General features: G+C 31.8%; 68 protein-coding genes and 7 long non-coding RNA genes across 98 annotated transcripts; 41 read left to right on the plus strand and 34 right to left on the minus strand.

Annotated features, from left to right (window-relative positions):
• Positions 1-745: 745 nt before the first annotated feature.
• LOC128386000 (uncharacterized) lies at positions 746-1,910 on the plus strand. The gene is made up of 2 exons (XM_053344952.1): positions 746-1,661; positions 1,724-1,910. Exons 1-2 carry the CDS (start codon positions 753-755, stop codon positions 1,868-1,870), a joined length of 1,056 nt encoding a protein of 351 aa, XP_053200927.1. The 5' UTR covers positions 746-752; the 3' UTR covers positions 1,871-1,910.
• A 21,457-nt stretch (positions 1,911-23,367) lies between these two features.
• LOC128386019 (uncharacterized) lies at positions 23,368-24,445 on the plus strand. The gene is made up of 2 exons (XM_053344971.1): positions 23,368-23,708; positions 23,821-24,445. The coding sequence occupies exons 1-2, from the start codon at positions 23,577-23,579 to the stop codon at positions 24,118-24,120; spliced, it is 432 nt and encodes a 143-aa protein (XP_053200946.1). The 5' UTR covers positions 23,368-23,576; the 3' UTR covers positions 24,121-24,445.
• A 543-nt stretch (positions 24,446-24,988) lies between these two features.
• LOC128386075 (eukaryotic translation initiation factor 5A-2-like) lies at positions 24,989-25,872 on the plus strand. The gene is made up of 2 exons (XM_053345038.1): positions 24,989-25,210; positions 25,365-25,872. Exons 1-2 carry the CDS (start codon positions 25,052-25,054, stop codon positions 25,698-25,700), a joined length of 495 nt encoding a protein of 164 aa, XP_053201013.1. The 5' UTR covers positions 24,989-25,051; the 3' UTR covers positions 25,701-25,872.
• A 1,423-nt stretch (positions 25,873-27,295) lies between these two features.
• Positions 27,296-28,482, plus strand: LOC128386077 (eukaryotic translation initiation factor 5A-2-like). Its single transcript, XM_053345040.1, has 2 exons — positions 27,296-27,860; positions 28,015-28,482. Exons 1-2 carry the CDS (start codon positions 27,702-27,704, stop codon positions 28,198-28,200), a joined length of 345 nt encoding a protein of 114 aa, XP_053201015.1. The 5' UTR covers positions 27,296-27,701; the 3' UTR covers positions 28,201-28,482.
• Positions 28,483-30,159: 1,677 nt separating this feature from the next.
• Positions 30,160-34,087, plus strand: LOC128386072 (tyrosine-protein kinase transmembrane receptor Ror2-like). 3 transcript variants are annotated; one of them, XM_053345034.1, is made up of 4 exons: positions 30,160-30,296; positions 31,120-32,069; positions 32,442-32,794; positions 32,874-34,087. In XM_053345034.1, the coding sequence occupies exons 2-4, from the start codon at positions 31,265-31,267 to the stop codon at positions 33,750-33,752; spliced, it is 2,037 nt and encodes a 678-aa protein (XP_053201009.1). In that variant the 5' UTR covers positions 30,160-30,296; positions 31,120-31,264; the 3' UTR covers positions 33,753-34,087. The 3 variants fall into 3 exon arrangements, with proteins under 3 accessions (XP_053201009.1, XP_053201011.1, XP_053201010.1); XM_053345036.1 differs by lacking the exon at positions 30,160-30,296 and adding an exon at positions 30,387-30,669; XM_053345035.1 differs by lacking the exon at positions 30,160-30,296 and having other exon boundaries at positions 30,721-32,069.
• Positions 33,904-35,072, plus strand: LOC128386076 (eukaryotic translation initiation factor 5A-1-like). The gene is made up of 2 exons (XM_053345039.1): positions 33,904-34,313; positions 34,605-35,072. Exons 1-2 carry the CDS (start codon positions 34,146-34,148, stop codon positions 34,908-34,910), a joined length of 474 nt encoding a protein of 157 aa, XP_053201014.1. The 5' UTR covers positions 33,904-34,145; the 3' UTR covers positions 34,911-35,072.
• LOC128386073 (E-selectin-like) lies at positions 35,058-36,717 on the minus strand. The gene is made up of 3 exons (XM_053345037.1): positions 36,293-36,717; positions 35,542-36,219; positions 35,058-35,465 (listed from the first exon to the last, which is right to left on the minus strand). Exons 1-3 carry the CDS (start codon positions 36,510-36,512, stop codon positions 35,428-35,430), a joined length of 936 nt encoding a protein of 311 aa, XP_053201012.1. The 5' UTR covers positions 36,513-36,717; the 3' UTR covers positions 35,058-35,427.
• Positions 36,718-37,081: 364 nt separating this feature from the next.
• LOC128386071 (arf-GAP with coiled-coil, ANK repeat and PH domain-containing protein 2-like) lies at positions 37,082-43,525 on the minus strand. 2 transcript variants are annotated; one of them, XM_053345033.1, is made up of 11 exons: positions 43,292-43,525; positions 42,460-42,520; positions 42,066-42,155; positions 41,944-42,001; positions 41,697-41,755; positions 40,790-41,192; positions 40,546-40,635; positions 40,016-40,338; positions 38,759-39,823; positions 38,576-38,686; positions 37,082-38,216 (listed from the first exon to the last, which is right to left on the minus strand). In XM_053345033.1, exons 3-11 carry the CDS (start codon positions 42,116-42,118, stop codon positions 38,075-38,077), a joined length of 2,304 nt encoding a protein of 767 aa, XP_053201008.1. In that variant the 5' UTR covers positions 42,119-42,155; positions 42,460-42,520; positions 43,292-43,525; the 3' UTR covers positions 37,082-38,074. The 2 variants fall into 2 exon arrangements, with proteins under 2 accessions (XP_053201008.1, XP_053201007.1); XM_053345032.1 differs by having other exon boundaries at positions 42,272-42,520.
• A 162-nt stretch (positions 43,526-43,687) lies between these two features.
• On the plus strand, positions 43,688-54,830 carry LOC128386069 (triple functional domain protein-like). The gene is given in 5 exon segments (XM_053345030.1): positions 43,688-43,902; positions 44,435-46,361; positions 46,563-46,907; positions 51,210-52,600; positions 52,891-54,830. Coding segments are annotated over 4 exon segments (4,476 nt in total). The 5' UTR covers positions 43,688-43,902; positions 44,435-44,762; the 3' UTR covers positions 54,032-54,830.
• LOC128386070 (structural maintenance of chromosomes protein 4-like) lies at positions 54,804-59,256 on the minus strand. Its single transcript, XM_053345031.1, has 4 exons — positions 59,067-59,256; positions 58,701-58,846; positions 58,384-58,575; positions 54,804-58,304 (listed from the first exon to the last, which is right to left on the minus strand). The coding sequence occupies exons 1-4, from the start codon at positions 59,131-59,133 to the stop codon at positions 54,954-54,956; spliced, it is 3,756 nt and encodes a 1,251-aa protein (XP_053201006.1). The 5' UTR covers positions 59,134-59,256; the 3' UTR covers positions 54,804-54,953.
• Positions 59,257-59,400: 144 nt separating this feature from the next.
• LOC128386167 (transmembrane protein 47-like) lies at positions 59,401-64,240 on the plus strand. Its single transcript, XM_053345158.1, has 5 exons — positions 59,401-59,624; positions 60,979-61,084; positions 61,421-61,607; positions 62,673-62,822; positions 63,221-64,240. The coding sequence occupies exons 2-5, from the start codon at positions 61,013-61,015 to the stop codon at positions 63,457-63,459; spliced, it is 648 nt and encodes a 215-aa protein (XP_053201133.1). The 5' UTR covers positions 59,401-59,624; positions 60,979-61,012; the 3' UTR covers positions 63,460-64,240.
• Positions 64,241-65,269: 1,029 nt separating this feature from the next.
• Positions 65,270-75,390, plus strand: LOC128386166 (lateral signaling target protein 2-like). The gene is made up of 5 exons (XM_053345157.1): positions 65,270-65,701; positions 66,094-66,390; positions 66,744-67,094; positions 73,493-74,070; positions 74,169-75,390. Exons 1-5 carry the CDS (start codon positions 65,424-65,426, stop codon positions 74,810-74,812), a joined length of 2,148 nt encoding a protein of 715 aa, XP_053201132.1. The 5' UTR covers positions 65,270-65,423; the 3' UTR covers positions 74,813-75,390.
• Positions 75,391-75,394: 4 nt separating this feature from the next.
• On the minus strand, positions 75,395-76,451 carry LOC128386169 (uncharacterized). Its single transcript, XM_053345163.1, has 2 exons — positions 76,129-76,451; positions 75,395-75,916 (listed from the first exon to the last, which is right to left on the minus strand). Exons 1-2 carry the CDS (start codon positions 76,214-76,216, stop codon positions 75,474-75,476), a joined length of 531 nt encoding a protein of 176 aa, XP_053201138.1. The 5' UTR covers positions 76,217-76,451; the 3' UTR covers positions 75,395-75,473.
• A 632-nt stretch (positions 76,452-77,083) lies between these two features.
• On the minus strand, positions 77,084-78,332 carry LOC128386168 (apolipoprotein D-like). Of its 3 annotated transcripts, none has more exons than XM_053345161.1 (5): positions 78,224-78,332; positions 77,849-78,057; positions 77,698-77,780; positions 77,526-77,621; positions 77,084-77,319 (listed from the first exon to the last, which is right to left on the minus strand). In XM_053345161.1, exons 2-5 carry the CDS (start codon positions 78,010-78,012, stop codon positions 77,198-77,200), a joined length of 465 nt encoding a protein of 154 aa, XP_053201136.1. In that variant the 5' UTR covers positions 78,013-78,057; positions 78,224-78,332; the 3' UTR covers positions 77,084-77,197. The 3 variants fall into 3 exon arrangements, with proteins under 3 accessions (XP_053201136.1, XP_053201137.1, XP_053201135.1); XM_053345162.1 differs by having other exon boundaries at positions 78,233-78,311; XM_053345160.1 differs by lacking the exon at positions 78,224-78,332 and having other exon boundaries at positions 77,849-78,216.
• Positions 78,333-78,787: 455 nt separating this feature from the next.
• LOC128386170 (uncharacterized) lies at positions 78,788-83,023 on the plus strand. Its single transcript, XM_053345164.1, has 15 exons — positions 78,788-79,000; positions 79,076-79,155; positions 79,246-79,387; positions 79,456-79,595; positions 79,655-79,748; positions 79,816-79,955; positions 80,031-80,147; positions 80,236-80,493; positions 80,559-80,660; positions 80,747-80,818; positions 80,897-81,053; positions 81,148-81,333; positions 81,398-81,512; positions 81,580-82,364; positions 82,446-83,023. Exons 1-15 carry the CDS (start codon positions 78,937-78,939, stop codon positions 82,916-82,918), a joined length of 2,925 nt encoding a protein of 974 aa, XP_053201139.1. The 5' UTR covers positions 78,788-78,936; the 3' UTR covers positions 82,919-83,023.
• Positions 83,024-83,104: 81 nt separating this feature from the next.
• LOC128386191 (uncharacterized) lies at positions 83,105-87,304 on the plus strand. The gene is made up of 15 exons (XM_053345186.1): positions 83,105-83,236; positions 83,292-83,362; positions 83,428-83,569; positions 83,639-83,778; positions 83,842-83,935; positions 84,013-84,158; positions 84,242-84,376; positions 84,442-84,690; positions 84,759-84,860; positions 84,947-85,018; positions 85,097-85,253; positions 85,354-85,539; positions 85,604-85,721; positions 85,788-86,578; positions 86,656-87,304. Exons 1-15 carry the CDS (start codon positions 83,176-83,178, stop codon positions 87,138-87,140), a joined length of 2,949 nt encoding a protein of 982 aa, XP_053201161.1. The 5' UTR covers positions 83,105-83,175; the 3' UTR covers positions 87,141-87,304.
• A 105-nt stretch (positions 87,305-87,409) lies between these two features.
• On the minus strand, positions 87,410-89,558 carry LOC128386172 (putative glucosylceramidase 4). The gene is made up of 4 exons (XM_053345165.1): positions 88,936-89,558; positions 88,701-88,870; positions 88,227-88,642; positions 87,410-87,999 (listed from the first exon to the last, which is right to left on the minus strand). Exons 1-4 carry the CDS (start codon positions 89,473-89,475, stop codon positions 87,545-87,547), a joined length of 1,581 nt encoding a protein of 526 aa, XP_053201140.1. The 5' UTR covers positions 89,476-89,558; the 3' UTR covers positions 87,410-87,544.
• Positions 89,559-90,053: 495 nt separating this feature from the next.
• Positions 90,054-90,999, minus strand: LOC128386173 (apolipoprotein D-like). The gene is made up of 4 exons (XM_053345166.1): positions 90,649-90,999; positions 90,464-90,546; positions 90,297-90,392; positions 90,054-90,232 (listed from the first exon to the last, which is right to left on the minus strand). The coding sequence occupies exons 1-4, from the start codon at positions 90,903-90,905 to the stop codon at positions 90,105-90,107; spliced, it is 564 nt and encodes a 187-aa protein (XP_053201141.1). The 5' UTR covers positions 90,906-90,999; the 3' UTR covers positions 90,054-90,104.
• A 1,446-nt stretch (positions 91,000-92,445) lies between these two features.
• Positions 92,446-95,562, minus strand: LOC128386092 (protein NDRG3-like). Its single transcript, XM_053345061.1, has one exon. The coding sequence runs from the start codon at positions 94,029-94,031 to the stop codon at positions 92,682-92,684; it is 1,350 nt and encodes a 449-aa protein (XP_053201036.1). The 5' UTR covers positions 94,032-95,562; the 3' UTR covers positions 92,446-92,681.
• Positions 95,563-97,699: 2,137 nt separating this feature from the next.
• Positions 97,700-101,934, minus strand: LOC128386192 (uncharacterized). The gene is made up of 16 exons (XM_053345187.1): positions 101,886-101,934; positions 101,711-101,784; positions 101,506-101,647; positions 101,091-101,233; positions 100,906-101,008; positions 100,701-100,849; positions 100,491-100,634; positions 100,309-100,421; positions 100,181-100,205; positions 99,993-100,103; positions 99,862-99,930; positions 99,625-99,778; positions 99,377-99,553; positions 99,182-99,302; positions 98,320-99,113; positions 97,700-98,256 (listed from the first exon to the last, which is right to left on the minus strand). The coding sequence occupies exons 1-16, from the start codon at positions 101,932-101,934 to the stop codon at positions 98,120-98,122; spliced, it is 2,505 nt and encodes an 834-aa protein (XP_053201162.1). The 3' UTR covers positions 97,700-98,119.
• Positions 101,935-102,033: 99 nt separating this feature from the next.
• On the minus strand, positions 102,034-117,208 carry LOC128386097 (uncharacterized). Of its 2 annotated transcripts, none has more exons than XM_053345068.1 (2): positions 117,131-117,208; positions 102,034-103,043 (listed from the first exon to the last, which is right to left on the minus strand). In XM_053345068.1, exons 1-2 carry the CDS (start codon positions 117,159-117,161, stop codon positions 102,385-102,387), a joined length of 690 nt encoding a protein of 229 aa, XP_053201043.1. In that variant the 5' UTR covers positions 117,162-117,208; the 3' UTR covers positions 102,034-102,384. The 2 variants fall into 2 exon arrangements, with proteins under 2 accessions (XP_053201043.1, XP_053201042.1); XM_053345067.1 differs by lacking the exon at positions 117,131-117,208 and adding an exon at positions 103,114-103,273.
• Positions 103,825-111,821, plus strand: LOC128386093 (fatty acid synthase-like). The gene is made up of 5 exons (XM_053345063.1): positions 103,825-103,982; positions 104,058-104,210; positions 104,275-109,332; positions 109,427-111,492; positions 111,574-111,821. The coding sequence occupies exons 1-5, from the start codon at positions 103,841-103,843 to the stop codon at positions 111,694-111,696; spliced, it is 7,542 nt and encodes a 2,513-aa protein (XP_053201038.1). The 5' UTR covers positions 103,825-103,840; the 3' UTR covers positions 111,697-111,821.
• LOC128386098 (uncharacterized) lies at positions 115,467-116,286 on the plus strand. The gene is made up of 2 exons (XR_008324865.1): positions 115,467-115,844; positions 115,926-116,286. It is a non-coding gene; the product is annotated as an uncharacterized LOC128386098 (long non-coding RNA).
• Positions 117,209-117,835: 627 nt separating the features above from the next.
• On the plus strand, positions 117,836-126,070 carry LOC128386193 (fatty acid synthase-like). Its single transcript, XM_053345189.1, is given in 6 exon segments — positions 117,836-118,000; positions 118,062-118,214; positions 118,279-121,957; positions 121,960-123,341; positions 123,421-125,484; positions 125,574-126,070. Coding segments are annotated over 5 exon segments (7,317 nt in total). The 5' UTR covers positions 117,836-117,858; the 3' UTR covers positions 125,382-125,484; positions 125,574-126,070.
• Positions 126,071-126,365: 295 nt separating this feature from the next.
• Positions 126,366-132,304, minus strand: LOC128386094 (multidrug resistance-associated protein 1-like). The gene is made up of 10 exons (XM_053345064.1): positions 131,969-132,304; positions 131,725-131,910; positions 131,518-131,643; positions 131,047-131,184; positions 130,835-130,963; positions 130,288-130,767; positions 129,767-130,225; positions 129,544-129,690; positions 127,444-129,423; positions 126,366-127,373 (listed from the first exon to the last, which is right to left on the minus strand). Exons 1-10 carry the CDS (start codon positions 132,002-132,004, stop codon positions 126,594-126,596), a joined length of 4,461 nt encoding a protein of 1,486 aa, XP_053201039.1. The 5' UTR covers positions 132,005-132,304; the 3' UTR covers positions 126,366-126,593.
• Positions 132,305-132,979: 675 nt separating this feature from the next.
• LOC128386096 (uncharacterized) lies at positions 132,980-135,511 on the minus strand. 2 transcript variants are annotated; one of them, XR_008324864.1, is made up of 3 exons: positions 135,311-135,511; positions 133,849-135,237; positions 132,980-133,764 (listed from the first exon to the last, which is right to left on the minus strand). XR_008324864.1 is itself a non-coding variant. In XM_053345066.1 (2 exons), the coding sequence occupies exons 1-2, from the start codon at positions 133,855-133,857 to the stop codon at positions 133,099-133,101; spliced, it is 675 nt and encodes a 224-aa protein (XP_053201041.1). In that variant the 5' UTR covers positions 133,858-134,112; the 3' UTR covers positions 132,980-133,098. The 2 variants fall into 2 exon arrangements, 1 of the variants encoding a protein (XP_053201041.1); XM_053345066.1 differs by lacking the exon at positions 135,311-135,511 and having other exon boundaries at positions 133,849-134,112.
• A 164-nt stretch (positions 135,512-135,675) lies between these two features.
• Positions 135,676-141,701, plus strand: LOC128386194 (fatty acid synthase-like). The gene is made up of 3 exons (XM_053345190.1): positions 135,676-136,329; positions 136,405-136,557; positions 136,621-141,701. The coding sequence occupies exons 1-3, from the start codon at positions 136,188-136,190 to the stop codon at positions 141,699-141,701; spliced, it is 5,376 nt and encodes a 1,791-aa protein (XP_053201165.1). The 5' UTR covers positions 135,676-136,187.
• Positions 141,702-141,770: 69 nt separating this feature from the next.
• On the plus strand, positions 141,771-144,236 carry LOC128386095 (fatty acid synthase-like). The gene is made up of 2 exons (XM_053345065.1): positions 141,771-143,801; positions 143,872-144,236. Exons 1-2 carry the CDS (start codon positions 141,813-141,815, stop codon positions 143,992-143,994), a joined length of 2,112 nt encoding a protein of 703 aa, XP_053201040.1. The 5' UTR covers positions 141,771-141,812; the 3' UTR covers positions 143,995-144,236.
• A 4,181-nt stretch (positions 144,237-148,417) lies between these two features.
• Positions 148,418-149,783, minus strand: LOC128386195 (uncharacterized). Its single transcript, XM_053345191.1, has 3 exons — positions 149,672-149,783; positions 148,866-149,602; positions 148,418-148,833 (listed from the first exon to the last, which is right to left on the minus strand). Exons 2-3 carry the CDS (start codon positions 149,334-149,336, stop codon positions 148,435-148,437), a joined length of 870 nt encoding a protein of 289 aa, XP_053201166.1. The 5' UTR covers positions 149,337-149,602; positions 149,672-149,783; the 3' UTR covers positions 148,418-148,434.
• A 2,778-nt stretch (positions 149,784-152,561) lies between these two features.
• On the plus strand, positions 152,562-160,704 carry LOC128386196 (fatty acid synthase-like). Its single transcript, XM_053345192.1, is given in 6 exon segments — positions 152,562-152,735; positions 152,814-152,966; positions 153,031-158,088; positions 158,171-158,772; positions 158,775-160,247; positions 160,320-160,704. Coding segments are annotated over 6 exon segments (7,551 nt in total). The 5' UTR covers positions 152,562-152,593; the 3' UTR covers positions 160,443-160,704.
• A 1,543-nt stretch (positions 160,705-162,247) lies between these two features.
• On the minus strand, positions 162,248-163,344 carry LOC128385947 (uncharacterized). Its single transcript, XM_053344882.1, has 2 exons — positions 163,078-163,344; positions 162,248-163,018 (listed from the first exon to the last, which is right to left on the minus strand). Exons 1-2 carry the CDS (start codon positions 163,103-163,105, stop codon positions 162,327-162,329), a joined length of 720 nt encoding a protein of 239 aa, XP_053200857.1. The 5' UTR covers positions 163,106-163,344; the 3' UTR covers positions 162,248-162,326.
• A 1,680-nt stretch (positions 163,345-165,024) lies between these two features.
• On the minus strand, positions 165,025-178,344 carry LOC128386212 (otoferlin-like). Its single transcript, XM_053345209.1, is given in 8 exon segments — positions 165,025-169,663; positions 169,750-169,850; positions 170,173-172,241; positions 172,244-173,426; positions 173,501-174,258; positions 174,261-175,212; positions 177,173-177,835; positions 177,906-178,344. Coding segments are annotated over 6 exon segments (5,238 nt in total). The 5' UTR covers positions 175,207-175,212; positions 177,173-177,835; positions 177,906-178,344; the 3' UTR covers positions 165,025-169,482.
• Positions 178,345-179,178: 834 nt separating this feature from the next.
• LOC128386042 (E3 ubiquitin-protein ligase RNF146-A-like) lies at positions 179,179-180,760 on the plus strand. The gene is made up of 3 exons (XM_053345003.1): positions 179,179-179,426; positions 179,608-179,792; positions 179,861-180,760. Exons 1-3 carry the CDS (start codon positions 179,289-179,291, stop codon positions 180,294-180,296), a joined length of 759 nt encoding a protein of 252 aa, XP_053200978.1. The 5' UTR covers positions 179,179-179,288; the 3' UTR covers positions 180,297-180,760.
• Positions 180,761-181,512: 752 nt separating this feature from the next.
• Positions 181,513-189,199, plus strand: LOC128386197 (pneumococcal serine-rich repeat protein-like). Its single transcript, XM_053345193.1, has 6 exons — positions 181,513-181,590; positions 181,666-181,964; positions 182,156-186,596; positions 186,652-187,586; positions 187,697-187,905; positions 187,972-189,199. Exons 1-6 carry the CDS (start codon positions 181,513-181,515, stop codon positions 188,736-188,738), a joined length of 6,729 nt encoding a protein of 2,242 aa, XP_053201168.1. The 3' UTR covers positions 188,739-189,199.
• A 4,141-nt stretch (positions 189,200-193,340) lies between these two features.
• On the minus strand, positions 193,341-195,870 carry LOC128386041 (GATA zinc finger domain-containing protein 10-like). 4 transcript variants are annotated; one of them, XM_053345002.1, is made up of 4 exons: positions 195,568-195,870; positions 195,118-195,201; positions 194,302-194,952; positions 193,341-194,102 (listed from the first exon to the last, which is right to left on the minus strand). In XM_053345002.1, the coding sequence occupies exons 2-4, from the start codon at positions 195,191-195,193 to the stop codon at positions 193,681-193,683; spliced, it is 1,149 nt and encodes a 382-aa protein (XP_053200977.1). In that variant the 5' UTR covers positions 195,194-195,201; positions 195,568-195,870; the 3' UTR covers positions 193,341-193,680. The 4 variants fall into 4 exon arrangements, with proteins under 4 accessions (XP_053200977.1, XP_053200975.1, XP_053200976.1 ...); XM_053345000.1 differs by having other exon boundaries at positions 194,302-194,955; XM_053345001.1 differs by having other exon boundaries at positions 195,118-195,245.
• A 721-nt stretch (positions 195,871-196,591) lies between these two features.
• LOC128386198 (uncharacterized protein DDB_G0271670-like) lies at positions 196,592-198,582 on the minus strand. The gene is made up of 4 exons (XM_053345194.1): positions 198,561-198,582; positions 197,715-198,107; positions 197,046-197,582; positions 196,592-196,641 (listed from the first exon to the last, which is right to left on the minus strand). The coding sequence occupies exons 1-4, from the start codon at positions 198,580-198,582 to the stop codon at positions 196,592-196,594; spliced, it is 1,002 nt and encodes a 333-aa protein (XP_053201169.1).
• A 185-nt stretch (positions 198,583-198,767) lies between these two features.
• On the minus strand, positions 198,768-204,536 carry LOC128386199 (probable cyclin-dependent serine/threonine-protein kinase DDB_G0292550). The gene is given in 3 exon segments (XM_053345195.1): positions 198,768-199,214; positions 199,217-203,189; positions 204,396-204,536. Coding segments are annotated over 3 exon segments (4,395 nt in total). The 3' UTR covers positions 198,768-198,933.
• A 1,821-nt stretch (positions 204,537-206,357) lies between these two features.
• On the minus strand, positions 206,358-207,253 carry LOC128386043 (uncharacterized). Its single transcript, XR_008324859.1, has 3 exons — positions 207,025-207,253; positions 206,792-206,849; positions 206,358-206,498 (listed from the first exon to the last, which is right to left on the minus strand). It is a non-coding gene; the product is annotated as an uncharacterized LOC128386043 (long non-coding RNA).
• A 2,267-nt stretch (positions 207,254-209,520) lies between these two features.
• Positions 209,521-212,329, plus strand: LOC128386174 (exonuclease 1-like). Its single transcript, XM_053345167.1, has 2 exons — positions 209,521-210,371; positions 210,647-212,329. Exons 1-2 carry the CDS (start codon positions 210,091-210,093, stop codon positions 212,106-212,108), a joined length of 1,743 nt encoding a protein of 580 aa, XP_053201142.1. The 5' UTR covers positions 209,521-210,090; the 3' UTR covers positions 212,109-212,329.
• Positions 212,330-214,816: 2,487 nt separating this feature from the next.
• LOC128386177 (BTB/POZ domain-containing protein KCTD5-like) lies at positions 214,817-216,065 on the plus strand. The gene has a single exon (XM_053345172.1). The coding sequence runs from the start codon at positions 215,173-215,175 to the stop codon at positions 215,839-215,841; it is 669 nt and encodes a 222-aa protein (XP_053201147.1). The 5' UTR covers positions 214,817-215,172; the 3' UTR covers positions 215,842-216,065.
• Positions 216,066-216,824: 759 nt separating this feature from the next.
• LOC128386178 (AP-1 complex subunit sigma-2-like) lies at positions 216,825-218,264 on the minus strand. The gene is made up of 2 exons (XM_053345173.1): positions 217,682-218,264; positions 216,825-217,588 (listed from the first exon to the last, which is right to left on the minus strand). Exons 1-2 carry the CDS (start codon positions 218,105-218,107, stop codon positions 217,541-217,543), a joined length of 474 nt encoding a protein of 157 aa, XP_053201148.1. The 5' UTR covers positions 218,108-218,264; the 3' UTR covers positions 216,825-217,540.
• A 105-nt stretch (positions 218,265-218,369) lies between these two features.
• Positions 218,370-220,055, plus strand: LOC128386176 (uncharacterized). The gene is made up of 5 exons (XM_053345171.1): positions 218,370-218,567; positions 218,659-218,733; positions 218,850-219,240; positions 219,316-219,474; positions 219,562-220,055. The coding sequence occupies exons 1-5, from the start codon at positions 218,479-218,481 to the stop codon at positions 219,745-219,747; spliced, it is 900 nt and encodes a 299-aa protein (XP_053201146.1). The 5' UTR covers positions 218,370-218,478; the 3' UTR covers positions 219,748-220,055.
• LOC128386179 (uncharacterized) lies at positions 219,935-220,788 on the minus strand. Its single transcript, XM_053345174.1, has 2 exons — positions 220,628-220,788; positions 219,935-220,506 (listed from the first exon to the last, which is right to left on the minus strand). The coding sequence occupies exons 1-2, from the start codon at positions 220,648-220,650 to the stop codon at positions 220,230-220,232; spliced, it is 300 nt and encodes a 99-aa protein (XP_053201149.1). The 5' UTR covers positions 220,651-220,788; the 3' UTR covers positions 219,935-220,229.
• Positions 220,789-220,913: 125 nt separating this feature from the next.
• Positions 220,914-222,296, plus strand: LOC128386180 (uncharacterized). Its single transcript, XR_008324879.1, has 4 exons — positions 220,914-221,277; positions 221,340-221,508; positions 221,638-222,061; positions 222,157-222,296. It is a non-coding gene; the product is annotated as an uncharacterized LOC128386180 (long non-coding RNA).
• Positions 221,606-230,032, minus strand: LOC128386175 (brain-specific serine protease 4-like). 2 transcript variants are annotated; one of them, XM_053345170.1, is made up of 4 exons: positions 229,347-230,032; positions 225,100-225,759; positions 223,057-223,214; positions 221,606-222,685 (listed from the first exon to the last, which is right to left on the minus strand). In XM_053345170.1, the coding sequence occupies exons 1-4, from the start codon at positions 229,489-229,491 to the stop codon at positions 222,518-222,520; spliced, it is 1,131 nt and encodes a 376-aa protein (XP_053201145.1). In that variant the 5' UTR covers positions 229,492-230,032; the 3' UTR covers positions 221,606-222,517. The 2 variants fall into 2 exon arrangements, with proteins under 2 accessions (XP_053201145.1, XP_053201144.1); XM_053345169.1 differs by having other exon boundaries at positions 225,100-225,777.
• A 1,294-nt stretch (positions 230,033-231,326) lies between these two features.
• Positions 231,327-232,005, minus strand: LOC128385951 (uncharacterized). The gene is made up of 2 exons (XM_053344889.1): positions 231,799-232,005; positions 231,327-231,732 (listed from the first exon to the last, which is right to left on the minus strand). The coding sequence occupies exons 1-2, from the start codon at positions 231,830-231,832 to the stop codon at positions 231,425-231,427; spliced, it is 342 nt and encodes a 113-aa protein (XP_053200864.1). The 5' UTR covers positions 231,833-232,005; the 3' UTR covers positions 231,327-231,424.
• A 1,568-nt stretch (positions 232,006-233,573) lies between these two features.
• LOC128386080 (uncharacterized) lies at positions 233,574-244,200 on the plus strand. Its single transcript, XM_053345044.1, has 6 exons — positions 233,574-235,578; positions 235,681-236,212; positions 236,660-236,969; positions 241,756-241,926; positions 242,223-242,318; positions 243,909-244,200. Exons 1-6 carry the CDS (start codon positions 235,443-235,445, stop codon positions 244,194-244,196), a joined length of 1,533 nt encoding a protein of 510 aa, XP_053201019.1. The 5' UTR covers positions 233,574-235,442; the 3' UTR covers positions 244,197-244,200.
• A 19-nt stretch (positions 244,201-244,219) lies between these two features.
• On the plus strand, positions 244,220-247,494 carry LOC128386079 (uncharacterized). Its single transcript, XM_053345043.1, has 5 exons — positions 244,220-245,233; positions 245,305-245,566; positions 245,652-246,359; positions 246,436-246,692; positions 246,756-247,494. The coding sequence occupies exons 1-5, from the start codon at positions 244,505-244,507 to the stop codon at positions 246,888-246,890; spliced, it is 2,091 nt and encodes a 696-aa protein (XP_053201018.1). The 5' UTR covers positions 244,220-244,504; the 3' UTR covers positions 246,891-247,494.
• Positions 247,096-262,151, minus strand: LOC128386078 (fatty acid synthase-like). Its single transcript, XM_053345042.1, is given in 6 exon segments — positions 247,096-247,576; positions 247,674-251,925; positions 251,927-253,001; positions 253,004-254,959; positions 255,024-255,219; positions 261,530-262,151. Coding segments are annotated over 5 exon segments (7,563 nt in total). The 5' UTR covers positions 255,199-255,219; positions 261,530-262,151; the 3' UTR covers positions 247,096-247,471.
• Positions 262,152-265,767: 3,616 nt separating this feature from the next.
• Positions 265,768-267,432, plus strand: LOC128386081 (uncharacterized). Its single transcript, XM_053345046.1, has 2 exons — positions 265,768-266,045; positions 266,144-267,432. Exons 1-2 carry the CDS (start codon positions 266,012-266,014, stop codon positions 267,316-267,318), a joined length of 1,209 nt encoding a protein of 402 aa, XP_053201021.1. The 5' UTR covers positions 265,768-266,011; the 3' UTR covers positions 267,319-267,432.
• Positions 267,433-272,254: 4,822 nt separating this feature from the next.
• On the minus strand, positions 272,255-282,229 carry LOC128385952 (coiled-coil domain-containing protein AGAP005037-like). Of its 2 annotated transcripts, XM_053344890.1 has the most exons (9): positions 281,076-282,229; positions 279,414-280,046; positions 278,213-278,786; positions 278,046-278,129; positions 277,697-277,820; positions 277,241-277,293; positions 275,903-275,939; positions 274,433-274,652; positions 272,255-274,342 (listed from the first exon to the last, which is right to left on the minus strand). In XM_053344890.1, the coding sequence occupies exons 1-9, from the start codon at positions 281,716-281,718 to the stop codon at positions 273,564-273,566; spliced, it is 3,147 nt and encodes a 1,048-aa protein (XP_053200865.1). In that variant the 5' UTR covers positions 281,719-282,229; the 3' UTR covers positions 272,255-273,563. The 2 variants fall into 2 exon arrangements, with proteins under 2 accessions (XP_053200865.1, XP_053200866.1); XM_053344891.1 differs by lacking the exons at positions 275,903-275,939; positions 277,241-277,293 and having other exon boundaries at positions 281,076-282,228.
• Positions 282,230-282,403: 174 nt separating this feature from the next.
• On the plus strand, positions 282,404-285,718 carry LOC128385955 (lamin Dm0-like). Its single transcript, XM_053344897.1, is given in 5 exon segments — positions 282,404-283,048; positions 283,466-284,211; positions 284,214-284,722; positions 284,893-284,982; positions 285,173-285,718. Coding segments are annotated over 5 exon segments (1,761 nt in total). The 5' UTR covers positions 282,404-282,674; the 3' UTR covers positions 285,215-285,718.
• On the minus strand, positions 285,719-287,950 carry LOC128385965 (GATA zinc finger domain-containing protein 14-like). Of its 3 annotated transcripts, none has more exons than XR_008324846.1 (3): positions 287,629-287,950; positions 286,990-287,059; positions 285,719-286,868 (listed from the first exon to the last, which is right to left on the minus strand). XR_008324846.1 is itself a non-coding variant. In XM_053344909.1 (3 exons), exons 1-3 carry the CDS (start codon positions 287,488-287,490, stop codon positions 286,531-286,533), a joined length of 435 nt encoding a protein of 144 aa, XP_053200884.1. In that variant the 5' UTR covers positions 287,491-287,604; the 3' UTR covers positions 285,719-286,530. The 3 variants fall into 3 exon arrangements, 1 of the variants encoding a protein (XP_053200884.1); XR_008324847.1 differs by lacking the exon at positions 287,629-287,950 and adding an exon at positions 287,322-287,464; XM_053344909.1 differs by lacking the exon at positions 287,629-287,950 and adding an exon at positions 287,464-287,604.
• Positions 287,951-288,086: 136 nt separating this feature from the next.
• Positions 288,087-409,856, plus strand: LOC128385954 (semaphorin-2A-like). Of its 3 annotated transcripts, none has more exons than XM_053344895.1 (11): positions 288,087-288,407; positions 288,481-289,583; positions 309,197-309,308; positions 327,577-327,702; positions 350,725-351,953; positions 384,286-384,873; positions 385,615-385,736; positions 397,472-397,580; positions 398,207-398,909; positions 409,009-409,346; positions 409,454-409,856. In XM_053344895.1, exons 5-11 carry the CDS (start codon positions 351,725-351,727, stop codon positions 409,630-409,632), a joined length of 2,268 nt encoding a protein of 755 aa, XP_053200870.1. In that variant the 5' UTR covers positions 288,087-288,407; positions 288,481-289,583; positions 309,197-309,308; positions 327,577-327,702; positions 350,725-351,724; the 3' UTR covers positions 409,633-409,856. The 3 variants fall into 3 exon arrangements, with proteins under 3 accessions (XP_053200870.1, XP_053200869.1, XP_053200871.1); XM_053344894.1 differs by having other exon boundaries at positions 309,197-309,297; XM_053344896.1 differs by lacking the exons at positions 288,087-288,407; positions 288,481-289,583; positions 309,197-309,308; positions 327,577-327,702; positions 350,725-351,953 and adding an exon at positions 382,992-383,628.
• On the minus strand, positions 322,557-329,111 carry LOC128385961 (transmembrane protein 165-like). Of its 2 annotated transcripts, none has more exons than XM_053344904.1 (5): positions 327,836-329,111; positions 326,737-326,835; positions 325,720-326,018; positions 325,392-325,497; positions 322,557-322,776 (listed from the first exon to the last, which is right to left on the minus strand). In XM_053344904.1, exons 1-5 carry the CDS (start codon positions 328,056-328,058, stop codon positions 322,763-322,765), a joined length of 741 nt encoding a protein of 246 aa, XP_053200879.1. In that variant the 5' UTR covers positions 328,059-329,111; the 3' UTR covers positions 322,557-322,762. The 2 variants fall into 2 exon arrangements, with proteins under 2 accessions (XP_053200879.1, XP_053200878.1); XM_053344903.1 differs by lacking the exon at positions 322,557-322,776 and adding an exon at positions 325,017-325,308.
• A 692-nt stretch (positions 409,857-410,548) lies between the features above and the next one.
• LOC128385956 (uncharacterized protein DDB_G0288805-like) lies at positions 410,549-415,383 on the plus strand. Its single transcript, XM_053344898.1, has 3 exons — positions 410,549-411,986; positions 412,337-412,510; positions 412,929-415,383. The coding sequence occupies exons 1-3, from the start codon at positions 411,095-411,097 to the stop codon at positions 413,606-413,608; spliced, it is 1,746 nt and encodes a 581-aa protein (XP_053200873.1). The 5' UTR covers positions 410,549-411,094; the 3' UTR covers positions 413,609-415,383.
• A 1,232-nt stretch (positions 415,384-416,615) lies between these two features.
• Positions 416,616-418,444, plus strand: LOC128385962 (FMRFamide receptor-like; the record flags this gene model as incomplete). Its single annotated transcript, XM_053344906.1, is given in 3 exon segments — positions 416,616-416,853; positions 416,856-417,036; positions 417,038-418,444. Coding segments are annotated over 3 exon segments (1,203 nt in total), but the record flags the coding sequence as incomplete, so codon positions are not given.
• A 280-nt stretch (positions 418,445-418,724) lies between these two features.
• LOC128385963 (RNA-binding protein 8A-like) lies at positions 418,725-419,865 on the plus strand. The gene is made up of 4 exons (XM_053344907.1): positions 418,725-418,892; positions 419,010-419,069; positions 419,158-419,235; positions 419,332-419,865. Exons 1-4 carry the CDS (start codon positions 418,808-418,810, stop codon positions 419,622-419,624), a joined length of 516 nt encoding a protein of 171 aa, XP_053200882.1. The 5' UTR covers positions 418,725-418,807; the 3' UTR covers positions 419,625-419,865.
• Positions 419,846-421,747, minus strand: LOC128385960 (homogentisate 1,2-dioxygenase-like). The gene is made up of 6 exons (XM_053344902.1): positions 421,598-421,747; positions 421,456-421,527; positions 421,304-421,392; positions 420,547-421,240; positions 420,161-420,469; positions 419,846-420,095 (listed from the first exon to the last, which is right to left on the minus strand). The coding sequence occupies exons 1-6, from the start codon at positions 421,625-421,627 to the stop codon at positions 419,964-419,966; spliced, it is 1,326 nt and encodes a 441-aa protein (XP_053200877.1). The 5' UTR covers positions 421,628-421,747; the 3' UTR covers positions 419,846-419,963.
• A 219-nt stretch (positions 421,748-421,966) lies between these two features.
• On the minus strand, positions 421,967-424,968 carry LOC128385958 (BSD domain-containing protein 1-like). Of its 2 annotated transcripts, none has more exons than XM_053344901.1 (3): positions 424,785-424,968; positions 424,270-424,405; positions 421,967-423,719 (listed from the first exon to the last, which is right to left on the minus strand). In XM_053344901.1, exons 1-3 carry the CDS (start codon positions 424,808-424,810, stop codon positions 422,490-422,492), a joined length of 1,392 nt encoding a protein of 463 aa, XP_053200876.1. In that variant the 5' UTR covers positions 424,811-424,968; the 3' UTR covers positions 421,967-422,489. The 2 variants fall into 2 exon arrangements, with proteins under 2 accessions (XP_053200876.1, XP_053200875.1); XM_053344900.1 differs by lacking the exon at positions 424,785-424,968 and adding an exon at positions 424,516-424,672.
• Positions 424,969-426,380: 1,412 nt separating this feature from the next.
• LOC128386200 (ABC transporter G family member 23-like) lies at positions 426,381-429,085 on the plus strand. The gene is made up of 2 exons (XM_053345197.1): positions 426,381-426,412; positions 426,971-429,085. The coding sequence occupies exons 1-2, from the start codon at positions 426,381-426,383 to the stop codon at positions 429,063-429,065; spliced, it is 2,127 nt and encodes a 708-aa protein (XP_053201172.1). The 3' UTR covers positions 429,066-429,085.
• Positions 429,086-430,020: 935 nt separating this feature from the next.
• Positions 430,021-432,563, plus strand: LOC128385957 (phosphoglucomutase-1-like). Its single transcript, XM_053344899.1, has 3 exons — positions 430,021-430,264; positions 430,461-430,911; positions 431,160-432,563. The coding sequence occupies exons 2-3, from the start codon at positions 430,470-430,472 to the stop codon at positions 432,401-432,403; spliced, it is 1,686 nt and encodes a 561-aa protein (XP_053200874.1). The 5' UTR covers positions 430,021-430,264; positions 430,461-430,469; the 3' UTR covers positions 432,404-432,563.
• LOC128385964 (uncharacterized) lies at positions 432,564-433,758 on the minus strand. Its single transcript, XM_053344908.1, has 6 exons — positions 433,601-433,758; positions 433,440-433,523; positions 433,298-433,357; positions 433,108-433,212; positions 432,959-433,018; positions 432,564-432,875 (listed from the first exon to the last, which is right to left on the minus strand). Exons 1-6 carry the CDS (start codon positions 433,638-433,640, stop codon positions 432,748-432,750), a joined length of 477 nt encoding a protein of 158 aa, XP_053200883.1. The 5' UTR covers positions 433,641-433,758; the 3' UTR covers positions 432,564-432,747.
• Positions 433,759-436,484: 2,726 nt separating this feature from the next.
• Positions 436,485-442,245, minus strand: LOC128385953 (uncharacterized transmembrane protein DDB_G0289901-like). Its single transcript, XM_053344892.1, has 7 exons — positions 442,109-442,245; positions 441,551-441,696; positions 440,313-440,442; positions 439,589-440,074; positions 439,294-439,506; positions 438,555-439,211; positions 436,485-438,494 (listed from the first exon to the last, which is right to left on the minus strand). Exons 1-7 carry the CDS (start codon positions 442,143-442,145, stop codon positions 437,233-437,235), a joined length of 2,931 nt encoding a protein of 976 aa, XP_053200867.1. The 5' UTR covers positions 442,146-442,245; the 3' UTR covers positions 436,485-437,232.
• Positions 440,628-443,675, plus strand: LOC128385966 (uncharacterized). Its single transcript, XR_008324848.1, has 4 exons — positions 440,628-441,417; positions 441,539-441,791; positions 441,971-442,265; positions 442,927-443,675. It is a non-coding gene; the product is annotated as an uncharacterized LOC128385966 (long non-coding RNA).
• A 3,062-nt stretch (positions 443,676-446,737) lies between these two features.
• On the minus strand, positions 446,738-449,185 carry LOC128386046 (uncharacterized). The gene is made up of 4 exons (XR_008324861.1): positions 448,958-449,185; positions 448,726-448,869; positions 448,536-448,653; positions 446,738-448,371 (listed from the first exon to the last, which is right to left on the minus strand). It is a non-coding gene; the product is annotated as an uncharacterized LOC128386046 (long non-coding RNA).
• Positions 449,186-449,276: 91 nt separating this feature from the next.
• LOC128386044 (uncharacterized) lies at positions 449,277-451,771 on the plus strand. Its single transcript, XR_008324860.1, has 3 exons — positions 449,277-449,651; positions 449,974-450,958; positions 451,331-451,771. It is a non-coding gene; the product is annotated as an uncharacterized LOC128386044 (long non-coding RNA).
• A 4,410-nt stretch (positions 451,772-456,181) lies between these two features.
• Positions 456,182-457,344, plus strand: LOC128386052 (p21-activated protein kinase-interacting protein 1-like). Its single transcript, XM_053345011.1, has 2 exons — positions 456,182-456,891; positions 456,969-457,344. The coding sequence occupies exons 1-2, from the start codon at positions 456,244-456,246 to the stop codon at positions 457,251-457,253; spliced, it is 933 nt and encodes a 310-aa protein (XP_053200986.1). The 5' UTR covers positions 456,182-456,243; the 3' UTR covers positions 457,254-457,344.
• A 145-nt stretch (positions 457,345-457,489) lies between these two features.
• Positions 457,490-460,867, plus strand: LOC128386054 (protein quiver-like). 2 transcript variants are annotated; one of them, XM_053345015.1, is made up of 4 exons: positions 457,490-458,182; positions 458,829-458,891; positions 459,183-459,335; positions 459,744-460,867. In XM_053345015.1, exons 1-4 carry the CDS (start codon positions 458,116-458,118, stop codon positions 459,968-459,970), a joined length of 510 nt encoding a protein of 169 aa, XP_053200990.1. In that variant the 5' UTR covers positions 457,490-458,115; the 3' UTR covers positions 459,971-460,867. The 2 variants fall into 2 exon arrangements, with proteins under 2 accessions (XP_053200990.1, XP_053200991.1); XM_053345016.1 differs by lacking the exon at positions 458,829-458,891.
• A 224-nt stretch (positions 460,868-461,091) lies between these two features.
• Positions 461,092-463,051, plus strand: LOC128386053 (uncharacterized). Of its 3 annotated transcripts, none has more exons than XM_053345013.1 (4): positions 461,092-461,397; positions 461,531-461,794; positions 461,990-462,276; positions 462,353-463,051. In XM_053345013.1, the coding sequence occupies exons 2-4, from the start codon at positions 461,621-461,623 to the stop codon at positions 462,756-462,758; spliced, it is 867 nt and encodes a 288-aa protein (XP_053200988.1). In that variant the 5' UTR covers positions 461,092-461,397; positions 461,531-461,620; the 3' UTR covers positions 462,759-463,051. The 3 variants fall into 3 exon arrangements, with proteins under 3 accessions (XP_053200988.1, XP_053200987.1, XP_053200989.1); XM_053345014.1 differs by having other exon boundaries at positions 461,095-461,201; XM_053345012.1 differs by having other exon boundaries at positions 461,092-461,794.
• LOC128386056 (uncharacterized) lies at positions 462,774-464,530 on the minus strand. Its single transcript, XR_008324862.1, has 4 exons — positions 464,183-464,530; positions 463,877-464,055; positions 463,669-463,759; positions 462,774-463,361 (listed from the first exon to the last, which is right to left on the minus strand). It is a non-coding gene; the product is annotated as an uncharacterized LOC128386056 (long non-coding RNA).
• A 114-nt stretch (positions 464,531-464,644) lies between these two features.
• Positions 464,645-467,361, plus strand: LOC128386050 (fizzy-related protein homolog). The gene is made up of 6 exons (XM_053345009.1): positions 464,645-465,016; positions 465,458-465,559; positions 465,679-465,867; positions 465,956-466,279; positions 466,388-467,014; positions 467,087-467,361. The coding sequence occupies exons 1-6, from the start codon at positions 464,930-464,932 to the stop codon at positions 467,219-467,221; spliced, it is 1,464 nt and encodes a 487-aa protein (XP_053200984.1). The 5' UTR covers positions 464,645-464,929; the 3' UTR covers positions 467,222-467,361.
• A 341-nt stretch (positions 467,362-467,702) lies between these two features.
• Positions 467,703-469,241, minus strand: LOC128386051 (uncharacterized). The gene is made up of 2 exons (XM_053345010.1): positions 467,917-469,241; positions 467,703-467,852 (listed from the first exon to the last, which is right to left on the minus strand). Exons 1-2 carry the CDS (start codon positions 468,907-468,909, stop codon positions 467,703-467,705), a joined length of 1,143 nt encoding a protein of 380 aa, XP_053200985.1. The 5' UTR covers positions 468,910-469,241.
• Positions 469,242-469,375: 134 nt separating this feature from the next.
• On the plus strand, positions 469,376-471,793 carry LOC128386048 (DNA replication licensing factor mcm5-B-like). Its single transcript, XM_053345008.1, has 2 exons — positions 469,376-469,658; positions 469,735-471,793. The coding sequence occupies exons 1-2, from the start codon at positions 469,504-469,506 to the stop codon at positions 471,767-471,769; spliced, it is 2,190 nt and encodes a 729-aa protein (XP_053200983.1). The 5' UTR covers positions 469,376-469,503; the 3' UTR covers positions 471,770-471,793.
• A 339-nt stretch (positions 471,794-472,132) lies between these two features.
• Positions 472,133-480,681, plus strand: LOC128386047 (fasciclin-2-like). Of its 3 annotated transcripts, XM_053345004.1 has the most exons (5): positions 472,133-474,678; positions 476,917-477,139; positions 477,349-477,414; positions 477,920-477,985; positions 478,881-480,681. In XM_053345004.1, exons 1-5 carry the CDS (start codon positions 472,506-472,508, stop codon positions 478,969-478,971), a joined length of 2,619 nt encoding a protein of 872 aa, XP_053200979.1. In that variant the 5' UTR covers positions 472,133-472,505; the 3' UTR covers positions 478,972-480,681. The 3 variants fall into 3 exon arrangements, with proteins under 3 accessions (XP_053200979.1, XP_053200980.1, XP_053200981.1); XM_053345005.1 differs by lacking the exon at positions 477,920-477,985; XM_053345006.1 differs by lacking the exons at positions 477,349-477,414; positions 477,920-477,985.
• The last annotated feature ends 2,874 nt before the right edge of the window (positions 480,682-483,555 follow it).

The raw sequence follows: 483,555 nt of genomic DNA on the forward strand, positions 1-483,555 counted from the left end.
TCTTAATCAATCAAATCAAATCAAATCAAATCATTGTCTCTGAACTGGTGGAAATTAATCATAACCTATTCGGAGAAAAAGGCTTTTACTGACTTAATTGAGCTTTGATCTCTCTCGAATCCCGTTTGGTTAATTGAAGCTATCGGCATATTATTTGAATTGGTCCCTTAGAACTATTTAGAAATCGTTATTCTTAATTAACTAATTAAATCACTCATCAACTTATTAACAATTTTAAGTGGGATATAAAGTTAAATAGTTAATTGCTTATTGCGAAATTATTATCATTTGATTACAAAGCCAATATCAAATTCTGTTAATTTTGCTCACTAACTAAACTATTGATGAAAAAAAATAAAAAGTTAACTAATCAATTAAATCCTGTCTTAGACTGTACTTACCTTGGGAAGGTGTCATAAATTAATTGATTTGATCAGAAAAAAAAGTTGTCGGCTATTTTTTGCTTTTGAATTTTCGTTTTTTAAAAAACAAATTAATCAATAACTTTAAGCAATCAAAATAAGGAAACGAAACTTCTGGTATACATGATTTTCAATTCTATTAGTATCATGCTGGTTGATTGTTCATAAGAACGACGCAATTGATGATTTATTTGTGATTAACTCCAAACTCTATGGAAACGATAATCATTCTTACTAGTTGGTCTGAAGGACAACTGGAGTTCCAGGAAATTCAAAAGAGGCCAAGTAAGACTATAATTCCGCAATCGAAAGCAATAGTTCACTGAAAAAATGGACGCTAATAGATTCACTGTTATAAATTGTTGGTTAATTCAACGGGAAATTTTGAATAAACCGATCATCCATTGGGTGTTAATTATCGATATATTATTTTGTGGTCTGTACCTTGAAATACATCAAATGGGTCACTATTTTCGATTTCCATTTCCTTCATCGAGGTTTGAAATGATTTTATTTTTCTCATTTATAATTGGACTAATTCGAACATTTCTCCAAATTCTACTAATCTTTCGACTTGACTGGTCACAATTTTGGAGCTATGTTCGTTACATTGATTTAATCAATATTCCAGAGGAGATATCGAGGGAAAAGAAACTACAAAGAAAGAGGAGCAATCGAGTTCTAATACAGTTCACTCTGACATTAGCTTTTCATTTATTAGGAGCTTCTTCTTATATGATATTGAAAAAGTTTAACATTGGAATGTTTCTACTCTTCACATTTTTGATATTCGGTCATTGCTGTTTACTGGTCATTCTAAATGATTCTACTGCTTGTCTATCATTTACATTTCAAACAATAAATTCGTCAATCGAAAGGTTCAACTTTATTGACGATGAACGGATTCAACTTGATCGCTTGAAAACTTATCAGAAAAACTATTTCTATGCGGTTCAGTCAACATTGTCAGCTGAATGTTTCTTCAAAGATTTGGTTACTTTTCATTATTCACGAAATTCATTGGATATTATTATGTTATTTTTTTCGATTGCCTTTCGAGTGGAAGATTCGGTTCATCTAATCATTCATGTTATCTGGTCATTCATAATTTTGATAAACATACTTGCGATCACTTTTCTCACCACAAACTTGAACAGTGTCCATGTAAACTCAGAAGGAGCGCTTGAAGATTTGTATGAGCTTTCATTTGAAACTGATTCCGTTCCAATGATAGATCAGGTAAGTATTATCATTTTTTTTAATGCAAACATGATTAATTGATTGATTTGATTTCCATACAGATAAAAAGTTTTCTTAATCGAATAACAAAAGCTAATGTTGGTTTTACTTTCGCTGATCTCGTGTTAATCTCACCCAATTTCATCACGTCACTTTTAACACTTTCATTCACTATTCTACTTGGATTAATCAATTTTGTCAACCATTGAAGCATTTAATCAAAATTAACACAAATATCATATGGATTAGTATTTATGAATTATTGTGAAGATTGTGTTAATCTAAAGATGGCACAACTCAATTCTAACAAATCTACTCATCAATTATGTTCACTTTGCACAATAAAAATAACTTGAGAATCAATAACTCACTTAATCAACTAATTTACTGAGCTTTCAACCAAATTCTCAACCATTACCCATTTCAGATACAGTCAAGTACCTAAAATTGTCCACTTTTTGTACGGGTTATTCGTAGAGCGGGTGATTTGAAAGGGGTGTAAATTAATCGATTATTTTTATCAAAAAAATATTTTACCTGAACTCATCCTCTAAACAATCAGAAATTGTCATGAAAACTATGAATAATTTTAATCTTATTAAGTTATTTTGATATTGATGAGATTTAATTAAGAAAAAAATATTTGCTCTAATTAATTCAATGGGGTTAGTTCCAATTAGAAAGATGGAGCAACTACCGATGGACAGTTTTGCGTTAAAAACACGATTTTTATCGCTCCTGATAAACTTTAATTTAATTAACTTTATCTGTGAATTTAATATTTAATTTTGTGTTATTATTGTTTATCTTATCACACGGATCAAGTCGGTACCAAAATTATGATAGTTAAACAGTTACTTTGGTTGTTTTTTGTTACCCTTAAAACTGAGCTATTATTGCGTTGTAATAATTTAAACCATTTTTGTTTTCTTGGTAAGTTTTGATGGTAATTTAATACAACTTTCTTTTCTAACTCAAACTCATACTTTAAATTTTATACTTTAAATACAATTATTAAACAAATTGATTGAAAATTACTTCACATCTATAATTAAAATAATTGTTTTCACATTTTAAAAGATTGAAATTCTAATTTTCTTTTCTTTTCTTCATATCATACCTAATGAGTTAAACTATTTTTCGGACCTCATCTTCTCTTTCATCTCAACCCTTGGTACTTATTTACAATCATCAAATTGGATCTTTGGACAATCAAATTAACCCTCAGCCAATTAATATAATTTGTAAATTTAACTTTTTGTTTTTACCTAATAATTTGTAAACCAAATCTATTGTATTTCCCCTACCCTGAGTTGTCTGGCACAACTTTCCTTCACTCGGAGGAGCTACAGATTTCCTCTGTAGTTTTAAATGTTAAATCATTACACTTCGGTGTTCCAATAAAGTTTTGGGTACGGACAATTTCAGGTACTTGACTATAGTTGAGTATTAGGGTAATCACCCTATTATTATAATAAATAATTGATTTTCTTCATGAACTTTGAATTAAAGTCCAATTAAAGCTTATTATTGAATTAAAGGAAAACTTTCGCATTACTCTACATTCTGTTTTCGTCATTAAGCGCTGAATAAGTTAGCTCAAAACGAGGATCAGTTGGACTCACAGGAGGACGATGAGAATGCTTATTAAATGAAGTGAGAATTTAATGATTTTAATGAAGATGATGGCCTAGATGTTGTTGCTGTTGATACTTAGGATGCTGATGCTTGCATTTCTGTTGATGATTAAAACACAACGTTGATCCTAATTTTGACCAAACCTTTTAATCAAAGCTTTTATCTGCAAGAAAAGACAACTTTACAAGAAAACTCATAATTCCTCATTAAATATACAGGTAAGTAAATATTGACTAATTTCTCGTTAATTAGGAAGTTTTTTAATTTCTAAGGTAAAACTAAAATTTGAGGTATAATAATATCGAGACAGTTTTATAAATATTAATCATTCAGACATCAAATCATCCTAATTTACATGAGCATGATAGAATTAACTATAGCGCAGTAGAAAGTTAGAAGGTAAAGTTATTCTGAATATATGACAAGTAACAGTTATATTTTTGAATGATCACAAAAATTATATAAAAATGGTGTTCGAACAAAAAAAAGCCATTTTATTCTTAACATGTGTTTCAGTATTATATTTACCTCATGTTTACTTTTCAACAAAGAACCTTTTTTATGGCAAAATAATTATGCCCATTTCAGCTAAAAAGATAGACCTAAGAGATCCATTTCCTGATATTTACATGAGTGTTCCGATCGACAATGAAAGTCTTGACTTACCATTTAATATTCCGGAGAATGATCGAGATAATCAAGATTATATCGATTTTATTACAAATTTAACCATTGGAGAGATTGGTAATACTCTTCGACCTGAACTCAAACACTTCTCCATGTACATCAGGAAGCCAAATTTGCGAGCTCGAGAAATCAGTCATCAATGTCCAGTGACCTATTTCACCAATGGTTTCGAGATATTTTTTAAAATCTCATGTGTTAAGCTGCCTCCTTGTCGTAGCTCAATATTCAGAATTTACCATAACTTATCAATCTATTCATTGATATTAACGGAACAAGGATCGATTGATAGTTTTCATGTTTCGAATCGTAATGACATCACTTCAATAATCAATGGTAAAGAGCATATGCTGATCAATGTTGGTAAGCATACTAAACACACTCATCCTTTTCCCGATGGCCCTGGATGTCAGAATCGGACACAACACAGTTATCATGATTGTGTCATCGCTGAATCGAAAAGGTTGTTGAAAAGTTCATTTGAACTCTTTACAGTTGTACCTCTTTCCAATTCGACTTTTGATAACTATCGATATTTAAATCTAAATGGTAAAATGAATACATCATCAATCTTTTCTAATTGCTATACGCCACTAGCAGCTTGTGAATACACTACTTATCATACGACCGCTACAATGTTTAATATCCATTCGAATCGATCTTCTCTTGTTTTCTCACTTGATGATTTGATTGAGATAATAGCTGATATCCAATATGATTATAGTTTCAGAGATTACCTAGAACAAGTTTTTGACGCTATCTTAGTTTTATTAGGAGCCTTAGGGTTATCTTGCGAAGCTATACTCAGACACTTTGGAACTTCTTTGTTTAGATACTTTAAATCTTTTATACGCAAATCAGTTAAAAATAAAGTGATAAAAGCTAATCAGAATTTATAAGATGTTAACAATTTCACGTTGATATTATCTTTATCCGAAAGAACTATTTGGATGGTTTTAGTTTTCATTTATAATTGGGCAAATGCCCACTTTTTTCCAACTAGGATTTATGTTTCGACTTGACTGGCCTCAATTTCGGAGCTATGTTTATTACATCGACCTGATCAATATTCCGGGGGAAATATCTTCGGAAAAGAAACTACAAAGAAAGAGGAGCAATAGAGTTCTAATACAGTTCGCTTTGGCATTAGCTTTACATCTATTAGGCACTTCTTCTTATATAATATTGAAAAAGTTTCACATTGGAATATTTCTATTCTTCATGTTTTTGGTATTCGGTTATAGCTGTTTACTGGTCATTCTAAATGATTCTACAGTTTGTCTATCATTCACATTTCAAACGATCAATTCGTCGATCGAAAGGTTCAACTTTACTGACGATGAAAGGATTCAACTTGATCGTTTGAAAACTTATCAGAAAAACTATTTCTATGCTGTTCAGTCAACATTGTCAGCTGAATCTTTCTTCAAAGATTTGGTTACTTTTCATTATTCACGAGATTCATTGGATATTATTATTTTATTTTTTTCGATTGCCTTTCGAGCAGAAGATCTAATCATTTATTGTATCCGGTTTTTTGGTAAAAATACTTGTGATCAGTTTAAAGTATTCAATAAACTCGAACCCTGGTAATACTTCACTTTCACATTTAATCATTTAATGAAAATTAACAAACCTCAATTCAGAAAAATCAAAATTATCGAAACTCATTTTCACAAAACAATAATCACTAATAACCTTAAGATAACCATGAGTTTTTTTATTAATGAATTGATTTCGTCGATTAATTGATGAGGATCAGTTTGGAAGCTAACCACAAGACATGCCTTCATCCATCAACTAAGACCTTACTGAAATTATAATTAAATTTAAATAGACTAAAATCTAAGAGAGAAAGGTGGAGAGAGACGTCGATGTAGATCGTAATTATAATAACCACATACCACTAGTTATTCAGAGATAATTTATCTAAAGTGAGGTGATATTGAAATTATGTTATGAATATTAATCAATCAGATCTCAAATTATACATGTAGATGAGAGAATCAATTGCGGAAAGTTACAATGTAAAGTTTTGCTCAATAGATGGTTAGTAACAGTTATACTTACTTGAATGATAACGAAAATTAATTATATAGATGGCTTTTAAACATAAAATAGCCATTTTATTCTTAGTCTGTGCTACAATTATAAGTTTACCTTATGTTCAATTTGCAACTAAGCAATTTATGCAAGGGGCAACCCAAATGAGTGCAAATTTAAGGGAAATAGACCTGAGAGATCCATTTCCTGATATTTACATGAGTGTTCCGATCGACAATGAAAGTCTTGACTTACCATTTAATATTCCGGAAAATGATCGAGACAATCAAGATTATATCGATTTTATTACAAATTTAACCATTGGAGAGATTGGTAATACTCTTCGACCTGAACTCAAACACTTCTCCATGTACATCAGGAAGCCAAATTTGCGAACGCGAGAAATCAGTCATCAATGTCCAGTGACCTATTTCACCAATGGTTTCGAGATATTTTTAAAATCTCATGTGTTAAGCTGCCCTTGTCGTAGCTCAATATTCAGAATTTACCACAACTTATCAATCTATTCATTGATATTAACGGAACAAGAGTCGATTGACAGTCTCTATGTTTCGAATCGTAATGACTTAACATCAATAACCAATGGTCAAGATCATATGCTAGTTAGTATTATTAAGTATATCACCGACACGGCTCTATACCCGGTTGGTCCTGTGTGTGATAATCGTTCACAACATAGTTATCATGATTGTGTCATCGATGAATCGAAAAGTTCGTTGGCAAGTTCATTTGAACTCTTTACAGTTGTACCTCTTTTCAATTCGACTTTTGATAACTATCGATATTTAAATCTAAATGGTAAAATGAATACATCATCAATCTTTTCTAATTGCTATAAGCCACTAGCAGCTTGTGAATACACTACTTATCATACGACCGCTACAATGTTTAATATTCATTCGAATCACTCTTCTCTTAGTTTCTCACTTGATCATTCAACGGAGATCGAAAATTATATTGAGTATTCATATAATATATTCGCCTATTATTTCACTATTATAAATATTGTCACATTTTGGTTTGGTGTCAGGCCTATCCATTTATACTTTGCTTGACTGCTTCACGTCTTCAATATTCAGCTTTTAAAATTGACCATAATCTCTAAGTGCGCACGAATTTTCCCAGCTTCATACAATAGCAAAACTTGATTTTTCATGACGGGATAGATCAGGTAAAGTTATAATTATTTTTTACGCGCAACCATTCAATTGATTCAATTGATTCATGTGATTTCTATTTATTAATATATTCACATACAGATGAAAATTTTCTATATTGAATAACAAAATGTTAATAGTAATGTTGGTTTCACTTTCTTTGATCTCGTGTTAATCTCACCCAATTTCATCACGTCACTTTTAACACTTTCATTCACTATTTTACTTGGATTGATCAATTTTGTCAACCATTGAAACATTTAATCAAAATGAACATAAATATCATATGGATTCGTATTCATGAATTACTGTAAAGATTATGCTAATCCATAGATGGCACACCTCAATCCAAACAAATCTACTTCAAGAATCAATAATTCACCTAATCAACTAATTTACTGAACCAAATTATCAACTACTACCCATTTGAGATGATTAATATTAATAATTAATAATTGATTTTCTTCATGAACTTTGAATTAAAGTCTAAATGAAGGCTAATTATTGAATGCAACATAATATTAAACATGATTTTACCCTGTAAATGATAATATAATAACCACTGTTCTAATGGTCCAAAATAATGACCAAACGATTATCATCAACTGACAACAAGATGATAATTGTAATACACCTGATGAACACTTAGATAATTGTAGTGATATTGAAATCCTGAAAAGAATATCAATTGATATAACAAATGACCTTGAAAAGATGATACGTCATCAAGAGGATTTGGTTAATTATGATTAAAGGTTTGAGTTTAAATCTGATCAGAATTCAATGAGTTCACATGAGTCAATTATCATGATTGGATAAAATTTTATGACTCTCAGAACTCATATTAGATGAGTTTGATTAAATTTCTTTTGTTTTTCTTTTCAATTGTGTCCAAGTGAAAATCTTCTGAACTAATATTTCAATGATTTCGTAATAATATCACTCCCTTGGAATCATTTGGTTCAATTATCGTATAGATGAAAATGATTCAGTTCATAATTATAAGTTTAATAAACTTCTGAAAAAAATCCCATGTGAGTTGATCAAATGTTATCACCAAAGTTACCGTTAGTTTAAGTTCCTACTTACAAAGACAAGATTGGTTGATCAATGATCGTAAACAATTAGCTAATTGTCTGAAATGTACCTTAAACACAGAATCGCGATTTTTTTCTGTTTGGCTTGTTCATTTTTCTGGATTCCTCATGTTTATCAGATCACAGAGCGATACCTTCAGAAGAAAGTTAATCTCAACAGTCGTGTTAACTTCACTGCGATTCGAGATGTTTTCCCCGACATTTACATGATTGTATTCATTGATAATCGAAGTTTAGATTTGCCGTTTACCATTCCGAAGAATGACCGTGAAAATCCAGCTTATATCGATTTCATTACGAACTTGACCATTGGAGAGATTGGAAATAGTCTTCGAGATGAGCTGAAATCTTTTTCCATGTACATAAGTAACCCGAATCTATGTATTGGTGACTCTGTAAACGAGTGTCCAGTTACTTATTATACCGATGGATTCGAGATTTTCATCAAAATCTCGTGTATTCAGATTCCGTACCATAATCGTCGATCGTTGTTCAAAATTTCTCATAACATATCGACCTATTCATTGATATTGACGGAACATGGATCGATGGACAGTCTTTACTTTTCACATCGTAACGATATAACTTCAATGACTCGTGGTCAGGAGGAAATGTTGATCAGCGTCGGTAAGCATACGAAGTTTATTTACCCGCCACCCGATGGTCCAATTTGCGAGAATCGGACACAACACAGCTTTCATGATTGTAAGACTGAAGAATCGGAAAGACTATTGCAAAGTTCATTCGAGCTTGCAACGGTTGTACCTCTTTTCGACGAGACTTTTGATAGTTTTCGAATGTTGTATCTCAACAGTTCAACGAAAACGGCACTTAACTTTTCGGGCTGCAAAACGAGAGTCGCTGCGTGTCGATATGTCAGTTACGATACAACACCGACAATTCTTGGAACTCACTTGAACGAATCTTCTCTCACCTTTGTTTTGGATCGATCAATGGACGTTCAATGTCATGTCACTTACGATTTCACTTGGCCTGAGTACGTTTTTGAAGTTATTGAGATCGTCTCGATTTGGCTTGGATTCTCAGTTCTATCTATTCTCACCCTGATGGCGGAAACTTGTTTAATGATAGTTTCTTATATCAAATCAACTGCAATCTCCAAGTTCAATCGAGTTTTCCCAAATTTCTCAGTCATATTAAAACAATAAAATTTCACCCATCAAGACAATCAACTAACTATCTCTCGAAAAGGTCTTAATTCATCAGAGATTCTGAAATAGTGATTATCTTTTTAATTATTGATAACTTGTTATCCATATATGATTGCTATTAACTCATAAGTGGCTGATAACAACTGATACATTTATGAGAAATGAATTGTATTAATAATTAAGAAAACACTTTGAATTTGATAAAAAAATAAAATTGATCAACTTTGAACTATTAATAATTAATTGCTGCAATTATCATACTTTATTCAATTTTAATTCTGTTAATCGATCAGTTTATAAAAACTAATCAGATATGGATGCTGATTCTTCATGAAACCAATAATAACATGATATTAGAATTACTTTGGAAATGATTTCAATTATAATTGATGTAGAATTTAATTGCACTGGTCAAACAGTTATAATTAATTTCTGTAAAATAATTACCATTGTAAAATATGATTAGGATTCAGCTAATTGTTGTAATGACATTGAAATACTGACCAGAATACCAATTAACTAGGTGACCTTGAAAAAAATGTTCATTTACAAAATTCATTCAAATTAAATGATGAGCTTGAAATTTTGACCTTTTATATTAATGAACTTAGTTAATTGATTAAGTAAAACAATTACTATGATTAGCTAATTGAGCTAAAGTGACACTCAGAATTTGGATTGAATTTTTTGTTTTGTTTCGTTTCAATTTAGAAAAGGGAATCGTAGTAACGATTTCGTAATCATTTCGACTTTTGAAAATCTTCTGGTTCAGTTATCATATTGATCGTTTCGTAAGTGTGAACATCCCTTCCTGATTCTTTGACCATTAAGTGAGTAGTTCCAAGTTAATCTTCATTTAGATTTTGTGAGGAAAATTTAATAAGAAAACTTATTAAAAGGAAATCTTAAGTAATAAGAATGAGAAACAAAGGTAATTGTGTTGAATTAGATCTAAAGATCACAGAGTAAGAAATGATTATTGATTATCCGAAAGGATTAAAGATTAATCTAATGATTAATATTGAAAATTCCAAATGAATTTACTTAAGTAACGTTCACAACAATCAAGAGATTCCAATCTGTCCCACACAACACAGATTATAATTAAGATTCGAATTCAGGATTCTGACAATGTGAGTAAACATGTAATTAAGTTTATTGAAAATTGAAATTGGTTAACTGAAACTTTAGTTGAATAAAATAATCAAATTACAATTGTAATTAAAACTGATAAAAACAAAATTAAGAGAATTGAATCTAATTAAACTTAGAGAGTAAAGTACAAATATAATAATTAATTTCACTAGAGTGATCTTAACATTTTCATTGTAAAACTTCATCTCTGCCGTTAATTCAATTAACATGAATTTTTAAAGACAAAAAGAAAGAGAAGATAATGAAAAAGACAGAGAAGATAAAATTGGTTTTTCGAAGAGAAAAGAAAGGAAGATTTTGTCTTACTTTTAACTTCAGTTTACAAAAGAAATTATTAATTGAGTCAAAGGCACAAGTCTTATCTCATTAGTGATAAGCTCACATTTTGAACCCTTGGGAAAATGGTAACTTTAGTTATACAAAAACAACTTCCATAAATGGTAAACCCATAAGGTTATGTCGCGACGATAGTCTAGTTAACCATTTACTTAGAAAATGACAATAGTCAAAAAACGGTTGAAGTCAACACATTGAACTTGTGATTAAACACAACCCATAATCAACTAATTGTCGTTAAATTGTGATTAAACTAAAGTTAATTAAAGTTAATTAAGAAAATAATTAAATTGTTTCAGTTAATTGTGATTAAGAAAATAAGAAAATAATTGAATCAGATGAGCCAAAAGGCTACCCTTCAGTGCCCCAGTTTTTGATTAGGATTACTCTTCTGTTCAATTTATTGAGTATTTGATTGACCACCATGGTTACGATTATATGGAATAATTTGATTGTTTGTTTGATTCCATTCATCTGTTCCTGGATCTACTTCACTAACATGAATTCCGAAATCTTCTGGAAGTGGAAGTGGATTTTCCTCCGTTGGTACAGCACATTTATCATAATCGTAAAAAGGTTCACCTTTAGGTCCATAGTGAGTAAAATAATTCCAATTTTTAGGCCATTCGGCTTTCTTTTCTTTAACTCTTGTTGAGTAAATATCGAAAACTCTAGCGACTCGTCGATTATTACATGTTGAATCTTGATTCTTATTATGAATACCATCACCAATGAATCCACATTTTCTTTCAATCTCTTGCCAAAAGGCATATAAAGTTGACATGAAACTATTTTCAACAGCGGGTGAATGGTCCACTTTTAATGGTGAACCTTGAAAACAAGGAAGGCTATTAAGCTCAATGAGCATGGGGTTTCATAATAAGGTGAAAAGAATTGTAATTTCATCTTAGGTCTGAGAAGATCGATTTCATCCTTTTGGAGACCAAGAGCTGTTAGTTGCATGATTAGATTAGTACCAACTAATTGTTCACATATCACTAGATAAGGAATCACTGGTCACGAATTGATTGAAGATTCTTAGCATGTTTTAAGTCGCTATAACGAACACCATGATGATGAGTTTCTAAATGAATATTAGATGAATATCTAACGAAACTTTCATAGATGATTTGTTGATGATTAACAATTACAATCCAAATTGGTCGTTGTCTAGTCTTTTCTCTTAGTCCTTGTTGAACTTGATATTGTTCATAGACACCAGCATAAGCCATATTAATAGAAAAGACCAAATCAGGATTTTCATGTTTTTCGGTGTTGATCTTAATCTTCTCAGCATAATCATCAGGAAGAGTTGGAATTTGAATATGAGTTAATTTATTAAATACTTCAATTGATTCCTTGTATTTAATTGCCTGTAAATGAGCGAAACCTGAGTTGCTCGTTGATGATGATGTTGATGATGATGACAATCTTCTTTCCCGATAATTGTTATTAGTTGTTCTTTGAATTTCTCTCATTGATGGAAATCTTTTAGGAATGACTCTCATGAGAGTTTCAGCTGTATCATTTTCTACCAAGGAAAAAACATCAATACGGATAAATGGTAATCCTGGATCGTAATATTTTCTTGGTATCTCTTGATAAGTTCGTGATGGTCTAGGTGTTCCATAAGCACGAGTAGCCCATTCAGCCGATGCTCTGATGAGATAATCAGGAACTGAATAACTAAAAATGGTTCGGGGTTTGATAAAATCGTCTGGTTTCGGTTTTTTACCATAAATTGGATCGAAGCCCAAGCTTTCAACCCATTCTTCTCCTTCATAAATTGGCTCTTCTGGATCTTTCCATCTACTATAAGTAAGATTGGTCAAACTCGTTCCAAGATTAGGAATGAAATTTCTAATATAATTAGGAGCAAGAAGAGGATCATCAGGATTATTATCCCGTTCAATCAAAACGTAAGCATAACGTTTAAACTTTTCCTCATATCGCTCTGGATGAGTTTGACTTTTGGAAGAGCATGATGAAGCTATAGCTTTTTCAAATGAGGAGGTAAAATGATGAAATTGATTTTGTAAATTGTTAAACTCTTTGATTGTTTCTCCATATTTGAATTTATCTTTGAGATTGAACTCGTATTCTTCATCGATTAATCCTCGTCTACAACTTGACTCATGTTTGAGAAACTCGGTAGTTTTCAATTGTTCACCACAACAATTACGACGACAGATTAGTAAAGCTGAATTGTATCGTTCCAATGAAGATGATGAAGGCACTTTAGTGAATTTTGGATAATCATTTTTTGGAACAAATTTTACAATACAATTGATTGTAATGCAAGAAGCTTTAGTTTGATGATCAGGAGGAGAAAAACCAAGAGCAACAATAGTTTGTCTTAACCAGAAAACACATTGAGAACAATACCATTGATTACATGATGAACAAATTATTGGTTCGATTGATATATGCTCACAAAGGTTACAACTTATAGTTGGTAAAAGTTCATGAATCTCTTCAAGAATGACCTTTGATAAAGGTAATCCTTTAGGAATATTATCAGTTTTTATCTTGTAAACTTCAGGTGAAGAAATGAGATTATGATAAATCTTTTCTAAGATTAGTCGACAATATTTAATCTTTTCTCTTTAACTTGAGAGCTTTTTTCTGCTTCAGCTCGAACCTCAAAAACTTTTCCTTAGACATATAATCTGGTCTCACATCAGTGGAATAGGAGCTGGAAACATGTTCGGAGGCCATGGATAATCTTTCGGTCCAGGGTAAGGACAAGGTCTTTCATGACGAAAAGTATTCGACATAGATGGAGGAGGTGGATATCGATATTTATTACCTTTAGGTTGATTTTTACTTTCTTGGTCATAACCACGATGGTGATTAGGTGAAGAAGTGGTCATTTTCAATTCAACTTGTAGTTGTTGAACTTCATTGTTCATTGATGACCGATAAGTTTGTGCAGTTACAAGATTATCCATCGACTTATTTTTGTCATTAGATCGATTACTCGAAACTGGTTTCGATTGATATCTTGGTACGTAAATTCCAGATGAAGTTGAAGGTGCATATGGATCGAAATCCAAAGGAACAGGATTAATAGGATGTTGAGTTTGTCTATCGACTCGACTCTGAGATGAAAACTGTTCTTTTGTTTGAGTAGAAGTTGATGATGAAGTAGATGATCTTCTTTTTCCATACCTTTCGGTTGGTGGTGAACTTTGTCTTTTTCGATTCTCATAAGCCAAATATTCATCTTCTAATCTAAAAGATTCAAGCGATTGTTTTGGAGCCGAAGGAAAAAATCGACGTTTATTTGTCGGAGGCTCAACATAACTTGGATCAATCGAAATATCGATTTCATCTGAAGATGATGATTGAGAAGAATCCAAAGTAAAGTCTTTGAAGACAGAATCAAGAGAAGAAGTTGGAGATCGTTGAGATGATTTAATCTCAGCTTCCATTGGTTCACTTGTTGGAACAGATTTTCTTGGAACAACAATTGGAACTAATTTATAACCAATAGGTGCAAAATCTTTCCATGATTCATTAGGAATTAAGATAACATCATTATCTTCACTTGGATTTTCACCACGATTATCAGAAGCTTCAGTTAATTGAGTAACTGGATCAGGAACAGGAACTTCATTACCATCTTCATCAATACGAAAAATCAAAGTTGTTAACTTTTTCGTAACAGAATCAGTTGAATTTGGAGATTTTGTTGGTTCCATAATTTTAGTTGAATCAATCACTTTTCACCTTTACAAAAGTAAAACTTTACGAGTAAAATGAATTCACTGAAATATGAATAATTTTGGTGATGAGATTTGAACAAATAAATTGGTGAGATTTGATGAAGATAATTGAAAAATTGAGCAAAAGTTGAAACAATTGAAACACTTGAGTGATGTTAAGTTGACCAAAGATGACTTTGAACTGGTTAAGTAAAGAAGATAATTGGAAGATAAAAGTGAGATCTCCTTTTCTCTGTTTTCTCAAGAAAGATGATGACTTATGAAAACAATTTGCAATCACTTTAGTGGTGAGAAAATTTCTGCGATCATTTGAATGATTAACAAGAGTTAAATCAACTTTGGTTATCAATTTACTTTTGTGATCATTTGCTTCTGAAGTAAATGTGATCGGGTTAACATAACAAAAATTAACAAAAGTTAAATTACTTGATTGATTTTGTTTATATTTCGCTCTAGTGAGTCTTTGATTGTTATTTGATGAATCGATAACTTGTTGTTGACTAATTAGTCGATCAGCGGTGTTATATGTTTTCCTCTTGTTTAAATGAAAATCATCAGATTGATTTGTTTGTGTATTATCGTCAATTTGTTCATTAATTGGAATGGAATCAACAGATTCATTGGACTCAATTGACTCATTATGAAGACTATTATCATTTCCAATGACATTGGGTAAGTTGGAAGAAACCATTTGATCCGAATTATTTTGATTATCGTTATTAGTTAATTTAACATGATCCAAATTTTCTGGTTCTAACCAATGATTTGATTCAATGTTGAAATAATGATCTCTCAATCTTTTCATGCTTTCACTCAACTCTCCTCTGAACAATTTTGAATTCATGACATTAGCAGTAAACAAATCAAATTCTTCTGAATTCGGATTCAATAACAATAATGATCCTTTTTTCATACCATAAATCATATACGGTCCATGGTAACGTGGTAGAAGTTTCTTTGAAATGTCTTTCGATTTTGATTCATTTTTTAACCAAATGAACTCACCAATTCGATAAGGAGGTCGTTGATGTAATCTTCTTATTCTGTCAATCTGATAATTTTGTTGAGCTTTCAATCGAGCGTATGCGATTTTCTTAGCTTTAGCTTGAGATAAAATTGATTTTCTATCCAATTCCAAGTGATTATCAAGTGAATCTCTTGGTTGTTGTCCAAAGACAAGAAAGTAAGGAGAAAATCTCGTAATTTTATGTACAGATGTATTGATAGCATAAAGCGAACGTTCCAAACTTTTATCGAAATTATTAGTTCCATGTTCAGTAACTAATGTTCTTAACCGTTCAGCTATCGTTCGATTAGCTCGTTCAACAATTCCTTGTGACTGCGGATGATATGGAGTAGAAATTTCATGTTTGATATTTAAATTCATTAAATATTGATGACACTTTTCCGATAGGAAATTTGTACCACGATCAGTTTGAATGACTTTCGGTTGACCAAATAAGTTGAAGAATTGATCAAGAAACTTGATAACAGTTGTAGCGGTTTGATCTCGATAAGATTTAGCATAAACAAATCTAGATAATGTATCTACCAATACTAAGATTATTCGTTTAGTGTTTCCAATAGTAATTGGTCCTTGTGCATCTAATTCCAATCGCTCAAAGTTATTCTCAGGAATAGGTTTGGAACTTGGTTCAACATAAATAATTGATGTTGGTTTTGAAACCGAACAAGTTTCACAATTATTACAAAGTTGAACTATCGCATGAAACAAATTTTTCATATAATATCGTATAGATATTGCAAGAAAAGTTTTCTCGGGGCCGAAATGTCCACCAGTTTGCGACGAATGATAGAATTCAAAAAGTTGCTTAAGTATCTCATGATTGATTATTACTTTTGTTGGAGCATCATCATCAATAGATTTTCGATGAAGCAAGTGATTTTTTAAAATGTATTTCTTCATAATCGATTGATTACCATTCTTAAGCTGATCGATAATTGTTTGACAATCAATATCTTTGCTTTGAAAATTCAAAATCTTTTCACGTAAAGTATCAGTTTCAACAGTAAAAAGTAGAATCGGTGGAGATCCAATATCCAAAGATGGATTTTCCAAAGCAAAATTTACCACGTTCAGACCAAAATCGTAAATTTCTCTATCGACATTCAACAAATTTGTTATTGAATAAACTTTTTCAAGATATTCTTCTTCAGGGTCAATTATCTTTCTATGTTCCCATTCTGTTTGCACTCTAGAGAGACAATCGGGAGCATGTAATGAGCCTTTTTTGTATATCACTTTGAACTTATATTGTGATAACATAATAGACCAGCGTTGTAATCGTGCGTTTTTAAAATTTACTTTTGTTATCGTACAAAGCGCATGATGATCAGTTTCAACTATAAACTCTTCACCTTCCAGGTAATGTTTATATTTTTCAACACCAACAAGAACAGCATATAACTCTTTTTCAGAGACTGAATAATTAATTTGATGTTTTTGTAATTTTTGGCTGAAGAACGAAATCGGAAGCCAATCTTTAACGTTCTCAATCGGAGTCTCTTTAGAGTAATCAGGTGAATTTCGATCTTCCTGTAACAGAATTCCACCAACAGCGAAATTTGATGCGTCAACAGAAATCTTCCTTCTCATCTCGGGATCGAAATGTACCAACATTGTTGTTGTAATCAATGAATTTTTCAAGGTGTCTAAAGCCTTTTTATCTTCAGGAAGTAATTGAAACTTTCTCTGTTTAGATATTATTCGATATAATGGAGCAGCGAGAGTCGAATAATTTTTAATGTATCGAGAAAAATAATTGTAACATCCAAGTATGGATTGTAGTTGTTTCGTCGTTTTAGGATAAGGCAATCGTTTAAGAGCTTCGACCTTCTTTGGATCAGGTCTAATCCCTTCGCCATTGACCAAATGACCAAGTAACGGGATTTCAGTGTAACCAAATTTGCATTTTTCTAACTTTACCTTTAGGTTGTATTTAGAAAATCTCTCAAGAACAATTTCGGTTTGCTTGAGTAATTCTTCCCAAGTTTGTCCAAGTACCGGAACATCGTCAAAATAACCAATACAATTCTTTAATTGTAAACCATCCAAAACTTTGTTGATCATATTTTGAAATATGAATGGAGCACCAGCTAAGCCCATTGGAAGTCGTTTATATTGATATTTAGCATCAGGTGTAACGAAAACAGTTTTTTCTCTTTCACCTTTGGGCAATTCAATTTGATGGTAACCTTGAGCCAAATCAAACATATTGAAGTATTTGGTACCACGAACTGCTTCCATAATATCATCGATTCGAGGCATTGGTTGGGCTGCAAATCTAGTGATTCGATTAACTTGACGAAAGTCAATTACCAATCGCGGAGTACCGTTAGGTCTCGGAACCAAAAGAGCGGGTGAACCTCCATCAGCTTCTGAAGGCTCAATTATATCAGCAGATAAAAGTTCATCCATCACTTGCTTAAAAGCCAATCTTCGTTCTTTATTAGCTGGATAAGGTTTTTGATAAGGTATCACATTATCACCAATATCGATTTTTACTGGACAAACATCATTAGGTACAAATCCAAGATCACGTTTTCCTTTACTAAAAACATGTTCATATTTAGTGAACAGATTAACCAAATCTTTCTTTTTATCTTTGGATAAATCACTATTAATTTGCAACAAAACTTTCTCTTGAAAAGTTAAATTGTTTTCCGAAATTGTTAGAACTGGTTGATAAGATTTTAACTGTAATCCACCAATTTTCATAAGAAATGAATTTTCGTGTTCCTTAAGAATTTTACATGGTCGTTCTGAATGAGAATCTTTATCTAGATCCAATGGTATACGAAGAGAGGGATGTAAAATTGAATTCGTCTCTTCAATTGTACAAAAGCGAAAGCGAAAATTAGCATCGAAACAATCACCATGAGGTGTTTCATGAGCGTAAACGTAATGTTCATATCCATTTGAATCAATTTTCATATAAAACAAATGAATGAAAGTATTTCCCAAAAGGAAAATTGGTTGAAATTCATCAACAATAGTAATTTTAATTACTCGAAATCCTTCGATTCCTGGATGTTTAACTGCTGCATAAGCAAATCCAAGAGATTGAGTTGTTCCTGAAATTCCGTAAATCGGAGTTGATTGTGGAACAATATTGACTCCAAATTTTCGTGCAAGATTATGATCAAGCACAGAAGCAGTAGCTCCAGTATCAACTAGAACTCTATAAGTATTAATCGGTCGACGAAGTGGAGATTCAATATTAAGGGTACAAAGAGACATATACTCAAGTAAAGGATCGCCTTTATTAGTAAGAATCGGTGCATTAACATCTTGTCTTATAACGTAACTAAAGGAAGTTGGAATACTTATTCCCTCAGGGGCAGAGATTTGAGGATCACCAATAGGTTGAACAGCAGTATTAACTGTCTTTGCCTCAGAAGCTTTGGCTGGAGCTGAGGAAGTTGATGATTCTTTTCTTCCCATCCCTTTCTTACGTTGTGGACAATTAGGAGCAATATGACCTTTCTCTTGACAAATATGACAAGTCAAATCCTTGTAACTTGTTCGATAACGTGGATTCGGTTTCTGGTCATGTTCATTATTTCCACCATTTCCAACTTTTCGGGTGGAGTTGGAAGTTGATAAAGCTCTAGCTTTTTCTTCGCGATTCTTTTCTTCTTTGTCTCATGTTCATGAAAATGAAGGAACAAAGTGTTCATTATCTTTGCTCATCATCATTGTGTCCATTACGATAAATCTCTTTAGTAACTTCTTCAGGAAGATGATTCAAAGATCGAACAGAAAAGCTTTGTTATTCATTTTCCTTTCACTTTCTCCATTGTTTCTCTTGCGATATTCATAAAAACTTGAGGTGGAACGGAAAAATCGTATTTAAGATTTCGTAATTTAAAAGCATCATTTGCATTTAAAGCGGGAATATTAAGTTTCTCACGAAGAGCGGTAATGTATTCATGATAATTTCAGAATCAATTCGATTAGCGATATGTAGAAGTTCATGTGCTAAACCTTTCTTGAAACAACGTAATCGTGTCTCATCGTCTTTTCAAGACTCAATTTATTGATAGTCTTGTTAATCCATTCTCTCATCTTCGTTTTCGAAAATTCAGTAACTTTTGGGTCTTTAGTCATAGCTAAAGCGACAGCATCAATTAATGTTTTAAATTGATTAACATCGTTTGAAGGTTGAACTGGGGAATTGGGTCGAGTTGGACCTTGATCAACTAGAGTTGATTGTTCGCCAACATGATCAATTGCTTGAGCAATTTTATGAATAGTACCGATAGGTAAACCAATACTTTTCAATTCATCTTCAGTAGCATTACAGATTACTGACTCATCTCGCCTACGATTAATTACAGCTTGTATTTCACTTTCCAAAATGTTTAAGTTTCGAAAAATAATAACCCAATCGGGAGCAATAACTTCTTTTACTTCATCGACCGGAAGTGTATCAATTAAATCATTTGTTAATGACTCACCAAGTATCAGATAATTAGTTCTAATTACCTCATAACATCGCTTTTTAACGAAACTGTTTGTTGGAATTGTTCGCAATCCAAAATGAGTGAGTAATTCCTTATAACCTTGAATGTCCAATTCAGTTATTGTAGCCATGTTATTAACTCGAGGATTTACTGACGGTAAATTGGATGATGAATGTCGATGAAAAGGTGAACTTGAGTTCTCAACACTTTGATCTAAAGATGAAGTTGTTTCAATTGGAATTATTGGCAACGAAGAGCGTCTATGATGATTAGTTAAAGATCGAGAAATTGTCAATTCAATTCCAGCACCAGAACGAGTTATTACCATTAGGTAAGAAGAGAAATGTTAATCAAAAACTTTTACACTTTCACTGTAAACACACAAAGACAGAATCCTGGTAACCTCGCCAAGTGTGAGGAAAATTTAATAAGGAAACTTATTAAATGGAAATCTTAAGTAATAAGAACGAGAAACAAAGGTAATTCGTGTTGAATTAGATCTAAAGATCACAGAGTAAGAAATGATTATTGATTATCCGAAAGGATTAAAGATTAATCTAATGATTAATATTGAAAATTCCAAATGAATTTACTTAAGTAACGTTCACAACAATCAAGAGATTCCAATCTGTCCCACACACAGATTATAATTAAGATTCAATTCAGGATTCTGACAATGTGAGTAAGCATGTAATTAAGTTTATTGAAAATTGAAATTGGTTAACTGAAACTTTAGTTGAATGATATAATCAAATTACAATTGTAATTAAAACTGATAAAAACAAAATCAAGAAAATTGAATCTAATTAAACTTAGAGAGTAAAGTACAATTATAATTATTAATTTCACTAGAGTGATCTTAACGTTTTCATTGTAAAACTTTATCTCTGCCGTTAATTCAATTAACATGAATTTTTAAAGACAAAAAGAAAGAGAAGATAATGAAAAAGACAGAGAAGATAAAATTGGTTTTTCGAAGAGAAAAAGAAAGAGGAAGATTTTTGTCTTACTTTTTAACTTCAGTTTACAAAAGGAAATTATTAATTGAGTCAAAGGCACAAGTCTTATCTCATTAGTGATAAGCTCACATTTTGAACCCTTGGGAAAATGGTAACTTTAGTTATACAAAAACAACTTCCATAAATGGTAAACCCATAAGGTTATGTCGCGACGATAGTCTAGTTAACCATTTACTTAGAAAATGACAATAGTCAAAAAACGGTTGAAGTCAACACATTGAACTTGTGATTAAACACAACCCATAATCAACTAATTGTCGTTAAATTGTGATTAAACTAAAGTTAATTAAAGTTAATTAAGAAAATAATTAAATTGTTTCAGTTAATTGTGATTAAGAAAATAAGAAAATAATTGAATCAGATGAGCCAAAAGGCTACCCTTCAATTTACCGTTACTTCGAGTTTCTAATCACGACAGATTAGCTGACCTTCTTAACTTAAATGTTATTCGAAACTTTCGGACAATCGATACATCATAGAAATGTACATTAAACAAAGAGTCGCTATTTTCTTCTGTTTAGGTTGTTCGTTTTTCTGGATTCCTTATGTATACAAATTGACCCAACGATACCTTTTGAAAAAGGTCCACATGAACAGTCGAGTCAATTTCACTGATATTCGAGATGATTTTCCTGATATTTACATGAGTGTTTACATCAACAATCAAAGCTTAGATTTACCGTTTATCATTCCTCAGAATGACCCTCTAAATCCTGCTTACATCAATTTCATTACCAACTTGACCATTGGACAGATACGGAATAGCCTTCGAGATGTAGTGAAATCTTATTCCATGTTCATCCGAACTCCTAATTTGTGTATTGGTGAAATCTCTCACGAATGTCCAGTCACATATTACACCAATGGATTTGAGATATTTGTTAAATCTCATGCAATCAAATTCCTCACTATGGACGATCATTCTTTAAATCTCTCATAACTTATCGACCTATTCGTTATTACTAACGGAACTTGGATCGATGGACAGTCTGTATGTTTCACATCGTAACGACATCACTTCGATCACTGATGGACAAGAGCATATGCTGGTTAGTGTTGGTAAGCACACGAAACACTTTTATCCTCCACCTGATGGTCCGGCCTGTCAAAATCGATCACAACATTCCCTTCATGATTGTAAGTTCAAGGAATCGATGAGCTTGCTGAATAGATCATTTGAATTGGAAACAATTGTACCTCTTTTCGATAAAAGTTTTGATAATTATCGATTTATCAAGCTTGACGGTTCAACGAAAAAATCAATCGGTTACTCTGACTGTTCAATGCCGCTTACCCCTTGTCGATATGTCAACTATGATACGACAACCACAATCTTGGGAACCCAATTAAACCGATCCGCTCTTTCATTTATACTTGACCGATGTACCGACGTTCAATGTCACATTACTTATGAATACAATTGGCCTGAATATGTTTTTGAAGTCATTGAAATCGTCTCGATTTGGCTTGGATTCTCAGTTCTATCAGTTCTCACCCTGATGGCTGAAACCTTTTTCATGATAATTTCTTACGCTAAATCATCCGCAGTCTCAAAATGCAAAAAAATATTTCCTTACATTTGATGATCTCACTATGATTCAATTGATAAATACAATGTATTAACTCATAATCACTCTTAATCTTTAAACAACAATTTATCTCAATAATTAATCTTATCATTTAACTGGTTTGTTATTATTAATAATAAATTGAAGGACAGAGATCAAATAAATAGACTAAGTTAACAACGATTTCGTTTGTTGCGATATTTGCAAATACTAAATTCGTAGTCAATTGTTTAGGTTTGACAAATTAACAATCCATCAAGCTCATATTCACTCAATATTATTGATTAATTATCACTTTAATGGAATTAATAAAATGCAAATAAAGATTGTCTTGAATTGACGAAAGAAAAGACTAAATAAATATTCTATTGAAGCAAATGATGTAAAGACTGGACGATGGGCACTAACGTGACTCTACTCGAATAGCTTGTCAGATGATAACCGAAAGTTACATGTGATAACATGTGACAGAATAGAGAGAGAGAGAGAGAGAGAGAGAGAGAGAGAGAGAGAGAGAGAAAGAGCTGGAAGGAAATGGAAGGGGAAATATGAGAGGCGAAAATTCTGATTCGAGGAGATTATTTTGTTGCCATGAAGAAAACACGATTTTCTACCCAAAAGTGATGCGAGGGCTCTCCATTTCTCTCTCTACCTTTTTCGATTTTGTTCTTATAATATTTTCTCATTTATTGAATATTGTTTTCGATTGTGCGTCTTCTTTGCTCGAAGCTACTTTTTAATTTTCTCTGTCATTTCTCATCTTTTGTTATCAATCAAGCGCTTCTTTTCGTTCTAACTTGCTTTTCTCAAATGAAAGGTGATCATCGTGCTCCAAGTACTTTTCCGGTTCAATGTTCTACTCTCCAGATCAACGGTTATGCTATGATTAAAAAACGACCATGTAAACTCTCGGAAGTGAGTGCATCCGAGACTGACGGAAAGGTGAGGAAATGTTTTCTATTTTAAACTCTTTTCTCGAGGAATTAATCAAACTGGGATACTCTAATCATGCGTGTTTATTGTGATCATTAACTTTTCTTTTTCCTATTCTCAGGTTCATCTTGTCGGAACGGATATTTTCACGAACAAAAAGTATGAAGATTCCCTTCAACCCTCTGATAACATTGAAGTTCCAATGGTTAAACTTAACGATTATCAACTGCTTGATATCGAGGATAACTTGTGTTCGATGATAAGTCAGATGAGAAGTGTGAAAAGCAATTTACGATTACCCGAAGGGGAACTTGGTACCAAAATCGCAACGGAGTTCGAAAAATCTAAAAAAATCATTGTCACTGTTATAAGCGCTGCTGGTGAAGAAGCGATTAGTGATTTCAAGATAATCGACGGTTAATTAGAACTTTTTATAAAAATGATCGAATAGTTTTCCCGAAGACAACCTCTACTTTAGATGCTTGGAACGGTCGTTGTGCGATTCAATGTCTCATAACTTATGAATACAATTGGCCTGAATATGTTTTCGAAATAATATATCGAAATTGTTTCGATTCGATTTAGATTCTTGGTTCTATCTATTCTTACCCTGATGGCAGAAACTTTTTTCATGACAATTTCTTACGCTGAATCATTCACAGTCTCAAAACACAGAAAAAATATCTCCTCATTATACATTTTCTTTGATTAAACTGATAAAAATAAATTACTTATCTTTACTTTAATCAATTGTTTATCTAAATAATCAATGAAATCATTTGCTTGGTATCTTATTAATAAATTGAAGGACGACGATCAATCAAAATCAACAGAAAAGTAAACAACAAATTCATTGACAATACACATAACGATATGAACATAATCTCAACAATAATAAAATACATTTCATTTAAATAGATTAATCTATCTAATTAAAAATTTCTCGTTTCATCGCATTTTCCTATTCTCATTCTTCTGTTTCCGCTTCCTTTTTCTCTAACTCTTGACTTCGAAACACTACTGTAGTTATTGTTAATATTTTCAATAGAAGCTCTGATGATCTCACTATGATGCAATTGATTCACTTCTTTAACCTTCAGGAAACAATTTATCTAATTATTTGATCACTTACATTGAACAAGAGATATCTGATTAAGGCAGGAAAAGAAAAGGATGAAAGTGTCGTTATTTTTACCTGGAAAAATTTACTCTCTCTCTCTCTCTCTCTCTCTCTCTCTCTCTGTTGCTCCCTTTTACTCTCATTCTTTAAATGTATCAATAAATTGAAAGTTTTTTCGTTTTCAATTCTACTCTGTTAAGAATAAGTGATTGATTGCTTTGTTTTATACGAAATGGATAATCAACAAGAGAACCCTGATGATAGTTCGTCAAAATACATGTATCCGATTCAATGTTCTGCTCTTAAACAGTCCGATGTTGCGGTAATTAATGATCGACCATGTAAAGTCATGGAAATAAGTACCGAAACTGTGAAAAACGGAAAGGAAAAGGTGAGAATAATTTTTTAAGTTTAATTCAATTGTTCAATTAATCGATTTTTTTCCTCTCTTTTCATCTAATCAAAAATATCTTTTATTACAAATCAGTAACAAATATTAGTATTGACACAATTATTTATATTTTGACGCTTTTTTTAATTCTCAGTTCCATATTAAAGGACAGGATATTTTCAATGGCAATAATCATGATATTTTCTGCCCTCTCAATAGCATGATTAATATTGCTGTAGTTTCAGAAAAAAATTACGCAGTAATTGATATTCTAGATAATGGTTGGTGTTCGCTTATGGGTGAAAAGGGAGAAGTTCGAGATGATTTACGATTGCCTGAGGGTGAACTTGGTACCAATTTGTGGAAGTCTTTTGAAGAAGGTGAGAATATTTCAGTTACTGTTTTATCCGCTTTGAACATACACGAAATCATTCGTTGTGCACAAGATGCCGTAGACGGTACTCCTAGTCGAAAGATTGTTACAGATTAATTGTCGTTAATGGCAAAAGAAAAAAAAATACAAACGTTTAAATTGGCAAACTACAGTTCGAAGTGCAATGCGTTTCCATTACATGAAATATGTTCAAAATGAATTCTATTAATAAATAATCGGGCTGTAAAGCTCATTGCGAGAATTACAAATAAACAATATTCATTATTTACCCAATACTTTGGGTCAAATCACTTCACTGTTTTCACTTTCGGTTTCAATTGATTCGACTTATTTGACAGGTTAGGTGACAATCAATTGGTTATAGCTTCTTTGATTAAGATTCAGTAACTTAACCAAAGATCTCATCTCACGTGTTGATCATATTGTTCAATCGAAACCATTTTTCACGATCATGAAAAATTGTATCTCTGTTAACATACATGATGGAAGTTCAATCTTAATAAGATCGTCAAAGTCCCGAATATCAGTATAATGATTTACCGAAAGTTTCCGCATCCATTTGGTAGAAATGTGATTACCTGCATGGTGACAGTAACGACTTTATTGTTGACATCAAAAGATACGTTCTATTTGTTTTATTTCTTTTCTTTCACATGTGAAATAATTGAAAGGGTAATGCAATAATAGTGAAGGAGACAGAGAAGGTGATCAAAATTGATACTCAAAGATTTGGAAAAGAATTTGAGTTTTGAAAAGAACACCAATTTTCAATCGAACATTTTTCACTCACGTGCCTGTCCTGATTTCTTTGTCTGGCCGAGGTGCTTAATTAATGAAGCTCATTAGTAAATGAGAGAGTAAAAGACATAGAAGGATGAAAGTTAATACCACTCGAGTCTCAAGATTAGATTCTCTTAGGTTGATATGATCAAAGTGCTTAATCAATCAGTTCTGATTGTGAAAGTGTTTCTAAGGTCATAAATGAGGTCTGATAGTATTAATACTTACAATTAGATTGTTGTAATGGGAATATTGATTTAAATTGAGTTTGTTTTACCGTTTAGCCTTCAATTTAACACAAATAATCATCACCATTAGGGGGTTTTTAACGATACAGTTTCAATTAGTCAGAATCAATGAGTTCTGATGAAAAAGACGCAAAGTACATAGTAGTGTATTCAAATTAAATAAAAGTTCAGTCTTCGAACGCACAATAACGGAATCAATCGTATTGCTTTAATGAATTACAAGTTAATATATTGATAGATTTTCTTATCCAAAGAATTTCTATATAGTGTTTCGAATTTGTGAAAAGTTCTAGTTGGATGATGGTAAATGAAAACTAATCGAACATGCTAATAGTTACAAATGTCAAGATCGAAATGAAAACAAACTTTTAGCTGGGAAATTAATTCAGTCGATAATTAATAAGATAAATTCACGATTACACAATTGCAAAACTGTTGACCATTGTCCATAATTGAATAGTAGCCATAAGAATGTGCTAATGAACAAGGTGACCAATCACCACGAAGTAATTACCTTATATCATTAAAATTTTCTCGCGTCAATAGTAAATTCATTCATAAAATCAGATCATTGTAATAATTGTCATTTTGTTGTCAATTGAAAGATTACGAGTTTTCTTTTCTCTCTCTCTCTTTCTCTCTTTGTCATACGTTAATCCATCTAATTAAAAGTTTCTCGTTTCATCTCATTTTCCTATTCTCATTCTTCTGTTTCCGCTTCCTTTTTCTCTAACTCTTGACTTCGAAACACTACTGTAGTTATTGTTAATATTTTCAATAGAAGCTCTGATGATCTCACTATGATGCAATTGATTCACTTCTTTAATCTTCAGGAAACAATTTATCTAATTATTTGATCACTTACATTGAACAAGAGATATCTGATTAAGGCAGGAAAAGAAAAGGATGAAAGTGTCGTTATTTTTACCTGGAAAAATTTACCTCTCTCTCTCCCTCTGTTGCTCCCTTTTACTCTCATTCTTCAAATGTATCAATAAATTGAAAGTTTTTTCGTTTTCAATTCTACTCTGTTATGAATAAGTGATTGAACTGCTTTGTTTTATACGAAATGGATTTTGAACAAGATGATAGTTCATTTACGACTCGTGAGTTAACATATCCGATTGGATGTTCTGCTGTTAAACAGTCCGATATTGTGATTATTGATGGTCGACCATGTAAAGTCATGGAAATAAGTACCGAAACTGGGGAAGACGGAGAGGAAAAGGTGAGAATAATTTTCAAATTTAATTCAGTTGTCAAATTAATCGATTTTTTCTTCTTTTCACCTAATCAAAAATATCTTTTATTACGAATCAGTAAAAATATTAATATTAACACAATTATTCATATTAATACTTTGACTCTTTTTTAATTCTCAGATTCATATTAAAGGAGAGGATATTTTCAATGGCGATAATCATGATGATTTCTGCTCTCTAACTGAAATGATTACTATTGCTGTAGTTTCAGACAAAGAGTACGAACTAGTTAGCATTGAAGAAGGTTATTGTGTGTTAATGGATGACAAGGAGAAACTGAGTGGATATACGATTGCCTGCGGGTGAACTTGGTACCAATTTGCAAAAGTTTTTGGACGAACTTAAAACAATTTCAGTTACTGTTTTATCCGCTTTGGGCGAAGAAGAAATCGTTCGTTGTAAAACATACAGTTGAAACTTATAATCAAAATGATATGATTAATTTTCGTCAATGGACAGTTCGAAGTGCACTGAGTTTCCATTACATGAAGTATTAATATGTTTTAAATGAATTCTATTGATAAATAATCGGGTTTTAAAGCTCATTGCGAGAATTACAAATAAACAACATTCATTATTTACCCAATACTTTGGCTTAAGTGACAATCAATTGATTGTAACTTCTTTGATTAAGATACAGTAACTTAGACTCAAAGATTTCATCTCACATGTTTATCATATTGTTCAATCGGTTTGGTCCATCGGTAAGCGGACTGATATCGTCAGGATATGAAAAATAAAACTATTCTAAGATAATTGAAAAGGTAATGCAATAATAGTGAGAGAGACAGAGAAGGTGATCAAAATTGATACTCAAAGATTTGGAAGAGAGAACCAATTTTTCAATCGAACATTTTTCACTCACGTGCCTATCCTGATTTCTTTGTCTGGTCGAGGTGCTTAATTAATGAAGCTCATTAGTAAATGAGAGAGTAAAAGACATAGAAGGATGAAAGTTAATACCACTCGAGTCTCAAGATTAGATTCTCTTAGGTTGATATGATCAAAGTGATTAATCAATCAGTTCTGATTGTGAAAGTGTTTCTAAGGTCATAAATGAGGTCTGATAGTATTAATACTTACAATTAGATTGTTGTAATGGGAATATTGATTTAAATTGAGTTTGTTTTACCGTTTAGCCTTCAATTTAACACAAATAATCATCACCATTAGGGGGTTTTTAACGATACAATTTCAATTAGTCAGAATCAATGAGTGAATCAATTTCATCAGAAATCTAATAGATTTACATTAATCTCTATTGACAGAAAATTTGAAACTAGTTCATTCTGGACAAACAAATGAGAAGTTGGCATGAGTATTGGTCATAATATTTAATTGGTAATTGTGACTCGATTAATTGTCAAATAACATGATTAACTGATAAACACGTTGCAAGTACATTTGCATTTGATCATTTAAAATTTTGATTGACAAGTAAAAGTTAACTCTAATTACAACCGATAGATGGAATTGGAGCTCGCAAATTTATTGATACAAACTTTGGATTTAATTGTGATCATTAATTAGTACAATCTACATTTGTTTTCTACATCTGCACTACTCTGTTTAATTGATTAACTATTGATCAATAAATTGGACTTATTCTCGAACTGTAAGTTCTAAGTGAAAAAGACGCAAAGTACATAGTAGTGTATTCAAATTAAATAAAAGTTCAATCTTCGAACGCACAATAACGGAATCAATCGTATTGCTTTAATGAATTACAAGTTAATATATTGATAGATTTTCTTAACGATCGAAAGAATTTCTATAGTGTTTCGAATTTGTGAAAAGTTCTAGTTGGATGATAGTAAATGAAAACTAATCGAACATGCTAATAGTTACAAATGTCAAGATCGAAATGAAAAACAAACTTTTAGCTGGGGAAATTAATTCAATCGATAATTAATAAGTAAAATTCACGATTACACAATTGCAAAACTGTTGACCATTGTCCATAATTGAATAGTAGCCATAAGAATATGCTAATGAACAAGTAATTACCTTATATCATTAAAATTTTCTTCTGATCTAATTTTCGATTGGTTTTCTAATTAAAAGTTAATTTAACTCTCATAGTAAAAGAAAATCGCATCAATAGTAAATTCATTCATAAAATCAGATCATTTAATCCATTGATAAATTTTTTTCTCTCTCATCTATAAACATCTTCCTCTCTCTCTCTCTTTCTCTTTCTCTCCCAGTTAACAGTTGCTCTTTATTGATGTAACTCCGCCATCTTTGTCCATTGGCCATTCACAAGTAAATCTAAATACAATTTCCAGTACTATTTGTTTTCTACTTCGCCCAACAATCAACTAATTGTTCATTTTAATGGGAATAAACTTTCTAATTAAATACTTCCGTCTACAAATGGAATCACTAGAATAGAAAAAAAGGTAAATTCGATTTTCTTTTTTTTTCTGGTTTTTCTTCATCTTCTCTTTTTACTTCTCATGCTAATGTTTACCATTTACGATCATTTACAGTTACTTTTTCTTCTTCTGGTTAATTAATTGTTCTACCGTTTTAATTGTTTTCGTTTTCTCGATTTCCCTGTTAATTTGTGCTCTTCAAGTGATAATCAATACTCTTTAGTGATTTACTTTGTTATACTATTTGAGATTTGGGAACAACAATATCAATAGAAATTTGGACCAATTGTTTTGTGTCTCTTTCCTTTGTGCTTACAGGGCGTAGACCTTTGGGTTAATCTTGTTGGTTAATCTTAATTGTGATCAGTTTGATTTGGTCAATTTGATAATTTCGATGGTTTGTTTACAGTTCCAATTACCTCTGTTGCTTTTGCAGTTTTTTCCTCTCTCACTTGGCCATATGATTTACTGTTATTGTCATTTTGTTGTCAATTGAAAGATTACGAGTTTTCTTTTCTCGCTCTCTCTCTCTTTCTCTTTCTCTCTTTGTCAGAGGAGAAAAACTTTCCACCGGGGGCAAGCATACTGTTCCACTCTTGATGCGCACAGAAGACTTTCCATAGAACAATTGATAAACTGATATTCTCTTGTGATATTAATCTGACCTCCGAGCCGATTAATTTCATCTCTTATTCCCTCTTTCTCTGTGTTTGTGTCTATTTGTCTCAATTGTTGCTCTTTCGGCTGATTCCCTAAATTCATTTGGTGACATTTTCTGTGAAAAAGAAAAATGAATCTCAATCAACACCAGTTAATTTGTTTATTCTTCATTCATTATCTTATCCAGGTTACCCCATAAATCTTAGGATGGAATGAGAAAACCAAGAGACGATTAATGGTTGTGTTCATGATGCTTTCTTCATCTCTCTCACTCTCTGTGTAGTAAATTAAGTTAATTTAGAATCAGAACATTTTGTTTTTCTCGAAACAAAATGTCGACTCAATCATCTTCAAGTAAGAATAGTGGTCTAGATGATTCCCTTTATTATCCATCTCCTTCTTTGGTGACCATGGCGATGAACGATGAACCCATGAAAAGCTTTTGTGCCCCTTATTCTGGTAAAATTTGCGAAAAATATTTAAAAGGTCGTTTTGTTTACTCAAATTACACTACCGATGAAAGCGGATCTCTAATTTATCTGAATGAACAAATCACCACAAGCCTTTGGTCTGAAATGGTTTCGCCGCTGATGGAACCATGTAAAGGTGCGGCTGAGGTATTACTTTGTAATTATGCTTTCCCTTCATGTGATTATGGTGTTTTACCTGTGATACCTAAGCCACTTTGCCGTGAAGATTGTGTGGCCGTTAAGGAGCTTTTCTGTTATAATCAATGGGCACTTATTGAAGATAATAAACAACGTGGAGTTTATTTTAAGGCTCGAGGACATTTTCGATTACCTGATTGTGATCTATTACCAAGCCATGAGAACAAAACTAATCCTGATTGCTCAATTTCCCATCTTACCCAAATTAAACCGGAAGAGGTTACATATGATTGTATTAAGGGTCGAGGTCGATTTTATCAGGGTAATGTGGATAGGACCAAAACGGGTATTCCATGTCAACGGTGGGACTCACAGGAACCTCATAATCACAATCGACCTCCGCCCATTTTTCCCGAGATTTTGAACTCGGAAAATCATTGTCGCAACGCCGGCGGGGAAGAACCTCAACCCTGGTGTTACACCATCGATCCAAGGGTACGGTGGGAACATTGTAACATACCTGTTTGCAGTAAGTTGACTAATTGTAATCGCTTTAATTGTTCAGTTGTAAATCAATTAACAGTTAACACCATTGATTCTCAAGAGAAAAATTCATTTCGCTTGACAATTAACTCAAATTTACACCAATTAACATGTCAGTCTGTGATGTTTGTTGCATTGTGTTTGCAACTGAACAAACAATTAGTAATAACAATCAATTTAAATTAATCCAGTTGATTGAAAGCTAAGCACAGACTATTAGTTTATGGGGAATTTTGTAAATTTGGGTAATTGTTGCAATTAGAAGTGAATTGTCTTGTTAATTTCGTTTTTTCCTCCTTAATTCTTCTCGAGATTATCAAACTAATTGCTTGTTAATTTTTCTTCTTTTTTAATACAGAAAATACGACTAATTTTCAATTGATCAATTCCAATCCATATTCGAACACTTCTTTCCAAAATTTTGCCAATTCAACATTTCTATTATTAGTTAGCTCTGCCGCCTTAATTGCACTCATTTTGTTAATGGTAATTGCTGCTATTTGCTACCGAATAGTTAAATATCGTCGTCGTGGATACAATTCAAATCTAACCGATAATGTAGAGATCGATTTATACAAATTACCGTCAAATTTTGCTTACCATTGTACGACAGTTAAGTTAAACCCGAAATTAGAAGCTCTTGAATATCCAAGAAATGATATAATCTACATAAAAGATATTGGCCAAGGAGCTTTCGGTCGAGTCTTCCAAGTGAGTTTTATTCCCCTCAGGTCATTTTGAACGTGGAAAATCATTGGATTAACTTTTGTTCTTTTCTTTTCGTTCTTAGGCTAAAGTTCCAGGGATAATCAAAGGTGAAGAGTTTACTATGGTCGCTGTGAAGATGTTGAAAGAAGACGCATCGGAAGATGTCCAAAGTGACTTCGAACGTGAAGCCTGTGTAATGGCTGAATTTGATCATCCAAATATCGTCAAACTCTTGGGTGTTTGTGCCATAGGTAAACCAATGTGTCTACTATTCGAGTATCTTGGTAAAGGTGATCTGAACAAATTTCTACGATCACATTCACCATCAAATTATATTATTCGTGGACCCGAAATCGGTTCATATCAAGATCCATTACGTTTATCACCTCTTGATTTGGTAAACATAAGTGCCCAAATTGCCTGTGGAATGGTTTACCTTTCAGATCGTAAATTTGTCCATCGTGATCTGGCCACTCGAAATTGTCTAGTCAATGAGAATATGATTGTTAAAATTGCCGATTTTGGTTTATCACAGAAAATTCACTCAAACAATTATTATAAAGGAAACGATGAAGATGCAATGCCAATCAGATGGATGCCAATCGAATCAATAATGTTCAACAAATTTACCATTGAATCGGATGTTTGGGCTTTCGGAATAGTTTTATGGGAAATTTTCTCCTTCGCCTTACAACCATATTATGGAATGAACCATGAAGAAGTGGTCACATTTATCATGGATGGAAATATACTCTCACCACCGGAAAACATTCCAACTTCAGTTTATTCACTGATGAAAATCTGTTGGAACAAGAAACCAAATCATCGGCCAACATTTAAAATAATCTACCGGACACTTTGTGCGATCTCAGAAGAGATAATTCGAAACAATAATTTCGATAAATTGACAAAAGCGAATCAAATTTCCCACCAAAAGTTTATTCCACCTCCCATAACATAAGAATCTCATCCAATAAGAATGAACCTTGATGACGATGCACAAGTAACTTCCGTTTCCATGGCGATGAAAACGGAAATCGTTTTCTGGTTTTCTCATCTTTTGCTAAACATTTTGTTCCTTTGTCAGTAGCTTTTCTGCTCTTTACTTTCTTCTTATCTTCCTCTTTTTCTCTTCTTCTTCTTCCTTCTATCTCCATCTCTGTGCCATTCCTCTTTTATTTCTTCTCCCTTTTCGGTGACTCTCTCTCACTCACTCTCTCTATCGGTGTCTCTCTCTCACTCGTTTTGGGCCTTTTTCACTGTGTCTTTTCTCCATCTTCTCCTTTTTTTTTTAAATCAATTCTTTTTTCATTAAGTGTTTCTATCCGAACTACTTTATATTTCTTTATTTCAAATGGAAGGTGATGACCATGAGTTCGTTGGTGCCTCAGCTGGTGCTTCTGCTACCTATCCGGTTCAATGTTCTTCTCTTCGAAAAAATGGTTTTGTTATGATTAAAGCTCGACCCTGTAAAGTCATGGAGATGAGTACATCCAAGACTGGAAAACACGGACATGCAAAGGTAAAGCACATGTTCTCTATTCTATTCTATTAGTCATTCATTTTTTTCTAGCGTCACCTTTTCCCCGACCATTTGTATAGTGTTTAGATATCTTTGAGTAATTGTGTTGTCTCCATCCGCCTACATACATACGCTGATACATCTTAGTATCTTTGACTATTTTATCTCGAGGAGAAAAATCCATCCTATTGATACGTGTTAATCTTGATTCTAAATGGTTTTTCTCTTTCTCTCTTTCTCTCTCTCTCTCTCTCTCTCTGACTCTTTTTTTTTCTTCCATTATTTTCACAGGTTCATCTTGTCGGGATCGATATCTTCACTGGTAAGAAGTATGAAGATCTTTGCCCATCCACTCACAATATTGACGTTCCCAATGTTTCACGTAACGATTATACACTACTTGATATTAGTGATGACGGTTTTTGTTCATTAATGACTGAAAAGGGAGACACCCGAGATGATTTACGATTGCCTGAGGGTGAACTTGGTACCAAGATCAGTGAAGAGTTTGGCAAAGAAGATACAACTGTCATTGTCACTGTTATGTCTGCTGTTAATGAAGAAGCAATCATTGCTTGCAAGAATGCAAACAATTAATTCAATTAATAAATTGTAATCATCCAAAAATAGATTACATGAGTTTGATTTTGATAAACAAAGAAACAAAACAACAAAACACACTCGTTTAAATTGGAAAAACCATTTAAAAGTTTAAACCACAATTAAAGGTCAAATAAATACCTATAATAATACAGAAAATTTTGTCAACTTTATTAGCAAATCTCACACAACAACAACAACAATTACCCTTTGACCTGACTCTCCATTATTGTTGTGTTGAGATATTTTTGAATTTCCATTTGAATGGGTAGACACAAATTAGTTTCATTTTCGATCAATAGATGGCACTGGTTCTCGAAAAACAATCAACACCGAAAAACTTTACATTCTAATTGACAATTTAATCCTCAAGTGATCAACTATTTCTCTGAAGTTTATTGGTTATACAAATTTTTCATTCGACTAGATCGAACTATCGAAATCATTGAGTTTAATCTTTTCGATTCGAAAGTTTTTTTGGTCAATCAGCTGAAATAAATTGATTGGAATTCATTTACCAATACCAAGTACGAACTAGAAGATATTTTACACCTGAATGAGAAAAAGTGGTTCACTCAATTAATGATCAATCGGAGAAATCGATTCGATTAAATCTAAGTGTACTTACGATTGCAAATTCCTAAATTTGCTGACCATTGTCCATTGTTTAGACATGTAACTGTACTCGAACCATTTGTTAGGTAATATCCATAAGAACATGTAACTGAACAAGATGAGCCAATGACTCCCGGTTGACAGTTACCACGAAGTTTACCTTTATTAACATCCTGAACCGCTCTGCATGAGGTCGGTTTCTTGTCACCAGGTTTCGGTCTAGGTGTTGTTAGTATTGGTTTTATCGAGACGGAATTAGTTGAACTTGGCCTTGGTCTTGGGGTCGTTGGTTTAATGCACGAAGGAGGGTCTGAACTCCATTTACCGCTTGCCAAGCAAATAGTTGACGATGAACCATTGATCGTAGCACCAGTTGAACAGCCGAAATAACAAATGGACCCAACGGGTGCTCCTTGGTAGCAAGCACCTTCCATGAAACCATCAGGATTTGAACGCAAGGCTTGGCATTTCAATGATGAACTATTTTTATTAGTGTCAGAACTTTTCTCGCAACTTGGCTCTTTCGAGGACCAAACTGATCCTAAGCAGTAAACTTGAGCCGCGCCGATCAACTTGTAATCGGGATTACACTTGAAATTACAAACCGATCCGACTGTGTTGCTACATTCACCGATAATCAGGCCATTAGTTGGAACTTTAAGATTCGTCCTGCACAAATCTTCACTCGAATCTGCAAAATAAACAAAAAAGATTAAAAAACAGATCAAAATGTTCATCGAATCGACAATAATCTTTGACCAAACCTTGACAAACGAATTCATCGCCGACCCAATTTCCATTATCGGTACACTTCTTTTGCAGAACTTTATCACTTGTTCGACATCGAACTTGACAAACTGCCCCAGGAATAGTTCCACAGGTAAGAAAAAATCCTCCTTCGGGAATCGAAGGTGTCAAACAAGTCGAACCGATAAACGAAATTAAAAGAAAAGTTAATCCAATGTTCAATAAAATCGAAAACATAATTCCAATTCCAAGTCACAAATAGTCAATATTTACAATCAACTTAACAATCGTAATACTTGTTAACTGTTACAAACAATTCAATCTCTACAATTAAGGAATAAAAAAAATCAGACTCAAGTTTCCTAATCATGTTTTCTGATGAACATGAGTCAAAATGAATTCCTGGAAATAATTTAGATACAAATTCGTCTATGTTGACAAATTAGTCTCTTACCTTTGGGGAAAAAAGTTAATTGTTCACAATGTAACTGTGACCAATTAAAACCTTCAATTTGATTGTTAATCTGCAAACAATGTAGTTTATTTAAACCTACGTAAGGTTAACAATGTTTGCAAATGATTGATGATCTTGACGATGGTAATTAATTGTTATGCTTACCTGTTTGATAATTTCATCATAATCACTTTGATGACGATCAAAATTAATCATTCAAACATTCAAATCATTGTAATTTGAATTGAAGTTTTTTTTTGATTTTTCCAAAGAAAAACCTTGAAAATAATTTAATCCCTAGAAAATTAATTTTGTACCAACAATTAAACTAATTGTGATTTCTCAGCATGTATTTTCAGCTTTATAAATCTATTAATATATTTGCAATTAAAAAATAATAATACATTTCTAGTGATAAAATTACAAACAGGGATAATTAGATTAAATATATTCTTGTTTAGTATAAAAAATTACAGTTAATTAAAAAGGTGATTGATTTTTTACACAATTATGGGTTGATTGTTGAATTTAGAAACAAAAATCAAAGTCAAACAGATCAAAAATATTAATTAATTAAAAAAAAGGATCAAGGATTTGGGTTTGGATTCGGGTTTAGGAGTTGGTTAATCATGTCCAGTGATTAACAATTAGATGAGAAAAGGCAAGTAATTGTTGATTTGATTTGGTTCATTTGATTTTTCCATGTCAATTAGATGAGGTTAACCATTAAAAACGTTAATCTAATACTTGATTCTTGTAATTAACTTTTTGCAATGAGTATGTTTTATATTTATAAAATCTGATTCAATTAGAACCAAATAATTATCTCCTCTCTCGCTCTCTACCTCGATTAATTGATTGATTGATTAGTTGAGGTGTAGATCTATTAATTCCTAGAAACAAATGATTAAGGCAATTAGTTAATTTCATTTGTGTTTCATTTGTCTCTTTTTCTAAGGCAGATCTAAATTAGATTCCGGAAAAGGTAAACATCAGGTAACTTGTTGAGGTGAGAGGTTAAGTCAGGTGAGTGTTAACAATTAGTAGAGACTTAATTGTTAGGATATTAATTATGTTCTACCAATGAGATGATGAGTGTATATAATAATAAAAGTAGATTGATCTGGTTCAATAGATGAGATATGATTATAGTTGATTTAAAAAAATATTGATCACAGTTAATTGATTGTGAAGATTTTAAGATTCCTTTGTTTTTGATTAAAACGTGTCTTGAAGTTGATTCTTGTAATTAACTATTTACACAGTTAATCAATTCCATTCCGCCAAAAGAAAAGGTTTATTGATCAAACTGGAAATCGATTAATCGTTAATTAATGGACGTTAATCAATCATTAGGTCGTTTAAGTTTCTCGTAATCATTTGATGCTTTATGGGAAAAATCTCGAACCACTTCATTGAAAATGTCCTCACTTGCCGGACTGTATTCATCATTCCTCATCTCTTCATTTAATTTAGCTAATCGTAATCTATTAGAAATGAGAAAAAAAAATAAACAATTAGTAAATAAAAGTTACGATTAAAGAATCAATTTGATCGTAATTTGGCAAAAAATCAATGATAGTCACTGTTTTAGTTTACAGTTAATGCTCAATCCTTGTGATAGTTTTAATTGACAAGATCAACAATCATTCAGGGTGTAATCAGTTAATTGTTATTATGCTGGGATGGCCTTACACACAATGATTAACAAATTCAATTGAGGCGTTAATTGAGTTACAACAACAAAACTTGAATTGATTAAATTGTCAAGTGAATGATGTTGATGATGATGATGATGAATAAATTGAATAAATAAAATTAAACTTGATTGTTAATTGCTACTTACAATGTAACAATATCAGCATTCGCATTATTAACTGCAATGGATAAAGCATCTCGACCTTCCTGATCAATTAACGTTTGATCAGCTCCACGTTTTAATAAAAGACAAACAATACTGAAGAGAGAGAGAGAGAAACAAAATTAAGAATTAGAAACAACCAGACAACTAATTAAATTAATTACTAACCCAGTATCACTTTTCTCGGTTGCAAGGTGAAGAGGAGATCGCCCTAATGAATCTTGACTGTTACATTTGGCTCCATTGAGTAAAAGGTATTCACAACAGGGAACTGAACCAGTTAAGACTAATTGATGAAGAGGTGTCATCCCTTCATCATCATAATTAGACCAATTAACTTGGGCTCCTTTACAAATTGCTTTACACATTAATTGAGCATTTGCATCTTTGGCTGCAGAGTAAAGCATCAGGTTGAAATAGTTTTTGTATTGAAGTGATAAATTGGACGCCATGGACACTGAATTACCATCGATTCCAGCAGCATGAGTTAACTCTTCTTCTGCCTCTTTAATCACAGCATATAATTGATTCAATTCATCATATTCAATGGAAAGACGATTATCAAATGATCCAATATTAGTATTATTTTCACAATTTTCGCTCAAATTATTGGTGAAATCGTTTGATGTAAGAGTTGAGTGTTTATCTTTAGATTCAAGAGATTTAAGAACAAAATCTTTCTTCACATATTTGGCTTTAATCCAAAGTTCACGTTCACTTGGATTAGATGAGGAATTTGGTCTAACGGCAATAGTTTCATCAACTTTTTCCTCATAGAACGAGTTAACCACCGTATTACCCAAGGCTAACATTAACTTAATTTGCTCCGAGTCCCATGCATCTAAAATTAATGATTTAACTTTGGATATATGAACACCAAGAGATCGATGTACACCCGAACACTCAATACACAGGGTGATACCTAAATTAATTGATGCCCATTTGGGATCATTTGATTGACAATCGGCACAAAACTCATTACCGGGAAGACCAGTGATAATTGGATGGACTCGAGGAGGTTTAGGTGGACCACCTCCTGAAGTACTTTGAGATAAATTTCCTGCTGATCGTAATGAATTTGAACTTAAACTGGTATCACTTGAATCAATTGAATCGCTCGTTTCAAAATTATCACCGATACAGTGGCCATTGTAAGCAGCGTCAATTCCAGCCTGAAGGGAGGCAACCCAATGTCTACATGCTTCCTCTGAATCAGCTTGTAAAATATGATATCTGAAAGAAACAGTAAAGTGAAAAAAATATTAGAACGAGATGCAAAATATGATATGTTCAAATTCATCAGCCAACTTATTAAGAAATTTGCATATTCATAATGTAAATTACAAGGTAACTGGAAAATCTTTCAAATGCTGACAAAGTTAAAAATGTAATTAAAATGAAAGTTGATCTTGACAATTCTCTAACCTTGTAGGTGAAACTATTTCGAAGCAAAAACGTCGTTCACTGTCGATTACTGGCTTAACATTACATAGACGAAGATCTTCCTCCATTGTTGAATATTCTTTCTCACTTTTCTTCTTATATTTTAACTTATTGTCTTCGATAATGAACCATCGACGATTCCATGTTTTGAAAGCATTGGTTGTCCTCTTAAAAAGGTAACCCTGAGATCTAATTAGTGAATCTCCATCAGAAAGAGTTGCAGTTAAATCCATTTTGTTTACAATCGAATGATTTTGTTCCAATTCTCTTTGTAGTGTGTGAGTTTCTTCCTTCATCTTTTCAATCTAAAAGCCAAAAAAAAGAGGAGAAAGAATAAAGTTTCGATTGGAAAGATTTAGAGAGCGAAATGAAAATTCGATAATTCTAATTATAAATGGAATCTATTCAATCAATTGTGACAGATTAAGAATCTTAATTTTGTTCATCAAGGGTAAAAGAATCGATCTAATTACACAATCATGTTGGAAATGAGAACAGAATATAATTCTTACCGAAGTGACAACGCTTTTGACATCGAAATCTTTGAGTAGGTCAGCACCTTGTTGAAAATATGTTCCACAGGCTTGAACCAATAGAATTAACTAACGATAGAGAGAAAGAAGAAAAAAAATAGATGACAAATGATTATAATGATAATTTACGAAAAAAAAAGATGGGAAAAGATGTAAATAAGTTCTGGGAGATGAGGTCACGTAAATTCCCAGCACGTTTTCCCCATTTAAAATAATTACTAACCGAATCGAGGACTTCATAACGTTTCTGTGATTGAAGGCAGCTTATTTGTCGTATATAATCAAGTGCAGTGTGCTGAAAGCAACCACGAGTTGCCGTTAAAAGGTTACGAACATCTTCACATTCGGCTGGTTTACTTTTGGGTGTTTGCGAGTTTTTGATCAAAGCTTCATCATAAGATTCGGAGATTTTATCAAAATGACGTTTAGTCTTTTTACATTCGTTTATCTTTCTATCAACAAATTCGGATAGTTTTTTAGATACAGCTCGATCCATTTGCTCGACTAGTATACTTTGGTAATGAAGTAATTTTTTCATGGTATCATTGATCTCAGTCAGAGTGTTAAAAACGGGCAAGTCCTCCTTAAAATGTAACGTCAGGTCAAAAATACCATTTATGAAAGCGCTAAGAAACAATTGAGTAGAAAAAAGAAATCATATTAATGAGAATTTGTTGTAGAAAATAAAGAAAAAAAATAAATCAAAATGTTCAACAACAAAGTAACCGGATGGATATAAGCAAAAAGGGAAATCAGGGAGAGAGATTGTAGAAAGGAAATTAACTGAAACAATCAATGAATGAGCCCCTGATTCTTGATTGTTAACTAAATTAGTCATCGAGTTAGCAACTAAGAGAAATGAAAAGTGTTGAGAAAGTCAAAATTCTGGATGTCTCATCAATCCTGAAGGTGATGGTAATACACAACAATTAAGCAGAAAACTATTGTTGTTAAGGAGAGAGAGACACAAATGAACACAGGATGTTGATAATGGTGATGGAAATTATGTTTCCAATTAGATAAAATGATTCTTGGTGATATAATCGCCTGAGTTTATAAGATTCAATGGTCATCCCATGATTGTAATTATCTTGATTGTATTTAGAAAGATATTGTAATTGTTTATCTACCCTTTGGATCGTTTGAATGAATCAGCCGAATCTATCATATCATGACACAACTTGATGACCTAAACAGGGAAAGATGATAGAAAAAGGGAAGATAAAGAAACAGAGGGAAGATTAATTAAAAGATCAACAAATATGGTTTCAATTGGATGAGATAAATTATCATGATATATGAATAAAATCAGGAGATCATGAAACCAAACAAGATGAGAAAATGTGAGAAACAAAAAGACAAGAGAAAAAATCTCACCTTTACAAGCTTATCCTCCAATTTTCGGATATCATCTTCATTTTTGCTTAGCGTTGATCTACAATTAACATGATAAGACAATTAATATCAAGGTAGATTGTATTGATCTGATTAATTCTTACCTGAAATTAGGTGAATCTTTGAGACATTCATCGAGAGTAACAATGGATTTCATGGTAAATCAGAAATGAGAGATTTGGGTGTTTAGTTGCCTGTTGATGGAGAAATAGAGATGAAAAAAGAAAAGAATATGAGATTAAAGAGAATAGAAAAATAATTAGAAAAGGATAAATGATGGGGAGAAGATTAAATAATCAATTAGACAAACCGAACAATCAATAAATTAACCAAAGAAACAAAATAGAAAATTAAAAACATAAACAAGAGAAATTGTTGAGCAAACAGAAGATGAGAAAAAAATGAATGAGCGACACAGAGAGAGAAAGTGAGATGAATTAAAATGAGAGAATGAAGATAAAGATGGAAGATTCTGATAATTTATAAACAGTTAATCACCAAATAATCAGGAAACGAATGAAATTAATTTCAATGGTGAACATTAAGCCAACAGTCAACACTGAAGAGAGAAAAAAAAATAAACATTAGAATCTATAAAAAGAGAGAAAGAGAAATTTTTTTTCTTTTTGTAGAGCTTTTCACCGGAGGGTTTAACCTCTGGAAGAAGATGATAGATGTGAAGATGGAAGAGATGATGAGAGAGGGAGAAAAATTTTCAACAAGGTTATCACTTTGAAAATTTAATCCCCCAAATTGAGTTAATTGTTAATCCAAACACTTTGATTGTTGTTAAATTTGACAGCAAATAACAAGAGTTGTCACTTAAATGGTAACTGTTCACATCTAAATGGTTAAGTTAAATTTGTGTTCGTTGATCAGTTTTACTCTTTTTTTTTCTTGACTTGATTGTGATCATTAACAATTAGCTGAGTGTAAATTGTTAATTTAAACCAAATGACAATCAAAAAGAAATAGAATGAAAATTAAGGGAGAAAGAGAGAGAGAGAGAGAGAGATGATAATGATGATGATCAAGACGAAAAGTAAACTTGATTTAAACCTTGAGAATAGAAAATGAAGTTTTTTCTTCAACAATTTAAGATTAAATTGTTTTCTTCCACATGGCAACAATTTAATTACATGAATCAATTGATTGATCCCATTGAACTTTCAATAGATATTGTTAATCAAATTGTTGTCTAATTTTAGTTTTACTTTGATAGTTGTAATCAATGTATTTGATTAACTTTCTCATTTCACTTAACCATTTAACTTGTTGTTAACAATTAAGGTAACATTTATCAATCTGCTGGTTACAATTAATTGATTACCTTTGGTTTCCAATGTGATAAACAAAATGATCTAATTGTTACAAGGATAATGTTAAACTGTTGTTGAATTAAATGTTGTCATTGTTTTCACTTTCACCAATCAAACTTGTTTAGTATGACGAGTACCAATTTAAACATGGAAACTAAACTACAACAAGTAATCCGATAAAATTAATCAATCAATCGAAGTTAAGATAAAAACCAAATTAAGACACAATCAAAGAAAAGAAATTAACAAAATTGTAAACAATTAAAAATCTTCAAATGGAAAAATTATTGATAGAAATTCAAATTAAATCGAAGGCGCGGTAATCGAAAAAGTGGTGACATCTATTGGAACTTTTGTTCAACTTGTTCTGCGAAAAATTTTATTTTCCTTTTGGGAAAATCATTTCATCTTTGACAGGATTTCAATTCTGATCGTTAGTTTGTTTGTTGTTTCTCATTTATAATTAATTAAACATTTTAAATGTTTTTAATTAAACACTCGAAAAGTGAGCAAACCATTGGATTAAATTACTGGTTAACCTGAGATTTCCTATTGATCATCTTTACTTCATTTTCTTCATCTTCTTCTCATTTAGAATTTCTTGTTGAGGCAAAAAAAAAAGGTAAGAGAAAAATAAAATTCTTATTCCATTATATGTGATTACTATTCTTCTCTCTTTTGATTGTTTAATCTCTCAACTGTATCATCATTAACTGGTCAGATTATAATTGGTCCATTTTCTTCCACTTCCTTATTTCAATCAAATTGTTTATATAATCGAAATTTTCTTCTCGCCTAATTTTGAATGGACTTTTTTTCCTCATCTTCAGCCATTGTTATTACATAGGTTTGGTTACTATTCTATTGTGTTCGTATATACGGTTACATCTATTTTTTGCTCTTCTCTTTTTTTTTCAGATGGATTAGGTTTGTTTTTTTTCTTCTTTTTTGGTTTTGTCAAGATTTAGGTGAACAGATTATGATTCTCTTCTGGTCTCAATTGACTCCCTTATTTACATTGATTTTTGTCTTTCGATTGTGTTGAGCAAGAAACAACATTTCCCCCAATCTTAAGATGAATGGATAATATTTTTCTTTTATTAATACACTAATTTAACTTTCTATTTTTCTCTTCTTCTCATTTCAATTTCTAGTTAACTGCAGAACAATTAATAATTGATACATTTGCCAGTAAATTGAGACAAAGGAATAAATTAAATTTTCATCACTTAATCAACCATATACACCTACTTGTCCATGTCAAGAATGATTCTAGACTCATCCTAGAAGTTGAATAATCACCAATGGTGCCAGTTATTATGTTAATGTTGTTATGCCATTACAATTATCATCTTCTGCTCTCTGGCTAATATATTTTTTTGGTATTCTACCAATACAACTACCACAACCACTACCATTACCATCATCACCATCAACAGTACTACTAAACCACCCAAAGAAAAAGATTTGTGATCCATCAACATGCAAATGGAAAAGGTAAATGATACTCGTGATTTAGAGCAAGTGGGAGCTCGTCTCATCGAGAATGGAGCTTATGCTCAGGATAAGATCGCCTCCATGACCGCTCAATTGAGTAGATTAGCCTCTGATTTTACCACCAGTTGGGAAGAGCGAACCACCATACTCAATTTAACTGCTACCTTTTATCAACACGCTGAACATTATTTTAGAAATGGTGAAACTTGGTCTCGACAATGTGAAGGTCCTTGTTTTATACCAAATGAACTTAGGGAATTGGAGGAAAAAGTTCATCAATCAAAGAAACTGCTTGATGCAATTAACCGAGCATATAATGATGTGATCACCAGTAGTAATAAACTATGTTATCAACTTAACCATTTCATTAGTTTCTGCTATCAATGTAAATTTAATCCTTCATCATCTTCATCAACAACAACAGCAGCAACGGATAACAATTTTATTTCATCTTCATCTTCATCTTCATCTACATCAACCCCATCACCTCCTTCATCATCCAGTAGACTTAGAAATCCGAAAGCTGATTACAATGAGGCAACTAAACATATTCTCGCAGTAACTCATCGTATCACCTCACATTATCGTCGAATAGAATCTCTTTTAGAGTCTAAACGTCAAAGGTTACACCTTCGTTTCTCTTTGGCACTTTTTAATGATGATGTGCGACAAGTAATGGATTGGATTAGTACTTGTGGTGAGAGTATGTTGACCAAAAATTTTGGTATTGGTAAAATTTGAAACAGCTCAAGAATTACAAAGAATCACCAACAATTGGAAAATTATGCTCAAAATACTTATAATAATGTGGAAAAATTGAGAAGAGCTGCCGTTGAATTTGCTCGAACCGGTGAATGTGATCGTGATGAAATCTATCGAATACGTGAAGAGATGGTTGAACATTCAGAAAGATTTAAACAGCGAATTGAAAGACGTCGACGACATTTAGAACTTGGAATACGATTTTTTGAGAAAGAAAAAGATCTCAACCTTTACTTTGAGGAATTGCAAAATTATTATCGAGCAACAGATAAACCAATCGAAGCACCAAAAACCATCGAAGCCTGTGAAAGTAATTTAGACCAAATTTTAGAGCAACGTGACATTGTGGTGGCCACAGTTTTACCCGCCATCAATGAAGGAGAAACACTTTTACAAGAGTTACGAGTTCTACTCAATTCTCCAGCAAGTGATGGAGATTCAGCTTATGAAGGAAGCTCATCCAATTCATCATCTTCTTCAAATTGTCAGAATTCACCTTCTTCTCTTAAATCATCTATCCAAGCAATTGAAACTTCATTAGAAAATTTTAAACGTATGGCCAATACAATTGAAGAATTGTGGAATAATAGGAAATTTAAGATGGAATTGTGTCTACAATTAAGATTATTCGAAAAGGATGTAGCCAATGTAATTAATGAGATACAAATTTACAAAGAGGAAGTTCGAAGAAAATACTCAGCTGATATTCTTTTCGAGGATCTTCATTGTGCCGAACGTGCTCTCCAAGAACATAATGATCTATTCAGTCGAGTTCAAAGGCTATGTTATGATGCATTTAGTAGAGGAGAAAATCTAATCCAGGTAAATCTTTAATTCACAATCAACTAATTGATTAATTAACTTTGGAAACATTCAACTGTCAACCAGTTTTTCTGATCCACTCAAGTTTAACATTGAGACAACAACAACAACAACATATCAAATTAACGTTCTATTAATTTATTTTTTCTTTTCTTTTTAATTATAAATCTTTTTTTGTTCTTTTTCTATTTGTTCTATCAGGTTTTTGAATCATGTTCCTCTTCAATAATGATTCTTGCCGATTGCGGTTTTGATTTAGTTCCATCAACTCAAAATTCTCGTCGTATCACCGCATTACAAATAACCCAATTACTTTTAGAATTGCTGAGAGATAAAGAGATGGACATTGAAGATGTCGCTGAAACAACTCGAGGTCATCTCGAACAGCGTGTTCACCTTTGCCAATTTGAATCAGAAGCGAAACAAGTACTTAGCTGGATAAAAAACGCTGAATCAATGTTATCAGCCTCTTTCACGATACCTCAGTCACTTACGGAAGCTGAAAATCTCAGAACTGAACATGAACATTTTCAAGTAGCAATTGAGGTAAGAAAAACAAAACAAAAATTATCATTCCATTTACCTGAATCTCTACCAATTATTTAATAATCACAATTAACATCCGCTCAATATAAACACCTCGCCCTGTTCACCTCTTTTTATCATCATCATCATCATGACATTTTTACATCTTCACTCTAAAGCTTGAATTTATATTTATATATATCTGATTACTATTTGTCATGATTCTTACACCACCCCCACCCCACCCACTTCTCACCATCATTCTTGAATTACTTTACCATTTTTCTGAATTCTATCATCTATTTTTGATACTTGCAATATCCCTCATAAACCATGAACATCAAGTATATCAAATTTCAATTCTAATCCCATTGCGATCAGAAAACAAGATTCAATTACAAACCAATCAGAATCAATAAGAAAACATCTCATTATCTGATTTAATTCAGTTTCATTTGTTACTTCAACTTTAACCTGTCACTTGTTAAGAGTTTGTATCCTTATCCATATCAGTAGCAGTTTAATTGTATATATTTGAAATTAAGTGTCTTAATTGCTTTATTATCAAATGAAATCATTTTTCTTTTCCTTAACCGCTAATCAGTTACTATTACAAGTTTAATCTTAATTTTCAACAATCAATGAACAAAAACCGATTTCCAATTAACATTACCAATTTAGGATAAATTTATCTACTGTCATAATCAAGATAAATCATTAATCAATTAAATCATGAGATTAATTGTTGTTGGGTGGTGGTTCTCATCAATTAATTTCTCAGAATCTTTTTCCTTCCTCTGTTTTTGAATGATGATGATGATTAAAAATGATTATGAACAATTTTTTTCATTTCATAATCAACAATAACAATTAACTAAGTGAAAATTTCATATTTTCCATCTAATTGTTGTTCTTGATTATATTATTACTCTCATTGTTATGAGAGAGAGAGAGGTAACAATTTAGGTAGGTCATTCAAATGATCAGATTTTTCATTCATTTTGGAAAACATTTTTACAACAATAATCGTTAGTTTTAAGGTAAACCCTAATCATTACAACTCTTACCTGACAATCATGATTTTATTATCTCTTTTCTGTTCAGTTCTCATTGTATTATGCAAGAAAACCCATACTTCCCACCCTCCTCTTCCTCTCTCTCACTCACTCACTCACTCTCTCCCTCTTTTATCCTCTCTATCATCACCATCTCTCCCACTCATTTGTAACTTGCACGGTTTTCATTTCATTCAGTACATCAACTACTACAACTTAGATATTATATCAACATTAAAAATCATTCACTTGGAATCTTAATTAATTTGATGTTTAGATTGATTAGTTGAAAGATTAATTCAATTGATTAATTGCCAGTTATCATTATGATGATCATGATTTACCCAATCATTTTAATGCAACATTTTGATTCTTAATTTTTTTAACCCATTGATTGTTATTGTTGTAATGATTATATTACTCAATTATTACAAGATATTCAATTTACACCAGACATTAATTATTATCGTCATGATAATTATTATTATCTTAATTTAACCATAACCAAACTATCTTGATTGTAACCTTCCTTTTTTCAATCACAATTGAAAACAAAGCTTCGCATTGAGTGATTAAGAAAAAAAATCAAATTGAGAAGCAGAAACAAAATGAATCTTTCATTGAAAAAATCTTAATCTTTTATTATGTTATCATCAATTGAACTTGTTTTTTATTAATCTGATGACAATTACAATTATATTCATAATAATAATCATTTATATGTTTGTATTATAATTCACTCTTATGAATTGAACTAACTTACTTACTGACTTACCCATCATGAACCATGAAATTGGCCTTTCAACAATCAAGAATCTGTTTTTTTACATGCTTTTCATTATAATAAAAATAATAGTGATGTTGATGATATTTGATGATAACATCAATGAAATTACAATGATAAGTTTGATTGTTGACAAGGATGAAAATAATGTAAATGGTTACCGATTCATGATCTCCTCTTTCAGAACTTTTTTTCTATCAAATTAAGCTCAATACTTCCTTGTTCATCCATGTCCATCATGTTGATAAATCTCTCCCTTTCTTTTTCATCTTAAGTTATCATCTGATCATCAGAAACTTTTGTTCATTCATCAACTAATTGCATATATTACACATCTCAGATGAAGGGTTATCTTCATGGTGATCAGATGACTCTCTCTCTCTCTCTCTCTCTCTCTCTCTCTCTCTCAATCCTAATTCTGTGTCATGATTCTCGTTCATTTCGGATAATGAACATTCAATCCATTTCCTAATCATCTTTCTACTCTTTTTTTGATACTAAATTGAAAAAAAGATCCTGGTAATGAAGATAAAAATGATCAGTAGTCTTGATAATTTGATTAGTTCAGCTTGATGATTATCCATCAACAACTCACTCTTAGGAACCAAACCCTTTTTTCATTAGCTATTAATTATAATTCAACATTTGAAATAAGTTCTGTTAATCCTTAGGAAGAGAGAGCTGAAGTTAACAGAAAAATCATCAGCAGGAAAATCTTTTCACGCTTTCGTGGTTAACCCTTGACCAGATGATCCTTATGATGAGCATGATGAAGATCATGATGATTGATTGAGAGAGAGAGAGAGAAAAATCTTTACAGATACGCAATTCCATCAAATTGAACTCAAGTGATTTGCTTCATCTTCTTTCTAATTCTTACTGATTAACTTTTTGATTGTATCAGTTTTAAGAAGAAAAAAAGATTTATCAAAAAGAGAAGAGAATAAAAAATAATCGGAAACCTTTGGAAAGCATCAACTTTTTTGTCAGTTTACCTAACACACTTTTCTACAATTAAAGTTCTGAAACCGGTTAGAACTTTTTTTGGAAGTTTTTTTTTCTTTTTGCTTCTGTTGATTATAATCATTAAGATGATGATGTTGTTGATAAACACAAAAGTTGAGAGTCAAAAATCAAGGTTAACTAATTTTTCTCTCTTGCTTACACTCAGGAAGAGAAGCTACTTCTGGTCACCTTCTCATCTTGATTTCTCTCTCTCATCATCATCATTAGCATCTGGAGTTTCCATTTTTCACTCTTTATTTATCTCTGTCTCTGTCTCTCTTTCTCTCTCTATCATCTTCATTCCCTTAGGCTATTCAAAGAACCAACAACCGAGGAGAGAGCAACTCTAACAGTACATAAGCTTAGGTTAACTCTCAGTATTCACCTCATGTCCTTTTTTCTTTGTACCTCTTCCATCTTCATCATCTCTTGTCTCGAATATCTTTTCTTTTTCTCTTACATAGTCCTCTTCATCATCACTAGAATACACATAATCTTCTTGAAGAAACCTAAATTTGACAAGCGTAACTTTCCAACCACTTTTTTTGTCTACAAACATAATTATCATCATTTTCAATAAACATCAGTTTAGAGACTCACTCATCTTCATCAGCATCATATTATCAAATTGCTAATATGCATTTATATTATCTCTCTCTCTCTCTCTTTCTCTCTACCTTTTTAACATTTACTCTCACTCACAAGTCAATGAATAATCAACTTAAATCACTTCTTAAAACTTTAACAATCCTCTGTGGTCAATCACTTTTATAACAACAGACTCAAAAACTAATCTTAAAGTCTATTTCTTGGCAAGATGATCTATCTTACAATAACAACAAGCGATACTTAATTACAATGATATATACTCACCATTAACAAGGATAAATCATTTGTAAACTTTTCCTATTTGGCTCTGAAAAGCAATCAACTTGAGTGAAATATTTTCACTTAAATTAGCATCATTATTAATCAATAATGGTCAATATATCTTGATAATTAGTAGCATCGTTATCTTCTCACCTCTTACAATGCATGTTGATGGTCAGTTTTTTTTAATGGCCATTAAATTGTTTCTGTTTTTCACTCTGGACACTGGCTAATTAATTACTTGGACTAATGGGAAACTACAGAAAGTTCAGTTTTTTCTTGTTCATGTTTTGTTTTCTTCTGAGAATCAAGAAAAGAGGACGAAATTATATTATGATGATGATGATGATAACCTTAAGCTTTTTCTCTTCACATTTATCATCTCCCATTTTCTTTTCTTCTTTTCCTTCACCTCTTTCATGAATATAATCAAGCAAAGGAATAAAAAAAGTCGACTCATGATTTTCTCATTCTTTTCATATTCTTCCATCCTATTTACCTGTATTCTTATGAATTCTAATCTTTCTTTATCTCTAATTTTTATTCTTCTCTATTTATTTTTATGAATTTTCACTTGGAATTGTCATGGTAATTGGCTTATTCATATAGAAAACACATACATCAGTTTATCACCTTCAACAGAGAGCAGAAAGTGCGATACAAAATGATAACGTTAACCCGGAAAGGATTCACTTGATTCTTGCTGATGTTAGTAAAATGTGGCAAACGCTTATGGCTCAAGCTGAGGCTCGCAACAAGTTGGTACAAGCTAGTCTTAATTTCTACAAGACCGCTGACCAGGTCAGATCTGTACTCGAAAGCCTTGAGAAACAATATCGATCTGAGGAAGATTTTTGTGGAGCCTGTAACATTGAAGGTCATCTTAATAGTCCAGTAACAATATCACTCAATGATTCTGAAAGTGAAACTGGTGATAAAAAGATTGCTCAGATAATCTCTAAACATCAAGAACAAAAGGAAGCATTTCACAAGGCGACAACTTTAGCTCGTCGAAATATGGAATCTTTTATTCGCTATGCACTTTTCTCAATGTCCATTTATCATCATAATAATCAAACTGGACCCAAGTATCGAAATGCTGAAAATAAAGTTAACAATATTATGGATTTTATAACAGTACAAGAAGAAAGGACAATTGATTCATGGACCGAAAGGAAAAAGAGACTTGACCATTGTCAGCAATACGTTTTGGTTGAACATTCTGGTCGACAGGCTATCAAATGGATAAGGGAAACGGGTGAAGTTTGGCTTAATAAACAATTGGCTCGTAATTTATCAACAGCGGGAAAAGATGAACTTGAAGAGGCTCATAAGTCTCTTACTGAATTTAGGATACAGGTGAAAGAAACCAAGGAAAAAGTTAGACTGTTAATTCAGCTGTCGGAAAATTTAATCGAGCGAGGTCACATTCACTGTCACGCTATCAAATATTGGTGTAACCTGGTTGAGAAAACGTTTAAAGAATTTAGTAAATCACTTGATCAATATAAGCGTCGATTAGAGGATCAATTGGGTTTAGGAAAATCAAGCGTTTCTGGTGAAAGTGTCAAAGAAGAGTCTGGAGTTGGTGGTATCTCAGTGGGCGGAAGCTCAGCCGGTGATCGTAGTTCCGATTCCTCATTGGAAAGTAAATTAAGTCGAGACAAGGCTTCCATTTATACCAATTCAAGTGGATCAAGTTCATCAACCAGTGGCGTAAATTCTGGTGGTAAAAGTGGATTGATTAACCATAAATCATCAGATGAATTTCAACATTTAACTGCTGATCAACTTGAAGTGAAACGTAAAATAGTCAGTAAACGGGAATTGACCATGAGTGAACTACTTCAAACGGAGAAAAGTTATGTTAACGATCTTCGAACCTGTTTGAACACTTATCTAGCAGAATTCAGAACAAAATCAGCTGATGATCAGTTTTTCAAAGAAAAAGAAAGTATCATTTTCGGTAATATTGAACAAATCTACAATTTCCACAATGAGTAAGTAGTTTATTAATTAACTAGTTCATTTTAATCATTTAAAATGATGATTGAATTGCCTTTCAATGAAATATAAACAATGCAGATAAACATCAATAATTATCATAAATGAAGATGATAAATATTATTTCATAATGCTACGTGATGAGTTATCATTAAGATTCATATTCTAATAATGATGTAACTGTTATCATTATCTAAATTGTTTTTTTTATTTGATTGTTTGTTTTTCTTTAATTGTTTTCATTGTTTGTCTAATTTTCTTTTCAACCTGTTTCACTTTTCAACAGCATTTTTCTTAAAGAATTGGAAAAATATGAAACTATGCCCGAAGATATCGGCCACTGTTTCGTTACTCGAGCTCGTTCATTTGACGTCTATGTAAATTATTGTAAAAACAAACCCGATTCTAATGCAGCTCTAATGATTCCAAAGATTTTCTCATTCTTCGAGGATGTTCAACGTAAACACGGTGTCCTACATCCAATCGCTGCTTACCTGATCAAACCCGTTCAACGGATAACAAAATATCAGCTACTATTGGACAAGTTGCTCTCTTACTGTGAGGAGGGTCTACAGGGTGAGATTAAGGATGGCCTGGAAGTGATGCTTTTGGTGCCTAAGAAAGCCAATGATGCTTTACACTTGAGCATGTTGGAAGGATGTGATATTTCAATTAACCAATTGGGAGAGGTGATAATGCAAGATTCTTTCCAAATATTTGACCCTAAATCACTTATACCCTCACGGAAACGACGTGAAAGACGAGTCTTCCTTTTTGAACTGTACATAGTATTTGCCAAAGAAGCCAAACCTGATCTCAATCAAATGAACTCCAATTCAAGTAACAATAACTCAAAAAACAGTAACACCTCAAGGGACAATTGTAACCGAGGTCGTTATATGTTTAAAAGCCGCTACATGACCGCTGAAATTGGCCTTGCAGAAACGGTTGACTCGGACGAGTGTAAATTTGCCATTTGGACAAATGGAGCATCAACTCGAGGTCCCAATTTTCAAGAAAATAAGATTATCCTTAAAGCGCCAACAATTGAGGTTAAAAGTTTATGGATAAAAAAGATGAGGGAGGTTATTCAAGGAAGTTACTTTACTACCAGAATATCAACACTTAACCTAACCAAACCCATTGGTGATTCCCGATCAAATGGTAAACAAACCACCTCTTCATCAACAACCACAACAACAACAACAACAGGCAACACCAGTACCACCGCCATGACTACCAACAGTGGAAACAATAACCTCGATCAACCATCAACAAAATCGTCAAATATCAACAATCCACCGGCGGTAACAGCAACTCCACTCTCCAATAACAATAACAGCAAAGATAATAACAATGTCATCACTTCTGGATTAACAATTTCATCAGACGTTTTAACAACAAAATCATCATCGTCCTCAAATTAAATTCTCACAATTTAAGCAATTAAATGCAGATTCTCATGGATGTGTTGCTAAGTCATCCATTCTCATCCACCCGCCCTCCTCCTACTCATCCTCACATACACAAATACACACACACAAACACCATGTCTTTAACCCTCTTACCCACCCACCCGATTAAACTCAACAAATTTCTCTCTCTCTCTCTCTCTCTCTTGAATTTTTAAAAAAACTCTAGTCCTGTGAACAAAGAAACAAGTAATTAACTCGCCGAGCATAATTTTATCTTTGTGGATCAAAATTGACCTTTTTCCCGACTCTCCGCTCTCATCATCTTACTCTCATTGTCCCATCTCTTTGCGAGTGAACATTTTAATTCAAAAAAGTTGAACCAAAACTATTTTTCCCTCTTTAATCATCCTCATCATTTATCATCACTCTTTCATCATCCATTGTATTTAAATATTTCCTTGCAAATTGATTGGTTTTAACGAAAAAAAAGTTAACAATTGATAACAATTAACCAGAGACAAAGGGAAAAGGAAAACAAGTCAATTTAAAAACAATTATGTGTTATATTATTATTATTATTAATTATTAACTATTATTACTATTATTATAAATAAGTATAAATGTAATTCTTGCATAATTAAGGAAAACTAATTGTAATGAAAGGAAAAAAAAGAAAACACCAAATTAAAATAATTGTAATGAGAATGTGATTTTCTTGCTTGTGTTAACCGAATCGAGTCCGATATTTTAATTCGGATCATTTTGTATGAACGAAGAAATAAAATTCTGTTTTCAGTGAATTGATGATAAATTTAATTTGTTTCAATTGTTTTTCTTTCTCGATAATTAAATGAACATGAACATGATTAAGGTAAAAAAAAGATGAGAAATTTAAAATAAGAAGAAATAAGAAGAGATAAGTAAATAGATGATCTTAAAGAGTTAAAACTGATTCGATTTTGTCTGGATTAATGGTCACTGATTTGGTTGCGTTGTGAGTTTTGTAGATTCCCACTAATCGGTCAGCAAGTTCGTACATATTGTAACGCAGGGAGATGATTAGGAATTGAGTGTTTCGAGTACGTTGTTTGACAAAGTTACCCACGAGTGAGACATTTTTAAAATCTAAAGCGGCATCGATTTCATCCATAACGTATAAAGGTGAAGGTTTAAAGTGATGCACGGCAAAGATGAGCGCCAATGAGGAAAGTGTTTTCTCTCCACCCGATAGGTTGGCCATTCTTTTCCAGGTTTTCTTGTTCGGTCGAACGGTGAAATTAATTCCTTCCGAGAATGGATCTAGTGAGTCCATCCATTCAAGACCAGCATCACCACCCGAAGTTAATGCTCGATAAATTTCCTTCAATTTACGAGCGATAATCACAAATCCATCTTTAAACTCTTCGAAACGTTTAGCCTTCAATTGGTCCATTTTATCACGAATTTCATTTCGCTGCATGGTTACTTCTTCCAATTCTTTTACTCGCTCCACCCAAATTGCTTCTTTCTTTTTAAATTCCGTTATGGCCGCCATATTGGGCTTCATTCCAGCAAGAGTTTTCTTAATTGATTCAATTTCTTTCTCGATACTTTTTACATTCAAATCTGCCAAATCCTCTTCACTTAAAACAGGTAATTCAGCAGTTTCCTCGCCTTCAATTTCATTGATTTTTAATTCATTTATCTTAGCCTGCCAGTGGTCAACGGCTGATTGTTTTTCCTTAACGGCTTTTTCGTGGATTTCGAGCTCATTTTTGGCATCTAGATTTTCAGATTTTAATTTCCCTTCCTTGGCTCTTATTGCTGAAACTTTTTCCGTTTGTTCCTTATATTTTACTTCACATTGTTCCTTGGTGTCAAGAGCTGCTTTATACTTTTCAACGGCTTCAGTTGCTTCAGCTTCCAGTTCAGCCATTTGTTTCTTTGACTCTTCTATTAGCAACTTTGCATCTTCAATTTCTTGTTCGAGACTTTTAATCTTTTCTGTACATTTTTCAACATTTCGAGAGTTCATCTTTAAAGAGACATTGGCCTTTGTTATCGAGGTGGTTAGATCGGAGATTTTTTTATCTAAAGTTTCGACTTTCTTTCTCGCTGTACCAACTTTTTCATCGATTAATTTTTTCATAGCCTTATCGATTTCAACAACTTTTTCCTTGATAACCGCACATTGTTTATCCTTTTCATCGAAAATTTTGGACAGTTTATTCACTTTGGCCTCCATCTTTTGTACCTCTTTAGGATCAGAAGCAACTGATTTGACGACACCTTCAAGCTCTTTGATAACTTTTGCCAGTTCTTTCTGTGTATTAGCTGCTGATTGTAGATCCATCTCATACTTAGGTCGATTTCTTTTAATACTCTCTAATTGCTCTTTAGATTTATTGAAATCTGCCTGTATAAGGTCTCTCTGATTTCTCAACTGATGATACTGTTCCTCGAGAGATCGAACCTCCTCTTCCATGGCTGATACATCATCTTCACTGTATTCAGAAACGGCGATTGAGCTTCCCATTCTACCTTTTAATGGACGACCTCCACCAGTCATTGCTCCTGATGCTTCAACAAGCTCACCATTAAGAGTGACTACTCTCCATCTCTGTGAACCTCGAAGACCAATTCTAGTTGCTTGAGTCAAATCATCAGCAACCAGCGTATCCCTAATGGCATAGTAGAAAGCGGGTAAAACGGCTTCATCGTTCACCTGGATTAGGTCAAAAAGTCTTGGCACATTTTCTGGTGTATCAATTTCATAGAAATCACTGAATCGATTCATCTTATCAAGAGCAATAAATGTCGCTGTACCAATATTGTTTGCCTTTAAATACTCTGAACATTTAATAGCATTTTCCATTGTATCGGTGACGATATTATCCAAAGGACCACAAGCAGTTGAAATGGCGACATCATATTTCTTATCAATCGCACCAAGATCACCAAGTCGACCATAAACACCTCTTAATGTCCCATTTCTTTTTTGCTCCATAAGCGTATTTAAAACACGATTTCTAGATGAAGACGAGTTTAAATTGTGCCGAACTTCTTCCAATTTTTGTGTCTTTCTCTGTAAATTTTCTTCAATTTTAGTTCGATCAGTTTCAATTTTGGATAGCTCTTTTTCCAGTGATGATAATTTCTTTTCTAAATCAGGAACTTGACTTTCGAAATCTTTTAAAGCTTTTTCTTTCTCTTTAAAATCATTCTCGTTTCTCTCATATTTCATCTGCAATTGTTCCAACTTTGCCTTCTCGGTTTTCTCTCGACTCAAGTAAAGATCCAATTCAGATTGAGCCAACTCAAGGTTCGATCGAGCCTCATTAACACCAGCTTGAAGATCAAGTAAATCTTTTTCATATTTATCTTTCGACTCTTGTGATGCTTTGGTTTCAGATTTAATGAGTTCCATGGCCGATGAAAGTTGCTCATCTGCTTTAACTTTCTGCATCTCATAGTCACTTTTGTCTTCTTCAAATTGTCCAATCTCCTTTTCAAGCTTCTCGGGAAGAGCAGTTAAATCTTCAAGATTTTTCTTCTCCTTTTCAATATCAGTAACTAAACGTTTACTTTTAGTCTTTGTGTGTTTTATTTTATCTCGAATTTGAACATCTTTACGTTCAATCGTTTTGTAGGCTTCGTTATATTCTTCAGCTTGTTTGGTTGCCGAACTTAATTCTTCACTTAATTTCTTCATTCCATCTTCCAATTCGGTTCGTTGTTTCTTGAATTGTTCTGCTTTATCTTGAATCTCTTGGAAGATACTTTTTGCTCTTTCATATTCTTCCAGTACATCACTCATATTACCAACGGCATCGGCTTTACACAGTTGAAATTGTTTATTCCTTTCGCATGTTAAACTGTTCTCGATTTTCAAATACGAAACTGCTTCATTTTTGGCCTTTTCTAAACTGTCCTTCTCCTTTTGGATGGTTCTAACTCGGTTCATCTTTTCAGCACGAATCTCATTTTTAGCCTCTAATTTGGTTTGTAGTTGAGCGATAGGAGTTTTCAATCGATTACTTCCTATGATATCTTCAAGAAATTCTAACATGCCAGTGTCATTTTCACTTTCAGCTTTAGGTTTCATCAAAGCGATTTGTTCAACTTCTCCTTGTAAGATTAAAAATCTATTATATCTCAGGTCAATTCCAAACGATTGAAGTCTTTGGGATACATCTTTGAACTGGACAACTCGATCATCAATTTTGTAATATGAGTTATTATTTTTATGAACTGTCCTGCTTACGGTGAATTGTGATCCTTCAATTACAGTAAAATCATCACCTTCCTGAAACAAGAGAAACAAAAATAAATTAAATCATTTGAGATAAAAATGGAAATAAAAATTGTTTTAAATGTTAACTCACTTTATCTTCAATTAGAGTAAAGTGAACAATAACTGAGCAATAATCGAAATCAGGATAAGTGTCACTTTTATGGATAAGTGAGCTTAATTTTCTTAAACGTAATTTGGTAGCTCTGAAACCGAAAACAAACAGCATAGAATCAATTACATTTGATTTTCCACTACCATTAGGTCCAACAATTGCAGTAAAACTCTAATTAGATGATGAAGAAAAAAAATAATTGAACCATTAAGAGATTATATTAAATGATTGTTATGATGAAACAAAAGATCTCAAATTACTAAATGATTGGTTTGATCAATTAGAAAATCACTTACTTTATGAAATGGTCCTAATACTTGAAGACCAGCATAAGATTTAAAGTTAACATTTTCAATATTGGTGATAATTAATCTGGTTCCAGTTTCATCGCCTCTGTAATTAGGAAGAGGCGGCGGTGGGGGAATATAAATATCATCTAAATCTGTGAATAAAAAAAAGTAAGAAGGAAAAACAAAAATCAATTAGAAAAAAAGAGTTAACCAACATTGGATTCAACACCCAAGTACCAAACAATTAAAACCAAATAAGAGATGAAAAAGATTCTAATCAATTGAATCTGAGAATATTAAACATAATTAACAAATGAGAAAAAAAAACAAAAGTGAAAACCAATGTAACCAAAATGTAACAAAGTAACTCACAATATCCACCGGGCTCATTGTATAGATCCTCGTCCTGATCCATTTGGTCATCATTTCTCTCAGGCATGATGATGATGATTATTCGAATAGAGAAGAAACAAAAATGAAATAACAATTAAAAAAAAGAAAAGACAATTAACAATAAAGAAAATTAATCAAGTAAATTAGCGCGTAAATAAAAAGATGGAAACATAAACAAAAAAGAATAAATTTCAAATTCCAAAAGAAGCGCGACAAGAATTCGAAAAAGTGCTGCCATCTGTTGTTCTTTTCTCAACTATTTTGATAGAACAAAAAATTTGTTCTTCTCTTTTTTCTCTCTTCTTCCCCTTTTACTTGTCATTAGGTTGACAACAAATAGAAGTTCAATTTAAATGATTTACTTTTGTTTATTTTCACTTTTACTCTTAAATGTTTTGTGATTAAAGGCGAAAATTTAGTTAATTAAGATTAACCAAGTGTATCTATTAACATTTACATTGTCTTCTTTTTAATTTTCTATTTAATGTTTTACTCTATAAAATTGACTCTCTTCATTTCATTCACTCTATTTGCAAGGTAAGAGAAAAACCTATTTTTATACTTAGTCTCTTGTGTTGAAAGAGAAAATTGTTATTCTTTTTTGTTTTTTTTTTTTTCTCTTTCTCTCAAAATGAAACGAAAGTCAAAAGGAAAAAGTCAAAACAAATTAACTCTGTAAAAGAATTAATTACCTTGGTTATCAATTGATTTTAAATTAATTCCATTTCATTTATAGTCTTTCAATTTCTTACATTAATATTGTTGAAATAATTCACTCGCTATCATTAATTATTGAAGTAAATTCTTTTCTCTTTTTCTCTCTTTCTTTCTCTCTTTCTTTTTCTTACCTTCTTTCTTTATTCTTCTTCTCTCTTTCAATATCATCATATTAACTATTAAGCTTTTCACTCAATTTCTTCATTACCTTTTCGTATTGTTATATTGATACATTCAGGTAGAATTTGATTATTATTCCATCTTTTTTTCCACTATTATGTTTCAATCAATTTATTCTTCAATTATTCAGTTAGAAGTGTTTATTTTTCTCATTAACTAATTGACCAATTCATCTTTTTATTTGTTAAAGTTATTATTATTTTATTTTTCCATCTCTCGAACTTTTCCTTCTTGAAAAAATAATATCTCTACAGACTCCTAGTGATCTAAACTTCAGAAATATATATTAAGGTCGATCAAAGGGTTTGCACTTAATGTAATTTAAGAACATACATTTTGAAAACTAATTGAGCTTTAAGCTGAGAATTGACATAATTAGATTTATCATTTAATTTCCGTTATTTGTATGGACTTTATTGGTCTTTAGATCTAAACCCGTCAGCACTATGATTGTCCAAACTTTTCCTTCTAATTGCTGAGCATCTCTCTCTCTCTCTCTCTCTCTCTCTCTCTCTCTCTCTCTCTCTCTCTCACTCACTCACTCACTCACTCACTCTTTTCTTCTTTCTTTTCTTCCTTTCTATCAATTTTGATTATATTATCTTCTGTCTATTTATCTGTCTATACTCCTCAGTTAGATCTTCCTTCCTCTCTCTCCCTCTCCATCCTCATCTCTTTTTGGCTTCAAAATACAAACATCATTTATTTCCAGTAATTGCTCTTTTTCCTTAGAATGTTAAATATCATTAGAGCAATTACATTAGCCAATTCCATTCAAGTTTTTATTTGTATCTCTTAGCGATCATCATCATCAATGAGAAAATCTTATTTATACAAGTAAACAGCTAATATAATGATACAGTTTGACAATAACACATCACAACAGCAAGAACGATTAATTCCAATGATTTCTAATCAACTCCAATACTTGTTTTGTTAAATTTTCTAATTTAATTACATTTTCCCCCCGTTAATTGATTTCAATCAACTCCAGGATTGCGCTTGGTTAACAATTACATCGATCATATATGTCATTTGCTTTCAAAATGATTGCTCCAACAACAACCATTGAAACGGTCACTATTGTTAGACCTTTAAAGGTAAGACCATTTGTTTCTTATCCTTTCCCTTCAAATTAAAATCCCTTGACCATTGACAGACGGTATTGACCATAAACTACATCCCAATTCATTCTGTTCATTTTCTTCATATTGTTGTTATTATTATTTTGCGGTCGATAATCTTAGTTTCCTATTACTCAAAAGTCTAAACAATTACCTGATCCATGCACTAACTGTACTTCCTCATTCTCATCTATGCCTATTTTTTACTCTCTTCCTATTTTTATTCTGCTGTGTCCTCATTTATTAATATACGACTTCCTCATACATTTATTGACACTTTCTCTCTCCATCTCTCTCTCTCTCTTTATCCAGGTGATCGCATTCATATGTGGTATCATTGTGTTATTTTTAATGACATTATGCATCGGATCATCAAATTGGTTAACCTCAGAAAAGTATCGTCAAGGTTTATGGGAATATTGTATTGAAGAAGATGCTATTCAACCGTTGCCTTTCAATCTTAAAAATGGCCCTGGATGTTTTCCGGGCAGAGATGCCGGTGAGTTTTACTCATCTTCTTTACTCAGCATCAGATAATTTCTATTCCAATATATATCATATTATTTTTCTCTCCTCTGTGTTTGTGTTTCTTTGAATTGAACCTCCTTCTTCCTATGGCTATTTATCTAATATTTACATTACCCATTTAACTTTTCGAAAATCGTTTCAGATTAAAAGTTATTCCATAAAGATAATAATAATAATATTATTTTTCGAAAACAATAACACAAACAAAATCTATGTAATAATAATCCAAAAATAGATTAACAACAGAAGCTTAAAATTCCAGATGGTAAAATTTTCTCTTTATGATGTTGATGATCGAAAACATTGGAACATTTTTTGTTTTGTTCTTTTTCCAAATATTCACATCATAAATCATCATTTACTCTTTTCTCAGCCAGAATATAATAGTTACTACAAATTCTGATATATTTGTTTCATTTGGATGAAAAATTTTCTCTTCTTTTCAATGTCCTTCTCAATGATAGCCAAAAACTCTTCAGAAAAAAAGTTCCATAAGCTCTGGAAAAAGAGGAAAAAAATACATAAGCAATAATCGAATATACAAATTGTTTTTCCATTACCCTATCATCTTCATCCCCATTATTTGCTTTTTATCATCAACTAACTTTTAACTTTCTCTTTTTTTCATATTCTGATGATTATGATAATATTTTGAAATTCTTGTTTCGTATGTACCATTAGACAAATATAAGAGTCAAATATATTTTATATACACTTGGAAATTTTATTCATACACTTAAAAGAAACTATTCTTTTCATGATCATCTTCATAATCATGAACATAATCACCATTATTATGAACTTCATCCTTTTCTCTCTCTCTCTCTCTCTCTCTCTCTACATAACTTTCCCAATTTACAAGAATAAATTTTTTTCTCTTTTTTCCATCCTAATTCTCTATTCTATTTTACCTGATATTCTGTCATAGCCTTTATTCATCCTTGACACGATGTTTTATTCTCATGGCTGAATTTCATTCATCTGGTTCATTGTTTAAATTTTTTTTTCTCTCTCTCTTCATTGTAAAATCTTTCAGGTTACATCAAATTAGCTGGAATACTTTGCTGCTTCGGTTTGGGATTTGATTTTTTTGCAACCATCATGACTGGATTTGGCCTTAGCAGTAAAGACCCAAGGAAAAAATATACTCTCTATCGATTTGCTTTATATATCATGGTTGCTGCATGTGAGTGTTTCCATCTTATCACCATTTTCCATCATCAACTTCATCTCCCTCACCCATAACAATAGCAAGTTTAAAAAAAATAATTTGATCTTCAAGAAGAAAAAACTGAACAAAGAAGTGAATTGTTTTTCAGGGTGAAAAATAAGAAAGATAAAAGAAAGGGTAGAAAGAAAGAGTTTTCTTTTAAATGTATGATTACAATTACGTAGTCCAAATCAAGTCCATTCTCCTCAAAAAACCGGTCTTAACTCAATATTCTCATGTACAGATCGTTTGAACGTTTTTCGATTCTTGATTAGAATCAGAATTGATTATAAAGAATGAATGTTTTTATTCAAGTTACTTGTGAATTTCGTTTTGAATTGTAATTGTAATTTTTTCTTTCATTTTTCTTACAGTTGTTGTTATACTAATTGCCTTGGTGGTTTACCCTGCTTACTTTGCGGCTGAATTTAACGAGAGTAATCGTCAAGTATGGGAACTTGGCTGGGCCTATGGTGTAGGCTGGGGAGCAGCCATATTTTTACTTGGAGCCATATTGTTATTACTCTGTGACAAAGAGACGGAAGAAATTTACTATAAAGAAAGGACGATTGTACATACACAGACAAACGGAGGGGGTGACCTGAAAGCCTAACATCAAAAATCAAACGAAATATCAATTGACGTAGCTTAAAAGCCCTGAAAAAAGGAAACTATATACTGTATTATATGCATGAATGATGAGTGATGAGCCAATTTCAATAATCAATTACAAATTTTTAACTGTTAGAAATTAATTTTTGTTGATAATGTGATCAGAATGTTTGGTTTTCACTTCAATCTTCACCTTATTCTGAAACTATTACGATAATAGAGTTAGCATTTTCTAACAGAGACAAAATTTTCAAAGTTATCGAAACATAAAATATTTGTTTTAATCAATATCAAAATCATTAAGGATCATATTAATCGATTTAATGATCTAAACTATACCAAACAATTGACAAAAATAATTTCTAACCATTTAAGTTATAATCATTTATAATTGAAATTGACTCTAACTTAGCTCTCATTCATTGTATATAATTAAATTGTAAAGATAATACTAAACTCCTACAGTAGACACTCAACAAACGAATCAAAAACCAAAAAGACAATTACTATTTACTATTAATTGATTTCTTCCTAAAATCTTAATTTCTCATTCAGATTTACACCGTGATCAAGAATACAAGTCCAACTATTTTTCCAAATTTTTTCATTATCAAAGGAAAATTCATCATAACAGCTAAGACAATGGAGATTTTGGAACTTTGGACGAATTTCTCAAAGTCTCTCTTCTTTCATCTTATATCGTCGAAACATTTCGACGATGATGCAAAAATTTGAAAAAAAGTTCGTCCCGTACTTAAGATCACGGTGTAGATCAGCTGATATCTTTCTCTCCCTGTCAATCTCATTCTCACTAATCTCATAATCTTTTGGTCTATTTATTGACTTTTAAATCAAATACTTAAACAAAAAATCATCTTCACAATCCATATCCATGACATATACGACAATGATAAGATCTATGAGAAACTGAGTACAATTAATTAATTGATTGTGATCATAATCGAATGTTTTCTTCTCTCTCTCTCTCTTTCACTTTCTCCCTAAATTTGTGTTCCTTTTTTATCAAAATAATTAATTTTTTTAAAACAATTCAATGCATTTTGAAAGCTTTTAATTCTTGCCTAACAATTCAAAATACACGAAAAACAATTAAAAAAAAGATGAAAACAAAAAAGTAAATAAACTTTTTTCTCCAATTAATCTAACAATAAGAATTATAATTCTTAATCTTAATCTGATTGTAATAATAATATCATGAAATCAATGAACTCAACAAAGGAAAAGTAATTAATTTTTTAACCAGATTAATTGATGAACACTTCTAATCGCCTTAATTGTGTAACTCACATACTAATTGTGATTACATGACTGATCATTTACAAGGTTAATCTTAATCTTTAATTCACTGCTAGGGTGTAACTTACAATCGTCATCAGAAATCAAACTTTTGATCATCTTACAATTAAACAAATGGCATTGGAATTATGATAATTAATACTAATCATTAAGAAACTAAATCAACATTTAGTCATCAAAGTGAAAACAAATTAGTGATCAACATTTAAATCCATCACAAAAATGTCCACCCTTTTATCCTTCTATCCTATTGAATTCCAAATAAATATAAATTGCAACAGTTAAATAGAGAAAATCAATTAATTGTGATTATCTGGTCATGGAAAAATGTTCACAATTATAACAATTAAAAAGAGAAAAAAAAGTGAAATTTAAATTTGGCGCTTTTCGATTTTGGAATTAGTAGCGACATCTAAGGGCAAATGTTTGCTCTTCTTCATTTGGTTTGTTTATTGTTCTTATAGATTTTCATTCATTGAGTTGTTTTTGTTTTTCTCTTTAATTTCTGTTTGATTTAAAGTGAATTTATTTGGCTTATTGAGACTGTTTATCTTTTCTTTTCTGCTAATTGAATAATTGAATTATATTCTATTCTCATCAATAAATTAATGATCAATTGGATAATTATTTCTATTACATGGGGTCAAGATGTTTTCCCTGCGGAAATGGTTCGCTGCTAAAATGTTTGCTCAACAAGCTGTTCTAAACAGTGATAATAACAATCAACGTAATGGTAACTTTAGACGACTATTTGGTAACCATTTTAATCAGGCCAATGGAAACAATCAATCTTTTCTTCCACCACAAGATACCTTATTACGATTTTATTTTGCTGATGAAGAATTAAATCTGGTTGCCTCGGAATTGGACTCTTTTGATGGTCGTAGAGATCCTGTTCGATGTACCAATCTAGTTAATCGATTGAGGTCAGTTTTTCTTTAGCCACCACCACAATTTAGTGTTTCAATTTACCGTTTTATTCAAAATTCAGTTGTTCTTTTCTCTCTCTAATCTTGACCATCTTTCAATTCTCATTCTCATCATTAATAATTTCGACTTTTCTTTGACATCAAATTTTCTCTACCGCCATTATAATCATTTCTTTATCATTCACCATTTCTTAATTTTCCTGATTTTTCTTTCTCTTTCTTTCTTTCTCTTCTCTTTACTTACCTTGTTTACACCTTAATTATCTAGAATAACTATGTATATATCCCCTGATTACTAATTTTATTCAGTATTTTCTCATCCACCTTGTCTTACCTTTTCTTGTATCTCTCTTTCTCTCTCTCTCTTTCTCATTCTTTCAACATCACAGATCATCTCAAGATAAAGTGATAACCATATTATTCCGTCTAATGGATGAATGGAATTGTGAAAGAGCATCCAGAGATTATCGTATGAAATTTCCAGATGATTTATTAGCTGGTAACGAGAATGGTGAATCATTAAATGGTCAAATATGGTTCGGTGCTGAGTGTTTGGCTGCTGGTTCCAATATAATGAATCACGAACCTGAATCAGACGCTTTAAGGCCAATCGCTAAAATGTTAACAGTTAAAATTGACCAACTTCGATTAGAGCTTAGGCATTGCTGTTCAGATATCGATGACAAGTAAATTTTTAACTCAATTAATTTCTTACCCTTTTCCTTTTCTCATCAATTTTCATAGTCACACAATCAGCTAACTTATCCCAAAAAAGGCAAACCAAACCCTATCTAATTAGCTATCTCTTTTGTTGATTTGTCCTTTACAAATTAACTTGTAATGTTTCAATTTTCTGTCGATTCATTTATTGTTTTAATTGGATTTATTATCCACACCAATAATTTATTATCTCTTCAGTTTTTCTAATCACAATTAACCTTTTTCTTTCTCCTTTCCTTTTCCCTTTCTCTTTCCATATCAATATCTTCAATTACAATCAACTAAAACAAAACAACAAAAAACTGGTAATTGTTTATAGTTTTATGATACACAAGGATCGCATTGGTTTGGATTTAATGTTTAAATTGCAACAATTAGACAGGATATTCGCCAATTTTGAATATGAATATGTAAAGGCCATGATACCGATAAAAACCGTTAAGGAAATTGAACAACAACAAGATCTAATGGTGCTGTTTAGTGAAAGTGTACAAATTGCTCTTAAAAGAGGATTGATATCTCAAGATGAATTCGATGAATGTGAACCAACTGTGATTATCAACATACCCCGACTGGCCATAATTCATGGTCTATTACGTTGTGGTCAGGAGAGTCCGATTCTTAAGAGAGACAAAATTCAATTATCTCCCGTTTTTAAGCCTTTTCACTCGTAAGTGTTGACCCTCATTTCTTACTCCACATTTTACTGGACATCAACACATTAGCTAATTGAATTAACGGCAACAATTACTAATCAAATAAGAGTTTTAATCACTTAATTGACCGTAATCATCATGATTAGTGTGTCAATGTAACCCTTTCACTTTCATCATGATGACGGAACAAAAAAAAATATAAATTTATATCAACAATTTAGTCTGAAAAGTTGATCAGAAAATCAATTTCTGAGTTTAATCTTTTTTTGAGTCTTTATTACTTTTATTTTTTCTCATTCTCTCTCTCTCACTCTTCATCTAATGAGTATCTTCATCCGAAAGTAATCTTAATTCAATTTCAATCGTGTATTTCTGAAGGGAAATCCCGATTCAATCTTAATTTTTTTCTCTATTCTCTTGTTGTCTCAACCGTTAAACTTGCCACGCTAAAGAGTGAATCAATTTGTCGATATATAAAAAACTGAATCGACGATGAAAAATCTTGAAAGAGAAAAAGAGAGATGATGATAAGAAATTCATTGTACTGAATTGCGATCAAGTTAATTGTTGATGTTTTCAGTTCCAGGATTACCTCAGGTTTCGAGTATGACGATCGAGAGGAGGGAGTTAAAGGTGTAACAAAATGTGATACAAATACAATTCTCTCTCTCTCTCTCATCTAGTCTTTCGTTTTCTCTTTCTAATCATTCATCTATCATCATAACCCTCTTTCTTTTCATCATTTAATTTTTTCTTCACTAAATTTCATCTAATATAACAGTTATTTCAATTATATTCTTGCATCATTTTTTCTTCTCTTCACCAACCATTGATTCAGTTTTATATTTATACAATTATCATCACAACTATTATTATATTTGATATATTTTTTTTCTCATTTTAAAATAGTTTCTTAATCGAATAAGGAAAGCATGGCTTTTTTTTGTTCTTTTCTAACACTTCGTACCATCACATGTCAATGAAACAACATTCAGGAATCGAATCTTTTTTTTTTACTTTTCAGGTACTAATAATATGTTCGTTGTGTGTTTCTCAATTTTCACGGTGATTCAATATTCGCAATCATTATCAGTTGATAGAATTTCAGATCAATGCATATCCTTAAATGTTTTACGATTATTTGGAAATACTCATTATTATTATTGTTAATTCTTGCAATTCATTCATATATACAGACACTCACACATAAAATGTACCAACAGAAAAAAACAGGTAAATTCGACAGGTTTATATGCGTGCTGGTTTCTCAGGGACGATTGTATCAAGTTTATCCATGCTTTTCCAACCATTTCCTCCTACCTTTTAATTACGATTGGTTTAACGGAAGAGAAGGTCAACTTGATTCTCTTAACGATCTCTCTCTCTCTCTCTCTCTCTCTCTCTCTGCTTTAACCACGATCTTGTTAGTCCTAAACTGTGAAGATGAGGATAAAGATGATGAAGTTTAAAACAGTAAAGAGTAATGGGCGTTGTAATAGCCACTCATTTCAATCTCTCTTTTTGAAGAAAATCAAATTGTTCTAATTTATTTGTTTATTTTTGTCCATTCAATTCAATCTATTGAATAATTTTCTTTACTCTTTCTATTCACTCTAATTGCCACTGAATTTCAGACTTAATCATAAAGTTGATTGAATAATATCAAGACCTTTTGAATCAACCTACCTGCACAAACACTAAATTGTAACCGTTTGCTTGATTGCTTTACTTTTCTTTTGATTTCTTTGTAAATGTAATTATCATTAACCATTACAACTAGTATCTTGATTTATTCATCATCATCATGCAATAATATCATGTGATGTGTATTACATTTAATTGAACTTGAAAGTTTACCTGGATTTACGTTGCACATGATGAACATTTTTGCTCAGTTCTGTTGCAATATTGTTTAGTATCGGGTTTCATTTTTTTTCTTGTTAATTGTTACTCATTTACTTTTCTCTCATATCTATTCATCCTGACGGTGTCATGAAGTTTTCAGACCAATAAGAACTTGGAGAGAGAAACAAAACTTTGCCTGAGAAATGATTAAATCTCAGAACACAAAAACGGAACCGTTATCACAATTAACATCCGTTTGTAATTTTATTGTCACATTGTTTCTGTAGTAACTGATTGCCTTTTTTTGTAATGTATTTGAATAGGTAAAGGAAATGAATGAAAATTTCATCTCAATCTGAATCTTGAATTGAATTTGATTCAGGTTAACAATAATTGTTACTACTAATTGTTGACAATTTACTTACATGATGCATATTCAACAAACGGAAAGACATGGTCTGTGATTTGTTGTTTATTGTTATTTACTCTTGAGTTAATTTATTGATAGTTTTTTTTCACATTATTATTAATTAATTGATTTCTATCTGGGCAAAGTTTTTGTTGTAAATCAATTTTTTTACTATCATTAACTTGATTAATGTTCACTATTATATTTATAAATACAATATCTTTCCGTTTCTCTTGTCATGTGCTCAGATAATTCAATGTCAACAACTGTTGATATGTTTCATGATAATTTGTATATAAAGAGTAATAGTTGATTGTGAACATTAGCATTTAACTAAATCATTGATATACCTTTAATTTAGTTTTAATCTGTAATCATAATTAGTTATCAATATTAATTATCTTTTGATTATTATTTTTGAGGTTTATGTTTTTTTTATTATACTTCGTTACTATTGGTTTCTTGATTGTAATGTTGCAATAATTAGCATGTTTTAATTGTTAATTGTTAAAAGATAGTTTTAACTGATTAAATCTACATTTGATGATCTAAATTGATTAAATTTCCAATCATTCATTTCTAGTAATCATATTAAATGATACTGAATGTCATGTGTTGATTGATGCATCATTGTCAGTCTACTAATTAGTTTGTTTAAATTTTGTGTTACAATTATCTCTCTATCTATTAATTAATTGAATGGTAATGATAAAATTCATAATCAAATATGAAATAATCTTCAGGTTATTGTTTCGTTACTGTGAACATTTCATATGATGAATGGGAAATAAAGTTTGCAAACTCAAAAATAAAACCTACGTAAATGTTGATTGTTTCAAGTTGATTAACCTCTGGTAACTTAATTTCTGAGACTCACCCTATTCCTGATTAGTTGATTTCCTCTTTGTCACTATTTCCATCATCATGATGCAACTAAATGCTTCCATCAGCTTATTTAGTATCTCTCTCTCTCTCTCTCTCTCTCTCTGCTCTTCCATTCACTCATGAACATCCCTTTGAAATCAGGAAGAGAAAGACTGATTTGCATGAAAGGTAAAGTTGACATTGTCTCTATGATAGTAATTTTATTATTATTATATTTAAAATTTAAGATGATGATGAAAATACACATATGATGATCAGTCAATGCACTCAAAAAGTCATCATTCATTATTTTTCTCAATTTATTATTGTATGAATGATTTTTTTTACCTCTTCCTCCTCCAACTCATTCATCTGATTGTATTGCCATCATTTCAATATAAACAATAATAATTTTCCCCTTTTACTTGATAATATCTCAACTATGTAAACATTAACACTTAACCTTCATCCTGAACATTTGAATGAACACTTAAAACTACCTGGAAATTAAATTCTTTCTCTTGATAGTTGAAGGATTTTCTTTCATGATTGGTAAGATTAAATATCATACCCTTGAACCCGTAACGCTATTTACTGTTAGATCTCAATCATTATTAAATTTTGCTCTTTTCCTAAATAATAATAATGATAATATGATAATAATAATGGTTTTCATATAAGATTATAATGATAGTTTTGTATTAGGCTGATTGAAATCCTTTCCTTTTGACTGGATTAACAAGAAACCGTTACTTTTTCATTTGATGTCATCATGATTGTCATTGAAAATGGATAAAGGATTAACATTGGAAAGTTAAAAGTTTTTAATTTTTCCAAAGTAGTATTGATCTGATTTATTGATTTTCCAAGTAAATTACCAATTTTTGTTTTCTTCTCATTTTAATCACTTTATAATCAAACTAAACACTGTATTAGTTGGGAACCATCATCATTATCAATTGTATCTTTGATTGTTGATTATTTTCACTAATCAGTTTGATGACCTCTTGTTTTATTTTTACTATTTAATGATTAGTTAATTTTTTTTTCTCTTCGTTGCTTCATCTTTCATTCATTCAAATGATTCCAATTTATATTTACAATCCAATCATCATCTTATTTAATCAACAGCCTAAAACTTATCAACTAGTTTACAATCATCAAGCTGAACAATTTACTCTTAATTTGACACATTTGATTAACCTTTTGAGAGAGAGAGAGAGAGAGGTCATTAACAATTAAGATTATTGTTTCAACCTATTCTCAGGCTTATATATTAATAGTAACATGATTGTTACAATATCAGCATAAATATTAACCATGATTAAATACCACTAATTACAATCAATTTACTCATGTATATATCTAAGATATTAACCAATTTCTTTTCTTAAAGCTTAATTGTTAATCAACATTAACCACAAATAATCATAAGAATCATCTAATAGTACACCAATGTTGCTATAATTAATTTGCATCATCTCAAGTTAGATTTGTAATCGTCATAGACTCACTCTAATTGCACTGTATCCAATAATCAATACAATCGTCATGTACGTCAGCAGTTAGTAAATTGTTTGTATGATAAAGGCAAGAATTAACAAGAGAAACAAACTTATCTTAACATTAAACTAATAATTGAATATATAATCCAAACTCTTTGACGTTTTCTCGCTCTCCACTATGTTAAACTTAATCATAATCCTTACAGAATATCAATGGATAAAAAATTCACGAATTAACAATTCTTACCTTGAACCTTAATCACAATTATCTTGGTCAATATAATTTCAACCAATTTAAATTACAAGTATTACATGATTACATCTCTTTCTTGTCCATCAGACAATTTTGATAACTAATCATATTGTTAGTAATCAATTGATTGGAATTATATTTAAAAATCATGATTTTCAATTTCTCACCAATTTGATGATTTATATTTAGTCTCGTTCATGATCATTCAAAAAGCCTATGACAAGAAACTCTTATGTATCTTTAATCGTTTCAATGGTAGTTGATTAAATTGTCGATGGTACTTGACATTATTCTTGATTATTATTATTATTATGATGAATTAAATATAATAAGTGAATGTAATTTAAAAACTAGATCCAGTTAATTGCATTAATCATAAATCAACCTTGTACCCATATTTACAGGGTAAACTTTTCGATATATATTTAGATTATATCAAGATGTATATTTATAATTTTCACCATGAAATCCATTATTCATTTATTACCCTGATTTTGTATACTGGATAAATAATCATGTATCATGAATTTTACCTTTTACTTTTCAGTAAATTATTTATATACAATGTATTAGAAATAAGCTTCAAATAAGCTAATGTTTATCTCTGTATTTGGTAATTACTCTCAACATGATGATGATCCAAATGCTGAGTTGAAACAGATACTATATGGTAGATGACTTGTTAGTTTACACTTTTCCTTGTTTCATAAATAGATGATGATGATGATGATGAATAAGCTGATGATGAGGATGAAGATGATAATCAGAATCAGTTAATTTGTTTTCATCAACTTTTTTTTTCTCACCTTCCACCTTATATATTTACCATGTTAATCCCAATAACCAACTGGTTGTTAATCAACTGAAGTCTTAATTCCCAATATTTTTCAACTCTTATTCTTGATAATCATCTTAATAATCAAGTTTACAGCTTTTGATTACTATTTCAATCATAACCGGATTAGTGATTTATGATTACCTGTATTTAGTTTGATCACGTTTTTTTTTCTCAATCAATTGTTATTTGTACATTTTACCATCACGAATGTTTGTAGATTTTACGACCAACACAAAATTGATCGAAATTGGTTCGATCTGTTTCGAATAATCATCTGATTATTTGACATCTAAATCAAAGTAAATTGTCACAAAACAATTACGATTGAAATTGTCTTCCTAATGAGACATTTGTAAATCACTTGAAAAACACGATAATTGGTCTAATAACCACTTACAAACTGGTAACCTCTTTATTCAGTTAATACCGGTAACAGTTAATTGGAACACTAATCACAATCAACAGTTTTTTTTTTCAACGCCTTACCTAACGATAGATCAGCTTTTGTAGACTTCAATGTTAACATAATTTGATTGTAAATAGCTGTAAATGACTATCCTTTCAAATCGTTGATTGGTAATTGTTGCTGTGATTGATTTGATTTCCATAATATTGATTTTATTTGTTGTTGTTGTTGTTGTCTAACATAACCAACTAATCGTTATTGTTTTCCATTAAATTTGATTATATTCATTCAGGAGACTTTATCGGATTCATTCACTTCTTCAATCGCTGCGACCTGTTGAGATTGAATTACTTGAGAAACTTTTGATTAACAAAGATAGTGAAATATCTGCTATGGAATCACTTGCCTGGTTCAAAGGATTGGAATTGATTGGTGATCATCATCTATCCCAACGGCGCTATTCTGATCCTGGAATTGTTGATCAAGCATCAGGCTGGGTAGCGGGTGATGAAGATGATGATGATGATGATTATCAAGGTAACGGTGGTGATAACAGTAATTATATAAATAACGTCAGTTGTAGCAGTAGTAAAAACCATTCTGGTAATAGGCCACCATTGAAAAAATGTTTTTCCTCGATATCATTAATGTATGTTCTCACTAAACCCGATTCGAAAGAATGTGAAAACTATTCTACAAATGAACGACCTTTCTGTGACGATAATGATAGCCTTGCATCGAATGCTACAACAACAACTAACTCAACTGTCGACTCATTTGAGATTGCATTGGCTATCGGTGCCAAACATTCCAAATACGTTTCTCCAGGTTCGAAAGAACTTCTTCATAATCTTTTTGTATCTATCGCCGGTAAGAATAAGTGTCCAAAGTTTCGAGAGAAAATGAAACTTTCGCTCTCCATTTAGATTATTATTAATAATATTGTTGTCTTTTTCCCTTTCTCTCAGGTATTGCTGATCAATTGCAGACAAATTATGCCAGTGAACTACGAACTATCCTTCAAAATGTATATAATCTTCACTGTTCCAATTCAGATGACAATGATGAGGATTCAGGTAGCGTTGAGGAAGCTTTGGAAGCTCAAGAAGACTCAGAAGATATAACGTCCGCTTCATCATCAAACGCAACCTCACCCTCAGAGGCAGCCAGTATAAGCTTCCCAGGAAGCTTAATTGTTAATAATAATAGTAATCCAACCAATGACTTTGTTATAAATGGTGATGGTGGTGGAAGTGCAAGTCACTCTACTTCTAATGTTAATACTAATCAACAACAACAACAAAATCATCATCACCATCACCATCATCATAATAACCATAATTCATCATCAACCTCAACCGAATCAACAACAAATAATGCAAGTCAACAGTCTACACAAGTTTTGATTCCACCCATATGGGTACCCGATGAAATGGTCTCCGAATGTACTTCATGTTGCTCCCAATTTACTTTAATACGTCGTCGGCACCATTGTCGCAACTGTGGTGGTATATACTGTAATAACTGCTGTAGTAATTTTGTCCCATTAGTTCACTATGGTTTCGATAAACCAGTTCGAGTCTGTAATATTTGTTTCGTCTCCTTGCAATAATACATAATAACCTTTTCCACTGTCCACCCTCTCTATCAACTGCTGCCTTGTATCATACAAAACCACCACCAACAACAAAACAACAACAACTAATCATCAAGAATGATAATCATTATCTGTTCTATACGATTAACAAGCCAAGGATAAACCCGATTAAGATGGAGAACCAGAATAATCAGAAAAAAAAACACCAAGAAAGAAAAACGATTCTGATCTTAGTCCATTCTCTCTCCACCTTGGAAACAAAATGAAAATCCTTGTCCTCCTCTGTCAATCCTCCTCATGGATAAAAAAAAAATAATTAATTTTCCAATCACTTGTTGTAAAATTGTTGATTGTTGATTATACATATTGAAAATACTGTTGTTAACAATTGAACAGCAACAAAATTTGATTAATCAACTTTCATCCTAAATTGTGAAACAATCCTTATCCTAAACAACAACAACAACAAAGTCCAGTTAATCAATCACTCTGATTATGATGAAAACTCAAACTAACTAACCAGTTTATCATTGTAATGACAATTATGTTTTCACCAGATATATATATATATAAAAATTAAGATACAATCAAAATCACTTAAATTGTTTTAAAGTTTGAATCTTTAATTGTAATGAAATGAGAATACAATATCTCTTTCAGGGGATGATCAACCAATCTAATGATTAGCGTTTGTTTCATTGACCACTGAGTTAATTACTGCCATACATGATTCCCAATAAGTGTCCAATAGATTTGCAATTATCCAATTCATTGGTGCATCTTTGCTCACTATCGGCGGAAGTGTGTCACAAATTGACTCGTCCAATGGACACGGAGAATTGACCTGTTTCACCTTGATGAAAACATGAGAGAAGATGATTGTTTGATTATCACTTGAATAAAGGAAATAGGGTTCAGATAAATCCAATGATTGTTCATCATTCAGGATTGATGAGGTTAAATTGTTTTCCACTGAGAACGATTTATGACAAGAATCAACTAGACGATTAACACTCGGCGGATTAACAACATTGTCGCTCAGTCCATTGGTTAAAGATGAGAAAAAGTTTTTAATTCTGTCAACAGTAATCAACGGAATTGATAAAACAAATGGTTTACCTAGAAAAGAAAATGAAATCACAATTAAAGTTAATTGTTTGAAAAAATTAACGTTGACATTTAAAAATGGTTTTCCGTTGGTTCAATGAACATCTAATTAGACCAATAAGGTTGATTAATTGTATTTAATCAACTTTATTGTGGTTTTATTTTCATTATAATGATTAACCCAAATTTGTATTGATTTAAAAAGTTAACTTGTATTTATTTACCTTGAACAATTTGGATCTGATTGTTTGTGATGAGAATGATTGATAAAAATAAAATGGAACAATTAATTGCTGATAAAATCTTAATCATTGCTGTTTTAATTGTTGGTTTACTTTTCCCACTGGTGGTAATGTTGATTGCGATCACTTTCAGTTCAAAATTAACTGTTAGTTAATTATAGCATTGTTATTGTTTAAATAAATGGGATCTGTTTGAATTCAACATTTGGTTAACTTAATTGTCAACTGTTAACTTTTTTTCTGCCACTTGTTGATTTTTTTAGTACTAATTTATGCTGATTAACTAATTAATTATCACTAATTGTTTGCTAACATACATTGGATAATATTTGAACGATCGACACTGAAGAAGATGATGATTCAATTTTAGACTAATCAACGTGGAAAATCATAAAGGTAATCAATTAATCAATGGTTAGTTAATATCTTCCTTCCTGGAATTGTTGTAAAAACAATTTGAAAACTCAATGGGAAAACAAATCAACTGATGATCACAGTTGATTTTAACACAGCAATAATCAACTAATTAACGATTCGATATAATGATCAGTTGGTGATTGAGGTTGAGGATTTGGGTTAATTGTTAACTCCATGGGAAATTAACACTCGACTAAAACAATCATTTTCTCCAGGTTTTAAATAAGATCTTAATTTCCTGACAACTTATAATTAGAATATTAAATTGAAATCTTTAACTTCATCACAATCAAGTAAATGAGTTATTGGTGACAATGATTATATCTAATTGTAATATCGTTTAAGTTTCATGACCGGGATCATTTTACTGACAATATTATTGTTTCAGTGATCATATATTAATAATCACGAGTGATTATCTTTTAATTCAATAATCAATCAATTTCCATGTTTAAATGGTTGTTCATATACTCACTTTCTTACGTTTCTTAAACAGAGAAATAAGTTTATCACATTATATCACTTTACTATTATTTATTTCATAATTTTCTACACACCCTGTAGGCAAACTTTCAAGGTACAATAGACACTTAATTAAGTTAGTAATAATTAGCAAGGTTTGGAAATTGTTATTTTAACCACAGTCTTGAGTTACGTTCGCGAGATAGGTCACTCCGTTGGTCGCAAGTAGACTGGTCAGCCTACTAACTGTTTTGCCATCTAAAGTACTTTCTCTTGATAAAATGAATCCAGAAACTGCCAAAAAAAATGTACCAAAGTTGAGGAAATTAATGATACCGTTTTCAGAATTTTTTATTTGAGAATCGGAATATTCAATAATTATGAAAAATTATGAATAGAGAGCTGAAAGTCTCAAATATTATTAAAAAATAATAGATGATAAGATAATTTTTTCGTATTTCATTAATTCTGATCATTTCCATAAAACGTCATTTTCTTACTTGAGTGAAAGAGGCGGAGGATATCTGTACATGAAACTACCACGGAATAAGTTTCATAATCAGAATCAAGAACCAAATAGGGTATGGCTGGACCTCCTAATGAATAAATGTATTAAAGAGGATAGTTAATTACAATTAAATTCAACGTTCACACAAAACATGAGAGTCTTACCAGGGAATCGTTTTACAAGCCAGATATCGGGTCTGTTGTTGTCAGGCACGGTAGCAGTTTGGTCAGTAGAAATTACTTCACCACTTTATCAAAGTAAAGTAATCAGATGAATTATAATGATTAATTTCGTCGTAGACTACAATTGGCTCACCTTGCGTTGTCGATAGCACGATTTTGTATGCTGATATAACTTCCACGATCTTCGTAAGTTTGGGTAGAGCATCTTGTATTCCTTTGGAATATATCATCACTTCTTCTGATTTCGAACCATTTTCCAACGTACCTTGAAATATCCAGATCAGATTTTCCATTCATAACTGGACAACCACCAAATACAAAGTACAAACTGGACTCCAAGCACTTGATAAGAAACAGAATGATTAGAGTCAACGTAATGGACAATTTCATTGTTATTATTTATAGCATAGATAACTTTATAAACAATTCTACTCGAAATTATTACAATTGGATGTTAATTCTTAGTCTTTAACTCAAATGTTTAAATTGTTTAGAAATTTACTTTCACCTTTATTACCTGGATATATTTTTCTAAAGCGAAGGTGCTTTAGATATCCAATCAAATGTCAAATGTTCATCCAATTTAACATTCATTACTGAATCAATTTGAAAGCTTCCATGTTATCTGACTTGATTGGAAACTTGTTCAGCTGTAGTAAATTTGTTTACCTATTAAAGGTTAACAAAAGCTCCATCGTCAATCTTAACACTTTTATACAATCTCTTCAATTAACTTGAAGTCTATGTATAAAAAAACTAATCCAAATAGCGATGAAATTTCAATGGACTCAGATTAGCCTTTGAAGTTATTGATACAAATAATTAGTTAATTAACTATCTAAAAGGTATAAGCAAGTGATAGCCCAAAGATATTGACCAAAGACCTATTTGGAATTAAACTTAATTGTGATTATCTTTTGATTATCAATTTGTTTACCTTAAATAAGTAAACAAATCATCAGTAGATTTTATCAATAATTCATTGATATTGAATAATCAATGATGGGAAAAAGTGATTAGTTGAATAGTCGAGTCAATTGTTAAAATGGTAGCAGGCGTTAATTAATCAGTTGATTTAATTAACAAATCAAATGTTCCAACGTTTTTGTTTGGTTTTATTGAGACGTTAATTATGAATCTCAATAAAAAAAAGGCTTAATCATTAAGTGTAAAAATTGGTTAACTTTATTGTTTCTGTGCAATTTCAAGTAATAGCCAACGATGTTATCACTAATTGTGCCAATTGTTTTGCTCCTAAATATTGATAGTAACAATTTAATTCAAGGTAAACATAATCAATAGTTAATTCTAGAAATTTGATTGCCCAGTGCAAATTATTAATACTTTTGATTATCAACAGGTTATTTACTTGACTTTCCAATGGACTCAATTCAACCAATCAACGAAAATGTTTCAATCTTATCAACCTTATCTGATCTGGTAATTAAGATTATATTTAATTTAACAAACAACATTAATATTTACATGATTAACTGTAAGATTGCTGATTTGTTTGTTAATTTGTTACAGTCAACACAAGAAACGTGGACAATCAAGGAGACCTTAATTGTTAAGCCGAAAGTTCATGGAAAGATTGAAATTACTCATAAAAACTACCAAATTCAAGTTTTTTATCATGAAAATGATGATCAGATCAGATTAGTTTTCCATGGTAAGAGAAGTAAATCTTTAAGATCAAGATAATTAACTAATTAACTGTTTACTTTTCTCTGTGTAAAGATAATGAATGTTACGAACTGAAATATACACCAAATGGATGGAGCTCAATGATTCCAACGGTAACAAACCCGCTTCTCAATATGGCCTTACTTATGGGTCCATCTTTTTACTATCGTATTGTGGGTCGGACCAATGAGTATGTAAGCTATTAAAATACTTTTTAAAAGTAAATCTTTAATATTCATCATGGAAATTGCAGCGATCTGAATCAAATGTTTATCTTCGAGGAAAAGAGATGAAGAGTATTCAGCTAAAGGCTCACGAAGATTTTCAAGTTTCGTTTATTTTTCCAGGTAAAGAAAAGAAATCAAAGTTAATTATTAGTTAGCAGTTTCCATTTTTTTCTTAATTTAAAATTAGTCGAAATGGATTCATTGGTTGGTATAAGAGAACCTATGAGACTTAAACTTGTTTCATCTCCTCATGATTCTGAGACATTATTTTACGATATTTTTGATACGAAAAGATTGTCATCCAATTTTGATGAATCCTTAGTAACTGTGAGTATTTCAAGAAAGACCAATGGTCACTTTTAGCTTTTATCTTTACTGTATCATTACTTTCATTAACTAAAGCCAACTCTTGGTATTGGATGTCCAAGGTATCTTGAACTAAATCAGCCGTTTCCCAAACTTGACACCGATCGATTTCATGTTAATCTAGTTGAGACGATTAAAAGCTCAAATTCAAACGTAACCTCGACTTTTTTGAAGTAACTAAATTCCAAAATTAATTCACTCATTGTGGAAACTAATTGTTTGTCATTCTCGTGTATGACAGTATTTTGTTGATCCTGCGAATGGAATATCTCGTATATCTAGTAACGGGCAAGTTCTTATGAAACAAGATAATTCTCAATCGAAAATCATAGCTGATTATAATCTCGGTGTTAAATATAATCTGAAGGCCGGTAAATGTACAATGTTGCCGATAGAAAATTCTATTACAGCGATAAACGATTGTGATGATGATATACTCACTCTTAATCCGATCACGATGGATATTGATGATTTTAAATATGTTGGAAAAATTAATTACGTATGTAAAATTGAATCTAAGAAGAAACTTTTAAAAACTTTTTCTCTTCAATGGAAATTAATTAGGAACATCGCTTCGAACTAGTTGATGTTTGGGAATCAACGAAATTATACAATAATGATACGAAATATAATAAGATTGTCACCACTCAGTTCATGGCGAAAAACGTAAGTTTAATTAAATGAACATGAAATAATTTAAAAATCGAGATTAATCATTTTCTAGAGATTAATAATCTTATATACTCCTTTAGTCCAATAACAGTGATTTAGATTGGGATTATTTACCAATCGCTGCAGAGAGAAAGTTTTACAAATATCATTTGGTGAGTTAATAATTTATTATATTGATTGTTAACAATTAACCTCGAGGTTAATAATTTAATTTCTCTTGTTCAAAAAAGTCTAAATATATTCTGAGTGAATCAAGGAGACGTGATTTCTTTGACTATGATAAAGTTAATCATGATGAGACTGATTATCGTGAATCATTTCAAATCACTGATTGTTATGATAGTCCTGATGATAAAATGTATTTAAAGTTACATATTGAAAGTTCAGGTAAGTTTTGTTATTTTATTCTGATTGTGAAATAATCCAAATAATCCAAATAACTATTAATATTAATTAACTTTGATTGTATTTGTATTAATAGATTTAAATTACACGGAAAGTCTTAATTACGCTGCTGGAAACATATACTTGGTTCGAGAAACAATTAAGCTTTTGATTTCTTCCAGTTTAAAATTGTCTTACATTAGGATAACAAATGTCGATATTGAACTCGAATCAAGTTACATTGTCGCTCATGTCGAGATAATCGAAGCGCCTGACTTAATAAGTAAAATTTAAACCTAATTAATTTCTTCAGCAACTACTAAGTTATTTTCGTTTTCTTATATTAGGGGCATTAGTTCAATTCGATAAGAAATTTACAATCGAATCATTCGAAAGTTATGATAAAATCCTTGCTAAGGATCCATATGAATGCTTGAAAGTGCTGGGAACTAGAAAATCATCGTGAGTAATATGAGTAGAAAATTTTGTTGTATTTTATCATCACTAATGAGTAACAAATTATTTCCAGTTATGTAATCAATTGTATGGGCTACGACAATTTATGTGTATCTGTAGCCGTTGATCAACAGTTACCCATTTCGGATATAAACTCTGGTTCTTATTGTCAAGTTTACGTAAATGGAAAGGACAAATTACGAAAATTGGTACAAGAATTGTCACTGGAACAATTACCTACTCGGTTAACCCAATTAATTGGAATAAATTTCGAGATTCCTTGTGACGATTGTTTTATTCAATTTGGGTTCAAGATCACTAATGTTGTCCAAGATTCTCCTCCTCTCGACACTCAAGAGACTCGAGTTTTATTCAAGGATGTGGAAAATGGAGCTAAGATTGATCCTTCTATCGGAGAGTCGATTGTAGGCATTAGAAACTTTGGTGATTGTTATCGAGTTTGTCTTACCTCATCGAAAGGTTCGACTTGTGAAACATTCTCGTTTTGTGCTTCACTTAATAATCAAGATAGTAAACAATTGGTAGAATGTCGAGTATCTGAGAAAACTTATGGATCATTGGCGAATAGTGGTACAGTTCGCGATAACTCTTGTAATATTTATGGAAAAAATAATTTACTCGATTATCATAAATTACCATCGGTAAAGTTTATTAGTTCTGGAGGAGAGAAGGACCAAAGATTGAGTGTTCGAACAGTAGATGAATGTGCTCAAGCTTGTGTAGAATCAAATGAAAACTGTTATTCATTTGAGATTTGTGATTCTCGATATTGTTCATTTGGTGGACATTATACAACATCCAAGACAATATCAGATAAATTCTGTGATATTTATATTCGTAAGTTTCATTTTCACTCTTTCATCTTCTATTAATACGAATAAATAATCTAATCGTTTGTTTTTCTTGTTTTATTTTTAGCAAAAAAGATTCATCATTTTGTAAGAAACAATTATAAAACTGTTACATCAATAATTCATTCCGAAGTTGATTTAACTCTTGACCAATGTGCTTCTTTGTGTTTTTCAATGAGACAAAACGATGAACATAACAATAAGAAAGATGGATGTAATTCATTTAATTACTGTCCAAAAGGTGAATCTATCAGTAAATGTGAATTATCAATTGAAACAATTTCTGCATCAAATGTAAATCAAGTCTTATTATCAGATGATTGTTCAAATTATCAATTGATGGAAACAATTAAGCAGCAATCAACATCAACATCATCACCAAAACTGCCTAAAAAATCCATTTCTGGTATCGGTATTATTATTTTTTTCGTCATCATTGGCTTGACCATGGGACTGGTCAGTACCTTGGCTCACAATTACCTCCAGAAGAAACGAAATCAAATCAATGAAAATCAACAAAATGTGATTGACGCAACTTAATTTCCTTTACATCACTTAACTCTCTCCTCTTTTATAATAATCATTTGATTGCCACTACTATTTATTATTAGATAATAAACTTTGATCAATTCTAAGTCTTGTTAATCGTGTTGGTATTGTTGATTGTAGATTAAAAAAATATTCATAAAAATCAGAAGCTAAGGCGTTTTTATGATAAATGATCATCAGACAATTAACTTAATTGTTACTAATACATTTTAATTGTGCATTGAATTCCTGTTCACTAGTTTGACAAAATGTCTTCATCAATTTTTTTGTTCATTTTTGTACTATTGACATGCTACCATTCAAGTAAAGGTAATTAAAAGACTTTAAATTGTTACCATTATGTTTATAATTATTTAATTGTCAGGTTATTTATTGGATTATCCAATTAAATCACCAATGGGAAGCCTGTCAATACTTTCATCACTGACCGATAAGGTAAATAACAGAGATTATGAATTTAATTACTGAACGAGTTAATTGTGGTTGTTAATTTGTTACAGTCAACACAAGAAACCTGGACAATCAAGGAGACCTTAATTGTTAAGCCAAAAGTTCATGGAAAGATTGAAATTACTCATAAAAACTACCAAATTCAAGTTTTTTATCATGAAAATGATGATCAGATCAGATTAGTTTTCCATGGTAAGAGAAGTAAATCTTTAAGATCAAGATAATTAACTAATTAACTGTTTACTTTTTCTCTGTGTAAAGATAATGAATGTTACGAACTGAAATATACACCAAATGGATGGAGCTCAATGATTCCAACGGTAACAAACCCGCTTCTCAATATGGCCTTACTTATGGGTCCATCTTTTTACTACCGAATCGTGCCTCAATCAAATAGATTTGTAAGTTAATTGTTAGTAATAATCAAAAGTCACAATCTTAATTATCAATGTTTTTGTTCATAGTTTGCAGATGATAATGTCTACTTAAGGGGCGAAGAAATGAAAAATCTTGTTCTGAATATTAACAAAAACCTCAGGTTATCATTTCTGTATCCAGGTAAACAAAATAACTTCTCAATTGAATTCGAGTCTAACTAACTTGGGATTTCTAATGATATTTAATTGTGGCTTCAGTTACCTTGAACTCGTTTATTGGGGTCAGACAGCCCAAAAGGCTGATTCTCACAGGTCAGGTTCCAGGTTCGTCCAAAGGTCAAGTTGAGACATTATTTTACGATATTTTGATACGAAAAGATTGTCATCCGATTTTGATGAATCCTTAGTAACTGTGAGTATTTCAAGAGAAGACCAATGGTCAGTAGTAGCTTTTATCTTTACTGTATCATTACTTTCATGACTGAAGCCAACTCTTGGTACTGGATGTCCAAGGTATCTTGAGCTGAATCAGCCGTTTCCCAAACTTGACACCGATCGATATCATGTTAATGTAATCGAGACAATTAAAGAATCGTCTTCAAGCAGATCAATCTACAGTGAGGTGATTATCAAATCAAACTGAAAATTTAAATCTTTATGATCATAACCATTACTTTTTATATTTAGTTTTCCGTCGACGAAAAAAATTTGATTACTCGAATTACAAAAGTAGAGCAATTTGGTTCTACAAAATTAGAACAATCAATTATCGTTCACGATCTTGGGGTCAAGTATATCCTTTCAAGTTCAGACGGTAAATGTTACGTAGTTCCGATCGACATTAAAGAATCTCAGATCAATGATGACAATTTGATAACAATTAACCCAATTACTTTGGACATAAAAGATTTCAAATACGTTGGTCAAGTTAAACTTGTAAGTATTGGTAATTCATCTGTGAGTGTCATATGATTTGAATGATAATTTTTGTCAATAAATAAAAGGAACATCGATCGGAATTAGTTGATGTTTGGGAATCAACGGAACTTTACAATAATGATACGAAATATAATAAGATTGTCACCACTCAGTTCATGGCGAAAAACGTAAGTTTAATTGAATTAACTCGAGATGATTTAACAACCGAAATTAATCATTTTCTAGAGATTAATAATCTTTTATACTCCTTTAGTCCAATAACAGCGATTTAGATTGGGATTATTTACCAATCGCTGCAGAGAGAAAGTTTTACAAATATCATTTAGTGAGTTAATAATTTATTATATTGATTGTTAACAATTAACCTCGAGGTTAATAATTTAATTTCTCTTGTTCAAAAAAGTCTAAATATATTTTGAGTGAATCAAGGAGACGTGATTTCTTTGACTATGATAAAGTTAATCATGATGAGAATGATTATCGTGAATCATTTCAAATCACTGATTGTTATGATAGTCCTGATGATAAAATGTATTTGAAGTTACATATTGAAAGTTCAGGTAAGTTTTGTTATTTTATTCTGATTGTGAAATAATCAAAATAATCCAAATAACTATTATTAATAATATTAACTAACTTTGATTGTTTTTCTATTGCTAGATTTAAATTACACGGAAGGTCTTAATTACGCTGCTGAAAACATATACTTGGTTCGAGAAACAATTAAGCTTTTGGTTTCTACTAATTTAAAATTGTCTTACATTAGGATAACAAATGTCGATATTGAACTCGAATCAAATTACATTGTCGCTCATGTCGAAATAGTTAAAGCTCCAAATATCATTGGTAATAACTCCAGTTTGGATTCTTTATTTATTGTTTATTGATTCGAGTTTTAATGTTTATTTAGAATCCATGGACAAAACAGAATACAAGTTTGATCGTCAATCTTTTGATAACTATTTTAAAGTCTCAATTAGAAGCCCGACTGATTGTTTGCGGTCACAATCAACCAGAGGAGATATCGAGTAAGTTTCATACGATATTAATACAATATATTACATGTATGATTGATTTCGTAACTTTGTTGATAGATATGTTATCAGCTGTATGGATTTGGATCATCTGTGTGTTGGTGTCAAACGAAATCAAGAATTTCCTGTTTCTATTAATAACACATTACACGGCACGGGCTCTATTTGTCAAGTTTACGTAAATGGAAACGACAAATTACGAAAATTGGTACAAGAATTGTCACTGGAACAATTACCTACTCGGTTTTCCCAATTAATTGGAATAAATTTCGAGATTCCTTGTGACGATTGTTTCATTCAATTTGGGTTCAAGATCACTAATGTTGTCCAAGATTCTCCTCCTCTCGACACTCAAGAGACTCGAGTTTTATTCAAGGATGTGGAAAATGGAGCTAAGATTGATCCTTCTATCGGAGAGTCGATTGTAGGGATTAGAAACTTTGGTGATTGTTATCGAGCTTGTCTTACCTCATCGAAAGGTTCGACTTGTGAAACATTCTCGTTTTGTGCTTCACTTGATGATAGTAAACAATTGGTAGAATGTCGAGTATCTGAGAAAACTTATGGATCATTGGCGAATAGTGGTACAGTTCGAGATAACTCTTGTAATATTTATGGAAAAAATAATTTACTCGATTATCATAAATTACCATCGGTAAAGTTTATTAGTTCTGGAGGAGAGAAGGACCAAAGATTGAGTGTTCGAACAGTAGATGAATGTGCTCAAGCTTGTGTAGAATCAAATGAAAACTGTTATTCATTTGAGATTTGTGATTCTCGATATTGTTCATTTGGTGGACATTATACAACATCGAAAACAATATCAGATAAATTCTGTGATATTTACATTCGTAAGTTTCATTAATACTTTCACTATTTCATCTACTAATGATGAGTAATCGTTTGTTTTTCTTGTTTTATTTTCTAGCAAAAAAGATTCATCATTTTGTAAAGAACAATCATAAAACTGTCAAATCAATAATTCATTCAGAAGTCGATTTAACAGTTGACCAATGTGCTTCTTTGTGCTTTTCAATGAGACAAAACGATGATCATTACAATAAGAAAGATGGATGTAATTCATTTAATTACTGTCCAAAAGGTGAATCTATCAGTAAATGTGAATTATCAATTGAAACAATTTCCGCATCAAATGTAAATCAAGTCTTATTATCAGATGATTGTTCAAATTATCAACTGATGGAAACAATTAAGCAGCAATCAACATCAACATCATCACCAAAATTGCCTAAAAAATCCAGGTCTGGTATCGGTATTATTATTTTTTTCGTCATCATTGGCTTGACCATGGGACTGGTCAGTCCAATGTTAGTTAAATACATCAGAATTGGTTTCACTCGCTATATCTACAATGGTGGTTCCGAACCCTATCAAAACCTTATCAACGACTGAAACTTTTCTTCCTCAAAATTATCCAATAGAATCCACAAAAATTTCAATATAACCTCCAATTGTTTCGAGATTATTTCTTCCAATATCAGGTGTACATTACCGTTAATCATTTTTACTGTTTGAAATAAAATCATTCATCTAAACAAATGTATTCATATTTATCAATAACGAATTGATAAATCGAAATCAAATTCACTGAAACTCCCTATCAGTTTGATTCAAGTCTCATTAGAATCGCAAGTCTTGAATTTTGAATTTTTCATTTGCTATTAATTTTTAGTACCTTTTATTGTATCTGCATGATTTGAATATCGAATCGAAATAATTGATACAATTAGGACAAACAATTAACTGGTGCTAATTGATTGTTTAAGGATTGATTATTATCTTGGTAGTTTTTATATTCACAAAGGTTTGATTATTGTTTGCATTGAACGTCCACCGATTCCAAGAGTAAATTTCCTTGAATCATCAACACCTTGGAAAGATATTTTGATTGGAGATTCATTTGCATTTACAATGATTGAAACAAATTCATTAGATGGATTAACAAAAGTAGTTAATCTAACTTTATCCAGGATTGATTTGTCTTTACTATCGACTGAGTGAAAAACTCTCCTTGACTCTGGCTGCAAGAATTTACTGAAATGAGCCAACGAGTAAAACATTGGTTGTTTATAATATTCACTTCCATCAGCTGAGACAATTATCGGAGCATCAACTGGATTTTTGGCCCAATTAGGTAAACCGTTTGGATCGAGAACAAGATTCCAATCAACCCAACCAGTCGACCATCGGTTTAAGCCGTCGATTATATCGAAAGCATAAGTTTCAGCTCGAGTCCAATTACCAAGAGTAACTAAAGAGAAAGTAAATAATTGAGATTATCAGATTAATCTTTTGTACAACGATAAGCTTATGAAACATTATCATGGTTGTTTACTAAGTTTGCATCAATCTAACGGGACTCCCCATTGTAATGCATTTTTGATTACGATAAGCTGGTTAATCAACATAACTGTTGATAATCGTTCATTATGATTCCCTTTGTTTTAATACCAACCATAAGTTGATTAGATTACTAACCTTTATTATCTTCACGACCTCGAACCCATCCTTCACAGGCCTCAGTCGAAATTAGGAAATAATCTGGCCAATTTTCGTGAACTTTATTCAATTCATCATGATAGTCAGTTAAAGTGTACCAATGATAGGCTATTCCGGCAACATAACTCGCCGCTTCTTTATCTGAAAGGACACCTCGGACAAAATTCAATATCTCATCGTTATTGTGGTCATAAATCATGACTTTAATTACATCTGGACCATAGCCAGCGGCTTTCAGAGCTGGGCCAAGATCTTTTTTAATAAAATCTCTCATCATCGCTGATGAAAATCCTAATGTATTCCAAGCGTAATTAGGACTGAGCCCAGTTAGCGGCTCGTTTTGTGGAGTTAACCCCCAAAATTCAACACCATTTTCTTTATAAGCTTCAAAAAATCTAAGATCACCATTAGAATTTATCAATTGGAACCACCATTTGAGACTACGATACTTACTTGACAAAATAATTAGCCCATGTTTTCCAGTGTAAACTTCCTGGTTCACCAATTAAGATGCCCAGTCCTTCTGAAGCATTATTGGTCTTGAGCCATTTAGGAGGAGCCCAAGGTGATCCGAATAGTTTAAGGTTCCCATTCAATGATTTAGCTTTCTTGATGTAAGGAATCTGTTGATTACATTGAGATAGATTTGATTAACTAGACATGATCAGCGTTAGATCAATTAGATTACCTTGTAATTGAAATCATCAGAGGCAAGAGCGAAATGTTCCAGCTCGAAATCATCGACAACATCATCGTATGAATATGGACGATCTGAGAAATCAGAACCACCAATCGGAACTCTACCAAGGTTATACTGAGCACCATTAGCACCAAAGTAATCGGTAATCAACTGATCCCGAAGGTCAGAACTGAGTTTATTTATATTGATACCAGTAGAATCAGTAAAAGCACCACCAAAACCGGTGATTGATTGTAACTTATGAGTTACATTGATTGTAACATAAAGATCGGCAGTTGATTGAACGTCTTCATTATCATTGAAAAGATCGGAATCTGGAATAACTGATTTGGTGAAACGAGCATATGATGAATCAGATTTAAAGATAGTCAACGCCTCAGGGGATGAATAAGGTCCCGTTGGTAGTTTGTCACAATATTGATCGTTACAAACGCAAACGAAACTGTTTGTATTGTCAAAAGTTTTCACTAAACAAGTGAGCGAATTTGTTATTAAACAAAATAAGCTAATTAACTGTATTAACTTCATCACAATTAAGTAAACAAGTTGTGAGTGACAATAAATAACTAATTGTTATGTCAGTGGAAATTTTTCCTCGTCTCCTTTTTATTGTCAACTTGATTGAATGAAGATAATCATTTGTGATTAAATTGTCAAACAATTATATTAATAAAAACAACTTCAACCAAATTCAATATTGATATTTAAATGATTGATAATCATTTTATTGGCACGATAACAGTTTAAACAAAACTTTCAATTTGATCAATTTCTTGATGATTAGATATTTATTTACATCTCATAACAAACTGCCAATAATAAGCAATCATTATGATTGAAAAATTAGCTAATTGTTGATATCAGGTAAGAGTGTATATCAAACTTGGGTTAAACAATTATCAATAAAGCATTTCTATTAATCTATTATTGATTAGTTGATAAAGGTTTTTAATGTTCAATTATATTCTTGTGTGTTGTTTGCTTATTTATTTTTAAACAAAGAAATGAGTTAATCAGATTAGATTTGATTGTTTTATTAATCAAAGTTTCAGGGTTCAATCAATTGTTACACTTAATTGTAATCATTGTGGCTTCGGTTTGGTGACTTTTTGCCACGATTTACAAAAATCTCTATGGAAATTTTCGTGTTTTTTGATTTAGTTGGTACATCCAGCTCGATCTGGGGTCAAGAGCTCGGTCACTCCTTTGGTTTCAAGTAGTTTGGTCAACTCTTCAACTACTTCGCCACTTAAAGTTGGAGTTCTTGACAAAATCCACCCAGAAACTGTCACAAAAGTCGTAAAAGAATAGATTAATTTCCATCTACAATATCATCATCATTTCATTACCTGAGTACATGTCCGCTGTGATTTGGACACATGAAACTACAGTTGAATAAGTCTGATAATCAGTCTTGATAACCCAGTAGCTTGCAGTTGGAGCTCCTAATGAATATTAATAACATTGGAAAGTTAGTAGATTTCAAGGTCAATTAATGATAATGTGAAAGTCTTACCTGGAAATAGTTCAACATTCAAGAAGTTGGGTTTACTTTCATCAACTATTGTCGCTGTTAAATAAGCAACAACATCATCACCTCTTAATAGTTAAATGGGAAAAAATCAGTTGAACAAAATGTTAGCAAATAGACAGTTACTATTAGTATTTATCCCAAAGATTTTGTTAATCTACTGTACTTACTCTGAATTGACTCCTGAATTGGTTACATTAACTTTACCATCGGATCGGAGACTGTAATTTGCAGTTGAACATTTGACACCTTTTTCGTTTGGACTATCAGTTCGTCTAATTTCATACCAACGTCCAAGGTACTTTGAAACATCAAAGCCGATATCATCTTCAGCTCCAGGAGTTGGACATTTGCCAACTTTAGGTGCTGACTGACAACATCCAACCAAAGCTAAAACAGTTACAGTTAAGAAAAAAGATGAATTCATATTTGTTAGAATAGATAATTGTGTCAACAATTAGTAATTTCACTTGTAAAATAAAATATCAATTAGATGATTTATATTAATAGAAATAGACTGAATACAATTATTTATTTTTACCTTTTTATATTACAAAGATTCTGATTTTCCGTTCATTGATATTGAAACAATTAAGATTATGTATAATCGATAACATTGTTAACAATGGTTATCATTTTCAACCAGAATCGAACGCTAAATGGACTAATTAATCTAAATAGATTTACATTTGTATTGATTATAATCGTTCACCTAAATTCATATTAATCACCCAAAACTTGATTCCGAGAAAATCTGATTCCATAGTTTCGTACATGCTGAGGTATTATTATCGAATAGGAAAAACTTTTATTACTTAGACAAAGTTTTAAAATGGAAATTTATTAAAATTCAAACATAAAGAAAAAGTTGATAGCGAAAATTGATCTTATTGTCGTTTTCGCCGTAAAATTTTTCTACATTTTCGCTGATTGGCTCGTGGCTTGTAGGGAACAGAGCGAGCACAAGCTCTTGCACAGTTTTGGTACATTTATGGCCAGGACCACCAGGAAATTTACATGAGTATCTTTCATGGTGTTTCACAGAACCTCGTTCAGAATAGGGTTTTCCACAATACTGGCAACAATGTTTCGAAATTCTCTTGGAAAAAATTGCCTCTGGATCAGAATTCAATATCAGATTATAAGAGTTTGATGATAATCCATAAGGTAAACTTTTCGATAAGGGGCCATTAGAACGATTGGTGAAGGTCAAAGTGTTTTCCCATTTGGTTTCAATCACATTGATCCATTTTCCTTGGTAATTAATCCTCTCTTGAGCAATATGCTTGAATAAATGGTCTTTTCCATTGTTGAATATCTTTCCAAATTTTACTGGAACAGAATTTGGATTCACCGATCCTGAGGTTACCTCTGGGTCTTGGCATCTTTCATCTTCATCCACAAAGTCTTCCTCTTCCTCATGATCAGTTTCATCGTCACAAATTTCACCAGAAGAAGAGGAAACGGGTTCAATTGGTGGTTTTCGTTTATCACAATTGTTCCGAATCAGATCTTTCTCTGTTAATCGCGCAATGGAAATCGAAAACTCTTTACAAGGGAAACGTTTAAGTGACATTTCGTCAGCTGAAATTTGGTCAGTTGTCATCTCAGATTTTCGAACGGCTTGTTTGGGTCTTAACATTTCACGAAAGAAACAACTTTAGGAACTATTATTAACACTGATAAATAGAAGGACAAACAATTGTACTTTAAGATAGACTTTAAGATCAATACTGACATTAGAATAAGAAAATGATAAGATAATCTTGTATTACTAATCTCAAAAAGCTAAAGCCCATTTTCGGATATAATGGGATATCTTTTCAATCAAAATCGAAACTTTGTCATCTGAATTGATAACTTTAGGATATTTAATATCAAGTTTGTCAAGATTTTAACCTTCTTCGTCCTCATCTACTCGAATAATTTTAAGAATATTTGTTGATAAATTAACTGTTACACTCATATAGTGGATAGAAAAATGGTTAACTTTTTATTCAAATGCCTTTGGGATACAAAATGTATCCAAAAATCGCGCTGTTTATGTTGATCAACTTGAGAGCTGATCAAACAGAGCCAGTTGATTGTCTTCACGAACTAATTTACAATTATCATAGCTGAAAGTTGTTCGACTCCCACTGATGGGAATAGATTCAAGTTTTTCATCCTTTGGCATCTCATTGTCTTGGGTGGATTGTTATTATTAGCACGGGAAAAATACTTGATTAGCACTTATTGGTGAGACTGGTGTCGAGGGTACTGAAGATATGGAAGGAATTGAAAGTATTGAAGTACCCATAGTAATGGAGGGTAAACTTAAACCCGAAAGACGAGCTCTTTTTAAGACCATCTCTTTAAGCGGGTAACCAAGACCTTGAAGGAAAAGGTGAAGTGCTTGTGACACTTTATGAGGTTTTTCCTCTAAAACCATCGACGATTCATCAATCTTTAACCAGGTCGTTGTTTTTGGATCTAATCTTGAATTCATAATAATGGTTGATTCGAGATGAGGTGATGCTGATCCGGTAATCAAAAGTACTTGGCATGAAAGTTTAGCACGTTTGTTTGAAAATGAATTTGTATTTCGAGAGAAACGAAGTGGACTCCGTTTAAAATAGGATTCAAGCAGTAAACCCAAATTTGTGGGGTGAACGGTTATACCATTAAAATAAGATCGATAAATGTCAATTATATCGGCTGAAGGTGAATTACGAGATCGTAGATTAGAACCAAAATGATACCATAAAAGATAATCGGTTACATTGTTTGGAAGATAATTTGATGAAATGGGTGTCGTTGTATCGTAATCAATTGGTGCTTGTGGTGTTGGTAAATTGTTGTTGACAGATGAAGAGTTTACTAATGATTTAATGTTTCGCTTAGCCCAAAACCAATCTCGCCAAGAGGCTTGTGAACAATTAGCGTTAACCAGAATTAATCCTTCAACTGGTTTAGGATTAGTGAGTGTAAATCGTGTTAATATGTTAGCACCAACTCCTGTTCCCAATCCAATGAAAGTCTTTATCTGGTAATGGTCAAGAACATCATTCAATTGGCTTGCAAGTGTGTCCATTGAGGGAAACTTGTAGGTTGGGTCAAGTTTGGTTGACTCTTGACCAGGGGCGTTAACGTGATATATTGTAAATGATGCAAGAAGTGAACAATTTTCACTTAGAGAAAAAAATGATTCATAATTTGAGATATAATTTAGTCCTAAATCGTGATAGGTTAAGATAACCGGTGTTCGTGGGCCTGGTTTAGCACCTTGACGGGCAACTAGTAAGGTACCATGTCGAGTTGATATCCGCTCCTCGGTACAATTAAAGTTGTGACCGTAGCGTTTGTGTAAAGATAAAGGTGACTTCGAGTCGTATGTTGAAATGTTCATATTATCCTGTTCATAGTAAAATTGGCCTATTTTTTGGCCTCGTTTTCCTCGTCGAGCTGCTTTAATGGCCTTGATCTTTGATCCAAGGGAGAATCGTTTTGTTTTCTGAGTCAAGATGAGAGGATCATCAGTATCGTCGGTATCTCGTCGCTTGTAGATCGGCATTTTGGCACTAAATTAACTTGGGTCACTTGAGAATCGATAAAAGTTATAACTTAATTTGGAAGTAATTTATTGATTGGCTTCGAGTCTTTTTTCCCCTCTAATTGTTGTCACCTTGAAATCTTTGGTTGTGCTGTTGTTTTGATAATGAAGATGATTACTAGTAGCAATTAAATTACCATCATATATATGTTGACACAATTAAGTTGATTTAGATTACAACCAATTTACCTGAACTTGGTATTTATTGTTACAATTTTGTTGATCAGCATGAATGATTTTTGATGAATTTAATTGTTGTAATTTTGTTGATCATCAAAAAAAATTGAGGTAAAAATGACTTGCATAATCAAATTTATATTCACAATTTAGTTTAATTGTAATAACAGGAAGTTTTATTTTCACTTTGATTGTTATTATTACGTCAATCAAAATTGATTGAGATTAACTTTGGTTGGTTAACACCACAAGAAAAAGGTGTAAAGTTATTGGTTAATTATTAACTCATAACAATCAATTAACAGTTAATCAACATAAGACAGATCACATTTGATTAACATTGAAGATGAGGATCAAGTTATATTAGTGTTGATTGTTGTGTAATTTGTTGATATTTATAGCACTTGATCATAAAGCCGATATGAGATTGATTGGTTTTTTCAAAGGTAGAGTTGTTGATAAGGTTGTTATTGATGATGATAATTAAGATGATGAAACAGTGAGATTAGTAAATCCCAGGTAAATGGATGAATAAAACAAAAAAATCAATCAATTAGTTTCAATTGTTTAACTTTTCCTCGTCAATAGCAAACAAAACAACAAACAGACAACAAAATCCAATGAAATTGAAACGATAAAAACAACAAGGTAACAAAATGAATTGAATCAGCATCAAGAAGTGATAATAAGTGATAATATTACCATTGCAATGAGAAAGGAAACCTTCAAAGTTACAATGATGGGAAACAAGAAGCAAGGTAAGGTTAAGAGTGACAGGTAAATGGAGGCAGGTAGTTTGGTGGGTGGATGAGTAGAGGAAGAGGTAAAGTTACCAGACAATAGTAACCTGGTTAATTGAGTTTAGTTTGAATTTGTGATTGGAAAGTGGAAAGAGAAAAAGACTCTCGCCATCTTGTTTGATCAGTCTTGTGGAAAAAGAAAGGAAAGAAAGAGAAGATGATGAAATAAAGAAGAGGGAGTGAGAGAGAGAGAGAGAGAGAGAGAAAAAAAAAGAGAGAGTTGGAGGAGGTAGATATTGGGAACTCACTCACACAGGTAAAGAAAACATGATGTAAAAAATGAATGGGAGGTGGAGGTTGATGATGATGATGAACTCACCCAAATCCACCTTGGTATTCAGGTTTTCATTCAGGTTTCAGGCTATGTGAAAGAGACTCTCATTTGTATGATGATAATAATGATCATTTTCAGCCTTATATCAATCAATAACTATGGTAACAATGAGAGAGAGTCTCATAAACATAATATAAAATTCAAGAAAATTAATAGATTACAACTGAATTTGAAACTGACCAACAATATATTCGTCACCATATTCATTGATAAGTTCAATTCATTTTTCTCATTCATTTTTTTTCCTTTTCTTAATGATGTTAATATATCACGATGAATAAATTACATGAGTTACTATTTTTATAACAATGAAAGTGAATCGTAATGATAGTTATGATTAAAGATGATGATGATGATTTGAATAGTTTTTCTTAACATGATTATTATCAATTGTTTGATTTACCAACACATTGAGGTTCATTGAAACTAATTGTTATCTATCATCATTATTAATTTGCTGATGTTGCTGTTGATCAATTAAGGCTGGTAAAGTCTATGGACTATAATGATTGTAAACAATTAACTAATCAACTAAATGAATTTTTTTTTCTTACTTTAACTAAATCACTTGATTAAATGGTTAACTTAAATGGCTTTTTTTATTATGCTACCAGGAAGTTGGTTTATCATGATGACATGATTAACTTAACCAGATTAGTTTATGATCAACTCGAGTTAACAATTTAACATTTGACATTGATTGTTGTGATCTTTATACAAGATGAATTTTCATTTTAACAATCAATTGTTTCTAATCTATTGTTGATTACATTAAATTGTTTATCATTTTAATTTTTTTCCTTCATATTGCTAATTGTTTGGTAACCAGAACAGTATCAATATTTAATTCCTGGGAATTAATAACAGTTGATTAATGTAGCAATTTAAGAGTAATTAACTTTGGAAAACACTTTAAGTTAATGATCAAGTGATGATTACTTTTACAGAAATAATAATTAAGTATCACAATTAATCGTAACAATCAACAATTCTGGGCTTGTAAGGAAGATTAATAAGAAAATCAATTGCTTTTTTTTAATTGTTTCAGTTTGAAAATAATCAACAATGATAATGAAAAAAAAACCCAGAAAAAAAGTCAACAATCAATATCGAACCCTGTTAATTGTGAAGATTATCGACAACAATTAAGATTATAAATAAATTTTCAGGATCCTTGATGAGATTATGATAGTTAGTCTTGCAAACTTTGCAATTGGTTTAATATTTTACTTGATTGCAATTGGTAAAAAGAGCAATAATTTGATTATCATGAAGATATCACCATGTATTAATAATAGATCAAGAAGGATGAATAATCTAAGATGAATTTCTCTGTAATAACCACTGAGCTTGATTTCGTTTCCTCGAATATTATTCTCATTGGATCTCTAAGACCCTCTTCCAAATTGAGATCAGCTGAAAGTAATGATTAGTCATTTATTCATTTGATATCATGATAACTATGAACTTACATCTAAAGTAATAATTAGCTTCAAGGTTGTTCCAATTAGGGTTGAATAGCTAATGACTTTTACTCCTCTGACTTCTTCCTCGGCTTTAACAGTTTCCTGTTTCTAGTAATCAATTTTTCCAATTGAAACAATTAGAATGAAACTTCACAATTATGTAAATTTAGTTTGATCGTTAGTCATTCCTTTCTCTCTGGGTTTTATGTCACTGCAAGTGTGAATTTACGCTGATTAAAATTCAAATCCAATTAAATATTCTCATATTTAATATCCTCACCTTTGAGGCAGATGAACCAAAGGGTTTGAGCCTTAAGTTTTTCTCAATATCGAAACTGTCAAAATCTATAAATAATCCACAATTCTTCAACAATATAATCTATTATTCCTCTTAAGGACAGCATTCTCTTCCCTAAAGACGAAAAAATTATCGCCAGACTAATTCGTATATAAAAGTAAATCAGTGAGTTCAAATTTCGCAGAATAAAACCAACAGAAGTGTTGGATATTCACAGAAAAGTAAACATGGCTTGGAGAAAGAAATTGGCGCGAGTTTTAATCGAACCATAGAACAGAAATTCTTGTCGAAAAGAAGTGAGACTTTGATAGGAACCGAAGCTAATTAATTGAATCGAAATCGATAGAATATAGTCAACTTTAACGATTTAATTAGTGTCACATCATCTTAAGGGATATTTCCAAGAGTTTCACAAGATTTACCAAGTTGGTTCTCACCTTGAATCGAACTTTTTTCTGCATTTCCAACGAACTGCAAATCAGTAATTCATGAGGCTCAGTTTGAATTCTATCAGAATATGCGAAAAATTTTAGTTTGACTCTTTTAGAACAGAATTGGAGTATTTTCTCAGTTTTAATTGTTATTAATATGAATTACAATTGCAATTGAAAAATCAAATAAGAACGATTATTATTATAAATAGGATAAAGTTGAAAAATTAGGATAATCTTTCCATTGGTAATTCATTAGTCATATATCTTGATTTTATCTTTTTATAAATAAACGGTGAAACTGTACCAAAACCTAATCCAATCGCGATATAGACAATTAACATTACAATGGATCCACCACCGAACTCAGAGACTTTTGGTTTGTTATTTGATTTTTCCAGGTCAACTTTAGGTGATATCATTTCGTAATTGATACATGTTGTTGAATCGGTCAGTTGAACATTCGCATCATGAACTGTTACCCTGCTAAGTTGACAAAGATTAGATTGACCTTTGGCACAGAAATTGAATGATCGGCACTCGTTAGATGATGATTTTGAATTTGGTGACCTCCACTTGAAACACGATGCAGCATTGGTCAAGATCTAGATGAGTTTCGGTTTGGATAACATCAGTAACTAATTTGCTTCCGGTGATTCGAAAATTATTTGAAGCTTTCACTGTAAATATTTAAGAAATGAGACAATTAATCATCAAAATTTTAAATTGAAGTTTCAACTTACACAGATAAACGTTACAATTGGTTAAATTGTTTGTTTGATGATCCAATTTATTGATTCGATTACTTTTATCATGAAGGAAACAAAGTGATTCCGAATTACAATATTCAAACAAATGACAATCAGCTGATTGCGAACATTTTGATGCACAATCCTCAACACTTGATGAATATCGAACAGAATAATCAATCAAATCATTGAGACCTTTTGAAGGTAATTTCTTGTAATCAAGCAACAAATTACGTTTATAAACTGTACAACCAGATTCTACGATGAAATTATCACCTTTATCTTGACCATTAGTAACACTTGATTCTGATGCTACTAAACATTCAAAAGAATCACTAGTTGAATTGTAGCAATAGGAGAAGACGGAACAATCCATTTCCTTTGATTCTTCACAGTATCGATAACAATGACCAAAGTTGTAATCAAAAGACTTGACCAAACCTTTGGATTGATTGATATTCAATTTAGCACCTAATTTGGATACGCTGAATGCTTGCCTACTCAGGGCACTTTTAGAATCCTCCGAAGTATCAAGAATCTCATTTATTATCAGCTCATGTTTAACTGTATTGTTATCAAAAAGTTCAATGGTCGATCCAACCAGAACTTTTTTGAAGGTCTCATCAATATCTTTCAGGGCTATTTGTTCATTTAGGTGGTTTAGATTGCCGAAAGTTATCACGAAAATTTTGCAGTTATCTGTAGCACCCTTGGTTGTAGCCTTTGATACCGTTTTGATGTCCTTAATACCAAGACATCTCTCTGTTGAGCCACAATAAGCAACAGCTCTGAAACGAAAAGTTTTAGTACATACCCAAAGTTATAAGGTCACATTTGACCGCGAAAGTTTACTCACTTGAGTCCAGTATTGGAGGCCAAAAATTTTAAACACTCTTCAACATTGTTCAAATGAAAACTGAAGCCATTTTCGTTCAATAAATTGGCATCAACTCTGAGATCCCAAGTTTCAAATGATTCTAACAAATAATGAATGCTTAAGAAATTAATATTTCAAGGATTGAATTCAATACGAAATTGGTGTTAAACTTACCTTCGAGTCTTGGCTTCTCTATGATACTAAGTTCCGCTTGAACTTTATCACTCGTAAACGATATATCAATGTCAACAATACGTAAAGGCGAAAGTCTCATACTGCTTGTTATTAAATTTCTTATTGAATTTCGTAATTTAAACACATTTTGTACACCAATCTTAAGGCCATTCGAATCTAATAACCATCGTTTGAAAGTTCAGAGTAAATCAATTGTTGCTGATTTTCCAATGAAATAAATAAATTACCTCGTGAACCAATCAATAGGGTAATTGATTTTCTGCGGCCCCAATCATTGTTACAACTGTTTACTTGAAAAGCACTTTCGTATTGAAAGTCCTCAATAAAGTCCTGAAATTCATGAATATCTCGTCTTCGGTAAAAGTTGTTGATATATTTACTCTAATAATTAGATAGAATTTTAATATCCAAGTTGAATAGATGATTTAAAACATTAATTAATGATTGATTTTCTTAATACAAACCTGTGCAGTGCCCTTGGAAATAATCGAAGTTGGAACTAAATGTTTTCCATAGTGACCATTTTCATCGCTCTAAAGTTGAAACGAATCAAAGTTAATCATCAGAACAATTTAAAAAAAGTTATCAATCTCACCTCAGTTGCATAATAGAAAGTTGTAACTATTTTGCTGTAATCAAGTCCACCAATTGTTTGTGAGCGTCTGGTTGATTCCCAATAATCAACGGCAAACGGCCATTCATTGGGCTGTGATATGAAATTGATACAATCACGATTCAGTTTTAACTTAGAGCAAAGTTGATTAAAGTTGATCAATATCTTACCAGGTAAATATTTCCACATATCGAGCTGTTCCTTGGATTAGAAACAATGTATTCAAATCGAAAATGCCTCTTTCATTGATCCGGGCGTTGATGAGGTTAAAGGCTTTATTTTACAGGAGCCATCTTGCTGATTAAAGGAATATCCAATTCCTAGATCAGTATCGTAAACAGTTTCAACGGAAGATGAGCCAGAAAAAGCTTGATTAACACGCAAGTAGTTGGTTTCAATATCGGCGAAAATCTTGTTACCAGGTGATACGAAAAAATTGTTAATTAGCTTGTTAATTGTTGTAACTTTTGGTCAAATTACCTCAACTTTTTCAGTTTGTAATATGGCCTGGTTTTCACCGGTCGAATAAGTTTCAATAAATGTCAAATGAACTTGTGGACTTGATACCATGGGGATATTCCGACCTGGCTGAAAGTAGAGGACACATCCATAGCCTGGAGTTACCTTGATTAATGTGAATGAATAATCTTGATTAAAATTTCATCTATTGTTTTCGATTCCGTTACTCACTTCCACCAATTTATCAAGATTAATGTTTGTAGGCTTGAAAGAATAGTAATCCAAAATGAATTTCTCTGTAATAACAACTGAGCTTGATTTCGTTTCCTCGAATATTATTCTCATTGGATCTCTAAGACCCTCTAAGAAATTGAGATCAGCTGAAAGTAATGATTAGTCATTTATTCATTTGATATCATGATGACTATGAACTTACATCTAAAGCTAATAATTAGCTTGAAGGTTGTTCCAATTAGGGTTGAATAGCTGGTGACTTTTACTCCTCTGACTTCTTCCTCGGCTTTAATAGTTTCCTGTTTCTAGTAATCAATTTTTCCAATTGAAACAATTAGAATGAAACTTCTTAATTATCTGCAAAGTTAATTGATTAGTATTATTTACCCAGGTGAATTCACCATTGTTATTAAGGCGAAATATGAGTGAAGGGCCAAGCATAATAATCATGTTGACCAATGGTTTGTCCACTCCCGGTAACATGTTACTCCAACTAGAACCGAGATACGAGTTCATTGTACACGAACCATCTAAAGATAATTTAATTTAGAGATTTTTCTCAATTCAATTAATCAAAATGTAAGTAAATTGTAATAATAAGATCAATGTTTCCGATATTATGTTTAATTTTCTGAAATTCAGTAGCAACTAATCAATAGCACCGATTGATTAAGTTGAAGGCGTTTTTTCCCTCACTATTATTAAGATTTATAATGATAATTGGTGAACAATAAGGATATTTGATTGTTAATCATACGAAAAATTAGTAATTACTTGATCAAATTATCTAGAGTTAATTTACCTGAGAGTAATAGTCTATTTTCATCTCGATCTTTATGATAAAACACCTCAAACTTATGAGTGTTTCCTGAAACTTGAATTTTTCCACGAATTGTTGTCTTACCAGCCACTGATTCACTCAGATGCCACTGTTCAGATGTTGACTTGATTAAAGAAATAAATTGACATGTCAATTAATTAATTACTATTAATTCAATCAAACTTACCGCATCAGTTAGTACTGAATGAATGATGAAATTGTCATTTGGCTTTTCCATTGAAAAGTCCAGCAGTGTGACCGCTGATCGGTAAAATTAACGAATCATTAAAACGAGAGAAGAGAAAAAAGTTTAATCATATTGATCGTTAATCAACTTGTTCACAAACTAATCAACTTATTACCTTGAATTGCGATGAAAAGTGTGGGTATGATTAAAAACGATGACCACATGGTGATGACCAGTATAATTCAATGAACACTGATTAATTTACAGTTATTATTTAAACAACTCTAATTCCAGTTGAATGAAAAATGATCAATCATAATGGATTAATTTTCAGCTACCGTTTTAATTGTGATTAGATTATCATGAATGATTATTTACATTTACATTTACCAGATAGAAAGTGAGTCAAATTTTTCCAACATTAGAATTGAACAGAAAGATAATTAAACATCTATTGTCAAGTTAATTACTGGTAGAAATTGTCTAACATTATAAGTCCAAATTGATTAGATCAAATTGATTTTAATCATATAAAATGATAAAAAGATTTCGAGTGCTTCCATCTACCATTTAGAATATCAAATAAACACATTTCTGTTTCGGTTGTTTTAACCATTTAATTACCTCGAAATTGACAATCATCTTGACCATTACATTTGTTTGATCTCCTTATTTTAAGGTCCACTTGAAATAATTTTAAGAATCAATTCGAAACGATGTAATAAAGTAACCAAAGTTTGTACTGACCATGTTTCCGAAAACGGGACATTTTCAATCTCGTCGTAAAGTGAATCCAAACCATCCAGACAATATTTCGCTATTCTAGCCTTGAATGAAAGAGGATTTGAGTGTTTACCTGTTAGAAATTCGAGTTCCCCTTTATAAGCCTCGATCAAAAGTAGAGCTTTCCTTTTGGTGAGTAGAAAAACTTGTGATGTAATTTTGGATTGTAATAGTTGATTGGACAACTTTTCGGGTGTAAGTTCATCAATATTGAGAGGAATTCTATTTGTAATCTGTTGATTGAATCGGTTGACTACAGTCTCATATTCCTGTGAGAGATCATCATACATTTTTCTATTCAGACTGCTTAGTAATGGTGAACTTGTATTCATAAGATCAGATAACATTCTCAATGATTGTACCGTTACGTTTGTGAATAGTCTCTCTTCATCTGTTAATTGTAGTTTATCTGTAATTCCGACGAGAAAATCAATTCGACGTTGAACTTGATAGGATCGTAATTGATAAGTGAAAGGTGGAGGATAAAACCCTGAAATGCTATCACGAAAATCCTGTTCTCTTAAGGATGACATTGAATTGAAGATGAACACTAATTGAAAGAAACAATTAATAAATAATTAAAAGGATAACGTTTGATACAATTATTGAGGTTAACTTACCAAAGAAAATGAGATGGGATAATTTAAACATTTTGATTATGATGATTTAACAAACTTGATCAATGAAATGGATTAACAATCATAAACTAGTGATTATTAGTAGCTACGTTATGTATTTAGATGTTAACGATTCGTTTATCACAATTGAGATTAGAAAACACTTCTCATTAATAATCTTGGATCTTTATCTTACTTTTTATTCAATAATGAGTGACACATAAATTATTGTGTTTTCGATTAAGATCGATAATATTATCACGATGATAGCGATAGATCAATCGATCACGAACCATTGAAATTCTTGTATTGTATTCAAGTCCAATAGATGGTATGATTACAAGAATACTTAATAGCCTTGTTTCCGGAGAGAATTATTATATTTCCATCTATTAATTGTTAGTAACTTTAAACGATAATTAATAAAATATGGTAAGAGAAAATTGAGATAAATTCTTACGAAAAGAAGACGTAATATCTTTTAATGAGATGATGTGAGTTTCCAAATAACAATAACAAAATGGTTGGTTCAGACGCTATTTACAATATAATTAACTATTCAATTGTAGCTTGGTACCTCTTACTTTTCCAAGTCAAATATTAGGTTCTGAACAATTTGAATCACTTGCTTTGAATATGAATAAGTTGCCCTTTTTTACGGATATAAATATAAATAATCTTGCTAATTAAGTTTAGTTGATAAAAAATTTCTTCTGTGAGTTGTATCGCCATGGCGTCAATACCTTACAACTTATTAGTAATTTCTGGTATATCTGGACGGTATCCTGAGGCTCAATCTTTGGAAGAGTTTTGGTTCAACCTATTGAACGGTGTTGATGGTGGTACTATCGATAATAGAAGATGGCCAACTAGTGAGTATATGAATTTGGTTTTCGAAACAGTTAATTCTACCAAAAAACTTACATTTGTGTCTCTCTTTCTATCAGCTTTGCTAAATATACCTAAAAGGTTGGGTAAAGTTCCTAATATTGGCTTTTTTGATGCAGAATTTTTCAAAATACCTACAAAATCTGTATCAACAATTTTTCCATTAATTCGTGTTATGCATGAGGCCATATACGAAATGTTCATTGATGCTGGTAAGTTTACAATCGTAAAATATCTTGAGAAAAGTTATTGATCTGTTTTTGGATCAAATGGAAGGTTTCACCCCCGATAGCTGGCGTGGTACGAACACAGGTCTTTTTTCTGGTGTTAGTGAGAGTCATAGACTACAATTCGACGGAGTTCTTTTTGGTCTGAATCACCCCGAAAGCATAAATTGGTTACATTATGTGTTTGACCTGAAAGGCCCAGTCCTCAGTGTGGACACTGCATGTGCTGCCGCTGCTTCAGCTTTCGATGTTGCAGCGAGAAGCATATTGATGGGTGATTGCGATCAAGCGATTGTTCTTGCTCATAACCATTGTGTTGTTCCATTCGTCTCTCGTTGTTTCAGATCATTTGGAATGACAAGTATTGATGGTAAGTCCAAATGTTTAGATGCTAATGCTAATGGTTATCTCAGATCTGAAAGTATTGTTGCGATTTTAATTCAACGTAAATCTGATGCCAAGAGAGTTTACGGCTCTTTAATGAATATCGTTGTGAATAACGATGGATTCACCAAAGAAGGAATTACTTTTCCACGACTCGAAGGTCAGATAGATGTTCTTAGACGAGTGTTTAAAGATGTGCATTTAGACCCAATGGATATCGACTATGTTGAAGCACATATAACGGGAACTTCAGCTGGAGATCCAGTTGAATGTAAGGCATTGATGGAAACAATGAGACCTGATTCAGAAAAACCTCTTCTTGTTGGTTGCCTCAAATCAAATATTGGTCATTCTGAAGGTTCTTCTGTTTTAAATGCGATCTCAAAAGTCGTTAAGATTTTCCAAACTGGAGTAATTCCTGCTAATTTACATTTCAACGAACCAAATCCAAATATCGATGGACTGATTAAAGGTGTTATTAGACCAATTCTTGAAAATACAAGATTCGATGGAGATCATATTTTGGTAAATGCATTCGGATTTGGCGGTGTTAATCATACTTGCATTTTGCAAGCAAATTCTAAAAGAATTGAAAAGACTGATCTAATTTTGAGTTCCAATAAAATACCACGTTTAGTCAATTTTTGCAATCGAACTTATGAAGGCTTGGAAACTATTGTTAATTTTATTGAGGAGCAAAAAGGATCGCTAACAAAATACACGTTGGCACTTTTGGATAACATGAGTAAGATCAAACCATCAACAGGGTTTGATCATCGTGGATATTTATTGTTGGACGATGAACAAACAATCATTCATCAAACATTAAAACAAAATGTATCAACTGATGAAGTTTTTCCTTGGTTGGTATTCACTCCAATGTTTAATATCTCATCACAATCATTTGTTCAACTGTTGGAAGTTCCTCTAATTTATTCAAGAATAAGATCAATGCAAACTGATCGTTTGAGCTCATTAGGAATTGATGTTATCAAGATTATCGAATCGAATCAACAAGATTTAATTTCCTTCTTAATTTCATCTATTGCGATTCAAATAGCTCTTTGTGACCTACTAACTAAACATTTGGAAATTAAACCCAAAGGTATTATTGGTCATTCGATTGGTTCAATTGCTGCTTCTTATGCCGTTGGATGTATAACCGATGAAGATGCTCTGTTAATCGGTTATCATATTGGTGTCGCTTGTAAACAATTCAAAGGAAAAGGAGCAATGGCTTACGTTAATTTACCATGGAGACAAATCGAAGAGAAGAAATTTGGTGATATTGAAATAGCTTCAAAAGAGTCGGAAGATTGGACGTTGATCACTGGCACTGAAGATACAATTAAAAAGTTCATATCAAAAATTAGGTCTAATATCAAGACAAATATTATTGACACTAAAGGGATTCCTTTCAACTCTTCTCTGCTTAGTGAAATATCAAAACCACTTGAACTTGAAATCAACCAATTTCTCAGACCATTGAAAACGAATTCCGGATTAGAGACTAATCTTTGTAGAAACTTTATCAATTCTGATCAAGAGCATATCATTGATGGACATTTTTTCGTTTCCTGTATCACAGAATCATTTAATTACAATGGTATAATAGAAAAGATCGATTCTAACTCTCTGTTACTAGAGATTGGTTTAGATGTTGAGATGAGACAATTATCAATCTTCTTAATTAACAATCGAGAAACGCTGACAAACATTTGCAGCTATAATCAATCGACTTTGCATCTTTATAAAATGATTGGTCAAATTTATCTTCATGGTCTTAATCCAATGGTTACGAATCTTTATGATAAAATTGAATATCCAGTCCCAAGAGAAACACAATCTGTTGGTCATCTGATTAAATGGAAGCATGAAAAGGAATGGTTCGATTTGAAAGTCGACAAGTATTCTAATCAACAAACTGTATTTTCCAAAATAATTGATCTTCACGATCCTTTATGGTCGTTTCTTACTGGTCATGAGATAGATGGAAGAATTTTGTTTCCAGCAACAGGTTATCTTTATGTTGCTTGGCAAATGGTCTGTAGAATTCTTGATCTCGAACCTGAAGAAAATCCAATTGAATTCTATCAAGTTCAAATTCTGCGAGCAACACAATTCACATCAACTGCAAGTCAAATGAAATTTGTTACTAAAATTAACGAAGATCTTGAAACTTTTCTCATCTACGTTAATGAGAGTAAAAATGTTTGTATTACTGGAAAATATCGTCTCGTTGATAGACCGACACTTAACTTGCCACCTATTGATAATAATATCACAGAGGTTATACTTCAAAAGAAGGATATTTATAAGGAGCTTAAAACTCGTGGTTATGATCATTCTGGATCATTCCAAGGTGTAGAAGAAGCTTCTTCTAATGGAAAGTGGGGTGCAGTCAAAGACACTGGACATTGGATTAGCTTTTCTGATGCTTGTTTACAGGTTTCGTTATTGACTTCGAAATCTCGTAAGCTGATTGTTCCTGTTTACATTGATTATGTTTACATGTTTCCCCCAGAAACATTAAGTGCCTTTAGCGATGAGACTGTCAGGTCAGTTTCTGATTCTACTAAAATGCTTAGTGTTCATTTCAATCAAGAAACGCGAATGGGACTAACAAACGGGCTCATTGTTAAAGGAATAGAAGGCGAAGAGATCAGGAGGAAGATTAACACAGCAAACCATCAAATACGAAACCATAATCTAATCCCATTTAATTCGTATCATACTTTAACCAATAGAAAAGCAATGAGACAGCAAGAGTACAGTTTTCAATGCATGAAATTGATTGAAAATATTGAGAGATTGAAATCAAGAAAACTTGATACAATAGATTGTAATGATCATATGCTAGAGATAATTGGAAGTGATAATCTTGATGAATCTTTTAGACAAATTTTGAATGAGATTTTAGAATCAGAAATACAACAATGCAAAAGTTCAATGAATGGTGTAGATTTTAACTCAAATTTAGATAATGTTCTCAACCAATATCATGATGCTCTGTATCGAGATTTTTTCTTTTATGAGCCAGAAAAAATTTTACTTGAACATATTCTTAGCATTGTTAGATACAATTTAGTCAAAAAAAAAATCTCAATTGCATTTTGTAATTTCAGTCAAAAACTATTTGAAAACGAGATTGAAAATATTTTTGATGATTATGGATTCACAGCAATGAATCATTTTATAAAAAGTGATTCTACTTCTAATGTAATTTATATTCAAAATCAAAACATCCAAAATGGTTCAGAATATGAAAAATGTTCAGAATCAAAACTATACGATTTTGTTTTTATTCGTGACAAGTCAACTCTTCTCATGTACAAAGATGCCGAACCTGAAGTTAAATGCAATCAATACAATCCGTTGTTGAAGAATCTATTTGATACACTGAAAGAAGGTGGATTTTGTCAAATTACGACAAGAACTAAATTAAGACCAGTCGAACAAGAATGGCAACAATTGATTGGAAATAATCAACATATCAACTTTGATTTATCAACACTAAAAAGTATCGCAACCGATGCTGGATTCACTTGGATATGTCACAAGGAGATGGTCGATGAAGGATATTGTTCAGTTCTACTGAGACGTCCATTCGCTCCTAATCCACATCAACAGGTAACATTTATCAGAGTGAAACTTGATAGTAATTATGATTGGGTTGATAAGATAAAAGAATTGTCTAAAGATAAGAACCATAAAATCTGGTTAACTGGAGGTGGTTATGATAACGGGATAGTTGGATTCATCACGTGTCTTTCTAAAGATCCTCAATATAATATAAGGTGTTATTATGATCCGAAAATAGGAGATGATGAAGAGATAATTGTCCCTGATGAAGTAATGGAAAGAGATTTGATAGTAAATGAAGTTGATGATAACGGAGAAAGTGGATTGTATAAAAGTGAACTTGCCAATCTTGATGATTTACAAATCGAAACAATGTCATGTTATGCTGATATTAAAACCAAAGGTGATCTTTCAAGTTTGCGATGGTTCCAATCACATCATAGTAATTGGACTCATATTCCTAAGGATAAGCTCATCGGAGATCCTGAAAATATAATAATCTATTATGGATCTTTGAATTTTAGAGATGTTCTAATTGTCACAGGAAGAATTACTTTACAATCTTACAACGACGAGCTACAAGCTCCACTAATTGGAACTGAGTTTTCTGGGATAGATTCATTGGGTAATCGAATCATGGGAATGTGTGCAGCAGGAGGAATCGGAACATCTCTTTGCACCAAAACTCATTTAACAAAGATTCAATTTCCTGAAAACTGGACATTAGCCGAAGCTGCAACAGTTCCTGTTGTCTATCTAACAGCTTATTATGGTTTAATTTCTCGAGGAAATTTACAATCTGGTGAAAGTGTTTTAATTCATGCAGGTTCAGGAGGAGTTGGTCAAGCAGCTATTTCGATCTGTCTATCAAGAGGTTGTCAAGTATTTACTACAGTTGGAACACAAGAGAAAAGGGATTTCATTAAGAAACGTTTCCCTTCAATCGATGATGATCATATTGGTGATTCTCGATCGACATCATTTGAAGATATGATTATGAAGATGACCGATGGTCGAGGTGTTGATCTGGTTTTAAACTCACTTTCTGATGATAAACTAAAAGCTTCAATCAGATGCTTATCAGATTTCGGTCGCTTCATCGAAATTGGCAAATATGATATGATCCAAAATACTAAAATTGGTAAGTCACAAATATTACATTAATACATTAATCTGTATTTTCGCATTCAATTTTGCCAATAAATGTACAAAATAATAATTTAATACCCAAATAGATTCACAATTCATAGATTTCAACAAAACTTTTCAAGCTTGCTGCTTGATGTTTCTACAAGATGATGTGTTCATCAAGATGATTCCTGGTCGGATAAAGATTTGGAATGGTATTAATGAGATGTTAAAAGAAGGAATCAAATCAGGTGAAGTTGTGCCTCTTCCAACAACGATATTCCAAATGAATCAGCTTGAAGAGTCGTTTCGGTTTATGGCAACAGGGAATCATATTGGTAAAGTTTTGATTCAAATGAGAGATGAAAATGAAGATCCGAATAAAGTCAAACTTTATCGGTCAATTGGTCAAACATTTTTCGACCTTGAAAAAACCTACATAATAACCGGTGGACTCGGAGGATTAGGACTCGAAGTTGCCTATTGGATGGTATCAAGAGGAGCAACTAATCTGATTCTTACCTCACGTTCTGGAATCAAAACAAAATACCAAGAGTATATTTTAGAAAGGATGAGAAACAATAGTTACTCTCGAGTGAATATTATCATCTCTAATGAAGATTGTTCAACTTCAGAATCAGCTGAGAGGTTAATTAATCAAGCACGAGAATTGGGCCAAATCGGTGGAGTATTTCATCTTTGTATGATTCTAAAAGACGGACTTTTCGAGAATCAAACAGCTGAAACATTTGATGAAGCTGTCAAACCAAAAGCGATCGCTTGTCGTTATTTAGATCAACTAATTCGATCATTACCCTACGATATTGATTATTTCGTATGCTTTTCTTCAATAGCTATTGAGGTCGGAAATATTGTCCAGACCAATTATTGTTTTGGTAATATGGCGATGGAAAATATTTGTAGGAAAAGAAGATTAGATGGCCTACATGGTTTGGCTATTCGATGGGGAGTAGTTGGTGATGTTGGTGCAATTACAGAGATGAATTTTCCATCTAATGAGATAGTGAGATCCTTTGCCCCAATGCGTTTGAACTTAGTATTGGATTCGCTTGAGAAAACTTTATTTTCACTTGATAATAATCATCTTAGCACCATCGTTTCCTTTCCTGATAAAAAAAGCGCATCATCATTAGGAAATAATTACTCATTGAAACAGAAAATCTTTCATATCCTAAGTTTTAAACATGAAACTAAAGTTGATCCACAATCAACTTTATCTGAACTTGGTCTTGATTCATTGATGGCAGTTGAAATTAAACAAGCTCTGGATACTGATTATGATTATTCAATGACAACCAATGAAATCCAAGAATTGAAAGTTGATGAATTAGATGAACTCGAAAAGAAATTGAAAAAATCAGAGAAGAAAAAAATCAACTCTGCTTTTTCAATAACTGAACACAGAAATATTTTCCAAATTTATACGCAATTGTTTATCCCATTGAATCAAAGTGAATCTGGATTACCATATTTTTACTTCCCTGATCGATCAGGTAACTTCCATATCGTTATTCCAGTATTTGAATCATTCTCAAAACCAGTGATCGGCATCAGTTGGACCAAAGACTGTCAGAATCTTGAATCATTGGATGAAGTTGTTAACTTTTATGTGGACTCACTTATCACCAAATATCCAAATGATAAAACATTTAATCTCATTGGTTACTCACTTGGTGGAGTGATCGCCTTGAAAGTGGCCATTGGTTTACAAAAGAAATTGGGTCAAAATTCTGTTCGAAATCTCATCATGATGGATTCATCACCTGAGATATTAAACCATCAAACGAGCACCGCTAAAAAGGCATATGAAGGAGAAGATGAAAGCACATTATTTACATATTTAGCTTTGAATTATCTTTCACAGTATATGAAAAGTGATGAAAAGATCGCGGCGAGAACAGCACTGATAGAGCTCAAAACGAAACAAGAAAAATTAGAATATGCAACTTCAATTATCAACAGAATAGGATCGTTTGAATATGATGTTAACCAGATAAGTGATGCTATCGATCTTTCTACAGATAAAATGCGAAAAACTGTGGCTATAAATGTAAACGAAATTTTCTACGGCGAAATTGTTTTGATTCGAGCAACAGAATCAGATGACAATAATTCCGATGGTCATCATTTGGATGATTATGGATTATCCAAAGTAAGTTGGATCAATTTTATTTTTTATCAATTGGTTATAAATCCAAGTGTAAATTCAAATTCTACTCTTCTTATATTACAGCATACAAATGGAGCTGTCGAGGTCTTAAAAGTGCCTGGAAATCACGATAACTTCATTATAAATGGTTTGGAAAAAATTATTGACACTCTTGAGGTGCTCGCAATGAAAACTTCTACTGGATAAATAAAAAGTTTGTGCTGATCGATTGAAAGAGCCAAATTGTCAGTTCCTATCGGAATTTAGCAATATCAATAAATATTTTAATAATACTTTAGAATAAATCTAAAAAGAACTGTTTCAAATTCAATATTTTTCACTAAGTAAATTCTGCAAAAAATTGACTTTTTAGTTAAGAGTTGAGTCTTTGTGTATATTTATGACAAAAAACATCAAGTCTAAATACATGTATGTTTATCTTTTCTTGTCTGATAAAAGGTTTTCGAGAAAATTGAGTTCGAAATTAGTAGTAATAAAACTGCCCGCCCTGGGACAAAAAGACCGCAAAAATCACCAGACCGGGAATAATTAATGGACAATTCATTCGATTGATTGGAACTATTAATCAATAATGATTAATTTTTAATTGAACACAATTATGCCTTCACATAAAAACACAAATCACTGAAGTGTAATGGTGTTGGTCCCAACTGATATTTTGGATTTCGATCTCCTCTTTAGTAAGAATATTCTTTCCATGAGAGTTTGATGAGAGAAGCAATAATTAGATATTATAAAACAAACGGCTATTCTTTACTACAGCCCCCTACTCAGATTGTCTTGAATTTTTTTCTGGGGGTAGGCCTTATGCAGATCTATATACGTGTTGATGGTTTTTTAGCGGAAACTTCTGTGGGCGGAGTTATTAGCATTTAAAAACATAAAATCCTTAAGAGGTCTATGGGCAGTTTAAACTTTTCGAAAATTGATTTTTTATGGGAGTGGGAGGTACCTAGCTCATGAAATTTTTTGGCATATAGAATGGACTATGGGCATGTTATACAGGGCATTTCACCAAGTTTCCAACAAGTTTTTCGCGAATAACTTTTTTGTCTTTGGGTATTTAGGCTCCAGACTCGAGTTATGGGAGTTTGAGCGATACTCAATTGTCATATTTTAAGGTCAAGGTCATAAAGGTTATTCATGAAAGAAGGCACTTGAAGGTCATTGGTCAAGGTCGTGAAAAACTTGTTGGAAACTTGGTGAAATGCCCTGTATATGAGCTTTCAGGCATATCTCGTTTTTCGAACGGCATTTATAAGGGGTTGCAAATAGCAAAAATTTAATTCTGCATATATTCACAGATTGGATGCTCACATTTGATTCAAAATTAGTCAGAATTTTTTTCAAGGTCGAAAAATGAGTAAAAATCATTTTGGTCAACTTTAAGCAAAGGTCAATTTTTCGTTGAAAATAGATTGCCAGAGCCCTGTTAGCTTTATCCAGCCAGCACCACGAGGAGGTAGGGTTGGACTTTGATGACCAATAGGTTAGGTTATGAGTTTGCGAATGTTAGGTCAGGAATTACTCCAGCAAATAGGATTTCACCCCAGCTCGAACACAAGCTCATAGTGGCCAAGCCTCCCGAACCCCTTTGACCAGGGCCTCAAATGGCTGGAGACCAATTTCTGAGGACCAACGTCTCCATTGGTACTCAATTAAGTGATCTGCAAAGTCTTCTTCCTCCTTCTATTCCCGAATCCTTCTATTCCTGAACAATACTCTCGCCGGACGCCAACAGGACTCATTCGGAACGAAATTCTAATACGAACACAGTAGAGATGTTCGATCTCAGATTTTCAGTTGATCGATCGATCCGATCAATTTTCGCTAATAAATCGATCAATTTCGATTTTCTAATTCAAATTTGGTGGTTGAAACAGGCTGAAAATTTTCTCTTTCTTTTGCATACTGTCTACTTTCACTGTCTAATTTCTTAATTAAGTAAAATTTATTAATAAGTTTTTTGAGTTTAGAATTTTTATCGAAAATCATGTGGTTTTTCAGGTGATCAATTTTCTGAAAGTTGAGATCGATCAATTTTTCTTTCTCAAAGATCGAGCTGATCGATCAATTTTTCAGATCGGGACAACTCTAGAACACAGAATAAAATTCACTCAAGTGAGAAAACGAATCTAGATTGAAAGTGTTAACTAGACTGAAGATACATTTGTTGATTAGATTTGTATTTATACTTAATCCAATCAATTGAATATTTTTTATCTGTTGGTAAATCTTGTTAATTGGTAACAGACAATTAAGTCAGAGATCAAAGATATGTTAACTTAAGTTTTCAACATAATCATTGTTGACTAATTGTTGTTAAAACAAAATCTTACTGCGGGAAAAATAGCAATGTAATCAGAGTTAACAAAAGTTAAAGAAGATAAGAAGAAAGAGAAAATATTTGTAGAAAGAGAAAAGTAAGTAAAGAAAGAGAAAACCAAATTGACGCCAATGATTAAAACCAGAAGGTTATTTTCATAAGAATTGACAAGACTATTGTCTCTTCATCATTAACTGTTAATTTATTTTTCTAAAGAAAATGATTAGTTGTTGATTAAGTGAAAATGTGATTAATTAACTAAAGTTAAATTTAAATGAATAAAATTAATAAGTAAAGTGAAGGGTTAAATCTCTACCCTACAATCGTAAATTCTAATTAATCTTGTTACAAGATTCTTGTCTGTTTACTTCCGTATTTCAGGATTTCAACTGCACTTAAGTAATTATGCATTTTGGTCACTACTTTTTTCATCGATAATTAAATTAAGGTAGTGCAACTGAAAATTGACACATAAATGAAATTGTTGATTATTCGTCAACCAGAGAGTTTTAATTATTGAAATAGACACCAATGGTAGATCAGATTTTGAGGATTCTAATAACACTAAAAAAATATTAATTAAAAAAAGACTTAAAATTATTAGCATTTAAATCAGTTTATCAAACTTAAATTATCAAATTCATATTGAAAATTTGGTTTTTTCTAAATTTAAATACAAAAGTTTTTTCTTTGAAAATTTCACGATTTTTTTATATAAAATTAAAATTCATTTTCTAATCTACAAGATGGTATGAAAAAATATTGGTTAACATGATTAGTTTTCTAATTACAGTAAGTCACTTTTATTTGAAGCTTTAACAGCGGCCTCAGGGGAGGCTTCGATGAATTAAAATTCATCGTTTCCGGTAATGACGGCCGTACCAGGGAAAGGGGAAAGAGGGACAAGGAAGGGAATAATTGATGAGGAAAAGAAAACAATACAATAATTAACAATTTTTCTCCCCTGAGGCCGAATACAAATTTGAGATAAAATTTAAAAATAAAATTTAGTCACAATAGACAAAATGTTCTTTCAAAACAAATGGACAAAATGTTCTTTCAAAACAAATGGACTAGAGTCCTTTCAACACAAATCCCATTAGGGCTTTTATAAATATTATTAATTGAGTGGTTAGTTTGATTGTCCAAAGTCCAAAAAACGGTTAACTCATTAAGTATGAAACGAAAAAAAAAGAAATAATAATAAGCAAATAAAATTAGAATTTCAATCTAATCAAAGAAATAGAGAAAAGAAAATTGAATCTGATTATCAACAAAACTTCCCAAGAAAAAGAAAATGGTTCAAGTTATTACGACGCAATAATAGCTCAGTTTTTAGAGTAACAAAAATAACTAAAGTAACTGTTGAATTATCATAATTTTGGTATCAACTTGATCCGTATGATAAGATAAATAATAATAACATAAAATTGAATTTTAAATTCACAGGTAAAGTTAATTAAATTAAAGCTTATCAGGAGCCATAAAAATCATCAGTCACCTTTTCAGTCACACACTTATTTTGTGAAGAAAATCACTACCGCCATCTATTGACTTTATCAGAGTCACAAATTATTTTCATTAATGACCTTTTTTAGTCATTAAAACCGATTCTTTCGATTTCGGAGACTTTTTCATGAATTATTTGTTCCAATAGCTTCTTTCTATCAATTATTGATAGAAAGAAAGTCTAATCAAAAAAATTTAATTAATGTTTTTTTGAATAATAATTTTCAACGTTGTTTTTCTGCTTCAAATGGTCAATAGATGGCGACTTAGGTCGAAAATACAAAATAAGTGAATACAAAAACTTAATGAATCTGACCTGATAAATTTTAATTTAATTAAATTTAACTGTGAATTTAAAAATAAATTTTGTTTTAATATTGTTCAACTAATCACACGGATCAAGTTGATACCTAAATTATGACATTTCAACTGCTACTTAAATTGTTCTAGATATTCTTAAAACTGAGACGTTATTAATTCGCAGCCATGTGTTTTCTTGGTAAGTTTTGTTAATAATTATTTTAAAAAATTGAATTTCTAATTTTATTTTCTTTTTCTTTTTCGTGTCATACCTAATGAGCCAACCATTTTGGACCTTTGGACAATCGCCATAATTTTGAAAAGGACTCTGGTCCATGGAAAACATTTTGAGGAGAAAAATTTATAGAGAATAGCCCTTTATTGGGATTAGGCGAACAGAATTTTGTGAATTAATTAATATCTCATATGTAATTCGACCTCAGGGGAGAAAAATTTATTACTTATTATTTATTATTTTCTTCTCTTTTCTTCGTCCCTTATTCCCTTCCTTGTCTCTTATTTCCTTTTCCCTGGTACGGTTGTATTTGCCGGAAACGATGAATTTTCATTCATCGAAGCCTCCCCTGAGGTCGCTGTTAAAGCTTAAAAATAAATACAAAATAAGTGTGTGACTTACTGTATTTAATTTAAAGAAACAATTAGTTAATGATAAATCCGTCGATAATGTTTCTGTTAAGTGCTTAACATTTTTTATCCCATAGAGGGAGCTATAAAAGTTAATTTATTTTCAACAATTAGTTACAAAATAGTTGATTAATTTTTTGTTAATTATAGTATTTTCTATAATTTGATGTCATTAGAATCCGCAAAATCTGATCTACCATTGGTGTTGATTTCAATAATTAAAACTCTCTGGTTGACGAATAATCAACAATTTAATTTATGTGTCAATTTTCAGTTGCACTACCTTATATATTAAATAATTGATTAAATTGTTTGGCACTTTGAATAAGCAGAAATTGCTTGCACCAATTTGTTTTCTTTGTTTTTTTTGGTTTAATTGTAACTATCAAGTGATGTTAATGATTACGATAAAGATGATTGCTGAATGTCTTTGACACTCAACTGTGTCAATATAACTCAATCTTAGACTAGTAGATGACAAGTTTATCATAATCAGAGGATATCATGTACATGATATTTCAACGGTATAAGTACCATTGAATTTTAATCTTACAATTTTAGATTGTGACTCAAATTTTTATATTATCTTTGCGTCTTTTGCCATTGAATGAAAGAGCGATTCTTGATCTGAAATCAGTGCATTAGGAGAATCATGTTCAACAATTTGTCCTTTATCCATGACAATGATTTTATCATAATCCATGATTGTATTTAGTCGATGTGCAATTGTTACTATTGTACAATTTGCAAACTCTTTTCTTATTGTTTCTTGGATCAGTTCATCGGTTTCAACATCAACTGCGGCCGTTGCCTCATCCAATATAAGAACTTTCGACTTACCAAGGAAAATGAGATGGGATAATTTAAACATTTTGATTAAGATGATTTAACAAACTTGATCAATGAAATGGATTAACAATCATAAACTAGTGATTATTATTAATAGTAACTACATTATGTATTTAGATGTTAAAGATTCATTTATCGTAAATGAGATTAGAAAACACTTAATCTTGGATCTTTATCTTACTTTTTATTCAATAATGAGTGACACATAAATTATTGTGTTTTCGATTAAGATCGATAATATTATCACGATGATAGCGATAGATCAATCGATCACGAACCATTGAAATTCTTGTATTGTATTCAAGTCCAATAGATGGTATGATTACAAGAATACTTAATAGCCTTGTTTCCGGAGAGAATTATTATATTTCCATCTATTAATTGTTAGTAACTTTAAACGATAATTAATAAAATATGGTAAGAGAAAATTGAGATAAATTCTTACGAAAAGAAGACGTAATAGCTTTTAATGAGATGATGTGAGTTTCCAAATAACAATAACAAAATAGTTTGTTCAGACGCTATTTACAATATAATTAACTATTCAATTGTAGCTTGGTACCTCTTACTTTTCCAAGTCAAATATTAGGTTCTGATCAATTGTTCAAATCACTTGTTTTGAATATAAATAAGTTGCCCTTTTTTTACAGATAAAAATATAAATGATCTTGCCAATTACATTTAGTTGATAAAAAATTTCTTCTGTGAGTTATATCGCCATGGCGTCAATACCTTACAACTTATTAGTTATTTCTGGTATATCTGGACGGTATCCTGAGGCTCAATCTTTGGAAGAATTTTGGTTCAACCTGTTGAACGGTGTTGATGGTGGAACTATCGATGATAGAAGATGGCCAACTAGTGAGTATATCAATTTGGCTTTCGAAACAGTTGATTCTATAGTTGTCTCTCTTTTTACCAGCTTTGCCAAATATACCTAAAAGGTTGGCCAAAGTTCCTAATATTGGCTTTTTTGATGCAGAATTTTTCAAAATACCTGCAGAATCTGTATCAACCATTATTCCATCAATTCGTGTTTTGCATGAGGTTATATACGAAATGTTTATTGATGCTGGTAAGTTTACAATCGTAAAATATCTTGAGAAAAGTTATTTATTCATTTCTGGATCAAATGGAAGGTTTCACCCACGATGGTTGGCGTGGTACAAACACAGGTCTTTTTGCTGGTGTAAGTGCGAGTCATAGACCACAATTAGATGGAGATCCTCTTGGTATTAATCATCCCGAAAGTATAAATTGGTTACATTATATGTTTGACCTGAAAGGTCCAGTCATCAGCGTGGACACTGCATGTGCTGCCGCTGCTTCAGCTTTCGATGTTGCAGTGAGAAGTTTATTGATTGGTGATTGTGATCAAGCGATTGTTCTTGCTAGTAATCATTGTGTTGTTCCATACGTCGCTCATTGTTTCAGATCATTTGGAATGACAAGTATTGATGGTAAGTCCAAATGTTTAGATGCTAATGCTAATGGTTATCTCAGATCTGAAAGTATTGTTGCGATTTTAATTCAACGTAAATCTGATGCCAAGAGAGTTTACGGTTCTCTAATAAATATCGCTGTGAATAATGATGGATTCACCAAAGAAGGAATTACTTTTCCACGACTCGAAGGTCAGATAGATATTCTTAGACGATTATTTAAAGATGTGCCTTTAGATCCAGTGGGTATCGATTATGTCGAAGCGCATGTAACGGGAACTGCAGCTGGAGATCCAATTGAATGTAAGGCATTGATGGAAACAATGAGACCCGATTCAGATAAACCTCTTCTTGTTGGTTGTCTCAAATCAAATATTGGCCATTCTGAAGGTTCTTCCGTCTTAAATGCGATCTCAAAAGTTGTTAAGATTTTCCAAACTGGAGTAATTCCTGCTAATTTACATTTTAACGAACCAAATCCAAATATCGATGGACTGATTAAAGGTGTTATTATACCAATTCTTGAAAATACAAGATTCGATGGAGATCATATTTTGGTAAATGCATTTGGATTTGGTGGTGTTAATACTACCTTCATTTTGCAAGCCAATTCTAAAAGAATCGAGAAGACTGATCTAATTTTAAGCTCCAATAAAGTACCACGTTTAGTCAATTTTTGCAATCGAACTTATGAAGGATTGGAAACTATCGTTAATTTTATTGAGGAGCAAAAAGGATCGCTAACAAAATACACGTTGGCACTTTTGGATAACATGAGTAAGATCAAACCATCAACAGGGTTTGATCATCGTGGATATTTACTGTTGGATGATGAACAAACAATCATTCATCAAACATTAAAACGAAATGTATCAACTGATGAAGTGTTCCCTTGGTTAATGTTCACTCCAATGTTTAATGTCTCATCACAATCATTTGTTCAACTGTTGGAAGTTCCTCTAATTTATTCAAGAATAAGATCTATGCAAACTGATCGCTTGAGCTCATTAGGGATTTATGTTATCAAGATTATTGAATCAAATCAACAGGATTTAATTTCCTTCTTAATTTCGTCAATTGCGATTCAAATTTCTCTTTGTGACCTACTAACTAAGCATTTGAAAATTAAACCGAAAGGTATTATTGGTCATTCGATTGGTTCAATTGCTGCTTCTTATGCTGATGGATGTATAACCGATGAAGATGCTCTGTTAATCGGTTATCATATTGGTGTCGCTTGTAAACAATTCAAAGGAAAAGGAGCAATGGCTTATGTTAATTTACCATGGAGACAAATTGAAAAGACGAATTTTGGTTGTATCGAATTAGCTTCACACCAGTCGGAAGATTGGACGTTGATCACTGGTACTGAAGATGCAATTAAAAAGTTCATCTCATCAATTGGACGCAATGTCAAGACGAATATTATTGATACTAAAGGGATTCCTTTTAATTCATCTTTGCTTGAAGAAGTATCAAAACCACTTGAACTTGAAATCAACAAATTTCTCAGACCATTGAAAACAAATTCCGGACTAAAGACAAATCTTTGTGAAAACTTTATCAATTCTGATCAAGAGCATATCATTGATGGACATTTTTTCGTTTCCTGTATCACAGAATCATTCAATTTTAATGAAATAATAGAAAAGATTGATTCCAACTCTGTGTTATTAGAGATTGGTTCAAATGTTGAGACGAGACGATCATCAATCTTCTTAATTAACAATCGAGAAACGCTGACAAACATTTGCAGCTATAACCAATCGATTGTGCATCTTTATAAAATGATTGGTCAAATTTATCTTCATGGTCTTAATCCAATGGTTACAAATCTTTATGATCAAATTGGATATCCAGTTCCAAGAGAAACTCAACCTGTTGGTCATCTGATTAAATGGAAGCATGAAAAGAAATGGTTTGATGCTAAATATGACAAGTATTCTAATCAACAAACTGTATTTTCCAAAATAGTTGATCTTCACGACCCTTCCTGGTCATTTCTTACTGGTCATCAGATAGATGGAAGAGTTTTGTTTCCAGCAACAGGTTATCTTTATATTGCTTGGCAAATGGTCTGTAAGGCTCTGAATCTCGAACCTAACGAAAATCCAATTGAATTCTATCAAGTTCAAATTCTTCGAGCAACACAATTCACATCAACTGCAAGTCAAATGAAATTTGTTACCAAAATTAACGAAGATCTTGAAACTTTTCTCATCTACGTTAATGAGAGTAAAAATGTTTGTATAACTGGAAAATATCGACCTGTTGATAAACCGACAGTAAACTTGCTACCTGTTGATTTCAAGAATATCAAAGAAAACACAGAGATTATACTTCAAAAGAAGGATATTTACAAGGAACTTAGAATTCGTGGTTATGATTATTCGGGATCATTCCAAGGTGTAGAAGAAGCTTTTTCTAATGGAAGTTGGGGTATGGTCAAAGACACTGGACATTGGATTAGCTTTTCTGATGCTTGTCTGCAGTTTTCATTATTGGCTTCGAAATCCCGTAAGCTGATTGTTCCTGTTTACATTGATTATGTTTACATGTTTCCCCCAGAAACATTAAGTGCCTTTAGCGATGAAACTGTCAGATCAGATTCTGATTCTACTAAAAAACTTAGTGTTTATTTCAATCAAGAAACGAGAATGGGACTCACTTGCGGTTTTATTCTTAAAGGATTAGAAGGCGAAGAGATCAGAAGAAAGATCAACACAGTAAACCACCAAATACGAAACCATAATCTAATCCCATTTAATTCGCACCATAAGTTTAGCAATGAAAAAGCAATGAGACAACAAGAGTACAGTTTTCAATGCATGAAATTGATTGAAAATATTGAGAGATTGAAATCAAGAAAACTTGATACAATAGATTGTAATGATCATATGCTAGAGATAATTGGAAGTGATAATCTTGATGAATCTTTTAGACAAATTTTGAATGAGATTTTAGAATCAGAAATACAACAATGCAAAAGTCCAATCGATGATGTAGATTTCAGCTCGAATTTAGATAATGTTCTCAACCAATATCATGATGCTCTGTATCGAGATTTTTTCTTTTATGAGCCAGAAAACATTTTACTTGAACAAATTCTGAGCATTGCAAGATACAATTTAATCAAGAAAAAAATCTCCATTGCATTTTGTAATTTCAGCCAAAAACTATTCGCAAACGAGATTGAAAATATTTTCAATGATTATGGATTCAATACAATGAATCATTTTATAAAGAGTGATTCTGATTTTAATGTAATTTATATTCAGCCCAAAACACCGAAAATGGTTCAGAATCAAAGTTATACGATTTTATTTTTATTCGTGACAAGTCAACTCTTCTCATGTACAAAGATACCGAACCTGAAGTCAAGTGCAATCAATACGATCCATTGTTGAAGAATCTATTTGATTCACTAAAAGAAGGTGGATTTTGTCAAATTATGACGAGAACTAAATTAAGACCAGTCGAACAAGAATGGCAACAATTGATTGGAAATAATCAACATATCAACTTTGATTTATCAACACTAAAAAGTATCGCAACCGATGCTGGATTCACGTGGATTTGTCACAAGGAGATGATCGATGAAGGATATTGTTCAGTTCTACTGAGACGACCATTCACACCTAATCCAGATCAACAGGTGACATTTATCAGAGTGAAACTTGATAGTAATTATGATTGGATTGATGAGATAAAAGAATTGTCTAAAGATAAGAATAATAAAATCTGGTTAACTGGAGGTGGTTACGATAACGGGATAGTTGGACTCACTATGTCTCTGGTTAAAGATCCACATGGTTATAATTTAAGATGTTATTATGATCCAAGGAAAGGAGATGATGAAGAGATAACTGTTCCTGATGAAGTGATGCAAAGAGATTTGATAGTAAATGAAGTTGATGATAACGGAGAAATTGGATTGTATAAAAGTGAACTTGCCAATCTTGATGATATAGAAATCGAAACAATGTCATGTTATGCTGATATTAAAACCAAAGGTGATCTTTCAAGTTTGCGATGGTTCCAATCACATCATAGTAATTGGACTCATATTTCTAACGATAAGCTCATCGAAGATCATGAAGAGATAAAAATCTATTATGGATCTTTGAATTTTCGTGATATTCTCGTCGCAACTGGACGAGTTCCTCTTCGTTCATATCCTCTTTATGATAGTGTTCATTACATGCCATCAATTGGTATTGAGTTTTCGGGTATCAATTCGTCTGGTGAAAGAGTTATGGGTATTTGTAGTTCTAGTGGATTAGCAACTTCATCAATAATCCAATCAAATTCATCTCGTGTCCTTGTTCCTGAAAACTGGACATTAGCCGAAGCTGCTACAGTTCCAATTGTCTATCTAACAGCTTATTATGGTTTAATTTCTCGAGGAAATTTACAATCTGGCGAAAGTGTTTTAATTCATGCAGGTTCAGGAGGAGTTGGTCAAGCAGCTATTTCGATCTGTCTATCAAGAGGCTGTCAAGTATTTATTACAGTTGGAACACAAGAGAAAAGGGATTTCATTAAAAAACGTTTTCCTTCAATCGATGATGATCATATTGGTGATTCTCGATCGACATCATTTGAAGATATGATTATGAAGATGACCGATGGTCGAGGTGTTGATTTGGTTTTAAACTCACTTTCTGATGATAAACTAAAAGCTTCAATCAGATGCTTATCAGATTTCGGTCGCTTCATCGAAATTGGCAAATATGATATGATCCAAAATACTAAAATTGGTAAGTTGGAAATATTTTCAATCTTCAATTTAGACAATGAATGTACAAATTACATTGTATTAATACAATACCCAAATAGATTCGCAATTCATAGATTTCAACAAAACGTTTCATGCTTGTTGCTTGGCTTTTCTACAAGATGATGTGTTCATCAAGATGATTCCTGATCGGATAAAGGTTTGGAATAACCTCATTGAGATGTTAAAACAAGGAATCAAATCAGGTGAAATCGTACCTCTTCCAACAACGATATTCCAAATGAATCAGCTTGAAGAGTCGTTTCGGTTTATGGCAACAGGGAAACATATTGGTAAAGTTTTGATTCAAATGAGAGATGAAAATGAAGATCCGAATAAAACTAAACTTTATCGGTCAATTGGTCAAACATTTTTCGATCTTGAAAGAAGTTACATAATAACTGGTGGACTTGGAGGATTAGGACTCGAAGTTGCCTATTGGATGGTATCAAGAGGAGCAACTAATCTGATTCTTACCTCACGTTCTGGAATCAAAACAAAATACCAAGAGTATATTTTAGAAAGAATGAGAAACAATGGTTACACTCGAGTGAATATTATCATCTCTAATGAAGATTGTTCCAATTTGGAATCGACTGAGAGGTTAATTAATCAAGCACAAGAATTGGGCCAAATTGGTGGAGTATTTCATCTTTCTATGGTTCTAAAAGATGGACTTTTCGAAAATCAAACAGCTGAAACATTTGATGAAGCTGTCAAACCAAAAGCAATCGCTTGTCGTTATTTGGATCAATTAATTCGATCTCTACCCTACGATATTGATTATTTCGTATGCTTTTCTTCAATAGCTGTTGAGGTCGGAAATATTGCCCAGGCAAATTATTGTTTCGGTAATACAGCGATGGAAAATATTTGTAGGAAAAGAAGATTAGATGGTCTACATGGTTTGGCTATTCGATGGGGAGCAGTTGGAGATGTTGGTGTAATTACAGAGATGAATTTGCCATCCAATGAGATATTGAGATCCTTTGCCCCAATTCGTTTGAACTTAGCATTGGATTCGCTTGAGAAAACTTTATTTTCACTTGATAATAATCATCTTATCACCATCGTTTCCTTTCCTGATAAAAAAAGTGCATCATCAATAGGGAATAATTACTCATTGAAACAGAAAATCTTTCATATCCTTAGTGTTAAAGATGCAACTAAAGTTGATCCACAATCAACTTTATCTGAACTTGGTCTTGATTCATTGATGGCAGTTGAAATCAAACAAGCTCTGGATACTGATTACGATTATTCAATGACAACCAATGAAATTCGAGAATTGAAAATTGGTGAATTAGATGAACTTGAAAAGAAATTGAAAAAATCAGAGAAGAAAAAAATCAACTCTCCTCATTCATTAACTGGACTCAGAAATATTTTCATTACTCCTTCGCAATTATTTATCCCATTGAATCAAAGTGAATCTGGATTACCATATTTTTACTTCCCTGATCAATCAGGTCAATTCCATATCGTTATTCCAGTATTTGAATCATTCTCAAAACCAGTGATCGGCATCAGTTGGACCAAAGACTGTCAGAATCTTGAATCATTGGATGAAGTTGTTAACTTTTATGTGGACTCACTTATCACCAAATATCCAAATGATAAAACATTTAATCTCATTGGTTACTCACTTGGTGGAGTGATCGCCTTGAAAGTGGCCATTGGTTTACAAAAGAAATTAGGTCAAAATTCTGTTAGAAATCTCATCATGATGGATTCATCGCCTGAGATAGTAAGCAACAGAAAGAGAATCGTTAAAAAAGCATATGAAGAAAAAGATGAAAGCACAGTATTTACATACTTTACTTTGGATTATCTTTCACCGTTCATGAAAAGTGATGAAAAAAACGAAGTGAGAACAAAACTGTTCGAGCTCAAAACAAAACAAGAAAAATTAGAATATGCAACTTTAACTATCAACAGGATAGGATCGTTTGAATATGATGTTAACCAGATAAGTGATGCTATCGACATTTTGCAGATAAAATGCGAAAAACTTTCGCTATAAACGTGGACAAAATTTTCACGGTGAAATTTTTTTGATTCGAGCAACAGAACCAGATGAAAACAATTCCGATTTCCATCATTTGGATGATTATGGATTATCCAAAGTAAGTTGGATCAATTTTATTTTTATCAATTGGTTATAAAGTTTATAAGCACAATTTCAAATTCAAAATCTACTCTTCTTATTTTACAGTATACAAATGGAGCTGTCGAGGTTTTAAAAGTGCCTGGGAATCACGATAACTTCATTATAAATGATTTGGGAAAAATTATTGACACTCTTGAGGTGCTTGCAATGAAAACTTCTACTGGATAAATAAAAAGTTTGTGCTGATAATAATACCTCAGGGTGAATCTAAAAAGAACTGTTTCAAATTCAATTTTTTCACTAAGGAAATTCTGCAAAAAATTAGACTTTTAAGTTAAGAGTTGAGACTTTGTGGATTTGTAGGGCCAAAAATAATAAGTCTAAATATGTTTATCTTTTTTAATCTGATGAATAGTTTTCGAGAAAATCGAGTTCGAAGTTGAAACTTAAGGTCACTTTTTCTCAGCAACGATAAGTTTTTAGATCATGAAATTTTTATTATTGGTGGTCACAAACAAAAATAAGCAATGTCTTTTGTCAAACCAAATGAATTAATAATAATGTTGATAACAATTAAATTGTGTCCTACTAACTTCAACCATTTTTTTCTTTCTAAGTTCTTTAGTGGTAAGTTGCCGATACAGTTTTCTCTTGATTCTTGCAATTTTCTCAATTTCGGACTCATTCTTTGAATAGATTGAAATTCTAATATTATTTTATCATTTTCTTCATGACAAACCTAATGAGTCCAACTATCTTTGGACCTGATTTTCACCTTCGCCTCAAACAATTGGCACTTATTTCAAATTAAGACTTTTTCATCGATAATTAAATTATATATTAAATAATTGATTAAATTGTTTGGCACTTTGAATAAGCAGAAATTGCTTGCACTAATTTGTTTTCTTTGTTGTTTTGGTTTAATTGTAACTATCAAGTGATGTTAATGATTACGATAAAGATGATTGCTGAATGTCTTTGACACTCAACTATGTCAAAATAACTCAATCTTAGACTAGTAGATGACAAGTTTATCATAATCAGAGGATATCATGTACATGATATTTCAACGGTATAAGTACCATTGAATTTTAATCTTACAATTTTAGATTGTGACTCAAATTTTTATATTATCTTTGCGTCTTTTGCCATTGAATGAAAGAGCGATTCTTGATCTGAAATCAGTGCATTAGGAGAATCATGTTCAACAATTTGTCCTTTATCCATGACAATGATTTTATCATAATCCATGATTGTATTTAGTCGATGTGCAATTGTTACTATTGTACAGTTTGCAAACTCTTTTCTTATTGTTTCTTGGATCAGTTCATCGGTTTCAACATCAACTGCGGCCGTTGCCTCATCCAATATAAGAACTTTCGACTTACGTAGTAAAGCTCGAGTTAAACAAACTAATTGTCTTTGGCCTAAGGAAAGGTTTTCACCTCCCTCAGTAATTTCGTAACTTAAACCAGAATCTAGACTATCAACAAACTCTTTCAAATGAGCTTGTTCAAGAGCGGAAAAAATTTCTTGGTCAGTTTTGTGATCGAACGGATCCAAATTTCTTCTTAATGAGCCAGTAAATAGAACTGGATCTTGTGGGATTACAGTTAATCGTGATCGAAGGTCATGAAGTCCAAGTTTAGTCAAGTCTTTACCATCTATGACTATGGTTCCACTGGCAGGTTCAATTAGCCGAAACAAGGCCAAAGTAAGTGATGATTTACCTGCTCCCGTTCGTCCAACAATCCCGACCTTTTCGTTTGGACTGATTGTACAAACGATATCTTTTAGAACAAGCTCAAGACCAGGTCGATATCTTGTTGAATATTTGTTGAATGTTATTTTTCCTTCTTTAGGCCAATCCTTTGTCGGGTGATATAATGGATTAATCCAAGGGGCCTACAGATAAGTGCGAATTCAAAAGTAAATTAGATAAGATTGCAAACATAATCGTTTCATATTCATTTACCTCGGTATCGACTCTAGTGTATTCGAGACATCTCTCAATGCAAACAATGTTAGTTTCAACATCGGACACACTGCGAACTAAAAAGCTAAGAATCATTGTTATTTGTAGTGCATAAGTTATTGCGAGGCCCGTTTTACCAGGACTCACGTCTCCCTTAGTCAACACAGCAAAAACTGTCGCCAGTGTTACAATCATATTGCCCAGAAATTCAAGACGAATTGCTAGCCAACGATCAGCAGTAAGGTTTGCAAAATACGAAGCATGATTTGTGTCAACCAAATGATAGATTCTATTGGTAAACCGATCAACTGCCCCATAAGTTTTGATCGAAGTTGAACCGGCTACTGTTTCAGAGAAATGTGAATAAATGGGTGACCTTGTAATTGATTCAATTCGCCTCAGTTGTCGCGAACTAGCGATATAAAATTTCTGAACCATAACATAGACAATTCCAACTACCAATATAACAATAATCAAATATGATGTTTGTAAACAGATAATGATAACGGCGACGATTGCTCGGAAAATTTGAGAGATGAGAAAACTGAATGAGAAACCCATCAGAGTATCGGCAGTGTTCATGTCGGCAGTAAAACGATTCAGAATCCTACCAATAGGTGTTGTATCAAAAAACGACATCGGTGCACGAACAAGTCTTGCCAGCATCTTTTCGTGTATCAAACGGGCTCCGTTCACTGTGGCAACATTTATTGTGGCCGAAATTATGAAAACAATTAGAGATTCAGAGATTCCCAAAGTTGTGTAAACCCAGAGTCGTTTGTTTCTAAGTCTCGTATTATTATACGTTGTTGGGTCAAGAGAATCATCTGACCAATCGGTTAGCCAAAAGCTTGACCTTAAATTTAATCCACTTCCAAGGCAGTAAAGTGCCAATAAAACAACACACGGGACAATACCAATGGCGGTGAAATATTCCAAATAAACTTTCCATTCAACTGAACCTTTTTCAGCCGTTTCTGTTTCGACAAGTTTGAACTTGGACTCAATGTTCTCGGAATTTTTTTTCTTTCCTGATCGTTTCTTATTCGTTTCATCAGTTATAATACTTGAACGTTTCCGTATCTCGGAAATTTTGCCATTAGACACTGTAGATTCAGATCGGCTTAGAACTTTTTTCTCGACTTCAGGATCCAGTACTTGGATAAACTCTCGATCTTCCGGATCTAACTCATCTTTCTGTTCAGCTAAATAATGACAGATGAAATCATTGAATTCGCCCTGTCTTCCCATCAGCTCAGCAAAAGTGCCCGACTCTCTGACTTGACCATCTTTCATAACGATTATTTGGTCAGCCTGTGGTAAAAATGTTATTCTGTGTGTCACTAAAAGTCGAGTTTTACCCTTCAATAAGCCTTGAGGACCAATGACTTTTTCAAATAAATGTTTGGCTACATGAGAATCAACCGCTGATAAAGGATCATCGAAAAAGTAAATGTCGGAATTTGCATAAACAGCTCTTGCAAGGCTTATTCTTTGCTTTTGTCCACCCGATAAATTGATTCCCTTCTCACCAATTTCAGTGGCATCGCCTCCAGTTAGCATCTTTAAATCGGGAGTGAGAGCACATGAATCGATTACATTATCATATTTACTTTGGTTAAAACTCGAGCCAAATAATATATTCTCCCGAACTGTAGCATTTAAAATCCACGCACTTTGAGGCACATAGGCCACTTTTCCGTACACATTAACATAACCCTGTTTCTTGTGTAAATCTCCTAAAAGTGCAGATAAAAGAGACGATTTACCAGAACCAACAGTTCCAACAACAGCGACCAACTTTTGTTTTTCTACTTTTATGTTGATATCTTTCAATGTCGCTTCTTCTTCAGGAGACCAGGAAAAAGTTGCATCTCGAACTACTATCGGTGTAATTGAATCAGGTTTATGGTCAATTGAATCGTTCACGAGCTCATCTCCATCAAGGTATTTGTTGATTCTTTTGATGGAAACGTAAAACTGAGCATTCAGAAACATAACAGACACAAATATCAGAATCATTAGAAATAGAAAATTACTAACAACTATGCAAATATTATGAGCAAATTTCAAGGAGAAAACTAGTCAACTGAAACTTACACTTGTACCATGAGAAATAACAATCGGTAAAAAGCCCAAAGGTCCGCCAAGAATACTGATCAGTGAAATCGATACGAATGCTTTGTTTGCATCAAGAACATGTTTTCTGTCTATCAAGACATAAGTCACAAAGTTCGTAGCCGTTATCTGTCACAGAAAATGGAGTTTCGTTGGTTAATCCAATACAAATATGGCGGGTTTGAGGTCAGGGTATGTCACTTACAAAGAATGGTGCACATGTAAAGGTAAATATAAACCAAGCTGCCCAAAGGGCTTGAGACTTCAGAGCCTTGATTTCGTTTTTTCTTATCGAAGAGACAATATCACCAAAAGCCGATTCCCATGCATAAAGTTTAAGAACTTTCATTCCGTTGAGAATATCAGAAAGTAATTTGGAACGTGAGTCTTTCTCTTTCATAAGGCGAGTTTGAAGTTTTTGATATTGAGTGAATACAAATCCATTCAAAGGCATTACAACCGCCATTAAAACTAGTCCAGCGATGGATGATACACCCAATTGACGCCATAAAAGGTAAATGGTTAAAGCAAATTGAATCGGTGCTGTCCAAGCGTAATTGAATACGTTGACATATTCAATGATACGCTGAGTGTCGACCGACATTAGATTGACAATCTCACCGGTGGTGAAGTCTCGGCGACCTAAACTTGATAATCGTAAGCTCTGTGAATAATAAAAATGTTATTAAACTCTATTGAAACTGGTAATTAGATAGATGGACTTACCTTTCGATAAATTGCTGTGATTAACGCTGATCTGATTCTCATTGCAGTGATATTGGTCCAGAATTCATATTGGGACTCAAATATTGTCGAAGCAATTGAAGCAGTGAAAATACTCAGAGCAATAATGTAACCTCTCCAATTTGGTTGATTGGAAATGATGAAGGTCAAGAGTTGATCCATTAGCTGGGGACTTGCGAACACAAGTAAACTTGAAATTAGCTTACAAATGGCACTTAAAAGTAATGGAAGCCAAAAATTTCTAATTAATACACCAAGAAGATTAATATGATTCGATGGAGAAGATGATGAACGTATATAATTGTCGAAACGTTTCCTGATTGTGATCGATTGATTGTCTTCCGCCAGTTTCCACATATCAGATTGGTCAAGCGATTTACGGAAACCTTTTAATGCCATTGAATCGAACCAAAAGAAGAGTATTCTACTGATAAACGAAGCTCTTTCATATGGACATTCGTTCTGTAAATGTATCAATGTGTTCAAATTAGTAATTGATTAATTGTTTTGCTTCTCGTTCTTCTCTTACTTCTTTAATCAGTGAACTTGGAATCCTCGAATCTGGAAAACACTGTAATAACAGCATACAAATTGATCCAACAAGATGAAAAGTCTTGGCGATTTTATCGGATAAACTGAATGACCACTCATAATAATTCTAAATATTAATAAATTCAGAGAATGGAAAACATTTCCAAAGGATTAATGAAGATTGAAACAATTGAAATTATCATGACTTACTGGATCTTTCGAAGTTTGGATTAGAGATAAATAGTTGATTGATTCATAGATGAACATAAAAAACCAGTAAATGAATAATAATGCCGACGTATGAACACCATTGAATCGATACCAAAGAGACAAACCTACTGCCAAAGTCTATCATCAGATTAATATTAATATTGAATTACAAGGCCAATGGATCTTAGGTGGATTAAGACTTGAGATTTTATCTTCTTACATGTATTTAAAGTTCAAAGTTTAATAGAGACGATGTTCTAAGAGTGATACTAATTAGATGGAAATTTGAGTTTCGCAGAATAGAATCTACAGTTACTGTTGTTGGGCGTTGATAGAAAATTCGAAAATATATCAAATACGAAAAATAGTGTGAATTCTGTTCGGGTTTTAACCAAAAAATAAAAGTCTTCCTGGCTATAAGATTGTCGATCAGATCGAAATTTCAAATGGTAAATAATATTAATAGCTTACGTAGGTCATCAATTTGATTAACGGTGAATAATAATCGACAGGGTGAATGTTTGTACCATGTTTAAAATCGATTATGATGATGATAAACTGAATTCCAACCAGCACGATTAGACATAATCCAATGATCTATTCAAGAAAAACAGAATCGTTAAGTTGCAAATTCTCATCGTATAACTAAATGGGAAAATTAAGATCAAAATACTCAACTAATTTGGCCGTAAGGAGAAAAGTCCATGGTAACTTTTTCCTTTTACTTCGAGATGAGTTTAAAACTGATTGAACCGCGAACGGAAATAGTGTCCAAAGGAAACCCGAGATTGTCCATAGTAAACTAGTATCAATCAAACAAGGTGGAATACTAAGCGCTTCTGAATGCCAAATTGATTGTAAGTCCTAATTAAGGAAAAATAAACTGGTTAATCGTTGCAAGTTCACCTTTCAATCCACTTACCCAAGCATCATAACCACAATAATGTTCAAGAACCATAATTAAATCACACTGATTAACAGTTAATAACAATTGATAACTTAATTTGAAGAGCACTTTCTTTTTCTTTCGGTTGAGTTTTCTTTTATTTTATCAAATCAACAAATCACAATATACTTAATGAGATTAATTCCTGTTGATCAATTGAATCAAACTTCTATACATTAATAGACAAATATTCAGATAAATCATTTCATATAACACCATTGGACTAACCAAAGAGTCACGATTACTTTTTCGATCTATTCGAAATCAAATAAAATCGTAATAAATTGTTTGGTTCATTTGGATAATGGTTGGTACTCTCTTCAAGGATTCACCACTAAGATTTACAGTTGATGTGATCAATCAACTATCGTATTTAATTGTGAGAACAGCGTAATTTATATGAGCTAATTTACAAGTGAACTACTCGTGATTTATATTAAAGTGTTTGAAGATAAGAAATCAACCTTGGACACCCAATTGGTCGTGAATGTCATGAAATTGAAAACGAATGAGCAATGGTAAAAGGATCGTAACTGAAACACATTACACAGAATTGAGTCTTACCCTCGATCAATGTGCCGATTTGACCTGCGAACTGGTGATGATCTGGTTCTTTCTACTTTTGCCCTAAAGAATTAACAGTAAGATCATTTAGCCTCTCGAAATACTCGGTAAAAGATTCATCAACAAAGACGAATTCGAAAATGCAAAAATCAAAAGACAAATGAACAAGTATCAATGGTCAAAGGTACATCATAATTTTCATCACTTTTCGACTTGTTTCTGGACTAACTGAACCTTTCGTTTACAACCATTAATATCTGGTTCAAGTTGATTCACCGAATTCGAGTAGATCATCAATTTAACTGAATATAACTACACTTATTTCCTCAGAAGTTTACATGTTCTAATCAAACGAAAATTCGAATTGCTATCGATAGATAATATTTTACAATAGATATGGAGAAAAATCAATTATAATCATGATTAAAATTCATAAGTAGTTTATTGACTTAGTGACAGGAAAATTATTTGGATTATTTGGTCAGTTAGGAGATCCAATTTAAAAGGATTTAAGTAGAAATTGTGAATGTTAAGATACGAAATTAAAGGAACAATAGATTAAGTATAAAATTAAGTCGATTAATGGAAAGTTGTAAGGCAAAGTACATTGAATGTTTGAACTCGTACCTTGTAGTTTCATCGGGAATCGTTATGTTGGACATTTCATGATGAAGTGAATCTAATTTCACGATAACAATACTCGCTAAAACTGTAAGGTCACAATTTGGTGTAAGATTTTCACAAGAAAGGATTAAGGCGACATCAGCTTTATATTGGTTAATCAGATTAAGAGCTTGATTTTTAATGGTTTCCGCTGTTTTGTAGGATAGATTAGCCAGCAAATTATTTGGTTTCAGGTAATGGTCATCATGGTAATCTGATTGTTCACAAAGGACACTCAGGATGTTTTCATATTGGTCCAAGATTAGTTGATCAAATTTTCTGATTTCATCTCCACCAAGTCGATCCAATCGATCGTAGGTGTAAGCAATTGACTCGTTAAGTAGGACCAGAGTTTCGATTGCAATTGAACAAAGATCGATTTTACTTGTATCACAATCGGGTTGACTCATTTCAGATCGAAAGATTCTGAGCAATTGGTCAATTTTACTGGTCAATAAATGTCGTGTCAATACTGGTCCATATTTGATTAGTTTGGAAATGAAATCAACCTCTCTCATTTGACTCGATTTCATGGTTACACTAGACTGTCACCAAAATAAACGAAGCAAGAAAAAAGAAACAATTAAAATTAATCATCAAGTAGAAAAACAATCAATTCAATTACTCACCATTACCATAACAATGTGAGCAAATTAGACAATTAAAAAAGATGATTAAAATAAACACCTGATGATGTTGAATGTTAGTAATCAGATGAGCAGAAAAGGAAACGGAATCAATAAAGAACTGAATTGAAAAGATTGACTGGATCACAATTGTTATTGTTCATCATTCAATCTTGTCACAATTAACTTGATTAAATAAGAGTTGATTAAATAAATGATTGTAATGACAATCGTTGTAACGGTAAATCAAACAACCTTGAATTACAATTTGTAATTTACTAACCAAATTTGTTTAAAGTTAACGGTAAAAGTTTGAGCTCCGCCTTTTGTTGGATTAGCGCGAAAAACAAATTAGTCAATTGATTACAATTAAATTGTCAATTCTAATTAATTAATATTGTCTATGTTTATTTTTTTTCATATATGGATTTTTAATTTCACAAAACTTATTATACATTTTGGTCACTGATTTGTTTCATTGATCCTTAAATTGTTTGGCACTTTGAATACATAGTAATTGCTTGTGATCATTTTTAACAATCAAATGATGATGATTATGAAGATGATGATTGCTGAAGGTCTTTGACACTTAATTGTTTATTATAAGATTAGTAGATGGTAAGTTTATCATAATCAGAGGTAATCATGTGAATGATAAAATTCAATCGTATAAGATTAATTTTGAGACAATTAATTGATGTTGTTGACAAAGGTTCCATTTGATTGTTAACATCGTCACAATTATCAGCAATTAGATTGATTGTTTCAATGTCACCACGAAGTGAATCTAATTGTTCAATTGCAATGGTTGCCAGTCTCGTGAAAACTGATGGTTGATTGGGTAGATTTAACTTGAAATTACAATTTGCATCACAAGCTTCAACCAATTTAATATCATCTTTGTAAGAATCAATTAATATAATTGCTTGTGATTTAATTGATTCAATTGGTTCAGTTTGAAGCTTTTGCAGCAAGGAATTAGGAGTCTCATAATCCAATTTAAATAAATCTAATCCACGAAAAGCAATTGCAAGTGAATGAACAATATTCTCATATTGTTTAATCATCATCTGAATGAAATGATTGGAACCAAAATTTTCCAACAATGGGTTGAAATCTTCATGGACAAGATTTTCCAATATCCTCAGGGTACGAATGGTAATGTTACAGAAATGGATAACGGGCTCGGTTAAAGTGTATCTTTGGATAATCCGGTTAATCAGGTCAATCCGTTGGTTCATTTTACGAGCGAGAAAATTTTTCGTAATCTCTGGTCCATAAGATAATTGAACGATAAAATCGATCTCTCGTAAACGTTCAGCCATTAAAGGTCAATAATAATTAACGATAATCAATAAAGATGATTGAACACAAATTGAGAGAGGAAAAACACTACAAGAAAAAGAGAAAATCAATCAATTGGAGACAATTAAGTTACAATCAACAGATAGAAAGAATCACTTACCTTTTTTGTTGTTGATTTAATTTGGGTGACAGTTAATTAGTGGAATCTAATTAACTTAAATTAATCAGCTTATTACAATTTGCTTTCCAAAGTCAACTTGTTTTACTTGATATTTGAAGCTAATTTTATTGTTGACAACAATTAACACCCTAATCATTGGAGAAAGGTAACAATTTAATGATAAACAAACTACTAACTGTAATTGTAAACATTGATTAGAAATGAAGTTGAATCAAGTTGATTTAATCAACAAACTCATATGATAATTGGTTACTATTGGAAACCATTTGATCCGATACTTTTTCTCAAAGAGTAAGAAGTAGTCGCGCGCAAAATGTACAGACACGTACAGAAAACGTGAGGCTGATTCCGTACCGGGCAAGGAGATGACACTTTTCAATTTCTCTTTCTTTTTGAGATGAGACTAGTCTTTCTTTTTACATTATATTTAATTGCTAAATCTTCTTGACTTAATTCACCTGTAATAAATAAAAGATGGGAGACTTTATTACTTTCTAATAAGAATGAATAAATCGATAATATCTGAAAGATCTGATAGAAAGAAATATAAATTCTTGCGAAAAGCAAACAAATAGCTTTTAATGAGATGGTGTGATCATATAAACTAAGATGATTCATCTCATTATTTGGAAACTCGAGTTTTCAAATAACAATAACAAAATGGTTTGTTCAGACGCTATTCACAATATAATTAACTAGTTGGGCACCTTTTACTTTTCCAAGTGTTAGGTTCTGATCAATTAAACCATTAGCTTGTCTTAAATTGAAATTAGTTGCCCATTTACGGATATAAATATAAATGATCTCGCGAATTACATTTAGTTAACAAAAAATTCATTGCGTGAGTTATATCGCCATGGCGTCAATACCTTACAACTTATTAGTTATTTCTGGTGTATCTGGACGTTATCCTGAGGCTCAATCTTTGGAAGAGTTTTGGTTCAACCTGTTGAACGGTGTTGATGGTGGTACTATCGATAATAGAAGATGGCCAACTAGTGAGTATATCAATTTGGCTTTCGAAACAGTTAATTCTATCAAGAAACTTGTATTCGTCTCTCTCTTTCTATCAGATTTGCTCAATATACCTAAAAGGTTAGCCAAAGTTCCGAATATTGGCCTTTTTGATGCAGAATTTTTCAAAATACCTACAGAGTCTGTATCAACCATTATTCCAACAATTCGTGTTTTGCATGAGGTTATATACGAAATGTTTATTGATGCTGGTAAGTTTACAATCGTAAAATATTTTGAGAAAAGTTATTGATTCGTTTGAATGGAAATGGAAGGTTTCACCCACGATAGTTGGCGTGGTACGAACACAGGTCTTTTTGCTGGTGTAAGCGCGAGTCATAGACCACAATTTGAAGGAGTTCCTCTTGGTATTAATCATCCTGAAAGTATAAATTGGTTACATTATGTGTTTGACCTGAAAGGTCCAGTCATCAGCGTGGACACTGCATGTGCTGCCGCTGCTTCAGCTTTTGATGTTGCAGCGAGAAGTTTATTGATTGGTGATTGTGATCAAGCTATTGTTCTTGCTCATAATCATTGTATTAATCCATCTATTTCTCATTGTTTCAGATCACTTGGAATGATCGGTATTGATGGTAAGTCCAAATGTTTAGATGCTAATGCTAATGGTTATCTCAGATCTGAGAGTATTGTTGCGATTTTAATTCAACGTAAATCTAATGCCAAGAGAGTTTACGGTTCTCTAATGAATATCACTGTGAATAATGATGGATTCACCAAAGAAGGAATTACTTTTCCACGACTTGAAGGTCAGATAGATGTTCTTAGACGATTATTTAAAGATGTGCATTTAGATCCCATGGATATCGATTATGTCGAAGCGCATGTAACGGGAACTGCAGCTGGAGATCCAATTGAGTGTAAGGCATTGATGGAAACAATGAGACCTGATTCAGATAAACCTCTTCTTGTTGGTTGCCTCAAATCAAATATTGGTCATTCTGAAGGTTCTTCTGTTTTAAATGCGATCTCAAAAGTTGTTAAGATTTTCCAAACTGGTGTAATTCCTGCTAATTTACATTTCAACAAACCAAATCCTAATATCGATGGACTGATTAAAGGCGTTATTAGACCAATTCTTGAAAATACAAAATTCGATGGAGATCATATTTTGGTAAATTCATTTGGGTTTGGTGGTGTCAATACTACTTTCATTTTGCAAGCCAATTCTAAAAGAATCGAAAACACTGATCTAATTTTAAGTTCCAATAAAATTCCACGTTTAGTCAATTTTTGCAACCGAACTTATGAAGGCTTGGAAACTATTGTTGATTTTATTGAGGAGCAAAAAGGATCATTAACAAAATACACGTTGGCACTTTTGGATAACATGAGTAAGATCAAACCATCAACAGGGTTTGATCATCGTGGATATTTATTGTTGGATCATGAACAAACAATCATTCATCAAACATTGAAACAAAATGTTTCAACTGATGAAGTTTTTCCTTGGTTGGTATTCACTCCAATGTTTAATGTCTCATCACAATCATTTGTTCAACTGTTGGAAGTTCCTCTAATTTATTCAAGAATAAGATCTATGCAAACTGATCGTTTGAGTTCATTAGGAATTGATGTTATCAAGATTATCGAATCGAATCAACAAGATTTAATTTCCTTCTTAATTTCATCTATTGCGATTCAAATAGCTCTTTGTGACCTACTAACTAAACATTTGGAAATTAAACCCAAAGGCATAATTGGTCATTCGATTGGTTCAATTGCTGCTTCTTATGCTGATGGATGTATAACTGATGAAGATGCTCTGTTAATCGGTTATCATATTGGTGTCGCTTGTAAACAATTCAAAGGAAAAGGAGCAATGGCTTATGTTAATTTATCATGGAGACAAATTGAAGAGATGAAATTAGGTAATATCGAACTAGCTTCACACAAGTCGGAAGATTGGACGTTGATCACTGGTACTGAAGATAAAATTAAAAAGTTCATCTCATCAATTGGACATAATGTCGAGACAAATATTATTGATACTAAAGGGATTCCTTTTAATTCATCTCTGCTCAGAGAAATATCAAAATCACTTGAACTTGAGATCAACAAATTTCTCAGACCATTGAAAACAAATTCCGGACTAAAGACTAATGTTTGTGAAAACTTTATTAACTCTGACCAAGAGCATATCATTGGTGGACATTTTTTCGTTTCCTGTATAACAGAATCATGCAACTTTAATGAAATAATAGAAAAGATTGATTCTAACTCTGTGTTACTCGAGATTGGTTTGAATAATGAGATGAGGCAATCATCAATCTTCTTTATAAGTGATCAAGAGATTTTGAAAAATATTAGCAACTATAACCAATCGATTTTGCATCTTTATAAAATGATTGGTCAAATTTATCTTCATGGTCTTAGTCCAATGGTTACAAATCTTTATGATCAAATTGAATATCCAGTCCCAAGAGAAACTCAACCTGTTGGTCATCTGATTAAATGGAAGCATGAAAAGAAATGGTTTGATGCTAAATATGACAAGTATTCTAATCAAAGAACTGTATTTTCCAAAATAGTTGATCTTCACGACCCTTTATGGTCATTTCTTACTGGTCATCAGATAGATGGAAGAATTTTGTTTCCAGCAACAGGTTATCTATATGTTGCTTGGCAAATGGTCTGTAGGATGTTTGATCTCGAACCTGAAGAAAATCCAATTGAATTCTATCAAGTTCAAATTCTACGAGCAACACAATTCACATTAACTGCAAGTCAAATGAAATTTGTTACTAAAATTAACGAGGATCTTGAAACTTTCCTCATCTACGTTAATGAGAGTAAAAATGTTTGTATTACTGGAAAATATCGTCTTGTTGATAAACCGCCAGTAAACTTGCTACCTGCTGATTTTAAGAATATCAAAGAAATTTCAGATATCATACTTCAAAAGAAGGATATTTACAAGGAACTTAGAATTCGTGGTTATGATTATTCGGGATCATTCCAAGGTGTAGAAGAAGCTTCTTCTAATGGAAGTTGGGGTATGGTCAAAGACACTGGACATTGGATTAGCTTTTCTGATGCTTGTTTACATGTTTCTTTATTGGCTTCGAAATCCCGTAAGCTGATTGTTCCTGTTTACATTGATTATGTTTACATGTTTCCACCAGAAACATTCAGTGCCTTGAGCGATGAAACTGTCAGATCAGTTTCTGATTCTACTAAAAAACTTAGTGTTTATTTCAATCAAGAAACGCAAATAGGACTAACAAACGGGTTCATTCTCAAAGGATTAGAAGGCGAAGAGATCAGAAGAAAGATTAACAAAGTGAACCACCAAATACGAAACCATAATCTAATCCCATTTAATTCTTATCACAAGCTTAGCAATGAAAAAGCAACGAGACAACAAGAGTACAGTTTTCAATGCATGAAATTGATTGAGAATATCGAGAGATTGAAATCAAAACAACTTGATCCAATAGATTATAATGATATTAAGCCAGAGATAAATGAAAGTGATAGTTCTGATGAAGCTTTCAGACAAATTTTGCACGAGATTTTTGAGTTGGAGATAAAACAATGCAAAAGTCCAATGGATGGTGTAGATTCCATTCCAAGTTTGAATAATGTTCTCAACCAATATAATAATGCTCTGTGTCGAGATTTTTTCTTTTATGAGCCAGAAAAATGTTTACTTGAACAAATTCTGAGCATTGCTAGATACAACTTACTCAAGAAAAAAATCTCCCTTGCATTTTGTAATTTCAGTCAAAATCTATTAATATTTGCAAACGAGATTGAAAATATTTTCAATGATTATGAATTCGCTACGATGAATAATTTTATAAAGAGTGATTCTAATTTGGTTTATATTCAGAATCAAAACACCGAAAATAGTTCAGAATCAAAACTATACGATTTTGTTATTATTCGTGACAAGTCTACTCTTCTCATGTACAAAGATACTGAGCCTGAAGTCAAATGCAATCAATTCGACCTATTGTTGAAGAATCTATTTGATTCACTGAAAGAAGGTGGATTTTGTCAAATTATGACGAGAACCAAATTAAGACCAGTCGAACAAGAATGGCAACAGTTGATTGGAAATAATCAACAGATAAACTTTAATTTATCAACACTAAAAAGTAACGCAACCGATGTTGGATTCACTTGGATATGTCACAAGGAGATGGTCGATGAAGGATATTGTTCAGTTCTACTGAGACGTCCATTCGCACCTAATCCAGATCAACAGGTAACATTTATCAGAGTGAAACTTGATAGTAATTATGATTGGATTGATAAGATAAAAGAATTGTCTAAAGATAAGAATCATAAAATCTGGTTAACTGGAGGTGGTTATGATAATGGGATAGTTGGATTCATCATGTGTCTGGTTAAAGATCCACATGGTTATAATATAAGGTGTTATTATGATCCGAAAAAAGGAGATGACGAAGAGATAATTGTTCCTGATGAAGTGATGCAAAAGGATTTGATAGTAAATGAGGTTGATGATAACGGAGAAATTGGATTGTATAAAAGTGAACTTGCCAATCTTGATGATTTACAAATCGAAACAATGTCATGTTATGCTGATATTAAAACCAAAGGTGATCTTTCAAGTTTGCGTTGGTTCCAATCACATCATAGTAATTGGACTCATATTCCTAAGGATAAGCTCATCGAAGATCATGAAAAGATAAAAATCTATTATGGATCTTTGAATTTCAGAGATGTTCTAATTGTCACAGGAAGAATTACTTTACAATTTTACAACCACGAGCTACAAACTGGTCCACTAATTGGAACTGAGTTTTCTGGAATAGATTCATTAGGTAATCGAATCATGGGAATGTGTGCAGCTGGAGTAATCGGAACATCTCTTTGCGCTACCACTCATTTAACAAAGATTCCAGTTCCAGAAAATTGGACATTAGCCGAAGCTGCAACAGTTCCTGTTGTCTATCTAACAGCTTATTATGGTTTAATTTCTCGAGGAAATTTACAATCTGGAGAAAGTGTATTAATTCATGCAGGTTCAGGGGGAGTTGGTCAAGCAGCTATTTCGATTTGTCTATCTAGAGGTTGTCAAGTATTTACTACAGTTGGAACACAAGAGAAAAGGGATTTCATTAAGAAACGTTTCCCTTCAATCGATGATGATCATATTGGTGATTCTCGATCGACATCATTTGAAGATATGATTATAGAGATGACCGATGGTCGAGGTGTTGATTTGATTTTAAACTCACTTTCTGATGATAAGTTAAAAGCTTCCCTTAGATGCTTATCAGATTTCGGTCGCTTCATCGAAATTGGCAAATATGATATGATCCAAAATACTAAAATTGGTAAGTCAATCATTCAATTTTGACAATGTAAAAATTATTAATACAATACCCAAATAGATTCGCAATTTATAGATTTCAACAAAAGTTTTCATGCTTGTTGCTTGGCTTTTCTGCAAGATGATGTGTTCATCAAGATGATTCCTGATCGGATAAAGGTTTGGAATAACCTCATTGAGATGTTGAAAGAAGGAATCAAATCAGGTGAAGTTGTGCCTCTACCGACAACAATATTCCAAATGAAACAACTTGAAGAGTCGTTTAGGTTTATGGCAACAGGGAAACATATTGGTAAAGTTTTGATTCAAATGAGAGATGAAAATGAAGATCCGAATAAAGTTAAACTTTATCGTTCAATTGGTCAAACATTTTTCGACCTTGAAAAAAGTTACATAATAACTGGTGGACTTGGAGGATTAGGACTCGAAATAGCCTATTGGGTGGTATCAAGAGGAGTGACTAATCTAATTCTTACCTCGCGTTCTGGAATCAAGACAAAATACCAAGAGTATATTTTAGAAAGAATGAGAAACAATGGTTACTCTCGAGTGAATATTACCATCTCTAATGAGGATTGTTCAACTTCAGAATCAGCTGAGAGGTTAATTAATCAAGCACAAGAATTGGGTCAAATTGGTGGAGTATTTCATTTATCTATGGTTTTAAAAGACGGACTTTTCGAGAATCAAACAGCTGAAACATTTGATGAAGCTGTCAAACCAAAAGCGATCGCTTGTCGTTATTTGGATCAACTAACTAGATCTCTACCCTACAAGATTGATTATTTCGTATGCTTTTCTTCAATAGCAGTTGAGGTTGGAAGTATTGCCCAGACAAATTATTGTTTCGGTAATACAGCGATGGAAAATATTTGTAGGAAAAGAAGATTAGATGGGCTACATGGTGCGGCTATTCGATGGGGAGTAATTGGTGATGTTGGGATATTTACAGAGATGAATTTGCCATCTAACGAGACGTTGAGATCCTATGATCCAATTCGTTTAAATTTAGTACGCGATTCACTTGACAAAACTTTAATGTCATCCGATGATAGTTCAATTTTCACCATAGTTTCATTTTCTGATAAAAAAAGTGCATCATCAATAGGGAATAATTACTCATTGAAACAGAAAATCTTTCATATCCTTAGTGTTAAAGATGCAACTAAAGTTGATCCACAATCAACTTTATCTGAACTTGGTCTTGATTCATTGATGGCAGTTGAAATCAAACAAGCTCTTGATACTGATTACGATTATCCAATGACAACCAATGAAATTCGAGAATTGAAAGTTGGTGAATTAGATGAACTTGAAAAGAAATTGAAAAAATCAGAGAAGAAAAAAACCAGCTCTCCTCATTCATCACCAATATACAGAAACATATTTCATATTCATACGCAATTATTTATCCCATTGAACCAAAGTGAATTTGGATTACCATACTTTTACTTTCCTGGTCAATCAGGTCAATTTGCTGTCGTTATTCCAGTATTTGAATCATTCTCAAAACCAGTGATCGGCATCAGTTGGACCAAAGACTGTCAGAATCTCGAATCAATGGATCAAGTTATTAACTTTTATGTGGACTCACTTATAACCAAATATCCAAATGAGAAGACATTTAATCTTATTGGTTTCTGCTTTGGTGGAGTGATAGCCTTCAAAGTGGCCATTAGCTTACAAAAGAAATTGGGTCAAGATTCTGTTAAAACTCTAATCATTATGGATTCATCGCCCGAGATAGTAAATAGCAACACGCGAAATGTCTATGAAGAATATGCAGGGAAAGATGAAAGCACAATAATTGTGTGCTTTATGTTTGATTATTTCTCACAGTATATGAAAAGTTATGAAAAGAACGAAGTGAGAACAAAACTGTTAGAGTTCGAAACGAAACAAGAAAAATTAGAATATGCAACTTCGATTATAAACAGGATCGGATCATGTGAATATGATGTTAACCAGATAAGTGATGCTATTGATCTTTTTGTAGATAAGCCGAGAAAAGCTGCCGCTGTAAAAGTAGACGAAAATTTCAATGGTGAAATTGTTTTAATTCGAGGAACAGATTTGCATGAGTTTAATGCAGATTTCAACCATTTGGAAGATTATGGATTATCTAAAGTAAGTTTATCACAATTGAATAATGAATAATCATAATAATGAAACTCGATTCGAAAACTTTTCTAAACAGTATACAAATGGAGCTGTCACGGTTTTCAAATTGCCTGGACAACACGATAACATGATTATAGAGAATTCGAAAGAAATCACTGAGATTCTTGAAGCGTTGGCAATGAGAGCATCGACTGGATAAACGAACTGTACTGAATAAAACTGAAAAATAAATTTCAGAATTTCTCGTCATGAAAAAAGTTTTGATTCTCAATTGGGAGAGTAAAATTGTTAATTAAAAAACCCATTAAGAACAAGAAAGATACGTTTATGGAGAATAGTTTAATTCTCACTAGGCTCTATTCATGTAACTCTTCGTGATTTATTCAGTTGCATTTCTAAATTAAACTTTCCAAGTTACAACTGAATTTGACTGAATAAGAACTAAAAATCAACACTAAAGGAGGGTCTCCCATTTTCTTCACTTTTTTATCCTTTTTAGTTAAGGACCCAACTTTTTTTGGTAATAGAATTCGATAGTGGTGTAACCCCATTGTTCTGCCTTCTCATTGGACAGGTTAATGCTTGGTGGTTGCGGTTTGACTCCCGGCAAGGGCAGTATACTGGTACTTTGATCCTGTACTAGGAGGTTGACTTAATATGACTTTCACGAGGGTGTCACTAGAGGACACTCAGTCATATGACAGTCGTAAAGACTTCAAGTCTCTACAGGAAGGTAAGAAAGTTTGTTCCTATTAAGACCCGCCCCTCAGATGCGTAATAAGTGAATTTGATTGTTGACATTTTCGCTCATAAATAATTAGTTTGATTTCTATTTTTAAAATTAAGCGCTTGTACCAAACGCATTTCAAGCCTCGCCCCGAGGAACAAACTTTCTTATCACCCTGTAACTTGAATAATCAAATCTATATAAACAAAAATATATGTCTTGTGAGTGAAATTATTAGGCTAATTTTCATGACTAATTTTATTGATGCATAAGATTAATACCTTATACAATGTAATTAGATTTATCAAGTCTTCGAATCCCGAGAGTTTCCAGGGCAGACTACCAAGCGTAGATCTTGGGAGCCGTCCTGGATCATACCCAAGACCCAATGACCCTTGATGGTCCGACCACGGTGGTACTTACGCCGACCAAACTTGGCCTCGTCCACCTGAACAACGCAGCCAGGCCCACCGATTTTCCCCCGATTATCTTGGTCCTTTAAAAAGGCCACTGTGATGGACTCCCAAACGGCACGATACCATCCGGCGGCGGCTCGGGAGCTAACACCAGTCTCCCCATGAGTCACCTCATATGAAGCATCGCAGCTCCATTCGAACATGAGTAGAAGTGCCTTGTAAAGTGGGATCTTCATAGAAGAGAAGATCGTCCCCGAAGTAACACTTCGCTCAGAGGGATCAGAGCTGCGATGCTCCTTGTGTTGAGGGCAACGGAAGGTCCCAAAGGCACCGCGTTGAGGTTGCCAAGTCATACAGCGATAGTGTTGGTGGCATTGAACCTCATTAAGGAGTAGCCCAACCGATTGCGCCCAAGCAACCGCGCCTCCTTAGTTCTGTTCCACGCAGACATAATAGGAAGAGAGAGAAAAAAGAGAAAACAAAAAGAGAGGTGAATGATTGGTGTGAGTGAAGTGAGTGAATGAGTGAAGTGAAGTGAAGTGAAGTGAAGAGAAAAGAGAAATGAATACAAATGAGTAAGAATAGGTTTGCAACCATTTAAGTACTAGAAAAACGCACACTCGAGGTGCTCCCTAAGAAGTGTGAAAGCGCTGCCATCTATTGATATTAAGTTGAACTAAAGTATTTCTAGCATCATCTATCGGTTAAAAGTCACCAAAAATAAAACTGCACTGATCTTGACTAAAATGACTGACAATTATTTCGAAGTTGAAAATATTCTGGTCAAATTGCAAGTTGATCTGAGCAGTCTGTCATTACATATATACAAATAACAGTTTTGACTTTTTTTGACCTAGTCTAAGTACTGTTGCTAATATCGAATTCGGCTAAAAGTAGGTATATAAGATGTTCATAGCCAACTGTATATGCGAAAATTTTTTTTATCATCTAAGCCCATCCCACTTTCATTTAATTCTAATTTTCGCGAAGTTGCCACTTCCCATAGACTCCTTAAGGATTTTGAGTTTTTAAATGGCTATAACTCCGCCCACAGTAGTTTCCGTAAATAATTTTTTCCACATGCACAGACCATTATGCAAGCTATACACAGAAAAAATTACAAGACGATTTGAAAGGGGGGTATAGTAAAGTCTTACCAATTCGAAGAAAAGAAAAAGTAATAAGAAACTTTGTCTGTTGTAAATAAGAAGACGGAAACAGAAATAACTCCATAGTTGTTGTTAACTTTGACCGATCGGTCGAGCAATGTATCGAATGTTTCGATGGTACTGATCCGAATAAGAAAATTTCGTTAATTTAGTTAAAATTAGTTAATTGTTCCTCAAGACAAACAAAGATCACGGTGATAATGAGAAGAAAAGTCAAAGTGACACGAATTTTAAACAGAGAATGCAGAAATAGAGAAAATTTTAATATCAAAACTAGGATTGAATAATCAGTCATGGGCTTGTGTTCGGTATTGAGGAGTTTGGTCCTGAGTTCAGCCTTGAACTGATTTGTGTTGGTTTTCTCATCAGAGAAAAAAGTAAATTTTTGATTGGTTTTAGATTTAAGTTGTCAAGAAATTAAAGTATTGTGTTTATTTGATTTCAATTGTTTCTCGATTTTCATCATAAACATCGTCTTTACAATATTACTGCTCAACCAATGACAAAAAATTTGGTACTAAGGCCCATATTCACCTGCCGTAATTAAAAGCTGTGATCAACTAATCCTTAGATCAGACCGATTCCGAGCTTAGATTCAAAAGTTTTTTCACCAAGCCCGATTATTTCATTCCCGATTCTTTGAATTTGGGTTCAAATCAAGCTGAATTCAAATCAATTAAATATTAATAACTAGAAAATTGTCCCTAAATAGGCGTGTTTTTTTCTTTTTGCCCTATTTTTTCATTTTTACCCCTAATTTTGTAATTAATTTTTTAACCAACTGATTATCAAACAAAACAACGGTCAAAACAGTAAAGTAAGTAGAAAGCGCGTAAAGGACATCAGGCTTTTTTGCCTTAGAATTAAAGTATGGAAGTTTTTTCAGTTTTAATGATTTTTGAGTTTATGAGTTAAAACAAGTTAACACGTATTTTTCATTTTTAGATCTGACTCGCAGATTCCGTAAAATTCGCCAAAACGGAAAAATGGTCTGAATTGTTTTGTGATCGAATAAATATACTTATATAGCTGATCTTGGTATCAAACGAAAGCTCTTGACCTGTTCGTCAAGAAATATATATATTTGCAATTTTTTTGAATATGAGGCTCGTTAGACACAGAAAACAATGTTTTTTCATTCCGACTCGAATAGCATCTTTGGACTATCCTGAGTACCTTTTCTGCACATATTCTGATAGATCTTGATCTGTTCTATAAGAAAATGAAATAAAAAAAGGTGTTGACTGGCGTTTTTTGGAAAAAATCGACAAAACTAAGATTAGCGTTGTAAAGTGGTAAAGTGGCCTCGGCATACCCTGAGGACCACATTTTTAGTACATTTCCATACAGAAACAATGTTAGCCAAAAATAGAATAATTTTGTGACTTGGATTGCGCCTTTTTGAGATAAATAGGTGATAGCTTGTTAGAATCAGGGTCCATTATCTAAGTATCTTTTTGGTTTAATTTGATTTTCCTTAATCAACTGAATTTAAACAAAAAGTAGAAATTTATTTCTTCTCATTAACACAATGAGGATACACAATTTAAATATAATTGACACTTTTATTAAAAAGTAAAAACTTCAATAAGTTACTAGTACAAAGAGTGTGACCAAAGTTTAATGATTATTGTCAAGGTTTCAGTTTAAATACAGGTAGAGAAAAGGTCTAAGGTTTGGTCAGTTTGACCGGATTGGTCGATTTGAATTAATTGTCCGTTGGTATAGTTAATGGATGATTAACTTACTAAGGTAAGTAGATAGTAAGAGAGAGTGAAGAGTGAGAGAGAGAAAGTAAGAAGATAATGATTAAGACAGAGAGATTGGGGCAATAAAAAGAAAAGACGAAAAGTCATTGGTCAGTTGAAGCGACTGAAAGGAGCTTACTGACCGTTATGTGTTGACCAAATTTTAAGAGTACAATTGGGTTAATAAGACCAATAAATGGGAAAGAAAAGATAATCTCAAAGTTCAAAGGTAAACAAAAAATATGAGAAAATGATGTTGGCCAATTTACCAAAATTGACCAGTTGTTTGTGCTCATATCTCAGTACACATACAACTTACAACAATTCTTATTATATACTAAGACTCGCTTAATTAAGCTCTTTCTAACGATATATTATTTGTTGGTCAAAACTAATTAATTAGTTAAAATGTGTGTTGATACCAATTGTTCACTTAATTGGTCAAAATAGACAAAAACCGAAGGTTTTTGGTTACAGTCAGACCTGTCATATTTGAACAAAACGGGTGGGTAAACCAATAGATGTCACTAGTCTTAGAATGAAAGAAAAAATTTCCGCAGAATTTGAAATAAATGAAGTTTAATAATTATGATCGACCAGAGATTGACAATTGCTTGAATTATAACTTGAATTGCTTAGACCAACATGTTTCCAACAATTACCTATTATTTCAGGTTTTACATCCTGCCAAGCAAGATGAACAATTTTTATAACTTTTAGGATATCAAATTTTTTTACAAATTCTGTAACATCGATTTGTTTCAATCGATGAGATTCATATAGTATTTGTGAGTAACGAGATAAATAGTGGTCTTTAAATGATTTAATTATTCCGGCGTCTAAAGGTTGAGTCTTCGAAGTTGAATTTGGTTCGAGGAAAAGAAATCTAATATTTTTTGGCTCGTACGAAATATAGTGACCACGAAAGTTATCTAATAATAATAATATTTTCCTGTTATTTAGTTGTAATTTCTCATCCCATTTTTTGATAAGATCACAAAAGTCATCCAAGCCGTTGAGTTATAATAATAATTAACTGGTAATTTACTATAATCAAAATTAATGTTCTGAAAGGCTCGAGGTTTTGCACATTTGTAGATGACAGTTAACTTTTCTTTGTCTCCGACCATATTACAAGCACATACTATTGAAACTCTGGTCTTATCCTGTTTAACACCTCGAAGTTGACCAATTTCCGGATCATCTGTTTCCAAAATGAAGGTTTGCTCAGGTAATTTTTTAATGAATAGACCAGTTTCATCGATATTGTAGATATCAACAGGTGAGTATTCATTAATAATAGGTAATGTTGATAATTTCCATTCGTGAACTTTAACCTCATCAACAGAAGCAGCATCGCCATGTAATTTTATATTTTTGATACATAATCTCTTCTTTAGTGTTTCCAAATAACCATTAGAAGCGAGAAAATCAGTCGATCCATTTTCATGATATTTCTCCTTAGCAACTGTTTTTAACATAAATGTGTTAACAGGTAGATTATGTAGATTTGAATCTTTGATAAATTGTTTGATTTGAACATCACAGTTTTTGGTTAATTTTGCTGGTGATTTCTTAATCTTTTGATTGTATCCAAAATTCAGCAATGAAAAAAATTTTCTTTCTGTTTGTATATGTAATGAACGGCACTCCTGTTGATACCAAATTGTTCACCAACTTCACGATATGTGTAGCCTTCATCTATGGCCTTTATTATTTTTATTTTATTCTCCAGTGTAATCCGCACCTGAAAGGTAAAAAAAAAAATCAAATTAATTACGATTATAACAATTAATCAACATAAAGAAAAATTTACCTTTTTTTCATCCTTCTGATCCATGGGCGCAGCCATATTTGTTCACATCTCTTTTACTCTAACATCCAGTAGATGGCAGGATTTTGTTCAAATATGAAAGTGTTCAAATATGACAGGTCTGACTGTAATTGTTGTTGAACCAATTTACCGATCGACTTGATCAGTATATTAATCGATCACATTTATCAAGAGCTTCAATTATATGTGTGTACTGTTGTCGGCAAATTGTTTGTTGTGAAAAAGTTAGCCACTTGAGACAATACCCAATGTTAAGTCTATGGGGAATCGGAAAAATGTTACAACTGATGTCGCATGGGAACTAGTTGGAGTAATTGTAGTAACATGAAGTAGTAAATGATTAAAATGAATGAATATAATCAGTGAGTATAACCAACATATCTAATTTTACTCTATTGTATATTATTTAATTGACATTGTAAAGTCAGTTGATTATGAGGAGACCAATAGTCAACTCTTAGGCCCGTATTCACCAACTGCAATTAAATTTGAGTCTAGGTTTAAATCAGCTGATCACAGCTTTGTATTTCACCAAGGACCGTGGTAAAAGGCAAAAAAACCAAAAAAGGCAAAAAGATCAAAAAAGGCAAAAAAAGGCCAAAATCAATCACGTCGACCGTGGAGTGAAGTAACGTGTCTAACTGCGTTATATTTAGAATTTTTAGAAATATAATTACAATAAGGACATCGAAAACAGACACTATTGAAATAAATAACCATTATATCATTGAGCTCAGCACAGAAAACTGAAGTTGGATCATCTGGAGGCTCTGAATATGTTGATGCGATGATTGGGCCTTGGAGAGGGCAAGGATCATTTGGATCATATGAGACGGAGAATCTTTATCTTTGGTTGGACATTTTTGGTAATAATAAATATGACTCATTGATTAGGATTCTAATTGTTGTTAATTAATTGTTGCGAGTTTAATTGTTGCAAGTTAAAATGCTGTAAATTTGAATTTGAATTTATTTATTAGTTTGGATATCATTTAAACCACACCAAGGATTATGAAGAGTACCCAGTTTCACCCAGATCACTCTACTCAAGGCTGGCGCCTATGCCTGAATTGTACGAAGCAATCACGGGCAAATTTCTTTAGCCCCTCTTTCTTTTTCTCTTTCTTTTGGCCCTATGACCCCTGCCCATATGCCCATACCTTCGGTACCCACCCCCACATAAGGTTAGTATAGCCCTATGACCCATGGCCCTATTACTTTTAACGTAGCCCCGAAATTCCCTTTCTTTTCTCTTTCTTTCTCTTTCTTCTCTTTCTTCTCTTACTCCTCTTACTATTCTTCTCTTTCTTTTTTATTCCTCTTTCTTTTCTTCTCTTTCTTTTTTTTGATGACCCTTAACCCCGTACCCTACCATAGTACCATGTATGGGGAAATGGTCCACCCTCCCTGCAGACAGTCAACATCAAACTATCGTAAATCCTTGGCCTCTAGGATTCTTTTGTAGCAATTTTCAAACCTTCAAGAACCATAGTTACTGTAGAAGTTCCTTTTCTCATAGCCTCGGTCACTAGTTGATTCAATGGCATGAGCTCGCCTCGACAGCATCTAAAAACATTTATTTTGATATTTAATTAGTTGTTAATAGAGAGATTTTGTCTAATTACCTGAGTCCATCTTTGAATCACTTTTCACAGTAAATAAAATCAAGTTAAATGATGAGCTCCTCCTTCTTTTGCCTTTTAGCTCTTTTAGCCTTTTTTGCCTCTTACTACGGTCCTTTCACCAACTATGATCAACTCTTGATCTCGGATCAGATTTAAGTTTAGGTCAATTTAATTTGAGGATTAAAAAATCTTGTTTCACCAACCGAAATCAATTGATCCTAGCTCAAATTGTTGTTTCACCAACCAAAATCATCTTCAATTGATCTCGAAAGTCTTGATCAAAATTTAATCTTGGCAATTACCACGATTGACTTTTGATTCGGACTTTTTTTCTCGTTTTTTTCCATTCTTACTCATTTTTTTGAATTTTTTCACATAAATTGATTAATATCGTTATGTCCTATTATTTTTCTACAATTTTCGCTAGCGTAAATAAAAATCTCTCTTAAAAAAATATTAAACAAAGATATTAAGAAAACTTGATCAGTGTAATCATATAACTTGTTAATTGTTTTGAAATCAATCTTAATTTCAAGTATTTTGCATAAATAATTAATTAATCCATCCCCTTGAAATTAACCACTTTTGTCTAAAGAGAAATATGCTTTTATTGTTGTGACCGTTGTTTTGTTTGATGATCGGTTGGTTAAAAAATTAATTAAAAGTTGAGAGTAAAAATGAAAAAATATGGGGAAAGACTTTCTTAGGGACAATTTCCTAACTAAATTAATATTTAATTGATTTGAATTCAACTTGATTTGAACCTCAAAATATCGTTTATCAGATCGTCGATTGTAGTTCAAACTAAAAATTACTTAGATTAGACTAACCATGAAGATATTTAAATAATTAAGTCTACTTTTTTTCAGTGATTCTCTAGACTCTTGGGATGGGAAACTTTATTATTAATACTTTCTAATAAGAATGATTATATCGATAATATCTGATGAAAATAAATACAAATTCTTCTTAATTCAATAGAAGAAAACATATTAGCTTGCATGAGATGGTTTGGGTTTCCAAAAGACAACAACAAAATGGTTTGTTCAGACACCATTTACAATATACATGGCAGTCTCATTTTCTGGTATATTAATGTACTTAGTATTTAATTAGCTGGGTACCTTTCACTTTGCCAATTCAAATGCATATGTATTAGATTCTGATAAATTAAATCAATTGTTTTGAATATACATAAGTTGCACTTTTTGCCGTTATAAATGTTAATCATCTTGTCAAGTTTAGTTTTCAAAAAATTTATTGTGTGAGTTATATTGCCATGGCTTCAATACCTTACAACTTATTAGTTATTTCTGGTATATCTGGACGTTATCCTGAGGCTCAATCTTTGGAAGAGTTTTGGTTCAACCTGTTGAACGGTGTTGATGGTGGTTCTATCGATGATAGAAGATGGCCAACTAGTGAGTATATCAATTTGGTTTTCGAAACATTTGATTATATTACCAAGAAACTTGTATTCGTCTCTCTCTTTCTATCAGATTTGCTCAATATACCTAAAAGGTTAGCCAAAGTTCCGAATATTGGCCTTTTTGATGTAGAATTTTTCAAAATACCTACAGAGTCTGTATCAACCATTTTGCCATCAATTCGTGTTTTGCATGAGGTTATATACGAAATGTTTATTGATGCTGGTAAGTTTACAATCGTAAAATATTTTGAGAAAAGTTATTGATTCGTTTTTGAATCAAATGGAAGGTTTCATCCACGATAGTTGGCGTGGTACGAACACAGGTCTTTTTGCTGGTGTAAGTGCGAGTCATAGACCACAATTAGATGGAGATCCTCTTGGTCTTAATCATCCTGAAAGTATAAATTGGTTACATTATGTGCTTGATCTGAAAGGTCCAGTCATCAGCGTGGACACTGCATGTGCCGCCGCTGCTTCAGCTTTCGATATTGCAGCGAGAAGCATATTGTTTGGCGATTGTGATCAAGCGATTGTTCTTGCTCATAATCATTGTGTTATTCCATACATTTCGCTATGTTTCAGATCATTTGGAATGACAAGTATTGATGGTAAGTCCAAATGTTTAGATGCTGATGCTAATGGTTATCTCAGATCTGAGAGTATTGTTGCGATTTTAATTCAACGTAAATCTGATGCCAAGAGAGTTTACGGCTCTCTGATAAATATCGTTGTGAATAATGATGGATTCACCAAAGAAGGAATTACTTTTCCACGACTCGAAGGTCAGATAGATGTTCTTAGACGATTATTTAAAGATGTGCATTTAGATCCAGAAGATATCGATTATGTTGAAGCGCATGTAACGGGAACTGCAGCTGGAGATCCAATTGAATGTAAGGCATTGATGGAAACTATGAGACCCAATTCAGATAAACCTCTTCTTGTTGGTTGTCTTAAATCCAATATTGGTCATTCTGAAGGTTCTTCCGTATTAAATGCGATCTCAAAAGTTGTTAAGATTTTCCAAACTGGAGTAATTCCTGCTAATTTACATTTTATCGAACCAAATCCAAATATCGATGGACTGATTAAAGGTGTTATTAGACCAATTCTTGAAAATACAAGATTCGATGGAGATCATATTATGGTAAATGCATTTGGGTTTGGTGGTGTCAATACTACCTTCATTTTGCAAGCCAATTCGAAAAGAATCGAAAAGGCTGACCTGATTTTGAGTTCCAATAAAATACCACGTTTAGTCAATTTTTGCAATCGAACTTATGAAGGTTTGGAAACTATTGTTGATTTTATCGAGGAGGAAAAAGGATCGTTAACAAAATACACGTTGGCACTTTTGGATAACATGAGTAAGATCAAACCATCAACAGGGTTTGATCATCGTGGATATTTACTGTTGGATGATGAACAAACAGTCATTCATCAAACATTTAAACAAAATGTATCAACTGATGAAGTGTTTCCTTGGTTGATATTCACTCCAATGTTTAATGTCACATCACAATCATTTGTTCAACTGTTGGAAGTTCCTCTAATTTATTCAAGAATAAGATCTATGCAAACTGATCGCTTGAGTTCATTAGGAATTGATGTTATCAAGATTATTGAATCTAATCAACAGGATTTAATTTCCTTATTAATTTCGTCAATTGTGATCCAAATTGCTCTTTGTGACCTACTAACTAAACATTTGGAAATTAAACCCAAAGGTATCATTGGTCATTCGATTGGTTCAATTGCTGCTTCTTATGCTGATGGATGTATAACTGATGAAGATGCTCTGTTAATCGGTTATCATATTGGTTTCGCTTGTGAACAATTGAAAAGAAAAGGAGCAATGGCTTATGTTAATTTACCATGGAGACAAATCGAAGAGATGAATTTTGGTTGTATCGAAGTAGCTTCACACGAGTCGGAAGATTGGACGTTGATCACTGGTACTGAAGATGCAATTGAAAAGTCCATCTCAAAAATCGAGTCTAATCACAGGACAAATATCAAAACAAATCTTATTGATACTAAAGGGATTCCTTTTAACTCATCTCTGCTTAGTGAAATATCAAAACCGCTTGAACTTGAAATCAACAAATTTCTCAGACCATTGAAGACAAATTCAGGATTAAATACTCACTTTTGTGAAAACTGCATGAATTCTGATCAAGGGCATACCATTGATGGACATTTTTTCGTTTCCTGTATCACAGAATCATGTAATTTCAGTGGTATAATAGAAAAGATTGATTCTAACTCTGTGTTACTAGAGATTAGTTCAAATGTTGAGACGAGACAGTCATCGATATTTCTAATTAATGGCCAAGAAACATTGACAAATATTTACAACTATAATCGATCAATTTTGCATCTCTATAAAATGATTGGTCAAATTTATCTTCATGGTCTTAATCCAATGGTTACGAATCTTTATGATCAAATTGAATATCCAGTCCCAAGAGAAACTCAACCTGTTGGTCATCTGATTAAATGGAAGCATGAAAAGGAATGGTTCGATGCTAAGTATGACAAGTATTCCAATCAACAAACTGAACTTATCAAAATAATTGATCTTCACGACCCTTCCTGGTCATTTCTTACTGGTCATCAGATAGATGGAAGAATTTTGTTTCCAGCAACAGGTTATCTTTATGTTGCTTGGCAAATGGTCTGTAGGGCTCTGAATCTCGAACCTAATGAAAATCCAATTGAATTCTATCAAGTTCAAATTCTTCGAGCAACACAATTCACATCAACTGCAAGTCAAATGAAATTTGTTACGAAAATTAACGAAGATCTTGAAACTTTCCTCATCTACGTTAATGAGAGTAAAAATGTTTGTATAAGTGGAAAATATCGACTTGTTGATAAACCGACAGTAAACTTGCTACCTGCTGATTTTAAGAATATCAAAGAAAGTTCAGATGTTATACTTCAAAAGAATGATATTTACAAGGAACTTAGAATTCGTGGTTATGATTATTCAGGATCATTTCAAGGTGTAGAAGAGGCTTCTTCTAATGGAAAGTTGGGTATAGTCAAAGACACTGGACATTGGATTAGCTTTTCTGATGCTTGTTTACAGGTTTCGTTATTGGCTTCGAAGTCCCGTAAGCTGATTGTTCCTGTTTACATTGATTATGTTTACATGTTTCCACCAGAAACATTAAGTGCTTTTAGCGACGAAACTGTCAGATCAGTTTCTGATTCTACTAAAGTGCTTAGCGTTTATTTCAATCAAGAAACGCGAATGGGACTAACAAACGGGTTCATTCTTAAAGGATTAGAAGGCGAAGAGATCAGAAGAAAGATCAACACAGTAAACCACCAAATACGAAACCATAATCTAATCCCATTGAACTCGTATCATAAGTTTAGCAATGAAAAAGCAATAAGACAACAAGAGTATAGTTTTCAATGCTCGAATTTAATTGAAAATATCGAGAGATTGAAATCAAGAAAACTTGAACTGATAGATTGTATTGATCTTAAGCCAGAGATAAATGAAAGTGATGAAGCTTTTAGACAAATTTTGAATGAGATTTTAGATTTGGAGATACAACAATGCAAAAGTCCAATGGATGGTGTAGATTTCAACTCGAATTTAGATAATGTTCTCAACAAATATCATGATGCTCTGTGTCACGATTTTTTCTTTTATGAGCCAGAAAATATTTTATACGAACAAATTCTGAGCATTGCAAGATACAATTTAATCAAGAAAAAAATCTCCATTGCATTTTGTAATTTCAGTCAAAAACTATTTGAAAACGAGATTGAAAATATTTTTAATGATTATGGATTCACAACGATGAATAATTTTATAAAGAGTGATTCTAATTTGGTTTATATTCAGAATCAAAACACCGAAAATAGTTCAGAATCAAAACTATACGATTTTGTTATTATTCGTGACAAGTCTACTCTTCTCATGTACAAAGATACTGAGCCTGGAGTCAAGTGCAATCAATACGATCCATTGTTGAAGAATCTATTTGATTCACTAAAAGAAGGTGGATTTTGTCAAATTATGACGAGAACGAAATTAAGACCAGTCGAACAAGAATGGCAACAATTGATTGGAAATAATCAACAGATCAACTTTGATTTATCAACACTAAAAAGTAACGCAACCGATGTTGGATTCACTTGGATATGCCACAAGGAGATGATCGATGAAGGATATTGTTCAGTTCTACTGAGACGTCCATTCGCACCTAATCCAGATCAACAGGTAACATTTATCAGAGTGAAACTTGATAGTAATTATGATTGGATTGATAAGATAAAAGAATTGTCGAAAGATAAGAATCATAAAATCTGGTTAACTGGAGGTGGTTATGATAATGGGATAATTGGATTCATCATGTGTCTGGTTAAAGATCCTCAATATAATTTGAGATGTTATTATGATCCGAAAAAAGGAGATGACGAAGAGATAATTGTTCCTGATGAAGTGATGGAAAGAGATTTGATAGTTAATGAAGTTGATGATGAAGGAGAAATTGGATTGTATAAAAGTGAACTTGTCAATCTTGATGATTTACAAATTAAAACAATTTCATGTTATGCTGATATTAAAACAAAAGGCGATCTCTCAAGTTTACGATGGTTCCAATCACATCACAGTAATTGGACTCATATTCCTAAGAATAAGCTCATCGAAGATCATGAAAAGATAAAAATCTATTATGGATCTCTGAATTTCCGTGATATTCTCGTCGCAACTGGACGAGTTCCTCTTCGTTCATATCCTCTTTATGATAGTGTTCATTACATGCCATCAATTGGTATTGAGTTTTCGGGTATCAATTCGTCTGGTGAAAGAGTTATGGGTATTTGTAATTCGAGTGGATTAGCAACTTCATCGATAATCCAATCAAATTCATCTTGTATCTTTGTTCCTGAACACTGGACATTAGCCGAAGCTGCAACAGTTCCTGTTGTCTATCTAACAGCTTATTATGGTTTGATTTCTCGAGGAAATTTACAATCTGGTGAAAGTGTTTTAATTCATGCAGGTTCAGGAGGAGTTGGTCAAGCAGCTATTTCGATCTGTCTATCAAGAGGTTGTCAAGTATTTACTACAGTTGGAACACAAGAGAAAAGGGACTTCATTAAGAAACGTTTCCCTTCAATCAATGATGATCATATTGGTGATTCTCGATCAACATCATTTGAAGATATGGTTATGAAGATGACCGATGGTCGAGGTGTTGATTTAGTTTTAAACTCACTTTCTGATGATAAACTAAAAGCTTCAATCAGATGCTTGTCAAATTTCGGTCGCTTTATCGAAATAGGCAAATATGATATGATCCAAAATACTAAAATTGGTAAGTCGCAAATATTAATAATATTTTCAATCATTCAGATTTGACAATGAATTTACAAATTATTAATTAATTACCCAAATAGATTCTCAATTCATAGATTTCAACAAAACGTTTCATGCTTGTTGCTTGGCTTTTCTACAAGAGGATGTGTTCATCGACATGATTCCTGATCGGATAACAATTTGGAATAATCTCATTGAGATTTTAAAAAAAGGAATCGAATCAGGTGAGGTTGTACCTCTACCGACAACTATATTCCAAATGCATCAGCTTGAAGAATCGTTTAGGTTTATGGCAACAGGGAAACATATTGGTAAAGTTTTGATTCAAATGAGAGATGAAAATGAAGATCCGAATAAAGTTAAACTTTATCGTTCAATTGGTCAAACATTTTTTGATCTTAAAAAAAGTTACATAATAACCGGTGGACTCGGAGGATTAGGACTCGAAATAGCTTATTGGATGGTATCAAGAGGAGCAACTAATCTGATTCTTACTTCACGTTCTGGTATTAAAACAAAATACCAAGAGTATATTCTAAATAGACTTGAGAATAACAAGTACACTTATACAAATATTATCATCTCTAATGAAGATTGTTCCAATTTGGAATCAACTGAGAGGTTAATTAATCAAGCACAAGAATTGGGCCAAATTGGGGAGTATTTCATCTTTCTATGGTTCTAAAAGACGGACTATTCGAGAATCAAACAGCTGAAACATTTGATGAAGCTGTCAAACCAAAAGCGATCGCTTGTCGTTATTTGGATCAACTAACTCGATCTCTACCCTACGATATTGATTATTTCGTATGCTTTTCTTCAATAGCAGTTGAGGTTGGAAATATTGCCCAGGCAAATTATTGTTTCGGTAATACAGCGATGGAAAATATTTGTAGAAAAAGAAGATTAGATGGACTACATGGTTTGGCTATTCGATGGGGAGTAATCGGTGATGTCGGGATATTTACAGAGATGCGTCTCAATAGATGGCAAATTCATTTAAACGCGTTGAGATCCTATGAACCAATTCGTTTAAATTTAGTACGTGATTCACTTGACAAAATTTTAATGTCATCCGGTGATAGTTCACTTTTCACCATAGTTTCATTTTCTGATAAAAAAAGTGCATCATCAATAGGGAATAATTACTCATTGAAACAGAAAATCTTTCATATCCTTAGTGTTAAAGATGCAACTAAAGTTGATCCACAGTCAACTTTATCTGAACTTGGTCTTGATTCATTGATGGCAGTTGAAATCAAACAAGCTCTCGATACTGATTACGATTATTCAATGACAACCAATGAAATTCGAGAATTGAAAGTTGGTGAATTAGATGAACTTGAAAAGAAATTGAAAAAATCAGAGAAGAAAAAAATCAACTCTTCTTTTTCAATAACTGAACACAGAAATATTTTCCATATTGATACGCAATTATTTGTCCCATTGAATCAAAGTGAATTTGGATTACCATACTTTTACTTCCCTAGTCAATCAGGTCGATTCCATATCGCAATTCCAGTATTTGAATCATTCTCAAAACCAGTGATCGGCATCAGTTGGAACAAAGACTGTCAAAATCTCGAATCAATTGATGAAGTTGTCAACTTTTATGTAGATTCTTTTATAGCCAAATATCCAAACGAGAAAACATTCAATCTCATTGGTTTCTGCCTTGGGGGAGTGATTGCCTTGAAAGTGGCCATTGGCCTGCAAAAGAAATTGGGTCAAGATTCTGTCAGAAACCTCATCATGATCGATTCATCGCCTGAGAAATTAAGCTACGAAACGAGAATCGCTAAAAAAGAATATGAAGGAAAAGATGAAAACACAGCATTTACATACTTTACATTGAATTATCTTTCACCCTTCATGAAAAGTGATGAAAAAAACGAAGTGAGAACAAAACTGTTCGAACTCAAAACGAAACAAGAAAAGTTAGAATATGTAACTGCAACTATCAACAGGATAGGATCGTTTGAATATTCTGTTAACCAGATAAGTGATGCTCTCGATATTTTTGCAGATAAAGTGCGAAAAGCTGCCGACATGAATGTGGACGAAATTTTCAACGGTGAAATTGTTTTAATTCGAGTAACAGATTCGGATGAAAACAACGCCGATTTTCATCATTTGGAAGATTATGGATTATCTAAAGTAAGTTAATTAATTCATTAATGGTGAATAATCATAATAATTAAATTCTATTCTTAAAATTTTTCAATACAGTACACAAATGGAGCTGTCATTGTTTTCAAATTACCTGGGCAATTCAATAGCATGACGATAGATAATGCAAAAAAAATAACTGATATTCTTGAAGCGGTAGCAATGAAATCGTCTACTGGATAAATGAGCGTATAAAATAAAAACCCAATAATACAAGAAGAAGGCCAATTCTGCCTAAAAAATTGATTTCGCTGCCATTTCCAAATGAACTGTATAAATAAAGACTGAAAAATTAAACCTCAAAGGGGTATATCAACCCTAAAATCGACCTCCGTAAAACACAAAACTAACAATTGTTTTAGAGCATTCAATAAAACCTCTCTAACCGTTCTGAATTCTGGTTAGAGTGATTATTTTTTTCTTTATTAAATCTCGTCAAAATGATTTTAAAATATTAAATTCAATATTTTTACTTGCATTTCTAGTTATTTTGAAGATTAAAATAAGTTAAATCGAAAAAGTTAATTAATTTTAACCCTTTCGAGTTGCCCGCTCCTTAAATCGACCTTACAAAAAACGGACAAAATTGTGTAGTTTACTGTACATACATTTTGGTTGAAATTTTCAAAAATTTTTATTTTACTCTCAAACAATTTTCTCTTGACAATTCAGTCCACCTTTGAAATATCATCTCGATTGTCAAAGTAATAACAAGGCAATTCGAAAAAAGATTGTGGGAATCGATTTATCGCCCAATAGTTAGTCAAATGATGGTTAATTAAGTCACTTTTTTGTTCGAAAACTGGTTCTCAAATAAAGATTGTGAACTAAGCCCGGGCAAGATTAAGTCAGAGGAAACTCGGGTGGATTCTGTATGGGTAGCGATTCTGACGTGCAAATCGAGCAATTAAGTTACATGTAGCTGTAATCGCAGGCCGAAAAAAAGTCAACCGAAAGCTGAGCTTACATATCATGAGCCTTATCCAATAAAAATAACAAAATAATTGAAACAAATTACTTTTTGTATCATTTTAATTTGATTTACATGAAATCATTTCAATTAGAAATTTTAAATTTTCCAAACTTAAATTCAGCGAATTGATTGATTTTGACGATTCATCCTCTTCGTTAATTGTTATATTGGTTATTTTTTCACTAAGTGATTCTAATTGCTCTTCAATGAATTTGACAACTTTCGATAGATTTGAATTGGAACAATTTAGCTGATTATTTATTGGTATTAACTCCAAATCTTCAAGATAATTATCAATCAATGAAAGAGCTTGTGATTTAATCCATTCGGGTGATTTATGATTAATCTCTTCCAATAAACTATCGGCAGTCTCATAATCGTGTTTACCAAATCCAGTGAAAGTTAATTCGTGTCGAGTTATATTAATTATCTTCTCATATTGTTTGATTAAATTTCTCAGTTCGTGATTATCATTGGAATCACAATTAGTGAAAATTATCGATAAATCATGAGTCGCATTATTAAGCATCTCCAATGAATGAATTGTTAAATTGATGAATGAATCTTGTTCGCGATTTAAATTGTATTTAAATTCATGTCTAATTTTCTCAATTGATTCAGATCGTTGATTGATTTTCTCCTTTAAAATGTGTACAATTAATCGTGGTTCGGGTGTTGGTAATCTATTAATTAGATCAACTTCACGTAAAGATGAATCAATGGGAACAATTAACACAGAGAGAAAGTAAATTAAACTAATACCGAGAAACATATTAATTGTTTGATAACAATTATCAAATCAAACTGAAGCAACACTGATTATGATTATAACGTTAATCAAAATTTGGATATCTTGATCATTGATTGTTGTTTTAATCAACCAGAAATATCACTAATCGTTAATGATCAAACATTAAAATCGGTTAATTGTAAGTAAATATCAACAATCAACAGTTGATTAAACAAATTGTCCTCAAGATTGAGGTTTTTGCTGTGTAATTGATTAACTACTGAATTAATTGTTGTTAATTGTACAGTTGCACTTGGTTTTAATCACAAGTTTCTTAAATTAAGTTTTTACATTTATCAACAATTCAATGCAATTTATAAGGTTTGCCAACAATTAAGCTTAAAATCATATCAAATTGTTTGATTAATTGTTTCAATGAATAAACCGAAAGGTCAAAATTTGATTTACCTGATTCAACTCGTCTCATAGTATATCTTAACCAATCTAATTGGTCAATAGCAAAACTGACCATTGTCTTATTACCAGCAATCAATTGATCTTGTCCCATGAAGATTATGTCTGATTTATATGAATCAATTAAACTCAACCCTTGAGATTTAATTGTCTCAAAAGTAGTGATATTAATCAATGGATGAAGCCTGTGGATTAATGTCTTGGGCATTAACTGGTCAACATTTAGATCATCATTTAGGTAGTTGGTCAGTTCACTGTAAAAACGAGATACAATTGAATCATATTCAAGTGTCAAATATGTAAAAAGCTCATTGTCAATCGATGGTAAAATTTGATTGTTGGACTGATTAACCAGATCTTTAATCATTTCCAATGAGAAAACGGTAATAGATGCAAACATAGTTTGGTCAGTTGTCAGATTAGCTTGACCACCAAGTCTTACGATGTTTTTAATACGACGATCAATCTGATCAGCAAAGAGTCGGTTGATTAAATCTTGACCATAATGTGGCTTTAAATCATTGAGGAAATCAATTTCTCTTAAAGAATGACAATTGGACACAATCAAGATGAACGCAGTCACTAAATTAGAAAAGAAAACAATCAGATCAATCACGACACAATCAATTAATTGTTCTTACCTAAAATAGCAAATTCAATCGACTTCATTGTAATTTCTCCTTAATTGTTAGAAAACTTTTTCCAACTTTGAACTGTTTCAAATGAATTTCCAACCACAGAGACTTTCAATTGTCTTAAATTTATAACCAACACAAAGAGGTGTATCCATCATCTCAATTAACTAATTGTAATCAAATAGAAATATTATTCTAACAATAGTTCCAATGGTTAGAGTTCAGCTGAAATGAACATTCGTCTATTAGTACAATTACCGATAGATTGTTGAATAATCAATCCTCCCTCAATCAATGATCATTATTAATTGACATGAAGGGTTAACTAATCGATAGTAAAGTTAAGTAATCAGTTGATTGACAGAAGATGATTATCATTTCGATTCGTTTGATTAACTGGTAAATCGTTAACATGGTGATTTACACGTGGTACAATTAATGGCTAATCGAATGAAATAGTTTCCATCATAAGAACAATCAACAATTAAATATCTATTTCGATCAGACTGGACTAACATTCGTTATTCGCTATTTAATTCAACTCTCCGTTCAATTAGAAACCCGATAAGTAAATAAGTTCATAGGTTTTCATGGAAAAATATTCAGAAACAATTTCACAGAAATTTTCAGATGATTTATTGGGTAATAGTAAAAAAATACATGAATCAGAACATGAATGTGACATTGAACGTTGTGTACACTTATGATATCAGATCGTTGATTGTGATTAAGCTAAATCAGTTTAGATGGGTGATTTTTGATGTTGATTAGTTGCTACTTGTTGCTAAGATTCAATGGAAATCATTTTAACGAGAAATTGAAATCTCTGTAAGAGAAGGTGACATGAGCTTTTGAACGATTCATGAGTTGGATCAGAAATTTTTTGATCGAAAAGGGCATTACGAAGGACTCGAAGTTGATCGGTAACATAGTCGATTGTCCCAATAACATTTTCAAATTTCTTCGAATTGGTCTCAATGTTTTTCTTTATCCATTCGATGTCACTTTTGTACATGTTACAAAGGAGCCATAAAGCTTGATTGATAACCCATTCCAAAGGTTGAACATTGAACTTTTCCAATAAAGTATCGGGTGTCTCATAGTCTTCATTCAATTCGTATGAACTATTGGTACCATTTTCAGAATATTCACCGATTAAACCAATATTAACCTCGTAGTTTTCAATGATCTTCTTCAATTGTCCATAACTAGTGGCACTCTCTTGACAATTAGATAATTTCATAGTTAAATTGCCAAGAATTTTAAGAGAATCAAGTAAAGTATTGAAATATTGTTTCTCATGTTGCGACAACGAATTAGATTGTAAAAAGTTGAAGATACTTTGCATTCGTCGATTAACAATGGTCACTAGATATTTTCTCACAACTTCAGGGCCAAATCCCCACAATTGGTCAAGAAAAACCATCTCCCTTAATCGTTGGGTCATCGTTAACTGGACAATGGAAACTTGAAGTAAAACTAATTAAACAAAATCTATTAGACTCACTATGTTCATGTTTTCCCAATTGACTAATACAAGATGATGAACAACAAACGGAAACAAATACAAATGAAAGATGAAGTTATAATAGGAAGTAATTAGTTAATTACTCTTAGTTTGTTTAATTTAGCTAATGATCATTATCATTTTCAGGTGTGTGTTCCTGTTGTTTTCAAGTGTCTTAGTCAATCATCATACACAAGTGATACTCTTAATGTAGTTGATTAGCTTGATTACTATGTTGTTATAACCTTCACAGTCTTTACATCTTGATGGTGAAGGTTAATCATTAAATCATAATAGAACATAAATAAAACGAAAACAATTGGTCATTCATTTGGCTATTAACTGTTTCAGTCTGTATCATTTCTGATTCTTGACCAGTTGATACTTTCGTAATTGACCTGAAGGGTTTTCCAGTGTAACGAAAAAAGAGTAAACAATTAAGGCTGTTCGAAGTTTGAGATTTTCTTTATTGGGAAATGAGATCAAAGTGAATTGTGGTTCTCTGATTGTGATTGGAGATTATTTTGCCGATCGATTTGATTACCAGCTTAGCATGTTGATTAGAAGATCGAATCGCTCCAAGAGTAAGTAGGCACCATTGAGGAATGACTCGGTCATGGCCTCGGTTCTGTGTCGCTCTTCGAGTTCATCTTTAATCGAGGTTAGATTTTCGATAATGTATTGAAGTGGCTCTTTGACAAGTAGACCTTTTCCTTTCTTTTCGTTTGGGCCAAGAACTTTTTTCAAAATTTCGATATCAGTGAAGTATTTGGTCATCATGACAAGGGCTTGGTTGAAAATCCATTCCGATGGTTTGGTATCGAACTTTTTAATTAGCGATCGAGATGTTTCAAAATCGGCAATTCTGCAAAAATCAACGCGAATTCTGCTTATGGTTACAATTCTTTCATATTGTTCAATTATTTTTCGTAATAATTTCTCACAATGAGCATCAACTCCTTGTCTCATTGGCAGTTTCAAGGACAATTCGGTCAATACTGATATCGAACTACAAAAACTGACCAGATAGTCTTTAAGATGTTGAGGTGTATCGGGTTTGGTCATGAATTCACTGGAAAAACGTAATCGACGATCATTAATATGGAGAAATAAATCTCGAACTATTTCAATGCCCAATCCCCAGAATTGGTGGAGAAAAGCAATTTCTCTCAGCTGTTCAGGTTCACAACTCTGAATAATCTTTAATTGATTAGATGTACTCATAATTAGTCCAAAAGTAAACAATTAATCACAAAAGAAAACCAATTGATTTGAAAATATTAACAGTCAACATGTGACAAATGATGATCATAAATACACAATCAGATTAAAGCTAAAAATTTACCATGAGATTAAATTTAAAAATCTCAAACTGCAACCGTTAAATTTTCAAATATCAGACGACAAATTAACAACATCTCATAGTTAATCCGGTTAATTCAAATTGATCGTTAATCAGCCAATGATTTCAGTTCATTTTCCAATTTCCGATATTTACTCACCCGAACGGATCATAATCGAGTCAGTACCGACTCAGAGACAGTTGGAGACAAATTCTTGGCTTAAAATACTGAAATTAACCAACTAAATTAGTTAACTAAATTGTTCACTCGGATAAAAAAGAAAACAATTAAATCGATCAGGTCGCCATCTGTCGTTCTTTTAGTTTACTTTATATTCGTAAATGGTTTTGATTGAGAAAAATTTTTAATCAATTGATTCGTTTATTGGTAATTTAATGATCATTTACATGAGAGGACTTGAATTTCAAGTGTTGGAGTGAGAGAAATGAGATTAATTAACAGTGAATAGAGATCACAGATTATAATTACACAAAATTAGATTCAATCCAAGGGAAGGTTTTTACACTGTAATGTCCAGTGAATCTTGGACCTGGAGAAAGTCCGAACGATTGGTCTGTTTGAGTTTCGGCTGTCGATTAATAATCAATATTAATCGACTTATGGTTAGTGTTGGTCATAATCCTCGACAACAGCTTCGATGAGATGATTAAATTGTCGCATTAGATCATGATATGAGCTCAAATTGGATTGTTTCATTGGGTCCGATGGATCTTGAGGTAATGTCTGTTTAACGGCTTCGTAAATTGACCTGATTTCATCGATAATATAAGCGATATGCCTATGATTTAGACCGATTTGTTGACCATTGGATTGCAATTTAGCGATTATTTTCTCGACGCAATCGAGTAAAACAATATAATGGGATATGAGATCAAGAGCTTTTAATTTACTCTCAGGTAAATATGTTGAATTAAAGAGAGTAAAGTTATGAAACGATATCGATAATTGTAATTCTGATAATGAGTAGATGCGAAAATTTGTCGAGAGGAAAAAGATTTGAACTAATCCACTATATTCGGTAAAATATTCACTCATACAATCCTTGAACTCTTTCGGACTACAATTAACAAGAACTGGGAATAAACTTGAACACGATTCTGAGAGTGTTCTCAGTGACATTCTAGCATTAGAATAGAAACATACCTCTTTGTTACTCAGATTATTCGAATTATCTTCTAAAGCTCTTTCGATTGATCCAATTCGATGTTCAATTATGGCGAGAAAAAGTTCAACCATCAACACATTGGAACCTTGGATTGACCAGAATTTTGAAAGAAAATCAATCTCACAAACTTCCATTGATTCCATTGTCAATTTAATCCAATCAAAGTTCAACTTGAACTATGTAAACGTTTTGTCGACAATCTAATCAATTGGTGACACTAATTAATTGTCCAGAAAAAAAATTAATTAGAGGTTAAAGTTGAAAATGTGAACAACAAACAACAAAATGTAAACAGAAAAATTTAAAATCGCAATCAATGATTATTGATGAGCCATCTATGGGAATTAATTGGTAATCAATTGATTAAGTCTAAAAGGAGGTAACATTTAATTGTTTAAAAAAGTGTATCCATTGATTAATTGATTAGTTAATTACAAGGTAATCAATGTGAAAATAATTTAAAGAAGCGCAATTGTTTAGGATAATTTAACATTGGGAGTTGAAAATGAATGTTAATTAGTCAAGTGAATGTCATGATTTTGATTGTGTCTTGATGGTCAATTGATTCAACTGGATTAAAGTTGATCGGCTGGTCAAGCTTGTGGATCGTTCGGTGGGTTTAAGGCTTTCGGCTGTCGAGGTGGTGGAAATAAGAGATTGGCTCGAGCCGAAGTGAGTGTTTTTATCATGTAATGGAAATTTTTGAGTAAAAGATAGAGCGGGTCACAGTTACGCGATTCGTTTGACCGTAAGTCCGTTGGCATGATGGTCATTCTTTCAAGTGTTTCCAGTAGCGAGCGAAGTTTAGAGAGGACACTTTCGATTCCCAAAATGTTAAGGCCAATCGGTTGACCGTAATGGTTGTTTGTTTGAATTACCACTCTGATCACTTCGATATAACAAATGTAAAGTCTAACCAGTTCAACGGCCATTGATTTATAATAGGGAATCGTCGCTGGATCGCTGGTCAGTTTCATCAAGAGTGTTTTCGATGTTTCATCTTCCGCTGGCTCGTGACTGAATAAAACACGTAATCGTCGATGGCAAACACGAATGGAACATTTATATTGGATGATCACTTCTTTTAATCTCTGTAAAAGTTCACATTCATCGGGACCCGAATCAATAAATGATCTGAATGATAATCCCAATCGCTCAAGACTCTCAACTAATCCATTACAATGAGCTAATTGCTCTTCGGTGATAATTTCTTGTTTCTCCACTTTCACCCTGTTGATTGACAGGATTCGACGATGAATCAGAGCCAATAAAAGTTCTTGTATCAATGTAGCTCCACCCGGAAGAAGCCAAAATTTATCAAGAAACTCAAATTCTCTTAGAGCCATTCGATTAAATATAAACTGATTGTAGATTAAGATGGAAAATTAGATTAATGGTAATTACAAGAAATTGAACAAAAAAAAAGATTAATAATTGTATTGGGTAACCTGTTGACCGCTGCTCATTAAATCAAAGCTGATGACAATTAAATGGATTAGTAGACAAACTGTTAAGCCATCTATGGGATTATGTTGATACTTGAGAAGCAAATTGAAAGCAAAATTAATAATTAAACTTAATTTCTACAAGGTGTCCATCTTCATCACTTGTCATCATGTCACTCACTCAATATCTTCATCTAAGGCTTGGACTCACCAAACGTAATCAACTAATTCTGGGATCAGATTGATTCCGAGGTGAAAATTGTTTCACCGAGGCCGATTAGTTGATTGCCGATTCTTTGATTTTGGATTCAAATTGAGTTGGAATAGGAAAAATGAAGAAAAAGTCAAAACCAAAAGTTAATCGTGTTAATTGTCAAGATTGAATTTTGATCAAGACTTCTGAAATCAATTGAAGATGATTTCGGTTGTTGAAACAACAATTTAAGCTGAAATCAGTTGATTTGTGTTGGTTAAACAAGATTTTTTAATTCTATGATCAAATTGTCTAGAGCTTAACTCTGATTCGAGATCACAATTTGATAATGTTTACTGAAACACGAAAGTTGTCATCAGCTGATTTGAATGTGGAATCAAATTTGATTACGGTTGAATACGAATCCTCATCACCATAATAATCTAATTATTAATTAAGTCATTTTCATCTTCATCTTAATTGTAACAATTAGTTAATCATCATATTGATCACTTTTACCAAAACATTTTGGAGCGAAATCAAAAATTATACTCAACCATTTAACGATTAGTTAATTTTGGGTTTTACAGAAAAAATCATTCATCTTAACTGTTTGAGTATTTTATTCATTTTAATTTGTTAATAGCGCTTTTTGATTGAGTTGTCGTTAGATAATTGCATAATCAAAGACCTTGAGTAGATTTTAAGGTAATTAGTTAATCGCAATTTGAAGTTAATTAAGCTCCAATCATTTTCTTAACTGTGTAACCAGGTAGAGAATAGAAAAATATCAAAAAGAAAAAGAATAAGAAAACGAAAAGTAAAAGCTTAAAGAAGAACCATTTTCGTCGAGTCCAAATGATGTATCGGAACGACTTCCAGGGATTAGCGAACCATGCGAACGATGTATCAGGTCGTCTAATTTGATTAGAGAAAAATTGATTGGAAAAGATTAGAACAATTAACAGAATTGATCATTCGCCTCATCTGATTATTCAACTTACTGAGGCTTATCCAAAGGCTGAGGTGGATCTCGTGCTAATCCAGCCGGATTAGCATCAGCTTCGTCTTGGGTTAACAGTTCAAAATCAGCCTCCAATTTACCCTATGGGAAAAGTGAATGGATAACAATTAATTAATCATTGAAATAAATGGTGATCATAATGATTATGATGATTGTTGAGATTTTGAGGTTACTTCAAATGTACAATTTAATTATTGCCAACAATTTATGTTTACGGTTTCATGGTGGGGATTATATTTAAGACTAAAACTTGGGAAATTGTCATTTATTGTTAATTCAATTGATTTGATTGTCAACTCTTCGATACAAACATATCAATACAATACTAACAGTAATTAATTGTTTTCCCTTCTCATTTTGACAACAATTAGTTGACTCTAATTATGTTGTAATAATTACTTACAGTTAATTCAGTTCCTCCGTCGGCTAGATTAGCATAGAAAGGCCACCAACCTCTGATACGTTTTTCTTTGAATAAGTTGATTCGTGAACTTTTAATTATTTGATTGTTGTTACTCGTATCAACGGAACTAATTGTTGGACTGTCCGAAAGTATGTCCAAGGTGCATTCTTTTGCCGATCGAGCTCCTCGAGGGAAATCAATTAAATTGATTGGTAAACAACCGAGAAAATCATCACCCGAAAATGAATCATAATCCCAAACCTGAAGATTCAATTTACAGGGAATCTTTAAATCTGTTGAGTTCATGGCGAAAAATGAATCTTTCTTGCGAACTAGGATAACACCTTCAGCGGGAAGGAAATCGAAACGGAAAACAAATCGCCAATTGAAATTTCCCTCACCGGTCAACGATCGGTAATGAGTATCAGTCTGTTGAGCTGCTTTGGGATCGTCTACCCAGCCCTTGATGTAAATGTCGGACATTTTTTCACCGGAAACCAATGAATCATCATCAAGAATGACATCTTTTGTATTCCAAATGACCACCCGAAGTTCATATGATCGTGGAGCTCTTGGTGCAATGTCCAACGGAGGTGGTCGTGGGTCACTTAATCTAAACATATCGATCCACATCTCGAGTTTACCTTGTTTAACTCCCGGTTTATCGGGTCGATACAATGATCGAGTCTCAACATGTTCGGGTACCAATGAATAGCCAAAGGCCTCTTTCCATGAATTCAACACTCCCAACGATAACTGTTCATCTTCATGGGGAATCTCAGTTAAATCTGAAGCATCTTCTTGCTTTCGGGTAAACATTAATTTACCAATTTGAATATATTTCTTGGTAATCACTAGGTGACTCATCTTAAGGTCACGACATAATTTGGTCAATATTTGGCTTGGTTTCAGTGAGTCCCGCCATTTACCTGGACCTGATGTTTGATAAGATCTTGGAAGGCCACAGGTAAACCTATGGTCAGAATAATATCTATCTTCAAGGTCAATTGTTGTTTTTCCGATTAGTTCGTCCGTTGAAAAGGAATCATAATCTTTCAATAAGATTGTTAATGTTGATTCGAGAGGAAAAGTGGCCTCAAATTCATAGACTCGTCCGAAAAGAGGATCCAAACAATTTGGCACAAATTTATCAGAATCGTCAAACTTTTGCGATCCAAGTTTAAGGATCGGGTAAAGATCAGCCTTACCGTTTGCATCTCTAGGGATGACATCGTAAGCTCGGACAATGTAAACTCGAACAAGCACCTTAACGGGATCGTTATTGGACAAATGATCGAGAAGTTGAATTCCATTTTTCCATGGACTTTTGTATAATCTAAATGCACCTTTAAAAACGCCCATGGTTTTGGTGTCGTTTGTATCATCGTCAAATTTACCTCGTTTTAAGGGGAATGCGGTCAACTTATTATCGGCACTATGACCATCGAAACGTTTCTCAAGCTCTTCGGGATAAACTCGAAGGGTCAAATGGTATGGAATCATGGACTTTCGTGACTCTCTTCTACCCGATGAATTACCATTTTTCGAGGTAAAGTACCTCATCCACCAATCGATCTCCTCTTCCTCTGATTCTTTGTTAACTTTTTTCTCCATCATCACAATCTCTTCATCGGGTTTTCTTTTCGCTCGAGCAGCGGTACCACCATTAGAGACCATGACTGCGTCCAATTGGTCACCAGTCGATCCAATTTTGGGCTTTAAATGGTCAAGGTCAATGACAATATGACGTTTTGGTAAATGGTGAATGTCAACTTGTTTGTCTTTACTGTAAACATATTTAACTAAAGATCTGACCAAATGAGTACCGACCAAAGTGAACCGTCCAAAAGCACGACAATCGCCGACACGAATGGACAAAGGTGGACAGTAAAACTCTTGGTCAGGTAATTGAAGTTCAATTTCTTTTCGAAATGAAGGGAAATTTGGATTCTTTGAACAATTTGGAATCACAGAGGAAGAAACAATATAACCACCCACTTCTACTTCGGCTTTTGGCTTATCAACTGATAACAATTTGACCCGTTTCAGGTCACGAACACCCCAAAAATGATCTGAAGTTTATACTTTGATAGAGTTGGTCTAATTTGTTGAGGAATTGAGATTATATCTTGACCGTTGGAATGACGAACGGCACCAGGTAAACATCTAGGATAATCTTCTGAACTATCAGAATCACTAATTTGAACCAATTCGAGAGCCATCAAAAGTTGACCACTTTCCGAACTGTTCAACCAAACATCGAACCAATTTAATCGAGGTAAAATATAAGGTTCATCAGCGAAACGGACATAATCGAAGGTGACTTTGGCTCGACCAATCAGTTCGTCATCGCCAATTATATCACGATCGTAAACTTCAGCCAAAGCGGTTAATCTAGCGGCTCTAATATCTTCCCTCGAACCAATCAGACTAATTTGAGATCCGATCATTAATTCATCCCAACAAGGTGATAAAGTTTTCTCCTTGACACTAGACACCAAGATACATTTATCGTAGTATAATTTGACATAAGGATCGGAGAGACCAGAGGTATCGGCACCGATAAGAGATCGAGCCTGGAAAAGATGAGCGCGTGATTGAAAGATTGACCTTTCAGGATATTTAAGATGAGTCGGCGGGTCAACATCTGATTTACTAAGAGATTCAAGAGAGGGCTCAGGTGAATAGCCTGAAGGAAAATGCTTGACCAAGTCAGGGAGTTTATCAGAGACACCAAACCAACAAAGTATATCGACCTGTGATCGAATATGACCATTGGGTCGGCCACCTTGTCGAAGTAAAATTGCTCGAAATTTAGCTGCATGGATACCACAACTTTCGAGTTCAGGTGAATAGACAATGTCCTTGGTCGCAAGTCGTATTTGAGCTATTCTTTTACCCTCAACCAACATGGAAAGGAAAATATCGGGAAACGTAATATGAAGGGAAGATGCTAATTCATTTATTTCATTGACCCATGGGGACACTGCTTGGACAATTGGTACGATGTTACTCGTTGAGACCGAATCTCTCATGGCCATTGTTTCATTTAATATAAACAGAATTTGATCTCTCTGTTTGGACATTTTCTCCTTGTCAAGACGAGAGATTCCTGGTGGATCGGATAAAGATTGTAAATATTGCAATAAACTGGAACAATTTTCGAGTAGTTGACTTAAAACACCAAGTAGACGACAAGCGGCATCGACTTCACGAGTGACCGTTAACGCGTCCACATCAGCTAATCCATTTGACTGTAAAGAAAATGATTCATTGATTAGTTGAAATTGAAGTTTGGGCGATTAACTTACAGTTGAAGTTAACTTACAAGATTTTGAGCGATTCTGGTCAATCTATTGGAAACGAAAAGCCTCCAGGTATCATCGAGCCAATGGAAACGATGAAACATGATCGGCTTAACCGTGTCCAAGGGTAAATGATAAGCGTTTTCCTTGCGATTATTTGAGAAACATTTGGCGGGTTTAATGGGTAAGGTCACACCTCGATATTTGGCTCGAGCTTTTTTATCAGCTTCGTCTATTTTTCCATCGCCATCCAAATCATCTGGATCGCCCATGTTTAATTCAAGGGTTATCGGTTTATCGGCATATCGTTGCTCTATTCGTGAGACTGAATTGAGAAGGCCGAGCGCAAACTCTTTTGGTCCTAAATGTGTCTCATCGAAAGGACCAATATTCTGAATGGACATTCGTTCTAAATCAGGTGAAACAAGGTCAACAAATTCTGTTGTAATTGCGACCAAAAGTCGACCAATATAAGCGACACCTTCTTCCAGACCAGTGGACAAAGTTTTACTCTCGGAGTTTGAACTTTCTCGAGCTGCTCCGTACAAATTGATAAAAGTTGGACCAAAAGTGGGCAGGTAACCATCTTGACCCTCACTAGAGATGTAGTTTAACGGAAGATAATGTGTGGCCAAAAGTCCGTCCGTTCCAAGTTCATCATCTTTAATCTCAAATTTAATGTTCTGGAAAAAGGTTGGAAACATTTCGACAAAAGTGATCTGCTGATTCCAAACGGGTGAAGATGACTTTTTAATGACCGAAGTCCGTCCAGTTGAGCCGCAAACGAAACCGAGACATAAGCATCACAAGGTGACTTTGATGAGGACGAAGAGATGATATTAAGAGCCTTTTTGACCGTTGAATCGGCTCGAGTGAGTCCATATGCTCGATAAATTTTGATGACCAGTTTGATGGATTGTCGTTCGGTAACACCAACCGGGAATAGTAAATTCGATTCGATATCAGATTCATCAGATCCAACGTTATCTGATTCGAGGTCATCTTCGTCTTCTCCCGACTCCTTAGAATCTTCATCGTCCATTGTTCCCGATAAAGGTGAACTGTCACCTTTGAACAGTACATTTATGTCCAATTTCAAGTAGCCTCGAGGCTCATTTGTTTCGAGATCAGTTAGAAGCGCCCATTTCCTATGGAACGAGTGCCCGGGCTGACAGAAAACGGTACCAATGTCACAAGAAAATAGACCAATGACCTCGTCCGATTTCAAAAGTCCCTTTGAATCGTAAACCGTAATCGTAATAACTTTTTGAAATATTTCTAAACGCGGCTGATTGAACGATATGACGAAATATTGATCCCAAAAAGGTGAATTGGTCGATTTCTGAATTGTGGTTGTTTTCTTACGATCTCCGACCATCAATCGAACCATTGGATTAATGTCCAGTCCAGGAAGTTGAGCGGCTTCGATAACACGAATTCCAATATCGAAATGTTCAGGTCGTGATCCATAGCAACGAGATTCAACTGAAGTCACAGCTTCTCGTACCAAAATGGGTTCACGGATCGGTTTCAGAGTGGAATCGGTTGATGATGATGACGGCTGAGGCAAGGTCACACTCTCCGATGTATCGAAAGTGGGCTGAACAATACTTCCTCGACCAATTGACCCTCGTACATTACTTTCCATATCAATGGCCACATCATTAGAAGCGCCCGTTGTGATTGATTCATAATTTTCCTCTGCCAATAATGATTTATCCTCGAACATGATTAACTAATTGTAAATTTAATTAACCAACTGATGAGATAATGTCTGCTTCCCAGGGTTGATCATTAGCTCAATTCCTTAGCAATTAAATTTACTCTAAAATTGGATAAACAATTAAAAGTTAATACTTTCAATTGACAAAATGTTCACCTTGATTGTTAATTGCGGTTGTTTAAGATACGTGGGTTAATTGTCATTGATTAGTTATTCAAATTATCACATTCAACAATTATGATCTAATCAGTGATCAACAAATGAAGACATATGAATAAATTAAGATCTTGGTGAAAATTTAATTACTCTTAATGGGATTTAATTTAACTTTCAAATTTGTTAATGTTAATTGTTCCAATGTGATGATTAGTTTAATTACATTGAATTGATTGACAAACATTTCCCAATGAGTTTCGTTATTCGTTCAAATAGTTAAATTATCAGTGGACAATTAACTTTCAAGGTTACCGTTGAAATTAATGAGGATCAAATCATTAAATCTAAGTTAAATTGTGACGATCAGTAAGTTAATTAAACTTACCTCTCTAATCGATTGCTAGGCAGATTTGAACACAAGGAAATTGAATAGTTATTGATTGTCAGTGGTAAAAACCGAAGCAGTTAATTGTTGGTTTATATCACTGATTGAAAAACTTATAATCAAATGAAACAATCGAGAAACAATTAAGTTAATCCAATAAAATGAAACGAAAACTTCACAAGTCTGAATAAAAAATATTTCCAATGGTATCAGAGTTAATTACGAAACAATTATCAAAGAAAATGAAACTTTATCTAGTTAATTAGTTGATTCTCTTAAGTCAAGGTGGATTTGGTAGTTAAAGTCTCTTTTCCTCCAGACCAAATCATAGATTACGATAATTGCCTAAGGGGTTTATCAAGGATAAGCCACTGGATAGTAACTAAAGGACAAGATTTACCAAAAAGTACACAGGTAAAAAGATGGACTCTAATAGGATAACCTGTTTGATGGTCAATACCTGAAACAGGTATGAATATGTTGAGAAATCTGTATCACTTTCACTTGGAATAATATCAATCAAATGTTCACCTTAATTCACTTTTAATCACTTATTAACTGAATGAATGAATCAAGATGATGGTGAATTGATTGTTTACTCAAAAAAAGACAATCTCTTGGTGTTTGCAAAGTCTTTCTCCATGTAACTTGTCGGATTCTGAAAAAAGGTTAACTTATTTTTAGAGAGAGAGAGATTGTTGTTGTTTCAACTTTCTATTGAATTGGAACTTTTTCTGAGCTTTTTTTGTTCTATTCTTTTTTCAGAATTTAGGTTTGGAGGTTGAACCATCACCAGTGTGGGTTTGATAATCTTCATCTCTCTGCCTTAACCAACAATCCACTCTCTAGATGGTGGGTAACGTAATGTTCATCCTCTGAGATGAATAAGTATTTGGTTTTCCTTTACTTTGAATTGATGAATTACTTTGAATCATGTTCTGAAATGTTGAACATGATAAACAATCAAATGGAAACAATGAAATAATTAACTGTCAACAATTAAAGACATTAAGATAACTAATATTATATGAGAAGGTTAATTGATGATAAACAACATCTTCTTTGTGATGGTTAATGATTTTCATGTTTACCTGCGTGTAAATTGAACAATTAATTTTTCTAAACGATTAATGTCACGTTAATAACCATTGATAATCTAACATCCAATCATTTAATTAGTTAATCAATGAGAAAATTAGTTAAATTTAAAGAGGAAACATTGAATATCCAGCTAAATGAATATTAAACAGCCAAAAGTATTGACTTCAAGTCGCCTTAGGAAAGTAAAGGTAAGATTATCACCTGATGAGATACATTGAAGTGATTCACAAATTACAATTAAGTCGATGAAGACAATTAAATTTGTTGCAATTAAGATGAGATACAATTAATCAACAATGAAGAAATCAACATGTATCGTTTTCTACTTACAATTTAGAATTGACTTGTTGGTAAGTTGTCACTTGATGAACATCATTTGGTTGAAAAGAACGAAGATTGAAAAAGATAGTTGACAATTTAGAGAACAATTTATTAACTAATGGCGATTGTTTGACAACAATTAACTATTCTAATGGTGTTACAATACAAAATGAAGATGGAAAAGTGACCAAGGTGAATACAAGAACCACTGAGAACCCGAGATGTTACCAGATTGAGAACAAGTAACAATGCAACCAGAGAACCGGTTCCTGGTTACATTAAGTGAACTTTCAACAATTAACCAGTTTTTGTTTTCGTAGTTAAGTTAATTCACTTTTCTGGACAATTTAACAACTAACCATCACTCGTTGATTTCATGATGTTGATCCGGTGGAACCAGAATCAGTTGAATTAACCCTGTCTGGTTACATATGAAATGATAAGAGAGACGAGATTAAGTTAATTGTTGGCGGATCAGCAAACTTTTCAATGAAATAAACTAATTAACTTTTCAATTTTTCTTGTTAAATCATAATTTTTATTTTATTCAATTGTATTTCTTTGAGGATAATTGTGTATTCGATGGGTTAACAATTAATGGGATCATGGAAGTTAATTGTTGTTGTTGTTGTTGTTGTTGTTTTTGGTGATCAACTGGAAAGATATTGATATCTAATTGAATGAGAATTACGATTTATTGATTTAGAATTTTGTTTAATTGTAATTAGTTAGTTTTACTTACAGATTGGTTAAAGTTTTGTTTTTGTTGCTTCCATGGAAACTTAATGAATGAATTAACTTCATTGATACGAGTTGATTGTTGACCAATGGTCAGTTGTTAATACTCCAAATCAACCCAATCAAATGATTCGAGAATATCAATTATTGAGAAGAAATTTAATCTTTCCATATCAGGATCGTCGTACTTTAATTCACTCATTTTTTGTCTTAGACAATTAGTTGATTGTTATCAGAGAAACAGATAGAAAATTGTTAATTGTTGATAAGATGTTGATTGTTGTTAACACGGCAACGAACGAGATGAAAATGAACTTAAACCAAAGACTTGGTTGATTGTTATTCCGTTGAAATGAGGTCACTTTGGTCCAAAAATAGTGGCCGAAAATAGTTTAACTTGACCGATATTTGGTGATAGCCTCCTTTATCATCATCTTTATCATCATCTTCTTGATTGTAACCAATCAAGTTAAATCGGCCATGAAAAAATGGTTAATTCAGATGAAACAATTTAAACGAAACTCCAAAAAAAACCCCGACAATCAATAGAAACCAATCAAAATCCCGAATACAAAAAAAAGGCCAATTCATTAACCCTATCAAATGATTAAAACTAATCACCAGTAGCTTTTTTACCATCTTAATTGTTTCAATCTAATTATAAACACTTTGACTTGTCTACTTTTAATCTCATCAGATTAAACGATTAATTTGATCCGAATGATAATCCTGATCCAAGAAAATGAGGAGACATTTTTTTTTGCTGGAAAATATATCATCTTAATTGGTTGTTTTATCCCATTCCATTAATTACCATAAGATTGAGTTGGTTAACAATCAATGAACAATCAACTAATTGTGATTCTTTACAGAAAAACAAATGTTGATCAATTGTTTTCAAATGGAAATTACATTCTAAAGTTAATTGCTTAATCCATTGAATAGTTAATTCAATGGATTATTTAAGATTAATAGAAGTGAAAAAAAGAAAAATAATCAATTTAATTATCAACAATCAACGAAATTAATTACTGGAAATTCATGATTATGTATCCAAGGTGTTTTCTAACTTTTAATCAAACAAATCAACGATTAAACCAATAAGACGATTGTAAAACTGATTAACTGAAGGTTGTTAAAGTATTTGAGGTAATTTAATGGAAATTTGTTAATTAATTCCAAATTAATTAATTGTTGAAAGAAAAGAAAATTTCTCAGCTGATTCTTGATTTTCGCGGGTAAAAGTCAATCATATGTTTAGACTTTTTTTTCAGTTTTTTTGTTGTTTCTGTTTTGTCACTTTAGACTTGAACCGATTATCTCAATCTAATTGATTGTAATTAATTAAATTTCCCATTTCTTTTTGTGATAATTAAGTTTCCTAATTATGACAGATCCTTCCAATTGCCCCGTTTGCTTGGGTAAACCAAATATTCCCATAGTATTGGGATGTAATCATGTTTTCTGTTACTTGTGTCTAAAAGGATCTTCAACCTCTCATATGAATTGTCCCATTTGTCGTCAGGTAATTTAATTGATTGTTAATCAATTTCAATCATTTCCAACATGTCGATGGCCAATTGACAATCTTTTAATTACCCTCAAAACGATGAGAATGTCTATAATTCTTACCCTTTAGAATTGGTGACATTTTTTTTCTCTCCTTGTTTCTTTGTTGTTTCTAACAAAATTGTCTTCTCTTTCAGCCTTATCCAAGTTCCGTATTCATTGCTCCTGATTTGAAGCAAAAATCAATCCAATTATCGGCTAAATCGGCAAAGTGGAGTTACCAAGGTCGAAATGGTTATTGGCTATTTGATAGAATCACAAATGGCTACATGGAGAATGCCTATCAAAATAAGAGACCCATTTGTGAAGTGTTAATTGCTGGGTATGTTGTTTACAATTGCAATTGATTTGTCAACTCAATTAACTTGTTTTCTAATTTTCCAACTACAGTAATACTTATGTAATTGATTTCACGAAAATGATTCAATTTCGTAAAGATATTCCTGGTAAACGAAGACACATCAAAAGGAGCATTGATCTAGATAGGAAAGAGATCAAAGGAATCGCTGGTGTTTCTCAGAGATTATTGAAAGTGAAATTAAAACGAAAACGATTAGCTAATTGTGATTCTGGTGAAGGTACAAGTTCAATCAGTCAACAACAACAGCAACAGGAACAACAATCAGACAATGATAATCTATTAGATGATCAAGACTCACAATCAAATCTACCCTCAGGAATTACAATCAAAAGGGAAAAAGTTGACGATGTTGATTCTTTACCATTACCAATGGTTGATTCAGTTTCGTTATTAAATCAAATTAAGGAAGAAATAATCGATAATTGTGATGAAATTGTTAAAGTTAAAGAGGAACCTGAATGGTAATTAAGTTAGCAAACACACTGATTGTTTACAATTAGAGTTTATTTACCATCATCTTTGTACGTGTTAATATTGATTAGGTTTAACTTTATTGATTTATTGATTGTTTTCCTCATCTAATTAATCAACATCAACACTTAAACCTGCAACTGTGTTAATTAACTGTATCATAATGTAAACTATTAATATTATCATACTCATTCACTGCCGTCTCCTGGATGTAATGAATTTAAATTCATAATATGGCGCAATTAACATGACAATTAACCGTTAATTGTTGTACACTCAAACACATAACCATTGATTTCATTTATTTTGTAAATATATTTAAATCAGAATCATTTGTTATTTTGTTATTAACAACAATCTATATTAATTGTGACCTTTAATTCAATGAATTCATCTTGATTGTTGATATAGAGAGAAACAAAATTAATAATCAATCATTAAAAAGTAATTTAAATTTATTGATCATGATTAACACGCTTATTGACTGGTGTTTAATTTGATTACAACATTTGATCAACTTTTGATTTATCAGAAACAGTTAATTGTGATTTACAAAACAATTGACATTTTACAATTTATGCTAATCAATTGAGTGATTGTGATTTATGATCTGACAATTTAGCGTTTTAATTGCTTTCATTGTTTTTTATAATTTATAATTTAAATTAAAAACCAGAGTTAAATTGTTAGTTAACCCACTGATTAAGTTTATCCAAAGTTTTTTTAATTGCTTCAATTTTCAACAATAACAATTGGATAGAATCAGATTGATTAAGATTGTCTCTAAATTGTTGACTATCGATGTCAAATTTGATTAATTAATAAAATAAATTGATGGCCAATTGGTAAATCTGATTGTTACAAATTGATCAGTTACAATTAAATTGACCAAAGCCAATTAATTTTCAATTTTTGTTCCTCATAAACTAAATGGTTCATTTAGTCACAGCAATTAAAGTTAATTGTCAATCTTTTTTTCTAAAAGTGTCTAAATCTATTCACAATTGAATCAAATTAATATGAATGATAAAATTTTCATCTTATTGTTTTTCTTAATTGTTTGTTGCCTAATTAATCAATCACAATCAGCTCGTAAATGTCGTAAACCAGGAAAAAAATCAAGACAGCAATTGATTCAATAGAATCAAAAATTGAATCAAAAATTAACACAAATCAACAACAATTATGGAATCCAACTCAGTCATTAGCAATGAATCAACAATGGACCAATGGGTTTGGTCAACAATTAACTGGACTCAATCCAATTGTTTCATCAATCGAAAATCGGGTAAAAATCAATTGATAATTAAAATGAAATTTTTCCATTTCCACTAATCAATCATTTGTAATTTCTTTTTGAAAGGGAAACAACAATTTGCTAACTAACCCTTTCGGTATTCTGGTCAACCGACCTGCCGATTCATCGTCGACATCAGAGGTGGAAGTAAATGTGCCAGTGTCTTTTCCGAATCAAGGATTATCCTCATCATCAATCGTCGAAGCGATTGAACAACAATTTGCACCATGGAAAGAATCGACCTCTTCTTCGGCCTCATCATCAGCTCGAGGTTCGAGTGTTGACCTACAAGAGGTCGCAGCTTTTGAATTGAATAAAATGCTACAAAAAGCACAATCAGCTCAATGGAATTTACCGAAAATTCAGCAACAAGCAACTTTCTATTCTTCTTCGTCCTCTTCTTCCGCAACATCTTCTTCCTCCGAATCACAAGTTAAACTATTCTCACCAGAATCTTTATCCATGAAAGAATCTTCCAGTTCTGAATCTTCTTCTTCTGAAGCATCTGCAGAACCAGAGGTAAAAGTTACTCTCCCGAAATCTTTTTCTCATAAAGAATCTTCTTCGCCCTCTTCGTTGAAAGCTCAAGTGAATATACCTCAGTTTCCAACTACGAAAGCATCAACTTTTCGTCAACATCGTCAGCTTCCACAGCGAACAACCAACAAGAACAGTTTGTTCGTGAATTGGCTGATGCGATGAGTAAGCAACAACAATCGGTGTCTGTGAAAGCATCTGAATCTGTCGCATCTTCGAAAACTCCATCTTCCTCTTACAAAACATCCACAATTCCGTCTCATTCCGCCTCACCAGTAACTTCGCCTTCGAACCCCTCGCCTTCCATAAGCTTATCATTCTCTCCAAGAGCAACATTAGAATCTTCCTTTGATAAACCTTCGTCGTCGTCATTAGTAACTCAGACTAAACAATTGCCTTCGACGGCCTCATCTGTGTCTCCTAAAGTAACCTTGACTACGAAACCATCACCTCAGTCAACCCTTGAGACAAAAGCATCACCAGTACCTCATTCAAATTCATTGACATCTTCATTCCAATCTCCCTCTGCCTCTTCATCATCAGAAACTCATACTAAACAATTGCCTCCAATCATCTCATCAGTATCTTCACCGACAACTGAACCAACACAAGAGACACAGATCTCCGTTAAAGTTACGAAAGCTCCGTCAGAATCAACTAACAAACCTGAAAAATCCAAAATCACAATAACAGCATCTCCATCTTCTCATATCGACACTAAACCATCACAAATAACGGAACGAATTTCCCCAACATTAACAATCAAAACTCAAGGAAATACTTTGAATACCCAAAGTTCATCTTCTAAATCAGAAGAGGAAATAATTGTGCCAATATCTTTATCGACAGAAAAAGCTTCCTCTTCAAAATCTTCGCCATCAACCCGATCAGAGGAACATGAATTTCCATCTTGGAAGGCCACAGTTTCTTCATCGATATCAACTGGATCCCAGGCTAAGACTTTGAGTTACGATCAACAACAAGAACTCGCAGCTTTAGTATCAGCTCAGATTTCACAGAGTAAACAGTCAAGCCAAAATGGAGTGTGGACTTCAGCCCAAGCAGATCAACAGACTACATCTAATAAGCAACAAAAATCAGTTACACACGATTCGGTATCTTCATCTTTATCTTCAGTAACTCTTACGAAACCTTATTCGTCTCCTCTAGTAACTTTGACAGCAAAAGTATCACCAGTGTCTCATTCAGATTCATTAACATCATCATTCCAATCTCCCTCTTCATCACCAGAAACTCATACTAAACAATTACCTTCGACGGTCTCATCCTTGTCTTCACCGACAACTAAACCATCAAAAACAACGGAACAAATTTCCCCGACATCAAGTGCACCGGACTTTTCCTCGCCATCGATAACTTCTCGAGTTACTCAAATACGAATGAAAAGACCCCCAGATGGAACAGAATATAAAAAAGAATCAGATTATGTTAATCCGAATATTGTAATACCTAAACTCGAATTCTATCATAATGTACCTAACGAAGGCCAAGTTAATAATCAAAAAGTCAATTTGGAGTTTTCAGAAGAACAAGTTTCTCCGTCGATATCTACTCCTTCCTCAACCATTACATTGAGTTACGATCAACGACAAGAGATCGCAATTCAAGCATTAGCTCAGATGTTACAAAAAGAACAATCAAAATATTCTTCATCCTCTTCTTCAATAGAATCTTCTAAAATAAATGTTCCTTCACAAGAATCATCAACTCTTTCATCTTCTACTATATCAAAAGCTTCTCCAAACACTGAACCTCTTTCGGAACTTGTGTCAGATGAAACTGAATTTCCTTCTTTATCTCCTTCATCCGGATTTTCTTCCTCAACAGCGACTGAACCTTCGAACGAGGCTTCTTCCATAAGCTTATCATTCTCTCCAAGAGCAACATTAGAATCTTCCTTTGATAAACCTTCGTCGTCGTCATTAGTAACTCAGACTAAACAATTGCCTTCGACGGCCTCATCTGTGTCTCCTAAAGTAACCTTGACTACGAAACCATCACCTCAGTCAACCCTTGAGACAAAAGCATCACCAGTACCTCATTCAAATTCATTGACATCTTCATTCCAATCTCCCTCTGCCTCTTCATCATCAGAAACTCATACTAAACAATTGCCTCCAATCATCTCATCAGTATCTTCACCGACAACTGAACCAACACAAGAGACACAGATCTCCGTTAAAGTTACGAAAGCTCCGTCAGAATCAACTAACAAACCTGAAACATCTAAAATCACAATAACAGCATCTCCATCTTCTCATATCGACACTAAACCATCACAAATAACGGAACGAATTTCCCCGACACCAAGTTCATCGGAAGTTTCGAGTCCATCGATAACTTCTCGAGTTACTCAAATACGAATGAAAAGACCTCCAGATGGAACAGAATATAAAAAAGAATCTGATTATGTTAATCCGAACATTGTGATACCTAAACTTGAATTCTATCATAATGTACCTAACGAAGGCCAAGTTAATGATCAAAAAGTCAATTTGGAGTTTTCACGAGAACAAGTTTCTCCGTCGATATCCGTTCCTTCCTCAACCATTACATTCAGTTACGACCAACAACAAGAACTTGCAGCTCGAGCATTAGCTCAGAATTTACAAAAAGAACAATCAAACCAATGGAATAAACCAAATATCGACCAACAATCCGCTATGAGTTCGTCATCTTCTGCATCAGCATCTTCGACATCACAATCAGGTGCAACTTTTGATTCACCATTCAATTGGCCGCAAAAAGAGTTAATATCTTCTAAATCGTCTTCATCTGCATCCGCATCCGCTTCTTCAGAAGCTGAGATAGATACTCCATTTGGAAAAGTATTGAAAGACTCTTCCTCATCATCGGCATCAGCTGAATCTTCAGTTGGAGTATTGAACTACGACCAACAAGAACTTGCAGCTCGAGCATTAGCTCAGAATTTACAAAAAGAACAATCAAACCAATGGAATAAACCAAATACCGACCAACAATCCGCGATATATTCGTCCTCTTCTGCATCAGCATCTTCGACATCAGAATCAGGTGTAACTTTTGATTCACCAACCAATTGGCCTCAAAAAGAGTTAATATCTTCTAAATCGTCGTCATCTGCATCCGCATCCGCTTCTTTAGAAGCTGAGATGGATACTCCATTTGGAAAAGTATTAAAAGACTCATCTTCATCATCGGCATCAGCTGCATCTTCAGTTGGAGTATTGAGTTACGACCAACAACAAGAACTCGCGGCTCAAGCATTAGCTCAGAATTTCCAAAATAAAATGTCCAACCAAAATGGAATGGGGAATATACCCAATAATCAGCAGCCATTTACTAGTTATTCTTCGGCATCTTCTGCATCAGCATCCGCGAAATCAGAATCAGATGTAACTTTTGATTCGCCTAACAATTGGCCTCAGAAAGAGTTATTATCTTCTAAATCATCATCATCTGCGTCCTCGTCCTCTTCATCTAATTCTGAACTAATCTTCCCTGAATCATCCGTCCTGAAAGAATCAATTAAATCTGATTCTTCTGCTACAACATCTTCAGATAGTAAGGAAACAGTAAATCTCTCACAACAATGGCCTAAAAAGGTGTTAGCGTCTTCTAGATCGTCGTCGGCTGCGTCCGCATCATCTAAGTTAGAAGCTGAAGTTGATAGTCAGTTTGGAAAAGCATTGGAAGCCTCATCATTTGGATCAGGTGCATCTTCAGCCGGAGTATTGAGTTACGATCAACGACAAGAGTTCGCAATTCAAGCATTAGCTCAGATGTTACAAAAAGAACAATCAAATCAATGGAGTAAACCAAATAACGAGCAACAATCAACTATTTATTCAGCGTCTTCTGCTACAACATCTTCAGATAGTAAGGAAACAGTAAATCTCTCACAACAATGGCCTGAGAAGGAATTATTATCAACTAGATCATCGTCGGCTGCGTCTACATCCTCTTTGTCAGAAGCACAAGATGACACTCAGTATGGAAAAGCATTCAAAGATTCATCCGCATCATCAGCTTCAGTTGATTCTTCAGCTAAGACATCGAATTACGATCAGCAACAAGAACTTGCAGCTCAAGAATTAACTCAAAATTTACAAAAAGAACAATCAGCTATTTACTCGGCTTCTTCTGCTTCAGCGTCTTCTAAATCAGAATCGGATGTAATTTTTGATTCACCTACCAATTGGCCACAGAAAGAATCATCATCTTCTAAATCGACGTCATCTGCATCCTCTTCATCAAGTTCTGAATTAATCTTACCCAAATCTTTAGTCGTGCAAGAATCCGTTAAGACGGCTTCTTCTGCTGCAGCCTCTTCAGATACAAAAGAAACTGTAAATCTCTCACAACAATGGCCTGAGAAGGAATTATTATCGACTAGATCATCGTCATCTGCGTCCGCATCCGCTTCTTCAGAAGCTGAGATAGATACTCCATTTGGAAAAGTATTGAAGACTCTTCCTCATCATCGGCATCAGCTGAATCTTCAGTTGGGTATTGAACTACGACCAACAAGAACTTGCAGCTCGAGCATTAGCTCAGAATTTACAAAAAGAACAATCAAACCAATGGAATAAACCAAATACCGACCAACAATCCGCGATATATTCGTCCTCTTCTGCATCAGCATCTTCGACATCAGAATCAGGTGTAACTTTTGATTCACCAACCAATTGGCCTCAAAAAGAGTTAATATCTTCTAAATCGTCGTCATCTGCATCCGCATCCGCTTCTTTAGAAGCTGAGATGGATACTCCATTTGGAAAAGTATTGAAAGACTCTTCCTCATCATCGGCATCAGCTGAATCTTCAGTTGGAGTATTGAACTACGACCAACAAGAACTTGCAGCTCGAGCATTAGCTCAGAATTTACAAAAAGAACAATCAAACCAATGGAATAAACCAAATACCGACCAACAATCCGCGATATATTCGTCCTCTTCTGCATCAGCATCTTCGACATCAGAATCAGGTGTAACTTTTGATTCACCAACCAATTGGCCTCAAAAAGAGTTAATATCTTCTAAATCGTCGTCATCTGCATCCGCATCCGCTTCTTTAGAAGCTGAGATGGATACTCCATTTGGAAAAGTATTAAAAGACTCATCTTCATCATCGGCATCAGCTGCAGCTTCAGTTGGAGTATTGAGTTACGACCAACAACAAGAACTCGCGGCTCAAGCATTAGCTCAGAATTTCCAAAATAAAATGTCCAACCAAAATGGAATGGGGAATATACCCAATAATCAGCAGCCATTTACTAGTTATTCTTCGGCATCTTCTGCATCAGCATCCGCGAAATCAGAATCAGATGTAACTTTTGATTCGCCTAACAATTGGCCTCAGAAAGAGTTATTATCTTCTAAAGCGTCGTCGTCAGCAGCCGCATCCTCTTCGTCTAAAGCTGAATCACAATTTCCGTTTTGGAAGAATCAGTTTCATTACCTGAATCAGCTGAGAGATTGAGCACTAATCAAGCACAATTTCTCGCTGCTCTTGAATACTCCGAACTTTTGAAAAAAGCGCAATCAACTGCATCTTCTAGTGCAGAAGTTGGATTGACACCATTAATCTTTGCTCAAAAAGACGCATCAGCATCGTCGTCTTCTGCTGTACTACTTGATAAATTCGATATAAATCAACAACAAACACCTTCTTCTGCAATATCATCATCTCAAGATTCGCCGTCTTCAGCTGCATCTCACTCAGAATCACTTCAAAGTCCATTAACTTTGAGTCAAATCTTAAAGGACAGTTCGCATCTTCAGGGAATCACAATCGACTAATAACCAACGAAAACAATCAAACATTTGGACAAAGTCCATTCAATCCCTCGATCAGCTTCATCTCCAAAGGTAAATGTTCAAGGTAACCAGGATGATTCCTCGTCTCAAGCAGCTCAACGAAGATCACAGGATCAAAAACAAGTGAATTTATCTCAATCAGAATCAACAAGTTCGAGCTCATCCTCATCCTCGTCTTCATCTCAAATCCAATCAGTTCTAACTGCAGATCAACCTCAAGCAATTGAATCATCAAAATCAAAAATAAATAGCAAACAATCAGAACAAGATGAAACTTTAGCACTTGAAAAGAAATTAAATAATCAACAATTAGAAAGTTCATCATCAGCTGAGGCTAAATATCGAATCAAATCAGCGCATGAAGGTCAAGCCACGACTCACCATCGAACCAGTCAATCCTTGATGAATCTACTAAATGCTTTACGAAATCAATTAAAAGTAACCAATCAACAATTAACTGGCGATCAAACAGAAGACTTGATAATTTTACAATTAAGACGAGAAATATCACAATCGAGCACAATTGAACAGCTACAAAGAATATACAGAATAATGATTATTCAGCCACCAGAAATTCAACAAGCAATTAAATTACAAATGATTTTGAAAGCGGTTCAATTACAACAATCGCACAATGAACAATCAACAGCCGAGGAAATTGATTCAGTTCAAAGGCTAATTCTAAGTCTCATCGAACATGATGAATTCATGGAACATGGAACTGGACTTTTGGAAGAGATCACATCAGGAGTGGAAAGTGTGGTCAGTGATATTATCGGATGATAATCGATAATAACAATTAACTCTAATTGGAAAACTCCAATGGTCAACCTATTGAAAGAAAAAGAGAAAAAAAATTCCCGAACAATTTAAAATACAAAATTGAAACGAAACAATCAAATTATATTAATCATATTCTAACCATATAATGGAAACATAAATAAACATTAAAAATCTGATTAAATGTTGATTCCAAATTCATGGTGATTAAAGTTAATCGTTGAACAATTAAGATTGGAAATAATAAAAAACATTCAATTTTAATGTTAATCAATGTTAATTTGATTTAGGAACTGGTTGTTAATAACATTCAGACTCATTTAATTTAGTCCCGCTGGGAAATTGTAAGTTTGATTGAAAATAATTCTGTTTGTTAATTGTTATGATTTAAGCCCAACAGTCAAAAGGCTGGATTGTTGTTAATTGTTGATAATAAACGAATAATTTTTTTCTCTCTTTGTTAATCATGATAATAAATAAATTCTTACATCAATTGATCACAATCAATGGAATCAATGATTTTGTTCCTGGAAAATGAGTGATTAGTAAATCTAATTGTTATTGGATGTTCAATAATCTGGGAGCAATTAATTTACTTCTAAAATGATACCAGTGATAATTAAATGATTACAAGTGAATTTTTCATTTACAATTCTCTAATAATAATAATAATAGTTAATTACTGCTTAATTGTTGATTGTAATCATTGGGATTTGTAATTCTAATCGATGTTGTTGATCCAACAATTAGATGTTGAATCAATTTCTTGATAATTCAGTTCAATTCAGTTGATTTTAATTAAATGCTCGGATATCATATTATTGAAATTCTGAAAAAGTAAAATGAAAAATATGATAAATGCCCTAAGGCAAAGATGAGAGTCTTTGAGTTAACTAGTTTAACAAGTTTCTATCATAGTAATCATCTTGATCCTTAGGTCATTGGCTTTCCAAGTATTGACCAACAATTAAATGACCATTAGAAAAGACCATTGACCTAGAAAAGAAAAAATTTCTTCGTCGATTTAATTGTAAAGGTTAACCTAAATTCGGGCGATTTAATTGAAAACTTTTGAAGTTTGATCAAATTAACCAGTGATTATGATTGGAACTGAAGGTGAAGAGTGTCGGTAATTAGTTAAATTGTTAAAAATACTTTACAATTAACATCTAATTTGAATAGTTGGTGGGACGATTAAAGAAATGGACTGAAAATCAATCAGAAATTAAAGTTACACGGAACAATTGAATCAATTGGTTAGCAATGATTAAGATTTTCGGTGAAAATGAGATATTTAAATAATCTTGATGATAACAATAAAGAATTAATAGTTTCGTGATCATTTGTATATTTCGGTTTACTTTTCGGTCATGTCAAAGTTCATAAGTGGAACCAGGATCAACAAAAGAAACCAAAACGATTAGTTGTTAGTCATGAGAAGATGAAGATGTTAACGAACTGATAATTATAACAATAGACGAATACGGACTTTTTTCAATGTTTGAATTGACTATTTCATATAAGAATTCAAATTTAATCATCAACAATAGAGAAAGAGATTGAAAGAAAAGTACAGGTAAGAGTAAAAAAAAAAGTTCGGCGGCATCAGGATAGAAATTATTTCCAAATTCAGTTTTGATTGTGAACAAAAAAGATGAACATGAGATTGAGAGTGAAAATGATGATAAAAAGGTGAGAACTATTATTCAATTGAATCGTCAGACTTGATCAGTTAACTTGGCCTGATATCGGAGGAAATAGATGCTGATGGGAATTGTCAGTCATTCAAAATACATGCAATGACCTGTACCAGAGAGAGAGAGAGAGAGAGAGAGAGTAAATGAGTAATTTCAAGATGAATGAATAAGAATTAAGGTGATAAGAATTGTCCATCAATGGCTAGCGTGTTTTCTTACATCATTGTTAACCCTCAGCACGAGAATATTTTCCGTGCGATCTTTTTATCTCTCATTCTTTCCCAAGTAACCTGGAAATTTGAACAATAACAATTACGAGATGTCACAGTTAAGAACCGTTATTATGATTATCATCATCATCCCAGTGATTATTACAGTGATCGTAACAGAAAAGTTGAGCCCAATCAAGGAAGAAACTTTCGGCTTTTGACCATTTAACAAGTAGCCCGACATTTAAGGTCAATTCTCATACCGATGAATTAGTTTTTCCTTGGGAAAAGTTGCTAATTATACCATCATCATCTTCAGCATCATGAAAAACATCACGGGAAAACAACAGAATCATAATTATGTTAACTACCATAAACAATAAGAAAGCAAAGAATATGAAATAAAACTAAAGTCAAACAATTAAGTTGGAATTAGTTTCCAACATCAAAATTATCTAAACCTTTGAAAAGTTGAATCTTTTTGCTATTTAAACGTAAACACAATTAACGATCTTCCATCTAATCAATCGACTATTACATCGGATCAAAGAGCAATCAGTTTCATTACTCTTTACTTGGGATCATTTGGTTTTGATTATCTTCATCTTTTTGATTATAATCTACAAGTAACAATTTACGATAATCCATTGATCATGTACACAGGAAACAAAAATTAATCCATTGTAACAATTAACATGGATGATGATCAGGTCGTTACCATGTTGTTGTTCAGCTTACAATTAATAGTGTTTTCCCCAACTAACTGTAGATTCTGATTACGAATCCTAATTGTATCCATCCTCTGGTTAGTTTCCATTATTAATTGTAAATTATTAATAGAAAATCTCACATCCGATTGTTAATTAACTGATTGTTTCGCCGTGAATTGAAAATTGGTTGAAATAAGCTAACCAATGGGAGAAAAATATTATCAAAGTTATTGAGAAAAGAAAAAAACAATTAGTGGATATCTAAATATCTAATGATTCTAATTAAATGAAACAATTAAGAAAACAATCAAAACTAAATTGCTAATGAAAGAAATCAGAAAATCAAATCATCAATCTGAATGAAAACAAACCGATAACTTGTTATAATTAAGTATATTAATTACTAATCTCCATCAGGATTACTCACCTTTAAATCATTTTAAAGATGATGATTAACTAATTGTATCTTAATTGTGGTGTTAAAAAGGGAATTAAGAAAATACAATTAAAAAAAATTGATTCAGTTTGTGAATAGAAAACAAAAAATAAACTTACAAACATTTCATTCATTTTCAATCAACTGGTCAACTAATATATTTGATTAACCCACTTATAAGAACATGATTAACAGCTAATTAAAAAGGTGTGGTGAACAATTAACAAACAATACTAATAATTGTGAAAGGTAAAAACAGAAATGATTAAAATTAAAACGATTGATTAAGAAATGGGTTAACTTTTTAATCGGAAAATATTTTTGTCTCTTCACAAGATTAGGTGTGTAGACGAACCCTTAATGATTAAGATTTTAATTTACATTCTAATTGTTAATTAGATGAAATCTCTTGATTAGATGATAGTCTCTCTATCGGGTGACCTCTACTGATTATGATTTAACTGCAATCAATTGAAGTTAATTTGTTGTTTACCTTTAAAAGTAAATCTCCTAAACCATATTAGGATTTTGTAATCACTTTCACTTGCCATTTGAAATTAATTAAATTGTTAAGTGGTTGTGATTAAATTGTTGATGGCGGATCATCCTCACCATGATATGGATTAAGATGGAAATGATTTAATTTAATTGAGCAAAAAAAAACTTCAAAAGTGATGAGAAAATTATTCCAATCAAAGTGAACATCATTAATCTCCTTTATGGTTTTTACCTGAGATACTTGATGATGGTAAAAGTGTTTACCTTTCCAATGATTTAAACTAAATTAATTGTGGACAATTAAAGTACGACTACTAATTTAATCAGCCTACGCCTTCGTAATCAAGATAAATCCAATTGTGATACGAAAAAGGTTTAGATTGATACGGAGATTATTCATTAGACTGAAATGGTAATGTTACTGATTCTCAATTGTTACAATTAATTTTGATTCTTTTTCATCTCTTTTTTTTGTAGGTTACCATTCAGTGAATTAGTTACAATACAATTAAGCAGAAAATTATAACTATTGTAAAAATTAACGTTAATTTGTGAAAAGCTAACTGCAGTTGAAGAAGAGTTAACAATCAAACTTGACCTGTTCACAATTAACAATCAACATTAAATAGAGATAATGGTAATCAAGTTAATTGTTTTATTCGGGAAACTTTTGTTCATTGTTGATAGAAAAGGTTTATCATCTCATTGATAGCAAATTTTTCAATTGAAAAGATGAAAAGTTAATTGTAACAAATTGTTTTATTTGTATTAATAGTTAATAATAATAAGTAATCATATTTAGAGTAACTCAACGACATGATAATAAGAAAATTTTAATCAAAATCAATTCTTTCAATCTAAATAGTAGCAAACAATTTGATGATGTGTATGTGTGTGTTGGTTTAATTGTCGATTAACAATTAAACCATTTTCTAAGTGAGAATATGGTTAACATTAAAATCGAATCAATTGTGTTAATTTGATCAACTAAATGGAAAGAAAAATAAATTGCTCAATAGAATGAGAAAAGAAATGGTTGATTGTCAGGTAGATGGTTTTTCTTGAGGGGAACAAGTTTATTATCTCCTGGAATTAAAAGACAGAATTAAGAACTCATTCGCTAAAAATAGGGCGAGAAAAGCATTTTCCTCGGAACAATCTCACGAATGAAAACATTGGGAATTCAACATTACAGAAAAAGAGAAATTGAGAGAGAGAGAGAGCATAAGAAATAGAAGAAAAGAGATCAAAGATTTTCCATTTTATAAATTAGTTTAACTACTAAAAATGGTATCAATTGTAAATTTTGAATTTTCCTATTTTGTTTGAGAAAAGAAATTTGTTTTCACATTTGATTTAATCAATTGTATTTGACTAGGAATGTTGGTGTCAACTTCAAAGGCAAAGTTCCTTTGGTGGAGGGTTGATTGGAATATGAGGAAATGTAAATTTATCAGCCTTATATTGATTCAGTTCTTCGGGAGTGAGAGAGCTCATTATGCTATAAATACCACTATCATCATCGGAGAGATTCATTGAGATCTTGCCTTGGGTTGATTGTTGTTGAGGTAAATATGAGGTGATCATTTTTGGATCTCCATTATTGGTTGGCAACATTGAGGGAAACATCGGTGCTAATTGATTAGCAGCCATTGGCATAGGCATAGTTACTCCGTAATAAGGTGTTTGAACAGGAACAGTTAACATAGGCGTTGGGGTTAGATAGTATTGATTTTGAGCCTGTTGAGCTAAATGGGGCTGATATTGTTGATGAATTTGCTGAAGAGTCCGATTGAAACTAAACCCAGCTTGAGGCTCTAAAGGGTGAAGAAAGAAAGAAAGAAAGAAAGAAAGAAAGAAAGAAAGAAGAGAGAGAGAGAGAGAGAGAGAGAGATGATGATGATGATGATGAAGGAGAGAGATAGAGAGAGGATTAAAAGATGAATTGAGTTTTAAAAGCTTTCGATTCTTAAAAAATTTTCGATTAAGGTGTAGGATTAAGGAAAAATCTCTTACTTTGACTGGACTCAATCTCTTTAAGCTTTTGATTGAAGCTAAATCCAGCTGATTGTTGGTGGTGTTGGACTCCTGATCCAGAGGGGCCAGGATGTCCTCCGCTTTGACCTTGACCATGATGACCTACTTGGGTTTGCCTTTGATTGCTCGAGTGAGACTGATGATGATGATGCAGGGATGCAGATTGCATTTGTTGATGCCTTTGTTGTTGTTGCTGCTGTTGTTGATGTTGATGGTGACGTTGTTGTTGTTGAACTTGCTGCTGCTGTTGTTGCTGTTGTTGAACTTGCCAATATTGAACAGGTATGATACCATGTTGCTGTTGATGAGGATGATGGCTTTGATGAGCTAAACCATTTGTACCATTATTGGTATTGGCACCACCATTTCCTGAGTGTCCAGTATGACCATGTTGTGGTCTACTTTGATGGTTAAATGATTGTCCACAATTTGGCTGAAATTGCCTATCATACACCGAAGCAACATAATGATATTGGTCAGGCTTTTTAAGAGCAACCATTGGACCTCGTTGGTTATAACCCGATCCGATTCCGGTAACCACAGTAGCAACCGGGTTATTGATATAAGTTGACCCTGGGAATCGGTTTACATACTGTTCAGGATACCGTTGATTTTGATTGTTTGGATAATCTACTGAATAGAACAATAAAAGAGAAAATTTCCATTTAAATGGGAAATGATTTATTTGATCAGGTGATTAACGAAATAAAGATGTGAGAGCAACATTAAAAAAAAAGGGTAAGATCCAAAAGAGAAAGGGAAAGGTCATTTTCTCAAAGAAAACTTTCAACTTACCCCGATCAACATGCTCAAATCGACATCGATCACCGAATCTACAGAAGCCAGTTTGATAGTATTTGCAGACGACCATAATTGTCTCTTGAAAAATTGATGAATAATTGCAAATGAAAAGAGAAAAAGAGCTGAAAATGAGAAGTGAATGTGGAAGAGGTCAGAAAGGTAAATACAGGGTGTTGAGAAAAGTTTGTGAATATTCAACCTTGATGGTAGAAAAGGAGAGAGAAAAAGATGAAAAGAATCAACCCAATTCTATGCGCATACTAAAAAACAGATGATTTTCAAGCAGAAGAATCAAATTCGCTCACCTCTTACCTTTACCACTTATTTTGAGAATTAAGGTGGAAATGGTTAACATGAGAAAAGCACAAACATGAAGGAAAATTTCCAAAGAAATAGAAAAATAAAGCAAATCAGCAATTAAATAGAAAATAAAATTTTACTTACCAGAGGAAAAAAAAGGAAAATGTGAATTCGTCTCAACAATAACAAAAAAGCTCAACTTGAGATAAGAAAATGATTCTTGGCAAAGCAAAATCAGAAGAAAGAGAAGAGAAAATTTTAGATGATTTCTTAAAGCGAATTTCACCTCATAGGGAACCAATCGAACCTCTGACTGAGAACTGGATAAATGCAACACAAAGGGTTAATTGATTAAAGGTAAAAATAATTAGAACCCAATTGAAATTAATTATATTAATTTCATCTTTGAATAGACACAAAATTAAACTAATTAGAGTTTACTCAAGTATCGATTTCACACTCGATTTATTGGTTGAGAGAATAGAAAATCGAACATTTTGGTCGATCAATCGAAACGATCGACCAATGATGATCAATTTCTAAATCGATATTTGTTGTGGAAAATTTTTCTCGATTAATAGCAAATCGGATTCGTTGAAACTAATTATTAATGTAAAAATTGTTTTCAAGAGCAAGTTTATTCCAGCTCAGCTGTGACCCTAAAGGTCATCTCTACATGACTAAGCACCTCTCAAATGGTGCTTTCGAGAGGTCATGATATAAACCAAAGGTGAAAAGTGAGTTGATTCATTGAATATATAATATATATAATAGTTTACAATTGTTTCATAAGTAACATTCATTATTTTTACATCATTTTTTTTTGACCAATTGATTGGTTTTTGTTTTACAATTTAGGATAAGTTTGGGAATAAATTGATCCATTTACAATTGGATTGAAGTGCAGTAAAGAGCTCCCTTGGTCAACTGTTGGTTGTGTCCAAGAATCTAATTTCCTTATTAGACCTTGTTTGAGATAATCTGACGAATACAAATTATCCGACCTTCGAAAGGTTGATCTTTGTTGTCAAAAGAACAGGATATCCTTGTCAATCTCTCCTGTTTTCATGAGCGATCACCACTCCAATTAATCAACGAATTTCATATTTTATATAAAATCTTATGTTGGACCGAATCTCTTTATACTTTCTGACGAAGGTATCGGAGTTTAATGTTCTTGCCGTTTGGAATTGAAAGTCGGACAAGTTTCGTGAAAATCTTGATCACAAGGTGATAACAAATTTAAGAGACACTGTTAACCTTGTTACTTGGTATTGGTGTTGTTGTTGTTTGTGGTGGTGGTGGTGAATTAACACTGGCTCGATTATTATTATTGGTTGACTGAAATCTTGATTGTTGTTGATTAGTCGACGAAACTGTTAATGGTAATGGTAAAGGTTCACAGTTTTCAGATCCTGAAATGTTGGACGAAAAAGTAGAAGTAGAGTTTAAATTACAAGTAGGTGAAGTTAGTCGAGTTGAATTTAGATTTGAATTATAACAATTAGCACCAACTATTGTTGTTGAAGAAATGGTAGAAGTAGTAGTGGTGGGGGATGTGGATGTGGATGTCGATTTAGATGTGGTGGTGGTGGTTGAATTATTATAATTAATATTATTACAATCAGTGAAAGTGGAAGCTGATGAAGTAGAATTAGAATTAGAAGTAGAAGTTGTTGATTTAGTTGAGTTCCTTGATTCTAATAGGAGAGTCTCAACGCTTTGGGCTCTTTTCAATAGTCCATCACAATTATATCGATGATTGTGGTTATGATAGATGGATGAATGTTGATTTAAATGATGGTAATGATTATTTTTAATTGGCTGTTGTTCATGTTTTCTATAATTTCTCCCTGAAGATGAAGAGGATGAAGAAGAGGATGATGATGATGATGTAAAACCATTTATCGTCCGGGAACCTATGAGGCAACAAGAGTTTCGTTTCTCTTGCGCTATGGTTGGTGTTGGAGTAGAAGATGATGATTGAAATGTTTTCCCATTAATTGATCCTTTGTTAATATTATTATTAATTATACCAACACCCTCACTCTCACTCTCACCAACACCAACACCAACACCAAGACCACCATCAGGACTACCAATTACAACAGCACTTCCATTTAAGTCTATACCAGAATCAACACCATTGTGATTATTACCTTTGGTATGATTAGATTGTGAAGAGTAATGATTATGATTATGATTATGATTATGATTAATTTGATTATTGGTAGTGTTGTTATTGTGATTGTTTCGATGATGATTATTATTATTATTATTATTATTATTGCTTGTTAAATGATTATGTTGATGGTATTTAACATAATTAGGACCTTTACGAAGGCCATAATTGTTACCATTACAAGTACTATGGTGGAATAAGGGTGAAGATGAAGGTGAATCTCTATCGGCCAAATTTTCCAGAGAAGAACATCTTTTAACAACTGACCGGTGGTAACCATTGGTTCGAGTAGATGTTTGTAGACTGTATTGTAAAAATTTCGATCTCAATTTGTCCACAATTCCAGGTCCATATTGTAATTCATCTCCGTGTGTATCATCACCACAACTTCCACCATTAGAACAACCGCCAGATAAAAGTTCTAAAGAATCACAGTGAGCACAATTTTCCTTTGTTGTTGCTTTTACTTTAGAATCTTGTTGACCAGAAGAGTTTTTCTCTTCTTTTTGTAGAAAAGAATATTTTTAAATTGTTCAACTGATGGTGAAAATGCTGATTCTTTTCTATTCTTCTTCCGCCATCAACTTATCACAATAACAACAAATAACTTTAGGTTGATGACTGTTGATGGAAAACAATTTAAACGATGGAGTTGATTCTTGCAAAAGTTTATCATTAATTGTTGCCGATTCGCTTGTAAGGCCAAACATCATCTTTCTCCTTTCTCGTCAAACCAGCTTCTTTTTTCATTCGTCTCTACATTAATCATCTTCCGTCTCTCTCCAGATCTCGGATCTGATTCCATAAAGCGCTTCATGTTACCTCATCACCATTATCATCCACATCATCACATCAGCTAAAGGGTAATTATAACAAGAGGATTTATCATCCGTTTCCTTTGAACGGATTCAAATCATTTTATCTGCTTCATGATGTTTCTATTTTCGGGTGTTACTCTTATCACAATTAACACTCATTCCTTTATGATTGTTGTTGGTTCATTTTGATTTCTCTATAATCATCGCAATCGCAAATTCATTGATCAATTATTTCCAATTCATGATGATATTTATACTCTTTCTCTTTAACTCATAGGGATTTTAAAGAATCACCATCAATAATTTGATCATCATTATCCAAATTGATTCTCACAATAAATTAATTTGGTCTCTTTTTGTTGTTGTTGTTAAACAATTTAAAAGGTTTCTTTTTACTTTCCTCTCTCTTAATCATTTCCTCTTTCTCATGGTTTGCTGATTAACTTAATTCACTAATCATTATCATCATCAATAAAGTTTAATTTGCACAATTAGTTAATTTTGACCCAATTAAAATAACAAATCAAGTGCTGTTGATGATGTTGACCATGATGTTGTCTCACTTGGCTCAGCTGGTTTAATCATACCAAATGATGTATCATCTTGATCAGCTGATTGATTAGATTCATCATCATTAATTAAATCACTATTTGATGATTTAATATTATCACTTTCACCTTTAATTACCCTGGAAACACCCAATTGAAATGAAGTGGATTCACTTGATAGAAATGTTGGTTTGTATGAAGCCAATCCGCCTGAAAAAGCTCCTCCTAAGGTTGTATTGTTTTAAGACTTGATCCATTGGTTGATTGTTGTATCACAGATTCATCTGGATTAGTTAATTGTTGGCAATTAGATCCAAAATTGATTGTCATGGATTCTTCAATGAATGATGCTTCCGATGGATATTCAAATGTCGATGTAGCCTTATCATCAAACGAAATTGTTAACTTCTTATTACGTTTGATTAACATTGATCCACCGTCGATGATTATATTTTCACCCTTAAATGTGATTCCACTGGGCTTTGGTACTTCCGTTGATCCGGTGTAATTGTAATCATCTTCATTATCATCAGATCGACCACCGATACTTGATGATGATGATGGAGGACGAACCACGGAAAAAGGTGGACTATGAACGGCCACATTGGCCTTAACATTTTTACCTCGAAAATCAAAAATCATTGTGGTTCCCGATGATGGTTGAGGTTTAGATGTGACTGTTGATGTTATCGTTGGTGGAGATGATGATGATGATGATGATGATGAGGGATAACAACGAGATTTAATTGGTCCATTGGTTGGATTTTCTTTGTTAATCATTGGTGTATTATTAATGGTCTTCTCAACAATTTCAACCCTTTTATTATTAGAAATTGGTTTACTATTATTGATAGAGTGATTAATTTTATTCCTATCCTTATTAGTATTATTGTTATTGTTATTATGGTGATTAGTTGATTCACTTGTAATGGTTGTTGCTGTTGGTGATGATGAAGTTAACTTAGTTTCACTGGGAAGGCAATTAAAATCATTATTTGTTTGATCCTTAGTAATTAAATTATGATTATTACTATTGAGAGTGTTGGTCACATTCAATGGTGGAAAAACTTTCTCAGTTGATTTTTCATCGCATTTGCTGTTATTAATTGTTGATTTCCAACGATTATGATGATCTTCATTTAAATCTAATTGTATTGGTTTAATATTGGCAATTGGTTTATTGGTTATCATTGAGCTGGTTGTTGTTGACACTGTTGATGTTGATCTTTGATCCGAGTTAATCTTGTGATTATTGATTAAAGATTTATCTATTTCCTCATCGAGAGATGGTGAATATGGTTGATTAATTGTAGACATTTTTGTTGATTTTAATTGTTGACTTGAAATCAATGGGCAACCATCAATTGTATCACCATCATTACTTTTAATTGTTGTTGAATTTAAATCATCACCATTGATACACTTTTTTGAACCATTTGAAATTAAAGGTGACGGTGGGACAAATGATGAAGATGATGGTGATAATAACAATGGTGAAGATGAGGAAGATGATCGAGATGAAGGTGGCGATGATTCATCTGATTTAGAGTTAATTAACTTTGGCTTAAGTGTTAATTGTGATGGCAATGAAGGTTTACTTTTGTTAACCAAACTTTTTGATGAATTATTATTGTGAGTTGTTGAATCTTTAGATCCATTGATTGTTGATGATGATTTTCCACTGTTAATTTTATTCTTATTTGATTCATTTGGTGACAATTTACCGATTGGCTTTATGGCACTTGAATAATTGTTAACATTCACATGGTTTAATTCAACGTTTAAAGGTGATTTCTTGGTGATCAGGAAAGGTGGTTTTGGTGGAAGTGCTGGAGATGTTGGTGAAGAGCTTGTTCCTGAATTGTTAATCAATCGATTGTTGTTACTATTATGATTATTGTTGTTGGCGGTGTTATGATTATTATTAATCGTTACTTTATTAACTGTGATCTTTTTCTCGATGCTACTCAAAACTGGAGGCTTACGACGAATGGCACTATTAGATGAACCATAGATTCCACCTTTACGATAAGCTTGTGTACCATTATTATTGCGGGAATCACTTTCATTTGGTGAACAATTTGAATGGTTATCATTATTGTTGTTGTTGTTGTTGTGGTTTATGTTACTTGAACTGTTATCATTAGTTGGTGGTGTTGTTGGTTGATTAGATGATGATGATGGTGACAATGGTCCAGTTAAAGGTGTTGGTGAAACTGAATTAGTTTCAAATATTTTCTTACAATTTTTAACTGTATCCGGTTTGGGTAATTCATCTTGAGCCAATTTCCGGGGTCCATGATTAACTTGATCACTATTGTTGTTGTTTACTGTTGTTATATCAGCGATCATTTTTTTATCTAAGGTTAAGGTTGATGGTGTTGAAGATTTGTGTTTCATTTCACTTGGTGGTGGTAAACTATCAACAACGATAGTATTGGTATCCTCCGAGGACATTTTCTTACATGTATTGTAGATGCTGGTATGAGTGTTGGTGGCAACAGTATCAAGAAAATCTTGTTGCTTGATCACAAGGTGATTATTAACTTGAGAGACACTGTTAACCTTGTTACTTGGTATTGTTGTTGTTGTTGTTGTTGTTTGTGGTGGTGGTGGTGAATTAACACTGGCTCGATTATTATTATTGGTTGACTGAAATCTTGATTGTTGTTGATTAGTCGACGAAACTGTTAATGGTAATGGTAAAGGTTCACAGTTTTCAGATCCTGAAATGTTGGACGAAAAAGTAGAAGTAGAGTTTAAATTACAAGTAGGTGAAGTTAGTCGAGTTGAATTTAGATTTGAATTATAACAATTAGCACCAACTATTGTTGTTGAAGAAATGGTAGAAGTAGTAGTGGTGGGGGATGTGGATGTCGATTTAGATGTGGTGATGGTGGTTGAATTATTATAATTAATATTATTACAATCAGTGAAAGTGGAAGCTGATGAAGTAGAATTAGAATTAGAAGTTGTTGATTTAGTTGAGTTCCTTGATTCTAATAGGAGAGTCTCAACGCTTTGGGCTCTTTTCAATAGTCCATCACAATTATATCGATGATTGTGGTTATGATAGATGGATGAATGTTGATTTAAATGATGGTAATGATTATTTTTAATTGGCTGTTGTTCATGTTTTCTATAATTTCTCCCTGAAGATGAAGAGGATGAAGAAGAGGATGATGATGATGATGATGATGATGACGATGATGTAAAACCATTTATCGTCCGGGAACCTATGAGGCAACAAGAGTTTCGTTTCTCTGGTGCTATGGTTGGTGTTGGAGTAGAAGATGATGATTGAAATGTTTTCCCATTAATTGATCCTTTGTTAATATTATTATTAATTATACCAACACCCTCACTCTCACTCTCACCAACACCAACACCAACACCAAGACCACCATCAGGACTACCAATTACAACAGCACTTCCATTTAAGTCTATACCAGAATCAACACCATTGTGATTATTACCTTTGGTATGATTAGATTGTGAAGAGTAATGATTATGATTATGATTATGATTAATTTGATTATTGGTAGTGTTGTTATTGTGATTGTTTCGATGATGATTATTGTTATTATTATTATTATTATTGCTTGTTAAATGATTATGTTGATGGTATTTAACATAATTAGGACCTTTACGAAGGCCATAATTGTTACCATTACAAGTACTATGGTGGAATAAGGGTGAAGATGAAGGTGAATCTCTATCGGCCAAATTTTCAAGAGAAGAACATCTTTTAACAACTGACCGGTGGTAACCATTGGTTCTAGTAGATGTTTGTAGACTGTATTGTAAAAATTTCGATCTCAATTTGTCCACAATTCCAGGTCCATATTGTAATTCATCTCCGTGTGTATCATCACCACAACTTCCACCATTAGAACCACCACCAGATAGAGGTGAGGATGAAGATTCCTTTGTATTACTACCACTCGAATTTGATTCCAATGAATAACTATTAGCGGAATTAGATCGATCCTTGGATAGATATGAATTTACACTTTTACCATTGGTAATTTGATGATTATTCTGATGATTAGAATGATAAACATTTAGGTTCTCATAATGATGACCATCCATATTATTCATAAACATGGTCATCTCCCGATTGGAATGATTAATTGTCATGGTCATTGGTTCACCATTAATTTGATGATTATCGGAATCAGCGACCATTTCAATTGATTGGTAACATTGGCCAAACGATTAAGGGTGTTTCTTGATGAGATTAGTTGGATTAAATTAACCGGATTAAATTTAGATAAGATTGTGAAGAAAATATATTTCTATTGTTGAACTAAACTTGGGATGATGAAGAAAACTGTTCAATTGTGAATTGTTGTGTTGTTGTCGTTCCAATTTAGAATAATAATTAAATTGAGAATCGATACTTCTATTGGTTTTAATTGTAAATTCAACAATTAAAAAGGTAAACAATCCAATTTTATTGGTAACCAAATCTGAGAAAAAAATAGAACCTTCAACATTAGATCCAATAGGATGAGAATTAGATAAACACTTTAATTGCTGTTAAATCGGTTGCCCTATTAACTAATTCAAATTCACTTGAATCAAAGCAATTAAATTAATCATCATGACAATTAAATTCTAAATTAAAGATGAAAATAAACATGGAAATACAAAGAAACACAGTGATCACAATTTTCCTTTGTTGTTACTTTAGAATCTTTGATGACCAGAAGAATTTTTTTCTTCTTTTCTACAAAAAGAATATTTTTAGAATTGTTAATTCTTATTCTTTAATTGTAATCGATGACAATGGAGACACAGATTATTAGAATTAAAGAGAATGACGATTAACTGATGGCGAAAATGTTGAAAATTCCTAATTGGAACTAAAGAAAACCGATGGAAACCAGAAGAATCACCATGACCAGAAAAAGAAAAAACCAACTGGTTGTTGATCTTTTTTTCTTTTCTTTTTTTTTCTCTTCTCTTTCTCTTCTTCTTACAATTTCTCTCTCTTTCTTTTATCTTCTCTCTCTCTCTTCTCTTTCTTGTTCTCTTGTATCAACTAATCACAATTACAAATAACTTTTGGTTGGTGACTGGTTACTGATGGAAAACAATTTAAACGATGCTGATGTTGATTCTCGTGATGGTAAACCGATTCTCTCAAAAGTTGATCACTAATTGTTGCCGATTCGCTTATAAAACTAAGGCCAACATCATCATTCTCTTTCTTTTCTTTCTCCATCATTTTTTCTTCTTTCTTTCTCTTCCTCAGGTGAACACCCTCTTTCTCTCTTCTCGTCAAACCAGCTTCTTTTCATCATCATCATCATCATCATCATTTCGTCTCTACCTTCATCTTCAGTCTCTCCAAAAATCAGATCTGGTTCCATTCAGCGCTTGATGTTACCACATCATCATCATCATCATCATCATCACAACATCATCATCATCATCTGAAGGTAAATTATAACAAGAGGATTTATCATCCGTTTCCTTTGACCGGATTGATGTAATTTTATCTTCTTCATGATGATGTTTCTGTTTTCGGGTGTCACTTTTATCACAATAAACACTCATTCCTGATTGTTGATTTCTCGTTGCCTTTGGTTCATTTTCATGTTTCTAATTGTCCAAATGAGAAATTCATTGATCAATTATTTCCAATACACTTTCTCATGATGATATTAATACTCTCTCTCTCTCTCTCTCTGTCTCTCTCACTCGTAGGGATTTTAAAGAATCACCATCAACAATTTAATGATCATCATCCAAATTGATTCAATGAGAATCAATTTGGTCTCTTTTTGTTATTGTTGTTCAACAATTTAAAAGGTTTCTCTTTCTTTTTCTCTTTCTTCTCTTACTAATCATTTCCTCTTTTCTCATGGTTTGCTGATTAACTTAATTTACTAATCATCATAATCATCGATTTGTATTGTGTAAGTTTAGTTTCATTCATCATCGATTTGTATTATTTGTATAATTTATGACCTCATTTAAGTTTATTTCAATTTTTTTTTTCGTAACATTAATATTAATCAATTTTATTTACCTTCCCATTAAGTTTCTAAGATTAATTCGTCTTAATTGTTTGGCACAATTAACTAGAGGAAAATTTTCACCCTTCAATGATTATTGATATTCAACTGATTCTCTCATGGTTATCGGTTTAATCAGAGAATTGATTGTTTATCTTTTGATTCCATTGGATTTATTTTACTTTCCATCAATATGATTAATTCAAAACAATTTACTTGATTATTATGACTTTTAATCATAATTAGTGAAAGTTAACCAGCATATTAGAAAAACAAACAATTCGATTGGAATTAGATTAATTGTTGATAAACTGAATTCACACTAATCACGTTTCCCTCTCGTTGATTGTTATTAAAGGTAATATTAGTTATCTATTGGTAATTGTTTGATTGGAAAAATCTAATTGATTGTTAACTTGATTGTATGACCTGTTTGAGTAAACATGATCAACGGAATCTTTGATTAATTGTTTCAAGTGATTTCCATTTAATTGTTGGTAAACAATTGGAAATCCAACTTTTTCATTTCTATTTACCGTTCATTTGATTTTCACTTTGAACGTTTTTTTTTTGTTTCATGTGATTTGAGGTGATTTTTAATTTTCAAATTTAAATCAACATGAATTTTGTTTCAAGGATAACAGTTAATTGTTGTAAGGTAAAAAGAAGAAAAAAAAATTAAGAATAAATCAAATTAATGTATATGTGTGAGAGAGTGTGTATGTGTAATGGTAAAGTATAATAATAGCGATACAACATTGTGAAAGTGTGTGGAGGAGAAACAGAAGAAATTGATTTGATTGTGATTAATGATGACCTTTTTTTCCTTGTGAGTTAATTATAATTTTTTTTTGATTTTCTTTTTGTTTAGTGTTTATGTGTGTGTGTGTGAATGGCTTTTCGATCATTGTATCATTTTTATCTTAAGATGAGAAAATGATGATAATTATCTGAATTAGTTGAAACTTGTTGCCATGTATAAGTCATCAGAGTTTGCATCGGCAGGTATTAATTGGTTATTGGGAGCCAATAATGTGAAACCAAAGTACATAAATGTACGAACTATTAAGTTTCGGTCAGGTTCTTTCTTGGGAATACAAAGAATGACATGGTCACAATTAAGATCTTCTTCAGCAAGTTCTAAAAGGTTAATAAATTCCTCTTTGGATATTTTTTGAATTAGATTTGCCTTTGCTCCTAAGTAAAGATTGCCAGACCATAAAATGGAATCCAATGCAATTCTGCCATGATCCAAGGTGTTGAATATAAATTTCAACCAAATGGGATGATCTTCTGTCTCCTTCAACACTTTCTCAAGGTTATTTATATGGTAAGGAGAATGTAACTTCCCCACACCACTGCGCATCTCTATTTCGATTAGGGTGATGTTGTTAGCAGTGTTGTGGGGCGCATCAGGAGCACCACAGTGGGCCCTCGCCGAGGTGCATTGACGACTTTGGTTGTAGACTAGGAATACCCTGACTACTATTTTTTAACGTTTCTGTAAAATGACGAAGAATAAAGAAAAAATAGAAAACAATTTCGCATCATTAGAATAGAATAGAATAGAATCAACAGAACAAAAAGAACAAGGGGGATAAAAAGAGAAGTGTAGAAGGTTAAGATAAAATAGAAAGAGCTAGAAAAATGGAGACAGAGAAAAAACGAAAGGAAAAGAGGATAGAAGAAGACATAAACACAGAAAGATAAACAAAATTATAGAGAAAGAGACAGATATTGGAAAAGAAGCTAAGAAAGCTAAATGGAAAAGGGAAAAGAAAGAGAAATACTTACCATCAATTAGTACTCGTTTACTATCCATCGTTGACATCAAGGTTGTAAATCGCTCTCACTGCAATAGAAAATGAAAAATAAAATAAAATAAAAGGTGAAAGATTAGAATTGCGATCAAGAGAAATACGAAGCACAGAAAAAAAGGATGAAATTTGAAGAAAGAAAAAAGATAGAAAGACAAATCGAAAGAAAGAAAAATAGAAAGATGGAAAAACACTTAAAGAATAACCAACCAAGAGAAATGAATCAAGAAAAGCAGCTGATGAAATGGTTGCTGAATGATGATAATCTGAAGATTTTCAATTAGCAGGGAAGAATTTATTGTAGAAAAAAAGAAAAGAGATTATCTAATATCAAGTACAATCAGAAGAGAAAACAAATGTCACACAAATAAAAGTAAAATCAATTGCGACGATGATTTTATGAGAGAGAGAGAAAAATATCTTCTAATCCACAGATAAAACGAGAGAATAAAACAAAAAAGAGAATAGAATTTTCCATGATCAGTTCATCGAATCTCCACCAGATGGAGTAGAATAGAAGATTAATTTTGTTCAATTATTGTGGTAAACAATTAATTATTCTTTTAAAGTTCAAATTAAATTAGAATGAAAAAAATTCAAAAATATAAGTAGAGTTGATACTCGGTGAAAGAAAACCAATTGTTGATCAAATGATTAAGTCCGAATTAAACTTAATTGATTATCATGATGATCAAATTAGTGATTAAGTTAATTTTATACTTTATGAATATACAATATTAATACAGTCGAAGATGAAGATGAAGACGAAGATGAAGATGAAGATGAAGATGAAGGTATGAAGGTGGAGATGGAGACGAAGATGATTAAGTTGATTAAGAACTTTACAAATTTCAATGGAAAAAAATTAAATGATCAGAATAAAGAGATTAAGTGTTAATATTTAAAAATTTCAACTAATTGTTTCTCAGTTTTGTTTAGTTATCGAAACAATCAAGTTCAACCCTTTCATTATGTTCAATCAAATCGTTGACCTCAAACCTACAAATTTTGCCTCGAAAATTAGTACCGAGGGTGAAAGTGTCGATGGTGTTACTTTTTGTCAGAAAGTTGGTTTATTACCAAAGTTAATTAATTATAATTGTTTTAAGTGTGAAGGTAAAATGGTACCAACTAAATCCAAACAAATGAAACTCGGATACTCTTTTCGGTGTAATAAATGTCGAAAAAGTTTATCTTGGACACACAAAACTTGGTTCGAAGGAAAAAAGTTGAGTTTAATTGATTGTTTAATTCTAATTTTTTATTGGTGTTTTAATTTCGGTGTCAAACAAGTATCAATTCTAACTGGTCTGAGTGAAAATACTGTTGTTGATTATTTTGATTCTATTCGTAAGGTGTGTGTTGATGCTGTTGTTAATAGTGGTGAAAAATTAGGCGGTGTTGGTGAAACGGTTGAGGTCGATGAGACGCACCTTTACACCCGAAAATATAACAAGGGTCGTTTATTAAGTACCGAAAAGGAACAAATTTGGTTCGTTGGAGGTATTCAAAGGAGTACTAAAAAAGTATTTGTAGTTCTTACCAAAAAGAGAAGCAAAGTTCAACTTAATCCAATAATCGAGCAGTGGGTCGAAAAAGGAACAACAATAAACACGGATGGATGGAGAGGATACAACGATTTATCCTCATTAGGTTACGAACACTGTGTTGTTAATCATAAAAAAAATTACGTTGATCCAATAAGAAAAGAAGTTCATACACAATCAGTTGAGAATCTTTGGAAATTAATTAAAGATATTGTTCCTAAATCAGCCAATGGAAAGATGCGAGATGATCATTTTTTCGAAGCAATTTATCGAATCAACTATTTACGAGGTCTAAATACCACCGAAAAGTTTTTCAAGATATTAAACTTAATTTCTACATGGTATCATGGCCCGTTCGGTTCTCAACCCTCTTCACCATCTCCATCTTCATCTTTGTCTTCATCTCAATCATCATCTACACATTCATTGCAATAATTATTAGTTACAGTGAAAATTAACTATGTACAAAATTAACTTAATCATCAATTTGATCATCATCTTAATCACTAAGTTTTAATTAAACTTAATCATTTAATCATCTTCATCACCATAACAATCAACAAATTAATCACAATCACTACCACCACCAAGTTCAAATACGACTTGTGCATCTAATTAACAATTAATAAATTATCATTTTAGTCAAAGTGTTGATTTACCTTCACTTATATTTTTGAATTTTTTTTTGTATTCTAGTTGCTAAGTTCCTTAATTTGGATTTGACAGAAATTTGGTCATATAGTGTAAATAACAGAGAGAAAAGTTTAATCAGTTTTCAACTCTAATTAGTAATTCTTATTTAATTAATGAAAAGTGATCAATTAAATAGTAGAAATACTGTGAAATAATTAACAATCGTTTCAATTAGTTTCTTTTCATGAAAATATCTCATGTAATATCAATTCTTGGATTTTGATCTCAAAATTTGCTTTAACTGAATTAACATTGGATTCAATTCATTAAGACTTGATCCCATTTCTGTGTTAAAATCCATCTTGGATTACGATTAATTTTGTTCTATTCTAAAAAGTAAACAATTAATTATTCTTGATAAAGATCAAATTAAATTCGGGGAAATTTGATCGGAAACAAGTTAATTGTTTGAAATTTAAGTTAATTGTTCTAATTGTAAAATAAGAATTTACTTGGTTGTGAAAAGAGAGAAACGCAATTTAAACGCTAAACTTTGGTGAAGCTTTTGTTGGTTTGGATGATTAAAAATTTCCCTTGTTGATTGGAAAGCGTTTAATTGTAATCCGGTGATGTATTTTTCTTTCTTCTAATTGTGTTTGATAATTTAATCACTTAATTGTAGATAATGTTTACTTGTTTTCTTTGTTTTCATCAACAAGAATGTTGATTAACCTTTGGAGTCAAAGTAACCGCCAAAATCTTCTGTTTCCATTGGGAAACCATCACAACCGTTTACACTTTCAAATTCAAACGATGGATTGGAGGGAATTGATTGACAAAACATTTTCTTTTTACAATTAATTCGAGTTAATTTATAATTAATTTATATTCTAACATTAATTCTACCTCATCTTTACCCATTTCAGTGTGTGAATCTTTTCTATCCAATTACATTTTGATCACCTTTTGATCCAATGAATTTGTAAATCTTTTTCTATCTTTCTCTCTCTCTCTATCTGTCCACCATTTCCCTCTTTTCTTTGTTTCAATATTTTCTTGATTGTGAAAACTTGTATTCCTAATTTCTATTGTAATTATGGGTATTCAAGGGCTACTTCCATTCTTGAATTCTGCCAGCATGAGCGTTAATATAAGCGAATTAACTAATTGTGTTGCCCTGGTTGACGTTTATTGTTGGTTACACAAGGCTGTCTATGGATGCAGTGAGGATCTTTATCACAAAAAGGAGACCAGTTACTATGTTGACTATTGTTTGTATAAAGTTGAATCTCTTAGGAAAATTGGTATCAAATGTATCCTTGTATTTGATGGATTAAACCTTCCATCCAAGAAAGTCACCGAAGAAGCTCGAAGAAGGTATTTAGATTACATTGATTACAATCTTTTTTCATTTTCTCAAAAGACAAACATCATCATCAACATCACGCGATCTTAATCATAAACAAACCAACATTTTTCACTTCTTGGATCTTTTTCCTGTGTTATTATTATCTAATAACTTTATTTGTGCCAACAAACATCAACTGTTATTCACTTTCAAAGTTATTAGTTACGTTACTTTCTCATTTTTACTAAATTTATTCTCTCTCTCTCTTTTCTCCCCTTTGTAATCTTTTCTTTGATAATCATAGGAATCGTGAGAAGACAAAGGAAAGAGTTCAACAACTCATGTTAGAGGGAAACACTCGTGAAGCGGCTGATTTAATGAAAAGATGCATCGATGTTACTCCAGAAATGGCCAAGAAGTTGATTGTTGCTTGTCGTAAACATAAGATTGATTATATTGTTGCTCCATATGAAGCTGATGCTCAAATTGGTTATTTGATGAAGAAAAAGATTGGACATTTTGTCATAACCGAAGATTCTGATCTACTCCTATTTGAATGTGACTTTGTCTTGGTAAAATTGGATAAACTTGGTAAAGGTGTTCTTATCCGACGAAGTAAAATTCCCGATTGTTTGGGTCCCAAATCGAGTAATTTTACCGTTGAAAAATTCCGCCGTATGTGCATCTTATCAGGATGTGATTATCTTCAGAATTTACCTGGTATTGGATTACAGAAAGCGAAAAAATTTTTCGGAGTTACTATGAATGAGGATATGAGAAAAGCTTTACCAAAGGTTCCCTCTTATCTTAAGATGAAAGGATTAAAAGTGGATAAAGATTATATCGAAGGATTTATTCGAGCTGAAAATACTTTCAAATATCAACTTGTTTTCTGTCCAATTGAACGTAAATTAGTTCCTCTCAATCCTTATGATGATTCTATTGATCAAAATGATATTGATTATGCTGGTAAAAAATTTGACAATGAACTAGCTCTTCAATGGGCTTTAGGTAATGTTGATAAGAAAACAATGAAAGTTAATGACTATTGGTTGCCTGAAGACTTTTATGATTCGAGGAATGAGAAAGACGATTCCATTTGGTCAATCAACTATAAACCAAGAGAAATTAATCCCTTAGAGATTCGTTATGCTGGTAGAATTGATTTTGGTGAATTACCGGCTACTCCTCTTACTCAATCAAATGTTTTCTTTTCCCAATCTCCATTTTCATCACAAAAACGATCTTCCAATGAACCTTCACCAAGTGCCAAAAGAATCAGTATTGACTCCAGTTTACTTGATACCTACAAAGAATCAAGTCAAAATGATTCTAGTGATGGTGATATTGTTAAATCTCGTCACTTTTTTAGCGCTGAAATTGATGATGGAATTAAAACTAAATCACTTGATGAACTTATCGAAGAGCGGGACAAAAGACGTAAACGATTATCTTTTTTGTGTACACTTAAAACTGATTCATACGAAGAAGAAGATAATGATTCTTGTAGGCAGTTGAAACCTGAAATTCCAACACCACCCAGTTCACAATCATCAATCTCTTCAAGCCAATCATCAGTTGCTTCCTCATTATCTTCACCATCTCCACAATCATCACAATCTTCCCAATCACTGCCCAATCCGATTGATCTCGCTGAACCAATTACTCGAATCACACCGCCATCGGAAAAGAAATCAGATACAAAGGGAACCAAAAATACTACGTTAAATTTAATGGAAAGATTTGCATTCAGGAAAAAACTATGATTTTATTACCTCAACAATTTATTTGCTGGTTAACAATCAGAAGATGAAACAACTAAATTGTTATGCCATTAGCTCATTTTCAAGCTAAAATTGTGATTCTTTTTATACCTTAAATTGACTTTCTAAATACTCTTACCACTCGATTAACATTAATGACAAACATTTTCTTTTTTTACCCAATTGTAAAAATGTGAAATTACATTTGAACTAACCAATTATTATGATTATTATTTTTCACCGTTCATTTAAATCTTAATCATCTTTTCATCTCATGTGTCCAATCAACTCAGGAATGGTCAAGCAAATTAGGAAAATGAAAGAAAATCAAGATTTACTTTTTTATAAATGGAAATTTTTTATTTTCGCCAAATGATTTATAAACTTTTTCTACATCAACAAATTACACCGTTGACAATTCACCCGATTGATTGTCTTAACTTTCTCTCAATGGATTAATACTCATGATGATTTCAAGTGTTTACCATCGACTTTGGGACCAATTTCATCTTCATCTTCATCTTCATCGTCTTTCCAACTCTGTTGTCCATTGATGAACAAATCAAAGAAATAGAAACTAAAACTGATCATAGTTCCCCAATATTGAAGGTTAATTAATGACTTGATGACGCCGTCACCTTGGCAAACGGGTGAATCTAAGCCCCAAAGTGCCTGTTTATAAACATAATAACGGGTGAAGATTTGAATTGCAATATTCCAATGGTGCCAAGTTTGATAATGAACGGGAATAAAACCACCGCACTTGAGTGTTTGATGAGCATAATAAGTGATCATTGAAAGGCCATCGAGAAAAGTTGGATAAGTGAAAAAGTTACCACATTGATACTTGAGCGGTAGAATGGCCAACAAATGAACGATAGCACCTTCGGCAGCAATTATCCCCGAAAAGGGTGGCCTTTTACCGGCAACTTTGTACATCAACGGTTCAAGGAAACGGATCATCTTCAAATAGTTCAAAGCAACGGCCATTAAAACGGTCAGTGTGGCCTTAGGATCAGTGGCGTTCACATCGATCGGTGAACAATCCCAAAAGGTTGAATATTGATTGGTAGCATAATAAGATATCGCTAATCCAGTTCCATAGCAACCGAACATGAAACCGTTGTAGATAACGATAAAAGCCTCCATGGGTCGATAAACTCCCCTGGTTTTCTGGAATTTGGGTAACCAGATGAAATAAAGCGACGAAAGGGCAACATAGACCAACGAGAGAATCCAAACTTTACAATAAAATGTGAAGAAGTTTGAAGTTCGAGGATCACCTTGGCCGGAGATGTTGAATATTCGAGACATGTGATAATCGGGAGTTAGAAATTGAAGATCCATGGTTATTAGTTTAATCTCTCGTTGATTATTACTCGGCAATAATTTGATGAACAATTAAGAAAAAAGAGAAAAGAGACTCGATTTAATTGCACTAAAAGTTAGAAATAATCATTATGAGCGAAATGAAAAGTTTCCAACCAATAATTGTAAAGAATTAACAAATGAACAATTAAGAGGAGGAATCGATACTTTGCAGCGATGATTAGTAAATTGTCAAAAATATTTTCCCTGATTGTCAGCAAATTATGAACATGAAGTTTTCATCCTTGTTCAATTGTTACAAAATCGTCTGCTGATTGTGATTGTTTTATTTACCAAAATGAAAGTGTGGGCAGTTAATGTACTAAAATTAATTTAATTGTTTCTTTCTCAATCGTCAATGATTTAATGTTACAAACTGATTGTTCTTACCTTCAAATCGGATTTACTGTGATCATCGCAATCTGTTAATTTAGTTTAACATCATATTGACATGGAGAGACATTTTCAGGAAGAAATTGACTGACAATTTGCCCAACAATCAACTGATTTGTTTACCTTTCTGTGTGTAGGTTAACTAAGACGTTGAACAATCATCTTTGTATATTGACGTTATTTGTAAATTATCAAGATAATAGGATTAACTGATTATCATCAAGAAGAAAAGGCAAAACAATTAATTTATTTCTACTCTTCTAATATTTAAATTACAATTTAAAAATTAATTCTTCCAATATAATTAATGACAAAATGTTCATATGTAAATTAACCAACTAATTATTACGTATCCGTCCTGATTAATTATCCAAATCAGTGATTCTCAACAAACACATATCCGGTTTAATTGCTGTCAAATGCTGTTCATCATGTATGAACAATCAACCGTAAATTGATAATTGTCACGTTAATGACCCAAGTACCAACTTAATCAATGAACCAAACTATTGATTTAATTAAGTTTAACAACAATAATACTGATTAAATTTAAATCTTCGGGAAATCTATTTCATTAATGCTCATTTCTTGGAAATTATTGATTAGCCTAATCAAGGGGAAGAAAAGTTAATCAAGTTTCCATTTTGTCATCAATCAACTAATCACCATAATTAACAATTAACCAATGAAATCAGAGTAACAATTTACTCTTTTGTCTACAATTAACAGAGAGAAATGAGAAAAATCAATTGGATGTGTTTTTCTAACAATCTTACCAATCTATTACTTGGAAATAGATTAGCCAGATAATCAGAATTCTCGATTGGTTTTATCGATTTAAACTTTAGTATTTCGAAAATAATTAAAGTTAATTGTTGATTTTTTTTTTTTTCGAAGAAAATTGGACTTCGCCCTCTGGTGTTCTTTTTTCGAACTAATCGGAATTTCGGCTAAGCTCTGGTTCTGTTTGTATTCATCTTTGTTTATCTTTGAATAATAATTAACTTTAATTGTTTCGTTTTCTATTCCAATTACTTGATTAATTGTGTGTCTCTATTGGATTAAAATTCGAGATTCGTTTGTTCAAAATTCTACATTTTCATCTTTAATCTTAATCGATTCCCAGCATAAGCTGCTTCTTTTTTTCTCTAATTTATCTCTTCATCTCTTCTGGTTTTTACATTTGATTTTCTAATTGTTTTCATTTTTCTCCTTCATTTAACTTTCAATTTTTTTCTTCTTCTTCATTGTTATTGTTAATTGTTTACTTGATAGTGAGATTAGTAATTTAAAACAATCTTTGATTATGTCGCTGATAGAAAATGATCAACAAGATTTGAATGATGGTATCAATTCAATTGGTCTATCCAATGGTTGTTCTGATAAAAAATCATCGATTTGTAATAACAACAACAAATGGGTTCGCTTGAATGTCGGTGGAACCATTTTCATGACCACTCGATCCACAATTTGCCGTGATCCCAAATCCTTCTTGTACCGATTATGTGAAGAAGATCCTTCTCTTGGTAGTGATAAGGATGAATCAGGGGCTTACCTTATCGATCGCGATCCAACCTATTTTGGTCCAATTTTAAATTTCCTTCGTCATGGTAAACTAATCATCAATAAAGATCTTTCCGAAGAAGCCGTTCTGGAAGAAGCAGAATTTTATAACATAACCGATTTAATCAAAATATGTAAACAACGTATCAAAGAGTCCAAACAAAATAGTGATAATGAGAAGCACGTTTACAGGGTAATCCAATGTGGAACCGAGGAACTCACCCAAATGGTTTCAACGATGTCTGATGGTTGGAAATTTGAACAATTAATTCCTATACCCAATGGATTTGGTTCTGGTGTTGAATTTCTGTGCGTTGTTTCAAGAGAATGTACCAATTCAATCAAAATACCCGATGAACTTTCCGAACGGGTTAAAATGATGTTACAACAACGATCTTCAATTTTAGGTTAACAACCAATTGTTTAATTTACTGAATTATGGTCAGTAAACAAACGGGTTAGAATTGCAGTTTATGTTGATTGTTGTAAACATACATGTTCACCTTTCTCATCATCTATCAACAATCATCAGTCTTATCATGAAAATTTCTCGTTCTCTTTTCATGGATAATCGTTTGGTGTAATTAACTAATTGTCACCATTTCAACATTGTCTTTGTCTTTCTTTGATTTTCAAGCCTTGAATTTCATTTTCATTATTTTCACTTTTCTCTTTTTAGATACAATTTTCTTCTAATAGTCATCAAACTCACCCTTCTATTCCTGACAATTAACTAATTGATATGCTTTCTCTTGAGATCCATTTTCTTAATCTGTTAATTTTAATCCTCTTTTTATAATTGAAAGGAAACAAAAGCTTCACACTAATTAGAAATACTCCTGTTATATATTGGAATCAGAATGAATTCTCACTCAGGATTTATCTGGATTAAAGACCATCATCATCCATGGACAATAATCAACAATTAAATTGTTAACAAGATTAGCTAACAATTGGTTAGGATTCATAAAGATGGCAAGCAAAAGCAAATTGAAATCAAATCAATTTATCGTCAAAAACAAAATGCAAACTGATTTACTTGATCATCTTAATTGTTTATTGACAATTTCACCTTTTAATTTAATTGGTCTTTGATTGGATAAATTTTGTTTCAAATTATGCAAGAGAGACATTGAATATGCTTTAAATGATTTAACACTAATTGAGAAGCAAAATTAATTGTAATAATAATTGTTTAACCGAAATTCATTCATTTGATAATTTTTAAGTGATGTCTTAACTATCACAATTTTGTATTTCACTAATCAACTCACCAAATGATTAAAAACTTGTACAATTTAAGTTTCTTCATCAACAGTGAGTGTTGATTGTTGAATTTTGATTAAGCTATTTAAACAATTACTTAGAATCAAAAATCAATGGAGATTAATTCAGTTCATTTTGGAAATATTTTAATTGATTAATTAGCCATAATTGTTATTTTCTTTTGTATATGAAAACCACAATTAACTTAATTGTTGTGATAAATGTTTCCTCTTATGAAATGGTAACATTAGCCAAGATGAAAATAGTAATTAAAGTAACATCTGATAGATTAACCCAATTAGGAATGAATGTAATTTGATTTAAATTGTTGGAGAAGGTGAAAGTTGATATTAGCCAGATTAACGATTAACGGATGAGATTAAGTACCAAATTAAAGGTTACTTTAAATGCGATTGGAAGAGATTTCAATTGATTCTAGAAATTGGTCCCATTGATGGTTGAATTCTGATTGAGGTAATGTCATGGTGGAAATTTTGAAATGTCATGAAGTTGGAAATGTAACAATTAAAAGTGGAATTAAATTATCTTGTGTATATTGGAAGAGATCTTGGTGAGATTTGATCTTAATTGTGAGAGAAGAGGTTAAAAATTGAAACGATCACATTGAAGACAAAACAAAGGTAACAGGCACAGGGTAATTTTGTTTACCATGGGAGACAAGTAAAATTTGATTAATCACAATATTAATTAATAGATATGGTATAGAAATGGAGATTGTTCTTGATTCTTTGCTAAAACAACAACTGGATAATCATTTTGGTTCAAGTTAAACTATTGAGGTTGACGTCTCATCGATTAACATGGAGAAAACTTGGTTTCTCTAGTCATCCTAATCCTTGGTCCTCAAAGAATCCTTGAGGAATCTCTTCTTCCTGAAATATTTAGAAGAAAAAAGAACAAAAAATAAGAGATTAATAATTTTGTAAATGGAAAATGGCAACTTGATGATTAGGCGTGAATCTTACCTGAAGCATATCTTGGCTGCTGATTGCTTTGAGAACCAACTTTTTACTCGTCTCTTGAACCTCACCACCAATTAAAAATTCGTCCAGTATAAAATAAGCTTTCTCAAAGTTAAATATAATGTCCAATTCACAAACTGAGCCAAAATATTTATCCAACAGTTCAACATATCGGTGAATCAATTCCAAACAGATGAGCTCATTATCTTCTTGCTCGATTCCACAAAGAAAGTAAAGGCTAGCATACCTTTTGTAGCAAATTTTCAAATCTTTCCATTCGATGAAGTTACAATGCTTAGCTTTTCGAGATAAAGTTATCGTCATCAATTCTCTGGTAATTTTTTTCTTCATCTTATCCGAATGAGGAACAAACCATTTCTGTAGACGAAGTTTTCCTTGGCGACTAAAGAGTAACATAAAGTGAAGCATTTCGATTCAAGTTACCCCTTCGCTCCCAACAAGCAATGAAAAAGATCACCAATCAAACAAAACAAAAAGAAAGAAAAAAAACCAAATGAACACTAATCAAATCACTAAAAAGAAAATTAAATTCCTAAAAATTAAATGTCAACAAGAAATTTTCTTGAAGCAAATTTTTCATTCCAACAACATAGTAACCGAATCACGTGGTTACGGTTACCATGGTTACCGAAAGCGCGCCAATAAACCATTTTTCTTATTTTCTTTTCTCATTTTTTTTGTTCCAATTTTTTGTTTTGATTAACATTTGATTTGCCAATTACTATTTTCTTAATTTCTTTTGTTTTTATTTATTTATTCTAATTGAATGACCATAAACTATGTCATCTTTAGAATCTAAAGTTGTCACATGGATTCAAGAGGAATTTCCATTTTCTAATCTTAAAATAGGAGCAAAAGATGTAACCAGGTAATTTTGTTATTCGCTTTTCTCAAATTGTCATTTTTTCCTTGTGATTCTCGTTTTGATTAATATTATGTTTTTTACATCTTCTCTTTAGACTAATTACATCAAAAAATGGTCATCTTTATATTAAATTGCTCAGTTTACTTAGTGAAAATTTTAAATCTAAAAGGTAAGTTTTAAACAAAAGAGTTTAATCTTGGTTAATGTTTCCCTCTTTCTTGGTTAATCAATCAGCCATTTTTTTTTCTTGTTTTAATTTGAGTTATTGTTCTCTTTTTTCCCCAGTAAATTTAAAGCAATCAAAGATTCTTCAAGTTTAATTAGTGAAAAGAAGAAGAGAGATGCTCTTAAAAATGACCTTATCAAAGTGGAAAAAGGTTTAGGTGGTTTGTTATCTGCTGTCCACCAAGAGGAAAAAAGATTGGAACAGGAGAGACGAAAAACTGACATGATGAAGACGAAAGAGACTCTATTTAAATCTCTATCATCAGCTTTAGAAATGATTAAATTGTTCTGTGAAAGTTTCTCAAAAGCTCAAATTCCCCAGGTAGATGTTGACTCTCTTTTCAAAGAACAATTATCAATCAAAGATCTTTTCCCAAACGGAAGTGTAACCGTTTTCCAGACAAGACAAAGGCGAAAAGAAATCAACTACAACACAACTTTAGACGAAATTGTAAGTATTACAAATAGAAAATTAACAAAAAAAAATACATGGAACAATCAAACTAATCATTCTTTTCTCTGACAGAATAAAATGATCGCTAACATCAACACAATACTAACTGAATTGTCTAATCAACGTTTAGAAGTTCCGAAAATATCATTCGATCAAACATTTCTCAAGAATTTACTTGATCATGATTGTCACAAGTCGAATAATTCATTAGATGTTATCGGTACAATTTCCGTAAGTTGAATTTAGTTAATTTTTCGTTTTGAAAGATCAATTACCTGCAAATTATGATCGTTATTTACTTTTCTCATTTATTATTAGGTTCGAACTGATCATTCTAAGTCTTCAAATCATCGTTTTAATTTTGGTCTCTCAGCGCTTAAGTTGGTCAACGATTATGAGGAGCATCGATCAGCCCAAGAAACTAAATTGTTGGATAAATTGGAACAAGCATATTCACGAATGCAACGGTTGGTTGAAAGATTACCTTCGGTCAAAGCTTCTTGATTAGTGATCATCATCAAATTGATCTAAATCCAAGTAATCTGCATGGAAACTTGTCTAATTATTTACAACTAAAATATAATCTTAATCGAACCCAATTTGGAAGATTTAACAAACTTTTTCTTCAAAATAATGAAAGATAATCAGTTAGAGGAAAGAGGAGAGAGAAACTTATACAGATAAGACTGAATTCATTTTCAATCATTAACTCATTTTGATTACAATTTATTTCTTATACACCGGATTCACAATATCCAAATAGGATTAACAATGAAAACCGTAACAATAAAAAGCAACAATTGATCCTAATATTCACTGGTTGATTTTTATATATTTCGGTTAACATAAATGTTAATTAATAATTATAACTTTCTACTTTTGTTGTTTTTAAGATGTTTAAATCTGAAGAAAATTGGGATTAAAGATGTTGAAAGAAAATCGTAACATGATTAACATTCACTAGAGTAATTACATGTTGATTTCGTTTAATCCAAATCATCGACAACTAAATCAAGGATTCCTCCTTCAATTAATTCCTTGGCTCTTTTTGCATCATCATAATTTGCGAAAAATTCATTCATCCTCTTCTTCCTTGGTAACCAGAAAAAGGTATTCAATAAAAATCCACTGCCAAGAGAGATGGTAAGAGCCGCTAAGAAAGCATTTTGCATGGAATAACGATGTTGACCTCGAAGTGGTGGCTTTTCCAAACGTCCAGCAATTGTAGAACTAAATCTAGAACTTGTTCCTAACCGAATGGATCTAATCATCAACAATTAAAAATCAAATACAACATAAGAAAAGAAAACATTAGAAATTCGTGTCACCAAAAAATTAGAACAATTTAAACCTTTTATTTCATGGAAAATATCAAAATTCTCACCTTAAGACTCGAGAGGCGATCATCTCTATCCTTTAATTTAGATACAAAGTGAAGAAAAAAATTAATCACAGTTAATTAAATTCGATAAAATTAAATTGTTTCTTCAAAGGTCTTGGAAAGGACACAGAAAAAAAAGAAAACAATCAAATTCTAAATGTCACACTTATTCTTTTATCGACCAATCAGAGAAAAGAGAAGTGGCGACATCTGAAAGAGAATAAAGTTACCAAAAATTCTAATTTCAAAATATTTTCAATTTTGATTTTTCTAAAAATCAATTGATTCATTTTTTTCTTAATTATTTTCACTTAATCAGTCTTAATCATTTGAATTTTTCTCTTTATGTGTTTAAAAGTTTTCCATCTGTTTACTGTAAACATCAATCATCTAAAAGGTTGAAGGTGATCCATTAACTGTACTGATTGACTGAATAATCATTTTTAGTGGATAACTTTTGATGATTATATTTGATTAGCAACCTCTTTAATCATCATTAAGCTTGGCAGCTAAAAAAGTGATAACTCAGGCGATAATTCAATGGAAGATTTAAAGTGGAAAGTGTGTCTAAAACCCTCTCTTCGTATGAAGATGAACCTTTTATTGGGCCTTAAGCTACTTTTGGATGCCAAAGATTAACGGTTCTCTTGTTGGTAACTAAAATTTTCTTTCCAAATTCGATTTTTTTCTGATTTTTTTCTTTTTTTCTTCTCAGAATTTCAATTCATTTGGATAACAAGTTGGCCTCTCATAAGCATTTGGGTCATGTATCCGATCACAATACGAACTCTCTGGTTGCTTACGAATGGCCAAGAAGTAAATGGTAATTGTGGTGGTCTCTTTGTTATTACAACAGTTACATCTTGATTTTCATTAAATCTTCGGTAAGTCACTCTAATTGTAACCTTCTTTTCTTGTCTGAATAACCGAAACGTCCAAAATTTAGTAATATATTGGATGGAAAAAGGAAATGATCAGTGATTAACCTAGGAAATTACTCTTTTTATTTACAGACTAAAATGGTTCCTTCAAGGGGAAAATGAAAAAATAACGAGGAGATGATCTTGATGATGGTGAAGATGAGATGAGATTAAGGAACATGGAGATTGGAAGGAGAGAGAGAGAGAGAGAGGAAAAGGAGAGTAATAATCATAATTTAAACATGTAGATACATAACATGGTCGATTTACAAAGAGATGATTTGAACAGAACACTAATTGTCACTAGTGATTAATTTTTTACACACTTAACTAGTGAATAGAATTGTTTTTTTTTCTATAAAAAAAAGTTGTTGAATCTTGATTGTAAATTTGAATTCTCCATGTTGTCGAAAGGAGGTAATAATAAGATGATGAGATGAATATGAGGAAAAAAATTGATGGATGATGAAAGGGATGGTATCAATAGTAATGGCAACGACAACAATGATAACAACAGGTAAATATAATTAAGAACAAAAAATGATTCTCATGTTAATCCGACGTTAATCCGATGCTTAATTCTGATTTCTCTCTGTCTTTGTTTTCCTTTAGATTTCAGATATCCAGCAAATCTTGACGATCCATTAAACTTGTTAAACTGGAAACAAATTGGTGACCAATCAATACGTTTGGATATGATTGATGTTATTATTATTGATGATGATGATCTGTATTCGATTGGACTCTTAATCAACCCTCTCTATTGGTACCTATTTGCATCCGTGTTTACTTATGTGTGTGTGTGAATGTTTGTCGAGGTTACTGATCGTTGATGGTTATCATTAGTTGGTAAAAGATGAAGATTGATTTACAATTGTTTTGTTGTAAAAATGTTACTAATTGTTGTTTATCTGAAGAAAAATGGTTCCTTTCACACTCGAGATTTGAATCACTGATTGTTTATCATGTTGATTCATTTCTTGCCTTGATATACATTAGCCGAGATCCAATCTGATGAACTACTGACCCGATGGTAAATACCTGGCTGATACTGTTTGGCACATGAATAACCTGCAGATACAATTCCAATCAAATACCAAACACCATATTCATTAAGCATCAAGGGTCCACCCGAGTCACCCTGAAGGACGAAACAAGAGAGAGAAAGAAAAGAAAAGAAAAGAAAAAAAAAGAGAAGATAATACAAGAAGAAGACAAGGAAGAAAAAGAAAAAGAAATTAAAGAATCGGTTAATTTGGTTCATTTAACTAAGATTTCAGGTTGGCTGATTAAGAATCAATATATTAATCAATATTTATATCTCATGTTGATTTATAAATATTATCAAATTGGAGATGATGTTGATAATTGTAATAACAAGATGAAGATGAAATTTGGTGAAAAGTTTTTTTTTCCTTCTTCGAAAAAAACTAACTTTTGGCTTCACCAAAAGCTAATTGATTGTTAATTGTAACACTGATTTATAATTAGGATGATGGAGATAATGATTACCTGGCAAGCATCTCGTCCACCAAACTCGTAACCTGCACACATCATTTCATCGTGAATCCTGATATTAATACCACGTCGTCGGTGCCAAACCTCGCAGACGTTATTGTCAATCACGGGAACGTTAACATGTTGTAATACTTTGGGCCGTAGTTTGGATCCTTGTGTTAATCAACCATTAATTGTTTGTGTGAAAGAGATTGAAACCAAAATTAGATTAACAATTTAGTGGAAAGAGAAGAAGAAAAAAACAATAACAATTGATTTTAATTCAATTTTGTTTTAAACTTTAACGGTGATAATTAGTAGACAGAATCAAAGTTTACTTTTGATTCAGTTTTCAGGATGATGATGATGATGATAATGATAACAATTAGTTAATTGGCAACATGTAAATGGACAAAACAATCAGGTCAACAATCATCATGACCGATCAATGATATATTCAGCAATTAAGGTTTAAGTGTGATAATTGTGATCATTTTTTGGTTTATCATCAAGTTAATCATGATAATTGTTTAACTTGATATATCTTTTATATATATATATAAATAATCAGTGACAATTAGCAAGGAAACTTTTTTAGAAACAATTAAATTATTTCCATTAATTAAGCCCACACATTCCCATCATTATATTAACAACAATTATCTTGATTGTTTGTTTTATGAGTGTTGATTGTGACAGACAATCAAATATTTGACGATGACAATTATATAAATATTATGTAAAAAACTGGTTGATAATTAAATTGCTAATTTAAAACATGTAATCATGATCAGTGGGAATGGACGAGTGAAAATCAACAACAAAAATTGAATTGCAATTAACTTTTCAAAGAAATGAACAAAAATGAATCAACGAAAAAAACAAAATTAACTAATCATATAACTAAAATCAAATTGCCTGATTAACCTTGTTGAAGATAATTAATGATGATGATACAATTTTGGTACTTCTATTTACTATCAACAATTAAACCAATTGCATATCCTATTTAGTGGTATGATGATTAGCAAGAAATTAACTAAATCAGTTAAATTTATTAACTAAACTTGTCAAAAAAGTTGTGCTTTCATTATTGACAATCAACTGATCAAATAAAAATGTACGATGATTAAAAATTAGAAGTGAAAATTACTGAATTTTTGATTAACTTAATTTAGGTCAGTATGATGATGACACTGACCTCAACTGTTAGTTGATTGTTGGTATAATAAACAACAATCAAGATGATCCTGATGATGATGATCACAATTTCTGGTGAGTAACTTTTTAAATCTAACAATAGATTGTGATTTAAATGTTATCATTGGTGTAGTAATAGTAGTTAAACAGGGTTGAGGTTGGTTAATCAATGATGAATTTACAATTTCTTAACTGTTGTAAATTGAACAACAACAATTAAGGTGATGATGAACAAGGAGTTTGGACAATTGTTGTTACCAAAACGAGAAAGTATCGCAACTGAAAATAACGGTAACTATTTCATTCATTTTTGCATATTCGTGGTTACTTTTTTAAAAGAACATGAAAAAAAATTAAACAATATAATTAACATGATCGCAATCATAATCAACTGAATCATTTTTCTAAATCAGTATTTAATTGTTACTCTTTATTGTTATGAGAGATATATGAGTGAATGTGTAACCAACACTGAAACATTTTCATTATTATTCATGAGATTATTATGATTATAACTTTTTAACCTTCTCCCTCTCTTGACCATTCGGTTAACAAATTGACCAGTCCAGTTTCAGAGAGAGAGAGAGAGAAACAATTTATATATTTTAAACTAATTATCGTTAAACTAAATCAACTATTGGGTAACAACAATAACGATTCCTTGTAAATCCAATTGAATTACCTTATATTATATTAGGTGTAATTACATTGAGTTATTAATATAATTAACTTTTTTTTTAATGTTGTTGTTGTTGTTTAGGTTGATCATCATCATTGATTCGTGTTCGACCTTGTTAGGATAAGGATGATAAGGATGAGGATGTTGATAATGATGAAGATAAATAGTGAATATCTTACCTGCTTGAAGGGCTCCCCAACCGGCCACAAAAGCCGCTCTGCCCAAAAAGTTGGCACCTTTCTGGGGTAAACAGATCGGCTTTATATTGTCCCTATACTGGACTGGTCGGTCCAATACTAGAACGGCAACATCATACCTGTCCGCTTGAGGGGTAAACCGGAAATTGGGATGTAACCGGACATCGGTAACGGTGAAAATTTCATGTGGTAAACTTTCAATGTCCGAATGTAAAACGTAATCACCTAAAGTAACCCTAATACTTGTTGGACTTTGCTGAGATCGTGCAACACAATGTCCAGCAGTGACAACATGACGCTGACCAACCAGAGCACCTCCACATCGGCTTCCACCAACCTGAACAAAGGCAAGCCAAGGAAATTGACCAAAAGAAGCATCTGACCCGCCGACAATCCGACTGATTCGAGTTGCACTTCGTCCACAATAAGGATCATTGACCACTGGTCCAAAAAAGGCTGGCTGAATATCCTGACTTGAAGGTGTAATACAACAGGTATAAAGTGGACCACACGATGACCCCAATGAACCACCGGACATCCAGCAGGAGAGAAAAAATTGACACTTAGTACCACCGACACATCCTTGATTAAATCGACTCCCAATCCTCATGGAAGGTAATAAACGGACAACATTTCCTAAAGCTTTGGTCACAAAATTAGCTAAAATTAGATGGACAATAAAAAAAAGACAAATCGACAATCAATCATCAAAAAAAAACGAAAGAAAAACTAAATCAAATCAACTAATCACCACAACCATCGCCATCCTCATCTCCATCTTCATCCTCATCCTCATCACCTCATCCCCATAACCAAATACACCAACAATTAATCAACAATCAAACAATGACAATGAGACAAACATGTAACTAATAATAATAATTTTACAAATCAAATATTTACAATAAACACTAAGCAGAACCAAAAAAATTAAATCAACTAATCAAATCTATTATATAAGTTATATGAATGATCCCAAGGGAAACTAAGAATAGACTTAAATTATTACGTTTACAACAACAAAAAACTCATATATTAATACTTGATAATAAAACAACAACAACAGGTAAATAAATACAGGTAAGTGTAAAAAGAAATGAAAAATTTGGGTTAAATGGTCCGGTCAATAGAGGTAAAGATTTGGGTCGATCTAATTTTTCAGGGCTACAAGTTGTTGTTTCTGTTGTTGGTGTTGCTGTTGTTGTTGACAGCAGGATAACAAACTGGCCCACATAATTAAGATGATTAAATACTAATCCTGAAAAGTGATTATCATCTTCATCCGTAATTTATTAATTGTTTAGATTGCTTTTCCTTTCCATCACCATCACACAAACACACAACGATCAGTCCCAATAATGATTAATGTAAACACCCAGAAATCATTATCATGATTTAATCAATGGATTCCCGTTGATAGTTGATAATTTTTTTTATCATAATCATGATTAACTAACCATCTTACAATTTGGGTAAATGATTTGACATCAATTTGACAACAATTAAATTGTTCAAGGTATTAACTTTTTTTCCTTCTTCTTCTTCTTCTTGTAAACAATTAATTGTCAAACAATCACCATAATCATCCTATTGATTGTTCAATTAATTCAATTCAGTGAACCAGATTTTCACCTCTCTCTTTGAATAATAATAATAATATATCATGAGAATGAAATTTAATTGTTTTAAATCATCTTGCCAGTTAGATGATACATGATTTAGAAATTGTAAGAAATTAACTTTGATTGTTAAAATTAGTTAAACCAAGAAACTAACAATGATTAAGACTTTTTTTTCATCTCCAACAATCAACTAAACCGTATCAATACAATTGAATTGAATTGGTGAAAATTTATCAAGAAATAAGTTTGAAAAAACTACTATTATAATCATCAATTCCTGGTGATCAAGAAAATGATTAACAATTAAGGAATCATGAATGAGATAAATTTAAAATTAACTTGACCAATTTAGAGAGAGAGAGAGAGAGAGAGAGAGCTTAATTTTCACTAATATAACAATTAAGGGCAGAACAATTTAAGTTAATCATAAGTGAAACATATTAGCTAATTGTTATTAGCATTCTTAATGGGAGGAATTAATTTCAACAACAATCAATAATATTAAGATGAAAAAAATTGGTTTCATGTTAATGAAATTAACAGTTAGGGTAATGTAATATTAGCAACAATCAACGGTAACAATTAAGCAACAGGTAAACATAAACAAAATGAAAGGTTTCACCTTTTAAATTAAATTGTAATTGTGACAATTAACGATTATTATTACCACCCCCACCTCTAAATGGACACACCTTTGACAAAAGTGATTATATTTACTATTTCAATTGAAACTCTGCACCTTTTTAATGATTACCATTAGTTAATCTTGATTAGGATTAGCAAACTGTAATCATCATTATATTGGAAAGTTAAATCGAGATGGTAACAATTTAAACTCGTGCCTTTCACCTCATTTCAACGTTCATTGAAACTGATTAACGTTGATTGTTGTTGATTATCAGCAATTGGAGGGGGTGGATGATGATGATGATGATGAAGATGAGGATGAGGATGAGGATAAAGCGAAAGGTAATCAGCTAATGGTTCAATGATTACGATTGAAAGTATAAACTGGTTAATCTTATTAGAATGTTAATTTAGTTCTAAGTGTAATATGTTTATTAACGATTCGATTCGATGGACATTATTATTATTAGAATTTAAATTTTAACTAAATTAGAATTAACTATTTTCGAAAGGTTTATTGATTATTATTATCATTACTACTGATGATTAAGGTGATGATGATAACAATAAATAGTTAACAGTTGAAAGGAAAAGAAAGCAAATTAAATCAACTCAGCTAATTCAAATCAACAATCAACCAATATTCAAAAATGAAATGGTCGTTAAATTGTTGTTTTCAATGATCATCATCAAAGTTAATTTAGTTTGGCTTTTTTTTCAAGTTGAATGTGTTTTTTTTTCATTCACAATTAAGTCAACGGGGGGAACCAATTAAATTGATTAACTTGATTAGGTTAGGATGATGATGATGATAATGATGAATACAATTCAATGACAACAAGAGTAAAAAATTAAATCAAATCCTAATCATCATTAATATACAATTAACAGTTTTACCGTTGAACAGTTTTCCAAATCAAATTGATTAATTAACGAATTTTTTTTCATTATTATTATTATAATTATGGTTACCAAGCCTTGATTGACCCTAATAAGATTTGAAACTAAATTAAATTTAATTGAATAATTAAATATTTGTATTATCTCTTGAGTTTTTATGTAGCAAGTTGACTGGGCAATTAGTAATTTTAATTAGCAAACAATTAAGTTAACAATTAGTTACAATCAATGAGAAAAGTTGTTTTGTTTTCATTGGGAAAACAAATTGTTTCAAACTAAATTAACTAAAAGGATTGAAACAATTAGATGGGTAAAAGTGTAATCCATATAATTAATAGATTAGGTTTTTCTGTTTGTTAATCTTGTGTTCAACAACCATTATAAAAGACAATTAACTAATCACAATTAAAGGGCAAAAGAAGAAAAATAAATTGATATAATCAACAATATCCACTTGAGATGAAAACGTGAATTGAATCAACAATTAACTTTGGATTGTTAATTCATCATAATGTGAAGGTAAAAGTTAATCATGATTATTTGAATCAATTTTTCTCTCTTAATTGTAAAGTGTTTAGCTGATTGTCAGAAATTAAAGTTGATTAACTGGGGAGAAGAAAAAGTTTTTTTCGCGAAAAAAAAGTTAACCAGAAAATTTGGAGAAAAAAAAACGATATTAATATCGCACCGAATGTCAATTTCTGTTACTATTTGTTTCAGATCTTCATTTTCTACCTTCATCCTTCATCTTATATCTTCCATCATCATCCTCATCCTCATCATCATCTTATCTTTTTTTCTGCTATTTTAGTTTCTTTTCTCTCTTTCTTTCTCCCATTCTTATATTCACCATGATCGTCATCTTTTTAAGATCAAAAGTCCGTCTTGACCCAAATAGAACTCAAACTTGAGCTTGTTTGATGATGAGGATGAAGATGATGAAAGTATCTCTCTCTCTCTCTTATTCTTTATCTTCATCATCATAAGGTTTCCATAAGAAATTACGAAAAGCAAAATGGCCGAACTGATAATGATAGAAATCAAATTGTTTGATTATCGAATAGGAAATTAGTTACAAACCTTGATTAGTTTCAGCTCCATGAATTAATCCAATATGGTTTAAAATTAAAAAAGTTGATAAGATGATTAACCAATTTAGTAATAAATGATTGGTTAAATTGATCACATAATCCATTGATTTGTATTGATGGGTTGATAATCCCATCCATTCAAATTGAACGTAAACTTTTTGTTTACAACTTGGAAACTTTTTGTTTGAAAATCACAATTAATTAAACTGTTAATTTGATGATTGTTTAGAAAATTTTAACGTGAACAAAAATTAATTAGAATAAGAAAAATACTAAATACTATTGAAATATTTACTATTAAAAGGGTAAAAACCAATGATTAATCAACATCACTAATATAAATTAATTGTCACCGTAATCATTTCACTTAAAATTTGTTGTCGGTGTTTCCGGATGATTAGTTGATTGTTATTATTATCCAAATGAGAGGAATAAATGTTTGTTGCCTCTGTTGATGATTAATTAACTGATTGTTATTTAATATCTAAATAAATAACGATAATCCATCAACATCGATATCAACCTTTACCAATCAACAATTAAATTTAAACTGATTTAAAGGTTAAAACAAAAAAATATCCATCATTTCATATAATGGAAAAACTAAAACAAAAACAAACCATAACCAATCTTAACATTAACAAAACTAAAACCTAAATGAAACTACCTGTTAATAGTAACATCAACAAACTAAATTAAACTTGATTGTCAACAGAAAACTAAATTACAACTAAATTTAGAATTAACAACGCCATCTTGTGGTGAACGAAGAAAACAAAAGTACCGTTATTTTCCCAATCGAATTGGAAACAACCAAAAAGAAAGAGAGGAAGAAAGAGAAATTGTCACGTAATGATGATGATTCGTGATTTACCTGATTGAGAGAGGGTTTTATGATCTTATTTAAAAATATAATCACAATATCAGTTATAATAATAGAGAGCAGAGAGAGAGAGAGAGAGAGAGAGAGAGAGAGAGAGAGAGAGAGAGAGAGAGAGTTAATGATAATTTCTAATTCCTTTTTTGATAATTTCTCTTTTTTTTCAATTGTTGATTGTTGAACAGTTTTGTGATTACAATTCGCAACCCTGGTCCTCCTCCTCTTTCCCTTTATTTTTGTAACTCCGAAAATCAGTCAACAATCAACATGAAATTAAATTAATACGAAAAAATCACTTCTTCAAGTTAACTTACCTTATATGTTATTATTAAGATGATGATGATGATTTAACCTCCGAGTCCTTTATTTGACAAGAAATTGTATATTACCTTTAACTTAATCACTAACTAACTAACTATTACTACTAATCTAATATAACAATCAACAATAATCAAGGTACAATCAGGTACAATAATCAATTGATTGATTGATTTTCTTCAATTTTCTCAAACAGTAATAGAGATCAGGAATTGATAATGTTAACCATTAACAGTAATTTAAATTATCATCGTCATTATGATTTAATTTAATACTCACAATTGATTGTTAATAACATATTAATGGTGATGATGATGAACAGTAGTTTTTTTTAATAGGAAAATAATATAATTATAATCATGTTAGTTGATTCTTGATTGTTACCATTTTCAAACAATCAAAATACAACAACAACCATTGGCCAACAATCAGATTAATCAATTGTTATTACAATTATCTAATATATATATAAATACATATAATTTAGTTTTAAATTGTAATTGATTTTTACTCATTTCAAATGATTAACTTCAAATCAATCTTCATCTTTAATCATTTCAGTTTAAATATTCACATTAAGGGTTATCATTGATTTTGATTAGTGGTTGATTTTTGATTATCGCAGTTGATTGTTGAACAGGAATCAGATTTGACTCTCATTCCCGAAATTAATTGTTAACAATTAGGGTTAACTAATTGAAAAGCATTAAATGATTTTCTTTGTATAAAATAGCAACATTATTTTTAGCCTCAGATTAAATTGGTAACATGTTTTGTTGGGATTGATCAATTTGGATTTTAATGATTAACGGTTAATAATAATAATAAGTTAATTGTGATGATTAATTGATTGAACAATTTAGAGATGATTAGTTTGATTTCAATGGATTACAGATTGGTGATCGTTGGAACATACTGAACACTTGATATCGAAGTCGATAAGCGGCCTTCCTAATCCCGTTAGTTGTGTCGCTAATCATATCTTGAACTGTATCAATTGGATTAGTTTCCTGTCTTTCAGTTGATTTAATTTGATCCAATTTGTTGATTAACTTTTCCATCTCATTTAAATCATCCAGGATTAATTTACGAGTCAGTTCACGATCATTATTAACTGATGATGGTGATGAGGTTGTTGTTGGATTAGCTGAGATTACGTTGATTACCATGATCAAAGCTTAGAAAATTAAGATTATAATTAGAAAGGATTTAATTGCAATTGTCAACAACAATTAAAACTTACCCAATGTAACTAATAGAGTGAAATATGAGGACATTATTGTAGTTATAGTTGTTGATTAGTGGTCACAATTAACGAGATGATTTTTTGTTTTGTTCGTTCAACGATTTTCACTTTGATGATTTACTTTAGAAACAAATTGTTTGGTTAATTGTTGTCGTTGTTGTTGATCTGATTTTGGTTGATTGTTGAATATACAAATAATTACATTGAAATCTGTTTATATATATGGAATTTTTTTTCTCGATCAATTGTTAATCGTAATTGTAATTTACTCGGACAATTTGATTTAAATTGCAGGATCACGGAATAAGGTTGTTGGTTTATTAACCTGATTCCGTTATAAATTAACTAGCAATCAGTTAATTGTTTACAGTTAACCATAACCAGGAATTACCCATGATCATAATTAATGCTAATTGTCCTGGTTTCTTAACATTTAATTTACAAGAGTCGCCATTAATTTGATATTTAAATTGTTTTTCATTTTCAGGTTATCATTACAATACAATTAACTTAATTGTTGTAATAATTATGTGATTATCAATTAAAAGGTTGCATTATCATTTTAGTTTACATTTGGAAAACAATCAAATTTAATTGCTGATCAATTTATGTAAACCGTAATTGTAGGTTTGTTTATTATTATTACAATTTAGTTGATGACATACAATTAGATTTGATTGTTGATTGAATTAGTTTATTAATATCAATTTTTTTGTTTTCTCAATTACTATTGACTGTTTGATTGTTGAAATTTAAATTGTTGATGATGAAAGAAAGAAAAAAATTGATAATAAGTAAACAATTTAAACTAAATTTAAACTTTTCTTTCAATGATTAACCAATATGAATTATTATTATTTAATTTCATCGTTGATTACAATTAGTTTTATACCAACAATTTGAATAAAAGTAATTTAAAAATAGTCAGCTGATAATTCAATGGCTTTTTAATTCACTAATTGCTATTGATTAAATAAAATCTTTTCTTGGATAATATTAATTGTCAGACAAGATGAAAATTATTTAAAGACGATTAAGGTTGATTTAATTGTGCTGATGGTTAATTAATGAGAGTGTTGATTGTTTATTATTGATAATCGATTGTGTCACTAATTGTTGAGAGATTGAAAAAAAAGGATAAATCAATTGGCTCCAATGAGAGGAATCAATCAAGTGAGAAAAGTTTATTAACCGTTATAATTGAAGTTAATCAACTTTTAAATTGTTACTGTTTAATCATGTTTAACATTTTGACTTTTTTTTAATTTTCTCACTTGTTGTTGGGATGTTAATTGTTGACTGCTGATTGTAAATGCAAATTAAATTGATAGATCACATGTTAGAAAACTTGTACTCATCAATTAACTTAATCAAGTTCAAACATTTTTCTCGATAAGAAAACAATTAACTCTATCCTGGTTCCATCTATTGAGAAAACATATTAACTATTCAATGCTTGGGTCAAGTGAAGTTTAATTTTTTTAACTCTTCGATTTTGATTAGTTTGTGTTAATTGAAAGAAAATCGACCTCGAAAAACAGACTGACCTCGTACTTTTAAAGAAACTTGAAAAGAAACCAATGATTACGGTCACTCCATTTCGGCTATTTCACTGAACTTGCTAAGAAGCAAAAGTCAAATGAGTGTCAAACTTGACCAGAGGACTAAGCATAGTTGAAGTGCTTATCATTACGAATTTCAAGGTCATTGAGGTCATTTCTCGAAGCACACGTTTAGAGGTCATTTTAAGGGCAGCATGTGATAGATATTTGATACTCATTGTTTATGTTAGCATATTCTAACGTAACATCAACCCTTAGTACAAATGAGTATAAGATCATAATGACGAAGAAACACAAAGATTTCATCATTTTCATACTATTTATCTCTTCTTTATCACCAACCAAAATGCAAGATTAAATTTTTTCCTCTCGACCTTAAGGTAGGTTTTTAACCGAAAGACCCTTTAGTTGATTAATGAATGAGAAATTCACCAGATGATGTTTTAATAAATGTTTACAAATTGTTAAAATTGCTTGATTGCTATGTGGTTAAGTAAATAATTAGCAAGAGTTGGATCGACGGCCAAGAGATCAGAGCAACAAACAAGAGGGATGGATGACCAAGAAAGCAGAACAAAACATCAATAAAAAACTTAGGATGACAGATAAGGGATCACAACAAGCTTTGATTAAATTCGAGGAGAGAAAGGAACTGTGAGAGAGAAGTGGACTATGATTTTCTCTGATGTCTTATTGTGTTTATATACTAGAATATGGGAGCATTTTTGATCATCTTCTTCCATATCTTCAACCAATAACATAAGTTTTCTATTGCATAATTTTCCAAAGATGAAGAAATTTTTATTTTCAAATCATCATCTTCTCGGTCCAATAAAATTTCCTTAGACAATAATTGGAGGTAATAGGATATGAATTGTATCATCCATCAATTATTGACAAATAATTACTTTGCTCATTTTTTTCATTTAGATTAAGAAATGTCCGAAAACGGATATTTCCATTGGTTTTACATCTTAATTTTTTAGTTTAGAAAAAGTTGAGCAAAAAAACTTTTGCCTGAGGCTTTTTTGGTACTCGTCCTTACCATATCGGAAGAAGAGTCAACCACAACTTAGTAACATCAATTGTAACAATTACACTTCCTTTCTGAATTGTGATTAAAATAAAACCTTGGAAATTAATGTGAGTAAATCAAATACAATTAAATCTCAATGATCACACTTTTCATGTAACAATTAATCTCAATTCATTAAACAACAATCAACAACATTTAAAACTATCAAAACTTATTATCATTATCAAATTGTTACATGAAAATAAATCAAATTATCAGACACAATTTGCTAAAACAAATAAGCATCTTTCTTAATTGTGACATGGTTATTGATCAACTTAAATCAATTTAAAATCCATTGTGACCTCGACTGATTAATCATTGAGACGAAATGTTAAATTTAAATTATATACTAAAAGAATCGTTGGAATCAATTAATTCAACACCGAACATGATCAAAGCTCATGATCTCAACTCGAATTCATAAAATTTCAATTGGTCAGAATTGAAACTCTCAGATTTTTCCTCTTCTCTCTCTCTCTCTCTCTCAAATTGACTTCCTTGTCTTCCACTTTCTCCTCCTTCATCATCTTCCATCTCCATGTGAAATTCAACCATATAATCATTAAGAAGAAAGAAGAGAAAAGAAAGAAAAGAAAGAAAAGAAAGAGAAAAAAAATCTTTCATGAATCTCTTATATCCTCACATAGAATCGTTATTATAAATATAATAATAATTTTCTTCCTTCCCTTGAATAACTTTCAACCAGAACTGAATAGGAAAACTGGTTACCATGGATTCTTAAATTATCAACAATCAAAATATCAATATTGAAGCGAAAACCTTATTCAACCCTTGAAAGAATAATATATAAAAAAGATCCTAGAAATTAGTTGATTGTGTCAATTTAAACAGAGAAAACAATTTTTACTCTACAAGTGTATGGATGAAACAATCAGTTGATTGTCAATGTTAACTGTAGATGAATAATTAATAGTTCCATTGGTAACTTTTCTCTGATTTCTTCTGTTGATCAACAATTAATTCTAATTGCTTGTTTGGAGATGAGATTTCATGAGATTGTCTATGGATCTAATATATCGTTGAACAAACTTCGAACCCAAGCAACTCGAATCAATGATTCCTCTTTTTGTGATGGTATCGTTTTCTCAGCGAAACCAATTAAACTCAACCAATTAGGTGAGTTACAAATTGTCGACAATTAAAGTTAATTGTTTTCTCTTTTGTAAGTTTCTTATTCCTTTGAAAATAATTCTAATTGTTGGATTTTTTTCTCTACAGTTACTCTTGAAATTGAATCTTTTACATCCAAATGGAAAGGTTGTCTCAATGTTGGCCTAACGTGTCGCGATCCGTTGACCTTTGTAAAGGAAAGGCCACTTGCCAAATACTCTTACCCGGTGGGCTTATGTTTAGAGGAAAATGTTTGGATTAAACCTTTACCTTCACATTGGAATAGGTCAAGACTAAGCTTCCTACTGACCAACACTGGACCAACAACATCCAATGGACTTTATTTGGTAAATTCAAATGAAACCCGTTACCAGTTAATCGGTGACCTTTCCAACCTGGAGTCACAGTTTTGGTTAATATTTGACCTTTATGGTCGGACAACCAGAATCTCGGTTTGGGATTACAGTGAGATGACCTTTAAAATACCAATGTCCATTTCGGTTCAAGGTCCAAACGTAGTTCGAGTCTATGAAAAATGTTGCTCCAAATCGTGCCTACGATTTAATAACACGAGGATATTTACCATTGGCCCTCCGGGCACAGGAAAGTCAACACTGAAAAATTTACTTCTAAATTCAAGGTGAGAGAAAAATGATCAACAGTTAACTAAATTATTATCCATTAATTAGCTGTAATCTAAACACAATTAACTCTAAACATGCAACGAGTAAATTTAAATATCCCATTAGATACACAAAAGACATAACAGAAATGAATCCAAATCAATCCAATTAAATTGTTACAAAATGTAATCTAAATCACTAATCAGTGTAATTAACATAGAAAATTTTTCCAATTTAGTTCGGAAACAATTAACTTAATTGTTTAGCCCATGAAAATACTTAATAATTGTAACAATGTTTTCAAATTGTAGATGAAAATGAATTTTTTCATCAACTAGAATTGGATTAATGTTTTGGTTTCTGTTGATTGTTAATAATTAATTGTGTGAAATATTAAATTTACAATTAATAAATGATAAGCTTAAATTGATTAGTGATTAATGATTATTTTTATATTTCCCCAGAGATGATAATAAAAGAGTTGACTGTAACTGTATCTTGGACAATAAGCTTAATTGTTTAACTGATTTAACCGGTGGTTGGAAAACTGATTTAATTGGTGAAATTGAATACAATCAACCTGATGAAGAGACACAATTTAAGATGATGAGTTATAATATAGTGAAAGAATTAAAAATTAACAAATCAAATAAAGAGGAGAACGATGAAAATATAACTTTAAATGCTTCGGAAATATTGAAATCGGCACTTAAATTGTCCAATCGTAAATCTGATCACTTTGACGATATAAATGGTCTTGACAATCAAGAAACTGTAAGTTAATCACAATTAAACTGTAACAACCTAAATAGTAAAAAAAAATTTGATTGATTGAATCAGTTAACTGAATGAATTTGGTGAAAGTGTAAATTTAAATTGTTCACTGGCGTTTAACCAAATCAATTTAGCTAATCATTGATGGAATCTAGATAGATTATCCTTTAACGTTAACCTCTAAGTAGCAAGTGCAAGTAAACCTTAGAGGGGGAATCTAAAGTTGACTCCCCTAAGTAGGAAGGTCAATGTGACACTCTCACATTGACAGGTTTAGTATAAAAGAGTTAACCTAGAGTGTTAACAATAAGAGTGACAAGAAGGAAGTCAATCAGTAGTACCTTGTTGTAATGACCAAACCACCTTACCCCGTTTATATAATCTTACTTTAAATAAACCTTAACTTTTATACTGTAAAATATCTTAACCGATATTCAGCAACGATCACCATTTTTCTCTCATGGTAGCAGAGCGTGGTTCGCTGCTACTGAAATCATCATTTCATCAAAAGTTATAATTTGTGTAGTGTTATAATTTAAAGTGATTATGTCTTCACATATCAACATCGAAAAGCTTAACGACGATAACTATGAGACTTGGAGTCTTTTAATGAAAAGTGTGCTAGTGACTCTACAGTTATGGTCTGTGATTGATACTCCATGTGAAAAGGAAAAGGAAGCTGAGTGGAAAAATAAAGATGAGCGAGCTCTCGCCATGATTATGCTGAATATACTTCCGAAGAACTTCAGAGTAATCAAGAAGTGTAAATCTGCTGCTGAAGCTTGGAAAGAGTTAGAGAAAGCTCATTCTAAATGTGGACCTGCTACTCAAGTTAGCTTATTCAAGAAGCTTGTGACTTTGAGAATTCAACCTGGGCAGTCTATGAATGAACACTTAGATACTTTTATGAGTCTAGTAGATCAACTGACTACTTTGGAGATGAAGCTTGAGGATATGTGCCTGTCCGTTCTACTCTTAGTAAGTCTAGGTGAGACTTATGATAACTTTGTGGTGGCAATGTCGTCACGTGATACTTTACCCTCTGTTGCTATACTCAAGATTAAACTCTTAGAGGAAGAAGAGAGGAAACGTCAAGATATTACTTCAAGTACGGTAATGAAGATTGAAGTAGACACAAAGAAGACGAAGAGTAAACGTAAGATCAAGTGCTTTAAGTGTGGTGAGATGGGTCATAAGTCGTTCCAATGTAAGAAAGGAAAGGATGGAAACGACAACGCATTCCAGTTACGTTCATTTGATGGGAAACAAAGTATGGACAAAAGTACATGGATACTGGACAGTGGTGCTACTTCACATATTTGTTGTGATCCGAGATACTTTAGTATGTTGAAAGAAGTTCATGGCAGAACTATTACTTTGGCTGATGAAAGGAAGATGAAAGCGTCTGGTATTGGAGAAGTGATACTCCAAGTGGATGGCAATTCAATCAGGTTATTTAATGTTCTTTTGGTACCTGAATTAGAAGGGAATTACCTAAGTGTCTCCAGAGCTACAGCCAAGAATTACAAAGTAATATTCAACAGCAGAAGTGCTAAAGTAGTTGACAGTGATAATAGGAATCTGATTACATTTCCGGAAGTTGACTCATTGTTTGTGAAACGGATACGCTCACCGAGATTATCACACATTAAGACTTCTGAATCGAAGGTCGACTAATGCTACTTCATCGGAGACTAGGTCATGTGAATGTAGCCGATATTGAGAAGATGATGAAGTATGGAGCGGTTACCGGAGTCAAATTAAATGAAAATCAATTCGATCATTGTGTTACATGTTTAAAGAGTAAGGCGTCTCAATTACCATATTCTACTTCGACGACTCGTTCAACTAAAAGACTAGAGTTGGTACACTCTGATCTTTGTGGACCAATGAAGCAATCATCTTATGGAGGAGCAAAATACTTTGCTACATTCGTTGATGACTACTCTCGTCAAGTGTGGGTATATCCATTGAAGTTTAAAGATGAAATTGTAGAAACTTTCAAGGTGTGGATTACCGAAGTAGAAAGGCAAACATCGGAGAAATTAAAAACGTTCAGATCCGATAATGGTAAAGAATACTTTAAACTGAAGCCGTATTTTAAAAGTAAAGGAATCCGTTATGAAAGGAGTTGTGAGTATACGCCACAACAAAACGGAGTTGCTGAGCGAATTAATAGGACTCTAGTGGAAATGGCTCGAAGTTGTATTTCTGACGGTAAACTTGACCTGAGATTATGGGCCGAGGCAATTTGTTTCTCAGCGTACATCAGAAATAGAGTCGTGAACAAAGCAAATGAAAGGACTACTCCCTATGAACTTTGGAACGGAAGTAAGCCTGATCTGAGCCACTTGAGAATTTTTGGTACTAAGGGTTATGTGCTAAACAAGAGAGTCGGAAGACACAAATTCGCAGAGAAAGGCGATGAGATGATCCTGGTAGGTTACGGTGATACCAAGAAAGGGTATCGGATGCTGAATCAAAGTACACTTAAAACGGAATATACAAGAGATGTTCGTTTTGTAGAGTCTACGTTGGATGAGGAAGGTTTCGAAGTAGAAGTTCTTGAAACCGAATCAGCACAAGAGGTTGGTGGAATTGAAGTTAAACAAGAAGAGATTGACATGTCAGTGGACATTGATGACGATGAAAGTTCGATAACGGAAGTTGAACTTTCTCAAGGTGTGTCATCACCCTCTACTTCAAATCAACAAGAAACACCGGTAACAATGAAACGAGGACCAGGAAGACCAAAGAAAACAGATCCGCCAATACCAAGGAAAGTGAGAACACCCGGTCAACACAATTATCCAATTCGTTCACTTAACAGGAGTGATACTTTGGCTGCAATTGGAGATGAGATAAAAATCCCGAAAGACTTTAAAGATGCTTTAAACTCAAAGTATTCTGATCAGTGGATCAAAGCAATGGAGTCGGAATTATTATCGCTCAAGAAGAACAAGACATGGGATCTTGTGAAATTGCCAAAGAAAAGGAGGTCAATTGGATCAAGATGGGTATTCGCAGTAAAGTACAACAAGGATGGTACTTTAGACAAATTCAAAGCGAGATTAGTTGCGAAAGGATTTAGTCAACAGTTCGGAGTAGATTACAATGAAACCTATTCACCTACAGTTCGACCTGAATCTCTACGTATAATTTTCGCAATTGCAGTGCAAATGGGCTACCATATACATCAAGTAGACGTGTCAACAGCGTACCTTAACGGAGTACTTGAAGAGGAAATTTATATGGAGCAACCTGATGGATTTGTAGATGATTTGCACCCAGAGTATTTCTGTAAATTGAATCGTTCACTGTATGGATTAAAACAAAGTGGTAGACAGTGGAACATCAAATTACATTCGATTTTATCTTCGATGAACCTGAAGCGATGTGAGACAGAGCGATGTCTGTACACAGGGAAGATGAACGATCAAGTGATACTTTTGGCAGTATACGTTGATGACCTTCTAATCGCATCAGAAAGTGTTGAAATAATTGAGATCATCAAAGATAAATTGGCAAAGGAAGTAGACATTTGTGACAAAGGGCCAGTGAAGTACATTCTCGGAATTGAGATAGAGAGACCTTCAATGGAAGTGATTAAATTATCTCAGGAGTACGCAATCAAGAAACTACTAGAAAGTCAGAATATGATGGACTGTAAACCAGTAGCTACTCCTATGGAAGCCAACATCAAATTAGAAGTTTGTGATGGAAAATGTGAAAAGGTAGACTCACAGAGATACAGAAGTCTAATTGGTTCACTACTCCATATTTCTCTTAACACGAGACCGGATATCACATATGCCGTAAACAGATTGGCTAAATTTAATCAAGACCCTCACAAGGAACATTGGGATGCGGCTAGAAGGGTACTTAGATACTTGAAGAGTACACTGGATAAATGTCTATACTTCGAGAGAAAAAGTAGCGATCAATTGGAAGGCTACGTTGATGCAGATTGGGCATCTGATGCAAGAGACAGAAAGAGCTACTCTGGATTCATATTCAAATTAGCTAATGCAAGTGTTTCGTGGGGATCGAGGAAACAACCAATCGTTGCTCAAAGTTCAGCAGAAAGCGAGTATTGCGCTTTATCGGAAGCAACAAATGAAGCGGTCTACTTAACACATTTGATGGAAGAGATTGGATTTGGGAAGTATGTAGAGAGTCCACTCAAGATCTACAACGACAATACTTCAGCCATAAAGTTGTCAGAGAATCCAATTTTCCATAAAAGGACGAAGCACATCGGAATCAGAATTCACAATGTACGTCAGAGAGTCGAAGAGGGTAATCTGAAGATATTACACATTTCGACTGAGGAAATGATTGCGGACGTACTAACGAAGGCACTTGGAAGAGTAAAGCACGAGAAGTTTACTCTAGGATTAGGGCTACGTTAAGAAGAGGGTGATAGAATCTACTAGATAGATTATCCTTTAACGTTAACCTCTAAGTAGCAAGTGCAAGTAAACCTTAGAGGAATCTCAGTTGACTCCCTGGAAGGTCATGTGACACTCACATTGACAGGTTTAGTAAAAGAGTTAACCTAGAGTGTTACTGAGGAGGAAGTCAATCAGTAGTACCTTGTTGTAATGACCAAACCACCTTACCCCGTTTATATAATCTTATTTAAATAAACCTTAACTTTTATACTGTAAAATATCTTAACCGATATTCAGCAACGATCACCATTTTTCTCAATCATCAATCAATTATTATTATGATAACTTTTCACAATTAACCTTTTTTCTTTCTTAATTTAATCGTGATTAAGGTTAAATTGTTACCAATTAAATTACGTGAGATGATTGATAATCTATTGGCAAAACAATCTAATATCTCGGAGATTGGTGATATCGACGAGAAGGAGATTCAATCAACTGTTTATACGAAATACAATTTTTGGGATTTCCAAGGAAACTCATTATACTTTCTAATTAATCAAGTAAGTTAATTAACCAGCCAGAAGATTAACAATTAAAGATAAAACAATTAGAATTTGGAAAATCAATGATAATCAAAGTGATAAAAAGTTATCAATCTAATACTTAGTCGTTTCCATTGAGAACTCAAATATTACTTTTTATGATTTTCTAATTGTTTTATGTTCCAAATGGGAAACAATTAGATGATTAAAAATTGATCATTTAATTGTACCTTTGATCCTTTTAATGGTTTGATTGTCATTTGTTAATTGTTAATGAATGTCCAGTTCAACTGACCACTAATTATTCATTTCAGATACTGCTCAGTTCTCAGGGTGTTTACCTAATGGTTATCGACCTTAGTAAAGATTTGGATGAGCCAATTGATTATGGAGATAATTTATTTCAAAAGGTAATCAGTTAATTATTGATCATTATTTATAAACAATTCTTAAATTTAGTCAACAATTAGTGAGCTTTAAAAAGTGTTGATTGATTGAGATTCAAAATTGAGAGCAACAATCAAAATATTAATATAAACACTTGATTTGATTGATGATCAAAGTGATTAATTTATAATCACTGATTTTATGAGAAAGTTAATTAATTATCTTTACAATTGAAGTGGCAAGATAAATTCAATTTAAATTCATTTCTAAATATCAAACTAATCAGTTAATCAATTGAATTTAACTCTCTACAATAATTGAGAAGAGACAATTTTTAAATTCAATACAATCAAAGGTTCATAACATTTGATAATAATTTAACTTTTCATGGAATCGATTCAAACAATTACAATCAATTTATTGATTATCTATCAATATTTAGTTAATCAATTGATTATGATTATCTAAATGATAATTAGGTTCTTATTCTGGTAAGAAAAATGTAAAAATAGAAATTCTCATTTTCTGGTTTTTCTGGTTACTCTCATGAACCAGGATCTTTAAATGATTCAATGTTTACATGATACTGGATTAAAGTTGATTGATTGTAATACTATTATTACAATAATCATGGAACTATCAATTTACAATCAATAGATTAGTATTAGAGGAACATGATAATGAGTCTAAATGTTAATCTATTTTCCTAAATTGTGAAAATCTAACAATAAACTGATAACCTTGATGATAGTTAAATCTACATGAAGATAATCATGTTGTTCATCATTATCTCTTGAAATTGTGAGTTTTTATCATTCTGGTTTTTTCTTTTCTCTTCTTTAACCTTATTGTTATTCATTCATTAGATTATTTTGTTCATTATTATTGATTCTCAGGTAAATAGTAATAATAATGAGAATAGAGTTTGAAAAAAATACAAAACAATCAACAAGAAAATAAGATTAACTCAGCATTTGAGATTCATTCATGTTATTGATTGAATTTTGCAAGAGATCAACTAATCATTTCAGTTTCTGTTTGTTCAGAAAATTGAAAATTCTGCTAATTAAAATCATAATTGTCTTTGATTATTGATAAATCATTTGTAATCGTTTTAAAGTAACAATTTAGTTGATAAATGTATCCATTGAACAGAATCAATAATCAATAGGAAAGCAGATCAGAACTCATTTGCTTTTATTGTTTTGATTGCAATTAGTTGATCTAATTGATTGGTGACACTTCATAGATCCTCATGTACATTAATTGATTAGCGAGAATTAACAAAAATTAAGATGATTAATGTTAATCATTGAAACTTAAATGGGACTTGATCACAATTTAAGAAAAGGCATTAAATGAGTGACCGAATTTTTTTTCTGATTGATTGATTAACTTATCCGTTAATCTCTAGACAGATTAGAAGATGAGATTAACTAATTTGTTGATAGAATTAAAAATTCGTCACATTAATTATAACCTTTAACTCGGTCAACATTTATATTGAATTTTAAACCAATAGGATTAAGCATAAGTTTCCCTCCAATTTTGTTTTGTCTTAATCCGTTTGCTAATCCATTTGTTAATCTTTTCTTTTGATTATATTTTTCAAGTCTGAAGGCGATGAATCTGATTATACACCATTGAATTTAATTCATCATTGGTTATCGTTGATCTATTCCCATGTTTGTACTCATGTTTTCATTGATGACTTCCGATCAGCTGAAGATTCAGAGGATGATGAAGATAATATTTCCAATCCAAGAGTAATCATAATTGGTACACATTGTGATTCTTTGGGGAAAGTTGATGACAATAATCCTGAAGATGAAGAAATGATGATCATGATGGAGATGAAGATGGAGATAAGGGCCAACAATCAACTGTCAATCGACAATTAACTGCAAGTGAAATTTTCGCCAAAATTGATGAATCTTTAGCTGGAAAAGTTTACCGGTCAATTGTTCATCCAAAATATTATCAAATTAATTGTTCCTCGTCAAGTGAAGATCTTGGTTGTGATTTAAATGAAATTCGTTCGGCAATCGATGAAATTGTGGTCCAACAGAAGCTCATCGATCATGATATACCCTATTCATGGATTCAATTCGATTCGATTATTGATAAATTGGTTCGAAAGGGAATTCATTTTGTTGATCTGAGTCAAATTTACGAATTGACGAAAGTTCATATCGGTGATATTAAATCAATGGAAACTCTTCAGGCGATTCTACATTTTTATCATCTTTCCGGTCGATTGTTCCTATTTAAATCAACTTATTCCAATCCGAGTGAGATGTTAATTGTTCTTGATCCAGTTTGGTTTGTCAATTGTTTCTATCAATTATGTCAAGTAGCTTCAATTACGCCTTGTGATCCAAATGATTCTGGACGGATAACGGGAATATTGACCGATCAAGTGATCACCGAATCATGGAAGGAGTTTATTGAACATAAAACGGTTCTTCTTGGTTGCCTCGAGAAATTGGACATAATTTGTGAACTTGGAAGTGGCTTCGATCTTGAAGAGGTTAACGATATGGCCTCGCTTCGGGTTCACCCGAAGGTTTACCTTTTCCCCTGGATAGCTCAAGTTAATCGAGATTCCGATTTTCTGGTCACCGATCAACAGGCGATCGCATTAGAATTACTCAATTCTTTTAAATTTTCGATTAATTTTAAAAATCTTTTACCGATTGGCCTTTTCTCTCGACTGGTTGTCCGTTTATGTCGTTGGTCTTGGAGACAAGGCTGGGGTCGAAGGCCAGAAACTTGGCATAGTTGGGCGAGGCTAGCGGTTGATTTTGATCACGATTTAGTTATTAAGGTTAATTTAGCTCGTCGACGTTTTTTTATCATAATTATCAAAATTTACGACACCGTTGGAAGTGAACTTGACCCAAGTTTCATTGGACCCGCTCCTAATGTCTGTGTCAAGGTGAGAAGTCAATTAACTTGACCAGTTCGAATTACATTGATTAATTATTTTCTTTCGTTTCTTTCTCACAGTCTCGTCATCTTATCGAAAGTGAAATGGAAACGTTACAAAATTGTTACTATCGACGGATAATTTACTCGCTCGAAGTGCCTTGTCCTTGTGATCTGATCTGCAAAGATCATATGAGAAAATGTTGCACCGAAGAGAACTGTCTCCATTTTATCCCTTTAAATAAGTGTCTCAGTAAAAAGGTCGTTGAATGTGATTACCGACAAATCCGCACAAATTTTGTCCAAAAATATTTTCCCGTTTTGCCATATTTTAATACTTCAAGTAGGTCCACTTCACAGATCGAGTTTGATTGAAGCGACTAACATTGTTTTCCATTCCATATTTATCTGTCTCTCTTTCACTTTAGCTTCTGGTCATTTCTCAGGTATGACCGACGATTCGGCTTTATCTTTATATGAACACTCTTATATTAACACGTACGAGGATATTTTCCGACTCGAGCCCCTTTGGATGAGAGATGCGGCCAAAATGTTGATCAATTCAAGTCCAGGTCGTGATTGGTTAGCATTGGCTCGTCGCTTGGGTTATACCGATAAAGATGTCGCCCGTTTGATTGACGATGTCTCACCTTCGCTCGCGTTGATTCACGATTGGTTTGAAAGTAATGGACGAACTCGTTATTGTATCGATGTTTTAATGTCTTGTTTGCAAATGATTTCGCGGGAAGATGTAAGACAAATAATTGAGGTCGATTTACAGCCGATCGGTACAGCACCACCAGTTTTCCTTAGTTACCAATGGGACTCCCAGAAACTTGTCCTTGATCTAAGACGTCGATTGGAAATGGCTGGTTTTCCGTGCTGGATGGACATTGGCCTTATGGGTGGAGGTGACTCGCTCTATGGTAAAATCTATGAAGGGATTAGCAAAGCTCGAGTTATAATCGCGTGTCTCACACCTCGTTATGCTTCCTCACGAATTTGCGCTCGCGAGGTGACCCTTGCCGATGTCCTTCGTAAACCAATATTGCCCGTTATGCTCGAACCAACGCCTTGGCCTCCGCCAGGACCGATGGCAGTGGTCATGAGCTCCCTCGTATTTGTTGATTTATGTGGTAATTAAAACTATTCATTATAAGGAAAATTTGCATTTAAATCGTACAAATAATTTAATTGTCTTTCCAATTTTAGGTGTCGGAGGTCACGGAGGTATTGGTAAAAATGGAGATTCGGAGACTCGATTTCGAGATATTCTCAACACGATTTCCCGTTGTATCGCTGGTAATCCCGATTCTTCAATTCCTAATCGTAATCAAACTTTAAATCATTTATTTTATCCGAGGTCAAGTGACCCGAGATTAAGTTTGACCACAATAACACCCGATTTACGATCAGATAGTCCAAATTTACAACAAGAAAGGCCAACAACTTCAACCGAACCCGATGAGGTAACAATCAATCAATTTTTTCCGCCAATCAAATATACTAATTGTCCATCTCTCTCATTCTAGATGGTTGATTATTATGCTATGGAAAGAGTAGTTGAAGATAATTCCGGTGATGAAATCTCAGTGATCTCTCGATTAACCAACAATCCAAGTAACAACAATCGTATATCAAACTGTTCAATTTGTAATATCGTTTAAAACTCCAATCACAATTAACTAAATTATCTATGAGTGGGAAAAAGTTTTTACAAATTTATCAGAAATCTGAACAGTTAACTTATCATCTTGATTGTGTTAATTGTTGATTTTCTGTTTCGCTTTTTGATTAACCAAAATACACTCACACTCCCAAAGTAATTGACAAAATAAATCAGTTAATCACAATTTAAATATCATAAACAAATTACCTTAAACAATGAAAATTTATTTTTCCAATTTATTAATTGAAAATAATCATTTCTTTAATTATATTAGAGGGAAAAGTGTAGAAACAATTAAATTTGATTGTTTTTCTTTTGCTTGATCCAAACAATAACCCACCACAGGTCATAGCAAATTGTTTTTCCCAAAAATACATAATATTTATATTTAGTTACCTTGATAATTAATTAATTTGATAGTTAATCATAAATTGTTTTCGTTGTGTGATTTTGTCTTTTGTTTTGGCAACAACAATAATTGTCCGCCGACCACAAGTTAATTGCAATAAAGTGATAATTGATAGGAGATGAAAAGTAAATTGTTTATATCCATTAATGGTTAATTGTTAATTAAATTGCTTAAAATCTATTGTTCATGGCCATGGCAATGTCTCTTAGATTATTACTCAGGAATGATTTGTGATTTCCTTTGAAAACTTTAACGGTTACATCGCCATCGACAGACTGTAAATGAAAAGATGAATCAATCAATTAATATCAATTATGATTAACATGTCCAAATGACTTTTAATTTAATCATTTGGGTTAATTGTTAACTTACCTTAGATAAGAAATAGTCTTTCGGACAATCATCAATTTTAACTAATTCCTCATCGGCTCTGATTAAAAGGACTGAATTGGTTGGTTTTGCTTGTGTCTCTTCATTATATTTGAGCACCAGGGTTGATTTTTGGACGAAACATTCGGACGCGAATGCGAGGTCAGCCGCTTCGCATGAAGGTCCACCATTATCGGCGTATAATTGGGCTGCTCGAGCAACTCGATCATCTTTATCCTTAATTTCAGCAAGTTCGGTTTTCGTCTTAATATAATCAACTGGCACCAATTGAGATAAGAAAACAACTAAAGCTTCAACATCTTGTTCAACCGCATCATTAGCGCCCGCTTTGATGCGCCATTGTTTGGCAAAGTGTTTAAAAAGTACGGGTGATCCGTCCAATAGGATGAGATTATCAACGGTTGCTTGTTTGGCCATTTCAAAGGCCACAACGGAACCAAATGAATAACCGACCAGGTCAAGAGATTCTTCGGTTTGATGTTTACGACATTCGTTTATGAAGAAAGAGGCTGCTTCTTCGAGGGTGTTTAATTTGGTTACTGCACTAGTCCAGTTAAGACCGATAACTGGCCTTGAGAGTAATTTGGCCAGTGGAGTTAATAAATTAAAGGTACCTTCGATTGGTGGAAGGAAGAAAATTGGTTTTCCCTCAGTAGCATCGTTCAACCTTACATCGACCCGATTAGGAATTGAGATAACAGGCATTGTAAGGTCAACATCGCCCGCTGCTGCTGAGGCCTCGTCACGAAGGACACTGCTATTACCCGCACTGATTTCCTTTAATTGACGAACGGTCAAGGCTCGAACCTCAACCATGGAAAGGATAAGATCATAATCTCGTTCCAGGGTTTGTTTAACTTCAACTCCCATCAATGAATCTAAACCTAATTCACTAAGAGACAGTGAAGGATGGAGAGAGGCAGGATTTTTAACACCCATGACATGAGCCACGGCACTGATAAGGTCACTTTTAGATGAAGCTTTGGGACCAGTTGAAGATGCGGAAGCATCTCGAATGAAACTTGAGCAAACAGTGTAAGGAGATTGAAGGAAACGATCAAGACATGACATGCAAGATGGAATTCGTTGAGGAATTGATTCACCGATAACGGTATCATTGGTACCAAGAGTTTCGAGGATAACACCAACATCACCGATAGCGCCCCATTGAATGGCTTTACCGGGAAGACCGTCTTTGGTTCGTTGTTCACAGATTCTTTCCATAACTGAATTAGCGAAACCATAATTGGTTTGACCTGCGTTACCTCGGCCACAGGAGATTGATGAGAAGACGACGAAATAGTCAAGGTTTGGACACGATTTTCTTGAGACGGCATCCAAATAGTGGGTACCCTTAATTTTAGGTTCACCAACGGCAACAAATGCTTCGGGTGATTGATTTTCAAAGAGTGAATCTTTAAGCACCAATGCAAGGTTGAAAATACCACCAACGGGTCCGAATGATTTGGCCAAGTCAATCAATTCATGGGAACCTTTTTCGGTTGAGCAATTGATTTGTGAGACAACGACATTGGCACCTAAGGCTTTGAGTCGTTTAACGGCAAGATATTGATAACCTTCTCGAGGTCCACTTCTTGAGGTAAGAATAAGGTGTCGGGCACCTCGATCAACCATCCAATGGGCTAATTCTAAACCAAAACCACCAAGACCACCGACAAGAATGTAACTCTTGTTGGGATAGAAAATGGTTCGAGCAATGGCCGGAATAGAGACACTTACTGGTGGAGTGACGGGTGTTGGTTCCTCATCGCAAACCTTAAGGATAACCTTACCAATGTGTTTACCTGAGGCCATAAAACGGAAAGCAGATTCAGCTTCGTTTACACCGAAAACGGTTCGGTTAAGTGGCTTAACGGCTCCGGTTTTGATTCCTTCTTTAACGAGTTGAGCGACCATTTGTTTTTGAGCGATCAATGAGGTAGCGGGTGTTTTACCACCGGTGAAAAGTGAGTCCAAAAGGATACCGTGGAAACCAATGTTCTTAAGGAAAGCGGCCATTCCGATTGGATTGTTTTGTGAAAGATCATATTTACCGATCTCTAAGAATCGACCATGTTGAGCGAGACAACGAATCGAAGCGTGAAGTTTTTCCTCGGCCAGTGAGTTGAGTACAACATCGACACCTCGACCTTTGGTTTCTCTTAGAACATGTTGTTCGAAACTGGTGTTTCGGGAATTGGCAATGTTACGATCTTTCAATTGTGAGAAATGTTTCTTCAAGAATTCACGTTTATCTTTTGTACCAACGGTGGTGAAAACTTGACAACCCATCGATAAACAAATAGAAATGGCAGCTTGACCAACTCCACCCGAACCTGAGTGGATGAGTACCGATTCACCAGGTTGAAGATTACCTCGAACTATAAGTGCATAGTAAGCGGTTGAATAACAAACGGGAACGGTTGATGCTTCTTCCATGGACCAACTTGATGGTATTTCCCAGATAAATTCAGGATCATTTACAACGACAGTTGTGGCCATACCTCGAGCGGGTGTCATACCCATAACTCGACGACCTCTTGAATCTCGTCCAGAAAATTCAAGACCCAAGATACAATCTTGAAGAGCAAGATCACCTGGAAGTGCATCGGGAGGTAATTTACCAGTGGCCAACATAATATCACGGAAGTTAAGTGGTGCATAGTAAACATGGCAAAGTTGATCTTTAGCGGTAAGACCAGAATACTTGTGATTCGCCTCGAACCATCGGAGAGATGATAAATCACCTCGAGTCATTACATTGAGATAAGCATCGGTTGTTTCTCGAACTCCATCTTCCTCAATGTTTTTCATGCAAACATGTCGATAAGAACCAAGAGTCGAACCTTGGAAAATGTTCATCACAAGATTTTTCTTCAACAATGAAGCAAAAGGTTCTTTGGTAAAATCAACCTTTGCAGTCGAGGAAGTGCCTTGGTAAATGCACCTAATATGTGATCCACCAGGTTCAAGACGTAAACAGTTAACTAAACCAACGACACCATTAAGAGGTGAATCTTGAGCTACAAGCCAAATGTTGTGACCTTCGGGCTTAGTTTCGTACTCTTTAACCTTTCGTTTCAATTCATCAACCCAACCGTAATTGAAGGTATCAATTGAGACGATGGTTTGGTCAGCAGCTGATTTGGGTGAGGACTTGCGGAAGACAAGGACTGATGATGAGAGTCCGTCAGATTTTTGACTAATCAAAGTGAGACCCAATGAGGAAGCGGTTGAAATGTATTCGGCCGCTTGATCTTTAGCGGGTTTACCGTAAAGAACAGCCTCAGGGGGAGTTAAACTGTTTCGTAAGGCGACAAGGATAAAACCATTTTCTCTGGTCAATCCGACTAATCCAGTGAGGATATTGTTTAATCCAGCTGACTTTTGACCTGGAGCATAAGCTGAAGAGTCTTTGTAAATAACTAGATCAGCGTTTTCCAATTCAGCGGGAACGGGTGAGTCTCCAAGGGACCAGGAGGCGAGAGTTGTTTCAGTTTCCAATGCACTTGCATTTTCGAGGTCAGCAGGTGAGGGATGAGCGATTGAATAATCGATCTTTGATCGGGAAAGGTCAAGATATTCTTTGACTGAATTATAAAGAAGAGAATTTGATCCGTTGACTTCGGTAACCTTGACATTGGTGCTTACATTTTCTGCAATCAAGGCAAGAGCGGGTCGAAGGAAACGTTCACGAGTATAAACGTTTGCAAGTAAATCTTTGTGAAGATCCGACTTGAATTTAGCGACTGAATTAGCGACCTTGTCATCGAATGATGTCGATTTAACATCGTTAGCGACTCCATTAAGGGCATGGAGTAGGGCAAAGTCGGTTGGTGGTCCGTTCAAGTAGTGACCAATCAGATCATCTGAAGCGACTTTGAAACCGTTCATGACTTCCCGTTCAGCTTTACCGGAAGAGGCGAGTACCTTGGATGCGAGGGTTGAGCAAACTTGAAGGTATTCATCGACTTCGGATTTGTCGGATTTGGTTAAAGCGTCGGTCTCATCGTTTGGAATGAAAGAGTAATTCTCAATGATTGGACTTTGAGCGCCTTGTCGTCGAGGTGCGATGTTGGTTTTGAGGCCACGGAATTCAAGACCATGAGTAACAATAACGTTGATTCGAGGATCATGAGCAACAGGGAAATCACCACCTTCGGCAACTTTGGACATAAGGAGCATTGGGTCACATCGAACTGATTGGAACCGGACTGGAAGGAAAAGAGCCCGTGGATTTACCGATGATTCCAAGTTGAAGAAGTGAATCGGCAAATGAGATCCAATTACCGGTCCATGAAATGCTACCTTTTCGACCATCGTCAGAGGCTTCTTTTAATCCTTGGAAAGTTGAACCGTAATCGTAACCACGAATTCTGAATTCTTTGTAAATATCTTTGGCAGAAAGAGTAATTACTTCGGGCTTGGTTGGTTCGGCTAAAGTCTCTTCCAAAATGTGAGTCATTTTGAGAACGGGTTCTTCTGGAACAGTGGCTTTACCAGTGGCAACGATCGCACCTCCTTCGGAGATTGAGAATTCACCAGAAGTTTCCATCATTCGAATTACAAATTTAACTTGTCCATTTTTGGGTAAAATGGTCGCTCGTTGAAGGACAACATTTTCAAATTCAACTGGAATCTTGTCATGGAAACGACCCTTGATCTTGGCTAACATTTTCCAGGCCAACATAAGGTAACCTGTTGCAGGGAAAAGGATACGACCATCGATACAATGACCTTCAAGGTATTGGTCATCGACTTCATTAAGGTCAACCTTGACAACGTAATCAGATGATGATGAGGGATTGAAATATTCAGGATATTGAGTAACCAACCAGGATTGAGTGTGATCCCATCTAATGAGTGAACCAAGAGATTGAGTACCTCGAGGAACGGGATAGTCCACTTTGGGGTAAAGATTTTCAATTTTAGGATTAAATCCAAGAGTGTAAAGTTTAGCCAAACTTGATAAGAAATAATCAAGATTATCAGCATTTCCATTTCGTTTCATGAGACCAAGATAGACCATTTCGGGTCCAAGTGATCGTTTAAGAATGGCCTGGAGAAGAGTGTGTGGTGCAAACTCAATAAAGACACCGTTTTTGGGGACAAATTTAAGAGCCTCTTGGAAGAGTACAGGGGAGACAAGATTGTTGACATAATAAGCGGGTGCAGAGTATTTGGCATCTTCATCGCCCCATCGTTCTTCAGGAACGGAAGATGAAATCCATTTGGGTGATCGAGCCTTTGGTGGTTTAAGGACATCCTTGAGTTTCTCGCAAAGATCGGGACCAATTGGACCAATGTAGGAGAGTGGAAAGCGATATCACAAGATTTGACCTCACGAGCGAAAATGTTTTCAGCTTTAAGCTCAGCGACAAACTTTTTAACCACGCTGAATGGACCAGAGATCGTTGTTGAATCTTCAGAGTTGTGACAAGCACAAACAACTTCAGCTGGACAACGTTTTGAACACTCTTCCCATCCTAATCCAACGGCGGCCATTAAACCTTTCTCGTGATTCTTGTAGTTATCGACACATTTACCTCTCCAGTAGGCAGAGAGCATCATTTGTCGTCGATCGAAACAACCATCAGCATAAGCACAACCTAATTCACCGACGGAATGACCTACAATACCATCGGGTTCAATTCCAATGGCTCTCATAACATCAACTAGACCAATTTGTACGGCGGCGATTGAGACGAAAGGAGCGATAATATTGTCCAAAGCTTTTTCATCATCTTCCATGAGAAGATGGTGAAGATTAACTCCATAAGGTTTAACGATTTCAGCACATTCGTCGATAGCATCAGAGAAGATCTTAATTGGCATCATAGCTTTAGCCATCGCTGGCCATTGGGATCCCATACCAGAGAAGACGAACCAGATTGGTCCAGCTTCGGGTACTCGAACGATTTCTCGTTGATTAGGTTCGGGTGTTTCCTGTGTTTGCTCTTTCATTATCATGTAACCACGATGCTTCATACCGGTGGTTGCGGGAACCTTGGAAACCTCAGAGACCAAAGCTAAGAACTCTTTGGTTACTCGTTGGGGATTTTTCTCGATAAAGTCAAAGAAAGAGTTGACACCTTCCTCAGTTCGCCCGCACATGGTTACAACTCGAGGAATTGAGCCGAATATTTTGAACGAATCATCAGTTAATTCTTTGTCATTTGATTTAATAAGTGCGTGAACATTGACACCACCAAAACCGAAAGAGTTGATAGCGGCAATACCACCATTGTAAGGGGTATTTTCGATGACTGGTTTAACTTGACCTCGAACTAGTGGCTTAATGTCGGAATTGGGAACGTTAAAGTGTAGATTGGCGGGAATATTTTTATTCTCAAAAGCAATCAAAACTTTGGCTAATGAACAGAGACCTGAAGCGGGCTCAGTGTGACCTAAGTTTGACTTGACACCACCGATAAGAAGTGGTTCAGATCGACCTTGACAATAAACCTCGGCAATGGCATCGATTTCAATTGGATCACCAAGTTTGGTACCAGTTCCATGAGCTTCAACAAAATTGACCTCAAGTGGGTTTACCCCTGATTCTTGAAGAACCTCGTTCATCAGGTCACGTTGAGCGTCTCGTGAAGGGTGAGTAATACCTTCCTTTTTGTACCCATCAGTGTTGGTCTTTGAGTGGATAACGGTGGCATAGATACGTTTAGCATCCGATTTTCGTTGGAGGAAAACAACGGAACAAGCTTCAGATCGTACGTAACCATCGGCAGTTGCGTCCATGTGTTTACATTTACCTTCATTGGAAAGCATGTTAAGCTTGTGGAATTGAAGAGCAGAAACTGGTCGAAGACAAATTGATACACCACCGACAATGGCTTGGTCACATTGGCCTGATCGAAGACCCAATAAGGCTTGTTGGAAGGCCAAAAAGGATGATGAACAAGCGGTATCTATGGCATAAGAAGGACCTTGAAAGTCAAAGGTATAAGAGATACGATTGGCAAACATTGATCTAGAACAACCGGTCAGCGCATATCCTGAAACCTTGGAAACATCTTGGGCCAAACCCTCTTCGACCTCGGAAACGGAGGCACCAACATAGACACCAGTTCGAGTTCCTCTAAGTGAATGTGGGTTAACACCAGCATCGGCAAGAGCTTCATAAGTTAATTCAAGCAACATTCGAGCTTGAGGGTCCATAAGATTGGCCTGTTTACCATGGACACCGAAAAATTGAGCATCAAACTTTGATAGATCCTTAATTTTACCACTTCGAGTTGGAAGTCCATATAAACCTGAAAACAAACAAAAAAGAAAACAATTAATCTCCGGCAATTTAACACCAACAAATGGACTCACCTAAAGGCCATCGTCGATCGTCCTCTGTAATCATGTCAACATTGTCAAACAAATTTTTGGCAAGTTCGTCGATATTGTCAGATTCAGCGAAACGACCTGAAACTCCAGAGATAACGATATCTTCAGTCATCTCCCATTCGGGAGTAGTTGATTTTGTTTCTTCAACCGAAGGCATTTTTCAGATAGTAAATTAAACCTAAGAAAAGAAAAACAATCAGTTAATCATAAGATTAGAAACAAGAATCGTAAAACAATCAAATCAACGGTTGAAATCTTTCAATGTGATGACAATTTTCTGAAGAAACTTGAAACTAAACTGAATCAAAGAGCAGAATGAAAGTGAAATTCAAGCAAAGAGTAATATAAGAGACTTCGATCTGACGAGAGTCGCCACTGCAAAGAGTAATATAAGAAGTGAGAGCGATCTCCTGAAAAGAGAGCTGTTTGGAGATAAATCTCACGAGAGTCGCCACTCTCGTTTCTCTCTTTCTTTCTCCTGTTTTCTTTTCCTCTCTCTCTCTCTTTTCGCAACGAAATTATTAAAAGTTTCTCTAATTCATCTTACCAACGATTCAACGATGTTTCGGCTTCGAATTAGTCTTAGAATTATTTTGAAAAAAATTCTATTGAAATTTGAACGAATAAACCGAAAAAACTTTCTACTCTTTCAATTAAAGGTCATTTCGTTTAAAAGGTAAACAAACTAATCAATAACTTGTTTAAAAGATGATGAAGATGAAGATGGTGATAGGGAAAAGGTCAACACTTTACCTTTGATCCCTATTGGTTTTCACCTTCATTTTTATCTCATCTTTTTCTTCATCACCATTGATATCGTTTTTCAGTTAGATCGAGGCATTGATTAGTTAATTATTGGTTAATTATTGACTAGTCAAGTTATCGAATAGCAAAAAATAAACAATTACAAGGAACCAATGGTTAAATTAAATGATAAGAAATTGAGTTGATAAAAATGATTGATTAGTTAATTGTTACCAATTCAAATAATGAAAAATCTTCCTCAACAAGGATAACCAGACACAATAGTGAGTTTTAATTGTTGCCAAGTTAAAAAGTGAATCAAATTGTAAATCACAATTGAATAATTTTTTTTCCGCCTACAATTAAAAACTTGGAGCACAATTAATTTAATTTTACCTTGTACGTAACATACAATTAGTTAATTATTACAAAATTAGAAACCTTTCCTTGTCGGTTGGTAAAATTTATGACAACTGATATATTGAATTGATTAGCAGACAATTTATTAAATATTATCATTCAAGTATCAATCTTGTTGAAAAATCACAACAAAATCAAACTTAATTACAATTAACAACAATTAGAGGTCAAATTAGTTAAAAAATTGTATCAATTGATATCAATTTCTCAATCATATCCAATTGATTTACCTGTTAAAAAGCTTTTAAAATGTATTTAACTCAATTCAGTATCAATTTTAAAAGTACAATTGATGAGGCTCATCAGTTGATTGTCATCATCATCTTTAACAATCAATTGTTGATACAAATAATCAAGAGAGTCTTAAACTTTTCCCACTTCAATCACAATCCAAGCCTCAATTTAACACACAAAGTATTCATTTAGATCATTCATCTGAAACTGATCGATAGCATTTCAATCATCATGATTAACAATTATCCTCAAACGCTAAATTATATAATATATAAATTTTTTTCTTCTCCCAAATCAACAAATTGATAAATCACGAACACCAAGCAATCAGTTAATTGTCATTAGCTCCCTAAGACACTAATATACAAAAAGATAATCATCCCATTCTGGTTACTCAATAGATCACGACGATTGTATATATAAATATAATATGATTAAGATGATCATCATCATCATAATGAAATAAAGATGAGTGACAATTAATCTCCCTCATCAACTAGTCCGTTAAACTTTCATCAGTAGACTGTTTCGGACTCAGGCTGATGATTCGTGAGAGAGGTGAACATGCATGGTGAAAATTATACACATCAACCTGAGTAATTCAAGAAAACAATTTAAGTGATTAACAACTACGGTTATTAAAATGATAGTTTCTCGTTGTGAATATATAATTAAAGACACTCAATGACAATAAACTGTCACCAAGAAACGTTTTCACATAACAACGAGAATGTTTTTCTCTCTCTTCTTAACCTTCAAAGTTTCCAATTCAGTTGGGAAATTGAGGAGAAAACATGGAAAAAGAACTGAAAACAAAAAGCATGAATGATGATGATGATGATGAGGATCAGAATTATGAGAATAAAAAACATGATATCAAGATATTAAGCCTTGGAAGGTCATAGAGATTGATTATAATGGATCAGTATAAGAACTAGAATTGCCTCAAGGCAAATTCACGTGTATTCAAAGTGATGAGGACGAAAATAAATGGTAATTGAGAGAGAAAGGGCAAAGTGATTAAATCGAGAAGTTTTTTTTTCTCCTCGATTCTTCATCAATATCATCATATTAAGAATTTATCAAGTTATTAATCTTTCCATCAATAATATCATTCTCGTTTTCCCCCTTTATCATTATCGTTATTATCCTCATCTCAGTTTGTTGTTCATGATTTAGATTAAATCATTGGTGCTTTTTAATCATTGGAAACATTTTCCAATTTCTCTCATCAATTCAAGGTCTTTGGAATATAAAATTCAGGCTCACTGATTTGGAAATCAAATCTTAAGCAATAATTCATTAATCAAGTTTACAATCATTTAATTATGGTACAATTATCGAGGCATAGTTATCGATTAAATTGTTATTTGGAAGAATAACAATTTAATCATAATAATCATCCGATGATTATTGCTGGTTAAACGGCAACAATCAGCTAAATTAGTTTCAATGTAACAAGGAAAACTTTTTACCTACTGGAAATATATGATTATGATTAATTAATCAACCACTTGTCAATTAACTGTCACCAGTAGTTAACTAAATCAATTTCCTTGGGTAATCATCAGTTTAATCAGAATAATTATCAAGGTTGATTATCATCTCCATCGGGATAATTGTGTTAATATTCATTCATGAGACAATTAACCGATTAATTTGTTTACGATTAAGTTAATTGTTAAATAATAAAATGGTAAATTATTTTACAATTAATAGTTTTCTGTGTAAACGATTAAATTAACAATTAATAGATTAATTTTGATGGGATACTTAATACAAATTTTGGACTTAATTTGATGGGAAAAAGTTCAACAACAGTTTTAATTGTTTCATGATCACAATTAACTTACAATCATGAGAGAAATAGTTGATTATATCAACGATTAATAATTAACTAATGTTAAATGACAAGGAAATAGTTAACAAGATAATCTAAAATTGAATACTATCTTAATGTACGATTTAATTGTTTATTTAGTTTTCCTCAATTAGTTTCAATTCAACCTCAAAACAATCAGTTAATTGTTAATTGTTAGAAGGTTACAATAAACAGTTTCAATTTCGTTGATTAAAACTCATAGATTTTCATGATAAGATTAAATTGTAACACTATTTTCAAGCCTAACGAACCATTTAAAAGTTTACTGATTAAGTTTACGATAATTTTGATGGTTAATTTTGTGGTGAAAGTTAATTAATTATGATCATGTTAATTGTTATCAAATCTGATGATCTCTGTCTTTAAAAAACTTATCAAGCAAAGCTAAAAACCTTCAATAGTTTAACTTTCAAGGTATTAATAATTATACAATGGGTTTAACAATCAAGTTGATTGAAATTAAATCAAACACTTTACAAGGTAACAATTAACATGAGGTGATTTAAATTGCAATGATTAAAGTAAATACTCATCTTAATCAACAATTAAAAGAAAACGTTAATTGCGGATATGGATTGAAATTGATCATTGGTATCAATTTTTATTACTTGAACCAATTAATTGTTGGTAATCATGATCAAGTATTTTGATTGTTAATGATTGAAAGTTTTGTTTGAATCTTTTTTTTCAGGTTAATTGTTATTGAGTGTGTTTCCTTACAATCAGTTAGCCATAATTACAATTAGATGATATAATTGAGCACATGAGGAGTTAAATTATTGGTTAATTGTCTTAATCATATTTAGAGGTGCAAAAAATTACCTTAATTGTTTCAAAATAAACCCTATTGATTTATTGTAACGATTTATTAATCAACCAATAACGCACACAATTAACTAAATCAAACTAATGATATACTAATCAACGAGAAGGAAATGATTTAAATCAAATTATACTTCCAGTTTAATTGTTAATAAAGGTGAAAATAATAAACTAACAATTATCGTAAATCAAATCAAATTAACAACAATACAATCAAGATCGAGACAAAATTAATAAAAATCAACGAAACATTTAAAAACTAGTTTAATGGTAAGAGAAAACAAAGTTGATAATTAATAAATTGTCAACATAATCAAACAAAAATAATCATATGACTTGATTAATTTATTAACGATTCTCTAAAAGTAAAAAGTATTTAAATATATAAACTAATACACCTTCGGGGTTAATTGTAAGCAATTAAGAGATTTCATTAAAATATTAGCTAATTGTAAGTTTAACGAAATCAAAGTCGATGACTTTGCAAAGAGAATCAACAATTAAATCAAAGAATTGGAATCAATTGTATTCGCTCATTATTGTTCACAACGTATTCGCATTGTTTTTATAATCGTCATCATCAAAGTGGTGACAAAATGAGATGATAACGTGCTAATGATTTTTTGTTAGAGAAAAAGACAATCAAAGTTATAGAGAGTTGACAAAATTGGGTCTTATTTGATCTCGATATGGATCAATCGTTATATTGGAAAAAAAGGTAAATCAAGGAAAAAGATTCCTAATTTCAGTTCTTTCTCATGATAACTCATGATTCGAATGATGAAAAGACAATCAATGATCCGAGAGATAAAACCTGTCCCGAATCAGAATAATGGTTGAAGAGAGAGAAAAAAACAACAACGAACATAGAAGGTAAGAAGAGAATCTATTATATAATAACAAGTATTCGGATGATAATTAGGTGATGATGATAGAGAAGAGAGAAGATTAATGAAAGAAGAAGATCAAGAGAAGAGTAAGGTGACACTTTCTTTTCGTTTCAGAGAATTTGAAAATTGTAACTGTTCAGTGTAACGTTGAATCGGTTCAATGAGAAGAAAGAATAAAAAAAATAAGCTTGACACACGAAGAAAAAGATATTATATAATCAATGCGAAAAAGGGTAAGTTTTAGGAATTAGTTAATTCGTAGCTAAATAATATTTCTACAATCAATCGGGTGAAACGAAGAAGCGGTAGTCATGATGATAATGATGGAAAAAGAAAAGAGAGAAAGAGGCGAATAGTATTTTCGCAACGTGAGCATAAAATTCAGCGCAATTTATACGCTTTGGGTTAAGTTTATGAGATGATTTTAAATAAGTAAAAAAGAAAAGATAAGTTAAGGAAGAAAGAGTTTAATTATCGTCATGATAATCAATTGGAGGTGAAAATATGGTTGATAAACATTCAAAATCTTAATTATCATCAACTATTAACTATAAAGGAAAAGAGGAAGAGAGAATCATGATTATCAACCTAATCATCAACGGATATCAATGCGGAAAGAAAATATTGACCTTCGAAGACGAAGTGTTAAAGAGGAACAGGTCAACTAATGGAGGTGTTAGAGAGAGAGAGAGAGAGAGAGAGAGAGAGAGATGATTATTATCATTATGATAGAGAAGAGGTAACGTAGAATTAGCATGAATTGGCTTTCAGGTCAACTGAAAAGTTCGCGGTCAAAAGGAAACTGTAATATAAGAAGAGAAGCGAAAATTTCACTTTTCGAAAAGTAAAAGTTTAACTTTTTCGAGAAAAGAAAATTGTAATTGTAATTACCTAATAACATCTAATATTTTCGTTACGATAATTATCATCATCATTATTGTTTAACATTTTCGTTTGGTCATTTAAAGACAAGTTAGTTAGGGTGAAGAAGATGCAATTTTATCGTCATCATCATTTCCTTCTCTAAATTTAATCTCACCTTTAAATCTATTACAATAAACACATTATGATGATGATGATTACAATTAGCAGCTTAGATTAATGATATTAGTTGCGCGGGTTTTTTCTTCTCTTCTTCTATCTCTTCCTCTCTTTCATTTGCCTTTTAAATGAAAAAGATAAAAACAATTGATGATGGTGATAAATGGAGATTATTTTCATGCGATAATTATATTAGTAACTGTTAATCGTTGATGGTGATTAGAGAAAGTGAAAACCATTTCGCTGCCATACCAAGAGAGAAAGAGAAACGAAACTGTCAACAAGTAGAAACTTGACAATTAAACACAAACGAGTAGAAGAAAAAAAAAATGACTGATCATCAGAAGAAAAGATGAAAGATAAATTGAAAGATTATACCAAAGTAATCAATTGATTATGAAACATTGATGATTGAAAATAGAATAGAATTTTTTTTTGCAGAAAAATGGACTCACCTTAATAAACGTATTCCTTTGATTTGAACAACAATTAAAACGACTAATGTGTAGGTAATAACAAAATTTTTCTTCTCAGGGAATAATTTCAACAAGAATATATATTATTAAATATATGTAACAATTAATCAACAAAATGGAGTCGAAAAAAAAATGAGGGAATAATGAGATTATTTCACAAAGGCGGAAACACCGTAGAGGTTAAAGCCAAAGAGAGAAAAAGGAAAAGTGGGTGAAAAGAGAAAAATGGGGAAAAAAGAATAGAATAAACTAATGTGTCACACGAGAGAGAGAGAGAGAGAGAGAAAAGTGAGGAAAGTGATGGTGTTGATTTGCTTGTTAATTAGATTGATGGTGGAAAATCAAAGTTAATTGTGATGAGAAAAAATACACACACAAGGAGAAAAAAGTAAAATAAGTTGTGGTGTTAAAGGTAAAGTTGCTGATGGTGGTGGTGGTGGTGGTGGATTATTGTTGTAGTGGTGGTGGTGATTGTGGTGGTGTTGAGTTGATTTGGAAGAAGCAAAAAAAAAATGAATAGATTATTAACAAACTCAGAGTTTCATCTACATCGGTTGGATCTGAACGTTGGAATGATCTTTTAATACCATGAAAACAACAGTTGAAAGAGTGAAAAAGTTGCATGAACAAACAGCAAAGAAGCTCAGGTGATCTTTTTTTCTTAACCAATCAGAATTCGATCTTCCCCCTTTTCTCTTTTTAGAATGTGAACAAAATGAGTTAAGGGGGAAAAGAGAACATGCGAAAGAGAAACACCTCCTCTTTCGACTTTTCTGTCGACACTTTTATTCTCTTTCTTTCTCTTCATTTTCTTCTCTTGGAAATGTGATTTTCTTTCTTTCTTTTCTTTCTTTTAACTTTTTCTCTTCTCTTTCTTTTTAAACATCATCATTATCTTCATCTTCATCTTCATGCTAATCACTTTTCTCTTCATCTTCATCACCTTTATCTTTGTTTTTCTTTTATCTACAATGTTCACTTTTGTTTATTCTCTTTCTCTTTGTTTAGCTTTTTTTTCATTTTCTTATTCTAAGGTATGTAAAATTTTCTCTTTCTTTTTCTCTCTCTTTTCTTTAATTATCTCTTTTCCATTGAGACATTTTGTATCTTCTTCTTCTTATGGATATTAATATTTTTCGCTCTCTCTCTCTCTTTTTTATTATCTTCTTTTCTTCTAGTCATTGATACACTTAAACATCCGATGATGATCATCCCATTAACATTGAAAATCCATGTGAACATTGATTTTGATTTTGATTTAATTACAAGACAAAACATTTGGAAAGATTCTCATTGAGATTAGATAATCGCTGAGATTAAGCTTTTTTTTTTCTTCATTCAATTGATTAAGTTGATTTCTTGTTCTTCGTCATCATTGTCAATAATATGCTTGCAAATGGCTAACAATTAATTTCTTTCGTCTAGTTTGAAACATTTGAATGGTTATCAATAAGGAGGACAACTCATCACTTACAATTATTGCATCTCAAGTGTTTATCTTGATGTTCAATTGATAAACTAATCGTTAGTTAATATTAATAGATTCACCGCCGTCAACTGATATTTATATATATAAGTTTAATCAACCAGAAAACTATTTAATCTAAAACAAAAAGATGAGACTGAAAGTCAAACAATTAAGGTGATGATAAAAAAACGACAATAACAAGATAACTTAAATATTGCCCCAGGTAATTATACAATATTATGTCAACATTATCTAAATGTCAACAATTCAACTATCTAATTTAATTGTGTTACCGTTTCAGATGATTCATCTATCCACGTTTTTTTTCATTCAGCTTCAAGAGCTTATGGAAAATGTGTAAGAGACAGAGAGATAAAGAGAGAGAGAGAGAGAGAGAGAGAGAGAGAGAGAGAGAGAGAGAGAAGATGATGAAGAGAGAAAGAGGCTTGTTGATTATCCAGCCGAACAGGTTAATTAGCGTGGTTCGATGGGCTGATCGGGTGAGTGGGGCGTGAGAGAGCAAGAGGGAGGGAGGGAGAAACAGGATAACTCTGAATAAAGAAGAAGGAAAACTTTCGAATGCATGATGATCACCTGATTCAAGGTGACTTGTAACATCACCATCATCATCATCATACTTGCATATATTTCTCTCTCTTGTCTCCACAATACGATTCACCATTGGACTTTATCATTGCACAGTAATATCAATTAATAATAGCAGAACTTTCAAAAAACTTCTAAAGGTTTAGGATGAAACACAAATAAATGTACCAATATACATGTATATATTTAATAGAAATTAATCAAATGAGATGAACATGGTGATACACATTGAATCAAGGAAAATACACAGAATTAAACGTGTTGGTCACCATAAAGGTGCCAACTCCACTACTTAAAAAATGGCGGAGAGGAAAAGGGAAATAAGAGAGAGAGAAGGGGCAAAGTTGTAGGGGAAGATGAGGTCACTTTGGCCAGGTACTAAAACTGGTTTAGTACCTGGCCAAAGTTCAAAGAGTAATAGCTTATTACTCTCTCTCTCTCTCTCTCTCTCTTTTTTATTATCTTCTTTTCTTCTAGTCATTGATACACTTAAACATCCGATGATGATCATCCCATTAACATTGAAAATCCATGTGAACATTGATTTTGATTTTGATTTAATTACAAGACAAAACATTTGGAAAGATTCTCATTGAGATTAGATAATCGCTGAGATTAACTTTTTTTTTCTTCATTCAATTGATTAAGTTGATTTCTTGTTCTTCGTCATCATTTCAATAATATGCTTGCAAATGGCTAACAATTAATTTCTTTCGTCTAGTTTGAAACATTTGAATGGTTATCAATAAGGAGGACAACTCATCACTTACAATTATTGCATCTCAAGTGTTTATCTTGATGTTCAATTGATAAACTAATCGTTAGTTAATATTAATAGATTCACCGCCGTCAACTGATATTTATATATATAAGTTTAATCAACCAGAAAACTATTTAATCTAAAACAAAAAGATGAGACTGAAAGTCAAACAATTAAGGTGATGATAAAAAACGACAATAACAAGATAACTTAAATATTGCCCCAGGTAATTATACAATATTATGTCAACATTATCTAAATGTTCAACTATCTAATTTAATTGTGTTACCGTTTCAGATGATTCATCTATCCACGTTTTTTTTCATTCAGCTTCAAGAGCTTATGGAAAATGTGTAAGAGACAGAGAGATAAAGAGAAAGAGAGAGAGAGAGAGAGAGAGAGAGAGAGAGAGAGAGAGAGAGAGAGAGAGAAAGAGGCTTGTTGATTATCCAGCCGAACAGGTTAATTAGCGTGGTTCGATGGGCTGATCGGGTGAGTGGGGCGTGAGAGAGCAAGAGGGAGGGAGGGAGAAACAGGATAACTCTGAATAAAGAAGAAGGAAAACTTTCGAATGCATGATGATCACCTGATTCAAGGTGACTTGTAACATCACCACCATCATCATCATACTTGCATATATTTCTCTCTCTTGTCTCCACAATACGATTCACCATTGGACTTTATCATTGCACAGTAATATCAATTAATAATAGCAGAACTTTCAAAAAACTTCTAAAGGTTTAGGATGAAACACAAATAAATGTACCAATATATATATTTAATAGAAATTAATCAAATGAGATGAACATGGTGATACACATTGAATCAAGGAAAATACACAGAATTAAACGTGTTGGTCACCATAAAGGTGCCAACTCCACTACTTAAAAAATGGCGGAGAGGAAAAGGGAAATAAGAGAGAGAGAAGGGGCAAAGTTGTAGGGGAAGATGAGGTCACTTTGGCCAGGTACTAAAACTGGTTTAGTACCTGGCCAAAGTTCAAAGAGTAATAGCTTATTACTCTTTGCCAAAGTTGTTATGACTCTCTCTCTCTCTCTCTCTCTATGTGAAATTCATTTGCAATGGGAAAAAAATGAGATGCAATATTTTTCAATCTTATTGACCAGAAAAATTGCCGTCAACATTTACCTTTAAAGATTTACTCTGATTAATTGTGACGGAAATTTTGGAAATTTAGTTAATCTAATTTCCAGTTCAAGTATTTCTTGTTTCACCTTTTGCTATTTCCAAGGTTAAATTATTTTGGAAATTGTCTAATTGATAAATAAGTTAATAGAATCATTCTGATTTTATCAATCAATCTTGACAATTTATTTACATTTATTAATCTGATTATCATTTATCAGCTGAAAACTATTGTTTGATTAACTTTGTTTTCAATTTTGGATTATCTTTGACTGTTCAAGAGACCAAATAACATGATTAACATTGAAAACAATCAATTCCTGACAATTATCATTGATTATTTGAAACCTTTGATCATTGACTTTTTAATCAAATTAATGATAACGAAACAATTAACTCCTCAGACAAAGTGTAGCGAAAACAATTTATTTGGTTAATCCTTTCATTTTGGAAAACATTAATTGTTTAATTTTAGATCAACATGAAGTTGATTAATTTTCTCGTTCTTATTTTAGGTAAGTCGATTCATATAAATTGTCAATAATTAAACTTAATCGTCGAAGGAAAAAACAAACAAACAAACATTAAATTCTAATTGTTTTCCAATGAACAGTAATTTCAACCTCGATTCGAGCTGAAGGTGAAGGTGAACAACCACCGGCTGAACAGCCACCGCCGGAATCACAACCAGTACCCGAACAACCACCGGCTGAACAACCACCACCAACGGAATTAGTACTCGCAACAACTGTCGCTCCACCCGTTGAACCAGTAACCGAATCATGGGAATTGATTGAAAACATAAAATATTCTGATTTCCGTATGAACATTGATCACATCCTTGGTAATGTATTGGTACAAATTGTCGGCTGGCAGGCAAACATATTTGACAATATTCAGTCAAATTTATCGCCGCTATTGTCTCAATGGAATGAGTTAAAATCAACAATCAGGGAAGCAAAATCAAAAGAGGAAATTGCGATCAGATCAGCTGATGTTAATCACTCAAAATCGCTTCTTCAGCAACAGGTAAGCCTCTTGAAAGAAGCTCTTTCAACAGGTAATCAGGTTGAATATATGCTTGTCCGTGAACAAGAAAAGATTGACCAGTGGATAGTTGATGTTGGAAATAATGTCCAAGGCGCTCGTGACCTTAAGGTAAACATGACAAGAGATTTGGAAGAATTGATCAGTGGCGCTCGAATTGATATTAAATCAACTAAATCATCGATTCAGAAAATTTTCCAAAATCATTATTATGTAATTGAAAATGATCGACTATCAATGAACGGGAAATTGGATCGATTGGCCTTGGATTTCAAGGCGACCTTAGCCCAGTTAGTAACGTCCGTTCAAGTGACCAATAACTCGGTGTCCAATCGTTTGTCTCAGGAGGCAAATGGTTTACAGGAAACGATTGACTGGACAGTTGCCGATCTCCGTCGTCACCTTGATTCTAACCTGATGGCCACTGATCGGGATAAGATTGTTAATCATCTGGATGAAAGAGCTCAACAATTAGATGAAAATCTATTCACTGGACATGGAGAGAATCAACTTGCTCTAGATAATTATGCCAGAAATTTGATCGCTGATATAAACAACAATATCTGGTCTCTTGATAACGATATGAACACAATCAAGAATCAATTTGAACAATTAACTGCCGCTAATAAACTTCGTGCCAATCGATTGAGTGTCAAAACGTACAAAACCTTGGAACCCGTTGAATCTTTACTTTCATCTTTGGCCAAGAAACTTCAACGATTAGTTGATAATTGTTGTTAATCTTTGACAATTTATCTCTCGTAATTTCCCAATCCCAACAATCAACGTCAACATAATTGTTGATCAAAGTGATAATCATTTTTATCCAATAATAACAGCAACAATATCTCAATATCTGTACTGAGTTTTAATTCACAACAATTAATTATCGGTGACGATGATCAAATTTAAACCGGTAACCAAATGATGATCAGGTTTTCTTGACCCTCAAACACAGAGAGAGAGAGAGCAACAATTTAAATTGTTGTAATTAACAGCAATGGGGGAATTTCCTTAATTCCAGTGATTAGTATTTACAGTCAAAAAGTTAATTTCATTTAGATTATAAATTGTTTTTTCTTTGATTATTATTGATAATTTTCCCTGAATTTTGGTTTTTTTTAGTAACAATTTATCACCATAGAGAAAAAAAAGTCGAAGCAATTTACTAATTAACTTTTCGGTAAATTTTTCCATAATTGTCAGTCTTAATTGTTGTCCAATCGTAATTACAATTAAGCTTGACGATTAATTTGTACAAATTACTGCTTCCAAAGATACTCATTAACTTATTAACAACCAAATCAAGATGATTAACAGTTAGTGTACTCATACAATTAGTTAATTAAATTGTGAATTAACTATTTAACTTAAATTGTTTAAACAGTTACTTTTATCCCCTAATTTTATTTTTGAATAATCGTTTTTGATTACTGTCTATATGGTTGATTAATTACAAAAGTTTCTTCCGCAATTTGAGTTGATCAATTTACCAAATCAAAGTGATCAACACTTAATTGCGATTTAAATTGTTTTCAAATCAAATTGAATTTATCAAAAACAAAGTGATTAACATGATTTTGTCAATCGGATTAATAATATAAAATTAACTCAGTCCAATTTATTGACAATCAGCTAAATTGTGATTAGAGTTCAATGTAAATACTGATTGAACTAATTTTCAATTTAACTAATTGTTCATTTCCCTGTTGAAAAGGTTAATCCATTTACCTTGTAAATTGATAATCAACGCTAATTGTTGATCATGATCATCATCATGGTTAATAAATTGTAAACGTGATTGATTCACAAAATGATTTACAAAAGTACAAAAAGAAAAACAAAACAAAAATCAAATCAAATTAAATTCAATTAAATTGTAAAAAAGGTTATTAGATGATCAGTTTTAAGTGAAACTTGATTATCCACAACTAGATTAAAGTCTGTAGGTCAATTGTTTATGATTAACCTTCACAAAGGTCAAGTTAATCTCGTAAATCAAGTTTAGTAAACATCGATTTCTGTAGATTGTTGTTATTTTTTTTTATTGTTCTCTTGCTTCATAATCTTAATCACTCTAAATTGTTGTAGTTCATTAATATATTTTCATGATGATTATATTGTTGATTGTGATGATGATGATGATGATGATGACGTTTGAATGGAGAGTCCGTTGATCGTCATCATAATAACTACGATTGTAAAACTGGTTCTCAATTGAAAGTGAAAACTTTTCTTCAACTAATCTAACATCATGATTCCAATTTCACCTTAACAATTAACAATTAACATTGCGCTAATATCTGTTGTTGTAATTTCCCCTTTCAATTTACTCTCATTAGGAAATATTCATCAGTTAATCTTCATCTTTATCCTTGGATTTGTCCGATTGTTTTTCCTTAATCTACATTATCATGTCTCTTGTTTTGGTCAATCGTTTATCTCCCGAATTGTTTTTTCCCCATTGATGTTTATTGTAATCTCTCTCTCTCTCTCTCTCTCTCTCTCTCTCTTCGTGTAATTTGCTTGTAAAAGGAAAATTGTTAGAGATGAGAAGAGAATTTAAATTTAGTATTAATAGCGATCCCTTTACGTGGATGGTGTTAATCGTGATGAGAAACAGGGAAATACGGGAAAGTTAAATGTTCAGGAAAATTCTGGTTATTCATCAAATAACCCAAATGACAGAGTTTCGGTTTTCACGCCCAAAATTCATGGTATAAACGCTGAATTACAACATGTCTATTCTTTACAGTGGTTCGTCTGAGCAACAGAATCAGCTAAGCTACTAGTTAACACCAACTTCCTAGTAAATTATTCATCTTGTCCTTATCATGAACTTAATCATATGGCGATGAGGATATTGAATATTATTACTTTTAAAGAAAAAGATTGTTACAAGTTGACATTTATTTCCTATTGAAAACTTTTTTGAACAGTTGACAGATCATGGAATCCACATGAATGAATAAGAGAAAAATCATAAGTAAAAAAGAACAAAAATCAGGAAAAGAAGAAATAAATTCGAAAACAGAGAAAATAATAAAACTTTCAATTCCAACGAACAAAACTGTTAACCTAACGATCTTCAATTGTTTTCCCTTTCCAACGATTTATAATTACAATTTTCCTTCTTAATTGTAATTAATTTCATATTCTAATTATTATCAATCGATTGGCAATGATTTTTCTCAATTTCTCAACAATTGGAACTTGAAAATCACAATCAAAGCCAAACTTTTCCTCTTCTCTTTCATCCCAATTTACTAACTAATCCTTTAAGACTAATAACCAAACACAATGAAATCCATTTGAAAAAAAAGGAGATCAACTAATTAAAAGACTAGTTAACACATGGAATTACAATCAATTAATCAGAATTACTAAAAGAGATACAATTTAATCCAAACTTTAACTTCTCTCTTCAACTTGGACAGTTAATCTTGTCTCCAGATTATGAGGCGATACCATATAAAGATTAATAAACATTAACGTCAGACTAATGATTTTAGAATAGCGAATATATTTAAGATGGAAAATGAATCTGATTACAGTTGATTATCAACAATCAACGAATAGAATTTCAATCATAAAGATGGCGAACGAAGAAAAAAACAAAATAGAAGAGAAAGGAGAACGTGAATTCTATTAATTATCAACCAGTTAATTAGAAGAATAATCATAATGATAATCACCAATTTATCTCGAAAATTTGTCTTCCTCCTTATCCGTTTCATGCCTCGAGGCCTTAATCCAGGTAAAATCTTTTCTTATCATCGTCAGGATTACGGAGATGAATTGGAAAAAGATTCACCTTTCACTCAGTTCGTATGAAAAAAAGGTAATAACAACAATCGTTGACGATTAACTTTTAATTCAGTTTAATTGTGAGGAAGTTGAAACTTTCCCTTTAACAGTTGAACCATTAATAGCATGAAAGTTAATTGCGATTAATTTATATTTATAACTGGACATTGAGCCTCTTAATTTATATACTTTCTAATTGTTTGTATTTAGTTTTTTTCATCATCAACAACAAACATGGCGGAATCAGGAAGACACTTAGGTTGATGGTTGATCAACAATTAACATCCACATCCTCTCACAATTAAAGTGAAAACATGATGATTAACATAAACTGATGAAAATTAATTCAGCTGATCAACTATTGTTCACATTTAATTGTTAAACGAAACGTTTACCTGGTAAATTGTGTATTTGTAATTCATTGGTGATTAGAAACTTTAATCAACCTGAAATTTTCATGATGATTAGTTAATTATAATCAATGATTGTTTACTAAATAGTTAAGGTCATCAGCATTTACTTGGATAAGGTCAATTTGGTTGTATATTAATCTTTCGGTTTGATTAATAATCAATTTGATTGTAAATTATTTACTAATGTTTGTTTATTTTTCGCAAATCAATAAATTGTAAACGCGATTTAATTAATTAGTTTTAATTTTCAAACCTTTTCTTTTTGTTGTTTATAATTAAAAGGGTCAAATAATCAAGGTCTAAATAGACAGTGAGAGTTGTATTGCAATTAAAGGTCACAGGTTAATTGTATTGAACATGTTGACTGTTGAAAGTGAATTAAATTTAATCACATTATCAAAGTTGATAAATCAAGTTGACCTAAAGACTTTATAATCATCACCTAATCTTGACCTTTAATGATATCGCAGATTTAATAACAATCCAAGAAAACAATTAGTTAATTGTTGAAGGAAATAGCAAATCAATAGTATTAACTATCAAATCAGCTAATTATCATGATAATAATAATAACATTCAGTTAATTGTTGTTTTTCTTGTCTTAATCATTTCCTTGTATCATCTTCACTTACAATACAATAATTGTAATTATATTTTCCTATCATTGATCAACTACCAAACAATTAACAACAACAACAAACTTTGGGTACGAAAACTTTTCGAAAGATCCATGATCTCGAATATGTTAGAACAAAAATTCAAATTCGATCGATGCCTTTTTTTAATGTCTACGATACAATCAACCGGTCGCAGTCCATTTATTTAGACACAACGGAACTGAGGCCAGAGCACTTTGGATACTTGTTCAGCCGAAACCAATCTAATTTTCGATAAGGAAATCAAATGTTATCGAAGAAACGAAAATTTTGTGACCTGAAAACTTATTGTTACTAAGAAAAACTGACCTGAAGTCTCGACTTCGAACTTGATTTTCTCGAAAACTATTGATCAGATCAGAAAAAAAATATTTCGCATTCATTTTTGTGGCCCTTTAAGAGCACAAAGTCTCAACTCTTAACCAAAATGTCCTTTGTTTGCTCAGTACTTGAGACAATAAGGTCAAGGACAATTATAAATATTGATTGTGATTAACTAATTGCCAGACATTTATAAATATTGATTACCGATAAAGTTATCTTCGCAATCATCAATTTAATCAGACCGGATAATCTTAATTAGCAAAGATAACAATCAGTTAAAGGTAATCAGGTAAACGAGAGGAAATGTAAACTTTATTTACAATTTGCTTCAATGAATGTTAATTTTAGAGTGATTAAAGCAACAGCACCGATGCTACCGGAACAATTAATTAATCGCTAATCATCACCAATGATCAAAATATCATTGCAATTAACCAACGAAAACAATACTCAAAGAAAATCCATTAACTATTAATATTTATCGCTTTAAATTGTTACTTTAATTCCTAAGTGTTAATTGTTTTCACAGTTAATGATTAAATTATTAATATGATTTTACAAAAGGTGATTATTGTTGTTTGTTTACTATAAATTTAATTGTGACTAATTAATTGAGCCTTTGGGTAACAAGTGAATTAAAACTTACGATAAACTGTTCGAGTTGATTAACTAATCAACTTAGAGTGACGTTGATTTTTGTTGACTGCAAAAAGTTATCAGTTAAATTATTTACTCTATTCATTTGAATTTGTACAATTAAATGAGTGAAAAAGTTAATTGTTCTCGGTTTAGATTGTTGATTTAATTTTACATTGACTTTTACAGGAAATTCAATTTAATCTTATCCTTTCCCTTGGATTTTTTTTCGTTTGATAACATTTTCTGTTCGTATTCATGAGATGATTATGATGATAACCTTTTCCTTTGATTGATATAAATCTCTTTGATTGTTGATGATTAATCTCTTGGCAATATAATAATGGTTGACTATTATTAACGTTTCTTTAAATTATCAACGTCGCCGTTGATTGTAAGTAATTGTTGTTGTTGATTAATCGTTTTTCTCGCCCTTCATGCTTTTCCTTATTCACTAATGATAACCATGAATATGATGACAAGATGATGATTAAGATGAAGATAATTGTCCAAATCTCCTTGTTTCAAATATGAAGATGATTGAGTTGGGATATTATTGGAATGTAAATCAGTCAAAACTGGACAATTAAGTAAAATAACAATCAATTCCAATTGTTCATCAGCTGTTTGATTGATTATGGTTCCATCGTCGGGTTTAAAACAAGATGAGATTAACAATTAAAAGGATTAATCTAATGATCAACCGGTAAAATGATGATGATGATAAGTAATTCAATGGATAAAATAAAGTAGATCAAAGTTGATAACGATTCTTGAGTTAATTGCGACAAAAATCAAGGTGATAATCAAGGAATAATAATGAATTGGATAAATGTACTACAAAAAAAAGATGGAGATTTAAACTTAAAAGGGATAAGATGAAGAGAGATCATAATTGTTGGTGGTGAGATTAGAGGATTGAGTGATTAATGTTACAACACTTGGGTAAAAATGTTATTAACTAATTGTTGGCTTAAATCATCAAATTTAAGTTATTGCCAATTTATCAACAACAAGTACATTAAACATGAAAAGTTGATGATAATGTTTTGAAGACAGTTGAGTGTCACAGGAATCATGATGATTTGGAATTTAGGGAAATTTACATTATTAATTAATAACAATTAAAGATGAAAACATGATAATTAATTTAAAGAATATCAGTTTCATATATTTTCTGAGTTTCATGTTTTATCGGTCCTTTTGAGTTTTGATCTCCTTTGCTAATTGATTGATCTTTTTGGTTTTCTCCTTGATTACTTGATCGAGATTCTTGTGAACCTTTCGGTGTTGATTGTTGTGGGGCTGATAACGGTTGTTGCTGCCCTGAGTGGGGCTTCTTGTTATTAGGTAAATGAGTTAATGATCCGCTAACATTTGACGATGATGCCGATTTTAAAACGATATTTGATTCGCTTCCAGTTTTCTTTAAATCATTTAACAGTAAATTAGGTAATTCGCCACGAGATAATTGCTGTAATCGAGTATATTGCTCCTGGAGGAGCTTTTGTTTTCTTAAAAGTTCTAAATGACGTTCTTCTAGTAATTGTTGACGCGATTTTCCCGATTTTCCCGTTTCTATTATGGATCCTTGACTATCAATGGAAGAAAGTGAAGTCGTTGAATTACTAGGAACCATTGAGAGTCCCTCGAGATCACCATCAACGCCTAAGGTATTGGAATCATGATTGTGAAGAGATTCACCTTCAGGGGGTGTTGATTTGGGTCGCAACTGTGCCAATTGTGAGGGTGTTGGCTCTGAATTACTACGGACCACACTGGCACCAATTCGACCTGTGGTTAGACTTCTATTACTGTTAATTGCGTTCTTATTGTTGGTAATATTGTTATTGGTAAGAGAGGAACGTGGTTTAACTTCAGGTCCATCATTTACTTGGCTTGAAGATGATCGAGGTGGCGGAATGGGAACTAAAGAGAAAGTAAAGAGAGAGAGAGAGGCAAAAATAAGATCAAAATATTTAAGACTAGATTTTCGTCGATTCAATTATTAATAGTTACCTGATTTTCTTCCTGAATCAACTGATCCCAAGCGTCGTTGCCTATCTGAGGCTAAATGATTAGTTGATTGTTTGTTAGCTTGGTGCATTGGCAAAGGCTTGGAAAAGGTTTGCAGCTCATTAAGAAGGGCGTCTAAGGTGTTTTCGTTAGAAGGGTCCGTTTTGGTCGTTGGTGTTGCTGGCGTGACCTGAATAACTGTATGACTCTCTAATTCCGTGCTCTGTTTAATTATCATCATCGGGAACATGTCAATGGGTCAATGGTTGTGATATCAACAGTGGACAAGCCAAAAAAGCCAAAGAGGGAGAACAAGGAAGGAATAATTAAATTAGTATACTTGTTAATCAACTTATTAGAGAGAGAGATTATTAGATCACAAATAATAATTGTGATGGTTTATGATTAAACAATTTAGATGTATTAATATTGTATATACATATTGTAAGACAAACAGAAAACAGGCAAGTTTAATTTGGAAGACAAATTATGATGTTAATGATTCTGAAAGTCTCAATCGTTAATCTCATCTTTAAAATACAGAATTGGACAAGTTTAATCAACCGATCTTTAAATTGTATTTCCAAGCTATAAATATCAATACTACTGGTAGGATAAATTATTCAAGACTCTATGGCGAGTTAATTATCATCATCAGTTAATTTTTGACAAATTAAGATGGTTTTCAAACCTGTACAATCCTGTAGGTTTAAAAGCTTTGATTGATACTAATAGTTAATTGCGAAAAAAACAATGAAAATCACAATTTGCAAAGGAGTGACAATAAGGTAAACAATTTAGAAATTGATTAGATTGCAAGTTTACAATTTAGATTTAATCGTGATGTGTAAGCAATCAGTTAATTGTGATAATAGGCTTTGATTAGGGCGATTCAGGTTTTTCAGTTGATATACTTTATAAATCGTAAAGGAAAATGAAGTTATTAGAAATTAATAATCAATCGATTAAAACAATTGAATGGGAAAATTAAAGTGAAAAAAGTTACTAATAATTATTAGTGAATTAAATTAATTCCAGAATTCAGGAGGGATATAATTAAGAAATGCAAAAGAAAACGAGAAAAAATATCATTAATTAGGATTGAATTCAATTTCGATTAATATTTGGTAACTAATCAAGATTTATTCTCATGAATGATTAGTTGATTCCCAATACTTTTGCTTTGAAATTCATCAAGAAAAATTTGAATAAACAATTTGAAGTGTAAAATAATTGATTAAAATTATCAATCAGCAATTAACACGATTGACAAAAAAACAAATCAAGTGATTAATTGTCAATAATCAGAAATAATTTCGACAAGTAAAAATCAATGAGAAACAATTGAAATTAGAGTTTTAAATGATAATAGAAATTCAAATAAAATTAATAAAAATTTTCTCGATTTTGGATAAAAAATCAATTAATCGAAATGCAAATTCTTATAATGTTTAGATTATATAATTAACGAACCTGTTTGGTTGGCATCGAGGTAAATCCCCTCATAAGGCTATTAGTTAATTACAGAGATAGTTGGTGATTTAATTTAATTTGATTGTCACAATTATAATAATAGTGTGAATATGATGACCATATAGTTAAGGGACAGTTAATTAAGTTGGTGAATAAATAAAACATGAAGACAAAAACAAAGGGAATTGAGGACAAGAGATAGTGTTGAGTTAGAATTGATTTTGATTGTAATTAGTTAATTTAGTTTCATTGGGGTTTAGATAAGTGTCTTTTAATTATCATCATTGTCAGAATTTCATTTTTTCAATTCATGATAATCAAATCAAATCAAATTGAAACAATTTCTCATGCAGATTTTAATTGTAATCAAATTGTTTTTGACTTCATTTAAATTGATTTATTGTGACGATTTTTATGTATTAATAATGATATAAAAATCACAATTCGTGCTTAAGTTAATTAACGTTAATTTTTAGAGTCAATAATTGAGAGTATTTTAATTTTGTGAGAAATCAAATCGAATCAACAAATTAAATTTTGATTTAAATACAAATGGAAACATCAAAAGGTTTAGAAAGTTGTTAATTGTAACACAATTAGATGTGCATCGAGATTAACAAATCAAACATGCAACTGACAACAATTAACTTGATTATAAACAAAGTGTATTTATAATTATAAAAATTTAGATTGTGTAGTAAACAAAATCAAAATTAATGTTGAAAAAATCAAGATCAGTAAAATTAAACAACCGTTAATTATTGATAATACTTGAAGATATTAGATGAAAATTAAAAATAGAAACAGTTAATCAATTGCAGACTCAATCTCTCAGCAATTAGTTAATTAATTATCAATATTTCCAGGCAAACGAGCAAACTGTTGATTGTTCAATGCCTTTAATTAAGCTTCCTGAGTGTTTTTTTGATGATTTATTGGAAAATAATTGTAATCAAAACCAACTTATCATAAATTGATGGTCACAATTAACTTTGAGCATCAACTTGAGTGATATTGCAATTAAATTTGAAAAAAAACAATACATAATTAGTGAAGTGAACAAATGAAAAACAAAACTTTGACTGTTTAAAAGATTCAAATATTGTGACACTTAAATAGTAGCAAAATCAACAAATGATAAAGATTAATCAATGAATCAATTCTCATTCCTCATGAAAATTTCAGAAATCAAGCTCTGTTCAAGTTAAGCAAACGAATCAAGAGTAAACTAGAACAATTTAAACAAAGATAATCATAATTATGTAACAATGAAAACTAATGATGAGATTGTTGATTAATCGATGGATAAGTTGGTTAGAAGAGTTAATTGATTTATACTCGATTCTGTCCCTGAAATTTGGACTCCGCTTCCACAAATCAGCTCGATTGGCCTACACGAAACACCATTTGAATATATGAATAATAACAATCAAAGTTAATTAAAAGTAACAATTAAGAAAGTTGAATAAGTAAGATTGAAAATCATCAACCATCAAGAGATTAGTAGGAACATAAATTGCTGTTTCTTTTCCTACTATTACTCACTGACCACTGGTCATTACAGTTTTACAAATCGGATAACAAATTGTGACAATCTTAATTAAAAGTTAATTAAATGGTGACAATTAGACAATAAACATAAAAAAACTCAAAACTAAATTGAACTTAATTTCTAAATGATTATAAAAAAGCAGCTAACTAGCATATGAATAAAAAAAATATGATCTGTTTAAATGTTAATAATTGATTGTTGATAAAAAAATTCTAAATCTAAATTGTTAACAATTAGCTTACCCTTTTTGACATAATTGGCTCTTTGGATGAATGTCCATCATTAGAATCAGCTGATATCGCTTTTTCAAATTTACCTATCGATTGATTGCCCGAGGTACACCTTTGCTCTTGAACTGAGGCCAATCTGTTGATTAATAATTAACAATTGATTACAAAACAAAAAGTTAATCAAAAAAAAAGATACAAAATAACAAATATTAATGATGATAAAAAAAATTAAGAAATGGTGAACAATTAAATTGCTATTTTATAAACGCACGCAAAGTTAATTTTTCTTAATTAAAAAGAGAAATGAATAAACGTTTTAGATTGGCTGTTAATTAAAAAGCTAATCAACAATTAATTTTACCTTTTCAAGGTCACCAGGGTTCCGGTCAACTTTTTACATCGTCTTAATGCATTTTCAAGTCTATCGGGTTCTTCTGTCAAGAATCTAAAGTACGAGGGATAAATTGAGAAGATTAGATTGATTGAACAATTAAACAATTAAGAGATTAATAAGTTACATCAACATACTTTTCCTCACGAACAACAATTTCCATCTCATGAGTTATGATCGTTTTCAATGCTTCTTGGAGATGAGGATATCGAGTCTTGAGATCAGCGACTGTTTTTGAAGCTCGACTTAGGATCAAGGCCATTGCCTCAACATCGGTCATATTTACACGACAACGACGATTAATAACATTACTACGAAGTCCTTCAACTTGACTTTCAAGCTCATTAAGATCTTTTTCTAATCGGGTAACATCAAATTTATAAGATTCCTCATCTTTGGATAAACGAAGTCGATTAAATCTAAGTGACCTTTCCAGTGGGTCATTAAGCATCAAATGGGCTAATGAGGTTCTTATTTTAGAACAAGTTTCTTTTAATGTTTCCTTTGCCATTCCTGATTGGGTTTGAGCTATTCGACGAAGATTTCGAAGTTCTAATCTTATATCTTTGGTTCGCTTTTTTAATTGACGCAGTTGATTGTACATATCGACGGGTAATGTTGAGCTGACTCCATCCGCTGAGCCACGGTAATTAGCGAGAGTTGCTGGTTTCGGTGGTGGGGCTGGTTTAGGTACACCAGGCTTGTCCACTCCTGGTCAATGAAAATAAAGAAACAAAAACAAATCAATTAAATTGAATTACTACCAAAGTTAGTCAATTAAAAGATAACGTAAGTATCAAACATGCATAAAAACAATCAATGTCTGTTATTGATGCAATCAACAATTAGGATAGAAAGAAAAACAATCAACAAATTGAGATAATAATCATTAAATTGATGATACTATTAATAGCAATCCTACAAAAAGTAAATAGTCAATAAATAAAACCTTAGAGTTGATATTTAGGTTTAAGATTTTTTTTTGTATCTGTTAGTTAATCATAAATGGTAAAATTTTACAATAACCATTGCAAATAAATTACTGAGTAAATAATATTTTGCATAAAGTTAATTGCACTCAAATTTTAATTTGCTGATTAAGCATTTCTTAATTGTTGCAAGTTTCAAGCCTCAAATCAATAAAATTAAGTTGATTAAGACAAGAGACTCATTAATGTAATATGCTAATTAAATCATAACTTGAGCATAACTAATTTAAAGCTGTTGGTTTTAAGATAATTGATTTAATTGTATAGATCAAGTTGATTGTCATCTAATGAAAACAAAGTTGATTTATTACTCATCAGATGCTAACGATGAGTGATTAACTACTGTTACCTTTGAGATCAGGCCCAGAACCAGGAGCTTGGCGGATTTGAGCAGGTGGGGGAGTGGATAAGGCTTTTTGAACTAATCCCGTAAGGCTTGCCAATTGTCTCTCCATGAAATCCACCCTGATCCGAGCTTCTTCATCAATAATCGGTGTAGCACTTCCAGATCTTGAGGGGTGATGACCCCCTGTGGTACCATACATATCATCGTAAGAGTTGATAGGAGGTTGAGGTGGAGGTGGTTGATGTGAGTAGCCAGGTGATGGAAATGATGATCTGGCTCCAAGGGGAAGATTCTCTCCATTGGGTAATCTTCTTTCTGGAGAGGAAAGATAACCTGAGTAGGGAGATTCGGAAAAAGATCTTCTGTCCGGAGTCGGATAATGACCTGCAACAGAGTATGGCCTCTCGGGTAAAGGTCGATTGGTATATGGATGAATTACTGGAGTTGATGAAACACCGAGATTAGAAGAGGTTGAAGGTGATCGACCTGGAGGAACCATTGTAAGTCCAGAGGATTGTGGTGTCCGAGAGGGTGGAGGTGGGGCTGCCCCTCCGTTAGGGCCACTATTTCCAGCCATCATGTTAGCTTGAAATGATCTTTGAGGTTTAGGTGGAGCGTTATTAACTAACGGAGGTCCTATTAATAAATAAAGAATAAATAAATCATCAGTTAAATTGTATGAAATATTGATATTTAAGATCATTCCATCAACAATTCATACAAAAAAAGGCAAAATTTTAAAAATTAAACGTAATTTGAATTAATGATTAGCATGTAATCGGATGAATCTCAACCTAATCTCATGAACCTTAAATAGGTTGGAACAGTTATTTATTTAATTATCTAGATGAGAAAAGATGATGTATCTAAATAACTTTTTAATATACTTTTAACATCATCATCAACATTATAATCATATTACATGGTAATTTCTGAATTTTCTGAACCTTAGGTGCAATTATGATGGAAAATATTCTTATTTTCAATTTCACCAAAAGTGAAATTAACATTGTCAACATAATATCATGTCCAGGGTGTAAAAATGGTTTATATAAGCAAATAAAATCGGTCGTTTGTAATTGAACATAAAAATCATTAAATCGTAAAGTAAATTTTTGATATTGCGATGATATTATAGTGAAGAATCAACATGAGAGGAAAAGAGATACTTTTGAATATTTCAGTTGAGTAGTAAAGGGTAACTTCAATGGGATATTCTGTGTATCTTTGTAATGGAACGTTACATGAGAAAGGAGATGAAAATGATAGAAAGAAGGTGGAAAGAAGATGAAGGATGCAAAGTGTGTGCGTAAGGAAAAAAAGAGAGATGAGGATGTAAAAGAAAGTGAAATAGAAAGAATATCCTATCGATCCAATCTGAGGACAATATCTACACACTAGGAACATCGTAGAGGCTTTAAAACGATCAATTTATCGACCCTAAACAAAAAGAACTGATAAATAAGGGAAAGAGGATAAATGATGAAGAGAAGAAAAAAAATACAACATTTGGGAGGATAAAGGATAGAAGATGAAACTGAGAAAAGAATCAGTAGAAAAACAAATAGAGAAAGAAAAAGATATTATAAAGGTAACACAGTTTGACGAAGCAAAATTCAACAGTCACTAATATAAATACATATTCAGGATGAGAAATTAACTTACCTGGATAAGGTTTCGCTCGTTCCGGTGGTCTGACCGTTCCAACAGGTAGCCAAGGTCCACCAGCTTCGTTTTGCTCGTAAACTCGTAAAACTGAACGATCTCGAATGTCGGCAAGATCTTCTAGCTCATAGAACATATTTTTCGAGGTATCGTGAATATAGATACGAACTTGGCGAGAATCTAGATAATCCATAGTCAATTGTCTAGGGAAAGAGCGGACAAAAAGGGCACGAACTGTATCTATGGAGGTTATTTCATTAGGTAGAAGGGCTCGTTTAGTTTCATTTCGATATTGTAGAAAAACCAATCCAAGTGAACGATCCTGGGTTTTTGAAGGGGTTCGTACAATCGGTAATGATGACCTCGCTTTGGTTGACCGACGAAAACCGGTCGCAGAGGTTTCCACTTCCGACATTATTCCAGGATCTTCATCGAAAACACTTAATGGCACTAAAGGGAAGGGATATTGTTGATATCCATTGTAAGATGGATGCTGGTTAATGTGATGTAATTGTTGAGATGAAAATGAATGATGAGGACCAATTTGATTAGAACCACCTTGTTGTTGTGGTTGTGGTTGTGGCGGTTGTTGTTGTTGTTGTTGCTGCTGCTGTTGATTACGATTCAATTTCTTATTGTTCATGTTGAAATAAGAAATTAAGGTCCGTAACTGGGACCCAAATTATCAATAATATTAAAGATTACAAGTTAAAAATGATTTAGATATCAAAGTCAGTTGGATTGGAGTCGGTCAGTCAGTCGATAGTTGAATAGAATAAGAATTAGCCGAGGTTTGAGAGATTCCTAGTTGATTAATTACTAGTCGATTGTTAAACTAATCAACTATTAATTATCTCCAATGTTTAAAGTTGTTCTTTGTCCACAAAACCATAATAACAATAACCATTAATAAAGAGTTAAAGTTGATGTTTGATAATTAAAACAATTCCAACCAGGGGATCACCTTAAAAGCTTTTTTTGTTAATAATCACTTGAGAGAAACACAATTTACCAATTATAACCTGAGATTCATAAGATTTCACCTTTATTCCCCATTCACAACATTACCAAAAGTTGCAAAATAATTTTCTTTTTAATTGATTTTAATCTCATCAGTGATTAAGAAAAACAAAACAATCAAAGAAAAAGATTTGATAGAAAAAAGAAAAAAATTCTAAGCCGTTTTCAAGCCGAATTTGTGGTTAGCTGCTTTTTCGAAATTCTAATTAACGGGTTAGTCTTTTTTCTCATAGATGGCGCTGATTTTCTGCTCTCTGATTGGTCAATTTAAAGAAAAATGTGACATTTAGAATGGAACATTTTGGTTACCGGTTGTGTGTTATTTGGGTGTTGACTCTTTGGGATTTTCTTAATTGTGTTTAAATTGAATTGTATTTTTGATTATTGTTTGTCTTTTATATTTAAATTTTTCTTTTATACATTTAACAACTGATTAAGTGGTTACCAGTGATTGCCTTGTGTGTTTCTGCTTAATAAGTTGTCTTGTCATCGGTTAATCATTTAACTTTTGGTTACAACAATTGGAGAAGTTTAAAAGGAAACAAAGATTTTAAATTTTATCATATTTATCATATTAACATGGCTACAGCAGAAAAGTCAAAACGTTTAACTACCACTGTGGAAGTTTCTTCATCTGAGTCTAGGGCTACTAGTCCTTTAAGTGTTGCCATTCGAACCAGAAAACAGGAGAAAACGGAACTTGCCAATCTAAATGATCGACTTGCCTCTTATATTGAAAGAAACAGAGAACTTCAAAATGAGAATTACAATTACATGTTGGAAATTAAAAGTGTTAAGGATAGTGTTCAACGTGAGATCAATAAATCAAAGGCGGTTTGCGAAAAGGAAATAAAAGATCTACGTTTGGCCCTAGATGAAGTTTCCAAGCAAAAAGCTAAACTTGAATTGGATAATAATCGATTCAGAACTGAAAGAGATGAACTTGATAAAAAGTAAACTATTACATCTTTTTTATATTTTTCCATCTTCTTTAACATTCCTCTCTCTCTCTATCCCTATCCCCATCTCTCTTCTTCTCTTCTCTTTATCTTTCAAATGAGGAGAGAAAGAACAAAAAAAGCCAAGCCAGTTTGAGAATTTTAATTTTAACCTATTGAATTTTTCTATCCTTATGGGAGATTAATTTTTACCGCTTTGATTTTACACTTTCTCCCTTGTAACTTATCCCTTTCAATCACATTGTCATTAACATGTTTAATCAGTTTCTTCAAGTCTTCTAGTGCCCAATCCATTTTTCTAGATTTTAAAAGCTTTTCCATGTTTATTAGCCATTTTGATTACATCTCTTTCCCTTGTTTATCTATTCTATTTATTTAATTTTATTTCTCTTACTCTACTTTTAATTTTAGACTCAAGGCAAAACAAAAAGAGCTCTCTAGTACTCAGAAAAAATGTGAAACATTGGAGTCACAGTTGGATGATGCCAAATCTCGCCTTAACCAGTCTCAAAATGAAAGAAAAAAATTGGAAGATAATGTAAACGAACTGAACCATGATCTACAATCGTCCACCAAACAATTACAAGATGCCCAAAGGCAACTTGAAGCTGAGGTTTATTCTCGAGTGAACCTTGAAAATCAGATTCAAAGTTTACGGGAGGAACTTGCATTCAAAGAAACTCTCCATGAACAAGAATTAACCGAGACCCGAGTTGCCAGAGAAACCCAGATCGAACATGCTGTTGAAGAGCAAATCAAAGAACAGTATGAGCAACGACTTGCCGATGAATTGGCTGAATTACGGCAAATGAGTGCTGATCAAGTTCGTCTTAATCGAGATGAGTTAACTCGAACCTATGAGGCTCAATTAAAAGAATTACAGAAACGATTAAACTCAAAGAGTAGCTCAGAAACAACTCTTAAAAATGATCTTCAAGGTTTCAAGAGTCGAGCTGACTCTCTTGGTGCAAAGGTGACCGAGTTAACAGCGGTCAATGAGTCTCTTAACAATCGAATTAAAGATTTAGAGAAACTGATTGAACAAGAAAGAAACTGGGCCACCATGTCTCTACGAGAAAAGGATGAAGAGATGAGTAAACTAAGAGATGATCTTAAAGAAATTCACAAAGAATATCAAGATTTATTGGATCTAAAAATTGCCTGGACCTTGAGATTAACGCTTATCGAAAAATGTTGGAAGGTGAAGAAACTCGACTTAGTTTATCGCCACGAAAAGGTGGTGCCGATGAAGGTTCATCTTCGCTCGCAGGTCGGCTGGCTACTCCACGATCTTATGCTATACCTCGTAAACGAAAGCGAGTTGTCATTGAAGACAATGAGAATACTGTTGAATTTAAAACATTTTCTGATTCTCGTGGAGATGTTCAGATAAACGATTACGATCAAGAAGGTAAATTTGTTAAACTTCACAATAAAGGTGATCAGGACATATCTCTTAGTGGTTGGCAATTACAACGGAAAACTGGTGACAAATTACTGACCACCTACAAATTTCCTCGAACCGGTACCATTAAGGCAGGAGGCGAAGTAATTGTTTGGAGCTCTGATTCTAAGGTGACTCATAATCCGCCATCAGATATATTGATGAAAAACAATTGGGGAACCGGTGATGATATTTCTACCTCATTGCTTAATCCTGATGGAGAGGTGAGTCTATCGTCTAGGGCGTGACCCTTACAACATAAAATTAACCTTTAATAATATGTAATGTTATACATAAATGCATCCATTATGTTTAATATGTTATCTTCTTTGCTCCCTTTCGTGTTTATAAATTTTACCTTTTTCTCTTTTCTCTTGTTTTGTTTTCTATTTAGGAAGTTGCCATTCGATCTACAACCAAGGTCATTAAATCGCATAAATTTCGGAGGCTTGCTGACTCTTTTGGGGATTATAACTACTCTGAAGTAAGTTTATTATTCTCTCTCTCTTTTCTTCCCAAGCTCATTTTCTCATCATTATCATTACATTAGTTTACTAAATTATTTAATATCCTTTTAATGAGAGCATCATTGATGAAATTGTAATCCATCATTACCTTTTGATTTTCTATTCTTTTTTTTAAAAAATTCTATTCTTTTCTTTTCTTTTCATTAGGTTGATACAGGAGATAACAAGGAGAAATGTGTCATGATGTAACTCTCAGGACTTTCGCTCTCTATTTTTCCACTGCTATGGATTTACCTGGATTGAGAATAGCGTTTTTTTCATCTTCTCTCTCTCTCATTAAACTAACCGTCACTAATCAATTCACATTAACATCACATATCTAATCAACAACATCTATTACAACGCTTTTATTATCTTCTCTTTATTATCTTTCTCAAATTGTTCCTTTTTTCTATCAAACTCTCTCACTCACTTTAAGACAAAAGATATAAAAACCACCACCAATCGCCTATAGATTGACACATATATTTGCTTGAAAATCTGCTTTTCAGATTCATATTTGCAATATTTTTTTTCCCTATTAGAATGGACATCAAACAATTAACTATATTTTGTCAAGTCTAAATTGTTTCTACCTCTTATCTGTCACATCGAAAATGTTAATCCAATTTGAATTTTTTCTCTCTCTCTCTCTCTCTCTCTCTCTCTCTTTCCCGATGATAACAATAAAGATTGTTGATTAAAAGCAAAATATTCATGAAATTAATTGTCTCAAGATCGATAATCTAATCATAGAGATACAATTTTACATTCATCTTATTGATTGTTTCCTTTTTTTCATTAATTTTGATACTGAGGAAACACTTGAATCCAACAAATTGAATAACAAAGGAAAACAATAAATTGATTGTTACAATAGGAAAAAAAGTTAGTACATAATAAATAGGAATAATAATAAGGGTGAAAGACTTAATTTAGGTTACAATTAGCGAGGAGAAGACATTTCTGTCAATTAGATTATAACAATTTATACTTTACGTTGAGCTTTTGGTTGATTATGTGTAGACTAGTAATCGACGGAAAGAAACTAATTGACTAATCATTTAGAACAAAAGATTCACCATGTTACGGTTAATTCTTTTGTTATGATTTAATCTGAGTTGAGGTTAATTTCTTTTCTTTGGATTATAATTAAATTTATATATTGGGAGATTAAAGTTGATTATCTCAAGAGATTTGATAACTTTTGACGAAGGTAACTTGCTGTTAATGGTTCCAATATATTGAAGTTTCTGGTAATTCTGATGATTGTTCAGATGATAATATTTCCATCCTGAATTTTGATTGGTTGATTTTTCTTGGGTGTAAAGATGATTATCTCATCAAGAAAAGGTTTTACTGACCAGCACACCATAAACACATACACACTCACCATGTGTTATAACAATAATCTAATTTATTTTAATCAACTGGACATCATCAACTTGAAGAAAAGTAAGAGGGTGAGAGATTCAACTGAAGATCGTGTTGATTGGCAGTGGTGATGATGATGATGAGGATAACAATTAATTGAGACAAATCCTTGGTAGAATGGGTAAAATTGAATTACCAAAAAGTGAATCTTGTGGTCTATGGAAGGCAATTGATGTCCAATAATTTTCCACACTTGAATGTTTATTATTCAATCCAGTTTGTTCACATCGATTGGTCATCTCTTGATTCATAATCATCCTGTCAAAATGGCAATTCATCATCAAGTTGTTATGATTGTAATTGTGATAATTGTGATTGGAGGGACCATAATTAGGTTCATAATAGTAATTGTTGTTGTTATGGTGTTGGTGATTGTTGTTGTTACCGTAAACACGTTGTTGTTTGTATGCTCTTTGACGATTGATGATATCTACAAGTAAAGTTAACAAATGGATAAGAAACTTAAAGCCAATAAACGGAAGCAAATTTTTTGTTAAAAACAATAAAAAAAACGGTAAATTTGTATGAAAGAGAAAACTGATTATTCTTACCTTTCTTCTTGGATGATCCTAAAACCCTCATGTTATATGGTGAAAGTGATTGATTCAAAGAACACCAAATCTATGAAAAATGAATAGAAACAAAAATAAGGATGACAATCAGGAGAAAGAAATCAACAATCAACAAACATCATCATCACCCAAAAGGCTTTGATCAAACGATATAGAAAATTTTATCATTAGAAAGAAAATTTGTCAATTCAATTAAAACCATTGGCTAATTGACATTAGCGGTTTAATTGAACGTAATTGTTGAGTTAATCTAATGGTTAATTAATTGACATGAGTAACCAGAGATTATTTTTCTCTGTTTAACTTGTCACCTTTCAATTTCTTTCTATTGTCACAAGTGAAACCTTTTTTTCTCTTGAAGGAAAAACAATTCTTCTCATTAGTAATTAAATAAATCGGTTACAGTTTGTTTTCTTGTACTTCTTAAGAATATGATGAATGTGAGACAATTACCATATACTGGAGAGAACAAGGTAACATTAAAAAATAGAACAAACGAAGAAAAAAAAACAGAAAAGAATATCAGAGAATCTCAATGATAAATCATTTTCTATTCTAAAAAACAAGATGTCTGATAATTTTTTCCTTCGTTTACACATAACAAAGAGGTGAAAATACCTTGAAAATGAGAAGATGGAAAGAGAAAGAAAACCAATCCAATTAGAACAATCAGCAATCAGGTTGATTAAATCAATTCCAAAGAGAATCGGTCAACACAAACAATCAAACCAAAGAATAAGAACAATAAACAAAAAAGAGAATAGAAAACACAGAAAAGAACAAATTATCCAACCGCCATTTTCTTTTTCTACTCAAACGAACATTTTAATTTCTTTTAAAAAGAAAACATTTACAACGAAAATCACCAGAAAATCAACGAAAACAATTAATTAACAATAGAAAAAAAAGTTACTAATTAACCGAAAGAAAAACAATTAAATTGATAAAAAGATAATTGAATCAATTCAATTTCTATCTTAATCCTTTACCGGATGAAGAAAGAAAGAGAAATGAAAGGAAACCGAAACAAAAGAAAAGATAAAAAGATAACCGATATCGGATCTTATTCCTAAAAAGAACAAAAAATTGTTTTGATTAAATTAAATTCTAATTGTTGATAATTGATTGTAAAGTGAAAACTATCAGTTTAACCTTTTGATGTTGATAAAATCGTCAATTAGTAATCCAGTGATCACCTTGATTAACAATCGGAACAACAATTAAGTAAATTAACTAAAGTGGGAAGAAAACAAAAAAACAATCAACTATAAATATCCAACCAATTAACCAACACAAAAGGTAAACTAATAGCCAATATCATCTTTAATCCATTACTAAATTATTATCCTGGATAATTAATTAATCCCTTGAACTAATCATCATTAAAGGAGCAAAAGGTAAGATAATTAAAGTGAATTGATTAAACCAGAGATACTAATAAGTTATTATAATTTTGAAATACATTTTTAGTCAACACAAAGGAGATGGAACATTTTTCTAACCAAAACTGGAAAGAACATCGGATTTTAATGGAGATGTAAACAAAGAAGAAGAGGACAAATTGATGATGATGGAAATAAACACCACCACCACCACCACCACCACCACCTTGATCCACCACCAGAAGCCTTCACCTGTAAATTAAGAGTTACTATTAAAAGTGTAATATGTTGATCTATGGGAGAGACTAGAGAAAAGCTTCTGAGTTACTTGAGATTATAAGGAAACTGTCTCGAGAGGATCAAAGTTTGTTAAGGGAAGATGACAAGGATTAGGAAGATAGAAGAAGATAAAAAGAAGGCCTAAAGAAAGAGAGACAGTTAATTCACCTTTTCTCTCAAATCATCATCATCATCATCTACCTCCTTCTCAATGTGTAATCTACAACATTGAAATAAAAAGTGGTCAACATCGTGGACTAAATGATGAAGAAAAAAAAACTAAATCCTCATCATCATCATCTGTGTTTCACCTTCATCCTCATGATGATGATCATCATCAGTGGGAGTTGGAATGATGATTCGTCGCAATTGCAATCAATTCCTAAATGATAACAACATTTTATTCAGAATCAACTTCCCAGTCTTTATGATAACATTGATATCAGAATACAGTAAGTAACTTTTTATTTCTTCACCTTCTTCAAACAATTAAATTCATCAACAAATTAACCAATAATTGAGACAATAACTGTGATCATCTCTAATACATAAATTGTGTCCATCAGTTTACAATCAATTGAGTGTGTCAATCCAATCCTACTAATCAACAATCGCAAACTAAATCAACAACAACAACAACAATCACCGGTAGTGAAATATTTGGATTACCAATAAACAACATTGTCCATCTTATAATCAAGTGTCCAGTGTATGTGTTTACCTTGAATTTACAACAATTTACTTGATACAATTAACGTGACCATTTGTTTTTACAAAAACATAATCAATTTGACAATTGTGATTAAATTGCAAACAATATCATTGATCATCATACAAAATTTTTGAATGACATTTCAATTCTGGATTTAACAATCAACATTTCAATTATCATCATTATTTTCTCATCATCAGGTGAGTTTCAAACAATTTTTTCAAACGATAAGATTGACACATAATTCAGATTCAGAATCATCATGAAAAAACAAGAAATAAATATAATGTTACATGAGAGATATGAAAACAGGAAGAAAGAGAAATTTTTTTCCATCAATCAGTAATTGTCATTGTTATTGTTACAATTTAACTGGACATTGTTACCATTTTTTGTCTCTTCTTGACCATCTCTCCCTTGGACACAACATTTATTATTATTATTGTCCACTACTGTCAACATTTCAACAAAACGATTGTGACATTTACAAAACAAAAACATTGAATCAACATGATAACATGTTACCTTGATTGTTATTGTTTTTTTTGCCAATCATGTTGCAACTAAATTATTTCAACAAATTAAAATCAATGAATATGATTTTGATTGTGATGATTAGTTGATTATAAGAGTTATATGCAAACAATTGTGTCTACACTTGTATCAACTTCAATTTAACAATAATCACTTGAAAAGTTTATGATAATATTATCATAATGAGACTAGAAGATGATTTTTATCACACTTGATGAAGATGAGGATGAGGATGATTATAATGATGGTTATGATGATGACGACGAGGAGCAGGAAGATAAGAAAGAGGATGTTCTAAGAGGATTAATATTTGATCTTTAGAAAGAGTAAAAAAGTTCTTCTTGGTTATTTACCGAATTTGGAGAGAGAGAAAAAATTCGAAATAAGTGAAAATGGTAAAAGCATCCTCATCATCTTCAACTCTTAAGGATGCAGATGATGAGGATGAAGGTAAAATGATGAAAGCATTTGATGTTTTCTCTCTGAAATAATAGGCAACTATTATTATCAACTGAATCATTATCATGAACATTTCAATTGTATTATGTTGATGATCATTTAGTTATCATCACAATCATTTCTGTTTATTGACCATTTAAAACTGTTTTTTTACCATAGGAAATTGAAAGTGTTTATCATCATCATCATCAGAAAGATGATTAGAACTTTTTTTCACTCTAGTAACCATGGCTACTAGTATTAGATGAAATTGAAACTTACTCATAAGCATTAGATGATAACAAAAACTAATTTATCAAAATGCCTTCAAGGTAAATGATGTAATAATAACATCATTTTTCCCTCAGACTTATCATCTTACCTTATCTTCATCATCTTTTTGATTGATAAACTAAGTTACCTTTTTGATGAATATTGAATGTTAAGGTTGAACAATAGTAAAAAAAAGTGATCTTATTACAAATCGATTCAATGTTTTTCAGGGTCTAAGATGTTACATTGAATTTCTAGTATTCATCAACCACCCACTCACCCTTCCCACCTCTTGATCATCGTCATCATAATGATAATATTGATGATCTAGTCAGAATGTAAATCAATGTCAATCAAGGGAATTGATGACGATGATGAAGATGATAAAAGGAAAAGGAAAATAGATGATAAGGATGAAGATCATAAGTTAACTATGATAATGATGATGATGTTATATTCATTAGCATGTTAGAAAGACAAGAATCAATTCCAAAGGGAATTAATCATTTACACCGATCTTCAATTAATCTGATTCAGTATAAATTCATCATGTGAAGTGGGAAACTTTATCCATCCTAACATTTAATCAATTCGTGTTTACCTTTTCTAGTTTTTCCTTTGAATGTCATTCGATCAACAGTTTGAATTGTAACCCAAACAATCAGTTAATTGTTATACTTTTACATTATCACACAATGATAACAATATACTAATTGCTAATACTTAATACACATTATATATTTCTAATTATGATTACTAAATAATAAGAGTTAATCATGATTAATTTAAGATTAATCTTATTTTCTTTGTGCGATTTTTTTTAATTGTCTTTATGATATTTAATCATTAAAGTTAATCCTTTAAGATTAGCTAATATTATATTTATATATATTGAAAAAAGTTAATGATAATGATGATCAATCAACAATCATTACAATTGGATTAACTTTCACTAAAAGTGTAAGAAGATTTAATTGTTAACAATTAATCTAATCATTTGTTTCTTGTAGCTAATCAAACAGATATAATAATAAAAACCTATTGATTACAATCCTGAAAATGATCACTATTAATACAACAATATCATAGGGATCAATTCATTAATCATTGATTAGTTGATTATCATTAATGATTTAATATGATCCCCTAAAGTTAAATGAAAATATAATATCAGGTAGATATAAAAAATTTATGTTCTCAGAGTAAAAAGGAGGAGAAAAAAAAATTCGATCAAAAAAAAAGTTCTATCAGAACTTTTTTTCTCTTTTTCTCTTTTATCTTTAGCCATGAAATTCATTCCCTGAAATTATCATCAGGATCATTATTATCATCTCCACCATCATCATCAGTTAAAGACCAAATAATAACAATAAAAAAGTTTGTTTATCATCATCATTATTGAGTTTATCATCTACTACTCAGTGATGATAATAGTATCAATAACATGGTGAAAAATACATATAACAATGAGGTAGAATCATTAAAATTTCATTGTTATCATGGTAATGATTCAGAATTGGTGATTAGATAGCAAAAGAAAAAGAGAAAAAGTTTTAAAGGAAATTTGAATTGCGAACAAAAAAAAAGTTCTAATCCAAACTTTTTGCCAATGATTCTATTAACTTTCTCCTCCCAATGATTTAGTCCTTTAATTGTTTGATTCAATTGTTAATTGTGATCAAATGGCTATACGATTATTTTCTCATTCTATCAACTATTTCCAACTTTTTTTCTTTTCCAAACTAACCTTTGATTATTATTGTTTTCCAATTGTTGAGATTATTTCTTAATCACGTTGATTAAATCTCTTAATCATCTATTATTAAAAGTGGACAATCAGTGGTTAAACCAACTACTGAAAGTAGATTGTTATTATTTCCATTGATTTGATTGTATCATTTTATTTGGAAAAGATTAAAAAAGGAAGAGAAGAAAAAAGGTTCTAACAAGTTCGACCAAAGTCTAAAAGGTTATTCGAATCTCTTAGATCAACTTTGAATCCAATCACTTTTTTCATCCTCGTGTTTATCCTCCTCTTCATCATCATCATCATAACAAAAAAAACCTAGATACCAATTGGAAGTTATTTCATCTTCATCTTGATCATCATCTTTTTTTTCCAAGTTCGATATCATCTAGAACTTTTTTTCTCTCTCGCTACTCATCTCTTTCAAAGTTCGTGACTATTTTGTTGTTTTCTCATTGTTATCATTTCCACTCAGACCTTTTCATACTCCCTTATCTTCTTATCTTCCTCATCTTCATCCGTCATCATCCTCAAAGCTTTCAACTGAGTATACTACTAGCACATGCTGGGAGTGTTTGAAATGTTGTAACATGAAATAAACTTATAACTCTTGAAATCAGTCAACCATCATCCTCATGATAATCATGATGATTATCATCCATGGTTTGTCATGACTATCTGAGTATTCAAATGATGTTGGACAATTTTGAGCCAACAAAAAAACATACACACAAAATGCTTGTTTGTATTATTTATTGTTATCATCTTGATGATATTATCATGATTATGATGATGATGATAAGATGTGAATATGTATCATGAATTTGTATCCATCTTGTTATATACAGGGCATTTCACCAAGTTTCCAACAAGTTTTTCTCGAATAACGTTTTTGTTTTTAGGTGTTGAGACCCCATACTCGAGTTATGGTAGTTTTGGCCATACTCAATTGTCATATTAAAATATCAAGGTCATTTCGGTCATTCTGTTAGGATACGGTTTCAAGGTCATTTGGTGGTCACAATCTATTCAAATTTAAAGTCATTTGTTTATGACGTCGGACCAATTTTTTGGCTCGAGTATCATAAACAAACAGATTTAATATGTAATGAACCTGAGTGACGAAATCAAGAATTTGTTTATCTGTATAAACCACTTTTTGCTTTCTTAAATCAGCAATTAATTGATGAAAATGTTGAACTTTTAGCTCTGGTTCCTTGATTGTTTGAAACAAAAACTCAAGAATTAGCGCTCGAGAGGTTGTATTGAAGTAGGGATAATCTGGTGGTGGAAGGTCACTGGTGGAAGGTTGATCACTCATACTTATTACTTGTGAGGACAAGAAAACTAATGATTTGTAAAAGATGAAAATACATAATTTATATGATTTCAAATCTTTTGACTTCTTAACAGAAGTCAACCATTGGTCAAAATATCGACCAATCCTAAAGAGACAAAAAAAGATTAGTAATCATTAAACTATTGGGGAGATAAGACTTTCTTAACTGACTTATGATTAACGAGAGCAGGATTAGATTGATTCTCTCATTAGTCTTCAATCATAGTAGCTACCCTCTAGAATTAAATTTAATAATTATACAGGGCATTTCACCAAGTTTCAACAAGTTTTTCTCGAATAACTTTTTTGGTTTTAGGTGTTGAGACCCCATACTCGAGTTATGGTAGTTTTGGCCATACTCAATTGTCATATTAAAATATCAAGGTCATTTCGGTCATTCTGTTAGGATACGGTTTCAAGGTCATTTGGTGGTCACAATCTATTCAAATTTAAAGTCATTTGTTTATGACGTCGGACCAATTTTTGGCTCGAGTATCATAAACAAACAGATTTAATATGTAATGAACCTGGTGACGAAATCAAGAATTTGTTTATCTGTATAAACCACTTTTGCTTTCTAAATCAGCAATTAATTGATGAAAATGTTGAACTTTAGCTCTGGTTCCTTGATTGTTTGAAACAAAACTCAAGAATTAGCGCTCGAGAGGTTGTATTGAAGTAGGGATAATCTGGTGGTGGAAGGTCACTGGTGGAAGGTTGATCACTCATACTTATTACTTGTGAGGACAAGAAAACTAATGATTTGTAAAAGATGAAAATACATAATTTATATGATTTCAAATCTTTTGACTTCTTAACAGAAGTCAACCATTGGTCAAAATATCGACCAATCCTAAAGAGACAAAAAAAGATTAGTAATCATTAAACTATTGGGGGAGATAAGACTTTCTTAACTGACTTATGATTAACGAGAGCAGGATTAGATTGATTCTCTCATTAGTCTTCAATCATAAGTAGCTACCCCTCTAGAATTAAATTTAATAATTATACAGGGCATTTCACCAAGTTTCCAACAAGTTTTTCTCGAATAACTTTTTTGTTTTTAGGTGTTGAGACCCCATACTCGAGTTATGGTAGTTTTGGCCATACTCAATTGTCATATTAAAATATCAAGGTCATTTCGGTCATTCTGTTAGGATACGGTTTCAAGGTCATTTGGTGGTCACAATCTATTCAAATTTAAAAAACCGAAATGTACCTAAAGCAAAAATGTTTTTTGACTCTCACGCTCTTTGTTACGAGCAAATTGATGAAAGTTGAATTAAAAGGATTCCGCATCAAAACCGATATATCTCTGCAACCTAAAATGTCAAAAAGTTGTAAACTCGTATGGAGCCTAATGATTGCAACTGAATTCGATTGTGACCACCAAATGACCTTGAAACCGTTTCCTAACAGAATGACCGAAATGACCTTGATATTTTAATATGACAATTGAGTATGGCCAAAACTACCATAACTCGAGTATGGGGTTTCAACACCTAAAAACAAAAAAGTTATTCGAGAAAAACTTGTTGGAAACTTGGTGAAATGCCCTGTATGATTACCATGAAGAGTAACAATTTTTTTTTCTAGACGTACTCATACTATTAATACTTCAGATTATAAGGATTGATTGTGGAGGATGATGATGATGATGATGATAACTTGGGTGTTGGCGGTGAAGATGGCTGAAGATGATAAGTCCAGTTGTTGACCATGATTCTTCATGATAGATTCTGATTTTATGAGTTTTCACAGTTTGGGTTCATAATCATTAATGTTAAATGACTCTTGCTGCTTCCTATTATCCCTACTCACTACCCACTTTCACTTTCTCTCTCTCTCTCTCTCTCTCTCTCTCTCTCTCTCTCTCTCTCTCTCTCTCTCTCTCTCACTCGTTAGCCTGATGGTTATCACCAAGAATTCTGTTTGTTTTTATGATTTTCGTCCATTTTGGTTGATATTACAAACTGATTTCTTAACTGTTGTCACCATCATTAACATGGTCATCTTACTGTATGTGTTGGTCATTTTTTATCTTCTTTTTCTCCTACCAACAAAAATCATCATGAGATTTCAATCTCAGAACCCGGTTGTGAGTAACTGTAAATTTCTCATGTTGTTTGTTTGTTTTTCACCCTGAAATCAGGTTAAACTGTTAGATGTCAATGTAAAGATTTATTGAAGTTGACTACTTGGTTGTGTGTATCTTGGTGATCATCAAGATGATAAGGTATGAGAGAATCCACTTTACCTTCCTGATCATGGAAGATGAGAGGATGATAATGATAGAAAAAGAAAAATAGTAAGAATTGAAATAATTCGTATTGATTCAATTTCCCAATTGAAACATTTAGATGTCATTCATTTCATGGTGAACATTGGAAAAGATAGCGAAATCATCAACAGTTAGATTAGATTCTTGGATTAATTTGACAAATGGTTTCAAATAGATGAAGAAAATAGCAATTGATTAACTAATTGTTCTCCTGATTTTGATCATTGGAACATCAAATAAATTAACTAATCATATTTATCCATCATGAAATAATATCATTTATGGATCAAATTTTAGGATCTAATTTAATTACAATCTAATTAAATTGTTATTGTTGCCGAAAATTGGATGAATGTTATTGTTTGAGCTCAGGATATAATTAAACTTTTTAATTAGCTTTTCATCAGACTTGAGGCTAAATCATCGAATTTATTTGATAGAAATATGGTCGCCGAATTTTAGTTTTGATTAAGAGTTGAAACTTTGTGATTTGAATAAATATGACAAATATATTTATTCTGATCAGTAGTTTAGAAAATCGGTTCAATTAAAACTTCAGGTCCTTAACGAGTTTTGATCATAATTTTTATTTTATTGACAACTTATGTTACAAACTAAATTTGTTTTGAAAAATATCAAAGTGCTATACAATTCCGTTGTATTTAAATAAATGACGATTAGTCCCAAGTGTCGATGATCTGAAACTTATTGAGGCTATTCTAGTATGGTTGACATCGTTGATCAAGCACTTTTTCGTTTGATCAACAGTTTACTGGAATGAGAATCCTTTGATCTTCGAGGTAATATCTCGAAACACAATACTTAGAGATGTCTAAATAAGTCAGATCATCGTCATTTAACCAAGGCTATGATAAATCATCAATTCTTGGCCTTAAAAATTGATGGTCTAGCTGAGACTATTAGTAAATGAAAAGTTATACTACACTCAAGTTATAAACACCCAAATGTTTTATGTTTGCTCGAATGAAATACTATTTCATCAAACATTGTCAAACTATTTATAGCGCAAGCGACTGATTTTTATGACCAAAAAATGATAGGCTTTTATAGCCTTGGTTAAATGACGATGATCTGACTTATTTAGACATCTCTAAGTATTGTAGTTTCGGAGATATTACAGAATCAACTTTCTCATTCCGGTAAACTGTTGATCAAACGAAAATTAGATCATGATGTCAATACTAGAATAGCCTCAATAAGTTTAGATCATTCGACACTTGGGACTAATCGATCCATTTATTTAAATACAACGGTTATTTGAGCACTGGATATTACCAAAACAAATTTAGTTTCTGACATGATTGTCAATAAAATAAAATTCATGATCTAAAACTTATCGTTGGAAAAAGGACCTGAAGTTTAACTTTGAACTCGATTTTCAAAACTACTGATGATGAAAAAATAAATATATTTGGACTTGTTATATTTAAATACAAAGTTTCAACTTTCAAAACTAAAATTGGCGACCATACTTTAAATTAACAATAAATTGGATTTGATTATGAACATTAAATTGTTTAAATCAAATTGTTGAGGTTAAATTTTTCCTATCTAACAATTTAGACCTGAAGAAATATATATTTTCCTTAAGGTCGATTATGACCATTGGTCAGTTATTAACTCGTTCAATCTCTGGTTACATTTAACCCGAGGGTTAACTGGATCAAAATGAATTGTTACCATTTTAATGGCATGTTTTCTTGATCAAAATGGTTTAATTAGATTTACCCGTTTGCAGGTGAAATCCTATTAAACCAACAATTTAGTATTCAACAATCTAAACGATAGATTTAAATTATATGATTGTGATCATCGGCAACAATTAAGTTTCATCCAAATGATTTAGATTGAAAAACAATTGAATTGTACTGAGGTGGGAAGGGTTTCTCGAAGGTGGGTCGATGATGATGATTTGTTTTGATGATTTAAATTGAGAGGAGGAAAAGATGAAAGTGGGATGATGATAGAGTGGGAAGGTAAATCTGTCAGTAGGTACAAAATGAAACAGCAGAGAGAGAGAGAGAGAGAGAGAGAGAGAGATGAAAAATCTAACTGTAAATCTCTGATGAGATTTTGTGTCAATGTGATCATGAGGATGATGATGATCAAGATTCGAGATGTAAGCTTAACATATCAACACCCATTTCTCCCCATCACCATCTCTCTCAGACACATCATCCTCTTTTACTCATCATTAGTTTTAAATCAATCAAAGATGACATTTACCTTACTTTAGATATTACATAATATAAACATTTTGACAGAAGATAAAAAGAGTTACCATAGTAACCGAATGATATTTTCATCTTTCTTATCTTGATCTACCTTGTCAAAATCATCATCATCTTCATTCATCCCCTCACTTATCATCCTCATCTCAATCTGAACCTTTTCTCTCATTAGATGAACATTTTTCTCTCCATTCATATCTGAAAATATTCATTGAATGGCTCTTCATCTTCATCATCATATCGATTTCAAATTTTATCATCTTCTTTTCCGTTTCTTTTCCCTTTGATCATCTTAATCTACCCAAAGATACTCAAATACTAATATCAATTTCCACCTAAACAATCAACCTTAACAGTCTATCAAACGATAAGACACTCTATAGAAAGACTATCATCCAGACTCTTTCTTTGTTAAACCACGATCATCATCATCTTTCTTATCATCTTTATTCTCCTCATCATCTCCAGAAACATAACTTTCTCTTATTCTGTTTCCTTTTCCTTCTAACTCTTAATGATCTTTTTCTCTTCTTCTTCTCATCTAACCAAACAATAGCTTTTGATTTTAGTTGAATCTCTTATCTTCCTCATCTTCTTCATCATCAACAACATCCCAAAGTCATCATTTAACTTTCTCTTTCTCTTCCTCATCTTTTTTTACTTTTACAATTGTATCTTCATCATAATCATTATTACATTCAATTGTTAATATAACATAATTGTTATCAGTTTCTTCCTGATTATTGTGCTCTGGGATAACACCGAAACTAAAAATAACCGGAAAAACTTTATGACACTTGAAACATTTCATGATAATGATGATGAATTCCTGAACATGATAAATCCAATCAACATGATCACGAACAATAATCAGTTTCAGAATATTAGAAAACAAAACGAAACTTGGGCGAAAAAAAGTTCCAAATCAATGAAATATTTTCCTCAAGATTATCCTAGTTAATCTAAGACGAAAATCACATCGCAATATATCCTGAAGACGAGAGGTGAGTATAAGAGCGAGAGAGAGAGAGAGAGAGAGAGAGAGAGAGATCTGACAAGCAAGATAAATCTTTAAGTTATTTTTTCTAACCAACATGATGCTTTAGACGATTATCGGAATTATCTCTGAAATTCATTGGCGATAATCCAGATAATGATGATGAGAAAGAAGAAAATGATGAAGAGAGTGGAATAGGAAAAGGAAACTGGAACCAGGAAGGAAAAAAATAATGATAATAATAACAATATCTCTCGATGTCCATCCCTCTAATAAGGTCGGTTTATTGACCACGAAACTTTGTTGGAATAACAACTTTCCACTATGATGAGTTTTCCTCCATAAGAATCAGAACTATCTCTTTTTGTTTCAATCAAATTTATCTTAATAATTCTGTAAGAGAAAGAGAAATAGATAATCTCTTCCATTATTCTTGGAATTCTTTTCTCCTTCTCTTTGTCACTTACCTTCCCTTTCCCTCTCTCGAGACACACAATCAATAACCTGATGAGTTAATTGCTATTCACACGAATCAATCTCATCCATTGAAAGAGATAAAAAGTTCATCACTCTCATGAAATCAGAATCTTATCTGTTTTCAGTTTCCATCATTCTTATTGAATTTCTGGCTTACGGTCAAAAGTTTTCACCTTAGAATTTTTTTAAAGAACATCTTCCTCTTCGCCTTGAAGGGTTTCTAATTTCCTTTCACCTTGATCATCATCATCTTCTCGGGAAGTTCAATATATATCTTATTCACTGGTGATGATAAGTTATATATCTAGAGAAAAGAAAACGAAAGAAAATGATGGAGAAAAGGTGAGAGAAGAAAAGAAAATGATGAAACAAAATCGATGGAAAAATGTTCTAAAGTCGAATTGAAGAAGAGGAAAAAATAAGTTTTTCTACTTTTTTTTCTCTTCTTCTATTCTTTTCAGCAAAAAGATGATGAAGAGAAAGATGAAAAAAGAGAGGAAGACAAAGATGATAAGAAAGATCAATAATCATTAAAAGCTAAAGATGAAAGTCATAATATTTCGAGAAAAATTTTCGATTTCAACTCTTTCAGCTTCTTTATTCTACCTTTGCTCTCACTAAAAGAGATGATAAATATAATATAATAATTCTCTCTGAATACTAATATGTATCTGAATGAATTTCAAGATTTCATGGAGAAAGAAACTCAGAGGTGAAAGAAATAAATTCCACCCATTGAACTTTATCTCGAATTGAAATAAAAACAAAGCGTGGAAGGTAAATAGGAGAAAATATAAAAGAATCAAAAAGAGAGGAAGAAAAATTTTTATGAACGAAATCAAATTGAACTTTACCTTCTCATATTCATGATGAATTTCATGAGGATGAAAAACAAAGTAAAAAATTTGAAGTAAACATTTAAAAAGGAAACAGGAAATAAGGTGAAGATTGGAAACCAGAATCTCAAGAGTTATTACCATTAGTTTACCATGAAAAGTGAGCATTTCAAGAGGGATCATCATGGTTATCATTCAGAATCTCAAGAATAACTTGAAAAAGAACAATTTTTTCTCCAAGATTTAGATCAAAAAATCTTATTGTTTCATCTTCGACTTAACATCATCATTTCTCATCTTCATTGGATTTTCTTTTTCCTCTCTCTCGTTCTATTTAGTGTTCGAATTGTTTTTTCCACAAAAAAGTTCCAACCAAGTAAGATGTATGTTCATGTGGCTAGAATTTGACAGAACATGGAAAATACTTGAAATACATGATGAGAAATCATGACAATTGTTATTTTCGTGACAAAACCAAAATAAAGAAAAGGAAAAAACTGGTTGATTAAAATCAACACTCACAGAAAACTCTGAATATCCTGATTGTTGACAATCTATCACCGTGTGAGTTAAAGTTTCCAAGATTCAATCTCACCGTTATCATGATGATCTCTATTGTCAACAACAGAATCAGTTTTAACCCTGAAAATAATGACCAAGGTATAAAATCAGATAAAATGATGAAAGAGCAGAATTGCCAAGAAAAACTAAATTCACTGTTAAGGTCAATCTATCAAAAGATTTTGCGTTTTTTGCCTTATCCACCTTGACCATTGACCACTCATCCATCCTACAAGTCATGATAATAGTGTCCACCCAATGTCAGTCATTTCTTATCTTCCTTCATCATCTTAATGAACAGATGAAGGAGGAAGATGAATTACTCAGTTTGATGAAGAAATTTTTTTTCTCTTTTATTGTTATCCGAATTTTCTTGGCTCATTTTTTTTCTATCGACGGTGAATTCATGATAATGATTAAAAGAGAGTGAAAAGTATCAATCTGTAACAATAATTTTGTTAATTAAGCAAAAATTAATCAATTGATTATTTTATAAAAAAAATAATCTTAATTGATCTGTTCAACATCATCAAAATTTTACCTCACCTCATCTTAAGTGATGAGGTGATGGTGAGATTCTCACTCTATCTCCCTCAAAATTTATGTATAAAAACCAAATGAAAATACGAATAAAAATAAGTTTTAGTTGAAACCTCTTCTCTAATTCTTCAATTGGTGCCCCGAGTGAGGCTTGGAAATTCAGATGATTAAGTGAATAATCCTGAATTTCACCGAAGCCAAACTCAATCCCCATCATTATTTACATCTTGGCCTTGTTCCTCGTGAAAATTGTTTACTTGGTATTAAAAGCCCAAAATCGAGCCTCTGTTACCATTAACTGTTCCCTGGTATTAAAAGCCCAAAATCGAGCCTCTGTTACCATTAACTGTTCCCTGGTATTAAAAGCCCAAAATCGAGCCTCTGTTACCATTAACTGTTCCCTGGTATTAAAAGCCCAAAATCGAGCCTCTGTTACCATTAACTGTTCCCTGGTATTAAAAGCCCAAAATCGAGCCTCTGTTACCATTAACTGTTCCCTGGTATTAAAAGCCCAAAATCGAGCCTCACTCGGGGCACCAATTGAAGAATTAGAGAAGAGGTTTCAACTAAAACTTATTTTTATTCGTATTTTCATTTGGTTTTTATACATAAATTTAGAGGGAGATAGAGTGAGAATCTCACCATCACCTCATCACTTAAGATGAGGTGAGGTAAAATTTTGATGATGTTGAACAGATCAATTAAGATTATTTTTTTTTATAAAATAATCAATTGATTAATTTTTGCTTAATTAACAAAATTATTGTTACATATTCCTCCTGTAAATTAATAACAGTCCCTGTTATTAGTACATAGTTATAAGGGGAAAAATGAAGTTAATATAATTAATTAATTCTGAACAGAGGTTAACATAATTCAATTTTGTTTCTGATAAAAGGGCAAGAAATCGGTAAAATTGATTAATATTCTCGATTCGATGTTGTTTTGATTCTTGAAGATTTCCATTTTCGTAATGTTGAATGTAAGCAGCAAGGTGATGACCAATAATTTGTATTAAAAATTTATAGGATTTCAATAGATTTTCCATTTGTTTGTTGGTTATTTCCGGAAGGGGTTTAAATTTCAATTCATTCAATTTGAGTTCGAGTTCATGGATTAAGGTTTTAAATTTTCTTTCTTCTTGTTCAGATAAAAACAAACGTAATTAATATCATTATTATTAGTAATTGTTGAACAATTACTTGGAAAGGTTCCATTTGAAATTACAAAACTTATTTTTTCGATGAATTCATTTTTTCGAAATATTGTTGTTTAAATTTGAACAATTTTCTTTCAATTTTGATTTTCTTGAATAAGATTTTTGAAAATCTTTCGGTTTTTAATTCATCATGTTCTGATAAACTGTTATCGGAATCTGGTATTTGTTCATTAATTAAATTGATTAAAGTTGATTGTATATCAATTTTTTTATAATCGATTTCATCATTTAGTAAAAATGTCCAATGTAATGGTTGTTTACCAGTAGCTATATTTTCAGCTATAGCAATGGACTGAAGCAATTCTGGAATATCATCAATATTCTGTCTTATAACTAACCATTGGATGTCGCATGTTAGTTTATTTATAATTATATCGATCATTATTTCATCAGGTATTTTAATACCTAGCGAATGTAACATGATCAATAATTTGATTGTAAAACTTAAAGGTGTCTTATCTAATCTTTGATTGAAATTTTGAATTATTGAAATAAATTCTTTTCTGTTTTCGAAAGTTGCAAATCTATTAATTAAAAGATATTTCAGCTGGAAATAATCTATTTGACCATAACTTTCGATTAAAGTCTGAAAATTTTCTAAATATTGATTGATTATATCATAAGAATATTGATGATAATCACAAAATGATTCAAAGTCACTGAACCAGATCAAAATATTCTGTTCAGGAGAAAATTGAGTGAATTGATTTGATTCCATGATGGATTTTAAATTTTAAATCTCAAAATAATTAAATATAGCGTAAAGAATAATAATTGCAGTAATAAAAGCTAACAGTATCATGAGAATCTGAAAAAGTCTTAGAGTTCAACACTGAATCTCTAACCAGATAAATTTAAGTGAAATTTTTAACTGACCAATGTAGTAGGCACGATGAAACGTAAGAAGGCCAAAAGAGAGATGAAACGGTAACGGTGGCACGATTAAAGGTAACGGAGGCAAAAGGAATAATGGAACAGCAACGGAGGCCAAAAGAATAAACAAACGACAACGAAGGCACGATCAAAGGCAACAGCGGCCAAAAGAATGATATAACGGCAACAGAGGCCAAAGGAGTAAAGAAACGGCAAAGGAGGCCAAAAGAGTAAAGAACGGCAACGGAGGCACGACAAAAGGTAACGGAGTCCAAAGGAGTAATGGAAACGGAGGCACGAATTAAGGCAACGGAGGCCAGGAGAGCAAAGAACGTCAACGGAGGCACGAATTAAGGCAACGGAGTTCAAGAGAGCAAAGAAACGGCAACGAAGGCACGAATTAAGACAACGGAGGCCAAGAGAGCAAAGAACGGCAGCGGAGGCACGAATTAATGTAACGGGGCCAAAAGAATGATGAAACGGCAACGGAGGCACGATTAAAGGCAACGGAGGCCAAAGAAGTAATGGAACAGCAACGGAGGCCAAACTAAGGGCTTTTATTACCAGGGAACAGTTAATGGTAACAGAGGCTCGATTTTGGGCTTTTAATACCAGGGAACAGTTAATGGTAACAGAGGCTCGATTTTGGGCTTTTAATACCAGGGAACAGTTAATGGTAACAGAGGCTCGATTTTGGGCTTTTAGCAAACTCAGGATTTTTCACTTAATCACCGGAGTTTAATTAGCCTCACTCGGGGCACCAATTGAAGAATTAGAGAAGAGGTTTCAACTAAAACTTATTTTTATTCGTATTTTCATTTGGTTTTTATACATAAATTTTGAGGGAGATAGAGTGAGAATCTCACCATCACCTCATCACTTAAGATGAGGTGAGGTAAAATTTTGATGATGTTGAACAGATCAATTAAGATTATTTTTTTTTATAAAATAATCAATTGATTAATTTTTGCTTAATTAACAAAATTATTGTTACAAATCCAAGATGGAAATTGATGGAAATATCAATATTAATAACTTGTGAATGGTTGTTGATCAGAATTCAGAATAATCTTGAATTAATGATAGAAATGAAAAAAATTGTTCCACTTTTTTACTTACATTTCATTGCATGAGAATCTCATGATGATATACATTCCGGTAACATATTGGACTATATGCTTACCTTGAAGTGGAAATTTGCTCTGATTAATATCATGTATCATTTCAGGGGGAAATCTATATTATATCAACTGAATCAGATCTTAGGAATGGACAAAATTTACATGAGAAAACCATTTTTCTTTCACCGATTTTACTTCTGAGTAGAAAAGTAGTTTACTGAGAGAGAGAGAGAGAGCAAAGAAATCCCACCGCAAATTCATCCATCTCATGGATTCTTGAAGTAAAAAATTCTGAATTCTGAATGAATTCCATGTTTGCCTCTTTCAATATCCACCTCATGAAATCATCATTTCAGGAACTAGATGTTGAAGATATAAGATTTGAATGAAAATCGGAAACTCTGATAACTTTTCAATTCCTAAAGTAATAATAATGATAAATGTTGGAGTTAACATTCAATTTTGAGTTTAGTTTTGTTGAATTTACTTTTTCCTCTACTAAAACCACTGCAACCTACTCCCTCTCCCTCTCCCACTCCAACTCCCTCTTCCTTTGTTGTTATCATGCAAACAATATTATCATTAGTATACTAAAAGTAATACACAAATCGTAACTTATGATATTAGATGAATATTATTTTCCCCAGATTCCTATTCAATCCTTGATTCAATAACTATAACATGAGATTAACATGATAATTATCATTATGAATGAAGGAATTAGAAAGAGCCAAAGAATTAGTAGAAAAGAAAGTTCTGAATTTCTGAGTTGCCATGTAATTATTATTCAACTTTGAATATGAAATATCTACATAAATAGTTGGATGAGGAAAAAAAGTTCTTACTGATTTTGATCTTGAGCAAGAGAAATAATTTTCTTCCTTTATCAAAGCATTTACACTAATTAGTTGAGTTATATTATTATATATTTTATTAATACTATTCTGATGGGAGGAGAGAAAGTTGATTTTCATGATAAATATGAAACTCGTGAATGTAACTGAATGTTATTTGAATAATGTGTCGTAAGTGTTATTGAGATAAACTTTTTTTTTCATCTTCATCAGAGGATGATGTTGATTAAAGATGTTGTTTTATCCTCTTCCTCTCCTTTCAATGTCATTAATTAAATAGTAGCAAGAGGGAGGGAGTGGGTGTAGGAGGATGAGGAAAAGGAAGAGGGTTAAATTCATAGTATTTATTACTTGGAGTTGATTTTTTCCTCCTCATGTCAAATCAATAACATTTTCATTCTGTAAAATATCATAACGGTAAATTATGAGAATCGCTCTCCCTTATCCTAACCCTCCATCTCCTCATCCTCCTTTCTGGATTTAAATGTTTGCATTGAAGTGGATTATAAATTTTTGATGCAACTTAATGTTATCATGATTAATACTAATCCGGTTTCAGGATTGTCAATGATGACAAAATGGTCTGAAGGATAAGATTATCCAATAGGATTATGTTTACATTTAGATATTGAGAACTTGTATCTTTCTTATCATAATATTTATCTTCATCTGTATTATAATCCTAATTGATTGTCTATTACTGGACATGATTAAAAAATGAACTCATTATATGATAACATTAGTAATCTGGTTAATTTTATTTTCATCTCAATGGATTTGATTCAATTTACCTGAAAATTTTCATGATAATCATGTGAACAGTTTAAATTATTATCATTATGTGATGATGATTCTAGAAGATTGGTTGGTAAAGGAGAGAAAGTTTTTTTTCTCTCTTTTTCTAAATTTCAAAATTAACTCTTTTTTGTATCTTGTCCCATGAGAGATAAACATGAAGATGAAAAAATAGAAAATGTAATATGAGCTGAGTTTGAATTTCGAAAAAAAGAAGAAAAAACAAGAACTTTCGTGTTCTATCTTCATCTTCCATCCTATTCGATAAGTAAACTGCAAGTTCTGATGATTCATGATAACCCATCGACTTTTAGAATTTAAAATCTAACTTGACTTTTGGATAATCTGAAAACTTAGTCGATAAATTTCCCGCCAAATTCAAAGAGAAACTTTAATTTTTCTTCCTCTTGGAATAAAAGTTGATAATAAATTGCAACATTATCTCAAAATTCAGAACTAATTAGAATTCATGAAGCAGAACAAAGTTCCAAAGAAGGTTTAATAGAGAGAAAAAGTGAACGAGAGAGAAAAAAGCTGAAAATCGAATGGAAATTGTTTCGACTTGTTTTCAGTTCGAAACTCTTAACAATTAACTGATCACAATTAAAATTATCATTAACTATGTGGTTAATTAGTCGTTTTAATCATCGATCGTTAAACACTAATGAGCATCGAAATCCGGAAGCTTAAAGTTGACAATTAAAATTTACATTAATCAGTTGAACTGAACTATTGTGAATCATAAATGGAGCTTGAATAACTTGAGTAACTGATTGAATAACAATTGAATAGATTTCAACCTAAATTGTTTCAGGTTAAATTACAATTGAATCAAATCAAATTGCCAGAGCCACACAAGGAAAGAGACAATGAGAGACAAACTAATTGACTTGTTTTCCTATCTTCCTTTGATCGTAAATGCTTAAGAAAATAGCTGATGGGAAATACTATGAATCCACTGGTCTCACTCATGAGATGATTAATTATTGATGGTAGTGGGTGTGTGCCTGAGGTGGATTACCGGTATTCAATTACCATGATCATTATTACAACAAAGGGTTATCTTAAATTACCAGGGAGAAAGATGATAAGATGAGAAGCAGAAATTCTGTAAATGGTAACATGATGATAATTGAAGATTCCGGAAAAGGAAGATTGAAAGTTGAAGGTGATGATGAAGGGAAGATGAGTGTGGTTGAGGTTGGGATCATAAAGACTTGAAGAGAGTGGAAAAAATTTCACCCTGAAAAAAAGTAAGACGAAATCTCCTCTGAGCAAGTTCAATGTAACTAATAATTTCTCATGAGTTATTTTTTCGATAATAACTAATGATAAGACTAAAGATAAACCTTAATTAGTGTTTATGTTAAAAGGAAGCGGAAAAAGCTAAGGTGAGGGAAGAGAAATAGGGAATGAGATAGAGATGAGAAAAAGAATGTGAAGATGAACAACAAAAAAAAGAATAGAAAAAGAAAAGAAAAGAATCCAAGCTTAGAATATTATTTTCTATCATCATGGATGATATTCTGATTTAATTTGCTTTTTTATCTTCCTGAAGAAAGAAAGAGCAAAAAGGAGAAATGATTAGGATGATGATAGAGAGTGGGAAAAGTGAAGGTGGGATGAGTAACAGAAATTCTGAATCAGCATTGTTAACATTGAGAAAATAATAAGCTACTAGAAAATTGGCTTTGATATAACATTGAGAATCCACTTCCCACCCCGAAAAAAAAACCCACTCCTGCTAATACCTCATTTCCTTTTATTCATTACAGTTCATTTTTCACCATCATCATCATCATGTTACTTTAATCTTACCCAATAAGCCAAATCCTGAAAGCTAATTGTAAATCAACACGTTGATTGTAATTGTAATCATTTTGTATTCTCAAGGAGTAAAGTCAATCCTTTATTGTAATGAATCAAGATTCCAAATTTAATCATGATTATGATGTTGTATTAATCAGATTAACTATTGATTACAATCAATTGGTTGTTTTGTATTTCAAGGTGTTGATATTATTTACATAATACAATTATAATGATTAATGATGATAATGTTTACATGACAACAATTTAATTCTGATTGTTTGGTGTATTTGATTACTCAAAGTTTTTCTCATGAAATTCCTGCTGATAATTCAAAGTTATCATTTTACTTTTGTTCTTGAAATTGAAACACAATAAAAAGTATTCATATTCAATGCTAATATCTATTCAGAGGGTATTCACATTTTCCATATCCATAAATAACAATTATATTTATATGTGTTTACCTTTTATCGTATTAACATTACGAGATGAGTATATAATATATTTAATAGTATTGAAGATGAATATATGTCTATTTTGAGAATCGTATTCCCCTCGGAATGAATATATTTATATTCTTGGAAAAGAGTAGAGAAAAATGTTCTAAATACTTAGAAAGATAGAAATCTAATTGAATGTATTCATATGATTCCATGTCCATAGATTTTACTGTGTATTCCAAATTTTGAAATGATCATTTTCTCTCTTTTTTTAGTAACATTCTGCTCAGAAGATGAAGCAATATTGTTCATGATGTTTTCTCCCTGAAAGTTCAATCCATCATCATGTTTAAGAGATACAATTGATGTGTGGATAATATTAACATTTTCTATGTTCATTTTTTTTCTCTTTTCTTTTTGACAGAATTTTCCAAGGTGAATGTTGTAAGATTCAGAGGATATTCCTTCATGATGATGATGATATAACTTGATTAACACAATCATACCAAACGTAATAACATTAAGGTATGTAAAAGGTATTAACTTATTCATTTGCCATTGAACCAATTGCCTGAGTTTTTTTTTGCCAAAGAAAATGGTTCAACATTATTACATTATTATCATCATCAAGAAATACCCATGATGATGAGATATTATCATCATTTTCATTACATATTCAATATGTAAATAACTTAACAGAGACTTAGCTCCCTTATAACAATAATATTATGATTAATTCATCACAAAATTCAGTGGGTTGGGTAGAAAAAGTTTCGACAAAATTATTTCTCCTCGTTCTCAATAAACATGATAACTGTTCATAACATTTTGTTTATCAAATGAATGAATGAACAAGTGAATTCATCTGAGCCTCAAGAGTATTATCGAGATACCAGAAAACGAGGTCAGTCTTTTGGTTCGAGTTGGAACTTTTTTTTCCTGATTTAGCTTCAAGGTTCGAATCAAATCCTCCCACCGGCGGGATTGATAAGCTACTTACCTTTCTCCATCTAGATTCTCATCATAAATCATGTTGATTAACTTAATCTAGATTAATCATGAAGAGTAAATTCAATTTCAATTTTAGACAAAAACCTGCACTTTTTTCCAACTCACTCACTCCCTTTCTCTCCCTCTCTCCCTCTCTCTCTCTCTCTGTTTACCTTTTCCTATTCCACCAAGAAACATGATGTTATTTATATTATATTTGTCAACATTTCGATCCCAGTCTTGGATTCCCGACCTCCTCTTACAAAGTAAACAACAACATGAAATATATGAAAAAAAAAGTTCAACATGAAAGAGAAAAAAAATAATTTTTTGTCATCAGAATTCACCTCAATCGAACCACTTTCCCACCCTGGATAAAATGACATGAAATTTGTTCTTGTTGATCATGATGATACAATATATCAGTTAACAATATTGATTGTAAAACATAATTTAATTGTAATCAAATATATTGTACAAAGTAAATAATAGTTAGTTCAAACATGAGTGACAATAATGGCAATTTGTTAATCAGTTAATCTGATTAGTTAATTGCTGTTGTATCCATAGTAATCATAATTGTTTCAAAAACAAATTCTCATAAATCAAAGTTACATCATTAGTGAATGATTTTTTTATATTCATCTTATCCCTAACCCACCCCACCTCAATCATTTCCCACTCTTATCCTAAGGTCAAACAATATAATGAAATAGTTTTTCATTTATATTACAAGTCTCATGAACAGTTGACTGATCAATATATTCAATTGGTTCAACGCTTTCAAATTGCAATCATCTCCATCCTCATCCTGAGGATGAGAATGATGATCTCCATCATCTTAGTCAATTCTTTGTTATTACTTTCAGAGCATCCAAGTTGAACAAGTTGATCATGATTGAATTGCTTCTGATGAGTGACTGGATTAACTGATAATAACAATTGAATAGTTAGCGATTGAACCGATAAATTAAAACTATTAAAATCAAATGATTAAGCTAACAAGATATCATGTTAATAAGTGGCAACAATGAATTATTTTCAATTGGAATACAAATTCACTATTGATCGATTGATTTGTTGGAAAACAAAATTTCCGTTTTATCTCCATCTACACCTTTGTTGATTCTTGATGATGATAATTTTTGCATAACTGTACTTTCAGGTGAACTTGTAGCATCCATTATTCAACCGAAAAGTGGTTAGAATGAGTTGGTGTTAGTCTTAGTGATCATGATGTTGATACATTGACTGAATGAAAAAGTTACCATGTTTCATGATGAAAAATTCATATATAAATGTGAACAAAAAAATAGGACTCCCATGAATCTCATGAAGTGTTTATCATGACAACTAATGAAATAAAAGCTCATAGATCGTCAAGCCTTAATCAGGTGACAGTTTGAGTTAGATTATCAAAGTTAATTATCAATAATTAATCAATATGATAGAAGGTGAAAGTTTGTTCATGTTAAGCAGAAAGAAAAAAAAATTCCAACTCTAGATTAATGTTAAAGATTCAGTTTCAATGAATGGAGATAAATAGCTGAGTCTCTCTCTCTCTCTCTCTCTCTCTCTCTCTCTCTCTCTCTCTCATTCACTCACTCATCTACCCAACATCAACCACCAAACCAACCATTATCTTCACCTTATCATCACCTCAATCGATATCATCTTCATCCTATTATCTTTGTTGACTCTGTTGTTTTGCCATTAGAAAACCTTTTTTGACAAAATTACAATTAAAGTTAATTTTAAGTCACTGATTAACATTCAGAGTGAATTGAAAGTAAACTGCCCAACAACAATGGACACAAGAGATGATCATTATCATGCAAATTGATTGACACCCAACAATTGACAGTATTAATTTAGTATAAAGAGCTCAGAATCTTTTTTTTAATAAGATAAAGTTATTTTAAGCTGATTGAGTTTCTTTTACTCAATTATATTAATATTTACATGGTAACATTTTTACTAGATGATAATTTTTGATTGATGATGATGATGATTGTGAATAAAGTTGATTGTTGTCTTGGTGATGTCTTGATCATGATATAAGTTGACATGATAACCACAATGAGTTGTATCAACATTAATATCATTTTGTGACATTTTACTTGTCACAATTTTGTCTTTTCTTATAATTGCCCTAAGGGTATTAGTTTGTTTATCTTTACTTGTCGGTGGTATTTTTTTTTAATACTATTACCTGCACTTTGGATATATATTCACATATCATGATGATGATGATAACTCAAGGGAAAAATGATTGAGGGAAAAAAGTTCCAAAAAGAAACTGAAACTTATAATATTTGATGAAGAAAAAAAATAACTATGACAATAAACAATATAATTACTCGAATACTTTTATTACAATTTAGAACTTTTTTCCTCCTCATTTATTGCAACCATCTCGAAGATTGCAAGTAAAAAAAATTCAGCAACTAATCTGTTAATCTTGAACGAATGAACCTCATGAGGATAATCATCATGATCCATGATGATTATTATTATAAATCCAATGTTAACCTCAAACTAATCAAAAACAAATGCAAAGTAAAAGTTCAATCATTTGCTTTTCGATCAATCGACTGAATTAATTATGCATATAGTTCATTCCATGGTGATCTTTTCAATCGAACCTTTTGAATTGTTACAAATTAAATGGGATTTTTTTTGAGGAGTTAGTTCAGTCGTTCATCTGATTTTTCTTCAGGTAGAGCTCACAGTTTTCAGTCCATTTTGAATTTCATTTGAAAGATACTACGTTTTGAGTTAAATCTAAGCAAGACTTAAATCAATTTTGTCCATCAAATGACCTAGAAACCTTTGTCCTAACAGAATGAATGGAATGAACTTGATATTTAAATGTGACAGTTGAGTATCGCTCAAACATCCATAACTCGAGTTTGGAGTCTACGAGTGATTTCAATTAATTGCCGCTCTCTATAGTCCAGTGGTTAGCACTGAAGCCAAACCTTATCGTTGGTCTTGCTGACCTCCGATCTTCAAATTAGACTCCAGACAGAAGCTAGTACTAATGGGTATATCCTGCATTGAGGAGAGAGAAGCTTTTGGCGTGGGACTAGGCCTCTTCGACTACTCCTTTCCTCTTCCTTCCGAGTCAAAAAAGACCCTGAAACGGTAAAACGAGACTGGGTGAGGGTTGCGCCTTAAAAGCGCCCGTGGCATCCTCGAAGTAAGAAATTTCTCTAAAAAAACTTCCACTACCCTTCACCTTTGGTATCTATTCCAACCAACGTATGCACTGATCAGATTTGATTTTTGAATAACTTTAGATATAATATCGGCTTGTTGTCTACATACTCGGAGTTTTTGCAGCTTAGGGTTTTGATTGGTACTAAGGTCATTCTAAGTAACCAGCTCTATCTTTTTTTGTATGAAAATTTGTGATTAACTAATTTTCAACATTTAATCTTGTTAATAATCAACTCTTGTTAATATGAACAATATTCAGTTTTCATGAAAAGAAAAATTTCAAGAATCTTAACTGAATTTTCTTTGTAATCCATAAGCCATGTTGATAATTAAGGATAACAAAATAAGATTTGAGAACTTATAAGATAAAAATTTTCATGATGAACATTATTTTCATGATACCAGGTGAATAAACAGAATCGTGGTTATCTTATCATGGTTTTAATTGAAACTGACAAGGTTCAATGGTTCATTTACTGATTAAATTTACTAGATAATGATTGAGCTGTGGTGTTGAGCCCGAGTATATGTTTGTAAACAACATTATGGTTACATGAGGATCGGAAATGAAAATTTTTGCTGTTCACCAGGTAACAAAATGTTTTGGTTATAATTTCATAATGATGATGATAACTGATGACCTGAATTATGATCATCAGTTTTTGTATAACAACTTACCTGGCAAATCAGGGGATGAGAAGTAAAGTTTGCAAGGTAAATGTTTCACTCTGTCAAATGTAATTGAAATACTTGTCATTTATAATGATAACTGATGAATTCATTTAATTGATTCTGAATCATGTTCATGATGAATTCACTTTACTAATTGTATGACGATAATAATGCTTTCAATCATCTGATGTTGATGAAATTTCTACATGAAAATAGAACCATTTTTCATCATGAAATTTTCATTTCTAATCTGAGTTTTATCATGATGATTTCAAAGACTCTCTTTTCACCCCTTTTGTTATTAATGGTTTATTGAATTCCTTTCAATGAATTGAAATTAAATCAACTGAATAAATGATTATCATGATTGAAGATAATTCTGATTCTGTGTCCTCGCAATTTTGTATCCCTCATGGTGGTGAAGTCCTAATTCATTTGGTATAAATATTTTTCCTCCTGATGGTTTATCTCCATCATCTTGATGATAATACACTTGATATTCATGATATACTCGGCTGGATGATCTTGCAAGATGAAAATCTTAGTCTATCCATAACCCTTGGTTCATGGTGGTTAAATGAACAGAAAACTTCATGGTAAAACTCATGATGATTTATCATTGAGCTGAATATTATTGGTAAAAGTTGAAAGAAACTTAAAGTTTATCCTTCTCATATCAATATCTTGATCAACATTATTTTTCATCATCATCTTATTATCATTATTATTGAGCGAAAAGTTTTTGTATCATGAATTGAAATTGAATGAAATGAACTCCCTAGAGGCAGACTGAATAACCTCATGAATTGCATGTTGATTCAAACATGAATGACCAGTCATGAGACCATGAAAAAGGATAAACAAGAAATTGACCATTCAAATGATAACAAATCAAATTCATCAATAGATTGAAACTGAATCATGTTTATTACATGAAGATAATGTTCAGGTAAAAGGTGTGTCATTGGTTAAGTTTATGATTAATATGATGATTGTTCAGTTAATCCACTGCTTTCAGATTAGCTTATCTCATAATCAGTAAGTCAGTCAATGAAGTAGGAGGCAAAAAAAATGTCCACCACCATTGGGATTACAACAATCACCTTAATCTCCTTTTCCAGTTATATTTATTTACTAATCCAAACATGTTAATCCAGCCAATGAATCATTTTTTTATTTGGTGATCAGCTTTTTATTTTATCAGTTAATATTTAGCAATTTAATCAAACAAAAAACTGTCACAATTATCATGGTGATGATTGGAAACCAATAATAATGCTAATGCTAATCTGTCAACAAATTAATCCCAACCAACAGACAGGATTAATCTTGTGGTCACTTTATTAGCTAATATCAATATACTTTATCAAGTCAGATCTTAATCCAGATGAAAGAGAAATGCTAATCCGTATTCAAAGATAACATAGAAAAATTTTGAGGATTGAAACGAGAGGATTTTTGTTTGTTCATATTTACATTGATTCCTTGTAAGTTTTCAGTGAATTTATTACAAATTGAATTGAATCCCATGTAATCTGATTGTTTTCCTTGAATAAGTTGACTGAGACAATAGTGAATCCTCATGGGGAAGAGGAAGAGAAGGTTAGAGTTTGGGTTATCAGAATTGGAAACATTTCAAGTTGAAACGTTTTCAATTCGTTTTCATGATATTTAACATGGTAACTTAATCTTGGTTCAATTGTTTTCCATGTTTCTTTTTAAGTTTCCGTTCATGATAACCTTTTAGACGGGATTGCAAGAAGAAACTATTCTAATCCGTTTTAATCTGTTCCATTTTCGTTTGATTTACTTTAAGATTTCACGTGAGGATTAATCTCAAGTTTCTAAGACGTTAAAGGTCAAAACATGGCTTCATCATGAGAAGCGGTGGATTAGTGAGTAGAGAGAGAGAGAGAGAGAGAGAGAGAAAATTTCGTGGCATGTGTGATAATCTTATTTGATTAATCCCTTTAATCCTGGACGATTGATAAGGTTTCATTGAGAAAGAAAAAAATTTAGTGAATTTAATATACTTTATGAGAGTTCAATTGGATTCCAATTTACCTGTGAATCTGAATCAGCTGAACTTTTCTGAACTTTCTTTTGCTTTTTTGATTGGGCTGATTAAAAGTGAAAAGGAAGTGAAATTAACTGATTGTTATCATGATGATGATTACACTTAATTGAATTGAATTCAAATTTGAATTTAAATTTGCATTAAATTGTTTGATAAAATAATTTCAAATCTCATTTGAAAATCTTGAAATATTCAAATTGATTATCATGATTAACATGATAACTGTTGATTTAATTATGATCTAATCATGATTAAATGTGTTTGATTGAAGCAATACAATTAACATAAACTGTCAGCAACAATTTAAATCCAGAGACAAGATTGACAGATTTGATAAACTGTGATATTAATCATCTAATCATCATCATCATGATTAAGTTTTCTTGTCAAAGATAATTAAAAGCTAACGGTAACACTGAAAATCAGAGTGATAGACAAAAAAATATATAAAAAAAGCTCAGTTGAATTGGGATAAACTGTCAACTGTTTTCATGGAGTTTTTTTTTCATAAATGTTATTAATAGGTAACAATTTAAGGTGAAAAAAAGTTTGGTGTAAAAGTTGAATTGTTATCATGATATTGAATGGGTTGTAATAACTGTGCTAATCATGGTGTCGGTGTAAATTGTTCACAATCAATTGATTATTAATAGCTCATGGTGATGATGATGATGATAAAATGATGATGGCTTTTCATTTTCCATGGAAAATATTAACAGGAAGAGGGAAATAGTTTCTCCTCACTTTCCATTGATTCCAATTGATTGCCGAGAATTTGATTCGAGATTCAAAAAAAAGTGATTACTATTAAATAGCCTCAGGTAATTGTTGTTGATCGAATCAATTGATTGTGAATAAAAAATACTCTTTTCGAGAAGTTCTGAAAAGTTCTGAGGTGTTGAAGTGGATCAATTTGTTGTTTCTTCAGTTTCCTATTGTTGATTAACTTAATTAACTGCAAATTGTTGCGCTAATTTAATTGTACAGAAATTGTCGATTGATTTTCTCGGACAACAATTAAACACAATGAATTGGCAATAATTTAATTGTTCATTATTTGATTATCAGTATTGATGTTGCATCTTAATGGTCTTAATAATTGCTTCAATCAGTTAATTATTTTGTGATACTTTGACTTGTGTTGATTATGTTTAATTATAATTGTGATTATTTGATATTCAATGATAAATGTTGCTGAAAGTGAGTCGATTGTTATTGATTGAAAGCATTTGAGAATAAATAATAAATGATCAGTTGATTATCGTGTAACAATTAACTTTCATATATATAATACACAATCAGTTGATTGTGATTAGGTTGATTGTAATGATAAATATAATTATAATTTTCTTGCTTCAATGGTTATCATTATACATTATCAAGCTATTTGGTTGATTATCATGAGAGATAAAATTATGATTAAAACAAAGTTTATCCAAGTGAATAGCATCAGTATTATACAGATGAAGACACTAAGGGTGGGGTGGAAGTAGGAAGAGGGTGGGATAGATAGTGAGAACCGTTATAATATCATATATTTACTTAGGATTCGATGATGATAATGATGATCAGGAAGAAGATAAAAGCCGAAAATGTGATTAAGATACTTGGGTTGATGAAGAGACAGTGAAAGTTAAAGATGAAGATGAAGATAAGGATGATGAAAGTGTGGTGATGATGATGGAGATCAACATAATCCACACTCAGATTGTATGTGACGATATCTTGGTGACTCGAAATTGAGGAAGAAAAAAAGTCGAAAGAATGAAAAAAAAAAGAAATTGGCAAATGATACTGTTGATGGTGGAGACAATGATGAAGATAATGATGATGAAGATGTTACTGTTGATGATGATGATGATGATGGTGAAGATAATGATGATGAAGAGTGGGTAATGCTTCTGATCTGGTTGGTTAACCATGAGCGATATTATTGGTTATTCATTTATGTAGTATCAATGATATCATTTCATTATGGACTCATAATATTTACTTGAAGGTGATCATCATTATCATCATTTCTCATGATGAAGATGAGGATGATAATATATACAAATACCCTTCGGGGTCAACTAACAATGAGGGTAAATGAATGAAAAAAAGGATGAGGATGAAAAGAAAGAAAATGAAAACTCAGTGTCTTCTTTTTCCTTTTTATTCAATCATAATTGGAATCATATTTCTCATCATCATTAAACCTTATCTTCCTTATCTTCCTTGTCATCCTATTTCTTTCTTTCTCTTTCTTTACAGAACAATATTTTTCCAATCCCACCCTCTGAGTCTATGTGATGTCCAGAGCTCATTGATTTCAATCCCACCGAGTAAATAATCATGCAAACAGAAAGAAAGAGAGAGAGACTGATTATCTCCCTTTTCTACCTTCATCTTCATCTTCATCTTCCTCCTACTGTCCAGCCTTTGGTCATCCATTGGTAAACCATTAAAGTCACAAGTAAATAACATAAAAGTCACTCAGTCAGTTGGTTAACATTTGCAAGAGTAAATTATTATCATCATCATCTATCAGTGGGTGGATGAAGATGAGGACAAGATTCACATGGAATGAAAATTTCTTGTATCCATTTATATCCATCTATTTCCCACCCACCCCGCCTTTGGTAATACTTTCACCTCCCGAGTAAATTAAAGGGTTTCAGTTGATACTCATCTTGAGGATAAATGAATCCAGAATTTGATTAGAAAATCAGTTTGATATCAAAAATTAAAAGGATAAAAATATAATCAACTTTAATCTGATTCAATTGACTCCTATTGTTTTTCATTATAATCATCATTTGATTTTCATGATGATAATTCATTTGAATTGAGAAATGATGATAATAAAAGAGACTAATGAACAAGATTCAAAGTCGTAATGATCAATTTTATCATTGTTGTAATAATGATGATACAGTTAATTGTGGGAGTGTTGGATGATCAATATATTTTTCTCAACCCTGATGATCAACTTTCATTACTAATATTTGAATAACCATGAATTTATCATGAAAAAAGTATTACAAATGAAATGATTCTCATAAAAAATTCAAACTCAATAATGATAATCAAGATAATCTCAAATCAACTCCCTTATGATTAATTGAATTGAGCCAATTATTTTTACAATACTAATGAACTCTCATGAACATTGTATTCAATTACGAAATAAAAATCGTAATCATCGTTAATCACAATCAATAGAACGCTAATTAATGAGCTAATATGCTATAGAATCCTATTTAATCTCGAAAGAAAAAAGTTCCAACTTCCATGAGATAAGATCAAGAACTTTGATGGTAAGAAAAAAACTATTCTCTTTTCAGGGAAATTTAAAATTCTATCAACAAATTGGAATATTCAATCTACCTGAGTTTTCATCATGAACTTTTCTTCCTCTCATCTTCTCATTTGATCTTCTAACTCTCTCTCTCTCTCTCTCTCTCTCTCTCTCTGTCTTAAAAAAAATTCTGTATTCAAATTGGTTAAAACAGGAAAAAGGTAAATCTAGTTTACTACTAAGCGTGAAATATTAAAATCATGTTCCTGAACTTCATTCCCTTCCCTCTCTGAATTCCCAGAACTTTTTTTCATATCAACTGATAAAGTACAAGAATCAACTATTAATATCTGAGAAGGTAAAAATCTGACTCACTTTCTAAACTGAATCAAAAGTAATTGTAGGAAAAGTTCAATAACATTCAGAGTCTTTCCATGTTTATTATGATGATTTTTCATCGGAAAATCATATTTCAATATCATGTTGAAACAACACATGTTATCTGATTTCATCATCATCCACGAGTGTATATTAATCATGGTACTTGAAATGAATTCAGTTGGCCTAAAGTTTTCATGATAATCCTTGTTTTTCATGGGATTTACCTTCATGAAAGGATATTAGACTCAAGTTGGAATACTGGACAACATGAGATATTAGGTTTCAGAGATATTTACATGATTAACTTGATGATGGATGAATATGGTTTTGACTGTATACAGAACTGTGAATACACTGAGAGAGAGAGAGATGGAATTCAGAACTTTCTTCCTCTTCGAATTTGAAAAAAGAGAAATTTATTGCTTCGATTTGGAAACTGGATTCTAATGGCTTACCAAGTAAACTGTCTGTAAGAAAATAATAAGAATCTAAATTGAGACAAAGTGATGAACATGATGTAATCATCATCATGACGATTCTGAGGATGACAGAGTAGAAAAAGAGAAGATCAAATGGAAAAGAAAACTTTTCGATTTGAGAAAATTTTTTCTCTTTGTTCTTAAACTTCATTCGAATATGAACTTTTCTTTTTTTCCAACTTACCCACAAGTCTCTCATATAAAGAGAACTGAAGTGTTCATCATTCATCTTTCATTCACATCGAATATGTGATATAAGTAAAAAAGAATAAAAGTTCGAACAATTTTGCTTCTTCTAATGAAAAATTCTATTTTGTAGCTTTTCTTAGAACTTTTTTCCTACTCTTTTTCTTCATTCTGTTGGTTGACCATGGAAAATGTTCATTCATCATGTCGATGAAAATTCGAGACGAAGTGAGTCAATTATTCCAACGAAATGATGAAGACCCATGAAGACACAGTTTCGATTCCAGTTCGAAAGTTTCAGGTTTTTTGTTCTCATCTCAGTGATTCCATTCCATTTGTTTATCGATATAAATGAACTTTCATGAGATTTAAAATTCTCCAACAGAAACTTTAATCTCTCTTTAATGAGTATTGGAAGTTATCTTATGAAAAATATATGAAATTCACTCAGAAGCAGAAAATTCAGCTGCTCTCATATTTTCAATCTCTAATCTTCCCATGTGATTATCATGAAGATAACCGAGAATATCAGATCAAAGTAATAGAGCAAAATTTTCATTCTCAATGTTGATTGGATGTTGATCAAGATTCCAGGGGAGAGATAGGAATTTTTTTCAAAGTTACCTGAAATCTCATGTGTTATTTAAATGAGACAAGATATTATATCCATTATTATGTTGCTTATGATTATATCAAAAAAATAAAAGCTCATGAAATTTTCAGAGTTTCATGAACCATGGGGATTCTTACCTATTACTAAGTCGCATCTCAAGCATGATGATGATAATCATGGAGGTAAAAAGGTAGAGAAAAGACTGAATAGAAAGAAAATTCATTTTGGAAAAATTTCCATGAGAAATTTTCTCTTCCTTGACCAATTTTCCTGGAAATTCAATCATGTTTCTAACTTGAAAGTTCATGTAGTAGATGATTCAGATTTGATTTTGCATAAATGATTATCTGATCAATTCTATGGGATCAGTTATACATTTCTTCATGAATTCACTTGAATTCATCATGAAACTTTGATATTAAACGGAATTCAATATAATTGTTTCCAATTAGAACATGAAACTTAATAAAGATAATGAACTTTTCTCATGGAATACTAATTAATTATTGATTAGGTGAGTTGATTATTTACAAGGGATAAAAAGGATAATCTGTCCTCTCATGAATCTGATTAGCATTGAATTTGAGCTATTAGAACTTTTTTATATTCTATTTATCTTATTCACTGATCAAATATTGATCTTACAAAGCAATCAGATTAAATTGTTTATCGTCTTGATGATAAAATCAAGATTAAATTCAGTAGCAAATATAAAACACTGAATGTAATTCAAAAGGATTTGATAATTAATCTGATATTTATCATGAAAATGATGAAATCAAATTGAGACTTTTGTCAGTTCAACTGAATGAAAAGTTTCAGGTAAAAGCAGAATCATTAATAATCATGATAACTTCATTTCTTTGTCTCGGAATATTAATCATTTTTCATGGTGATTAATATGATGGAGTTGATGTTATTTTGTTGTTCTCATGGTGTAAAATTTATCATGGAAACTGAATAAACTTTTCTGACCGAAGGGGAGAAACCAAAAGTTCTGAGTTATTACTTTTCAACTATCATACAGATTGTAATGATTTCCATGATATCGTACACAATTTGAAATGAAACTGAATCAATCAATCAACCGATTGTTGTTTATTCATAGTTCATGGTAATGATATTTGACTTTATTTTTTACATGGCAAATTCATTGAGATGGAAAATTTTTGCCCTCCTTCAAGCTTTTGTTTGCATTTCCTCAATTTCCGTTTTCTTCCTCTGATAAATTGTCAGAATTTCATTCATTTTCTCTGCTCCTATTTCCCTGAATATAATTTACTTATCATGAACCTTGACAATCAAATACAATTCTGTGTCTGTCTGATTGTTAATGTTAAATTGTTGAAACAAATATTGTTCAATGTTAATTCAACCTTGAAAATGAGACCATTTCAGATTCTCATGAGGGTTATTGAACTTTCCCTGGAATTTCATCATGACCTGAATATGCGAATTGAATTGTAGTGATTTCTGCTGATGATTTCAAGATAATTTGCAACTTTTATCAAGAGATGAACAGTTAATGGGATCGATAATAGTTTTCGCCAGAATTAATTGCAATTGGATGTTAGATGAATTTTGAAAAAGTTCTGATCACAAAGTGAAAGTGATTCTGAATACTACTTAATTCCATGAGTGGGTGATAAACAATTCCAGTAGATTATTCAGTTCTGATATATTATATATATTTGAAAAGGATTCTAAGACTAAGGAATAAGTGTCATGGTAAAGGTGAGAACTTGAAACAAGATAAGATTGTTCAGATTCTCAGATTAGATTCATCACCATGAATATTCACAACTAACATGTGAATATGTTGATTTGCCTTCTCAGTTGAAAGTTCAAATAGACAGTGAAAGAATCATGATGTAAATTGAGAATTGTGAGAGATACGAAATTGAACTGAACTTGTTCATCTTATCAATCACACTCGAATAACTCTGATCGTTTATTTATTTTCAATCGATTAACGAAACATGATCATTATCATGAAGCTGAGCCAAAAAGTTCCAAAATCATGAGGATACCAGGAATAAGCCAAAATCTTTTCATCTCAAGAATGATGATCATCAGGGAAATTCAGAACTTCATGAGGAAAAAACTAAAGAGAAAGAAGAAAAAATTAAATTAAAATTCTTGGCGAAAATCTGAGTTATTCTGATGATGGAAATTCTCAATGCTGATGAACATTCATCGGCTCTATTATGAATCTAATTAACGATGATCAGTAAAGAGAGAGAGAGAGAGGTAAATATAATTAATAACAATCAAGGTAGATAATTATATTCAAACAAATTGATTCAATCCTAATTATCATGATGAGGAAATTTTTTCTCATCAGAATGAAAAAAAAACGATTCTGGGTATTCGGGTGGTTCTGAATAACTGTTAATTCAGCTCAGCATGATAACCATGATTTTAACCATGTTGCTTATCCATTCATTTTATTTAATCAACTAGTAATTAATATATTACCCTGAACTACATGGGAACATCAATCAAGGTGCTTTTTTAATTAAACACCAACATGAATCCTGCCCACTGAATTAACACTCGGAACTTTTTTCTTTCATTCAACTTGATTGGATTAACTTTTTTTTCATCTCTCAATTCTGATAATGAATCATGATGATGGAAACTCTCTCATATGTTTCAAGCTAAGATTGAACAGATTAATGAATTTCCCTGAATTTTATCATGAAATTTTGGGTGAATTTTTTTTTCTAACTGTTCTAAGATTAAGAAAAAATTCTAAGCATTCATTTTGTTCATAATTCTCTGACTATCTCATCCTAATGAATTCATCTCCATGAGGAAGGAAAAAAAAAGAATTTGTTTTTTTTTCTTTTCTAAATCAATAAAAAAATCCTTGTAACAAATTGTATTTTAATTCATCGTGATTACTGTTGATAATTATGGAAATGAATCCTAGGTTAATCAAATTACCATGTAAACAATTTCCTTTCTGAGTTTCAAATTCCTAAAAGTTACAAATTTGAAAAAAAAAATTCGAAAGAAACTTTTTCAAATTAGTTGATTGTTCAACTCATAGATGGCGTTAGTTGGATAGTAAAACAACATTGAGATGAAAGTGAAAATTGATTAAAACTTTGTTGATCTAAATGAGTTTTACTAATCACAATTAGCTTAGAATTTTGTAGAAACTAATTGAGTGCAATGATAATGAGCTATAAATCAGATGATTAGAAAAGAGATGAAAAATGTTTATGACAAGTTATTGGGAACAGTTAAAACTTTTAGACTTTACAATCAACTGTTATAATCGCAATTTAAGTCAATTAGTTGAAAGTAATTAAGAAACGATAAAAAGTTGATTGTATAGTTAATCAATAAAAGACAAATGGATTGACATAAAAACTTTTATCATGGAAAAGATAAAAACAGAAGCAAAAGTTTATTCTCAACAGATAATAATGATAACCATAAGATGAGAACTCGATATTTTGTATCTTAAGAGAGAGAGAGAAAAAAGTTCGAATCAGTAAAATCGTAAAAGTGAAAAGTTCTAATGGTCTGATGTTAGAGTTTTCGAGTTCACAAGATCATCATTCAAAGGAAGACATAAGATGATAATGTAAAGGTATCATCAGAATAATAGTAATAATAAAAAGGAAACATTGTCTTGAAATAAGTTCTGGTCATTATCATGGTCATTAAGAGTCATTGGAATCTTGAAAAAGTTCATCCCATGAAGAGACTGAATTATATCATGACCATTACCAAGTTTCATGGGACCAACTCAACTTAACGATTTAGTTATTAACCTGTAATTTAAGATCACAATTTAAATCACAATGACAGTTTTTTAAATTGTTTTTGTTTTCTTCAATCAATTACAATTTGAACAACCAGAATGAAAACCTTTTTGATTGTTATCATTAAATTAAATGACATTCATTTCAACAATCAAACTGAATCGTTTAAAATTTAAACTTACCAACAATCAGATTGATTTATTTTTCATTTAGATTGTGAGGGTTGATTGAATTGAAAACAATCAACAATCAGTGGATATAAAGTAAAAGTTTATCAATAAGTGAAACAGTTAACCCGAGAATCAGTTGATTGTTTTATCAACAATTTAAATCACTTCTTATAATAATGATTAACAACTGACAAGTAGATGAACCATTTTTTTGCTCTTCACTGGTCAACTTTTTTTACTTCTTGGCCATTGATTAAAGTGCCTTGACTTTAATGATTAATGACCATTAAAGATTGTGTATCTTTGATAATCTACTGATATAATTATCATGATCAACACATGAACAACCACAAAGTTTTAACAATTTACTAAATTTCAAGTTAATCAACTTTTGTTTAATTCTGGTAACAATTGTGTCGCCATCTAGTAAAGGTCAAATCTACAAGGTAATAACTTGAATGTCCATCTCCTGGCAAAGGGTCAAGGTTGATTGATGATGAGAAGAGCCAGAGAAACAGAGAGAGAGCTACAAAGATGGTTTATCATCTTCTTATCTTCCACTCTCTCTCTCTCTCTTATTTTATCTTCATCTTGATCATCATAATAATAATTATTGAAAGCTAATTGGCCCAACCACTGCAGTGTGAATAGCAAAGCCTATGAAGGTTAATCCAGCGACAACTAAAACTGATAATCATAAATTATCATCAAGATTATAATTAATAAATTATTAGTTGTTACCATGATTAAAATGATTATCATTATCTTACCTGTTTTGGGTAAAATGTATTGAGACATGACTGACCCTCCGATGACCGCAACTACCATTGAAAGTGTTTGAGCTGCAATAGCCCCAACTGCAACTGCAAATTTATTCTGAAGAAACAATTAATTGTCAACAATTAGTTGATGATATTATCAGAGGAAATTATCAATTAAGTTGAGAATCAAATTCTGACAGAATTGATTGACGAAAAAGTTGCTCCAGTTTTGTTGTGTTTGTCAATTGAAACAAATCAATTGTTACTCTTGTTTTGATCTGATCTGCCAATTTGCTCATGATTAAAGTTAATTGTTGTTGATTAAATATGTAATTACCTCTCGGGTTGTTAAGATGATTATTGATAATTGTGATTTATCAGCCCATTCAGCAATGAAAACCATTGTGAACATTTCAATTGCAATGAAAGATTTATGTCTTTCATTGAGATCCTTGAACCAGAATCTCAGGTTATTACTTTCAGTTGTCTGAATTTTATCATGAGGATTCATTATAATTTCATTTCCAGTTCTGGTTCCAATCAAATCTTGTCCTCCTTTATCATCTTGATCCTTAATTTTATCGTCATTACGATTATCATTGTTTTTAACATTGAGATTGTCTTTTGATGTTATTCCTGGAATTCATTTGATTTTTCATCATGAAAAATAATTGAACAAGAAAAGGCAAAGAAACATGAAGAAAATGATGACAAAATTATGAAATTTGTTGATCATCATCAACATCAGAATGCTGGTAATGATGATTACGATAACGATTAAGTGTATAAATCAAGCAAAAAAAAGTTCTGACTTGAAGATGATTGAAAATCTTACACTTGAGAAGCTAATTTCAATTATCATGATTGAAATTCATCATTACAAGTTGAATATCAGTTGAATTGAGAAATGGATAAAAAAAGTTCAGTGACGATTCAAATTGCAATTGATTGAGATAGAAACCAAGTTGACATGTTAAAGGTTAAAAACATGATAACCATGATAATCTGAACAAGTTTCAAGTTAGATATTCATTTATCTATCGGATGTAAGCTCATGATTCATGAGATTCAAATGATAAATTTACTAGAGTATTGCAAGTAAGTAAACAAAGGATGAATGATGATGATGAATAAAACAAATGATCTTGAAGATGATGATGTTCATGATAACAATGAAGGTTAATGTTACCATGTGATTGAAAAATGATATTTTCTTGATCTGAATATCAGATCGATCTGATTGTTCATTAGTTTTTTTTTTCACCAATGGAATCAAATGTTAGTATCAGAACTTTTTTCCTCTTTTTTTCTTCAGATTTATATTCACATTCTGAGTTTGATTTGGAGTTCATACCTTCATAAATCATGGTGATTCCAACCAAGGTGAATATTATAATGGAAATGTAATGAATTATCGACACCGGAATGAATGAAGTTGCCATGCCTACGAGCACTGATTACATGGAAGTACATATGATATTAGTTGTTCATTTTCATTGAGATTTAAATAGTAATTCAATTGAGAATCAGAATTTTAAATGGTTGAATTGAGTATCGAATGTTTAAATTTTCCAAATTCTAAATCAAATGATGATGATGATAATTCATGGTGGAAAATATCATTTGAATAGAAAAGAAGAAAAAAAAAATTTTCTCTTTTTTTCCTCATCCTTAATATCCTCAAGCTAATATGTTGATATATATTTATTTTCATCTTCATTCCGGTATCATGAACTTTATGAAACCTGCATTCTGATGATGATAATCATTGACGATAATCATCATGAGGTGGATTTCATGATGACAGAAAAGGGATAAGTAGGAAAAAAGTTGAGTTCATTTGAATAAAATTTCAATATAATATCAACATGAACTTTTTTTCTGCTTTTATGTTCATGTTTCAATGAATCAAATGAATCTCAACCCCTGAATTTCAAGTTTTACCTGAATCTGATTCCCATGTTAAAATTGAACAGCTTGTGTGTGTATTTATCATGATGATGATGATGATGATAATAATAATACTATTAACATGGTATAATGTGAAATTAACATGATGATTTGAATTGGAATCAAATGTTACTCAATATTTTTGAATTCTCATTCATTTTCTAAGGCAAATTTAATATTCCACCTCAAATTATCACCATGATTCATATTCAGATTAATTCAATTTCAATGATTTCATTTACAGATTTTCTTTTCTCCGGAGATACTTTCAGGGAAAGTTCAGGGCACACCTCGAATTGAGAAACTGAGAGAGTTAAAAACATTAGAACTATCAACTGGAAGGAGAACAGAAAAAAATCAACTTCGAAAGGTAAGAGAAACTTTTTTCTCTCTTTTATGGTTACATGAATTTCTCTGAATTTTCCACCATGAACAATCATCTGAACATCATGTTGTCTGCTTATTATTGATTCATGGTGATCAACTGAATTGGAAAGACTTACTTGATAATGTTATCATGAGATATTCAGCCAATAAAGATCCGATTAGAACGTAAATTTTTGAATGTCTCATGGCCATAAGAGCGGTCAGTATGAAGGTTTTATCGCCAATTTCGGACAGACTGACCAGTAGAAGAGTCTGACTGAATCCTTGGAAAAATGTTCTATCTTCGATTCTGGTTTCGTTAATTGCTGTTGAGTTGATTGGGTTAACGGTTACGTTCATATTTTGATCTTAAACAGAAACAATTTCCAACAATTAACTAAATCACTTTGTTGGTAAATTGAATTCAAATCAAATCAAATTGGTGATGAAAAGATTTACAGTTAAATTGAAAATCAAAGTGAAAAGCAAAAAAAATATCACAATCAAGGATATTATCAAATCGAGGATACTAATTGTTGTTACCAATTAAATTGATTGTTAACATTTAGCTTTTTAATTACTAATTTTGTTACTAATTTTTTGTTTTTAATTCAATTAAAAGTTAATTTTCACCTTGGTGTCTCTAAATTGTTAATGATTAAGACATCATCATCTTGATAACAATTAAGACGATAAAAATAAATTGATTATTTGATTATAATGTTAACCAATGATTAAGTTAATTACAATTATGATTCATGGTAATTACTTAATCTGGTTGTAAACAAAAAACAAAAGTATCAACATTTAAATTAACTTAATCATCGTCATTATCAAGAAGTTGATAGTTAATTATGATAATTAAAGAGATTGAATTAAATTACAATTAAGGTGCAAGGGAGAAAAAATTTAGAAAATTGTTAATCATAATTAACTAATGTTCAATCAATGAACATTAATTTAGCTTTCCCAGCAATTTAATCAATTGGAAGCAAAAAATCACCAAAATCACATCATCTTATTGGTGTTTATCAACATCATCTTTGGTTTATCATCATCTCCCTTTGGTGATGACATTTTATTATGTTTTATACCTTTAATTAAGTAAATCAGGTTAGTTAATAGTTTCTCAGGTAAATGATGAGCGAAAGGATGAAAACAAGGGAGAAGATGATGAAGATGATGATGAGACTCACGAAGGGAATGACAACTTCATCAAGAGAAGATGAAAAATCAACGTGCTTAAGTGCTTATAATCACATGGAGGATAAAACGAAGAGGAAATTTTCTTATCATCATAATTTTCATCCAACTCCCGTTCATCATCACTTCTCATCATCATCTCTGTGATCATTATTTTCATATGTTTTCATACCCGCCGGGTAAATTTGACTCGCACCTCACCCAAAGTTTTCAGTTCCAAGAACCTCAAACCCTAAACACTGAAACAACTTCGTGACTTGTTATAATGAACATGAAGATGATGAGAAACAAAAAAGTCTCTCTCTCTCTCTCTCTCTCTCTCTCTCTCTCTCTCTCTCTCTCTCTCTGCTCATCATAATTTCATTTCCTAACCCAAGATAGCAGGCACCCTGTAAGTTACTCTATCACTCTCCCTCTCTGTATTGGTTCACCCTGATTGAGAGTTAAGGTGAAGTTGCTTTTCATCATCATTATCATCCTCATCATCTTCGGTCTCTTCTTTTGCGCTTTCGTTTTACAAAGGTAACTCTTACCATCATCATTCCCATTATTATCATTATCATTATAATCAACATGATAACCATGATGATGATGAGGAAGATGATGAAGATGATGTTGCCACTCCTATTGTTTTTTTGTTTCCATTAATGTTTTTTGTTTGATTGAAAACAATTTAACAAGGTAACAATACTGTCTCATGATAATAACATAATAATAATCAAATTAAATTTGCTGTAATTTTAATTGAAAATTATACAACAACCAAGTTAGAAAGTAGGTAAAGTTAATTGTTGAAATGAAAAGGTTAATTTTTCACTAATTAAGATTGAAAGTAATTAATTTACTATTAATATCATTCATCTGTAATGGATCAATCAAATATCATCACTTTGATTTACGGAAATGAAAACTTTTCCCTTGTCAATTGTTATCACAATTAATTCATCTTCCTAAATGAATTGCTAATCATTTGCTTCCTGTTTAAATTGTAATAATAACATGAGAGAGAAATATAAGTTAATTGTTACCTATTTGATTGTAACTAAATTAACTTGATCATTAATGGATCAAGATGATGATAAGCTACACCTAAGGATGAGAGTCGATGACATTACTTTGGGTGCGATGTTGATTGTCAGTGGGCTTAAGATTTTAATCCAATGATAATTTATATTGTATTTTAATCAACATGATAATCATCATCATCTTAATCATCATCTTCATCTTTAATCATCATTAATCTGGTAAAATTTTGTGGAGGCTTAAAGACAAGTTAATCATTTAATGAATGATGTTGACTTTTAATTAGTATTACAATTGGTGATATCCATTGGATTTTAATTGTGTTAATATTAATCAATGTTAAGTTAATTGTTTCACTATCATTTAAATGGTTTAGTTATACAAATATATTGATTAATAAATGATGCTAATGTTGATTATAATTAAGTTTGTAGGTTTGTAAAGTTAATTAACTATTTTAACTTTGTTGATTGTTGTTGTTAACTAATCACTTTTCATTTAAATTATTATTCTTGCTTCAGGTTTCATTTTGATTGGTAAGTTAATTGTTTATGATTAGGAGGTTGTTTAACTATGTAAGGTTTAAGTTAATTGTGAATTATTATTATCATGAAAATGTTTGACAATTAATGAACAATTTACGTTTTTTTCTTGATTAACCACCAACTGTGAGTGTTAGTTAATCATTGGAAATTTACAATTAAGTTTGTGGAGAGATGGTAAAAAAAATTGTCACTGATTGTTTGTAATTAATTTTAATTTCTTGGTATAAAGAAATACATTAATTGTTCACGTTTAATTGTTAACAATTAATCAAAAGAAAAGTTCACCTTGGATAAATCAATATTTGAATTAAAGTTGATTAACATTCAAAGTTTGTAAATTATCATGAATTTAGTTGAAATGTATAATCATTACCTTAAATCATCAACATAATCAAGTGAATTAAAATTGATTGTTATTTATATTTATTGGGTAATTGGAAACCCAAAGGATGATAATGATGATGAGGATGAAGATGAAGATGCTATTGAAGACAAATAAGTAATCAGTGATTACGAGGCAAACTAATTAATGAGATAATAAATTATTAACAAGATGATGTTGATTTTTAGGTGAAAATGGGATGAGGATGAGGAAGATAAGATGAAGATAATCATCTTAATGTCTTTTTATCAAGAAAATGATGTTCAAATAATAATAGATTAGTCGTTTTCTCAGTGACAATCTAATACAGAACTGAATTAAATCTAATGATGATCATTAAAATTAATCATTAAACCCAACAAACTTAATCAAAATCATATAATCATCATCATTTCCGTGATGATGATGTCCAGTCTGGTCTTTCAATGGTCACTTCCGGTTATCTATTGGTAAAGATTAATCCAATAACTAAATAATAGTTATTCATTGGCTAACTAATGATCAGCATTGATGATGATGAGGATGAAGATAATGATGATGATGATCAACATCGTCATCATATGAATACCTTCAACAATCAAATTAGTTGTCATCATAATCAATGAAATTAATGTAACAATTCCCAATGTAATTAACATGATGATCATTAGTTGATTCCCAAATTAGTTGATCTAATGTATTACCAACAATTAGGTCATAAATTGTCCACTTTTTTTCTGGCTAATCAACTAATTAATGTTTAATTTCCGTTAATTGTTACTCTGCTCTCTTATCACATTTCAAATGATTAAAGTTAATTTTAATTGTGTACACCAAAAGTGTATCATTATTATTATTACACAGCTAATCATTAATTTATGTTAATCATTAGCTTTTAATCATATTTATAACCTAATATCCTAATGTCATTAGTTAATTGTTACAATTGTCGTTTATTTTTTTTTGTCTAATCTCATTGAAATAATCATCATTTGATTACATTGAATCAATTTAAGATTAAATTTGTTTTGTTTAAATCATAAGCAATTTGATACTTTGTTAATCATAATCAACATTTAATTGTTCAATCATGAAACCATTCATATGATATTTAATTGTAACAATCATTGAGCTAATTGTTTAGACGTTTTTTTGTTTAAATTGTAAAACAATAAACGATGATAACAATTAAGAAACAATCACATCACGATGAATAATAACAAAGCTAATCATGAGCAATTAAACTAATCAAAACTAATCTAAACCACAATTTAAATCTGATCAACTGATTAGGATAATAATAGATCACGAAAATGATGATTAACTTATATATAAAATAATTAATCAATCAATTATAATTAAGACATTTACTCCGAAAATTTGAAAAATGATTTACAATTAACATGTTAATCATGATAAAGATAATTTGTCAGTTAATTGTTTGAGAACAATTTAAATTGTTTAAAAAGGCGAAACCATATCGAGAAGAAGATGAGAAATGATTGTGATAAAACAATCAAACTAAACAAATTAAGTTAATTTGATTTTCCAATTAACTTTTCGGTTGACAATTGAGTGGTCACTTCATGTGGTTGTAGTGGTGGTGGACTCATGGTGATGATGAAATTAATATGAATCACACTGGGGTGTCAATGTAATCATTTTCACGCCTTATTCAGCAAAAACCCACCATCAACAATTAACCAAACTAATCAACGAAACTATTGATTTGCTAATTTTAAACTTTTCCAAAAAGTTAATTACATAAATTTCAACATCAACAACAACAATAAATAAGACATAAGGTAATCAGGTATGGAGATAACAACCTAACAATTAAGACAAAACTGTTGTTGTTGTTGTGATGGGAGGATAATCAAGTTGATTATTGCGTTAACAATTAACGTGAGTGTCCAAGTTTAACACAAGAACAACATAGTTAACCCAAAGTGACCAGACATTAATAAACACATAGAGAGAGAGAGAGAGAGAGAGAGAGAGAGAGAGAGAGAGAGAGAGAGAGAGAGAGATAATCACATAGGTTAAGGTCTTAATCAACATCTTCATTCATCTTCCTCGTCATCATCATTATTTTCACTCTCAATACAGAGAAGATACCAAAGAACGAGAAGATTTTCCTTCATCTTCATCATCCCATTCTCTGTCTGTCCATCTCCTTCTTCTGTCTATTCATTTCATCTTCTCTTTCTCTTTCTCATCCTCATCATCTTCCTTTTTTTATGTATAAAGTATCTCTTTTTTTTTCTCGAGGGCTTTTTACCATGTTGACCAAAGGCTCTTAAGGTGTGTTAACCTTTCAGACTCACCTTGGGGATCCTTTTGCTTTCCCAATCATTTACATACCAATTTTGTTTGTATCTTTAAAGTTACTGCGAAAATTTTTCTTCCAACTGTAAGAAAAAAGAAAGAGCAAAAAGACAGAGAAAGAGAGATGATGATGATGTTGATGATGAAGATGAACATGATTTCTTCACGGGGAATCCAATTGATGATGAAGATGGAGGATGAATTCAGTGAGTTAATAATTTGAAGATCCCATTAGAATGAGATTTACAGGTTAGTTAAATATTAAGGATGAAGATTAAGGGGATGATGATTATGATGAGCAATGATGATAATGATATAATGATGGTGATGATAATGATGAAATAATATTGTTCATAGTACCTATTACATAGTTATCATCATAATTATCATCTTCATCTTTCAAGAATGAGAAGAAAGAAAAAAAACAAATTTTTTCTTCTCTCTCTCTCTCTCCTCCTCTTCCACCTCCTCCATCATTATCATCATCATCATCATCATGATAATCATTTGAAAAAAAAACTATCACTTTTTGTAATGTGTAATCATTATCATCTTCATCCTCCTTTTGTGGCTTGACCAACAAATGAGACTGGACAATGATGATTGTTGAGATGGAGAAAAAAAATCATGAGTAAATTTTTTCTCTTCTTCATCATCATTATCTTCTTGAGACTATTATTTACCTTTACCTTGAAAAATCATCTTAAGATGTTGATGATGACGATGATTAAGATGACATTACACTTACCTGAACACCCTTAAGGCTACTACTTGTGTCCATTTGCAAAATTGACCTAATGGTTGCCATTGAAATAGAAAATGTTTCCTTTAAGAAGAGAACAAAAATTTAATCTTCCTTTCATTTTTATCATCTTTCATCATCATCATCATTATCTTCATCTTTTAGACAGGATAAGAGATTGAAAAATCTTCAGGTAACTGAGTTTATCTTTTATCTTCATCATGAAGATGATGAAGAAAGTGAAAGATTAAAAGTCAAGAAGTTTTTTTTTCTTTCTCTTTTTGGTTATTACAAAATTGAAGAGAATGAAATGAAAAAATTAGATTATCTGGATGATGGAAGATGATAAATGTTACATGATGATGAGGATGATGTTTGAAGATAGAAAATGACCTGAAGGATTAACTGGACATTCTGTGATCGAAACTGATGAGAAAATGACAATTTACCTGGTCAACATGATGGTGTAAGGGGTTTACACTCATGTGACTAATTGCGACCCTCTTTTGATTGCATTTCATTTGTCAATCACATTCAAATTTCCCTCTGCCGTTAGAAAGAATAGAATATAAAGAAGATTCTTTTCTAACTGAAGTCAGTAGAAACAAATGCTTTTACTCACCACTACTACTTTCAAGTTGATTGATAAACTGTTTCCTTTATGTTACTCTAAACCTTAAATCTTTTCCTTTTCCTCTTTCTATTTACTCCATTTTGATAATTTCTATTTCAACTTAATTTCTTGTGTTACTCTCAATTCATATTTCTAACCTTTGAGTTAATTAAAATTCAATTACTTTGTGATTTACTTTGTTGTGATATTTTAATTGTGGTCAAGTCTAATTAGTAAAAAGTCATTGACTTTTTGAAATCTTAGTTAGAGAAAATTTGTCCCCTTTATCGATCTTGGTCCGAGTTCACCAATCGTACAAGAACTCATTTTGTGCACCCTCACAAATGGTGGAGATTTCCGAGCTTTCTCTAATCAACAATTAAAAGATATTCTCTTCGCTGTGCTTCAATAGGCAAAAATAAGCCCAAACCTTACCTAAAGTCTCTGACTTTATTGTGCTTCTTTCTTCAAATTGTGTTCACCCAAATTCAATTCATTATCTTCTACACGTGCGACCTTCAAAGAACAATTGAAAGTCACTGACTTTCATCCTCTTCATCATCTCTTCTCTTAAAAACGTTTAATCATAAACATCTCAACCTCTTCATCATCATCCTATTACTCATTTGAAAGTGACATCATGGTCGATCCAAATAAGCCAATAGACATTACAATTGGTGAATTTTCCAAATCAGAAGAAAATAAAAGTCGATTCATTAAAGAAGTTGGTGTTACTACTACTCCTAAAGACGCTTATCTCACACGACGATTCAATGAAGCTTTGGAAACAATGATGAGATTTTATGGTGATTCTGATGATCCAAGAAAAAATCCTCAAAAACCCTTTTGCTTTGATTGGTTTTGTTGTCCGGATAAGATGAAAAAGTTAAGAGCTAATGGTATGACTGATGTTAATATTAGAAAACTCTTTGATTTAGGTTATTTTGAATCAGAAGATAAGTCACTGACTTATGACGATCTCAAAGGTCAGATGACTGAGCCTCAATTGAAAATTTTCTTTCTATCCGCTAATCAAGAATATAAAGAAAATATTCCTCTACCAAGTACAAGTAGACAGGAAATTCCTCAGAACACAATTCATGAAGATCAATTCACAATTTCTCCTCAGTTACCTATTGATCAACCTCAATATAATCAACCAAACTTTAATTCTAGTTGGTTGAAGGTTTACAAAAAATATACAGGTCGGTACATAAAACATTTGAACGTTTTTGACGCTTAATTGCGATTAGTTGGACAATTAATTTTTAAAAATTTTTTTGATTAACTTAGAGCCTAATCATTCAGAATTTTAATAAACTTTTAATTAAATTTTTCTGATAAAAATTTTAGAAATTAAAAATTTTTTTCCAAAAAACGGGTTTTTTGGCAAAAAAACACGTCTATGGAGAATTGACCTGGTACCCAAACGGACGAAGAAAAATTATTGTAAATCACACAATTCAGAGGCTAAAAGTCAATTCACAAGATGTACTTTACAAAATTTCAAAATTAGGAACCAAAAAAAAGTTATCAGGTTTTGAGTGAAAAACGCGAAATCCCATAGGAATACATGTGATTTTGAAAAAAATTTTAATTTCTGTTTTTTTCCCATAGACCGTAATGTTAATTTTGTAAAAAAGTGAAAAATCAATTTTGCACCAAAATCTTTTTAATTTCTAAAATTTTTATCAGAAAAATTTAATTAAAAGTTTATTAAAATTCTGAATGATTAGGCTCTAAATTAATCAAAAAAATTTTTAAAAATTAATTGTCCAACTAATCGCAATTAAGCGTCAAAAACGTTCAAATGTTTTATGTACCGACCTGTAAAGAGTCAGATAATCTTCATGAATGGTTAGAAGGATTAGAATCAACCCTTGAAATACTTCAGTTTGACGATTCCATCTCACTGAGAATTCTCTGTTTGAATCTACCAAAGAAAATGTATGATGAAGTCAAACGACTTCAGTCAGATGAACCTTTCTTGACCTTCAGACAAGTTTGCAATAGATTACGAGAAAATCACATAGGAACTCATGAAATGATTTCAGCTCTTCATACACTTTTCAATCTCAAATTCTATAAAGGTAACGATCCAGTCTTACATGTAGAGAAAATCAAAAAAGCAGCAGAATTGAAAATTCCAAATATACCAGAAGAATGTATTGTACATTATATTCTTCATTCTTTACCCTATGATCTTAGAACAAAATTAACTAGTAATTTGAATTACAATACAATAGATTTAGTTCTAATCAAAATGAAATCTTACAACAATAATCAAATCCTTTCATTAGCTAATCAGCAAAGAGTACAAGGTCAAACACAAAGACAAACTTATCCTAAAAATCAAATAAATGATCCAAATCAACCAAACCAATCAAATCAAAATGGTTATCAAGGTAATAGAAACAATCAAAAAAGATCTAGAAGTAACAATTTTCAACAGAATCAAAACCAAACAAATCAAAATCAAACCCAAAGCCAACAACCAACAAATCAACAAACTCAAAACAATCAACCGCAAATGTGCAATCAACAACAGTCAAATCAACAATCAACTAATCAACAAGTAGTTTGTGAATTTTGTGGCAAACACGGGCATACAATCAGCGATTGTCGAGCAAGAAAAAGGATCGAAGGTGAAAAAACTCCAATAACAGTGAACACTTCGTCGACACTCTCAACGCGTGGTAATGATCCAACCCTTCAAGTACAAGTTATCGATCGTGACCAAAGTACAATGATAGAAGCTCTGGTAGATACTGGCGCTGGTTCAACACTTATGTCACTTGATCTAGCTGGGAAATTAGGATTGAGAATCTATAAATCAGCTCACGAGTTCCGAGGATTCAGCAAGGAAAATGAACCTGTAAAAGCTATCGGAGTTACTCAAATTTTCATCAGAATCTACCCAAACTACACCGAAGAAGCTCTTCGTGTATTTGTGTTCGAAAACCCGTCATATGATCTCATCTTAGGTCATAATTTCATTCATAGTGCATCTATAACCATCATCGGTAATCAAGAAACAAAACTGTTCAAAATTTTACGCTTTGGTCAACCAGTTCAAGTGAAAATTAGATCACCAACTCAAGCCTGTTGGGACTATTTATTTGCTAATTATTTCCCTCGTACCTTTGGAAAACAATTCGATGAGTCAATCAACAACCTTCAGTTCTCAAGTGAAAGAATCGAGTCTTCGAGGTCCTCTTCAATGAAGTCAGTGACTTCAGAATCTTCTGAACCTGGACTGTCAAGTGATGTGATAGATTCTACCGATTCACCAAAAAGCAGAAAACGACGGAAAAGAAAAAATAAAAATCAACAAATAGATGATGAATTTCAACGATTATCAACAATCAACTTCGCAAAAGAAGATTCAAATTATCTATCAAAAAGAAAACTCGATAAACGGAAAGATGAATTTCCAAATGATATCAACAATCTAAAATCAACTCTAATCAAAAACATCGCAACCGATTTGAAACCAGAAGAAAAATCAATGATGGAAAATTTCTTAGATGAGTATAAAGATACATTTTCTTTACACAAATACGATCTTGGAAAAATCACATCCGATGTAGTTGATATTAATATTGACATTGGAATGAACCCAATCCCTCAATGTAACCCATATCGTCTTGGTCCAAAAATGAGAGAGGTTATGGAAGAAAAAGTTAAAGAACTTTTAGAAAATGATATCATCGAACCATCGAAATCAAGAGGATGCTCACCAGCATTTCTCGTACCAAAATCTAATGGCTCATATCGATTGGTCACTAGCTTCGTAGAATTGAATGCTCTCTGTCGAACAAGGAAATTCCCGATGCCTAATGTAGACGATCATATTCAAGCATTGGCAGGTTTTAATTACTTCATCTCGATCGATTTCTCGCAAGGATTCCATCAAATAGAGCTCAAACCATCAGAACGAGAAAAAGTTGCTTTCGCTACCGAAAAGGGTATCTATCAATATAAAAGATTACCCATGGGTTTAGCCGATAGTCCAGCTTATTTCCAGGAATTCGTGAATAGGATTTTTGGTGATTTACTCTATCGAATCTGTCTAGCTTATATCGACGATGTTGTGATAATTGGTAAAACTTTCAACGAGTTAATCTCAAATGCTTCAAAAGTGTCTGAAAGAATAAAAGAATATGGACTGAAAATTCAACCAGATAAATGCAAATTTGGTCATTCAGAAATCAAGTTTCTTGGTCACATAATCTCAGGAAAATCAGTTAAACCAGATCCCGAAAAAGTTTCGAGATTAAAAGCCTTTGAACCGCCAAAAGACGTCAAAGCATTACAAAGTCAGCTTGGACTTTTCAACTATTTATCTAAGTTCGTCCCAAACTATTCAACTCTAGCATCTAATCTTTTCGAACTTTGTTCAAAGAAAACAGGAAGATTCAAATGGTTATCAATTCACCAAAGATGTTGGGAAAAAATAAAAGATTCACTCATCAAAAATTGTGAATTAGCGCAATATGACCCCGAAAAAGAGCATAAGTTAATGGTCGACGCCAGTTCTGTTGCTGTAGGTGGTATGCTATTGCAATTAGAAAACGATGATTGGAGACCAGTAAGTTATTTTGGATCTAAATTGGCAAAGCATCAATTAGCTTACACCATCACCGAGAAAGAATGTCTAGCTGTTGTAGTTGGAATCAAAAAATATCAACACTATCTAATCGGAAAGAGATTCATCGTGATCAGCGATCACCATGCCCTTTGTAGCCTTCGAAAGACCGAATTCAAATGTACTCGTCTTCATCGTTGGGCTAATTTACTTGCTCAATTTAAATATACAATTCAATATGAAAAGGTGAAACTCATCCAGCAGATTGTTTCAGTCGCTCGACTGAATGGAAAACAAAAGAAAGGAACGATCGAAGAAGAAGATTTCTACAAGTACCTTCATTGTTGCCATGAAGTCAGTCCGACTTCAATAAATTACGGTCATATCGTTCACATCGATAATCCAGATCCAAATTGGTTCAATTCATTACCTTCTCCCGATATTCTCAATAATGAGAGATGCGACATCGAAGACTTAACAGAAAGTGAAAACATGAACAACAAAATGTATCGTATTGCTTATGTTCGTGAATTAATCGATCAAATCAACGATAAAATTCAGCAACCAGATATCATGGATCAACACATTCGATAAGTTCATTCTCAACATTTCTAATCCAATTCTACAAGAAAAAGACTCAACAATTGGTGAAGAACAACAAAGAGATTCAAATATAAAACGAATCATCAAACAAGTTAATCAAGGTGAACTTAAACGTAAATATACAGTGCGTCAATCGATTCTTTATCGAAGAATCAAACACGGAAAATTAGCAATTGTGTTACCTCATCACATGATAAACAAAATTTATTCAAGTTACCATGATGACCCAATCGGAGGACATTTTGGACTTAAACCAACACTGAAAAAGATTAAAAATACATTTTGGTTCCAAAACATGGATGAAATCATCGCTAATAAAATTAAAAAGTGTGTTAAGTGCATCAAATTTAAACCAAAAACGGTTAATCATGAAGTGAAAAGATCTATGCCGATTCCCGAAAATCCATTCGCAAGGATTCAAATCGACATCCAAGGTCCATTTCTACCCTCGAAAAAGAGAAATCAATATCTTATTGTAGCAGTTGATGTTCTTACTAAATTCGTTTATGCAAAAGCTTATTCAAACCAACGTTCTAAAGAAGTCATTGACTTCGTTAATTGTTTAACTACATTCATCGGTATCCGAAAATAATCCAATCGGACAATGGCCCGTGTTTCCGTTCAGATGAATTTAAAGAATATCTCAACACTAATGGTATTCGTCATCAAAGATCATCACCGTATCGACCACAAACTCAAGGATTAGTAGAACGAGTCAATGGTATAATTGGTCAACGAATAAAAATGTTCGCGGAAAAACGCCAAGAATGGGATCAAAAGATTCGAGAAATTATAATTAGTTACAATTCAACACCATCAGAAAGTCTAGGACTTTCACCATACGAGCTATTGTTCAACATTCAACCGAATAACCCACTTCTCAACGAATTAGAAATTCAACAAGAACCAAACAACCAAAACATAAACGAAATTCGAGAAAAAGTAAGACTAAAACAATTGGAAAATCAAGAGAAAAGATTAATTAATGAACCAGATAAATCGATTCCATATAAAGTTGGAGATATTGTTGCTAAACGAGTTCATTTACACGATAAAAAGTTAGGTAAACTAACGCCTTCATGGGATGGAAAATATATAATCATTGAAATTTACGATTCAGCTGTTAAAATGGTTAATTTGAAAACTTTGAGACCAGAAAAATCTAATTTTGTTCATATCAAATTGATCGAAACAATGAACGGTGAAAATCAATTAGAAGTCAATTGACTTCTATTCACCAAAGGTGTCGTGAAGCTGCCATTTGTCATGAGGCAAATTTCGCATGACAAATTTCCGACCAAACCAAAACTTCAAAATTTCATCAAAATTTTAACCTCATCATTTTAAAGTCATTTGACTTTAGGTTAAAAAGCAATTTAACCTAATTCCAGTTAATTGTTTCATCATTTAATCAGCTTTTAAAATCTTTAAGAAAAGCGCCTAAAATCCATTTCTAGGAAGAGACAATGACCATACATTAATTGTCACACCCACTACTTCCTCATTTACTCTCTTAACCCGTTTATCATCACTTCTCTTTGTTTAAACAAATTTCATCAAGTTCCGTTTTCTAAAATTTTTCAAGTGAAATTCTCATTTCAATTTCAAAATTCAACAAACTTTCAATTCAAACTAACATTTAACATTCAAAGTGATTCCAAGTTAAAACTGTGTTACATTCAAATTGTTTTCATCTTCAAGGACAGAAAGTCACTGACTTTGTTCCAGTTCCAGTTCATCTTCAATTACCATTTCCTTATTGTTTGTTCAGTGATCTTCAAAAGTCTCTGACTTTTTCTTCAATCGCCATGACTTCGTATCGAGAACTTCCAGTCGAAGAGAAATTCAACATTATCTCTCCTGCCGTTTTCTATGATTTCATCAAAGAAAAAATTTCAACCAGAGCCGATTACAGCAACAACACCTTCAATAAAGCGAATGAAATTGTTAAACCTGAACCAGGATACATCGTTTCTGTGAATTCTGAAGAGCCTCGACCAAGAGATTTATGCAATTTATGTTGTCACCTCGCTCGTGAACCAGTTTGTTGTGGTGCTTGTGATCTCAAATATTGTCTCAAGTGTGCCTACTATTTAGTAATTTTGTTCAAATTGGAAAACAATCACAGAGTCCAACGTGATCAAGTCATTGACTTGATTGGACAACAATTCAAATGTTTAACCCTCTCTTGTCCATCAGTTAGTTTATTAATTCAACCCTTCAGACAAGATGATCTATTAAGCTACAGTGTTAAATGTATCAAAGGTAATTGTGTATTCGTCGGAAAATACGAGATCGCTAATCAGCATATGAACAATTGGTGTAATGAGAAGTCACCTAACTTCAAATTTGATGACAGTTTCATTGGGGAAATATTCAGAGAACCTGATGATCCAATAACCGATTCAACTTATAATTGTGCTCGTATTGAAACTCGATTGAATCAAGAAAATGTTACTTCATTTAATATTCGAGAAGAATGGATTCAAGGATTCAGCGATTACTTCAAGACAGTTGAAATCGAAGAAACAATTCCAGTGCCTAATCCATCACAAAAAAGAAAAACATCATCAATTCATCCTGATGAACCGATCAATAAAAGATCAAATAAATACAAAGTCAAACGAAGTTGGGAATCATTCATAGACCAATTCAAACGTCTACCCGATCTAAAGTCACTGACTTTATCTTCATCTTCCTCATCATCTCAAGCTTCACCACTTCCTAGACCATCAACAAGTAAAACATTTTGGCCTATTGTCTCGGAAGAACCTATTCTAATTGATCCAGTTATCGAAAAACCAACGTTAACATCATCAATCTGGGCTGAAGTAATTGAAGAAGACAATGAGAGAGAAGCTGAAAAAGCAAAAGAACATTTCATTACTCCATCACCTTCGACATCTAAACAAATAATTTTACCTCATTTAAGTTCAACAAGCGATTCAAGTGATTGGAATTGTCCAGATGAATCAGAACGAGTCATCAGATCTGAACTTTTACAAAAACAAGTCGAAGCAAATTATCAATATCGAACCATTGCCGACAAACGTCGAGAAAAAAGACATCGAACTCAAGCTAGAAAACAAGGCTTGATTCCAAAGCTTATTAATGCTCCTGATGATCCAGTTAAACCACTTTAAAGTCTCTGACTTTAAGCGAAACATCATCATCATCATCACCTTCGCCTTCAACCTCACAACAATTTACCTTTAGAAGCCATTAGCTATAAACCAGTTTCAGTTGGTCCAACACCTAAAGTAGATTGTTGGAGATAATTTCAAATCAATGAAAGCAGAAGAATCGTTTCTTTATCGAAAAGATGCCCAGCTCAATGGAATAAAAAGAACGTGTTAGAAAAGAAAGAATCAATCAAGAAAACTTGACAGAAGTTAGTAACTTCTTTACCTGACATGGCACCACCTCTTCCTTATGCTCGAAAAATCTCAGAAGCAGCTATTAATCTAAAAGAACAAGGACTAAAATCTGTTCCATCGACATGGAAAACGCAAAATAAAATGAAAATGGATTCTTTTATACAGTTCCTGTTTGGATAGCAATTGTTGATGCTTCATGTCGAGTTGTTTATCATGAATTCGTTCGTCACCCGTCAACCTCGATTACTAAAGAGCAGTTTGGAACTGAATTACATGGGTTAACTAAGGAAGATACAATCAATGGCAAAAACTTCAAAAGAATAAGAAACGAAGTCATCAACATATTAAGAAAATATGATCGTATCATTGTCGCAGGTCAAACTGGCGATTTTGTTTTTCTCAATCAACGATCATCTTTACATGTTACCACGAATAATTTGTGTCGGTTCTTACTACAACACATATAAAGTGAACGACTCCATCGGACTTAAACATATTGTTCTGTTGTTATTCAGTGTTCTCATGCAAACAAAAACTCACTCACCATTAGTTGATGCCGCCTTTACAATGTATTCCTACCTCATCGACTATGAAAGAATCGAAAGTGTTAAAACTACTTTAAAAGCTACAATCGAAATGAATCAAGGTTCGTGGATTCGTCTATCCAAAAATGATTTTATGGCTACTTTATTAAAAATACATTGGATTACATTGGTGATTGGCCTGATTCATTCAAAGTTTCTCCTTATGATCATGGAAAGAAAAGAAAAGAAAAATTGGAAAAACAAAAATACAAAGAGGAACATCATATTTTTCCAATTACTACTGAAGGAATTCCTGATCTTTATAAACTTAACGAGACTCGCAAAAAGTCACTGACTTTTCTAGGGCTGCGACGAACCCGTTAAGAGTCCGATCGTCAGCTTTGTCCCAGGGCTCTGTAAGGGGTTTACACTCATGTGACTAATTGCGACCCTCTTTTGATTAAATTTCATTTGTCAATCACATTCAAATTTCCCTCTGCCGTTAGAAAGAATAGAATATAAAGAAGATTCTTTTCTAACTGAAGTCAGTAGAAACAAATGCTTTTACTCACCACTACTACTTTCAAGTTGATTGATAAACTGTTTCCTTTATGTTACTCTAAACCTTAAATCTTTTCCTTTTCCTCTTTCTATTTACTCCATTTTGATAATTTCTATTTCAACTTAATTTCTTGTGTTACTCTCAATTCATATTTCTAACCTTTGAGTTAATTAAAATTCAATTACTTTGTGATTTACTTTGTTGTGATATTTTAATTGTGGTCAAGTCTAATTAGTAAAAAGTCATTGACTTTTTGAAATCTTAGTTAGAGAAAATTTGTCCCCTTTATCGATCTTGGTCCGAGTTCACCAATCGTACAAGAACTCATTTTGTGCACCCTCACAATGGAATGGCCATTAAAAGGTAATACCAACAATCACATTTAATTTAATGTCAATTGTGACAATTTTTATCCTCTCACTTTGTTTTGTGCTAAACATTAAAATCAAATCTCATCATAAACTGGACAATGGTCAATGAGATAAACTTAATAATCAATGAAATTAACTATCCAATCATCTTAATCTTCATCACCATCATCATCATGTTGATCCTAAATGTGATTCAGTTATTTTTATCCCTCCAATTGAAATATGACAAGAGCAGGAAAAAGTTTCTGCTTCATGTTAATCCGATTCAATTGTTTCCAATCTAATGTCTTTCACAAACAATTGTTTACAATTAACTTGGCAAAACTAATTAGCAGACATTTTCAATCATAACTTGATGATGATTAACTGATTGCAAAGGTTAATTGTTTGCAGAAACACAGAAAGTATCAAAGGTAATTTCTTGAACCATGAAACCATGAAAAGTAACATGAATAAGAAAAAAACGAGAAAAAAACATTGGAACTTTTTTTCAGCTCAACCAATGAATTCATTGTTGTATGATATCATTATCATCCTCATCTTTAGCATCATCATCATCATCATCATTAAAAGTAGAACAGAAGAGAAGAGAGAAAAAAAGTTCTCTCCTTTTTTTCTCGAAGAAAAAAAAATTCATGTTGACAAACGAGTCGCGAAAATGTTTCTTATCATGAATGAAAATGAACAAATGAAAGAGACTTGATGACAAGTTATCATCATCTCTTTGTCATCCTTATCATCATAATCATCATTTCATCATAATTAACTTTTGCCCTTGCCCTTTGTTATTAAGCTTAAGAGCTTTTTTCATCCAGGTAACATTGGAAATGATTGCAACCCCGTTTATTTGTTTACCTCCTACACTTATCATCATCTTCATCATCATCATCATTGTTTACCTTTACTGTCAGAGGATGATGAAGATGATAATGATCATCAGGTATTATATAAATCCACACCTACAACTATCAACGATGATAATTTCAACTGATAACAATCAATGACTTTTCAATCAGTTTTACTTTTGAAAAAAGTTTTTTATTGTTTTCCTTATCATCTTGATCCTCTACTTGATCAACATCATCATCTACCTGGATGATGATGATGATAAAAGATGAATCTGTTTAGTAAGATAATTTAATTCATAGACTTGATAATCATCATCATCTGTTTATATTTGTTATTATTAATATTTGTTTATCGTTAGTTATCATTTTGTTTAATGTGTAGGATGAAGATGAAGATGAAAACTAAATCAAGGTGAGGTTGAGATTAAGAAGTTAAATCATCAGCATTTTATCATCATCAGTTTGCCGACTTTATCATCATCATCAAAGTTAATTGTTTGAATATTGCATTTGATTACAATGAAAGAGACGAACCCATTGTAACAGATTAACACACTCTCATTATTTGATAATGAAGGTGTTCATGGTGAGTTTTGATGGAGATAAAGATGAAGATGAAGATGAGGATGAGAAACTGGAGGATCCATGATGATAATGATAAAGTTGATGAGGAAATCAAACGTCAACGTGATGAAACTTTATGAAAACTCTCTCTCTCTCTCTCTCTCTTTCTGTAACAATATAATTTGTATCAGGGTCAAGAGAGTGACCTCCAACAGAGGAAGATGATAATGAACATGATGAGAAGTGAAAGTTACTCATCTTCAATGAGAATATTTTATATAAGAGGAAAACAGAATGATGATTATGATAAAAACAAAAGAAGATTTAATGAGAAATGAAGAGAAAATAACAAAGAGAAAAAAAGAAGATGATGAAAATGAGTAAGAGATTTTCTTTCCTCTTCATCTTCATCCTCATCTTCATCTTTTCTTGTTGTTGACTGTTTACCTTTTACACTTTCATCTTGATTATCAACATTTTCCTATTCCAAAGTTATAACTTGTGATTGTTATCATGATAATTTTGATAAATTCTCATTCAAGATTCAATAAGTTACCTGAATGAAAAGGTAACTGATAAAATCTTGATTATATATCACAACAAACAGGCAAACAAAAAGATTTAATCAAATTTAGTGAGATAATGATAATCATCTTGAACAATCAAGGTAATCAAAAAAGGTAGAAAAGCTCAAGAGGAAAAGAGTATATTACCAACTGACCAATGGTCATTTTCTTTATTCTGATCATTATCATTGATATTTACCAGAACCATGTTAACATTATTTAAAAGGGTAAATAAAAATGTAGTCAACAGAAAAGGTAAGACAACAAAAGGTAAAAGATTAGCTTACCTGTTAATCCATTTGTGTGGATATCTAATCAATTGATGATTGATAACAATCAACAAATGACCATTTGATACAAAAGGTCAAGATTATCAGTTAGTAATATAAACTCAGTGTGTGATTAGATTCAGTTATTGTTAAAGGTTGACAGTTGATGATGATGATGATAATGGGGGATGATGAAGATGAGGAGGAGGAAGAAGAAGGTAAAAGGTGGGTGGTGGTGATAGTGGTCAACATAAGATGGAAATTCTATTCTATTATTTTTTTTCTTCTTCTATTCTTAAGGTAAATTATTCTCTCTTTATCTTGACCATTGATATTTAAATCGTAAGTGAAAAGAAACCGTGAAAACAGAATGGACACAAAAAGTGACCTTTAACCATTTGCAGCATGAAAATTGGCCGATAAACTGGTCTGTATGTGTGTCCACTATGTCCAGTGTCCAGAGAGAGAGAGAGAGAGACTAAGTCACTCCTATTGTTTGTGTGTCCAGGAAAAAAGAGGCCACCAAATGATTCAGATAATATTAATGTAAAGGTAACATAGTGAGTGAGAGAGGGTAAGATGAGGATAAGGAAGATCAATTTTCGTGATATTGTCAAGGTAAAGATGAAGATAAGAAAGGGAGAAAATGAAGGAAATGAAAAGAAAGAAAATGTCATTTCAATCATCATAGGTAAGAGAATTAGGAAGAGACAAGGTAACTCTTGAAGAATACAGGTAACCAAAGGCACTGCCAAAGGTGAAGGTACAAAGGTGAATGATCAAAGACATTGAGGTTACCTTATTGTAATCCTATTTGTAGGAAATTGTATCGAGATAAAATAACATGGAAACAAAGAGGCTTGACTTTCAATGGAATTGACTCTATGGAAGATTATTAATATGATGATAAAGATGATAAGGGGATGAGAGAGAGAGAAAGAGAGAAGGTGAGATGAAGGATTAGAACTTTTTAGAACTTTTCTTCTTTTTATATTCTAAATAATAATAAGCATCACTGAAAGAGAATCTGATATTCCTACACAATAGATTCACTTTCTTCATCATCATTATCTTCATCTTGATCATCTTTTTGTCTTCCTCAGTTCATTTTAACACGAAATGTTTATTCAATTTGTTACTTTTACCATTACAAAAGAATCGAAAGTTTTGTAAACTTTTTTGTTCGAAAAAAGAAATTCTCTCTTTTTTTCGATTTTGTCGAATTTTTCAAAGACAAAAGGTGTCACCAAAGTTTCAATTTCGAATATTGAAACAAAGAGAAAATGAGAATTGGAAAGATGATGAATATGAAGATATTATTATTGTTACGAAGAGAAAATAAATGCTTCGAATAGAGAAAAGTTTTTTTTTCTCTCTTCTTTATTAGTTCCATTTGTTTTCTCTTTCAATTCATTTTTACATGATAACATTTTCATGGAGTTAATATGAACACAAGGAATAACAATTTGTGAATTAAATTAAATTTCAAACAAAAACAAGAAAAAGGAATCAAATTAACTTACAAAATGAATACATGATAATTAGGAAAAGTGAGAGAAAAGTTTCAAATTTATAATGAAAAAGTTTTCCAAACAATTGAAATGATGAAGATGATGATTATATACTTACACCAGGTACTCACCAGATGGAAGCATAAATTTGCAATGATGATGATAAGGGATGAAGAGGGTGGGCTAAAGGTAGATAATGATGATGAGCCTGCATCAGTATTTGGAAGGATGAAAAAGATGAAGATGAAAAACAAGAAAATGAAGGTTAACAAATGCAATTTCAACGTAAAGGTAAACGACAGACAGAAATAGAGAGAGGAAAGTAAGAGAAAAAGAAAGAAACAATGGAAGATAAAGAAGACCGGTTAATCCTCATCCTCATCTTCATCATCATCAAGTTATGATGATGATAGGCTAAGCTAAAATTGTGGATAAGTGGTTATAATAATAAAGGTAAAAAAAACACGAAGATGAAGTTGTCATTCCTATAACCTGTAGACTCTCATCATCATCATCATCATCATTATCATCTCCCTCCTCTTCATCTCACTATCTACCTTAAGCAGATGGTTCCCTAAGACCAACAACAACAACAACAACAACTACAACCTCCACCATGAAAACCCACCCGTACCCCTGAGGGCAAAATAGTAACACCAACAAAAGTTACCAAGAAAACGATACAACCAAAAAAATAAGGAAAGAAAGAGAAAAGTTTTTCCAAGCCACACTTTTACTCTAACACCGCGTCCCTTTCCTCCTCATCATCTTCATCATCATCATCATCATCATTTTCATCTTCATCATCATTATCTTCATTATAATAGGTTGACTTATCCATTAGCAGATGATATCTTCATTGAGAAAGCCAATGTTTACCTGTTTACTTTTAGTTGATAAGTAATATTAACAATTAACATTGGAAACAACAATCAAGTTAATTATTATCATTATCATCAGCAACAATTAACATTATTATTATCATAGGAAGACATTATTACCTCTATGTAATAATAATCATCTTTGTCTCATAAATAATAATAATAATCATCTTCCCAAGGTAATAAGTAATTAAGGTAACAAAAAGTTGATAATAACTTAATCAACTAAATTAAAATATTACAAACACATACTCACATAAGTTATTATAATAACTCAATCAAGACTTTCAGTTGAAACAATTTAATTGTTAGTATTTGCTTGAGATGATTAGTTAATTGTTGCCCAATTTATGTATTTGTGACATTTAATTTCTCTGATTATTTATTAACTGTTGCAGGAGAAAAATTAAATTAATGTTAATTGTTTCATTCTCATCTTGATGTGTTACTTGTAAAGTGTTGATTTGATTAAGTTGAGCAATTGAATTAAATAAGAAAAGTTTTACCTTATGTTGGACACTTAATAACAATTAACTTTTGATTTAATTTCATCTTTAAATTGTCACCTTTTTTTTGTCAAATGATAATAATCATTAATTAAAAGAGACAATTTTAATTTTCTCAGGAAAAATTTAACTGTATTTTGTTTCATTGGAATCCATTTATTGATGATATGAAAATCAGGAAATTTATTGTTATCATGGTGATTCAGATGAAGATGAATCATCACCATGAAATCCAAGACAAGTGACACTCTGATATTTTACCTGGAAATATGAAATTAACATGATGGTGGACATAAAGTTCCGAGAATCTGAACTGAATCGGAGATTGATCAAGTTCAGAGAAACTGAATTTCACCATAGAAGGAAAAAAAAGTTCATCTTCTCATTTAATTTTCCCCTTAATGATGAGATTAAGATGAGAAATATTTATCTTCCCTCGTCTTCATCTTCTCTATCATGATGATGATGATAAAAAGTCATGAAAGATGACAACTGATTTATCTCATCATCATCTCTCTCTCAATGTATCATCTTGATTATACTGATAATGAGAAAAGAATCTGTAACTAAATTAAAGAAACAATTTGCTAATTTGTCAACATTTTCAAGAATCACAATCTTGATTTGACAATCTTTTATCATGATAATACTGAGTAATGATGATGAAACTTATGATAATAATTTGCAGCAATTAAACAGCTGATTAATTAGGGTAAAACAATTAACGATTAACAAGAATTAGTTTAAGTGAAAAAATTAATCAAGTGACATAAATCAGTTGATCAATTTGTTTCCCAGCAATCAGATAAATTTGATTGCTTATCATGAATCAACGATAAAGGTAAGAAAAAAAAATAAGTTCTGACTGATCAGAATTCAGTCAATTGGTTATATAACCAATTCTGATCCTGATTCTGATTCTGATTTCATGATGATTGTTTTTTTTTCAATGATTACGATAATATCTCAAGTTAATATGCTTTTAACCTCAAACAAAAAAAAAGGTAATAATATTTATCTTCTTCTTTTATCTTCTTACAGATTTTATCATCTTCATCTTGAGTGTTCATGGTGGAAAACTCTGAGGGATCGTCTCCTCCTCATGAAGATCCAGAATCGGATAAGACAATGAACAAAAATCTCATCGAGATTCAGTGAAGGATGAAATTGATTTGATTGGGAAAAAGGATAAGAAACTTTTCCAAGGAAACTGGATCAATATCAACTTAATATAATCCTCGATTCTGATGATCAAGTGATGATGATGAAAATGATGAACATCATCATCAGGAAGTGGAAATGAAACCTTTTTTGTTTTCTCTCAGAATTGAATGATAACTTTGTATATTAGATGTTAGAGACAAATGGAATGAAAAATTGTGATAAAATCATTGATTCCAATATCATGATGGGTGAAAGTCTTCATCTTCATTTCCAATATCATCTTTAATCATATTAGTTAGCATCATTTTCATCAACCTTTGCTCACCCTACCACACCCAAAGTCTCCCTCTTAGTGTAGATGACAAATAAGCTGAACCATTTTTGATTGACAGGTTTATTGTCCCGTGTCAAACAGTTTGGACACAAAATTTTCCGCATCACTTTGCTTACTCATCTTCATTATCATCCTCATCCCTTTGAACATCCTGTTCATCATCCGCATCCTTTTTTCATCTCAAATCCGAAAGGCTTAATCTCAATCCCTGACAAAGCAGAAAAAAAATCAAATTTTGTTTTTTTCTTTTACACCAACAAATTAAATCTCAATCTTAATCCATCATCACAATTTAATCTCCCATCTATAAGATAATCAAAAAGATAGAGAGAGAGAGAGAGAGAAAATGATAATCATTATAATGAATTGATAAAGATGAAACTGGTTAACTAATTAACTTTGATTCTGATCACTAATCACGAAGTTAATTAACACACCGTTTAATAAGAGACTAAGGAAAAAAACTATTAGATTAAATTACTTTGGGAAGATAAGCTAATCATCATCATTATATCATCTTCATTAATAATACATAAGATAATTATGATTAGTAACTTTGTATCAATCGATTGTAATATTAAATCATCATCATCATCATCTTCATCTTCATCATCATCAGCAATGAATCCAGCCCATAGACAACAATTAACCGCAACAATTTGGTTAATACCAACAATTTACTATATCCTCCTAATCAATTACCTGATACCAATAAGTTTATCCCAACAATTAATTGGAACCAAATTAACTAATTACAAGAAAATTTCACCAGGTAAGAAACTTTTACCTTTATTATAAACTTTACTTTCTCTCTCTTTCCTTGATTGAAATTTATCATTTTCAAGCAATTAAATACAAATCATCACAACGAAAACATTGACCATTCACAATTAAATGATAGATTGTTGATTGTTACAGTTAATTGTCAAGTACAATTGACTTTTTACCTGCGAAAATGAAAAATAAAAGTTAAACCCAAAAGCACCTCTCAGGTAAAGTGATGATGATGAAAACCTAACCCTTGAAAACAGAGAAAAGGTTAACTCAAGAGAAAGAGAAAAAAAAACTTCTTTTTTTTCGAATATAAACTTTTTCTTCCTCATCATCATCCGTCATCTTCATCTTCCTTCATTGCCTCCCGATCTCAACAAGTTAACAATATAACAGCAACAATAACAAAGGTAGAAAATGAAGAAGAAGAAGAAAAAAGAAAAAGTTTTCTCCTTGGATAGAAGAGAAAATAATTTTCTTTTCTTCCATAGGAAAGAAAAACTTTTTTTACCTGAGAAATTATGAGAAAATTTGAATCAACCCAATTTCCCTCCTTCTTTATACAGGTAGACCCAAAGGTTCACAGGTATTTATATAAGTAGAAAGAGTCTTTTGATTTATATTGATCGTTACAAAACATGTTACCTTTACCTTGGCGCTTTATCATCACCATAAACATCATCATCTCTTTTTTTTTCATCCTCATCACTTTATTTTGAGGTGAGTCCCTTTGATCATATACAAGCTTTTGACCCACAAGTTATACACACCTTTATCATCATTATCTTCATCATCAAATGATGATCATTTTTCAGCAAAATGTTTACACCAAAAGTGACCAAATAGTTACCAATGAAAAAGGTATTTTTTTTAAAGGATCGTTGACTTTTCAATATTACCTTGATGGCGATCATCAATACATCGTTGAGGTTAAAGATGAGGATGCTAATCAATTGGCTCTTTCAAAATGTAATCATTTGTGTATTAACTAATATAAATTGTCAACATTGTTTCGTCCATTGGTGAACTTTGATTTTCCGTTGCAGTTCGAGTTCGATTTGCGTTCTTAAATTAAGGTTCTGAGACTTGGGAGCGAAAAGGATCTTGCATTATCGTTCGAGGAATAGTTCAAAAAGTTTCTGTTGTCGGTCGTTGAAAATTGACATGTTTCGATGGATATATTTTCGCTGGTCACTTGAATGAAAATCCCCGACAAACGCGCTTGATAACATCTCTGTTACAGTTTTCCATGAAATTTTGAAGTAAGTCTTTGACCAAAGAAACAGTTTCAACGGAGCAGAAACAGACGGAAGATTTTATGACCGTGGTCTTGACCCCTTTTACGACTTTACAACTTAGAACACTTTGCAAGCGACGAGAAACAGTTTACATTTTAGGTGAAACAGTTTGATTAACAAACATTGAATTCGTGGTTTCTCAATTATAATTAAAAATCACCATGAATTGATTGATTATTGACTTTGCTACTCTATCAGCTTTTTTTTAAAATTTCAATATTCAGCTCTCGGTTTTTATTGATATATCTAAAGCCCCAGTTTCGTTTATCGTTTAAGTTTATTAATCACTAGAATGATGATCAAAAATTAATTTTTGCATCTGATTTGTAGTAATTGATAACTTTTTTGTATAATTTTTACTCAACTGTTTCACCTAAAATGCAAACTGTTTCTCGTCGCTTGCAAAGTGTTCCCTCTAAGTTGTAAAGGTCAGGACCTTTGAGTTGGAAGACAAGAGTCATAAAATCTTCCCCACCCCCGTTTCTTGCTCGTTGGAAACTGTTTCTTTTGGTTCAGTCCTGTTTCACCAATCCTTTAGCAGCTTAGTGAGAAAAGTAAACAATAAGCTCAACATGTTTTTGGTCTTAAAGTTAATTATCATATTCTGGTACTTTACGAAAATTCTTGCTAATTTTTCATAGAAAATCAATTCATTGAATTTAATCTTGCACATATTTAATCAACATGAATTTTCATATAAAAAGAATCGGAGAATCTACTGATTGTCCATTTATGTTCTTTCTTTTTCTGTGGTTATTTGAATATGGAATTGGTCAAGAACAAGAGAGGAAACTTCAACCTTATTTATCAAAATTTTGTTTATAATTTGAGAAATGAAAGTGTAGATAAAAAATATTGGAGATGTTCCGATTCCAAGTGTAGTGTTACATTGATCACAGAAAACGATCGGTTATTGAAACATCCATCAGCTCATCAACATATTCATCATTTCGACAAAATCGAATTTTTAAAATCAAAAAATCTAATGATTGATTCGATTGTTAATGTTCCAACCAGTAAAGTGAGAGAAATTTTTAATTCGGTGAGTTAATTGTAGTCTCTCTCTCTCTCTCTCTCTCTCTCTCTCTCTCTCTCTCTCTCTCTCTCTCTCTCTCTCTCTCTCTCTCTCATGTCTCATCTCTTACCTCATCTTTCTCATCTCTCTCTCTCATGTCTCATCTCTTACCTCACCTCTCTCATCTCTCTCATCTCTTACCTCATCTCTCTCATCTCTTATGGTTATTATTATTATTATTATAATTATTATAATTATTATAATTATTATTATTATTATTATTATGAGAGGAAGAGCTTTCTTTGATTTCAAATGGACAATCAACTAATTCAGTTCCACTTTTCAAGAGTTTGAAAACTAGTTTATCAAAGAAAAAAAAATATCCTGAGGATAAGGGACAGTTAACCAAATAATTATTCCTCAAGATTATCAATTAACTAAATATAATGAAAATTTCTTCTAAGCTCATCTAATCCAACAAATGGAATATTAGTTTTGGAACAATTCAATTTCTATACTTATTATGTCGTCAAAGAGTTTATGTAGATGGGACATTCGAAGTTGCTCCTCGATTTTGTCAATTGTTCACCTTTATATTTAGTTAATGAGGAAATGTTTTGTGCAATTTATTCATTGCTCCCTGATAAGAAATTGATAACATACAGAAAATTAATAATAGAAATTAAATCAATTGCTAATCAAAATGGTTTGAACTTCAATCCCCAGCATTTACACTGTGATTTTGAATTAGCTATCATACAAAGTATGAAGATTGAATTTCCTAATATCTCAATTCATGGTTGTTACTTTCATTATGCTCAATGTTTAATGAGAAAAATTCAAAATTTAGGAATGAAAAGTTTATATGAAAATAATCAACAATACAAACAGGTAATTAAAAGGTGTGTAGCTTTACCTTTAATGAGCTTAGATGATATTGATTCTGCTTGGTTTTTAATTAATGAATGTAATCAATTAAATGATGACAAATTGAATAAGTTTCTGTATTATGTTCAATCTAATTGGTTGGATGATGACGCTACTTTCCCGAGAGCGATTTGGAATCACCACGAAAATTATGGTACCAGGACAACAAATCATCTCGAGGGTTTTCATAATAAATTGAATAGACACTTTGATAATCATTCGCCTAACCTATTCAAACTGATTGAAACATTACAAAGCTTAGAAATGGAATCAAAAATTGATCTATCTCATGTGATGAACGGTAAAAATGTCCATTATAAAAATAAGAAATATGAACGAATTAATGAAAATTATAAGTTTTATACTGTAAGTTATCAAAATGATGCGATTGATTTACTTGATTATCTTGATTTATCAACTAATTTGATGTGATTTTAAATAAACTAAAACAATTGTCTTCTTCGGAGATTTAGCCCATCTCTTTATGCTAATGAGCTTGTTTACTTTTCTCACTAAGCTGCTAAAGGATTGGTGAAACAGGAATATACCGTTTCTTTTTGGTCGGAAAGACTGTAAAATGTTATTTGACCTTAAATTGATCTTCTGACTCGTTATTCAGCCGATAATCTCAGTGACCTTTACTTTTCGATATGAAAATTGAGTGTATTTCAAACTTATTATTATTATAAAGCTCAGAGTAAAATTTTCCAGCACCAGGTCGATGCTGATGAGCCCGTTTGATTTGCTGCAATTAAATCAATGGTATTTTTATTTATTATTTTTGTAAATTGTTTACTCACAGTAATTGATTAGTAAATCATACAAAACGGTGTCGTTAATGCCAAAGGTAAACAATCAACAGCAATACAATAACAATTAAAGACAACAATTGATAATCTTTATGTTAACATTTTTCACTTTACCTTGTAAACAATTAAAATTGTTTACAATTTACAACAGGTAAAAATGCAAAGGGTCAGTTTAATGTCCAAGCTTTAATTTTAATCTGTAAGCGGAACCAGAAAAACACCTTGACCTTGTTATCAATGGTATCATTAGACTGGACATGAATGTGTGTCCACTTGGTAAACAAACTGACCAAAGGTAAAACTATCCATTTGATAAACAAACACCTTTCCAAAGAAAAGGTCACTTTTTTGATCTTGTGGTCAGTTTACCGAATTGAAAGTAAACAAATTGCAGCTTGACCAGTGGAAATTGAATCGATGACCATTTTCCCATAAAAAAAGCAAGTAAAAGTTGGCGAGCAATTGAATTTAATTTGGAATTAACAACAATTAAGATAAACAATGAAAGTGTTTCTGTTTTTCTTGATTACCAACAAATTTGCAATTAACCATCACAATTAAAATTGTTAAAATAATTAAAAATCCAAAGCAAACTAATTGGAAACAATTTAATTGTAGCCCAAACAATTTCAGATACAAAGTAATCAAAATTAATTGAGTTTACCAGTTATTTTCAATTTAATTGTCTTCCCCATTGAATTAACCAACAATCAACGATCAACACAATTAAATACAACCAAAGTGTCTGTAGTTAATGGTGTTGATTTGATTAAATTGCAACAATTAAAAACAACAAAAGTTTCAGGAAAAAAAATGATTAATCATTTTGAAACCATTTTTCTGGCAATGATACAGATGATTATCTGAAATCTTTATATTGATATCAACAATTAACTAATCACTGTAGCTAACAAAATTAGATTTAGCTGTTTTAATCATCAACAGTCAATGATTAACCACACCTAGATAATTATAACAATCAAGTCAATGTAATTATTTGGTAACTGAAACATTTACGAAGATGTTGAAAAAAAAGGTTCATACAAAAATCCTATTGAAATAATTTCATCAATCTTTGGGTTGATATTGAGCTGAAATCATCGTCATTATCATGATACATACATAATTCAATCCATGTCCCACCTCCACCCACCTTCATCTTCCACCCTCCACCTCCTCTTCCTCCTCCTCATCCTCTTCTCTGTGTCTCCTCTTACAGAATTTTAAATTTCTCTTCATTCATTAATCTTCCCACCCACTTAACCTTCTCTCTCTCCATCCACCCTCCTTCCATCTGTCATTGATCCTAAAACCCACCCTGGTCACTATTCCGTAACGTTTATATATTAATCTTCCCACCTCCCTCTCTCCCTCTTTCTCTCTGTATCTCTGAGGTTTCCACTCTCTCTCTCTCTTTGTAAACTGATCGCTTCTCTCTCGTTATGTCCAAATGTCTTTTTGTGTGTTTTTTGTTGCTCGATTCAAAATGATCGGTCCAATGATTCCTGTTTAACCCTGAACCCAACCCCTTACACTGTATATATCTATGAATATACAGGGACACACATAGACTACAAAAGGAAAATGATCTCTGTCTCTCTTTCAGATCCTTTGTATTATATTATCTTTCCATAAGCAGTCACATAATCTTCAAATAATATCAATCCGTTGCCCTTAAGCGTTTATAATCATGAGATGAAAATTGTTTAATACACAATCAAATTGATCGCTTGTTGATATTGCCTTTTTATCACCAACATCCCACCGACCTCAATGTCCTTCTCGTTTACCGTTGTGTAACCTTTGCCAAGATTGTGCAACGATGAGTAAAATCATCATCATCATCCTGCTCCTCTAATAGTTTGTAATGTGATCACCATCAGTGTGTGTGTTTTAAAAAGATGCGGATTTGAGAGAGAGAGAGAGAGAGAGAGAGAGAGAGAGAGAGAGAGAGACTTAATTTTTTCTTCTCTATCATTTTCATCTTCATCATCTTTTTATTATAATCCAATGAAGTTTATATAACTTACAACCTGGTTTGTGGTTTACCGATGTTGATGATGATAATGATGATGCTATCAAATGATGAGGATGAACTTGAATATAAGATTAACCTTATTAGAACTTTTTTGTTAAAAGAAGAAAAAAGTTTTATCAACCGAAAATTATCATTATCTTTTCAGGTCCAATAGGTTTTTCCAATGTTCATCTGAATGCATCATTCACCTTCTCATCCACATCATCATCTCCTACCCACGCCTATCATCATCATCTCTCTCATTTAAATCATCTTAATAATCATCTTCTCATCCTCATCAGTTTCAGTATTGACAAAAATGGATTATGATGAAAAAAAGACTCTCACAAAGATGAAAATTTATCATCAACCCACTTTTCCTCCTTATCCTCATCATCATCTTCCTCTCCATCACCTAATCATAACTGTAACCATTAACTACCAAGGGTGACACATTATTCAAATTAAATATTGTTAATCAACAAGATTTATGATCATTTTGTCTTATTAACAATCAACATCAATTCACCATCACAGGAATCAACATAATTGAACAACTAAATCAACTGTTACTCTATCATGATAATCAAACAATCAATTGTAAATAAAATTAACTTTCCAATTGAATTAACATTAATCACAAATGATCAGATGAGGGAAACTTAAATTACACCTCTGGTTAAATTGCAATGGAAATGATTAAAAATAAACAACAGGAATAGAGCAAAAAAAAGGGTCACATGAAGATGATCATTTTCACAGAATAGCCTGAGGTCATTTATTTTTTTCTTCTCCTTCTACATCACCAATTACTCTAATTCTCTCTCTCTCTCTCTCATTTGATTTTTTTCTTCTTCTCTGGATCTTTGCCTTCCAATAACAAAGAGATGAAGAGAAAAATTTATCCTCATCATGAACTAGATTCATCTTCATCTTCATCTTCATCTTCATCATCTTCCTCATCCTCATTGATGCCACGAGCTAAATCCCATCAATTTATCAATACAAATCCATAAATTAAAACCTTATCCTTATTAATCAGGTTTCATATTCATAACAATTTATCCCTTTGATTATTATGATTGACAATTAGTTTTACATCCTCATATTATCATAAAACACCATAATTAATTTGCTTTAACAACAATTAATTTACATTCAATTTAACTGATCCTCTTGTTAACCCATTAATTAAAACTAAATCAAGGTAAAGGATAAAGTTGATTGCATTAATTATCAAGTGGAAATACATTTTCATAATAACTTGAGATTATTGGTTAGAAAGGTAAGAATGATGATTATCATCTTGTCATCCTCTCTCTCTCTCTCTCTCTCTCTCTATCTTCATCATCATGTTTACCTGTGATGCTTTTTAACCTGTCAATCAAATAACATGTTGACTTAGAGCTTCTTGTTTATATGATTACATTGAATTAACTTTTTCGTATTGAAGATGAAAAAAAAGTTTACTAATCTTCATCTTAATCATCATCATCTTTATGGTTACAAAAGGATATGATGATGATAATAAGATGATGATGATGATGATAAGTAAATACAAATAATTATCATCATCAGGATAATAATAACATTCAGTTAGAAATCACGTTTCTATTCATTATTATATGGATTTCAATTGGAATTGAAAAATATCATGAGGAAAATAAATTGTTGTTCAAATTTCTGATGATTATCATGAACATTATGAAATAATCAAGGTAGATTATCATTAAATAATCAAATATCAAACCATAATCATCATCGTTTACAAATCATTGGGAGTGGTTCATTTTTTTATGGGAGTGAATTAGTTCAAATATTTTGATTACAATTAACTTTTGCATATTTATCGATGTATAAGATTAATACGATTTGAAATAAATCACAATTAAAGTTTTACAATAAAGTTGATTAAGGTGTGCAATCAATAACAATAATGGCGGAGAGATGAAAATTTAATCAATCAATTGAAGCCAAATCATTGAAGTTAATCATTATTTACATAATTAACTTGCAATCAAATCAATGGATTAGAAAGTTAATTGTTGATTTAATTGTTGATAATTTCTTTCTCTCACTCTCAGTAACACCTTTTTAAATTGTTACATCTTAATTAACTAAATTGACAAATATGAAAAAAGTTTCACAACACAATCAATGTTGATTATCAACAATTAATTGATTGTAAGTTTTGCAACCTCTTGATTATGTTAATGATGATTAAATTGTTGATCTGCTTCAAGGGATATTTAAGTTAATCATTAAAGAAAATCAAATCAAAAAGTCAAGTTGACAATTAATTTTTTCTTCATCTAAGTGTTTGAATGATCAGCAATCAAAGTTGATGATGATAATCAAATGGTAACCCTAAAGGGGATAAGGTGTGTCCAGTATGATGATGATGATGAAGATGATGGAGAAACATCTTCATCATCATCTTTTAGCTCAATTTTGTCGCACTATCATCAGTAGTAGATTGTAATAGTTAACCAGTAGTTTCAACTAATTAAAGTCTCCCAAAGTTATTTACAATTAATTATCGATGATACTGATGCACACCTTTACAATTTGTTAATAGTCTTTAGGTATTTAATCATCATTATCATGATGAAAGTAAAGTAAGAAACTGATTCCTTGAAACCGATAAGATTGAGATGATTTTTTTTACCTGAAAGTTTTTTTTTCCTCTGAGATGATGAAGTTATCATGATGAAGGGAAAAAAACGTATTCCAATCTTTCACAAGATGAACCTGAATGATTATCACCGTTGTATTATCAATCGATGATGATGATGATGATGATAACAAAGTACTAGTTAGTCCAGAGATGAATAAAATGATGAAGACAAAATGTTTTCTCTCTCTCTCTCTCTCTCTGGGTCTTTCTCTCAGAAGTAAAAGATTGTACTATTGAAATTAATGATTATACCCTGAGGCATAAGGATAAGATTATGGTAAAGCATCAGAACCGAATCAGAGAGATGAAGATGAAGAAGAAGAAGAAGAAGAAAAAAATGATGAGGATGATAAAGATTCCCTGGTAAGAGACTAATGAAGTGCGACCAGCAGTAGTTCAAGGTAAGTATTGGGTCTTCATCTTCATCACTCAGCCTCACCCATGGTAAAGGATGAAGAAGATGATGATGATGAAGATGAAGATGAAGATGCGGATGATAACCCAATCTCCTTGATGATGGAGACTCCTTGTTGTGAAAAAATCTTTTCGTTTTATCCTCATCATCTTTTCCCAATCAAAAGTATAAAGATAAACTTTTCCCTTCCTACTAATTAAATCAAAATTAATTAAGATGAAAGGTAAAAATTTTTCATTCAAATAAATGATTTTATCATTTTAATTACCTGATAGATAAAAAAAATAACAATATCAAATGGTAATAACAATTAAAATCATTGGTAATAAAAAAAAATGATATAACAATGATAATTAAGGTAATAACAATTAAAGGTAAATGATTAACTTTTTCACTCCCAATTTTTTGATTGCTTTTGATTAGTAGATTTAATTACAATGTTAATCAATTGGATGCAGATGATTTAGTAATGGGTAATAAAAGATTATGATTATGGGAATAACAATTAAAAGACAATCGTAATTGTAATTTGATTTTTCGGCTTCTGTTATAATTGGTTTGATTTTCTTACAACCATTTTGGTTAATTAAGAGTACCAATAGTTAATTGTTTCACTGGGTAGGTGGACAATTTAAACTCACCTGAAAGGTGATTGGAACCCAAGTAAATATATAAATAAATTAGTCTACCTGTACCACTCCTACCTGAGGATGATAATGATGATGATGTTTGGATGAAGATGAGGCTACCTTGTGAAAAGCGTTAGCAAAATATCAGGTATGAAAAAAGCGCATTTGATGAGCTCAAGATGAAGATATGATTCATCATCATTATTATCATCTTCATGTCACGTAAATGAGAGTGAGAAAGATAAAAAGAAGGAGAGGGAAAGGGAGAGAGAGAAACTCAGAGGATCAAGAAGATATGAAGATGAGGAGACACTTGGATAATGGACATTGATAATGTCCACTGACAGTGACACACCTTTAGGTAAACATTGAAATATTTTTCTGTTATAATGGTCACTAGTTTTTTCATCATTATCATCATTATCTTTCTCTCTCACTCTTCCCCTCTTCAAGGTAATATTTATCCATCTGTCTCAATCTCTTGGTCATTAAGCTTTAATCTTAATCTTTTAATATCTTACCTGAGATAATGTTAAGTTATGATTATTGTTAAATGTTTGCATCTTTTTTTTTACTCTGGTTATCAAGGGAATCATATGTTTAGTGTTGTTGTTTTTTCACCTTGATTTTTATCATTTGTTTTTCTTTCCCTCGGTGGGTTCAACAGGGTGGAGAGTGGGTGAGTTATTTATCTGAATGGAATTGAGAGTAGAAAAGAATCAGATGAAACTTTCTTTTCTTTCTGTTTTATTAGCTTATTTTTTCTCTCTCTCTATTCTCTTTATTATTTTTTCTTTTCTTTTCTTTTCTTCATATATATAAATTTTCTTCTTCTCATCTTGTTGATGATTTTCCTCTTCATGTGAAGGTGAGAATTCATTTGAAGAGGAAGAATGAATTTTTTCACCGAAAACTCAGCAGGGAGTTAACATGAACATTGATTGACAGGTAACATTCAAGTTCAGGTAATAAGAAAAAAAAATTGTTCCAAAATAAAGTTTAGTTAAAAGGAAAGAAAATAAATTTTAGAAAAAAAATTGATGCTCTTCATCTTTATCACCATCATCATCATCATCATCTTTGCATCATTATCATCATTATCAATAGGCTTTGTTTACCTAATCATCTTAATCGTGATCAATGTTAGATGATAATCATCATCATTATGATTCCATATATAACATTTCAAAGGAAAAGAAGAAAACTTCAACAATTCATTTTCTATTCTTCAACTTCCAGGATAAGTCAATAATCATCATGATTAAATCATTGGCCAATCAGTTAACTGAATATCATGATAATTATCATGAATTAAGAGGCTAAAAAAATTCCAACGAAACTTTTAGTCGCCTCGTCACTTTCGTTGCAACGAAACGTTGATGAACTTTTTTTCTGGTTCCAAACGAAGGTAAAACTTTTACTAAGCCTTCAAATGGTGTTATTGATTATGATGAATAGGATGAAGATGAAGACGAAGAAGATGATGATGATGATGCAGATGAAGATGATTTAATAATATTAGAAGACCCTTTTAACTATGTTACTTTACCCTGAAGGTATCACGGAATAGGAATCAATAGATTCTGATAATGAATATGATGGATACAAACCTCTGAATATGATGGCTTAATTTACTCTTCTGTCCTCATCCTCATCTTCATCATCTATTCCAAATGATGATAATATCATCATCATCTTCATCATCAGAAGCCTTAAATCCAATAAATAATAAAATGTTTTCGCTTCCGTGCTCAGCCAACGCCTTAGGCTTGAATCTTTATCATATTTTCATTTTCACTCATTTTTACCTTTCACTTTTACTTGTTCATCATCATCATCATCTTCATATAAAAAAAGATGATTATTATTATCATCATCTTCAACCTTACCAGTAATCTGGATAAGTAATTTAAAGTTAATCTCTCAATCACTGGTAGATTTAAAATTGAGCAACACGAAATGTAATCAACGATTTTTTTTGTAATACTAAACATTTCAAAGTCCTTGTTGCTATTCATGACGATGATGAAGATGAAGATTATGATGTTAATAATGATGTTTAACTCAAAAAAACCCGGATAAGTCCATAGTTCTGGTGCCTATGGGCCAATTCAACTATCAAACATCATTATCATCATTAACTCGTAGCATTTTCTTGTCCCAATGTAACTTTATTTTCACCTTAGGTCTTGATTTAAGTTTTTCTTGCAACAATTTACTGTTTCATAATAACCATTGATGATGATAATGATGATCGTTTTACCTTTAGATTGTCCTTTTTTACCTTCTAATGGTGTTTATCTGTTGATGTTGTTGTTGTTGTAGGTGGTGATGATAAGTTACCTGTGTAAAAGTGATGAAAACTACAAGGAAAATGATGTTGAAAGGTTGAATGATTTGGACAATTAACAACAAAAAGCATCATCATCAATGATCAGTTGATTATGATAACATGGACGGTTAAATATCTAACAACATGTTTAACCTTAATCATTTACCAAAGTTTGTTGGTTTAAATTACGTCAAACAATTAACACTTGATGAACATACAACAACAATTTATCAACTAGAGGACAATTTAATTGTTAACATTGCATTCTAATAGCAACTCCACCCCAATCTTAGGATTTGCTGTTGATGAAAATAAACTTTACGGTTTAAGGATTAACATGGATTAGTAGGTAATCAACGACTCGATGGATAGAAAAAAAAGTTTAAATGAATCAATTGTCTATCTATTGTAATAGTTTCTGATTCCGTTTCCGTTTTGACAAGAAGACAATACAACAATTGATAATGAAGATGAAGATGATTATGATGACCCAATGTAACAAGAGTCCCGGATGTAGTTACGATAACTAACTAACTAATTATTAGTGTTTTTTTTTTACTTCATCTTGTCAACAATTTAAACGATTGACTTAATTGTTGACACATAAATAGCAGATGAAGATGATGATGATCAAGATTAAGATTGTTGATAAACAAAAGTTTGCAAAAGTTTTTTGTTGTTACGATTTTATTACTTTTTCTTGTTTTTTATCAACATTTACAATCAAATTGTTTCAATGGTTCACTGATTGTCTTAAATTATCAACGTTAGTTAAAGTTAATTGTGTCTACTCATCATCCCAATTATCATTTTTACCAACCAATTGCCAAACAATTTAACACAAAGATAAACAATAAATGATCATTTTTTTCAATTGCCAACAATTAGAGCTGAATTTTCATTTTTTATCATCATCATCATCATCATATCTTCATCTTCATCTGCAACTATTATTAGCATCCTCATCATCGTGTGTACAGTTACATTGATGAAATGTTGGACACAACAATTGATTTGACTCTAAATTGTTGACCAAATTGTTGAGTCTCTTTTTTTTGCTTCAAACTGTCAAAAATGTTTTCACCTTCAATGCATTTCAATTGCAATTACAGTTTTTGCAACATCATCATTTGCAACAATCAAAATCGCAGTAATTGTAGCTCATGTCATCGCAATTGCAATTTAAAAAATCCAATTGCAATTATAATTATAATTGCAATTACCACACACAAACACATAGAAACTCAAGCAATGTTGAATTGTTTGTCTTAGTACATTTGAAAGTTGATACTGATTTTTTAATTTTCTCGTGCAAATGTAAATTGATTGACATTGTTGATCCAATCAGCCCACCGTCAGCATCATCACCTCCACCATCACCCACTGTCCACCCCAGACCATCAACATGATTACATTAATTTTCCACCTCGAAAAGACTTTCCAATTGGATTCATTTCCTTTTCTTTTCCCTGGTTCATTCATTTCCTTTTTCCTTCCAAGTCTCTCTATTTGTTTATCTACTTTCGAGTTTACTATTGTCATCGATTCGTGTATTTGACAAGTGCAATGTGTCAGAACAGGGGTGAGAATACAGGGTGTGTGTGTGTGGGTGGGTGTTTGTATCAATAGGATAGAATTTGGAGAAAAAAAATTCGAAGGGAAAAAAGTTCTATGCAAAAGTTTTCGATCCTTCCAATCCATTGATGCTTAAATTGTTTACTATTTGTATTCAATCAAATTGTTCAATGTTCATTGTTGAATTTTGTGTGTTGGTTACACAATTTAATCAATAATTAGCTTCTAATTGTTAATGTTTCAAATTTGGTAGCAAATGAATCGCTTGGTTAATGGAAATTTAAACAATTAAGGTTTCAATGTTCATGTTAATTGTTAAGTTAATTCATTATCAGCATCATTAACATGATTAGTTTGTATTACAAATACAATACAATAGGATGAGGATGATCAGGGAGATGATAAAGAAGAAAAAATTTCTTTTATTAAAACTTTCATTTTCTCCATCAACTTGATTGTCATTAACTTAATTGTTATGAGTTCATTTCTCATATTCGAGCCAAGAAAAATTTTCGAACTTTTTTTTCTCTGAACATTTAAACTTTTTTTGTTCTATTCGCCTTCATATTCGTATTGTTGCCAAGTTAATTATTCAATTTAATGACAATCAATTATCTCTAAATTGTACTACACAGCCAACAATTGAAGGAAATATCAGAAAATCAGAATAAAAAAAACAAAACTTTCGAAAACCTCAGAACTTTTCAGTTAGAACTTTTTCTCTCTCTCTTTCGAGTTTTCGATTCTTAATCAGATAATAGTTGATGATAATCTTTCATGATCAACTGTTAATCATACACCTGATAGATAATAATAAGATAATAATAAGATTGTTATTGAGTAAGAAAAAAGTTTCTCGAATTTTTTTTTATCAATTTAACCAATACAATCAATTGTATTATGATTATAATCAACAACGGTAGTTATTTTGATTACCAGTGCTAATCATTTTGATGATAATAGTTAAATGTGATTGGCACCTTAATAGCAATCAATTGAAATGAGTCTACAAATATGAATGAATTGAATGAAAAGTAACCTTATTAATCCGGAAGAAAACGGAACAAACTTTTCCCCATCCTAATCATTATGATTGTTATTAGGTTGTAATGATAACATAGATGAAAGTAATCAATGGGAAAAGGATGATAATCATCATCTTCATCCTCAACCTCATCATCATCATCAATGATGATAGTTAATATTAGAGTAAAGGTAATAAGACAAGCAAAGTCCAGTTTCCATTTTTCTGACCTTCTAACAATCACTTAGTAAACTAATTTTACCATCAAAGTACATTGATAACCTTAATCATGTTAATCATTTTCTTGAGATTAAAACAATTTAGTTGGTCGAATTTGTGTTTAGAACTTTTTTTTATTTCTTTTCTTTTGTTTTCAATTCTGTTCAAAGTTTTTCTATCAACTTGTTCAACTAATTGACTTCCAAATATTCTGGTAAATTGTTATTAGAATTATAATATTTCGTTGGGGAGGTCTCTTGATTTGTTGTAACAATTAAGAGTTAAGGTAAATATTAAATTTCCATTGAAAATTATTCAAGGTTTTGTTCAACTTCTTTGATTACATGAATACAATTAAGGTGGATAATTATTAACTCTGAAAGCGTTAAACTGTCAATATTAAATACTATGTTGAGTGTTTTAGGCTTGATTGTTGTGGATAAATTTTAATAATCAACAATTATTATGAGTAAATTATGTTGATTATGAACACACACAACGAGAAGATTGAGATTGGCATCATCACGGATCTAGTAAAGTTTCAATTGAGGATAAATTGTTTTAAATAATTTAAGATTCATGTGTTAATCTCAAGCCGATAAACATGAGCTAATATTATGTTTAATGATTTTATTATTATCCAACTTTTTCAATTGATCATCTCTCTCACTCTCTGCCTCTCTTTCATATTCTTAGTATGATGATGAGGATCAAGTTGATGTTGTCTTGATCATAATTGAACAAATTAGCAACAGTAATCATGATTATAACAGTAGTAGTAGTAGTAACAATCATGATGACAAAGTAAAAGGTAATGATTAAGATGAGGATGAGGATGCGGATGATAACTTTTTTCCCGTTGATTGTGATTAGTTTTAATTGGAAAAAAATATCCTGACATGTAAGATGAATTATGGGCTTCCATAGGAAAGATATTTATTATTGAGAGAGAGAGAGAGAGAGAGAGAGAGAGAGAGAAGATGAAACTTGGAGGTAAACCACATCTTCGTCTTCGACTGTTCTTACCTGTGAGCGACTTTCATCTCCTTGAGACTTTATCACCTGTCAGAAGACAGAGACTGAGACTTTGCTCTCGGAGGAAGTTAAAAGTCACAACGAGAAGAGAGTGGATGAAGGTTGGAAAAGAGGAGTGGGAGGAGGTGGAGGTGGTGGTTAGTAGTTACCTCCTTCTGAGAGAGAAAGAGATGGAAAATTTTTGCCAAGAAAAAAAAAGTTCTAATACATTAGATGGATATAATAGTATTTACGGTTTACTGCGTCGACGATTAAGTCATTAAAAAGGACGACAGGATGTTAACTATAACATTTTGTCCTTATTATTATATTGCTATTATCATCCTAATCATCATCATCATCAACCTCGTCATCATCCTAACAATTATCATCTCAAATCATGTTTCCTATTGATGCGAAACCTTGACAACCATTTTTGTTGGATTACAAATTCTAACACCATCACTTTTACCTGAAGATTGAGTTTATTTTCCGATGGTTAATTGTTTTCCCTTCTCAACAATTAATTAATTCAACTTCCTTTCACAAGGTTAATCAAGATTATAACAGAAATATCCGCTTCTAATTACCATGGATTATCAAAATGAACGAAATTTTTTTCTTTCCCAAATTCCAAAAGTAGATTAATCTGAATTATCATCTTAATGGTAATCATATGTACTTGGAAAACAGATAAACATTAGATAATATTAACACTTATAATTTATTGGAAGAAAAAAAGAGAAAAAAAATTCATTAATTCAATTCTAATTCAATGTTAATTTCTTATTACAAATGAGCGAGAGAAACGTAACGAAATGAAAAGTTTTCGTTGCAACGAAATTTTCGTAATAACTTGTTAAGGTAATTAAAGTGATTCCATTAGATTGTTTTTCTACTTTTTTTTATTGTTCAACCTTCAACCTAACAATTAACTTAATTGTGATTGACTTTTATTATTAAATTTGTGAGATTGATTATAAATGAAGAAAAAGTTAATCAAATGATTTATGTGATCGTAATCAACTTAATAGAGTTTCAAATGTATAATATAACTTTTTTTTTTGCTTCGTTGTAAATTGTTAGGGTAAAATTTTTGATTCGTTGATTAGTTAATTCGTTGATATTGATGATTAAGATGACGATGAAGATTATTATGATAATTATAATGATGACAAACTCTTTTATTTAGTAAAAATGAGTTAATTTAATCGCATTGATTACGATGGATTAAGTGGTTAATCGTGTTCAGCATATCGCTAATGTCGTTTAATCAGATTTTTTCAGCATTTTCTTTTTCTCTCTCTTCCTTTTCATCTTACTATCTCACGCTTGTAAAATCATCTTCATCATCCTAATCATCATCATTAGTCTTGTGTTTATCTGGAATAATGAAGATGAAGAGCAAGAAGAGAGAGAGAGAGAAGAGAAAGAGAAAACTAAATCTTCTTAAAAAAAGACAAACATCTAATACTCTTAATTTCAACTTCTCCCTCATCATCATCGTCTCTCTCTCTCTCTCTCTCAGTGTATTAGGATTATCTAAGACTTACACCTTCATCTTCATCATCTCCATCATCATTATCTTCATTATCATCAGCTTTTTACCATCCAAACTATTCTGAGTATTCATTTTTCACATTCCATCAGCTGAATTGTGAATCTCCCTCAGCATCAAATTCAATCAACAGAATTTTTTTCTTCTAATATTATTTTTCATCTTATGATGATATAGAATCCATTTAGTGTAGGGGATCATCATCATTCTTTTTCATACAAAAAATGATGAGAGTGGGAGATGATGAGGATGATGGTGAAACGAAATCTTCTGCAAGTTATTAGACGATTTCTCAGCATTTGGATGTTACCTTGTTAATCTAATGAAAGAAACATTTTCTCTCTCTCTCTCATCTTATTTACCATTGGTGTAGATTAGTTTATTAATAGATGGATGATGATAACGATAATGATGATGAGGATGATAAGCTAATAACCTGTTTCTTTTACAGGGAAAAAAAGGAAGCTCTAGATTAAGATTAAGATGAAAATTGAATCTGTTTTTTTTACTTGAAACATTTAAATCAGCAAAGTAAAAATAATGTGACATTTATATGTAACTACTACTGACAATTATCAACAGACAAGGTAAAAGTTTTCAAGGTGAATAGTAAATTATATTGATGATAATTGTCCATCAATATTATCAGTTCAACATGAGACACACCTTAGATGATGAATTTAAAGGTAAATCAGTAACCCAATCAATTGATTAATTCTGTTGATTGTTATCAAGATTATTGCAGATTCTTCATAGTAAATTAAGTTATCAGAGAGAGAGAGAGAGAGAGAGAGAGAGAGAGAGAGAGAGAGAGAGATCATATGAAACGAATGAAAAATTTACCGAAAATCTTCATTACCGATATTAGCATTTCTCTTAACCCCTCAGGCTAACCCACTCCATCCCTTTTGGCTTCTTGTGGGGGTCTGATTACAATTAGAAATTGATTATGAATCAGAATTTAATCAACAGTTAACCATCGATTAATTCAACAATCAAATTGATAGGTAAGGCTCAATGAGATTCACAATGTTCATCATGATAACATCAGTTGACTAATTACACGAATTGTTGATTGTTGATGATTTTTGCTGCTCATCAAAAATCTGATAACGTTTTTTCAATCAAATTGTTTCCAATTGAATTAATTCAATGATGAAACTGTTGGAAATGAAAAGAGATACATATTTATGAAATCAACAAGTTTATCAGATTAAATCTAATCACAATCATCACCAGATTAACCATTTCTTTTAACTTGATCATCATCTTACTTATATCCGGTTACCAAGGTTACTTTTTCCTTAAGATTTTCAGGATGAGGATGATGAAGAAGAGAAAAACAAAAATTGTATTCCATAAGAAGGAAAAATTTATCTAAACTTTTCATCAGTAAAAGGAAAACAAAATGATATTATTACCAAGAAAAAAGTGTAAAAAGTAATCACATTTAGAGAGATTTTTTTTTCTCTTCGTGATTTTAGTTAAATCAGGATGAAGATGAGAAGAAGAAGATAAAAGATGAAAAAGATGACAAGAAAGAAAGATAGATAGAAAGAGAGAGAGAGAGAGAGAGAGAACGATGATAGAGGGATGATAAACACTCGTCAAATTAAAACCTCTTAATGGTTTGATTACCTTGGCAAAAAGGAGATGATGATGAGGATGAAGAGAAGATAAAATTATATCATATTTCATATCACGGAAAATCATGTCTCCATGTTATCCACCACCTCCTCATCCTCACCCTCTCCACCTTGAGCATCTTTCCACTCTGATATATGCGGGGACTGATGAGGATGATAAAATTACACCAAAGCGAGAGAGAGAGAGAGAGAGAGAGAGAGAGAGAGAGTTGAATCATCATCAAATTAATTAGATTCAAAATGTTTCAACATTTACCTTTTTTCCAGCTAATTTACAGATTCACCTGAAAATTTGGTGTTCAGAAATTGTTAATTGTAACCTTGGTAAATTAATTATCATCCTCATGAAATTGCAGTTAGTTTAGGTTACAATTAACACCAAAAGCAATTTAAATTGTTATCACATACAAAACTTGTTTCCATCTCAATCTTACAACTAAATCAGTGTAACAATTAAAAGTTGATGATGATTGAGAAAAAACTTTTTCCGTATTTAAAATGTTCATTCAACTTCTTTCATCATGATTATAATTTATGGTAATAATTTATTGCCTTTTCCATATAAATTATTGATCTATTTTTTCATGTTTGTTTTCTGGGTTACCTTTTGAATCTATTGAACCATTAACGATATTACATGATAAGTTTCATGATGAAAATTCAGTGACTATCATGAAGGTTTATCTCTCTCTTTCTCTGGATATGAAATATGTTGATAACTTTTTTCTCTCTACCTTTTGGAAGATAAAGATGATAAAGAAGATGAAGAGAGAGAAAGTTGATATATTCTCAAAGTCATTTTCTTTTCTTTTATCGAGTTTTTCTTCTTCTTCTGAACATCGAATTTCAAAGTTAGAACTTTATTCTTAAAGAAAACAAATCGATTTTTTCAAATTTTTTTTTCTTCTCCAGGAAATTTTTTTCTCTTTGTAAGATAATCCATGATTATGATGAAATCTTTTTTGTTTTTTCTCAGTAAAAATCATTAAATTTGATGAAAATTATTGGCTAACAATTTAATCCATATAATATGTAAAAGTTGAAACATTGATTACAATTAATCATAATCAAGTTGCTCATTATCTTTGATTGTTAATCTTAGAATCAATGATTAATCATTTTTGATACTTTTGAAAATCAAGTGAAAATGATGAAAGTTTTTAATTACTTTGAGGTTGTTATTTTGCAACAATTAGTTAAACAAATTAACCAAATTGATACATTTCCTTAATCAGGTCTCATGTATCTCGTTGATGATTAGATTTGCAAGTCTAAATATTTTGATCGTAAATGATGATTGTAATTAACTATCAACACACCATTTAAATTATTGGGTTTTGTTGCTTGATAAAAGGTAAAGTTGTCTAACTTTAAGAGGATCAAGATTGTATTTGAAAAAAGAGAGAGAGAGATGATGATGATGATGATGAGGAAGATGAAGAAGATAAAGTCAATCTATTATTCTTATAAATGTAATAACAGTGCGAACGCCCATTCAACACATTAAGCTGAACAGCTACATGAAGATGATCAACAAGAAAGAAGGAGGAAGATACAAATTATCATCATAAAGGATGAAAAGGTTTGTACCAAGAAAGGTAAGGTGAGGATGATGAAGATGAAGATGAAGATGATGTTATATTTGTTTCCAAAGCAAATTGAGTTTTCCTGTTGTAGAAACAGTGAGATTATCATTCACCCGTTTCCCTGAATCATGTTGGTATCCTGAAGACAGTTTCAAGTCTAATCAACTGTAATCAATCTTAGGGATGATATTGAGAGAGAGAGAGAGAGAGAGAGAGAGAGAGAGAAAGAGGACCTTTAATCATCCTCATCTTCTCACTTTTAATCCTTGGACAAATCCAGAAAAATTGTTTCCTTAAAAGGTGATGAGGGGGAACTGGAAGATGATATTTGTAGTTGCTATAAGATGATGGAGATGAAAATGTGGATGAGGATGAGAAGATGATAACTGTAATATTCATTTCTCCATCATCTTCATTATCCGAATCTATTTAATCTGCTTTTCTCAGGTTAGAGTTTATCTCAAGTGTTTACCAACAACAAAATGCTTCTCATCTTCCGCCATCATCATCATCATCATCATCTTACATCTTCTTGGGTATTTGTCTTCTTTATCATCATCACTTTTATCATCACCATTTATTTTGTATTGATGATAAAAGAAGAGGAAAATAATTATCTCATTTCCCTTTGATTCTTGATTCAATCTTGTTAATCAGTTGATTAAATTGTTTAATTTGATTCAATATAATGAATTTCAATTTAAAGTTTTACTTGTAAATTTATTTGTTTCATTCATCAGCATCATGATGATAATCAGCATTTTCATGATAAATGTGAAAGAGACAAATTCAATTCCAATTTCAGTGTTTCAATTGAAAAGATATAACTTTTTATGTCAATTTATTTATCTATCCATTGATTTACATGATAACTTTTTTGTTCAGTTCCAAGCTGAATTCACAGGTAAATGATAGATAACCTTAAATTGAATGAAGATGATGAGGATGAGGAAGAAAAAACTTTTCTCTCTCTCTCTCTCTCTCTCTCTATCTTCATGTTCATTCTTGCCTTAAGCTCTTAGAAATTCAGAGAAATCAGAATTGAATGAGAAAAGTAAATGTAATAATCTTTACAATTTAATGTTGATTCAATTTCAATTGAATTCATCATTTTGTTCATGATGATGATGATGATCAGTTTCTATGATTTGATTGCTTTGAATCACAACAATTTAAAGTAATTGTCACTAATTTAGCGATAACATTAGAATAAATTTTTCTCTCTTTTTTTCTCTCATACAAAATTCAAATTCCAACAAATCATCACTTCCTTTTCCTCATCTTGCTCAGAGAGAAATATGCTAAAAAAGAAGATGATAACAAAGATGGAGAGGAAACAAAAACAGGAGATGAGGATGATAAGCAAGAATGTAAAGGAATGATAAAGATGCTGAGAAAAGAAAAGGATGCGGATGATAAAATAGAAGAAGATGAGGAAAAAAAGAGAAAAGAAACTAATTTAAAAATTCTCTTTCATTTCTCCATCTTCATCTTTCATCATCTTACACAAACCCCAAATCTCTGTATCATCTTCATCTCTCTCTCTCTCTGCAATGTTACCTTGATTTCTAGTAAGAAATTACCTTTTGTAACCTTATCTTGACAACTCAGGTAACTCAAAGCTAATTTTTTAACACAAAGTGTATCAAAAATAAATGTCCTCAGGTAAACAAAGAAAGATAAACAAACGACATACAGAGAGAGGCCTAAGAGTAACTTGAAACTCAAATAATTTGAATACACAATCAAAACAACAATCAGAGATTCAAATCAATTTCTGACAGAATCAAAGTCTAATCATTTATGCATTAAATTACAATGTTAATTTTTATGTAAATCCAATTGTCATAATAATATTAGCAATTCGATATTTGAAAACAAGAGAGAGATTTTTTTTCTTCTCATTTCTGATCAATGGTTGGTCAGCATCTTATTATCTCCACTGGTCAACATAATCATTATTGTTTGAATTCATCATCATCATCATCATCATCTCACCCACAATCATCTCACTCCTCTCCCATTCTTTCATCGCCCTTAACCGTTTCAATCGATGATGGAGAAGAAGAAGAAAAAAAAAGTTTTTCTTTTTTTCGAAATAAAAAAAGTTCTAACTTTTCCCCTTTCTCTTGCACCTCTTATAACAAAGTGACATTAAAATCATTGGCAAATTGTTGATTGTCAAGCCTACGCACACACAATCAAACAATATAATCAGAGGACAATCAATGTTACTATAATGAAATAGTTTCCAACTGAGAGTCCGTAATAATGTCTAACAATACAAAATAAATTGTTGATTATCATCATAATTGCAGTAACGTTTATATAGCCATTAACTGGATTCACTGATTTAGGTTCATTATTGTTTGATGATTATCATTGATGTTTACATTAACTACATGTCAAGTTGTATATGATTGAAGGAAAACCAAATCATTGTCAACCTCAAAAACTTTTTGACAAAGAGAAAGTTTTTTCATCCTCATCCCTGACAATGAAAATAACAACAACAAGTTATGCAAGTTGTTGGATCATCAACAATCATCATCTTCTTATGCATCAGTTGCAATTTTATCTCATCTCTTATGAATCCTCTGAATACATGATGATGATGATTTCATCTGCATCCTCTTATGATGTGTCACAACTTGAATTAACTCACATCAACTCCTCCTTATCACCATCATCAAATATCAGATACATTTTGATTGCATTTTTCATCATCATGTTTACTTGCAGGACCAAACAAGCAAAAGCAAAAGTAAAAAATGATTGACAGGTTTGTTGTTGTTGATTATTATGATGTGTGTGTTTGCCTTTGCAAATCACAATTATAATCATTTGCAAAACTTGTGGTTACTCTGTAATTTTTGAGGCTCAAACAATTGCATTTGCAAATCCAGTTGAATCCAAGGCAGAATAAAAAATCTCAATCTTTTTGCATTAACACAAGAGTTTCCAATCTCTTTGTAAATCTCTCGGTTCCAATGTTCAATATGAGGAAACATCAATTTACAGGAGGAACAAAAAACGTTTCAACCAAATTACAGGGACACAAAAGACTAACAATATTAACTTTACCTCTGGATTCAGTTTGAAATTGAATGAAAATGATGATTGGGAATAGAGAGGAAGAGGAAGAGAGAGAGAGAGAGAGAGACGATTTCATGATAAATCAATAGATTTATTATTATTATCATGATGATTACAATGAGTTGTAAATGAGTTTCAAATGAAATAATCAATGGTAATGATAGTAAATGATTAGAGTCTGAGACTACCATGAACTAATCAGAATATAAAATAATAGGAACAAATTTGCACAACAATTTGACTCTCAAAGGAATGCCTTTAATACTAATGAAAGAAGATGATGAGAGAGATGATGAAGAAGATAAAGATTGTAATGAAACACTGAATCGAAACTTTCTACCTTCTTCTCCTCCTCCTCCTACTCTCCTTCATGGTGATGATGTTAATTCATGATGTATTCAGGTTTCATCAAGAAATTTGTTTCTTCATTAATTTACACTCTTTGCTTTGTCTTCTGTATCCTGAATCTTCAGATAGAGAGAGAGAGAAAACTAATTGTCTTGAAAATTTCTCTCTCTCTCACTACACCCACTCCCTCCATCTTATTTACCCCACAGCGGAAACTATAACATGAGAAGAGGGGCAAATGTACAAATACCTCATTCTAAATAATATTATTATTATCCAATTTGCCGCGAGGTTTTTTTATCTTTTATCATCATGATGAAGATAATGATGAAAACTGATACTGATGACAAGAAAAGAGAAGAAGAGAGATCGAGAGATGATATGGAAGATAAACTTTGGAACATTATGTGATCATCATTATCATGGAAATGAAAAGCTTGAAGGTTCATTTATTTGGGTGAAAATGATCATGGAAATGAACTGAATCCTGAGCTATTGAAAACTCATCTTGATAATCAACTGATATTCTTGGTGCTGATGAAGATGGTGACGATAATGATGATAACTTGAGATAATAGTTTCGAATGTAATAGTTATTACCATGGAAGGAGTGAAATTCATGTGGAGAAAAATGAGTCAACTGGGAGTGTAAAAGAAAAGAAAAAAAAAGTTCGAAAGTTTCGAACTGATTTGAAAAGTTCAGTTTGTTGTGTCAAGTGTTTCCAATGAGATGAAATCGCCTGTTTATTATCATGGAACTCGTAATAGTTGAGATTATATGAACTTACGACTAAATCAGCCTCTGATTCTGATTCAGGATCCTAAGTGAAATCTGAAGTTTCACCATGAACAATGAGTCCCTTTGGGTGTGATACAGTTAGAACAATATATATCTACATATATGTATCATGAGTAGTTGATGGAGCCAGAATTCATGATAAAGCTCAACTCGAACCATGGAAACTTATATTCATTGGTTGTGAAGAAAATATCACTTCTGAACTTTCAGTTCTTTTCTCAGGAGCTACTTTCATGATGAGACGAAGAGAGAAAAAAATTTTTTTTATTCTTTTCACATAAAGTACATGTAATATTATCAATTTCTATACCTTGAATCAACTCAATTCTTATCGATTGGAAAATGAACTTTTCGAAAGAAAAAATTGAAAAAACAAAAATTCGATTGAGAAAGTTTTCTCTTCCATTATCATAATATCATGAGATATCATTTCATCAAACAATCTTCATATTACTCATCATCATCATCATCATCATTATCATGCAGACAATCATTAGCTTTAGAACTTTTCAAAATTCGAACCTGATAATATTCATATTCGAACGGTGAATGAAATTTTTCTTTTTTTCATTCAGATTATTCAAATTCGAGATTCAGCTCAATAGGAATCGTCAAGCTGATGATTAGTTGAGTTTCATTGATATCAAAAGGTAGATCTAAGTTACGATTATCAGGTAATAATAATAATATCACCAAGAGAGATGAAAGAACCGAATCAAATTGTTTGATTAATTGAAATAGAAACAACAATTTATGATGATACAAAAAAACTCCCACTCTCATGGGAGGAGGAGGAGGTTTAAGTCATGATAATGATTCAGGAACTAAAAAAAATATGATAATATTATCATAACAATAGCCTGGAATTGTAAATTTACCGTTATACTCAAACGGATTTCCTTTTATCATGAATTCCCGACCCCTTTTGTCATGAACATAAACAAACATTGAAATGATAATATTGTCCTGGGGGAGGTAAGATAATTTACTCTAATTTGTGTAACAATACATTCATAAACTTTTTTTGTCATCATCTTGTCATCCAAACTCTCCCACATTCTATCCTCATCATTCCCAGAAGCTATTCCTCATCATCATCATCATTGAGACTCCAACATGATAATCATATGTTCAGATCGTTTAATTTGAATATATTCTCGATACTCAAGTAAACATACAAAATCTAACGGATTTTTTGTTCGATTGTTTTTATTTCGAATTTTTTTCCTTCTCTCTCTCTCTCTCCAAATTTATCTTCTTCTTCATCATCTTCTCTTTCTCTTCTTCTTCTTTTGTTGAATCATTTTCGATTCTCTATTTGTAGATTTTCCCTCCATTGAATATTTAATTTGCTTCTCTATTTGTTGATGTGATTTTTTTCCTCGAAACTTTTGAATTCACCTTTTGTTGTTGCTTTTCGCCATCATCATCTTCTCGTATCTCTATCATCTCATCATCATCCATTTTGTGATCATCCTCATCAGTCAGAGTCCTTTTTTAATCTTGTAAAAGTTGTAATATTAAAAAAGAGAGCGAGAGAAAAAAAATCAAATTCAATTGATTCTCAGTCTCTCTCTAAATCTAATCTCTTTCACCCAAGCAGCAAATTTGATTTGAAATGTAAACAGATTAACTTATTATAACATTGTAATCATCATTATCATTATCATCACCATTATCTTTCATTGTCCATTTGCTTTCATCCTTGTCATCCTTTAATCATCCATATCATCAACAACATAACATGAAAATTAATATTCAAAAAGCAATAACAATGAAAAGCAATATAAAAACTTTACCCTCAGTATTGTTACAATTATCATACCAATGATGATGATTAGGATGATAAAAATGATCCTTTTTAATTTAAACTTGATATTAACATACAAACAGATGATGGAGAGAGAGAGAGAGATGAAGATGAAGATGAGGATGAGGATGAGGATGAAAAGGAGGAGGAAGAAGAGGGTAGAAGAGGAAACTTGTAGGGGTCGGCGGAAGATCCCTAAGAAACACAAGAAAAATGAGGTTTATGATGATAAGGTAGATGAAGATGATGATGATGATGAGGAATCGGGTTGCCTAGTGAGAGACAATTGTAAGTGGGGGAGTTATAAAGTCGTTAGGATGCTGGAGAGACAACGGAAACCATAAATCACATCAATATAATAGTAACAATAATAAACTGTGATGATAATAATACACAATTTCATAGTCATTTATATGTTACTTTATCCTTAATCTTGACAATAACAATCAACATGATGTTGTTGTTGTTTCTTCAAGATACAATCAACTTGATCATTTTTATTGTTTGTAGTTAAAGTTAATCACAGTCAATTGTTAATATTATCTTAATCATAATCATAAACAATAACAATCTAGGTCTGGTATCATTTATTATCATATACAATTCATATGTAATCTGTATTCATGGTAACCTTTTTTTTTCAAAAGGAAAAGAGGAAAAAAAATCTCTTTGTGATTTATTAACATTAAGTTGATTTATTGATTGTTTGAGTTGATTAAAGTTGATTGTAAATTTTGTGTTTGTAGTTGATTAACTTTTTTACTTGTTGTTGATTTGTTGGAGCTTTTTAATTGATTATGTTTCTTGATTTTCATTGAATTGTTTGGTAGCTTTTTCCTTGGGAGTTACGATTCATTTTATTGGAACTGGATTAAGATTTAATTGTAAATGAATTTATTTATTATTCTTGGAAAAGGATTATCTTTGTTGGTTTTATCTCTCACTCTCTCGATTGAGAGGATTTATCTTCATTGTCTTCAGGTTATATCATCACCATGAGAAACTGGATTAAGATGTTGATCTGATTGCCAACTGAAAAGGGTTTTCATATATTCAATCAATTGATTATATTGATCATGATTAAGATGATGATGATGATGAGGATTATCTTCCCTTTCTTTTGATTATCATCATGATCATTTCCATGAATAGCATAAGATGTTAATCCTTAATGATTGAAGTTTGTAATATGTTGATTGAAAATCAACATCAATTTGTAATTAATTTTTTTTAGAGAAAAAAAAATCAATCAACCTTTTCTAATCAATTCAATTATTGATTAATTATGTTCATCCAAATATATTAATTAAGATTTAATCAATTAATCATGAGAGTTAAGACTATTAATAATTAATTACAATTTCCAAATGATTGGTACGAGTTGATCATTAAACTGTAAATGGATTTAAATTGTGACGATTATTGATTTTTAATAGTAATTCATTTTTCCTCAACTAATCATCTTAATATTGATTTAATTTCTCCCCCTTTTTTTAATCATATTAATGGTGTTGACAATTTACACAGTTTCACAATCGTGATTGTTATCAATTGATTGAGTTAACTGTCAATTTAGTTGACCAATGTCCAGTTTCTGGTTCACTGGATTAACCATTTAATAGTAAATTTTAACAAAAGATTGAACAAGATTAAGATTATAATCTAATCCTTTCTCCTTTTTTTCCCTCATCATTTTTCATCCCTTATCTTTATCAACTCCTCCACCCACTGACCACCACTGACCACTATGATATTACCTTTTCCTTTTGATTGGAAACCTGAAAAAAAAGATTAGTCCATCGGATTTAAATTGTTAAAGGAATTAACTGATTAGTGGGTGAAGAGAAAATTTTTTTTCTCTCTCATTAAATTACATAGACTTTTCTTAAGGTTTCCTATTACCTTATTAACTGACCAGTGGTCAGTTTCAAATTGAATACAATCAATCAACAACAATGATAATCATAATAATAATAATGATAATCAATTGATTGTTAAAGGATTATCATTATTAATGGTTGACTGATTGTTCATATAAAATAGTTTAAATTAATAGTAATCAATTGTGCCAATCAACTGAGATGAAATTAAATTAAATTAAATCAAGGTGGTCCAATATAATAAAAGGTAACAATTAAAATTGTTACGATTAAATTGTTAATTTAGCTTTTTAAATTGTTGATTAGTGTGAGTAACTTAACAAATATAAAGGAAAAGTTTGTTCATTATAACAAATAATCAACATCATCAATTACAATTATCAAATTAAAATCAATCAAATTGTGACCATTTTATTGATTTAATTTTGGAGGTTGAAAATTGTTACAATTAAATTTAATTTAGTTTCCATTTTTTTATTGAGATGGAACAAGAAATTATTATTATATTTAAACAACAAGTTGATTTAAAGTTAATTTGGTTCATTTTTTTTTTCATCTTCTTGATGATCAACAAAGTGATTTAATATTTTCATCTCATTAATTTAATTGCTTATATATTTACCAATAATTATTATCACCATTGCAAGTATCATGAAAGTTAATCATCATTAAAACTCATCAATTAACTTAATCAATGTAATATAATTTTCCAATCAAAAGTGATTTAAGTGCAACAACTTATTATGTATCAAAGTGGAAGCAAAAAAAAAATATGTAACTTGGTAAGAGAGAGAGATGAAGAAAAATGGAAGATAAGGAAGATAATCTTTCTTTTTTTCTTTCTTTTTTACTTTGTTGACCTTTTTTCGAATTAAATTTTATGCTCTCTTTCTTTCGCCATCCTCATCTTCATCTTTATCATCATCCTCATCATCTTCATCATCTCTAATTTGTTAGATCGCTTGGATAACCATCAATAGATTGGCCTCTAATAGACCATATTTTCACTCACTCTCTCTCTCTCTCTCATCTTCCCAATTAAATCAGCCGATAACTGGGCCACCCTGGTTGATGATTTGGGGTGGAAGATGATGATGATGATGAGAGAGAGAGAGAGAAAAGAAAGAGGAAATTAATATCATCATTCTGTAGATTAACGGTCAAAAAGGTTGGAAAAAAAATCAATCCAAGTGAAAGAGGAAAAAATTATTAAAATCACTTTTCAGATTAAATTATCATCCTAATCATCCTCATCCTCATCCTCATCTTCATCATCTTCATCTTAATCTTAATCTTCATCATTCTCTTTCTTGATAATTTTCTAATTCTCATCTCTAATCTTCATCATTGACCATCGAGTTTCGTGTTGGCGGGAAAAACTTTTTTCATATCGAATTCAAATCTTTCCAATTGTTTAGATTTAATTTATTATCGATTAATTTTAATTAACTTTTAATTTTGGATTAATTTTTCTCGTCGCCTAACAATCAACTGTTTTCCATTACAATTATATTCACAATTACAATTAAATTTGTTAAATTGTTTCCACTTTTAAGGTTCATAGGTTATCATGATTAATGTTGAACAATTAAAGTTTCATTTGTTTTATTAATATTTTGTATTCCTTGATTATGATTAATTTAGTTAAATTATTTTTCATTAACTTTTGGTTTAAATTAAATAAATTGGAAACAATTATCATTAATATCAATTTCTCAACAGTTTTACCCTTCAAACAATTAACTGATTGTTTTACTTTATCATTTAATCAAAAATGTTTAATTGTTGTTAACTAATCATCTGAATTTGATTGTAAATCATTAATAGTTAATGGAGACAATTAGTTTTCTCATTTGTTTTTGCTTTTTTGTCATAATTTAATTTAAACTGAATTAAAGTTTAACCATCATGAGGACAATTAATTTTGATTACAAGTCGAAAATTAATTATTAACTGATAACAAATGATGAGGAAGATGAAGGATGATTAAGATGAAGATGAAAAAAGTTGGAAGAGAAAAAATTTTCTTCAACTTTGTTAACAAGTAAAAAGAAAGAGAAAAAGAAAGAGAAGATAAAATGGTAAACCAGTTTCTTTGTTTCTCTTTCTTTTTCTCTTTCTTTTTCTCTCTTTCATCATCTTCCAAGTTGTTCCCTTGTTATCTTTATATTTTTTTCACAAGTTTCTCCTCTCTCACCATTTATCTTCCTTTTTTTTCTTCCTCTCTAATTTCTCTTTCTAACTTATCTTCTCTTTCTTTCTCTCTCTGTCTTCTTTAGTTCGACCAACAGATGGCGCTTTTTTCGAACCTGGCGCCACCTGTCGGTTCTTTTTTCGAAATTCTCTCGATGAGAAAATTTTTCTTCCATTTTGTTGTTACCTTTTAATGAGTAAACACATTCAATAGAAATTCAATCTTTTCTCATCATTTTATCTTCTTCTTTCTTTTTTCTCTTTCTTTTGGCGAACTTAATCTTCATCATCATCATCTAATAGTCTTTTCAATTGTCTTGTGTGTTCTATTATCGAAAACCATCATCGCCTTGTTAATCTTCTTCTTCTCTTGTTGTTACTCTTTGTTACTTTTCCTTCAGTCATTGTCTTCAATTGGATATTTAAAATATTCTTTTCTCTAAATTAATATTCTATTCTATTCTATTAATGTTCTTCTCTATTTTTTTATTCTATTCTTTTTTTTCTTTTCCTTTGGTTAATTGATTGTGTGTCTCACAAAAACATCGAAAACTTTTGATTGAGATTTTCAACATTTTCTCTTCTCTTTTTTATACCTTTAACATTTTCATGGTGAGAATCATGAAGTATGTTCACTCTCAGCATCTCATCATCTTGTCATGTTGGTCAAGTTCAACTTGTTCAGTTCCATTATTATCTTAGGAATTTTTATCGTACCATGTGGATTAATTTTCTAGTGATATGTGTTATTAATTGTTATTATTTGACCAATGGATTTAGACACCAACATGCACTCCGTCACCATAGAGGTTTGTTTTGTATCTCTATTACAGTTAATCAATTTGTTTTCTATTCTCTTTTCCTTTTTTTTCTGTTCTTTTTTATTCTCTTTCTTTTTCTTACTAATCTCACTCTCTCTCTCTCTCCATCTACCAATTATCCATCAATAATTTTGATGGTCAACTATTTATCTAACTGTCTATGTCTCTCATTATCTTGATGTATGAGTAAGTGAATGAGTATCTCTCTCACTGTATACACAATCTTAATGACATAAAATCAAAATGATTATCAATATGTCTTCGTGAATGTCAATGTTAATAAGGATGATTTGTAATATTCCATTGCTTTACTTTTCTCTCTATGAGTTATATACACATAATTTTATTCTATCTTCTTCTCTCTGGTTCATTTTCTTCTCAACATCAACCATTACTTTCATCATTCTCATCCCAATGTATTCAATTTATTTTCTCTCTCTCTCTCTCTCTCTCTATTTTTCTTCTCTGTGTGTTCTCTTTTTCCCTCTACTTTTTTCATCTTTTCTTCTCTCTCTCTCTCCGTGTTTTTCTTTTCTACAACAAACTAACCTTCTTCTGCCTTTTCTCCAACAACAACAAAATAACTTTGCAACAAAAACAAATTATTGTTCTTTTTTTCTCTCTCTTTTTCTCTTCATCTTCTAGAGCACGTTCGAGAATTCAGTTGTGGTAAACTTTACTATAGAACATTTCATCTTGATTCTCGTCGGGATGTGCTTTATGTTGGAGCCATGGATAAAGTATTTCGACTTAACCTGGTCAATGTTAATCGGACCAATTGTGAAATTGATTCAGTGTCTCTAGAGCCAACTAGTGTTTCTAACTGTGTTTCCAAGGGTAAATCAGAGCATTATGATTGCCGAAATCATATCAGGGTGATACAACCTATCGGTGATGGTAATCGTTTATATGTTTGTGGTACCAATGCTCATTATCCAAAAGATTGGGTAATCAATTCAAATTTAACTCGATCCCATTCACCGGAATTAGTAAATTTCCCCGGAATCGGCAGTGGAATTGCTAAATGTCCCTTTGACCCCGAGGATAATGTGACCGCTGTTTGGGTTGAAAATGGTAATCCAGGTAATCTACCTGGACTTTATAGTGGCACCGTAGCCGATTTTACCAAAGCAGATTCTGTCATCTTTCGTACTGAACTGTTCAATTTAACCACTCGACAGTCAGTTCATCCATTTAAGCGAACCATAAAATATGATTCAAAATGGCTTGACAGTAAGTATCATTATTTCATGATGATAATAATCATTGGGATAATAATAATAACACTAATAACAGCATATATATTCATTACTGCCATTTACTCCCTCATCTCCCACTATTGCACTAACTTACTCACTCTCTCTCTCTCCTACTCACCCACCCTTTGTAACTATTTAAGCCTACGCCTGGTCAATAAGATCCACTTTTGATGTAATCGATTCTCTAAATCTTTTCCTTTTGCATCTTTGTCTCCTTTTTGTTGCCTTTTATCCTCTTTCTATCTTCATCTTCATCTTCTTCTTTTACTCTCTCCATCATCATTATCTTCTTCCCAAAGTGAAGACTCATCTCAATAGTCACACAGATTCAGATGAATTTACTCACGCAAAGTCTATGCAATCATCCATCAGGTCGATTTTTTCATCTTCTTTTAGTGGTAAAAACTTAACAAAGAGAAAAGTGAGAAAAGAGTGAAACTCCCATAGACTCTAATAGTAATCGAGACAAAATTAGATCCATTGAGAAAACCATGAAAAAAGAAGAAGACAAAAGAGTAAAAAGGAAGATGTGAAGATGAAAAAAGGGCAAGATAGGGTTGGGTCTCTTTTTTATTAAGTTACCAATGTTATTAACTAGACTTATTTTCTTATCATGGTTATTACCATTATCATCGTCATTATTATCACTATTATTATTCTCATTCTTTATTCTATTCTAACTTATTTTTTTCTCTCTTCTCCTTTTTCTCCTCAGAGCCAAATTTTGTTGGTTCCTATGATATCGGTGATAATGTTTATTTCTTTTTCCGGGAATCCGCCGTCGAGTATATTAACTGTGGTAAAAATATTTACTCTCGGGTTGCCCGAGTTTGTAAGGTAAGTTTTTCTCTCTCTAAATAATATAAATATGATGTTTATCATCATTTACTTTTATCACAATAATCGTATTGACAATTTCAAGTGTTTTAATATTATCATCATGTAATAATGTTGATTTATCATGAATTTGTCAGAATTTCCTTTTTGTCTTTTTGACAATCAGCTGTCATCAAAGTGTGTGACTATTATTGTTTTTTTCCTCTCTCTCCCTCACTTCTTGGTTGTTGGTCATCTTATGCTTATCATGATTCTGGACTTTACTGTTGATTTATTTGTGTTTACTTGTTATTTTCTTGTTGTTGTTGTTGATGTTTTTTAGTTATGAAAATGCAATATGAAAGTTGGTAAACAAGGCAATGCTTTTTATGCATCCTCATCCTTTTATCATCATTTCTTATCATCATTATCTTTTCCTTTCTGTCCATTATATGGATACTTTTTTTTCTTTCCTTCTTTCTATCGTTGGATATAATAATATTTTCCTATGGATTTGTTTACTTACAATAACCAATCTTACAATCTCAGGAGTTGAGTTAATTTGGACGATATTTATATATAATTTTACTAATGTTGATAATGAAGGTGACACTTTTCCTCTATTTCAGCTTGGTGAGGTTTTCCTCTTCCTTTTGTGCCTCTTCCTCATCTTTCAGAATTTACAGTAAACTGTTAATCGTAAAGAAGAGAAATAGAAAACCTCTGGATTCTCTTTTATCATCTTCATCATCATCATTTCTATCTCCCTTTCTCTCTCTCTATTTTTTTCCCATAATCTCTTGTTGACAAGAGATGCAAATAGTAGTTTAAATATTTGCTCTAGTAAGTGCAATTATAGATGAAAATGTCATCATCATCATGTACATAATCAAGGATGTAAGACACAAAATGATGAGAAGAGTGTTGGAGAGAGAGAGAGAGAGAGAGAGAGAACTGAGGGAGTTTGAGGAAAAATGATGAGAAATTAGGCTTCAATATCAAATTTTTGTGAGATGTCAATTGATGAAAAGTAAATTCTGTTTGTATGAATTTCAAATACTATTGTTGAACTTGAGTGAATCAAAAATCAACAAGAAAATTGTCAATTTTCCTCCATGTTGATTATCTTCAAATGATGAATTTAATATAACTATTATGAATTCGTCTCCTTCTCTCTCTTGATCTGATACATATTTTAATACATGATGATGATGAATGAAGATGAGCAAGTAAAAAAAACATTCAAATTATGTATATTATTTTACTTCATTTTCATTACCATGATTATCTTGATCATCTTTCTCATCTTTCTCGTGATATTTATTCCCTATGGATTGTTAACCTTTGTTGTTAACTCAACTGTTATTATTATACATGTTAAGTCTCATTTTCAATTCTTCCTCCACCTTCATCTCAACCTCCCACCTCCACCTCATCATCCTGGATTTGGTGTGTGTGTATGATACATAAACATGCATTATATCATTATTATTAGATAATATATTATTTATCATAAATTGTATTTTTTCAAAACTGACTTGACTCATTTGGAGGATTATTAGATGATGAAAGTAACAATATCATTGATGTTGATTGTTGTTGATGTTGAAGATGATGAAAAAATCGTTATAATCTGTTAAATTATGAATGATTAACTGAGTAGCAATCAAATTTTAGCTGTTTGATTGTTGAGAAACAATCAAATGTAGCAGATTATTGAACCGTTTTCTCATGATGATCATGAGAATCTGATGAGATTCATGATTATGATGATGATACCTTGGCACTTGTCAAATCAGGGTTAATGAATACATTTGAATAGCTTTTGGTAATTTACAAAGTTAATTAGTTTCCATCAACAAAAATTTGATTTGCAATTTACAATCTGTTCATTTGATAAATCTGGTTAAGCCTTTTTTAACCTTTTCATAGTTAATCATGACTTTTCATGAGAAGAAATTCTGATGAACAGAATTGAGAGATTTTTTTCTTTCCTTTTTTCCTCATTCTCTCAATATTAATCATTGAGAGAGAAAGTGAATTAACTGCTCCCAATCAAATGAACATTAACTCTGAACTTTTCTTTATTTTTGTTTTTTTTCTTTCATGTGTTTGTTTATCTTTGTTCATGATAATAATTCAAAATCTTGATCAATCAACTTTTCCAGAATCATTTGTTTCTCAAATTATCATTATCATGAAAGAGAGAGAGAGAACTATTCAATCGATTTCAACTGAATCATTCTATGAATCACCGAATATAACAGTACTTACCCTGGAGTTTTTTTCCCTTCATTTTACTCATTATATTTTTCAACATTTTTCATGACTCTTGATCATTAATTCTGATAATGTTAATCATTGATTAATCAACTGATCAATGATAGCTAGTTGATTTCTCTTTTTCCAAAAGCTAAAAAACTTTACTCTCACAAAGTCTCATGTTTATATTATTCATGGTCTTATATGAATCTGTCAGAATAGAAGGTAGAACCTGAACTCATTTTCATCATGTTATATGAATGACTGAGTGTTTCATTTTCATGGTGGAAATTTGTCTTCTCTATCTCTCTATAATCCTCTTCACTCCCACAGCAAATCAGGATAAAAGTTGATGGTGATTCTGTTATAACTTTACTGAATAACTATTACTGAAAATGATGAGAACGATGATAATGATCAGTCTCCCAATTGGTTTCTCATACCTTTTTTTGTTCACTACAAAAATAATATTGGTATTTGATGTTAGGTTGTTACTATTATCTTTTCACAAAGATAACGGTTCTTCGCATGATGATTATCATCTTCATGATACATTTTGTATAATAATAATATCAGTTGGAACAAAGTTATAACTGTTTTTTTATCTTCCACTTACTAAATCTCTCAAGTTTGCAAAAGAAAATGATGAGAAGTAATAAGTGAGAAAGAAGATGAACTAAAAGTTCTGGAAGAAAATTTAGAATCAGAAAGATTTTCTCTCTCTCTCTCTCTTACCTTTTTTCCGTTTTCTTTTCTCCATCACTCAAGATTGATTGAAGTTCTGATTTTGTTCCTCTTTCTTTCACTTCTCATCTTCATCTTCCATCTTGATATTGCAATGAAAAAATAGCTTCTCATTTATCTCTGGTCATCTTGGTTCATCGTGAGGTTTCATGAATTTCATCTTCTTACAATACTTGTTATTCTTGCTCTTCTTTATCATCTTACTTTGATTTTTTTCCTCTCTCACTCTGTTGGAAGTCTCCTTAATTTTGTTTACCTCTCTTTTCATGTATTTTACCTCTTTCACCATCATCATTTTCTCCCTTTATCTTTTGATAAAAAGCAACAAAAAACTCCTCCAACATCATTTCTTCTTCCTTTTCTTCATCATCATCTGTGAACATCCAAATGGTTAAAATACCTTTTCCACTCTCAAGGTAACATATTTTGGTTCATTCTAGGTACACACTCTTTAATACCATGAATAAGGAGAGATAACTCAGAGTAATGGTGAAAATAATGAAAAAAAGGTACAGAATTATAACAGAAAAGGATGCTACTGATGAAGATAAAGATAGCGTCTTGTCGTTGTTGAGTAAAGAATCAAGCGTGAAGAAGATTCAATGAATTCTTTTCTTCGCTCTCCCTCTCCCTCTCCCTCTCTCCTTTCCTTTCTCTCTCAGAATCATGATGATGATCATGAGGCCAGTGAAAGAAACTGAAGCTCAATGGACCTTATTGGACATTATTAAGTGAACAGTTTCGATAGTCCTTCAATATAATCATCAACTTGATACAAGGAAGAAAAAAAGAAATGGAAATATCTTCTTCTCTTTCATCATCATCTTCTCAGTATCATCATCTTTTATGAATTGAAATGGGCAAGGTTTTTGCTGCTTTTCTCTTTGACATAAGCAGTTATCAAATCACTATCCTCTTTCCCTCCATAATCATCATCATTTCCCTTCCTCTCCCCTAATGGAGCATCTTCTTAACCACCTTCTTTTTCATTTCTATTCCATCTTCTAACAACTATCATCAACATGATGATAATGATGATAGTATTTCTTTTTCTCTTGAAAATGAGGAAAAACATCTTAGATATATAATATATCTTTGACATGTTACAATGTTATTGTTCAGTATTTTTGTGTAACATTTTCATCCTCATCCTCAACTTTTACTATCACTCACAATAATATTATACACATTTTCTTGTGTGTCTTAAATCATGTGTTTATCATCATTCAATATCAATGGTGTTTATATTGTATAAATTTTATACAATGTTATAGCTTTGGATGATGATGATACAAGAGTAGGACAAAAAAGTAAATGGAAAAGTTTTTCTTTTTTTGGAAGAAGATGAGTAAGAATGAAAAAGATTACACTCCAAATGATAACATTTTGAAAAGGAGAGTCTTTTCCTCTCTCTATCTCTTTCTCTCTCATGACATTTACTTTTTCATCCATAGATTTTCAAGTTGTTTATTTGATTATTTCCGGTTCTATGTTGTTCTCAGGTCAAGCAACACTTTGTAACAAGATAGAGGAGATATTCAAATAACTACACTAGGAATTTGACACAACAAGGAGAATACGATTAAGATGATGACAGGAAAATGGAAGAGGAGAGAGAGAGAGAGAAAAAATATATGAAATTCAGGTTAAGAAGGAAAAGGAAGTGAGAGAAAAAAATTTGTAAATTATTTTCGAGTTTGCGTCGAAAATTAGAAATGTTCAGGTTTGAGGTGAGTGATATGGATGTTTGGGTGATGAGAAGAAAGAAAAATAAGTGAGGATAAGGAGAGAGATGGTTGACTTAACCGTGGAAATGTGTGGTACATATTTTCAGCTATTTGTTGAGGGTTTATTGTAAATTAGCAGAGAACCATGGAAGGGTGATGAGGAGGGAAGAGGGTGGGAGAGGGAAAGTGTTTTCTTCCTTCACAATCATCACCATTATCTTCACCCTTAACGTTGATCATGCATCAGGGAAAATGCTTGTTGGTTACTAGATTCAGAATCCGTGATAATATTTATCCTGTTGTTGTTTGGTGATGATGATGGAAAAAAAGCTGATGACTTGTGGAAGGAATAGAAATGAAGAGAAACGATGATGAGAAGGAGGAGGAAGAGAAGGTGGAGTAGGATGATGATAATAATGATGAAAGAAAGATTCTGAGAGTAGGAGGATAGAGAGAAAGAGAGAGAGAAAGAGAGAGTTAGTGAGTGAGAAGAAAAATAAATGAGGTGAAAATGATTTGAAGGAATTTTGAGCGCGTATTATGCATAAGAAGATGATAAGGAACTGATTTATAAAGAGATTTTTCTTTCTCTTTTTTATCTTTCTTTTTCATCTGCATACTCATCATCAACAGTATCTTCATCATCTGCATCATCATCATCATCATCCTTTTCTTTTCAGTGTAAAATACTGATGAAAATGATTGTTATGATATATTGAAGTGAAAATAATGATAATGATGAAGTTGGAAGGAGAGAGGGAGGGAGAAACTCTGACTATGAAATGAAGGAAGATGATGATGATGATGATGGTGAAGATGAGTATGCAATTTCTAACCAAATGATATTGTTATCATCATGATTGTTACTATTATCACATTAGTTAACAATGAATAAGAAATCAGTGAGAGATAATAAGCAACAGAAAAAGATGAAGAACAAAAAAAAATGGAAGCAAATTTAAATGATTGAAGAGAAAAATGAAAAAAAAAGTTCTTATTGTTTTCTCAGTCTTTTGTTATCCATTGTGATTATTGTAACTGTTTACTGAATTTTTTAACATCATTTATCATGAAGAAAAATTTCAATTCTGTTGATTATCCATGATAATCATCATTATAATTCACATAAAGTAGGATTATTTTGATTTCCTTTTTCCTCTCTCATTTATAATATATTTCTTACTCTAGCAACAATAATATCTGGTCTCTCACTCTGTTTCTGGTCAACAATCATGAGCATCAGTTTATGTTAATATTCAACAAAGAAGATGAAAAAAAAAACTTGATGACCAAAGCAAAATAACAACAATATTTTTGTATCTGTTTGCTTTTCTCCATGAAAAAGAGGAAGACCAAGATTTTCCTGAAAAGATTCTGAAGATTCTGATTCTGATGATGATGAGAAAAAAAAATCATACTAACCTTAGATTCATGTTCAGGAAAATGATTCTCCTTTTTTAACCTCTCCATTCAGTATATCAGTAAACACCCTGTAGAGTTATTCACAATGATACACTTTGAGTAAACCTTTTTTTTTTATTTTCTTCTTCCATTCCTGTAACTCTGATTCCCGTCGCTGCAGGATACATAGTTTGCAATCTGATTTTCTTATATATTATCATCCTTATCATCATTATCATCATATCATGTATCATACATTACATACAAATGCATATCTATCAATAAATAAATCTATCTCTGTGATATGTATATTTTATTGTGTGTGTATGAATTGCATTTGAATCAATAATATTGTGTGAGTGTTGCAATAACTACTACACTTATTATGATCACTACTAACAATGCAATTGTTTTTAAGTCTCAATTTGATGTTTTTCTTGTTGTTTGTTATCATGATAATGATAATAAGATGGTAACAGAAGCAGCAGCAGCAGCAGCAAATACTACATGAAAATGAAATATGCATCAGATACATTTCCATGTTTAAAGTGATATTTAGATTATATTTTATTTCCCTTGATCAAAGTGTATTTCTCATTGATAAACTGGTTATCACAGTTTGCATTTTCTTTACACAGGAAACAGAATTGATAACATGTAAATAATAAATCACAAAAACAGAAACTTAGGAAATAATAATGATAATATTTATTAACCTGATGTAAAATATCAAGAGTAATGAAAAAAAGTTTATCTTTTCCACTTTATTTTCATCAGTGTAAATTGACTATCATATTTGTGTGTTAATTTTAATGGTTTTTATGAGTGTAAATTGTAAGATTTATTTAAATTGTGAATTAAATTGTAATTGGTTTGCCTTTAACTTGAAGCAATCAATTGCATTGCATAGAGTGAGTTGGGAAAAAAACAATAGATTCATCATGAGTAAATAATTGTTGAACATTAAATCATCTTGATTAGCAAAAGGTTTGCATTATTTACGATTGAATAATACATCAATCAGCTGATTAACTGACAAAGTTAGTTAATCAGTTAGCAGTTTTTGGATACATGATTAAACTATCATTTGCTGTGTTGTTATTTAAATTGATTGTGTTTGTATTACCATGTAAATGTGATGATACAGTTAAATGATGATCCGAAAGAGAGAGAGAGAGAGAGAGAAAGAGGTGATGAGGATGGAGATTAGGATGATGGTTTGAATGATGATAGTGATGATTAGTATTTGATTATCTCACTTACTCTTTGAGTATTTTTTTTCTCTATGTAAACAGTAAATGTTTTGATTATTTGTGTGAATAAGATGATAATATTTAAAGGGTTGATTGTGTTGATGTTTGTGTGAAAACCTGAATGGTTAGTTAATTTTTTCACTGTTTATTATTAGTCTTAAGTTAATTATATAATAACTATAACATTTACATAATATACCTTTTGGTAAATTAAATATTATTACAAGGTATGATTAAAGAGAGAGAGAGAGAGAGAGAGAGAAGGGAAGACGCCATTTTGAATGATGGCAAAGCAAGTTGACTGACATCAACAAACTACATGTAACTATTAATATTAAAACAAACTTTTCTATTGCTTTAAGCTTGTCTTTTATCATTATTTTCATTATTAACTCCTCATGATAATGATGATGATGATGATAAAGGTTGGTATCTCTTTGGTTAAAACAGTGAGCTGAATCACTCAATTAGAGGGTCGGTTTGCTTTGCTGGTTACAGAGTTACCAAAGTAACCGGTTATATCTATTTAATATATGTTATATTATTATTATTTTGGTTAAGGTTACAATGAAAACTGGTTACCTATGTGGATATACCTGAGTTTACCTGATCTCCTTTCATTTTGTTTTGCTAATACTAATATGATACTTATCATTATAATGGTTAATCTGATTGTGCTTCATCCTCCATTGTTTATCATATTTAATGTTTTAATTTTGTTTAAATTGCTCAAATTGATAAATTAGCTTCTATTATCATTTTTATATACTTGGTTACATGTTTGATTACCTCAATTGTATTTAGTCCATTGTAATAGTTAATGTTTACCTTAGTTTGAACAATTTAATTGAACAATTAAGATGCAATTTTAATATAATTTCCTGAATTACAATTACAAATGATTATAACAATTTATATTATAGTTTAATGTACTGAATTTTATTTATATGGTCAATTTATAAATAATATTGACCATTTATGTTTGTAGATATTTGTTTGTGTCCAAGTTGATTGGTTGTATCAAAAATCAAGAGTAACAATTTAGATTGACAATTTTGATTCTAACCCCATTAACCATTGATTGTTATTATTACCATTGAAATGATTATACCAAAACTCACATTCACATTATCATTGTAATCTTAATTGTTTAGTCAATTGTTTTTATTTTTTTTCCTTTACTTTCCTTTTGCAATTAATGTTATTGCATAAATTTGCATTTTCAATTTCTATTCTGATTGTAATTGTAATTCACTTTGATTTTTACTCTACTTTTGATTTTATCTATTGCAAATTGATGTTATCAAATAGGAAGAGACAGAACTGAAAGTTTTTATACCAAAAATGATCATTAATTGCAATAAATTAGTTAATGTTTCCTTAATCAACCTTGACAATCGTTGATTGGATAGTAATTTTGTTTATGTTTCTCTATTTACTCTTTACATTGACACAATTCATTCAATTGTATCAATCTCATATTGCCCAAGATTTTTCTTCTCTCTCATTCATTCATTTATTTCTCTTCCTTATTTACTAATACATCTCCTATTTAATGTAAAGCTTTTTATCAAATTTAGGTTTTTTTTTCTTCTACCATTAAAAGATAGATTAAAGAATCAGCAGATATTTTTCATTTACTTTCATCCATCATTAATGTTGACTATGGATTCGTTGAAAGTCCATTAATCTGTTATTGTCATTAGAGAGAAAGAGAGGGAGAAAGTGGATTTAGGGTGGGTGAGAGAGAAAGTAGAAATAGCAAGATGATGAAGATGAGAAAAAAACATATTATCTGTAAGTTAACAGTTACTTTTTTTCTTGCTTGTGTATATATTGGCTGAGAACGGAAATAAACGTTTTGTACATTTTCCGAGTTCCGGTCAACTTTCAAAGTCACGCAATCAATTGAGTGGCCTTGTTTGTGTGTGTGTTGATACATACATATGATTGTGTGTCCAGCTAAAGGTTGAAGATGAGGATGAGATAAGCAATGTTATCATATTTACAATCATTACTATTATCATATGTTTGAATTGTGTTAGTATTCATTGAGTTTTCTGTGTGAGTAAATGTGAGCTCACATAGAGGTTACTCATTTTTTTACTTTCTCCCTTGACCTGTAATCATTTGTCATCATCACCAATCAACAACAGTTACATCAAATTGATGATGGATTTTTTTTCTCATCTTTCTTTTTTATCATCTAATTTCTCTCTCCCTTTCTCTATCTATCGTGTCTCTTCAATAGAGAGATACAATGTACTTCCATGTAATGAGAAATCTTAATGATTTCTTTTATCTCTCAGGTTATTTTTGTTTCTCTTTCTTGTTATTACAATTCAATTTAAAAAATTGAATGTACCGTTATTATGGGTTACCTGTAATTCATGTACCCAATAACATTAATCAATATCTAACATTGATCATCATCATCATTAAAATTATCATCAAAGTCTCGAAACATTTATCTAAATTAACTCTCTCCTTGAGCTCCCCTATGAGATACCAAATTATCAAAGGTGAAAAAAGGACATCATTAATGTCCACCCCATTTACCGTTACCTTTTTTTCACCTTTTTTTTGCAAATAGGAAGTGGGAGGTAAACTTGACTATTAGTATTAAATATGTATAATAATATTCAATGTCTTTTTCATATTGTTCATGTTGAACTAGGAAATGATATTTATATCATATTATTAATATTTATTTCATTATGGAAACTCTGGTTTCCTTTGGTTATTATTATTGGTTTGGGTCATTTATATATGTTTTTCATTAATCACGTGACTGGTCAAGGATAGATTTTTGGTTAATTAATATTGATACATACATATATACACACACACATACTCAGGTCATCATCATTATCATGATGATGATGATCTAATACTAAAGCTTATAGTCATCCTCATCCATCAAGTTAATGCAAGAAGGCAAGTAGAGAGAGAGAGTCATCGGAATCTCTTGGTTTAAGATGAGAGGAAGATAAGTAATAATGATGATAATGATGATTAAGATGTACATAACTATTTATTTATTATTATTGTTGTTGTCTTCTTGAAGATATAGTCATTTACAATAAGCTGTGTAATAGAAAGAAAAACGTGAGAGAGAGAGATAGAGAAGGTAGGAGAAAATGAAGATAAAGCTGATGATGAGGATGAAAATGATGATGAAGAAGAGGATCGAGAGAGAAGACTCAATCTTGAGGAATTACACTCAATCATCATCTTCAATTATAGCCTAAAGACGATGTTTCGGATGAACGAAAAAAAAGGATGAAAGGATTTGCTCTCCGGGCTCAACAATCATCTTCATCATCCTCATCATCATTTCTACCTTTACATCTCTCTCTCTCCTCTTTGCATTCTGTTGACTGTTGCTTCTGTTTTCCCTGTTGATGGTGTTGCTATTTCTGGTGATAATGATGATGATATTGTTGTTTTCTTGTTTATCATCTTAATTTTTTCTCGCCCAATCAACATTTAACACTAGTTTTTCCCTTCATCTCTTATCTTCATCCTCATCTTTTTTTTCTGAACTATCTGCTGTTCATCATTTCTCCTTTCAACTTTTTTTTTCAACTCACTAATTTAATTAACTTTACCCATAAACTTAACTTGATTCTCAATCTTCAATGGGAATAATTTGATATCTTTTTTTTTACTCTTCCCGCCAACGGGCCTAGAACATTGATTATATTGATTACCATCCATCTCTCATGGTCTTTAATATTATTGTTATCACAGAGGAAAATTATTCTTTTCTCTTCACAATGTTACTATGTTTCTGAAAAACTCTACTTGTTCCTTGTCAATTATTATATTACAATTTACTTATCATCCACTCACCTATTTTTCATCTTCATCCTCATCTTCAAGTCTAATTTCATTCAATAATAATACGATTGTGTATTAAATTGCATAAGGAAAACATAACACACACACTCAAGGGGGAGTTTAGATTGAAATTTATAAAATTTCATCCTAAATGTAAATAAATACAATTTACAGCAAGGAAAATGCTCTTACCTATTCGGGTGGAGTAAAAGTTAATGTAATTATGATGAAGATGATGAGGATAACAATTATGATGAATAATAATAATAAAATCAATCAATAAAAGTTTTAAAATTAAATATATTACATGACAAACCTACTTTTTGATTGTTGAAGAAAAAGTTACAAGTGAACATTATTTTTCCATATAATCATGATTATTAAATTAATCATTATTGTTATTATGATAACATTTATTATCATGATAAAACGGTTGTGTATAAAGTTATTATTGTGATAAATGATACAATTAAATTAACTGTTACAATCAAATATTGATTTCTCTCGCTTTTTTTCGTTCTAACAGAAAGACAATGGAGGTCGAAGTATTTTGAATAAAAACTGGGCCACTTTTATGAAGGCTCGATTAAACTGTTCGATTCCTGGAGAGTTTCCATTTTATTTCAATGAAATTCGTAAGTTAATTGTTTCAACCATATCGCTCTCTTTTTCTTGACTCTCTTCTCTCTATCATCTTTAGCATCCTCATCTCTTTCTGTATAACACTAACTCCATCATCTTAAACATTTTCCAAGCTTTTCCCTCATACATCATTAAGCAAATCTTACAATAAATAAATCGCTTTCTCATTTCATGAACTTTTATCATCCTCATCTTCAATTTTCTCTTTCTTTTCATCATCCTCATCATCCTCATCTTTTCTAACATTTTTTTTCTTTTTTTTTCTTTTCATACTTTCATCATCCATTGGAATCGTTGCTCGTCATCATCTTTCAACACTGGATGTTAATATAACGGGATTCAACTTTCGTCCCAATGGATATTATTTATATATAAAACTGATACTGTTTCATTGCTGATAAATATATTGACGGTGATGATAAATATCTTCATGTTGTTACCGCATCATCACCTTGATACCTTTTTTTTTATATAAACTTTTCATCGACTCACCAACCAACCGATGAATTTTTGTTTCCAATGTTTCATGATATCAACAACAACAAAATCTAATGATGGTGATATTATTACGTATAAAAAATATGATTACTTGATCATTTTTTTTTCTTCATTTAATCAGAACACATCTACAAGCATCCTGATGATAATAGTAAATTTTATGCCATTTTTTCAACCTCTCTTAATGGTTTAATCGGCTCAGCCATTTGTACATTTACATTGGATTCAATTCAAGAGGTTTTCAATGGTAAATTTAAGGAACAATCAAATTCAATGTCTGCCTGGTTACCTGTCTTATCCTCAAAGGTACCCGAACCCAGGCCTGGTGCTTGTACTGATGATACACAATCGTTGCCTGACTCTGTGCTCAATTTTATCCGTGGTCATCCTTTAATGGACTCAACAGTAGCCCATGACAATGGTAAACCTGTTTTCTATAAGCGGGATGTTATTTTTACCCGTATAGTTGTTGATAAACTTGATAATATAAATAATAATGGTGGTTCAAGTGGTGGTCAGTATTATGTTTATTATGCTGGAACCACAACTGGTGAAGTTTATAAACTTGTCCAATGGACTGATCCAAGATCAGGTGAAGTAAATTCTTACCTGGTTGATGTTTTTGAAGCAACCAGCCCACATCCCGTACGATCCATGGAAATATTTCCCAAATATAAGTCATTATATGTTTCATCTGATTTTACGATAAAACAATTTCACCTTTCAATGTGTAAACAACGTCATGACAATTGCCTGGGATGTATAAGGGATCCTTATTGTGGTTGGGATAAGGATCATGGTGAATGTAAACCTTATGTCAATGGGTACGTAGTATTTACATTTATTGTTATGATTTTTTTTATTCTTTCTCTTGGAATTATCATTACAACTTGAAGAAAACAGAACAATAATTTATATGTATTTCTCTCATGATTATCTTCCGGATGAGTAAATCAGAAATGGATTGAAAATAGATGATAGGGAAAAGAGAATAGAAATTTTTGTCTGTTTTTATTTTTTCTACTCTCGATGTCTAAACCTCCTCATCATCTGAGAACTTGGATTCATCTTCTTGTTAAAACCTAAATATTAGGTGAACATCTTTTTTGCATCTTCTTTGTCATCTCTCTCTCTCTCTCTCTCTCTCTCTCTCTCTCTCTCTCTTTCGCTTTCTTTCTGTCATCGAGTCTTCTTACAGAATTTTTTGTTTTCATCATCTTCATCTTTTTCCATCACTGTCTCATCTTCTTTTCCCTTCTCTTTCCGTTTTTCATCATCTCTCATCATCCTCTTTTTCTTTATCCTTCTTTTACTCTTTTCTTCTTGCTAAATGATGTATTCAAAATTTTTCGTCTTCTCTTTCTACTCACCATCTTTATTTCTTCTCTGTGTCTCTCTTGCTCTTTAGCTTCATCATCTTTCATTCATTTCTTTTCTAGAGGGAGAGAGAGGATAAAGATGATGATGAAAAAGGTTTCTAGTAATAGAAGATATCAATTCGTCCAACAAAAAATAGATGAGAGACAAATAGGATCAACCTTGAGCCCGAAAATTAGGATTACAATGAAAAAACTTTATTTCTTGTTTTGGGGATTAACTCACATGGGGAGAGAGAGAGAGAGAGAAGGATGAAGATGTAGATGGAAATGGAAATGATGAAGAGAGTGGGTGAAAGAGATAGAGAGAGAGAAAGATATTCGAACAAGATGTAGACAGATGAGTAGATAGAGTAAGATGATGAATTTCATTGTGCGATGATATAATAAGAGGGAATTGAAGATAAGCGAATAGCTGAAAAGCTAAAAACATGGTAAATCGGGTTAGAGATAAAAAGAAGAAGGAATTTGTTCACAAAGATGAAAAGCAATCCACTGAGAGATGACGGATGCTTCTTTCTCCCTCATCCTCATCCTTATCATCATCATCTCTAATTGAGTCGCAAGTAAAAGAAGGATGAGAAAGAGAGTGTAACTTTCCAGATGATGAAAATGAGAAGGTGATGATGAGTTTGCATGCAAAGTAATTAGAAAGTCGCTCTATTTATCAATATCATACTCTTTTATCACTTTTCGGATAAATCATCATAGTCATCAAGTTTTATCATCCTTAAGAAGATGAGGTTAAGTCGCAAAAAAAACAGTTGATAGTTAGCAGCTAATTAAGGTCTCTATCAATGTATTAATGCATTTATATGTATGTACATTTGAAATTTGTCTTCAAATGCATCATCCTCATCATAATAATCACCATAATCATCATAATCATCATCATCATCTCTTTCACTAGATAAAGAAAGTATCTGTATATGTATGAAAACAAAAGGAACTGAGAAGAAGAAGATAAAAAAGAAAAGGAAATGATACAGAAAGCAAAGTAAGAGGAAGAAGATGATGAGAAGAAGAAAAAAAGTAAATGAAAGATGAAAAGAAAGGGAAACATATAAAAGTAATTCAACTAAATTAGATGATGAGGATGATGAAGAAAAAAAACATTCCACTTCTCATCCTCATCTTCTTGGTTCACCTAAAATCAACAAAGACACATCCTCACATTCATATTCATACAACAAACCCATAGATTTTTGTATACAAACATATAGTGTTTAATATCTCACCCATAGAATTGAACATGCAAATTAATGTTAATGATGAAGATGAAGATGAAGATGATTATGATGATGAGTGAGTTTAGCAGTAAATTGTATATTTATGTCGTATTCATATCTCACTCATTTAGTGAATCCATTTATCCTACAAGACGAGAAATTATCATTACATAAGAGAAAAACTTTTTTTTTCTATCAACTTTTCTGTACGATTATTATTATTTTAAGTAACATCATTTTGCTCACTCACACAAGTAATTTACAAATCTCTTTTTTGTCATCATCTTTTTGTCTTCAATCGTTTTCACTTTCCTTAATAACTTATCATCATAATCATCTTCATCTTGCTCATCATCATCATCATCATCATAAGTAAATTTGCTTCATTAAGAAGATGTTACTTTTTCCTCTTCCGTTTCTTGTATGTTTATTAATTTACTAATCTACAGAAATTAACATTGAATTATTATTATGATACATTAAATGATTTGGATTAGCTTTTAGTTTGTTTTTACTTGATTAACAACAATCAACTTTCATAGTAACTCATTAGTGAGATACACACACACTTAGAATGTTGTATCTAAACTAATTAAATTAATTAACTTAATGCAAATGTTTCATAGTGTCCATAATCATGATGATGATGATTAGATTAATTTATAATGTGTTTTTATGTTTTCTTTTTGGTCTAAGGTTTGCTAACAATTAAATTAATCATTTACGTTATAGTTACAATTAACCATTGATAACTTTGTATATCAGCTGTTTAATTTACTCTTGAGGATAATGAGTAAATTTTTAATTGTTGTTTGGTTTTCATCCTCCTGTCAATTAACTGTTGTTATTATTATCATCATATTGCTCTCACTATGTATTAAAATGCTCACTCTCTCTCTCTCTCTCTCTCTCTTCCTGTTGAACTGTCGGTCAAACTTGGTCAACCCTTTAATTTAATTGTTACAATTTACAGGATAACACAATTAGGTTACGATAGTTGATCAATAACAACAATAAGTATAAACAGATGAAAACTAACAACCATTGGTAATCATATGAAATAAGTTTCTCCAATCAACTTTAACTCCATAGGGCCAATCAAGAGTATCCAACTATTTATATTGAAAATAGTGTTAATGGTCAATCTATTTATTGTTTGTGTTACGCTTCCAAGAGTTTATCCTTTTACACTCTTTCATCATCATTATCATCATTATCTTCATCATCCATCTAACTTTTTTCCTTTCAATCAATTGTCTCTATTGGTTTAATACTTTTCCTTTTACTTAATTGTGCTTGGGGAAGAGGAGGAGATGGAGGTTGAGGTGGTGATGGTGGTGGTGGGGTTGACCAGAAGATTGAGCTAAATGGGTTACAATGCAGCAGAAAATACATATAACTCATAGTCTTCAGACCATCATCATCATCCTCAACTTTTCCCTTGTCATCATCATCCTTTTATAGTTAGTTAATTGATAGCTTAAGTCTTGACCATGAATAGGTTGATATTATAAAAGATTGACCAGTAAATGTTTACTCAAAATACGATAACAATTATCATGATGATGATAATAATAATAATGTAATTGTTCAGGTAAAACTTTGTCTGTTTGATTGAAAGTGATGATGATAATGATGATTGAAATTATATATAAATCATTATGTTGATGATGATTGGAAATGTAATATATTGAACAGAAACATGAAAACAGTTACATGAATGATGATGTTGAAATGATGCTTTTTAAAAATTAATAATTGCATCAACTTTACTACCTTTTGACTTAGTTTTTAAAAATCCAATAGGTTGATTGGTTTATCCTCATCACTTGAATTTATCATCTATGATATAAAATATATGAATGTAGATGAAAAGTGGAAAATATAATTTTCTGTATAAATCTCTCTCTCTCTCTCTCTCTCTCTCTCTCTCTCTCTCTCTCTCTCTCTCTCTCTCTCTCTCTTCAAGTGTATATACACATCATCAAATTCATCATCATGATTCAGTTGATAGTATATACATAATATATTTATTATCAGGTTTTCTATCTTCTTCATTGAATGACAACAACCCTGAAGATTGAGGATGAAGATGATGAAGATGTTGAGTATAAGGATGATGCCAAGAGATGAGGAACGATGGAGCTGGGAAGTAAGAAGCAAATTGAATTGAATCAAGTGAAAAACTGAATGTGAAATGAGTTTGTTGGGAAAAGTGTTTTTTAAACAAGGGAGAAAATGATGATAAAAATGATGAGAATGAAATGGAAAAAAAGATGAAAAGTCCTCTTCCTATGGAAAAGTCTAAACAAGATAATGTACAAGTTGTTTTCTTCCCTGTTTATAATACATGAGATGAAGTAGAAAAAATCAAGAAACGTCTCGATAAAATTGAGAAAATTTCATCCTCATCCTTTTCTACATGACTCACCCCCTTATCTCCATCCTCTTACTCTTCTCTCTTTTGTTCCATCCTCATCTTGACCAGAAAAACTTTTTTCTCTCATTTTTATATTCCTCTCTCTCTCTCTCTCTCTCTCTCTCACTCACTTTCTCTCTTTACCAATGAATCTGTATTAACTTAAGGTCTTTTTCAATCAATTCCAAGTCAACCGATTTGTTCAAGTCTTTTTTACTATTTTTTTCTGCATCATCATCTTCATCCCATCTTCTCTATGTATCATCATCTCTTATCGATCTTCATCTTGTCGTGGGCAATACTTTTTATTTTATTCTTTTATCATCTTCTCTCTCTCTCTCTCTCTCTCATTCACTTTCTCCAATGGTGTGAACACCATTCCGATAATGATGATATTGACCTGGATAAAAAAGTGAACTTTTTTTTTGTCAACCAAAAATTGAGATTTATGGTTCAGTCTCTCTCTCTCTCTTTCACTGGACATTACCTTACAGTCTACTTTTATTTTCATCTCTTTTTTTCTCATCATTATCATCATCATTTTCAAGATACTTGAGTTTAAGAAAGAAAAAAAGACAGAGAAATACGAAAGAGATGTTCAAATGTCTCTTCCAGGCGATCATCTTTTATCCAAGTGATGATCCCTTTTCTTGTCTTCATCTTCTCTTTCTTTCCTCATCCTAATCTCTTCTTGTTTCTTTCAACAATTTTTTCTCTTCATCCGAATCATCTTCTTCATCATTATCTTTCTTATCCTCTTTCTTTTTTCATCTCTCTCTCTCTCTCATCTTCCCTTTGTAATGATAATACATGGTTAAGTGTTAGTGTTTTTTGCTTGCTCTTCATCATTATCATCATCATCTTCCCATGTTCATATACAGTTTATCGAATGCTATTTATGACCTGACAAATGATGATTGACTGAAATTCAACAAGAGCGAGGTCATCCCACCCTCTTCCCATGTAATACTAACCTTCCTCCTCCCACTCTCTCCCTTGTCTTAAACACCAACATTGTATTTAACCAACTTGTTTCCGATCCTTTCAAGAAACTCATGTTTCCTTTTTCTCACAACAATAATATCATCGCCATCCTCATCACCAACAATAACTGTAACTTCATCTTTTAATATGTTTCAGTTAATTCCTGTTTCTAATTTAATTACTAGTTTAAAAAGGAAATAGTCTTTTTTTTCATTCTCATAGTTACACAATTCTGAATGAATCCCATGAAAAAGGGCAAAGGATTGTAATGATTTAGTCTAATGATGAAAATTAAATTATCATCATTAATATAAATCTTATCAATGTTAACATGACGACTTTTTTAAATCAAAGTTGTGAAAATTGTCATTAATCAATTAGATGATAAATGAACAGGATGAGAGAGAGAGAGAGAGAGAGAGAGACAAGATGATGACTAAAAAAGCATCAATTAGAATCTTCTGTATAATAGTTAGAATGATGCAAAAAAGGATGAGGATGGAAAATGTTATCTAATATCTTATTATTAGTATAATAATTATTATGATTAAGGTGATGGTGTTGATGATTAGGTTGAGGTTATTGTCTTTGTGTGAGTGTTTCTTTTGATAATGAAAAGTAACGAGTCGAAGAAAATAAAAAAAAATCATCTTCATCTTAGAGTCAAAAGTAGTATTAATGATGATGATGAGAAGGAATCACGATTATAAGTGAGAAAAAAGCTCATCATCTTTATTGTCAAAGACGATCTCGATTTTTTTGTTCATCCCTCATCATCATAGAGAAAGATGATAACGTCAAGTATGAAAAAAAGCTTAACTCATAGAGAAACATCATTTATTACATCAATGACAATCTACTTTTTTCTGTGTTCATCTCCATCCTCATCCTCATCTTCAAGTAAACTTGAAATCCTCCTCCTTTCAAACCAAACTTACACTGTTAATTAAAGATTCTGCCTCTAAGACTGAGTAAATCTTTTGTTAATTAAATGTGAATTGCGGAAGACAAGCAAGAGAGAGAGAGAGAGAGAGAGTTTCAATCTCATCTTCATCTTCATCTTCATCCTGATCATCACCATCACCTCTTAATTCTGACAATCCTCTTGATTGCTTGTAATTCCTTGTGGATGAAATCAATGAGATCACAACAGAGTATTTATACTCAGGGTATATTATCCTTCATGTTAACCTCAGTTTGGAACTTTTCTCTCTCTCTCTCATTCTTTGATTCTCCACTTGAATTGTAACTTGTCAACAAAAGTATCAGAATTAAATTGCAATTTGATTAACCAATCACCTTGATCTTGATTACCTTCAATCCCGATCCAATGATAATAAGCATTAAATCAAAATGGTTTAGCACTGAAAGTTGTTGAAATAGTTTCTCCCTCTCACCATATTATATCATCTTCATCATCTACATCATGTTTTATCATCATCATCAATTTATTTTACCCCAAGGGTTCAATTACAATTGTTTTTAATTACCATTCATTGAACTGAATTGAATTAGTTTTTGAAACTTTTTTTTTCTCTTCATCATTTATATTACAAACTTTTTTTTTCTATTATTTATTTTTCATTTGCTACTTATTGCAAACACTATTTTAATCATGATGATGATGATTAACTTCGTAAATAAGTTGTCAGATGAATTAATTAATTGATTTGAAATGTTTTGATTATACCAATTAATAATCAAGTTGATTTGTTAACTAACAGGTTTACAAGATTAATCAAAAAATTATATTTTCCTCAATCAATCGTAATCAACACAAGTGAATATATATTTTTCATCCTCATCATTTGATTACCCAAATGTTATATCACTTTATCTGTTAGTTGATTAAATTGATTGTATTTATGATGAAGATGATGATGATTTTTTTTGTTATACCCTGATGATAATATTTAAATTGTATTGTCAATTTAAATTGCAAACCACTTCAATTATATTGCTCTGGGTAACCTGTTTTTGCATAGAGTGAAAGTCTTGTCAAAAAAATTGAATGAATGTCTATTGAAACTTTCTAGAAATACAAAGGGAGGATGAGGAAAAGATGAGGATGACTTTTGATGTATTAAAATAATGATTCTAAGGAGGAGAAGGTAAAAGAAGACTTTGGGATGATGATGATGATCATCATCTTCTCTCTCTCTCTTTCTCTCTTTATGCTTTGCATCAAAGGTTCCATTCAATTGTATGAGGTAAAAATTCACTTGACAATAACATTGGAGTAAATTCATGTTCATCTTGAATTGGAATAACTTTAAGAATAAATCGAATTGAATTTTGCATACAAACCTCATCTCAATCTGTGATCTACAGATGATGATAATGATGCTGATGATGAAAATGGTCTCCTCCTTTTTATTTATACCATTTAAATGCTACATGTTAAGGTGTAGGTTGTTGTAGGATGTGTTTAGTTTGCAAGGACACTTAGTTACCAGCATCAGTTAACTATCATCTCGTCATGATGATCATGAGAAATGATGCAAAAAAAGAGGCAAAAGTTGAAAGATGCAAAGTTAAATCATCTTCTTGTGCTTTTTTTATTATCATTATTATTATTCTTGCAAATATACATCACTAAAGGTCTGTAGATTACCCTGTGTGTGTGTGTGTATTTATGGTGATATGCAAATTAGAAGTTGATTTGAATGGTTGATTGTTTGTGTTCATAAGCTGAAGAAGCTGAAAAGTATCAACAACAATCAACATCAGTTGGGGTAGGAAAAGATTTACAAAATTGCATATAAACACTTTGACACAACTCTGTTAGTCCATCTTGCTTCGTACATGTTGTTGTCCTCATCTTTTATCTTCATCTTCATCTTTTATCATCTCATCTCCATAATCTTTATCATGACTCTGTTTCTTATCTTGATTTGATATTATTATTACTTTTTCTTACTCTCAATGAGATGATAAAATTGCAACTCATTTCCGTTTCTCTTATAGTTTTTAGCTTTTCCATGTAAAATTCAATGCCCTAGATTATTTTTCATTATTATTATCGTATCACTTTGTTATATTATGTTTTTATATATTCACCATGATTCCTAAGTAATATATTGATTACATGGAGAGAGAGAGAGAAAATGAATTTTCTTCAATGTTTTTTTATATACAAAAAATTTTCTTATTTTTGATAGACTTTTTTTTTCTCATTTTGTTGAGAAAATTTTCCTCGACAAATCATTCAAATAACCTGTCAACACTTTGGTATGTCAACTACATACAGTGTGCACCCTGACACCATATTAAATATTATAATATTCAACATAGATGAGAGATGCTGTATGTTAGTTTTTTTCCTCTCACTCAGGGTGGGAGAGAGAGAGTGGGAATCATTTCATGCTGACAAATATATGTAATAGTTTTGCATCTTACAGAAAAAAATACGTTTTCATCATTCGTTTTTTTTCCTCCTGTTTAATGTTATTTGCTATATGGATTCATTCATATTTTTACTTGTAATATAAACTGTTCAGTTGATTTAGTTACTTTTAACAACAATTTAAAGTTTAAATTATCATAATCATCTCAATCATCATCAAACATCATCATCTTGATGCTTCTTCTTGTACTGATTGTTGTTTATTATTGTTGTTGTTACAAGATCTGGTTGCCCTTTAGCTTTGGAGCATCTTCCGTTTTCATCTAACTTTATTTCTCTATCATCATCTTAGCCTCATCATTATCATCTTTCTATTGCAATTTTATGATGCTAAACGGACATTGCTAACCGGAAACAGAGGGAACTCTTTAACTTTTACAATGATGATGATGGGGATGAGGATGATGATAGGGATGCTTGATATGTATAACTGTCCTTGTGGAAATTTAACTTTGAAAAGGATGAAGAAGATGATGATACAGAATTGGAAGATTGTGTTTAGTGAGAAAGAGGAGGAAAAGGAAGGAGAAATAGAGAGAGAGAGAAAGAGAGAGAGGGAGGGAGGGGAAGGTGAGACAGATGATGTTAAGGCGATGTTATAATATCTCAAGTGATGGATGGTTGTGTCCATTGGTCGAGTAGTTTAATAAATGAGTTTTTACTAGCCTTAAAATATTACGTATCCATTTAATATATATGTATGTTTGTTCAGTATTTTCATGATAATCATGATGATGGGTGATACATACATTCAGGGTGAGTATGAGAATCAGTGAAAGGCGAGTGGGTGGATAAGGGGAGTGTAAGAAAAAAAATAGGAGACTAACATTTTTGGGTTGATATTATTGTTAAATGTTATTATCATTATTACCCTTGCCTTGATTTTCATTTTCATCATCATTACTATTATCATCATCTTGTTGTTCATTATAATCATTATTAATCTTGCTCAATGAATCTCATATTATCATGAGTATCTTGTTCCTGTGTAACTATCCTAATAATCATCTACATCATCTCAATCTCAATCTTTATCAAATTAACACCCAGAGTCCGTTTATTTCAATGTAAATGAATAGAAAAAATTTTCATGATAAACAGAGCGAGAGGAAAACAATGAGATGATGATGATGATGATGAAAATGATGAAATTCCTTCGGAAATTATATGTTACCATGAAAGATGAGGATGAAAAAAGCTAAATTCTGGTAAAATAATCATGTTAACTTCAAGTTTTAATTTAATTCACTCTTTCAGGTTATTACACCTCTTTGGGTGTTTTTTTCCAATTACAATTACAATTAACTTTTTCTAATTAACATCGGTCTGATTTTTTTTTCTTCTTCTTTCTGATCTTTACATGTTTCTCATCATCCGCATCATCATCATGATAAATATCTGACATTTACTCTGGCAACTGATGTTATCTATCAACTATCATCTTGGAAACAATTAACTAATACTTTTTGTCTTATGCTTAATTTGGATTAATTAATTAACTGATTACAGTTTTATGCAAGATGTAACCAATTCAACTCCATCAATTTGTGATTCATCAATCGGTTTTAAAGATCAGAAACTGGTCTGGGGACAGAGTGTCCATCTTTCCTGTACCGGACGATATCAAGATATTGAACCGTTAATTAGTGAAACTGGTCCGATTAAATGGTTTCACTCTCGAAATGAAAGGTCAACACCTTTTGAGGTTATTCCTCGACGGGATAAGTTTATTGTTACAAATGATAATGGACTGGTTATCCTTGGAGTGACCGATCGGGAATCAGGTCGATATGAATGTAAATTAGGCTCAAATACGCTAAGTCGTCATAATATAACTGTTGATGCAAGTAAGTTATTCGTGTGGTTAATTTTGATTACTGACCACTTGACATATATATTATCATGGTCAAGCAGTTTTACTAATTGTTTTTCTTTTACCTGTTTTAATCAACAGAAACTTGTACAGCCATGAATGAAGCTGAATATCGTAAAGTATATGCTGATTGGTGCCATGAGTTTGAAAGGTACAAAAGCGCAATGAAATCTTGGCAAACTAAACAAAAATGCGCTCAAAGAGTGAAAAGTTGCCGCGATAAATGTGATGCAGCGGATTTCCAATTAACTGGACCATAGGAAACAATTAACTTAATCATCAGTCCCACCAAATGATTAACTATCAACAACAAATGCAACTCGATGCAAAAACTTTGAAATATCATGAGACACACAATCTTTTTTTATATTATTATTATTATCCAAGAAATATCAACACGATTGATATTGTAAATTAACTAATTTCCCATCCCATTGATCAGAATTCTGAATGTAAATTATTGTAAACAATTTAATTGATCACAAATTGTATAAATTTAAATTTTTTTTCCTTGTAAATATTATCACAATTGAGAATTGTCAATTAATGTGACAAAGAAACGAAGAGATTTAAAAATCAACTGTAACAATTAATTACAAAACTAATTCATTTCTTTGTTTTTTTTTCTATGCAAAAACAAATCAACAATTTGCAATAAAAAAAAAACGTAAAAACAATTAACTAATTACCTTGAATCTCTCTCTCTAATCAATAACAACAATCAAACAATTAATTATTTACCAGAATGAAAAACATAAACAAAGAAGAAAAAAGTCAAAAGGTTAAATAAAGTCTAGTTGATTAACTAATTACCAAAAGAAAAGATAAAAACAAATCAATTCTAATCTCAGGTAAACAATTAAATTTAATTCCAACGAAGAAGCAAAAACAATTAGAAAACAAATAATTACTGATAATATACAAGAGAATTTCCTTCCTTATGTAAATACAATTTCCAATCATTAAAATCAACTAATTATCGAACAATCAACCAGTAATTAGTCATATTAACCAAGAAAAGAAAAGAAAATGAGTTAATTGTTATGATTGAAAAGTTTTCGAAAAAAAAATCGACGTTTTAGTGACTTTTCCCTTCGATAGATGGCGACACCTAATGTACCGTTTTCGAAGAAAAGAAAAGAGAAAATTTTTTCTCTCTTCTCTTTAAAGGAAAAAGATGTTTAAAGTGAGCGGGTCACCGAAGTCCCGAAAATCCAGAACCTTGGTAACGGTTTTTTCTACTTTCACTTTTTTTGTGTCTCACTTTCAGCCTTTTAATTGTGATTCTAATTAATTTTATGTTTTGTTTTCTCTTGTTACCTTTTTGATTTTTGTTCCTTAATTTGTTACAATTAAATGTAATCCAACTAAACCATTGGTACCCGAAGATTGGTTTGTTTATGTTACCAATCTCTCTCTAGTTTTTTGTTTCTCTCTCTCTCTGTCTAATTAGTAAATTAATTTTGTTCTTTTCTCTTTCAAAGTCTATTCTCTTTCTTTCCTCTCTTCCTTTTTAACATTATATATACAATCTTTCTTTCTTTCTTCTCTTTCTTTCTGTCCCTCTTTCCAATTTTTTCTTCTTTCTTCTCTTCTACTAACATACATTTTATACACTACATATTATATATATTTAGGTATACTATTGTTAACTGTATTGTTTGGTGTTGATATATTACAAGGTATATCTGGTCTTTTGTTGGTGTTAGTTTTGTGTATCTAATGATGATGAATGATGATTTACTTTCTAATGAAGGAGGAGGTGTAATTGGTGTTGTTAATGAGTTCCCTTCATCGTCCGAGTTGATACCTTCTGCTGTTAATTCAAGTACTACGACTATTAATACCAATTTAACCAATACCGCTGAGGAAATGAATGGTAAATCGGACGACGATATGGTTGAGGAAAATTCTGACGATCGTGAAGGTTGTCGTTCATTAATTTGTGATTCTAATGGTATCATTGTTGCCGAGATGGTTTATCGATGTATGATCTGTGCAAATGTGGTTGAATCAATTGCTGAGGCTCAAAAACATTATCGTGTTAAACATATCGGTGAAGAAATTATTGAACCATCACCTTTATCCTCATCTTCGTCTACCACTGCTGCTGGTTACACTTATTCTCATTCACCCTCAGCCAAATTTAACAATAGTAACACCAACAACAACAACAACACCAACAACAATAGTTATCATAATTCTGGAATTAATAATAATAACCTGGTTAACCATTCAATTCACAATAGTAATTCAATTAACAGTTATAATCATGGTTATAACAATTCATCAAACACATCATCCCTTGGTTTTACCGGTTCAGTAGCATCTACACCGTTGAAATCATCTTCATTATCTTCACCACCTAATAAGGATTCTGGTTCAAAGGTATCCAATTCATTAGCCTTAATGATGAACGGTGATGGAAATCAATCGGATGAGGCTGAAGATTATTCTTTTACTTCTCAAGAGATGCCTTTTCTATTTAATCACCATAACAACAATTACGATTATACCCCTAGTTTTATTAGTAATTTTGATGATTTCGATCCAACCCAATTTCTATCTCAAACCTTCACAACTGAACCTACCTCTAAAAAGTCAAAGACTGAATGTAAGTGGTCTCATTTTGGTTCACTTTCTTTTTAGGTTTTTCCTTCCTTTTCACTTTCTCTTTCTTTCTTTTTTTTACTTTCGCTCAAATTATCCTTCACTTTCTTTTACTGCTACTTTTAGGCCTACGAACCTAAATTTTCCTCCTTTCTCTCTATTACTCTTTTATACTCCTTGACAATTTAAAGCAATTAGACGATTGTAGCAAGTAAAAAAAAAGAAAAAGATAGAGAAAAGTAACCTTATATTCTGTATTTACTTACCGTTACATTTTTCCTCTCTTTTTCTCTTTCTTTTCCCACTTTCTCTTTCTTATCCTCTTTCTTTCTCTCTCTCACTCTACTTATACAGCTACTAATGGAACCAGCTCGTCCAGAGGGGGTTATGTTACCTGTGCCGTTTGTAATATAACCAAATTTTATGCCAGTGTCCAGCGTAGATATGGACAGTTTACTTGTATGGGTTGTGCCAAATTTTTTGGTCGTTTCCTCATGAAACCAAGACGCTATTATTGTCCTAATCTGGGTAATTACTGTTCTCCTTCATTTTCCTTTTTGGTTACTCTCCGTTTCCTTTTTCTCTCTCATTCTCTCTATATTCCATACTTTTCTTACTTAACCTCATATTCTTAATGTATCATATGCACTATCTTATCATATTAATATCCCAATTTACTGATTGTGCGAGTAATATTCCAATCATCTTCTCATCATGTCGATGAATTGTTTTTCCTATTACAATTTCTCTAACAATTTGACCGATCTTTTGTTTTTCTATATTAGATTCTTATTAGAAATTGATATCATTTTAAATTCTCTCTGTATACCATATGTTCACTATTATCCAATTATCTAAATTTATACATGTTTGATGAAGATCAATGAGATTGTTATATTCCTTATTTTAATTTTCTCCTTGTTTCTCTCCCTTGTTTCTATTTAAGGTACTTGTCCATTGGCCCAATCTCCTAGATGTAAAGCATGTCTCTTGCAGGCTTGCATTCGGACTTATGTTATAGATGACAAAAGAATGAAGATAGTAAACGCTAATAGGCCATTAAAACGCATGGGTCCTGGAGGCGGTTCATTACCTTCTGATTCTATTGAATCACCTCCTTCTCCTGTGGCTCCAACAACAGGAACTGTAACATTGAGAAACTCAAAAGAAACGATTAAAAAGGAGTCATCACTATTGGCAAGTTCAAATGTAACCGATACTCCAGAAGGAAGGAGTAAATCAACCTCACTTAGTAAAGACGATAAATTAAATTCACCCAATAAAAGAGGAAATAACAGTGTAAACAATAGTTGTAATACAATTAGTCGCAATTCACCTGGTAAAAGTTCAGTTGAATCAACTGCAAGTTCATCAACTCCAACCTCAACCCCAAAGAAAACCAATACAACTAATGGGACCAACCCAGGACGTAAATCGGCCGGATGTAGAGCATGTAGCGGCTGTTTAGCTGAAGATTGTGGTAACTGTCACTACTGTCGGGATAAGCCTAAATTTGGTGGTGCAAATACCCTTAAGAAAAAGTGTATTGCTAAACGATGTTTAATGCAAGGATATAAAATTAAGCCCAGTGATAATTTGAAGAAAATTAAGATAACCCGAAAATGAAAGCGGATTAGCCTAAGCTGAGAAATTAAATTTTTCCATCTTTATGCCTACTTCCTCTCTCTCTCTCTCTCTCTCTCTCACACACACTTTCTTTTCCTCACTTACTCTCTCTTCCTCTCTTCTTCTCTTCTCCTTCTCAAGTTATCATGAATAACCTAATGGTCGTCGTCGTTGTCGTCGTTAATCATCATCCAATACACGCCCAATACCAGCACCATCAACAATTATTACAAAGACACACCAAAAAAAAGCACCAAAATGTAAACACTAAAATCAACAATTGATTCAGCAATTATCATATCGCCAAATCAAATCTGAGTCAAAAACGAACATGGAAAACTATCTAATCGATATGGAAACTGACAAAATCGAAAGATACAAATATATATATACAACATATACCACAGATTTATAAATGTATATTTAACCTCTTGGTACACAAACTAAACAAGACCAGAGACACTTAACCTCTGGCCTTATATACCCGATAAGCATAAAAACTAAACTGCGTCAAGTCAAGTCTCGAAGTCAAGTCACATAAACACACACACACACATACACACATACAAAAACCCGTCAACCGAAAGTCAAAATGAAGCCAACAAGTCATCATGGGTTCAAAACGCGATTGCAAACGGATTACACACTTTATTTTTTTTCTTCTCGTCAAAAAATGGTCTTTAATCAACACAACAATTTAACGTTCAACATGAAACACCAAAATCTAGATGTAAATTAATTGTGAAGCCAAAATTATCCAACAACAAAGAAACCTAAATATGAGTGTTATTATATATACAAAATATATTATGGAAACAAAATTCAACAATTATATTTAAATATCTAAACAACTTATCTACACACAAACGACACATTAACCACACAATCAGTTGAGGATAATATGAGAATATATATTTATATATATTTACAATTAGTGACAATTAAATATTTAATTGTGTGTGTAAATCTAGTTGGTGTGTGTACGATAGGTGGTTTAAATTAATTGCATTGCTTTGCATGATTTAATCTTGTCATAAACAGAGAGAGTCAACTTGGTTAATTGTTATTAACCAATTTTGATTTTTCTCATTTCTTTTTCTGTTTTTTTTTTGATTTTCCGAACAATTAAAAACGCAATCAACACACACACACACATACTGATATAATTAAATGCTACTAAATCAGTGGCATTTAATTTACCTATTGTACATGTAATTAATATCTATACATATAAATTATAATCAAAATTAGTTAATATAAATTGTGTAACAATTTTGGACAATTAACTGATGATTAAGAAACTTATATAAATTTATTGTTTTGTTACCGATGCAAAATTTAATCTTAAACATCAGAACAATTAACGATTTAAATTGTAATACCTTTGTAAACCCTTAATTGTAACCTTTTTCTTTTCTTCGTAACTATTACGATTAGTTAATTGTTTCTATGTTTCTTTTTCTTTCTCTTTAATTGTAATCATTTTTCATTACCATCTCTCGGCTATAAATCCACTTGTGAATAACTAAGTGACCCCAACGTCCAGTCAAAGGAAGAAAAGGAAACACTGATTAATTGTCACGGCCTAAAATCTAGTTTTCACAATCACAATTAACTTAATTAGTTGAATTTGTTAAAAGAAAAGTTTCTTTCTATTTCCTTTTCCCATTCTTACCTCTTTTTTGTTTCCTATTTACCTTGAGTTTGAGGTCATCTTTTCCTTTTCCGTTATGTTGATCATCTCATATTAAATCCGATTAATTTTGCTTTTTTAATCGCTTACAATTAGTTAATTAGTTGCGCGTTTTCAACTCTCTCATGGTAATTTAATTATCGAGTCAATTTAATTTGGATAACCGTTTTGATCTAAAACTTTTCTACTTTAAATCCAATCTATGTTCACCTTGATCGGTTCAACTAACATTAATTACGATTTGTGATCAAATCAATTAAGTCGCAAATGAATTCTAATTGACATAATCAACAATTAAAATTACAATTCTCTTTCCGAATGATTATTAATAAAGCAAAGTATAAAATCAGTGAGTATTTAGATTTTCATCTTCGATTGACAATCAAAACCTTTAATCAAAATCTTCATCGTTAATCAAATCAATTCAATTGTCTTTGATTGTTAATTGTGACTAATTAAATTCTTGTCGAAGTAGATTAATGGTTACAATTAGTTTCCATTGGTAGGAAAATAAAACTTTTCTTTCAAGTCTTTTAAGTAGTCATTGTAATTGATCATTCGTTCAATTTGATTAACGAAATTAGTCAACTGGCTAATTGTTGGTCAACAATTAGGTGACTCATTAATTTAGGTCGGAAAAATTTTCTTTTTTAGTTTTTTTTCTATTCACTAGATGGCGCTGACGTTTTGTTTTCTTTTTTTTGTTGCGAATTTTTTTCTTTCAGTGAAAATCATGTTCGAATATGTTCATCCTGAGCTATTGTGCCTCAAGCACCAATTTCAATTCTTCACAATTTATTAGCAATCAGAGAAAATATTAGAAAGTGTTCATTGTTGTGTCTTCTTCATGTCAATTTCATTTCTTTCTTCTCACCCAATTCCATGATAACTCCGTCAGAATTTTCCTACATTATTCATCAACTCGGTGGTAATAACAGTTTCTAGAGAAAAATTAAAATGCGAAAAACATTAAAGGTAAAAGTTTCCATTACGACAGTTGAACATCCACACCAACACATAATCAAGATGATGATTTATCCTTAATCATTAACCTTCACTAGATTAAGTTTTTTAATCTCAATACAAAGAAACGAAATGATTTCATCATTAATTCAGTTTCACTTTTAAAGTGAACATTAGATTATCACTGTGATTAAGAATTGATTAAATCCTAGATGATTATTAGTATAATTGTGATTGATTAATTATTAACTTGATTCTATTATTTCATTTGTGGTTCTGTTGGTTCATTGGTTTTCTCAATTTTCATGAGCAGCATCTTAATCATCAATATCCTAGCAAATTGTCATCAATTTATCATCACAATCAACAACAACAACCTCGTCATCTTCATTGATTTCATCCGTGAATCCATCTTACATTGAGTTTCGTGATAGATCTCGTTTCTGGATACAGCGGATTCTTGTTCCATTGGTTATGATCATCGGTGTGATTGGAAATTCAATGACAATAGTTATCATGACTTGAGAAGACATGAGAAGCTCAACAAATTGTTATCTCGCTGCCTTAGCATCAACCGACGTGATGTATCTTATATTTTTCTTAAACATTATCCTGATGCAGATCATTCAAACTTTTATTACTATTGGGTTTTCTACCCATTCAGTTTAATGATTGTTGATGGTTGTTCCAACATATCAATCTGGTTAACGGTGACATTTACCTTTGAAAGGTTCATCGTTGTTACTCATCCGATTCGTGGTAAATTTGAGTTCAGTGGATAATTCAACACGAATCGATGTTCTTTATTCCGATTTTGGTAAAAATAAAATGTACAAAACAGTTTATTATTGGACAACGTCAGTGCTGTTCACTTTCTTTCCATTAACATTATTGACCTTTTTCAATGCTTTTCTCATCAGATCAGTTCAACTATCACGAAGAGCGCGCGCTGATATGACCCAGTCAAAGATCACAACTGCCTATTCAACAGTCGCCAAAACTGATCCTGATCCAAGTCCAAGGTTAGGTCGTAATGGTGTTACATCAACAGGCGGTGGTGGTGGGACATCAGGGAGCAAGATTGACCATTCAACTGAGACTAAAATAACGATAATGTTAATCTCAGTTGTGGTGCTTTTTTTGTGTTGCCAATCCCCAACAGCGATCATGTTGATCTATTCATCTGTTCGAGAATTCAAGAGAAACACCAATGAATATCATATGCATATCGCTCTGAACAATATTTTCAACTTTTTAGTGGCCTTTAACGCCGCAGGAAACTTTGTCCTTTATTCACTGCTCAGTCAAAAGTATCGACGCACATTCGTTCAGCTTTTCTGTCCCTGTATCAAGGGTCGACTTTCTCGATTACAATCTTACCAACAAACACTTTATCCTTCAAATGCAACAACAATTGGGTATTCAACCTCATCAGATAAAAGGTTCAATGAATTTCTATCAGTATCAAGTGACTCAAACTCTCGAGGATCAGCATCACCTCGAGTTGGATTACCTGGAAGTGGCTTTGATTTCGGTCGGCCAAACAGTAATTATTAATACAATCTTGACAACACACCGACAACAACAACTCCGGTTAATCATAACAACAATACATTGACAGTCAACAACAACTCTTTCAACAGTATTAACAATGTAATAAACGTTAACGATATTGAAATTAAATCGATTAAATTTCATCAAACTTGATTGGATAACAATTAAAATTTAATCTTAAACATCAGAACAATTAACGATTTAAATTTTAATACCTTTGTAAACCCTTAATTGTAACCTTTTTCTTTTCTTCGTAACTATTACGATTAGTTAATTGTTTCTATGTTTCTTTTTCTTTCTCTTTAATTGTAATCATTTTTCATTACCATCTCTCGGCTATAAATCCACTTGTGAATAACTAAGTGACCCCAACGTCCAGTCAAAGGAAGAAAAGGAAACACTGATTAATTGTCACGGCCTAAAATCTAGTTTTCACAATCACAATTAACTTAATTAGTTGAATTAAGAAATTTATTTGTTAAAAGAAAAGTTTCTTTCTATTTCTATTTCCTTTTCCCATTCTTACCTCTTTTTTGTTTCCTATTTACCTTGAGTTTGAGGTCATCTTTTCCTTTTCCGTTATGTTGATCATCTCATATTAAATCCGATTAATTTTGCTTTTTTAATCGCTTACAATTAGTTAATTAGTTGCGCGTTTTCAACTCTCTCATGGTAATTTAATTATCGAGTCAATTTAATTTGGATAACCGTTTTGATCTAAAACTTTTAAATGGTCATTATAATTGATCATTCGTTCAATTTGATTAACGAAATTAGTCAACTGGCTAATTGTTGGTCAACAATTAGGTGACTCATTGATTTAGGTCGGAAAAATTTTCTTTTGTTAGTTTTTTCTATTCACTAGATGGCGCTGATGTTTTGTTTTCTTTTTTCGGTTTTGAATTTTTTTCTTTCTCTTCAATTGAAATCACATTTTCTTAGTTGTTTTGATTATTTTTATCTATTATCTTTTAATTGTTACGATTAAAATGCTTGGCGGTGATGAAATTGTTCTTAATGAAGGTGAAGCCAGTGAGTTTCAAGAAATTCAACCAGATGATGACGACGGAGACGGTGAGTTAATATAAAGTGTTGATCTTTCCGCCAACAGGATAGATTTTCAATGTTTGAGTTGACGTTCAATTTTAATTGTTTCTTTGTTCATTTTTTATCTTTCGATTTGATTTATAGAAAATGTTGTTAAACTTAAGGAAAAGGTGAAACGTAAAAAGGGTCGTGGTTTTGGTCCAGGTAAGACGGAGCATTTAGTTCATTTTCTTCCTTTGAATCGCTTTAGAATTAGCTTTTTTACCGACCCTAATGATTATCTTTTCTTTAGATGGAACTGCCCGAGAAGCGATTAAGGAATATGAAGCCATGGAATCAGGGGACAACGACGAACAAGGGCCACAAAGATGTAAGAATTGCTCATTAGAAGAAGATTAATTAGTTGAGAGAAGAAAAATTATTTGGAAATTAAAAAATTGACTCGTTCTCTTTTCGCTCTTTTTAGCTGTTGAAGGTTGGATTCTTTTTGTCACTGGAGTTCATGAAGAAGCTCAAGAGGAGGATGTTCATGATAAATTCCGAGACTATGGAGAAATTAAAAATCTACACTTAAATCTTGACCGACGAACTGGTTTTCTCAAAGGTTATGCTTTGGTTGAATTTGAATCGTACAAATCAGCCAGTAGTGCATTAGAAAATCTCAATGGGTCGAAAATTCTTGGACAAACTGTTTCCGTCGATTGGGCTTTCATTAAAGGTCCACTTAACAAGAACAGGGGAAGAAGATCCCGACATTAAGAATGGCTAATATACCAAAAGTATCATTGAAACATTTCCGAACTGTTCATCTTTTCATCATATTTCCACCGCGTTGGTTTATCATCAAGTTCTCATGATAACAATCACCGAACTTTTTTTTCTTCATCTTCTTCAAAGAGATTAATTGAATTGAATCTTATTCTCTTTGTCATTTTCTTTTGTAAATCAACAAACACAGAACATGTTACCATGCGATAGAATAAAATTTCTTCAAATGGTATTTATGTAATTCTAATTAGAAATTATCACCAGAATCTTCGGTTACATTTAATCATATCTCTAACAGGTTAATATCTTATCATCAATGGAGGGATTCAATTACGTTTCCTTTGCTCCGGTGAAGTGTTTTTCCAATGGTTGCCAACATTTGAAGTAATTCTGATCCAATTCGGGTGCTGCTTGTGCCCATTGAGTGACCGCTAAACTCAAGGATGATTCAAACATGAAAGCCTAGAAATGGAAAACAATCACTTAATTACTAACTTGCAATTCGGATGAGAGTTAATCACACTTACCATGGTTCCATCGGCAATTCTTACTGGTTTCAGGTCACCTTTGGACGCTTTCTCGAAACAATCGTGATCAGGACCATGAGGGGTCATCATGCTATGGAGACTAGCCCCACCCGGACGGAATCCATCCTCTTTGGCCTCGTAACTGCCCTTAATTAGTCCCATGAATTCACTCATACAGTTACGGTGGTAATACGGAGGTCGAAAGGTTTTATCAGCGACACCCCAACGAGGAGGAAATATGACAAAATCAGCGATGGCAACACCGGGTTGAGTTGATGGGCATGTTAACACCGTGAAAATTGAAGGGTCCTTTTAATTAGCCAATTAATTGTGTTAGAATTTTTAGTTTGACAGTTTTGATTAGAAATCTTTTTGTATAAACTTACCGGATGATCAAATGAAACCGTGTTGATTACCGTGAACAGAGTTAAATCATATTTAGATGGATGATAATTACCTCTCCAAGCGACAACATCAAACGGTGAATGATCTTGAGTCGTTTCAAAAAGTGACCCTTGAAATTTATTGATCACTTTGTACCCGATTGAATCGATATCCTGATAATGAGCGCTTGGTATTAGGAAATCACGAGCGTTTGCCAAACCATTAGCACCAATCGGACCCAATGGAGGAAGAGAAAAGTGACCATTAAACACTTCGAGAATGTACCCTCGGGCCGATGAAGTAACATCGACCTTAAATTTAATGCCCATCGGAATCAAGCAAATCTCCAACGGAGCAACAACCATTTTACCAAATTCGCTGGTGATGTAAAGTGTTTCTCGCTCGGGAACAATTAAAAAATCACCGTCTGAATTGTAGAAACATTTATCTCCCATTGGACGATCACATCCATAGATGTAAATTGCTAAACCTGATCGGCACTTCGGGTCACCCGCTCCTGAAAGGGTGTTAATCCCTTGGATGAAATCAACACCCTTACCATCGGGTACATTGAATGGTGACCATCTTAGTTGATTTGGATTCGCCTGGCATGATGACCAATCATTGGAAATTCCAGTTTCTTGAACTCGACGGAAAGGACGATGGACAACCGAAGGTCGAATACGATAAAGCCAACTGAACAATTAACAAGAAGACTTAATCAACAATTCTATCATCAAGTGATTAACAACAATTTACCTTCGTCGGTTGTGTTCACGAGACACAGTGAATGCAGTTCCACTTAATTGTTCACCGTATAAACCATAATTACATTTTTGTGGATTATTCTTGGAAATTGATTAGTTGGAGTTAATTACTTCACTTGATTGGAAAATTAACTAATTACTTACTTGACCGTAGGGTAAAGCCTCAGGGCATCTTGGATCTTCAGATGAAAGTTCATTACCTAAACCTGAAAGATACTTTTACCACAATGGGAACAATTAACAAATCACTAATTTAATTAGTCAATTAATTTGATTACAAACTCACCTTTAAACCTTCAAAATCCTTTAAATTCATGACAATTGACAATTTAAGGTTAATCTTAAACTAACCACTAATTGGAAACTGTTTTTTCAACAATAACAATTTGATTTAATCAAGAGACACTTTATTAAGATAATCAGTTGATTACTTGATTAGATTAGATAAATTTGATTCTTAAGTGAATTAAGATTAACTATCATTTGATGACAATGTTATTAATTAATAGAAAATTATTATTGAGATAAAGTTAATTGTTTCGCAAACGATTTCATTATCATAACATTTACATTGGAAAAACAATTGACGCGATTAAGTTAATTAGTGTTTTCTTTTGACTTTGATTAGAGTTAATTATTGGGTAAGTAAATCTAATTATCGGACGATTAAATGTATTGCATTTTAAACTTTTGAGATAATCATATGAATCTTTTCAAAACAATTACAATTGAAAAGCAGGATAAGAGTTACAATTAGAATTGATTGTTACAATATAATTCAAACTTTTTGATCTTTTTTTTTGTTTCTCTGATTTTTTTAGCATTTTTTTTGTTATGTTGATTATGTTGATAGTTAATTATATATTGTACACATTTACAATTAAAGAAAATTAAAAGAAATGAAATTGGCCCCTCCAAATACAATTGTCTTTTTGATTAGCACAATCAAAAGCCAGAACAGAAATTAACATTACTTAATTGTTATAATATATAAATCTTTCAACTGGTGTGTGAGTTTTTTTTTGTTGATTTTCATGTTGCTTATTGATTTAACTCCAATGTATTATAATTGAAAAGGTTGAAATCAAAAGAATGATTAATTAGTGATGAAGATAATTAAATATGTATTATTTATATAAATGTTGAAAAGGAAATTAATACCAGGGCTGATTATTAATCTAACTAGAATCCCAATCATATAACATGTCATCATCATCATCGTCTTTAACTTTTGATCCGGTTGGATTATCGGTTAATTTAGTGTCCAGTTTTTTCATTGCTTCGGTCACTATATCGTCCATCATTTCCGTTTTTACCCATTCTTCTGATCCATCTGATTGTTTGGTTGAATCGGATGCTGGTGAAACTCCGCCACTGGTTAATTTGTTTCCTTCAACACCTCCAATTAATTGATTACCTTCAGTCAAAGTATCAATTGAACTTGTCATGATTGTTGAACCAATCAATGAACTAGTATTGGTGCTAGTGGTTGTCGTTGAGGTTGTGGTGGTGATGTTGGATGTTGTCAAGGTTTTAATTTCCAAATCATTAACTGGACTTGATTTTTTCAATTCCAAATTGGTGTTACTGTTATTCCTGCTTGGTACTGATCCTGGTGGTTTAATTGTTTCCTTGATTGTGGTTGATACCGATTCTTTTTCACCAATTTCCTTCTCGATTCTTTCCTTTTCTGCTTTAATCTCTTCAGCCTTTTCTTGTCTTTCCTGTTCCTCGGCTTTGGCAGCCAATCGCTGGAATTCAATTTGTTTCAACTGGTGAACTTTATAAAAATAACGATGCCAAAATTCATCAGGAGTAATTGAGTGTGGAACCAGTTTCTCATAGAAACCCTTTACTACTCCATCTTCACTGGAAAGTAGTTGATCAATTTTATAATCATAGTCAATCAGGTTAAAAGAGATCAACCAATTCTCATAATCTTCGGGTGGACCTTCAGGTTCATGACAATAGGTTTGTGGATCAGATTGAATGGTTTTCATGAGAAGATCCCATCGACCTCTTTCAATGGAGACAATTTTGTTTCCTTTAACAAAACAAATATCATCATCATCCTCATATTCATGGGGAATCATAACATCAACAATACTAGAAAATATGGACTTTGCTTTGTTACTCAAATAGTTAATTAAATCGGCTTCTTTTTGATTGGTGTTACTTTTGTGTACTGGCGATGGAATCAACTCTTTACTTTCACTGGTTGTCTCTGGATCAGCCTCAGGCTCATCCTTTTCCTCTGGATTATCTGTCTCATCTTTAGGATTATTAAGCGATGATATGGTTTCACCAATGTAAGAGGTTGTTGTGTTAATTGCTGCACTTGTATTCAGTTGAACTGTATCTTTAAATTCAGTTAGATCTCTTTTCATAAACTCCAATGTTTTGGAAGACTAGAAATGGTAAAAAAAAAGAAAAGAAGAAAATTATTATTATCCAATACAATAGATTGTCAATCAAAAGGGAGAGTTAATCATCTATTTATCTTCAATTAACTACGGAAATCACTTGAGGTGAAATAATTGTTTGTCTTATTACCACAACGTTGAAGTATTAGATTGATGGAAAATGATAAACACTATTAATTGTTGACACACTGATTAGTTTAAACAGCAGTTGAGTATAAATGACAAACATAATCAGATGAACTAAAAACAAATTTAAATTTCCCTTTCACTTAAATTTCCTTTTTTTAAATTGCTGATTAAAAAGTAAAAGGAAAAGCCTTTTGGTAATTTTCTATTCTAAATAACAGATAACTTGATAAATTGCTTTTCTACAAAAATAAACAACCCATTCTAATGGAAGCTAGTAAAAAGTTTAATTGCTGGAAAATTGTAAAAATAACAAATTCACTACACGTTTAATCACAATGAAGATTGGCTAATAGTTCCTGGTAATAGTCACTAAAGTTACCTGAAAATATCAATGATAAAAATTTACCTTTTGTTTGGCAACATTTACAATATTAGAAAACCAAGAACCAGAAGATGATGAAGTTGGTTTATCTTCAGATGCTGATGATGTTGATGTTGATTGTATCTCAGTTTCCGACTTTTGGGTCTCGTCTTCCTTTACCCTGTAAGATGAATTGAGAGAGAAAGAGAGAAGAAAATTATAAGTAAATTATTAGAATAGAAAAAATAATTCTGCTGAACAAAAGATATCAAAATGGTTCAGATGACAAACCAAAACAAAATGGAGGAAAAGGAACATGGAAAACCCTTCATAGTATAAAAAATACATAAGCTAAAGAGGAGAAAAGTGTCAATATCAATTAACCTAATTGTAGATTAACTGGTGCAAGTTAAGAAATGACTCTGATCACTCGAGAATATAATAAATAGAAATAAATAATATCAACAGTAATAAGTAAATGGAAAGAAACATAAAAAAAGAAACAACAACAAAGAGAAAAGAAGAGAAAAAATTAATGATAATAAGATTAATCTACTTACTGAGTAGTTAACGATGTTTCTGCCATTGGTTGTGTATTATTGATTACGAACAAAGGTAAGCATAATGTGGATAATTAAAGTAATCGATGTGTACAATTAAATTTAATAGAGATTAACAATTTAAAAGAGAAAATGGTTCACAATTAAAAGGAATCAATTTCTTGACCAAAACAAAAGAAAAAAGAAAATCTGATCAGCTGTTTATTAGAATTCCAGGTGGCGCTTAGCTTGAATTTCTATAGAAATTCAGTCAACATTTTTTAATCGAAATTAACTAATTACCTTTTCTAATTCAATTTAATTGATCTCATTTTCTTTGTAATTAGTCAATTGATCTAGTCAAGTTCGAGTTTTTCTCTCTTATCTCGATTTGTTACAAATTCTTTTCTTCAATCGTTGGTTTTAAACTCGCAAAAGTGATTAGCTGATCATCACCTTGAGTTGTTTGAATTTTTTGCTGTTGATTAATTGAACTTAATTTTGATTCTTTTACCTGATTTAATCAGTTAATCATCGATTTCTAGTTTTTTTTTCATGTTGATAAGGTGACAATTCTCGGAAATTTGTGCGAAAACGATAAATCAAAAACAAGATGATTTTCTGCCTTTGTTATTGATTAGCCAAGGACATCAAGTTCACTTTTCTCTAACTTAATTGTTTCACTAATTGTTGAGATTCTTGGTTTGAAACATTTTATCTCATTCCACCCTCAATGTCGGAATACTTTCTGTTAATTGTCGCCTATTTACTATAATTGCTAATTATTTATGAATTTGATTGTGAAGAGACAAAAGATGAAGATGAAACAATTCAAATTTTCTGTAAGTCAACAATCAAAGTTTGATCCGATTAAATTAATTGTAGTCAAAAAAAACAAACAAATGTGCCAAAACTAATCACGCCAATGAAATTGGATTCAAATTAGTTTATCATCTGTTGACAATATCAAACAATTAACCAAGATTACACTTGACTTGATTAATATCTCAAAGATTATTACTATCAACCAAATTAGTAAATATCGTTGTTATTTAATTGTTGTAACTGTTTCATGTGTCGTTGATTAAATCATCAATTCACATAAATAATTGATCAGTTTACCCGATTGAAGAAACAGATTATCAAATACAATTATCGCATTTGATTTAATTAAGACAATTAACTTTGTTGAATTTGCATGAAAATTGTTTTATTGTTTTAATGTTAAGGTTATTAAATCAATTGTTTTGATCAAATATTAACTAAATCAATCTAATATCCTCCTTTCATCTAATTTCTAATTGGTGTTAATTATGAATTTTCAATTATTCTTACAATTAGTAGTTAACTAACAATTTCAAGGTTCATCTAGAAATCGGGAAAATCCTGATTGATTGGAAACAAAGTTTTATCCATACACGATTGAGAAACTTAATTAATATAATTACAATCAAATGGGGAGTCCAAGTTACCCAAAGTGTTATTTTGATTGTAAATCATGAGGCCAATAACTATTAGAATGATTAACTTATAAAGAGATTGTATTTTCCGCAATCAAAGCTCAGGCTATTCAAATTTAACTGTCAAAGTAATTAAGATACTTTCTCACTTGTTATTATGCTTATGCAAGTTGATTGGATGCTAAGTAAGTAATTAATTATCAATACAAATGATGAAAAGCAATCAGGCTGAACCAAGAAAGAAATTGAGAAAAAAATTTGAAAACAATCAGTTGATTGTATTAAATAGTCAACTTGATCTCAACTCGATCTACTAGTTATCAACGTTGAAAGGCCTCGAGCTATTTTATTTAATTTTCTTCGTATTTGATTTGCTTTTAATTGCCATAGATTTTAATGAGATGCATGATTAACTTTGATTTCTATGTTTGGATGATTTTGTTACGAGTAAAATAATCAACAATTACATGGACATTGGGAATTGACAAGATTAACGGATCGTGATTATCTTAAATTGTTGTCTTCGAGTTTAATTGTGCCCTTCAAGTTTTCATCTTTACCAAAGTCTTTGTTTAATAGTTAAATATCTCTGTGATTAAGAATCAAAAATACGAGAAATTGTCAAATGAGTTGATTTTCATCTAATTTCAATTGTGATTAAATTTTCATATTTTTTCGGTGATTGTACATTTCCTTTGGTTAATCAGTTGAAAATGGTTGAAAATATCATTGATAATCCATCAAAAGTGGCAGCAATCAAAAGTATTATAATAATCATGGTAAAGTTTCACTCTCAGTCAAAGCTGATTGTTTGAAACTTGAGTTAAATTCATTTGGTGAAACTCATCAAGTGTTCAAAGGTTTAAAATTAAATGTTCCAAGTGGCACAATATTTGGTCTAATTGGTCCGTCCGGGTGCGGCAAGACGACCTTTTTTCGGACAATCTTGGGTCGATACAAAGTTCTATCAGGAAATCTTCAAGTTCTTGGCGTCAATCTTAGTGCTAAATGCACTAAATTTGCACAACTCGGTTCGCAAATCGGTTATATGCCTCAGGATATTGCCTTAGATCAAGATCTTACCGTTACAGAGACGCTTTACTTTTATGGTTGTCTCAATAATCTTACATCAAATGTTATATCAGATCGATCGAATCAACTGATGAATATTTTAGGATTCGATAATTTCTCACGAAAAGTTTGTCAGCTCTCGATTGGACAACAACGAAGACTCTCACTGGCTTGTGCTTTACTTCATCGACCCAAATTGGCCCTTCTAGATGAGCCCACTGTTGGTTCAGACCCGATGTTGGTCAAGAGAATCTGGGACTATCTAAAAAGTGCAACAAGTCGAGGAGAAATGACCATCATCGTGTCGACTCATTACCTTGAAGAAGTTCGCAGAGCAGATCACTTTGCCTTCCTTTCTCAAGGGTACGTTTTATTTGCAGATAATCCTACTGATTTCATCAAGAACTCAGGATCATCGACCCTCGAAGAAGCGATATCATCAATGTATAAAATTAAGATGGACGAATCATCTGATCAGCCAACAGTCTCACTAAACACTCAGCCCGATACTCAATCTGAGCCATCAAGTGAAATCTTTCAACAATCAACAGTTAAACTAAATCAGAATCAAAACTTTTTCCATCTTTATGTTTGGCTTCTGTGGCGATATAAACATCGTTGGATGAAACATATGATTTACCGATTAATCGGAGTGGGTTTAGTTCATGCAATGATAATCACTTTTTGCGGTTTACTTTATGGTCACTTTCCCAAAGATTTGTCCATCGGTTTAATCAACTGGGACAACAGTTCGTCATCTCTACAATATATCGATTTGTTGAATGAAAATCCCAATAACTGGTCGTTTCCGCTTTACTCTGATGAAAGAGTAGCTCATCGCGATGTCGAATCAGGCCGATTACAAGGTTATCTATCGATTGGTTCAACATTCACTCTTAATTTGGACCAACTGATGAAATTGGGTTTGAGTGAAAATATCGATGATTCCTTACTGACCAAAGGTTTCATAACTTTAACTCAGGATACAGTTAATCGTTTGAAAGCTGATTCAGTTGAATTGACGGTTTACATTTATCTCAATCGTTTGTTTAAACAATTAACACAATATCATGAGATCGGTGATTCAGTTAACAAAACTTACCTCTCGAAACTTCAATACGTTACAATTGAACCTTTATTCAAGGATAATGATAGATTGAAAGATTTAGCACCAACCAACATAATTTTAATCAAATTTTTCTTTCAACTCATTGAAACGATAACTGTTGGTATGATAATCATTTGGGTTACTCGTGAGTTTCATGAGCCTACTGTTGAGAGACTCTCAGCCTCTGGTGTGACCCGACTTCATCTGACCTGTGCTCTAATCACAATTACTGTTTTACTTTTATCACCAATCATAATTATGTCTTGTGCAATCTTAACAATGACTACAGGATTTCCTGTCCATGGGGCTTGGGTTTTTGTGGTGTTGGTCAGTCCAGCGATTGTGATAGCAGGATGTGCTAAAGCGATCTGGATTGGATCAATAATCCCATCAACGATATTTGCTATCCTAGTGACAACTTCTTATGGATTTATTGGTATTTTTACAGGATCCATTTTCTGGCCTCTCGAAGGTTTACCTTATTTCATGGTTCCACTGAGAAACATTTATCCATATACAGAGTCCGGCTTATCAGCCGTTCGAGCTATGATCTATGGTGATAGTCTATGGTCACCACAAGTCTATGGAGGACTTTTTTATGCTTGGACTCAAGCGATTGTTGCATTTTGTTCAATATTTCTATGGTTTTATATTGTTGATTAAACTCGTCCTATTAAATATTATCACCTTTGTTCAGATGATGATGTTGATGTTGATTGTATCTCAGTTTCCGACTTTTGGATCTCCTCTTCCTTTACCCTGTAAGATGAATTGAGAGAGAGAGAAGAAAATTATAAGTAAATTATTAGAATAGAAAAAAAAACTCTACTGAACAAAAGATATCAAAATGGTTCAGATGACAAACCAAAACAAAATGGAGGAAAAGGAACATGGAAAACCCTTCATAGTATAAAAATACATAAGCTAAAGAGGAGAAAAGTGTCAATATCAATTAACCTAATTGTAGATTAGCTGGTAGAAGTTAAGAAATGACTCTGATCACTCGAGAATATAATAAATAGAAATAAATAATATCAACAGTAATAAGTAAATGGAAAGAAACATAAAAAAAGAAACAACAACAAAGAGAAAAGAAGAGAAAAAAATTAATGATAATAAGATTAATCTACTTACTGAGTAGTTAACGATGTTTCTGCCATTGGTTGTGTATTATTGATTACGAACAAAGGTAAGCATAATGTGGATAATTAAAGTAATCGATGTGTACAATTAAATTTAATAGAGATAAACAATTTAAAAGAGAAAATGGTTCACAATTAAAAGGAATCAATTTCTTGACCAAAACAAAAGAAAAAAGAAAATTTGATCAGCTGTTTATTAGAATTCCAGGTGGCGCTTAGCTTGAATTTCTATAGAAAATCAGTCAAAATTTTCTAGTCGAAATTAACTAATTACCTTTTCTAATTAGATTTAATTGATCTCATTTTCTTTGTAATTAGTCAATTGATCTAGTCAAGTTCGAGTTTTTCTCTCTTATCTCGATTTGTTACAAATTCTTTTCTTCAATCGTTGGTTTTAAACTCACAAAAGGGATTAGTTGATCATCACCTTGAGTTGTTTGAATTTTTGTTGTTGATTAGTTGAACTTAATTTTGATTCTTTTACCTGATTTAATCAGTTAATCATCGATTTATAGTTTTTTTTCTTGCTGATAAGGTGAAAATTCTTGGAAAGCTGTGCGAAAACGTTATCAAAAAAAAGATGATTTTCTACCTTTGTTATTGATTAGCCAAGGACATCAAGTTCACTTTTCTCCACTTCTTCAACCAAATTGTTCACAATCAACTTTAATTCCTCTGGTATCTTCACCATAACAAGTTACAAATCACAAAGATAGTGAGGTAACTATTTTAATTCCCTCTTCTTATCCCTTTCATCATCTTCCATCCTCTCTCATCATCATCATATAATTAGAAGTCATTTGTGAAGAGCAAATCAGTTTTTCTGTGATTCTCGATCAAGTGTCTCTTTCTCTGTGTTAATTTCTCCATTTTAATCAACTTCATTTTTTAATTGTTCTTTTCTATTTTCCAATAGTCAATCAAAATGGATGATGATCATTTGGAAGACCCTGAATTTTTGGAGATTATAAATATCGACACTCAACCATATCAAGATCAAAAGCCTGGTACTAGTGGACTTCGTAAACCAACCCGATTTTTTGTCGAGAAAGTTAATTACTCTTATAATTTTATCCATTCTATCGTTAGTTGCATCGAGGGTAGAGACTTGATTATCGTCGGTGGTGATGGTCGGTGTCATACACCTTATTGTGCTCTTGCAATCGCAAGAATCTGTGCTGGTCACGGATTCAAAAAGATCATCGCTGGACAAAATGCCATTTTATCAACACCCGCTGTCTCCAATTTAATTAGGAAATACAAAGCTAACGGTGGATTCATTTTAACTGCTAGTCACAATCCCGGTGGAATCGACGCTGATTTCGGTATCAAATACAATGTTTCCAACGGTGGACCAGCACCCGAAGGTTAGTTTCCAATACTAATCGTTTTTGCTTCGAGAATATTTTTGATTGACTAGCTAATCAACCTAATTGTTCACAGTTAAAACTACTGTCAACGTTTATATAACCTTGAAAGTCAATTTCTATCTTATCTTCTAGTGATAATTTAAGCTCTTTAACTAGAATTGATTAGTTATCAAATTGTTTACCCTAATTATTTTATTCTTTTAGTAATTAACTTTGGTTTTTTTTTCTTTCTCTTTCATCTTTAGCATTCACTGATAAAGTGTTCAGCTTAACTAAGACCATTGATAAATTCAGAATTTGTCCTGCATTGTCACCCGAATGGGAGCAAATTGGAACCACCGAATTCAAAACAGAGGCTGGTTTGGTTACCGTCGAGGTTATTGATTCGGTTAATGATTACTTGGAATTGATGAAAAGTATTTTCGATTTTCCCAAGATTAAAACTCTTCTTGACAAACCAAATTTCAAGATTCGAATCGATTCGCTTAACGGGGTCATGGGTCCATATTCAAGACGAATCTTTGTCGATGAGCTTGGATGTTCATCTGATTCGGTTGTTAATGATATTCCTTTGATTGATTTCGGAGGAAAACATCCTGATCCTAATTTAACTTATGCCTCGGAACTTGTTGATGCCATGAAAACGGGAGATTATTCATTCGGTGCAGCATTTGATGGTGATGGTGATCGAAACATGATCCTTGGTGCTAAAGGATTTTTCGTCTGCCCCTCAGATTCATTAGCTGTCATCGGCGCTAATCTAAATTCTATCCCTTATTTTGTCAAATCGGGAGTTAAAGGATTCGCCCGTTCAATGCCAACCGCTGGTGCGATTGATATTGTCGCTTCCAAAGCTGGTCTACCCTGTTACGAAACACCAACCGGGTGGAAATTTTTTGGTAACCTTATGGATGCTGGACTTTGTTCACTTTGTGGTGAGGAAAGTTTCGGAACGGGCTCAGATCATATTCGTGAAAAAGATGGATGTTGGGCTGTACTTGCATGGTTGTCAATTCTTGCCGAGAAAAACCAATCGGTCGAAGAGGTTGTCACCGAACACTGGAAAACTTATGGTCGAAATTTTTTCACTCGATATGATTACGAAAATTGTGACGCTAAAAAGTGTAACGAAATGATGAGTCGACTTGAAGAGTTGATTGCTGATAAATCACTGATCGGACAATCATATGGTACTTATAAAATTAAACTCGCTGATAATTTTGAATACAAAGATCCCGTTGATGGTAGTATCACCTCGAATCAAGGAATACGGATTATCTTTGATGATGGATCACGAATTATCGTCCGTCTTTCGGGTACTGGTGTTCAAGGAGCAACAGTTCGTGTTTACGTTGATTGTTACATTGATGATGCAACTAAATTAACTGAAAATGCAGCGGTTGTCTTACAACCATTAATTTCAATCGCTCTTGAACTATTTGATATCGAGAAATATACTGGACGAACAGCACCAACAGTAATTACTTAATCATCTAAATTAATATATATATCACTATAAATGATTTGAATCAGTTCTTGTTTTAACAACTTTCAAAACTAATCAACTTGCCATCACTTAATTATAAATTTGTCGTAACAATTGTATTAACATCTCAATGTTTTAGAAAATAAATAATTTAAATCTTAAATACGTTTCATTGCTCAATTTATTTAATCACTCACATTACATTTTTCTGAATGAAGATAATGAATCATAATCATTTAAAAAGTCTAACTGAACCGAGGGAATCGATTCTCTGAATGCAAGGAATCATATTGATCAAGAGTTTCGTGATCAAGTTTGAGTGGTTTTTTGAGTTCGTTTACATTGAGTTATCGTCCACCTTGTCGAGCCATATCGCCGAGAACCTTCAAGAGGGTTTGAGCGAAAGCAGCGGGATCGTCAAGTTCGTTGAGAAGTTGGAGTGGGTTAGCAGCTCGAACACCACGAGATGGGTAAGCTAATAGAAAAGAAAGTCGAGTTAATAAAAATTGTTGAAAAAAACGAAAAAGAAAAAAACTAATGAGATGATGGATTAATTACCCATTCCAAGTTCCTGTTTATATGCTTCTTGAACCTTTTTGTTAAAATCGTCGGAATAATCTGAAAATAACACCATCCAATTAATCAGAGAATTTGATATTGAATCAATGAATTAAAATTGAATTGAAAGTTTTATGAAATTTACTCACAATCTATTTTTTGAATTTCTTCCGGTGACATTTTCATAAGGTCATCGAAGAAGCTTCGTTTAACCAACTTAGATTCAGCAGATCGGACACCACGAGATGGGTAAGCTATTAATAATAGAAAAGAAAAGAAAATCGAGTTGATAATAATCGTTGATAAAGAAAAACACCACATAGATTATTCGTTATTTACCCATTCCAAGTTCTTGTTTATATGCTTCTTGAACCTTCTTGTTGAAATCGTCGGAAAAATCTGAAAATAACACCATCCAATTAATCAAAGAAAAGGACCAAAAAAGTAGTAATAAGAATAAATTGTAACCGAATCAACTTACAATCTATTTTTTGAATATCTTCCATCGACATTTTCATCAAGTCATCGAAGTAGTTTCGTTTGACCAAAGAAGATGCAGAAGCAACTGATTACATAGAGATCCAAAAAAGGGACAATTAGATTAACATTAGTAATTAATAGAATGGCAAACAATTAACTTACCTCCTAAGAAGCAAATAGCGAGAACAATTGAGAAACGCATCTTGTTAATCGTCCAATTGATTGATAAATTCAAGTGAATCTCCGCATCAAAATAATTCCCTTTAAATAGTCATAATAATCGTTCGTATTGCGTCGTCAATACGTTGGTCGTTTCCGACGAATTGAGACCAGATGATGATTATTATTGTTCGAAGTTGATTGATTGTCGTGTTGACATTAATTTCCAAAAGAAATCATTTCAATCAAAAGAAAATGTATCAATGACACAAGATTAGATCGAACACCTTTACAGAGATAATTAATGATAATTAAAATCATTCGACAATTAACAAAGATGATCGACGTGATGTACTTATTAAAAGAAACAATAGCGATCAACGTGATGAAGAAATTGAGTTTCTTTCATCAATTGTCTAATTGTTGCCAACGAATTGCATTTTGTAGCTAAGAATCATATTAATAAAACTAATCATTAAAACTATAATCAATTAAAATCAAATTGTTCCAAAGAAAATCTCAAGAGTTTAATCAGGATCAGTGCTAAGTGTGAATATAAATTAGACTCTAATTTTGATCTGCTATGAATTCAGTGATTGCTTTCTGATAAGTTAACCACTAGAAAACTTTATGTTCACACTGATACATGAAAAAACCATTCGACATTCAGAATCTATATGGATGATCAGAATCAGAACTTTCTCAGCAAATGATCGCATAGAGGAAATAGAAGACCATACAATTTATAATTAGTTTCTGTTTAGAAATTAGTCAACAAGGAGAAATAGTAAATATAAATTCCAATGGATTTTGAAACAACAAAAGTTCCTATGAAAAATGAACATCTTTGTATTAACCATTTCATGAGAATGATATTTTTCCTGAGCCGATTATGGATATGTCTGAACAATGTGAATGTATTGTCTGCTAATGTCAGTCAAATTTAATGAAACATTAGATTCAACTGAGTTTAATGAAGATCACCATGAAACTATAACTCCATCACAAGAAATACCTGAAAATCTCTTGCAATAATCTGATTCTAATTACATTAACACACAAGATGAAGACTGAAAATCCAGCGTATCATTGACTTTCCATTGCTTCTAGTAAACTTAAATTCCAATAACTTAGCCTGTGAATTTAAGATCAAGTCGATACCGAAACCATGATAGTTCAAAAGTTCCTTCATTTGATTTTGTTATTCAAAAAAACTGAGACTTATTATTGAGTCGTAATAACTTCAATCATTTAAGTTTACTTGATAGTTTGATACGATTTCCAATTCTCTATATGAAAATTACATTTCAATTTGCTATTGAATTTCTCATGATATGTGCAAACTGATTTAAAAAGATACGTTCATAATTAATAAATTGATAGACTTTAGAAGATGTAAATTTTAGTTCTATTTTCTTTCTTCATGTATTAATAATAACTGATGAGTTTACTGTTTTTGGGACTAATCATCACTTTCGTCTTGACGTATTGATGCAGTTGAATTGTACCTTTGGCTTATCTAAATAACGGTCTTTCCACTAATCAGATTTACAAATTTTACACATTTTGATCATTATTCATTTGTAAATTTAACGTGCTTACTGTAATCTGATTTCCCTTGACGAAGTTACCTGGTGTATCTTCATCAAGAGAATCACTGTTCCTGAAGTCTCAGAGATGATTCTTGTCACGAAAAATAGTAAATCAAGTCCGAAGTGTGTCCACCTCTGTGTCGATATTTTAATATTGTTATTTTAGAAAATAAATAATCTACATGTAGATTTGAAATACGTTTCATTGTTCAATTTATTGGATCAATCTTTCATTTTTATTCTGAATAAAGATAATGCATCATTTTAATTCAACTAAATCAATGGAATTGGTTCTCTGAATGCTAAGGAATCATATTGATCCGAATCAACTGTTTAGAGGTTCAGTCTGAGTTATTGTTTGGTATTCATTTAGATCGAGTTATCGTCCACCTTGGCGAGCCACATCGCCGAGAATTTTCAAGAGGGTTTGAGCCAAAGCAGGGGACATCAAGTTCGTTGAGAAGTTAGAGTTGGTTAGCAGCTCGAACATCGCGAGATGGGTAAGCTATAGTTTATATACTACCTTGAACCTTCTTGTTGAAATCGTCGGAATAATCTGAAAATAAGATCACCCAAATCAATAAGAGAAAAGAACCAGAATGAAGAAAGAAGTAAACAAAAACAACAACTTCTAACCGAATCAACTTACAATCTATTTTTTGAATATCTTCCATCGACATTTTCATCAAGTCATCGAAATAGTTTCGTTTGACCAAAGAAGATGCAGAAGCAACTGATTACATAGAGATCCGAAAAAGGGACAATTAGATTAACATTAGTTTTAATAGAATGGCAAACAATTAACTTACCTCCTAAGAAGCAAATAGCGAGAACAATTGAGAAACGCATCTTGTTAATCGTCCAATTGATTGATACATTAAAAGTAAATTCGAGTTGATTTCTGTTTCGAAATAATCTCTTTTAAATGTTCATAATAATCGTTGGTAAAACGTTGATTAATATGTCAATCGTTTCCGACGAATTGAGACCAGATGATGATTATTATTGTTCGAAGTTGATTGATTGTCGTGTTGACATTAATTTCGAAAAAAAAAATCATTTCAATCAAAAGAAAATGTATCAATGATAAGAAATGAACTGAGCACCTTTGCCGAATCAACAATGATCATCAACAATATGCACTCGAAAACAATAGCAATCAACATGACAAAATTAAGTTTCCCTCATTAATTGATCAATTTTTGTTCCAACTCAACAAATTGGAAGTGAAATTCACTTAGTTTACTAATTGTTTTCCGATCATGAAGATTAACTTTTGATTAAGAGACAAACAATTAACCCAAAAATCCTATGGCATCTTTATTATGATCAAAATATTTTACACCAATAAATTTGCTATTTGATGATAATCGTTAATTGTGAATTATATAAATTGTATGATTGGGATTAGAAATGAGAACAAGAAAATTAATTGCTTAACAATAGCTCACAATTAAAATCTTACAATTGATTTTGTCGATTAGTGAGTTTTTAATTGTTGTGATTGATTATGAAGTTGGATCTTAATGGTTGATGTATTAATTTGACCTCGTAATAGTTTTGAAGGGATTGGCAGTTAATACAATTAATTAATTGAATTGCAAATTTCAAGTTCACATTAATGATTAGGAGGATGAAGATGATTTTATAAATTTTATGATGAATTAAAAATTTTGTTGATTGTTAAGTGATTGTGATGATAATTATGATGATGATGATGAGACAAAAGGATTTACAGTTAATTGTTTAAATCCTTAATGTTTAATCAAATAACATCAACACTGATTGGCAATGAAAAATTGAAATTGTGATAATCAAAGAGTTAACTCTTAATTTGATTCTTTTATGTCCACTTTGATTGATCAATTGATGAAATAATTATAAATTTAAACTGAATATATAATTGAGCTTTATCTTTGAGAGTCGATCAATTAATTATCAAAAACCAAACCCAAATTGTTGCTTAATTGTTGTTTCCCTTGATAATGAATACGAAAGCTTGTTGACTTAACTACTTAAATTGTTTAGTAATAATTGTTGATTCTAATTTTGAGATCGAACATTATTTCGATATCTGGTTGTTCGTCGACGAGCAGAGCTACGATTTCTTAATTGTGACCTATTATTTGCACGACCTCGAGACACTCGAGCAACTCGATTGACTCTTCGTGCATTTCGAGGTGAGTTGGATCGTCGGGGTGATGCGGCTACTTTTCTTCGTGAAGATGATGATCGAGATGATGACCTTGAACGAGATCGTGAACCTCTGGATGCTGAGGATGATCTAGATACATTTCGAAGTCGAGAGTTTCGAGCTGGAGATGATCGTCGATTTGAAAGTCGATATCGTGAAGCATTTGCAGGTGAGGCTCCTTTGACTGAACCATAACTAGCGACATTACCTCCGTTTGTTGAAGGTTCATCGGCTGGGGTGACTTCAGTTCCTGCAGCGGCTCCAGCGGCTGCTGATCCGCCTTCGGGAGTACCTGAACCATTGGCAACATCAGTTTCAACGTCAGCACCTAATCCAGCGTCAGAGCCTGGAGCGGGTGAAGATGATGATGATGATGAGGGATTACCTTTGGTTGAACCGGGAGTAGATCCACCATTTCCTTGAGAAACTGGTGAGTCTCCGCCAGATTGTGGACCAACGACTTCACCATCGGCTGAATATGAGCCAACACCTTCAGTTGCAGTTTCAGGTTGACCATCGACTCCAGAATCGACTGAACCATCGTCCATGTTTGAAATTGGACTATCAGTAACTCCTTCATCAGAGTCAGCTGAATCTCCTGAATCACCGCCCATTGAAGTACCAGAATCACCGCCGATTGGAGCATCAGGACTAGAGGTACTTCCAGTACCACCCATAGGTCCAAGACCTGATCCAGCGATTTGTCCACCATCAGCACCAAGATTATTCATTCCACCATCAATACCACCCATTGATCCATCAACTGAGCCCATGCCCGGTTCACCAGCACCAGTTCCTGTTTCACCCTCGGCGTCATTAGGCTCACTTGAGCCACCACTTGTTGATTGACCATCAGCTCCGCCAGTTACTGGACCGGAACCAGAGGTTCTATCCCCATAACTTGCACCAGTTCCAGTTCCAGAGCCTGAACCTGAACCTGAACCTGAGCCAGTACCTGGACTAGCGTTACCATTACCAGCACCTGAGCCAATAGATTGACCATCATCAAGTGATCTTCCAGCAGGAATCATTGCTTGACCAGTTCCTGAACCTGAACCTGAACCAGTTCCGGATCCACCTGATCCTCCTGTGATTGGGTTTCCTTCAGCATCTGAAAAAGTTTCAAGTAATAAGATTCGAACAATTTAAACTTCAATTAAAAATAACAAACCTTTGTAGAGTTTTTCATTGAGATTGTAAAGTGATGGAGCTTGACTACAATCAAAATCGTACCACCAAACGCAGACAAAGTTACGTTGACTGAAAACGGTTCCGTTAGGACATAAGAATGAATCTTTTCGTCCATCCATTTGACAAATGTGGAAAACTTGACATTGAGCATCAACATCAGCATAGTAACCAGGATAACCGACATCATCACACTTGAAGGGTGTGTTTGGAACTGAATAAAGGATTGGATAATCTCGTCCGGGTTCACCTCGAATAGCATCTCGTAGCCAATCAATTGGGTTACCACTTCCATGGTGACCTGAGTCATGTTGATATTGACCATCATCTCCATGATGACCACTTGGTGAACCAGAACCACTGTAGCCAGAAACTCCATTTCCTCCGTTTCCAGATGAACTTCCAGGTTGAGATGAGCTTGGACCATTGGGAATGTTCATTCCATTGGCGCCATTGCCCATGGATGAGTCGATTCCACTGGTTGGTCCACTTGGGAATCCAGAGGATGGACCCATTGACGATTCTGGGAAGTTAATTCCATTGCCGTTGGAGAAACCATTTTGACCTGAACTTGATGAGCCCATACCGTTGGTGGCACCATTGGTTCCAGGGTAAGTGATTCCATTTCTGTTACCATTTCCTATCGATCAATCAATTTAGTGGGATTAGTGAATCATCAATACAAAATTTAACTCTAGTGGTTAATGATTAAAGCGACTCACCATTTTTTGACCCATTACCTTGACCATTAGTTCGTGAACCACCATTTCCATTGATTGGACCAGCATTACCATTTAATGGACCTCGGCCCATTCGATTACCACTTCCAACTCCATTGGCACCACCATTGGAATAAGTAACACCGCTTCCACCATTTTGTCCATTGTTTGCACCGCCATTACCGCTATATCCTACTCCGTTTCCATTTCCATTTCCTAAAGATAAATTAAATCGAAATTGAAAAGTTCAGAAAGTTTAGAACAAAAAGTAAAAATCAATTGATCGTAATGTTATTACCGCTCAATCCAGATCCTGATGCAGGTCGAGATCCAATTCCATTGGTTGGCCTTTTAACACCACCGGCGTTACCATTTGTACCAGAATAGGCACTTGGGGTAGTACCTTGAGTTGGGAAACCAGAGATTGTTGATCCTGGTAAATTTGATTGATTAACACCATTAACTCCAGAATCAGATGTAGGATTTACTCCTTGAGCGGGTTCCTCAGAATCAGCATCATCGGTAGCGGGTCCTTGTTGATCACCAGTTCCTTGTGCGGATGAACCAACAGGTCCATTAGATTCAGTATCATCAACTGAACCAGTGGATGTTGATGTTGGTGTTGGTGAAAAAGATGAACCATTATCAGAATAAGATGAACCACCGGTGGGCTCATCTGAATCACTAGAAGCTCCAGGGGATGAAGGAGAGACAGGAGATAATGATGATGACCCACCACCAAGTCCAGTCGCAACTGTAGTTGAATCTAAATCACCTTCAACCACTTTAGGTCAAATTAAAACATAATAATACAAAAACAAAGTAACATCAAAGTGACAAATACACACAAACAATTAGAGGAAAAATAAAGTAGAAATAAAAAAGAAAGAGTAGTAATTAATTTATCTCACGATCATAAATGAAAAAGATGAGAAAGATAATCTTCTGTGAGAGAAGAACAAGAAATTAAGAAATTATTGTTTCTCATAATCATCATTAAGATGAAAACATTTGATACTCACTTAATTGTTGATCTGGTCGAGGAGCATTTCCGTTAATTGCTCCTCCATTTCCAACGGGATTCGATCCACCGTTAATAGAATTAGGTGAATCGGTCAACTGTTGTACTTGACCATCATCTTCTCGAGGAGCCTAACCAAAAAAGAGAAAACAAAAAAAAGTGAATCAAATCAAATTAACTAAAACAATTGCGAACAATTTAATCACCGACAAAAGTGTCAACACTTGAGAAGAACAAAAAAAAAAGAAAGCGGATTAATTTTCGCGGGTACGAATTGTTATTAAGAAACTAACCCTTTTCCCCGGATTCGAATAACCGAATTGACAATTTTTCTAATGAGAATCAAAAGTAAATTAACTGTTAATTGTTTTTCTAAATTTAATTGTGATCTTTTTATATTCATTTTACTTAATTTCCATTCTCTTTTGCATTCTGATTAACTTGTAATTCATGGAAATTAACTAAACGATTACCATATTAATCATCTTCTAAACTGAAGATTAGTTTTCTGTTTGTTGTATTAATATAATTTTCTCTATATTTTGATTACCCCTTTAATCAGTGATATTATTTTATTTTTTTCTTCATTTTCTACTAATTCTTTGTGTATACAATATTTAGATTGTTGTTAAATTGTTACCTCACGGCGTAACTAATCAGCTCATCACACACCCACAAAACAAAAGACAGTAATAATTATATCTACTACTTTTGCAACTACTTAAAGTAAACCACAACAAATAACTTGATTAGAGAGTTAAATTATCATCTACCTTGGTGAATTGTTGAACAATTTAACTGTTATCCATTCAAATGATCAACTTATTTTCATCCTCATCATAATTACTACATCTTTTCATGTTTCTTTCAATCGACTGTACAATTGAGAGTAATAATATACTTCCATCAATTTCATCAACATTATCAACAGAAATATAATCAAAATGGTTCTCCAACTAAATTCCACTTTTCTTTCAATGTAAATCGTCATTCTTAACCTGATAACTAACGGTAATAATTAACTAATCATCTTTAATCAGCGTCTCACTTAATTAGCCTTTGATATTCATCGTTATTCATTAAATTATCGGACCAAAGGTTTACAGGTACAGAACTTTTTTTTTCTTCTAATTATTTATCAGGAAATCATTTTACTATTAATCTGATGTTCTTTTCTCGCTTCCAATTTATTAATTGTTTGGATTAATTTTTCTTTTTCTTTTACAGTTAATTACTTACAGTTTGGAAACGGACACCTCGTCGGTAACCATATTGTGGTCTGGATCGAGATCGATATGTTAAGGAACTTGATCTTCGGCCTGGTGAAGGTGGATAACGATTATCATAATAAGCTCCTTGAGCTTCAATTTCATTCACAATTAAACCTGTTGGAAAAGACAATGACAATTAGTTAATTTCTACAACAATTAAGAGTAAATCTTTTAACCTAATACTCTGGTAACCCTTTAACCTGTCAACGGTTTGTTACTTAAACAATTCTAATTCTTATAAGAAGATTAGTAAATCATCAAATTATTGATTGAAATTATCATTTTCTTAATCAAATCTAATTTCTTCAAACAATTAACTTATATATTATACAACTAATTCATTATTATTGTTTCTTTTTAATCTTCTTTTTTGCCTCCTAATTGACAGATATGAACTACTTTGGATATTAATCACGATCAATATAATGACGATTTTTTAATTAATCTGATGAAATAATTAATCTATCAAATTTTAATCTGATTGTTTATGAGAAAATTGAAACAATTGATAGATTTGATTACTCACCTAAAATAATAAGGAATCCAAATGTAATTATCCTCATGGTTATGGAAAATAAGCTCGATATGAACAATTAAAATTGAACGAATTGATTATTGATGGATTATGGCGATGATTAAGATAATCACAATTAATATTCCGTTTAACAATTAACAGTAATTATGTAAGTTGATTTACTTTATATATATTATTTACTATTAACTATGAACGAAAAAGTTTTATCGTTGAAGCTTTAACCATATAAGATTGTTGTTATTACTTTGATGGCGAAAAACTTTTCTAATTCACTTGATTGTTTGATGATTCGAACTGATGATCAATTTAAATTGTTCTTCGTACTTATATACTAATGATGAGAATTAAGGTGTTGGTTTTAAATGAAGAATCGATAAGAAACAGAGAGAGTAGGCTGAGTCTTAAGAACGAAAGAGAAACATCTTATACTCTTAAGTACAGTTCGAGTGAAAAAGTATCTTCGTTAAGATGAAACGAAGAAGATAAAGGAAGAAAGAGAAGATGAGAAAGAGAAAGTGAGTAAAGAAAGAGAATATGGGACTGGACAGTACAAGTGACCAGTCGAATATAAAAGAATACCTTTAATTCACTTTCACCGTTCGAAAGAAAGTGAAATTTTCTGGCCTCTTTCTCTCTCTCTCTCTCTCTCTTTCTTTCTTTCTTTCTTTCTTTCTTTCATCATCATCTACATCATCTTCTTCTGAAGATGATGAACAATAAGCTCCACCAAATGCAACAATTTACATTCGAACCTCCTTAAATTAATCATTCCAATTCTAATTTTCTTTTTCTTTTTTTTTCTTCATCAGCATTTACCTTGATTCTAATAGATGATGATTGTCATTGGATTAATCAAGATGATTATTGATTCTCTCTCTCTCTCGTCATCATTGGAGTTTAGAACTTTAATTATAATGGGTTGAAATAATTCGAAGGTCCATTTGGTGGCGATCTGATTAATCCAATTAGAGAAAACAATGTTTCCTCCAATGATGTTGATGATCTCACAATCTAAATCTAAATATTACAATTTATTAATTTTCCACGAATTCACTGAAATTAACTGATTGTATTTGCTAACAATGATTATCTTGTATTGTTGCAGTTAAGTACAACTATCATCATAATCGTCATCATCATCATCACAACATCATCTTCATCATGGTCAATTATTATCAACAATTAATTTCACTTATCATCATCATCATTTCAATGGCCGTGAGATATTTCATCATCAATTAACTGTAACAATAACAACAACAATCTGATTACAACAATTTGACTGATTTACTTATTTGTCACAATCTATTCCTGGACAGAATGATTAACTTAATTACAATCTAACAACATCCTTACGTGTGTTTGTTTAGTGTCAAAAATTAGTTACAATTAGTTTTAATTGGAGTCACTGTTAAATTAATCATTCTGTTAATATCTCATCAACTTTTACTTTTAATTTACCAGAAAATTGTTAATCACTTTTGATGATGATGATAAAACTCATCTCTTTCCTTACCTAATTATTTGTATTATAATTAACTAATTTTGATGAATATTATGTTGATTGTTGTAATCTAATTTAATTTTGTTTCTTCCTAATCAACACTTCGGAAAAACATAATCAACTGAGTTATCACTTATATTTAAATTTCATTGTTAAATTGTTAACTTGATTGCGTGAGGTTCAGTTTTATTGTTGTTAACTTTCATTTGATTAGTTGATTAAATTACATTAGTTTATTAAGACTCGTGTTTGATGATTAAAAAGTAAAACATGATTAGTTTGATTAGTTTGACTTGGAATTAAATTTCTTAATTTCATTTTATTCATCTATTGTTGTTGTTGTTTTAACAACAATTCATCTCGCAAATCAATTTAAATTGCGTGTAAAATGATCAGCAATTAATTTGATTATAACAACGAATTAATGTTAATTGTGTTTTCTTTTTTAATTTTGTTTCTTTTTCACTCTTTTTCAACCTTTTAATCAAATTCGAAACAATTTAACTTATTGATTAACTTTTCTTTGATTATTGTTGATTATTTTTCTCCTTCTCTTCATCTTCACAATTAAACTTAATTGTTTCTCTACAATTTAATTAAAACATTTGTAATTGTAGATTAAGAGACTTACTAAGTTTTAATTTGTTTTCCTTGTTGATAGTTGATTGTTTTGCTTTTCATTGTGATTTAAATACTTTGCATTTTAATTTTAATTTTGCTGTTAATTTGTTAATTGTTAATCATGGACAATACATGGAATCAGATGTTAGAATTGTTTAATTTTAAATAATTAAATTGTTGAAATTAATGGTTACCTTTGTTTCCCAATGAGATCATTCAACTGGACGGTTTAGTATTCATATTGATTGATATTCATTATTATTTTAATTACTGATTAATTGTTGTTCGTTTTCATTTACAATTATTGATTGTTAAGCTTCTCACATCATCAGGCCTTGTGGTTTAATTTGATTATCGTGATTTAATTGGTTCTTTATTACAATTTACAGGAACGATGTTGATATTCAACTAATGCCTTAAGGGAGTTTTGATTAATTGATTTCTGATTTATTTCAAAATCAATTGATTCTGATTCTTAATCTTCATCATCATTCCCAATCCATGGAAATACAATTAATAGATTTCTGGTAAACAATTAACCCTTTTCATGAGCAATTAACATTCAGATTAATCTTAAAGGTGTGACCATTGAATTTGTCATCATTGCACTTTGAAGGCAATTCAATTGTTTATAATCAGTTGATTTACCAGTTTAATTATTAAGATTTACTGATTACTTGGTTTTCCCGTTAATTGTGTGTAACTTTTTAATCATCGCTAATCAAAGGGTCGACAATTGATTCTGATTGTAATGATCAGTCTTTGTTGGTGAAAATATTCCCATAGTTAAGGCAAACAGAAACATCGTATTGACCTTATATTGAGAAAAAGGTATTATTTATGTTTATTGTTGATTTTAAATTCGAATTATTTTTTATTCTCTTCTATTCTTATATTATTAATAATATATTATCCTCATCTCTCTCTCTCTCTTTCTCTCTCAGAAATATCGTAAAAACAACAATCTCTCACGTTATTGTCAACAAAGTATCCGAATGTCAAACAATCGTTGAGCTTGATGGACTCTTGAAGCCGAAGTACCAGACAATAAGAAAAGAAGAAGAAGATGAAAGGATGACAATGATGAAGAAAAGAAGATGAAGATGAAGATGAATATTCAGTTGAGAATAGAATATTTGGAAATGATGATTATTCGAAAAAAAGAAAAAAAAGTAAAAGGTGTTCAACAAAATTCCAAAAACTCTTGAATTCTCAATAATATTCAATCATCTTGATAACTTGTTGATAACTTTCGGATAATAGTTACAGATTAACAAGTGGATTTAGTGATTACCTTTTGGGAGTCATTTAATTTATCCACTTGATTATCTACCTGATTGTTGAATCTCTCGTATTGATTAACCTTGATTGTGACAAGATTCACCAATTCAAGTTGTTTATTTGTCATAATGATTATTTTAAATTCTTTGTTCATTTTCACAATTAACATTCATCTCTCTCTCTCTCTCTCATTACCCTTGATTATCACAACAACAATCAGAAAAACAATACTAATCCTTTTTAATTTGATTATCGTTCTTATGATTTACTAATTTTCACCAATTCAGTTAATCGTTTTCACTTTTCTATTTCCAGTGTTAATCTAATGATAAACTCTTGACAATTTATATTCAAATTGTTTCTAATTTTGGTTGTTGTGTAGGTTGATTGTGATGATTAGTTGATTGTTTCGGACAATCAAAGTGTCTCCTTTGATAATTCCTCTGGTAAAATTAGTAAATTGTTGCCCAAAGTGTTAAGTATCATTGACTCTCGAGGACAATGTTAATTTTGTCACAAGAAAATTGAATTTAAATTGTTTCAATATAATGTTAATCATATTGACTACAATTGATGAAATTTTCAGCTTAATTGTTGATTAAATGGTTAAACTTGATTTTCATTTAATCAATTTCTTTTGTTTTAATTGTAAAATTAAATTGAAAGTCAAGTTGAACCTTTTTGATTGTAAATTATGACTTGATTGTTGAGAAATTGTTTCTATCATTTTGATGATGATTAACTAAATGATGATGATTCCTTAATTGTTCCGGTGCTACGGTCATCCCAATCAGACCGAATAATAGTTTATGATATAATTTAAGATTCGGTATATTAATTGTAATTACAAATCGTCAACAATTTAACAGGAAATGGACAAGAAACTGTGATGATCACGATTTGTAGCAACAATTAACTTTCATCATTACAATTTAAGTATTTGATTATCATGATGATAGTTAAGTAGAAAAGGTTTTTTTTTCAATCTAATCCTAAATTGCTGTTGATTAAATCAAGTAAGTGAACTAATACCGTTAATTGTAAAGCTAATTCACTTAATCATCTTATTGATACCGTTTTTAATAGCGTAATAATTAATATATTATTACTTTGGTAATCTAATTGCTGTTACCTGTTGTTTCCGGTCAATTTAATTTAATTTATCATTTTCTGTCAAATGATTATCATTAATTTTGATTATTGATTTTTACCTTGAAAAAAATTCATTTAATTGTTTCTCCCTTTAATCACAATTACATTTACATTTGTAGTTAAATTTGATTGTTAATGGTAATAAAGTGTATCCAATGTATCATCAACCATGGACCAAGTGATTAACTAATTGTGAACAATCAAATAGTGGCTATGATACTTGATTAATGGTTTGTTAATTGATTAAACATTTTTGATTGTTACTTTTGTGGTTTATCATCAATTAATCTTAATCAGATAATTGAATTAATTTAAATTATCTTTTAATCTAAGAAAAATTATTTATTCATTGGTAACGATTGACTTAATTGTTGGCCAAATTTTCAGGATAATTAACAATTAGCAATGTTCAGATGAGGACTGATGATTAATTATTGTTGATTAAATATTAGATTTTCCAAAACTGTTAATCAAAGGGAATCATTAATATGTTGATTGAGTTGTTAACCTTTGATTTGATTAACAATTAACAAATTGGAATGTGGCAAAAATCAACAAAATCAACAACAATCAAGACAAATTACGATTTCAATGATTAAATAATTAGTTTTGATTGTTTTTTTTTTGGTTAATTATTTGTAATGTTTTTAATACCATAACAATTTGATTGTTGTTTGGGTGCATATGATTATTTAATCAACTATAAATTGTAATTAGTTGAAAGGCAACACTCAAGTTAATTAATATTACAATTGATTATTTGTTTTTCTTTTAATGAGAATTAACTAATTTTTTTCTTGTTATTGTTGTTGTTTTAATCTCTCTCTAAGTTAATTAGTTGATTTGATTTCGTTGGTGTTTGATTGACGTGATCATGAATCGTTAATCAATCACGTAATCTGATTGTTTATATCCACACTTAATCAAATTACCAATTACAATTAACTGTAGATTCAATAATTTGTAATCAATATTTTATAATAAGTGATGATTTTTTTTTGTATTATGTTTACCTTGATGATTTAAAAAAAGGTTAACATTTGAAAATCAATTAAGTTAATTTTTTCAATTGTTTCAGTCGTTTTCGTAGATGATTAACTGAATTGACAATTAATCATTACAATTTACAATTCACCTAAGGCTTTTAGATTTGCATCTTTGTTATTAATTGCAATTTCTCCAGTGAGTATGATTGTTAATTGTGATGGAAAATTAGTTAACTTTTGGTGTAAAATTAGTTGATTTTCAGGCCATTTTGGTCAAGGATGATTGTTGTTGATTTATAATATAAGCAACAAGGAAGGATTCACAATTAAATTTGTTGATTATCTATGATATAGATAATTAAACAAAATTTTTTCTTCTTCATGATAAACCAAATGAGAAACCATCACCATCAAAACAATTAGAATAACACAATTGTAATCAAATGAGAAAGAAAAGTTTTAGATGATGATGATAATCAAATTGAAGGAAAAGAAAAGAAAAACATTTTCGCCAATAAATTTTCTTGATTCTTCTCTACTTTCAACAGCAATTGTGACCAGTTGAAGAGAAACAATTGTTTAATTAAATTAAATTTGATGAGCATGTTGATCATCTCTAATGGTGACTGTTGATCCATCGTTTTGATTGAAGAAAACCCGAATAATGGAAAAGCAAAGCAATTAAATATCGCAAAGAATTGGATCCATCACTAATAAAGAGAAAAAGAAAAAGATAAATTATAATTATTAGAATAGGAAGATGAAGATTAACAATTGATTATGAGTATAATGATTGAGAACAATTAGTTTGTATGAAGATAAAGATTAATGAATTAACTGTAAACACGTAATGTTGGAAAATTATGTTAATCACCAATGTTTGTTGTTGTTTTTGTTTCTTGTTCATGTTTACAATCAATTACAATTTGATGATTATAGTGTTGATGGTACGTGGCAAGGTGGTTATTACAGTTGATTGTTGATTTAGTTAACTGATAGAAAGAGGAAACAAGTTAATCAGTTAATTTATGATCACTAATAAATCACTTGAAATATGTAATTACCTTAAATCAATTGAGAGCTTCTTGTTTTCAATTGTTATTGATTCCAAGGCCTAACCTATAGGGGTAACAGAAATAGAGACTTAATCATCATCATAACCATTGTAATTAACTTCCGATGGTAGCCATTTTTGGAGACACAATTACCTGTAGATTAAAGTGTTGAAAGAATAAAAAATAAATAAATTAACTCGACAATCAATTAAATCAACAACAAGTAATCAAGCTTACTTACCCAGGACAAGAAATTGACCAAATCCATTGGTGAACAAGCAAATGTGTTTGTAGGCCTAAAGGCGTAAACATAATTACACATTTTTGATTGAAACTATTTACAATTCAATTGGAACAATTAAAACTCTAATTAAAGTTGACCTTTGATTGTTGGTGAATATTAATTATGATTGAGAATTAAATATCTAAAAGGATGTTAATTGAGAAAAAGAAAAATTTATTTTCCCTCTCAGAGAAAATGAGAAATTAACTGTTAGGTGGCGACAATAGAAATTAACATATGATGAGATTTTTTGTTCTTTTCTCATTTTTTAATTGTTACTTTATGGATTTTCGTGGTTAATTAATTGTTTCTTCGAAAGCCTAACCTTATCATTTAATGTTCTTTTCTCTATTTTAATGTTGATGGGAATCTAGTGACCATTTAATTAGTTACTTACATTACCGACAATTAAGATTGTTACTGTTAATTGACAACAAACACCAAGACCGTTTGTGTGTCTATAGACAATAACACCTCCTATTCAATCATTTTGTTGTTTTTCTTGTGACAATTAACCTTTAATTGTATTAATTTCTGGCATCATCATCATCGTCATCAAGTGTATATATTTTAATAATTAGCAAAATGAAACAATTTAATTGGATTAAAGTTAGTGACGATAAAATAATCAAGTGAATCAACAAATTGAAAGGTAAGTGTTTATAGAGAAATAGATTAACCTTTTTCCCTTTACACTTTGTATCTTAATTGTGATTAACTATTCAATTAATCTGGGAATATTTTTAATTATTTCAGTAAATTTCTTATAATCGTATGTTTTATTAGTCTAATTATTAGTCTAATTGTCTATTGATGACAATTTAACACGTAATTTATGTAGTCTCTCATGTTGCTTTTTTCTCGCATAAATCATATTCTCAATAGAAATTTGGATTTTCTTTAATTGTTGTAGACTATTTTTTTTAATTTTCTATTAATTGTCTTAAGTTTATTTTCTTTTCACCTTTTCTCAGATTACCTGTGACCTTAACAATCAAATTATCTCTCTCATTCTATTCTAATGGATCAATTGGATTCTCTTTTCAGATTTGGTAACAGTTTCTCCCGGAGAAATAATCAAAGGATATTAATTGTCATTGGAATTAAATTTAATTAAGGAACATATAATGATGGTGATCGTATAATTGGATTGAATATGATATCAGCTCAATTTCCTGATTGTTATATTTCATCTTCTCCTGATCATGATCAAGTTATTTTCGATTAACTTGAGAAGGTCAATAACAATAGAATCGGAATATCAATATATCATCAGAAGATTATAATTATCATGATGATGATTAATACTAATCAAGTTTTCCTTTTCTCTCTCACTCTCGGTATGATTACTTGTCATCATTATCATCATCATCATCTTGGTGTTTGTTTACTTGAAACTTTCAAAAGTATCGTGATCATTTGATTTGGATATTGTTGTCAATTGATTGTTGAACATCAGGATAATTGATTATCGTAAAAATTTCAATTCCAATCTGATATAATCAAAAATGGAGAAGCAAAAAGAAAAATGAACAATCTGATCAACAATCAACATCAATATTCAACCAACAACAATTAACTTGATGACATTTGATTGCGTTACCTCCGTTGAAAGTAATAAGTAACCGAAAGACAATTAAATTAACTGATTTATTATACATTCAATTATCATGTAATCATCACCAATCCATATAACAACAACAACAACAACAACATAAAATGAATACCTGATACAATTAACATACTCAACAATCAATAACCTTCAGCAACAATCAAGGAATCACAGGAATCTTGTTTAAACAAATTTACCTTGTTAATCACTAATTATACGGAAAAAAGGACATCAAACAATCAAATTTAATTTCGTACAATTTAATTGATCAGATGAAACTAATACATTTACTAAAAGGGAACAAGAAGTTTCAAGAATCAATGATGAATTAATCTGCAAATTGTCAGGTAAATGAATCAATACAATTTCTTGTGACGATTTGTTTCAAACAACAATTAACTGGTGATTAATTGACACTCACACACACACATCGAAATCAAGTTAATTTTAACAATTGAATATTGAAATGTTTGTAGTGATTAAATTGATGATATTCACTCATGACCCTGACATGAAACTCAATCTTTTCCTCATCACTTTTCCTTCATTCCAATTCTCATAAGGTTGACCATAAGAGGCTAACTTTTTCCCTTGACCAATTACAATCAAGAGCATAGGTCATCCTAATCATCATCTTTATCTTCATCATCATCCTTCATCTTCATCTATTATTATAATCTAATTGTTTCTCTTTCATTTCTTACCTTTATTATCAACAGGAAATTAGTTCAAGGACAATACGAAGATGATATTCCTGAGAAATTTAATTCGATTGTGATTTTTTTCACTAATCAATTAGTTGATTAACTTCTATGTTTTCTATCAGCGTTTTGTTTCTTCAAATCAAACAACAATTAACTCCTGGAAAGTTAATCAACATCGCAATTAATATTCACTGACTGTTAATCTAAATGACTGAAATTGCCTTCTAATCTGATGATTACAAAATTTTGCTCTTAATTTAGTTTCGTGATCAACAATTGATCAGAAACAACAAAAAGGTAAACAATTAAATCTGTTAATTGTTAATTTGATTGTTTCTTGTTGTATGTAACCTTTTTCATTTACAAGTAACAATAATTGGGAACAATTAGCAAATTAATCATAATCATGAATATTAAATCATGATCACAATTAACAAGTTTTGATCTTTGAATTTACTTTTACCCTTGAGTTAATTTTGTTATTTTAACTTTTTCTAATTCTGTTGATAACTTTTATTACAATTAACTGATTGTTTTAAATTGTTGAATTTTTCTTAACATGATGTAACACAATTAAATTTAATCATCATAACTTTCCCTGACCTTTATTAATTGTGATTAAACAGATTCTGTCAACAATCAGTTTTGATTTTTCAATTGTGAAAATCATTGAATCATCATTGATTTATTTTTAGATAATCAAATTTAGATTAGTATTCAACTGAAAAACTAATTATTTTGGTTGATATTAATTTGCTATAATTAAGCACAATTAACTGATTATTTGAAAGCCTACGCTCTCTATTGTTATGATTACTAAATCAACAGGAACTTTCATAAGTTAATTGTAGTTAATTTAAATCATTTCTTTGATTGTTGATCAACTAATTTAGATAAGATCTAAATCATTTGCATGGTTTACTTGCCATTAATTGTTACAATTAAATAGAGTTTGCAATTGATTTAATCTCAATTTTGATGAATTTTTTTCATCTAAAACATGATTAATAAATTGTTACGGAAGTTAAAATCCACAATTAATTACTGTTTCAATAGATTTGATTTCCATCAGCAATTAACACAAATATCGTGAAAATTTGTTAATCATAATGACGATTTAATAATGAGATGTATTGATTTCATTGATTGTGTATAACAAAATCGTGATTAATTAAGGAGAAGTCAATTGAATTAGGTTAATTGTTGACCCATAGATTTAATTGTAAAGTGTTGATTACAATATATTGATTGGAAATACTATTGATTGTCTTAATTTCAACCTACAATTAACTTTTCTCATCGTTAATCCAATGACAACTTTCAACTTTTTTTCCCAACTTTTAATTTTTGTTATGATTTATAAGCCTGAGATTTATTTAATCATCATCTTAATCGTCATCACAATTAACTTAATCTTCCCACATTAAGGATGAGGAAATTTTCAAGGGTAAAGATGATGATGATGAAGATGAAGGGGGTGGAGGTCAAGATGATCATCTTGATCATCAAATTATATGTATTTTGACCTGAGGAGGTGAAACTGGTTCTTAATTGTTAGACTTTGATTGTTACAATTAATTCATATGGTGTGGTCTTGACAACAATTAGTATCAATGATGGAAATGTTTAAGAAAAACTTTAAGACAATTTATAAATTGTTTTGATATGAAGCAACTTGTGACAACAACAATTAACTGAATTAAGTGTCAAAACTGTTAATTGTTTCCGAGAATATTGTTAATTATGATTGATTGATTATTGTTGAGTCTTAATCATTTCACATCAGAATTTTTCACCTTGTAGGTTTAAAATTTAATTCTTAATCGTTGGTAACACAATTTACTAATTGTTAACCTTTGTAATAGTTTAAAAGGTTAACTTAATATTTGCAATTGTTTTTTTTGTTAATTAGTTTATTTTTTTTCTTGATTATTTACAATTAGTTTTTCTCATTTGATTTCGATCAGGTTTCATTTGTTGTTAACTTGTTGATTAACTTTAATCATTAGGATTTTGATTGATGATTATCACGTCTCTAACAATTAAAGGTTAATTATTGCAAGGTGATAATCATTATCATCTGTTAATTGTGTTTAAATAATTAATCTACCATCATCTTATTAGTTAATTGTAATCAACTCGTTCAAGTTATGATTCAACAATTAGAAGCTAATTTGATTTGATTTTCTATCAATTTAATTGTGTTTAGTTTAATTATTAAGAGGAAACAATCAGATCAGAATATGGAAAAAATTTCCCATGATCGTTTTAATTGTTGTAACAATTAAGTTAATCACTTTTCCTCCATCAAGTAAATCCAATATTCAAATGTATTCAACAAAGTTCAATGTTTAAAATAAATTTTTTACACTAATTTACTAATTGTTACCAAAGATTATTTCATTTACTGGCCTTAATTGTTGATTCTTTGATTGGTTTAATTGTGATTTAACCTTGAAATTTTCATTTCTCAATAAATTGTTAACAATTAAACGATTTGGGCTTCTAATTGTTACCAAATTAACACAATGTAAAGGTGATCATAATTGTCTGGTCACTAATTGTTCATGTTAATTGTGATCAATTTCTGAAAGGTTGAAATCATCAGTTGATTAAGTTAATCAACTTGATCAACATATGTTAACATTGATTAACAACTGATTAGTTGTAATTTAAGGTACTATTTAAATCACAATTAACAATAATCATCATCTCAGGTTAACAATTAAAACATTTGGCCAACTAATTGTGTTGTTTTTAGTTCAAATTAATAATTAATCAAATCAAGTGAACAATTTAAATTGTAAAGAGACAGGGTCAACCTTGATCATGATACTTTAATTGTAATTAAAGTTGATTGTGTTGACTGAAAACATGTTGACCAAAAAAAAAGGTGATTACTAAATTGTTAGTGTTAGTTAATTGTTTATGTTTGTTATGATTTGATGATGTTGGTGAAACAATTAGTTTCATTTGAGTATTAATTTTAATGTCACTGGTTGGATTATGAGATGAGAAATTAAATTAAATTGAAATTAAAGGCTAACAATTAAAGTTTGTGTCATGTTACTGATTAAAATTTGATTGTAACGATCATGTTTTCATCTATTATCATGATAATTAAGTTAATTAACTGATTTACATTTGATTGTAAAGAATAAACAAAAAAATTTAATCTACTCCAAGACTAAACTTTGACCTGGAACTAATTAAGACCTTAATTATGATTAGTAATTAATTTATTGTCAACATTGATATTCATTAACAAGATCAATCATTATGTTTTTCAATGGCTGATTAGTAGTTTGATTTAATTGTTGATTGTTGATTGTCATTAACTTTGATGATTTGAGATGGTTTGATTGAGGATTTTTTTTTGTAAATCGTGATTAGTTAATTTCTTGATTGAAATTAGTTCTGTTTTAATCAAGATTATGTATAATTAATTACCTTTTTATTTGGGGAATAAATTGTTTGATGATCAACATGATTAACTTAATTGCTATTAAGTAAGATCTAAATCAACACCTCGCTTCATTTTGTTAATCATGATCAAGATGATTAACCTTGTGATCAGATCAACAACAATTTAACACCAAATTTTAGTGCTAATTGTTATCATTAATTTAGATTTAAACTTAATTGTGATCACGATGATAATCAAATCTAATTTTGTTGTTTTTTTTTCTTCCTTGGAAAAGTTAATTAAATCAACATTTAATTCAGTTTTAATTGTTACCAATTTCTTACGATTTAATTGTTAATAACTTCAAGGTCACAATTGATGATTTATCTGTGATTAACTTTTAAATTCAATGTAATTAGGACAATTTAATTATGATTAGTGGCAAAATTATCATCACAATGTCTAAATTTGTTGTTTTTTGTGGTTAATTGTTGCTATTAATCAACGGATTAACAATTTCCTGATTACAATTAAGATCATCTCTGACCATGTTTAATCTTAAAGCAATTAAAATTGATTTCTAAATCATCATCAGCATTAATTAAACTAATTAACGTTCATGTTTGATTATGAAAATTGATTGTTTACTCTCTTCCTCCTTCTTAATTGTAATTAACAAAATCAAGGTGTGTGTTGATTACGATTGGGTTAATCTAAATTTCATAAGCTAATTGTGAATCAGTTTAGTTTTTGTGACCAACAAACAATTGAAAAAATTAACCGATAACAATTAAAACAAAGGTTAATACAATTAAAGGTAAAGATTCAGATTGATTAATGTATGAGATTAGTTTTAATTGTTTGATTCAATTAAATTGTTAAAGATTATGACCATTGATTGATTAATATTTAAATGTTCATGATCAATGATTAAAAATTAGTCCTTGAATTGTTATTGTTGATTTAAATTAATTTTCTCTTCTTCATCCCCAACTAATTTAAATTGATTGAACGAGTTCATTGATTATTATGATTAATAAAATTGACTTGATGACGATAATCAATACGATTACAATGACGATCATCTTTGTTGTCTTAATTGTCTAACCTTGACAATTAGAAAATCAAATCATTCAATTTTACAACAATTTCCATGGTTATTTAATCAACAATTATTTTTAATTGTTCTCACGTTGAGAAAACTAAATCAAAATTGAAGCAAATTCAGTCCATAATCTCTCTCTCTCTCTCTCTTGATCACCTTGTCTAAATTGTTAATTCAAGAGTGAGGAATTACTACACGTTGTACACATAGACTAAATTAACTTAATTGTGATCGTAATTAACAATATTGACAAATGAGTTAAACTTTTCCAATAAACGGTTTTCTATTTCCAATTTCCTCCACCAGGTGACTCTCATTTTCTTTTGTTTTTTTCTCAATGTGGTGAACATGTGATTGGATTTTTTTTAATTTTGTTTGTTGTTGTTTCCTTTTCTGTGGACAATTTAGTTAATCACAATGAAGAGTAAAAGTATTTTCGAGGTTGTTCTTGGTTCTTATGAGAAATATTTGGTCGGTTATTCGCTGGTTCGAGACAAAGTGAACGATAGTTACAATTTTGTTCGTACCTTTGCCGAGGAAGCTCACAATGGTTGCATCAAGAGCGTTGCCACTTCTTCAACCACTTTGGTCTCCGGTGGGACCGATGAATGTATCAGAATATTTGACATGAAGCGAAAAAAAGATGTCGCCTCTCTGTTTAACCAAGAAGGAACCATAACATGTCTCAATTTTATCGATGATCAACATTTAATCAGCGGAAGTGAAGATAATTCCATTTGTGTTTGGACAACATGTAACTGGAAATGTGCTAAAACTTTATTAGGTCATAAAGGTCCAATTAAAGGTCTTTCCGTTCATCCATCTGGTGGATTAGCTTTATCCGTATCAAAGGATAAAGCGGTTCGAACATGGGATCTGGTTAAAGGTCGATGTGCCTTTATCTCCAATATTAAAGAAGTCGCTAATGATATTATCTGGTCTCCAAGTGGTAAACAATTTCTCGTTTTATTTGACCGTCGCCTTGATGTTTACGACACTGGTTTAGCCGCTCCGATTCATAAGATACCCTTTACCAAGAACGTAAATTGTGCCCGTTTCATCAATGTAAGAAAACTCTAATCACTAATCTGTAATCATCGAAATAATCATTTGTATTTACTTTCTATTTCTTCATCTCTCAGGAATCTATTGCAATGATTGGTTTGGACGATGGATGTTTAGAAATGATTAACGTGATGAAAAACAAATCATTGAAGAATCAGAAAATTCATGAGACCAGAATCAAGGATATTTGCTTAACTAGTAAAGGCGTTTTAACGGCCTCATCGGATGGAGTAGTTAAATTTTGTCGAGGTCAAAACTTTGCCACATTAGCGGAGACCAATTTAGGATGTAGAATCACTTGCATGTCAGTTTTCCCACCACAACCTGTCCAATTAACGACTAAATCAAAATCCTCAGAATAATATAATTTATATAATCACCTGAATGATATTTTGTACCCAAAGTTTTCCCCTTAATTGTTGACCATAAATTGATCCTCATCCCAACAACAAACATTATCATCGGTTTGGTTTCTCAATCCTTTCGGTCAAAGGATAAACAATACAACTTGACAATTAATCGATTCAAGGAACATTCAATTGGACGATATCATCATCTTAATGACAACGTCGATAATCAATATGAAGGAATCAGAATTGATCCGATGTTGATGATCATCATTACCACAACAATGAAGACTTTTGAAATAAGAGCAAATCGAAATTCGGAAATTGAGGAAATTTTTCTTCTTCTCTAATTGTATTTTCCATGGAAAGACTTTTCAACCTTTTGGCAAAAGATTGAATTTCTCTAACAAGTAATTCTCATTGAGATGAATTGAGCTTTTCCTGAATTCATGGGAGATAAACTCATGTTCAGAAAGAGAATCAGATTAATAATCTAATCATGAACATGCTCAATTCTTTGCAGGTTATACTTTAAATCTTGAACGATTTTTCCTTCATTGATTTTGCGCTCTCATCTCATTCCATTTGGTATCATCATGAATCTTTTCATCTTATCTTCATCCTCATCTTCATCTTCATCATCATCATTTTCATCTTCTCCTTCATTATCATCTTTTTCCTCAAATATTTTCTCTGTTTCCTTGATTTTCTCGGTGAAAAAAAAGATGAACGTTAAATTGCAATTTCTGTTTTCTTTATTTACTAATTGATTACCTTTTCTCTTTTACAATCAAATTGATTATTTTCCTCAACAATTAATGTTTCATTCCTGATTTTAGTGATTTTTGTTACCATTGTAACAATAACTTCATCATCAATGGCTATTGGAGTTCATCATCATCAGCATCTTCATCATCATCTTCATTATCTTCATCATCATTTAGGTAATATTTTCATTGAGAATCTTTTGTTTACTAATAGAAACAAAAATGGAGAACAACAATTTACTGATTGTAATTTAATTCCCCTTCTGATTTACCTTCCTGATTCCTTGATTTCTATGTGATATTAATAGCTAACTGATTGATCATTTATCGATTCCAATGGATGAACATAGTTGTTGTAATATTTACAATTCCAATTGATTTATTGTTTAGAAAACTGAATTTTAATTATCAATTGTTATTGTTATTCTCATGATTAGATCAGTTGATTGTAGGATTGATTTAGTTATTGTCTCAATCTTAACGATTCAAAGGTTTCTCAATCAATTCAATAGTTTGCTGTTTTCTTTTTGATTAGTTAATTGATCTCATTGATTGTGATCTTGATTTTATACAATTTACAATTCAATCATTTGACCAATTTATATATTGATCAATGATCAGTTTAATGATTAATTAGTCTAGACTTTAATCTAACCCTAATGTCCTTGATTTGATTAATTGTTAATTCGTTGACCTGATCAGATTGATAAGATTTTGATTGCTCCCAATTGATTATCATCAATTAATATGAGAAAATCTCTTTAATTGTCCTTTTAATTGTAAACAATTTGTCTAACTCATTTTGCTATCTAATTGGTTACAGGTTTCATTTTGATTTGGTTAATTTTAATTGTTGGATCGGTTTCCACAGAGGAAGAGTGTCTAAGTAAGAGACTAATTGTCAACAATCAACAATCACAATTTACTTAAATTTCTCAGCAATTTATCAACAACAAACAAGACAAAATCTAATGATCACTAGTCATGCAATTAACTAATCATCTTTGATCAATTGTGAAACTTTTGATTACGAAAACTATTGATTAATCGTTGATACAATTACACAGAGTAGAAGTGATCACGATAAACATTGAACTGAGAATTTAAGTTGAACACAGAAGTGACGATAATTATCATCTAATTGTAACAATTAACTTTTCTTGTCAACAATTAACAGAGAAAAAAATTTGGTGCTATGAATGTTCAACGGAAACTAATCCAAAGTGTGGAGATCCATTTAATATCAGTCTGGTTCGAGGCGAAGAGCGGGATGTGACCTTAAACCAATGCGAAGGTTGTTGTATCAAGATAGTCAAAAAGAAAGACACTCGTAAGTTAATTAACTTTAATTGTGAACAATTAACATCTTCTCAACTTGTTGGTCTCTTTTACCTTGTTGACAATTTTGTTGAATTGATTTCGTTGTTCATTCACTGAGGCTGTGAATTAATTTACTCAATTTTGATTGTTAAAGTTACTTTTTTGTGTAATATTTTTGATTTGATGCCAACAATTTATTTTAATTGTAGTTTTTAAACATTTTCCTTACAACTTTATTTAGTTTTACTCTTAATTTGGTAGACACAATTAGGGATTCGTTTTGTTGTTGATTAGTTGATTTCATTTGATGCCAAACTTATGACAATTGTGATTGTCGAGGTTTATATTTAGCGGTTTGATTTTTCATTTGATTTTCTTAATTGTTCATCTTTGCTTTTCTCTTAATTGTTAATTGTAGCTCAACAAATTATCCAAAGGACGTGCACGGGAAAGATTCAAATTAACTTGTTCATGGTTGATCATGTTTGCATGGAGGAATCGGACGGCAAAGGTCATATGTGTTTCTGTGAAAGCGATGCCTGTAATTTGGGGTCAACAATTAACTCGATTGATTCAATTCTGTTGGGAGTAATCACCTTAATCACTGTTGTAACTGTTGCATCAACAATTAGCCAGTTAACGTGATTCTGATCAACTCATTGGGATAATTTTCTTTCCTTGTTTTTGTTTTGTTAATTTTTCTTCAAATCAATCAACTGATTTTGACTTTTGGTAATTTAATGTTATGATTTTTACGAATTGCGATTTAATTTGGTCGCCATTTTGTTGCGGGTTTTCTGGTGATTTACTGATTCACTTGGAGAGGAAAATCAAAAATGAAATATTTGTTAAACATTTTTTTAATTGTCAATAGTTTTACTTTCAATTTATCTATGATAATTAACTGATTGTTGGTCACTCATCTGGATGTTTTCTTGTTACATTGATTGGATTGTTAATTGTTGGTCATTTTTACTTTCCTCATTAACAATTAGATTTATCATATCTATCTGATATTCATATTCATTGGACAATTAACTTGGAATCTAGAACTGTGATTATCATGTACAACAATTTAATCATTGGTGGAAATTGATTCAATCAAATTAACCGTTGATTGTTTCACACTCTAGTTAACTATTCATCGATGTCGATGATAAAATCATTCATTCAATTGAAAGCAATAAGAAAAACCTATCGAACTAATCAACTAAATCACCTTTCGTCATCATCATCTGATTAACAATTTATGCTCATCGTTAATTGTTGACATTTTCAACATGTTAATCAATTATGGCAAAATCAATCAATTGATTAGTTCAAATATCTGAATATCAATTTAATTAAGTAACTCAAATCGCCTCGATAATTTGAATTAAATGAACATCACTTGTATCTAATTAAATGTTGTATCGGCCTCTAATTAACTTCAACTAATCAACTCTCTGTTTATTAATCCAAGATTAACTTAATTGTAATTATTTACTTTAATTGTTATCATGATGATCTCAATTGTAATAATAAAATGCAATCACTTTGTCACCTTAATTGTTTACATTCAATATTGTTCAGTGGATAATTGAAATCTAAATTGTTTGATGGATTAATTAGTCAATAAATGTTGTTTATTTTCTTTAATTTTATTCTAAATCAACTAATCACTCAAACAATTTAAATTAATTGTGTTCTTTTCCTTTTTTCAATTTTCCCGGTTTTCTTTGTTTTCTTATCTGTTGTTTGATTTTTTCTCTGGGTTTTTGTTGTATTGGTTTTCCAATGGAAAGTTAAATTATTTTATTAATTGTGACACTTTTTTGTATAAATTTTTTAATTAAATTAATCATCTAATGGGTGTTGACTATGAATTGATTAGATTGTGAGTGTTAATTGTGTCGAAAGTTAAAAGATTAACTTGAAATAAGGAAAATTTCATCTGTTATTTGACAATTTTACTCAAGTGAAAACAATTGACAAAGTGACCCAATGATTTTAATCATTTACTTTCTTGACTTGGTCATTTCGTCTCCATATTAACAAACCAATTGATGGAAACTGATTAAATCGATTAAATTGTAAAAGAAAAACAAGATTATCTCTCTGATAGTTTCCTTTTTCTTCTCTAAAGCTTTTCATTTTCTTCTATTCTCTGTCAACATTTTCTTTTCTTTTCTTTTTTTCTATTCTTTTCTATTCTCTTTCCAATAGACAAAAACCTATGTGTTGATGTTTTTACTTTTCTCATTTCATTCGTTTGCTTGATTTTCTTTGTTCGAATTTTTTTCCCCACTCATCATCATGTCTATTTTATATTGTTTAATCAACATCGATGATATAAACTATAAGTTAACCTTAAATCTGAACGATGATCGGATTGTTGGTAATGAGGATGATCTTCGTAAAGCTTTGGCTTTGGACACTGAACCAGATTTCAAGAAATATGATTTCTCTTTGTCACATTTTATTTTCGAGGTAACAATCAATTTATCTTCTTAATTACTCTATCTTCTTCTCTGTTATCTATCAACTCATCTTGGAACTTCAGCTGATTCTTGTTATAATCTCTCTTTTACATGTAAACAATGAATTCTCTTTACATTTATCCTTTTCTTTGTTTCATTTCTGGTGAACTAAATTTTGTTTTCTTGTTCTTTTTTTTCTCAATAGATTTATGACAAATCAATAAGTGAATATGTTTCGATTGACAGTGAAACCGAAATTGAAAACATGTCAAAAATTCGGGTTAAAATTCTGGATCCAGATGTAATTTTACCTGAAGAAATTCCCAAACCTTTGAATGACAATGAATTAAGTTTCCTGGAATTAACTGATTTCAAAGATGATATTGAACTGGTTGAATTATATGCCCAATCTCATATTCCTGATGATGAGATAATTAAAATTGTTGATAATTCAGTTGTAACAGCTGAAAGCTTTGCAGTTTACAATATAAGGTAAGTGGATCATATTAATGGAATCGAAATTCACAAATTAATTATTCTTCTTTTCTCCATTTTCCCTTCCATTTAGAATCAAGAAACAATTGGTGAAATCGGTCATTAAATATCAGAACTATTTTAATACACCAGGAACTTATCACGATGCCATTTGGGAGGACATTTGTAATGATATTAAAGATAACATGGGACCCAAGGTGATCTCGTTGATCAGATTTCGAGCAAGGGAACTTGGTTTCACTAGAATATTTCCACAATTTGTCCAGAAAGAATTGGTCTCGTTAATCGGTCAATACAATCGTCTACTGAGAATGTGCCAGTGTTTAACTGCGCAATTAGCGGAAAGATTGTGGCCACTGTTCAGAATTTTCCATAAAACGCTGAGAATCGAGTACATTTATCCAGAACGAGGACCCAGTCTAAGGATAATGCAAAAGGAATTCGATGATGCCAAAAAAATTACTGTTCTCAATGATTAAGTTGATTGGTTTAGAATTTTCAAGTTCGAGGAGAAAAAAACAATTGACGATCCAATCGTCAAATTGTTCGATTAAAATTGAATGGCACTTATTTAAATTTCTTCATCCAGCTGATTGTAAAGAAAAAGATCCAAATTAATAGTGGATCATCTCTATTTTCATTAATTATCGACTCACTTTCAACTATTTAAACCGAATCTCACAATCACATTGGACTGTATTATTATTGTAAATTAATCAGCAATTTTCACCTTCATCTTCAGTTTGAAATAAATTTTTTCATCTACCCAACTGCTGCTTGATTATCCCAACCATTGTTTTAATTGTTAATCTGCTCCATTAATATTATTTCTCGATGATCTCATGTAATGTCAATCAACTTGATCCAAATGTTGAAACGATTAGTGACTCATCTCTATCTCTGTAACAATTATCTTTTTTAATCTTAATTGTAAATATCCACCAAAATGTCATGTTTTCCTTAACGATTCAATCATTTTCAATCCAAATTGATTATCCAATTCGTTGTAATTAATACAATAACAACCACTAATTAAGAATCCATCAGATTTATATAATTATCCATGTGGAGAAATTGATAAGCTAGAGATTAGAAAGAAAGAAGATAACAATTAGTGGAAAGATTAGAAAAAAATGATTCGTTTTTTTGTATTTTTTCCCTCAAAATGCGGAAGTTTTTCTACTGATTGTTAGCAATTAGAACCACTTATTAGAATGATCAAGTCAATGAACTAACCACAGAAAATGGACTTCCTTATATCGAGAAATTTTCTGTTTTCTTGACAATTTGATAGCAACAATTAGGTGCGAAAAAGTCCACAATTTGAACGATTAATTTTCGAGTAAAACTAAAAATGATTCAAGTGAATGTTGATTACATGAAACGTACTTGAAACGAGAACAAATTTGAACTTGACCGTATTTGGATTTGATTAATTTCTCTTGACACACTTTACGATGATTAACACTGGATCTTCTTGCTAGATATAGTAATTAAGAGTGTTTTAAAGAGAGAATCGAAAGATTATTAATAGTTTTGGGATAAATAACGAACAAAGTGGATTTGTCAATCAATTGAGAAAAAAAAAGATGAGCACCATTAAGCCTCAATACAAATACCCAATGGAAAGGCATTGATGACAATTAAACTCATTAATCAAAGTTTTGTTCCATTTGGTCTTCGAATCTATTTATTCGAAGCTAAAATTTATCACCACCACGAAGAGACAGAAAGAAAAGACAGACCAAAAAGAGAGAAAGTCCATTTTGTCCAAATCTATAAAAAAAAAGAAAAGAACATTAATCAAGACCAATACCAGCGGAATAAACTAATAGGCCTAAGAAAGACCCACTAATTAGTCTAACAATCGAATTGTACATAATTAAGATAAAACTGTACATACGGAAGAGACGGTCAACAACTGGAAAGGCCAGAATAAAGTCCAGTCCAGTCCAAAAATTGAAAGAAAAAAAGAAACGATGACCATTAAAAAAAAAGACCGAAATGTTAAACCGACAAAATGTTGACCAAAGACAAGAAAAGAGGAAAGAACAATTTTTCAAATCAATCAACTGTTCCAATAGAATACAATGGCCACCGGAAGCTACTGTTGACTCTTAAGGTGTTCAAATAGACACTTGATTAATTGAAAGTCGATAATTAATTGTAATTAATTGAAACAACCAGAAAAGTAAACAATTAACATTCAAACAAAAGGTGGACCAAAAATCCGTTAAAATTTGCGCTTTTTAAATCCAACGCCCTCTGTTGTCTGATTGGCTTAGAATAAGAAAGAACAAAAATTTTCTCTTTCTTTTCAATTGATTCACTTTTGTATATTTTTTATTTCTCACAATTAACTTTAATTGTGACAGTTAATTTATTACATTTATCGACCACACTTTAAATAATCTTAACTAATAACATCTTGCCTATTGGTTATTCTACATTAATTACATTGGATATTCGCTTTTTCTTTTTAATTTGTTTTCTTTCATCTTCTTCCACAACAACAACTTACACTATTCAATTCTCATCTCTTATTCATCATTTACCTTTACCAACATTTGTTTATACTATTATATTTTTTTTTGTTTTCGTTTTTCGTTTATCATTGATTGTTTTTTTTCTAATTGTGTTTTTATTGTAAATGAACCGAGAATATGAGCGACGTCTTCTACGGACTTTAAACAGTAAAAATACTATTGAAGTTCCGTCTAGTGATGGACAGAATCCGGTAAGTTGTGTGTCTCTTTAATACTCTTTGTTTTTTTTTCCAATTCTCTTGTGTTAATCATTAAGGTGATTATTTTCTGTTTTGTTTTTCTATCCAATTGTTTAGAATTTAAAATTATCTGTGTATTCATCTGTTTTTTTCTCTCCTGTTTAGTTTGAAATTCTATTCTAAATTTGGTATTGAAAGGGGTTCGATTGTTTCTTTTTTCCAACTGTTCAGATTTTCTAAATGTTTCATTCTTATTTTTTTGTTACCTTGTTTTCTTTTTTGCTATTATGATATAAATAAGTTTATTTTTCTTCTCCGCAACATGGTTTACCTTGATCCTTCTTGATTCTTATCTTATACTAATTAATGTAATCACTTGTTACATTTAATACGTAATAAGTACTGTTATTAGTTATTACTAATTTGATTTTCTTTTCTTTCTTTTCTTTATAGACTTCACCGAGGTCGCCTTTGGCCAATGAAAGATATATTAGTGATAGATATACACCTATCAGAGAATCACCCAACTGGAACATAAGGTTTACAATGATACAGGTAAATTAAGTGTTAATTGTTGTTGAGTTGTTAAGCCAATTCGTCAACCGAATTTGCTTTATCCGAATCTATTGTTTTTCCATGTTTTTCAATTTCTCTTTTTTTATCGTATTTTATAGCAACAAGAAGGTGTAAAGACTCCACAACCAAGGAAGGCTAAAGAAGCTTCAACCGATAACTGCAAAGACACAATAGCCTATCAATGCTTGCTTAAAAATGAACTTCTTGGAGCTGGAATCGAAGATATCAAAGAGCAAGTGGAAGAGAGACGAGTTTTCGCACCATTGACTACAAGAAATTTATTTACGGTAATTTGGATGTCGAAAAAAAACTTTCTTTTTCCTTCGTTCACTTGAATAATTATTCTAATATTCGTTATTTATCTTACCTTCTTAGTATCGTGTCCGAGACAGCCATAGTTTGGTCGAACCTTCATCTCCTTATTCACTTTCTCCAGTTAGTAGTAAAAGTCAGAAACTTCTTCGATCTCCAAGGAAAACAGCTCGAAAAATATCCAAAATACCATATAAAGTTCTAGACGCTCCCGAGCTTCATGACGATTTCTATCTCAATCTAGTTGACTGGTCTTCAACAAACATTTTAAGTGTTGGGCTTGGTACCTGTGTTTATCTATGGAGTGCATGTACATCACAAGTAACTCGTCTTTGTGATTTATCTTCCGACAACGATTCAGTTACATCAGTCTCATGGGCTGAAAGAGTAAGTTCTCATCGGATTACAAATTTTCCTAATCTATTTGAGTCAAGTTTCAATTTTAAATGAGTAAATTGTTACTAATGTGTTAATGTTTTATTTGATTATCTTTAGGGACACTCGGTTGCGGTTGGGACTCATAAGGGTTTGGTCCAAATTTGGGATGTTGTAGCCAACAAACGAATCAATGTTCTCGAAGGTCACACCGCCAGAGTAGGTGCTTTAGCCTGGAATGGTGATGTGTTATCGTCGGGAAGTCGCGATAGAAATATATTACAACGAGATGTACGAGATCCTCAAATTGTACCTAACCGAAGGCTGCAAGGTCATCGGCAAGAGGTTTGTGGTCTTAAATGGTCACCAGATAATCAACATTTAGCCTCCGGAGGGAATGATAATAAACTTTTCGTCTGGAATCTAAGCCATTTGACTCCGGTCCAAACTTACACTGAGCATGTAGCTGCTGTTAAAGCAATCGCTTGGTCACCTCATCATCATGGACTATTAGCAAGTGGAGGTGGAACAGCTGATCGACACATTAGATTCTGGAATACTCTTACGGGTCAACCCATGCAGTATGTTGATACAGGGTCTCAAGTTTGCAATTTAGCTTGGTCAAAACATTCATCTGAATTAGTTAGCACTCATGGTTACTCACAGAATCAAATTCTTGTCTGGAAATATCCTACATTAATGCAAGTTGCCAAACTATCCGGACATTCCTATCGAGTACTTTATCTAGTAAGTTAATTGGTGAAACAAATGGCAATTCAAAATTTTAATTGTTCCCTTATTCTTGTTTTTCTTCACTAGGCAATGTCTCCCGACGGTGAATCAATTGTGACAGGAGCGGGTGATGAGACACTCAGATTTTGGAATGTATTTAACAAGACGAGATCACATAAAGAACCAAAATCTCTGCTCAACCTGTTTTCAAGTATTCGTTGAAAATTTCTACTTCCAATTTCCTTCCACCCAATTTTCACCTTTCGAGAAAAAGAACAAAAAAACGGAAAAATCTAAACAAAACGCTTTCTATTACGTAACAAAAATCCTTATATAATTAAACGTAAATCACAAAATTAAAAGACCATCGGCCATTTAATTGCTAGAGGAAGTGAAAGAAAAAAATCCACTCGAGATTAAAGAGCCAAAACGAGAGCTTTTAACTCAATTAATTGAGTTTAACATCAAATTTGGTTAATTTAAAACAACATCTGATGAAAAAAGACAATTTAAATCAGTTAAATTAACCAAAAAATCTACAACAATCAGATGAGTCAAGCTTTTTTCTTTCTTTTTCTTTTAATCATAAATCCCATTCACTTGGAAAGACAATTGTTACAACTTGCCTTACAATTGATTATAATTTAAAAACAAAAGCTTTAAATAAAAAGTGACATCAACTGATTGTAACAATTAAGTTTATTCATTTAGCATTGTAAAAATTAGGAATCGCCATTGCAACGGTAAAAACAAACGTAGTTAACGTGTTGATTGCATCGGAAGTAATTAAATATAATCCCAAGAAACGTATTCCAGCTAATTGTTGATTAATTAAATCCATCAAAAGTAAAACCTGTAAATTGTGAGTAAATGATTAATAATCAATTGCAACCAATAATCAACAATCAGATTCTTACCTCTGATTTAAAGTAATCACTACGTTCAATCAAAGTTGACTTGTAAATATCTTCAACGACTAATTTAGGATAATTAACAAAACCAAATAAACATTGGACAAAAAAAGTGACCACAATTAACAATTGGATTGACCAAATAATATATTTAATCATTGAAATTAAATCACTATTTGAATAGAAAGCAACGTAAACAATTAACGTTGCTCTCGGAATTGTAGAGATGCAAATCATTGATACAAATCGTCGGAATCTTAAATCACACAAATCACTTAGAACAATTAACTGATAGTGATCATTTCTAAATCGTTGGAAATTTAAATCACTCGGATAAATTTGTTCCATTTGGATAACAATTAACTGATTTAATCTTTTATGTCCAATCTCAATGAGACAACCAGAGGTGAGAAAACCTCGGAATAAATTGTAATTAAGAATAACAATTAATAAGCTAACTGAATTATCCAAAATGTATATCAGGTAATTTAATTGTTCACTAAATATGTACATGTTAATTACTTTGAATAGCCAACCGGCTAAATCAATTAAAATGATGATTGTTGATTTAATTTGAACTTTCAAATTAGATGATTTTAATTGTTCAACGACAATTGGATCGGTTGAAATTTTTAATTGTGTCCAAATTGAATCAAATTGATTAACAAATGATTTCGATGGGTAGTTTAAACTCTCAGCAATTAAATAAATTATTACAATTTCCTCAATTGAAAAATCCATTATTTGACTAATTCCATTTGATTTATTAATCATTTCAATTGTAATTTGAAAATAATTAGTTAATCTGTAAATGAATGAAATTATAATTAAAACACAATAGAGATAATTAATTGGTGAATAGTTGAAAATCAATCGGTTAATTGTTGATTTCGTGATCAGCTCGTGTTTAATTGATGTTTGAATCTTAATTGCTGGGGATTTCACTAATTGTTCAGGATTAATTGTTGCTCGGTTTTTACTTTTTCTTAAACAAAACATTTTTAATTGTCACGATTACAAGGTGACAATTAATGACACAATTTTCTTGTCAACAATTAACTCAATAAAATGACGATCATTGGTCATAGTTTGATGACTGATTTGATTAATTTTTTTTCTAAGTCACTTAATCACTTAATCGATAATTTAATCCGATTCATCTGTTTTCTCAATAACATGAAAAATTATTGATTATCAATTCACTTTATTGTCAAAAATTCGATAGAAATCCAATGAATTAGTCAATGATCAAAATCTCATCAATCAGATCTAATTAGTTATTTAGAAAAAAATTTTCTCTTTTAATTAGTTTACTGATCAATTGATTTGGTTGGAAACTTTTTTCAACAAATGGAAAAGTTGACAAATCAACAAATTGAAGTTCGTTCACTTTGTTAGTTCCAATTCTTCCCAATAGATGGAGTCACTTTTCTTTGTTCTTTTCCCGCCAATGTTGACAAATCTTTAAATCTTTTCTTTATGTTACTTTAAACTCTTGGTTTTTAATTTTTACCTTTTAATTGATTGTATTTACTGCGAACTTTAATTAGTTTAATTGTTTTATTCTTTTTAATTTACATTTTCTAATTAACCATGGATGGATTTGATAACCCAGGTGTCTTTTTTAGTAACGTTTCCGGTGTTCAAGATGGAGAAGAAGGTAAACAAATGAATCTCGCTGGAATCAAAAGGAAATTCAAAGATTTTCTTAAACAATATCATGAAGGGAATATGATTTACAAATACAGGTAATTGTAAACAATTTGATTCTCTAATTGCTTTGGATTAACGTTTCTTAATGTTTAAAATTCTATTCTATTCTAGGGATCTGTTACGAAGGCAGTTTAATATTGGCCAATTTTGGGTTGAAATTGCTTTGGAAGATCTTTCCAGTTATGATGAAGATCTTGCTACCCAAGTGACTAAATATCCTATTGAAAGTCTACCTTTATTTGAAGAAGCGGCTAAAGAGGTTGGAGATGAGGTTACTCGTCCTCGACCTGCAGGTGAAGAGGAGGCTAAAGATTTTCAAGTTCTTATTACCTCTGAAGGTAATTGTGTTTCTCTGCGAGAACTTAAATCTGATTATATTTCTAAATTAGTAAGAGTCTCTGGTATTGTAATTGCTGCCTCTTCAATACGAGCTAAAGCTACTGAAGTTGCTATTCAATGTCGTGGTTGTCGAGATGTTGTTGCTAACATTCCTGTTCGTTCTGGTTTGGAAGGTTTCTTGATGCCTCGTAAATGTAATGGTGATCAAACTGGACGAACATTGAAATGTCCATTAGATCCTTATTTTATTATCCCCGATAAGTGTAAATGTATCGATTTTCAAACACTTAAACTACAAGAAGCACCAGAAGCAGTTCCCCAAGGTGAAATGCCTCGACATTTACAAGTTTACTGTGACAGGTATTTGTGTGAACGAGTTGTTCCTGGAAATCGAGTTACTCTTGTTGGTATTTACTCTATCAAAAAAATTGCTTCCATGAAAACCAATGATAGAAAAGCAAGTATTGGTGTTCGAAATCCTTACCTTCGAGTTGTCGGAATTCAAATTCAAAGTGAAAACTATGGTCACCGAGCAGTTATCCCTTATACTAGTGAAGAGGAGGAATATTTTATCAATTTGGCCGCGAGTTCAAATGTTTACGAAAGGATTGTTAAAAGTATCGCACCTTCAGTTTATGGATGTGAAGACATGAAGAAAGCGATTGCCTGTTTACTGTTCAGTGGATCGAGGAAACGTTTACCCGATGGACTGAATCGAAGAGGAGATATTAACGTTCTGTTCCTTGGTGATCCTGGTACAGCAAAGTCGCAACTTCTTAAATTTGTCGAGAAAGTTGCTCCGATTGCTGTTTACACTTCCGGAAAGGGAAGTTCAGCCGCTGGTTTAACCGCTTCGGTCACTAGAGATCCAACCACTAGGAATTTCATCATGGAAGGTGGGGCCATGGTTTTAGCCGATGGTGGTTGTGTTTGTATCGATGAGTTTGATAAAATGCGGGAAGACGATCGAGTGGCCATTCACGAAGCTATGGAACAACAAACGATCTCCATTGCAAAGGCCGGTATTACGACCACCTTGAATTCTAGATGTGCCGTTATGGCAGCGGCCAACAGTGTTTTCGGTCGGTGGGATGACACTAAAGCTGATCAGAATATTGAATTTATGCCCACAATTTTGGCTCGTTTTGATATGATTTTCGTGATTAAAGATGAACACAATGAAAGGAAAGACGCAACTTTAGCTAAACACGTTATGGATGTTCACATGAATGCTCAGACTACAATCGAGGATAATGTTGAAGGTGAATTAAGTTTGAACACTTTGAAAAAGTATATCAGTTATTGTCGAGCAAAATGTGGACCTCGTTTATCTGGACCAGCGGCGAAAAAGCTTGTCGATAGTTATGTTGCCATGAGAAATGGTGGTGATGATCCTGATGCAAGTCGACGATCAACTATTCCGATTACTGTTCGTCAATTGGAAGCCGTTGTTCGTATTTCGGAAGCGTTAGCAAAAATGGAATTGAAACCTTTTGTTGAAGATCGACACGTAGAAGAAGCCAAGAGACTTTTCAAAGTTTCGACTTTGAGAGCAGCATCGACCGGAGAATTGGCTGGTGCTGAAGGTTTCACCTCCGATGAAGATCATCAAACTTTAGTTAAAGTTGAGAAACAAATCAAAAAACGATTCCCTGTCGGTACTCAAATCTCCGAGGCATCGATTGTCCAAGATTTGGTACAAAAAGATATCTCAGAGAAAGTTGTTCATAAAGTCTTAAATTGTATGATCAGACGAGGTGAAATTTCGTACCGTGTATCACGTAAAATGTTATTCAGACTCAAGTAAACACGTTGCTCCTCATCCAATTAACCATCAAATGAACCAAAACAATCAACTTTTAATTGCTAACATTTTGTTTTCAATCCAAAAGAACCAAAAAAAAAAATGGTAAACAAAACCATTGAAAACATTGTCAAAATCTCACAAAATCCGTTACAATAAATAAAACAAAAAACATCCAATGTGTAAACAATAAAAAAAAACAAAGCCAACAGTTAATTACACAGGTATGTCTAGTTAATCACTTGGGAAAAACGGAAACAATCAAGGGCACAAGGGAACAACAATTAACAATTAACAAAACAATTAACGACAAAGAGAAACGATGACAACATTTGAATGAATTTGAAAATTTTCCAAAAAGGAAAAATCATTAACCAAACAATGAGAAGTATAAAAAATTCCAACAATTGAATCTTGAAGAATTTGATTAAATTGTAATGGAACAATTTAACAATTTTGTTAATTTAGTTGAGAAAAAGAAAAATGTTAGTTATGATGGAAGTCGAGAGATGGCGACTGTTGCCAATTCTTTTGGGTGTAAATCGAATCACGTGACATGATGACTAATATTTGTTACCTTCTTTTCCGTTGATGTTGAAGTTTCTTGGTTACAATTGAAGTAGAATTGAAACTTTTCGGATGTTTGTTTTTTTCTAATTGTGATTAATATTGATTGAATTACTTATTCCAATTGAATTTATTTAGTGATTTAACTTACTGGACATTTGTTGCCATCATCATGAGGAGACTTTTGTGTTTCTCCGTGACTCTAATTACCTGGTTAAGTTTAATTAACTGTGAGATCCATGGAAAGTTAACCATTTTTCCTGATGGAGAAAAAGCCAGAGCTGAGGCTCACAAGCCACTTTTAATTACCTGTTCAGGTACTAATGTAGAACCAGGTTACTTTTCTGACTTCCAATGGTTTAATAGAAACAATGAGCAAATATTAAACAATCCACGAATCAAATTATCTCCAGGCCAAGGATCACTTGGTTTGATTATCAATGATCCAGATATTGGAGATGGTGGTAATTACCGTTGTACTGCCATGTATCAGAATACAAAGCTTCTTAATGCCTCCATTGAGATTGTTATTTTCAAATCAATTACCTGGGATGATTGTCCGGAAGATCAGTTTTTAATTCTGGGACAACCTAATCAAAAGATTGTGTGTAAAGTTTCATCTCAACCAACATCAAAAATTAGCTGGGAAAAAGATTTCCAAGATTTGGATAAATCAAAATTCTCAATTACAAATGATGGTGTCATCGTAAAAGGATTGGTTTCTAATGATACTTCAGGTTCATTTAAAATAACAGCCTCCATTTTGGAACATGGTGTTCTTCGTACTCGAAATATTCGAGTTCAAGTTCTAGTTAAACCAATAATCACTGAATTTGATAAATATCGTGAGGTTGTTGAAGGTGAACGGACAACCTTTAATTGTCGTGCTTCGGGAACACCTTCACCTTTTTATTCCTTTATTGATAATCGTCGGAGAAATTTAACCCTTGAGAATGGGTTTACAGTGGATACAGTTGCTGGTAATCTTGTTATCGAATCGGTTAAAAAGGATACGGAAAATCAATCTATCACTTGTGAGGCTAAAAATATGGCGGGTGAAGTTTCACAGAAAATGGAGCTCAGAGTTTTAACCAAACCTGTGGTTTATCAGTTTGAAAATTTAACTTTTGCTGAATCTACTCGACAAGAGTGGAGTTGTAAGGTTCGAGGTGATCCGATTCCTAAAATTACAATAATGAAATGGAAAAGTGCTCAGGATGGTTATGATAAAGATCCATTGCCAAAAATTGATTCGCCTTATACATTTGAAACAATCAAACTTGGACCAAATGAGGTTGATTATCGGATGAAATTTACGAGTGTTTCTCGTAAAGATGATGGCCTCTATTATTGTCGAGCTACCAACAAGGCTGGAAATGCAGAGGTTTTAGGTCACATTACAGTTGAATTTCCGCCTGACCTCTCACAGACCAACACCCATGTTAAAACTTGGTCAAGTAATCCAGTCAATTTGACCTGTATTGCCGAGGCGATACCAAATGCTACCATTTCCTGGAGGTTCAACAACATTGATTTACGCCTGGAAAAGAGTGATAGTTACGCTTTTTATGATGGTAATGGAATCAGTTATCTAACCGTTAAGCCCAAAACGGCTAATTACATTTTTGGAACCTATGTTTGTGTCGCTGAGAATTTACGAGGAAAAAGATCAATCGACATTAAATTATCTGAAGCTCATCCACCAACCTCTCCAAATGTAAAGATAATTAAAAGCCGTCCAACTTCAATGGAATTTGAAATAAGTGATCTCGGTTCTGATCTACCGATAAGAAATTATCTTGTTAAATATTGGCGAGAATCTGAAGCTGATTCAGAGAAGCAAAAAGTTTGGCCCGCTTCAGGAAAAAACTATCGACTTGATGATTTAACACCAACAACACGATATCGATTTAGTTTCGCCTCACAAAATGATGTTGGAATCGGAGATTATTCAGCCTATCGAATTGAAACAACCCCAGACGAAAGTAAACCCGACAAACCGACCTTCCTTTTCGATGTAGTTGATGAGACCCGTCAATTAACAACCGATGGTTTTGTGAAAAGTGACTTTGGTGATCTTATCCATTTCCGTTGGAATCAAGCAGAAGACAATGGAAGAGCTATAACTCATTACATCATCAAATATCATCAAGTTCATAAATCTCAAGATGGTTATCTAATCATTGGTCAAGAATATCCGGAAATCCAAGTTAACAGTAAAGATCCCCTTCAATATACTCTACGTAATCTCTCACCAAACACTTTCTACAAGATTGAACTATCGGCAGTAAACTCCATAGGTACAAGTGACTCGAATCATATAATCTTCAAAACCTCAGCCACTGGTGAGTAATAAATCGAACCTCCTCCCCCAACCAGATCAATAAGAAACATTAAACTCTAATATGCATTAGTCATAACCATTTAAATCTCTATGGACATTAACCAAAAGTGATGTTTTTGTTTTGCAACTTTTACCCTCCAAAGTTAAGATAAACATTAACTCACCACCAAAAGTAAATTGATACACAATTAATGATTAATTATTGACCTTTTAATTATTTTCTCAATAGTAAGTGTAACAATCTCTTACCATTGACCCTACAGAGCGAGTGAGAGAGAGAGAGAGAGAGTCAGTTTCATAGTATTTTTAAAAGGTTTTACTTGTTGACAAGTTGAACTCATTTGTTTGCCAACAAACAATATCCTAGAAACTTGATGTTTTCATCTTGCTTTCTCCCTCGACTCACTCATTGAACCTTTTCTCCCCTTCATCTTTAAATACATAATATTTATTGTATCGATTTGAGGCCTTCCCTTGTCAATAATAGAGTAATGTTGATATCGAGTGTTGTGGATATGTCCTAAAAAGATTTATTGATTAGCATAATTATCTTTCATTTTCTTTTCTTTCTTCTTTCTCATCACTTTTATCGCCATCTTCATCAAAAGAAACAGACAGATGACATATTCTGATGATATGTAAATCTATTATCTTCCTCTAATCTTAATGACAGTTATGATTTTTGTCACACTTATATAATAATCAACTGAATATCTTGCACATTATATTGTCTTAATTATTAGATTCTTTCATCATCTATGATCATTGATGATGATTGTTATTATTTTACTTTTAAAGGTAAATAATCTTTGGCATTGGTTCAACATCAATTCCTCCAACCGTGTGACAAATGATTTAATTGGAATCTGTTGGAACTTATCAGCTGAAAAGTTCATTATCTTTTCTTGATGATTTCGTTTTTTTTTCATTTATCTCTCTCTCTCTCTCTCGCTCTTTCTTTCTAATTGTTGCTACATAGTTGTAACAATTAAGTGTATCAGAATTATCGTTAAATTGGATTACAATCATTAGAATCTTGTATTGCTTGTCAAGGGAATAACCATTATTATCATCATTATAATTGATTGTAAAATTTTTGATTATTGTCTGATGATTTGTTTTGCTTGATTAACAGTTGATCCTAAAGCTTAATTGTAATTAGAAATTAGATTGTGATCAACTTTGTTCTCTCTCTCTCTCTCTTTAAATTCCTAGTGATCAGTAGCTAAATTAGCTGATTCTTACAATTTAAAAGGCTCTAAATTATTTTTAGTAACAATTAATTAATATTTTACTTTTAATTGCCGTTAAATTGCCTTTCTCTTTATAAATACTAACCTCTTTTTTTTCAATTTACTAAATTGTAATTGTTCATTGTTGATAATGATACTGCTTGATTAGTTTTAGTACAATTAAATTCCCTGTTGATTCAATTGATTGTTTGAAATGCATTTGCAATTTGGATTATCTAATTTTCAAGATTAAACAACAGTTTGTTAATCAAGGTCTTACCAACAATCCTGTTTTTTTATATGATTAACCTTATTTATTTCAATCATATAACTTTGATTGGTTTGCATATTGATTGTTATATTGATTCAATCAACTTTATCAATCCATTGAATTATCAACCTATCCCTTTAATTATAAACTAAATTTTACTAAATCAAAATGGCTTCTAGCAATTAACTAATCATCAGACAACAGTTTTTACAGTTATCATATTCAAATTTGACCCTTGAAAGACAAACTGTGAAACCCGTCAAGTATTAATGTTATTAATCAAATTATATATTTGGACAGTTAGTTAATTTGATAATCACTAATCTTGATTAATCCTACTTTTTGTTGATTAAACAAATCAATTATCAAATAACAATCCTCATACTCAAATGAATAACAAAGTTAGCAATCAGCAATGATTAACAATCTTTAATTGATTGATTGTTTAATTCGTAGGTTGTTAATGATAACTTAACTTTTACTTAACCTGAAAGTTATCCAACTAATTATTATCATTAAACAATCATAATTATCTCATCAATTGCTCCATCATTATAATAATGATCTTTCACCATAATTACTTTTCCCAATTTAAACCTAAACAATTAGACGATTCTCTATGTTTCTTATTGGTATATCATCATTATCCCAAACTCTCTCAATTTGACTGAATAATTTTCTAAATTGTTGATATTTTCTCTAACTAATCAATTGTCTTTTCTCTCTGTCAATTTAGCCTCATCTCCGTCCGGATGGGGTCAAGACTTGGAGTATGATCCATCCACTTACAGCATGGGAGCTGCTCTCATCTCAGTTGCCATATCTCTCATCATAATCTTAATCGTAATGGATATAATATTTTATATCCGTTGTAAAGTAGGTGTATTATATTTCATCAAAAGCTTCATATGGCCAGAGACCTCTGTCAATAATCATAAGAAGGCCGATTTTCATCCTGGGTAAGTGATTAACTATAATATTGATTATAAATTCTCAAAATAATCTGTTTACAAGCGGAACAAATTATTAAATTGATCAACGGTTTTTCATTTCATAATAACGATAATGTTGATGATTAAACTTTATATATTTCTCATCTCAAGTAGCTTAATAGCTTAATAAATCATCAAACTAATCTATTGTTTTCTTTATGTATAATCATAAACAGCAACCTAGGATCCATATCGGAAGTCAAGTTATCATCGAGAAGTGAAATTGATAATCCGGCTTTTGAGTAAGAAGATATTTTCATTAATAACTTTATTTTTTATTCTATTATACAATTAATTTCTGATGAATAAGTTTTTTTTTCTTCAAATTCTTTTGACAAATTGATGAGGATGAATAAACGGAAGACATATTATCAATATCTCTTCCTCATCATTTTTAGCATCATTTTTTTAAATATCATGAAGACATAATTGATTCCGTACATGTATAATATATAAATTGTTAGTCTATTCAATTTGATTACTACTACTTCATCTCTTGGGTCACTATTAATACTTAATCACTATAATAATATTGTCCTCTAATCCAATAATCAAATCTAATTTGATAAGTTGAATCTCTTTTTTTTCATCATTTTGATTTTTGATGAAGATGATGTTGATTATGGTGATTCTATTCATAAATCTCTCTCTCTCTCTCTTTTCTCATCATCATTTCTCTAACCAATACTCTCTCTCTCTCTTCTTTATCCTCATCATCTCTATCATCTTCAAATCATCTTCCATCAGTTCTAATAACGGAAAGATTAGAAGTGATGAACTAACACCCATGATGTTGGTTACTGATTCAAGAGGGTGAGCTGTCACATATAACATTTGGGATGAAATCCGCTTCCTTTTTTATTGTTAATTTTCATGCTTCTAATCATTATTGTTATCACATCTTTTTCGTTGATTATTATTATTGTTTATCCAATGCTTGAAAAGCTATTACTCATAACCATACACAATTGCATCAGCTAACAAAACCCTGATTGCATTGTTAATCCTGTTGATTAACCGCTCATTTTATTCATTGTTTTTACCAATAATATCCTTATTCCTGTGTATGGATAAGGATGAAATCTCATCCTTATTGATGCACTTCCCATGAATCAATTTCACCTTTTCTTATGGCGATGTTACCTGTTTGCATTTGCTTGTTTTTTTAAATTTCTCAATCATTTCTATTCAGTTTCATTCAACTCACACATCCACACCTTATCCTGTAACCATGTCAATCCCTAATCCATATCGTCATAATCTTTGCAACTTAATAACTGTTGACTCTCTCTCTCTCTCTCTCTCTCTCTCTCTCTCTCTCTCTCTCTCTCTCTCTCTCTTGTTGCTTTCTCATCATCTAATTGTCATCATTGTTGACTTTGTTTTCTGTTATTATTTTCTACCTTTTTTTATATTTACTTCAACGCTTCAATTCATTTTATTGTTGTTTATTTTTTGCTATTATTATTTATCTCTTATTATTTTGGTTAATTTTGTTTCTGCTTCTCTCCCATAGCTATTGCATTGTAGTTTTTTTGTTGTTGCTTGTTTTTGCCTTAGCATTTTTTTATTACCATTCTCACTGATTGTTGTTTGCTTGCTTTTTAATTGCTTTTTTAAATGTTGAATGATGAGTGTTAATTGTTCTTACTTATTAATCTAATATTTCTTTTCTCTCTCTCTCTCTCTCTTTTGCCCAATTATCTAGGGATATCACTGATCGAATCAACAATCATCATAACCAACAACATCAACAACAATTACCAACTATCCGTAAACCCAAGGATAGTGCAGTCTAAAAATTAGACGAACACTCAATGTGTTTAATTGATTTTCATCAATAACAATTGACAACAATTTGAAAATTTGTTTCTTATTTTCAAAAGTGGAACTAGTTTTTTTTTGCTCTCTTGCAAAAAATATACATCATCTCTTTGTAGTCATCATCATCATCTTATCATCAACTTTACACCAAAGACTTTTTTGCCCTTTCTCTTGAACAGAAATATATTTAAATATATATTTTATATTTTGCTGCTATCATTCCCGATGCAAATTGAATCTCATGATAATATAATTTATATATATATTATTGAAATTTACTCACACTTTATAACAATATGATGATCACCATAATAATGATGCTACAGAGGGCAATGAGTCCCATTCAACACCACCTCCACCTCGGACAAACAAACATAAAGATGGAGATTAACATTTACATCCTGGTGTGTCCTCTCCCTTTAAACCATTGGTAGAAACCAAGGCACACCCCATAGCGTTAATAACATTAGTCCTCGTTTTTGTTACACTCTCCTCCCTCTCTCTCTCTCTCTCATCATCACCCTGACTATTTAATCACCCGACTCTATTGTATATGATAGAAAGAAGAGAGAGAGAGAGAGAGATAGAAATGGATATTATCATCATCTCTATCAGCAACATCAGCCTAAACTCATCATTGTCGCCATCTTATCATCATTTCCTTCATCATCTTCGAAGAAAAAAAAATATCAACTCGATCTACATCATTATGAGAAACAAAGTCAACGATTCATTTTCTAATACATTTAATTATAACAATTAACACAATGTACCTTACATTTCTAAACTAAAATTACTGTATTAACAGTGCTAATTTAGTTAACTGTCTTTACAATTAACTAACAAAATAGAAGCAAAAATAATTGAAATTACTTTTAAAGTCGCAACAATTTATCAGAAGGTTCAATCAACTCTCTCTGGTCGTTTCCATCATAATCAACTAACATCTCTGCCATTACAATTAATTTAATTGACTGACAATTGAACTGATTCAACTAAGAAATTAATTCATTCATTTTGATTGGTTTTCTTCTTGATAACGTTGATTATTTATTGGTTTTGTCACATGGTAAACACAATCAACCTCCAGCCACTCAATGATTATTTTATACTCTCTCACCAATGAACAATAATTCAGTCATCCCACCCCACCCACTCCACTTAACCTTTAAAAAAAACTTACTCTCTCATTGATGATCTTATGAACCACAACCAGTCAGAAATTGATTATTACATCATTATTACAATTCTCAGGATTAATCAACAAATCATCAATCAACCGCACTTACCTGATAATTTATCACCGATCTGTTTTTTTTACATGATAATATATTCAATCATCTTGAGAGTAACATCATCATCATCATCACCATCACCATGATCATTTCTGGAAGATGAGTATAAATAAAAAAAAGTGAATTTTGTGAGGACAAAATTGAAAGATGAAAACTGGTCACGGTTATGTAATTATCCATCCTCTCTCCAGGTAAATTGAATGAACCATAAGACAAGAGGATGAGAGAGGTAAAGATGAGGATGTAAGGATGAAAAATCTTATATAAGTAGCAAGAGCACTTTGAATGTAATCACCTCGTCCCTATGTATCCGCTCCAGTGGATTGAAAATATTCATGACAATTACTTACATTTGAAGCTTAAGAAATTAAAAGTTTACCTGAAAAAAGATACCTGATGAAGATAAACGTTCATTTATCATCTTTTCATCTTCTACCTTGACCATACAACCGGATAATCTTGTAAACTTTTATCATCCTCTCTCTCTCTCTCTTCCTCTGATTGTTAACTAACATTAATTTGTTTCTTAAATTGTTGGCAACCTTTTGGAAGCCATTGAAGCTTGATAATTATCTAAATCAATGTTAACTTGAACTTCCGTACAACAATTGAATGATGATATTATCATCATCATCATCATCTAAATCCTACCTCAAGATATTTGGTTACGGTAGTATTGATCATCTTTATTATTATCATCATCATTATTATTTGTGATTAGGAAATAAATCAGCTACTTGAAGACATATTAAATCAAGGAATTACTAAATTTCATTCATTGTTAATCATTGGCTTTCAATCTTGATTCGTGTCTTGATTTACCAAACCATGGATTAAATTGTTACCAGTAGTTGCCGAGTTAATTTATAATTAATATTTCATAATCATTGATTTATTTTTCAAAGTTTTCTCAACTTGATAGTAATCACAATTTAAATAGTATTCATGTTACAGCAATTAAATTGATTCTTAGCTTGATTGTTGGCTTTTTTATTTGCACTTTCTAAGGCGGTTAAGTGTCACAATCTGGTTCTTAATTTAGTTACATCTAATTTAGTTTCGGTTATTATAATTGTGCGTAAATTAATTGATAATTAACTAATTGTTTAGATTTTTTTTCGCGAATTTAATTGCTTCGGGATATTTTTATATTCGGTTGATTAACTTGAATAGAGTTTCGTTCGCGTCCTAATGACCTCAGGTCACTTCGAGAACTTGAATTCGAACTCATTAAGAGTACAAAGGCTTCGAATGATCAATTTTCTCCCTTCGAATTGACCAAAATTGTTTATCATTTGATTGTTTGGAAAATTACAATTAACTTGATTCTAAATTAGAGCAAAAATCTCATAGACTTACATTGTATCTAATATTAACTGTTTAATTTGTGACAATCAATTAATAGATTGAACAATCTTAATTTGGCCTTGAAGATCTGAATTGATTAATTTTAAGTTGAACAATCAACTGATGAAAATTATTTCTTCCTGTTCATCCTCATTTCAACGTCTTAATTATCATTAATTTAGTTCATTAATTGTTTCCGGGAATCAATTTAACAATAATTGACCATTCACATAGACATAAGTGAGTAGGCCAATTTGAATTGATTAAAATAACCATATGAATGATAAGTTAATTGTAAGGCTTTTAACCCTTAATTATTGATGTAATTAAAGTTGATACACACAATTTATTTAAATGTCAATTTAATTGTTGCAATTTAATTGATTCCCTTGCACTCTTTACTGTTTATATTTTAAAATTTTTATGACTCGTCACAATTAATTTATGGTTCATTAATCATCTATATTTCAAATTGCAATTAAATGTTGATTGTAAGGGAGAGACTGATTGTCCATCATCATCTGTTGTCTTAATTGCTTTCATACTTACCAATTAGTGGGATCATTAACTCAATCAGGAATATAACAAGAGCGAAAGTTAAACCAACGGCAAAGATTATCAAGGTTCGAGTGAGATATTTCAACGATAACGGGGTTAATATGATATTATTTTCATTTGTTTGGGCTTGGATACATTGGCCATATAGATTCCGAACACCGACTGAACTTAGGTCGATTCGTCTTAGAACATGGTTGTCGAAATTTGAAGTTTCGTAAGCTACTTGAGCGGCTTTGAGAACCGCTCGAGAAACTTTCGACTTCGTTGCTGAACTTATGACCATCAAGTAGAGTAAACGAGCGATCGGCCTTTTCGACAGATGAAGTGGACTTGCATTCACTTCCTCGGGTCCATCAAGTAAACAGGTCATTCCTTTGAGTCGATAGCCGAAGGCCACATTTGCGATGGTCACTCTACTACTGTTATTAACAAGTTCGATCATTTTTAACGGACTTGATTCGGCGGGTGTAATGATGTCCATTCGAGATGCGATATTCTCGTACAATGGGAGCTTCGAATCTTGAATTGGACGTCGACAGTAAAGAATGGCCAATGCCGTGGGTGTACATGAGTGCGTTAGAATATCTTGTAAGGTGTCAATCTGAAGGTAATAAGTTGATTGAATTAATCCGGTTTGGAATGAGGTTGTTATCAAGATGATTGAGAAAAAAGCGAACCATGAGAAATTAAGTCCAAAAAGTGAGACTTTACTGACCAAGGGTAATGATTTTCGACCGATCGCAATCTCGTACAATGTCCAGTTAGTGAGGGTCATTTTTCGTGACAATGAATAAAAGAGACGATTGGTTAACATTAAAAGTATCATAAACATGAAGCAGTAAAATATTATGGAGAGAATGACATTTGAATCTAATCGTTGATTGATTGCGATGAAATCATCTGATCGATAATCAATTCGCTTTGTTGGTCGATTGATTAGATGACACTGTTCCTCTTTCATTATTGAACCAATGGTCAAGTTGATTGGTAGAATCGGGAATTGGCCTGAAGTAAAAGTCTCAGCGAAATCAACTGAACCATTTTGAAGATAAGATAAAGATCCAGAACAGTGGCCTTGGTCATCGCAGAAATCATCGCCCCTCGGGCCCAAATCGACAAGATTAACATTAAATTTGGAAAGAAAAAAATAATAACGAGCTTTAACATAGGGAGCAAAAGAGCCTCCGATTGTTTTGTCCTCGTCGACATACAAATAAGGTTCGAGGTTGAGAAGACCAATGGTCAGTGGTAATTTCATGAGAACTGGAAAAGTCAAACAATCAACAAGTTTCCATCGACTGAATATCGACAATATAAGTTATCGCCTCGAATTTGACTCTTTAAATAAAAACTTTTGTT

The sequence above is a fragment of the Panonychus citri genome, unplaced genomic scaffold, assembly GCF_014898815.1.
Source record: "Panonychus citri isolate SS breed McGregor unplaced genomic scaffold, ASM1489881v1 Contig00063, whole genome shotgun sequence".
Taxonomy (NCBI): Eukaryota; Metazoa; Arthropoda; class Arachnida; order Trombidiformes; family Tetranychidae; genus Panonychus; species Panonychus citri.

Excerpts from the sequence above, each read along its gene's own strand:
- LOC128386000 (XM_053344952.1), top strand. The coding sequence starts at position 753 with ATGGACGCTAATAGATTCACTGTTATAAATTGTTGGTTAATTCAACGG. Across the intron at positions 1,662-1,723 it reads CCGTTCCAATGATAGATCAG|ATAAAAAGTTTTCTTAATCG; the intron begins GTAAGTATTATC and ends ATTTCCATACAG.
- LOC128386019 (XM_053344971.1), top strand. The coding sequence starts at position 23,577 with ATGAAAGGTGATCATCGTGCTCCAAGTACTTTTCCGGTTCAATGTTCT. Across the intron at positions 23,709-23,820 it reads CATCCGAGACTGACGGAAAG|GTTCATCTTGTCGGAACGGA; the intron begins GTGAGGAAATGT and ends TCCTATTCTCAG.
- LOC128386075 (XM_053345038.1), top strand. The coding sequence starts at position 25,052 with ATGGATAATCAACAAGAGAACCCTGATGATAGTTCGTCAAAATACATG. Across the intron at positions 25,211-25,364 it reads TGAAAAACGGAAAGGAAAAG|TTCCATATTAAAGGACAGGA; the intron begins GTGAGAATAATT and ends TTTAATTCTCAG.
- LOC128386077 (XM_053345040.1), top strand. The coding sequence starts at position 27,702 with ATGGATTTTGAACAAGATGATAGTTCATTTACGACTCGTGAGTTAACA. Across the intron at positions 27,861-28,014 it reads GGGAAGACGGAGAGGAAAAG|ATTCATATTAAAGGAGAGGA; the intron begins GTGAGAATAATT and ends TTTAATTCTCAG.
- LOC128386072 (XM_053345034.1), top strand. The coding sequence starts at position 31,265 with ATGTCGACTCAATCATCTTCAAGTAAGAATAGTGGTCTAGATGATTCC. Across the intron at positions 32,070-32,441 it reads TTGTAACATACCTGTTTGCA|AAAATACGACTAATTTTCAA; the intron begins GTAAGTTGACTA and ends TTTTTAATACAG. Across the intron at positions 32,795-32,873 it reads CTTTCGGTCGAGTCTTCCAA|GCTAAAGTTCCAGGGATAAT; the intron begins GTGAGTTTTATT and ends TTTCGTTCTTAG.
- LOC128386076 (XM_053345039.1), top strand. The coding sequence starts at position 34,146 with ATGGAAGGTGATGACCATGAGTTCGTTGGTGCCTCAGCTGGTGCTTCT. Across the intron at positions 34,314-34,604 it reads GAAAACACGGACATGCAAAG|GTTCATCTTGTCGGGATCGA; the intron begins GTAAAGCACATG and ends TTATTTTCACAG.
- LOC128386073 (XM_053345037.1), bottom strand. The coding sequence starts at position 36,512 with ATGTTTTCGATTTTATTGAACATTGGATTAACTTTTCTTTTAATTTCG. Across the intron at positions 36,220-36,292 it reads CGATGAATTCGTTTGTCAAG|ATTCGAGTGAAGATTTGTGC; the intron begins GTTTGGTCAAAG and ends TTTATTTTGCAG. Across the intron at positions 35,466-35,541 it reads AAATTTAGGAATTTGCAATC|GTGTAAAATATCTTCTAGTT; the intron begins GTAAGTACACTT and ends TTTCTCATTCAG.
- LOC128386071 (XM_053345033.1), bottom strand. The coding sequence starts at position 42,118 with ATGAAATCCATTGTTACTCTCGATGAATGTCTCAAAGATTCACCTAAT. Across the intron at positions 41,756-41,943 it reads TGGAGGATAAGCTTGTAAAG|GTCATCAAGTTGTGTCATGA; the intron begins GTGAGATTTTTT and ends TTCCCTGTTTAG. Across the intron at positions 40,636-40,789 it reads GTTATGAAGTCCTCGATTCG|TTAATTCTATTGGTTCAAGC; the intron begins GTTAGTAATTAT and ends CTCTATCGTTAG.
- LOC128386070 (XM_053345031.1), bottom strand. The coding sequence starts at position 59,133 with ATGCCTGAGAGAAATGATGACCAAATGGATCAGGACGAGGATCTATAC. Across the intron at positions 58,847-59,066 it reads CAATGAGCCCGGTGGATATT|ATTTAGATGATATTTATATT; the intron begins GTGAGTTACTTT and ends TTTTATTCACAG. Across the intron at positions 58,576-58,700 it reads TATTAGGACCATTTCATAAA|AGTTTTACTGCAATTGTTGG; the intron begins GTAAGTGATTTT and ends TCATCTAATTAG.
- LOC128386167 (XM_053345158.1), top strand. The coding sequence starts at position 61,013 with ATGTCATTTGCTTTCAAAATGATTGCTCCAACAACAACCATTGAAACG. Across the intron at positions 61,085-61,420 it reads CTATTGTTAGACCTTTAAAG|GTGATCGCATTCATATGTGG; the intron begins GTAAGACCATTT and ends CTCTTTATCCAG. Across the intron at positions 62,823-63,220 it reads ATATATCATGGTTGCTGCAT|TTGTTGTTATACTAATTGCC; the intron begins GTGAGTGTTTCC and ends TTTTTCTTACAG.
- LOC128386166 (XM_053345157.1), top strand. The coding sequence starts at position 65,424 with ATGTTTTCCCTGCGGAAATGGTTCGCTGCTAAAATGTTTGCTCAACAA. Across the intron at positions 66,391-66,743 it reads TGTTCAGATATCGATGACAA|TTTTATGATACACAAGGATC; the intron begins GTAAATTTTTAA and ends AATTGTTTATAG. Across the intron at positions 67,095-73,492 it reads GTTTTTAAGCCTTTTCACTC|GAGACTTTATCGGATTCATT; the intron begins GTAAGTGTTGAC and ends ATATTCATTCAG.
- LOC128386169 (XM_053345163.1), bottom strand. The coding sequence starts at position 76,216 with ATGATTAAGATTTTATCAGCAATTAATTGTTCCATTTTATTTTTATCA. Across the intron at positions 75,917-76,128 it reads TCAGATCCAAATTGTTCAAG|GTAAACCATTTGTTTTATCA; the intron begins GTAAATAAATAC and ends TTTCTTTTCTAG.
- LOC128386168 (XM_053345160.1), bottom strand. The coding sequence starts at position 78,105 with ATGAAATTGTCCATTACGTTGACTCTAATCATTCTGTTTCTTATCAAG. Across the intron at positions 77,781-77,848 it reads CGTGCTATCGACAACGCAAG|TGGTGAAGTAATTTCTACTG; the intron begins GTGAGCCAATTG and ends ACTTTGATAAAG. Across the intron at positions 77,320-77,525 it reads CCTCCGCCTCTTTCACTCAA|TTTCTGGATTCATTTTATCA; the intron begins GTAAGAAAATGA and ends TTTTTTTGGCAG.
- LOC128386170 (XM_053345164.1), top strand. The coding sequence starts at position 78,937 with ATGTTATCACTAATTGTGCCAATTGTTTTGCTCCTAAATATTGATAGT. Across the intron at positions 79,388-79,455 it reads GATCAGATTAGTTTTCCATG|ATAATGAATGTTACGAACTG; the intron begins GTAAGAGAAGTA and ends CTCTGTGTAAAG. Across the intron at positions 82,365-82,445 it reads ATTCTGTGATATTTATATTC|CAAAAAAGATTCATCATTTT; the intron begins GTAAGTTTCATT and ends TTTTATTTTTAG.
- LOC128386191 (XM_053345186.1), top strand. The coding sequence starts at position 83,176 with ATGTCTTCATCAATTTTTTTGTTCATTTTTGTACTATTGACATGCTAC. Across the intron at positions 83,237-83,291 it reads ATGCTACCATTCAAGTAAAG|GTTATTTATTGGATTATCCA; the intron begins GTAATTAAAAGA and ends TTTAATTGTCAG. Across the intron at positions 84,159-84,241 it reads ATCCGATTTTGATGAATCCT|CCAACTCTTGGTACTGGATG; the intron begins TAGTAACTGTGA and ends TCATGACTGAAG.
- LOC128386172 (XM_053345165.1), bottom strand. The coding sequence starts at position 89,475 with ATGAAGTTAATACAGTTAATTAGCTTATTTTGTTTAATAACAAATTCG. Across the intron at positions 88,643-88,700 it reads TGGGCTAATTATTTTGTCAA|ATTTTTTGAAGCTTATAAAG; the intron begins GTAAGTATCGTA and ends TGGTGATCTTAG. Across the intron at positions 88,000-88,226 it reads AGGTCGTGAAGATAATAAAG|TTACTCTTGGTAATTGGACT; the intron begins GTTAGTAATCTA and ends CTTTCTCTTTAG.
- LOC128386173 (XM_053345166.1), bottom strand. The coding sequence starts at position 90,905 with ATGAATTCATCTTTTTTCTTAACTGTAACTGTTTTAGCTTTGGTTGGA. Across the intron at positions 90,393-90,463 it reads GAATGTTGAACTATTTCCAG|GAGCTCCAACTGCAAGCTAC; the intron begins GTAAGACTTTCA and ends AATATTCATTAG. Across the intron at positions 90,233-90,296 it reads CACAGCGGACATGTACTCAG|TTTCTGGGTGGATTTTGTCA; the intron begins GTAATGAAATGA and ends CTTTTGTGACAG.
- LOC128386092 (XM_053345061.1), bottom strand. The coding sequence starts at position 94,031 with ATGCCGATCTACAAGCGACGAGATACCGACGATACTGATGATCCTCTC.
- LOC128386192 (XM_053345187.1), bottom strand. The coding sequence starts at position 101,934 with ATGTGGTCATCGTTTTTAATCATACCCACACTTTTCATCGCAATTCAA. Across the intron at positions 101,785-101,885 it reads ACTTTTCATCGCAATTCAAG|CGGTCACACTGCTGGACTTT; the intron begins GTAATAAGTTGA and ends TTTACCGATCAG. Across the intron at positions 99,554-99,624 it reads CCTATTGATTGGTTCACGAG|ATTCGAATGGCCTTAAGATT; the intron begins GTAATTTATTTA and ends GATGGTTATTAG.
- LOC128386093 (XM_053345063.1), top strand. The coding sequence starts at position 103,841 with ATGGCGTCAATACCTTACAACTTATTAGTAATTTCTGGTATATCTGGA. Across the intron at positions 104,211-104,274 it reads CGAAATGTTCATTGATGCTG|GTTTCACCCCCGATAGCTGG; the intron begins GTAAGTTTACAA and ends ATCAAATGGAAG. Across the intron at positions 109,333-109,426 it reads GATCCAAAATACTAAAATTG|ATTCACAATTCATAGATTTC; the intron begins GTAAGTCACAAA and ends ATACCCAAATAG.
- LOC128386097 (XM_053345068.1), bottom strand. The coding sequence starts at position 117,161 with ATGTTTAAATTATCCCATCTCATTTTCCTTG. Across the intron at positions 103,044-117,130 it reads ATCCCATCTCATTTTCCTTG|TGTTCATCTTCAATTCAATG; the intron begins GTAAGTCGAAAG and ends TCTTTCAATTAG.
- LOC128386094 (XM_053345064.1), bottom strand. The coding sequence starts at position 132,004 with ATGGTTCTTGAACATTATTGTGGTTATGATGCTTGG. Across the intron at positions 130,964-131,046 it reads TCCAAACTTCGAAAGATCCA|AATTATTATGAGTGGTCATT; the intron begins GTAAGTCATGAT and ends ATTAATATTTAG. Across the intron at positions 129,691-129,766 it reads TTACATGTGCACCATTCTTT|ATAACGGCTACGAACTTTGT; the intron begins GTAAGTGACATA and ends TTTCTGTGACAG.
- LOC128386194 (XM_053345190.1), top strand. The coding sequence starts at position 136,188 with ATGGCGTCAATACCTTACAACTTATTAGTTATTTCTGGTGTATCTGGA. Across the intron at positions 136,330-136,404 it reads TAATAGAAGATGGCCAACTA|ATTTGCTCAATATACCTAAA; the intron begins GTGAGTATATCA and ends TCTTTCTATCAG. Across the intron at positions 136,558-136,620 it reads CGAAATGTTTATTGATGCTG|GTTTCACCCACGATAGTTGG; the intron begins GTAAGTTTACAA and ends TGGAAATGGAAG.
- LOC128386095 (XM_053345065.1), top strand. The coding sequence starts at position 141,813 with ATGATTCCTGATCGGATAAAGGTTTGGAATAACCTCATTGAGATGTTG. Across the intron at positions 143,802-143,871 it reads AAGATTATGGATTATCTAAA|TATACAAATGGAGCTGTCAC; the intron begins GTAAGTTTATCA and ends TTTTCTAAACAG.
- LOC128386195 (XM_053345191.1), bottom strand. The coding sequence starts at position 149,336 with ATGTTAAAAACAGTTGCTAAGGAGAAATATCATGAAAATGGATCGACT. Across the intron at positions 148,834-148,865 it reads ATTATTATAACTCAACGGCT|GATGAGAAATTACAACTAAA; the intron begins TGGATGACTTTT and ends ATCAAAAAATGG.
- LOC128385947 (XM_053344882.1), bottom strand. The coding sequence starts at position 163,105 with ATGAAGTCGATTGAATTTGCTATTTTAG. Across the intron at positions 163,019-163,077 it reads GATTGAATTTGCTATTTTAG|TGACTGCGTTCATCTTGATT; the intron begins GTAAGAACAATT and ends TTTCTAATTTAG.
- LOC128386042 (XM_053345003.1), top strand. The coding sequence starts at position 179,289 with ATGACAGATCCTTCCAATTGCCCCGTTTGCTTGGGTAAACCAAATATT. Across the intron at positions 179,427-179,607 it reads ATTGTCCCATTTGTCGTCAG|CCTTATCCAAGTTCCGTATT; the intron begins GTAATTTAATTG and ends CTTCTCTTTCAG. Across the intron at positions 179,793-179,860 it reads TGTGAAGTGTTAATTGCTGG|TAATACTTATGTAATTGATT; the intron begins GTATGTTGTTTA and ends TTCCAACTACAG.
- LOC128386197 (XM_053345193.1), top strand. The coding sequence starts at position 181,513 with ATGAATCAACAATGGACCAATGGGTTTGGTCAACAATTAACTGGACTC. Across the intron at positions 181,965-182,155 it reads TGGAATTTACCGAAAATTCA|AATCTTCTTCGCCCTCTTCG; the intron begins GCAACAAGCAAC and ends TTTCTCATAAAG. Across the intron at positions 186,597-186,651 it reads TAGATACTCCATTTGGAAAA|AACTACGACCAACAAGAACT; the intron begins GTATTGAAGACT and ends AGTTGGGTATTG.
- LOC128386041 (XM_053345000.1), bottom strand. The coding sequence starts at position 195,193 with ATGGTCGTCTGCAAATACTATCAAACTGGCTTCTGTAGATTCGGTGAT. Across the intron at positions 194,956-195,117 it reads ATTTGAGCATGTTGATCGGG|TAGATTATCCAAACAATCAA; the intron begins GTAAGTTGAAAG and ends TGTTCTATTCAG. Across the intron at positions 194,103-194,301 it reads AGAGATTGAGTCCAGTCAAA|AGCCTCAAGCTGGGTTTAGT; the intron begins GTAAGAGATTTT and ends TTCACCCTTTAG.
- LOC128386198 (XM_053345194.1), bottom strand. The coding sequence starts at position 198,582 with ATGAGTGTTAATTGTGATAAGA. Across the intron at positions 198,108-198,560 it reads GAGTGTTAATTGTGATAAGA|AAGAGAAAAACTCTTCTGGT; the intron begins GTAACACCCGAA and ends TTCTACAAAAAG. Across the intron at positions 196,642-197,045 it reads AGCTTCCACTTTCACTGATT|ATTTTCACGAAACTTGTCCG; the intron begins GTAATAATATTA and ends CTTGTGATCAAG.
- LOC128386174 (XM_053345167.1), top strand. The coding sequence starts at position 210,091 with ATGGGTATTCAAGGGCTACTTCCATTCTTGAATTCTGCCAGCATGAGC. Across the intron at positions 210,372-210,646 it reads ACCGAAGAAGCTCGAAGAAG|GAATCGTGAGAAGACAAAGG; the intron begins GTATTTAGATTA and ends TGATAATCATAG.
- LOC128386177 (XM_053345172.1), top strand. The coding sequence starts at position 215,173 with ATGTCGCTGATAGAAAATGATCAACAAGATTTGAATGATGGTATCAAT.
- LOC128386178 (XM_053345173.1), bottom strand. The coding sequence starts at position 218,107 with ATGCTTCACTTTATGTTACTCTTTAGTCGCCAAGGAAAACTTCGTCTA. Across the intron at positions 217,589-217,681 it reads GCAGCCAAGATATGCTTCAG|GAAGAAGAGATTCCTCAAGG; the intron begins GTAAGATTCACG and ends TAAATATTTCAG.
- LOC128386176 (XM_053345171.1), top strand. The coding sequence starts at position 218,479 with ATGTCATCTTTAGAATCTAAAGTTGTCACATGGATTCAAGAGGAATTT. Across the intron at positions 218,568-218,658 it reads GGAGCAAAAGATGTAACCAG|ACTAATTACATCAAAAAATG; the intron begins GTAATTTTGTTA and ends TCTTCTCTTTAG. Across the intron at positions 219,475-219,561 it reads ATGTTATCGGTACAATTTCC|GTTCGAACTGATCATTCTAA; the intron begins GTAAGTTGAATT and ends ATTTATTATTAG.
- LOC128386179 (XM_053345174.1), bottom strand. The coding sequence starts at position 220,650 with ATGATCGCCTCTCGAGTCTTAAG. Across the intron at positions 220,507-220,627 it reads ATCGCCTCTCGAGTCTTAAG|ATCCATTCGGTTAGGAACAA; the intron begins GTGAGAATTTTG and ends GTTGATGATTAG.
- LOC128386175 (XM_053345169.1), bottom strand. The coding sequence starts at position 229,491 with ATGGGATTATCAACCCATCAATACAAATCAATGGATTATGTGATCAAT. Across the intron at positions 225,778-229,346 it reads TGGAGCTGAAACTAATCAAG|CTAATTTTGTGACCAAAGCT; the intron begins GTTTGTAACTAA and ends ATCTAATTTTAG. Across the intron at positions 222,686-223,056 it reads GTGGACGAGATGCTTGCCAG|GGTGACTCGGGTGGACCCTT; the intron begins GTAATCATTATC and ends TTCGTCCTTCAG.
- LOC128385951 (XM_053344889.1), bottom strand. The coding sequence starts at position 231,832 with ATGTCCTCATATTTCACTCTATTAGTTACATTGG. Across the intron at positions 231,733-231,798 it reads CACTCTATTAGTTACATTGG|CTTTGATCATGGTAATCAAC; the intron begins GTAAGTTTTAAT and ends TAATTTTCTAAG.
- LOC128386080 (XM_053345044.1), top strand. The coding sequence starts at position 235,443 with ATGAGATTTCATGAGATTGTCTATGGATCTAATATATCGTTGAACAAA. Across the intron at positions 235,579-235,680 it reads AATTAAACTCAACCAATTAG|TTACTCTTGAAATTGAATCT; the intron begins GTGAGTTACAAA and ends TTTTCTCTACAG. Across the intron at positions 236,970-241,755 it reads GTCTTGACAATCAAGAAACT|GTTAAATTGTTACCAATTAA; the intron begins GTAAGTTAATCA and ends ATCGTGATTAAG.
- LOC128386079 (XM_053345043.1), top strand. The coding sequence starts at position 244,505 with ATGGAAACTCTTCAGGCGATTCTACATTTTTATCATCTTTCCGGTCGA. Across the intron at positions 246,360-246,435 it reads CGTATTTGTTGATTTATGTG|GTGTCGGAGGTCACGGAGGT; the intron begins GTAATTAAAACT and ends TTCCAATTTTAG. Across the intron at positions 246,693-246,755 it reads CTTCAACCGAACCCGATGAG|ATGGTTGATTATTATGCTAT; the intron begins GTAACAATCAAT and ends CTCTCATTCTAG.
- LOC128386081 (XM_053345046.1), top strand. The coding sequence starts at position 266,012 with ATGAAGTTGATTAATTTTCTCGTTCTTATTTTAG. Across the intron at positions 266,046-266,143 it reads TTTTCTCGTTCTTATTTTAG|TAATTTCAACCTCGATTCGA; the intron begins GTAAGTCGATTC and ends TCCAATGAACAG.
- LOC128385952 (XM_053344890.1), bottom strand. The coding sequence starts at position 281,718 with ATGAACAATAAGAAATTGAATCGTAATCAACAGCAGCAGCAACAACAA. Across the intron at positions 280,047-281,075 it reads ACGAGCGAAACCTTATCCAG|GACCTCCGTTAGTTAATAAC; the intron begins GTAAGTTAATTT and ends ATTTATTAATAG. Across the intron at positions 274,653-275,902 it reads CCTCGATGCCAACCAAACAG|AGCACGGAATTAGAGAGTCA; the intron begins GTTCGTTAATTA and ends ATAATTAAACAG.
- LOC128385965 (XM_053344909.1), bottom strand. The coding sequence starts at position 287,490 with ATGTTACCTTGTTCTCTCCAGTATATG. Across the intron at positions 287,060-287,463 it reads CTTGTTCTCTCCAGTATATG|ATTTGGTGTTCTTTGAATCA; the intron begins GTAATTGTCTCA and ends CATTTTTCATAG. Across the intron at positions 286,869-286,989 it reads AGGATCATCCAAGAAGAAAG|ATATCATCAATCGTCAAAGA; the intron begins GTAAGAATAATC and ends CTTTACTTGTAG.
- LOC128385961 (XM_053344903.1), bottom strand. The coding sequence starts at position 328,058 with ATGAACGTAACCGTTAACCCAATCAACTCAACAGCAATTAACGAAACC. Across the intron at positions 325,498-325,719 it reads TCATCTTAACAACCCGAGAG|AATAAATTTGCAGTTGCAGT; the intron begins GTAATTACATAT and ends TTGTTTCTTCAG. Across the intron at positions 325,309-325,391 it reads ATACATTTTACCCAAAACAG|TTTTAGTTGTCGCTGGATTA; the intron begins GTAAGATAATGA and ends TATGATTATCAG.
- LOC128385954 (XM_053344895.1), top strand. The coding sequence starts at position 351,725 with ATGATTAGTAACTTTGTATCAATCGATTGTAATATTAAATCATCATCA. Across the intron at positions 398,910-409,008 it reads TGTAAACCTTATGTCAATGG|TTTTATGCAAGATGTAACCA; the intron begins GTACGTAGTATT and ends AACTGATTACAG. Across the intron at positions 409,347-409,453 it reads TAATATAACTGTTGATGCAA|AAACTTGTACAGCCATGAAT; the intron begins GTAAGTTATTCG and ends TTTAATCAACAG.
- LOC128385956 (XM_053344898.1), top strand. The coding sequence starts at position 411,095 with ATGATGATGAATGATGATTTACTTTCTAATGAAGGAGGAGGTGTAATT. Across the intron at positions 411,987-412,336 it reads TAAAAAGTCAAAGACTGAAT|CTACTAATGGAACCAGCTCG; the intron begins GTAAGTGGTCTC and ends CTACTTATACAG. Across the intron at positions 412,511-412,928 it reads CTATTATTGTCCTAATCTGG|GTACTTGTCCATTGGCCCAA; the intron begins GTAATTACTGTT and ends TTTCTATTTAAG.
- LOC128385963 (XM_053344907.1), top strand. The coding sequence starts at position 418,808 with ATGCTTGGCGGTGATGAAATTGTTCTTAATGAAGGTGAAGCCAGTGAG. Across the intron at positions 418,893-419,009 it reads AGATGATGACGACGGAGACG|AAAATGTTGTTAAACTTAAG; the intron begins GTGAGTTAATAT and ends TTTGATTTATAG. Across the intron at positions 419,236-419,331 it reads CGAACAAGGGCCACAAAGAT|CTGTTGAAGGTTGGATTCTT; the intron begins GTAAGAATTGCT and ends CGCTCTTTTTAG.
- LOC128385960 (XM_053344902.1), bottom strand. The coding sequence starts at position 421,627 with ATGAATTTAAAGGATTTTGAAGGTTTAAAG. Across the intron at positions 421,393-421,455 it reads AGGCTTTACCCTACGGTCAA|AATAATCCACAAAAATGTAA; the intron begins GTAAGTAATTAG and ends TCAATTTCCAAG. Across the intron at positions 420,470-420,546 it reads CGGTTTCATTTGATCATCCG|GACCCTTCAATTTTCACGGT; the intron begins GTAAGTTTATAC and ends GCTAATTAAAAG.
- LOC128385958 (XM_053344900.1), bottom strand. The coding sequence starts at position 424,556 with ATGAAGGGTTTTCCATGTTCCTTTTCCTCCATTTTGTTTTG. Across the intron at positions 424,406-424,515 it reads TTTTCCTCCATTTTGTTTTG|GGTAAAGGAAGACGAGACCC; the intron begins GTTTGTCATCTG and ends TTCATCTTACAG. Across the intron at positions 423,720-424,269 it reads TAAATGTTGCCAAACAAAAG|TCTTCCAAAACATTGGAGTT; the intron begins GTAAATTTTTAT and ends TACCATTTCTAG.
- LOC128386200 (XM_053345197.1), top strand. The coding sequence starts at position 426,381 with ATGCTTATGCAAGTTGATTGGATGCTAAGTAA. Across the intron at positions 426,413-426,970 it reads GTTGATTGGATGCTAAGTAA|TGGCAGCAATCAAAAGTATT; the intron begins GTAATTAATTAT and ends ATCCATCAAAAG.
- LOC128385957 (XM_053344899.1), top strand. The coding sequence starts at position 430,470 with ATGGATGATGATCATTTGGAAGACCCTGAATTTTTGGAGATTATAAAT. Across the intron at positions 430,912-431,159 it reads CGGTGGACCAGCACCCGAAG|CATTCACTGATAAAGTGTTC; the intron begins GTTAGTTTCCAA and ends TTTCATCTTTAG.
- LOC128385964 (XM_053344908.1), bottom strand. The coding sequence starts at position 433,640 with ATGCGTTTCTCAATTGTTCTCGCTATTTGCTTCTTAGGAG. Across the intron at positions 433,524-433,600 it reads CGCTATTTGCTTCTTAGGAG|TTGCTTCTGCATCTTCTTTG; the intron begins GTAAGTTAATTG and ends CTATGTAATCAG. Across the intron at positions 433,213-433,297 it reads TAAACAAGAACTTGGAATGG|CTTACCCATCTCGTGGTGTC; the intron begins GTAAATAACGAA and ends TATTATTAATAG.
- LOC128385953 (XM_053344892.1), bottom strand. The coding sequence starts at position 442,145 with ATGAGGATAATTACATTTGGATTCCTTATTATTTTAG. Across the intron at positions 440,075-440,312 it reads TCGACCAGATCAACAATTAA|TGGTTGAAGGTGATTTAGAT; the intron begins GTGAGTATCAAA and ends TTTGACCTAAAG. Across the intron at positions 438,495-438,554 it reads CAATGAAAAACTCTACAAAG|ATGCTGAAGGAAACCCAATC; the intron begins GTTTGTTATTTT and ends AAACTTTTTCAG.
- LOC128386052 (XM_053345011.1), top strand. The coding sequence starts at position 456,244 with ATGAAGAGTAAAAGTATTTTCGAGGTTGTTCTTGGTTCTTATGAGAAA. Across the intron at positions 456,892-456,968 it reads ATTGTGCCCGTTTCATCAAT|GAATCTATTGCAATGATTGG; the intron begins GTAAGAAAACTC and ends TTCATCTCTCAG.
- LOC128386054 (XM_053345015.1), top strand. The coding sequence starts at position 458,116 with ATGGCTATTGGAGTTCATCATCATCAGCATCTTCATCATCATCTTCAT. Across the intron at positions 458,183-458,828 it reads TTATCTTCATCATCATTTAG|GTTTCATTTTGATTTGGTTA; the intron begins GTAATATTTTCA and ends AATTGGTTACAG. Across the intron at positions 459,336-459,743 it reads AGTCAAAAAGAAAGACACTC|CTCAACAAATTATCCAAAGG; the intron begins GTAAGTTAATTA and ends TGTTAATTGTAG.
- LOC128386053 (XM_053345012.1), top strand. The coding sequence starts at position 461,621 with ATGTCTATTTTATATTGTTTAATCAACATCGATGATATAAACTATAAG. Across the intron at positions 461,795-461,989 it reads TGTCACATTTTATTTTCGAG|ATTTATGACAAATCAATAAG; the intron begins GTAACAATCAAT and ends TTTTCTCAATAG. Across the intron at positions 462,277-462,352 it reads TTTGCAGTTTACAATATAAG|AATCAAGAAACAATTGGTGA; the intron begins GTAAGTGGATCA and ends CCTTCCATTTAG.
- LOC128386050 (XM_053345009.1), top strand. The coding sequence starts at position 464,930 with ATGAACCGAGAATATGAGCGACGTCTTCTACGGACTTTAAACAGTAAA. Across the intron at positions 465,017-465,457 it reads CTAGTGATGGACAGAATCCG|ACTTCACCGAGGTCGCCTTT; the intron begins GTAAGTTGTGTG and ends TTTTCTTTATAG. Across the intron at positions 465,560-465,678 it reads TAAGGTTTACAATGATACAG|CAACAAGAAGGTGTAAAGAC; the intron begins GTAAATTAAGTG and ends CGTATTTTATAG.
- LOC128386051 (XM_053345010.1), bottom strand. The coding sequence starts at position 468,909 with ATGTTTTGTTTAAGAAAAAGTAAAAACCGAGCAACAATTAATCCTGAA. Across the intron at positions 467,853-467,916 it reads GTGATTACTTTAAATCAGAG|GTTTTACTTTTGATGGATTT; the intron begins GTAAGAATCTGA and ends CACAATTTACAG.
- LOC128386048 (XM_053345008.1), top strand. The coding sequence starts at position 469,504 with ATGGATGGATTTGATAACCCAGGTGTCTTTTTTAGTAACGTTTCCGGT. Across the intron at positions 469,659-469,734 it reads AATATGATTTACAAATACAG|GGATCTGTTACGAAGGCAGT; the intron begins GTAATTGTAAAC and ends ATTCTATTCTAG.
- LOC128386047 (XM_053345004.1), top strand. The coding sequence starts at position 472,506 with ATGAGGAGACTTTTGTGTTTCTCCGTGACTCTAATTACCTGGTTAAGT. Across the intron at positions 474,679-476,916 it reads CTTCAAAACCTCAGCCACTG|CCTCATCTCCGTCCGGATGG; the intron begins GTGAGTAATAAA and ends CTGTCAATTTAG. Across the intron at positions 477,986-478,880 it reads TTGGTTACTGATTCAAGAGG|GGATATCACTGATCGAATCA; the intron begins GTGAGCTGTCAC and ends CCAATTATCTAG.